Below are 429,147 nucleotides of genomic sequence, written 5' to 3' on the forward strand. Positions count from 1 at the left end.
GCAACAGCTTTGGAGCCACATAACATTGGGTTGTCGAGTGATACAAAATATTCATAGTCACGTGAGTAATAGGCAATGACCGATTCCAATTAAACAAAAGGTCAGCATCTCTCCCACTATCACAGAGCTTCCTCACGATCAGAATTCTGCAAATAGAGGGGAAGGGCGGGGCATCTCTGCAATGCTCACACCAACGAGGTTGCTCTGAGCTAAGAAAATGTCCGGTAGACCATCCAATGCACCATTTTCCAAATTTGGCCCTGGTCCCACCTTCTACCCTGCCTCCACGTGACAGAGTAAATTCAGTCGCTCACCTGAACATCGAGGATCATTGCTGGTACAATTCAAGTTGATGATATGTCTATGGATGTTACTCTGAGTAACTCCAATATCAATACTGTCAAACGACTGCAAACAGGAGAGGGGAAGGAGTGTTGTGTTGATTGTTTGGAGTGGAATTTCTCTCTATACTTCTCCCCAGGTTCCTGAGCCCCTGAGACCTGCCTTGCTTCATCAATCCTTGCTTCCTGTTTCCCTGCTCAAGAATCCCTGTATCTTATCTGGGCCTTTCATTCCTGATTAAGTCTCTTGCACTAAGATTCAACGAGGCTCAGTCCGTTCAGGATAGAGATTGATAGATTCGTACATCCTAAAGTCAGCAAGGGATATGGGGATATTACAGAAAGATATTAAACTAGATTATCAGATACAATCCATTGAATGGGGATGCAGGCCCAAGGAGTCAAAAGACGTACTCCTGCTCCTATTTGGTTTGATTTATAATTGTCACATGATATTCCTGAAGAAGGGCTTATGCCCGAAACGTCGATTCTCCTGCTCCTTGGATGCTGCCTGACCTGCTGCGCTTTTCCAGCAACACATTTTTCAGCTCTGGTCTCCAGCGTCTGCAGTCCTCACTTTCTCCACATATACCTAACGAAAAGTTTTGTTTTGCGTGCAGTTCAGACGGATCATAACATACAAAGATCATAGGGTGATTGAACAGAGTGAGGAATACTAAAGGTACGGCTACAAAAACCGTGCACAAAAGGCAAGATCAACATTAGATTTGAAATTTGAGATGTCGATTTATCAGTCTAATAACAGCGGAGAAGGAGCTATTCTTTACCCTGTTGGTGTGTGTGTTTGAGTTTTTGTATCTCTTGCCCAATGGAAGAGGATGAAAGGGATTATAACCGACATGGGAGGGGTCTTTGAGGACATTGGCTTCATTGGCAAGGATCCAGAAGTGTAGATGGAGTCAATGGATGGGAGGTTGGTTTGCGTGATGGACTGAGCAGTTTTCACAACTTTCTTATGGTCCTGGGCAGAGCAGTTGCCGTGATGTATCCAGATAGAATGCTTTGCACGGTGTATTTGTAAAGGTTGGTGAGAGTCCTTATGAACATGCCGAATTTTCTTAGCCTCCCGCGGAAGAAGAGGCACTGTTGTGCTTTCTTCACCGTGGGTGGCCCAGGGTAGATTGATGCTGATTGTAGCTTCTAGGAACTTGAAATATTTCCAATATTTCTATCATGCTACCCTTGCCCTTCCCTCAGTTCTGCTCAGTTGTAATGTCTTCCATTATAACAGAGGGTCTATGCTTGAACCACTAGCCCCTGAATTTCACTAAAGACTGGCTTACTGAGTATTTTCATGTTTATTTCTTGTCAACATATGACAAGTTCCTTCTCAAAAACTCCCAAGGCTAGATTTAGTAAGTCTCCTCAATCCGGGAACTAAGGACAAATCATTGTGCAATGAATACTTGGCAATAGTTGAGTCATATCATATATTAAACTTAATTGATGTGTCATTGTGATGTAGTCAATTCAATGCTGCCAAAAATAGAATGAACAGAATCCCAAAGCTGGGGAATCAGGCTATTCGGCCCATCAAGTCCACACTGACCCTCCGAAGAGCATCCCCCAGACCTACTCCATCCCCATAACCCTAGATTTATCAAGGCTAATCCATCAAGCCCCCACATCCCTGGACACTACAGGCAATTTCCCATGACCAATCCATCTAACCTGCACATCCTTGGACTGTGGGAGGAAACTTGAGCATCTGGAGGAAACCCACACAGGCACAACCACCAACCGTACCACCTTGTAGTTGAGTACTTCACCCCCCTCTCCCACTCTGCCAAGGTCATGCAAGTCCTGGGCCTCCTCCACTGCCAAATCCAAGCCACCCAATTCCTGGAAGAAGAATGCCTTACCTTCCCCATTGGGACCCTCCAACCACACAGCATCAACGTCGACTTCACTGGTTTCCAAATCTCCCCTTCCTCCACCTCATACCAGATCCAACCCTCCAAATTGGCACCACCCTCTTGAACTGCCCTACCTGTCCATCTTCCTTCCCACCTATCTGCTCCACCCTTCCCACCGACCTATTATCACCACCCCCACCTGCATCCACCTGTTGCCTTTCCAGCTACAATCCCCCATCCCCACCCCCACCCTCCTATTTATCTCTCAGCCCCATTCCCAACCCCCACATTCCTGAAGAAGGGCTTATGCCCGAGACGCTGACTCTCCTGCTCTTTGGATGCTGCCTGACCTGCTGTGCTTTTCCAAGCACCACTCCTTACGACTCTGACTCACCAGTATCTGCAGTCCTCACGTTCTCTCACCCTCGATACCCTGGCCATTATATATCCCTCAATCAACCTGAAAGAGAAATAACAGATCAGATTTAGACTGGAAACGAGGAGAGATTGCAGAATGGAAACTCAGTGCTGCATTTCCATGTTTCTACAGTCACCATGACTCAGAAGTATTTCACCAACTGTAAAGTACTTCAGGCTATTCTATCATTATGAAAGGGGCAAGAGAACATTTCAATCATTCTGTCACAAGTAAAGATGATGGATGAAATGTGAGAGGATTATTCAATGCACAACATTAATTTCACAATGACTTCAGATGGTTAGAGAAGCTGAAAAAAAAAGAACAAAGCCCAACATCATGAAGTGAAAATGTTTTGTAAGGCTATGACCAAACTTTATATGAATGTCAGATGACTTTGTGAGGTATGCAGGTGATTTTCAAAATTGAAGACAATTTAAAGTGTTCCTTTCAAATATGGCTCTCTCCACCTTTGCTGTGCTCTCTTTACTAACATTTTTTTGTCATTACTTCCTTATTTCTTTCATTCTTTTTTTGGTCATTACTTCCTTATTTCTTTCATTCGTTTTTTTTGTCATTACTTCCTTATTTCTTTCATTCCTTCCTTAGGGTGACCACAGTGGGAATTTCCGGTCTTATGTTATGATTCCAGCTAAAGGTAAAACCTATTGTTTGGCAAGTGGACTCTGCTTGGTCCAGGTATTGCCATAAAGAAGGCACCAATTAGAAACAACTGATAGTTAATTTACAATCTTTCTTTAAATGTTGAACCTGGATAGGTTGCCTTTGATCAGTTGTGGCTTTACCTGAGAAATGAAACAGAGCATTCCTGTTACCAAATTTTCAATTTATCTCAAACTCATCTCATTACCTCTGTATCAAACACCTATAGAGCTCTTGCCCTCCCACTCTTGCCAGAGGCAGATGTTCTCCTCACTGAGATTCCTAGGGATCTCTACTTTCAGTGTCATCCCGTGAACCCTGCCCTACCATGTGTTGTCAAGTCTGGAATTGTTCTTCAACGTATACCCATACAGTGGGAAGTAACCACAAACCTCTTGGAGGCACATAGACAGGATCATAAAATCCCTACAGTGTGGAAGCAGGCCATTCAGCCCATCAAGTCCACACCGACCCTTCAAACAGCACCCACCCCACTACTCTCTCTCTCTAACCCTGCACTTCCCATAGCCAATCTACCTAGTGTGCACATTCCTGGACACAACGGGTAATTTCCCATGGCCAATCCACCTAACCTGCACCTGACCAGAGCACCAGGAGGCAGGGACAGGGAGAATATGAGTGGTACAGTGGCTCAGTGGTTAGCACTGCTGCCTTACAGCTCCACGGACCCAGGTTCGATTCCAGCCTCAGGCGGTGTGGAGTTTGAACATTCTCCCTGTGTCTGCGTGGGTTTCCTCTGGGTGCTCTGGTATACTCCCACAGTCCAAAGATGTGCAATTCAGGTCAATTGGCCATGCTAAATTGCCCAGGAGGTATGTGGGTTAGGTGCATTAGTTCGGGGCAAATATTGGATAGGGGAATGGGTCTGGGTGGGTTATTCTTCGGAGGGTCAGTGTGGATTTGTTGGGTGAAGGTCCTGTTACTGTCGGGATTCTAATTCTACTCCATTATGCAAACTCCACACAGACAGTCACCAAGGGTGGAGTTGAACCCAGGTCCCTGGTTCTGCGAGGCAGCAGGGCTAACCATGGAGCCATTAAGCTGCCACTTAGCGAGGATGACATTTGATGACCTACTTGTGGGAATAGTTACATGTGTAAAAAAATGGTAAAGTCACCACAGTCATAAAAGGCTGCTCTCCCAGTAGAGGGAGGGAAATAACTGTGGGGGGGTGGTGGTTAGCCTGTGTGTCATCATGCCTCAGGCAAGGGGTAAGATGGGACCTTCGTGGTAACCTGAGGCACTACAGGAATTGAATTTGCACTATTGGTTGCACTCTGCATAAGAAACCCCCCCCCCCCCCAATTCTGACACAGTAGCTATCTCTGTATCTATTTCAGTTTTAGTACTAAGGCACACAGCCAATGAATCCAAGGTCACATCCCACCCTACAACCCAGTCTAAGTCAGTGTGTCCCTGTGTAGTCCAGCAGCTTCTCATTGTTCACTGTGGGACCACATTCCCAGAAAAGCCTTCAAATTGTTCAAAACATTCACAGTAAAAGTGAACCAAAGACAAACAGAAGCTGCATTTTGGTTCTTAGAATGGACAGAATCCAATCTCCAGCAACGAGTATCCAATTTCCCTAATATAGTAGTGTTCCCTGATAATCCCCTTTGATATCCTCCCCTCTCATGCCCCCACAACCTCAGGTCTGACCTTGGCACACCCTACCTCAGCTGGCTTGGGTGGACATCCCTAAATAGTCACTGACCAGACTCTGTGAAACTCCCCAGTTGATGTCACGCAACTCTCCTTTCTGTTTGCACTACAGCTACAGGACTGACTGTGGCCAATCTCCCAGCAAGTAGTCAAAAGGACACCCTGGCAGTGTCCACCTCTTTAATATTCAGACCTAAGGAATCTCACACCAACAGATCATATTTAGGCTCTGCAGACCTGCCACATCAAGTTGTGAATGGCACTGGACAATTAAACAATAAACAAAATCCCCAATGTTGGGGGAGCACAGTACATCAGTACAAAAGACAGCACTGAAGAACCTGCATCCCAAATTGCAGAGTGGATGATCTATCTTGGCCTCCTCCAGCATTAAAGACACCAGTCTTCAGCCAAGTCAATTCACTCCATGTAATATCGAGAAAAAGTTGCAGGTAAAGGCTGTAAGTACTGAGAGTGTACCAGCAACAGTATAAAAGACATGTGCTCCTGAACTTGCCAAGCTGTTTGCGTGCAGTTACAACACTGGCACCAATTCAACAATTTGGAAAGTTGCCCAGATATGTCATGTGTTCAAAAAGCAGGCCAAATCCAACCCAGTCAATTATCAGCCCAACAGTTCCCTCTTGATCATCAGTAAAATGATGGGAAGACATCATCAACAGAGGCAAGGACTGATATGGGATAGTCAGCATGGCTTTGTGCATGGGAAACTGCATCTCACAAACTTGATTGAGTTTTTTTTGAAGGGGTGACTAAGCAAGTAAATGAAGCCAGAGTGGTGGATGTTGTCTACATGGTTCGACAAGGTCCTGCATGGTAGACTGGTTAGTAAAGTTAGATCACGTAGGATTCAGGGAGTGCTAGCCAGCTGGATATGAATTGGCTTGACGGTAGGAGATGGAGGGTCATGGTAGAGGGCTGTTGTCCAGATTGGAGGTCTGTGTCCAGCATTGTGTTGCAAGGAACGCTGCTAGGTCTGCTGCTCTTCATTATTTATACAAACAATTTGGATGAGATTATAGTAAATTTGCGGATGATAACAAAATTGGTGGCATAGTGGACAGTGGAGAAGGTTATCCTAGAGTACAATGGCATTTTGCTCAATTGTCCAGTGGGCTGATGAATGGCAGGTAGAGATGCAGATAAATGCAAGGTTTTACATTTTGGTAAGACAAATCAGGACAGGACTTACAGTTATTGGTCATGCTTCCTGGGGATTGTTGTCAAGCAGAGACAGCTAGGGGGTACAGGTACATAGTTCCTTGAAAGTGGCATCATAGGTAGACAGGGTGGTCAAGGCAGCATTTGGCATGCTTGGCTTTACTGGTTACAGCATTGGGTACAGGGGTTAGGACATCATGTTATGGACATACAAGCTATTGGTAAGGCAACATTTGGAGTACTGCACACAAATCTAGTTGCCCTGCTGGATGAAGGAAGTTATTAAAGTGGAAAGGCTGCAAAAAAGATTGACAGGATGTTTGAGTTATAAGGAGAGGCCGGATAGGCTGAGACTTTTTACCCTGGAGTGTAAGAGGCTGAGGGGTGTCCGTATAGAGGATTATAAAATTTTGGCAGGCATGGATATGGAAAACAGCCAAAGTCTTTTTTCTCAGTTCTGAGGAAGGGTCACCAGACCTGAAACGTGAACTCCGATTTCTGTTCACCTGCTGAGTTTTTCCAGCAACTTCTGTTTATGTGTCTTTTTCCCAGGGTAGGGGAGTCCAAAACTAGAGGGCACAGGTCTAAGGTGAGAGGGGAAAGGTTTAAAAAGGGCACAGAGGAGCACCTTTTTCTCACAGGGGGTGGTGCGTATACGGATTTCAGTTCAGAACATTTTGGATTTTACCTACAGTGAATCTAGCATTGGCAGTAAACAGAAGCCAGAGCTAAAATGCTTATTTGTTAGAAGAATGACATTCAGGTAAGCATTGCAAAAACAGGAAATCATGTTGAGTCAAATTTGTGTTGAAAATGTATTTGCGTTGAAGCTGGTAGCTATTTCCAACAGCAAATAAGCAAATGCAGTCAAATGAGGCTTTTCATACGCTAATGTTCTGGACTGCTAACTCTGGGTTGGCTGAACATATGCAAAGTTGCCAATTGGCTGCACTAATAATCAGAATAGAGATAAGCCAGCCTAGAGCACAAACTCGCTGAACTCTGCTCATGTCATCATTTGGCATCAAGATGCCCCTGTGAAAAGATTGTCAAACCTTACAAATATGGTTGAATCTGCAAGAAAGTTACCATAAACGTGTTGTTGATTGGAGAGGGACTGAATTTTGTACAGCAAGTGGATTATTATGGTGCAAAGTGTAAAGTGGGCTTCAACAAGCGTGAGTAGTAATGTGCAAACAAAGCAGGCTGATATGAGAAAGTGTTTTTCACATTGTGAATAGTTCAGGTATGAAATCACTGCCTGGAAATGTGTGGAGGCATGTTCAATTGAGGAATTGAAGAAACTATAAGACCATTAGACATAGAAGCAGAGTTAGACCATTTGGACCATCAAGTTTGTTCCACCATTCGATCATGGCTGATTTGTTTCGCAAGCCCATTGTCCCTGTAGCACTTTATCTCCTTCCTAATCAAGGACCTATCTGTCTCTGTCTTAAATACACTCAATGACTTGGCCTCCACAGCCTTCTGCAGCATTGAGTTCCACAGATTCACTCCCCCTTGGCTGAAGAAGTTCCATCTCATCTAAGTTCTAAAGGGCCGTTTACTAATTCCAAGGTCTTGTCCACAGATCCTAATCTCTCTAATGTGTGTAGAAACATCTTCTCCATGTTCACTCGATCTAGGCCTCTCAGTGTTCTGTAAGATTCAATCAGATCCTCTCACCCCATCATCTTTCTAACCTCCATTGAGTAGAGACTCAGAGCCCTCAACTGCTCCTGATATGACAAGCCCTTCATTGCCAGGATCATTCTTGGCAACCTTCTCTGGACCCCCTCCAATGCCAACATGGGGCCCAAAACTGCACACTCTATTCAAAATGTGGTCTGACCAGAGCCTTAAGCAGACTCAGCAACACATCTTTGTTCTTGTATTCTAGCACTGTCAAAATGAATGGCAACATTGTATTTGCCTTCCTAACTGCCAATCAAACCTGCATGTTAACCTTAACAGAAGCCTGAGCCAGGATCTCAAGTCCCTTTGTGTTTCAGATTTCTGAAGCCTTTGTCCCTTTAGAGAATAGTCTACACCTCTACTCTTCCTACCAAAGTGCATAACCTCACACTTTGCCACATTGTGTCCAATCTGTAGCCGGTATATTGGGTCCAGGTCGATGTCTAGGGAATTCCTAGAGGCATGGCACTCATCCACAGATTCAATCAATAAGCACATCGACCTGGACCCAATATACCGACCACTGCAGCGGACAGCTGGAACTGACAACCGGAAGCGGCAGTTACAAACCACTATAAATGCCGGTGGAAAGATCACAGAAGCGCTTCACAGGAGGCTCCCAAGCACTGAGGATGTCACCTAGACAGGGGACGAAACGTCTGCAACACAAATTCCCAGCTCGGCGAACAGAACCACAACAACGAGCACCCGAGCTACACATCTTCTCCCAAACTTTGAACTCAAAATAAACCTGTTGAACGATAACCTGGTGTTGTGTGATTTTTTTTTAAACTTTGCCCACGCCAGTACAACATATCATGTGGAGAGAGAAACAGAGTTAAAGCTTTGAGTCCAATAAGACAATTCTGTGGAATGCCTTGTTTTCTTCCTCCTTCTTTACCTAAATAGAGAAGGTACAATTGTTAACTTCTAACCTGTTGGAGCTAGTCTGGAATGTAGAATAGTTATGTGCAACATATCCATTATCTTGGGGACAACTATTCTAGAACCCTAAGCTGTGGGCCATCAGGTCCTGGGGATTTGTAGGATTTTATTCTCTTAAACTTCTCCAAGTTACTCTGCTGATTTTAATTACTTTAATTTCCTCATTCATTTTAATACTTAGATTACTACAATTTGCATCCTCCACTGTGAAGCCAAGCACTAAATACTTGTTCAATGACTCTTACAATTGCTCATGCCCTATAATAACGTAATGCACTTATCCTCTATAATATTGATTACAGTTACTCTCCTTTTATATATAGCTCTTACAACATCATTCCCACAGTCACCATGTCAAGACCATTCAGGACCTTATATACTTCAGTCATATCATTTTCACTCTCTTAAATTCCAGTCCCAACCTTTCCCCATTAGACACTCCATGCATTAGCTACCAGCCCAATGCTCTGAATTACCCTAACACATTTACATCCTGTAGATGCCCATAGAACTAACGTTTAGCAGCCCTATTTTTTGCTTTCTAAATGACTTGCTGTTTATGTACCAACCTTTTTATGGTTCAAACCAGTACATCAAGTTCCCTCTGTACCTCAGAATTGTGCAGTAATTCTCTTTTAAAGAAATACTCAGATTTGTTATTCACTTTGGCAGGAAGAAACTTCACATTTCCCCACAACCACCCAACAGACTTTTGCCCTCCTCATTCAACCTTGATGGCACCACAGTGACCATTGCTGCCTCACAGCTCATCACCCCAAGAGCTCTTGAGCCCCACTTCAAGTGGAATTCCCCACCCAACAAAATGCAATTGTGAACCTGACAGGAGCGTCCTGCACAGGTCTGCAAAATAGTTGATAAAGACACTGTGACCAATTTATTACTCATAAAGCACACTTCCTCAGCTGCTCTTCCTATAGGAGATAAAAGACTGTAATTTTATTAAAACACAAGTTAAAAAGAAAAAAAAAATCCTACACAAATGAAGTTCACTTACCCCAGACTGCCTGAAAAACACATATATAACCCACTCTGGTGAACTTAAAGCAGCTGTTGAATCCAACTCAATGAGCTCAGTCAACAGGGGACTTTGGTCTTCTTAGTACAAATGGGGGTCTCATTCAGAGTCTTCACTTCTGGAATGTTCTTTGACATCAGCCAATAGACATCAGCTCAGGGCAAAGTCACAGCACGCAATGAAGTTAGGCCAGGACATCCTCGGTTTACCTATCCCTTTTTTCATGATGCGATTATTCTGCAGTTTTGAAAGTGAAAAATACTGTAATGCAATTGTCTTTCAGATGAATTATTAAAGAAGACTAGGGAGTTTGCTCAATTGCTCTGGCTAATATTTATCCTCCAACTGACTCCGTAGAAAACACAATTTATCTGGTTACTTCTTCATTGCTATTGGGGATCTGGCTGAAACTGGGGAATTATACAAACATAAATGTCTCTCTATTGTTAAGGTTCTGTTCAAATGCAAGATAGGCCTGGGCTGGTCCTTATTTGCTTTGACCTGCAGTAACCTTAGCCTCTTTGCATTCCATCATACCTTCCTTGCTGGCTGAGACTGTTTAAGCCAATTTTACGTTGGGCTCAGCTGCTCAGGCCATTGGCCATAACTGTTCCATAGATACATGGCCCCAGTCTGGTGTAAAACGATAATCAGTAACGTGGAATAGGCTCAGGATTTCCATCTGGAGGTTCTGCTCTGCTCTTGCATGCTCAGGACACATGCAATGCTCACATTCTCCTCTAGAGGGAGGGAGGGAGGGCAGGAGGCAGTCGATCTTCTGTAATTACACCGGCACCACTCCCCACCTCTTCCTCCGCTACATTGATGACTACATTGGCGCCACCTCGTGCTCCCGTGAGGAGGTCGAGCAATTCATCAATTTCACCAACACATTCCACCCTGACCTTAAATTTATCTGGACCATCTCTGACACCTCCCTCCCCTTCCTGGACCTCTCCATCTCCATTAATGACGACCGACTTGACACTGACATTTTTTACAAACCCACCGACTCCCACAGCTACCTGGATTACACCTCTTCCCATCCTACCTCTTGCTAAAATGCCATCCTGTATTCCCAATTCCTCCGTCTCCATCTCCACCGTATCTGCTCCCAGGAGGACCAGTTCCACCACAGAACACACCAGATGACCTCCTTATTTAGAGACCGCAATTTCCCTTCCCACATGGTTAAAGATGCCCTCCAATGCATCTCGTCCACATCCCGCACCCCCGCCTCAGACCCCACCCCTCCAACCGTAACAAGGACAGAACGCCCCTGGTGCTCTCCTTCCATCCTACCAACCTACGCATAAACCAAATCATCCGCCGACATTTCCGCCACCTCCAAACAGACCCCACCACCAGGGATATATTTCCCTCCCCAACCCTTCCCGCCTTCCGCAAAGACCGTTCCCTCCGTTACTACCTGGTCAGGTACACGCCCCCCTACAATCTACCCTCCCATCCTGGCACTTTCCCCTGCCACCGCAGGAACTGCAAAACCTGCACCCACACCTCCTCCCTCACCTCCATCCAAGGCCCTAAAGGAGCCTTCCACATCCAAAGTTTTACCTGCACACCCACTAATATCATTTATTGCATCCGTTGCTCCCGATGCGGTCTCCTCTACATTGGGGAGACTGGACGCCTCCTAGCAAAGTGCTTTAGGGAACATCTCCGGGACACCTGCACCAATCAACCACACCGCCCTGTGGCCCAACATTTCAACTCCCCCTCCCACTCAGCCGAGGACATGGAGGTCCTGGGCCTCCTTCACTGCCGCTCCCTCACCACCAGACGCCTGGAGGAAGAACGCCTCATCTTCCGCCTCGGAACACTTCAACCCCAAGGTATCAATGTGGACTTCAACAGTTTCCTCATTTCCCCATTCCCCACCTCACCCTAGTTCCAAACTTCGAGCTCAGCACTGTCCCCATGACTTGTCCTACCTGCCTATCTTCTTTTCCACCTATCCACTCCACCGTTGTGGTTCTGTTCGCCGAGCTGGGAATTTGTGTTGCAGACGTTTCTTCCCCTGTCTAGGTGATATCCTCAGTGCTTGGGAGCCTCCTGTGAAGCACTTCTGTGATGTTTCCTCTGGCATTTATAGTGGTTTGTATCGTGGCTAGTCCTTTGGGTTGCGGCATAGAACATAGAACATTGAAAAATACAGCGCAGTACAGGCCCTTTGGCCCTCGATGTTGCGCCGATCCAAGCCCACCTAACCTACACTAGCCCACTATCCTCCATATGCCTATCCAATGTCCGTTTAAATGCCCTTAAAGAGGGAGAGTCCACCACTGCTACTGGCAGGGCATTCCATGAACTCACGACTCGCTGAGTAAAGAACCTACCCCTAACATCTGTCCTATACCTACCACCCCTTAATTTAAAGCTATGCCCCCTCGTAATAGCTGACTCCATACGTGGAAAAAGGTTCTCATGATCAACCCTATCTAAACCCCTAATCATCTTGTACATCTCTATCAAGTCACCCCTAAACCTTCTTTTCTCCAATGAAAACAGCCCCAAGTGCCTCAGCCTTTCCTCATACGATCTTCCTACCATACCAGGCAACATCCTGGTAAACCTCCTCTGCACCCATTCCAGTGCCTCCATATCCTTCCTATAGTATGGCATGTCCTCGTTCCGTTGTCTTTCCCTTAGGCATCTGTTGATGAAATTGTGCGGGTATCCGTTTTTGGCGAATACATTGTATAGGTGTTCTTCTTCCTCTTCTTGCAGTTCTGGTGTACTGCAGTGTGTTGTGGCCCTTTTGAATAGTGTCTTGATGCAACTTCTTTTGTGTGTGTTGGGGTGTTGCTTTCGTAGTTTCGGACTTGGTCTGTGTGTGTCTTTCCTGTATACCTTTGTGGTGAATTCTCCGTTCGGTGTTCTCTGTACCATCACGTCTAGGAATGGGAGTTGGTTGTCCTTTTCTTCCTCTCTAGTGAATTGTATTCCTGTGAGTGTGACGTTGATGATCTAGTATGTGTTCTCTATTTCTGTGTTTTTAATGATTACAAAGGTGTCAAAGACTACCGTAAGTGCACAAACCAGACACCCCACTCAGACCCATAGTATCACTACCAGGGACACCATCACACAAACTGGCTAAAGAACTACAGCACAAACTGAAACACCTGATCAGCAGATCCGGACACTCTATACAGTCAACACAGGAATTCTTGGACATCATCATTAATATACACATAGACAAGGAAGAAACCATGGTCTAATTCGATGTAACGGCACTGTTCACCTCTAATCGACAAAACCCTAGCCAGAGAAACAATAGCCAACCTGCTGGACATACAGAACAAACAACAGGACATTGAACCTATCAACAAAGATGGCATACTCAAACTACTGGACCTGTGCCTCAAAACACACTTCACATTCAACAACCAAATATGTGAAAAAATCAACGGCACCCCCATGGGCTCACCGATCTCTGGACTCCTAGCAGAAGCGGTAATGCAAAGATTAGAACAAACAGTCTTACCGCAAATTCAGCCCAAACTCTGGGTCAGATATGTAGATGATACCTTTGTAATCATTAAAAACACAGAAATAGAGAACACACATCGGATCATCAACGCCACACTTACAGGAATCCGATTCACTAGAGAGGAAGAAAAGGACAACCAACTCCCATTCCTAGACATGATGGTACAGAGAACACCGAACGGAGAATTCACCACAAAGGTTTACAGGAAAGCCACACACACAGACCAAGTCCTGAACTACGAAAGCAACCACCCCAACACACACAAAAGAAGTTGCATCAAGACACTATCCAAAAGGGCCACAACACACTGCAGTACACCAGAACTACAAAAAGAGGAAGAGGAACACCTATACAATGTATTCTCCAAAAACGGATACCCGCACAATTTCATCAACCGATGCCGAAGGGAAAGACAACGGAATGAGGACATGCCGCAACCCAAAGGACTAGCCACACTACCATACATCAGGAGCATTTCTGAACTGACAGCCAGACTACTGCGACCACTAGGACTCATAACAGCACACAAACCAACAGCCACTCTCAGATAACAACTCACCAGGATGAAGGACCCGATACCCAGCATGAGCAAAACCAATGTAGCGTACAAAATCCCATGCAAGGGCTGCAGAAAACACTACACAGGACAAACAGGAAGACAGCTAACGATCCGCATCCATGAACACCAACTAGCCACGAAACGACACGACCAGCTATCCTTAGTAGCCACACACTCAGATGACAAGCAACATGAATTCGACTGGGACAACACTACTATTATAGGACAAGCCAAACAGAGAACAGGCAGGGAATTCCTCGAGGCATGGCACTCATCCACAGATTCAATCAATAAGCACATCGACCTGGACCCAATATACCGGCCACTGCAGCGAACAGCTGGAACTGACAACCGGAAGCGGCAGAGACAGGCCACTATAAATGCCAGAGGAAAAATCACAGAAGCGCTTCACAGGAGGCTCCCAAGCACTGAGGATGTCACCTAGACAGGGGACAAAACGTCTGCCACACAAATTCCCAGCTCGGCGAACAGAACCACAACAACGAGCACCTGAGCTACAAATCTTCTCACAAACTTTATCCACTCCACCCTGACCTATCACCTTCATCCCCTCCCCCACTCACCCATTGTACTCTATGCTACTTTCTCCCCACCCCCACCCTCCTCTAGCTTATCTCTCCATGCTTCAGGCTCTCTGCCTTTATTCCTGATGAAGGGCTTTTGCCCGAAACCTTGATTTCAAAGCTCCTTGGATGCTGCCTGAACTGCTGTGCTCTTCCAGCACCACTAATCCAGAATCTGGTTTCCAGCACCTGCAGTCATTGTTTTTACCTGGCTCATGTGGTAAGGTTACATTTCCCGTCCAATCAGAGAGCAGGGGCGGGACTACCGCAAAACGGCGCGCTATTCAAACTGGAGCAAGGGCCCTTTAAAACTTGGGCTGGGTTAGTAGTGTCTTATAAATCAGAGTAATACAGTTTCGGTAACGATAAATCTCCTGAGTCAGAAGGTAATGTTTGCGGAGAATTATAGAAAGTTAGAGAACGGTGTTATTTTAATATTGATACATTAAAAAGTGGGAGTCCCGAAATTACGGGAAAAACGTATTACAGCTGTCCCGTTAAACTGTGTTCTAAAATCCTGTTACTTGCATTAAGGAAGCTGCTGTGTTAGTTAAATTAGGCTCTTTTCATATATAGAAGTTCCATATCTCTTAAATTCATTCTATTTTACAGTCCTGCACTTGAACAAACGTTACCAACAGCGATTAGGATTTGTGTGTAATTGTAAGGGAACAAGCCACACCCTATCTAGACGAGTGAAGTATGTTTATTTTCACTATCTAATTTTACAAGTTATTTGCCCATTATTGTGTAGTTAAACAGCTAAATTCTGCTGAGCCAGGGTTAAATCTTGGGCTGCCTGAGTATATCTAAAAGTCTAAATTCTACGCCCTATTAACTTCGCACTTGAGTAGTCGATTATCTGACGGATTTGGCTATATTTTGAGTTTTATCTATCAATTAAATAGCAGCCCTTCCAAAATGCCCAGAATCGCAACAGCTAATCAGAGGAAACCAGCAACTGGTGATTGGCTTGATTTTTGAGGGATTTAATTGGGAGCTGCATACACAGGACTGGAGTTTATCTGGATAGCAACTTGTATTTTAAAATATAATGCTATCAATTAGAAGATGGAATCAAAATGAAATGTTGAAACTACTTGAAGGTTAATTAGAAGCTTATGGATAGAGTTTAATAGTCTGTGAAGACTATTGCTGGAGGTAGTCTTGAGAATGTTGGCCTGGATGTGGAGGGATCCTCTTATGAGAAATTGAGTAGGTTGAGTCCATGCTCATTGCAGTGTTAAAACAAAAACCTGAAATGACCTTATTAAAACTCCTTAGAGAGCCTGGTAAATGTGAAACTGTTCTGGGAGAGCTCAGAGATTGGATTTGTGTAATTAGATGTGTGAATAGGTTTATCAGAAATATAGGTTAATTGATAAAATGTTCTCCCTGGTAGTGGTGGAAATAAACAATTTGAATCACTACAAAGCCAGAGGTAAAAGAGTGATGGATGTTAATAAGGGGGGGGGGAGAGAGAGAAGGAATGATTTGCATAATAATAAAAAAAATTGCAAAGTGATCTAAGACCAATAAGGTTGGATTCCGGGGAGTTGAAAGTAGGAAATATTGCAATTGTGTTGTCTTCCTGACGAATTATTAAATCCAGGGGTAAAGAAGAGCAGTGAGTTTGCCCAACTGCACTCGCTAATATTTATCCCTCCACTGACTCCACAAAAAAGCACTTAGGTTGATGGCCTTTGGTGCTGCATTCCTAACAATGTAACTTTAAAAGTGTCTCACTAGCCATAACAACATTTTGAGAAATCAAAAGCTCTATTTAAATGCAGATGTATTCACATTTTTTAAAAAATGTGATTTTTAAACCTGCACTGCATCAGTGATTACACTTAAAAGGCTTTCCTGGTTATGATGTGCTTCAATACCCAGTGGTTGTGAAGTGTGTCACATGAATACAGGCCTGACTTTTGTTGTCACTGTGTGCTTGTTGACATTTGGTGATGTGTGCCACTTGTCAGTTCAGTCCTCTCTTTTTTTTTGCTGATTGTTTGTTTGTGAATCTGTTTGTTTGAGATGCTGCCCCCTAGCTCCAATTGCTCTGCGCTGTGCTCTGTAGACTGTCAGCTTTGCTATTCAACACAGAAAATGCATCTGGAAAGTTTCAAACTGGATTTGTAAAGAATTTGCTGTGTTCTCCTTTCACTTTTTTTCTCCACTTTTCAGGAGAGGCTTATATTTATATAGTACCTTGTTGTGGTTCTGTTCGCCGAGCTGGGAATTTGTGTTGCAGACGTTTCGTCCCCTGTCTTGGTGACATCCTCAGTGCTTGGGAGCCTCCTGTGAAGCGCTTCTGTGATGTTTCCTCCGGCATTTATAGTGGTTTGAATCTGTCGCTTCCGGTTGTCAGTTCCAGCTGTCTGTTGGAAAGCCACACACAGACTAAGTCCTGAACTACAAAAGCAACCACCCCAACACATAAAAGAAGTTGCATCAAGACACTATTCAAAAGGGCCACAGCACACTGCAGTACACCAGAACTACAAAAAGAGGAAGAGGAACACCTATACAAGGTATTCGCCAAAAACGGATACCCGCACAATTTCATCAACCGATGCCGAAGGGAAAGACAACGGAATGAGGACATGCCGCAACCCAAAGGACTAGCCACACTACCATACATCAGGAGCATTTCTGAACTGACAGCCAGACTACTGCGACCACTAGGACTCATAACAGCACACAAACCAACAGCCACTCTCAGATAACAACTCACCAGGATGAAGGACCCGATACCCAGCATGAGCAAAACCAATGTAGTGTACAAAATCCCATGCAAGGACTGCACAAAACACTACACAGGACAAACAGGAAGACAGCTAATGACCCGCATCCATGAACACCAACTAGCCACGAAGTGACACGACCAGCTATCCTTAGCCACACACTCTGATGACAAGCAACATGAATTCGACTGGGACAACACTACTATTATAGGACAAGCCAAACAGAGAACAGGCAGGGAATTCCTAGAGGCATGGCACTCATCCACAGATTCCATTAATAAGCACATCGACCCGGACCCAATATATCGGCCACTGCAACGGACAGCTGGGACTGACAACTGGAAGTGGCAGATTCAAACCATTATAAATGCTGGAGGAAACATCACAGAAGCGCTTCACAGGAGGCTCCCAAGCACTAAGGATGTCACCTAGACAGGGAACGAAACGTCTGCAACACAAATTCCCAGCTCGGCGAACAGAACCACAACAATGAGCACCTGAGCTGCACATCCTCTTGCCAACTTTGAATATAGTATCTTTTGACAATCTCTGAACCCTCCGAAGCATTTTACAGTTCATCAGTCCGTTGTAGGACAGTGACCGATAGTAAGAAACTCAGCAGCTTGCTGGCACACAACACGCTCCCATAAAGACAGCAATGTGATCAGGATCAGATCATCTATTCTTGGTAGTTGATAAATATTGACCAGAAAATGAGAGGAGCGAGCTCCTCTGGTTTTCAATAATAGTGCAGTGGGATCATTTGCATTTATCTCTGCAGACTTTGCTTTAACATTTGTGCAGTACAGTCTGTATTTGAAGCATCAGCCTACATTTTGTAGCCTATTCTCTGGAATGGGTGTTAAATCCACCACTTTCTGATTGAGAGTTACCGCTGAGTCACAGCTGACATTTGTACCCATGAGCACCCAGATTCAAATGTGCATCTATTTTGTTGAGTAAGCATTGATGTTTCTTTGTGTGTGTGTGTGTGACCAAGGTTAGAAATAGGCTTGTATTTTGATTTTGCAGATATTTCAGAGTGAGGTATTTCCATTCATCTTCAAACAGGACCATGTGTAGTAAACGCCATAATCCAGTAGAGAGCATTTGCAAAAAACTTCAGACCATTCAGAAGAGGGATCAGATATCCAACCCTGTGCTGCAAATTCCTAAATTTCGCTCCCGAAACTTTGAGAGCCCTCAGGTCAGCCTCAAGAAAAACATGGAGGTGATTCTGAGGAACAGAACAGCAGAGCATCACACAGTGGAGCAGGAAGTGAACATCGCTGTTGCAAATTGTACACCGTCACCCAAAATCTCTACAGCTCAACCAGGAAAGCCTCCCACAGTTAATTCTACTTACACAGTGGTCAGCTCCATTGGAGGGATGTTCTCCAAGCCACTGCATCGCTGTGGAGCTCAGAGCTGCTCCACTCCAGTTAGTGGGTGTGTGAGGAACATTACCAGTTTGAGTCAACCCCATTCGGCCATTATTAACATTGAGCACCGTATAGTGACCAGTGATGATGGGAGTGCTGTGTGCAGCCCAGTGAACTCCTCCAACTTTAATTTCTACACCCGCTTGCATAGAACACAGTCACCTGTAGCGAAGAAGTTATCCTTAGATGAGACAAGTGGTAAGTTGGGAAAGTTATCACACTTTATTTTAAGTAAACGTGTTCACCTGAGTCGGATTTATCTCCAGCATGATTTAGACTGGAGTCCAGAATTTTTGAAATGCCAATTATTATTACAGAACCTAGCTTACGTTGAAGGGGGCACTTGCATATAAACAAGTACCTTTCACAGTCTCAATATGCCCTTTTTCAGAATTCAGTTTAACAACTTGACATGGTTGGACTTGGAGACTCAACTAATTATCCAGTATCATAACTGTGACTTGCTAAATATGTTGGAATGTTTTATTTTGTAGCCTTATTTTTTTTTGTGGTTAAATAGAGCCATAGGTTTAATTTTGTTCAAATTGTGAGATGTATTTAACCATTACTACATGATTATATTATGAGATTTAGGTATATTTATGGTAATGATGTTTATTAATTTGAACATTTTTAATAAAGAGCTGACCGACTCAGTGTAACTGAAGCTGTTATTCTATTGGATGAGTAGTTACACTGAATTAATCACACTGTTTTAACGTTCCCAAATAAACCAACTGAAAATGTTGCCATTTAGCAAAATATATGTACAAGAATGCTCACGAACAGGATGTGGTAAACTATAAAGTTTAAACGATCTTCACGCGTGAAGGTGACATTGTGCGTTTTGTTCAATCTTTGACTGTTTTTCTCAAGTAAACGAGCCTGCCGTGGTAAACAGAATGGAAAATGTGGAAGAAATGAGTCTGATCTGTGAGGAAGATTTGCTGGACACCATTTTTTATGCCTGTGACACAAAGCACAGAGGTAACACATTTCTGTTCTGTAACACTGCACTGTTCCCATTTGTTCCTTTAAAATTGGAGTCACATAATAACATAGCTTAAGGATTGATGAACAGGCAAGAAATGGAACATTTTTTATTTCCTATCCAATAACTAGGGAGTTCTGCAAGATTTGGGACCTTGGCCTCAACTGCTTTTAATTTAAATTATACTTTGTACCTTCATCCAAGTGATTTAATGTATCAAACTTTGCTGGTGATCAAGTTGGGTGAAATAAAACTAGACTGCGTAAGGATAGGGATGGCTTGGGTGAGTGGACAAGAACTTTACAAGTGGAATACAAAGTGACGAATTGTGAAATTACCCACTTTTGGAAAATACAATTTTGTTTTTAAAAGGTGAGAGATGGGGAAGTGTTTGTATTCCGAGGGATCTGGGTGTCTTGCTGAACAATCCGAGAAAGTTAACATTCAGGTACATCAAACAGGAAGTCAAATGGTGTGCTAGCTCTCATTACAAAGGGGTTAGAATGTAAAACAGAAGACATTTTACTACAATTATGTTGCTAGGCACATCTGAAGCAGGGTATGTATTTTTTTTAGTTCCTTTTAAGTAAAGTTCTTGAAGGGATACAACAGGAGCTTCACTAGACTAGTTATAGAGTCATAGAGATGTACAGCTTGGAAACAGACCCTTCAGTCCCACTTGTCCATGCTGATCAGATATCCGAACATAATCCAGGCCCACATCCCTCAAAACCCTTCCGATTTCATGTACCCATCCAGATGCCTTTTTAAATGCTGTAGTAGTACCAGCCTCCTCTCCTTCCGTTGGCAGCTCATGCCATTCCGTGCACCACCATCTGCATGAAAACGTTGCTTCTTGGGTCCCTTTTATATCTTTCCCCTCTCACCCTAAACCTATGCCCTCTAGTTCTGGACTCCCTCACCCCAGGGAAAAGACCTTGGCTATTCACCCTGTCCATGCTCCTCATACTTTTATAAACCTCCTAAGGTCACCCCTCAACCTCCAACGCTTTGGAGAAAATAGCCCCAACTTATTCAGCCTCTCCCTGTAGCTCAAATCCTCCAACCCTGGCAACATCCTTGTCAACCTTTTCTGAACCCTTTCAAGTTTCACAGCATCCTTCCGATAGGAAGGAGACCAGAATTGCATGCAATATTCCAAAAGTGGCCTAACCAATGTCCTGTACAGCCGCAACATGACCTCCCAACTCTTGTACTCAATACTCTGACCAATGAAGGAAAGCATACCAAATGCCATCTTCACTATCCTATCGACCTGTGACTCTACTTTCAAGGAGCTATGAACCTTCATTCCAAGGTCTCTGTTTAGCAACACTCCCCAGGAACTTGCCATTAAATGTTTCAGTCCTGCTCTGATTTACCGTTCTCTAAATAAAAGCAAAGAATTTAATCTAAATTAAAATCCATCTGCCTCTCCTCGGTCCATCTGATCAATATTCCATTGTAATCTGAGGTCACCCTCTTCACTGTCCACTAAATCTCTAATTGTGGTGTCATCTGCAAACTTACTACCAACACCTCCAATATTCACATACAGATCACTTCTGAAGAAAAGTAGAGACCCAGCATCAATCCTTGTGGTACTCCACTGGTCACAAGCCTCCAGACTGAAAAACAACCCTCCACCACCAGCCTCTGTCTTCTACCTTTTTGAGCCAGCTCTGAATCCAAATGGTTAGTTCTCCCTGTATTCCATGCGATCTAACCTTGCTCACCAGTCTCCCATGGGGGTCCTTGTTGAACGCCTTATTGAAGTCCGTATAGATCCTGATCAAGGGTTTTTTTGCCTGAAACATTGATTTTCCTGCTCCTCGGATCCTGGCTGACCTACTGTGCTTTTCCAACACCACTCTAATCTTAACTCCATGTACGTTATGTCCACTGTTCTGCCTTCACCAATCCTCTTTGTTACTACTTCAAAAGACTCAAACAAGTTTGTGAGACATCATTTCCCACACACACAGTCATGCTATCTATCCCTAATCAGTCCTTGCCTTTCCAAATACATGTACATCCTGTCCCTCAGGATTCCCTCCAACAACTTGCCCACCACCGATGTCAGGCTACTGGTCTATAGTTCCCTGGCTTGTCCTTACCACCTTTCTTAAATATTGAGACCACGTTTGCCAACCTCCAGTCATCTGGCACCTCACCTGTGACTATCGATGATAAATATATCTCAGTAAGAGCCCCAGTCGTCCCTTCCCTAGCCTCCCACAGTGTTCTACGGTGCACCTGATCAGGTCCTGGGGATTTATCCAGCACCTTTGCCTCTTTAATATGGACATTTTTCAAGATGTCACCATCTATTTCTCCACATTCTATATCTTCCATATCCTTCTCCACAGAAAACACTGATGCAAAATACTCGTTTAGTATCTCCCTTTTGTTTTGCAGCTCCACACAAAGGCCGCCTTGCTGATCTTTGAGGGGCCCTATTCTCTCCCTAGTTACCCTTTTGTCCTTAATGTATTCATAAAAACCCTTTGGATTGTCCTTAATTCTATTTGCTGAAAAATGTGTTGCTGGAAGGGCTTATGCCCAAAACATCGATTCACCTGCTCCTTGGTTGCTGCCTGACCTGCTGTGCTTTTCCAGCAACACATTTTTCAGCTCTGATGTCCATCTGCAGTCCTCACTTTCTCCTACTTAATTCTATTTGCCAAAGCTATCTCATGTCCCCTTTTTGCCCTCCTGATTTCCCTCTTAAGTATACTCTCTGCCTTTTTACTCTAAGGATTCACTGTCCATACTTGACATATGCTTTCTACTTTTTGTGAACCACACCCTTAGTTTCTCTAGTCATCCTTTCACCCTAACCGGAATATACTTTCTCTGGACTCTTGTAATCTCATTTCTGAAGGCTTCCCATTTTCTAGTCGTCCCTTTACCTGCAAACATTTGCCCCCAATCAGCTTTTGAAAGTTCTTTCCTAATACTGTCAAAATTGGCCTTCCTCCAATTTAGAACTTCAGCTTTTAGATCCTGTCTATCGTTTTCCATCACTATTTTAACACTAATAGAATTCTGGTCGCTGGCCCCAAAGTATTCCCCACTGACACCTCAGTCACCTGCCCTGCCTTTATTACCTAAGAGTAGGTCAAGTTTTGCACCTTCTCTAGTAGGTACATCCAGGTCCTGAATTAGAAAATCGTCTTGTACCCAGGTCAGAGTCAGCATGGATTTATGAAGGGGAAATCATGCTTGACTAATCTTCTGGAATTTTTTGAGGATGTAACTCTGAAGATGGACGAGGGAGATCCAGTAGATGCAGTGTACCTAGACTTTCAGAAAGCTTTTGATAAAGTCCCTCATAGGAGGTTAGTGAGCAAAATTAAGGCGCACGGTATTGGGGGCAAAGTACTAACTTGGATTGAAAGTTGGTTGGCTGATAGGAAACAAAGAAGTGATATACGGCTCCATTTCGGAATGTCAGGCAGTGACCAATGGGGTACCGCAGGGATCAGAGCTGGGACCGCAGCTTTTTATAATATGTTAATGAGATGGATGATATTAGCAATAACATTAGCAAATTTGCTGATGATACTAAGCTGGGTGGCGGGTGAAATGTGAGGCTGATGTTAGGAGATCACAGGGTGACCTGGACAAGTTAGGTGAGTGGTCAGATGCAGTTTAATGTGGATAAATGTATGGTTATCCACTTTGGTGGCAAGAACAGGAAGGCAGATTACTACCTAAATGGAATCAATTTAGGTAAAGGGCCAGTATAGAGAGATCTGGGTGTTCTTGTACACCAGTCAATGAAGGTAAGTATGCAGGTATAGCAGGGAGTGAACAAAGACCATGCTGGCCTTCATAACAAGAGGAATTGAGTATTGAAGCAAAGAGGTTCTTCTGCAGCTGTACAGGGCCCTGGTGAGATCACACCTGGAGTACTGTGTGCAGTTCTGGTCTCCAAATTTGAGGAAAGACATTCTGGCTATTGAGGGAGTGCAGCGTAGGTTTGCGAGGTCAATTCCTGGAATGCCGGGACTACCTTGTGCTGAAAGACTAGAGCGACTGGGCTTGTATAACCTTGAGTTTTGAAGACTGAGAGGGGATCTGATTGAGACATATAAGATTATTAAAGGATTGGACACTCTCTGGAGGCAGGAAACATGTTTCCGCTGATGGGTGAGTGCCGAACCAGAGGACACAGCTTAAAAATACAGGGTAGACCATTTAGGACAGAGATGAGGAGAAACTTCTTCACCCAGAGAGTGGTGGCTGTGTGGAATGCTCTGCCCCAGAGGGCAGTGGAGGCCCAGTCTCTGGATTCATTTAAGAAAGAGTTGGATTGAGCTCTCAAGGATAGTGGAATCAAGGGTTACGGAGATAAGGCAGGAACAGGATACAGATTAAGGATGATCAGCCATGATCATATTGAATGGTGGTGCAGGCTCGAAGGGCAGAATTTATTGTTTATTGCACTTATTGTCTATTAACAAATTCCTCTCCATCTAAACCCTTAACACTATGGCAGTCCCAGACAATGTTCGGAAAGTTAACATCCCATACCATAACCACCCAATTATTCTTACAGATAACTGAAATCTCCTTACAAATTTGTTTCTCAATTTCCCACTGACTGTTTAGGCGGTCTAAATACAATCCCAATAAAATGATCACCACTTTCTTATTTCCCCATTCCACCCAAATAACTTGCCTGGAAATTTTTCTGGAAATATGTTCCTGTAATGCTATCCCTTATCAAAAACGCCACTTCCCCTCCCCTCTTGCCTCCCCTTCTGTCCTTCCTGTAGCATTTCTATCTTGGAACACTAAGCTGCCAGTTCTGTCCATCCCTGAGCCATGTCTCTGTAATTGCTATGATATCCCAGCCCCATGTTCCTAACCATGCCTTGAGTTCATCTGCCTTCCCTGTTAGGCCTCTTGCATTGAAATAAATGCAGTTTAATTTATCAATCCTATCTTGTTCTGTTTTGTTCCTGCCTGCCCCTGACTGTTTGACTCTCTTTCCTTTTCTCAACTGTATCTCTCTGACTGATCTCTTTCCTCACTATTTCCCTGGGTCCCACTCCCCCCTTTACTAGCTTAAATCCTCCTGAGCAGCTCTAGCAAATCTCCCAGCCAGTGTATTAGTCCCGGTGCAATCCGTCCTTCTTGTACAGGTCACTTCTACCCCAGAAGAGATTCCAATGGTCCACAAATGTGAATCCTTCTCCCGTACACCCGCTCCTCAGCCATGTATTCATCTGCTCTTTCCTCCTATTCCTGCCCTCACTAGCTTGTAGCATCGGCAGTAATCCAGATATTACTACTGTTGAGGGCCTTCTTTTTTAATTCCTGCCTAACTCTCTATATTCTCCCTTTAGAATCTCATCCTTTTTCCTTCCTATGTCATTGGTTCCAATGTGGACAATGGCCTCCTGCTGGGGCCTCTTCCCCCGTGAGAACATTCTGCACCCTCTCTGGGACATCCTTGATCCTAGCACCATGGAGGCAACACACCATTCTGATTTTTTTGCTGCTGGCAGAAGAAATATCTGTCTGTGCCCCGGATTAGACAGTCCCCTATCACAATCAATCTCTTGGAACCCAACGTACCCTTCATTGCATTAGAGCCTGTCTCAATACCAGAAATTTGGCTGTTCGTGCTATATTCCCCTGAGAGTCCATCATCCCTTACACTTCCCAAAACAGCATACTTGTTTGAAATGGGGTTAGCCACAGAAGACTCCTGCACTACCTGCCTATCTCTCCTACCTTTCCTGGAGTTTACCCCTCTACCTGACTGTATCTGCGGCTTTTCTTCCTTCCTATAACTGCCATCCATCACACCCCCAGCTCCTGCAATGGGGAATTGACCTCTAACTGCTGCTCCAATCAATCCATGCAACCAAACACACTTCCCGCAGACATAATCATCAGTAACATGGTAACTTTCCCTAATCTCCCATATTCAACAGGAAGAGCATATCACTGTTGTGGTTCTGTTCACCGAGCTGGGAATTTGTGTTGCAGACGTTTCGTCCCCTGTCTAGGTGACATCCTCAGTGCTTGGGAGCCTCCTGTGAAGCGCTTCTGTGATGTTTCCTCCGGCATTTATAGTGGTTTGAATCTGCTGCTTCTGGTTGTTAACCGGAACTGACAACCGGAAGCGGCAGATTCAAACCACTATAAATGCCAGAGGAAACATCACAGATGCGCTTCACAGGAGGCTCCCAAGCACTGAGGATGTCACCTAGACAGGGGACGAAACGTCTGCAACACAAATTCCCAGCTCGGTGAACAGAACCACAACAACGAGCACCCGAGCTACAAATCTTCTCACAAACTTTGAAGAGCATATCACTCTAATAAAGGCCATCTTTGCTCCTTCACAACCTACAGACCCAGAAAATAGCACTGTCTTTTTGCTCTTTAAAAAAAAACACTGCTCCAGGCTAGCTTAGTACTTACAGTTTATATTTTTAAAACTTAATCAAGAGACCGATCTCAATAAAACATAATCGAGGAAAGAACCCACTCTACTCATTACTGTAGACTTGCACTTAAAAACTATGCCCTTATCTGTTCCTGTGCTGTGAGCTCTCCCACACACATTCCTCCAAGATCAGCTGTGAATTTCACTGAGAATTTTTTCCACGACTCACTCCGATGTCCAGAGATGCATGAACTCCAACAGCAAAGGCAGTAACTCTGCAGATTCACTGCTGTGTCAGTTAGCACTGTAGGTTTCTTTCTCTCTCCCTCACTGACCGTGTGCTCACTGCCTTTTAGCTGTCTTTCTCTTTATTTTATTTTAAAAAAAAGTGCAGTTGTTTTGATTTTTTTTTCCCCAAAGTTCCAAAACAATGCAACAGCATACAAAACAGTAATTGCTGCTCCTGGACTTCAAGGAAATCACCTCCAGCACCTAAAATACCTCAAAAAGCAGATCTTGCAGACATGATTTTTTTTCCTGTCCTCCATCTTGGATTACCCAGAATCTTCCTGGGACAAAACAAGATTTAGTAGACTCTGCCTATGTTGCCTTCGTTTGGAAGAATGAGAGGTGGCTCTAATTGAACTATAACATTCCTAAAGAGTTTGATAGTGTAGGTAATGAGAAAATGTTTCCACTGTCTGGCAAACGGTAACACAGTCTCAGAATAAGGGTGTTAGCCATTTGAAATAAATGTATCAAATAGTGGGGAAGAGGAAGCTGAAAGGCATCAATCGAAGATAGTCATTGAACCGAGAACTCAGGAGAAACTGTTGCCCAAAACGTTGAGTGCTCGTTATCACGAGCAGTCGAAATGATTAAAGTTCATCCATTTAAGGAGAATCTCGATAAGCATATGATTAAACTGAGAATTAGATGAAGTCAGAAGTCACATGACACCAGAGTAAAGTCCAACAGGTTTAATTGAAATCACAAGCTTTTGGAGCACAGCCTTTCATCAGGTGAAAGAGAGAGAGAAGTGCACAGACACAGAATTTATAGGCAGAGAGATCAAAAGATCATACAAATGGTGGTGAGTGGAATGTTGAATAATAAGTCTGTGCAAGTGACACCGTTTTAGACCATGTGAGTTAAGTGTCAACAGCTGAATAACAGGCGAAGGGATGACCTATAATCTGATTAAATGAGGCAGAGATAATTACAAAAAATTAAAAATAAGGTGATGCTCACTGAGTTGAATGCTGAGGGTCTAACCAAAATAATGAGTGATCCAAAACTGTACAAACGAAGGTAGAGAGATCATAACAATTTATCAAGGTGATAGTGTCAACATAGGACAGTCGGAAGATTTTACAGATACGGAACAGCGTGGTGGACTCATGTAGTGCGACATCAACCCAAGGTCACGGTTGAAGCCATCTTTGTGATACGGAACTTGGCAATCGGTTTCTGCTCGGTGATTCTACATGGTTGTATATCTTTAAGGTCACCTAGGGGGATGCTAACGGAATACTCTTGACTACTGAAATGTTCCCTGACTAGGAGAGCACATCCCTGTCTGTGATTGGTGCACAGTGTCCAGTCATTCATTGTCGTAGCTTCTGCATGTTCTCACCAATATACCATGCCTTGGGGTATCCTTACGTGTAGCATAGGAGGTAGATGACGCTGTCAAGTCACATGAATATCTGCCATTTATGTGGTTGGTGGTGCCCCCATGTGTGACAGTAGTTTCCTTCTCTATGATCTGGCCTGTCTTGCAGAGGTTGCTGTGGTAGGGTTGTATGGTTTTAGATTAAATTAGATTACTTACAGTGTGGAAACAGGCCCTTCGGCCCAACAAGTCCACACCGCCCCGCCGAAGCGTAACCCACCCATACCCCTACATCTACATCTACCCCATTACCTAACACTATGGGCAATTTAGCATGGCCAATTCACCTGGCCTGCACATCTTTGGAGTGTGGGAGGAAACCGGAGCACCCGGAGGAAACCCACGCAGACACGGGGAGAACGTGCAAACTCCACACAGTCAGTCGCCTGAGGCGGGAATTGAACCCGGGTCTCTGGCGCTGTGAGGCAGCAGTGCTAACCACTGTGCCACCGTGCCGCCCCTGCCTAGGTGACATCCTCCGTGCTTGGGAGCACTCAACTTTCTGGGCGACAGTTTCTCCTGGTGTTGTGGTCAATGTTGTTCTGAAGGCTGGGTAGTTTGCTGTGAATGGTTGTTTGAAGACGAGAACTGGAGCCGTGGGGATGGTCTTGGCAAGTTAGTCATAATCTTTGACATGTTGACAGCTGCGAAAGACACCGCTTAGTCTCTCCGCTCTGGGGCAGTACGGGATGATGAAGGGTATTTTATCTGCCGTATCCTGTCTGTCCTCTGAGGAGACTGTTGCTGTTTTTCACTGTGGCATGTCAGAACTGGCGATCAATGTGTTAAGCTTTGTATCCCATTCTTATGAGGGCGTCCTTCAAAATCTTTTAGGTATCCCTCGCGTCCCTCCTCATCTGTGTATGTGCAGGACTTGTCCATAGGGGCTGGTTTCATTAATATGGTTGGGGTGGAAGCTGGAGAACTGCAGCATTGTGAGGTTATCTGTGGGCTTGCAGTAGAGTGTAATTATCCCTCTGCCTCATTAATGGGATTTATAGATCATCCCTTCGCTTGTTATTCAGCCTTTGATACTTTACTCTCTCTGTAACCTGCAGAGTCTTATCTGATGCTCCACTCACACCATTTGTACGATCTTTTGATTTTCTGCCCTTTATCTCTTTGCCTATAAATTCTGTATCTTGTGTTCTCCTCTCTCACTACAGAGGAACCTCATTATCTAGCATTCGATTATCCTAATTTCGGATTATCTGAGCAAGGTTCCGATGCTTGGTTAAACTGTTACCTGGCATTCAATTATCTGAACAAAAAACTCCCCGCCCATGTCCTTTGGGTAACTGAGGTTCCTCTGTGCACCTGATGAAGGGGCTGAGTTCTGAAAGCTTGTGATTTCAAATAAACCTGTTGGATTATAACCTGGCATTGTGTGAATTCTGACTTTGTCCACCCCCCGGTCCAACACCAGCACGTTCACATCATGAGATTTTAGATGGAGAAGGATTGGAACAGACTTATGCCAGATATGTCAGTATGGAATCGTTGAGCTGAATTGCTTGTTTGCATTGTGTATTCTATGGGATTTGAGACTTAATGTGTGGTCGTGGTAACCTACTTGGGGGGAGGGTGGGGGAGAGAGAAGAGGAGGAACAACAAATAGTTTATTTGGACCTTTTTGTGGTTTCCAAAAATTTGCACCATTTGGATTTTCCTTATCTCTGGTCAGGGTCTGCAATAAACTCTGGAAACAATTGCTGTATTTCTATTAGCGAGCTGGCTCGAATAGCAGATATTATAGTCTAAATACTCTTGTTTTGTTTTGTTCTATTTTTCAAATCAACCTGTTCTCATGTTATTGCACATCTCTGCAATGGGTGGGACTTAAACCAAGGCCCCTCAGTTCAGGGGTAGGGACACTTCCACTGGCCCTCACAAGAAGGCCTACTCTTGTTTCCTGAGTGGGTCTGGCAGTTTTGAGAACGTGACGTTTCAGCTCTCATTCTGCCCAGGAGAGGGCAGTGTCCTCCATGAGAAAACGATCATGACTATTAGAATATTTAACAAGTATTCCCATAGATGGGACACTCTACATTACATTAGCTGGAGAATTGGCTGTGGAGGTGACACACAAGGGAAGCATTTAATCCAGTTGTTCTCCTGTGGGCTGAGAAAGCCAAGAGATTTGATTGTAATGTTTAAAGTTAGTGTTCAGATAAAGTGAATGGCAAACCTGCTTCTGATGTTTTGAAGGGTTGATCGAAAGGATTCAGGTATAAACTAATCAGTAAGTGCACGCAGTGAGTAGTTAGCACTTCCAACGACCGTGAAATAGATTCCATTTTCCATCCACTCCTCAACCTTTGGTTTTCCTCTGCCCACTACGTTTAATATATTAAAATGTCCCTCTTTGCTTTGGAGGCTGAAAGTTTCAAAGTATTTCTGACTGGGAACATTTCCTCTTCTCTGTCCTGAAAGTGTGGTCCCTAATTTTAAAACACTGCCCCCCCCCCCCCCCCCCCCCCAGTTCTAGACAGAGCCTCAAGGTGAAGTATCTTTTCCACATCCACCTGGTCAACGTCAGTCACACCCTAAACATAGAACATTACAGGAACAGGCCCTTCGGCCCATGTCTGTGTTGACCATGATGCCATCCTAAATTAGTCCCATTTGTCTGCACATGCTCCCCTATCCCTCTATTCCTTGCCTGTTTATGTATTGGTCCAATTGCCTCTATAAATGTTGCTATCTTATCTACTTTTACCATCTCCCCTGGCAGCATATTTCTGGACCTGCTCCTTGGATGCTGCCTGACTTGTGCTCTTCCAGCACTACACTCTTGTCTCTAATCTCTGGCATATTTCAGCACCCTACCACCCTCTGTTTAATTAAAAGAAACTTGCCTTGCACATCTTTAAACATTGCCCGCTCAAGTTTAAATGTATGCCCCATGGTATTTGACACTTCCAGCCCCCGAGAAAGAGACTGGTTTTCCACCTTTCATAGTTTTATATCCTTCCACATGGTTGCCCCCTCAGCCTCCAGTGAAAACAAACCATGTTTGTCCCAACCTCTCATCCTAGCTAATTCAGTCCAATCCAGGCAGCAAGCTGGTAAATCTCTTTCGCAAGCACTCCACATACCTCCTGTATTATGGTGATCAGAACTGCGCATGCTATTCCAAATGTGGCTGAACTAAAGGTAACCCCTCAGTCTTCTACATCCCAGCTTTTAAAAAAAAAGCCCAGTATGTCCGATCTTTCCACATCAGGCAACCAGTTCATTCCGGGTTATCAATCTAATAAACCGTCTTTGGAGATGGTTCAAAGAAATTGCATCCTTTCTTAAATAAGGAGACCAGAACCGCGCACAGTACTCCGTGGAGTCATCAATGCCTTCTACAAATGAAGCACAATATCCTTATTTTAACATTCAATTCCTCTTGTAATACAGGGTAGCAACTCACTAGCTGCCTTCATATACCCACGTACTAACTTTGAGTAACTCATGCTTTAGAATGTTTAGATCCTGCTGCACCTTGGAATACTGCATTTATTCTCTAAATAATACCATACTTGTTTGTTTTATTTCTTCCTGCCACAGTGAATAGCTATGCATATTCCTATTCTATCCCACTAACATAACCTATTTATAGCTGGCTGCAAACTCCTGAAGTTGTCTTCACAATATATTTTCCTGCCTATCTTTTGTGTCATCACCAAATTTAACTACCACGCTTTGGCTCCCATCGTCTAAGTCATTATTTAAATGTTGAAAAGCTGAGACCCCAGTGCAGACCTGGGAGTGACCTCACTTGTCACATCCTGCCAATCAACCAAACACCCATTTCTCATTTCCAGCCAGCCAATCTGCATTCGGAAATATCTTGTGAAATGTCTGCCACTCTATTGATCTATCCTCCAGCCTGGTATACTCAATCACTTCAGCTGACTAAGTTTAAAATACTAGTCTTGAACCCAACCTACTGTATATACTCATGTATAGGTCGAATTTTCAAGATAATCGAACCCTAATTTCAACTTCTAAAAAAAGTTAATGCACAGGCATGAGTTTTGAGGGGCTGAAATTCATGCTGCACTTTTTAATGAGATTAACTTTTTTGGATGTAAAGTGAACAAAGTGCTGTAACTACCGATAGACTTAGTCCTGGTCTGAATGAATGAATGACATTACCAGTATGAATGAATGAATGAGATATAGTTGGGTCAACTTGTACATGAGAAATATGGAAAATACAAGATTTTTTTGGCCAAAAATAGGGGGTGTACTTGTACATGGGATTGACCTATACACAAGTGTGTGTGTGTGTGTGTGTGTGTGTGTGTGTGTGTGTGTGTGTGTATATATATAGTACTCCCTTTCAAACTGGATGTAAAGCTCCATTATATTCTGGTCAGTACTACCTAGAGGTGCCATTAGTCTGAAGCCATTAATTGTCAGGTTATACAATACAAAGTCTAATTTAACCTGCTCTCTGGTTGCTTCCAAAACATGCTGCTCAGAGAAACTATTACATGGGTTTCTTCCGGGTGCTCCGGTTTCCTCCCACAGTCGAAAGATGTGCAGGTCAGGTGAATTGGCCACGCTAAATTGGCCCGTAGTGTTAGGTGCAATAGTCAGAGGGAAAGGGCTCTGGGTGGGTTGCTCTTCGGAGGGTCGGTGTGGACTGGTTGGGCTGAGGGGCCTGTTTCTAGGGAATCTAATGTAAAACATTCTATGAATATGTTACACGATGGGGCAAATAAACCAATTCAGTAACAGCATTCAAAAGAGAATGGGATGAATACTTGAAGAAAGGATTGCAGGCAATTTGGGGGAGAAAAGCAAGGAACTGCGACTAATTGGGTTGCTCATCAAAAGATCTAGCACAAGCATGTTGGGTCAAGCAGCTTCCTCCCCCCTGTTGTATAGTTCTGATTTTAATTACCAAAGCGAGAATGGTTTTGGTGCATTGTTGCTGTTACCACCTCTGTCTCATCCCATTGTGAAAGAGAATATCCTAACTGTTGACTTTTTCCCCACTTCCCATGTCTACTGGGATCACTGAGACTGTAAGATCTCAGCAAAGTGAATAAATAATCCACGTATCCAAAGGTGCAGAGGTTAGCTGGATTGACCATGCTAAATTGCCCATAGTGTTCAGGGATGTGTAACGTTAGGTGCATTAGTCAGGGGTAAATGGAGAGTAATAGGGTAGGGGAATGGGTCTGGGTGGGTTACTCTCTGGAGGGTTGCTGTGGACCTGTTGGGCCAAATAACCTGTTTTCACACTGTAGGGATTCTATGTAATCAAATGGTTTGGTCTGATTTGCTTTCTGCAGGGAAAGTGCCTGGTTTCTATGATTGTGGACTATCTGCGACACACCACAAGCCGCAGTTCTGAGGACAGTGGCCTTGAGGATTTGTGTAACATGCTGGACCCGGATAACAAGGATGTGTCCATTGATCTGAACACCTATCGTGCGGTGATGAAAGAATGGATTGAAGACTGTAGGAGGAAAAGGTAAGAAACTGAGGGACAAATACAGCCCCTGTGACCTGTTCTGAGCCCAAGCGATGGAATATAATAAAACTTCTGGTCAGCTGTCAACTTGATTATTGGGAAGTGACATGAGAGCTAAGGACCAAGGAAGCCACTAGATTGCTTCTAAAATAAGAACAAAACGGTGAGCTAATCTCAGGGAAAGTGAATCTATCATCTCTACACAGTCTAGCCTGTAAGAGTAGCAGTCCAGTTCTACTCTTAAACAATTGATTAGCAAAGGGGAAGGTGGTCCATCAAAGCCTTACTGGGGCAGAGCGGACAAGAATTGTGGTCTCGCCAATGTTACCCACAAATGTACTGTGCTCCATCTTTGTGTGTGTGTGTTTTCTCCTGTACACCACCTTGTATGTGGATAGTTTATGGTAAAAACTGTAATATGGGAATCAGTTTGACTACAAGAGCAGTTAAATGTGCTAATTGAGATTTACCTCCTGTATTGATCGGAGTGCTTTTTCACACTTTGTGACGTTTCTATATTCAAAAAGAAATGACTATTTATCAATAAACGAATGTGTGTACACCAGTGCTTTGAATGTCCCCTTCAGTACTGTGGTAATGCTTGTTAAGATGGCTTGCTTTTTTAATAAACCTTGCTCACCAGCTCAGGACCAAAGCAATGTTTGTTTGCCAAGTGACAGGTTGGGATTTTGATTCTCCAGTTTGTGTGAAATTTGGGTATTTTCATGATCTTTGTTGTCTCGCGGGGAAGCACCAGGTTAAATCCTCTTGGATATTCTCCTCTCTGAGTTGCAGGGCCTTGTAACAGGTTGATCTAATGTAGCATAGAGAGTCATGAATGTGGGAAGGTAAAAGAAGAATAAACTAATCTTAAAATAAGATTCCTATCATTTATAATTGTGCTTCAGCTCTTTAATATTTCATTAGCTGAATGTGGTTATGTTGTCAACCATAATAAGCAGACTTTAAGAATATAACACAAGGGGTGGAAGTAGACCATTCAGCCTATTGGGTTTGCACTGCCATTCAGATCATGAGGTCATGGCTGATCTGATAATCCTCAGCTCTACTTTCCTGCATTTTCCCTAGACCTCTTGATTCCCTTACACATTAAAAAATCTGTCCATTTCAGCCTTCAATATGTTGAATAGTCCAGCCTCCCCAGACCTTTGTGGCAGGGAAATCAACAGATTCACTGCTATCGAAGAAGAAAAAAATAATTGTTGTTCTTATTGTCTTGAATGGGAGACCTATTGCTCGGAGATGATTCCCTCTGGCCCTAGACTCTCAAAAATAAACCGTTTCTCTATATCTGCCTTTTAAGCTCCCCAAGAATCTTAACTTGCAATAATGTCACCTCTTGTTCATCCAAATTCCAAAGAGCACAAGCCCAATTTATTTGACTTCTCCTCCTCAGACAGTTCCTCCATCCGTGGTATCAATCTAGTGAACCTTCTTTGGATAACCCCCATGACAGGGTACCTTTCTGTAGATAAAGGGACCAGTATTCCATCTAATGGATTGACTAGTGCCTTACATACGGTTAACAAGACCTCCCTAATTTCACTCCATTCCCTTTGAAATAAGGCCAATAAATGACTTCCCAGTTACTTGTTTAACCCTGATGTTAGCTTTCTGTGCTTCCTCTTGAGGACACCCAAATCCCTCTCCTGGAGCTTTCCGAAGTCTTTCTTCATTTCAATCACATTAAGTTCCATTACTTTTTCTGCCAAAGTGCATAATTTCTCAATTTCCCGGATTGGATTTCATCTGCTGAACTTGCGTACTCGTTAAACCTGTCTATATCCTGCTGCGGGATTTGTCATTTACAAACTTGGATGATAGAAGTGAACATACAAATGCCATGTCATTGCCAGTTAGTAAGTCAATCCTTTATCCTCCACCTATAGTGAGAACTGCCCATCAATTCTACTCTGTGAAATCTTGGTCAAAACCTAGTCAATTAGACATAAATGTGTTTACAATACTGCAGAAATGCATGTCAGCATAGTTACATTCAGGGCACATAGAGTTGCACCATAATGAACTCAAAATATGTGTCAGGAGGAGTGTTTGTGAACCTAAACAAATTCCCCTTTGTGACAGTGCTGCTGTAATGTGCGCATGTTTGTGCATGAATGAGACAAGGCGACCTGAAATTAGTCCATACTGTAGCATGAGGGTTGTTCTGTGATCCTGATTCCATTCTCAGGAACGTGGTGTACATATTTTCCGTTACAATTTCACCGCGTTCAGTTTGTAGTTCGGGCTTGAATGTTTCATCTGTGGTATTGCAGGGTACGTAACAAACCATGTTTCCTTTTCTATAAGATGCTATATGTTTTCCTTCCAGGAACGTATTTTGCTACAGTAGTGTAAGCTGTAATAAAATCTCATGTCTACATGCTGGTATTGAACTAACCTTTTAAGGGTAGCACAATGGTTAGCACTGCTGCCTCCCACTGGTTCAATGCCACTTTAGGGCTTTTTGGAATTTGCTTGTTGGAGTCTGTTTGGAATTTCCTCTGGGTTCACTGGTTTCCTCACACAGTCCAAAGATGTGCAGATTAGGTGGATTGGCCATGCTAAATTGCCCGTAGTGTTCAGGGATGTGTAAACTGGATGGACTTCACACTGGGGATTCTATGATAACTTACAAGGGATTGTTGCACTGACTGATGATGGTTTCCATATTGGGTGTTTTTAGTTTCCATGAAGAGACCCAAGAAGTTGTAAATGTTAATGAAGATGTTGTCCAACATCCTAGTGGAGTTGTATCAGGTAATATCTTTCACATTCAACCGATATTTGCGATTTGTCACCTTTTTTTTTTGTTTCTCTGTGCATTTTACCAGAGTCAAATTCGAGCCGTTGCTTTTGTTTTGCAGTAGTTTCTAAGTGTGTTGTCGAAACCACGTTAGCTCATACAAACCTCTGCCATCTCTAACAGGAATCAAACTTTCTGATGCAACCGATGGAACTGTAGGAAGCTTGGAGGCTCTCGGTGGGGAGATTTCGAAAGGAGACTTGTAAGCAACACCTAAATTAATCTGTGTGGGCTAGGTGCAGTTTCAATATGATTAATTATTACAATTATTCATTTAGCACATAGTGAGTACTTCCTGCAAGTATCTCACTTGTGTCCTGCCGCATTGTGCTCATTGTTCATTCTCCCCAACCTAAGAAAAAGTCTTTGATAAATAATGGGCCTTTTTTTTTCTATCTTTACTTTCCCCAACATTGTTTTGTTTTTAAAAAAATAACTCTTAGAATGGTGAAGGTCAACAGCATTGATGCACATGTGAGGTAGAGAGACACGCACTGGGTGTATAGAGCAATAAGAAGTGACAAACAGCAGCTTATCCCAAAGCAGAAATACTGAAGCATGCCCACAAAAATCTGTAAGTACTCAGGTTTGATAGCAGAGAGAGAGGGAGAGAGAATGAATTAATGTCTCAGGTTTTCAACGTTTCATCAATATTTCCAATTCGTTTTCCCTAGATTTGGGCCAGCATAAACCAGTTGGGCTTTTCCTAGATGCGATGAAGGGCAAATTTCTTTTGCCCAAGTGGAAACAGTGTTGCATTTAATAGAAAATTTATTAGCACTTCAGGGCAGCCATTGTTCTGCAGTCCAAGGAGACCTCTGGGTTGTACATAGCAGTGCCTCTCCAACCAAAGTTGGGTAAAATGAGGAACGTCTTCCCTCTTAGCTCCCCATCTCTGTTATCAATGGGTTTATTAAATTTGGCGTCAATCTTCTTTATTCTAAAGCGTTCAATTTTTCTAGGAATATCCTGTGAAAGAAGACTTGTTCATTAGTTAGATGGAAGGCTTTAGGATACATGTCACAAGGTTGCTCCTTTTTGTTGGGTTGTCCCAGTCTGGGTCTAGTGACTGTGGCTGTGTAGAGATTGGAAATGTGAAAGCTCCATGCCCTTGTCCATCCCTTTTTGGTCCAGTGTTGTTGCATCCTGTGGAGATATGGGCCTGCCGACTGCTGGAAACTAAAGGGAAGCCTTCCATTTATCAGTTGTGTTGTGTGGCGTGACCACTTTGAATGTAAGTCCTCAAACTAGCACCCGTAAGGTGTAATGGGCCATCAGCAGCAGCTGAGTTTACTCCACACACGTCAGTAACTTGTGACCTGGCATATCCACACACCTACAATTACCATCAAGTCAGGACCCTGGTTCGGGGAAGAGTGCGGGAGAGTCATGCTAGAAGTGGCTGCAGGTATATCTCCATGAGCTGTTCGCCTGAAGCCACAATACAGAACTACCTGTGTGCCAAACATAAAGTGATGACGCTATAGGCGGTTCCACAGCAAATAGATCGGATCTAAGCTCCACAGTCGTGCTGCATCCAGTGGTGACTGGTGGTGGTGGACGATTAAATAAATCAGCTGGAGGCAGAGGCTCCATAAATATCCCCTCACTCAATCACTGGGGGAGTCCAGCACATCAGTATAAAAGATAAAGCTGAAGCACTCGCAACAATTTTCAGTCGGAAATGCCGAGTGGGTAATCCATGTCTGCCTCTTCCAGAGGTCCCACAGCATCACCGGACTTCAGTCAATTCAATTCAATTCACTCCACGTGACATCAAGGAACCACTGGTGACTCAAGACATTGACCCTGACGTTTCAGCAAGACTGCTGGAGGTTTGTGCTCCGGAACCTGCGGCTCCCCTAACCAATATAGTTATAAAAACTGGCATCCACCCCACAATGTGAAACATTGGTGTGCAGGATATACCTGAACAAAAGCAAGAGCAATCCAACCCAGCCAATTCACTCTGTCAGTCAAGATATTTTTAATCAACCTGGTCAGAAATACTCTGACACACTCTGGAGCAGTTGAGTCTTGAATGCAGGCTTTCTGGTCCAGAGATAGGAATGTTACCACTACCAGAAGAACCTCCCAAACTCTGTCTACTCTCAATCATAAGTAAAGTGATGGAAGTTGTGATTGACAATGCTATGGAGCAGCACCTGTTCACGGCCTAGCTTGGGTTCCACCAGGTGCCACTCAGCTCCAGGCCTCATTACAGGTAAACACTTTGGTTAGACTCATACCTGCCATATGGGAACGTGGCCATGGTTGTCGGAGCTCCCTCACCTCTGCTCCAAAGCATCTCTCTGCAGGCCTTCCTCACGGTAGTGTTCTAGACCCAACCGTCAATGACCTTTCTTCCATAAGGTCAGAAGTGAGGCCAATGATTGACTGACTGTTCAGCATGCATAATGACTCCAATACTAATGCAATCTATGTTCGAACACAGCAAGATCTGGGTCATATCCAGGCTTGGGCTGATAATTGGCAAGTAGAATGCACGGCGTACAAGTGATGGGCTATGATCATCTACACTAAGAGAAAATCTCACCGTCACCCAGTGACATTCAATAATAATATCCTCTACTACCAGAGTCGCGGGTGTTCTATTGACCAGAAACTCAACTGGACCACCCATATAAATAGTGGTTAGAAGGTCAGAGGCGAGGAATAATACAACAGGTAATTCACTTCCTGGCTCCTCCAAAGCCTAACCACCATCTATAAGGCACAAGTCAGGAGTGTGATGGAATACTCCCCACTTGCCTGGATGATCCAACACTACTCTAGAAGCTGGATAGCATCCAGGGCAAAGCAACCCAATTGATTGCATCTTCCACCACTTTTATGTTCAGTATCACTGGAGTAAACATCTTATAAGGTATATGGCAGAAATTGATTTTTGAGGCTTTTTGAATAACTCCAAATCCACATTCCGCTGTCGTCTAGAAAGACAGGGGCAGCAGATACATAACACCAAGGATCTCTAATCGTGACCCAGCAACATCCCGACCCCAGCCATGTACCATCCTGACTTGGAATAATATGGTTGTTCCTTCCCTGTTGCTGGTTCAAAACTCTGCATCTCCCTTCCTAACGTCATTGTGGGTCAGCCTACAGCACATCCACTGCAATGGATCAAGAGGGTAGCTCACCATCGCCTTCTCAAGGGCAACTGGGAATGAGCAATAAATGCCGGCCCAGCCAGTGATACCCTCGTCCAGGTGAATAAAATAACAATGGCGTCTATCATGTCTGAATCTTGCAAAGCCCTTTCTAGCCAATTAATACTTTTTGAAGCAAAGTCAGTGTTGTAATGTTGGAGCTGTGGCTAATTTCTCCACTGCAAAACTCAACAAACTGCAATGGAATAATCATCTGTTGGGTATTGGGTGATAGCTGAATGTTGTCTGTCTGAACTGGATGATAACAGCCATGATGTGGAGGTGCTGGTGTTGGACTGGGGTGGTCAATGTTATGATTTTTGAATGTGAACTGGATGGTTGTTTGCTCTGCAGCTACTGACTGAACAGAGGAGGGTTCTGAGTAAGCATTGTGTGTCTGTGTGTGGGCATTTGAAAGAGGGGAGAAAAAAGCTCCTCATAACCAATTGCAATATTTTTAATGGAGTATTACTGTTGTGGCTCACCCTTGCTCTTCACAATTGGTCATAGGATCTTCTGCATGTACCTGAAAGCTAAAATTGGATATCAGTTTACAGTCAAAGACACCACCACTTGTAGTGTGCAGAGCTGCATTGTCTAGTTGGGTTTTGCATTCTGTTTTTCTGAAGTGACCTTGAATGCAAAGAACATTTTGACATTGGGTGCAGACAAACCAGGAATATCTCCCTTAACCAGCACTGCAGTAAGAGTTCAAGTGTCAGGCTGAGGAAGGGCCCTGCTTGAAGCTGGGCTTGTAAATGAGAAAACAGGAAAAAGCTGCGATGAAACCTTTTTAATATGAGCAAGCTGCTCCATTGGTGTGAATTAGTTTTGGATGATTTTCAGCAGAAATAAATGAGGAATCGTTGCTTAGGACTTTTCACTGAGACCATGATATACATGCACTTTTAAACTCTACATTGCTTAGCATGGGATCAGATGCAACACTGTTCAATGTGAGCTACAGTCAGTGTGATGGCTATGAAGTTTGGAGCATTGGGACAGGGAAAAATTATTACCGTTTCGAAATATGATCAAGGAAGGTCTAAGAGAATGTATAAAAGCTCTCTTTCCCCAGAATAGAGGAGAGTAAAACTAGATGACATAGGTTTACAGTGAGTGGAGAAAGATTTAAAAGGGGCCTAAGGGGCAACCTTTTCACACACAGTGGTGCGTACGTGGAATCAGCTGCCAGAGGAAGTGGTGGAGGCCGGTAAAATTGCAGCAATTAAAAGCCATTTAGATGGGTATATGAATAGGAAGGGTTTGGAGGAATATGGGCCAAGTGCTGGCAAGTGCGACTGGATTAATGTAGATTCTCGTTGGATGAATTGGACCAAAGGGTCTGTTTCTGTGCTGTACATCTCTATAACTAATGAACAAGAGAGGTCTGAAACCATATTAGAAGACAATGGATTTCTTTGAACATGTCTATGTAGAAGGGTTGTAACCTAACCTGCATATTTCCAGCATTTTCTGTTTTGTATTTAACAGTAACTGTTGCTGTAGCTCCTAGCCTTGATCTGATTTGATTCCGTGCCAGTAGTTGACTGACAACCTTAGCTCTTGGGAGTAAATGAAACAGTAATTTGCTACTTGAGTGGTAATTCAATTCTTTCTCCTTTTTTGTACTCTTAACAAAAGGCTATTCAATTTGTTGTATGATGAACACAACCTAAACAAACCTGTGTGACTTGTGAGGAGATAAGATTGATTTTCCATAAAAACTGCAAACAAGCAATATAACTAGTTCAACTAATCTGGATTTGGTGATGTGTAATTTGGTCAACTTGATTAGGATGAAGGTAAAGCAACCTCTAGGGGGCAGTGACCATAACATGATTGAATTCACTCTGAGACGGAGAAGCTGGAGTCTGATGTTAATGCTATTACAATAGAGTAAAGGTAATGACAAAGGTGAGGGAGGAGCTGGCCAGAGTTGATTGGAAGGGGAGCCTAGCAGGGAAGATGGTGGAGCAGCAATGGCAGGGGTTTCGGGGGGGGTAATTTGGGAGGCACAGCATATGACATCACAAGGAAGAAGAAAGATGCAGAGGTGAAGATAAAGCAACCATGCTGGCAAGGCAATTCGGGGACAGCACAAAAGCAAAAGGGAAAGCGTACAATGTGGTGAATGTTAGTGGGAAGTCAAAGGGTTGGAAAGCTTTTAAAAACCAACAGAGGATAACTTTAAAAAGAAATAAGGGAGAGAAGATAAAATGTGGGTAAGCAAGCTCGTAATACAAAAGGTTGCAGACTTTAAGATATCTAAAAGAGAGGCAAACTTGGACGTTGGACACTGGAAAATGAGCTGGGGAAGTAGTGAGGGGATCAAAGAAATGGCAGAGGAACTGAATAGGTACTTTGCATCAGTTTTCAGTGGAAGGTACCAGTAGCAAACCAGAACTTTTGAGAGTTGGGGCAGAGGTGGGTGTAGTTGCTGTCACCTGAAGAGAAGACTCTGGGGAAGTTTGAAGGTGGATAAATCACCCAAACTGGATGGACCTCTCCTCCGTGTTCTGAAGGAGATAGCTGAGGAGATTGTAGAGCCGTCAGTGATCTTTCGGGACCTACTGGTGTGGGGTGGGGGGGTGGGGGGTGCAAAGGGTCCCAGAAGACTGAAAATGGCTAATGTAATGCCTTGTTTAAGGAATGAGAGAGGCAGAAGATGGAAAATTGTAGGCTAGTTAGCCTGACTTCAGTCATTGGTAAGATTTTAGAGTCCATTATGAAGGATGAGGTTGCAGAGTGCTTGGAAGTGCATGGTATGGTGGGATTGAGTCAGCACGTCTTTCTGAAGGGACTGTCATGCCTGGTAAATCTGTTAGATTCATTTGAGGAGGTATCGAGAAAGTTAGACGATGGAAGTGATCTAATGGGGTTTCCAGAAGGCCTTTTGTCAAAGTCCTGCCCAAGAGCCTGCTAAATAAGAGCAGGGCCCATGGTGTGAGGGGTAAGATACTGGCATGAATAGAAGATTGGCAAAAAGTAGAGTGGAGATAAAGGGGTCATTTTTGGGATGATTGCTAGTAACAAGTGGACTTCCACAGGATAGGTAGAGGGACAGGTGTTAAGGAAGCAGGGAAGCTAATAAGAACTTGGACTGGCTAGGAGAGTGGACAAGGAAGTCATGGAAGGAAATCCATCTGGGTAGTGTGAGGTTATGCACTTTGGTGGGAAGAATAGCGATGTAGACTTTTTTTCCTCTAAATGGGGAAGGCTTCAGTAATTTTGAAGCAGAGGGATTTGGGAGTCCTAGTTCAGGATTTTCTCTCTCAACTTTAATATACTGGTTCTTTTTACAGTTAGGAAGTCCAATGCAATGTTAGCATTCATTTTTGAGGGCCAGATTTCAAAAGTGGGGGATGTGCTCCTGAGGTTGTGAAAGGCTCTGGCCAGACTGCATTTGGAATATTGTGTACAGTTTTGGGGCCTGTATCTAAGGAAGGACAGGTTGGCCTAGGAGGAGGAGTGGGGGGGGGGGGGGGGGGGGGGGGGGTGTCCAGAGGAAGTTCACAAGAATGATGCCAGGGAATGAAGAGCTTGTCGTGAGCAACAGTTGAGGGCTTTGGTTCTGTACTAAAGAGTTTAGAAACATGAGGGGGCATCTCACTAAAACACTCAGAATACTGAGGCCTAGGTAGAGTGGGTGTAGAGAAAATGGTTCTGTAGTCTGAGAGACCAGGACCCAAGGGCACAGCCTCCAAGTGAAGGGACAAACCTTTTGAATGGAGATGAGGTATTCCTTCAGTCAGAGATTGGTGAATCTGTGGCATTCATTGCTGTCAAGAGCAGTGGAAACCAAGTCATTGAGAGAGATCCTTCATTAGAAAGGAGATCAAATGACTACAGGGAGAAGATGGGATAAATGGGGAAGTAAATGGGGTTGAGAAACGTACAGTTATGATTGAATGGTAGAGCAGACTCAATGGACTGGTTCAATTCTGCTCCTATATCTTATGATCTTAAAATGTAATTAGTGCAAATTGGAAACCCATGCCACTCAGCAAACAGCTAAAATAAATAGGGCACTGACCATGCTATGAAATTGATGTTAATGCAAACAGACAATGCTGGTCACTTCCTGGCCAATTATAATTGACTGCCCACATGATGTTGTGCAGGGTGTGCTGGCCACTGTCTGACCCACAGAGCAGTGTTATTAAACTGCCAGTTATTTGAATGCAAGAATAAGTGAAAGAGAGACCTTTTTTCATGAATTGAAAGAGCCCTGCATGTGATGTTTTGTTAAACATGTCCCATTTACCAAAAATATGAGCAGTTTGATATTTTATGAATATGTAAATGACTATTGTAAGCCTGTCTTGAGTTAGAAACTGCAGTGCTCACAGCCAGGATTAATATCTGGATTTGTCACTGGATGCCCACATATACTTCACAAGGCCAGGTTTTTAGTCCAACAGGTTTATTTGGAAGTATAGCTTTGAGTACTACTCCTTCAGGTGGCTACCTGCTGAAGAAACAGCACTCTGAAAGGTATACTTCCAAATAAACCTGTTGGACTATAGCCTGGTGTTGTGATTTTTAACTTTGTACACTCCAATCCAACACTGACACCTCCACGTCAATACTTCAAAAGGAACACCCATGATGCACAACCTGCCAGGAAATCTCCTCATGCCGCAATCCTATAGCGATCCAGATGCCAGCTTTACAGGCAACACTGTGACCAGGTTCCTTTCTTTAATTCCATTGTGAGAATTAATTACCGCAATCTGCTTTTGTTTGTTTTCAGATAGTCATTAACATAGAAGGCCATGTAATGTGTTACTGTTTTGCACAGCATCGGGCCACGTTGCTTAATCCTTAATGATAGAGCTGGCATTTATGTTGCAATTTCTAACCAAGAACAGGTACTCTGACCTGTTTTGCTGCTTTGAGGGCTGGTTATTGGTCAGGCGATCAGGAATATTCTCCTTTTGAATAGTGCCACAAAAATATTCTCTTTTTTTTTTTAAGAAAGCAAGTGAGGCTCAACATCCCATTTGAGAAACTCTCTGGTGTAGCACTCTGTCAGTATTGCACTAACATCACAACCAACATTTAGTGTTCAATGCTGTTGAGAAGGAATTTAGTCAAAACTGTTGGATTTGTGCAAAACTGCAACTACTGGATAAGACTAAACCTATCATCTTCTCAAATAACAAATCTTGTACTTGTATTATCTTTTAATGTAGTTAAAACGTCTTGTTGGGATTCCACTGACTTGGAACGCCCAGCCAGTTACCTTTTCAATTCTGCTTTCTGAAATCTATTCAAGTACTACTGCAAATAATGGAGGGGCTTTTGGATTCCTGATTTGTGGGAAAGGTAGTGGCGGTGTGGCAATGTCACTGGAACTATGATCCAGAGGTGGAGTTATGCACTGAGGGCCAAGTTGGAATCCTATCATGACAAATGGTGAAATTTGACTCCTGTGAGTAAATCTAGAATGTAAAAAGTCTAATAATGACACTGAATATTGCCATAAGAATCTAATTGGGTTACTGATGCCCTTGGGGAAGGAGACCTGCCATTCTTTGTCAGGTTTGGTTTACATGTGATTGCATACTCTTTTAAATGCCCCTGCGATGGCCTAGTAAGTCAATTAGTTGTTGCAATCTACTACCAAGTTTAAAGCCGTATTGATCGAGGCATCAGAAATGAACCCAGCCCTACTGACTCTGTAAAGTTTCCCCCTTGCTAATCTCTGAGGCCCCTGTGCAAAAAAAAAATGAGACCTTCCCCCAAGACTAATCCTGGTAAGACCAAATTTGGAGTATTATGCACCGGTTTGGACCCCATGTCTCAGGAAGGGTGTACTGACTCTGGAGGATGTTCAGAGGAGGTTCACAAGACTGGTCCTATGAATGAAAAGCTTAACATATGAGAAATGTTTGACTCTTGGTTTATGCTTGATGGAGATTAGAAGGATGAGGGGGAATCTAATTGAAAGATACAAAATGGCCTGGACAAAGTAGATGCTAGGAAGATGTTTCCAATGGTAGGAGAGACTAGGACCCAAGGGTGCATAGACTTAGAGTAAAGGGAAGACCTTTTTTTAGAACAGAGATAAAGATAAACTTTTTCAGTCCGAGAGTGGTGAATCTATACAATTCATTGCCACAGAAGACTGTGGAGGCCAGGTCACTTAAGTATACTTAAGACAGATTGTAGAGTTTTAAGTCTTACAAAGAGAATGGAGTTGAGAAACTTATCAGCTATGATTGAAAGATGGAGCAGACTCAATGGGCTGAATGGCTTTCTGCTCCTATGTCTTATGGTCTAACAATTTGACCTTGCCATAATCCTAATTGTCCTTTTTACAGATAACATCCCACACAACACTATCACTACCTTGCCCCATGGACCTGCCTCTTTTTTTTCTTCTCCACACCTGACAAAATCTGACTAGAGGTAACATAGGGTATACTGCTGGGAGTTGCTCTGGACTCCCTCAATGCTAATTCTGCATCCCATGAAGTTTCGTTGCATTAGATCTAATGTGGGAAAAGAAAATTCTTGATTGTCATCAACTGCACATTCTCAACTGATGAATCAGTACTGCTCCATGTCAAACCCCAGTTAGAAGGAACACAGTGTAGCAAGTGCACAGAATGTACTCTGACTGGATAACTTCAATGTCAAAAGTGGCTCGGCAGCACTGCCATTGGACATTAATAGAAAGGCCTAAGCAATCTGCAACCCACAAATGGGATCCAAGTTCTGTAGTCATACAGTTGTGTATAGTGGTGGACAATGAAACACCTGGCAAGAAATTAAGGCTCCAAAGATATTCTCATCTACAAGAATAGAAGAGCCTGGAATGTTGGTTCAAACGTAAGCTGAACTGCTTCCATTTTCAGTTGGATGTGCTGAGCAGGTGATCCACTGGTGTTCTCCTGAAGTCCCCAGTGTCACAGATGCCAGTCTTCAGCCAATTGGATTTACTGATATCAAAAATGGTTGAAGGCACTGGATGTTGCAAAGGCTCTTAGCCCTGACAATGTTTCTAAAATCGCACTGAAGACGTGTGCTCCAGAATTAGCTACGTGTTTACCGAACTGGTCTAGTGCAGTTACAATGTTAACATCTTCACGATTTTAATGTGGAGTGTCGTGTAGACCATGCAAGTAGAAGTGCATCCCAGACAAATGTTGAATTATCGATTTAATGCTTGATCATCCAAATGGTGGAAGGGCTGGTCGATGGTGTTCTCAAGCAGCAAAGCCCTGCTCACTGATGCTCTGTACCAGTCCACTCCTGCCCTTGTTACAATCTTGCTCAAAGAAGCTGACCTCCAGAGGTGAGGTGACAGTGACTGCCTTTGGTATCAAGGCCATGTGTAGGCATGGGGCCCTCGCAAAACTTAATGGTGCTTGGGGGAGGGGAGCAACTCTCCTCTATTAGAGTCCTACCTGGCATATAGGAAGATGGTTGCGGTTGTTGGAGATTACTCACCTCAGCTCAGGACCCCTCTGCAGGGGTCTCTCAGGAAAGTGTCCTTGGCCCAACTATCTTCAGTTGCCTCATCAATACCTTCCCTCCATCATGAGGTCAGAAGTCAGGATGCTTGCCAATATTCAGCATCATTTGCGAGGACTTGTACTGAAGCAGTGCATCTTCAAATGCAACAATATCCAGGTTTGGGCTGGTAATTAGTTAATAACATGTATATCATGTATATGCCAGGAATAACCATCTCCAACAAGAGAGAATATAGTCACTTCCACTTGATGCTCAATGACATTACCATCACCAGAATCCCCCATAATCAATGTCAATAGAGGTTACCCAAGGTAAATAGTGTGACATGCTGTTAGATCCAGAGGCTGGGAATTCTGTGGCTGGTAACTCTCCTCCACACAGCCTCTGCACCATCAACAAGGCAGGAGTGTGAGGAACACTCCAATTGTCTGGATAAGCAAAGCTCCAACCACACTCCATCTCTGTGCTATCCAAGACACAACTTCCTGCTTGATTGGCCCCATGTCAACTACCTTCAGTATTCACTCCCTTTAATCACTGATGCACAGCAATAGCAGTGTTTTGCATTCAATAATATGCACTGTAGTTAGTTAGAAAAGCTCTTTTGACAGTTCCTTCTGATCCTTTGATCTTTACCACATAGGAGGGCTGGGAAATAGATGCATAGGAAGATGACCACCCATTAGGCACCTCTTCAAGCCACTAACCATCTGCACTTGGAGCTACGTTGCCATTCCTTTACTTTCACTGACTCAAAATCCTGGAACTCCCTCCCGAGTGCCATAAAGGTGCCCCTCAACCCTGCACTTCAGCGGTTCAAGAAGGGAGCTCACTACTAATGCCTCCAGGGCAATTAAGGATGAGGCGATGAGTGATGCCCACATCTCATGAATGGAACTTAAAAAAAAAAAACTACACATTTGCCCCAGGCTAGTCCTAATATTTAAGAATAGAAATTTTAGCTTTTCTTTTCGGTTCCCCTGAGCTATAATTCTGGAATATAGGGGAGTTTTTTGCTCTTTTTAATGTCCATTACAAGCTCCTGCATCTAAGAGGCAGCCAACACTGTGGTTTCCTGTCATCAATGGCTTCTATCCTGGTCGAAGGGAATCCTGCTCTGATTATAGAATGAGGCACAATCCTGGAAATGAGCTGGGAATTTGGAGTGGTTGAATTGGGGTAAACGAGTGGAAACCCTACTGGAATTCTCCTAATTCATGCCTTCCAATCTCCTTGAGCTGCTTGGCAATACTTTAGAATAATAGACTGGCCTATCAAGTTATTTTAAGCTCAGTGATTTATGTTCTACCAGGCTTCAACTTTCTTCTGCTCACTTCTATTGGAATGCGACCAATTACCATACTCTGCTGGCTCTTGCTTCTCTTTTCCATTTTTAATTACGTTCTCTACGCACATCCAACTATTTCTTGCCGTCCAACTCTCTCCTTCTAATGCGTTTCCGGAAACAACTCTCCTTTCCTTTCTTATCTAGTTTGGCCTTTGTGTTCTCCTCCAGTTCCATTCCAACATGGCTGACACTTAACCGTCCTTGGAAGTGGCTAGTGAAGTTGTGCAGGACAACAAGAAGTGGCTTCCTTTCAGTACAATTTTAAATGTGTCAACAAAAATTCAAAGCCCAGTACTTCTAACGTTTCTCCCTCATTAGTGGCAAAGAGTTCTGGGATGCCCTGAGGTTGTTACAGAAATACAATCCTCTCATTTCAAGCTGTAGCTGTCCTTCCTGCATTTCAATGAAACCATTGGAAACTAGGTTACTGTTGGGAATAAAACAAACCTGTCAAATGATGACTGTGCCAAACATTTTAATGGTATTGTTGGCTCTTTTGTTGAAACTCCGTCCAGAATGTGATTCCTTGTACTGGACTGATTGGTTTGTCTGGGGTATTCTGTATCTGCGATCATCTTTCTGTCTAGCTGTATGTGCTCAGTCTGCTTTTTGTTTCTAATGTGCAACTGTTGCAAAGTGCACACAAACTAAAGATACCTGCAATTGTACTTCTGGAAAGAGAAAATGGGTCTAAAGTACAATGATAGTTTATGTAGGGCCTTTACTGTATCAGTATCCAAAGGTACTTCAAGGACCATTTGTAGACAGAGCAGCTTACCTAATACACTGACAGTGCCTTCCTAACTAATTTCATAACCTGCACCTCTACCACCTAGAAGGACAAGGGCAGCAGATACATGGGATCAATACATTCGGCAAGCTATCCTCTAAGACAGTCCATCCTGAGTTGGAAGTGTATCACCATTCCTTCAGTGTCATTCAGTCAAACTCCTGGAACACACTCCCTAACAGTACTGTGGGTGTCCCTACATCCATTGAATGCAAGAGGCAGCTCAGCACCCCTTTCTTGAGCGTAAATAGGAATGGGCAATAAATGCTAATCTAGCCAGTGACGTGTAAATGGAATGTGATGCCATACCACATTGAGCTGTTGTTCAGCTTGCTTGAGGTAGTCTTGAAATGTAAAATCCATACAGTGGAAGTACGGGTTGTTCTGGTGTAAATTGCATTTTGTTAGCACGACTTGTCTATGATGTGATTGATTTAATGGGAATGCCTATTTGGATAAGGCAAACTTTAGCAATTCCAATCCACCTAACCTGCACATCCTTTGGACTGTGGGAGGAAACTGGAGACCCCAAAGGAAACCCATGCAGACAGGGAGAAGAACGTCCAACCTCCACGCACAAGTCCGAAGGTGGAATCGAACCTGGATCCCTGGACCGCGAGGCAGCAGTGCTAACCACTGAGCCAGCATGCTGAAAAGGAGTTGTTTGAAAAAGCCCCTTGCAGAAGGGGAAAGTGAGGCAGAGATGTGTAGGGGAAGATAAGCTGGACCTTGGCCAAAGTGATTGAAGCCACAGGCCAAAAGGTGGAAGCAATTGGAATCTGGAATGTTCAAACATTCAGACTTGGAATCTGGAATCTGGAATGTTCAAACATTCAGACTTGTGCAGGAAATATAGAATATGTGGATTGAAGGGGATTGTGGAAATCAGGAAGGATTGAGGTTATGCTGGGATTTGAAAACCAGGCTGAGAATTTAGGCTCCTGTTCACACAACGTCTCCGTCAGGGAGTGCAATAGTTTCGGATGGCCACAAGTATACCAAGGTTAGATGGAGAGACCTTCCCAGAACCTGTTTTGAATAGTCAGGTTTTTGACGATGACAAAAACAACCGCTCTGAGCTAAGGGAATCACAAACATGGGGTTAAAGTTTTATCTCTGGGCCAACGTGCAACCTGATTGGTTTTATCCCAGTTCTTGCCAGAGAGACAGGCCTTGTTTTAGATTAGGTTAGATTCCCTACAGTGCGCCCATCATGTCCACACTGACCCTCCAAAGAATAACCCACCCAGGCCTATTCCCCTACCCTATATTTATCCCTGACCAATACACCTAATGCTATGGGCAATTTAGCATGACCAGTTCACCTGACCTGCACATATTTGGATCGTGGGAGGAAACTGGAGCACCCGGAGGAAACCCACGCAGACACGGGGAGAATGTGCAAACTCCACACATCGTGGCCCAAAGTGGGAATTGAACCCATGTCCCTGATGCTGTGAGGCAGCAGTGCTAACCACTGAGTCACCGTGTTGTCCCTTCAGTGTTACAATATCAGGAGGTGTGAAAAAAACACTAATTCTCTTAAACAGTGGAGGGTGACCAAATTGGTAGTGAAACAGCGTTCGAAATGGGACCAAAAATAATGACACTAATCTTCCCAATGTTCCAGCTGGGAAAATCTCTTCTTGTCCAATGCTGGATATTCGATGAGCAATCAGGTACTTATCAACAATTGACTCATGTGGCACAACAGCGAACTGAGGCTTTAATCTGCAAGTTTGGCAAAGTGAAGGAATTTGGTACAGTCAGGGGGCAAGTGTTACCTGGCTGCTTCATTTTTTTAAAAAAAAGTAGCAGTCTAAGTGAGGGAGCAGAAGATAACAACTCCAAAGAACTGAAGTCCAGTGATAATACTCACTGACATGTTTCCCATTAAATAATAAGTCTTACTGGGAGGTACAGGAAATATATAAAAGTTGAAGCATCATTATAACTCTGATAATCTTTGATTATTTCTGAACCTGAACCCTATGTAAATATGAAACTAAAAATGGAAGGGCAGGTGATATGTTGTGGCTGTTGTATGTGTGAACTTGTGGACACCTGTGTGATCCATGTAGGGCTGTGTGTGTATGCATGGCAAGTTGGACCAAGAGTCTGTTTCTGTGCTGTACAGCTCTATGACTCTAAGACTAGATGAAAATGAAGGAGCCAACTAAGGCCCTGAAGAAAAACAATGAAATGGAGCATCAAATGTGCAAACACTAGTAATATTTTTTTTTAAGAGACATGTCTGATATCAGGAGGGAGAATAAGGGTAACAGTTTACAAGTCCTTGAAATGTTTAGATTTTTAAGCTGAAAATGCACACAAACACATGGTTGGTAATTCAAATCCTCAGCAGTGAAAAATATCACTGTTCAGTGGTTGGTTAGCAATTATATTTTCCCTGCTGAAATAGTGTTGCTGGAAAAGCGCAGCAGGTCAGGCAGCATCCAAGGAGCAGGAGAATCGACGTTTCGGGCATGAGCCCTTCTTCAGGAATGAGGAAAGTGTGTCCAGCAGGCTAAGATAAAAGGTAGGGAGGAGGGGCTTGGGGGAGTTTCCTCAGTCTTCTTTTCTCTTTTTTTCCTCCCCCCCCCCCCCCCCCCCCCACCTTTTTCTCAGTCAAATCCCTCGAACTCAGCACCGCCTTCCTAACCTGCAGTCTTCCTGATCTCTCCGCCCCCCAACCCAACTCCAGCCTATCGCCCTCACCTTGACCTCCTTCCACCTATCGCATTCCCAACGCCCCTCCCCCAAGTCCCTCCTCCCTACCTTTTATCTTAGCCTGCTGGACACACTTTCCTCATTCCTGAAGAAGGGCTCATGCCCGAAACGTCGATTCTCCTGCTCCTTGGATGCTGCCTGACCTGCTGCGCTTTTCCAGCAACACATTTTCAGCTCTGATCTCCAGCATCTGCAGTCCTCACTTTCTCCTCTCAAATTATATTTTCCCCACTGGTTGTCTTCAGAGAGGCTGAGAGAATCAAGGAGAGAGACAGCGACTTCCAGTTGTTGTTACAAATTCATTTCCCTTTCTCTATGCTCTGCTGTCAAGCAACTACCAAAATTATAGTTCGCTCGTGCGTTCACAAGATTTCACGGGCTTTGCAGGCTGGCTAACTGACCTTTCGTTGTTCAATGTGTGAAGTTATCAAACAAGTGGGAGTTAAAACGCAATGCAGAGATCGGAGCTTTCCTGCCCCCAGAGATGTTGATTTCAGCTCAGCCAGTTTTGTCTGTCTCTCATTAGTTTCATGAAGCTTGTCTCAGTCTGTGGTCAGGTGACCACCTGAACTATTTTAGCTTCCTGCTTCTTCCTTTTCAAAGCCACTTTAGTCCATGAAAGATATGGGTACAACACTCGGATGCTGGAGGTTTGAAAATTGATGGTCTATGTTTTAACCAATATCATAACACTGACATGAAGGGGCCAATTATAGTGTAGCCAAAACTGCTGATGGTACAGAGATGGGTAGGAAAGCAAGTTGTGAGGAGGTTGCCAAGGAACTATAAAGATTAAGTGAGTAGGAAAAGTTTTGCAAATGAGTGGTATCCACTTTGGAAGAAAGAATAGAGGGGGTTAACTGAATGAAGATGGACTACTGAATGATTTAGTAGAAAGGGATTTGGGTCGTCTCCATAAGTTAATCACAAAATTTACATGCAGCTACAGTAATTAACTAGGAAGGCAAATGGGGTGTATCCCTTTACTGCAAGGGCAAGAGAATATCAAAGTAGGGGAGTCCTGCAAGGAATTGTATAAGGCATTAGAAGACCACATAGAGGCATAGAGATGTACAGCATGGAAACACTGTCCTGTCCAACTCGTCCATGCCAACCAGATATCCCAACCCAATCTAGTCCGACTTGCCAACACCCGGCCCATATCCCTCTAAACCCTTCCTATTCATATACCCACGCAGATGCCCTTTTAAATGTTGCAATTGTACCAGCCTCCACTTCCTCTGGCAGCTCTTTCCATACACGTACCACCCTATGTGTGAAAAGGTTGCTCCGTAGGTCTCTGTTTATATCTTTCCCCTCTCACCCTAAACCTATGCCCTCTAGTTCTGGACTCCCCCACCCAGGGAAAAGACTGTCTATTTATTCTATCCATGTCCCTCATGATTTTGTAAACCTCTATAAGGTCACTCCTTAGCCTCCGACGCTCCAGGGAAAACAGCCCCAGCCTGTTCAGCCTCTCCCTATAGCTCAAATCCTCCACCCTGGCAACATCCTTGTAAATCTTTTCTGAACCCTTTCAAGTTTCACAACATTCTTCCGATAGGAAGGAGACCAGAATTGCATGCAATATTCCAAAAGTGGCCTAACCAAGTCCTGTACAGCTGCAATATGACCTCCCAACTCCTGTACTCAGTAGGCAAAAGTGAGGACTGCAGATGCTGGAAATCAGAATCTAGATTAGAGTGGTGCTGGAAAAGCACAGCTGGTCAGGCAGCATCCAAGGAGCAGGAAAATCTACATCTTGGGCAAAAGCCCTTCATCAGGACTGCAGGCAGGGAGCCGCCAGGGTGGAGAGGTAAGTGGGAGGGGGGTGGGGCTGGGAGAAGGTAGCAAAGAGTACAATGGGTGGATGGGGGTGGGGATGAAGGTGATAGGTCAGAGAGGAGGGTGGAGCGGATAGTTGGGAAGGAAGATTGGCAGGTAGGACAGGTTGTAAGCATGGTCCTGAGCTGGAAGGTTGGAACTGAGGTAAGATGGTTGGGTGGGGGGGGGAAAAAGACAGAAAGGGAAATAAGGAAACCGGTGAAGTCCATCCCCCCCACCCCCACCCCCACCCCCACCACCACCATGCTAGAAACATCGATTTTACGGCTCCTCAGATGCTGCCTGACCACCTATGCTCTTCCAGCACCACTCTAATCCTATACTCGGTAGTCTGACCAATGTAGGAAAGCATACCAAATGCTGCCTTCGCTTTCCTATCTACCTGCAACTTTACTTTTAAGGAGCTTTGAACCTGCACTCCAAGGTCACTTGGTTGAGTAATGTTGAGCATCTTGAGTATTAGAGTTTTGCCCTCCTTACTTAAGGAGGGATATGTATGCATTAGAAACAGTTCAGAGAAGGTTTGCTTGGCTGATTCCTGGCATTGAGGGACTTTGAGGAGAGATTGAGCAAGTTGATCCTGTACTCACTGGAGTTTTGAAGAATGAGTGGTGATCTTATTAAATGACATATATGATTCTGAGAGGGTTTCATAGGGTAGATGTTGAGAGGCTATTTCTCCTCTGAGAACTTTAGACCGGGAGTATAGTTTTACTCCTGAGAAATCATGTTCCTCATTTCAGTGTCTTCCCAGGCCTATCCTCAAGTGCTTGAGGGTTGCCGGATTTTCCATGGAAGGTGGAAAACTGGGAGTTGACCATTCCGATCAGTTTGTCCACCTGGAGGTGGAGCAATCAGGAAGTGAGGCTATCATTGGTTTCTAAGGCCAAGAGTATGTTGCAGTAGGAGCTATGGGATTTTGACAACTGCATGTAATTTGCTTGGTGCTATTGTGTCTGTGTGGGAGTGTTCAGTTAGCCAGTGGATGTTGTTTGAGGATATTTTCACTGCTAGCTGTAAGACATTCACTGTGTGTTAACACAAGAAACCAGCAATTTAATCATCTGGCCCTCCTATTAATGCAAGGTTCCCAAATCAAATGCTTGTGAGCTAATGCTGACAAGAAGGTAGCTGAACCCTGGTCACCAGGCTTCCTGTCATTGATTTAAAAGCACACTCAGAATCTGGAAGTAGCTGTTAGTAAAACTGACAATGATTTTGGTGGTGGTGTGAAAATATGTTAAAAGCTGAAATATTCTTTTATTGCTTCTTTGTTGGAAAGTTCTTTCTTTAGTTAAGCCAAAGTGTGACTCTTATTCCACACGCTTGTGATTAGCTCTAATAACTTTTCGACATGGCCTAGCAAGTCACTCTGTCAGATGGTTCAAGGTGTTTCACTGTCATTCTCTTGGTTCATCTGGGATTGGGACTTGTATGTATACTCTGTTTACTTCAGGAAAGAATGCTGTAGAGCACATTAAATATTGGACGTTAGTTATTATGGCATTGAGGCCACGTCAAATCTCTATGGTGCAACCCAGTCCCATTCCCTTGCTCTATCTCTGTAGATTTGCCATTTTTCCTCCTTTTTGAGTGCCTTTTTGAAATCCTCGATTGCCTCCCCTTCCTCCTCTATCATGGGCAACAGGTTTCAGGTTATGCATCATGCCATACATAAAATAATAACTGTTTCTCTCTTCACAGATGCTGCTGGCCTTGCTGAGTTTTTCCAGCACTTTCTTTTTAATTCAGGCTTCATAGTAATTTGATTTTGTGTTCCAGATCGTTATCACTCATTACATGAAAAGGTTCTTTCTTCCAATCCTGCGTACCTAGTGGGCTGAACCTTTAAATCTACATTCTTTCAATCATTGTGCCGTTTGTTATGGGGACAGGTTTTCATTGTCTATCTTGCTTAAACTGTCAGATAATGCTGTCAGATTCCTGTACATTTGAGCTCTGTGAATATGAGGAATTGTATAAAATCAAACTGTCTGGCCTTCACAATGCAGGGAGACATCCGATTTAATTTCTTGTATTGCTGATCTCCAATACAACCACCAAAAACTTCAGGATCAGAATCTGAAGTTACGATTGGTGGTTGAGGCCACAGAAGAAAGTAACAATCGATTAATGGAGGAAAACGAGGAGCTGCTCACCCAAGTGAAAAGGTAAGGAGGAAATGTGATTGAAGATGTTTTCCATTTTAAACTTTTTTTCCGAATATAGAATCATTAAAACAATCCACTGTTTCCAAGGTATCCAGTCTACTCAATAGTTTGCTGCACTAACTATTACAGACTCTGCAAACCTCCTTGCTGTGTTGCCATTCGCTCCAAGTCCCACATCATATATCAGCCCTGTGCGGTTGATGTACAACAAGCAATTGTTAAATTTTCATTCCATCTTGCAAATCTATCCAAGACCACCTCCACCTCTAACCCCTCTCTGCTTTTCTCCGATTCTAGCCTCACATGCTTCTTCAGTCTTAGTCGCTGCAACATTGACAGCCCTGTCTTCAGCTACTGAATTCTTAAGCTCTGCAATTCTCTCACTAACCTTTGTTCTTATAAAGTCATAAAGTTCACTCCTTGCTTGTCCTTGTGTCCCACTTTATTGCTCCTTAACAAAGTCTGATTGATATTGCATTATTGTGTCATGTTTGAATGTTTCCCTGTTACACATACTATACTCATGGAAATTGGTTTCAATCTGCAACAAGATAATAGGAAATGCATTTCCTGATGTCCACTTGTCCATGGAGGTGTCCACACCTGTCCCATTTACTGAGTAGAAAAGGTCTGTTCCATTGTAAGGTTTTAAACAATGATATGCTAGAAATAGTGTGATGGTCTTCATGAGCTCATGGCATCTTGTATGGTCGCTTTTGAAGAGTTGATGGTAATTTCACAGAACAGGTAATCCAGAAAGCCAGGTTAATGTTCTGAGGGATTCAGTTCAAATCTTCCTGTAGCATATGATGAAATTTGAGTTCAACAAAAATCTGAATTTGAAATGCCAGCCTAATGGCGACTATGTAACCATTGTCAATTGTCGTTTAAAAACCCCTCTCTGGTTTACTAGGGAAGAAAATCTACTATCCTTACCCAGTCTGGCCTACATGTGACTCCAGAGCCTCAGCAATGTGGTTGACTCTTAACTGCCCTCTGGGCAATTAGGGATGGGCAATAAATGCCAGCCTAGCCAGTGATCCACAATTTCCATGAATGAGTTACAAAAATGTGGTAATGCAGTAGTTACGCTTAGCTCCATAAATGATACTACTTTTTTTTTTAGGTGTTGATTAAAGGTGCAGTATTGACCAGGGCACTTGGGAGAACTGCCCTGCTCTTGAAAGCAGTAACATGTGTTCTTTCTAGCCCACCTCAAGTAAGCATTGCAACCAAGTCGAAGTATTTGGCATCAAAGCTCCAAGACAGCAATGGCTGTCACAGGCAAGCTGGCAGGACCTTTTTGTATGAATGCCAGTTATGGCCTAGCCAACCAAATTTTGAGGCCTGACCACAGTTCCAAGATATCCAGTCTCAAACCCATTACTCCACATGCTTTTGCCATTAAATCTCACCTGATGGACAGTGTTTCTGTCTGTGCAGCACTCCCTGAGTACAGGAATACAGTGGCGCAACCTAGATTGAGCTGAAGTGGCACCTCCAGGCTTTGACCCTGTGATTGAGGCAAAAGATGCTATCCCACTGAGCCACGAGTGGCCCTCTTGTTGCTCCTGTCACTGACAAGGAGGGCGATTGGGAGTGTATGTTTTGGGTCACTGTAATGCTCTATGCAATGGCACAACCAGTGGGAGATGTGAAGTGAATGTTGGGTTGGCCTTTCCCAATCAGATATACATATAGGCCAAATTCCTGCTAAAGCACACTTTGCTGCTGTAAATTGAGAATGAAAGCCCATTTCAATCTATCTTTGATGTTTTGCATTGACCAAGAAAGTGACCTACCCTTCATGTCTCTGGAATACCAAGTGAAATTGGCATTATTCTCCGGTCCAGAGTCTACAGGTTCTAAATAACCTAGTTTTAATCCACACAGTGCTCAGCAGACCATTTTAATAGAAAAGTCTTTGAAAGAAGATCTGGAAGAATTGAGGACACAGATATCTACTTTACAAGAGAGCAATGAAAGGCTTATTCTTCAGAATAAGCAAGAGGTAACTCTTGAGTTGAGCATGTCTCACTGGATAGCTGTGAACTTTGGACATGGAGAAGAATTTGAGAATTGACCTACAATATTAATTTTCTGTTCAGGTGAAGGACAATCAATACCTAATTCAGAAGATTGCCTCACTTCAGGAAGAGGTACTTGGTCTATTTTCTCTCTGCCTTTTTTTCAAATGCTTTCAAGCCCCTCCAGTGTTTACCATGAGTTCTTTACAGCAGGGCTTGTATGAAGTGGTTGTTCCTTCTGTTTTTATTCTGATGATGAATGCCAGTCAAGCCAAAGACCATTCCTCTATGTTTATACATTGTGACTTTAAAGAGGTTGTTTTGTCCTTTTTCTTTTGAAAAGTGGTTGTAAAGCAGAGGTAGTGAACCATCCACTGAACACCACTTGACTAAACAGCTTGTAAGGCCTTGGGTTGTTTTTTTTTTTATAAATTTAAATGTCAGAACAATGGAAGCAGCCTGGGTGTGGCCAGATCTCTCCGAATAGTTTTAGTTTTAGCTTTAGTTCTCAGCAGAAGCTATTTGGGGTCTCAAGAATTGGAAGCTTCAGAGAATGTCTCCTCGTTGCTATCCTCTCTGAACTTTCTCTTGAAGGACTTTCCTCCTGGATTGGAAAACTGCATGAGAGAATCTGCCTGAATTTTCTTTTTTGCCAAGGAGTGTGTTTATGGAATTTTAGTATACTGGAACAGTTAACCAATAATAGTTACTGTTACTGTTATTCTGTTAAGTTTTCAATAGTGAAGTTATTTTAAATTCCACTTCCTTGTGTTTTGACGATAGTGTTTGAATAAATTGTGTTTTGCTAAACATCAAGTCGTTTTCCCAGTCGCATTGCATTGGGAACAGACCTTTACATTTGCTCTTAAAATAAGTAAAGTTAGGATTTACGCTACCCCTTTAAAATATTTTGAGGGGGTCTGGTCCATAACAAAATGCTGTCAATAGACTGAAACCTTATGAGTTTGATGGCCAAGTGTTGGTGCTGAGAACCCTTGTCCCTGTATTTAAGCTAGTGATGCTGGCTGGTTTGACATTGGAAAGCACAACCATAAAAGTTGCATTAGACGGAGTGCAGCCTGCTCTGTTAAAACGCAGCATATTTTAGAAGTTTGGAGAATGCTTCAATTCTCCCAAAACAGCAAATAAACTTGACCCTGATTCTTTTAGCGAGTGCCAGGTTTTTACTAAAAAAGGCCATTCAGCCCCTATTAAGTATGCAAAGTGTCTGATAAATGACAGACCCAAATCCCTTTTTGTCAGTAAATTGCAAATTTATTTGGTACTAATGGACATCTTTTTAAAACAAAGCCAGCAATTGTGCCAAGTCATTTTGTTCATTTATTTTTAGCGAACATTTTTTGTCAGAAGAATGTTAAATATTTTCAGATGAATGTTCATGTTATGGATATCCTCACTGACTTGTGGGTTTGAAACTGAGTACTGACTATGGTAGCAACAAGCATTTGGATTTAAGTGGAATGTGATGTTGATTGTCTTCTGTGATCATGCTTTTCAACTTCTCTTCAGACTGATGGGCTCTCTCTCTTGCGCGCTCTCTCTCTTGTGAAGGAGCAATCACTATTACCAGTGATAGAGTTGAGCTCAGTGAACTTCTTGTCCCATGTCCAGAGGAAAAATTTTGTGCACTAGATTGAATCATAGAATCACGACAGTATCGAAAGAGTCTTTCAGCCCTTCAAATCTCACCCAGATTCACCACCCCCACCCTATCTCTGTAACCCAACTTTTCCATGGCTAGTCCACCTATCCTGCAAATCCCTGGACACTATGTGGCAATTTAGCACGGCCAATCCACCTAACCTGCACATCTTTGGTCTGTGGGAAGAAACTGGGCCACCCGGCACCAATCCATGCGGACACTGAGTGAATGTGTCAACACCACACGCAGTCGCCCGGGGCTGGCACTGAGGTAGCAGCGCTAATCGTGGAGTCTGCCCTGAGGCCAAATATTGAGAATAAGTGCCTTCTGAAATGGAACCATCAGTTGATTTGGCAACATTTTAGAAGACTTACACCCATAGAGCTTGAAGATCATTTTGGGTATCATTCTCAGCTTTGATCCAAGCTAATCTAACAGACATTTATTTATCAAAAGTATTTATCCACTTCACAGACCCTTCATGCTACTGGGTGGAAATATTATCCACCACTTTCCCTCAATGATGGCAGTGATGTTCTTCATCAATTCCAATGCACCAGCTGAAAGGGTATCAGGACCCTTGACCTGAGACTCTTGTTATGGTTCTCCAGGTATGCTTTGAAGAACCTACAACAGACACCTCAGAATACCTCCAGCTGATTGTCTAAGTCCTGTTTCATAGGCAGCTCAACAGCAAGGTCCTCTCCCAGGCCAGCATGCTCCACGTTGAGATTCTGATCATTTAAAACCAGCTCTACTGGCTGGTCAATGGCATTCCACTCTCCTCATACAGGAATCCTGAAACAATTGCTCCATACTCAGAACCTGGTTCTGCATGGAACTCTTTGGATGTTCTCACAACCTCCATAAGGAGGTCAAGCATCTTAGGTAAAAACAATGACTGCAGATGCTGGAAGCCAGATTCTGGGTTAGAGTGGTGCTGGAAAAGCACAGCAGTTCAGGCAGCATCTGAAGAGCAGGAAAGTCAACGTTACAGGCAAAAGCCCTTCATCAGGAATAGAGGCAGAGTGCCTGAAGGGTGGAGAGATAAATGAGAGGAGGGTCGGATGGGGAGAAAGTAGCATAGAGTACAATAGGTGAGTGGGGGTGGGATGAAGGTGATAGCTCAGAGAGGAGGGTGGAGTGAATAGGTGGAAAAGAAGATAGGCAGGTAGGACAAGTCATGGGGACAGTGCTGAGCTGGAAGTTTGGAATTGGGGTGAGGTGAGAGAAGGGGAAATGAGGAAACTGTTGAAGTCCACATTGATGCCCTGGGATTGAAGTGTTCCGAAGCAGAAGATGAGGCGTTCTTCCTCCAGGCGTCTGGTGAGGGAGCAGTGGTGAAGGAGGCCCAGGACCTCCATGTCCTTGGCAGAGTGGGAGGGGGAGTTGAAATGTTGGGCCACAGGGTGGTGTGGTTGATTTGGTGCGGATGTCCCAGAGATGTTCCCTAAAGCACTCTGCTAGGAGGCGTCCAGTCTCTCAATGTAGAGGAGACCACATCGGGAGCAACGGATACAATAAATGATATTGATGATGGATGTGCAGGTAAAACTTTGGATGTGGAAGGCTCCTTTAGGGCCTTGGATGGAGGTGAGGGAGGAGGTGTGGGTGCAGTTTTTGCAGTTCCTGCGGTGGCAGGGGAAGGTGCCAGAATTTGAAATCAGAACAAGTCCATGGATGGCTACATAGGTCTTCAATGATTTACAAAACCCTGCTGCATGCAGGGTGGGGGTCACTGCTCAGAGGTAGATCGCTTGTTTGGAGGTTGGGTGCACTCTCCCCCAGTGCCTCTACATTCCTGATAAAGTTTCATTATGAGTTTATGCCTTCCAAAATTAACCACCTCTATCTAGTTTGGTTGGTCACAAGCCCAGAACAACCCATGCTGACCCCAAGTTGGCTAAGATGCTTGACCCGTATCTGCTCCCAGGAGGACCAGTTCCACCACAGAACACACCAGATGGCCTCCTTCTTTAGAGACCGCCGTTTCCTTTCCCACGTGATTAAAGATGCCCTCCAACCCACCTCGTCCACATCCTGCACCTCCGCCCTAAGACCCCACCCCTCCAACCGTAACAAGGACAGAACCCCCCCTGGTGCTCACCTTTCACCCTACCAACCTTTGCATAAACCAAATCATCCGCCGACATTTCTGCCACCTCCAAACAGAGCCCACCACCAGGGATCTATTTCCCTCCCCACTCCTTCCCGCCTTCCGCAAAGACCATTCCCTCCATGACTACCTGGTCAGGTCCACGCTCCCCCCACCTCACTGCCTTTATTCCTGATGAAGGGCTTTTGCCCGAAATGTTGATTTCGAAGCTACTTGGATGCTGCCTGAACTGCTGTGCTCTTCCAGCACCACTAATCCAGAATCTGGTTTCCAGCATCTGCAGTCATTGTTTTTACCTCGTTGCTCTGATTTCAACTTCATGTCCACCTCATGCCTGTGGGCTGCCTAAGAAGCACAAGGTGCAAAATGGGCAAGCTCTTTGGCAATCTTTCTAAATATTTTGTTCGGGGATAAATTTTCAAATCGATACTTGTTGCTGGAGTTTTAAGCAGTATGTGCCATTTAAACATAATTGTCTGGATAACAAGTCAGAAGAAGTTTTATTTAAGGTATACACTTTTTTTTTATTGTACATAGACAATGGTATAATACTGCCATTTTCAAACCCATCCATATGTGACAATAAAAACCACAAAGATATAGCACTATAATTAAAGTCTCCTTCCAGTTTAACTGCTCGGAAACCAGTTTAGTTGACTCAGTATCAACAGAGATTTTAGGCAGTCAAAAGGATCACTTCAAGCACATGCTGAACACTCCAGTTGGTAGAAAGCAGGGTGGTTAAGAAGGCATTTAGTACACTTTCCTTCATTACTCACTCCTTTTGAGTATAGGTGTGGAGATGTTGTGTTGAGGTTGTACAGGACATTGAGGTTTCTCCTGGAGGACTGTGTCCAATTTTGATCGCCCTGTTTTAAGAAAGATATTGTTAAGCTGAAGAGGGTTCAGAAGAGATTTGCAGGATGTTACTGGGAATGGAAGTTTTGAGTTAGAGGGATAGGCTGGGACACTTCTCATTGGCGCATTGGTGGTTGAGGGATGAGGTTATTGAGGATTATGAAATCATGAGGGGTATAGATAAGGTGACTGGCAGGTATCTTTGGGATGGGGGTTTTCAAGATAAGGGGGCATATTTTCAAGGTAAGAGGAGAAAGATTTAAAGTCATGAGGGGAATTTTTTTTTATAAAGAGTGTGGTTAGTGTGTGGAATGAACTTCCAGAGAAAGTGGGAGATGCAGGTACAGTTACAACGTTTCAAAGACATTTGGATAAGTGCACAAATAAGTAGTGTTTGGAAGGATATGGGCCAAGCGTAGGCAGGTGATACTAGTTTAGTTTGGATTATGGTTGGCATGAACTGGTTGGACCGAAGAATCTGTTTCAGTGCTGTATGATTCTATACTTCAAGTCGGGGCACACACATTGAGATTTTGTTGATGGAACCAGCCACTACCAGCTAATACAAAAATGAAATGCTGGGAAAACCCAACAGGTCTATCACCATCCTTAAAAAGAGAAATAGAGTTAACATTTCAAGCCAGCCGTGATTTCAGAATGTGGAAGTGCTGGTATTGTACTCGAGTGGACAAAGTTTAAAAATCACACAACACCAGGTTATAGTCCAACAGGTTTATTTGGAAGCACTAGCTTTCAGAGCACTGCTCCTTCAGATGGTTGTGAAGTATAAGACCATATGACACAGAATTTATAGCAAATGATTACAGTGTCATGCAAGTAAAATGATATATATATCAAGTCTAGATTGTCTTTCATTTTTAGAATGGGTTGCATGTTTCGATTCATTAATATGTAAATCCCAGAACTACTTTTAAGTCACATTCCTGAAATAACTTTAAAGTTTTTTTTTAAAAGAAGTGACATCTCAACTCAGACAATGCATTAAAGGTGTGAGGTTAGAGTCTGTCTGTATCCCAATCTTGAGTCAGACTGGTTCTATTTCCAAAGTGAAACATTATATGGATTGACTGCCTACAGGTTGGTTTCAGAAAGTGATACTTCATGGTTTTTGGAGATTTGAACTATGTCTTGACTTTTATTATGCTACCAGCTAGAGTTTGGGGTTTAATGCTATTCCTACACAGCAGTGGCATAGTGGTAATGTCACTGGGCTAGTAATCCAGAACCTACATTAATGTTGGGTCATCAGTTCAAATCCCACCATGTCAGATAGTGGAATCTGCCTTCAATTTACGAAGATAAAATCTAGAATTTAAAAGAAAAACAACTAGCATACTGATATTCAAGTGTCATAAAAGCTAATATAGTTCATTTCCTTTAGGGAAGGAAATCTTTCACCCTTATCTGTGCTCGCAGACCTACAGCAATGTGGTTAACTCTTAAACAACAAGAATGTTGGGGAAAACTCAGCCAATCGCAGCATCTCTGTTTGACTCTTAATTTGCCCTTTGGGCAGCTAGGGCTGATCATTAAATCCTGGCCTAGACAGTAATGCCCAAACCCCATGAATAAATATGTCTCTTAAAAAAAATAACCCACCTTTTCTATAATGAGTCTAATGGCCTATTTTGTTAAGTGATAAAGGATATATCACGAGTGAATCTTTTCAAAAAAATGCCTTGTCTATAAGACTATACAAATTATTGCATGATGGTAACAGGCGCAAGTGACATTGGCAAGTTAGATATATTTGCTAAGAGAATTAGGAGCTTAGGACAATATGGCCGAATCTCAAGCTGAGCTCCTCAATTCTCCACCCAGAATGGTATGACATCAGATTAGGCAGAGCCTTATGCAGTCTCTCTAACATTAACTTCTTCAAAGCCATTGTCTCAAACAACATGCACTTGCAGTCATATTCAAATATTCGGTGGCTCAAATTTCTCCGTAATCTGAAATAAGTTTAACCTTTGACTTAATTTCTGCTGATGACCAGTTTGGCAGAATTAGATTGAAGACCAGTGGCTAGGAGGAGGAAATGTTTTCATTGCAACCATGAAAATAAGCAACAGCCTCAAAACTCACAGCACTCAGTGGCTAGACTGGTAAGGTTAACAAATGCAGGGGAAAGCCATCAGCTCAATTTCCATCCCCAAACTTGCACTAAGGGGAAGTGATGGCATAGTGGTATTATCACTAGACTATTAATCTGGTGACCCTGACAATGTTCTGGGTTCAAATCACACCATGGAATTTGACTTGATTCCTTTTTTAAAAAAATATTGAAGAGTCTAATGACCATTAAGCCATTGCTGATTGTCCAGAAAAATCCATCTGTTTCACTAATGTCCTTCATGGAAGGAAATCTACCATCCTTAGCAGGTCTGGACCACACGATACCCCTGACCCACAGCAATGTTGTTGACTGCCCTCTAGGCAATTGGGAATAGGCACTAAATGTTAGTCTGTCCAGATCCCATGAAGGAATTAATAAAAACCCATTGTGACTTGGATGTGTTTTGGTGTTCCCAAGGGAACATAGATGTACACTAAATACCAGACTTGCTAGCAACGCCTGCATTCCAGAAACTGATTAAAAAAAAATATATATTTTTGGGTGAATTTGAAATCAGTTGCCAGAGATGGTTGGATAGTGATTAACTTACTAAACTGCTCATTCATCCCAACGTCTTGTGGTGCTTTGAAAGGACAGTCTGTTTTGTTTGGAAGGTATTGAAGTGGTGGTTTAACTGGAAGGTCAACTTTTGCAAATGTAAAATTTGGCTTCATTTCAAATGTAAAATGAGATGTTGAAATCTGGGGATTTTGCAGGTGGCTGTGTTCATAGTTGCTGCCCTTGCCATGCTAGATGAATTTGGAGATCCTTGCATATCTCTGGTCAATACAGAACAATGTAGCATGGCCAATCCACCATAGCTGCACATCTTTGATTTGCAGGAGGAAACCCACGGGGGGGGGGATCGTGCAAATTCCACACAGACAGTCACCCGAGGTTGGAATTGAACCCAGGTCCCTGGCACTGAGGCAGCTGTGTTACCACTGAGGAAGTTGTGACCAGACAGCATTATGTGCAGCTTCTCTCAACAGATCACTGTCTATTGAGAGAGAGAGAGAGTGGGTTTGAATTACCCATTGAGCATCTCCCAGTCTTAAATGACCTTCAAAAGCTGATTACATCAACTGAACCTTTCCCTGCAGAGACATGTGGGATCATTAGTGATTCCATATTCTGTCACTGGTTGCTTCTAAGTGTTGAATACTGTGTGCAGGCCATGTCCTAACCCAATCCTTGCTCATTGCCCTTACCCTCAGTATTGTCCATCTTCAAGTGCAATGCCTCGGATCCTACCCTGAGTGCTCTAAGACTAGTATCTTAAACTTACATAAGGGAACAACTAAGTTGGCATGAAAGCTGAACTGGGTGAAGGAGTTGGATATTCTATTAATAAACAGAAAAGCAGTGGTGCGTGTTTACACGGATAATTCCAACTGTTCAAAAAATGTATGTTACTATGGAGTAGGTTCCACCATATGTGGTTAACCTTGTTTTAAAAACATTTTAAGGGAAGTTTCAAGGTTGAGGGAAAGTTGCATAATTATAAAAAGACAATTGGCAGGTCAGGATATAAAAAGCAGCAGATAATGATAAAAATGTTAATTAGAATTGCGAAATTAGAGTATGAGAGGGAGTTGGCTAGAAAAGGTTTACTTGGATTGCAAGTGTTTCTACAGGGTTTTTCGAAAGGAAAAGGGTGAGTAAAGTGGGTGTTGGTCATAGAGTGAGAAAACGGAGTTAATAGCAGATAACAAAGAAATGGATGAGATGGACAAATATTTTGCTTTTGCCTTACAGTAAGGAATGCAACCACATTCTAGTGCTAGCTGTAAATTAGGAGATGGAAGTGACCGAGGAACCTGGTGAAATTACGATGACTAAAGAAGTGACACAAGAAATCCGATGGCGCTATGGACTGGACTTGACTCTGGGTCCAGAGAATTGGCCACTGAGGTTGTAGATACAGTGGTGCTAATTTTCACATTTTCCCTAGATTTGGAAAAGGTTTCATCAGCATGGAAAGTAGTGAAAATAACTTTTTATTTTCTGTTCAAGAAGAGACTGTAAAATATGTGTCAGTGAGCTGGACATCAGTCATTGGGAAAGTATTAGTATCAGTTATTAAGGCTCAATTAGCTAGGCATTTAGCAAGACCCTCTAGTTGGGCAAAGCCAGCTGGATTTGTAAGGGAAATCATGCTTCCCCAGTTTATTAGACTTCTTTCATGGAGTAACATGTGCTATGCATAATGGGGAACCCATTAACAAATCTACTTTGATTTCCATAAGGCTTATGACTAGATTCTCACCATTATTATGTAAAGTAGCAGCACATGGAGCAAGGGAATAATGAATGAGCATGGATGGAAGATTGACTAGTCAGCAAAGACAATAGCTCTCTTTCTAATTGGTAAGTGATGGGTGTGGTCCTGCAAGGGTTTGTAGTGGAACCTCAACGTTTTACAATTTATATCAATGAGGGCACTGAAGATACAGTCACTAAATTTGCAAATGAAGCAAAAAGAGAGGTTGCAGACCAATGTAGGTAGATTGAAAGAGTGGGCAAAAATCTGACAGATGGAGTATAATGGAGGAACGAATGAAATTGTTCACTTTGGCATGTAGAGTAATGTAATGTGTTTTCTGAATGAAGGAGAATGGCAGAATACCAAAGTGCAGAAGGATCTGGTGCTCCAGTGCTCAAGTCTCAAAAGGTTAATATGCAAGTATAAAGGGAATTATCTATCCTATGTGATGAGCAGAATTGAACATAACAGTAAGGATGTTCTTCAGTTTCATATAATGTTGATGAGACCATATCTCGAATAATGTGTTTTAGGTTTGGCCGTCTTATTTATGGAAATATGTGGATATATTTAGGAGATGGTTTACTAGATTGAGCCTGAATTGAGCAGGTTGAGTTCTGAAGATAGACTCATAGAGATGTACAGCACGGAAAAAGACCCTTCGGTCCAATTGTCCATGCTGACCAGATATCCCAACCCAATCTAGTCCCAGCTGTCAGCACCTGACCCATATCCCTCTAAACCCTTTCTGTTTATATACCCCCCTAAACTGAATGCTGGACCTTCATTTTAAGAGACCTGTAAATTATTACCATATCTCCCAGGTTTAAAGTCATCCCATCCATCTCCAAAAATGAGAACAGTTGACTGGTTGTGTCCCTCTTTACCTCTTGCTCCATGTTAAGTGGAGAAACCCGTGACCATATCACCACGTATGCTACAATACTGTTCAAAGCAGATTTCATAAAAGTGCACTTCAGATGGAAGCTGGTACCCACTATCTCTGGAGTAATCACTGGTTTGTCAAGTAGATCGAGAAGCTTAGCTGCAAAACAAAAAGAGAAGCACGTACTTCAAATGCAGATATAAAACCTGCAAATTGGTTTCACATATAAACAATTAAAATTAGCTCAGTACAAATTATCAGCCTTTTTTAAAATGGTCAGAGAACTCAAAGGTGAATGTGCACAATTGCTTGAAAGTATACAGCTAACACAAGAAGGCATGCTAATATGTTCACAAGTGGTTCTAGCATCACACCCCAACCCCAGCATAAATTTTCCTGCATTAAAAGTAAAGTACTTCAAAGGCTGGAAATCTGAAATGAAAACAAAGCACTGGCGAAACTCAGTAGGTCTGGTAGCATCTGGTGAAGAAAGAAACATTTAGAGTTTGATATTAATGTCCCTTGGGAAGAATTGGAGAACAATGGTTTTTAAGCTGTTGACGGGGGTCGGGGAGGAGAAGGGTTAAGAACAAATGAAGAGTGTTTCTAGGATAAAAGGCAAAGGAAGTGATAGTAGTGCAGAAAAGATATGAGTGCCGAAATGGGCATGCTAATAGTAGGTATTAACAGTGGAAAACAGCAGAGCTAACCTGGAGAGCAGGCAAACCCAACCAAGACATTTGGTGAGGGAGTGGCAGGACACAGATCTGGTTGCACAGAGACCTGTTTTTTTTTCACACTCTGCCTCAGCTGCCTCAGGAACTGTCTTAAACTAGATTAACTATTAACCCCAAATGAAATGCGCAAGCTATAGCAGCCCCAATTACTTGAAGAGACTGTGTTTACACTTCTCATCCCTAAAAATAAGATTTAACTGTCTACCCTTTAAAATTAAATCCTATTAAATAACTGATGGTTTCAAAAAGCTAGGCTGGTTTCCACTGGAGTTTAGAGTAGGTGGTGAGTTGTTTGAGATGTCAAGATCATTCATGATTTTATACAAGATGGATTGGAAAGGATGGTTCTTCATGTGGGTGAGTCCAGAACTCGACATTGTTTTATAACTGGGGCCAGAGATGAGAGAAATATTTTGAAGTTTGGGTGATAGGGAAATCGCTGCTGCAGAAGGCAGTAGACGTGGGGTTATGGAATATTTTAGAGACTGAGCTAGACTTTCACTAGATCAGGGTATTGAAGGTTAACAGGAGTAGATGGGTTTGTGACGTTTTGAAGCAAACATCAGCTGTAATCTTATCAAATAACAGAGCAGGTTCGAGGGACCAAAGGAGCAGATCTAGACTGTAATCTGTTTGAATGTACTCTGCTCAGGGACTCAGCATTTATTGTCACGTGGATGTGTTCCATCATTATCACAATGTGAAGACCATGAGAAAGTTGCATGTGCCATTGGATATAATGTAATTGTGATCAGATTAATAATTTAAAAATCCTGTTTCAGTCAGATGCAAATCCTCAATGATGTTCTTGCTTTTACTTCAGAATCTAAGAATTACCATAGATATAGAGGCACTTCGCGACAGGATTGCTGTGCTGTCCAGTGATAAGACAGAGCTTCAGGTATGTTCATTCATGGACCCTTTAACTGATGAGCCTGAGCTTTTGGTAAGTGACAATAGAACTCCTGCAATGCCTGAACGCACATCCATGTTATCAACTTTCTCTTTTCAAGCTTCGATACAGTCTGACCACCATATAGGAGCAGGTTACAGTTATTCTGTTCCTCAAGTCAATTCAGGATTGGGGTGTGACTGAGCTGTATCATGATGTTACCCACTTGCTGTGGTTCAACTGCATGAACAGGAAAACAGCGAGGAGAAACAGGATAAGGCCATTCAAGCTGTCAAGGCTGTTCCACCATTCAACGAGATCACAATCAATCATCTTCCTCAAAACCAATTTCCTCAGTTTTAAGCATGAGTTCACAGAAAATCTTACTTGGGTCTTTTTTTTTCCTGTGTGTGATCTTTAACACTGTTCGAGATTCAATTCCTCCAAATCAGGCAGTTACTGTCTACCCCCACCTAGTCCAGGAACTCCCCACGTAAGTTCGAGACACCACCCACACCCTCCACCTCCTCCAAGACTTCCGTTTCCCCGACCTCCAACACCTCATCAAAAAAAAAACCCACTTATCTCTCCACCCCGGAGGCTCCCTGCTTCCATTCCTGATGAGGGGCTTTTGCCAGAGATGTCGATTTTCCTGCTCCTCGGATGCTGCCTGACCTGCTGTGCTTTTCCAGCACCACTAATTTAAATCCTTAGTTACTACAATTGAACTTTGCCAATTAGGGAAGGCTTGTCAAAATTCTGTTTTCTTTCTTAGATGGGGACTTGTTAAGTTTTGTTTTAATTTGGCCTAACTAATGTACACAGAATTATAAAATAGATGAGTGTCACTATGTTAAAAAAGAGACTTTAAATCAGATTATTTGCAGTGAGGAGGTTCGGAAAAATCGATGAAAAAATACTTCTTTTTGGTGATGATTCATCTTCAGCTGAAATAACAAAATTCTATCAAGTTGCTATTGCTGCTCAGCTGCATGGGTTTGTGAAGTACCATTTTTGGGATTATGTAAATTACTTTAGTGGAATTTTGGCCGAGCCATTTCTGCCAATTTCCCAATTTTTATTTGGCTGGGAAAACATATCCCATTGTTTTAGTCAAGTTCGATTTTGTATAAAATCAATGCGATATTTGAAGCTTAAAAAAGGCACTTTCACTTCTCTGTGGTTGGTCATCAGAAGTACATTTTAGAACAGTGTACTACAAGTAAGAGTAATTTATGCGGGTTTCAAGCTAAACATGGCAATTGAATTAATATTGTGCCTGTCAAAGAGTCATTGACTCAGAGTGGGCGGCACGGTGGTTAGCACTGCTGCCTCACAGCGCCAGAGACCCGGGTTCAATTCCCGCCTCAGGCAACTTCTGTGTGGAGTTTGCACATTCTCCCTGTGTCTGTGAGGGTTTTCTTCGGTTTCTTCCCACAGTCTAAAGATGTGCAGGTTAGGTGAATTGGCCACGCTAAATTGCCCGTGATGTTAGGCGAAGGGGTAAATGTAGGGGAATGGGTGGGTTGCTCTTCGGAGGATTGGTGTGGACTTGGGGGTTGAAGGGCCCGTTTCCACACTGTAAGTAATGTAAGTTGTACGGCATCCAAACAATCCCTTCAGTCCAACTCGTCCATGCCAACGCGATATCCTAAACTGATCTAGTTCAATTTGTCAGCACTTGCTGCACCCTTCCTATTCATGTACCTATCCAGATGCCTTTCAAATGTTGTATTTGTACAGCCTCCTCCACTTCCTCTGGCAGCTCATTCCATACACGCACCATCCTCTGCATGAAAACATTGCCCCTCCGGTCCCTTTTAAAACTTTTCCCTCCTTGCCTTAAATCTATGCGCTCTCGTTTTGGGCTCCCCTACCCTAGGAAAAAGACCTCATCTATTCACCCTATCCACACCCCTCATGATTTTAAAAGCCTCTATAAGGTCACCCTTCAACCTCCAACACTCCAGGTGGAGAAAAGCCCCGGAGCTGAAACATTTTTCAATTTCCATTGAGAAACCTTTTTAATCTATTGTTTTTCCTCCCTCAGATGCAGTTAACTGATCTTGACAATCTTGTGCATGATAAGGATGCAGCTTTGCTTGAGGTCTGTATGTCTTTTTGCACTGTCAGTGTTTGCTAAACTAGTTTCAAACTTGCACTACAATCTCTCTTGGATCTCACAGGTGTCACATGTAGATCAGGGTGGCTCTTCTGGCTTTTTGAAACTATCTTGCATCCGGCACTTTCCAGACTTACTTTAAATGCATTTGGTCATTTTCATCATGGTTTTCGTAAACAGACCTTGTCAGGAATAAATTTGCCTGTTTAATTCCTGGTGTACTCAGCAAAAGTGTTTGTCTTGAATCGCCAACACTCCCCAAGCACTCTTCCCACCCTGTCACCCTGAGCAAATGTTTTCTGTAGACTTCCAAACCCAATAAGGGTGAATCATTTACATCAGTTATTTGAAGCCAGTTGTTGGATTAGCTAAGGCACCTGATGGGCTGGTGTGTGTGGTACTAATTCAGCCAAGGACACTAATGGAATATAGTCCTCTATGGAATGCTTCGAGCACATTCTGAAGCCTTGGCATACTCATCCAGATATAATTAGACAAGACAGAAGGAAACACAATATAGTATACCGAACCAGATGGTAGGCATGGGAATAGCAAAATATTGATTGATCTTATTCTGGCAGGTTCCCTCAGGTTGTTAAAATTTGCAGTCCTACATTTTATTTTCCTTTTGGATAAAACAGTGACGCCATTGATTAAAATCAGACAGGAGGTCCCAAAGTGGGAAATTGTCCTTTTTGATGCACAAGTGCCTGCAAAAGGAATGTCAAGAGAACGGAGTTGTGTGTGTCCTTGATCTACTACTACTTGGTTTCAGCCAGTGTGTCTTAAAAAGAACAGCCACTTGCTAGTATGAAGTTCAGGTATTGCTGCAAAGAGATATGCAATGGTTATTTTTAATCATAGTCATTGGGAGTGATGAAAGAATTTGAAATGGAGCAATGCTGATCTTTATGACAACAAGGGAGCTGATTGGCTGTCAAATCTATTCTGGTCAAAATGTTATATAGTAAAGTTGTACAGCACGGAAACAGACCCTTTGGGCCAACTCATCCACATCAACCAGATATCCTAAGTTAAATCTAGTCTCGTTTGCCAGCATTTGGACCCTATCCCTCTTAAATCCTTCTTATTCATAAACCCAGCCTTTTAAATGTTGTAATTGTACCAGCCTCTGGTAACTCATTCCATACACTCACCACCCTCTGCATGAGAAAGTTGCCCTATAGGTTCCTTTTACATCTTTCCCCTCTCACCCTAAGTCTATGCTCCCCAGTTTTGGATTCCCCCCCCACCCCAGGGAAAAGACTTTGTCTATTCACCCTATTCATTCCCCTCATGATTTTATAAACCTCTTTTTAAAAAGTCACCTCTCTGCCTCCAATGCTCCAGAGAAAATAGCCCCAGCCTATTCAGCCTCTCCACTATATGTCAAACCCTCCAACCCTGGCAACAGCCTTGTAAATCTTTTTTGAACTCTTTTTTTTTTTTCAAATTTCACAACATCCTTCCTATAGCAGGGAAACCAGAATTCCCAAACTCCTGCACCTATTGTCCATTGTCTAATTGCACACAGTATTCCAAAAGTGGTCTAACCAATGTCCTGTACGGCTGCAACATGGCCTCCCAGCTCCTATACTCCATGATCTGACTAATAAAGGAAAGCATACCAAACTCTGCCTCCGTTATCCTATTTACCTGCAATTCCACTTTCCAGGAACTATGAGCCTGCACCCTAAGGTCTCTTTGTTCAGCAACATTCCCCAGAACGTTACCATTAAATGTATAAGTCCTGCACTGCTCTGCCTTTCCAAAGTGCAGCAGTGCAGATTTATCTAAATTTTAAACTCCATCTGCCACTCCGCAACCCGTTGGCCCATCTGATCGAGATCCCATTGTACTCGGAGGTAACTTCCTTCGCTGACCGCTACACCTCCAATTTTGGTGGCATCTGTAAATTTACTAACTGGAGAGGCTGAATAGGTTGGGGCTGTTTTACCTGGAGTGTCAGAAGCTGAGAGGTGCCCTTCTAGAGGTTTATAAATTCATAAGGGGCATAGATAGGGTAAATGAACATAGTCTTTTCCCTGGGGTGGGGCAAGTCCCAAACTAGAGGGCATAGGTTTAGGATGAGAAGGGGAAAAATTAAAAGGGACCTAAGGGGCAACTTTTTCGTGCAGAGGATGGTGTGCATATGACATGAGCTGCTGGAGGAAGTGATGGAGGCTGGTACAACTGCAGCATTTAAAAGATATCTGGTTTGGGTGTATGAATAGGAAGGGTTTGGAGGGATATGGGCCAAGTGCTGGCAAATGGGACTAGATTAGGTTAGGATATCTGGATGGCATAGAAGAGATGGACTGAAGCGTCTGTTTCCATGCTGTACATTTCTTTGACTCTACTGTCCAATCACAGAATCAAAACAAGCATTTAACACTGCTGAGTTTATAGATATTAGATTCCTTTGCCTTTGTGAATGGCTGCACCATGTTGTTTGATACGGTCTGGCAGTGATTGGATCGTGGTCTTGTGTACCTTGCAGCGCACTGACGTTTGAATTCCTAGACCACATTACTCCTTATGGATTAGTGGTGCTGGAAGAGCACAGCAGTTCAGCCAGCATCCGAGGAGCAGTAAAATCGATGTTTCGGGCAAAAGCCCTTCATCAGGAATAAAGACAGAGAGCCTGAATCGTGGAGAGATAAGCTAGAGGAGGGTGGGGGTGGGGGAGAAGGTAGCATCGAGTACAATAGGTGAATGGGGGAGGGGATGAAGGTGATAGGTCAGGGAGGAGGGTGGAGTGGATAGGTGGAAAAGAAGATAGGCAGGTAGGACAAGTCATGGGGACAGTGCTGAGCTGGAAGTTTGGAACTAGGGGGAGGTGGGGGAAGGGGAAATGAGGAAACTGTTAAAGTCCACATTGCCCTGGGGTTGAAGTGTTCCAAGGCAGAAGATGAGGCGTTCTTCCTCCAGACGTCTAGTGGTGAGGGAGCGGAGGTGAAGGAGGCCCAGGACCTCATGTCCTCGGCAGAGTGGGAGGGGGAGTTGAAATGTTCGGCCATAGGGCAATGTGGTTAATTGGTGCGGGTGTCCCGGAGATGTTCCCTAAAGCATTCTGCTAGGAGGCATCCAATCTCCCCAATGTAGAGGAGACCGCATCGGGAGCAACGGATGCAATAAATGATATTAGTGGGTGTGCAGGTAAAACTTTGGATGTGGAAGGCTCCTTTTAGGGCCTTGGATGGAGGTGAGGGAGGAGGTGTGGGCGCAGGTTTTGCAGTTCCTGCGGTGGCAGGGGAAAGGTGCCAGGATGGGAGGGTGGGTTGTAGGGGGGCGTGGACCTGACCAGTTAGTCATGGAGGGAACGGTCTTTGCGGAAGGTGGAAAGGGGTGGGGAGGGAAATATATCCTAGTGGTGGGGTCCATTTGGAGGTGGCAGAAATGTTGGCGGATGATTTGGTTTATGCGAAGGTTGGTAGGGTGGAAGGTGAGCACCAGGGGCGTTCTGTCCTTGTTACGGTTGGAGGGGTGGGGTCTGAGGGCGGAGGTGCGGGATGTGGACGAGATGCGTTGGAGGCCATCTGGTGTGTTCTGTGGTGGAACTGGTCCTCCTGGGAGCAGATACGGTGGAGGCGGAGGAATTGGGAATACGGGATGGCATTTTAGCAAGAGGTAGGGTGGGAAGAGGTGTAATCCAGGTAACTGTGGGAGTCAGTAGGTTTGTAAAAAATGTCAGTGTCAAGTCGGTCGTCATTAATGGAGAGGTCCAGGAAGGTGAGAGAGGTGTCAGAGATGGTCCAGGTAAATTTAAGGTCAGGGTGGAATGTGTTGGTGAAGTTGATGAATTGCTCAACCTCCTCGCGGGAGCACGAAGTGGCACCAATGCAGTCATCAATGTAGCGGAGGAAGAGGTGGGGAATGGTGCCAGTGTAATTACAGAAGATCGACTGTTCTACGTAGCCAACAAAGAGACAGGCATAGCCGGGGCCCATACGTGTGCCCATGGCTACCCCTTTGGGAGGATTCAAAGGAGAAATTAAGGGTGAGGACCAGTTCGGCCAAACGAATGAGTGTCGGTGGAAGGGTACTGTTGGGGATGTCGGGAGAGGAAAAAACGGAGGGCTTGGAGGTGTAGAGGGATTGGATATCCATGGTGAAGATGAGGTGTTGGGGGCCGGGGAAACTGAAGTCTTGGAGGAGGTGGAGGGCGTGGGTGGTGTCTCCAACGTATGTGGTGAGTTCCTGGACTAGGGGGGATAGGACAGTGTCAAGGTAGGTAGAGATGAGTTCAGTGGGGCAGGAGCATGCTGAGACAATGGGTCGGCCAGGGTGGTCAGGCTTGTGGATCTTGGGAAGGAGGTAGAACTGGACAGTGCGGGGTTCCCGAACTATGAAGTTGGAAGCTGTGGATGGGAGATCTCCTGAGGTGATGAGGTTCTGTATGGTCTGGGAGATGATGGTTTGGTGATGGGAGAGTGGGTCATGGTCAAGGGGGCGGTAGGAAGAGGTGTCCTCGAGTTGGCGTTTGGCTTCAGCGGTGTAAAGGTCAGTGCGCCAGACTACCATTGCGCCCCCTTTATCTGCTGGCTTGATGGTGAGGTCGGGATTGGAGCAGAGGGAGTGGAGGGCTGCGTGTTGAGGGTGAGAGGTTGGAGTGGGGGAGGGGGGTAGACAGGTTGAGGCGGTTAATGTCCCGGCGGCAGTTGGAAATGAAGAGGTAGAGGGCAGGTAATAGGCCAGCGCAGTGTGTCCAGGTGGATGCAGTATGTTGGAGGTGGGCGAAGGGGTCCTCAGAAGGTGGGTGGGAGTCCTGATTGTGAAAGTAAGCTCGGAGGCGGAGGAAGAAGTGTTCGAATTTACGGCGTGTATTAAATTCATTGATGTGTGGATGGAGGGGGATGAAGGTGAGTCCTTTGCTGAGGACTGATCGTTCGTCCTCTGAGGGAAGACTGGACACCTCCTAGCAGAGCGCTTTCGGGAACATTTCTGGGACACCCACATCAATCAACCACACCGCCCTGTGGCCCAACATTTCAACTCCCCCTCCCACTCTGCCGAAGACATGGAGGTCCTGGGCCTCCTTCACCGCCGCTCCCTCACCACCAGGCGCCTGGAGGAAGAACGCCTCATCTTCCGCCTCGGAACACTTCAACCCCAGGGCATCAATGTGGACTTCAACAGTTTCCTCATTTCCCCTTCCCCCACCTCCCCCTAGTTCCAAACTTCCAGTTCAGCACTGTCCCCACGACTTGTCCTACCTGCCTATCATCTTTTCCACCTAACCACTCCACCCTCCTCCCTGACCTATCACCTTCATCCCCTCCCCCACTCACCTATTGAACTCTATGCTACTTTCTCCCCACCCCCCACCCTCCTCTCATTTATCTCTCCACGCTTCAGGCTCTCTGCCTTTATTCCTGATGAAGGGCTTTTGCCTGAAACGTCAATTTTGCTGCACCTTGGATGCTGCCTGAACTGCTGTGGTCTTCCAGCACCACTAATCCAGAATCTGGTTTCCAGCATCTGCAGTCATTGTTTTTACTGCTTTACTCATTAGTATGGTTGACAGAGAGTCCCTTTTCGAGGTAAATATTCCTTGTGCTGCTGCTGCATCATAGCAGTATGAAAAGGCTCGGTTTACCTAATGCTCAAACGTTTGTGATAACCATGGAGGGCAATTGTCTTCTGGTGCATTCTTCAAGGCAGCACCTCAACCAATCAGCAAAGCCTTGACAATGAATTTCTCTCTCTCTTCCAAACAAAAAAGAAGACTAATATGTTAACATCTTGAACCGAGTGAAAGCTGGGATCTTTGCAATGCAAGAGACAATATTAATTCTGAACAATTGTGTATTTTTCTGGATAGGGAATGGAAATGTTTATTTGTTGTAATTTAACAGTGCCCTCTTTCATTACAGAGGGAAAATCACATTGAGGAACTTAAGAATTCCATTGTTGAATATTCCTTGGTGGTAGAGGTAAGATCTTATTTCTAATAACAAAACAAAAGCAGAATCCCTCAACCTCATGCCTAAATGCCTGCCTTGAATACCTTTGTAGGCCTTGCGAACGGAGAAGACAAAATTAGAAAATCAGCTGCTAATGCAACAGGAGCTATCTTCGTGAGTAATGATCCTGAGCAACCACTTAATTACATTGAGATACCTGCAACTGGTTTATATTGCATCTCTAACTGTTTGTAGTGAGTGCATTAAGTTGCCGGGAATGCCCCAAGATGGACACGACCTAACCAAGGGACCAAGCTCCTTGCAGTCAGAGCTTTTAAACGCTCAATGTGCTCTTGAGGTAAGGTCATTGAAGAACTCCTCTAATTTTATCAAGGTCTGGGCATCACTAGCAAGGCTGGCATTTGTTGCCTTTCATGTTTGCACTTGAACTGAGAAAGTTACCTGGCCAGGGGTGGCACAGTGGCTCAGTGGTCAGCACTGCACCCTCACAGCGCCAGGGCCCTATTCGATTCCAGCCTCGGGCAACTGTCTACATGGAGATTGCACATCCCCTGTGTGTTTGTGTGGGTTTCCTCAGGATGTTCCAGTTTCCTCCCACAGTCCAAAGATGTGCAGGTTAGGTGGATTGACCATGCTTAATTGACCATGCCCAGAGTGTTCAGGGATGCGTAGGTTAGGAGGGTGAGCCATGGGGATTGCAGGGTTACAGAGATAAGGTGTGGTTCTGGGTGAGATGCTGTTTGGAGTGTTAGCATGGACTCAATGGGCCAAATGGCTTGCTGCTTCATTGTAGCGATTCTATGATTTCAGAGAGCAGTGAAGAGTTGACCACATTGCAGTGATGCTGGAGATATATGAAGGCCAGGCCAGGGAAGGATGGCAGATTTCCTTCCTGAATGTTGTGACCAGATGTTGATTTACAACAATCAACATGATTACCTTGAATTTAAAATGGAATCTGGAATTCAAGTCAAATGTCCCAGCACATTAGCCTGGAGTTCTAGATTACTATCCCAGGGACATTAGTTACAATGTGTAATTAGATAAATAAATGTTATTGTTTATCACAAAGGGATTGGAATACAAATGTACAGTTATTCATGATAGCCTTGTCATATATTGTCAAAAGAGCTGAATTCCAGAGATGAGGGGCGGGTGATGACTCTTGACAGAAAGGCCACATTTGACAGACTGTTAGCAAGGAGCCCTAGCAAAACTGGAATCCATGAGAATTAGAGGGAGAACGTTCTGCTGGTTGGAGTCATACCTGCCACATAGGAAGATGGGTGTGGCTGTTGAAGGTCAGTCACCTCCGCTCCAGGGCATCTCTGCAGGAGTTCCTCCGAATATTGTCCTAGGCCCAAACATCTTCAGCTGCTTCATCAATGACCCTTTCTCCACCATAAGCTCAGAAGTGGGGATGTTCGCTGATTGTGCAACGCTCAACATCATTCGAGACTCCTCTGATACTGGAGCACTTCATGCTCAAATGCAACAAGATCTGCACAATATCAGATTTGGGCTGACAAGTGACAAATGACCTTCTGCCACGCAAATGCCAAGCAATGGCCATCTCCAATAAGAGACAATCTGACCACCCTTGCCTTGACATTTAAGTATTACCATCAGTGAATCTTCACTATCAACATCCTTGGGTTTACCATTGATCAAAAACAATTGGACTTGCCACATAAGTGGCTACAAGAGCAAGTCAGAAGATAGGAATGTTGCAGTGAGTAACTCCCCTCCTGACTCCACAAAGCCTGTCTACCATCGACAAGAAACAAGTCAGGAGTATGATGGAATGCTCCCCACTTGCCTGGATGAGTGCAGCTCCAACAACACTGAAGAAGCTTGACACCATCCAGGACAAAGCAGCCCACTTGATTGGCACCACATCCACAAACATCCACTCCCTCCACCGCTGACGCTCAGCAGCAGTGTGTACTGTCCAAAAGATGCACTGCAGAAATTCATCAAGATCGTTAGATAGTACCTTCCAAAACCCCCCACCACTTCCATCTAGGAGGACAAGGGTAGCACACCCAAGGGAATGCCACCACCTGCAAGTTCTGCTCCAAGGGTCTCACCATCCTGAGTCAGAAGTAAGTTGCCATTCCTTCAGTGTCACTCGGTGAAAATCCTGGAGCTCCCTCCCTCCCTAACAGGGTTGTAGGTCTGCCTACAGCACATGGACTGCAGCAGTTCAAAGCAACAACTCTCCACCACCTTCTCGAGGACAAGGAGGAACAGGCAATAAATTCTGCGCCAGCTAGCAATGCCCATCTCCTGATTAGATTCGATTAGATTAAAGGCTTTGGTCAGGGCACATCTCTAATACAGAGCATAATATTGTTCAACTTATTTTGGAAGGACATAAGTGTTTTCACAGAACGTTTTTAAAATTTACTTGTGGATGTGGGTGTCACTGGCTGGGTCAGCATTTATCGCCTGGCCCTAGTTGCCCTTGAGAAGATGGTGGTGGAGCTGTTTTCTTGAGTTGCTCTAGTCTACCTACTGTGGCTTGACCCACAATGCCCTTGGGAGGGTGTTCCAGGTTTGTGACCCAGCAACAATGAAGGAATGGTGATAAACTTTCAAGTCAGGATGGTGAGTGCCTTGGAGGGGAACTTGAAGGTGTATCCTTATGCAATTCAAGCAAGGTTTGCTAGAACAGTACCTGGGATGGGGATTGTATTGAGGAAAGGTTGGACAGGCTAGGTTTGTATTCACTGAAGTTTCAAAGAGTAGGCAGTGATTTGAATGAAACATGTAAGATCCTATAACATCATGGCAGGATAGATTTAGAGATGGTGTCTCCGTGTATATGAGATATGGAAATGTGTGTCACTGTTTAAGATCAGCAGTCACCCATTTCAAATGGATGTGGTGAAATATTTCTGAGAGTTTAAAGTCTTTGGAATCCTCTCCCTGAGAATTCAGAGAAGGCAAAATCCTTGTACATTTTTAAGGTGAAGCTAAGTAGATTCTTGTTAAGAAGGGGTGAAACTGCATCAGGGATAGGTGGGAATGTGGATTTGAGGTTACAAGCAGGTCAGCCATTATCTTAATGAATGGCAGAGCACACTTGAGGGGCTGAATGGCCTACTTCATGCTCCTAATTCTCACGTTTGTATGTTCTTGAGATCTGCTATGCCAATGCCGCTGCTGCCTCTAATTTTGTCTTGATTTGGAATACTGTGTTGGCAACAGATTCAAATATGACTTTCTAAAGGAAATTGAGTCAATATTTGAAAAGGAATCGTTTTACAGAGCTTTGGGGCTGAGTCAGCAGGAATAGGGGCAAGTAGCTGATGCTGGTACAAGTGGCCAAACCTAATAAGCTGTGGATTGTGCTAAATGTAGTTGGGGAATTCCTCCAATGGTCCTTATGACAAGAGCCAGCGGTCTCCTCCATATAGTTATGGTGCAGAAAGAAAGCTTGTTTCCTGCCCCTACTATCTGTAAACATGGATCATTTTCTGTTGATTTATTTTAAAATTGTATAATATGCAGACTTGCTTGAACATGTGAAGATCAAACTTTGTCAGCATGCCTATAACAGCTTTTGAGTTGAGGCGTTGCTGACTAGTTGTTTGGATGCACTGGTCTTAAACACTGTTGAAAGGAGACACCGCCATCTTGAGTCAAGCAAGCTTCAATTTTGTCTCTTTTTCACTGTTTGGTTTCAGTACAGGAAATTAGGTTAGAATTATGATGTAAAAACTAACATCGAATTGTACCAGGAATTTCACTTACGAAATAAAAGTCTAAATATTTTCAGTGTTTTGTGCGACTTTCTTTTTTTAAGGTGGACAGTTTCGAATGGTCAAGGGCTTCTGAACACCCCTTTGACGAGGCCCTGGACAAGGAGGTCGTGATGCTCATACAAAGTCTTGGGACAGAGGCGGCCGCAGTTCAATTCAAAATGATCACCACACAGATGGTAAGATTTTCCCCCATAGAGTTCCAAAGTCCTGCAGATGCTGGAAACCTGAAGTAAAGATGAAAAGTGCTCAAAACACTGAGCACTTCTGGCAGCATTTGTAGATACCCAGGCTCAGGGAGAATGGGAGTAGGTGAGAGTGTGGGATGCGTTGATTCCAATAATTGGGGCCTTGGGCTCTGTGGGACCCCTGTGTGCAGTTCAGGGTCCAAGGGTGGGAGCCAGGAGCAGTACCAAACCCAATGGTTCTGACTTTTTTGGATTTAGAAATGGATTTTTTCCTCAAAGTAAGAGTCATGTCGAGTTCAATGGAGTGAATCTCAGCGTGAGCTAAACACTCCATGTTAATTGGCATTTGAGTCTTCATGATGAGAAACACTTCCAATTTCCACATCAACTTACCACTCATGGTCTTTCTAGAGCTGCTCGCTGTTTCCCTGAGATCTAGACATTGTCCCTGGCACAAGTGCGATATTTATAAAATCTCCACAATTTGCCACGCTTGGAGCCTGATAAGATTCTGCCCGAGAGCTAATGTTTTAGGATAATGATACCACCCCCGCCCAGAACAGTAGTTCATTGCCCTGAAATGTTAACTCCGTTCTATTCACAGAAGCTGTCCGACCTACTGAACACTGTCAGTTTTTGCTGTTTTTATTTCATTTGAAGCTTTCCTTGTTTGGTGCAGCATAATTTGATGTTGTGTAAAAGGAAGAAAGAGGTTGTGATAGTGTCAGTGATAACATTCTTTCCTTGCAATCGTGGTGGGGGGGGGGGGGGGTTGGTGGTGGTGGTGAGGGGCTCAATGTATACTCTTAAAGACCCAAGTGCTAGTCCGCAAATTTTAATATCATCATATGATACGATTATAAAACCAAGAACATTTCTCTATTTTGGGGTATCTCGCACCCTTTAGAGCCAGCCAATCACTCATCAAAATGTTGCTTGAAAGTCAGGTATGGTGACCAACTTACACATCCCAAAATCGCAGCTAGGTTAAATACAGTCATAGAGGTGTACAGCACAGAAACAGACCCTTCAGTCCAACTCATCCATGCCGACCAGATATCCCAACCCAATCTAGTCCCAGCTGCCAGCACCTGGCCCATATCCCTCCAAACCCTTCCTTTTCACATACCCATCCAAATGCCTTTTTAAATTTAAATTGTACTAGCCTCCACCACTTCCATACACGTATCATCTTCTGTGTGAAAATGTTGCCCCTTAGGGGTCTCTTTTTTTTTTTCCCCCTCACCCTAAACCTATGCCCTCTCGCTCTGGACTTCCCCCAACCCAGGGAAACTACTTTGTCTGTTTATACTATCCATGCCCCTCAAGATTTTGTAAACTTCTATAAGGTCACCCCTCAGCCTCCGGCGCTCCAGGGAAAACAGCCCCAGCCTGTTCAATCTCTCCCTGTAATTCAAATAACCAGGAATTCTTTCTTCTTATGGTGTCGTTTTGAGATTTAATCGACATGGGTTTCCTCCAGGTGCCCTGGTTTTCTCCCACAGTCCAAAGACGTGCAAGTTAGGTGGATTGGCCATGGGCAATGCAGAGTTACAGGGATACGGTAGGGGGATGTAGGTCTGGGTGGAATGCTCCTCAGAGGGTCAGTGTGGACTCGGGCTGAATGGCCTGCTTCTACACTGCAGGGATTCTATGAAAGTTGCCATTGCTTTCTCCTCTCACGGTTCATGTGGTAAGGGTGCACCCACAGTAGTGACCAATCGAAAGGTTTGAGAAACTGGCCTGGTATCATGGTATTTATGGGAGCCAGGTTGGTGTGTAACTTTGAAGTGATACACCTCACGACCTGCTATTCCCATTCTTCTCCAAAAGACGTGAGTGACAAGTCAAATGGTTCCTAGGGGCTGTCAGATAATGAAGACATCTTGAATTATTTTTGTTTTGAAGGCATATGAATGAGGAATTGAAGTCCTATCTGTATTCCAATGCACATGTAAACAAATCTACAGCTGACAGTCCAGAGTAAGATTTAATAATTAAGCCAATAAATTTGACAAGTTGTCAAACGCAAACCCACTTGAAATTTGAAAACAAGGTGGTCTTTCCCATTGTTTGAGTTATTCATTGCATACACCAAACACTCGAATCTCCCCTTCGCCCCACATGTCTTGAAGTAGATGACTCTATCTGGGGTATAGACACAGACTGGCTTGGCCAGACTTCACTACAACACCAAAGGCAAATACCGCCGTTGTCAAAATTGTAAACACATTTTTTTTAAATCTGGAAGTGTTCTGTAGGTCAGGCAACAGTTGTGAGCAGTGAAAGTGTGTTCGAATTTTGAGTCTTTTCATGCAAATTGGAATGTATTCTGGCTTTAACAATTTCCAAGCAAGTGAGGAAGTAAAATGTGCTTTAATTTCCCACCCTTTGATCTGGTGTTCCAAATTCTGTTTAAAAAGTATATTGTCTTAAGTGGAAACTTTTCCACTATTCCTACCCAATCAAATCTGTTTGGAACATGAAAGACTTCACTGTGAGCTCAAGGTTGTTGCCTTTTCTTAGAAAACAAATCCCAGGCTACTATGGTCGGTCCCTCTACATAATGTTCAATGAGTACCAACGCTGAGCAGGAAACTGGCTTTGAATTCTCTCATTGAAGTCAACGTCTCACTTACATACATACAATGTAAAACAAAGAACTACGGATACTGGAGATCCGGAGCAGAAATAGAAATTGCTGTAGTGACTCAACATTGCTGACGATCTGACCGCACCGGTGGACAGAAAGGAGGGTTGCCACTTCAGGTCTGGTGACCCTCTCTTCAGAACGGAAAGCAGCTTGGAAATGGTGGTGGTTATGCTTATGACTCGCTCTAGAGCGATCCAACTGCAACTTCCTTCTGCCTCCACATAGCATCTTGTGGATGTTCCACAATGCCACCTCGAAGGAGCTTTTAGGCCGCCTTTGTGACCTATTTATCACAAACTGGAAAACTTCCACCCAGAGCGTTGAGAACAATTTAGAGCGATTTTAATTTGAGTCCGATAATGGTGCTGTTATATTCATATAGCACAGAAGCAGACCCTTTGGTCCAACCAATCCATACCGAACCATAATCCCAAACTAAACTAGTCCCGCCTCCCCTGTTCTGGCCCGTATGCCTCCAATCTTTCCTATTTACTTAGATAAATAAATGTCTATTAAATATTGTAACTGCTCATATCCACCCCTTCCTCGGGAAGTTCATTCCACACCTGAACCTTTGTGTTTTAAAAAAAACTTTGCCCCAAATGTCTTTTTAAGTCGCTCTCCTCTCACCTTAAAGATGTACCCCCGAGTCTTGAAACCTTCCATCTTTGGGAATGTCCTAACCTTAGTAGGACAAAGGACCCTGTCAAGGTCACTGTCCATAATCCCCTGAAATCAGGGCATTTTTCCAGGAAAGAGAAATGAGGCCTGTATTATTGGAGAGCTGTGTGAGTTGAGCTATTTGCCCATCAGTGGGAGTCTGGTGAATTTGTGTAAGTGTGCTAGCAAACAGTAAGTCTGCAGACCTGGGAAGTCTGGAGCAACAAGGGACCTCTTGTGTTACCAAGAGGAGGTGAAGCTGATGGCGTTTGACAGGGCTGCTATGCATTAAAGAGGAAACATTTGCAAGTTTGGCTTTCTGTTTGCATTTCTGGTATTGGCTGAACACGAGAAGCAGGCTGGGACACACTATACGCTAACTCTCTTCACCCTAATGCTAAAGCCATCACCTCAACCTGTTTATAAACTTGCATCGTTATATTTTCTGGGGCAGTAGATGTTTGTGGTTTACATGAATGACTTAGTTGTGAATGCAGGATGGTTGAGAAGTAATTTCGCAAAAAATGATATAGCCTTGAACCAGAATAGGATACAGATGGGCTGGCCAATAGCAAATGGAATTCAATTCAGATAAATGAGTTTATGCATGTTAGCAGAGCAAATAAGGCAAGGGCATACATGATGACTGATAGGATCTTGAGAAGCACAGAGGATCAAAGGCACCTCAGTGTGAATGTATACAGGTCCCTGAAGCCATCAGCACAGGTGGATAAAGTAGTTAAGAAGGCACTAACCTTTCTTAAAGTCGAGAGTGTGGTGCTGGAAAAGCACAGCCAGGCGGGCAGCATCCGAGGAGCAGGAGAAACAATGTTTCGGGCATGAGCCTGATGAAGGGCTTATGCCTGAAATGTGGATTTTCCTGCTCCTCGGATGCTGCCTGACCTGCTGTGCTTTTCCAGCACCACACTCTCAACTCTGATCTCCAGCATCTGCAGTCTTCACTTTCTTCTACTTACCTCTTTATTAGCCAGGCATAGAATTTAAGAGCAAGGAGGTTACAGTGGAAATGTACAAGATGTTGGTTAGGCGACAGCTGGAATCCACTTTATAGGAGGAGTGTGATCGTACTGGAAAGGGTGCGCAGTAGATTTACCAGGAAGAAACTTTCCTGCTTGATAGAGGGCTCAATGACTGAGGTGGGTGGGAGCGGGGACATGGTTTAAAGGAGTAGAGGAACACCTGTAAGGAATGCCTTTTAAGAAGTATTTAGATGGACACTTGTGATGCCAGGGCATGTGGTGCTGTGGGTCAATTGCTGGAAAATGGGATGAGAATGGTGTGGTTGTTTTTGACTAGCATGATCTGAAGGGCTATTTTTCTATGCTGTTAGTTTGCTATGTTAAAGGCACGATTAACAGCAAGTTGTTGGCAAGGTAAGTTATGGATGTATGTTTTTATATACCTTCTGTTGTAAGGTGTTTGTGGGATCAACACACAAGGAGTTAAACAACTTTGTGCTGTACTTGGAATGTAATGCATCTGTGAGTGTAAGGCAAAGATGCTGCCTTGGGGAAATGAACTGATAATGATTTCTCAAACACACTCATCCACATCTTTTGCTTTGTTGACACAATAGGTGTTTGTCAGATGATATCGTGAACGTAGTTGAATTACGGGAAAAGTTGAGGAGGCCAGATAACCATGGTATCTGATTGGAATGATAGAGAAGAATCTAGTCATTTTGCCTGACCCCATGTTATTCTGATATCACTTGCATATATTGTTCATGCACTATGTTTTAGTGGCTGTTTGCACGAAATATAGGGAGTGGATAAAGAGTGGAGCTGGAAAAAGCACACCGCAAGAAAAGGGGAGTTGACATTTTAGGTCCGAACCTTTTCATTTAAGATTGGGGGAGGGGAAGGAGGCTGAGAAATAAAGAGGTGAAAAAAGTGGGGCTGGGAGAAAAGTGGTATCTGCTGCCCTTGTCTAGGGTGAGGGAGCACTTGTGAATTACTGGAGTGGTGTTGTGTAAATGGTACACGCTGTTGCCACTGTATGGCACTGGAGAGAGTGAATGTTGGAAGGTAGTGGATGGAGGGCTCCTTTGAATGGAACTGCACTCATCCAAGTACAGAGTATTCAACCAGAGGACTGTTTTGGAGTGTCAAGTGGTGAACTACTCACCATAGAATTCCCAGCCTCTGATCTACTCTTGTAGCCAGTGTATTTATATGGCTGACCCAGTTTACTTTCTGGTTAATGGTAACTCCTCGGATGTTGATAGTGGGGTAATGGAAGTCAAGATCTTTAATCAGACTAGTAATGACATAACCCCATACGTAGGGTCAGATACATTACACTTCTCAATTCCAGTACAACTAGAAGAAAGTGGCAATCAGAAAGCCTATGAGGAAGAACACCTCATCTTCTGCCTTTTTTGCGTTTACAACCGTACGGCCTAAATATAGAGCTCACCCGTTTTCAAATCTCCTCACCACCGCACCACCCCTCCCCCCTCCCCCACCTTCCTGCCTCATCCCAGGCCCAGCCCAGCCTCTTCCCCACCCCCACCCCCATCCTGTTAATCTGACCTAACCTGTCCATCTTCCTTCCCATCTATCTGCTCCACTCTTCCCACTGACCAAGTACAGCCACCTCCTACTTGCATCCACGTTTCACCATCCCACTCACCACTTGGTACTCCAAAGCAGTCCATTATCTACAAAACCATAAGTCAGGAGCATGGCTGAATACTCTGTACTTGGATGAGTGCAGTTCCATTCAAAGGATCCGTCCATCCACTACCTTCCGACATTCACTCTCTCCAGTGACATGAAGTGGCAACAGCGTGCACCGTTTTACAAGACACCACTCCAGTAATTCACAAGTGCTCCCTCGACAGTACCATCCAAATCTGGAACCTCACCCTAGATAAGGGGCAGCCAAGCCACACAGCGTCCTGCCCTGAAATGACATCGTTGCCACTTCGCATTTGGCCCAGCAAATGTGACTCTCTTTCAGAGTAGCTGACTGACATCACGTGGACTGCAGCAGTTCAAGAAAACATGTCTGGGGAAATTGGGGATGGGTAATAAATGCTGGCTCAGTCGGTGACACCCACATTCCACAGTGAACACAAATTAATGGATGTGTCCATAATCTCATTAAATGATCTAAATAAATTGAACTCTTTTTTTTGTTCTAATCATTTGTAGCTTCATGTAAATGTTTTTCTTGTAAATCATCTGCCACTAATTATTTGTGCTTTAATTAGGTAAAGTAAAAGTGATTGTAATGCAAGATTTTTTTTTGACCACCAAAGGCAACTGAAATCCTTCCCTTTACACCAACTGTTTCTTTAAATATTTAAATGTCAATTACTTGCAGACAAAGGAGCTCTCTGGAGAAATTGAGACGCTGGTGACGTGGTTGAAACAAATAGGTGAATTGAAAATAAACTGTGAAGATCTGAATGAAGCTAAGCTTGAGGTAAGTCTCGCTATCTATTCAGGTCTCCTCTTGCAAATGATGTTTTCAGCCCTTGAAGTGGTGGGTACCGTTACGTACTTGTGGTCTGTTTTTAATTTCAAAACAAATTGGGTTGAACCAACTCTGCCTCTGATCATATGGAAAATTGCTGTATTCTAATCATTGGACAGAGTCTTTAAATCAACAACCTTTGAACTTGATTTGTGATTGAACATTTTTTTAATAGCTTCTCTAAAGTTTGGAAGCAGACTATTTGGTCCGTCGAGTCCACACTGACCCTCCTGAAGACTATCCCACCCAGAACCAGTCCCAACCCTGCATTTCCCAAGGCCAACCCACCTAGCCTGACATCCCCAGACATTGTGGGCAGTTTAGCATGGCCAATCCACCTAACCTGCACATCTTTGGATCGTGGGAGGAAACCGGAGCAGCCGGAGGAAACTCTCTCAGACTCAGGGAGAACGTGCAAAATCCAGACAGATAGTCGCCTGAGGCTGGAATCGAACCTGGGACCCTGGTGCTGTGAGGTAGCAGTGCTAACCACTAAGCCACCACATTGCCCAATGTTCTAATGGGGCTGTCAAATCTTTATTTTTGGAGTTCTCATATGACTTTTGTAACAATCCTGGACGAAGTGAGCATGAAATGTGCTCTCAATTCAGATTTGCACTGGTTAACTTATTGACACTTTGCTCAGAGATTCTGAAACACTGCAGTTCTGATTTTTTTTTTGCAAGACAAATATTTGTTACCTTTTGAGTGTTGGCAACAGTTGCACAAATGACAGAAACTGAAGGCTTTGCCAGTAAACATTTAAAAGTTTAGCATCTTCCAAAGAATCTCACTAAGCAGGAGGTGATGTTTGTAAGGGGAAGGAGATGAGTGGCTAAAAATTTAAAAGACTTTAATAGTTAACGCAATATCATCTACACACCAGTTTGCTGTACTGCTCCTCAATATTACCATCATCATAGAGTTATATAGCACGGAAACAGACCCTTTGGTCCAACTAATCAATACCGGTCAGATATCCTAAACTAATCCAGTCTTATTCGCCAGTATTTGGCCCATATCCCTCTAAGACCTTCCTATTCATCTAAGTATCCAAATGCCTTTTAAATGTTGAAATTGTACCAGCCTCCACCTCTTCCCCTGGCAGCTCATTCCATACATGCACCACTCTGTGTGAAAACAGTGCCCCTTCCATCCCTTGTATATCTTCCCCCTCTCCCCCTAAACCTATGTCCTCTAGTTTGGGCTCCCTCACTCTAGGGAAAAGACCTTAGCTGTTACCTTACCATACTCCAAACTACTACTGTTGGTTATGTCGAATGAAGGATCCGCAGTCACTTCAGGTCATATTTGACTGTCTCCACACTGTGGGGCAAAAATCTTTCTAGGAAGATCATCCCATATGTGTAAGCAGACTTCCTGATCCAACTTATAACCCTACACATGCACACACAGGGCGTTCTCTGCTAGTGTCTTTGCCTGGCTGAAATCTTTTGCCTCTTGTCCTCAGTGGTTGTCCGTGAGACAGTGTCAGTGCAGGTGTCTCATTTACAAGTGCATTTGGGTAAATTTTACATTGTCAAATGTCCATCATTTGCAGCCTGTGGTTAGCCGATGTTTTGAAGTAACTATAAATATAACCTGATTGCAGAAGTGTTCCTCCCACTCGCACATTGCGTTTGAAGCTGGATTGTAGTTGAGTGTATGGTATAGGCAGGCGGAGGTGGGTTTGGAATCTCCCCTCCCCCTAAAGTATGCCTTTTGATTCTCTTGCCATTAGAAACTTGTGAGCAGGTTCAATGAACGAATGGGGTCTTTAAACTGATAAAAGATGAGAAGTAGATACAGCAAAGTTACTTCCTCTTGAACCAGCACAACAGGGCAGAACTTTAAAATTAGAGCGAGATCATTCAAGAGTGAATTTAGGAAGTGTGGTTTCATTTAAGAGGGTATAGCAATTCTCTCCCAAAAAGGTAATACATGCTGAGGCCAAATTAAATTTTCAAAACTGAGATCAATAGGTTTTTGTTCAGTAATGATGCCAAGTGATATGGATCAAAGACCAGGAAATATAGTTGAAATACAAATATGGCATGCTCTGTGTGAATGTATATTGCAATAAGCTTCAGGGAGGAGAGGACTAAATAGCCTATTCCTGCTTCTGTAATGTATTGTAAACAGAATGTATGTTTCCTGCCTATTATCAGTATATTCTGTTGTGGAAGCAGTTATGTTTAGTAAAGAAGAGCGATTGGACAGACTGGGTTTGTTTTTCCTTGGAGCAGAGGAGTCTGAGAGGAGACATGATTGAGATAGATAAAATTCTGACAGGCACAGAGAGGAAAGAACTTTTCCCGTTAATGGAGGGAACGATGACCAAAGGTATAGATTGAAGGTAAGGGCCAGGAGGTTTAGAGGGGACATGAAAAAATTTTTTTGCGCTGAGAAAGTGGTGGGTAACTAGAACTCACTCACTGTAAGGATGGTAGCGACAGAAATCCTTGTCACATTTAACATAGAATACAGAACGTTACAGCACAATGCAGGCCCTTTGGCCCTCGATGGTTTCACAGATCAGTGCAACAATCTGAAGCCCATCAAACTACACTATTCCATTATCATCCATATGTTTATACAATGACCATTTAAATGTCCTTCCTTTACTGAGTAAAGAACCTACTTTTGACATCTGTCCTATATCTATCACCCCTCAATTTAAAGCTATGTCCTCTCATGCTAGCCATCACCATCTGAGGAAAAAGGCTCTCATTGTCCACCCTAGCTAATCCTCATCATCTTGTATGTCTCTATTCAGAACCTTCTTCTCTCTAACAATAACAGCCTCCAGTCCCTCAGCCTTTCCTCAACAGCATCGCTCCATACCAGGCAACATCCTGTTAAATCTCCTCTGCACTTTTTCCAAAGCTTCCGCATCCTTCTGATAATGTGGCAACCAGAATTGTACGCAATACTCCAAGTGCAGCCACATCAGCATTTTGTACAGCTGCAAAATGACCTTATGGCTCTGAAACTCAATCCCTCGACCAATAAAAGCTAACCCACCATACATCATCTTAACAACACTATCAAACTGGGTGGCAACTTTCAGGGATCTACGAACAGGGACACAGAGATCTCTCTCTTCTCCTCCACATTACCAAGAATCTTACCATTCGCACACTACTCTCTATTCCTGTAACTCCTTACAAAGTGAAACACTTCACACTTTTCTGCATTAAACTCCATTTACCACCTCTCAGCCCAGTTCTGCAGCTTATCTATGTTCCTCTGTAACCTGCAACATCTTTCCGCACCATCCATAACTCCAGCGACCTTAGTGAGATCCACAAATTTACTAACCCATCCTTCGACACTCTCATCCCGGTCATTTATAAAATAGACAAACAGCAGTGAGCTCAAAACAGGTCCTTGCGGTACACCACCAGTAACTGAACTCCAGGTTGAACATTTTCCCAACAACTACCACTCTGTCTTCTGTCAGCTCGCCAATTTCTGATCCAAACCACTAAATCACCCTCAATCCCATGATATTTCCTGCAATAGCCTACCATGGGGAACCTTATCAAACGCTGTGCTGAGATCCATATACATCACATCAACCGCTTTACCCTCATCCACCTATTTGGTCATCTTCTCAAAGAACTCAATAAGTTGTGAGAGGCACGACCTACCCTTCACAAAACCGTGTTGACTATCCCTACTCCACTTATTCCTTTCTAGATGATTATAAATCCTTTCCAACACTTTACGCACAACAGAAGTAAGGCTCACTGGTCTATAATTATGACGGTTGTCTCTACTTACCTTGACCAAGGAGACAACATTTGCTATCTTCCAGTGTTCTAGCACTATTCCTGTAGGCAATGACGACCTAAAGATCAATCTCCTCCCTGGCTTCCCAGAGAATCCTAGGATAAATCCCCTCAGGCCCAGGGGACTCCACACAGACAGTTGCCTGAGGCGGGAATTGAACCCAGGTATCTGGTGCTGTGAGGCAGCAGTGCTAACCACCATGCCACCCATAGGGCTTTCCTTGACACTACCTGCCAAAGACTTCTCATGTATGTTTAGGCAGGGTAGGGCATTCAATGCCCTTAATATTTAGATGTGCACTTGTGGTGCCATGGCTTACGAGGCTAAGGGCACATTATCTGGGCTGACACCAACTGTTAACGTTAACCTGAGAATAAAACATTTTTTTTTAAAAAGTTACATGATTTACATATGAAAGAAGTGAAACTATCACGGTCATTCCAACAGATGAGCGACTTAACAAACAATCCAGGTATTTTTCAATGTATATCACACTGTAAACATTTGCTATAAATTCTGTCTTACAATTGTGTCCTCCACAACCACTTGATGAAAGAGTAGTGTTCCGAAAGTTAGTGCTACCAATTAAACCTGTTGGACTATAACATAGTGTTGTGTGATTTTTAACTTTGAGGCTAAAGGCCAAGTGCTGGAAAATGGGATTAGAATAGTGGGAAGTGGTTTATTTCGGCATAGACTCAATGGGCAGAATGTCCTTTTTTTTTTTGATGCTGTACACCTACATTTCTATGACTCCATTTTCTTGTCCTGTGTATCACAATTAAATGTTTCCAGCAGCAAGCTTTTGAGAGATTTGAAATAGTTATTTATTCTCACACCCTTACCAGAATTAAATGTGACTTCTCTCGCTCATTCTCACATGCCCACACACTTGTGATCTGTTGCAGGTAATGATTATAAATTATCATCAGTCTTCGGTTTATGATCTCTTGTCTCCTACAAGCCAGGTCTGGTTTGTTGATTGAAGATGCCATCTTAAAGTTTAATCAAGGCTCTTTGTAAGTTGGTAGGTTGTCATTGGACTGTGATGTACCTTGTAATTTGAAGGGGGTTGGTTTTCAGATAAGATTTTAAATGGAGTTGGTTATTGTGCTGGCTACCTGATATAATGTAGCTTGTTTCCAAATTTGATTCCGACTGAGCTGTTACATTTGTGCCTTTTGGTGGAGCTGCCTGCAACATTTTTAGCACTTTTTTCCTGATGGTGTGTATGTCAATTCCAGTAGCTCAGTTCTTGTTGAACATGTTCTTCTAGTTTGGAGTGGAGAAACCATTCGCAATACAGTAGAAAGTTGATGGAGTCCATTCACTTCCCTTCCTGCGGTAAATTAGTTTGCACGGTTTCCAAGTGTCCAAAATTAAACTGGCTGCAAGTTCTTCAATCGTTTTATGTTGGTCCATCGTTTAAGGAACATGGGAGCAGCTCATTCAATTTATTGAGCCTGTCTTACCATGATCAGATCGAGAACAATCTCATTGAATGGCAGAACAGATCCAATGAGCTGAATGGCCTACTACTTCCACGACTTATGGTCTTAGACTGCACCTCCTCAACAAAGCCATGGGGTATGATTTCCTTGCATCAACCCAATTGATTCCTGGTAAGAAACTTGTAAGTTTCAACATCTCCTGTTTTTCTAGCTCTAGAGGATATAGATCCATGCAGCTTCCTCAATCTTTCCCCAGAGATTAGCCCTTCATTCCAGGAATCAGTCTGGACATCTACAGTGCTCCAGATGTGCGCACACCAATGCTTGGTATAATTACAGAAAGACTTCTTTAACTCATGCACTAAGTCATAATACCATCTGCCTCCCTAATTGCTCAACACAGTCCGACATTAACAAGAATACCTTGGGTCCTTTTAGGACACGAACAATTCTTAATCTCTCATTAAGTTTCTGTTACTGACCAATTTGGTGATATTTTATTTGGCTTTTGTATTCAAATCATAAAGACTGTGAATGGCCGGGCCTAATCGGTAATCCTTGTACTAACCCTGCAGTCACATCCTGTCATCTAAAGAATTTATTTTCTACTGTTATTTCCTGTTAAACAATTGTTGTCACTACATTGCCCCCTATCCATGAATGCAAATTTGGCTTACTAACCTGTGCAGGACCTTTTTTTTATTAAAAACTTTCCAAAAATCAAAATACATCACCTCTACCGGTTCCTCCTTATCAAATACACATTGACCCTGCCTGACCTTACCTATATTTTCAAATTGTCCAGTTACATGAACAAATGGGCTTCCAAATCCCACCTGAGTTTGGAAGGCACTTACCATCTGAAAGAGAGCCCCTGCTGATCCATTCTGCTATATTCTACTTTTGGTTTTAAAGATTTTGTAGAGAAAGCATTTTGAAAATATTTTCTGTTCCTTTTCTGAGCTTTCCAACAGACGTGAATTTGAAGTCTTGTTCCTCTGATTGTTCAGTTAATAGAATAATCAAACAATACACTGCACAAACTCTCTTTATGTCCTGGTTAATCCCGAAGTGATATGTTTTCTATTGCTGTGTTTCTACTTTCAATTAAATATTCACTTTTCAGATTTTTTTTTTCTCTGACTGGAATATAACTTGTGCTGTCACAGTTTCTGCTTTAGTAAAGGTGCAGGCACACTATGGGGTAGAATTAATCTCTGAGAAACAGTTCTGTTAAATTGCAACCCCTCCACCCCTAGTTATCAGAGCAAATGTCTTTCTGCAGAGCGTCTTTGTTGGTATTAAGTCTGTTTTATTGGATCTGGATCCAGTGAAGCCAGAGGGAAGAAAGCACAGTTCCTTGGGTGCTTTGCTTCAGGTTTCATTCACTGAGTCTCACGTCTCTTTCCAGCCCCCCCCACCCCCCCCAAGCTTTGGATGGGGTGTCAAACTGCCTCAAGCAGTTGCTAACCTTATCGTATAGGTGAACTGGGAGCAGGCAATAAAAAAGCTTGCATTTATATGGCATCTTTCACATCCTCTGGCTGCAAAGCACATCTATGGTAGTACTTTTTGAACTGTAGCCACTGTTCAGTCATGTTTCCCTACATTACTGTTGACACGTGCCACCATTCCACTAACAATGTTGATGTTGTCGTTGTACAGTACAAAAGAGGCCCTTCAGCCCATCAAGTATGTGCCAACCTATCTGCATTATTCCCACTGTCCAGCACTTAGGCTTGAACATTATGACATTTCAATGCTTTTTAAGAGGTTGAGGTTTTCTGCCTTCCAGATTCTGACCACTACCTCCCTCAGTATTGAGCCTTTGAATAAGAGGAACAGCTGCTTCCTGTCCACTTGGTTCATGCCCCTTGTTAAAAGATTATGAGCAGATCATTGATTTTTGGGGTTTTATTTTGAAATGATATAGACAGCAAGGTAAATGTCAGCCCAGGATAAGGAGCTGGAACACCCCTGCCCCTCCAACGGGATGGGCTAACTCAATAGTGCCCTTGAGTTAGAATGCCACCTAAAATGGCAACTTTGTTGTGCTCATGGCCTGAGAATTGGTCTTGAACCATGACTCTGGGGCCTGAGCATTGTCAACATGCTGCTCTGTGTGTGTGTGTGTGTGTGTGTGTGTGTGTGTGTGTGTGTGTGTGTGTGTGTGTGTGTGTGTGTGGATCCATTGTTCACATGGCAAACACTTTGTTCCCTGTTAATTTTGGGCTGAATTCATTCCTAACTGCGAGGGTGCGCATGGACTCTTTCAGTGTCAGTCTTGCCTTTTTACTGTTGAGAGCTCTGGTCTGAGCAGAGATCCCTCAAACCTTCCAGCAGGATTGGGAATTGGGGACTGGGGGTGGGTGTAGGGTTTGCGCATAATGAGCAACTATGAGTTGAGGGGGGGGGAAAAAAAGAAGATTTTCCCACCCAGTGAATAGTCAAGGTCTGGAGTGCACTGCCTAGAAATCTGGTGGAGAAAGTGAGGACTGCAGATGCTGGAGATCGGGATGGGGTGGGGGCGGGGCGGAAGGACATGAGAATGGCACTAAGTCAAAATACTCCAAGCTTGTGCACTCAATGGGCTGAATGAACTTCTTCTGAACCATAACAATTCTGCGATCTTAGGACTCCTTTTTGGTCTTGTTGACACTGATCCTTTTCCTGACCCCTACCACTTAAATTCTTCCTGCCAGCTGTAACCATCCCCAATCACCTATACTTTCCTTTTTAGTTACTGGCCAATCCTTTTCACTGACGAGAAAAGTCTGCCCCACATTCTTAACTTGAGACTTGGCCTAAAATGATTCCATTGAAAACTTTAGTCACCTTTCCACAGAAGGACATCCCAGATGCTGAGCAGAGGAGCCGGCCAAGGCTACAGGAGGAGACGGTGGTTAAGCGGTAATGTCGATGACCTGTTAATCCAGAACCCCATCTTAATGTTGTCGGGCTCACTGGTTCGAATCTCAGCACGGCTGGTGGTGAGAAAAAAAAGTGTGAAACAATGAAAAGTTGGCCTAATGGGAACTGTCAATTGTTGTAAGAAAAAAAAAAATCAATCCTTCGAAGGAAGGAAATCTGCCAGCCTTGTGGTCTAGCCTACATGTGACTCCAGATGTACCCAAATAGTTGACAAGTAACTTGCGTCTGGGTAAAATTAGGGGTAGGCAATAAATGTTGGCCTAGTCAGTAAAGCCCACATCCCATGATCCAATTTTAAAAAGTCTGAATAGTATTAAGAACATTACACTGTCACCTTTTGTCACAGCAAACGTGGAAAGATCAGGAAGTATGAGCTAATTGGTTATCTTGAGGAATGCACACACTCCAGGGATTGAAATTCACTGTATTATTCTCTGAAAAGGAAGGGGCTGGGAAATCTGAATACAATTTAATTGTTTGACTCCCGACTTCTTGCCAATGCCTCATTCGGCGAAGAATAAAAGATATGACAGTTTGGTGCCAGGTTCCAAGCAAGGAGCTGTGTTTCTCTTTACTTTAACCACTTCATTTTTTTTTGTGAACCGAGTTCTCTTCACCCAAACAATTTTTCTGCAAATCTACAAACTGAAGAAATAATATGTCCTGCTTGACGATCAGTAATCGAGTTGGACCATGCTCTAACCATGGGTGGTGAGAAGAATGGGGAATGTTTATCTAGCTTTTCCCATAGTTGCAGACACTAAATGATGTCTACTTTTTCTTACTGGTCAATCCTGATGAGAAAGTGATGACAACCATCTGATGAAGGAGCAGTGCTCCAAAAGCTAGTGCCTCCAAATAACCCTGTTGGATTATAACCTGGTTTTGAGAGATTTTTAACTTTGTCCACCCCCAGTCCAACATTGGCTCCTCCAAGTCCATTCTAGCAGTCAACTGCCAAAACTTGAAGCATCGTGTCAGACTCAAAATGTTAACTGTTTTTCTCTCTCTCTCTCTCTGCATATGTGACCAGACCCACTGAGTTTCTCCAGTGCTTTCTGCTTTTATTTCTGATTTCCAGCAACCGCAGTATTTTATTTTAACTATCAGAGCTTCCTTCGTGTGAAGCCATTTTTAATTATTGCTTTTTGCTACAATGACCGTTGTGCTGCTTTCATTAACAGTCTAATAAGGAAGTTAATGTTTGTTTTAGGGGAAGTAACCAGCGTGGATTCTTATTATCAGCATCTGACAGAAATGAAATGCATTTCTTAACACATTTTAGTTGCCCTATTTAATGTATCACTTTTTATTCGTAATAAGTATGTCAAGCGCATGTAGTTTTGCTGTAGCTACAGTTTCTCTTGCTTTCCTGCTTAATCCCCTTTTATTAGTCAGCGGTTAGAAACCCTGAGTAAAAGTGAAACTAATTATTTATCATTAACGTTTTCTGACCTCCGTTTCTCAACCCCTCTTTTTTTTTTGGGTGTTTTCCTTTGTGGCCGTGGAATTCTGTGCCAAAGAAAGCAGCTGATGCCATTCAGGGGCTGGGAAATCAGCATTCAGCTCAAGGCTTTAAGGAGTTAGATACGGTCATTTAAGGCTAAAGGGATCAAGGGGTATGGGGAGAAAGTGGGAATAGGGACTGAGTTAGATGATCAGCCATGATCATATTGAATGACTGAGCAGGTTTGAAGGACTGAATTGCCCACTCTTCCTATTTTCTATGTTTTGTGGCTTTGGGCTAAATAGCAGAGCGAGTATCTTTTAGGCCTATGCTTGAGACTGTATGTAAAACTCATCAAAGATTCATGCAATGATTGCATGAGTTCTGTACTTCTGGTTTGATTGCGGAATGTGTGGCACTGGAAAAGCACAGCTGGTCAGGCAGCATCCAAGGAGCAGGAGAGTCGATGTTTCTGCATGAGCTCTTCATTAGGAATGTGTCTGCAGTCCTCACTTTTTCTCCCTGAGGAATGTAACTATCAAACTGGCTTACTCCTGCTTTTTACTTGATGTTTGTGTTTTCAAGATGAGCTGGGCTGGGTTGGGTTCTGGAGTGAGGATGTGTTTGGAGTCCAGTCTGTCAGGAATTCTTTGCCTAGTCCTATTGGAGGTACAGGCTGACCAGCACCCTCCTGGCAACTGAATCTACAAGGGTGTAGCTAGATGTCCCTCCTGTGTAAATTAGCAACTAAAAATCATAACAATTGCTCTCTCCTGCAGGGGGAGGCAGGTCAGATTCAATCCAGCCATTTTATAACCTTATCCCTTCCTGTTCTGACCAAACTCTGATTAAAAACAGTGCTGGAGAAACTCAGGAGGTCTGGCAGATTCGTGACAGGAGGAACAGCGTTAATGTTTCGAGACCAATGAACTGCTGTTCTGAATTCTGTCTCTCTCTCTCTCGCCACAGATGCTGAGTTTCTTGTTAATCCTTGTTAATTTTATCTTTGATCACCAACATCTAAAGTATTTGGCTTTCATCTTAATTATTTGTTTGGATTTCCTGGTTTTTAACTTGGAACTCAAAGGTTAAGTCCAGTGAGAGATAAAAGATGAACAAAAAGGTGCTGTTATCTGGAATATTTTTCTGCATCTTTTAGTTATTTACACGTTTCTTTTCAAACTTTTCTCCTGGCTCATTTCAATTGCTTCATGTGATGTGGATAGAAGAGAGCAATTAGAGAAAGGAAAATGGAGCCATTTTTAAAAAAAATCTAGAGATCAATTTTGGCTTTGCACTGGATTCAAAAATACGACCATCTGATTTGTTAACATCTTTCTGACCTTAGGGAGATGGTAGATATCCACAAGAGATTCACCACATGTTTATTGTCATTGCTATTAGGCAGGAACTCTGGAGCATAAATTGGGAAAAGATATTCTCAAGGAAATGCACAATAAAAATGTGAAGGTTTTTTTAGGGAGCACTTGCTGCAAGTGCTGAATGTTTCTCACTGAAGCAAGGAAGGGATGGTAGGGTGAAGAAAAATTTACTTTAATGTTGAGGAAGTAAGGATTAGACAGGGCTCTAGAAGATTACAAGGCAACCAGGAAGGAACTGAAGAATGGACTTAGGAGAGCTGGAAGGAGGCATGAAAAATCTTTAGCGAGCAGAATTAAGGAAAACCTCCAAGGAGTTCCCCACTTCTGAGAGGAACAAGAGGATGGCTAGAGTGAGGGTAGGGCCGATCTGGGATAGTGGGGGAAACTTGTGTCTGGAGTCGGAGAGGGAAGACAAGTCCTTAATGAATACTTTTTGTGTTTCAGTATTCACTACTGAAGGGGACCTTGTCATTTGTGAGGACAGCGTGAAATGGGCTGATATGCTCAAACAGGTTGATGTTAAGAAGGAGAACATGCTGAAAATCTTGAAAAGTAGAAGTCCCTGGGCTAGATGGGATGTACCCAAGGTTACTAGGGGAAGCGAGGGAAGAGATTGCTGCACCTTTGACGATAATTATTGGACAAGATTCTGAGAGACAGGATTTATGATTTATTTGGAAAAGCATAGCTTGATTAGAGATTGTCAGTATGGCTTTGTGAGGGACAGGTCATGTCTCTGAAACCTTCCTGAATTCTTTGAGGATGTGACAAAACCTATTGATGAAGGTAGAGCAGTGGCTGTGGTGTACATGGATTTTACCAAGGCATTTGATAAGGTTCCCCATAATAGGCTCATTCAGAAAGTAAGGAGGCATGGGATACTAGGAAATTTGGCTGTCTGGATTTAGAATTGGCTGTCTCATAGATGACAGAGGATGTTAACTGATGGAAAGTATTCAGCTTGAAGCTTGGTGACCAGTGGTGTTTCGCAGGGATCTGTCATGGGATGTCAGTTATTTGATTTTTATCAATGGCTTGGATGAGGAAGTGGAAGGGTGGGTTAGTAAGTTTGTCGATGACATGAAGGTTGGTGGAGTTGCGGATAGTGTGGAGGGCTGTTATATGTTGCAATGGGACATTGACAGGATGCAGAACTGGACTGAAAAGTAGTAGATGGAGTTCAACCTGGAAAAGTGTGAACCAATTCGTTTTGGAAGGCCGATGTTGAATGCAGTTTACAGGGTTAAAGACTGGATTCTTGGCAGTGTGGAGGAATGGAAGGATCGTTGGGTCCCCATCTGTAGATCCCTCAAAGTTGCCACTCAAGTTCACAGCATTGTTAAGAAGGCATATGGTGTATTGGCTTTTATTAGCCAGGGGATTGAGTTTAAGAGCCACGAGGTTTCGCTGCAGCTCTACAAAACCCTGGTTAGACCACACTTGGCATATGGTGTTCAGTTCTGGTCGCCTCAATATAGGAAGGATGTGGAAGCTTTAGAGAGGGTGCAGAGGAGATTTACCAGGATGTTGCCTGGACTGGAGGGCATGTCTAATGAAGAAAGATTGAAGGAGCTTGGGCTTTTCTCATTGAAGTGAAGAAGGATGAGAGGTGACTTGATAGAGGTCTGCAAGATGATGAGAGACCTAAATAGAGTGGATAGCCAGAGACTACTTCCTGTGGTGGAAATGTGCCTCACAAAAGGGCATAACTTTAAGGTGATTGGAAGAATGTTTAGGGGAGATGAGAGAGGTAGGTTCTTTACGTAGTGGTGGGTGTGTGGAATGCACTGTCAGAGGTGGTGGTAGAGTCAGAGACATTAGGGCCATTTAAGCGATTCTTGAATAGGCACATAGATAGTAAATGGAGGGGGTGTAGGTCAGTTTGATCTTTTGAGTAGGATAAAAGGTCAGCACAACATTGAGGGCCAAAGGGCCTTTTATTGAGGTGTTCTGTTTTAAGACTGTTTTCTTCCCAGAGGAGATCAAAGTTGACCTCTGCTAAATTTATTCCTGTTGCCTGCCAATAATTTTAAAGCAATTGATTGACTTTAGTTGAGACGACTCAAATATCCTTCCAGGTACCTGCTCTGCTCTAACTCTGGCCTTTTGAGCATCGCCAGTTTCCAAGCGTTTGACGTTTTTGATGGCTGTACATCAACTGTTTTGTCCAGAAGCTCTGGGATTTATTCTCCAGATCCCTCTAGTTCTGTCTTCCTTTTGTGTCACTCATCCGGCCGGCATTTTGGTCATCTGCCCTGTCTCCTTTTGTGTTTCAACACCAGATTTAATTTTGGGGCATTTTCCTACATGGTTTAGGTACTGTACAGATGGGAAGTGTTGCCATCTCTTCCCTAGGATGAATTGGACGAGGTTGGAGGTTGCATATAGTTGAACGGAAATTTTATTTTGCACTGTTGTGGCCTGGGGCGGATTGGAGCCCAGAGATGTCTGCACAGGGTAAGTGCAGTTCTCAACCTAGACTTCCCAATTCTGTTTTTCATTTCGCTTTCCTCTCTCCCTGTTTCAGCACCTGAGAAATAACCTGCAGGAGAGAAGGCATCTGTGGCTGCGGAACATCTGTGACTTGGAGGAGCAGAAGCTGGCTGTGGATCGGGAGTATGTCAGGCTGGCGAGCAACTTTCGAAGGAGCAGAACAGAGCAACTGCACCTGAGGAAGAGAGAAGCCGCTAGGTGCGAAGAGTGAAGTAGGAACAATCTGCTGGGTTCTGGGCGAGTGGCAATTACTGATGATAAAGGGTCAGGCACTTGGATGTTCCAATTACAGACACACAAAGACAGACACACACACAAAGTTTAGATAATTCCTCTCCATGAGATTTCTGCTAGCGAGGATGTTCAGACAAGGGACACAACTTTGAACAACCCAGTTCTAATGTGAATGTGCTTCTTAATCTCAAGAGTCAAATTTGGCTGGTCAGCCTAGACTCCTTCCTTGATGGCTTGCATGGATACTCTTCAACACTTTACTTGTTTCCATAGAGATAATGATGCTATTTCCTTCCTACACGTTCACCTTAGGTTGTTGCTTCATATCTGGTGCCCTGCAGACTCACTCTCGCAATCAGTGTGACCCTGATTTCAAGCCATCCTTTCACCACTACTTCCTCCAATATTTAGAGAGTTGTGGTGTTGCTTGATTTGACTAGGTCCTTGTCTTTCAAATTGTGTTTTTGCTGGGATGATTTCCAGCGCATGTAAAGCTATTGGTTCTACGGGAATCTGGATGACCTCTGTTTTAGCCTTTGTACTCTCTTCTTAGATTGCTGCTCTTGACAGTTCACAAGCAATGTACATTTGCTTTCCTTGCTTCTAAAGTTCTAGAGTCATACAGGCCAGAAACAGCCCCTTCGGTCCAACTTGTCCATGCAGACCAGATATCCTAAAATAATTAGATTAGATTACTTAGTGTGGAAACAGGCCCTTCAGCCCAACAAGTCCACACCGCCCCGCCGAAGTGTAACTCACCCATACCCCTACATCTACCCCTTACCTAACACTACGGGCAATTTAGCATGGCCCATTCACCTGACCTGCACATTTTTGGACTGTGGGAGGAAACCGGAGCACCCGGAGGAAACCCACGCAGACACGGGGAGAACGTGCAAACTCCACACAGAGAGTCGCCTGAGGCGGGAATTGAACCCGGGTCTCTGGCGCTGTGAGGCAGCAGTGCTAGTCCCATTTGCCAGCATTTGGCCCATATCCCTCTAAACCTTTCCTAATCAGGTACCCATCCAGATGCCTTTTAAATGTTGTAATTGTACCAGCCTCCACCACCTCTGGGAGTTAATTCCATCCATGCACCATCGTCTGCTGATAAAGTTGCCCCTTAGGTTCCTTTTAAATCTTTCCCCTCTCACCTTACACCTATGCCATCTAGTTTGGACTCCCCTACCCTAGAGAAAAGACCTTGACCCTATTCACCCTAACCATGCATCTCACAATTTTAGAAACTTTTATGAGGACACCGCTCAGCCTCCGACACTCCAGGGAAAACAGCCCCAGCCTATTGAGCTTCTCCTACAGCTCAAATTCTCCAACCCTGGCAACATCCTTGTAAATCTTTTCTGAACCCTTTCAAGTTTCACAACAAGCATCTTATAGCAGGGAAACCAGAATTGAACACCACAGTCTAATAGTGGCCTAACCAATGCCCTATACAACAATCGCCTCCCATATTAATATCCAAATGGTTCCTCTGCAAACTAAGTAATGTTTTTTGCAAACACGTTTGAGCAAATAGAAGCAGTTTGAGGTAGATATTTTAAAGTGGCTTGTAGTTAGACTTTGTTTGCCCCAAGCAGATATTAAAATGATCACTAACAAAGACAATACTCGGTACTTCCTTCTCCTATTTGATGAAATCATTCAGTTTGTGTGAACTCTCACGTTGCAAGTGCAATGGGTTGTCCTTGTTGCATAAGGGTTACTCCAAGTCTTGCAGGCGCCACATGACGAGGTTACTTCGTCACACCTCTAGTCCTGCTCTCGCTAGTTATTTGATTCTAATGGAAGCTGCTGCTTATTTTGTAACCCAGTACCTCTTATACGCCCTTAACGATGAGATTACAGAGAAGATCTTACTCTGAGGACAAGTTAGGCCAGAGTTTTACTGAATAGTTCACACGTGCGACAAGTGATTGTTCTGCTTTTCAAATCCATTGGTTGCTGCACCTCCTTATCTTGGCCAGGGAAAGTCCATTTGCTGTCTGCACATCACCTTCAGGCTCCAGTCTGGACTTTAAACGTTAACTTGCTCTCTCTCCTTGGATGTTGCCTGACCTGGGAGCTCCAGCGTTTGTTGTTTTCAGTACAGATACCAGCATCGGCAGCAATTTGCTCCTACATGGTATTTCTATTACTCATCAGTTCTTTTTTTTTAAAAAAACGACTCCATGTAATCACTCTCTCCCTAACTCCTGACTGTGGGGTGCAACTTTTTATGTGCTCAGATTTTTAAGATCAATTCAGTCAGTAATTCTACCACAAAATAGAATAAGATCCAATTCTGTCTCCTGTCTCTCTTTCATTCCACAATAGCAGGGAGTGGAGGATGCTTCGACATTTTAGCACACTTCCCCCAGTTTCAATGCCGCAGACCTATCACTTCCTTGCTGTTTGTATCAGTAGCTGGTGTTCTCCAGCTACCCCACTCACATCGGGCTTCAAATGGGTGGGTGGGTAGGTCGGTGGGTAGGTATAGGCCTGTGTGCTTTGTGGCTCCCATAGGTTCCACACAACAATAGAGGTCACATTGACGATGGCTAGCCAGCCTGTATACTAAGGGAACAATTGCCTTTCTCTGACCCTTTTTAAGGTCTGGGTTGAGGGACATGGAATCACGGCAATGCAAATTTGAACAGGTCAGAGGGACTGACTGACCTATCCCAAGGTGCTGCGTTTCCTTTTGGTGTTGGCCTGAGACACTGTCAAAGTGAGCACCAGGTGGTCCACTAAAATTCCCCCAGCAATGCAGATTTTTGTTTCGTGCCAGCGTCAAGGCTAACAGGAATGGAGAATTGAGGTCACAATCCCAACAAATAGTGGAACAGTCTTGAGGGGCCAAATGGCCTATTCCTGTACCTGATTTCTTATAACCCTACATTCGATGTCTGCACCAGACTTCCACTTTCCACAAAAACTGTCCTTGCCCTTTCAGTACTTACTTTAAAAAAAAATCTCTTGTGAAGCACAATGTTTTATCAAAATCAGAATATTCATTCACCAGTGACAATAAATCACAGTAAAAATCGAATGGGGAATGCTTTATTGTGCTACGAAACTGAAATTTTAAAATAAAATGCCAGAAGGAGTTCTTCTAAACTTCTGGCAGCTTCAGCATTAACACCACTAACAAAGCAGATATATTCAAAAGATAATGACCATTGTGCGAGTTAACTGCAGTTCAGCTTTACTGGCTTGCCTAAGTTATTCAGGGAAGTTGGAATTTGGAAATATTCACACGGGTGTGGGTGCTTTTTAACTTTTGGGTTTGATGTTTGGAAGGCAGGAGAGCCACCAAGTCTGAGCTTCACTGTGCACTGTCACCAGTGTTTCAGGAGGATTCCAAGGCAAGGGGTTTGCCACTCATTACGCAGGTGTTTGCTGCTTAAATGTCACTGTCAACTTGTGGCTTTCTGCTGGTTTAACAGGCTGCAGGAACTTGAAGCCCAGAAGCAGCTAACGGAGACAGCGGCAACTGCCCTCGAACTTCAGCTGAACCAAGTTTCTCAACAGCTCGAAGATCTGCAAAACGAGGCAAGTTTGATCCTCTCCAAAGTGCCTGTAGCAGCTGTGTGTGTCTTGTTTTGTCTGTGGGGTTGACTGACTGTGTGTTTCATATCTAGATTGCTTGAGAATTCTTTCATTGTTGAACTGTTTTGACACTTTAGTATTAGTCAGTATTGAAGGAAGTGAAGGAACTTGTGTGGGTGGTTACTTGTATATTTAAGACGTTTTGTGTATTTTAATCACTTTAACCATAGGTTTATTTTAGTAAACTGGTCTTAAAATACAGCTACAGTTCTTGTCATAAAATCAATTCCAGTTGGAGTTGTATCAGAACCTAGTTACACCCATATGCAGCTACCATATTGTATTTGAGGTGTGTATACGAGCAAAGTAGCAAGTGCAATTTATTTGTGTAATTAACTTGCAGCAAACCAGTTTTTCATGCTGTTTTCAGGTCTTTGACAAGAATGCTGCATTAGCCTCAGTCAGAACCGGCACAGAAGTGTTACAGCATGAACTGGAGGAAGCAGTGACGGGGCGGCAGCGTCTCCAGTCAATAAATCAAGCTCTATCAGACGCTATCAAAACCCTCGAACAAAAACTCAACCAGCAGCAAAGTAAGTAAACTTCACAATGAATTTCCACAGGCTGTACCTTTGAACAGAAAGTGATCCTGATATTTTTGTGTGTTTTGGAATATGCAGCAAGCTTGCGGTTCCTGAAATGGGAAAACAGGATTCTTTTGCAGTGTGTTTACAGTTGGTGACAATTGTGATTTTTTTTTTTCTTTTGTAACTCATCTCTTGGGAAATAGTTTTAGAGTTTGGACGGTATTTCAAATTGCACTCCAAGGCGTAGACTTGAATGTGAGCAGAAGTTGAAATCTTTCAACATGTAAATTTATTCCAATTATTGGGAATCAAAACAGTTGTGTGGATCAATTGTATATGGGTGCAGAGTGTGGATGCAAGTTTTACTTGAAATTCACTTTGGGTTTGGTCAGGTGACCAACTTTATTTTGTAAAGTTGATCTGTTTAACTTCCCCTGAGAAAGTGAAAGAGTGTTAACTTTTGAATGTTAACTCTGCATCATTACTTAAGCCCTCAGCAAATGTGGAATGAGGTAAATAAGATCAGAAAGTTTAACGTGTGTCTTGTGGATTGGTGTGGGAGAAATGGGTTTTGACTTGTGGGGCGCCAGCATCAGTTCAGGGCAGAAAGAGATCTACCTTTTCCAGGCAGACTTCACTTAAACTCTGCTCGGACCAGTGTCCTGGTGAATTGTTTCAGTAGGATGGAAAGGGGATATTAAACTAAGGTAAAAACAATGACTGCAGATGCTGAAAACCAAATACTGGATTAGTGGTGCTGGAAGAGCACAGCAGTTCAGGCAGCATCCAACGAGCAGCGAAATCGACGTTTTGGGCAAAAGCCCTTCATCAGGAATAAAGGCAGTGAGGATATTAAACTAAACTGACTAATTATGCAAAAGGCACATGTGAAATGCAATCTCAAATGTTAATGGGAAAGGACAAGGCAATAATAATACAGGGTAGCAATATGGTAAGGATAACCACAGTGTGATAGTGAGGGATAGTGTGTGCTGTACATACTCGAAAGTAGGGTTAATGTTGGTGGAAAGGGTAAAAAGACAATTAAAGGCTCTTTGTTGAAATGCATGCAGCACTGATAATTATATGATTGAATTAATGGTGTAAATTGAAATAAATAGTTATAATATGATGATCATTGCAGAAACTTGATTATAAGGTCACTAATTGAATCTGAATCAATTGTCATTTAAAATCCCATCTGATTCGCTAATCTACTTTTGAGGGCAGGAAATCTGCCATGCTAATGTACATTTGATTCCAGACCCACAGCAATGTGGTTAACTCTTAAGCGCCCCTTGGAATAATCTAGCAAGCCATTCCATTTTACCAAACCACTACACAAAAGGTCAAAAAGAAGTGAACCCACAGACAAACTGAGCAACAGCCTGGCATTGGCTGATGGGTATGATAGTGGATCCACAATGTCCCAGAATGCACCTTCCAAATAAGTGGGCATGTCCTGTTCCACCAGAGGTGATCGCATAATGGCCTATATTCGGGAAGGAGTTGTCCTCAACATTGACCTGGACCTCATAAAGCCCCTTGCCCACAAGTCAACCACTTGCTGACTGCCAGCTCTTTTCCTCCTCGCCTCTCCCACCCTTGGCTGATTGGAAAATTGCTAATTGGTATTGAGTGCCATTTGGAAGAAAGAGGTTGGAGAGGACGCAGAATGTTTTCTAGGTGGGAGGTTTCAATGTCCATCTCCAAGTGTGGCTCAGTAGCGCTCCACAAACAGGGCTGGCTAAGCCCTGAAGGATATAACTGCAAGATTGGGTTTGCAGCAGGTACTGAGGGAACCAGCACGAGTGAAAAATCTGCTTAAACCCGTCCCCACCAACTTGTTGCAGGTGCATCAGTTTATGACACTACTGACTACTTTGTCAAAGGCGATGAAGTGACATCTTCACAGTGAGGATGTCCTCCATGGTGTTGTGTGGCACTACCACAATTATCAATTCAAGTGATATTGAACAGCTCATGAGGTGTGAGGGGCAGCAACCACAATCTGGAACTTCTTGGCCTGCACTCCATGCAAGATTAACCCCAAGTCCAATTTGGAAAATCCCTCTCTGATCTTGAGTATTTGAAACGAGTCCAGGAGACCATGTTGACCAGACTTGTATCGTTTGATATTGCATCTACCTTTTATGTAAGATGTGATCTTAGCTCCAGCCCAGGACTAAGCCATTTTCTCTGTTAGTGTAAATTAATCTTCAGTCAGTGTGCTTCACGTGGGCTGGCTCTAACTTTGTTTGGAATTGCCCTGTCTACTACTCTACCCATTGATGTGTGTGGTCTTCTGAAGGGGTTGGACTTGTTTAAAGGGTTCTGAAGGTGAATGATTGCTGCAAAGTGTTGAACCCTGCCTTCTGGGTTTACTGTCCTATATTGCAGGATGTCATTTTCTCTATAACTATAACACTACAGCTTTGTGTGTCTATGACTTGCTCTGTCATTTTTAATGCACTTGTTGATTGGGAGGTGGTGGTGTTGCTGACTGAAGCAGTATTTGTTAGCCTTCCCTGATCACCAGTGTTAAAGTGACAGTGTTAAAGCAGGTTTGAAGGACAGAATGATCTACCCCTGTGTCTTGTGTTCTTACAGAATAAATCTGATCACACAACCACCTGCTGAAAGAGTAGCATTCTGCTGCAGTTACACTGTGTGGGTGCATTCCTAATGCTGCTGGTCAGTAAATTGCAGGATTTTGGCTGAAGAGGGAACAATGATATTTGCAAGGTGTCAGGATAGCATGTGACTTGAAGAGGAATTTGGTGCTGCTCCCACATGCTTGCTTCCTATGATTTTTTTTTACCAGGTGGTGGTGGCTGCTGTAGAGCCCTTGGCGAGTTGATACAGCACATGTTACAGATGGCAAACTGCACTACCACGTGGTGTGAACGTGGTGAATGGGGTCTGCTGGTGCAGCGTATTGTGCTGAGACTTCCTCAGCCAAACCATGAACTGAAACGGACTCCATCAATTAGCTGAGAAATCAAATCAACAAATGTGTGACCCCAAGTTTAATAAAGGCTCTGCCCTTGAAACTGCACGATGAAACTGACGTGTCGAGGGCAAACCTGTTCGACCTGGCAATATGAAAGGTTATGGCGGACTGAAAGGTTGCACAAACCCACAGGGTGATTACTTCTCCATAACTCATGCTGCTATTAAATAAACTGCACCATCCCTCTGCATCTGAACCACCTACTGGAGGACTGCTGAGGGAATGCAGCATGTTTTCCTCATTCCTTTGTCATCTGCTTAATCGTGTGTACCCTCCAGTCATTTTGGAACTGGGTGTGGTGGTGTGGTTAGGGTGGTTGTTTAGAAAACTAGGGTTCATGAGTTCAATTGTCACCATGGCCACGATAGTATTGAGTAGGAAGCAGGTTTGAAGGACAGAATGATCTACCCCTGTGTCTTGTGTTCTTACAGAATAAATCTGATCACACAACCACCTGCTGAAAGAGTAGCGCTCTGAAAGCTAGTGCTTCTAATTCAACCTGGTGTTGTGTGATTTTTAACTTTGTACACCCCAGTCCAACACCAGCATCTCCAAATCATTTTAAGAATGGAAGAGAGAAGAAATTCCCAGGAAGGGAGCAGGATTTAAAATCCAATGGTTTAACTTCAGTCCTTTTTATTAGTTATAGGAGACCTGTCATTGGACCAAACTGGGTCTGTTGGTCTGATTGCCAACCCTGGCTGGGTCAGTTTCCAGAGGCTGCTTCATATGACCTTGTAACCACTAGGATACTGCCCTCCCACTCCTGTCATTGCTCTACCCCCAGGTTTGTTGCCTCCTTGAAAAGCAAGGGCACTCTTTGTTACTTCATTGGAATTATTTTAGCTATCAGTCAAACAGCCAGTCATCCTCATCTGCTAATAATGCAAATAAAACCCTCTATATTAATGCCTGAGATTTTTCTCCTGGGTGTCAACTCTCAGAAGAATCTTTTCAATTCTTGGATGGTTGACAAGCCACACAACATGCCATTCTGGTTCAGCACTGTGTGGTTCAGTCATACATCCAGTCAATTATAATCGAGCAATTGTTACAATGCTTTTGGGAATCCTGTCATTAGCCAACAGAACTACACCACATAGTTTCGCATTTTTAAACAAAAACTTTTGTATATATTAAAAAAAATTAAACAAAGTAAGTTTAACACCATAGTTCATCGTCACTTGTGCTGTAAACCCCATTTACAGATTACTGTCCCAAAGATTTTCTTGGACATTGTCAATTTTGAAGGTTCACTGAACCTTGGGTTGGTTCTTCCAGGAGTATCATGGAACCATGTTATCCCATGACGGGAGGCCACTTGGCCCATCACATTGCCATAACCCCCTGGAATTCACTTTTCATTCTCTGTGATCCAGCTATTCCCCGAGGTGCAAAATTTTATGGGAGTCTGTTTATTATGTTTTTTGGATGAAACGACCCTCAAGCTTTTGTTAGAGCTCATGAATTAGGGATGGCTCTGTCCCTGTGCAGGTTGCTGGTAAACACCCAATCACCTTTCCACAGCCTCCAAGGTAATTCTGCTGCCCACCTTCTGCTACAAGACTCTTGAGGACACTATAGGTTTCTCCCTCGAGCTTGAAACTAGACACATCTTCCTGCTGCACTTTCCCTCATAAAATCCAAAGCCCCGAATTATTTGCCGCAGGGCGACAAAGGATTATATTTTCTAATTTTGGCTTGTGTTTGCATCCCTCTGACCTTACAAGGTAAACTTAAGTCTCATTTAACTTCAAGCTTGTTTGTGTTGCATTGTCATCAGATACATGTTATAGAATCGCTAAAGTGTGGAAGCAGGCCATTCAGCCCATCGAGTTCACACCAGCCATCCGACCTGCTACCTTATTCTTTTAACCCTGCATTTCCCATAGCTAATCCACCTAGCCTGAACACCTTTGGACTGTGGGAGGACATCGGAGCATCTGGAGGATTCCAGTTTTTCAACCAGATGCCCTGTTTATCTGTCGTTAATTTGCCATTCTCATCTGGTCTGGCCTACGTGTGTTTCCAAGCCCCCAGCAAAAGTGGTTGACTCTTAAGTGCCCTCTAGCTTGGTATGCCATCGCATTCAGTTGGGTTAAGTTCTAAAAAGCCTAACACACAAACCTAGAAGATGGGATGAGAATGAATAGGCTGTGCAGAAAGTAACTCCTGTCATAACAGGAACTGGATGTGTGGGTGGTTTTAAAAAAAAAAATGAAAAGATGGAACCAGGCTGGAAAGTTATTGGACTCTGTGTTGAGTCCTAAAGGCTGCCGAGTCTCCAAGTAGAAAATGAGCTGTTTTTTGATGATGTGCTGAGGCTTACTGGAACAGCAGGCCTGCAATGGAAATATTGGCGTGGGAAGTGCAGTGAAGTTATGACATAATATTGGTCAATTTTAATACAGCTTACCCATTCTCTCTCCTCCCAATTTTTCATTATCACTTATTCAGCTTCTCTTCAGTCCTGGCCTAATATCAATAATCCCCTTGTCTGCATGCCCCCTTCAGTTGTCTGGCTCGGCCAGCCCCTCGCTCTGCCCCCTCTCTTATCCACTCACATCTGATACCCCCACCACCACATCACACCCCAAAACACTCCAACCTGTCTTCAATATACATATCACTTTTTTTTTTCTCCTACCTGTTCAGTTCTAATGAAATGTCCATGTTTTCTCCAGCAATCTCTGTTTTTGTTCCACATCCCCGATAATGGGGGACCCCAGCACATCATTGCAAGCCTGATCCTTTCACATTCAGCCAGAAATACCAAGTGACTCAAACGTTTTTGGCTCCTTCTGTGGTCCCCAGCATTGCACATGCCAGTCTTCAGTCAATTCACTCCATTGCAAGTGATATGAGAAACAGCTGAAGGCAATGGGGACTGACATAATTCTAGCATTAAAACTGAAGATTTGTATTCCAAAAGTATCCATGCGCTCAGCCAAGCTGTTCCAACTATAATACTGACATCTACCCAACAGTGAGAAAAATTGGCCTTGAATGTCCTGTGTACATGGATGGGACAAATCAAACGCTGGCAAATACTGCCTTGGCGACCCTCCGTCATTAGTGAACTGGTTGAAGGGGTCATTGGCAATGATATCAGGCAACACTTGCTCAGCTTACTGACTCCCTACTGCCCAGTCTGCGTTCTGCCAGGGCCACTCAGCTCCTGACCTCATTACAGCCTTGGTCCAAATGTGGACAAAAGGGCTGAACTGGGTTAGGTGAGAGAGATTGCCCTTGACGACAAGGCAGTATTTCACTGAAAGATTAGGCTGGCCTTTTCTGCCAGTGTCTCTTTCCCTGAGAAGATGGTAGTGCCCCGCAGCCTTGAGCGATTACTATCCATAAGCTATAGTTCACCCAGAATGACACAGGGAGAGAATTCCAGGAATTTAACCTGCAACAGTGAAGGGACAGTGATATATTTCCAAGTCAGGGTGTGAGTGACTCTGAGGAGAATTACAGGCGTTCCCAGGTATCTGCTGCCCTTGTCAGATCCTTCCAGATGGGTGAGGTCATGGGAATTCTGAATGACCAATGGCATTTTCTGCTGACTGTTGTGGGAGTATCAAATATTAAGTCATCAATAAAACTGGGGGGAAAAAAAATCCTAGCTACATCTCCCTTTGCTGAACAACTTCACAATCGCGAAGACTTCTCTTCAGTCATTGCCTGGAGTTCCTGTTTTCAAAGGCAAAGTGCCTAGCTTGTTTAGTCTTTTCCTGATCTGATGTTATGTGCAGTGGTCACAGTTTTGAGTTATTGAGTGGCTGTTGTGTGATGGGTAAGGAATGCCGAGTAGACATCAGTGTTTTTCTGTCGGATAATGAAGAAAAATTGATCATTTTTGCTCCAGGCATTAATGCTATTCAATATGTCAGCCATTGACTTCATGTGGGCTTGAGGAACATTTTTTAAACTGATTTAATGCAAATTGAAATTCCATTGAATGAAAAGTAAATAATGAGCTTCACTGGTCTTGCAGTATTGATGTTATTATAGAGGACACAGAGTGGGCTTGTTTCATTAGAATGATGAAGGGAATAGCAGTGTGTGCTCTAGTTTATTTTTCTTGCTATCACCCATTATAACACTAACATATAAAATTGAGATCAGTCTTGTGTGTGTTTGCATATAGTCTGTGAACTCTGCATTACTCTGAGCGTACAATATGTCTGATCAGCCTGCTTACTTTGCTGAACGTATGATGATATTTCAAACCTTTCAACATGTTAGTAGAATGTTATGATTAGTAGTTATAGTAAGGGAATGTTGTAGGATGAAGCCTGTATCCTTGTTCAAAGAAATGCATGTTTGTCCCCTTGTTCATGTACTTTTATACCTGTGTATCTCTCTCTCTATTTTGTGTTTGGGAAGTTCAGCCTTGAGCAGTAACCAATTTCACCTTTGTGCTCAGTGACTGGCTCTTTAGATTGCTTTCGCCATTCGAGGGAAGGTGATCTAAACAATTGCTCAGCTGTGGGTCAGGTTGTTGCATTTAGCAAGGCAAGGTGGAGTTTGCAGCAGACGGGTGGACTGGATTACTGGTTGGGGGATAAGAGCCAGATAATCAATGCTGTGCTTGAACTCCACTCCTACACTCTTCACAGAAAATCCCACTTAGACCACAGAGTGTTCTTCCCATTTCATTCCCTGATAGAATCCTAACCACTGCAGGGAGTTATGCAGCTCTTGACGGGGACATTTTTCGAGACTCTGCTTTCGGTCATTAGTCTTGAGAAAACGGGTGCAGGTTTTGCCCTCTAAATTGATCGATGTTTCCACAAAAAAAAAGCCCAGTAGACCCTCAGTCAAGTAATCCTAGAACAGGGATTCTATGTTTCAGACATTTTGTTTTTTAAAAAAGTAGGCAATGACATTAAAAATGAGGATTACCAGATCAACTATTATTTCATTCAGTGCTGGAGCAGACTTAATGGGCTGAATGGCTTATCTCTGGTCCTAAGTCTTATGGCCTAACGAACTTTAAATGGAACTAGGGAAATTTCAGTATCAAGTTGGCTTGAAGCAGACTTGATTGCAGGGCTTCATGTAATTGGTCCACCAACTGCCCAAGCTTTCAATGCTACTCTAGTCATATAGTCTATATAATCTGTATAATATATCACAAAAATAAGCCATTCCACCCAACCTGTTCATGGTTTAAAAAGAAAAGTGTGATGCTGGAAAAGCACATCCGTTTAGGCAGTATCCGAGGAGCAGGAGAGTCAATGTTTTGAGCATAAGCTCTTCATCAGGAATGTTCATGGTCCTGTTGAACCTGCTTTGTTCACCAGTTTGCATATCTGCCTACTTCCTTCTCCCTCCAATATTAATCCAGCCTTCTCTTATACACATCTGTATTATTCACTTCAAGCATTCTTCATGGTTGAAGCCACTCCCTGAATAAAAGTGTTACTCCTGAATCCATATTTGATCTCCTGGCAACAACCTTATGTTGGTCTGTAACTTGGTTCTCACCACCATTGCTCTGCTCTCTCCCTAAACCCTCCTTATTCATATACCTATCCTGATGCCTTTTACATGCTGTAGTTGTACCAGCCCCCACCACTTCATCTGGCAGCTCATTCCATACGGTTTTGGACTCCCTCAACCTCAGAAAAAGACCTTGGCTATTCACCCTGTCCATGTCCCTCATGATTTTATAAACCTCTATAAAGTTTACCCTCAGTCATCAACTCTCCAGGAGGAAATAAGCCCCAGCCTATTCAGTCCCTCCCTATAGCTCAAACCCTCCAGTCCTAGCAACATCCTTGTAAATTTTTCCTGCACCCCCTCCAGTTTAGCAACGTCCTTCCTATAGAAAGGTGTTCAGAATTGTACTCTAAACGTGGCCATACCAATGTCCTATACAGCCACAATATGATGCCCCAACTCCTATACTCAATGCTCTGACTAATGAAAGCAAATTCTGGCGCTCCCATTTTGGTCACCCTCCACCGTTTTCAAGAGAATCTGCATTTTCTTCACATCTCCTGATATTGTAACACCGGAGTGTTGCAGGTGGTGTCAGGGCAGCACGGTGGCTGTGGTTAGCACTGCTGCCTCACAGCACCAGGGACCCAGGTTCGATTCCACCCTCGGGTGACTGTGCAAACTCCACACAGCTATTCTCCCTGTGTCTGCAAGGGATTTCCTCCGAGTGCTCCTGTTTCCTCCCACAATCCAAAGATGTGCAGGTTAGATGAATTGGCCATGCTAAATTGACCACAGTGTTCAGGGATTTGTTGGTTAAGTGCATTAGTCAGGGGAAATGTAGAGTAATAGGGTAGGGTAATGGGTCTGGGTGGGATACTCTTTGAGAGTCAGTGTGGACCTGTTGGGCCGAAGGGCCTGTTTCCATAGTGTAGGGATCTAAAAAAATTCGAGCATGTTCCCTTTTCCTTCTGAGGGTATTACTGGAAGGCATCTGTTCAATCATAGTGAGGACTTTTGTCTGGATTGTTGGTATGGCTGAAGTTAGTATGATCCAACATTTCTGCTTTGAATGAACATTTTCAACTGAATGATTTGTATCACACTCAGCGCTGTGGTAGTTTAATGTGTTCACAGGTGATGATCAGGTCAAGCCAGTGCCAATTCTCTGATCTTGGAAGTCTCTAGGACACCTTCTTTCTCCTGTAAAGATGTCAGTTACACCAGGTAGCTCAAATAATCTCTGCCTGTTCACATTTACCTTTCACAGAGTATGATGTCTTTGGCCTGATCTCATGGCCCATCCTCAGTCATGCATTGAATGCTCCTAGTCTGAAGAGATGGTCTGACCTGCAGATTCTGCTCATATCAACATCAAGCCTTCCCTAAAAGTGGTCATTCTTCCCAGCCAGGGAGCAGCATGTTGGCGTTTTAGATACCTGTGAGGTTGAATGGCCATGTTTTGAGTTGAGAGATTGAGGGAGAAAGCACGTTCTGAACTATTTGTAGTGAGTTCTATCATGGAGGACAGTCAGTTCCTCTGATACAGAGCACTCTTCAGTGTAAACTTATAGCATTTATGTTGCTGGTATTTTTAAGGTCCTCATCAATGCTGTCTCCCAATATGTTGATGGATAAGGGGTCAATCATAGAAATCTCTATATAGGCGATGTGGTTAGATTATTTCTTGAAGGTGGTCATTGCTTTGAATTGATGAGGCAGAACTGTTACTTGAGTCAACCAAGCCTGAATGTTGTCGTCATCACGCAATGGTTAGCACTGCTGCCTCACAACACCAGGGTCCCAGGTTCAATTCCAGCCTTGGGCAACTGTCAGTGTGGAGTTTACACATTCTCCCTGTGTCTGCGTGGGTTTCCTCCGGGTGCTCGGATTTCCTCCCACAATCTGAAGATGTGCAGGTCAGTGAATTGGCCATGTTAAGTTGCCCATGGTGTTATGTGCATTAGTCAGAGGGAAATGGGTCTGGGTGGGTTACTCTTTGGAGGGTCAGTGTGGACAGTTTGGGCCGAAGCCTGTTTCCACACTGTAGGGAATCTAACCTAATCTTGCTAGCTGAAGGTGCAGTCTGCTTCAGTATGTAAGGAGTTGTGAATGGAACTGAACTCTACAATAATCAGTCAGCATCTTCAAACCTGACTGAGGAGGGAAGGTTGGTGGAGATGATTAGACCTCCTGATCCTCATGGACTTGAATTTTATAAGACCACAGTCCTTTCTCCAGACAAAATCTTGAAAAATTGCCAATGTTCAAAACCTTTCATGAAAAGGTTAGTGTATGCTGTCCATTAAGGAAAGAAAGATATGTTGACACATTTGAAGAATGGCATTTGCCAGACAGGAAGAATGTAAAATTTAATATGAAATGGCCATTTATTACTTGAAGGCCACTAACATTATAAATCTCTGCACAAAACAATCACTAGTCTTTTCTCTTTTTAGTGAGATGAGTTTATTGCATATTTCTGAGCTATTGAATTCAGAACTAAGCATCTTTTATTAACCATAAATGGAAGTGGAGATAGCTTGGATAAATGCAGGTAACAGCAATACGTTTTGGCAGCTGTGTGTGTGCGTGTGTGTGTGTCTGTCTGTGTGATAGTTAATATTCTCTTCTCTGTGAAGCTAGCTTGCTCTCTAGTGTGAATCATGCCCCCCTCTTTTCTCTTCCTGAGTCAGAATTCACATGACACCACAAACTTTAAACCTGACATCCCAATCATAAACCTGTTGGACTATAACCTGGTGTCATGTGACTTCTGACTCTTCCTTTGCATTTTTGAATAGCCAACTTTTTGAAGGAAAATTGGATAATGATTTAAAGAGCAAAAGTTTGGAGGGCTATAGGGAAAAGGGCAAGGCAGTGGGGCTGGATAAATTGCAGTTGTGCAGAATGTGTGGATGTGAGGGACACACTCCTCCCACATACACTTTAAAACACTGTCAAGGTCATTATTAAAACAAAATAATCAAGAAATTTATTCTGAGCTCAGGTTCTATTGTCAACTTGTTGAAAAGAAGTTCTATTTCAGCTAAAATTATTGATCAGCTGAATTGTATATTTCCACTCAGTTACACAGAAGAAGCCACAGTGTTCTCTGGAGAAGATTCTGCTAGTAAGACACCATCACACCATTCACCAGCCACAAATGCTCAAAGGTTTAACTGTGCGTCACCATGCAAATTGAAGAAAACAATGATATACTTGACACAAATGTCAGTCTCTTCCACAACTGCATGATGTAATGCATTTCCTTTTCATAAATCATCCATTTTGATAGAAATAGCAGCAAAATGCACAATTATTTAAATGGTGAAAAATTGCACCATGCTGCTGTGCAGAGGGAGCTGAGTGTCCTTGTGCATAAATCACAGTTAGTTTGCAGGTGCAGCAGGTAATCAAGGCAAATTAAATATTGTCCTTCATTGTGAGAGGGTTGGAGTTTAAAAGTAAGAAGGTTATGCTGCAGCTGTATAGGGTGTTGGTGAGGTCACACCTGGAGTACTGTGTACAGTTTTGGTCTCCTTACTTGAGAAAAGATGTACTGGCACTGGAGGGGGTGCAGAGGGGGTTCCCTAGGTTGATTCTGGAGTTGAGGGGCTGATGAGATACTAAAGTAGACTGGGCCTATACTCATTGGAATTTAGAAACAAGAGGGATGATTTTATGGAAACATAAAATTCTGAAGGGAGTAGATAAGATAGAAGCAGGGAGGTTATTTCCATTTGCAGGGTAAACTAGAGTTAGGGGGCACAGCCTCAAAATAAGGGGGAGCAGATTTAGGACTGAATTGAGGACCACCTTCACCCAAGGGTTGTGAATTTGTGGAATTCCCTGCCCAGTGAATTAGTTAAGGCATCCTACTTAAATTCTTTTAAAGTAAAGAGAGGTTTTTGAACGGTAAAGGTGTTAAGGGTTATGGAGATGAGGCCATGCAAAGACCAGCCATGATCTTATTGAATGGCAGAGCAGGCTCAATGGGCCAGATGGTCTACTCCTGCTTCTTGTTTCAGAATTTGTAAACTACTAGAAATCTTCCTGGCCAAGTTGCAAACTTCACAATTGAATTTGATACACTTTTGCGTACACGATATTTAAGGTTTACGGATCCAAGGTGGACTTTTTAAAAAAAAAAAAAAATTATTTTATCGGATGTGAGCTGTTGTTGTCGCAGTTGGCTGCCACAATCCGTGTAGTCCAGGGGCATCCATAGTGCAATTAGGAATGGAATTTCAGGCTTTTGGCCCAGCAACACTGAAGGAATGGTGACCGAGTTCTGGTGCGTGTTTCAGATGGTGATGTTTCTATGGATCTGCTGTCCTTCTCCATCCAGGTTGTAGAGGTCGCAGGTTCAGAAGGAGCTATTGTAATAGAATAAAGGTAGAAATCCGCTGCGATCTCAAAACACCCAACAGCCTTAAGGGGTCCCCTTCTATTCCCGTGTCTGACAAGCAATGCTTTATGGTTGTCTCTTAATGCAATGTTAATAATTTTGAGGGGTTCAATTCCTGCCTCAGGCGACAGTGCAAACTCCACACCGACAATCTCCCCGTGTCTGCGTGGGTTTCCTCCAGGTGCTCAGGTTTCCTCCCAAAGTCCAAAGATGTGCAGGTTAGGTGAATTGGCCATACTAAACTGCCCATAGTGTTAGGTGAAGGGGTAAATGTAGGGGAATGGGCCTGGGTGGGTTGCGCTTCGGGTCAGTGTGGACTTGTTGGACCGAAGGGCCTGTTTCTACACTGTAAGTAATCTAATCTAATCTATAAAATGCACAACATAGAGGGCCTGAGAGAACTGCCACATAAGTAAAGCTGCTGTGTCCCTTTTTTTTAAACCAACATAGAACGCAGCGACTCAGTGGTTAGCACTGCTGCCTCACAGTATCATGGACCCAGGTTCAATTCCACCCTCGGGCAGCTGTCTGTGTGGAGTTTGCACATTCTCCCCGTGTCTGTGTGGGTTTCCTCCGGGTGCTCCGGTTTCCTCCCACTGTCCAAAAATGTGCAGGTTAGGTGAATTGGCCATAAGAAATTGCCTGTAGTGGCCAAGGATGTGCAGGCTAGGTGGGTTAACTATGGGAAATGTTGGGTTACAGGGATAGGGCAGGGGGCTGGGATGCTGTTTGGAGGGACAGCGTGGCCTCAATGGTCCAAATGACCTCTTCCCAGAATGTAAGAATTCTATGATACTATACCTAGAAAGTATTGCAAGTTTCCATTTTTGGCAGTGCTGTGGAAGGCTTATATTGGCAGACCCAGCGTAGCGTGTCACTTGGTAGAGGCTGGGTGGTTGCATGGACTGGCTTACAAATCTGTCAAGAATTTATTTAGAATTGTTTTTATTGTGGTATAGAATGTGTGCATTGGGTACTTCCTGTCTGTGTTGTCACTTTATTTCGAAACCATCACGACATTTTGAGCCTCTTGCCTTGCGTAATAATGTGGCTTGTGTCATCGTGCCTGTTGCTGATGAGCATTTGCGACTACAAAATGGAAAGAAAATGGATGTGCGACCTCGAGTCGTCACGCTCGGCAATCTGAAAATGAGTCATTTGTTTTTGCTCTGAAACTTTCAGTTTAAATCCTCTTTCGGTGCCACGTCTTAGAATGTCGTTTAACCTACTTCACCCTGATTTAACCCGAGTAGATTGGTTAAACCTGCGAGCAGGTACATCCACAGTTAACAATTCACCCCACGCAGTTTCCCGAGCAGTTTGAAAACTGAGTGTAAAAAGCAGAACACTAAATCTACCTTGAAAAACAAATGCCCTGCAGCTCCTGTTTGAGGATTTTATGTTCTTTGCGCGAAAGCCAATGTTTCATTTTCAGTCAATAAAAATCTGCTTGGAAACCACTGAGTTGTACAGTCTCTTATTTTATAATCCATGGTTTTTTTTTAATACAGCAAGAATCTCACTGCAGTGCCAATGTTTTGTACCTCATGTGCAATAGAAGAATGCTGTCAGTGAACAAAGGAAGTCATAAAATCGCCCAAAACTTTGGTTTTCAAGCATTCTCACAGGTTCTGATTTTGGAATTCCATTTGTTTTCCCTTTCTTTCCTAACACACAGCTCAGAAAAATCTCTGCTTCCGAGTTCATGTTGGCGGCTATAAAGAATCGTCCTTCCTATGGAGTGGGAAATGCAAAACCCGTGCGTTACTTAACGTGCTATCAGAAAAATGAAAAAAAATGTGCATTTGCATGGCGCCTTTCAATGAGTGATTTGTTTTTTTTAAAAAAAGTCTTCATTGTCAGAATGTGGAAAGCACGGCCAGTTTGTGTGCACGGTTCCCACAAGGTGATAAAAAGCAGATAATTCACTTCTAGTGCTGTTGTTTGAGGGCGCATTCTTAGTCCAGACACCAGGGACAACTTCCCATTGTCATCTTCATGACATGGAGATCTTCTGCAAGTACCTGAGGGGCAGACATGGCCTCAGCTTAATGTTTCCTCCTGAAACAGAGCATCTCTAGTAGTGCAACATTGTCCCTGTACTGCGTGGGAGTGTTTATCTCGAGTTTGTGTTCCAGTCTGAATGTAGCTCTGGAAATCTACTGTCCTGACTCAGCGATGAGGGTGACACCAAGTGAGCAATAGCTGCTAGGCATTTTGTTGAATCAAAGTGCTCTTGAGTGCCCAGGTAGAATCTCTCGCAGTTATTTCCATCAGTGCTACTGCATTTTTTATTTTAATGATGTTGGTTTGGTCCACTGTTGTTTCAGACAGTCCTAGAACCTCTACAGTGCGAAGGCAGGCCATTCGGCCCTTCGAGTCCACGCTGACCCTAGGAGCAGTATTTCACCCAGACCCATTCCTGCAACCCTGCATTTCCCATGCCCAATCCACTAAATCTGCACATCCCTGAATATTGTGGTGCAATTTAGCATGGCCAGTCCACCTAACCTTTTTGGAGGAAACCCACACAGAGAATGTTGAAACTTCACACAGACAGTCGCCAAGGGTGGAATTGAACTTGGGTCCCTGGTGCTGAGAGACAACAGTGCTAACCACTGAGCCACCCTGCCGTTCATGCCAGTTTGTGAAGCTAGAGAGCAAAGGTCCAACAGTGAATGTCCCTAAAGTCCCTCATATAAGGCCTTCTTCCATAAGAGGATATACTTTGGTCACAGAGGTAGCACAGAGAAGTCTGATTCCTGGGAAAACTGTTTAGTTAAGTTGGAGAGACTGGGTCAATTGAGCCCAAATTCCCTGGAGTTTCGAAGCCTATCAAATGCTGGTAGGTTTGAAGAGACTGACTGCAGTAATGGTGCTTGCCCTGGCTGGAGGATTCTGAGCAAGAAGCAATGGCCTCGGCATTTGGGCTAGACTATTTGAGACCAAGATGAGGACTTATTCACTCTGAGACTGGTGACCTTGTGAAATTCTCTACCATGGGCAATGCAAGCCAAGTCACTGAATATATTCACGAACAAGCTAGATTGCTAAATGTTAAAGGTGTTGAGGGGTATGGGAGTATGGCATTGAGATAAAGGATCAGCCATGATCTTGCTGAGTCGAGAGTGTGGTGCTGGAAAAGCACAGCAGGCCAGGCAGCATCCGAGGAGCAGGAGGGTCAACGTTCCAGGCAAGAGCCCTTCGTCAGGAATCATGATCTTGCTGAGTGGAGTAGGCTATTTTTTACATACCGTGTGCTGTCAGAGACTCTCGTGCAATGCGCATGAAGTTTCTTTTATTCACTCATGGGGAGTGGGTGTCACTGCCTGGCCCATCATTTATTGTCCGTGCCTAGTTGCCCTTGAAGGTAGTTTTGAAGTGCTGCCTTGAACCTCCTAAAGTCGATGTGCTGTCACTAAACCCACACTGCTGTTTGGGAGGCAGTTTCCAGGGGCCTGAGGCTGGTATATGGATTGGAAGGGAACTTGCAGTTGGTGCTATCAATGTATCTGCCTTTTCTTTTCTTTTTTTTCCCCTTTTCAAGCACTTATTACAACTGAGTGACTTGCTGGGCCATTTCAGATGACAGCTAACAGTCAACCATATTGCTGTGGGTCTGAAGTCACATAATGCAGTTTTCTTACCTCCAGAGTTATAGGTAATCAACACGTTCACGATTTTTATTAAATTCACATTCCAACAGCTGCCATAGTGGGATTTGAACTGCAATCCCCAGAACATTACTTGGCTCTCGGGATTATTTAATTCTAGTGACAATAGTATTGCCTTTCCTGAGGTGTGCACTATCCTTGTTGTTTTGCGATGTAGAACACATTGGAAGGGCACTAATGATGAAATTGAAACAACATGCATTTATGTAGGCACTTAGACAGATATCCTAAGGTGCTTCATAGAAGCTTATTCAGAGGACATGAACTCTGAGCAAGCCTTAACTATCAGAAGTGTTCACAACATGTTTTGGCAGGGTGAGTGTTCTTATTTTATTTTTCATGAGGCAAATCAAATTGACTTCAGTCTCCATGGACTTGCTCCTCTTAAATTCCTGGGATGTGGTAGTTTGTGTGTGGCATCGAAGAGAAGGGGTGGCAAAAGAATTGAGACAAACAATGATCAAACCTTGGGAGCTGGTTGCAGGGTGGTAATGTCGCTAATCTGGAGTAGACGAGCAGGAGGCAGGAAGAACACAGCAGGCCAGGGGGTGGAGAAGTCAATATTTTGCATAAAACCCTTCTCCAGCCCTGAAGAAAGGTTACACCCGAAACATAAACTTCTCCACTTCCTGATGTTGCTTGGCTTGCTGTTGTCTTCCAGTGTCCTGCTTGTCTACCTTTTGCATTCCAGCATCTTTTGTCCTGAACTGGAACTCCCCCAGAGGCTCAGACTAAGTTTCAGGAATATGAGTTCAAATCCCACCGTACCAGCTAGTGAAGTTTGGATGCAATTTTTAAAAAAGCGAAAATATTTTTGAGGAGGAGCTAAAGAGTTCCTCTGGTTAAAGTGGGAACAAGGTGCAGAGTTGGATGATTAGCAATGATTTTTCACTCCAAGGGTGTTACCTGTATGGAATGAGCTGCCAGGGGAAGTGGCAGAGGCTAGAACAATTGCAACATTTAAAAGTCATCTGGATGGGTATATGAATAGGAAGGTTTGGGAGGTATATGGGCCTGTTGGTGGTGGCAGGTGGGACTAGATTGGGTTGGGATGTGTTGGTCGGCATGGACGAGTTGGATTGAAGGGTCTGTTTCTGTGCTGTACACCTCTATGACTCTCATACTGACGGGGGAGCAGGCTCAAAGGGACATGTAACCACCTCCTGCTCCTATTTTTCTATGGGATTGATATTTCAACTGTAGAATAGTGGTGTTCGAGGAGTGTGAATGCATACTTCTGAACAAAGTCAAATGGATCAAGCTGACTTGCATTAAACGGAGTTAAAAAGCATCCTGAACAATGTGATTTGCCTCGAGCAATGTTCCCAATAGGAGCTAACTTGCAGAGCCTGGATATTTGTCGGCATCAAAGTGTTTGGTTGCTTTTGTTTTGAAGGGTATTTTGACCCAAAAGCAATGACTCTTAAATTGATTGTGCCGTTAAACTAGACTAAATTGGCAGTCAATGCGTGCGGATGTAATCCTGCATTGTGTTTGTTTCGAAAGTGATGATTTGCAAATGTTCCTTTTTTCATAGCAACCATTCAATCACTGAGTGCGAAACTCTTCCAGCAAGAATTGTGTGGATTGCAGACCCAGGTAATACCTAATTCTCTCTCTCCCTTCATCTGAACAGTATAGAGTGCTTGAACTATACATTAAGCCACAAGGTAGCCCAGCAGCAAGAACTTTGGTGCAAATTTACAAGACCTTAAGTCTTGTTACCCGTTTGGGTATTTGAACAAGTGCCTGAAAAGTTTGCAAAAAGTGGAGCAACTCCAGGTCAATGAACACGTCCTGATGCTTTTTGGAAATGTTTTCAATCCAACTTATTTTAATTTGAAATCTATAGAAAGACAATGTGTGTTTACAACTGCTATTTTAGTTTTTTTTGTGCTTGAGTTTTTTGTGCTTGATGTGGGATTGCACAATTGGGTAGTTTTTGCTGTTAATCCCCCTCTCTGTCTCCTTTTAATCGCATTTTGTCAGTGGAACAAGGAATTAAATGAAAGCTAAATTTCTCAGGTGTGATTCTTTTTAAAGAGTCCGGTTCTCTGGCTTGTCTTGTTCTATTAATGCTTTTCCTCTGATAGATCAGGGGACGCTGGTCTGGAAGTTCTGGACTTTCAAGTTTTTCCTAAGTGGAAAGCTAGAAAGCACAGGCAAACTTAAGAAGGTGTAGGGTTTTGGTTTGCAATCAGTAACTTGCTGATTTTAGGTGGTTCCAATCCCCCCCTCCAGATCCCTGGTTCTGACACTGGGCTAATTTAGGGAATGTGAAATGAAGAAGGTCCATAGACAGGTGTTTCAGGTAAAAGAATCTCTACATGTATTTGTGTACAAGAAATACTGGTTTAAAAAGTTCTGAACGGTAAAATTGACCCCTTCAGTTATACAGAGGGCAGTAATGAAATACACAATTTAAATTAAACACTTAGAAGCTAAAACAGCAGTTTTAATTATAGAAACTTTAATCGGACTTCCTATCCTTGGGGTCCCTGCACTGTCACCTTTCCCTCCCTGCTAGTTAGGCTGGAAACTTTTTTGGGGTCTCGGGAGTTTAAGCTCACTACTCGGGAGAACACTGTTTTTAAGTATTCCTGATGAAGGGCATATGCCCGAAACATTGATTCTCCTGCTCCTCTGATGCTGTCTGACCGGCTGTGCTTTTCCAGCACCACACTGCTGACACAGTTTTAAAGTGTGTCTGGTTGCTGAGGTTCTTCCTGTCAGTCCTTTTGGCTTGGAACAGGCCTGTGTCCGGAAGCTGCTGTTGGGATAGTACTTGGTTGGCATACCCCCCCCCCCCTCTTGTGATGATGCCCTTGCTTTGTCTTCCCCATTCAGCTTCTCTGTTCGGCCTCTGTGGTCTTGGTTCCGGAACTGTTTGTTGGGGCCGGAGCCTGTGGGGAAGCTGTTTCTGCAGAAGTTTGTTATTGATAAAGCTCTCCCCTCAGCTCAGATCAGAGCTGGCAGATATACAGACTGTGTGACCTGCTATCTCCCCTCAAAACTGATCTGTTCATTGTGATTTGGAGATGACCGTTGTTGGACTGGGGGTGGACAAAGTTAAAAATCACACAACACCAGGTTATAGTCCAACAGGTTTAATTGGAAGCAGACAAGCTCCTGATGAAGGAGCAGCGCTCTGAAAGCTAATGCTTCCAAATTAACCTGTTGGACCTTAATCTGATGTTATGTGATTTTTCACAATGTTCATTGTTTCTTTCTGAAGTCAGTTGGTTTCCTGCTGGGTAGAGCCTGTGTGAACAGATTTTGATTGCGATTGAATGTGCAGTATCTTTGTAGGCTCCATACTGTCTCCGCTGAGTAGGCGAAGGTATAGACGTTAGTTTCAGTCTGGAGTGTTAGGTTTAGTTGATTTTCCTTTTGGATGAGGGTGTAAGTTGGCTGAACAGTAGTCCCAGAGTGAAATCATTCTGCCTCTATGTATTTGTTGCAGCCTGAGCTCTGGATTTTGCCCAGTGTTTTTTGGTGTTAGAAAAGCCTAGGGTCTTGCCCAGTATTTTAGATGAGGGGAATTTTGCTCACATGCAACCTAGGAAGGCTGCATTTGCCATATTAGATTAAGACAAATGAGTGGGAGCCCATTGGGGGTGTCAATATCAAGGTGGTCCATCTCCTGCTTTGCTGCCATATTGATTTGTCCCGAGGCAGACTTAGCTGGCTGAACTCTATAAAACCAACTCCAAAGTTTCCTGCAGAAACTTATTGTTTTTTAAATTGCAGAGCTGTTTACATTTTTTTACCTGAATGCAGAGGCTTCCATCTCCCTCCACTGTTTTATCACCTAGGCCTGTAACTGTCCCCACGTGACTCCGGCTCCAAATCCCAGCCCAGCACATTGTTACTGATATGTGAGCCAGGCTGAGGTGCAGGGGCTTCTGGGACCTTACCATTTGTACGTGGGGAGGGAGATGCACAAAAAATCCATTACTTCCAAATGTCTGGGCGATCCGCTGTCGCCTCCTAGATTACTACTGCAGTTCATGTTCTGCCTGCTCTTTGGTTGATTTCTACTTTTCTGCTCTATTGCATGGAAACTGAGCCTGACATTACCCCCTCTCTGTAAGAAATGGCAGCCATGGCTAGCTTGTATTATTTTTCTTGAGACATAGAGTGTGGTTTGTGTATGTAATGAACTTCCCGAGGGAAGTGGTGGATGCAGGTACAGTTACAATGTTGAAAAGAGATTTGGGTGTACGTGAATAGGAATGTTCTGCAGGGATATGGACCAAGTGCAGGCAAGTGGGACTAGTTGAGTTTTGGGTTATGGTTAGCATGTAGTGACGGGTCTGTTTCTGTGCTGTATGACTCTATCACTTGAAGGTGCAAAATGTTGATGTCTTTGCATTTCAAGCATACCTGGCACAGTACAGGAGATGTGCAAAGCAAAAGTCTCATCTATTATGTCCCAACAATATATTAGCATCTCTGAGAATAGGGCTCCCAATTGCATATTGTAGACTGGGCATAGAGCCAACAGAGCCATTTTGCTGGTAAGGATCCAAGAAAACATTATAAAAGTGTACAATCCAAAAATGATTACAGGAGTAGAAGAACCTAGATGTGCGCGTGTGTAAATCATTGAAGGTGGTAGGACAGTTTGCGAGAGCAGTTAATAAAAGAAGCAATGACCTGGATTGAGACTGATGATAGAAACATAGAGCACAGGAGGAAGACAGTTATGTTGAGTTTATAAGAGGCAGTAGTTGATCTCAGCTGAAGAGATGTGTGTGTCGTGCTTTAGGAAGGATATGTAGGCATTGGAAACCGTGTTCAAATATTTCACAAGGATGGTTCCAGGGATGAGGAACTCCCGTAAAGAGGATAGATTGCAGAAGTTGGGATGGTTTCCTTCAGAGGAAAGACAAAGTGGATATTTTGATAAAGGTTACCAAAATCATGAGGAAACTGATGGAACAGGATGGAATTTTTCCACTTGTGAAAGGGTGGCAGCCAAATAGGTTTGGATTTAAAATAATTGGTAAAAAAAATCAAAAGTGACAGGTGGGATCTGGAGTGCATTACCTTTTGTGCAGTGGAAACAGGTTCAATTGAGGCATTCCATTTGGAGTTAGCTTTCTGGAAAGGATGAATAAGCAGGGTTATGGGGCGAATGTGGGAGAACAGCAAGCAGGTTGGGCTGAATGGCCTCCAGCACTAGCAGTTCTATGATACTGTAAACCCTGGTGAGAGCTGCACATGATTGAATTACCATTGTTTCTTGTTTCAATAATGTTCCTCTTGTCCATTCTCTGACCAAACGTTGGGAACGTTTACTGAAGAAACTTCACGCACTCAACATCTAGCCCCTCAATTCAAAATATGAGCAAATGATCCACACCCCAAAATGCTTGAAGAAATCTAGTTTTACCTACAATGAGCTTGTTTGAACTTGCTTCACATCAAACTAATGAATATTGTCAGTCTATTGATCAAGGGAGGGTCTGTATCTATTAATCCAAAGATAAAAAGCTGTTTAAATGCATCAAAGACAAATGGTATTTGTCCCATTGTGCCATCCGATCTTACCTGTTCTACTTAATGGTGTGGCTTAAAGATTTGCAGATTAATATATGTTTGGAATGAAATGTTAAATATTAACTTCTCAAGTCCAAAGCCTTTTCCAGCTCATTCATCTGGAAATGTGAGAGCCTTCCTTGACTGCTTTCTGACTTATTATGAACTTTACTTCCTGCCTTATGTTTACTTGTGATCAACTTGAGCTTTGCTCCTTCCCTCCCTCTAACATCATTGAGTTGCAAGACTTAAAAGCATTTTTCATCAGCCCTGGAGGGTGCAGGCAAACTAATCATTCTTCTGAAAAAGCAGGTTCTGTCCAGAGGCCACTCTAGTACTGGCATCTTTCCCAATTCTTTACCCTTGCCCATGTCAACGTGGAATGGCCTTGCGGAATTGCTACAAGGGATGTGCAGGCTGGGTGGATTAGCTGTGGGAAATGCAGGTTACAGGAATGGGGTGGGTCTGGGTGGGATGCTCTTTGGAGGGTCAGTATGGACATGATGGGCTAAATGGCCTGCCTCCACACTATAGGGATTCTACAATTCAACATGACTGCTATTGTCAATCCACAGTAAAGGGAATCCGTGTGCACCAACCACAAGATGCAATGCAGCAACCCACCAAGACTACTTTGACAGCGCATTACAAACCATGTGACCTTGACTAGCTGAAAGGACAAGGGCAGCAGATACTTGGGACCACCATCATCTATATTTTCCCCTCAAAGCTACTCACCATCCTGACTTGGAAATATGTCATCGCTTTGGAGCGTGTGCAGAGAAGGTTTACGAGGATGTTGCTTGGGATGGAAGGCGCTAGCTATGAAGAGGGGTTGTTAGGATTGTTTTCATTAGGGGAAAAAAAGGGGGACCTGATTGAGGTGTACGAAATCATGAAGAGTAGAGATAGGGTAGATAGAGATCAGCTTTTACCCAGGGTGAGGGATTAAATAATGAGAGGTGAAAGGTTTCAGGGGGATACACACGTAAAGCACTTTACACAGAGGGTGGTAGGTGCCTGGAGCGTGTAGAGGCAGGCACTGTAGGTTCTGGACAGATGCATGAGTAGGTGGGGAGCAAAGGGATACAGATGCTTGGGAATTGGGCAATAGGTTTAGACAGTGGATTTGGATCAGCTCAGGCTTGGAGGGCTGAAGGGCCTGTTCCTAGGCTGTAAATTTTCTTTGTTCTTTGTTCATCACTCTGTCACGGTCGCTGGGTCACAATCTGGAACTCCATCCTTCAGGGCATTGTAGATCAGTGATACAAGAAGGCAGCTCACCTGCACCTTCTCAAGGGCAACAGTGGTGGGCAATAAATGCTGGCCCAGAGGTGCCCAGATCCCACTAGGTATATTTTTAAATGTCTTTCAATTCTTTGGGGCATTCCACAGTATGTAAAGCAAATGAATGTTGTTTGTTGCATTGGCATCATGTGAGCAATTGTGGCAGGTGATTGTGCAGAGCAAGATCCCAGAAACAGCAATTAAACAAATTGTGGTGGCCTGTTAAAGAATAAAAACTGCAATACTAGACTGACCCTTTTTTTAAAAAAAAAAGGTAGTGCCGTGGGTTTTTAAAATATATGGTACCTAAGGGGGCCTCGCTTAAAAAATGTGATAATGTAGTATTAACCTGTGCCTGAAGAATGGGCCAAGGCAGAAGTTGTGTGCACCTACTCTGCAATAGGTCTTGAGCCCATGACCTCCCGACTTGTGGGCAACTTGGCCAAGACTGTGTGACTGTGAATGGGTTGATGGGTATTTACCTGAATACCCATTGATGGATGAGGGAAAAGTGATTTGTACAATATAGACATGAATGATCAGTGGGTGAGTTGTACTTTTGAGATGGGAAATATTTATCTTGCTAGTTCATCTTCCCATATTCAAATCAGAAGGTATAACTCATTCATACAAGGAAATGGCAGATAAAAATAGTTGCTTGATGCTTCCTGGAATGCAAGCTGTTGTTGCAAAATGGAACCAAAGCAACAATTAACACCATGATTTTTTTCAAAGTTCTTATTAAAAGGTTCTGGCTGCAATAACATACTGTTTTATTTACAATCTTTACTTTTTTTTTGTTTTTTTTGTTTTTGTTTGGGCGGCACGGTGGTTAGCACTGCTGCCTCACAGCGCCAGAGACCCGGGTTCAATTCCCGCCTCAGGTGACTGACTGTGTGGAGTTTGCACGTTCTCCCCGTGTCTGCTTGGGTTTCCTCCGGGTGCTCCGGTTTCCTCCCACAGTCCAAAGATGTGTAGGTCAGGTGAATTGGCCATGCTAAATTGCCCGTAGTGTTAGGTAAGGGGTAAATGTAGGGGTATGGGTGGGTGGCGCTTCGGCGGGTCGGTGTGGACTTGTTGGGCCGAACGGCCTGTTTCCACACTGTAATGTAATCTAATCTATTCTAAACTCTTTCTCCTCCAGCCTGACTCATCAGCAATCACTGATTGCAGTTTAAAATGGACAGTGAGAGTTCTGACCTTACTTTAAAGGGGCAGGCGTTACCAAAAAAACCAAATTTGAAATGAAAGTAGAACTTTCCGGAAACATTGAGCCTACCAGGGCAAAGACAGCTTGACCAAACTATTGAAGTCCAGACATGTAAACCAGACTCTTGGCTTTAGGTGCTAACTATGGGTAACACCCACGTCAGTCATAAAATTGTTGGTTCAAATCTCATCTGAGTTGAACACCAAATCCAGCCTGACACTCCCCTGTACTACTGAGGGAGCCCTGCATTGTCAGAGATGCCATCCTTTAGGTGAGATGTTAGACTGAGGTCCTGTTTATTCTGGAAAAGCTCAGCAGGTCTGGCAGCATTTGTGTAGAGACATCAAAGTTAACGTTTCGAGACCGGCGACCCTTCCTCAGTTCCCGAAACGCTGACTGATTTCTCTTCACAGATGCTGCCAGACCTGCTGTGCTTTACCAGCAACTTTTATTTTTGTTTCTGATTTTCAGCATCCACAGTTCTTTTGGTTTTATTCTGTCCTGTTTATCTTGTTGGATAGAGGCTTCTACTTTGTTCATGGGCATCAGCCTAGCTGGCTAGGGTAGCAATAATGCCCTCAAAGGTGTACTTTCATTCCTTAAACTGCTGCAATCCCTATGATGTAGGGACACCCATAATGCTGCTCAGAAGAAAATTCCAGGATTTTGGCCCAGCAACAGTGAAGGAATGGTAATGTATTTCCAAGTCAGGATGGTGGGTGGCTTGGAGGGGAACTTGCAGGGGATGATGTTCCCATCTATCTCTGACCCTTTTCCTTCCAGGCAGTAGAGGCCACCGTTTTGGATGGGTTGCTGAAGGACTTAAAGATCCCTTCGAACCATTTTGAGAGAAAGGGAGTTCTCCCTAGTGTCTTGGCCAAGATTTATACCACAACCAACATTTGCTCATTATCTCAGTTTGCTGCATGCAAGTTGGCTGCTATGATTATATTTTTTTAATTAATGACCAAATTTGAGCACTCCAGAGTGATACACTGCAGTTGCGAGAGCGATGATACAAATTCAGGTTCATGCTTTGTCTTTCCAGATGAATGTTTCTGATCTGAATTTCTTCTTTATCTTTAGGCAGGAGAATTGTAAGGCTCAGGAGAAATTTCCACATAACATCCAACCTTGTTCAGCTTCGGCCACCTTCCTTACACATCCACATCATTTTCTTTTACAGTAAAATAAAGATTCAAGTGTTGAGCTGATAGATTGTGCAGTGATTAGCATATTGTCAAGTTGATAGGCTTGCAATCTCACTGACCCCTTTAGTTTGGATGTGGGCATCACTAGTAGGACCAGTATTTGCTGCCCATCCCTAATTTTGCCAGGGGAAAGTAATGGGGGGTGAGCTACCACCTTGTACCCACATCCGCCCATCTGATTTAGTTCTTCTATTGTTTTGTTAAGGACAGAATGTCAGCTTGCCTGACTTGAAGTTTAAAAGGATTAACAAAACTTGGAAGTTAACTGCCAGTCATCGTTAGTTAGTGCCTACTATGCGGCAGCACCTCAACCAGAGTCCTCTTGCTGATTAACTAGTGTTCCCTTTACTTGGGTAGTTATTGAGAATTGGCCTGATGAGCGCAAGACAAAAATCTTTAGTAAAGTGTCTTTTTTTTAATGTCAGCAATACTAGAGTTCTGATTTAACCAAATGATGACTTGTGAAGTTTGGCCCTAATATCCCAATGCTCGTCCAACTCCATTTTACTTCCCAAGGTGTATGCACCTTCCCGCTTCTTCCTCAAAATGCACCACCTCATTTTTATTGATGCTAAAATTCACATATATTTATGTGGTCTTTCATCAAGTCTGAAAACTTCTAAATCATTTCTGTAGTTTTTTTTTAAAAGTAAAAAATCCGCGTTTACCCTAGATTGGGAAAACTCTTGGAATTGCCTCCAATCATTCCACAAACTTAATTTTTACAGGGATTGCCATTTTAGGCAGGGTCACCACGTTTAAAAGTTCTGGGAGATCGCACAATCTAAACAAATGGTCAAAGTAACCTTTCTGCTGAACTAAGGCTAGTTTGGAGTTTCAAAGACAGATGTGATTTTGCTACGTTTGCTAACAGTTTATTTTGAGCAAGTTTTCACATTTGATGATTTGATGCGAACTGATAATGGTATGTGGAAGGGGGTCTAGTGCTTATTGGCTTAATTTTGAATTTCTTAGTTCTGCTTATTGGCTACATTTTTGAGTGCCAGCACAAACCGTTCTTTCTTTGCATCTGTGTGGGATGATGCAGTAAAAAGAGAGATGCTCTCTTGATTATATTTTATTTCTGCACTCCTGTTAAGAAATTTAACTGCTATAACCTGGTCCTCCAAATCAACATCAAATTCATTTTATGGCCCATTTATTCAGTCTACAAGTTAAACTACAATGTTACGATTTCTGGTAAGATACCGGTTAGTCTGGCCTAACTTTGTCTTTTTTAAGTATTGATGATAATACGCAGTAATTGAAATAAGTTCCCATTCTCTGGACAGCGTCCTCTCTAGCAAGGTTCACTTATTGCCCATGCCAAGTTGATTTTAATCTAGAAAGTCCAGCATTGAAGGATACAACTGGAGCCAATCTTTGTATACTTCAATAAGTGTTTATTTACAGAGCTGTACACTCAAATGCGAACACTGCTGGTTTCAACCTGTTCCTATTTAGTTGATTTTTTAAAAATCCATCGGTTTGCACGTGTTATGATACATCTTCCGGGCAAACTAGCCTGAGTTTGGACCTTGCCCAGAAGAAGGACAATTACCATGCCACCACAAATGATTCTCTAATTAATGCCTGACGATGGCATATAGTTGAATCATTAACATGAATGGTAGCGGTGTTGAGCCTATCTAAATCATTGCAGTCATTGCAGAAAAAGTAGGGAATCCCAGGTAACTGACCCAACATGGCAGCACTGTTGGTCAGTGGTTAGCACTGCTACCTCTCAGTGCCACGGACCTGGGTTCAATCTCCCCCTCTAGCAGCTGTCTATGCATTCTGCCTGAATCTGCATGGGTTTCCTGCATGTGCTCTGGTTTCCTCTGACAGTTCAAAGATGTGCAGGTTAGGATGGATTGGCCGTGCTAAATTGCTCATAGTGTCCAGGGATGTGCAAGCTAGGTGGATTGGCCATGGCAAATTTGGAGTTACGGGAATGAGGTAGGTGGCTAGGTCTGGGTGCTCTTTGCAGGGTCAGTGTAGACTCGATGGGCTCAATGGCATATTTCCACACTGTAAGGATTCTATCGTTCTATGAACATGACCCCAGGTCCAAAAGGGAATTGGATACAATATATGGCCAACAGAGGATTGTGGGCAACTTGGAGGTGGTAACATTCCCATTTCATTGACGCTATTGCCATGGGTGATGAGGATCAGAGGGGGAAGGATGCTTATTGCTGCTTGTTCAAGTGTTTCAAATAATGATATCATCCTCATCTTCAACAGACAGGACGTTGCTACAAGGGACTGCAGTTACATATTCCTCAGAGTTTGCAAGGGAGCCAAGCTCCTCTCCACTTACTGCCATGTTCTCAACCATGGATGCTCCTTAACTCTGTAACCCCATACTCCCACTCACCGTTGCTGGGTAAGCATTTCCTATAGCAGACTTTAAACTGCAGTTGAAACCTGTAACAGTTCAAAGTACAATTGCTTTCTTGTTGTACTGTCAACCATTTTTGTGTAGCGCTTTGGTCCTCGTTTAATATAACCATAGAATATAATTTACAAATTGTGCTCTTGAGGAAATTCTAATTTTGGTTATTGAGAGAAAGGACACAGGAACTGGAGTAGGCCATTCAGTCCATCAAGCCTGTTCTGCCTTTTGATACAATCATGACTGTTTGAACCTTTCATTGCCTTCTCGTCACCCAATCCTCATAACCGTGAATGCCATTAGAAATCAGAAATGTATCCATCTATACTTCGGGCTGTGGAACCTCAAGTTTTATGTGGTAGAGAATTCCAGATTTTGACAAATCAGTGTTTTACAATGCTGCTTCCCACTGTCCGGCAGTAGATTGCCATTGAGGTGGTCAACCATTGCCAACTTTCTGGGTATTTTAAGTTGGAGAATTCTCCTGTTTTACAATGCTGAGACTAGTTTTGACAGAAATCAGATTTGCCCTTGTCAGTACAACAGCTAGCAAGTTATAAAAGGTGTTTACAGCACATGAGTTAACACATGTTCAAGTTAATATTAAAACAACACAGCTCTTCATTGAGGGATTGCTCTGCCTGGTTGGTGCTCTGTAACTGCAAAGCCCAAAAAAAAAACAGAGCATCCATTTAATCAACGATGTGAAGGTTAAGTGGATTGGCCATGCTAAATTGACCCATAGCATCCAGTGACATGCAGACTAGATGGGTTAGCCATAGGAACTGCAGGGTTACAAGGATATAGTAGGGGATAGGTCTGGGTTGGATACTCTTTGAAGGGTCAGTGTGAACACAATGGGCTGAATGGCCTACTCTCACACTGTGGCGGTTCTATGATTTCATGAGGTGGCTGCAAGTCAATCTCCAACCAACAAACTGCTCTGAAAACTCTGCTGTTTTGACAATTGAGTATAAAAGTTGGCAAGTCATATTACAACTGTATAAGGCTTGGTCATGCTGCATTTGCAGCATTGTGTGCAGTTCTGGTTGCCACAGAATCTGAACGAGGTGGAGGCTCTGAGGTAGCTGCAAAAGAGATCTTACCAGCATGTTGCCTGGATTGGAGTGTGTTGGGTAAAAGGAGAGGTTGGACAACCCTCAGGTTGTTTTCATTAGAGCATGGGAGACTGAGGGGTGACTCTAAAAGTGTATAAAATTGAGAGGCCTGGATAGTCAGAGTTTTTCGCCAGGGTAGAAATGTCAAATGTCAGGGAGAAAAGGTTTAAGGTGAAGCTGGGGGAGAGGTTTTTTTTTAAACCAGAGGGTAACGTGTCTAGAATGTGCTGCCAGGGGAGGTGGTAGAAGCAGATATGAGAGCAATATATAAGAGGCATTTTGACAGACTTGTAAACAGGCAGAAAATAGAAGGATACAGACCATGAGCACTCAGATGGGATTAGTTTGGAATAGCATCATGGTTGGTACAGAAACATGGGCTGAAAGACCTGTTCATGTATCGTATTGTATATGTTCTATATCTAATCCTCACCACAAACCTAATCCATTATTTTTCAAGGTCATACATCCTGCATGTTCCATTGAAATCCATTCATCAGCTTGAGATAAATGCAAATTCAATTGATGTTACATTCTTACTATTGCTTATGCAGTTTGTAAAATGGAAGTAATGATGGTTGGGTACCTTACTGGATGTCTGAAGTTGACCAGTTGCTTTTATTTTTGCAGGTTTTTTGTGATAGAAATCTCCTGTGATAGCAAATGCAAATTAGTCTTGGTTTCGTGTTTCAACACAGTTTGGCTATTTTGAAAGTTGGAACTGGGCAGGGACCTTGTTTCTATAAGTCATTAGAGATGTGCAATATGGAAACAGGCCGTTCAGTCCAACTCGTCCATGCAGACCAGCTATCCTGAATTGATCTAGCCCCATTTGACAGCACATGGCTCATATCCCTCTAAACCATGCCTATTGGTGTATCCATCCAAATGCCTTTTTAAATGTTGTAATTATGCCAGCCCCACCACCACCTCCAGCAGCTTATTCCATACATGCACCATCCTCTGCATGAAGAAGTTGCCCCTTAGGTCCCTTTTAAATCTGTTTCCCCTCTCTCTTTCCCCCCCCCCCCCCCCCACCCACCTTTAACCCTGTAGTTTTGGGCTCCCCTACCCTGGGGAAAAGGTATTTTACTGTTCACCCTCTCCAGGCCCCTCATAAACCTCTATAAGGTCACCCCCTCAGCCTCCCATGCTGCAGGGAAGATACCCCCTGCCTCTCCCCCTCCCTCCAACCCACACAACATCCTTGTCAAGCTCTTTTGAACCCTTTCAAGTTTAACAACATCTTTCCTACTGTAGTGAGTTATAAAGGAGGAGGAGGCCATCCAGCCCAAACTAAACTAGTTGAATCCCATAATAAACGAGGAGAATGAGATTGTTCTAATCATCATATTGTTGTTGGTCCATTTCTCAGTCTGATTGACCAAGTTATAATCCCACTCTTGCATTTTTTTTTTGAACTCTTCCATTTTATCACTTTTATTTACCTTTTGTCTCAACTATATCTTTTTAAAACTCACTGAGCAGTAAGTTGTGGAACGTAATTATTACCTCCTGGGTATTGAAGTTGAGAAGCCGTAATGTTTCACCAGTGTTTTAGTAAGTTTGCTTGAAATAATGTCTCAAAAACTTTCAACGTGACCAAAGAAGAGCGAATTAGGTTTTGGCAAAGACATGGATTATGATTAAATCCTGGAATTATTTGAGAGTTCACGAAGCTTGGGAGATAGGATGAATGTTGACTTGTTTTATTTATGAAATTGTTTGGAATAGATTATTTCATTAACTGTGGTGCAATTTGTGAAATCACAAGCAGAATTTTCAGAGCAGATTGTAGGGTGTGGATTGGCCAGTAAGATGGAAACTTTTAACATTAGAACTACAGACTGATTGATTTTTTTTAAAAAAGTTTTTAACCAGGCAGGGAGAATTCTCAGGGAAGCATTGTAATAACACTGTGTTAACACTCTGGCAGAGGTGTGCCCCTTCTGAGTGCTGTCTTCATCTTGCATTTGTCATATTGCCCCATTGCTGAATCACGAATATCACAAAAGGTTTCAATTCTGGTTTTAATTGAATGTTAGAGGAGGTCTGAAAATGATTAAAGCTCCTGAAATTATTTCAGCAATTTAACAGATGAAACACAGCTCTTCACCTTGACTTTAACATTGCTATGGAATCATACAGCATGGAAACAGACCCTTAGGTCCAACTAGTCCCACCTGCCTGCACTTGGCCCATATCCATCTAAACCTTTCCTATTCATGAACTTGTCCAAATGTCTTTAAAACTTTACCTGCATCTACCACTTCCTCTGGCAGTTCATTCCACACATGAACCATTGTTTTGTTTCAGAAAAGTTGCCCAAGTCCTGTTTTAAAACCTTCGCCTTTCACCTAAAAACAAAATGTCTCCTAGTTTTAAATTCCCCTACCCTCGGGAAAAGACCTCGCTGTTCACCTTACCAATGCCCCTCATGATTTTATAAGCCTCTACAAGATCATTCCTCAACCTCCTGCACTCCAGTGAAAAAGGTTTCAGACTATATTTATAACTCAAATCCTCCATTCCCAGCAACATCTTTGTAAATCTTTTCCAAATCACCTCCAATTTAGTAATATCCTTCCTATAGCAGGGTGACAAGAACTGTAGACTGTACTCCCAGATGAGCCTTCCCAGCATCCTATACAACCTCAATATGACATCCCAACTCCAATACTCAAAGTCTGAACAATGAAGACAAGCATGCTAAATGACTACTTAACCACCCTGTGTACCTGTGAAGCAAATTTCAAAGAATTAAATACCTGAGCCTCTTGATCTCTGTTCTGCAACCCTACCCAGGGCCCTACCATTAATTACATAAATCCTGCACTTGTTCGTTTTACCGAAGTCCAATAGCTCGCATTTATCCAAAATAAACTCCATCTGCCAATCTCATCAGTCCATTGACCCAATTGATCAAGATCTCTTTGTAATCTTAGATGACCTCCTTCACTATCCATTTTACTACTAATTTGGTGTAATCTGCAAACTTACTAACCATGCCTCTGATATTCTCATCCAAGCTGGTCATGTAAATGGCAAGCAACAGTGGACTGAGCACCAATTCCTGTGGAGCACTGCTGGTCACAGGCCTCCAGTCTGAAAACAACTCCTCTACCATTACTCTCTGTCTCCTGTCATTAAACCAATTTTGTATCCAACTGGAAAGCTCACCCCGAATCCCATGTGATCTCCCTTTTACTGTTTCAGTCTACCATGCAGTGCCTTTATCAAACATTTTACTGAAGTCCATGGAGACAACATCTACTGCTCTTCCCTCATCAATATTTTTGGTTACTTTAGAGTCAGAGTCATAGTCATAGAGGTTTACAACATGGAAACAGACCCTTCGGTCCAACCCGTCCATGCCGACCAGATATCCCAACCCAATGTAGTCCCACCTGCCAGCACCCGACCCATATCCCTCCAAACCATTATATATCCATCCAAATGCCTCTTAAATGTTGCAATTGTACCAGCCTCCACCACATCCTCTGGCAGCTCATTCCATACAGGTACCACCCTCTGTGTGAAAACGTTGCCCTGTAGGTCTCTTTTATATCTTTCCCCTCTCACCCTAAACTTATGCCCTCTAGTTCTGGACTCCCCGATCCCAGGGAAAAGACCTTGTCTATTTATCCTATCCATGCCTCCCATAATTTTGTAAACCTCTATAAGGTCACCCCTCAGCCTCTGATGCTCCAGGGAAAACAGCCCCAGCCTGTTCAGCCTCTCCCTATAGATCAAATCCTCCAACCCTGGCACCATCCTTGTAAATGTTTTCTGAACCCTTTCAAGTTTCACAGTATCTATCCGTTAGTAAGGAGACCAGAATTGCATGCAATATTCCAACAGGGGCCTAACCAATGTCCTGTACAGCTGCAACATGACCTCCCAACTCCTGTACTCCATGCTCTGACCAATACTTCCTCCAAAAAAAAACCCTCAATCAAGTCTGTGCGACACAGTTTTCCTCACACAAAACCTTGCTGACCATCCCTAATCAGTCCTTATTTCTCCAAATGTATGTAAATCTGATTTTTTTTTGTGAAACGAGGTAATATTAACTAGATATTGTGTTTGAGTACTTTTCTGACTGACCATCCTAGCTTTCAACAAAAGTAATGGTGGAACCCATCGCCAGGGGAGGTGGTTGACAACAGAACAATCAATTTCCATGACTCAGCTACGATGTTCAGCTTTGGAGGTCACCAAAGAGAAGTGACCTATTGTTTAGAAAATGTTGTTATTCTAGAATTTGCAATTTAACTGACTTAAATTGTGACATTTTATGTGTTTATTTTATTTTACTCAACCTGTTTAGACATGTAATAACACACTCTGGAGCAAGTGGGACTTGAACCCAGGCTTCCTGGTTCAGAGGTGGGCATAATGACATGTACGGTTTCTTTGATAGATGCCTTACTGTTGGAGGACTTTTATCCAAAGCATCGCTTCCAAAATTCCCTCCACATTCACCACAACATCGAACAGCAAAACTCTATGGCTTCCGCAGATGAGCTCATTAACATCCAGTCTAAGTAAGTAACCAAGTCCACACTGATTGGCCCACAGACTGAAACTCTGGTTATTTCAGATATTGGGAAATCATTTTAGGCAAACAAATCATACAATAAATCTCACCATGTCCTGACCTGGAATGACACCTCTTCCTTCACTGTCACTGGATCAAACTCCTGGGATGTCCATCCTCAGCATTGTGGGATTCCATACACCACATGAACTGAGACTGCTCAAGAAATCCACCTGAGTCCCCACCTTCTGACTCAACTGCAGAGGGGTAAGGAATATTGGAGTTGCCCAAGCAAGGTACAAACCTTGTAAATCATTTTATAGATTCTGGTTATCCAATTTCAATTGACTGGTTGGAAGTATTAAAGCCTTCCTTGTCAACACTATGATAAATGGTTTACTGCTGGTATAACATACCTGTCACAGCAAACTGTAGATAGACAGGTCTTAGATCTGAGTGTTTTGTCCAATGGTGAAAGGTCCGGCTTTAATTGGACATGGGGAATATGTCCAGCAGCCAGGTGAAACGACAAGACCTCGATATTAGACTGGCCCCATGTTTGACCAGTGCACACTCGAACTGAGAGCCCAAGCACTGATGAGAATCTGTCCCCTGTGGACCTTCACACTCTTGCTGTGCTTCTCTGGTTAAGTAAAGTGGACCCCTTCTGCCTTATATGCAATTTCTCCTCACCTTAGAAACGAGGAGTCCACATTTTGCCTTTTGAACTCTGCATGCCACTTTGGAGTTGTTACTCCAGTGGTACACTCGGGAGGCATTGAGGTAGGAATCTGATGTGGAACATATATTTTTGAAATATAAAAAAAAGTAGTTTAATCATAAATTATTTTGATCCGTACAATTGGTCATGCCATACATACGTAATCATTCCATTTCTTTGCATGCAGAGAACGAGTAATCGTTCGAATATACAGGCCGGTATGTTTACTATCCATATTTTTAGCTGAGGTGTCAGCAGAGCCCACTTACTGCGTGGGCCCCCTGTTCTTAGGCAGGCAGATGTTACATGGTGGTCTTTCCCCACCGCGCCTTGGCAGCAGCTGCCCCAAACTTCAGCACGTTGCTCAACACGTAGTCCTGGACCTTGGAATGTGCCAGTCTGCAACACTCAGTCGGGGTCAACTCCTTCAGCTGGAAGATCAACAGGTTTCGGACCGCCCAGAGAGCGTCCTTCACAGAGTTGATGATCCTCCAGGCACAGTTAATGTTCATCTCGGTGTGCGTCCCGGGGAACAGACTGTAGAGCACGGAGTCCCGCGTCATGGAGCTGCTTGGGATGAACCTCGACAAACACCACTGCATTCCTCTCCAGATTTCTTCTGCATAGGCACATTCCAGAAGGAGGTGTGTGACAGTCTCGTCCCCCCCGCAGCCGCTTCGAGGGCAGCATGCGGTACGGCAGAGAGTCCGGGCGTGCATGAAGGATCTCACAGGCAGAGCCCTTCTCACCACCAGCCAAGCCATGTCTTGGTGCTTGTTGGAAAGTTCTGGTGGTGATGCAATCTACCAAATGACTTTGACAGTCTGCTCAGGGAACCGCTCGACAGGATCCGCCCTCTCCTTTTCCCAAAGGGTCTCAAGGACACAACGTGCTGACCACTTCCTGATCTGATGTGGAACATACATTATAACATGCTATATGTCACTACACATTCCAACCCAGCCACACGCTCTGCAGCCGAGTGAGGGAGTTATTTTTAAAACCTAGCTTTGAAGTCAGTATAATGCCTTTAATAGACAGCAAATTTACAATGCAAACAAGAAGGAACACAAGTGAATAATTACCTGTTTTTCCCTTTTCTGTGGTTGTGCTCATTTCAATTCCAGTTTGTTAACCTGTTGCACAGTACAATGAAACCTATTCAAATACTGAGCTTGTGAAACAATTCAATGCTCTGACATTGTGCTGATTCTCCTGCAGTAAAACCAGGCCCACTGTTTATTAAGAGATGCAAATCATCGACATTTTAATTTGCTGACAGATGCCAGGTGCAGACAGTCCTGCAGACCGAGGGAGAGATTTCTGTCACTGAGGTGATCGGAGAGCATCTGAACAAGGTCAGTACATCATCTTCTCTAATACAAAAACCAAATACTGCAGAAGCTGGAAATCTGAAAGAAAAACAGAATGCCGGAGCAACTCCACAACTTGGGCAGCACGTTTGAGAGAGAGAGACGGAGTTAATCTTTTGAGTCCAATTCTGAAGAAGGATCATGTTGGACATGAAACAAACTGCTTTGTAAGCCAGAGCCAAAATGTTAACTCTGTTCCTCTCTCCAGCCCTGTTGAGGTTCTCCAGCAATTTCTGTTTTTGTTAGTGCCCATTCATACTTGAGGGTTGGTATCAATCCTGCTGAAGATTTGAAGCCTTTCTCTAGCTCCTGGATTGATTTTCAACTTTGTTGCATAACATCCAAAGGCATCTAATAGGATCCATTAGGAATGCCTGGCACCAACTGGAATAGGAGGTCTGGTGATGGTTATGTGTGAATTGAAGGATAAATGAGTGAGCATTTGACTATGGGATCGAGTCGTCAGTGATTTTGGAGTTGGTGGAGTGAGCAGAAATAAGACTGACTGACTGGAAAAATTCCTAAAGTACAGTATGACAACATACAAACGATCAAAGGGTCAGATGATGAACTGCAGGGAACAAATCAGTTTTCACTCAATTATTGGTAAAAACAACCATCAGGTTGGACTGGGTTGTGCCGACTTAAGATTCTGCAATAGCAGTGAAGTTAAAAACTGTAGAAACAAATTCAAGAATGAAAGCAGAGACCGCCTATTCCAGAGATGGAAACCTGCGTATTTGTTTTGATGAAGCAGGAGTCATGGTTTGGAGATATCTTTCTCTTTTTTTTTTGGTCTGGAGACCTATGAAAATCCAGGGTGTTAGGTGCTATTTTAATTTCCCTAAATATTGACACAACTGGTTATCTTCCCAAGAGTTATCACATTGTGTTTGGGAGATGTCACGGTTTGTAATGACAGATTGGATAGAATTGTGTAAAGCAGTCTAGCTTATAGTTACAAAAAAAAACCCAAAAGAACTGTGGATGCTGGAAGTCTGAAACTAAAACAGAAAGTTTTGGAAAATCTCAGCACGCCTGGCTGGCAGTAAATGTGGGCTCAATATGTTTATTCTTCTCTTTCCACATCTGGTTGTATCTGCTGTTTGGTTTCTTTCATTCATGAGAGATAATGGTCACTGCCTCATCCACTATTTATTGTCCATCTCCAGTTGACATTATAAAGGTGACAGTGAGCCATCATCTTGAGTACTGCAGTTGTGATTTAGGGATGTCCACACTACTGTTCAGGGGAGAATCCTGAAAGACTGAGGGCAGCAACAGTGTATTGCCAAGTCAGGTCACTTTCTTATGGAGAGAAGCTTGTATGGGGTGGGGTTCCCATGTACCTGCTAGACTGCAGTGGCCACAGGTTTGGAAGGTGATACTGAAGGAGCCTTTGAGTTGCTGCAGTATGTCTTTGTAGATTGTACTCAGTGCTGCTACTGAGCGTCAGTGGTGGAGGGAGTGGATGCCTGTGGATATGGGCTGTTTTTGTCCTGGACGGTGTCAAGCTGCTTAAGTATGGTTGGAGCTGCACCCATCGAGGCAAGTGGGAGTATTCCATCACTCTCCTGACTTGTGATTATAGATGGTCGACAGGCTTTGGGGTGTCAGAGGGTGAGTTACTCACTGCAGGATTCCTAGCCTCTGACTCGCTTTTGAGCCATTGTATTGAAATGCTTCATTCAATCCAGTTTCTGGTCAGTGGTAACTCCCAGGGTGTTGATTTTATGATCTCTGAATTTTTTTTAAAAAGAGCTTTTGAAGTGCACTCATTGCTGTAGCATGGAGAACATGACAGACTGGTTGAGCACAGAAAGTCAGCCACAAATAGAAATGTGCTGACCAGTTGGATGAGAGATGCATGTTAAGTTGGACTCCAAAGCAAATGCCTTCACTCTTTAAGTTTAAAAAATCTCTCAATACCAGGTTATAATCCAACAGGTTTATTTGGAAGTGCTAGCATTTAGAGCACAACTTTTAGATAGTGCCTTGGGAACTTTCACATCCACCTGAGGGTAGGCAGGCCCTCAACTTAATGCTTCAATTGAAATCTTCCAAATTTGCCAGGAGTCTCACATCCTACTTTAAAATGAGGTGAGATAACTATGTGTAGTTTGAAGGACCACCTGATTCCCCCCACTGATCAGGCAGTTCTGAGACCACCAGTGGGCCTTTGTCCAATAATAGGTCCCCATTCATCAATGTCTTTCTGGACAGAAAATGCCAATCAAATCGCCACACACTCAATCGAAGCAAGGTTCTGCAGAGATTTTTATAGATGGGAAATGGGAAAGAAAAATCTTCTGTGGGCTAAAGATACAAAGGATAAAATGAGGTCATGTCTCATGGCCACAGAATTTTCTGTTGGCCAAGCTGAATTGTTGATTGATAAAGGTCCAGTCCTGAGTTATTGTCTCAGTTTGTTGCCCACGCAACATACTTGCGAGGCAAGGAATAGGGAGAGAGCAGTTGAAAACGTGGCTATAGGGGTGGTGCAGGAGCGAGGGATTCGGATACCTGGATAATGCAGTCCTCACTTTCACCTAGATAATTGGGACTTATTCTGGGGTAGCTAGGACCTCTGCAAACAGGTCTGCACCTGAACCAGAAGGGTACTAATATCCTGGGGGAAAATTTGCTAATGCAACTAAAACTAATTCAGCAGGGGGGTGGGAACCTGAATTGTAGCTCCATTTTACAGGAGTTTGAGAGTAGTGAGGTCATAAATAAGATTTCAAGGTCACAAGAGTCTACCGGCAGGCTGGTAGTTTGAAGTGTGTCTACTTCAATGCCAGGAGCATCCAGAATAAGGTGGGTGAACTTCCAGCATGGATTGGTACCTGGGATATTGTTGATGTGGCCATTTTGGAGACATGGTTAGAGCAGGGACAAGAATGAGGTTGTTGCAGGTTCTGGGGTTTAGATGTTTCAGTAAGAACACCGGAAGGTGGTAAAAGAGGGGGAGGTGTGGCATTGTTGGTCAAGGACAGCATTACGGTGGCAGAAAGGATTTTTGATGAGGACTCCTCTAATGAGGTAGTATGGGCTGAGGTTAGAAACAGGAAAGAAGAGGTCACCCTGTTGGGAGTTTTCTGTAGGCCTCCGAATACCTCCAGAGAGGTAGAGGGAAGAATTGCAATGATTATTCTGGATAGGAGCGAGAGTAACAGGGTAGTTGTTATGGGGACTTTAACTTTCCAAATATTGACTGGAAATGCTATAATTTGAGTACTTCAGATGGGTCCATTTTTGTCCAATGTGCGCAGGAGGGTTTTGTGAAACAGTAAGTAGACAGGCCAACAAGAGGCGAGGCCACATTGGATTTGGTACTGGGTAATGAACCAGGCCCGGTGTTAGCTTTGGAGGTAGGTGAGCACTTTGGTGATAGTGCCCACAATTCAGTTAAGTTTACTTTAATGATGGAAAGGAATAGGTATATAGTATAGGGCAAGAGTTTTGCTGGGGAAAAGGCAATTCTATTGCGATTAGGCAAGATTTAAGATGCATAGAATGGGGAAGGAAACTGCAGGGATGGGCACAATTGAAACGTGGAGCTTGTTCAAGGAACAGCTACTGTGGGTCCTTGATAAGTATGTACCTGTCAGGCAGGGAGGACGTGATCAAGTGAGGGAGCTGTGACTTACAAAAGAAGCTGAATCACTTGCCAAGAGGAAGGAGGCTTATGTAAAGATGAGATGTGAAGGTTCAGTTTAAGGCACTTGAGTTACAAGCTAGCCAGGAAATCCCTAAAGAGAGAGCAAAGAAGAGCCAGGCGGGGACGTGAGAAATGTTTGGCAGGTAGGATCAAGAAAAATCTTTAAAGCTTTCTATAGGTATAACAGGAATAAAAGAACTGACTAAAGGAACGTTAGGGCCAGTCAAGGACAGGAGTGGGAAGTTGTGTGTGGAGTCCAAGGAGATAGGAAAGGCATAAAATGAATATTTTTCAACAGTATTCACACCGGAAATAGATAATGTTGTCGAGGAGAAAGATACTTAGATACAGGCTATAAGACCAGATGGGATTGAGGTTCACAAGGAGGAGGTGTTAGCAATTCTGGAAAGTGTGAAAATAGATAAGTCTGCTGGGCCGGATGGGATTTATCCTAGGATTCTTTGGGATGGTAGGGAGGAGATAGCAGAAACTTTGGCTTTGATCTTTAGGATCAAATTGTTGTCTGCAGGAATAGTGCTTAAAGACTAGACGGTGGCAAATGTTGTCCCCTTGTTCAAGAAGGGGAGTGACCAGTGGTGTGCCACAAGGATCAGTGCTGGGTCCACTACCTTTCGTCATTTTTATAAAGGATTTGGATGTGAACATAGGAGGTATAGTTGGTAAGTTTGCAGATGACGCCATCTGCGTTGGCTCTTATTGGTAGACGGATTAATCTTTGAAGCCATGAGGTCATGCTGCAGCAGAACAAAACTCTGGTGTGGCCATACTTGGAGTATTGCGTATAATTCTGGTTGACACATTGTAGGAAAAATGTGGAAGCTTTGGAAAGGGTTCAGAGGAGATTTACTAGGATGTTGCCTGATATGGGGGAAGGTCATATGAAGAAAGGCTGAGGGACTTTTGGCTATTCTCTTAGAAGGTTAAGAGGTCACTGAATAGAGACTGGGAATTCTGAGGGACAGGATGTACATGTATTTGGAAAGGCAAGGACTGATTAGGGATAGTCAACATGGCTTTGTGTGTGGGAAATCATGTCTCTCAAACTTGATTGAGTTGAAGAAGAAAGAGATTGATGAGGGCAGAGCAGTAGATGTGATCTATATGGACTTCAGTAAGGTGTTCGACAAGGTTCCCCATGGGAGACTGATTAGCAAGGTTAGATCTCATGGAATACAGAGAGAACTAGCCATTTGGATACAGAACTGGCTCAAAGGTAGAAGACGGAGGGTGGTGGTGGAGGGTTGTTTTTCAGACTGGAGGCCTGTGACCAGTGGAGTGCTACAAGGATCGGTGCTGGGCCCTTTACATTTTGTCATTTACATAAAGGATTTGGATGTGAGCATAAGAGGTACAGTTAGTAAGTTTGCAGATGACCCCAAAATTGGAGGTGTAGTGGACAGTGAGAGAGAAACCTCAGATTGCAACGCGATCTTGACCAGATGGGCCAATGGGCTGAGAAGTGGCAGATGGAGTTTAATTCAGATAAATGCATGATGCTGCATTTTGGGAAAGCAAATCTTAGCAGGACTTATACACTTAATGGTAAAGTTATGGGGAGTGTTGCTGAACAAAGAGACCTTGGAGTGCAGGTAAATAGGATAGTGAAGAAAGCGTTTGGTATGCTTTCCTTTATTGGTCAGAGTATTGAGTACAGGAGTTGGGAGGTCATGTTGCGGCTCTACAGGACATTGGTTAGGCCACTGTTGGAATAATGCATGCAATTCTGGTCTCCTTCCTATCAGAAAGATGTTGTGAAACTTGAAAGGATTCAGAAAAGATTTACAAGGATGTTGCCAGGGTTGGAGGATTTGAGCCACGGGGAGAGGCTGAACAGGTTGGGGCTGTTTTCCCTGGAGCATCGGAGGCTGAGGGGAGACCTTATTGAGGTTTACAAAATTATGCGGGGCATGGATAGAGTAAATAGGCAAAGTCTTTTCCCTGGGGTCGGGGAGCCCAGAACTAGAGGGAAAAGATATGAGACCTTTTCACACAGAGGGTGGTACGTGTATGGAATGAGCTGCCAGAGGATGTAGTGGAGGCTGGTACAATTGCAACAATTAAGAGGCATTTGGATGGGTATATGAAGAGGAAGGGGTTGGAGGGATATGGGCCAGGTGCTGGCAGGTGGGACTAGATTGGGTCGGGATATCTGGTCGGCATGGACAGGTTGGACCGAAGGGTCTGTTTCTGTGCTGTACATCTCTATGACTCTGACTCTAAGATGGTCAGAGGGTTAGATAAGGTGAACAGTGAGAGCATTTTTCCTCAGATAGTGATGGCTAGCACAAGGGGACATTGCTTTAAACTGATAAATATAAGGCTGATGTCAGAGGTAGGTTCTTCACTTAGTAAGGGTGGGGAGACCTCTGTCTGCAACAGTAGTAGACTCGCCAACTTTAAAGGTATTTAAATGGGCACTGGATAAACATATGGATGAAAATGGAATAGCATAGGTTAGGTGGGCTTCAGATTGGTTTCACAGGCTGGTGCAACATTGAGGGCCAAAGGGCCTGTACTGCACTGTAATGTTCTATGTTCTATGATCCCAAGCAACTTCAATTCGGGTTGCTGAGAATTAATCAGGGCTGACTTCTAAGAAGCTTTTGTGAGAGATGACGACTTCTCAAGTGCCTACACTCGAGGAGCTGCCTTCTGTGTTATCGGCCTCTATGACTATGACTCTGATTTGATTGCTCAGACTACAAGACAGATTTCTAAACCACAGACGATTGCTAGGCAATCATTATTCAGGGTTCCCTACTCCCCTTATGGCTAGATTTTTCCCAGTACTTAAAACAATCCGTTCCGTTTCTCCATTTCCCCTGAGTGCCCCACTGAACCCAACGTGACTCCCAGCTGGGCCCGCCCTGAAAATTCCCACTTCCTCTGCCCGGCCTACTCTCTAATGACTCGCGCAGTTTGCGGCCTCCCAGTCACACTCCAATGTTATGCGCTGACGCGCATGTCTCTCTCCCTGTGAAAGTGAATTTGAAATCCTGAAATATGGTCGGAATTGTGATGAAAGAAGGTGTTAGTCTCAATGCCAATCGACTGAGACTGCACAGGCTCCTGGCCTGGATTGGACTGGTTCAGCAGGGAGAGGTCTCCTCAGCCAGAGAGAACTGTTCGGAAGGTCAGGGAGTATTTGGTTATGTCCAATCTGGATCAGAATTAGAGTTGCTGACTCTACCTAGAAGGTCTGGGCCATTGTGCCCAGTCTACATGAGCACGGGGATACATCTTTAAGAAATTATTTGATTAAGTTCACCATTGTGATGTTGCTGGCTAGTTCAGCATTTATTGTCCATTCCTATTTGTCCTGGAGTGAGTGGTGTTGAGCTGCTTTCTTGAACCAAAACAAAACCAAAGAAGATTCTATGAATCTATTCTAAAACTCTGGATGTTGACAATCCAAAACAAGAACAGAAATTGCTGGAGGCAGTTGGCAGCATCTGTGGAGAGAAAACAGAGTTAATGTTTCTCAGCCTTCAGTTCTTTAGATCTGGACTGGACTCAATGTTAACTCTGTTTTTCTCTCTCCCCACAGATGCTGCCTGATCTGCTGAGTTTCTCCAGCAATTTCTGTTCTTTCTGAACTGCTTGAGTTGTAGTGATACCTACAGTGCTGTTAGGAAGTGTGTTTGAGTTCTGACCCAATGACAATGTCCTGACTTGGAACAATGTCACCAATTCTTCAGTGAGTGGCTTGGAGGGGAACTTGTATGATTTGCTATTTATCCCAAAACGCATGCATGGTACCAGTGGCGAAATGGTTCATGTTTGTTGCAAACACTAAGCCCAAAAGAGGTGCTATACTGGGCATTGGGGTTTCCTCTGTTGACAGCATGTTTCAATTTAACAAGTAAGATCAATGTCCTGGTTACTCCGAGTGGCATAATGTCAGCAGTTTGAGCAGATTTGAGGTTTTGCTTCAAATAGCTGGCAAATACTGTGAACACCGATACAGCAACTGTAAGTGGCAAAGGCTATATTCTATAAATGGCAAACTGAAAAATGTTTGAGTCTCTTTTTGCCTATTGGGCACGGCTCCTGGGAGTTGAAGCTTGGGTTTTATAGGGGTTTACGCAAACAGCGAACCTAATTAAACTCTGAGCTGCTCAGACTGAGGTGGAGATGTTAACAGCTGGAGATTTGGGGGAGACGTGAGTTTATTCTCTTTTTTTTGGCAGGCAGAAATGTGGAAGAGGAACATGCAGCTTACAGGTGTCATGAACACAATAATAGCTGGTGTGTTGGGATTCCTTTGAATTGACTCATAGGATGTGGGTGTGTCACTAGCTAGGCCAGCATTTATTGCCCATCCCTAGGTGCCCTTGAGCTGCCTCCTTGTACCACTGCAGTCCCACTATCCCCTGAGCGAGGGAATTCCAGGATTTTGACCCAGTGATGATGAGAGGCTTGGAGGGGCGCTTGCAGGGGGTGGTGTTACCATGGATCTGCTGCCCTTGTCCTTCTCAAAGGAAGTGATTTTGCATTTGGAAGGTGCTGCCTAAGGATCTTTGGTGAATTTCTGCAATGCATCTTATCGATGGTATGGAATGGCTGTTTGTTGATGTGATGCTGATCAAGTGGGCTGCTTTGTCCTGGATGATATCAAGCTTCCAAAGGGGTGATGGAGCTGCACTCATCCAGGCAAGTAGGAAGTATTCCATCACATTCCTGACTTCTACCTTGTGAATGGTAGACAGGCTTTGGAGAGTCAGAAGGTGAGTTATGCACCATAATATTGCTAGCTTCTGACCTGCTCTTGTAGCCACTGTGTTTATGTGGTAAGTCTAGTTGAATTTCTGGTCAATGGTAAGCCCAAGGATGGTAACACCATTAAATGTCAATGGTGATGGTTAGTTTGTCTCTTATTGTTGGGCATTGCCTGGCATTTATGTGACACACAACTTACTTGCCACTTGTCATCCCAAACCTGGATATTGTCCAGATCTTGTTGCATTTGAACATAGACTGTTTCAGTATCTGAGGAGTCACGAATAACGCTGAACACTGTGGAATCATCAGCGAACATCCTCACTTCTGATCTTATAATAGGGGGAAGGTCATTGATGAAGCAGCTGAAGATGATTGGACACTACTCTGAGGAGCTCCTGCAGAGATGTCCTGGGGCTGAGATGATGGACTTCCAACAACCATAACCATCTTCCTTTGCATGACTCCAGTCATTGGAGAAATTCCTTCTTGATGCCCATTGTTTCCGGTTTTGCTGGGGTTCCAAGATGCCCCACTCGGTCAAGAGTAGTCCTATTGTCAAGGGATGTCCCGCGCTCCCCCCCCCCCCCCCCCCCCCCCCCACCTGGAATTCAGTGCTTTTGTCTATGTTTGAACCAAGGCTGTAATGACATCAGGGGAGAGAACCCCTGGATTTAATGCTCAGTTTTTGTTTCCTTATGCAAGGAACAACCTGGAGGGAGGACTAGAATGATCATAGAATCCCTACAGTGTGGAAACAGGCCATTTGGCTGTACAAGTTCACACCGACCCTCCGAAGTGTAACCCAGCCAGACACATTCCACTATCCTATTACTCTACATTTACACCAGCTACTTCACCTAACCTACCTATCCCTATGGGGTGGTTTAGCATGGCCAATTCACCTAATCCGCACATCTTTGTATTGTGGGAGGAAACTGGAGCACCCGGACGCAACTCATACAGTGAAGTTTGACTAGATTGGCTCCCGTGATGAGACGGTACTTTTTTTATTGAGGGCTGGACTTTTTGGGTTTATTCTGAGAATAGACAGATCTTTTAACAGGAAAGATTTGGTAGGGTTGGACAGCGGGAGAAACTGTTTCCACCTGGCTGGCCAATCGAGAACATGGGACACAGTCTCAGGATTAGGAGGTTCATTGTTTAGGACTGAGATGTGGATGGTAAGTTCACTCGGACGGTTGACTTCTGGGGATTTTGGATGGTCCACCACTGAATATATTTAAGGCTGAGAAACATATTTGTCACCACCTGGGAAAGTGAGGGAATGCAGCAAGATGGCAGGAAGTTGGAGTTGAGGCAGAAGACCAGCCATGATGATATTCAATGGTAGATCAGCCTTGAGGTGCTGTGTGGTCATCTGTTCCTTTTGCTTAATCCTGCTGGTCTCCAACCTTCTGTGAAATTGTAACTTTCAGATCGGGCTTTGGTTGTGGCGAAACAGATTGTGGTGAATTTGGGGGCCAGTTCTTGCTGTTGTGCTCACCACTGGGCTGTTACACTACTTCACCACTCCCAGACAAACAACAAAGGATATGATCAATGTGTGAGAAAGGTCTTTGATTACTGAATATTAAACTTCTCAAAATTTTGTGTCAACACTCTCTGTATAGGCTGGAGCTGGCAAGAAAGTGAACGGTCATGATCTGCTTCAACCCAGGTGAGACTTGTTTCCTGCCTAATGTTTTTGTTTTTACAGTGCATTGTATTAGCACCAGAAATAATCTTGTAACTCAACCATTTTCTAGTGAAGAACCTGACCTAACTTGTACTGGCCCAGTGGAGATCTCCATAATGTCTGGTAAGGAGCTTCCTTGCATTTGGGTCATGAATGTTTCTTTTAAACGATGTGACGTCAGCTCACCTTTCACATGGGGTTATTACTTCTGTGCTTGGGACAGGGTCCAGCGCTTCATCTACTTCCACAAGGCGATCCGATAGTGGCTTGCAACTTCAGGAAATTGTAAAAACACTTGATGCAGTTAATGAAAACAATGCTGATATGCACGGCAAAATTAAAGATACGACAGCAGGTAAGTCCTCCTCTATCTGTGTGGAATAATAGTTTATGTAAGTAGAATTAATGTTTTGTGTTTATTAGCTTTTTGTTAGTGTGTTTTGAACTACAGATTTCAAGTTATAGTTGCTGCAAATTGTTTTCTATGTCTGAGATAACTTGGAGTTTCCTTATTTGTGATTCCTTTATTAGGCTGGGGAAATGGGATAGGTGGTAGTTTGAATTAAGAGCACAAAGTGCTGGAGAAACTCAGCACGTCTAGCAGCATCTATGGAGAAAGAAACCGAGTAAATGTTTCAAGTCTGATACAATGAGTCTTCCAAACTGCTAGCAATTTGTTGCATTTCTGAACTTTACACTTGAGCTAGCCCGCTGAATGTTTTGGTGTCGATGATTGAGCGAAGTGCAGAAAGCAGAATCTTGGGTTGATCCTGAATACCAATGTGAGCCACTTTGTGCTTAATAGCCAGTGAATTCAATAATGTATTGTAGCGTTGAACAGAAGGTGATAATATTTTTTTAAAAAGCCACGTTGTGTATATCAATGTGCCCAATTGGACTATGTGAAGCGCAAATTATAAAAATCATGAGTTTGTTTTGAACTGAGCTGTAGGTTTCTTGCAAGGATTCTTCCTACAAAAAGAAGTGTTAAGGGAATTGTGTGAGGGGTTTGGATTGTATGTGAAGAATTGTCTGAAGTTCTATTTTCTCAGATGGCCCAGGTCCTCACGATGGCAGTCAGCTCACCCTCAAACACCAGCTTTCCAAGACCGATGAACTGGGATCCAGGAGCAAAGTAAAAATTAACTTGGTATGAAAATATAGTCTGAATAGAGATCACTGAGCTTACTATGTCTCTTTTCAAATATGATCCAATTTCCTCTTGAAAGTTGCTTCCCTGCTTGCATCTCCCACTCTTTTTTGCAATTGGTACAATTGTTCTTGTCTTTCCCCAGTTTTTTGTTTTAAGCTTCCTTCAGTCCAGGTCCTCCTGGTTAATCTACATCCTGCTGCCTTTCATCAGATATAGTGCCAGGAGGAGCACTTATTACAGGAATGCTGCTGATCTGTGTATGGGCTGAGGGGGGTACACCCTATACCCCTCCTCCAATTCCATTTTCTCAGATACAGTGGTCTGTTGAAGAGCTTTACAAACTGTGTCACTGCCTAACTAAACGTCAGATCCTCATATACTTTGAAGAGTGTGAGCAGGCAACTTTGCTTTCTATTTTTGTTTTGCGATGTTCACACCATAACTTTCTAAGCCCCTAGATGTTGAAAACACACAACTGTCCTTGGTCCCCCAGCATACGCCCTCGCCCTCGCCACATGCCTTATTGGCATTGACAATGGTATGCACTGGCGGGTTGCCTATGTTTTTATATGCAAGCACTTTGTTTTCGTGTAGTAATCCAGATTGCTTGCTGTGCAACTGTAGAGCACTGTAATCTCCACTGACGACTACTCCCTCTCTCACAAGGAAGCTACTCGAGGTTCTGTGGCTGTAGAGGAACTAAGCCCAGGTGAGTTGCAAGCTGTCCATCCCAGTCCACCCCATGATGTTCAAGGTAAGGATTGCAATCAGCTGTTCTTGTGTTTCCAGCATTTCCTGTTTTCATTTCAACAAGAGACTTGTATTTGCCTCCTGCGTTCACGCGCTAAAGACCCAAGCTGTTTTAAAGAGAGAGCTTGATACTGAGCACAGGGATGTTTATGCTAAGTGTGTTAGTCAGGGGAAATGTAGAGTAATAGAGTAGGGGAATGGGTCTGAGTGGGGTACTCCTCGGAGGGTCAGTGTGGATCGTTTGGGCCAAATGGCACATTTCCACACTGTAGAGTTTCTATGATTCTATTAGCGAGCAAGTAACTATGAGCTTGGTCACACACACACACAGAGGGAGAGAGAGAGAGGTGAAAGAAAAGTGATGGAAAGATTGATATTGAAAGATGGTTGTGGGTTTGTAACCCAAAAGTAGGCATTCTTTATGCACATGGAATGAACTGAATGACATATTGGCCTAGGTTCAGTGTTTTTAGAAAGGATGTTATTTAACTGGAAAGGGTTCAGAGAAGATTTAACAGCATGTTGCTGGGAATGGAGGGTTTGAGATATAAAAATAGACTAGGTCTTTTTTCACTGGAGTGTAGGAGGTTGAGGGGTGACCTTTTAGAGGTTTATAAAATCATGAGGGGCATGGATAAGGTCTACCTCACCCTAGAGTCTTTCCTCTAGGGTGGGGGAGTTCAAAGCGAGGGGAATTATTTTTAAAGGGAGAGGAGAAAATTTGACAAGGGCATCATGCTCAAATTTTTTTTTTAACCAAAAGTGTGGTTTGTGTGTGGAATGAACTGCCAGGGGAAGTGGAATAAGTTCATGAATAGGGAGGGCTTGGAAGCATTTGGGCGAACTGCAGGCAGGTGGGATGAGTTTTGTTTGGGAACATGGTCGGTGTGGACTGGTTAGACTGAAGGGTCTGTTTCCATGCTCTATGACTCTATGGGGATTATGATGAGCTGACCATTACTGAGACACAGCTGCCAGACCGTCCAGGTGGGAACACGTTAGTGGCTTAGTGGTTAACACTGCTGCCCCTCCATGCCAGGAACACAGGTTCAATTCCATTCTTGGGCAACTGTCCATGTGGAGTTTGCACATTCCCCCTGTGTCTGTGGGGGTTTCCTCTGGGTGCTCTGGTTTCCTCCCACAGTCCAAAGATGTGCAGGTTAGGTGGATTGGCCATGAGAAATCTAGGATTACAGGTTTGGTTTGGGGTGGGGGGGGGGGGTGGGGGGCGGGGGGCAGGGGGCAGAGGGGAGGGGGGTAGGTTTTGGTGGTGTGGACTCTGGGCTGAATGGCCTGCTTCCACACTGTCACTTGGCATATAAATCATAGAATGCCTACAAAGTATGATAAACGTATAACAATCTAGAATTATCCAGGTGTTCGGATCACACATATTCCCAATCTTTCAAGTTTTGACTGAAATTTTATGAATATGCCTTGGTGAGCTGTTTTCACCATCAGTTACTCCATTGTTATTGTGGATGGAGGACTGGCTAATTAATGGAAGACCAGTTCAGGTACAGGAGTTGTTTACAGGATGGTAACCAGTAATGAGCGCTGTATCACTGGGATCAGTACTGGAGCCGCAATTACTTACGATATATATTGCTGACTTGGATGAGGAAAGTGAAAGTACTTTATGGATGACACAAAATTAGATGGAAAAGCAACTGCTGAGGATGACATAGTCTGCAGAGGGTGATAAACAAGATAAGTGAGTAGACAAAAACGTGGGGGATATGAGAGATTTTGCACTCTGGGAAGAGTAGAGGAGCTAAATATTAAATGGAGAAAGACTGCAGAAAGCTACAGCATAAAGGAATTTGGGGTCTGTCTGGATCACAAAAAGCTGACATCCAAGTTCAATGGGTAACACATGAGGCAAATGGAATGCTGGCTTTTATTTCAGAGGGAATGAAATATAACACAGTGAGGCATTGCTAAAACTAGCCAAGACACCAGTCAGACCACGCCTGCAATACTGTGCACAGTTTTGGTCCCCTTATCTAAGAAAAGCTATCCTGTCTCTAGAAACAGTCTGAAGGATGTTCACTGGGCTGAAGTCCGGTATGGACAGACTCTTATAAGGAGAGGTTGAGTAGGTTGGGCCTGTACTCATTGAAATGAGAGGTGACCTCATTGAAGCATTCAAGATTCTTCAGGGGCTTGATTGGGTAGATGCAGAGAGGTTGTTTCCCCTTGTGGGACAGTTTAGGGCCAGTGGGCAACCTTTCTCTGGATGAGGGGTTTCCCATTTCAGACCAGGATGAGAATGTTTTCTCTGAATTCTTTATCACAGAGGGCTGTTGAGGCTGGGTCGTTAAGTATATTGAAGGTTAAGGCAGACAGGCTTTTAATCAGTAAAGGAATCCAGGGTAACGGGGGGTAACGGCTGGAAAGTGGAGTTGAGGATTATCAGATCAGCCATGATCTCATCCAATGGTAGAGTAAAGTTGATGGGCTGAATGGTCTACTTCTGCTCCTGTGTGTTATGATCTGAGGGTGAAAATTCCACCTCCCGACTGGCTTGCTGCTCTTTGATGGACAGTCACTCTGTGGGTATAGCAGCTGCCAGGATAATACCCATTGGACACCCTGGATTGGTGAGTGACCCAGGCTGCAGACTGTTCATGCTGGCCGGGGATTTGGAGGGAAGGTTGTGGCGTAAGGGCATCAATGTGGAGGTTAATACTATTGATGGTGTAAGTTTGCCTCTAACAGTGGTTTACCTGATGCAGCAAGGCTTGTTATCTTTCATAACAGAACAAACTAGACTTGCATATCTGAATATTGAAGAACCTGACAGATACTAATGGCAGTTAACTACCATATAAATAATACATTCACTGGCAGATAACTGTCTGTGCTTATAGCATCAAGCTAATTGGATTATAAATGAGAGCATGTTTTCAGTAGAGTGTCATGCTTCAAGTGATCCCAGGGGAAGATAGAGTCTGAGACCTTTGTCTTCCTGTCAAATACCATCATTTATAGGTATACAGGATTGCTACGCCGACTGTAAGACACCACGCACAGTAGGATGAGGCTCTTAAATAGCCTAATTACATGCCCATTCCACATTTCAAGGTGCCATTGGAAAGGATGGGAGTTTGTGTACCTGTTCCACACTCCTGTCACCACCTTCTGAAACCTGGATGTCTGCCTAATGCTGGAAGCTGATTTTTAAGAAATTATAATTGGCAAATCTTAATACTGTAATGGGATATGTGTATCCAAGAACACTGCTCACTAAATGAATATCAAGTTGTATTACCCTGATTAAATAGGGTGGATATTGGAGCTAATGGAACAGGTTGAGGAAGGTGTCTCTGGCCTGTTCCTGTGTGTGAAAATGCGAATGAGTTGTGAATGCGCCTTCCTTCCAAGTCGCTGTTAATCATCATCCTGCTTCCCTACCACCCTCTACCCCCTTTGTTTGGTCAGTTGTAAGGGAGTTCTGCAGGGTATTGGTGGTGACCGGAGAGTTATTAGATAAGTTGTCATTAGAACATCCTAGGCCTTGGTGATCGAGGGTAAATCCACGACGTCACAGGTCAGGTCACCTCTGTGGGGAAAGCAGGAACAGGTTAATGTTGCAGGTTGCTGACCTCTTGTTCAAACTCCTGGAAATGTAGCTTTCCTTCTGAATAGGTTTCTCAGCAGGGCTAATTAAATAGGGGGCTTATTCACTGTCCAGAACTGGAAACTGTACATTTGCTTCACATGCTAATGCCGTTCTCCTTTTTACAACAATTAGCATCTGCCCTTTTCCCTCGGGGCTGTGGTTATTTTCTCTCTGACTCATTACTACCTGGTACCATAGTAAAGTTACTTCCTGCATAGATTGAGATCTGATTGATTGAAATAGCTCCTTTCCATGTTGCAGCCACCTCCAGACAATTGTGTCTTCATCCCATTTCTAAGCTTCCAAAATTATACAAAACAGGCAGGTAATTGCAAGCTTTCAATGATCTTATCGGCGTAAATATCTGAGATGGCAAGATTGAGGTAGAAGCAGCCGTTCGTTTTGGTGGTTTGATTACTGATGCTAGATTTTTGTGTGTGGGATGGTAACATGCATTGTCTGTCTCTCGGCAGCAAATTATCAGTCATCTGGTTATAAAATTCAAGACCTGCTGAACTTACGGAGGTAAGGCGTGATACAGTCTCAACTCCTTTTTTAATTTCATCTGTTGGTTCTGTATGTTTTTGAAGTTCTGGAAGATGCAAAAACTGAAGATCTTTGTACATTTATTCCCCCCTCACCACAGAACCTCAAATACCGAACAGGACGTGGAGGTATGTTGGGATTGTATGATGTTTGCTTTTTATGTAAAATGTCAGTTGTGAAATGTTCCTAAATTTCATTGTTGTGCAGAGTAAAGCTCACTATTCAACATCCACAAGTAACGCCCCTCGTTCTGCACCTTCCTCTTATGTGTCTGTTGAGAGGAAGATGGCCAAATTATTTGGGTGCATGAGTTGGGAGTTGACAAATGTCTGGGGTTCTCCTGGAGTCTCCAGGATTTGAAAATTACTCTCCCAGAAATTGGAAGCAGAGAGCAAGTGAAGCAAAATTGTTAGATGTTTTTGGAAGAAGAACAATACAAAAAACCCTTTTTCTGTCCTATTTGTGTATTAAAATGGGTTCAAAGACTTTCATTTACATAGTGCCTCCATACCCAATGAAGTGGAGGCCCAGTTTAGTTTTAGGAAACATTATCAGATCCTTGTCCACCTGATCATTGAACCAAACAAGGGTAAAGTCAAGGGAATGCCAGCTAGAAGAGTATGGGAAAGAAGAGTCTTTTTAATGTGGTGACTGATTATAGCACAGGATTTTCCATGTTATCAACAGCTCTGTCTGTATTGGCTCGATTGGATCGTACTGAATGCACACAGCAATGGAATAATGACCACTGGTCTATATTTCCCTGGCTTGTCCTTACCACCCTTCTTAAACAGTGGCACCATGTTTGCCAACCTCTAGTCTTCTGGCACTTCACCTGTGACTATCGGTGATACGAATATCTCAGCAAGGGGCCCAGCAATCACTTCCCTAGCCTCCCACAGAGTTCTAGGGTGCACCTGATCAGTCCCTGGGGATTTATCCACTTTCATGTGTTTTACGACACCCACCACAACTACCTCTGTAATATGGAAATTTCCTGAAGTTTCACACCTAAGTGGCCTTGCTGATCTTTTGAGGTGCCCTATTCTCTCCCTAGTTACTCTTTTCTCTTGTAAAAACCCTTTGGATTCTCCTTGACCCTATTTCCCAAAGCTATTTCATGTCCCCCTTTTGCCCTCCTAATGGGACTGGATTAATTTAGGATATCTAGTCAGCACAGACTAGATGGACCAAAGGCTCTGTTTCCATGCTGTACGTTTCTAAGACTCTATAACCAGTTTGGATCTTCAGCTGTGTGTGTGTGTGTGTGTGTGTGTGTGTTAGCCTAGACAGCAGGAGACCCTCTCCTGCTTTAATTCGAAGAGTGACTCCAGATCGTTTTTACTTAGCTCTGAGGCAAAAAAGGGTCTCTGCTTCCAATTCTCGTCCAAAGTGCAACTCTCTGGATAGGACCAATTCCCTCCCTCCCTCCTTCCCTCCTCCAGGCCTGGGCTGAGGCAGAATGCGGCCATTTCAGGAGAGGTGTGTGGGGAAGAGCTGTTTGGAGCTGGGAGGTAATGTGGTGATTGAGTAACACCCATCACCCCTTTTTCCCCATGCGCATCAGCTCAACAGGCACGGGCCTGATAACTTTAACATTCCAAGTAACTATTTCCTCTCATTTGCAGGCTGAATTTCTCAGATTTTCATTAGCTTTCAAGTGCGACATCTTTACTCTCGAGAAGAGATTGCGGCTGGAGGAGCGATCCCGAGATTTAGCTGAAATAAATTTGAAAAAGGAGATTGAGAAATGTCACCAGACACTGCAGGTCAGTACTGGGCTCACTGAGTGACCGGAGTTTGATTAGCTGCTCCATGACTTTGTTTCTGTGTTTCGTTTAGGCACCATGGTACAATTAATCCAGCAAGTGCTCTCTGTTTTGTACCTTGCACTGGGTTAAGTGCTGAACAATTGCAGGGACAATACTGACCTTGAAAGATTTCGCCGTTCGCTGACTTCCCCGAGTTGTTAATTGTTTCTCCCCCTCTCATTCCATACACACGCTAACCCTCCCACCTCACCTTTTTGGTCCTGCCTCACCCTGTTCCTTCAGAAGGAGAATGGTAAGTCTAAGGACTGCCAGTAAGTAATTGCCCAACAAAGGCAGATTAAGAAAGGGAAACAGAATGAATGTTAACTGGGGAGGAACACACAGCTGGATGATAACATCATCTTCAGATATGATAAAACAGCAAAATAGTTTTGAGGTAATGTGGGCCCAGTATAAGGCTGGAGAGAAGAGTTCATATATCAGAGCAGGGAGAAGACAGAAGAGAAGCCATTACTTGGCATTGTTCATCACAGGTGACCGAAAATCTCCTGTGAAACTGAAGAATTAGAAGAAATTAGCATTCGTGACTCAGTAGTTATTGAAAAGACATGGGTTCAATCCCCTGTACCAGAGGATCTGCATCCCAGGCTGTTGAAGGCAACATCTGGAGAGAGACTGGGTGTATTAACGGTCATCTTCAAACTTCTGCATTCAGTAAAATAACTAATGTAGACATCAATGGAGAAGTGGAGATCCATTAACTTACCATCTCTAACAGGAGAAAATAATGCAATCTATGATAAAGGATGAGGTAGTTTTGAGCATTGAGAAGACAGTGACAGAATGGAACAGAGTCAGCATGGATTTATAAAAGGGAAAATCCCACATTAGCCATCTGGAGTTTTGAGGATGTGACTTGTAGTATATAAAAAGGAGAACTGGCCGAAGGAGTCAATTGGATTTGCAGAAAGCTCTGGAAAAGGTCCCACACGCTAGATTAGTAAATAAAATGAGAGCACCAGGGACTGCATGAAATATTCTGCTATGGAATTCCCTCCCTAAGGGCATTGTGGGTCAACCCACAGCAGGTGGACTGCAGCCGTTCAAGAAGGCAGCTCACCACCACCTTCTCAGGGGCAACTAGGGACGGGCAGTAAATGCTGACCCAGCCAGCAGTGCCCACATCCCACAAACTGAATAAATAAAAAAATGAATAAATGGAGAATTGGTTAGTTCAGAGACTAGAAAGAAACACATCATTCTCAAAAGGCAGGATGGTGGGATACCACAAGGGTAGGTGCTTTTGGCATGGCCATTGATAATCTCTATAAACGAACTGGATTTGGGGATCAGTTATAATATGTTCAGATGTGCCGATTGAACACAATTGGTTTGGAATGTAACTAGATAAAAACGAGGACTGCAGATGCTGGAAACCCAAGAATATTCCTGATGAAGGGCTTTTGTCCGAAACGTCGATTTTCCTGCTCCTTGGATGTTGCCTGACCTGTGTTTTTCCAGCACCACTCTAATCCTGGTTTGGAATGTAAGTTCAGGTGGCTTCAGGAGGGTTTAGCAGGCGAAATGAGTTAGCTAAAACATGGCAGGTGGCATATAATGTAATTATCTGTGTGAAGTAACTCATTGGGGAGAAAGCTAAAGGGTGGAATGTCTCTTAAATGGTGAGTGGTTGGGGAATATGGGTGTCTGAAGGAACCTGGGTCCTTGTTCATGAGTCACTTTAAAAACTGGCATGTGGGTGTGGCATGTAATTAGGAAGGCAAATGGTTTGTTGGCCTTCACAAATGGATTGGAGTCCAGCAGTAGAGACATCTTGCTGCAGTTGTATAAAACCTTGGTGAGATCTCACCATTGTATACAGTTTTGATCTATCTAATAAGTAAAAGATATACTTGCTATAGAGGGCATGCAGCAGATTGGACCAGAAGACATGGGAACAGGAGTTGGGCCATTCCACTCATGGAGTCTGCTCCACCATTCGCTCATAGCTGATAGATTAATCCCTGGGTCAGTGGGATTGTCTTATGAGGATAGACTGAGGCAACTGGAACTGTATTCCCTACAATTCAGAGTGAGAAATGATCTCATTGGAATTTAGAATGTTCTTGCAAGGTGTGTCAGTGTGGTTATGGGTCGGATGATTCCCTGGAACCTCGGGACATCACCCAGGATAAGGGTCAGGCAGTTTAAGACAAACATGAGGAATTTCTTCACTCAGAAAATGGTGAATGTTTGGAATTCTCAACCCTAAAGGACTCAGATTTGATCTGTGTGTTCTGGATGGTGAACATGGCCTGGACAATCACAAAGGCCAATCTCCCATCTATAGAATCCATCTACCAGGCCCCGCTGTCGAGGAAAGGCCGCCAGCATTCTTAAAGATCTGTCCCACCCTGGTAATGTTTTTCTACAACCTCTACCATCGGGGAGAAGGTACAGAAGCCTGAACACACACACCAGCCGGTTTCACAACAGTTTCTACCCTACTGTTGTTAGAATACTGAATGGACTCACAAACTCTTAATATTCACCTGTACCTGTTTTTTTTTTGTTTTTGCCACTTTACGTATTATTTACTTATCTATGCTATTTAACTCTATGATCTGCCTGCATTGCTCGCAAGACACAGGTTTTCACTGTATCTCAGTACACATGTCAATAAATTCAATTCAATTCAAGACAGAAACCCAACTAATGATATAGAGGGATGTGGAATTGGCATTGAAATGACAATTGAAATTGTTAATCAGTCGTGATCTAATTGAATGATGGAGTAAAATTGATGGGCTGAACAGCCTGTTCCAATGCTCTTCTTCTTCCTTTTTCTGTCAGATTGTGAAACCCTTATGTGAAGAGCAGCAGTTGCTGGAGACCTTCGAGAAACTAGAGCGAAGCCTTGCGATGCTCTCACAGACGATCAGCCGAATGGCCAGCAAGGCTGAAATGTTGGGAGCCATTCACCAGGTGAACATTAGATGGTTGTCCTAATGTCTGTGAGCTAATTCAAGGCCAAAGGTACCTGGTGCTGGTTAGTGTCACAAAATTCAGCTTCTCCCAACACTTGCCTGCCTTTGTGTGATATGCGAACACCACACTTGTTCCAGTTTTGCTTTGATTTTGTTTTAAAGAAGATGATAACTGGTACATTCTCTGTAATGCTGCAGTCCAATTTCCAGGTTAATACAAGTTTTTTTTTGTAGAAATTAATACGACTGTCACTCTGGAATAAATAGCTTCCCCTGCTCCGTCCGATACCAGTTAAAGTTGAGATTGTGTGCATTTTGTTTTGAAAGTATGGAGTAACCAGTGCCACTGAATATTGTTGCTGTTTAGGAGACTCGGGTCAGTAAGGCTGTTGAAGTTATGATTCAGTACGTTGAGAATCTGAAGCGTATGTACGCAAAGGAGCACACGGAACTGGAAGAAATGAAACAGCTTCTTCAGAACGGCAAAGCCAGCAACTCATTCAGAGAAATCCAAGGTAAGGTTAACAACATTTGGGAGCTGGCTGTTGTAGTCTCTTAAAACAGGTTGTTTCCAGATCCATGTTAGACCAATGTTTGGCAGGCACCTGCCTTTGATAATTTATACAGGAATTGCTAGGTGGGCTGCTGAACCGTACAGAGATGAAAGGTCTTAGGTTCTCCCTCTGTGCTGTTTTAAGTGGGGCAGTGTTGGGAATGTAGTTCAACTGTCCTCCACTGTGACCGCAGGAACATCATTCACAATTTTCACACATCTGTCACTCTTTAATCCTTCTGCAACCTGTTGGAAGTGTTGTATCTGAAGGAATCTAATTCCTACCCTCTCATGATCAAATAATACACATTTTCCTAGCTTCATGTTGAGTGTCCCCCAGTATACTAGAGTCGGTGTGTGTTTGGTAGTGAAGAGTGATGCTGTGGAAAGGGAAGACAATGCAAAGTACCTATATACCCTGGGGCAACTTCTGACATTCTCTTGCTTAACCTCCTTTGACAATTGAACCACTTGTAGACTGCGAGAGTGTGTTTTGAATCTGATGCCCATGGACTGAAAAGAGAAAGTTGCAGTCGATTAATATTAACATTGAAAATAGGAGCAGGCCCTCCAACCCATGATGTTCTGCCAAACATGACATAAAACATAACTAATCCCTAAGGGGCAACTATTTCATGCAGAGGGCGGTATGTGTATGGAATGAGCTGCCAGAGGAAGTGGTGGAGGCTGGTACATTGCAAGATTTAAGAGGCATTTGGATGGGTATATGAATAGGAAGGGTTTGGAGGGATATGGGCCTGGTGCTGGCAGGTGGGACTAGATTGGGTTGGGATATCTGGTCGACATGGACGGGTTGGACCGAAGGGTCTGTTTCTATGTTGTACATCTCTGACTCTATGGTCCATATCTCTTCATTCCTTATTTGTGTTCTTATTGAATAGTCCCTTATACGCCCCTATCATATCTGCCTCCCACCACCAATCCTGGCAGAACGTTCCTGACACCTACCACTGTGTTTTTAAAAATAAAATAAACTTGTCCCTCCCATCTCCTGTGAACGCTTTGTCCCCTCGTATGAGACGTTTCAACTCTGGGGAAGGAGATTCTGACTGTCAACCCTATCTATGCCCCTCATAATTTTATAAACTTCTATCAGGTCTCCCCTCAGCCGCCACCGTTCCAGAGAAATCAACCCTAGCTTGTCCTTATAGGTCATCCCCTCCAATCCAGGCAGCGTCCTGGTAAACCTGTTCTGCATCCTCTCCAAAGCCTCCACATCATTCCTGTAATGTGGCGACCAGAATTGAACGCAATACTCTAAGTGCGGCCTAACCAAAGTTTTACAAAGCTGCAACGTCACTTCCTGAAGGTGAGTGGATCAAGGACTGGGGAATGGTTTCGAGAGGTGCATTAGCCATGGGAAATACAGAGTAAGGGGGATGGGTCTGGGTGGGCTGCTCTTTGGCGGGTTGGTGTGGACTTGTTTCCACACTGTAGGGATTCTATATTTAAAAATAAAATTTGTACGCTGGAATCTTGTGTGACAGAAATTCAGCATTGAGGCAACTAGTATAAATGAGGGCTCTAAACAGGCAAGCATTTATTCCCTGGATTTTTAAAAATTAATTCACAAGATGAGGGCATTGCATGACTCGGCCAGTTTTGATTGCCCATCCCTAATTGTCTCCATGCAATCTGTGAAGAAATCAGAGTACTGATGCTGCCAGATCTGCTCCAGTATTCCGAGTTTGTTTTTGTTCTACTTTACTTCCACCAGCATGACCCAATCTATGATTTTTGAAAATACTACCAAGTCTCAAATTTTTCAGGACAAAATATCTCAACTCAGTAAATCTACGTGGGAACTAAAGGCCTTCGAAATATCGATCTTATGTGACCCTTTAATGTTGACCCTGTCCAACAATGAATTTTTTTAAATGTCCTATCGCAGTGTCTTTGATATGGTGGTGCTGCTATTGGACTGGGGTGGACAAAGTCAGAAGCCTCATGAGATCAGCTTATTTGAAATCGTAAACTTTCAGAGCGCTACTCCTCCTTCAGGTGAAATGGAGAGAAGCCCACAGGCACAGAATTTATAGGTGGAGTTTTTGATTATCAAGTCTAGTCTGTTCCCTAGACTAATGAGAGACTAATCACTCTATAGTTCCCTGTTTTTGCTGCTTGCTTGAATAATAGTCATGTTTGTTAGCTTCCCATCCACAAGAATTGTTCTAAAAGTGACACAATTTTGAGGAGATGGAAAGCCATACATGCACAATAAAAATTACCTCCTTTTGAAACCCTGGGGTATAGACCAGTGTGTCCAGTAGATTTGTTTACTGTCATTCCATTGATTTTTTTTTTCCCCAGCACCACTCCTTATTAAAATTAAGCTCCTCATTGTCATTAGACACTTGGATCACTGCACTTTCCAGTATAGTTTCATCTGCCTTCAGATTAGGAAAATATAAGTGTGTCCGCCATTTCCCTTTTGTAATTTCTCTTGCCTCTGTCTTATGGATAGCAGTTACTTTTGCTAATCTATCTTTTTACTTACTTGAGGGTACTCTCTAGAATCTGTTTTAATACGTTACGCACCCTTTAGGAATTGTTTGGTCATCCAATCTTTAAAATGCTCCAGCAGATTACACTTGTTAGTGTAGCTCATACCCTCTAATCCAGGCAGCATCATAGTAACCTCTAATGCACCCTCTCCAAAGCAGTCACGTACTTCCTATCATGTGGTGAACAGAATTGAACACAATACTCGAAGTGCAGCCTAACCAAAGTTTTTTTTTCTAATCCTGGCAACATCACTTCCTGATATTCAAAAGACAGAGCGTGTGTTACTATTACTAGCCTCTTGTTTCAACTCCCCCCACTTGGATGACCACCCACTTGGATTAATTTGCCCGTCTTTGCTGCAGTCTTTGAGTCAATCCACACCAGCAGCAAGTATCTCATTCACACTGGAGGGAACCCAATCTTTGCCATTGCCTATCAGTTGGTCCAAACCTGCCTGACTCCCTGCCCGCAGGGAGCGTGAGACTGCTATCTGGGTCAGAAGCCCAAGGAGTTTTTTTTTGTCCTTCCCTAATGCATCTGTGTCTGGGCCCTTTGAGTCCAGCTTGACAACACCGAACCGAAGTTCCTTGAGTTATAGGCCCTTGAGGTGAAATGGACTGGATGGGATTACACTGCTGTCAAAGGATTCCTACAGACTGCAGATGAAATATACTTGCTGCATTGAAATATTTGCCTAGTCTTATCTTATAGTTTAATTAACCAAGCATTTGCGTAAATAATTTGCTTGTTTAATTTTCACTATTTTAGTGACGTGAACTAAATTATAAACTTAATTAAGTATTGTTTACATAGCCCAAGTAGGGCTTATTGATGAAATGGTAGTGTCCCCCCAGATGTGTTATACTCTGTCTGAAAAGGTTCATTCAGAGAGGCTACATTTCTCCCTTTTATACGCTCCAATATATATTTATTGGTCAATACGCAGAGACACTTTTAAGATTTATTTCCCGCACAAACTTGGGCTGGGCTCTATAAAACTTTAAATACTGTTTGAGGCTTGCACCAACCATGAGTTTTAAGGATGAAAGGTGTAATTGCTGTTATTTCCCCCTTCACATCGAGTTCCCACTGGAACTACATTCTCAACATTTTACTCTGTTCATGATCCACTCAATGAACTTAATGATCTGTGCTATGGCTGTAAAAATGTCTCAAAATCCAGGATTAACATTAGACCTTTGTGACCCTGTCCTTTCCAATATGGTTTCACCTGTCTTCAGAGTAAGCAAACCTAAGTGTGTCTGGACTAACATGAAGGACAGTAGCGCCTCGACTTTCAGACTTAATCCACTCCAGGAACCGGTTCGCGTACCGAATCAATTTTTCCCATTGTTTGGATAGCGTAAGAATGCTTGGACGGCTGTTCACAGCACACGCGCCAAAGACAAACTGAATGAGATCACGCGGGGCCCGAGAGCTTTTGCGTTCAACCAGCACATAGCAAAGCAGAACAATGAAATCACGTGGTCACACGTGGGCTTTTTGCGTTCGTACCTGCGTTCGTACCTTCATTTGTACCTTGAATTTCGTACGTACATTGAAGCAAAGTTTTACGTACAATCCTGTTTGTAAACTGATTTGTTTGTGAATGGGGTCGTTCGTATGTCGAGGTGCGACTGTATTAGGTTTGGTGTGTAACAAAAGATTAGGTGGGACCAGGAATCCTTGCTCAAGAACACAATGCAGAAAAATTCTTAGGAAATATGTTTTCCCCACTGGGAGAGAGAGGCATGTGATCGAGAGAGGTTATCCTTTTGTGAGGCAGACCACAGAAGTAGGTTTGAGTGGTTACTGCTGTCTGAAGACATCATGCTATTACGTAATGTGATTGTAGTTGCATTGTCCACCACTTAGACCACGGCAGTCAGTGCTGGAGCTGAGAATATAGACAGACAGTGGTCAGAATGGGTGTTCTATGACCTGTTGTTGATGGATTATTTGTTTTATTCTTGAGCACTCCCTAAAGTACAAAGTTACCAGACCAGCTCAAACTGGTTTAGTGGATTGTAGGACGTTTCAGCAGTGCTAGAAGATGGTTTGAAAGTAAGCTTACTGTTGGGAGAGAAAAGATTTATTTCAGAAAAGATAAAAAAGTGAGATTGACACTTATTATTGATAATAGGCCAAGCAATTGTACTTAATAGATTAGGAGGCGTACGGGAAGCTGGGGAGTGAATGGTAGGACTGAGGGCAATTGATTCTGATATCTGGGGAGCCCAGGGATTTGGATGAGACTGAGCAATCTAACTGGAAAGCTTCCATTCTGGTGAAGGTATTGCTCCCCTCCAGTTACCTATTCAAAGGAGGTATCTTCATGCACCTCGTTCAGTTTGCAAGGTGAAAAATGAATTTTAACTTTTGGTTTTCATTTGTCAAATCAGATTCTAAAAACACACGTACAGAGTAGCACTTTCCTTTCACTATGAAGAATTTTGCCAGACTTAAGAGGATCATTTGTAAATGGAGCAAATAAGTCACTGAGATGATTAGATTGAACTATTGGGTGATTTCTCATTAGCAGATAGAGCGGAAAGGGTTTCTTTCTTTTAAATCCCACCTTGGGATGTGGTCATCATAGATGAAGCTAACATGCAGCACAACACAGAGGTGAGCCCTTCAGGCAAACCAGTCCATGTCAGAAAGATGAAGAAGCACTGCTTCAAACCATTGCAGTCCTTCTGGTACAGGTGATCCTATGCTGCTGTTAGACAGGATGTTCCAGGACTTTGAGGTAAAAACAATGACTGCAGATGCTGGAAACCAGATTCTGGATCAGTGGTGCTGGAAGAGCACAGCAGTTCAGGCAGCATCCGAGGAGCTTCGAAATTGACGTTTCGGGCAAAAGCCCTTCATCAGGACTTTGATCAAGTGACGATAAGGTAACTGGGATGTAAATAGCTGATCTTGTGTCAGAATTGACCCTTGATGCTTTAGCCCTATAGTTCATTTTTCATAAGCTTGTACTAGTTTGATAATGGGGTTGGTGGGAACAGTTTAACAAGTCTATTTCAAACTTCCGTCTTTCTCATTTCAAGCATCAGAAATTCCAGTAGACCGTACAGGGGGGTGTAAGAGCCTGCTGAATTCAGGACCATGGCCAGCAGCCATAGCCATTATTAGCAGCTCCAAAGACCAGGCATGGGTTTCAACTACTCAAAAGTAATATTTGTGTAATCATTGACCCCTCCACCCCAATGTTTGCCTAAAACGTTGGTCTGAAAGGTTGACCTTTACGTGATGATGTACGGCCCTTCCAAATCCGAATGGTGTAAGACATGGAGGAGAATTTGATAGTTTAGGTATCCAGATGTCTGTTCCATAATACTGTGCCAACCTGAATTTTGTGGCATGTAAGGATTCTCAGGAGAAGATTAGGTAACTCTCATTCATTTAAGGTACAGTAATCCCTAAAAGCTAGGTTACTGATGAAAAGCACTTAATATACATGAGATCAAAGATTTAGATCAAAACTTCAGTTCACGAAACTCAGCACTTTTAAGGCAGCAATGAAACTGCGGTCCACTAACCCAATACTATAGTGTGATGTTGGATTTCATTATCATCATGACAGTAGACATTTTGATAAAACGCTGATGGAACTTTTTTTTATTGACCTGTGGTGTCTTTCACTTTCAGATGAGCTGCAAAATAAAAAGTTCCTTTCTACGCAGACATTTGGCAAAGTAAGTATTCACTACCTATTGCAAAACCTATTTCCCCGAAACAGCTGCATGAAGGCTTGAAGTCCCAGACCCCTAAGGCCTTGCTACATCAGGCAAATGCACATGACCAACAAGGCACCTCAGTGGCTGGTTGCATTGTACGATTTCTCAGCATAGGAGGATGCTGTTTGGTGGGTGGAGCCTCCTGTGCAACCTCCTTTACAAAATGCTGTCCATATCTGTGTCTCAACATGCACTTTCTCAATACAAATTTTTCATGTGTTTCACAATCCTAGAGTGGCAAAGTGGTGATGTATCTCGCTTTAGATCAGGCAGCCCAATTTGAAGTCCCACCTGTTCTGGAGGTGTGCAATACCTCTGACATTGACCAATAAGCACATTGTCCAGACTTCCATTGTGCGGGATGCCACCCTCTGGATTGAACCTTTAAACTGGGGGCTCCTTCTGTCTATTCAACAGGAGTTCAAAGCTAAAGTGTTCCCTGGGTGGTGGTGTCAATATTAACCCCTCCACCCACCAAACAAGACTAGGTCCTGCTTCTCATTATGGATACCATGGTGGCACAGTGGTTAGCTCTGCTGCCTCACTGTGCCAGGGAGCCAGGTTCAATTCCTGCCTCCGGTAACGGTGCAAAACTCCACCAAAGACATTCTCCCTGTGTCTGTGTGGGTTTCCTCCAGGTGCTTCGGTTTCCTCCTACAGTCCAAAGATGAGCAGGTTAGGTGTCTTGGCCATGCTGAAAATTGGAGTCTAGACGATTAGTGTCCAGGCAACTGCAGGTTAGGTGGGTTACGGGGATGGGGGTGATGGGTCTGGGTGGGATGCTCCTCAGAGGGTCAGTGCGAACTCGATGGTCCAAATGGCCTCTTTCTGTACGGTGGGTGTTTGATCTGTTGAGGACGATGGATGATTTATTATTCTTGAGCATTACCCCAAAGTACAAAGTTACCAGACCAGTCAAATACCAAACCAAGACAATCCTTGCAAAGCACTGTTTGCAGTTTCTTCCTTTGCATAGTCCATGCTTCACTATCCTCATCAACATTTGAAAATATTAACGCTGATTACACTTTTTTTTTCAAAGAGGAAATGGTGCTGATTTCACAAAACAGCATACACTTAAAGAACGGCCGAACTTTAATTTATGTGCCACCCTTCACCACCTGTAGTCATTCACAGCTGGTGGGGAAACACAGCATGTTTACCTCAACCTTCCTGCATTTATAGACACTGCAGTAAAGTTACATAGGCCGGTCAGGGAAATCCCTGAGGGAAATCCTTCCTATTGATGCTAAGTATTCCCCCGTCCCTCTTCTCCCTTCCACATCTCCCCCACCCCACCCCCTCCCCCACCACTTCCAGAATTTTGGGGCACATTGCCAAGTTGGCTAATAGAAGTGGTAAAATGGCAATCTTCCTTAAATCATGGAATAAAATCCCTACAGTGTGGAAGCAGGCCATTCAGCCCATACTGACCCTCTGAAGAGCATCCTATCCCCATTACCCCATGTTTCCCATGGCTAACCCATCTAACCTGCACATCCCTGGGCACTAGGGGCAATTTAGCGTGGCCAATCCACCGAACACCTCTTTGGACTGTAGGTGGAAACAAGAGCGTCCAGAGGAAACCCACACAGACATGGGGAGAATGTGCAAACTCCATATAGACAATTGCCTGTGGCTGGAATTGAGCCCAAGTCCTGGGCGCTGAGAGTTAACCTCTGAGCCACTGTGCTGCCCATAAAGCATTGCTCTTCTTTGTCAATTGCTTGTTTTTAGATTCCATTTTCTACCTGGCTGTGTGATCTTGACTCTTTCTGAGTTCGAGTCACGAGAGATCTACAGTACAGAAAAAGGCTCTTCTGCCTATCGCCTCCACACTAATCAAAATCAACTATCTGACTGTACCAACCCCATTTCCAGCATCTGACTCATAACCTTGTATGCCTCGATAAGGCAAGTGCCCATTGAAATCCTTGAATGTTATGAGAGATTCTGCCTGTGCCAACCTCTGTTAATGAGCCCCAGATTCCCACACCCTGTGGGTGAACAGCTTTTCCTCTTATTTCCTCAATCTCCTGCTCCTTACCTTAAATTTATGCTCGCTGGTCATTGATCAAGGGGAAAGGTCTCGTCTAATTGACGCTATCTATGCCCCTCATGATTTTATACATCTCAATCATGTCCCCTCTCCATTGTCTCTGCTCTAAGGAAAACTGCCCAATCTTTTTTTAATCACTGAGTCCAGCCCAGGCAACATCCTGGTAAATCTCCTCTGCACCCGCTTCCGTGCATTAACATCCCTCCCAGAATGTGGATTCCAGGACTGAGTCCTGGTTTTGCTTTTCTCTTTTGAAACTCTGAACCAAGTTTTACTTTCTTTTATTGAATTTATTCCAGGCAGAGCTGTGGATAGGTTTTTGGTCAACAAGAATATCGAGGGGTAAGGAGGTGCAGAGAGGCAATTGGAGTTGAGACTACACTCAGAGCAACTATGATCTGACTGATCATGCTCATTTGGCTCCTATATTCCATATTGATCCTTTGCTGCTTTGTTGTTTGTAATATTTACTGTATAATCTTGGGACTTGCTGCTTCAGAATGGACAGGCAAAGAGTTGTAGTCAGATTAATGGGCAAAATGTTATAAGGGCTAGTTTTAACTTTACTTAACTGTGTCATAATGGTGATCTAGTGGCCCATAAAGTTAATCTGCTTTAATGCTAATATTCTGAAATGCAGTACTTAATGTTAGGGCAATCATCTGGTTTTGGTTTGGCAATATTCAATAGACTTCAATCTTGGCGAAGGGCATGCACTTACATTAATGTTCCTGTTCCGGTGAATGTTCAGGGTTCCAAGGCATTACTAAAAAGCAGTGTTATTCTTGTGACAGTCTCAATACATGTCATTTTATATTTTAGTGTTTGAGACTGTGTTGTATTGAAATTGGCTGAGCCTTTTCCTAAATTGATAGCTATTGTCTCTCAAAAATGATTAGCTCCCCGTAAACTGTATTTGGGAGTGCCCCCTAACCCTGAGCTCTCGGTTTGAGTCCCACACCAGGAACCATTGTCTGTGGGAAGTGTGCTTCTCGCATGGAGAAACGGGTTGATTTTCAGCCTGTAAGTCATTCTGATTCTCGATGTCAGGAGCCGAGGAGGTCCCTGCAGGACAGCATTGACCAAATCAAAGGAAGTTAATGAATGTCAACGCTGCCTCAGGACAAGGAGACAGAGTGTGCACTCTGGGATGTCTTGGAGGAAAGAGGTTTCTCTCTTTTTCCTTTTTACTCTTTCTTTCCCTTCCTCCGTTGCTCTCTGTCCCAGCCCACTGTTGCATGCATTTCCCTCATCTTGAGCTGTTGTGTCCTGAAGTTGATGGTTGCCCTTTAGTGATGCTGAATCAGGATTGAGATTTCCCCTTCGTACCTGCTAACACATGACACTTTTCAACTTCTACAAATGGAAAATTTTTGTATGAAATGTGGAAATGGTGCCAATCTCAAGTGCAATTCTTTTCCTGCTACCCCCTTCCCTTAGAATGCCCCACGGAGAGTCAGCATTGCAACAATTCCAAGGCACACTGCAGGAGTACAGTGGGACACGGTAAGTGATTTTCAGCATGAGGAAATGCTGTTAGTCCAAATAGCACTGGGTGGGCTGGATACTTTGACTGGGACCAGTGTAGACAGTTTGGTTTGAGTTGCAGCCAATATGCCTTGAATGATTTGATATCACAGAAGGATTTGTGATAGAGCCAGTGGCTAGCCAAGTGGTAACGTTAGAATGATTATGGACCAGCTTACTCTCGAATATAACAAGTTGTCACCATCACTTGGGCATTTAGTAGTTTGGAAGCTCGTTCTGTGTCTCTCTAACCCTGTCCTACCTCATTCCCTGCTCCTCTTACCTGGAATGTGAGAGAGCTTACAGACTTATGCAAATGAGAAGGTACATGTGACCCAGTTAAGGGAACATTAGCAGCCTGGAGGGCTGACAAAAGCACATAAACATGATAAGAGAAGCCAGTCTGTCCAGTTGTTATTTAGCTTCCTTAACCGCAGTATTGTAAACTCTTTTGGAGATTAAAAAAGACAAATATCTTGGGCCAATTAGTAAAACCTCCTTGAAGTTCTTCTCCAACCTTTTGAAGGTCATCAAGTTCTAGGAGATGCAAGTAATTGACCAGAAATATAGCAACCTCTTGGCGATAGTTCTGCTGCTTGATATGACCTGAACTTTGAGTTTGTCCAACTCCCCTGTAAATGATCTCATGCTTGCAGCACGTTTTGATTAATTTACTCCAGATGTTGACTCAGTTTGGAAGGTTTTGTTTGCAACATCAGTGTTACTGTTTTTGATTAGAAAACCATCTCTTAAATGCTTTTTTTTTTGGGAGCTAGGAATCTGCATTGTTCATCTTTTTGATTCTAGGTTCTCCAACACCTCCCCCAACCCACCCCACCCCCACCCTGACAAATGTATGAGTGGTTCCTTAACTTCGAAATTTTGAAGTTGTAAACAGCGCATCTTGATTTTACAATTTAGTTGAAGCTGAAGGAAGTGGATGAAGGAAGAAGGAAGTCGGAAGGAGATCAGGACAAGTTACGGAATAAGCTTACCAGAAAGTTAAGCAGTTGGTAAGGCATCAGTCATCTTCAATATTGCTTTCAGGAGCGGTATTGTGAATAAGGCTTGGGAGAGGCCAACTCACCATTAATGCTGCTTACTTTTTGAAAGTGAACAGCGAAGTCCCGCTCTTTACCCCTTGCCTTGCAAATATCAACTTTTCATGTAATTTAACCAATGCTCTTCTGGACGTCACTGTTAAACTTGCTTCCAGAAAATTTGCCAATAGTGCCTTCCCAATCATCATCCTGTAAACGACTGTCTGACTCCTTTTTGAGTTGTTCTCCCAATCCAAAAGTGGAAAATTTTATTGTTGTGTAAATGTTTGTGAATGATTAGATTTGCTGTGCTCAGACTGCCAGCTGTCTTCCCCCCACCCCGCCACGTTCAACAGGGCATCACTGTTTTTATTCCTGAATGACTTGGTTCAGCTAAGCGCTCCTGGGGAGATGTGAATGTGGAATATGCACAAGGTGGAATGGTTGAGTTGAAGAATTTTAAAGAGGAAGCTGGTAAGTGAAGAAGAAACTGAAAGGTGTCCTCTGAGCTTTGACGGATTTTGGTGAGAGATTAATGTGCAGCATGAACTACAGCACAGACCTGATGGTGAAATGATCTGTGTTTATTCTGTGACATATGTTTGAATTGATCAGAATGGGGAAATAGCTTTCATAACTAATTAGTAAATGCTTGTAACACTCCTTGCTCTACTCCAGTCTTCACTGACTGATTCAACAGAGAGTGTCAATTGAATTGGCACTGGTATCAGGAGGGCAGCCTATTGCAACTACCTGAGGTGGTATTTATTACAATAGGAAGGGACATTCAGCCCATCTTTAAACTGCTAGCTCTTCAAAAGTGATCAATTAGTCACGTTCTTTACTGATTGCAAATTTCCTCTTCATGTAGCTATTGAAATCTCCTCTGGAACTTATTGTTGAACTAATTTATAACAATTATCCATTTTCTGTTTTTGTTTAAACAAACTTGTGCTCTGCACTCAGTTTTGCAGTGACTGAGTTAAATTAAGAGTCAGATGTTAAATAATGTTCACTGATGATTGCATAATGTTTGGCATCACTTGCTGCTACTCAGCTACTGAAACGGTACATATTCAGATGCAACGAGGTCTGAACAACATCCAGGCTTGGGCTGACGGGTAACGTACGTGCCACACAACGACCATCTCCAATAACAGACCAGCTAATCACTGGCCCTTGACATTCAATGGCGTTACCATCACTGATTTCCCCCACTAAAAACATCCTGGGGAGTACTATTGACCAGAAACACGACTGGACTCAACACATAAACACAGCGACTGCACAAGCAGTTCAGAGGTTCGGTGTATTGTGACGAGTAACTCACCACGTATTTCTTCAAAGCCGGTCTACCAAGGCACAAGTCAAGTGTGCAATGATCCCCACTTGCCTGGATAGGTGCAGCTCCAACAGTACCCAAGAAGCTGAACATCATCCAGGACAATGCAGTGCACTTACTTGCCACCACATGCACAAACATCCTCTCCTCCCACCAGCAACACTCAGTAGCAGAAGTGTGGACTATCTACAAGACACACTGCAGAAATTTTCCAAAGATCCTTGGACAGCTCTTTCCAATCCCATGACTATTTCCATCTGGAAGGACAAGGGAACACCAACATCTTCAAGTTCTATTCCAAGCCATGAGTTGGAAATATATCACCATTTCTTCACTGTTGCTGTGTCAAAATTTTGGAATTTCCTCCTTTTGAGGGCATTGTGGGTCTACCTACAGCAGGTGGGCTGCAGCAGTTCAGGATGATAGCTCACCACCACCTTCTCCAGAGTAACTGGGATTGCATCATTTACTCAGCAGTTCCGGCTGATGATTGCTTCAAAAGCTTCAGCCTTATCGTTTGCACTGATGTGCTCGGCTTCTCCATCATTTAAGGATGTGAATATTTGTGCAGCCTCTTCCTTTCGTGAATTGTTTAATTGTCCACTACCATTTATGACTGGTATGTTACAACACAGTGGTGAATCCCTCTGTTAATTAAGCCAAACACCCAGAAAAGCTTACCTTGCCTCGTAATCTGTTAAAATATGTGTGACAGAGAACCCCAAATTCAAATATTAGAAAAAAGTAACATCAATTTATTTTTTAACTCTAACTCTAAAAGTAAACATTAAACAACTATTCACAACTCTAAGCCCCCCTTTCTCTTAACTGCTTATTACCTGCCTCCAATTCTATAATGATATGCTGTTCCAATAAAACACTTATTAAAATGACATCAACTTGATTTCAAAACCACACAGCCGCTGTCTCCTTTGGTGTCTTTCTTCTTCTGGCTGAAGATCCCCCTGGGTTGTCATCTTTTGTTTTACTGCGAGTATGTTTCATATGAAAAGGTACCTTTGATAGAGAGTGTTCCTTAATTTCTTGGATATATCTTGATGGCAGTTGCACTCTCTCCAATTTTCAAAATGTCCGCATTTTTATATCCCCAACATTGGGTCGTCTCATTTGTACTATGCTGGCAAAACAATTCAAACCCACTTGGGTTTTAAGATCCTGGGGCATAATTTAAACTGGTTAAATTCAAATTGTTGTCAAAACAGCAGTCTAAACTCAGGTATCCATTTCACAGTCAAATGTTACACATTTTCAATTTTCCAATACACTCTGGGACTGCCACCAAGTCTATACACAGGCGCTTGTAATTGCTTAGTTCTGAACAGCATTCACTCTCTCTCAAAGGTGCAGTGCATGTCTTCAACTTTGTAACTGATATGGGCAGGCTTGCAGAGTTTAGATCTGATCCATTGGTTGTGGTATCACTTGGCTCTGCCTATAAATTGTGAACCAAGCAGCATGTAGTCTATTTGGTAGCTTCATCTCGTTGACACCTCATTCAGGTGCTGCTCCTGACATGCCCTCCCGCACACTCCATTGAACTAAGTTGATCCCCTGGCTTGATGATAATGGTTGAGTTGGGGGCTATGCCAAGCCATGAAGTTGAATGCGCTGGAATGCAATTCTGCTGTTGATGGCCCCACAGCACCTCCATGGATGCCCAGTCTTGAGTTGCTAGATCTGTTCAAAATCTGTCCCATTTAGCATGGTGATGTGCCATATTTACACAGTTAATGACAGGGTCCTGGGGAGTATTGTCGAATAGAGAGATCTGGGAGTTCTGGTCCATAGTTCTTTGAAAGTTTTATGACCAGTTTACAGAATGGGTAGGAAGATGTTTGGTACGGTTGTCTTCATTGCTCAGGCCATTTTGGGATGTACATCATCTTGAGGTTATACAGGATGTTGGTGAGGCCACTTTAGGACTACAGTTTTGGTCGCCTTGCTATTGGTAGGACATCATTAAATTTGAGGACATTCAGAAGAGATTTACAAGGATGTTGCTGGGCGGTTTGAGCTATAAGGATAGGCTGGGTCTTTTTTCACTGGAGCATAGGAGATTGAGGGGTGACCTAGGTGCTTATAAAATCACGAGAACAGATAAGGTGAATAGCAAAGGTCTTTTCTCTAGGATGAGGGGAGTTCAAAACTCGAGCGTCCAGCCTGGCGTGGCCTTGATGTGATTCCACAGTGATCTCCTGGCCTCGAGGTGAAGCCAGGTGTGGTCTGGAGTCCAGTAATGCTGGACATCTTGTTTCTTTGTTATTGTCATCCCCCACCCCCATCAAATAACTTGTATTGAAGAATCTGTACCTCCACATCTTACATCTAGCAGTCAGTGGGGACTTGTCAACTCATTTGATTACCTGTGACAATAAAGCTAATTCAATTCAAGCCATCACATTCAGTCACCTGTAAAATTTGAATTACTTATTTAGACTGCAACCATTTTTAATAATCATTTTTTGGTTTGCTATAGGAAAATTTTAGGGGGTAAAGAGAAAGATCCATGTACAGTGCGACCAACACTGCATCGATTTATCAGCACCTATACCTGGGGTGGCAAAGACAATCAGCTAGTGAATAAAGGGTGAGTCTCTCATTTGCAGTTTAGTCATCCCTCCCATGTGAAGAGTGTAGGCTTCTGCCTAGAAATGATTTAATATTTTCTCCCTTGTTTGTCAGCCACAGTTCAGTTGTGGCATTTTTATTTGAAGTTCATTTATTTATGGGATGGGAATGTTGCTGGCTGGGTCAGAATTTATTACCCATTCCCAACTGCCCCCAGGAAAGTGCTGGTGAGCTGCCTGCCTAACCCACTGCAGCCCATGTTGTGTGGGGACACCCAGAGTGCTGTTCGAGAGCATATCCTGGGTTTTTGACTTGGGACCAGTCATATAATTATAAGTCAGGATGGTGCCTGGCCTAGAGCCTAACTTGTGGGTAGTGGTGTTTCCATGTAGCTGCTGCCACTGTCTTTCAAAATGATAGAATTGTGAGTTTGGAAGATGCTGCTAATAAGTCTTGGTGAATTATTACAGTGCATTTTATACTCTCTGCTGTGACTGAGAGTCAGCAGTGCAGGGAGTGAATGGCAAAAATGGTTCCTCATTATCCTGTTGAACCCCTGCAGAGATGTCCTGAAACTGAGATGATCGATCTCCAACAACCACAAGCATCTTCCTATGTCCTGAAGATGATTCCAACCAGGGTGGAGTTTCCCCTTGATTCCCATCGATTCCCAAATTGCTTGAGCTCCTTGCTTCCATACTTGGTCAAATGTGACCTTGATGTCAGGGGCAGTCATTCTCCCCTCACCTCTGCAGTTCAGCTCTTTTGTCCATGTTTGAACCAAGGCTGTAATCAGGTCAGGAGCGGGGTAGCTCAAATAGAATCCAAACTGAGTATCACTGAACAGGTTATTGCTGAGTACGTGCCATTTGAAGCACATCTCTGCAGGAATTCCACAGGGTCGTGAGGAACCACATTCAACATTCAGTCTCTCTACAACTGACTGTCAATTGCAGCACTATGTACTTGAAGCACTTAACAAAAGTCTTCCATCACTGCCATCACTTTACTGCTGATTGAGAGTGGACTGACGGGGCAGTAATTGTCAGTTTGATTTGTCCTACATTTTTGTGTACAAACACACCTTGGCAATTTTCTGCATTGTCAGGCATATGCCACTGTACTAGAATAACTTGGTTAGTGGTGCAGGGCGCCCTTATAGTATCCAGTGCCTTCGACAGATTCTTGGTTCATGTGGAGTAAATCTAATTGGCTGAGGACTGGTGTCTATGATGCTGGGAACCTCAGATGGAGGCTGAGATAGATCATCTACTCAGCAGTTCTGGCTGAACATGATCAGAAATGCTTCAGGCTTGTCTTTTACACTGATGTGCTGGGCTCCCCTATAATTTTAGGATGAGGACATTCTTGCCCTTGAGTTGAGGCTTGTGTGCTCACATTCCCACTCCAGAGGTCAGAGCACAGTTGATTCTCACAGTCCAGTGTTGTGCTTGGACAGGTACTGTCTTTTGGATGAGACAATAAACAGAGGGCCCCTGCCTGGCCCTGTTGGATGTTATTTCAAAAAGGAGCAGAGGTATTTTCCACTGTCACAACAGATGCCTTGTCATTCTCACATGTTGGATCTTGCGAAAGCAAATTGTCATCCCATTACTTTGTGACTACATGTCAAAAGAAAGTACAGAACTGACTGCAAATGCTTTTAAGGTGTGCTGAGGTAATGAATGGGGCTAAACAAATGACTTTGCTGTAACACTCTATCAAGTACAATATTGTCGCTGTCACCTGCAAAAACCCTTCACAGCTTTTGTCTTTTATTAACACTATGATCCTTTCTGGTTCATTAAGTTTTAAAGCTACAGGGTCACTTGACTTGGAGTTTCATAGCCTTTGCCTCTCTCCATTTCTCATTCCTCCATCATAACTGATGTTGATGGGTTTTCAAATTTCTTGGCCCTAATCTCTAAAGATTCCCCATGCTTTTACCCAAAGTTTAAGACACTATTTTCTCACATTGGATTCCCACTAATCCAAAGGCCCAAGCTAATACTCTGTAGGATTTGAACCGGTGGAATTTAAATTCAAGCAATAATTTAAACTAATTAATGTAAAAATGGAATTGAAAATTAGTTTCAGGAATGGATGCCATGAAACTGCCATCGATCGTAATAATTCACTGGTGTCCTTTAGGGAAAGAAATCTGTGTTTACCTGCTGTGCTCCACATGGGATAAATGTGGTTGACTGCAAATTGCCCTCTGAAATCATCTAGTAAACTACTCCAATCCAATGCAATTAGCAATGATCAATGAAGGGTGTTGCTAGTGATATCCCATGGTTCAGTCAAAAAAGAATAAAGGTAATTCGTGCATGAAAAGTTCATGGTTAAACCAAATTTTCACGTGCATTTCTGAATGTCTTAAAGAACGTCACTTCCTTCATTTCTTTTTCTGAAAATTTTAGGATTTCTCTTCTAAAATTGACCTATAATGGCAAAATATTCCCTAATACTGATGGGGAAAATTCTTCCATATTAAGTCCAAAAAATTTTGGTTTGTAATTAAACTTGGACCAATCGAAAGATGAAGTTGTTGACAACCCATGTGATGAATTCAGTCTGCTGCTTATTGTGAGCCAAGAATAGGAACAGGAGTACACCATTTGAGCCTGTTCCACCATTCAATAAGATCATGGCTGGTATTTGCCCTATGCTCACATACCCGCCTTTGACCCATATCTCTACTTAACGAAGATTTATCCAGCTTCATTTAAAATTAAGAAATGATCCAGCATTGATTGGTGTTTGTGGAATAGAGTTCCAAACATCCAGCGGCACGGTGGCTGAGTGGTTAGCACTGCTGCCCCACAACACCGAGACCAAGGTTCGATTCCAGCCTCGGGCGACTGTCTGTCTGTTGTGGAGTTGGCACGTTCTCCTTGTGTCTGTGTGGGTTTCCTCCGGGCGCTCCGGTTTCCTCCCACAATCCAAAGATGTGCACGTTAAGTGAATTGGCCATGCTAAATTGCCTGTAGTGTTAGGTGAAAGGGTAAATGTAGGGGAATGGTACTGGGTGGGTTTCTTTTCGGAGGGTCGTTGTGGACTAGTTGGGCCGAAGGGCCTGTTTCCACACTGTAAGTAATCTAAAATCCGCCACCTTTTGAATGTAGAAGTGCTTCCTAACATCTCTCCTGAATGGCTTGGCCTTAATTCTCAGACTATGCCCCCAAGCTCTATAATGTAGATGTGAAGAAAGAATTAACTTAAATGGTTTGCATCTGACCCGCCATCCAATAGGAATGCACCGGCATTAGACGCACAAGATGAGGAAGAGAAAGAGGAGGAAGTGGAAGATGATGCTATCCTAACTGAACCAGAAAAGAAGTCTGCAAATGCTGAGTCGTGTGTTGTGTAAGTATACTGTCTGACTTCTGCTAATAATTCAGGTAAACTTGTGTCAGGTCCCCAGGGCTCCACTTTGTCCTGGGTGGGAAAAGTGGTAGTTCATGACCAGACACACGGGTCAGTGATGTCTGGATCACCGTGTTCAAAGCCTGCCTGAAATGCCAATTTCACATCCATCATCCGGGAGCGTTACTTTCTGTGCAGTTTGTGAACCAAGTGTGGTTTCTTAGCCATTTTACTCCCTGCTACAGGTAAGGATGCCTCATCTGAGAGTGAGCTTGGAGAGTCTCTGAGCACTCAGTGGCTGCCACACCCTTACGCCATGGGACATTTGCCCTTTCACAGAGCCTCTTACAATCTCCCTCCTGAGGATAAAGATGGGATTAGCTCCAAACACACCAAGTGATTCCAGTCCAGCAGCAGCAACACTGTCTGTGGCACAAAATGTGGCCCCAGGCTGCAAGAGGCATGCCTTCAGAGTGCTCAGAGGAAGACTAAGGAATGTGAAGGCCCATAATCTCACTGTTTTCCATCTGTCAAGTTTTTTCCCACTTGTTTAAGCTGTTCTCTGCAGAATCTGTCAATCCTATCCACATGCCTTTCCACCTATCTTTGTCTCATCTCTAAATCTGGCAATAATACATTCACTTCCCTCATCCATATCAAAACTATTGTGACCTCAGCACTGATCCCTGCTGTCTTCGTAATTCCAGGTTACCATCCTGAAAAAGCCCCTTTATCCTAACTTTGATTTGTATTAGTTAGCTAATCCTCTATCCATGCTAATACACTGTGTTGAACACCACAGGTGTATCTTAAGTAGCATTACATATGGTACCTTTTATGAAATGCCTTTTGGAAACCAAATATATTACATCTCCTCGTTCCCCTTTATCTCTGCTGCTTGTTATCTCCTGAACGAATTCTAATAAATTTGTCTGGTATGATTTTTTCCCTTTTAAAATATATGAAAAACTCCTCTGAAGCCCTTCAAGATATTTTACTGCATTCAAAGTGCTATACAAATGAAAATTGTTTTTGGATCCTGTATAACACTGATATAGAGGCCTGCTAAATGTTGAGGTGCTTCCAGTCCCAAACTTCTGATGAGTTGACCAGTATAATTAAGGTGGGAGAGATGGAGCCTGGGAACATTACAGTTTTGTTGCAAAACCCTTAGTAGTGATTGTGACAGTCTTTGTACATAACCGTTCATTATTCACCATGTTCTTCCTTAATGTCAGCTTTTTGTCTATTCACTTTTCCGTGGGTGGAGTAGAATAAAGATTTTTTTTAAAAAGCTCTACAAACATTGGAAAAACACAATGGATCTGTTGGTAGCTGTGAGGAGATGTAGATCAATGTTGATTTGTCCACTCGTTAGAACCAGGAATTCCTATGAAATAGCGTTAACTTTTTTTATTCTGTTTGGCATGATGCCAACATATGGAACAAGTATAGACTATACAATGCAATGAGTCTGCTCCATTCTTCGATAAGATGATAGTTCAATGCTGTCCACTCCCTTCACCCCATGCCTAAGTCCCAATGCCTTGATACACTTAATGCTCAAAATTCTATCTATCTATCTATTTCGAAGACAGCATCTTTTCTAGCATTTTAAAAATCATTCCTCCATTTGGTTTTAGTTTGTGTTTTAGAGAAAGTTCAGTGTATATGATGCATGGCATGATCTTTCAATCTGCTTATTCTGTTTTAGTTATAGAGGAATATCACGGCGTCTCGTGGAATTGTGGAATACGTTTTCCAAAGGTGACCGATTACCCTGGCTGCCTATTATACTTTTTATCTCGCTAAGCGTTTTGGGCAGCTTTCTCATTGGCTGGACATTCCACACATCTGTTGATGCTGCCTCTGTGGTCTCTGGGGACTCTTGGAAAGCATGGAAAGCGATCCAGCAATTTCTGTGGCCTTACACCGAACTTCGACACAATGGGCAGCCTCCTGTATAACTAACAATTTCATTTCCCATCCAAGTGGGATGCAACTTTCAGCATCCCTTGACTCTCTGCTGAGTGGCTCAATAGGCAATGGGATTATTTTAAAACTAAAATGTTGTTAAAGATTTTAGCCTTGACAAATTATGATATACAGGAAAGCATTAAACAGTGGACAAAACACTTTTCTGGACTGTCTCTACATTTAAGAAAACCTTAATTTTTTTATGATACAAAAGGTAATTTTACAATAACTGTTCAACTCTAATATTTTGCCTGTTAAAGGCAAATTTGGTCACTAAAACAGGTAAAATGTTTTGGCTATTCTTCACGTGAAGTTCCCAATTGCTGAGATTTTTTTAAATTGATAAATATGAATGTAAAAAGCAGCAACTTTAACATGTCTATAAAATTAATAATTTTAGATGTTCTTGTGGAAATCATGTTCAATAAAGTCTTCAGTTGACCTGCACTGTGTGTGTGAGCAGCTTCGTAGCTTCTAGAATTTCTTGCACGGAACCAAGGAAGAGATGGTCAGTGTTTAGAATCCTCTCCTTTGCAGCATCACTGGCTAAGCCCCTCATCATGTGGTACAAGTTTGAGTAAAAATCAGTATTTTCAGCTATTTCGTTTGACAGCTCTTCACTGGATTCCTTCATCTTCAGCTTGTGACACCTCTCTGGGCGTAACATGTAGAGAGACCAGTCGTCCTCTGGTATCATCTCGCCAGTCAAACTTTCACAAGCCTGTGGTTCAACAGAGGAAAATGCAGGTACTGCTTTATAAATTCATCTGAGCAACGACGCGGTAACATTAGTTTTGCCTGCACAGGTTACAGTCTTCAAATGACCATCACAGAATTCTGCACAGAAAGTTCAAATGAAAGGTTTGCTTCATAGTTTTATTTCTTTCCCTCCTTGCTAGTTCAAATGACAATCTAAAATACATACTTATGGGCTGCAAATTTGCTTATTAAATTCAATAGTGTTTATGGATCTCGATGTAAATTCTCGATTAGATATCTAACTTATTTAATATTATCTACTAAGCTCAATGTGAAGTGGTAGACTTCAATCTCTTCCATTAATATTATACTGACATACTGGTCTTATTTATTTTTGAGGATTGTGGGTGCATTGGGAACCAGACCATGGGCCCTGGGACCTGAGAAAGAAGTTTGACATGTTTAAGTTTGAAACAATTAAAGCCCTGATTTTCTCCATAGGCAGTTAGGGTATCAGTGCCAATTCATGAGATTGGGAATGGTACTGGGAGACTCCAGCCAAGGATATAAAGGAAAACGGCTGGGACACAGCCCCATGATCAGCCTTTGAGGTTATGAGCAGTCAATGTCTGTGTGAAGGGTTAGAGACTCCAAAGGATTTCAGGCAGGGAGAGGGCTGAGGTAGGGGCACAGAATTTTGGTGTGCAGCCTGAGTAGTACAACATGCCTGCTATGCCTGGAAAAAGTTGCATTTATCTGGCGCTTTTCCTGACCACCGGACATGTCAAACTGCTGCAAATTTAAGTTTTTTTTTGAAGTGTAATCACTGTTAAAAGGTTGGAAAGATGGCAGTCGATACAGCAAGCTCTCAAACAACAATGGGATAATGATCAGATTAGCTGTTTTTGTGGTGTTGATTTAGGGATGAATATTGGCCAAAACAACAAGGATAGCACCCCAGTCATCACTAGAGTAGGTAAACGAGTCTCCACTGAAAGCACCTCTGACACGGCCACACTCACTTAGTACTACTGCACTGGGGTTGTCAGCCTTGAGTTTTGTGGTCAAGTGCTGGATTTGTACCAAGTACTTTGTGATTTACAGGCATGAGTCGCATCCGATGTGATTAGCCTCAAGGGGATCTCAAGTTTATTTTATAATTTCCTTGACCTCTTCTGGCCAGTCAATCTCCTGATGATGTTAACAGATCAGAATCCACAGATACAAATCCACACTTCTGCAGCGTTGTTTTGATCATGTGAAGATAGCAATGAAATCACCAGGCAATAAACATTGATGGTAAAATTGTTTTTTGCCTGTGTGTAGTGAAAAGCTGAGCCATTTAGGTAATCTATCAAATGGTGTCAGAGAGGAAGGGTGAGACCTCAGACCAATAAGTGGACTCAGCCTGACTGCAATTTCCCTTGCTTCCACATCCTAATTCCCTTTCTTACTGGGTCAAGAAAAGGGGACAGCATGATATTCAAAAATTAAGATCTACAAGTTAAAATATGTGCTAAATATTCTATGTAATGGTGGGAGAGTGATAAATGTTCATTGTCAGATTTTGTTTTTACAATGTATCTTTTTAATGGATGACTGTCTTCCTATCATTTACTTTGGCTTATTGTAAATATTTGTCTGATGCTCTGAGAACGGCCTTAGAATGTTTTGCTACATTAAATATTCCAAAAAGATGCAAGTTGTTGTTGTATTTACCTGAAGCAATATTTCTTCAGGTTCGGTGGACATGTTCCAATTACTGGATCTAAAAGCTATTGCAGAGCTCACCAGGGCCATCTCCATGTATGTGTTCTGTGTCACCATCTTGTTCTGTGTACAAAGACACTTTAAGTATGATCAGTCAAGACATGTTACTTGAAGTATAAATGCAATTACTGTTACTCCTCACCAACCATTCTGCTTCACTTAGAACTGACCTTCAAATCACACAATCTACCCTCCCCTCCACTTCTAACACTCCCTACTTGCTAGATTTCTATGATCTTTTCTCGAATAAACAGTAAAGTTTAGTTCCATTCCCCAGCTCTTCTCCCCACCCCCACCCCCACCCCATAATTCTGAAGGGTTTGTCCTTCCTGTTACAGCTTCAACACTTATCCACACTTTTGTCACTTTAAACATGAACTCCTGTAAATTGTCTTCCATTTCCACTCAACTCCAGTGTGACAAATCTTGCTAACCACAACCAATTTGCAACTTTACTCAGTTGTCCATCATTCAAAATCCTTAGCATCTATAATGCACAGAAAGAGGCCATCAAGTCTGTGTCACCTTATGAAAGATCTATCCAATTTATCTACTCTTTCTACAAAGGGGTTCAGGCGTTTCCTTTTCAAATAAAACCCTTTTGAAAGTTTTATCTTCAACCATCTTTCAGATTATGCTTTCCTGATCATGACTGCTTTCATTGTGATCCCCCATACTGTCCCGAATGACTCATCGCTGTACTGAACTGTTTTGAGGGATATTTGTGTTTCAGACACATTGTATGGTTTCCTGAAGTGTCATTAATGTACACATAAGAGCAATAAAATGTTATTAGTGTACTGGCCAACATGTATCTCATTTTTATGTTTAAAAAAAACGCATTTGCTCATTATCTGGCTGCTGTTATGGAACACTGGGCCATTCAGCAGCTCAAATCTGTTCAGGCATTCAACTGGATAGCAGCTCATGAGTATCTCAATTCCAATCTCTCAATATCCTTAATGCAACGAAAAACTCCTGATTTTGAGTTTGAAGAGTGAAGTGGAGACCAGCATCAGCAAGTTTCAGGGGCAAAGTTGAATTGTTTCGTGGAGGGGGGAGTCATTTACTTTTCAGACTAAAGGCCTTAAATGCAATGTACAACTTGCTGTACAGTGGGATTAGTGTAGATAGGCTAGTATAGACTTGATAGACTGAAGACACTATGACTCTAAGTTCAAAAGGAGGGTACTTGAGAATTGTTGATGGAAAAATTGATGACTGTCTTTTTAACTACAATGAGTTATGCCTCTTTATGCTAAACAAAAGTTACAGCAGAGATGGTTCGCAAAAATATTTGCCACTTCAACCTTGGTAACTGGCAGTTTCCAGAGTTAAAAGCTAAATTTAAACTTTTCTCAATTGTGAACCAATTGCTGAAACTGTGTGAATTGGTTGAGATCCTCCTAAGTACGTTCAACATGAAAAGGTCAATCCGGGGATTTCTCTTTCCTAGAGTGGTAGTTTGTCTTGCCTTTCTAGAGTGTGCAAGTTTCATTTTCAGTATAGAGCAGTGTGGGGTTCTGGAAATATTCACTGCCCCATATCTCTCAAGTAGGCTGCCCAAAGTAACACAAACTCTACAATGCCTGGCCTCATCCTAGTGTGTACAGATCGTTTGAATGAATATCATTGAGATATTATATCCGTACACCAAATTATTTTAATCTAACAGGTACTAATGTATCAGTTCCTTGCGGTATTCCCTCAAACCAACTTTATTGAATACTATTTTAATTGAATAGGGGAGGAAATTAAACATTGATCCCCTATCCAAAAAAGATATTAAACAAAAGATCAGGTGGGACCCCATGGTACCTAATTTCTTCTGTGTGCATTTTGTGTGATCAGGTATCTAACTCATGTTGAGCGGACACCTAAACAGGAATGGATCTGTGGCATAAGCAAAATGCAAATGGAGGACTTAAATGTGTTTTCATCACCTGTTCCACCCAGTTTTTTTTCACATACATTCACCCTGAAAGGAATGATAGGAAGTCAATCAACAGTCAAAATACCACCTGCTATGTAGCCAAATTTCTGTGGAGCCAGGATATGCACACTTCACCAGATAACAGCAACACCAGGAGCCACCCTTGCAAATTATTTGTTTAATGCAGCTTGGCCTCTGGCCAGGTTTTGACTGAAGTATAGGAATGATAGGTAATTGCTTCACTGCCTTGCCATCAGGTTTATGTGCAGGTCCACTTTCCTGACCTCAGGCTGATTATTTTCTTTGAACTGAAAGTAACCTAAACCTTCCTTTCTCCTCCAATATTCTATTAGAAAATGTAATGCTTTGTAATTGCTGCCTCTTTTTAACTGAAATTTCTGTCCCACAGCTTTTGTTAACATCTGGATCAATTTCCAGTTACTAGCGGCGTACCACAAGGGCTGGTGTTGGGTTCACTGCTGTTCATCATTTTTATAAATGACCTGGATAAGGGCTGAGACGAGTGGGTTAGTAAATTTGCGGACGACACTAAGGTCGGTGGAGATGTGGATAGTGACAAAGGATGTAGTAGGTTGCAGAGAGACATAGGATGCAGAGCTGGGCTGAGAGGTGGCAAATGGAGTTTAATGTGGACAAGTGTGAGGTGATACACTTTGGCCGGAGTAATCGGAATGCAAAGTACTAGGCTAATGGTAGGATTCTTGGGAGTGCAGATGAGCAGAGAGATCTCTATGTCCATGTACACAGTTCTCTGAAAGTTGCCACCCAGATTAACAGGGTTGTTAAGAAGGCATACAGTGTTTTGGCCTTTATTAATAGAGGGATTGAGTTCTGGGGAACCAGGTGGTTATGCTGCAGCTCTGGTATGGCCACACTTGGAGTATTGTGTACAGTTCTGGTCACTGCATTATAAGAAGGATGTGAAAGCTTTGGAAAGGGTGCAGAGATTTACTAGGATGTTGCCTGGTATGGAAGGAATGTCTTATGAGGAAAGGCTGAGGGCCTTGAGGCTGTTCTCGTTAAAGAGAAGAAGGTTGATAGGTGACATAATAGAGACATACAAGATAATCAGAGGGTTAGATAGGGTGGACTGGGGATGGCAAACATGAAAGGACACACATTTTAAAGTGAGGGGAGATAGGTATAAGACAGATGTCAGAGATAGTTTCTTTACTCAGAGTAGTAAGGGTATGGAATGCTTTGCCTCAAACGGTAGTAGATTCACCATGTTTAAGTGCATTTAAGTCGTCATTGGACAGGCATATGGATGTACGTGGAATATTGTAGGTGGGATGAGCTTCAGATTAGTATGAAAACTGTGTTGCTGGAAAAGCGCAGCAGATCAGGCAGCATCCAAGGAGCAGGAGAATAGACGTTTCGGGCATAAGCCCTTCTTCAGGAATGAGGAGGGTGTGCCAAGCAGGCCAAGATAAAAAGATAGGGAGGAGGGACTTGGGGGGAGAGGCATTGGGAATACGATAGGTGGAAGGAGGTTAAAGGTGAGGGTGATAGGCCGGAGAGGAGGTGGGGGCGGAGAGGTCGGGAAGAAGATTGCAGGTCAAGAAGGTGGTGCTGAGTCTGAGGGTTGGGACTGAGATAAAGGTGGGGGGGGGGGGGAGGGGAAATGAGGAAGCTGGAGAAATCTGCATTCATCCCTTGTGGTTGGAGGGTTCCTAGATGGAAGATGAGGCGATCTTCCTCCAGGCGTCGTGTTGCCATGGTCTGGCGATGGAGGAGGCCAAGGACCTGCATGTCCTTGGCGGAGTGGGAGGGGGAGTTAGGGTTCAGCCGCAGGGCGGTTGGGTTGGTTGGTGCGGGTGTCCCACACCAACCAACCCAACCACCCTGTGGCTGAACACTTTAACTCCCCCTCCCACTCCACCAAGGACATGCAGGTCCTTGGCCTCCTCCATCGCCAGACCATGGCAACACGACGCCTGGAGGAAGAGCCCGCCTCATCTTCCATCTAGGAACCCTCCAACCACAAGGGATGAATGCAGATTTCTCCAGCTTCCTCATTTCCCCTCCCCCCCCCCCCCCCCCCCCCCCCCCCACCTTTATCTCAGTCCCAACCCTCAGACTCAGCACTGCCTTCTTGACCTGCAATCTTCTTCCCGACCTCTCCGGCCTATCACTCTCACCTTTAACCTCCTTCCACCTATCGTATTCCCAATGCCTCTCCCCCCAAGTCCCTCCTCCCTACCTTTTTATCTTGGCCTGCTTGGCATACCCTCCTCATTCCTGAAGAAGGGCTTATGTCCGAAACGTCGATTCTCCTGCTCCTTGGATGCTGCCTGACCTGCTGTGCTTTTCCAGCAACACATTTTTCAGCTCTGATCTCCAGCATCTGCAGTCCTCACTTTTTCCTTCAGATTAGTATGACAGGGCGGCACAACATTTGAGGGCCGAAGGGCCTGTATTGCGCTGTAATGTTCTATGTACATTCAGGTACGTTTCCCAACAGAAGTGGATTTATTGCAATTACAACCAATTTTGTTGACTCAATGCATGAATGAAATATTTTCTACTGTGTGACTAGATTGCTCAGCATATATTTGAACTAATTACTAATGTTGTTTTATCAGAATCCAGATTCTAGCTGAGACAACACCTGGACAGTTGGCAAACTGGGAAGCCAAAGCAAGTGTACTGTTCTATTCTTTAACTCAGCTATAGACACATTATTTAGTCTTGTGGTTCACAGAATTTTAAAGTAATCTCACTTTCTAACTCAAATATTTGAGCTTCTTCCAATGTATTTCTCATCATGCCTTGGACTGTTTGACATACAGATTGTGGTGCAGAAGGGACTAACCCCATAAGTCCCTGGATACTTCTGTATGCATTTGCATGAATCTATAATTCCTAAATGATAGTGGAATGATCTGACAGTATACCAACTCTCCCTTAATGCCTTTATGTATAATGATAACACTTCCATTCAGTAACTTTAATGCCTAAAATGTTTTTTATAAATTGACTTTGAGCTTTTTAAAAAAAACTTTGAGTCTATTGCCTGTTTCTTTCCTGAAATATATTATTTACTTGTGGTAAAATGTTGTGCCTCTTGTTCAAATGGATATTGCATTTGGTCTTTGCTCTGGCTGTATTTCTCCCCAAATTTCACATTTACAATTCAGGAGCCTTGTTTCTCCTTCTCTCACTCAAACTGCATTTCATCCAGCAGTTTCTCAGCTTCCTGATGAGCTTTGCTTTTTGTATTTCATGTTTTGTCTTTTAAACCCCCCACCCCCACCCAACATGTTTTTACAATATTTGTTGCCCATCCCTAGTTGCCGTTGTGGTGAACTACCTTCTTTAAAAACTGCTGCAACCCACTTGTAAGTAGACCCACAATGGTATTAAGGAGGGAGCTCCACTGCTTTGACCCAGAGACACTGGAACAACACCTTTCCAAGTCAGGATGGTGAGTGGCTTTAAGGGTAATTTGGTTTTCCCATGTATTTGCTGCCTTTGCCATCTGAAATGGTGGTGGTTCTGGGTTTTGAGAATGCTATCTCAGGAGCCTTGGTGAGTTTCTGCCATGCATCTTCACAATGGTACATTCTACTGCTACTAATGGAGGAAGTGGACGATTGTAGATATGGTCCAAACAAATGGCGTGCTTTGTCCTGGATGGATGAAGCTTCTTTGGAGTCTTGTTTGAGCAGCATTCATCCAGGCAAGTGGGAAATATTACATCACACTTGTATCTTGTAGATGGTGACAGGCTTTGGAGAGTCAGAAGGGGAGTTACTCGCTACAGAGTTCCCAGCCTCTGATTTGCTCTTTTGCCCACAGTATTTACAGGACTAGTCCAGTTCAGTTTCTGGTTAATGGTAACCCCCCCCCAGGATGTTGATTTGTGGTGAACAGAGGACCTTGTAGCTGACATCTCAAACCTGAATTGCTGCAACTTCAGTCTTTATCACTTGTCTACTGAGATCACTTACATTTCAACATAGCCCAGAGATTCATCTACATATTAATTAAACCATATTTCCTGCAAGTACACTGTTTCCAACATTATTAACTGCAAGTATTTTTGTAACATTACTGACTCAAAACATTTTAACTGAAATCATCTGCAATGGGCCCAATAGCATCTAAGAAAATTTGAAACTGTTTCACCGCATGTACCCTGATGCCTAACATTTCACTAACAGCATCTTCATCTGACTACTTGTGATTTTGTGTTCTAAAAGTATTTTTTTAGCTGTGCTTCCAAAACATTTTCCAACTGACACTGTCATTTTGAGGCTTGAAAACTGTCACAACCTCCCAATGGACTGTGGGCAGTGACCCTGAGAGTGGAGGTGAGTGGAGACATGTAAGAGCCACCACAGTGGGTTGCTTGGCAGCGGGTGACTACTAGAGTGTGACCACAACTAGTTCAGTTGGAGACCCAAGGTGGCCAGTTGTTACCTTGGAGCTCACTGCCCATTTTGGGAACTACGATGTGGAAGTGCCGATGTTGAACTGAGGTGGACAAAATCAAAAGTCACACAACAAGTCCACTTCACCTGACAAAGGAGCAGCTCTCTGAAAGCTTGTGGTTTCGAATAAACCTGTTGGACTATACAGTTAGGAAGACATTCATCTACAGTTTCAAAAATCATAGGTCAGGGGCAGCATCGTGACCTGGATACAGTCCCATCTCCCATCCTAAACATCCCAAGTCGCTCCCTTAACCCAAGTAAAGTAGGCCACTTTTGATCTGGGATGTGCCTGCTGTGCTGTAACCCTGGATTGGGAGGCCCAGGTTAGAGTGCCACCTGTTCCAGAGATTGTCATAGAGCTGGACTACATGAAAACCAGACCCTTCAGTCGAATGCATCCATGCTGACCGGATATCTTAAATTAATTTGCCAGGATTTTATATTCATATACCCACGCAAATGCCTTTTAAATGCTGTAATTGTACCAGCTTCCTCCACTTCCTCTGGTGGGCCATTCCATACACACCCTCTGCATGAAAACTTTGCTCCTTAAGTCCCTTTTAAATCTTTCCCCTCTCCTTTGATTTTGGAATCCTCCACCTAAGGGAAAAGACCTTGTTTGTTCACGCTATGCATGCCTCTCATTAGTTTAGTTTATAAGATCACCCCTCAGCCTCCATGCTCTAAGGAAAATAGCCCCAGCCTATTCAGCCTTTCCCTATAGCTCAAATTCTGTAACCCTGGCAACATCCTTGTAAATCTTTTCTGAACGCTTTCAAGTTTCACAACATCCTTCCTAAGCAGGGAGACCAGAACTGAAGGCAGTATGACATGATAGTAACTCTTAACAGGTTGATAAAAGCAATTTTATTGCAAGATGGATGTTTATACATATAATTCCTGAATCGCAATGAAATAATGTAGCATTTTAACAATGTTTCTTTTGCATTTTCGGGAGCTGCAGCAGCTATTGAACCTCGTTCCTATCGTTATAGTATAAGCAACATTTAGGAGTATTTAGGCAGGGCACTCTAAACATGTAAAAGTTGGCATCTTAGCATTCTGCAGAGCATAGAATGGCTGCTCAGGGATTTGTGCTGTGATTGTGGGATTCAGCTGTTAGACAGTCTTTGGAAAACAATTTCTGGGCTTCTGAAGCCATTTTAATTTGGGATTGGTTGTATAGGTATGCTGCTTCAATTTCAAAGGATTATGCTTTGCATAGCACAAATCAGTGACATTTTGCATTTGACTAACGATGATGTGAAACGTAGAATGCAGTACCTTCCTCCTGCTCTGTTGATTTGTAGGTTTGCAAATTTTGCTTCTCTTGATTTAAGGTAGATGCTGAGAGTATTTCAGTAGATATTGTTATTTTTGGCTTCAAATTGCACTGGTGATTACCTGACTGAGCACAATAACAGTAATTTTTTAAAAAAAAACACAGCTACTCACCTTTTCATTTATCTTAACATAATTCTCCGAATTGGTTCCGGGAAAAATGTTCAATCCTGCATTTATCATTGAAACAATTAGAGTTGAAGCAGTCATCCACTTTCCTCTTAAGTGAGAGAGATTATCTTCCACGGGAACAGGGCACAATTGGCACAAGTCCTATGGGTTTAAAGAAAACACCAAAGTGAAGCAGTCACTAGGCACAATCATTTAGGCAATTTCAGCATGTGCAAATCCTGGGTTTTTTTGATGTGATGTTTGCTAAACAGTGGGTCAGAATCAAGCACTGATTCCAAAACAATGGATACATTTCCCTTCTCCTGTCATTTTCAGTTTCTAATTCCAATCAGCAGGTCCAGCTGTATCTACACAGTTTAGGTGGATGAGTCTTCACTTCTAGTGAACCGCTTTTAAGTAAGGACAGAGCTGGTCAAAGCCGGGAAAGCTAGAAAGTGATCTGTTTTAGGATGGGTGAGATTAAATGGTGCAACTGATAAGGTACAAAGAAATGATGATGGGGCAAGCGTTTGAAATAAAGATTGTCAAAGGAGGTGCAAATAGCTGCAGCAGAATCCCAGTGTATGGAAACATGGAGAATCCCAGCAAAAAGAGTCATCCCATAATTTAAGAATGTGAACTCCAGCTTTGGGCAACTGCTGCAGTGAGGAAGCAATAGGGACTCCCACCTCATGTACCAGTCTGCACCTACTCCGTTCCCAGTGGCATCCATCATCCATCCATTTGTGGCATCTCCTGCCCAAGAGAAAGGAGGAGAGCTGGTGGATTGAATGTGCTATTTCAAATCTGGCAACTCTTTTGTACCTCATTACATAACCTACTGACTTCCACCAGTTGGATCATGTTCATGTTCAGCACCAAAACAGGCCATTCAGCCTATTGTGTGAATGTTTTTTTTTAATGCATCTGTCGCCAGTGAAATTGTTCTGTTGACAATAACAAGTCTATAGGAAAGCAAATGGGGTTGAATAATCTAAAGAATGTCTCCTGATTGCCAATTTAACTCTGACAATCAATGGAAAACTCGTCCATCTATGTAACTATGAAATGAAGTTACGATGGCTGATTGGATGAAACTGAGACAATTCTCAGTCTATACAGTCAAGCCCATCATATTGTGCTGATGGTATGTTCGTAAAGGCATCATCTTGTGCCATTAATGGCACTTCAATTGTACTGTTAGCTCTTATGATGCAGCAGTAATGATTCCTACTGCTGGGCCAGGAGGCTGGATCGAGTCCCACCTGTTCCAGGGGTGTATAGTAACGACTCTGAACTGGTTAATTAGAAAATATCGATACTATAAAAGTTCCCACCAAAGAAAAGTACATTTTAAATTTTGATTTAAAATTTTGACTTCTGATCCAACATAGGCTGTTCAAATTTAATACATCTTGATAACTATATTCAAACATTGAATGTAATTTTTTAAACTCATCTGCGGTTAGGAAGTAGCAATCAACACACAGGCAAAATACAGCAGATACTATAATTATAAGCTGCAACTCAGATTCTGTACAAGCTCTCTGCCTTCAATGTTGCATTGAAGAAGGAAATTTTTAAAAAAGCAGAGGAACCACAAGGGGCAGAAAAAGCAAAGAACAGTGAGTGGACAGGGCTCCTCACTTATGCAAAAACGGAATTGAAATGGCAGCCTTATGTTGCCTTGATACAAATCGCATTAATGAACTTCTTTTCTATTTCATCATGGGCTACTTGCATAATGCTCGTAACTGGCATCTTTTCATCCTCTTTTTGTTTTAAGTAGCTGAATGCAGTTTGGAGATGGATTAATATGCCCAATTCAAAGAAGCTAAAACGATACAGGCTGAACTTTTCCATTTACAGTATAAGTAGGATGCTACTCCTATTTAGTTGGAATTTCCCACTGGCTCTCTGTTCCAGAATCTCCCTGAGGAGCCTGTGCTCCACAACCTGAGCTGCCTCATGGATATGACCTCTTGTCCTTTCACCCTGCATGAAGGAGTTTTTTCTACAGGCTACTGATGCACACCATCCCCTTCTACATCTTCATTTACCTTTATGTTCTGTTTTACTAGCAGGCAGAACGGTCCTCACACTTCTGGAGAGCTCGCAACACTTTCCATCAGAGATGTGAGCTGGAGGCTGCTGCATTTAGTCATCCTGCGTGACCGTAACTAGGGTGGTTCATGGATTCCTGGCCCAAATGTTTATTTTGCAGTGCTGTGGGGACCGTGGATCATGTAGTTGTTGATTGTGGACTTTTTGCTACCCTTCAGTGCCATGCTTCTGATCTTTGTATAGCTAGTGCAGAGGGGTATGGGTGACTCGGAGGATCCTGTGATGGATTTGCGCCTGGACTGAATGGTAATGTACGTTGACCATAACAGATCCAGAGAGTGGCTGTGGAGGAGTGTCAAGTGTGTATCCCTTTTTCTGCACCTACTTTCACACCTGAGTACCCTTGAAGAGGGAACATGAGGCGTCCACCAACACACACTATGCCTTTAGAGAAAGGTGGACTTGGCGGGGGTACAGTGTCTTATCTCCCCTTCCAATATCGCTCTGATTTTTGTCCTATTCCCCCCTCTCTCTCTCCTTGCCCAGCTTTCCTTAAGATTTGGTTGTCTGCATTGCCCTTGGCAGGCATTGTATGTAATTTGATTAATTGGGGACGGGCAATTTGTTGGTGGAGATAATAGATGAAAAGTAGCATAGATGATTTGATTGGGGGGAGGAAAGTCATTTGGTTGTGTGTGATAACAACTCTAGATAAGAAAAAATAGTTACAAGTGGGATGGTGAATGAGTTCCATAGTGCCATTTTCTCATGCAATCTTCTGCTTTTCATGTCATTAATAATGTAACCATGCTTTTGTGCATATTCTCAGGGAATCACCTATGAGGGTAGAGAGTTGAAAATATTTGCCACTACTGGCACCTTCCTGCTTCCAAATCTCTGCAGCTTTATTTAAAGCCACACTTCAGCCACTTCAAACCAGGAACTACTACTCAAACCATTGTCCTCAGTCTGAAAATGCCACAGAAAATGTAAGCTAGTTCCCTGCTTCCAGGACTGGAATCTGGAGATGCTAAGAGATGGGCTGCTGAGGAGGAGGGTAGTTTTTTTTCCTAGCTGATTTCCAAAGGAGGCCAAAGCATTATACCTAGTCAACTGCAACTGAAATAGCTGTACAATGACCTGTCCACATCCTGTCTGACTGCTACATAGTTATTCAGTGCTCCACATTGTCACAAATTGTCAGCCTTTCCTTCCACACGGTAAACCACAGAGGCTAGCAGTCTGTAACTAACTCAGTGCTGAAGTCAGTGTATCTTAAGAGAGCATTGTGAAGCAGGGCATGGACTGACACTATAAAGTGCATGAAGTAAATTAAGCACTGAAGTGTGAGTGCTAAACAGTCTGAGAACCTTATGATGTACTTTGTTTGAACCTAGGACACAGCAGACATATCCTGGAGCTGAGATGACATGACTTCCAACAACCACCACTAGCTTCCAATGTGCCAGATCTAACACAAACCAGAGAGTTTTCCCCCAATGCTACTGATTCTAGTTTTGCTAAAGGCCCTTCTTACTCAGGTAAATACAGTCTTGATCTCAAGGGCAGTCACCTTCCCCTCACTTCTGGAAATCAGCTCTTTTGCTCATGCTTACAACAACGCTGCAATGAGGTCAGGAATGGAGTGGCCTTGATGGAACCCAAACCAAGTATCAGTCAACAGCTTATTGCTAAGCCAGTGCTGCTTCATGGCATTGTTGGTAACACCTTCACTGAAGATCATAAATAGACTGGAGGGGTGGTAACTGGCTGGGTTTGATTTGACCTGCTCTTTGTACACATGACATACCTAGACAATTTTCCACTTCGGTGGGTAGATGTGAATGTTATAACTGTACTGGAACAGTTTTGCCAAGGCATGGCAAGTTCTGGAGTACAAATATTATGGCCAGAATATTGTCAGGACCCAAAGCCTTTGCTGAATCCTTTGCCTTCAGCTATTTCAAATTTGACTGAAGACCTGTGATATTGGGGACCTCTGAAAGAAGCTGAGATGGATAATCTACTCCTCAATTTTGGCTGAAGTCAGCTGCAAGTATATTCAGAGGCAATGTTCAGGAATTCCAATGCAAATCCTATCCAACTGTAGTCACTACACTCACCTCTGCTGGGTCCATCCTGCTGTTAGGACATGTGGTGATATTTGTATCGAGGTGCATACTCAGTGAGTATGCATATTTCAGCCTGTTCTTTGACTAGTCTGTAAGATTGCTCACTCCATTTTGGCACTAATCCCAATATGTCAGTAAGGAGAACTTTGCAGAATGACAGGGCTGAGTTTGCTGTTGTTGTCTCCGTTACATAGATTGGTGCTAGATCAGATTAGATTCCCTATTGTGTGGAAACAGGCCCTTCAGCCCAACAAGTCCACACCGACCCTGCAATGAGTAACCTACACAGACCATATTATTGCTGTGGGTCTGATGCTACATGAGAAAAGGAAATTTGTCAAAATGATTTGGCCTTCAAGAGGATGGAATGAAGCAAATTTTTTTTAAACAATGGACAATGGTTTTATCATCATGGTTTCATGGTTAGACTTTGAATTCCAGCTTTTTTTCACCTGTTGTTTGACAAGTCTGTAAGAATTCAAACGCCATTTAGAGTCATAGAGAGGTACAGCATGGAAACAGACCCTTTAGTACAACTCGTCCATGCCTACCAGATATCCCAACCCAATCTAGTCCCATCTATCATCACCCGGCCCATATCCCTCCAAACCCTTCCTATTCATATACCTATCCAGATGCCTTTTTAAATGTTGCAATTGTACTAGCCTCCACCACCCTCTGTGAGGAAAATTTGCCCCTTAGCTCTCTTTTATATCTTGCCCTCTCATTCTGGACTCCCTGACCCCATGGAAAAGACTTTTGTCTATTTACCCTATCCATGCCCCTCATGATTTTGTAAACCTCCTATAAGGTCACCTCTCAGCCTCCAACACTCCAGGGAAAACAGCCCCAGCCTATTCAACCTCTCTCTATAGCTCAAACCCTCCAACCCTGGTAACATCCTTGAAAGGGTTCAGAAAAGATTTACAAGTTTCACAATATCTTTCCAATAGGAAGGAGACCAGAACTGCACACGATATTCCAACAGTGGCCTAACCAATGTCTTGTACTGCCGCAACATGACCTCCCAACTCCTGTACTTTGACCAATAAAGGAAAGCATACCAAACACCGCCTTCACTATCCTATCTACCTGCGACTCCACTTTCAAGGAGCTATGAACCTGCACTTCAAGCTCTCTTTGTTCAGCAACACTCCCTAGGACCTTACCATTGTGTATAAGTCCTGCTAAGATTTGTTTTCCCAAAATGCAGCACCTCGCATTTATCTGAATTAAACTCCATCTGCCACTTCTCAGCCCATTGGCCCATTACAAGATCCCATTGTAATGAGAGGTAACCTTCTTTGCTGTCCACTACACATCCAATTTCGGTGTCATCTGCAAACTTATTAACTATACCTCTTATGCTCACATCCAAATCATTCATAAAAATGATGAAAAGTAGTGGACCCAGCACCGATCCTTGTGGCACTCCACTGGTCACAAGCCCCCACCCTGAAAAACTATCCTTCTCCATCAGCCTCTGTCTTCTACCTTTGAGCCAGTTCTGTATCCAATTGGTAGTTCTCCCTGTATTCCATGAGATCTAACCTTGCTAACCAGTCTCCCATGGGGAACCTTGTTGAACACCTTACTGAAGTCTATATAGATCACATCTACTGCTCTGCCTTCTTCAATCCTCTTTGTTACATCTTCAAAAAATTCAATCAAGTTTGTGAGACATGATTTCCCACGCACAGAGTTATGTTGACTATCCCTAATCAGTCCTTGCCTTTCCAAATACATGTACATCCTGTCCCTCAGGATTCTCTCCAACAAATTGCCCACCACTGACATCAGGCTCAGTGGTCTCTAGTTCCTTTGCTTGTCCTTACCACCTTTTCTTAAACATTGGCACCACTTTAGCCAACCTCCAGTTTTCCGGCACCTCACCTTTGACTATCGATGATAGGAATATCTCAGCAAGAGGCCCAGCAATCACTTCCCTAGCCTCCCACGGAGATCTAGAGTACATCTGATCAGGTCCTGGGGATTTATCCACTTTTATGCATTTTCAAGACATCCAGCACTTCCTCCTCTGTAATACGGACATTTTTGCTGTGATGGTATTCAAACCCAGGTCCCCAGAGCATTATCTGGTGCCTCAAATGAAAGTCCAGTGACAGCTTCACTATACCTCTCTGCAACTTGCAAGTTTGTGATTTGAAATGTCGTTTTAGGTAGAAAAAAATCAACTGGTTAGTAATTCTGCCAGCTGCAATGAGATTTGCCTATGTTACTGATGTATGATATGTGGATGCATTGTTACTATTTAAATTTATAAAAGATTCTCTTCAAAATTCACTCTGTTCATTTTCTCATCAGCACAAGGCTGCTGCCAGTGATTTTAGTAAAAGATGAGGACTTATGAGGGAAAAAAAAATTGTATCAATCAGCTGTTGTTTGTGCATTGAGTGAATATATTACAAGCAGCTATGGAATACCCATTGTTAACCATGTGCTATTTAAAATTTATGAATTCACATATTAATGTGACTGACTGTGTGGAGTTTGCACGTTCTCCCCGTGTCTGCGTGGGTTTCCTCCGGGTGCTCCGGTTTCCTCCCACAGTCCAAAGATGTGCAGGTCAGGTGAATTGGCCATGCTAAATTGCCCATAGTGTTAGGTAAGGGGTAGATGTAGATGTAGGGGTATGGGTGGGTTACGCTTCGGCGGGGCGGTGTGGACTTGTTGGGCCGAAGGGCCTGTTTCCACACTGAAAATAATCTAATCTAATCTAATCTAATCTAATCTAATCTAATCTAATCTAATCTAATCTAAAATGCTACAGTTGAGTTCAATGTGTGCCTATGCATACACTAAATGTAGGGCTGGGCTATTGTTTTTGTTGTAGATTTTGTTGAAATGTATTTAACTATAATTTACCATATATATTGTTTGAAGGAACACATCTTTCTTATTTCCTTAAAATTAATTTGTGACTGTTTGTTTGGATGTGGCTGACTTTCTCAATTCACCAAGATAGTAGTTCAAGAATGTGTAGTGGGAAGCTCTGAAAAGAGATTTGACAAGGAGAAATGGAGAAAGATGAATCCACTTGGGTTAAAAGTGGATTATATGAGAAGAATAGGTAGAACTGGACATATTGTGAAGAATGTATGCTTTTTTTTAAATGTGCATTTCTTAATTTGAACAAGACACCTTTCCACAGAATGTAAAACCTTCAGATGCATGTCATTTAAATTTATAGGATTTGTTTTCACAGAAAACAGCATTCCACAAACTCGACCATACTTTTAGGATAAAGTGTACTATCACAATTTTCTGATATAACATCATATTTTTGTAACAGCCCTTTTTACAATGACTTTTAATAATACAAACTTAATTGGAAAAATTTGCATTGCATTAAACTGTAAGACAAAAATATTTTAGTGAAGTAAAGTTTCACAAACTTTAATAGATAAAGGTCAAACGGTTCTGGAGATGGGTTTCATTTTATATGTAATGACTTATTACCATTACCATTGTTACCATTGAATGGTAATATTAATGGGATCAACTTACAGACTCTTACATGTGAAAGTGTGCTATTTATTTTTGATGTTTTTGTATTAAAAACTCCCCCTATAATCTGTGCATGTTCAAGAACTGAAACTATTCTATATCGTGTCAAAAATCAACCTCCACCTCACTGATAACCCCACTACTATGAAAAAGGAAAATTCAAGCACTATTCCCAAAAAACTACTGTCAGTTTGACATTGTGTGGGTCGGTGATTTTAAAACACTAAGAAAGTGCTTAATTTGGGTGGCACAGTGGTTAGCACTGCTGCCTCACAGCACCAGAGACCCGGGTTCCATTCCTGACTCAGGCGACTGACTGTGTGGAGTTTGCACATTCTCCCTGTGTCTGCGTGGGTTTCCTCCGGGTGCTCCGGTTTCCTCCCACAGTCCAAAGATGTGCAGGTTAGGTGAATTGGCCATGCTAAATTGCCCATAGTGTTAGGTCAAGGGGTAAATGTAGGGGAATGGGTGGGTTGCACTTCGGCGGGTCGGTGTGGACTTGTTGGGCCGAAGGGCCTGTTTCCACACTGTAAGTCATCTCATCTAATCGACTTGTATATTCCTTTAAGTCTTGCATGCTAATGTACTTATTTCAACCTAGTTCTTATGATTTTTCAGTCATATTCCTACCATTAGTAATCCTGCTGTGATCATTTTATTATGATATTTTGTTGATTCCTACAGTATTACTTTACGTCAACAATGTGCTGGAACTATACAAATCAAAGTGGAATGCTGTTGGAAATATATTGAGTAATTTCTATAGCTATGCGAGCTATTAAAATGAATAATGCAAATTAATAAAGCTATTGAAAATGATACAGAATATCATGGTAAAATTCTAGAGGGTTAGAAATGAAAAGCAGGCAAATTATGCCAAAGTTATATAGACTTTGTTCTTACCACACTTGGACTAATCAGTACTTGTCTCTGTATTACAATATAAAGGCACTAATATAAAGTAATATAAAGGCACTAAAGGAGCAAAATATATTTACAAGGAAAATAATAAATATCAGATCTAAAAACAAAAAAGTAGAATATCTTGAAGTTCTTGGTAGAGGTCTTTAAAATTATGTAGGGTTAGACATAGCACAAGTACAGAAGAGAACAAATTAGCAGTCATACAAATAAGAGGGGTATTAATAAACCCAATAAAAATTAGGAGACACTTCTTTACCTGAAGAATAGTTAGGAAATGGAACTTGTAGCCACATAAAACAGTGAGAGTAGAGGAAAGCATATATGAATTTAGGATCAAGCAAGATAAGCAATCTGTACGTAAATCATGTTTGGTTTTTATTCTTTTGGAGCCTATGAATGCTCTTCCTGGGCCTATATAAAAATGAAAATGTCACTTGATCTTTTCAGATCATTTCCCCAATCCACTGCAGGATCTGACTGGTTATAAGTTTAGTGGAATAACCAATGGATTTTACTACATCACAGTACTGGTGAGTTGCCACAAGGTTTGGCTCTGTAGCATGCAGCTGAGAACCAACGTCAACTCCCCCCACCCCGTGACTCAACCTTCACAATAGTCAAAATGAGTGGTGACATCAGTGTACATCAACCACTTGCTATCCTGATGGGATGCCAACAGAGATCTACTGCATTCACAATCCCAACTTGATAAACATCCATGTTCCTCTGCCAAAGGTTTACAAACCCCAGGTTCTCCAACCGTCTGATATGATATCTGTTGATGCTACAAAGCTTAAGGATGGACAAATCCCAAAATTGCTCTCACTGTAAATGCAACCAACCAGTCCGCTAACATAAATATTAACCTACAGGTGTATTCCATTAATATTTGTACCTGTGCAACTATTACAAGATAAAATGTAAACCAAAGTAATATAACGCTATACCAGAGTGATTTGTGATAAGCTTTTTCTAACTTAGACATTAACTGTGCTGAGTAACAGAGCTCGTGACTGAAGCTGTTAGAAGGTCAGCCGGAGTAAGGCTTTAAAATCATTTACTCTCATGATGAATTGTCCAACCTGATGTGTTCTTAATGACAATCAGGCAACTCTTATAGTTTTTTTCTTGCAGCAATTAGCACAGTTTACCAAATAAATTGAATGCAATATCACAACTTCTGAACTTTGAGGTTGCTGGCTTTGTTTTGAAAAATCACTTACTAAATTACAGTATAATCAGAAAATGTACCTTCATTCGAATTTCTACTTTGGTAAAGGCAGCGTGGACAGTTAAAATAGCTTCATTTTCTGCCGCAGGTTTAAGTATCCAAGATTGGAAAGGCATATTGACATAATATCTCTGGATCAGAGTGAAAATGTTGAATGTGTCCATCTTAAAGGACAGTATCTGTTCCTCTGGCTCAAATGTGATGCTGTGAATGCCATCTGTCCTCCATTGTTTACCTATAATGAAAAATAAATATATTAGTCTGGGTTCTAACCATCTTGTTAAGGTGACGTCACACCATCAGGGCTGAAAGCTAGAGCTGACTCCTCTTTGGTTGAAGGTGGGTGTCAGATGTATATTGCTGGCAACAGCCAATTAAACTACTACCAGTCAATCAGGTACAGTGGTTATATCCCATCTGCCACCCAATCACTATGGCGAGAGCTCAGTAGTGTCAACACTAACAGTGGCCATTACTGAAACTGCACCTTCAGGGAAAGGACTCAAGTCAGGTCAGTTGGGTTGGGAGACACTGAGGAAAAGCCCTCAGAAACCAGTGGAAGTGATGATGTGATCCCATAAAATGGACTGAGGAGAGCCAGGAGGAGGCACGAAAAAGGCTTGGCATTGTACTCCTACATGAGGAATAAGAGAATGATCAGGGAGAAGGTAGGGCCGATCAGGGATAGCGTAGGGAACTTGTGCATAGAGTCTGAGAGACAGGGGAAGCCCTAAATGAGTATTTTGCTTCAGCTTTCTCTAAGGAAAGGGACCTTGCTGTGAATGAGAACTTTGAGGAGCTGGGATACAGGCTTGACCAGATCAAGATTTATGAAGTTGATGTGCTGAAAATTTTGGAAGACATTAAGATTGATAAGTCCCCAGGGCCAGACCAGATTTATCCTCGGCTGCTCTGGGAAGCGTGAAAGGAGGTTGCTAAGCCACTGGCGAAGATCTTTGCCTCCTCACTCTCCACAGGAGTCATACTGGAGGATTGGAAGGAGACTAATGTTGTTCCTCTTTTCAAGAAGGGTAATAGGGAAATCCCTGGCAATTACAGACCAGTCAGTCTTACATCTGTGGTCAGCAAAGATTTGGAAAGAATTCCTGAGGGTTAGAATCTATGACTATTTGGCAAAGTATAGCATGACTAAAGGCAGTCAGTATGGTTTGTGAGGGGCAGGTCATGCCTCACAAATCTTATTGAGTTCTTCAAGGAGGTGACAAGACAGGTCGACAAAGGTTGAGCAGTGGATGTGGTGGATATGGACTTCAGCAAGGCGTTTGAAAAGGTTCCCCACGGTAGGCTCATTCATAAAGTCAGGAAGTATGGGATACAGGGAGAATTGGCTATTTGGACTCAGAATCGGTGGTTGTAGATGGTAAGTATTCTGCCTGGAGGTCAGTGTTGAGTGGGGTCCCGTAGGGCTCTGTTCTTGGGCCTCTGCTCTCTGTAGTTTTTATAAATTTACGTGGATGAGGAGGTTGAGGGGTGGGTTAGTAAATGTGCAGATGACACAAAGGTTGACGGTGTCGTCAATAGTATCGAGGGCTGTTGCAGGCTGCAGCACGATATAGACACGATGCAGAGCTGGGCTGAGAAATTGCAGATGGCGTTCAACCTGGATCAATGCGAAGTGATGCATTTTGGAAGGTTGAACACGAATGCTGAATATAGGATTAAAGACAGGATTCCTGATAGTGTGGAGGAACAGAGGGATCTGGGTGTGCAAGTACATAGGTCCCTCAAAGTTGCCACCCAAGTGGACAGAGTTGTTAAGAAAGCATGTGGTATTTTGGCTTTTATTAACAGGGAATCGAGTTTAAGAGCCGCAAAGTTTTGCTACAGCTCTACAAGTTTCTGGTGAGACCACACTTGGAATATTGTGTCCAGTTCTGGTCGCCCTTTGCAAAGAAGGTTTACTAGGATGCTACCTGGATTGGAGGGCATGCCGTATGAAGAAAGGTTGAAAGAGCTCTGACTTTTCTCTCTGGAGAGGAGGAGGAAGAGAGGAGACCTGATCGAGGTATACAAAATAATGAGAGGAATAGATAGTCAATAGCCAGAGACTTTTTCCCCAGGGCAGGATTGACTGGTACGAGGGGTCATAGTTTTAAGATATTAGAGGAAAGGTATAGAGGCGATGTCTGAGGTAGGTTCTTTACGCAGTGTGTTGTGAATGCATGGAATGCATTGCCGGTGGTGGTGGTGGTGGGAGCAGTGTCATTAGGGACATTTAAGCAACTGCTGGACAGGCATATGGAGAGCAGTGAGTTGAGGGGTGCGTTGGTTAAGTTATTATATTTTACATTAGGATTAAACCTCAGCACAACATTGTGGGCCAAAGGGCTTGTTCTGTGCTGTACTTTTTTATGTTCTATAAAGAAAGAACCTCCACCAATGGAGCTTACAGAGAAGCATGCAGAGATTACCTAACTTCACATAGCATGGCAGACCCTTAAATGACCACAAGGTGGATGGCCATACTACCACAATTCTGGTCATTGGCACTATGGTGTTGGGAAGATCTTGTACTCACCACCTGATGGCTTCCTATGCCCTATTGCCAACCTCCCCATCTCCCAGTCCAGTTCTAAGAGGCTATGAATATTCACCCATTGTGTTCACATGGAAGGGTGGCAAAGGAATCTTTGGCTGTGGGTTGCACCAGGGTGGCAAGCAGGTACTTTGTGAGACGGATTAATTCTGGGTGAAAGTTTGAGGATGGACATGTGGTTGCTGTGTGGCTTAATAAAGAATTGAAGTAATTAAGAAAGAATTTTAATGCTGATATACTGCACTGCACCCCACCCCACCCCACCCCACCCACAAGCAACAGAAAAACCTTATTGAAATGTTTTCCAGAAAATATTTTTAAGTCTGTGAGGGTCAATTCTATGAGTACATCGCTTCACTCCAATGATAAAACTGTATGGTGCAGATCAGGCATTAGTCCTGACCACAGCAAAACAAATCGAGATTCTCTCCTTCAAGAAGGCCCACTTCAATTCACTCTGAGGTGAGGTTGGCTTATAACCCTAGATTTTACATTGCGTGTTGCATGGTCTGAATTTTTTAATTACTGATTAATTTTTCAATTGTGCACTGAGTGAGTTTGATACCTGTTTGGTCCCATCGAGCAGGCTTAGGCTGTTCAAAGAACAATGCTTTTGAAGGGAGTTTGAGTGTGATTCCTGCGGGTGGTGCATTACGGCTTTCACCTTCCTTTTCATCTGGGGTGGGACTGTCTTCCTTGTTTGACTCTGGTGGATAGGGAGCTGACATCAATCCTGTATCCTTCATCTAAAATTGACATAATATGTTTATTCATCAGTAATCAGGTATATACTATTTGTGGAGTGCTTGTTAAAGTTATGAAATGTTAAAGTACCAGAAGTCAATGTACTTGAAGTTGCTTTATTATTTGGATCTTCTATAGAAATGTAACTAGAGGGTTGAAGTTTCCATGTGTTTTCTGCTCACATAATAGTGCAATCTGGTCAAAATCAAATAAAAGATCAAGAAATTTGAAACGTAAGTGAATTATGTCCATAACCATTCAAGTTTTTGTTTAATGTAGTTCAAAGATTACAAAGAATATTTTGGACTAAACAATCAATTTTCTAAAAAGTGACCACACTGTCAGATCAGTGTAGTGATCTTCCAATAATTGTACCCATCCAGAGAGTATGGAGACTGATTAATCACGATACACCTTGAATTTCAGACACACAAGCACGTGTGGCTCAACATTAATCTAGCATTGATCAGCTGTAGCTGCAGTGACCAAGTCAATCGAAACTTTGCTCAAGTCTGTTTCTGAAACGAGAGCTACTAGCACTTCAGGTTACCAAAAATTTAGTTTGAATAGCCTTAAGTTCAATAAACAGATCTATCCTTGGTATGATCTATGTTCCAACACTAGCCAACTCAAGACATTCAGTTTTATTTCCACAGCTTCTTGGTTAAAGTTCATGAGCTGGACTGGCTCAGATGAAGCAAAGGTCTGGGGACTGTATAAAGTAATATTTTTACGGAATACTTTAAAAACACATGGTCATATGAGGTATCATGTTTATCAACAACCACAACCTTTAATAGTAACATTTACCATTAAAAACTATGTTTCTTTATTACTATTTTGTTTTTGTTGACAAACAGGGTTTGATTAATTTTTAAGTGTTAAAATGGGGCTGAATTGACAAATAGTCCAAGCCCCTACTTCTCAAACTGTGTTCAAGTTTCTGAATTGAATGCTTGATGTAAATAAAGTAGCTGTTGATGGAGAGAGACAAACTGACAGACCCATGGAATATCTCACCAAAAGATGTGAAGGGAACTTCAAAAAAAACTGCAAAGGAGGCAGAGGAAGATCAAAACCAACTAGAATGTGACATTGTGTGATTACAACCATAATGAGGTGCTGATAAACCCTGCTCAGTAGCAAGACCCCCCCCCCCCCCCCCTGTGAATTATGTCCCAACCTACAGATAGACACGTTTTGTATTTATCCTCTGAAAGATATAGAAGGACAGAGCTTAAAATGCCACTTTCAACTCTATTTGAGAGATATTAGAACTGAACCTATTTGTGTATGTGAGCAAGCTAAGGTACTCATCTGTGTTAGCCTGGGTTTGAGTATTCGCCCGCAGTAAAGGTCACAGTCAAAATCCTTTAGTTATAGGTAGAGAGATCCTCTCAAGTGCTAGGAATCAGCAAGTTAGTAATCCGGACAATAGGGTAACAAAAGGACTCTCTCTCACCCTGACTTCTGGACTTCAGTCATAGTTTAACGAAATCAAATAACAAGGAACTCAACCAACCTGCAAAACCAAGAATCTTAAAATGACCAATGCTAACCTTAAGATTACCTTCACATTATTGACCACGTTTAACATCCACTCTTTACAAACAATTCAGAGACTGATATGTAGACTTCTTTTTTTTAAAGCCACTATCTTTTGAAGCCCAGTTGTAATTTCTAGTCCATGTGTGTTGCATTATTTCCTATGTGCAATAATAATTAGTAATGAACTCATTCTCTTTTAACTTAGGAAAGCCTTGTTAAATTGACTCCTTTTAAAATCGTGTCAAGAGCAAAGGTTTTCATGAGGGAAGAGATCCTTTAAAAATAAACCTCGTTGCAACCAACTGAAAGGTGGATGAGAAAAGAACAGGAACCAGTTCATCCCTCCTCATCTGGGCATTTTAATGACTTGGTGTATCTGTCTAGAACCACAACACATTGGGGAATGACTCCTGAGATCTTACTACTTACTGTATCTCTTGAAATAAAAGCATTGTTTAAACAACATTCAGATGCTGTAGTATAAAATAGATGTTTACCTGGACGATTCTCCATCCTTTAACAAACTTGGGCTGAGGTGGCAACTTCAGTATGTCAAAATAATAAACTCCTCCCAGTGGCGTGTACTGATTAAAGTCAACGATACTCATAGCGATGGCCTCATATGATACCTTTTCTAGATGGACAAAAAGTATGAAATCAAGTTGCAATAGACAATAGAATTCCTTTATTAGATATTACAAAAATATTACGTCAAAGACTTAGTTTTGTCCCTGCTCACCAAAGTGACTTTTTGATTGTTGGTTCAAATTTTGCAAATATGATCTAAATGTAAATAATTATTATAACATTTCTCCTTGGGATGTGGATGATTGTTAGCAATTCCTCACTTATTACATATTTATAATTACCATAACAACTCTATTTAATGGGGTATTTCAAAGCACATTAAGAGTTCGCAACATAATGTAGGACTGGGGTCATGTGTAGATTCTATGTGGAGAGGAGATACTATCCCTTCCCTAAAGTCATCAGTGAGCCAACGGTAGTGTTGTGACAATCTTCTTTTTCCCCATTTTGTCAGTCCAGAATAACCAAACTAATCAAATTCAATTTACAATTTGCGATTTGAACTGATGCCCCCTGGGCTTAGTCCGGTAGCAATACCCTGTTGGCTGAATTAACTCTCCATGAAGACTAACAACATCAGCCTGCCACATACTGAGCCCATTAGTGAAAATAAACAAAAGGGTCGAAATGCAAACCGAAATTGCTGAAGGAACTCAGCAAGAGAGAAATTGAATTAATGTTTTGATGCCAGAGACAACGTTTTGAATAGAGATTTTTAAAAGAGTTCTAAATGCTTAATCCCAGGGAAGTGTTAAATGCTTGAAAATAAGCATTTTCAAAAAATGAACTACTTAATTCAGCAAAACTACAATCACTCCAATCCTGATCATTCCCTTTGTTACGCAACCCTTCTTAGACCCCTCAAGTTCAGATGGCAACAGTTGGCTGTCGACAGCACACAACTGTTTAGCTACTTTCATCAGTTCCAGCTGGACTCCATAAAGTACACCAAGATTTCATTCTCCTCAGCTCCAACTATCCATAACCTAAGGATCATCCATCACCATACAGCAACCCTAAACTGCAGCTGATGGTATGCCTCCAGAAAAATTACCAGAGGTGAAAAGAGGCTGCCTGATGCCCACCTCTGAGATTTCTCCTACTCCTAAATGCTCCTATTCCTTGATCCAGAAAGACCTAGATGATTCCATCATAAATACAGAGCTGCTAAATCTCTTGCTATCCTGCCATGACTCTCCATCTCCCTACTTTCACATAAGATCCTACTTAAGGCACTCCTTTGATGTTGACCTTGAAATTCCATTCAGGTAGACAACAACATGCTTTTGTATTTTTCTTTTCAAATTAAAGATGCCAAGTGAATTAGTAAAACTAATTGTTACCCGTGTTGGATGAGGTGTATTGCTCAGATCTGATATCAGTTGCTGAATCTGATGTGCCACCAGAATCTGGAATCACAACTTCTTTTTGCACACAAATGATGATGTCTAACTAAAATAAGTAGTTGAACATCCTCAGTAATGTGTTGGTACCTCAAAGGGCCTTCCTCCTCAACCCTACTCCCTTTCCATGTCACTACACTTATTTAAAACCTATTTCATCTCTTTACCCGTAGAAACAAACCCATCCAGAAATCAATAAAATGGTGCCATTGTAGTTACCTGAACAGATGGCCATCTGTTCACATTTTCAAAGCTTCAGCAGATGGATATTCAATCATACTAGGCACCTGTTCAGATACTTCAAAGGCTCAACAAATGTCTGACCTTAAATCAATATAAAAATATCAAAGCACAGAGTCCAGATGATACTCTAATACATAATTCTCAATACTATTGAATACAGAAGAGAACTTTATCCACTTTAGTAAGTGCTCAATGCATCTGAGCATAATGATGGCTATTTGCCTTTAGGGACAGAGACATAGCTATCATACAGTATCTAATTATAACATATAAAGTTGAGAACACTTTCAAAAGGTCCACAATTCCATAACAGGGCTCCCCTGTCATGGTTCAGAAGCTGACCAACTTCATAGAATCCTTATAGTGTGGATAGAGGCCATTCAGCCCATCAAGTCTACGCCAACCCTCTGAAGAACATGCCACCCAGAACACTTTTCCCCCAACCCCACATTTATCATAGCTAATTCACCAGCTTACACATCTTTGGACTCTGGGAGGAAACTGGAGCATGAAGAGGGGACCCACGCAGACACAGGGAGAACATGCAAACTCCACACAGGCAATCACCAGAGGCTGTGAACTGAACCCGGATCCCTGGCACTGTGAGGCAGCAATGTTAACCAGTGTGCCACTGTCACACCTGAGAATGTACAGTGCAAAACTAGCCCTGTCAACTTAATTGTTCAATGCCAGTGTTTGACCTCCACTTGGCCCACCTCACAACTTAGGTCATCTCTCCCCTTCTACCTCTTTGTCCCACACCTCAAAGGGCTAAAAGTGGCTAAGAAATGTCCTTGGACAATGGCTTAAGGAGGATACTATGAGAGGCAAAGGAGGAAGTAGCTGGTGCCTTAACAGATATCTTTGCATTCTCTTTGGCCTCAGGTAAGGTTCCAGAGAACTGGAGAATGGCCAATGTTGTTCCTTTGTTTAACAAGGAAAACAGATAATCCAGATAATTACAGGCCAGTGAGCCTCACATCAGTAATGGGAAGCTGTTGGAGAAGATACTGAGATTCAGGATTTATTCATATTTGGAAGGTCATGCCTCACCAACTTGATTCAGTGTTTATGAGCAGGTGACAAGAATGATTGATGAGAGAAGGGCAGTGGATGTTGTCTACATGGGACTTTAGTAAGGCATTTGACATATACCTCATGGCAGACTGGTACAAAAGGTACAGACTCATGGGATCCAGTGGGAGCCAGTTAGATGGATACAACACTGGCTTAGTCACAAGACAGAGTGTCATAGTGGAAGGGTACTTTTTGGAATGGAGATCAGTAACTAGTGGTTACTGGGACCTTTGTTGTTTGTAATATATATATATATATGATCTGGAGAAAAATGTAGGTGGTCTGATTGTGGATTAAGTTTGCAGACGACACCAAAATTGGCAGATTTTCAGATAGTGAGGAGCATTGCCATATAGATATAGATGCAGATTTAAGCAGAGAAATAGCAGATGGAGTTTAATCCAGATAAATGTGAGGTGATGCATTTTGGAAGATCAAATTCAGGTGTAAATTATACAGCTGAGTGGCAGACGACACTAAATTGAGTGGTAGTGTGTGCCGTGAGAAGGATGCTAAGAGACTGCAGGATGACTTGGAAAGACTGACTGAGTGGGCACATACTTGACAAATGCAATATAATGTGGATAAATGTGAGGCAATAACAGAAAGACAGATTATTATCTGATTGGTGGCAGTTTAGGAAAAGATGAGGTGCAACAAGACCTGGGTGTCAGGGTGGAACAGTCACTGAAGGTTGACATACAGGTGTAGCAGACAGTGAGGAAAGCTAATGGCATGCTGGCCTGCATAGTCAGAAGATTTGAGTATCGGAGTAAGGATATCTTGCTGCAGTTATATAGGGCCTTGGTGAGTATTGTGTGCAGTTTTGGTCTCCTAGTCTGAGGAAGGACATTCTTGCTATTGAGGGAGTTCAGCAAAGGTTCACCAGACTGCTTCCCCAGATGGTAGGATTGACACATGAAGAAAGACTGGATCGACTGGGCTTCTATTCACTGGAATTTAGAAGAATAAGGTGGGGGTCTCATAGAAACATATCAAATCCCGCTAGATGCAAGAAGAATGTTTCCAATGTTGGGCAACTCCAGAACTAGGAGTCAAAGAATAACGGGTAAGCCATTCAGGATTGAGATGAGGGGGAAGAATTTCTTCACTCAGAGAGTAGTGAACCTTTGGAATTCTCTCCCATAGGAAACTGTTGGGACCAGTTCATTAGATATATTCAAGAGGGAGCTGGTTGTGGCCCTTGCTGCTAAAGGGATCAAGAGGTATGGAGAGAGGGTGGGAATGGGATACTGAGATTGCATAATTAGCCATGATCATATTAAATGGTGGTGCATGCTCCTACTTTCTATGTTTCTATGTAATCCTTAGCAACATGGACATATAGAGGGATCTAGGCATACAGGTCCATAGATCCCTGACAGGTGGATATGGTGGTCAAAAAGAAATACAGCACACTTGCCTTCATTGGCTGGGGCACTGAGTATAAAAGTTGACAATTTATGTTACAGCTGCAGAATAGTTTAGTTAGGTCAAACTTGGAATATTGTGTGCAGTTCTGGTCGCCGCACTCTCAGAATGGATGCTTTGGACAGCTTGCAGAAAAAGTTTTGGAAGGTTTTAGTTATGAGGAGAGGTTGGATAAATTCGGAATGTTTTCACTGGAAGGATGGTGGCTGAGGGGCAACCTGACAGAGGTCTACAAAATTATGAGAGACAAAGAGAGGACAGGCAGTCAAGGGCCTTTTCCCAGGATGGGAAGGTCAACTACAAGGGGGCACAGGTTCAAGGTGAGGAAGTGAAGGTTTAGGGGAGAAATGTGGGGAAAATCTTTCACAAGGAGGGTGCTGGGTGCCTGGCACCTACTGCCAGTGCTGGTGGTGGATGTAGGTATATTAGCAACATTTAAGGTGCATCTTGATGGACACATGAATAGGAGATGAACAGAGGGATAGAAACCGTGTATGGGCAATAAATAGCTAGTCTAAATAAGGGCTAGGAATCAACACAGGGTTAGTGAGCCAAAGGGCCTGTTTCTGTGCTGTACTGTATTGTATTGACTCGATCACTTTACTTATCCAGTTTCGATTTAAGCACATCTGCACTATTCACATCAATCACTCCATGTGTTGGTGAGTTCTACATTCCCATCACTCTTGGAGTAAAGAGGTTTCTCTGCAGTTCTGTAACGGGTTGGATTTTGTCAGGACTATCTTATATTTACAACCCCTTGTTCAGGTTTATAGAAAAAGAATCTTTAATTGTGTTTCGTTTTTTTTTATTTTAATCATTCAAATTCTTTAAAAGTTTTCAATGGTTAAATGTAAACAGCCTCTTGTTTTAAAAGAGTTTTTTTCAAATTATCTGTTAATTTAGTAATTTTTTTACTTTTTCTTTACATTTCCATTTTAATGAAGCTTGTTAATTCAGCTTCTTTCAGGCAAAAAGGCAACTTTAAATTAATTACATCAAAACATTGACACATTAAAATAGGCAACTAAAGCCTTAATTTGACTCAAAAACAGATTGTAAAGATGAATTAAATTCTCTTAATTGAAAGTTGCCACAAACATGGAAGCCACTAAATGATATGCGTAAGGTTCATGGTTCTGTTACAAATTGAATAACCCAGAGGTTATGAGTTCAAATCCCACCATGACTTGCATTGTTCTTTTCAGTTTAGAATGGTTTAAGACGATTAAAGGATTTGTTCTGCTGGTGGAGCCCAGAGTAAGCTGGTAGGACTTTAAACTTAGAGCTAGGCCCTTCCAAGCTAACATCTTCACAAAAAGGTAGCAGAAATTTGGAACTCTCTCCCCAATGAAGCTACGAAGGATAGTTTCAATAAAGACTGATGAAATGGAGACTGATCAGTTTTAGACCAGGGTAAGAGAACGTAAATGGATAATTAGAGTTAGGATACAGATCAACCTAACTGAATGGTGGAACTGGCACAATAGATTCATCTGCTCCTCAGGGTGGAGTCTTGCAATTCAGTAAATTTGTGGGCTAGCAATGGAAAGAATAAGTGACACTGTCAATGCACTAGCAATCCAACCAGCTAATGTTCTGGGGACTTGATTTCGAATCTCACCATGGCCAATATACAATCAATAAATATCTTGAATAACGGATTAAACTAATAGAACTCAAAGTAACAGCGTAGCACAGGAACAGGCCTTTCAGCCCACCATGTCTGTGCTGACCACGCTAACCGATCTAAATTAATCCCATCTAATGACACATGGTCCATATTCCTCTATTGTGTCTCTGACCTGCTGAGGTTTCTTGTACTTTCTATTTATATTTCAGATTTCCTACATCCAGGATATTTCTCTTTTTGTATCCTTGGTACTCTGTTGAATACTACATAACCGGTTTCACTATCTGATGCAGTTAGATTTCAAAAGGTATCTCTGTAAGTATATTTTTCTATCATTTATATTGTATATGTTAAATATATTGTTTATTTGCAAATATTTCCTACTGCTGGCATAACGTTTGGTCACAATTATCAGTCAACTTTACCCACTGTAACTTGGCATGACACTTATCATTCAGTTGTATAAGTCAATTGTTGGACATTGCCTTCTAGTCTCAACACTAAATTTGATTCCACCTTGTATAATCAAACAGTTAATTCATTGTACAGTTGCCAAATTGAATAGCATAATATGAAATGCCTTGCATAGGTAACACTTTTTGCTGTTCACAAACTTCAGAACTTTGTGCCACCATTTCTCATTGTAAATGACTATATTAATATTTCCCATTCAATTTTATTATGTAAATTGTTCTGCAGTTGCCGTGGCTGTAGTGACCTTTAGGTGGCTTCACGCAACAAGTTTGTTCTCTCCCAATTCCATAACCATCCAGTTTATCAAAAAAAAATGCAGGTTTTTCAATTGACAGCATCAGATGTGAATTAACTCTGGCATGAAGACAGTAAATCAGAGATTGTAGTCTCTCTCTCTCTCTCTCTGTCTTATTTTGGCTTCAGGTTGCTGTCAGTCAGTCCTTGTCCCCTGTTCTGCTTCCATCGTTTTTAGTCCTGTTGCTTGCTTCTTTTTTAAACCTCTGTCATCCTGCTTTTTTCTCTATCTTCACTTTGTTTTGAAGTGACCGAAAGTGGTCATGAAGAAAGGGGAAAGGAGCTACTGAGGACTACAAGCTGTGTTTTCTGATGGAGGTTGCAAGTGGAGAATAATGAATGAAGAGAATAATCTAACCTCATCAAGGGGTTTCACTCCCTTATTAGGAATATTAAGTAATTATTTAAATAAATCTAATTATATTAAATTTACATGGTTATTTTTTAAAATATATCTGAATTTCTTGACTGATAACCAAGATAACTAACTAAGGATTACGATAGTGATGACTAATGGTGACAATTCGCCACGGCACATTCGCCACCGATGACTAGCCACTGCCAGTTCTCCACCAGCGTTTCTCCATCGGGGTCGTTTGACCTCTGGAGACTATTCACCACCGGAAATATATATATGTACTGATTATTTTCCCTCCCTCCTGTTCTTTCATACTTCTCAGTCCCCTTTATTTATACAACTGCTTACTACATATTGATAAAAAAAAGTTAAAATAAATATCATTTTATTGGTTTAGATATAAAAATGAGTTACAAACTTTAACCAGAAAAAGGAAATATATTTTAAAAATCTTTATAATGACAGTAAAATCTCACATTAATATTAAACAATGAAATTTCAGTTCATTTGATAGTTATGTGCTATTCCTCTAAGATATTCCAAACGATCTCTTTCACCGTATTCAAGAACAACGCAACGAAAACACTACCTTAACCAATATAACAACATTTTTATAGAGTTTAGATATGTTGTTCTCTAACATTTTAAATGTTGTTAAATTTTTAAAAATCTATTAACAAAAACAAATGGTTATTAAAACAAGTAAACGCTACCACCAATATTCAAAATATACAACTTATTTGCAGTGGCGAATCGCCTTCAGTGGCCAATGGGCTGTGGCTAAGCATCCTCAGTGGACAAAGGGCAGTGCCTAATCGTCGGCAGCGAATCTGCTGTGGCAAATGGTCCCACTCCGGAGGCAGTGGCATGGTAGTAATTTCTACTAGGCGAAAGTGAGTACTGCAGATACTGGAGATTAGAGTCAAGATTAGAGTGGTGCTGGAAAAGCACAGCAGGTCAGGCAGCATCCGAGGAGCAGGAAAATCAACGCTTCAGGCAAAAGCCCTTAATCAGGAGGTTCTAGTAATTTCTACTTGCCTAGTAACTTAATCCCCGGACTAATGGAACACATAGGTTCAACTTCCACCATGATGGTGAAATTTGATAAAAATATCAAAATTGGAATAATAAGAATAATGGAATTATTAAAAGAAAATGGTCACTAATGTCCTTTAGGGAACGAAATAGACCATCCTTACTTGGTCTGGCCTAAAAGGCTCCAGAACCACAGCAATGTGGTTAATGCTTAACCTTTTCTGGGCAATTAAGGATAGGGCAATAAAAGTTGGTCTAGCCAGAAACATTGCACATCCTTTTAAAAAAAGGTGTATATAAATATCCAAACTTTGCTGTTAAGCGTTTAAACTCACAACTAACAACTAATACTTTCATCCCTGCTTCATTTCTTTGTTATCATGTACACAAAGGAACTACAGATTTTTGTCATTGTGTTCCGGAATCATAGTAAAATCACAAATTCTAGCAAGAATTGTTATGTGGGGAGTTGTCAATGTTTTCACCTGGGCTTCACAGAGTTTCCTTACAACTTTTGTGGCTACATCTTCAGTTCATCACCAAAACTACTCTTTGATTTTCCAATGGGCAGAGCTTATTATCAGACTTTGCATTTTATTCTTTCATGCGATATAGGTGAATCTGGCTAGGCCTGCAATTATTGGCCATCCCTGATTACCCTTGAGAAGGTGGTGGTGAGCTGCCTTCCTGAACCACTGCAGTTCATTTGGTGTAAGGCCATTTACAGTGCTGTTTCGAAGCAAGTTCCAGGATGAAGGACTGACAATATGGTTCCAAGTCAGGATGCTGTGTGCCTTACAGAGGAGCTTTCAAGTGGTGGTATTCCCATGTATCTGCTGCCCTTGTCCTCCTAGGTTAGAGATCACGAATATGGAATGTTGTCCAAGAAGTCCTGATGAATTTCTGCAATGCACCCAGTGGATGGTATGCACTGCTGCCATTGCGTATTACTCAGAGCAGAGTTCCTTGCTCCTGACAGGTTTTTGTAGATAAAGTATTTATATTGCTGGTCCAGTTTAGTGATGACCCTAAGAGTATTATTAATAGGAATTCAGTGATAGTAATATTGAGTGTCAAGGGATAATGGTTAGACTCTGTCTTGATGGAGTTGGTCAATGTTTGGTACTTGTGTGGCCATTTAATACCTTAGCATGGATGTTTTCTAGGTCTTGCTGCATATGGATACAGATGGCTTCATTATGTGTGGTATCGTATATAGTATTTAAGTCTGTTCAATTATTGGCAAATATCCCCAAGTCTAACCTTATGATGGAGGTAAGGTCACTGATGAAGCAGCTAAGAATGGTTGAATTTCGGACAATATCATGGGGAACTTTTCTTCCTTACTTTTTCATCAATATTCTTGATCATTCAGGATATTCTGGCCTTGGATATCCCACATTTTTTCTCATGGGTATGTACCCAGTTGCACACTAGTCATCTCTTTTTCGAAAGTCTTCCATTTTTCATCCAGTGTTTTATCCATTAAAATTTGTTTCCAATTAACTTGCTCTGTTTAACTTTTAAACACCTTTGGGGAGGCAATGGCCTAGTAGTATTATTGTGGACTATTAATCAAGAGACCGAGGTTTGAATCAAGTCCTGGGAGATGGTGGAATTTGAATTCAATAAATATTTGGAATTAAGAGTCTATTGATGACCACGAATCCATTGTAAACTGTCAGAAAAATGCATCTAATGTCCTTTAGGGAAGGAAGTTGCCATCCTTCCCTGGTCTGACTTGCATGTGACTTCAGACCCACAGCAGTGTAGTTGACTCTTAACTGCCATCTAGGCAATTAGGGATGGGCAATAAATGCTGGCCTAGCCACCAAAGCCCATGAATAAATTTAAAAGATATGCACTTTTCCACTCTGGGATCTTAATCCTTGACTGATAGTTATCCTTTTCTAACTTAATATTAAACCTAATTATATTGTGATTGCTATTTCCCAAATGCTCCCCCTCCCCTCCTCTAAAATTTTCCACTTGGCCTGCCTCATTTCCTACAAGCAGATCCCGCACAGTTTCCTCCTGGGTATGACTGGAAATGTACAGTTCCAGAAAGTTCTCTAGCATGCATTACAGGAATTTCTCCTCTTCTGCATTCCACAATCTACCTTTTATTTCCAGTCTATCCTGGGGTAATCGAAATCACCAATCACAACTCTACTTATGTCGCATGTTTTTATAACCTGCCTACAAATGCTGTCTTTGACTTCCTCCCCACTATTTGGAGGTCTATAAAAAATACCCAACAAGGCCACTGCTCCCATCCTGTTTCTCACCTCGAATCATATAGATTCTCTTTCAGGAACTGCATCTCATTCAAGGGCTATGGCATTATCTTTGACCAAGTCTGCTGCACCTCCTCCCTTTTCACCCATCCCAACTTCATACTCGAGTTTATAACCCAGTTTATAACTTCAGCCACAGTTCTGCCAATGATACTATGTAATATCTCCCTTCAGCAATTTTTGTTTCCAGTTCCCTAATTTTGTTCTCTATATTTCATGCACTTACACACTCACAACTTAACACTGCCCTTATCTCTTTCTTGCCCAATGGACGATGAGTGTTTCTTTTTCACTGTCAACATTCTAACCTTCCCTCATTTCCTTTTCCATGCTCCCCATCCTCTTTCGTTTGCCCATACTGGTACTTCCAAAAGTAGGTCCATTGATCAACTCACCCACCCCAACATGAACTGATTGTTCAACCTCCTTTTCCAGAAGTTCTTTGACAATGGACCCTTTGAGATTCCCTTTTCAATTGTGATGAGTGAGCCAACCTTTCTTAGAATTCTCCTCAGTCACTTCTCACTAGTATCCTCTGTTCCAGTTGTTCAGCATTTGGACTGTTGATCTAGTTTTGAGTTGTTACATCTGTTCCAAGTCAGGCCCATTGGCATGGCGGCAGTACCACATAACATACCAAAGGGTGTCCTCAATGTGAAGATTACACTTCATCTCCGCAAGACTGGGCAGTGGTTTCTCCTACTGATACTTCCTAAGACAGAAACCTCCAAGACAGATAGATTGGGTGAGGTCAAGTAGGTCTTACCCTTTTGTCGGTTCTCTTATTACTTGCTGTAGACTCAATCTAGCAGCAATGCCCTGTGGCACTTGACGAGCTTAATCAATATTGGTGCATTCTTGCTGATGGACATTGAAGCTCCCTGTGCCCTTGTCACACTCAGTGTTTCCTCCAAGTGTGTTCAACATTGAACAGCATTGATTCATCAGCCAAGACGGAGTACAGAGGAACCTTGATTATTCGGCATTCAATTATCCGAATTTCGGATTATTCGTCAAGATTGCAAGGTCCCGATGCTTGGCTAAACAGTGTATCCGGCATTTGATTATCCAAATTGCGATTATCCGAAAACAATACTCCCCGCCCATGTCATTCAGATAATCGAGGTTCCTCTGTAGTAGGTAGTAATCAGCATGAGGTTTCCTTGCATATGTTTGATCTGATGCCTTAAGATTGCATGGAGTCCAGAGCCTATGATGACAACTCCAACGGCAATGTTTTTATCGCACATTGGGTAGGTCCCACCTAGAACACTGCATTATTATTGTGTATTTATGGGCATCACACTCACAGAAGGAGGCCAGGTCTTGGAGAAGCTACAGAGGAGATTTACTATCATGACCAGGAAGGTCAGAAACCAGAGGATGAGAAGAAATTGTTTTGATTCTGAGCCATAATGATCTGGAATGTTCTACATGGAAGTGCAATGGAAGGAGATTCAGTAGTAACTTCCAAAGAAGATTTAAATACATACTTGAAAAATAGAAACTTTTAGGGCTGTGGGGAGAATGTAACTAATAGGCTTTCATAGAGCTGGAAAAACACAAACTGAATAGCCTCCTATGCTCTATGATTCTAATTAATCTTCCTTTGATGAATTAGAAATGTAAGAGCAGATTTTCAACTTCAATGCCTCATAAACACATATTAGATATTTATAATATCACTAATAATATTATTAATAAGCTCCAAAGTCTTAATGTTCTAAGAAGCCAGGACAGCCAGAATGGATTGAATAATCTTCAGTGTGAATTCCATTATTTATAAAATTTGAAGTAAAACTATAAAGCCTGCAAAGGAATGAATTATAATGTTTGTTGAAAAATGGATTGGCGGTTGGATAATCTGCAATACAGATCTGATCAGATAAATTGTTAGAATCTCTCTCCAACTTCTAACTATCACTAGTGCTAGTTCTGGCTGGTCTTTCAGATTTTACCCCATGTAAACCTGAGGTAATCCAAAACTCTACTGCCCATTTTCTTAACTCACATCTAATTCCAAATCCCTATCAACTTTCTACTCTCATTAGCACCCAGTCAAGTAAAACCTTAATTTTAAGGCTCTAATCCTTGTTTTTGAGGCCTTCCCCCTCCCTAACTCTGCAATCTTCTCAAACTCCACAACTCTCCAAGATACGTTCAACTAGAGAGGGTACAGAAAAAGTTTAAGAGGATGTTGCTGGGACTGGAAAGTTTGAGCTACAAGGGGAGGCTAGGTAAACTGGGACATTTTTTCCTGGAATGTCAGAGGCTGAGGCTGATCTTACAAAGTTTTATAAAATTATGAGGGGCATAGATAAGGTCAATAGCCAAGATCTTTTTCCAAGGGTAGAGAAGTCCAAAGCTAGATGGCAAAGGTGAGCAGGGCAAGATTTAAAAGGGACCTGAGGGGCAATTTTTTCACAAGGGTGATGCATGTATGGAATGAGCTGCCAGAAAAAGTGGTGGAGGCGGGTACAATTACAATATTTAAAAGACATTTAGACAGGTACATGAATAGAAAAGGTTTAGAGGAATAGGGGTCAAATGCAGGCAAATGGGGCTAGTTCCATTTAAGTTACTAGTTGGCATGGACGAGTTAGGTAGAAGGGTCTGTCTCTGTGCTGTATGACTATCTAATTTTGCCCCTTCTTAATTGCCCCAATTTTAATCAGAGCATAACTGATGGCTGTGCCTTCTGTTGCCTGGGGTCTTAAGGTACAGAAATGTTTCCCTACACTTTTCTATATTCCTATATCATTTCTCTCCTTCAAGGCATTCTTTATAACTACCCCAACCTACCTATCTTAACTAACCTTAATATCTCTTTGTGGTTTTGTATCATATTTTGTTTATAATGCTCTGTAATGTGTTTTGTTACGTTTATCACAACTAAGTCACCATAACTACTTCCTTACCAGAACATACCATTCACTTTCTCCCAATGCACTTGAAACAAATATTTTGTTAGAAATGTTGCTATATGTGTAGTTAAAAATCACACAACACCAGGTTATAGTCCAACAGATTTATTTGGAAGTACTAGTTTTCAGAGCATTGCTCCTTCAATGAGATACCTGAAGGAACAGCGCTCTGAAGTACTTCCAAATAAACCTGTTGGACAATAACGTGATGTTGTGTGATTTTTAATATTATCCGCCCCAGTCCAACACCTGCACCTCCACATCATGGCTATATATATAGGAAATCTCTGAACATATTTATACACTATCTGCAAAAAGTGCATAGCTTATTTGGACCATGACCATGTTTTGACACTTACAGTTCCCAACACCATAATACTTTGGTTGATTTGTAGCTCAACTCCATTTTTCAATGATTGATTCACATACCTTGCTTCCCTCCCAAGATAACAAAACCTATCTTTCTTAGTCCTGAATATTTTAATTTACACTAATGCAACCCCCACTCCCCAAAACTCTGTTACAGCATTTTGGAGAATCACAATCCATTTTGATTTCCAAACCTTTTAAACAAAAGTTGCACTCAATGACTTCTTGAAACTGAAAAATTGCACATTTCCTACCTGAAACGAGTTCTATACTTGGTAACTTTGCATCAACATCTTCGACAACTCGTACCCTGCTTGATGATCTGCTTCTTAATTCCGTTTCCTCCTTGGAACCGCTACTTACTGCACTCTACAAAATAGTAAAATGATTGTTCAATTTTACAAAGATTATTGATAGTAAGGAAATTGGGGTGGTGCAGGGTGCAATGGCCTATTAGTAGTATCACTACACTATTCATCAGAAACTCTGCAAATGTTCTGTGGACACAGGTTCAAATCCTGCCATGACAGATGGTGGAATTTGAATTCTTTTTTTTAGTTCTGGAATTAAAAATCTACTGATGGCCTTGAAGTCACTGTCGATTTTCAGAAAAACCCATCTGGTTCACTAATATCCTTCAGGAAAAACAAATAGCCATCCTCACCTGGTCTGGCCTACATGTGACTTCAAACCTACAGCAATTTGGTTGACTCTCAACTGCCCTCTGAAATGGCCATTCAGTTGTACCAATCGCTACAAAGTCTCAAAGCAATGAAACCGAACAAATCACCTGGCATCGACCTGGCCACCTGAAAAGACAATGGCAGAAACAGCCCTTTTGACCATGCAGGATCCTAACATCTGGGAGCTGGTGCCAAAATTGGGAGAGCTGTCTCACAGACTAGTCAAGCAAAAGCCTGACATTGTCTGTAAGGTATGATTCCATGAGCATGATTATGTCCCAGACACCACCACCCCATCACCATCTCTGGATATGCACTGTCTCACCAGCAGGCAAGACCCAGCAGAGGTGGTATACAATTGGGAGGGTGTTGCCCTGGGAATCTTCAATGTTGACTCTGGAAATCATGAAGTTTCATGGCTTCATGTTAAACATAGGCAAGGAAATCTCCTGCTGATTACCACATACCATCCTCCCTCAGCTGACTAATCGGTACTACACTTACAAGAAGCAAGGGCACAAATATACTCTGGGTGGGGGATTTCAATGTTCACCACCAAGAGTGGCTCAGCAGCAATATTACTGATTGAGCTGGCCGAACCCTAAAGACATAGCTGCTGCACTGGGTCTACAGCAGGTATTGAGGGAACCAACAAGAGGGAGAAACATACTTGACCTCATCCTTACCAATCTGCCAGCTGTCCATGACAGTATCGGTAACAGTGACCACCACACAGTCCTTGTGGAGACGAAGTTCCACCTTTACATTGAGAATAACCTTCATCATGTTATGTGGCACAATCATCATGTTAAATGGGATAGACTTCAAATAGATTTGGCAACTCAAGAGTGGGCATCCATGAGGCGCTTTGCACCATGGACACAATTCAATTTTGCTCTAGCACAGTCTGTAACCTCAAAGTCAAGCATATCCCCCACTCAACCATCAAGCCAGGGAATCAACCCTGATTCAATGGGGAGCACAGGAGAGCATGTCAAAAGCAGAACCAGGCATACTAAAAATGAGATGTCAACCTGGTGAAGTCACCAAACAGAACTGCATAAGCAGCAAATGGCAGAAAGAGCTAAGTGATCCCACAACCAATGGACCAAATTGAAACTCTGCAGTCATGCCACATCGTGAATGATGGTGGACAATTAAACAACTCACTGGAGGCTACACAAATATCCCTATTCTCGATGATAGAGAGCCCAGCACAGCAGTGCAAAAGGTAAGACTGAAGCTTTTGCAGCAATCTTAAACCAGAAGTGCAATATAGATGATCCATCTCAGCCTCCCTCAGTGGTCCTCAGCATTACAGATACCAAGATACCAGTCTTTAGCCAATTCAATTCACTCCACATGACATCAAGAAAAGGTTGGAGATACTAGATACTGTAAAGGCTATGGGTCCTGACAACAGTCCAGCAATAGTACTGAAGGCTCCAGAACTTGCCGCTTCCCTAGCCAAGTTGTTCCAGTACAGTTACTACACTGGCATCTACCCGACAATGTGGAAAATTGCCCAGGTATGTCCTGTACTTAAAAAGCAAGACAAATCCAACCAGGTCAATTACCGTCCCGTCAGTCTACTCTCGACCATCAGTAAAGTGATGGAAGGTGTCAACAACAGTGCTTCTGAGCAGCACCTGCTCAGCAATAACCTGCAGAGTGATGCCCAGTTTGGGTTCTGCCAGGGTTATACAGCTCCTAACCTCATTACAGCCTTGGTTCAAATGTGGACAAAAGAACTGAATTCCAGAGGTGAGGTAAGACTGACAGCTCTTGACATCAAAGCTGCATTCAACTGACTGTGGCACCAAGGAGCCCTAGCAAAACTGGACTCAATGAGTACTGGGGGCAAATTCTCTGGTCTCTCAGGAGTCATACCTGGCATAAGGGAAGATATTCATGGTGTTGGAGGTCAATCAAACCGACTCCAGGACATTTCTGCAGGACTGCCTCAGAGTAGTGTCCTAGGCCCAACCATTTTCAGCTGCTTCATCAAAGACCTTCCCTCCATCATAAGGTCAGAAGTGGGAATATTCACCAATGATTGCACAATGTTTAGCACTATTTACAACTCCTCAGATATTGAAGCAACAAGATCTGGACAATATCCAGACTTGAGCTGATAAGCAGCAAGTAACATTTGTGCCACACAAATGCCAGGCTATGACCATCAGCAATAAGAGACAATCTAATCATCACCCCTTGATATCCAATGGTCTTACCATCACTGAATGCCCCACTATCAACATCCTTGATATTATGATTGATCAGAAACCCAACTGGACTCATCACATAAACACAGTGGCTACAAGGGCAGCTCAGAGGCTAGGAATACAGAGGTATGTAACAACCTCCTGACCTCCCAAAGCCTCTCCACCATCTAAAAGGCAGAAGTCAAGAGTGTGAGAGAATACTCCCCACTTACCTTGATAAGTGCAGTTCCAACAACGCTCATGAATCTTGGCACCATCTGAGACAAAGCAGCCTGGTTGATTGGCACTAAATCCACTCCTTGCACCCTCAACACTCAGTACCAGAAGTGCGTATCATCTACCAGATGCACTGCAGAAATCCACCAAAATCCTCAGAAAGCATCTTCAAACTCATGATCACTTCTATCTAGAAGGATAAGAGCAACAGATAGATAGGAACACCACCCCTCACAAGTTTCCCTCCAAGCCACTCACCATCCTGACTTGGAAATATATCGCCGTACCTTCTTGTCACTGGGTCAAAATCCTGGAATTCCCTCTCCATGGGTATTGTGGGTCAACCCACAGCAGGTGGACTGCAGTGGTTTGAGCAGGTAGCTCACCACCACCTCCTCAAGGACAACTAGGGACTGGCAATAAATGCTGGGCCCAGCCAGCAACATCCACATCCCACAGGTGAATAAACAAATCCATTGCATGTGGTATGACAGTGGTGTAGTGATAAGTCATTATGCTTTGCATAGCTTACAATATGATTTTATAATAACCAGAGGAAAACAAGTCTTCATATTTGAGGTTATGCAAAACGATGCTGCTTGACTCATAATTCACATCAAATTCTGTTTACCTATCAACCTGTGCTCACTGATTTACATTGACACCTGGTCAAGAAACATTTTGATGTTAAAATTCACACACTTGTTTTTAAATTCTTCCATGGCCTCACCCCTCTCTATCTCTTTAATCTCCTCCAACACCTCAATTCTCTGAGGTATATGCATTCATTAAATTTTGATATCTTAAACACTATTGTCATCAGAAATGTGTTCTCCAGAAATCTAGAGTTGCAACATTAGACCAAATGGTTTAAAGTTCTATTTACTTTACATTCCTGTTTTAACGGAAGAAAATTAAGCCATCTTCTCTTGACAGTCATAGGCATTTTCCTTGCTGAACGCCCCCCACTATCAACGTCATTGGTTACAAATGGGGAAAGATTTAATGCATCAAGGCTGCATCTCATTTCCCTCTTCCCTGCATATGGAACTGTGTATTTCCCCAATATAAAGAAAACAATAACAGGGCCATATCTATGTGAAGTTTGTGAAACAAAATACATTTCAGAGACATGATGCACACATGGTTCCAGCGATCGTCTAAAGACTGACATCTCTGGAGTTTGCTTTGAAGCCACGTTGACAATGTATACTCTTCCAACAAAAGATAACTACAGTCCAGATTGATACATCCTCCTAACAAACTGTAGCTGCAGTTCAAACAGAAATTATTGGAAATTATGAGGTATTTGTGTGACTTTCCTTTTCATCAGCAGCACATATAATAAGCAGACAATTGAAATCACCTATTTACTACTACCACAAAAAAAATGAAAGTACCCCGCTGGGTTACGCCACATGTGAGGAGAAATACATTTTGATTTGGTGCATGGAGTGTTCAATATTAAATCTGGCCCTAACTTTACACCTATTCCACAACTTCAACTAACTTGTCAGAGGTGACTTAGCATTCTCATCTCTTAGTCAGAATGAGGATTCAGGTCCGTTTCTAGGAATTGAGCTGCTACATTCAGTATGGTACCAAGGGTATGCTGTACTGTTAGTGGTGTTGTCTTTCAGATGAAATACAAACTAATGCCCATCTGCCCTCTCAGGTGGATGTAAAAGATCCTTTTGGCACCATCATGAAGAACAGCAGTTGACTTCTCTCCAGTTTCCTGGCCACTATATCAATTTGCTCTAGTAGTTTTTCAGGTAAAATGTGGATTTCCAACTCACTGGCTTGCCACCAAATGGCTATAGGCTGCTGCCACTGCCCATCAGAAGTTTGAGGCAACATATCTGATATCTTCCAATTATCATTCAAGCCAAGTACCTCAGAGTTAAGAACTTGTTAATCTACCCTCAGGCAGAATGTTAAAAATCATACAACACCAGGTTATATTCCAACAGGTTTAATTGGAAACACACTAGCTTTTGGAGTGTTGCTCCTTCATCAGGTGATAGTGGAGGTGATAGTGGAGAATTTATAGCAAAAATTTACAGTGTGATGCAACTGAAATTATACATTGAAAAATATTTTGATTGTCTGTTGAGTCTTTCATCTGTTCAAATACCATGAAAGTTTCACTTCTTTTATGTGTAAATCACAAAACCTTTTTTAAAAAAGTTGCATTCTCAGGTTAGCTGTTAACAATGGGTGATAGCTAGACAACATGTTGAAGGTACTGGATTAGTGGTGCTGGAAGAGCACAGCAGTTCAGGCAGCATCCAACGAGCAGCGAAATCAACGTTTCGGGCATGTCGAAGGTGTTGGTCCCCTGTGTTTTCTGTCTATACCATGACGTTTAGATTGATTCTAATCTAAAAAGTGAGATAACAGAGTTTTACATGAATTCATGCAGTTTTTGAGCAAAGTACAATGTAACTTTGCGAGTACAAATTCACCTCACAAAATATATGTGTGTGTCTGTGTGTGTGTGTATAGTGCAATGGTGGTCACCTGTACTGTGACATGAACCCAAGATCCCGGTTGAGGCCCTTCCTATGGGTACCGAACTTAGCTATCAGCCTCTGCTCGGCCACTTTTCTCTACTGCCTGTCCCGAAGTCCGCCTTGGAGGATGGTCACTCGAAGATCCGAGGTCGAGTGTCCTGGACCACTGAAATGTTCGCCAAGTGGGAGGGAACACTCCTGTCTGTTGATTGTTGTGCGGTGCCCATTCATCCGCCATCGTAGCCCTTGCTCGGTTTCCCCAATGTACCATGGCTCCAGGGCATGGTACATTGGGCATGAATGGGCACCGCACAACAATCAACAGACACAGGGGGCTAACACCTTCAACATATTGTCTAGCTACCACTCTAGCTCAACAGACAATCAAGGTACTTTTCAATGTATAATTTCAGTTGCATCCCACTGTAAATTTTTGCTATAAATTATGTGTTTTAGGATTGAGTCCTCTAATATCACCTGATGAAGGAGCGACGCTCCAAAAGCTAGTGTGTTTCCAATTAAACCTGTTGGACTATAACCTGGTGTTGTATGATTTTTAACTTTGTACACCCCAGTCCAACACCGGCATCTCTAAGTCACTCATGCAGAATGTATGTAAGAACATTTGAAGGAAATTGGGAAGCTTGTCTAGGTGCCAAATGCCAATCTTAACAGCTTTGAAATGTAAATTATCTTTCTAATTCATACTTGCAATTCAAATTAATTTTCTTATAATTCAAAGTCAATATAGTAAATTATAAAAATCAACAGCAAAACAATCAAACCCACAATATCATTTCAATAAAGAATCGAGCTCAACGACTGAACAGGAAAAGAAGTTTTCAAAGTTTAAAGTAGGAAAAAAGATAAATTCTGCAATACCTGTATGGGAATGCACAAATTTTCAAATCTTTACTTTTATATTGCTAGAATCAGCAGATTAGTGTATCACCTGGATATGTGTTATATAGAGAAAACCCATCACTTAAATTCAATCCAAACTGGTTGTGGTGTTCTTCATTAGTGCAAGTCTATAAACTAAGGATTGTAATTGTATCACAGAGGACAAGGTAGCCACATTCACTGACAATCACCTTAGGTCATTATCTGATGAAGTGGTAACTCCTTATGCATGGGTGACTATTTGGTCATGAAAGTTCATGTGATGTTGATCAGTCAGTTTCACAGCTGTTTCTCAGGCCTCTAAGAAGTGAGCTGTCCTTTTACTGTTGAGGATTTAGGGATAGTTTATAGCATGTGGGCTGCTGAATAAGACTAGTGTTTAGAGAAAGTCATTTGAATATAAAGGCATTGAACAACCCAAAATATACCAAATCTCACATTTACTAGAAATCGTATAGCCATTGATAAAACTACTTAAATCTGCCTGGATGTAACAATTCAACATATTCATACCCTTGATCTTGTTAGTCGAATAGGCTTTATTTCTTCATCAGGTAATTGTTTGCTTTCAAGAGTCTGTTGCTCTTCAGGCGTTTTTTGTTCTTCATGAACTTTTTGTTCTTCAGGTATTTTCTGATCTTCAATAGTTTGGAATTCCTCTCCCTCTCCCTGTACCTCAATATCCTCATGCATATCCTGCCTAATTTCAACTGCAACAAGTTTAGTTTTAAAAGCTCTCTGATGAGCATTAAATGCATGGCTGCGGCAAGATATGTGATCATAATCCGTATGTAAGATCCGCACAGCTATATCACTCATTGCCAATGGTTTAGGGAGTTCAAATTCCAAATGGTAATTGACAAATGCGTAGCCTTTAAACCTGTGAGAAAATCAGAAATTATTTTTAAAAGTCTTTTCTTCTGCAATAGCAATAGACAACAATAGTTTGTTAGCCAACTTAGCCTAAGTATTAAAAGTTATACTCAAAGAATCCAATATCAAGTGGATTTTACACAAACAGTTCAGTTACTGAACAAGACTAGCCATGGTGTTCAATTACAGCAACCCCCTCAAGTGACTAACTGACAATTGTGAACAAAATAAACTCAAGTGGCTAATATCTTCTTCTATAATAATGAAAATTAGCAGTGAATTGCAATACCTCAGTCATGACCCACTTGTGCTTCTTCAACATCTAATAAGTTCCCCAACCATCATACTTATCAACATTTATTCTGGAGAATGTACTGCTTCTGCAAAATTTCTTACCAACAACTGCAAACAACCCAATTTAGCTGATGGGCTGAACTGCCCAGAAAAATTGTGTATATGCTTCGAAGTTCACTTCAGCAGGAGACAGAAGTGAAAACTTAGCTAAAACAAAGTTAAAATTTCCCTCTCAAAAGATGTTAGTGAAAATGCGCTAGTGATGTTTTAAAGCGAATATATCAGGGCAAATTAAGATTACAGAATCAATTGACTCGATCTCTGTGGCAGGAACCAAATTTTTAGAATCCCTGCAAAACCATAATTCCCTGGTGTTACACATGCCCTGAACTCAAGCATCTTATTCTTAATGATTTTGGCATTTAGGTTTTAGGTAATCTCATCTCTTTCACATTTAAACCTGATAGAGGTTTACAAAATTATGAGAGGGATAGATAGGGTAGATGGTAAGAGGTGAATGGGAGAAACAGATGTGAGTGACTGGTTTCAGTTTTAGAAGGAATATCATTGAATTAAAATGGCCACATTGACCGACCAACCAACCAACCAGGTTGAAGCAAGCTTCATGAGACTACCAGTAAATAAGACCCAGTCTGAACTGAAATTAACTTGTCATCAGAGTGACTGATTTCACGAAAATTGCCTCAATCTGGTTGAGTGGTCAATGTGGCCATTTTAATTCAATTTTTTTTCTCTTCTAAAACCATTTTAGCCCTTGAGAGGTTCCAGCTATTAAAAGTCAGATGATTGCAGTTAAACACTGTCATAATAAGGTTACGTTCCATAGGTCTTTCCCAAGTCTTCAACATCAGTTTAGGGTCAGAGATATTTGTGGAGGGTCCTGAGGTGCAAAGGAATTGGTTATCAGAAGTTTACATTTCCTGGGCAATTCCTTCATTATAAGATTCTCATGCCAAATCTTCCATAAGGTTCTGAATCTTGCAGTGTATGTCAAAGCTCCAACAATCTGGAATCCATAGGATTTGTGGAGCTATTGTTTTTGTTGACAATTTTTATATCGACTTAACTAACATGTAAAAATGGTAAACTGAATATGAACTTTACTATTTGCAAATTTCAAATTTATCTGATACAAAACTTGAACCGAGCAATGATTATGGAGACTCATTAATATGCAAATTTTGGATGATCACACACTGCACTAAGATCGCAAACAAATTCAAGAGTCCAGGGAATGTAAAGACTGGATTTTCACTGTTATGCTGTTGGGTCGAGACAGTATACTTAACAGCTCTTCGGATTTGCCTTGGGAAAATATAAACCTAACGGATAGGGATCTTTGTTCCAAGATGTGGATGCGGATGGAGTCAATCCAATTTGGATTGAGGACAAGGACTACCAAATGTAATAATTAGAAAATCTGCCTTGGTTCTCTAGAATCTTGTCCCATTTGTTTTCTTATATATTCACCCCTTTAGTTCAAATTTCACATATTGCTTACACTGTAATTCACACCCAGACCTAAACATTCCAAATCATGATATTTCACCCATCCCCATAGCCCCTTATAGACACTATATCAGCTTGGTGTAAACTCACACTAATTTATGACCATTACCCTTTGCTCTCACATCATCCATGCCAATTCACCAATCTATCATGGACACATTTCAGAAACCGTGAGACAGTGACATAACGTAAATATCTAAGTTTATCTATTATGGTCTTTACTGTATGAAAAGGTCATTTATTTACGCACATTGGGTTATGCTGTGGTTTTCTTGGTTACCTAGAAAGAAACACCAGGTAACACATAGTGAGGCCTAGTGGTATTATTGCCATACTGTTAATCCAGAGACCCAGGTAATGTTATAGGGACCTGAGTCTAACTCTTGCCATGGTAGATAGTGGAATTTGAATTCACTGAAAAAAAAGTCTGGAATTAAGAGTCTGATGATGACCACAAATCCATTGCCGATTGTCAGAAAATCCCATCAGTTTTGCTAATGCCCTTCAGGGAAGGAAATTGCGTTCTTATCTGGTCTAGCCTATATGTGACTCCAGACCCATAGCAATGTGATTGACTCTTAACTACTCTCTGGGCAATTAGGGATAGATAATAAATGCTGGTCTAGCCAGCAATGCCCTCATCCTGTGATTAAATTTTTAAAAAACTCAAATCTGTGGACAGGCCCTTGTGATTCAACTCATTACAACTCCACTGTAAACCATAAATGATTGCAAAACAGCTCAAAATGTTTGTGACTGAACTGCATTATAAAGATATTGCTTTATGGTTGAATGAGTTCAATAGAATGCTGAGTAGGATGTGCGCAAAGTGTTATGTAAACAGTGGAAAATGCTAAAAATCCATAAAGGTTTCTTCTGAAAGGGAGCAGGAACATTTACAGGTAAGACTGAACCTCTTCCATAACAATAAACTAGATTAATAACGGAGAAGTGGTCTGTGAGGCAAGTCCAGAAACACAGACTTTTACTGTAGTAGATGCAGCTCATATTCATTTAAATTAAGCATGCAAAGGGAATAGAAAAGACTCTTAACAGATGGGCAGAACTTAGAAGACAGTTGAGGAAGGGGAGAATTTAAATAAACTAAACAATGTGAGTTTATCCAACCTCTCCTCCTGTCTAAAACTCTCCAGACCAAACAACATCCTGGTAAATCTTCCCTGCTCCCTCTCCAAAGCAACCAGGTCCTCCTGGTAGTGTGGCGAGCAGAACTGCACACAATATTCCAAATGTGGCCTAACTAAAATTTTGTGGAGCTGTAAAACAAAGAGAAAGAAATGTGCAGCAGCATTGGGCCAGAAGAACCTTTGCGCATTGCTCCAGTTTGGATGATTCAGGTCCTTACTCCCTCAACATCCCCAGGTTTCAATGGGAAATAATTTGACATTCACCTGCAACAATCTGCATACCTGGGATTTTTGTTGAAGTTTGCCCACAAACAGAGAGTGACATTCTCATCAGTAACCACTTCTTGCATATTTCCAGTCTCAATGTCAACAAGATCAATGGCTTTCTAAAAAGAAATTCATTTTTTAAAAAAAATGCAATGAATCTTTCAATGATTTCAAGGAATAATGTTGTCCTTGAAAATAAGTGTCTGCCAAATCATCTCCTTAACTTAAAACTACAGTAGAAAATGACAAACATCAAAACCATACATGTCACCTGTGCATAATAACATGACAAAATGACCAACAATTATCTCCATCATTTTTAAATAAAAACAGAATATGCTTGAGAAACTCAACACAGTTGGCTGCATCTGTGGACAGAGAGAAAGAGAGTGAATATTTTGACTCCAATAATGTTTCTTCAGAACAGAAATGTCTGGAAATTTATGTTGACTATGTTTTGAATGAAGGTGGAACAAGTGGCAATGGTGTTCAGAGTAAAAGACAAAGGGAAGGTTAATGGTATTAAAGGGGACATGTAGATGGGGAAAAAAGGTTTTAATGATAGATGTGAATTACAAAATAATAGGTCTGCTATGCCAGAGACCAAACTCATGTTATCAAAATAATGAGTGGGGGTGGGATATATTGGAAATGGAAGATAACATTCATGGTCTGCAGTTCTGGAACTTAATGTTGAATCCTGAAGAATGTAAAGTGCCTAGTGAAAAATGAGATGCTTAGATCAGAGTAGTGCTGGAAAAGCACAGCAGGTCAGGCAGCATCCGAGGAGCAGAAAAATCGATGTTTTGGGCAAAGGATCTGGACCAGGTGGGCCAATGGGCTGAGAGGTGGCAGTTGGAGTTTAATTCAGATAAATGCGAGGTGCTGCATTTTGGGAAAGCAAACCTTAGCAGGACTTATACACTTAATGGTAAGGTCCTAGGGAGTGTTGCTGAACAAAGAGACCTTGGAGTGCAGGTTCATAGCTCCTTGAAAGTAGAGTCGCAGGTAGATAGGATAGTGAAGGAGGCGTTTGATAGGCTTTCCTTTATTGGTCAGAGTATTGAGTACAGGAGTTGGGAGGTCATGTTGCGGCTGTACAGGACATTGGTTAGGCCGCTGTTGGAATATTGCATGCAATTCTGGTCTCCTTCCTATGGGAAAGATGTTGTGAAACTTGAAAGGGTTCAGAAAAGATTTACAAGGATGTTGCCAGGGTTGTAGGATCTGAGCTACAGGGAGAGGCTGAACAGGCTGGGGCTGTTTTCCCTGGAGCGTCGGAGGCTGAGGGGTGACCTTATAGAGGTTTACAAAATAATGAAGGGCACAGATAGGATAAATAGACAAAGTCTTTTCCCTGGGGTCAGGGAGTTCAGAACTAGAGGGCATAGGTTTAGGGTGAGAGGGGAAAGATATAAAAGAGACCTAAGGGGCAACCTTTTCACGCAGAGGGTGGTACGTGTATAGAATGAGCTGCCAGAGGATGTGGTGGAGGCTGGTACAATTGCAACATTTAAGAGGCATTTGGATGGGTATATGAATAGAAAGGGTTTGGAGGGATATGGGCCGGGTGCTGGCAGGTGGGACTAGACTGGGTTGGGATATCTGGTCGGCATGGAGGGGTTGGACCGAAGGGTCTGTTTCTATGCTGTACATCTCTATGACTATGACTCTAAAAGCTCTTCATCAGGAATAGAGGCAGGAAGCCTCCAGGGTGGAGAGATAAATGGGGGAGGTGGGGCTGGGGAGAAGGTAGCAAAGAGTACAATAGGTGAATGGGGGTGGGGATGGAGGTGATAGACGATAGACAAGAGGTGCAGGATTAGGCTATTCTCCCCTTCGAGCCAGCACCACCATTCATTATGATCATGGTTGATCATCCTCAATCAGTATCCTGTTCCTGCCTTATCCCCATAACCCTTGATTCCACAATCCATAAGAGCTCTATCCAACTCTTTCTTGATTGGTCAGAGAGGAGGGTGGGGGAAGGTTGCAAAGAGTACAATGGGTGGATGGGGGTGGGGATGGAGGTGATAAGTAAGAGGGGAGAGTGAAGCAGATAGGTGGAAAGGGAGATTGGCAGGTGAGACAGGTCATAAGGATGGTGCTGAGCTGGAAGGTTGGAACTGGGGTAAGGTGGGGGGAGGGGAAATGAGGAAACTGGTGAAGTCCACATTGATGCCCTGGGGTTTGAGTGTTCCAAGACGGAAGATGAAGCTTTCTTCCTCCAGGCGTCGGGTGGTGAGGGAGCAGTGATAGAGGAGGCCCAGGACCTGCATGTCCTCGGCAGAGTGGGAGCGGGAGTTGAAATGTTGGGCCACAGGGCAGTGGGGTTGATTGGTGCGGGTTTCCCGGAGATTTTCCCTAAAGCGCTCTGCTAGGAGGCGTCCAGTCTCCCCAGTGTAGAGGAGACTGCATCGGGAGCAACGGATACAATAAATGACATTGGTGGATGTGCAGGTAAAATTTTGATGGATGTGGAAGGCTCCTATGGGGCCTTGGATGGTGGTGAGGGAGGAGATGTGGGCACAGGTTTTGCAATTCCTGCGGTGGCAGGGGAAAGTGCCAGGATTGGGAGGGTGGTTTGTTGGGGGGCATGAAACTGACCAGGTAGTCATAGAGGGAACGGTCTTTGTGAAAAGCGGAAAGGGTTGGGGAGGGAAATATATCCCTGGTGGTGGGGTCCGTTTGGAGGTGGCAGAAATGTCGGCGGATGATATAGAACATAGAACATTACAGCGCAGTACAGGCCCTTTGGCCCTCAATGTTGCGCCGACCTGTCACACCAATCTGAAGCCCATCTAACCTACACTATTCCATGTACATCCATATGCTTGTCCAATGACGACTTAAATGTACTTAAAGTTGGCGAATCTACTACCGTTGCAGGCAAAGTATTCCATAACCTTACTACTCTCTGAGGAAAGAAACTACCTCTGATATCTGTCCGATATTTATCACCCCTCAATTTAAAGCTATGCCCCCTCGTGCTCACCGTCACCATACTTGGAAAAAGGCTCTCCCTGTCCACCCTATCTAACCCTCTGATTATCTTATATGTCTCTATTAAGCCACCTCTCAACCTTCTTCTCTAGAACAAAAACAGCCTTCAGTCCCTCAGCCTTTCCTCGTAAGACCTTCCCCCCATACCAGGCAACATCCTAGTAAATCTCCTCTGCACCCTTTCCAAAGCTTCCACATCCTTCACCAGAACTGTACACAATACTCCAAGTGTGGCCGCACCAGAGTTTTGTACAGCTGTAGCATAACCTCATGGTTCTGGAACTCGATCCCTCTATTAATAAAAGCTAAAACACTGTATGCCTTCTTAACAACCCTGTCAACCTGGGTGGCACCTTTCAAGGATCTGTGTACCTGGACACCGAGATCTCTCTGCTCATCTACACTACCAAGAATCTTACCATTAGCCCAGTACTTTGCATTCCGGTTACTCCGACCAAAGTGAATCACCTCACACTTGTCTGCATTAAACTCCATTTGCCACCTCTCAGCCCAGCTCTGCAGTTTATCTATGTCTCTCTGTAACCTACAACATCCTTCGCCACTACCCACAACTCCACCGACCTTAGTGTCATCTGCAGATTTACTAACCCACCCTTCCATGGCCCTCATCCAGGTCGCTTATAAAAATGATGAACAGCAGTGGACCCAACACAGACCCTTGCGGTACACCACTAGTAACTGGACTCCAGGATGAACATGTCCCATCAACCACCACCCTCTGTCTTCTTTCAGCAAGCCAATTACTGATCCAAACTGCTGTATCTCTCACAATCCCATTCCTCTGCATTTTGTACAATAGCCTACTGTGGGGAACCTTATCGAACGCCTTACTGAAATCCATATACAACACATCAACCAGTTTACTCTCATCTACCTGTTTGGTCACCTTCTCAAAGAACTCAATAAGGTTTGTGAGGCACGACCTACCCTTCACAAAACCGTGCTGACTATCCCTAATCAAATTATGCTTTTCTAGATGATTATAAATCCTATCTCTTATAACCTTTTCCAACACTTTACCAACAACTGAAGTAAGGCTCACTGGTCTATAATTACCACGGTTGTCTCTACTCCCTTTCTTGAACAGGGGAACCACATTTGCTATCCTCCAGTCTTCTGGCACTATTCCTGTAGACAATGATGATTTAAAGATCAATGCCAAAGGCTCGGCAATCTCCTCCCCGGCTTCCCAGAGGATCCTAGGATAAATCCCATCCGGCCCAGGGGACTTATCTATTTTCACACTCTGCAGGATTTCTAATACCTCTTCCTTGTGAACCTCAATCCCACCTAGTCTAGTAGCCTGTATCTCAGTATTCTCCTTGACAACACTGTCATTTTCTAGAGTGAATACTGTCGAAAAATATTCATTTAGTGCTTCCCCTATCTCCTCTGACTCCACACACAACGTCCCACTACTATCCTTGATTTGCCCTAATCTTACTCTCGTCATTCTTTTATTCCTTAAATACCTATAGAAAGCCTTAGGGTTTACCCTGATCCTATCTGCCAACAACTTCTCATGTCTGCTCCTGGCTCTTCTGAGCTCTCTTTTTAGGAATGCAAAGGTTGGTAGGGTGGAAAGTGAGGACCAGGGGGGTTCTGTCCTGGTTACAGATGGAGGGGTGGGGTTTGAGGGCGGAGGTGTGGTATGTGGATGAGATGCATTGGAGGGCATCTTCAACCACGTGAGAAGGGAAATTGTGATCTCTAAACAAGGAGGTCATCTGGTGTGTTCTGTGGTGGAATTAGTCCTCCTGGGAGCAGATACGGCAGAGGTAGAGGAATTGGGAATACGGGATGTCATTTTTGCAAGAGGTAGGGTGGGAAGAGGTGTAATCCAGGTAGCTGTGGGAATCTGTAGGTTTGTAAAAAATGTCAGTGTCAAGTCGGTCATCATTAATGGAGATGGAGAGGTCCAGGAAGGGGAGGGAGGTGTGAGAGATGGTCCAGGTGAATTTAAGGTCAGGGTGGAATGTGTTGGTGAAGTTGATGAACTGCTCAACCTCCTCGCAGGAGCACGAGGTGGCACCGATGCAGTCATCAATGTAGCAGAGGAAGAGGTGGGGAGTGGTGCCGGTGTAACTACAGAAGATGAGCTGTTCTACATAGCCGACAAAGAGACAGGCATAGTTGGGGCCCATTTGGTCTGGAGGAAGTGGGAGGATTTGAAGCAGAAATTGTTAAGGGTGAGGACCAGTTCAGCCAAACGAATAAGAGTGTCAGTGAAGGGTACTGTTGGGGATGTCGGGAGATGAAGAAATGGAGGGCTTGGAGGCCCGGGTCATGGTGGATGGAGGTGTAGAGGGATTGGATGTCCATGGTGAAGATGAGGCGTTGGGGGCCGGAAGTCTTGGAGAAGGTGGAGGGTGTGGATGGTGTCTCGAATGTATGTGGGGAGTTCCTGGAATAGGTGGGATAGGACAGTATCGAGGTAGGTGGAGATGAGTTCGGTGGGGCAGGAGCAGGCTGAGACAATGGGTCAGCCAGGGTGGTCAGGCTTATGGATCTTGGGAAGGAGGTAGAATCGGGCGGTGCGGGGTTCCTGCACTACGAGGTTGGAAACTGTGGGTGCTGCTCATCAAGCTTGCATTGGGCTTCACTGAAACACAGCAGCAAGCCTAGGTACCCTCAGTGATATTACAGATACGTACTCCAGTAACATAATCTCAGCACCACTGTAACTTATTGACCACCCTATGTTTTATAAAATACAATTATTTTCATCACGCTTTCTCCCATAACCCTAATAGCTTAAATTTACTTAAGGACAAAACCGTACTTCAAGATCTTTCCCTCCTCATATTCCTGCCATTGGTATAATTCAAAAAAGAGAGTTTCCAAACATTACAAACATTGTTAATAATTGATCTACCAGTCTCAGTAAACCCTGCATTAGGTATTAATACGGTAATTGTTAATGCCATAAAAACTGAAAGAACTGTGAATGCTGTATATCAGAAACAAGAACAGAAATTGCTAGAAAAGCTCAGCAGGTCTGGCAGAATCTGTCAATAGAAATCAGATTTAACATTTCGAGTCAAATAACCCTTCCTCAGAACTGATGGTATCTAGGTAAATGTCAGTTTATACGCAAAAGATAAGGTTGCGGGGGAGAAGGTGAGGAGTAAATGATAGGTGGGGATAAAGCCCAAAGAGAGATAGAAGAACAGTTGGACAGACAAAGAAGTGGATAATGATCTGGCTAGGAAGGTAATGGGGCCTGTTAGTCGCTAAGAGTGGGCTGTGTATAATAGCAGACAATGTGATAACAAGACCTGGTGTGTGGGGTTCGTGATAGTGACATGGGAGGGCCCTTGTTCTAAAGCTGTTTAACTTGATGTTGAGTCCAGAACGATGTCGAGTTCGCAAGTGGAAAATTAGGTGCTGTTCTTCCAGCTTACATTGAGCTTACTGGAGCACTGCAGGAAGCCTGAGACAGAGATGTTGACCAAAGAACATGGCAGTGTGTTGAAGTGGCAGGCAACTGGAAGTTCTGGGTCTTTTTTTACGGACAGAACATTACCATTCTGCGAAGCAGTCACCCAGTCTAAGCTTCGTTTCCCCAATGTAGAGGAGATCACATTGTGAACAGCAAGTGCAGTAGACTAGATTGTGTGAAGTGCATGTAAAACACTGCTTCACCTGGAAGCCTTGGATACTGAGGAAAAGGGCAGTAAACAGGAAGGTGTTACACCTTCTGTGGTTGCAGGGAAAGGTGCTATAGGCCTGTGGAGAGGTGTTGGGAGTGAAGGAAGAATGGACAAGGTTGTCCAGGAGGAAACAGTCCCTGCAGAAGACTGACAAGGGAGGAGAGTGGAAAGATACTACGAAATTGGAGAAGGTTCAGAAAAGACTTATCAGGGTGTTACCAGGGAGGGTTTGAGTTATAAGGAGAAGCTGGATAGGCTGGGAAATTTTCACTGAAGCATAGGAGGTTGAAGGGTGACCCTATAGAGGTAAACTCATGAGCAGCATAGATAAAGCAAATAGCAAAGGTCTCTTCCCTAAGGTGAGGGAGTTCAAAGCTAGGGGGCATATTTTTAAAGTGAGAAGAGAAAGTTTTAAAAAAGTTTTAAAAGGCACCTTTTTTACACAGGTTCGCATGAGGAATGACTACCAGAGAAAGTGGTGGATGTCTGTACATCATTTAAAAGATATTTGGATAAGTACATGAATAGGCAATATTTGGAGAGATATAGGTTAAACACAGGCGAGTGGGACTAGCTTAGCTTTAGAAAATGGTTGCCATGGACTAGGTGACCAAAGGGTCTGTATCCATGCTGTATGACTCCATGACTTTATAATCTGAATAATTTGCTAAGGCATCTACCTTTAGGAGGATATCAGTTGCTTTATCATTTATATTGGAGAGAAGTTCCTGAAGATCCCAAATGGTCTGTTGATACTGGTCTGAAATTCCCTCTGGCAACTCATCAGGTGGAGTGTCACGTAATACCATTTCCAATTCATCCAAAAGCTGTAACACATTTCATGACAGTCACAGGGCGGATTTAAATGTTGCCTTCATATACAGAACTCAGAAGCTTTTGTTAAATACTTCTAATGTCTAAATGAAATGACTCAATATATAAGTAAGAGAATAATCTGAAGAAATAGAACTGTTTTGAAAATTTGTTTCTGGAAGCAACCTTTACTAGTTTCACCTGTGCAAGTGCAGGTGTAAAATCTCTAACCAAGCAAGAGAGAGTGAGAGAGGCCATGCCAGTTTGAAGAGCTTGTCTCAAGGAGGAAAGATGATGTGCATGGAGCAAGCATTAAGAAACTTGAATCCACAGGAGAGAGAAAATAGCAAATAGCTTCTAAACACCATATAAGGGGTGAGAGCTGACCTCTGAGGACTTTACAATGTAGTGATCACTATAGCCAAATTTCCATCAAACTGCAGAATTCCTTATAGGTACATTGGATATAAATGCCTCCATGAAGAGTTCAAAGTATATTTCTTTAAAAATTATATCCAACCTATTATAAGGACAGATACACATGGGTGATTTGCAAACACATGGTTTTGTGACAATGCAACTAGTGTTTATTTTTTGTTGTAGTGGATTAATATTGTGATGATAAACCTAATCCTGACACTCTATCATCTTCAACCAATATATAAGCAATTCAACACAGGAAGATAAATTCAAAATTTGGAGAACTACAGTCACTAAAGCTTTCTACCAATTAGTTTTCTGTCATGTCATTACTACATTAACTGATAGGTGATCAATTGCTATGATTAGTCAACACCTTCACAATCAAGGATCATCTACCAGGATAGTGAATATAAACTAGATAAAATTGATCTACCTATCAAATAGTAATTCTAAAATTGGTAGTTTATTATTGCGTCCCAGTGTTCCATTGCATGAGATGAAAGGAAACAAAGCCTAGAGAGAAAGAAACTTGTTTTTTTTTCCCCAACAACAATCTAAGGCTGACAATGTTTATTGAGTTAAGTGCTTACCTGTAATATTACTCTCCCTCCTTCAAGCAAAGTTTTTATATCTGTATTTGGATTCTCCTTTGAAAGGTTTATGAAAGTATTAATCTCCTGAGGTATTGTTGGATCAGGAGTGCCATCGCAGCGCATGTAACGTTGCCACTGAAGGAACAACAAGTAATAACAACAAGAGGTTGCTTATTTAAACATTGATCATTTGGATCAAATATTTAACATCACAATCTAAAAGGTGATGCTGCAAACTGAAAGGAACAGAGTGCCTTTTTCATCAAGGAACATCATAATTTGTTCTGAATTTTAAAAATATTAAAAAAATCATCACTCCCATTCAATGTCTGATGCTGCCCAGTCACCTTGTGCTCTTTTGGGCTTTCTCCACTATTAAATAGATAGCTTTGCTGAATATAATAGAAATTTCTATATTTTGCATTAAAAAAATCATAATTTGTTGTTAAAATAACAATCATCCAACTTTCTGTCATCCCAGTTTTGAAGATGAAACGTCTGCTCATCATGATCATAAAGAAATGCTTTCACAAACAACTTGTGTTCAAATTAAAGAACATCTGAAACTAAACAACTAGATTTGTGAATTACCACATAAATGGCAAAACTACATTTCCAAATTTCAGAATTAAAAATTCTTCAGTCAGTCCCCCAGCTCCAAGTGTGCTTTATGCAATGATTGCAAGCAGATGTAGGCCCAAAGTTTCCTTATCTCTATACCAGGCTGGTTCCTAACTGTCAGAATTTCATGGGTTTACAACTCACTCAAAAGACTTTGTCACAATAGCCAAGCTAATGCTGCAAAGCATTAGGAACTGGAGGGTAGGAACTGGAATGCACCATCTGCAAGTATGCTGGAGACGGAATAAACTATTCATTCCCAATCTCTATGTCTAAAAATATTGACATGAATGAGATGGTCAGCAGTGTCTGGGGCAGGGGAGGGTGCAATTCAAGCTCACCTCAACAGCTTTTTGAGAGACAGAGTTCCAGGTTTTCACTATGCTTCCTGAGGAAATGCTTCCTGAACTGTTTAATTTTTAACTTAAGGTTATGTTCCCTTGTTCAGGGCTTTCCCAATAGAGAAAACATTGTCGATATAAACTATTACTTTCAGACACATTAAATGTATAAATCTTATAAAACAAAGGCAATTTACAACAACACTGCTTTCATATTTAAGTGTTCAACAGACCTAATCTTCTAAAATCAAGGGAATAACAGCCTACACTAGGCAACAATATTGAGAAACATTACCTTCTTCATTTCTCTCTGGCTTTTGTGCACCTTCTGAATAGTAAGTCTATTTCCTTCCAAAATCTGGTAAAGTTCAGGTAGTTCAAGTTCTTTGCGTGCTTTATCCTATTTTGATGTGAAAGCAAATCAATCCATATCAGTTATATTATAAGAAATTGCTCGGGTGTATAATTTAAATTTAATCGAAACTCAGTATAATTTTCTAGCACTTCAAAAGAAAACATTTTAAGGAACTGTTGTTTGAGAGCTTGCGAAATACTCAGTATGTCATGCATAATATGCAGTCACAGATTTCTGTCCAATTCAATTCAACTTGGCAGGAAAGATTGATTTTCTTTGCAATAAAAATCTTACCATTTTAAGTCAGTGTACATATTATTACAAGCTAAATAAATTGTGAAGACATCAGCTGAACTCCCACTGGTTTGCTTATGGGTAATCCTAATCCTAATTCTAGAGTATATTCATGGTGAATAGTTACAAAGATGCCTGTCCCTTTGAAATGGCAGCTCAGTCGGTCCTATTCGATATGTTGTCTCTACAGGGGTAGAGTTATGTTAAATAAATATAACAGGCTTTAAACAAGTGAAACCTAAGCTTTTCTGGATATCTTTCTCCCTAAAGCCACCAGCTCCATGAACCCCATCCTCAAATAGACCTCCTTCACAAGATCAACACTTGGGGTGGCTCAGTGACAGTGGCGCTGTAGCTAGCACTCACAGCACCAAGGACCCGGATCAATTCCAATCTTGAGCAATCTTGAGTGCAGTGGAGGCCGGGACGCTAAATGGCTTCAAGGCAGAGATTGATAGATTCTTGTTGTCTCGGGGAATTAAGGGCTACGGGGAGAATGCGGGTAAGTGGAGTTGAAGTGCCCAGCAGCCATGATTGAATGGCGGAGTGGACTCGATGGGCCGAATGGCCTTACTTCCACTCCTATGTCTTATGGTCTTATCTTAACTGCCTGTGCAGTGTTTGCCCATTTTCCTCGTGTCAGTGTGGGTTTCCTCCTGTTTACTGCCATAGTCCAAAGATTAGGTGGATTTTCCATGTTAAAAAAGTTCCCCATGTGTCCAGGAATGTACAGATTAGGTGGTTTTGCCACAGTGAAAACTGCATGTGGGGATATGGGGATAGGGTGGGGGAGTTGGTGCAGAATTGATGGGCCGAATGGTCTCTTTTTGCACTGTAGGGGTTCTATCATTCTAATAAACAGGTCAAGGTAGGAGACCTTTTTTTAAAGTCTATTTAAGCCCCACTGAAAGAATTTCTTCTTGCCCTAACTCAGTTTTCTCTTTCAGTCCCTTCCTACCTGCACCATGACCCTTCTGATGTCTTCTGGTTTGTGAAGAGGTTGCATCTAAACACCTTCTTTTTACTGCAGATATCCAATCACACCACATCTCTACCTCCACACCATTCCCCCCAACCCAAATGCAGCTCCCCACGACTTCACCCACATCCTCCAAATCAAATGTATTGGCAAGGTACACAGATGGCTGCAAGCACTGCCTACCCTTCATGGGGTGTGTCCAAACAAGGCCCTTTTCCTCACTTTGTATATTAATTACTGTAAAGTTGCTACTTCTAGCTTTTTCCCTGAAATAGAAAACGTTATCGAGTTTGCTACCAATTTCCACCTTTCTTTCACCTTCCATTTAGCCCATCTCCAACCCTTTACTTTCCTTCCTTGATTTCTCTGATATTCACAATAAGGTCTCTGATTCCTGCAACTATCTTGAATGCACTTCCTCACATCCTGCTTTCCCTATCCCTGGCTCTGTCTCCATCACATTTTGTTTTGAAGATGCAACCTTCCATACTAGTGCTTCCCATATCTCTTTTTTTCTTTAACCCCAAGGAATTCCCTGACTACATGTGACAAAACCCACAGGTTTGTCCAGTTCATTTCATGCAACATCCCAGCCTTTTCCTGCCTTCCCATAATTCATTTGCTTCCCCCTCCTTAATTTCCATCCAGCAGCTCTATATTTAACACATAACCCTCTGCCATTCAACCACTCTGTGCATAAGGCCACTCGGTAAAAACAAGGACTGCAGATGCTGGAAACCAGAGTCTAGATTAGAGTGGTGCTGGAAAAGCACAGCAGGTCAGGCAGCATCTGAGGAGCAGGAAAATCGATGTTTCGGGCAAAAGCCCTTCATCAGGAATACAGGCTGAGAGCCTGAAGGGTGGAGAGATAAATGAGAGGAGGGTGGGGGTGGGGAGAAAATAGCATAGAGTACAACCTTTATCCCCTCCCCCACTCACCTATTGTACTCTATGCTACTTTCTCCCCAGCCCCACCCTCCTCTCATTTATCTCTCCACCCTCCAGGCTCTCAGCCTGTACTCCTGATGAAGGGCTTTTGCCCGAAACATCGATTTTACTGCTCCTTGGATGCTGCCTGACCTGCTGTGCTTTTCCAGCACCACTCTAATCTAGCATAAAGCCACTGCCAAACAAACATTTTCCTGTACCATTCTAGAATTTAGAAGTCACATTCTATTCTGAACACCCTGGTCCACTCCTTAATCACCCCCAACATTCCATCTCCTTCTCGTTACACCTTTCCATGCAAGCATAAGAAATAGAAACTTGCTCTTTTATCTCCTCTCTCCCCATCCTAGGCCCTAAATACTTCTTTCAGGTTAACTAGCTATTTACATGTATACCTTGCAATTGACTATAGCACTTTTGCTGCTCACAGTTCAGTTTCATCTTGACAGTGGTGTCTAATGGAGATTGAGTCACTACTTGCAGAACACCTGCTTTCAATTTGTAAGCATGGCATGAGCTTCTGCTCATATAACATTTTAACATTCTAAACTCCCACTCTGAACCTCTTTGTCTTCAATCTGAAAGGTTCCAACGAAGGTCAGCGTAAACTTATAAATGATGAAAAGGCACTTTATAACTCTTTCAGTCTTAGCATTAATTCCAACAATTATGAATCATAACCTCTGGCCTCATTTTGCCAATTTTGATTGATCTCACTCATCTTTTTTTTCCACTTTCAGACAGTATCCATTCATCTGCCATGCACTCTTCATCTAGAAATATTTTCTGTTTCTTCACTCATCACATGACTATTCTCATCAATCTTTCACTGTCAATCCTTGTGTCATTTAATCTGTTTTTTTTTAATTTCAGATTTCTAATTGCAGCAAAATTATGCTTTTCAGGTATTAGTGAAATTCAAACTCCTCCCCTTGGCCTGATTGTCATGGTCACAGGAAAGGCAGACTTGACTGTTCATTATCTCTTCTCTAATCTCTTTGTAAAGAACAGTGCAGTATTATTTCCACTGCACTTTAAATCCAACCCTTACTGGTTAAGATTACTATTGGTCCACAAACGACTGAGATTGGGGATACTGGCAGTGACCATGGATAGATGGCAGACATGCTGAATGATTATTTTCCTTCAGTGTTCACAGTAGAAAAGGAGGATAGCTTGCCCAGAAGTCACAAGGAGATTAACAGAGGATCAGGGACAGGGTCTAAATAAAATTAGCTTAAGTAAATAATCAATAGTGTGGAAATTAATGGAACAAAAAGTGAAAAATCCCTAGGACCTGATGGCTTTCATCCACAAATGTTAAAGGAAGTAGCAGAGCACATTGCCATTGTCCTAATCATAATTCTTCAGACTTCCCTATATTCTGGAGTTGCACCTCTCAATTGGAAATTTACTCCTATCTCTCTGCTCTTTAAGGAGGGTTACAGAGGGAAAGCAGGGAATTACAGACTAGTTAGCCTAACATCTGTGGTGGGGAAATTGTTGAAGTCTATAATCAAGGATAGGGTAACTGATCACTTTTTAAAATTTCAGTTTATCGGAGAATCAGCATGAACTCATGAAGGATAGGTCATGCCCGACAAGGCTCAGAGTTTTTTGAAGAGCTGACAAAGGTGGTGAGACAGTGCTAAGTCGATGGACGTTTTCTTAAATGGACTACCAGAAAGAAGGCTCTTGATAACAAGAGACTGTTAACTAAAATAGAATCTCATGGAATTGAGGACAAAGACATGGATAGGAAACTAGTTGAATGGCATGAAACGGGGAGTTGAAATGATGGGTAATTTGCAGGACATGACTGGTAGTCTCCCTCAGGGATCTGTGTTGGCATCTCAATTATCCACAATATTCATTAACAACTTAGATAATAGGATAAAAAGTCATATATCTAAAATTGGTGACACAAAATTGGGCACTGTAGACAGTGCTAATGACAGCATTGACAACAGCATAAAATTCCAAAAGAATATTAATCGATTAGGTGAATGGGCAAAGCTGTGACAGATGGATATTAATTAAGTAACTGTGAAGTTATCCACAGAGACCTATCAGGGTATTTTTTAAAAGGCACCAAGTTAAGTACTGTGGAGGTCCAACAAGATTTGGGGGTTCAGGTATATAGACCTTTATGCCACAAACAGGTGTAGAAAATATTCAAGAAGGCTAATGAATGCTGGTCTTCATGTCTGAAGAGCCGGAGTATAAGGATACAGACATTATGCTGCAGTTTTACAAAACCCTAGTTACACCCACTTAGAGTGCTGTGAGCAGATCCGCCACCCCACCTTAGAAAGGATGTTTTATGCCTGAAGTGAGTTTAATGCAGGCTTTCAAGGATGAGACCTGACTTCACGGGTTAAGTTGTGAGGAGGGATTACACAAACTAGGTCTTTACTCTAGTATTTAGAATGTTAAGGATTGAACTAATCAAGATTTTCAGGATATTAATAGGAAAAAACAGAGTAGATAGAGATAACCTGTTTCCACTGGTTAAAGATTCGAGAATCGAGGGTGTAGTCTTACAGTTAGGGCTGGGCCATTCAGGACAGATGTTAGAAAGCACTTCCACACAGAAAGTAGTGAAGGCTTGGAACTCTCTTCCTCAAACAGAGGCCATGCTAATTCAATTGTTAGATTCAAATCTGAGACAGACAATTTTTAGTTAAGCATGGATATCAAGGGATATGGGCCCAAGGCAGGCATATGGACTTAGGCTACTGATTAGGCATGATCTTATTGATTGATGGAGCTGGCTCGAGGGGCTGAATGGTCTACTTTTGTCCTATGTTCTGGATGTATAGATATCACTTCCAGTGTCTTTAATTTATTTTTGTTTTAACTACTTAGTATCTCGGTCTTCCAGAGATCAGTTTTATTTAAAGAGTTTTTAAGGTCAATGTCCAACTTACATTTTGAGAGTTCAGTGCTGAGTATTTTAGCTATCAGGATCTCTATGATTTAGAAGTCAGTGTATTGACTACAATGGTACACCTACATTGAATTCCGGGACACTCCATACATTCCAGAAAACTTTGCATGTAGAAAGTGCCATCAGTTGCTTAAGCTCAAGGAGAAGTCTAGCCAGTGTATAGAATTTGGATTGTTTCAGGAGGTGATCACCACATATGTTCAGAATATTACACAAAGTTAGGGAGAGAGTGACTACTAGACAGAATAGAAGGCAGACATAAGTAGTAGAGGAATTCTCCAAAGCCAGTAACAACTAATGGTAATTTAAGGGACATTTCCACTTTCATACCCTCTGTTGCAATTTTGAGGCTGACAGGAGAAGATTTAGGAGTGGAGTGAAGTGCAATAAATTATCCTGTTTCCACCTTGGGCCATCAAGGGCTCCCGTTTCCCAATGGGGGGGCTGCCCCTTAAGTTCTGGTCACCCCCAGGTATTTTCTACACCCTCAACCCTAGTATACATCACCATCTCCGAACCTCACTCCAACTGCATTATCATTGTCAACTTTCATGGCCACCGCCTTAAAAAATATTATTAAATTTGGTCAAGAAGATTTTCTCCTTTGAAATCCGTGCTGACTTTTCATTATTGTGCTTTTTGTTTCTATGTGCTTTTCTGGAAACCAATTAGCCTAGTTGGCTCGACGCCTAACACATCGTTCAATATGATATCAACAGTGCAGATTTGATCCTCATTTCAGCTGAGGTCCACTTGGTGCATAAACTGTGTCAGGTGACCCTTGCCTAGTCATGATTTGGAGATGCCGGTGTTGGACTGGGGTGTACAAAGTTAAAAATCACACAACACCAGGTTATAGTCCAACAGGTTTATTTGGAAGCTCTAGCTTTCAGAGAGCTTTACTCCTTCATCAACCACCTGTGGGGTTATCTTATGCATAGATGGCGGACGCAGTCCCATTTCCTTCTCTATACTCCATTCTGGTAATGCCTCGCACCCAGTCAACAACAATTGTTGTGTAGGGAGTGCTAGATGAAGAGAGAAATTGAGGTTTTGGTTAAAGAAAGAATGGAACATGGGTCCGGTATAGACAGCAGAGATCGAGTGAATCCTCACAAGAGTATAAAAGCAGTTGGATGGAAGTCAGGAGAGTGAAAAGGGGACATGAGATAGCTTTGGCAAATAGGGTTAAGGAGAATCCAAAAGGATTTTAAAAATATTTTAAGGACAAAAGAGTAATTAGGGAGAGAATAGGGGGCCTTAAAGATCAACAAGGCAGCTTTATGCGTGGAACCATTTAAGGTGCAAGAGATATTAAATGACTATTTTGCATCAGTGTTTACTGTAGAGAAGGACATGGAAGATATAGAATGTGAGGAAATAGATGGTGACATCTTGAAAAATGTCCATATTATGGAAGAAGAGATGCTGGATATCTTAAAATGCAAAAAAGTGGATAACTCCCCACAACCTGATCATATGTACTCTAGAACTCTGTGGGAAGCTAGGGAACTGATTGTTGGGCTCCTTGCTGAGATATTTGTATCATCAATAGTCACAGGTGAGGTGCCAGACTGGAGGCTGGCTAAAGTGGTGCTACTATTTAAGAAAGGCGAGGAAAAGCCAGGGAACTATGCACAGGTGAGCCTGACGTCGGTGGTGGGCAAGTTATTGAAGGGCTTCCTGAGTGACAGGAGTTATAAAATCATGAGGGGCATGGGATAATTAGGGGTAAATAGTCAAGGTCTTCACCCTGGGGAGTCCAGAACTATAGGGCATAGGTTGAGGGGGAAACTTGGTGATGGCAGAGAAAATTTAAAAGGGACCTAAGGGGCAACCTTTCCATGCAGAGGGTAGTGCGTGTATGTAATGAGCTGCCAGAGGAAGTGGTGGAGGCTGGTACAATTACAATATTTAAAAGGCATCTGGTTGAATATATGAATAGAAAGGGTTTAGAGTGATACAGGCCAAGTGCTGGCAAATGGGACGAAATTAGGTTAGGATATCTGGTCAGCATGCACGAGTTGGTCCGAAGGGTCTGTTCCCGTGCTGTATATCTTATGACTCTATGAGTTACTATGACTGCTAACTCTGTAACCTTTTCCATCCCTGCAATCCACATAAATCACCCCCAATTCTGGCCTAAATGCCTCTCTGATTTCCACTGCAATGCGGTGCTTTCAGCTGTCCAGGCTTTAAATCTCTGTATTTCCCTCCTTAATGCTGTCTCCCTCTCACCTGCTTTAAGACACTGATTAAAACCAGCTTCTCGATCAAGGTTTTGGTCGCCTGTCCTAATATTCCCTTAACTGGCTCAGTGTCAAACTTTGTGAAGTACTTTGTGATTTTTTTCTAAAACTATATTTAAAATGCCAAATAAATACAAGTTGTTGTTGAAAGGCTACATGAAATATTTTATTGTAGATGTAAATGTCACAAACTTAGATACAAAACATCATGGAGGTGAATCAAAACTGAAATTGCTGCAGAAACTCAGCATCTGTGGGGAGAAAACAGAATTAACACTTTGAGTCTGGTGACCCTTCTGCAGAACAGTTTTGTATTTTGTTTCCACAGATATTGTCAGACCTGCAGAGTTTCTCCAGCAATTTCTGTTTTTGAGTCAGATTTCCAGCATCGCAGTTCTTTGATTTATTATCTTATTATGGAAGTGACATGCTTTGGCTGTATGCTTCCTATCACAGTCAAGGAGTCTTAGAACTTGAGATGCTTGAGAACGTAAATCACAGCTCATGCAACAGTGCTCTGTGGCGTGATGTTTAGGGCAAATCAAGGGATAATGAATTGGCAGCCTATTTCACACCACTTCACTCCTCTCCCCCACAATACCCCACATACCACTTTCATTTCCATTGACTTCAGGCTAATTTCAAACGCTCAACTCTTCATTTGATTGAGACGCTGAGTACTCTCAATGAAAGCATACTAACCGCTGCTGCAATTCTTGCCCTCTCTTCTTCTTCAAGTCTCAGTTTCTCAAGTCTCTCTCGCTCCACACGTTCAGCTGCCAGCCTTATTTCCTCTGTCACATATGAAACGTTTGTTAGTTCTTGCACGGAATATAAAGCTCTTCTCTCAACAGTGATGTGAACATTTTAGATTTGTTTCACTCCTTTCATTGTACACGAACACCCTATCCCTTCATTGCTCTCTAACTAAATCCAGGTTAGTTTTTTGGGATGAACAAGGTTGTCTGGAGGAATGCATTTTTGTAGTTTGTACACTGTGACTTGCCATACTCATGTGACCTCTGATGTGGTTGCTTTCAATTTGGAGGCATGAAGGCAGAAGTCATTAAAGCCAGCACATATACTCAAATTACTTGCCACCCTATTTCCAGCATGGCTTCAACCAACATCATATTGTGGGATCGTTGAGACAGGGGCTCAGACAGCTGGCCAAAACAAATCATGCCTGTATGATAATCAGCTGTACCAAACCGCAACAGAATATTGGTTCAAAAAAGTACTTTCTCCAGGACAACTAAGGATTGATGTAGCTTGCCAGAAAGATCCACATCCAAAGAAATAATTTAGAAAATTGGGTTCCAATAAAACGACACTTAACTGCAAGCCTTACTTTCACTTCATTTTTTTTTTGGTTTCAAAAGGCTGGCTAATGTTGAGACCTTTACTTTTAATTTTTTATTGGAACTGTGAGCTATGAATTGAAAGTGACCTTTGGACGATGAGCAGTCCAAAGGTCACTTGTTTTGTTCTTTTTAAAAAAGAACAAGACAAATGACATTTGTTTGAAGGACATGACTTAAAAATTAGTTGTGAAGGGCTCTTGCCCAAAAAGTCGATTTTCCTGGTCCTCGGATGCTGCCTCACCTGCTGTGCTTTTCCAGTACTACTCTAATCTAGACTCTAATCTCCAGCATCTGCAGTCCTCACTTTTGCCCTTAAAAATTAGTTGCAGGTTGCTTTTTGTTCAAGGAGCACTAGGCATTTTGGTTCTGGACATGCATTAAGCTCAAGTGTTAGCAGATGTTTGGATGTAAACAATGGCCATCACAGGGTGGCTGATGCCAATCAGTCTAACAAACAGAATGTTAGAAAGCTGAAAGAGAAAGCAAAGTTTGAACTGACTCTCAACAGTACCTTTCGGACAGGAGGGTTGTAGCTGTAAAGACTGTAGGACAGAGATTTATTTGTTCCCTGGTTATCCTCCCATTACCATCTTATTGAAAGTTTGAAGAACTTTAGTTATAAGAATTCAACGAATATTCTTTGGAGCCTACTGGAACTGAATTGAACTGAATTGAATTTATTGTCACGTGTACCGAGGGACAGTGAAAAGCTTTGTCTTACAAGCAACACAGGCAGATCACAGAGTTAAATAGCATAGATACATAAATAGGTAAACAGCCGCAAAAACTAAAACATAGGTACAGGTGAATGTAAAGAGTTTGTGAATCCATTCAGTATTCTAACAACAGTAGGTTAGAAACTTTCGAAACCAGCTGGTGCATGTGTTCAGGCTTCTATACCTTCTCCCCGATGGTAGCGGTTGTAGAAAAACATTGCCAGGATGGGAAGGATCTTTGAGAATGCTGGCGGCCTTTCCCTTGACAGCGGGCCTGGTAGATGGATTCTATAGATGGGAGGCTGGCCTTTATGATTGTCTGGGCCGTGTTGCTATTTGCATTGACTGACATCTTCAGAAATCAAGCAAGATACAATTCTATATGGGTATGATTCTACGCAACGTGGAAAAAGCTTACTGAAACAAGCCAATTACATCTATTTTTCTTTAAATCATAGAATCTCTACAGTATGGAAACAGGCCCTTCAGCCCAACAAGTCTGCACAGACCCTCCAAAGATTAACCTACCCAGACATATTCCCCTACCCTATAACTATACATTTACCCCTGACTAATGCATTTAACCTACACATTCCTGGACACTATGAGCAATTTAGCATGGCCAATTTACCTAACCTACACATGTTTGGACTGTGGGAGGAAACTGGAGCATGCAGAGGAAATCCACGCAGACACGGGGAGAATGTGCAAACTCCACACAGACAGTCGCCCGAGGCTGGAATCAAACCTGGGTCCCTGGCGCTGAGAGACAGCAGTGCTAACCACTGAGCCACCACGTCGTCCATATTTCAAATGTATCCCATAATTCGGTCTGCCGATGTGTCTATGTGTGAATGAGGGCTTCAATCAAAGAAGATCAGGTTTAAATCATAGACATTAATTAGATTATCTTGTTCTTTAACTTTGTTCAGCCAAAGCTATTAAATTCATCAGAAATTGTTAATTCTTTTGTTTAGGCTATAAACTTGATGTTTGGTGTCAGTTATTCACAAAGTCTGATTAGGATCAATTTTGACAGTCGTTGAATGTTTCAGTTTTACTGTGGAGTAGGGAATCTGATTTGATCTGGCTATCAGTCTTTGTGTCATAATATTGAATCTCAGCTGGATTTGAACCAGGATCTGATTTTATTTTCAACTAACATAACTTATAAGAGAAAATATCATGGCATTCATCTGCCAGCACTTTTTCCCTCCTATCAGAATATGTCAGGAGATCAGTTGCTTACCAGACGGGCAAATTTACTTTCACATTCTATTATTATTGGGACTGTTCAACAAATGACTCTAAATTGTTTATAACCATTAAAATATGGATGAGATCAGGTCAACAACCTGCTTCCTGGTGCCATGGCTTAACCTTGTGGCCAGTTGTCCAAATGGCACCAGGAAGTACCAGAATTTTTGTGGAAATGGCACAAATTCCTTAACCCACAGATAAGTATTGGGACAGAGCTGTATACAGATGTGCATTTCACCAGGCCAGCAAAAATATATATCGGTGAATTTTCAAGGCATCTTTTTGAGGGTTTCTGTTGGGTATTTTTCTTCCGACATTGCTCAAAGCTTTCCTTGTCTAAATTGCCCTGACGTTCTCATTTGTTTTTGGATGTGCACAATAACAATATGATAGAAATTCGCAATTGATTTTAAACATAAAAAGCATCCATCAAACTATAATTTTGTTATGAAGAACCAAATATTGATTCACTGATGTCCTTTAGGGAAGGAAACCTGCCCTAATTAGCCAATCTGGCCTCTATGTGACTCCACTCTCACTTCAGATTTGGTGAGTTTTAACTGTCTTCTGCTACAGCCATGCAAGTCACGCAGATGTCTAAGAAAATTATTCCAAAATAAAGGCCCTGTAACATCTTTCTCAGGCCAACTAGGTTAAAGCAAAAAAAACCAACGTTGCCATTTGAAGCTGACAACACAATAACTAAAAACAAAAGGAGCTTTACCCTCTTCCAAGCGTTTCCTCTCCTCCTCTTGTCTGAGGAGTTTTTCTTCAGATCTGGTAAGTCTTTGACCCTTAGCCGAGCTCATAATGGAGGACTTGAAAGAAATATTTGCCAACAGAACATATGTTTTATACAATTGAAAGTCAAAACAGTAATCTCTCAGACAAAATATGTGTTTGGTATAACAACAGTTTAGAAACACAATAAAAACCTTCTAAACTTCATATTTTGACATTTAGAATTTGGTTTAAAACTGGGTGGAATGTGATACAGAAGTCATATTAATCGCTAAATTTTCCTTTCTTTAGGTCCCGCAAAACTTACACCCCCAAGAGTACCCTCTTTCTGTCCTAAGGATCAGGAAATAACTACAATGTCTGGAGACATTTCCTGTGATCTAAAAGGAAAATCATTGTATTATACATTTGTACATATGTGTAACATTCCACTAGACTTTTAAATGATTGAGATTCTAAATACATGGTGAAACATATTTGCTAGCAGATTTATATTAGGAGGAGTACTTTAAACACATTCTACATAGCAAAATAAGTTTTCATTAGCAGAAAATTGAAGTTTTACCTAACTTACATAATGTTAGCACTGCACACTGTGCTCAAATTCCAGAATGATTATCAGTATGAACAGGGCAAACAATCCCAATTATGGGAAATATACTTATATGTTACAAAAGTTTGCAGGCCATGTGCAACATCCTGTGTTGTGCTGGTCACCTGGGGGATAAATGAGTGTCACCCTTCAGTATCTTTGAACCAGCACAAAAACTCCATCTCATTCCCTTGTTGATAGAATTGTTCTCTCCTCATCATCACAATCTTTCAGGATGCCAACTGTTGTTCATTGATTCAATGTTCAATTCCTTACCCGCATTTGTTTAACTCCAGCCATACTGCTTATAAAGAAAAATGAAGAACAATTTTGTTTTGGAATACTCTTTACAAAAGTAGCATCTTGAAAAAAGGGGCTACCCATACAAGGAAATCTTTCTCCCTTCTATGTTTAGCATGAATGAAGCCAACTACAAATAAGGACACTGTAAAAAGGACATAACTAAAGATAAAAAGCAGTCACTTTGAAATAGCAATGCAATTTTGCTCACACAGATTGATTGAATGGCTGCCAGTGATGATCAATGGGCATCACTTTCTGCCATCCAATCTGGTGACAAAAAAGTGATCTATTTTATTAAGAAAGCAATATAATCCTGGAGAAGTTCAGATTAATATCAGCTTAAACAAATTCTTTCACAAAAGATTCTGGTACTTCTAACTCATACAACATTGCAAAATTAATGGAGAGTTAGAACCTTTCATTTTCCAACATTAGTATAGTTAACAGCTTTTATTAATGCCACTCTTTCCAAAATGCAGCTTCTCACCTCCTCACATGCACACATGCCTGGTAAACGTAAATGTGAGAATCTGACAGCTGTACTAAAAAAAGTCTAAATCTCTAATATTTTTTCAACACACTACCACTATACCTGCCTGTTGTCATACCATTTGTTTCCTTCTTTGCTTTGGCGGCTGGCACCATAAAGAGAAGAAAAGAGAATGTGTGAGATATTTTGAAAAGAATCAGAATAGTTTAAAAGTTTCTCAAGCTCTAAACCTGTATACATAGAAAAGACAAAACTAAACAAGTTTATAAGACTGGATTTATACTGCAGTGTGATTGATACCAGGATAAGGTGATGGGGATATGAGACCTCATATCTCAGTTCTTTGGTATGTGCTGCACTCGTCATTATTCAATTATCACTTTATGTGTTGATGTACACCGAAAACAATGTTGCAGGGATGCAAAACAACAGCAGTATAAATGGAGCCTAAAACACAATTTTAAATCAGCAGTCTGTAGTCTGGTTTACTAACCATTAAAATAAAACATTTTCTCTTCAACAGTATTATTTTAAGCACAGGAATTTATAAAAAGAATGGAGTTGTTTGTTCAGTCAAAAACATCCTGGCAAAGACTAGTCCACTTATTCATTCTGTTGCCATGAAGTGCTTTCAATATGTATATTGAAGTCTGTAATTTTTGAAAACTGGATTTCATTTAACTTTTATATTAAGAATATATCTAATAAGAAGCAAATGATGAATACTGCAACATCTTCCAATTATTCTTTTTCAAGAATTTAGAACAGTTGAGATCATTCAACCTGTGTACCCTACTGCGTAATTGGGAAAAAAATTAAATTGCACTTATATAGCAACTTTCACAAACTCAGCATGTGCTTTACATACAATGAAATAATCACTGCCATGATGTCGAGAAACTTTCACACAGCAAGGTCCCACAAGGAACAATGAAAAGCAGTTTCTGTAACATTTATTAAAGAATAAATATTGTTCAAGAAATTAGGAAAACCTTGTTTGTCAAACTAATTAGAATGTTTTTTTTCCAATTCTAGGAAAGAGATAAGCCACCTATGGATAACTAGGAAAGTTGAGAATAGTATCAGATTGAAAGAAAAACATACAACGTGGCAAAGATTAGTGGTAAGACACAGAATTGGGAAAGTTTTAAAAGTCAGCAAAAATATTAAAGAGGGAGAAGTTAAACTTGCAAGTAATATCAAACCTACAGTAATAACTTCTTAAAGTATATAAGAAGGTACAGAGAGGCCAAAGTTAATATGGACCCTTTAGAAAACAAAGCAGGGGAAATACCACTGAGGTTGATAAAGTGTCATGCTGGAAAAAGCACAGCAAGTCAGGCAGCATCCAAGGAGCAGGAAAGTCAATGTTTTGGACATGACCCTTCATCAGGACTGGAGATGGGGAAGGGGGCTGAAAAATAAATGGGGAGTGGAGTTAGGGGAAAGGTAGGTGGAATGGCGATAAGTGGGTGCAGGTAGGAGGTGATTGTGACAGGTCAGTGGGAAGTGTGGAGTGGATAGGTGGGAAGGAAGATGGATAGGTAGGTAGAACAAGAGGGAGGTGCTGGTGGAGGGTTAGATCTGGGTGGGGGGGGGGGGGGGGGGGGAAGGGAGATTTGGAAACTGGTGAATTCAGTGTTGAGGCCATGTGGTTGTAGGTTCTCAAGGCAGAAGATGTTCCTCCTCCAGTTTGCGGATGGCCTTGTTTATGCAGTGGAGGAGGCCCAGAATGGACATGTCATCAGGGGAAGTGGGAGGGGAGTTGAAGTGGATGGCCACCGGACGGTGAGGTTAGTTGGTGCGTACAGACTAGGGATGTTCCTTGAACCATTTTGCAAGTTTGCACTTCATCTCTCCGATGTAGGGGAGACCAGATCGAGAGCAACGATGCAGTAAATGAGGTTCAAGTAAATCTCTGCAGGATTTGGAATGATCCTTTGGGGCCTTGGATGGAGGTGATGGGGGAGGTGTGGGCATAAATTTCGCATGTGTTGCAGCAGCAGGGAAAGGTACCAGTTAGGGAGAAGGCGAGTGTGGACCTAATGAGGGAGTCGCAGAGGGAACAGTCCCTATGGAATGCCAATTAGGATGGGGAGGGAAATATATATTTGGTGATGGGATCTGACTGTTGTGGTGAAAATGGGGAGGATAATGTGCTGGATTTGGAGATTAGTGGGGTGGAATGTGAGGACCAGACAGATTCTATCCTTGGGATCACATGGAAGGGAAAATTACAGTCCTTGAAGTAGGAGGATATCTGGGATGTCCTGCAGTGGAAATACTCATCCTGGGAGCAGATACGCTGGAGGTAGAGGAATTAGGCATGAGGGATTGTGTTTTTACAGGAGAGAGAATGGAGGAGGTGTAGTCAAGGTGGCTGTGGGAGTCGGTGGGTTAGTCAGTCACTGGAGACAGAGGAGGAGAGGCCCAGGAAGGGGAGAGAGGTGTCAGAGATGGTCCAGGTGAATTTGAGTGGAAGATGTTGGTGTAGTGGATGAACTGTTCAAGCTCCTTGTGGGAGCACAAGGCAGTGCTGATACAGTCATCGATGTAGCAGAGGAAAAGGTGATGTAGCTATGGAAGAGAGACTGTTCCAAGTATCTTAGGAAGAGGCAGGCATAGCTAAGACTCATGTGGATACCTATAGCCACCCCACTGGTTTGTAGGAAGGAAAAGTTATTTAGGGTAAGGACCAGTTTTGCCAATCGAATGAGAATGTCAGTGGAGGGGGACTGCTTGGGTCGGTGGGAAAGAAAGAAATAAAGGGCTTTTAGGCTTTCCTCATGGGGGATACAGGTGTAGAGGGACTGGAAGACCATGGTGAAGATGAGGTGTTGGGGGCCAGGGAATCGGACATCATGGAGGCAGTGGAGGGTGTGGGTGGTGTTTCGAATGTGTGTGAGGAGTTCCTGAATCAAGGAGGACAGGACAGAGTCGAGATAAGTGGAAATGGGTTCAGTGGGGCAGGAACAGGCAGAGACAATTGGTCAACCGGGGCAGTCAGGCTTGTGGATTTTGGGTAAGAGATAGAACTGGGTGGTGCAGGTTTGGGAGCTACTAGGTTGGAGGCTGTGGATGGGAGATCACCTGAGGTGATGAGGTTGTGATCTCCTCTACATTGAAAAGACTGAGCGCAAACTCGCGGCACGGTTCAAGAACATCTCTAGTCTGTGTGCATCAACCAACCCCACCTGCCGGTGGACATCCACTGCAACTCCCTCTACCACTCCCCCTTGGACACGTCCAAACCGGGACTCTTCCACTGCCTAAACAAGGCCTCCTGCAAACTGGAGGAAGAACACCTTGGGAGCCTACAACCACATTGCCTCAACATAGATTTCATCAGTTTCCAAATCTCCCCTCCTTTCACATCCCAGATCCAACCCTCCAACTCAGCACTGCCCTCTTGACCTAACCTACCTCTCCATCTTCCTTCCCAACTATCCGCTCCACACTTCCTAAAGACCTATTACAATCACGTCCTACCTGCACCCACTTATTGCAATTCCACTTACCTTTCCCCTAACCCCACCTCACCTCCCCTCAGCTATTTCTCAGCTCCCTTCCCCATCCTTAGACCTGATGAAGGGTCATGCCCAAAACATCGACTCTCCTGCTCCTCGAATGCTGCCTGACTTGCTGTACTTTTTCCAATGCCACATTTTTAACGACTCTGACCCTCCAGCATCTGTGGTCCTCACTATCTCCTATGGCACAGAAACTGAATAAATACTTTCCATCAGCCATCACAGTAGAAGTCATGAATAGCATGTCAAAATTACTAAATGATCAAGGGACAAAAGGAGGAAAGGAAAAATATACAGTAACTGTCACTACAGAAAAAGGTGCTGGGGAAGCTAAAGGGTTAAAGACTTGGTGGGATGTATCCTAGGATATTAAAAGATGTAGCTACAGAGATAGTGAATACACTGGTAATAATCTTCCAGGATTTTGGAAATATCGTATGGATAGGTAAATTGGAAAATAATGGTAACACCTTTATTTAAAAGGGGAAGGAGACAAAAATATAATTATAGGCCAGTCAGCTCAATGTACATTATAGGGAAAATGTTAGAGTCTATTATAAAAGACTCTAAATAGCATTTAGAAATACATAATGTGATCAAACAGAGTCAGTATGGCTTCACAAAGTGGAAATCATGTCTGATGAATTTATTAGAATTCCTTGAGGTAATAAGCTGGATAAAAAAGGAAGCAGTGGATGTTTGGATTTTCACAAGGCATTTGATAAGTGCCATATATGAGGCTACTTAATATGATAAGATCCCATGGTGTTGGAGGTAGTATATTAAAACGGATAGAGAATTGGTTAACTAATTGAAGACAGGGAGCCATTTTCAGGGTGTCAACTTGTAACTGGTTGGTGTACCACACGGATCAGAATTATTTACTATATATATTAGTGACTTGGGTTATGAAAATGAATGCACAATAGCCAAGTTAGTGGATGACACAAAAGTAGGTGAGAAGGCAAGTCGTGAGGATGACACAAAGAAACTATCAGCTGAGGTTACCATGAAGGACCCTTCTTCTTTACTGAGGCATGGTGACCCTCAGGTTAAACCACAATCAGTTGTCTCACGGCACGGTGGCACAGTGGTTAGCACTGCTGCCTCACAGTGCCAGAGACCCAGATTCAATTCCAGCCTCAGGCGACTGACTGTGTGGAGTTTGCACATTCTCCCCGTGTCTGCGTGGGTTTGCTCCGGTTTCCTCCCACAGTCCAAAAATGTGCAGGTTAGGTGAATTGGCCACGCTAAATTGCCCGTAGTGTTAGGTGAAGGGGTAAATGTAGGGGAATGGGTCTGGGTGGGTGGCGGGTTGGTGTGGACTTGTTGGGCCGAAGGGCCTGTTTCCACACTGTAAGTAATCTAATCTAATGAGACAGTAGCATTTGGAATGGTAGAACTACGGTTACACATGACATATACAGGTCAGTCGAGTGGGCAAACATTTGGCAGCTGGAATATAATGTGCAAAAATGTGACATTATGCAGTTTGGCAGAAAGGATATTATGTAAATGGAGAAAGACTGCAAAAAAGCTATAGCACTGAATGATATGGGAGTCCCAATGCTTAAATCACAAAAAAGCTCACTTAAAAGTTCTGTAGGTAATAGGGAAGGAAATGGAAAATTGGTCTTTATTTAAAGAGGAAGAAGTACAAAAATAGAGCATTAGTCAGACTATAGCTGGAAAACAGTAAATAAATTTTGGCCCATTATCTAAGGAAAGATATACTGGCATTGGAGGCAGTCCGAAGAAGGTTCACTAGGCTGATCCTGAATATGGAGGGAGTGTTTTATGAGGAGAGATTAAATAGAATGGGTCTGTACTCATTGGAATTTAGAAGAATGAGTGGTGACTTTATTGAAACATAAAAGATTCTAAGGGTGCTTAACAAGGTAGATGTGGAAAGATTATTTCCTCCTTTGGGAGAGTTTAGGACCAGAGATATAATCTCAGAATAATGGTCGACCTTTTAAGGCAAAGATGAGGAGAAATTTAATTTCTCAGATGGTGGACAATTTGTGGACTTCTTTACAGCAGAGGATTATAGAGACTGGGCCATTAATTATACTCAAGGCTGAGATGGATAGGTTTTTAATTATTAAGAGAATCAGGGAAAAGGGAGAAAACTGGATTGGAGGATTATCAGATCAGTCATGATATTGTATGGCAGAGTGGACTCAGGTGGGCTGAATGACCTGTTGCTATGTCTTATGGTCTTTTTGAAGATGTCTCTGGCAGGGTAGGTAAAGGGATACACGTGAAAGTAGTGTCTATAGATTTTCCAAAAGATGTGGTACCACTGGACAGCTTGTTACTCAAAATAATGGGTCGTTGGGGTTGGTGGTAATTTGAAAGTGTGGAACATGTTTGACTAAAAGACAGATAACCGGGGTCAAATTAATGAGTCATTCTCAGAATTACAAGTTGAGGCTCTACTCCTGCTCCTATTTCATAGCTGGTAGCCTCAGAATTCAAATAACAAACCAAATACTGCAGGTGAAAGTCGAAAAACATGAGCCTCTGTGTAGGTCAATGGCATTACATTAGAATTGGAAAAGTTTCTCAATTATTAGGTGTCAAGAAAGCATAAAGGCACAGAAAAGGAGGAGAGGAAAAAAGAAAAGGTAAGGTCTGTAATAACATATAAGGTAGGAAAGATCAAATGACAAGATAATGATGGAAGGTGGAATTTAACAAAATTTGTCTGGGGCAAGAATGACTGGGAATCACAGAATCACAATAGCAGTTGTCTGAAACAATGTACACATGTGAGTTAAGATCTGAAATTGTTGAATTTAATGTTAAGCCTCAGTGTTGAGACTCTTCACAGACTTCCAGACTAAACTCTCCAACAACTGATGCTCGGTCAATAGTTAATTTTAAAACTGAAGATGATAGATTAGTGCTTAAAAGTTGTTAAATAATATAGGGATAAGAATGATAAATAGAGATAGGCCACAGAACTGCCATGACCCAAGTGTTCAGACCCTTCACAGTCTTCCACATTAAACATTTTTGTAAGAATCCCTGCAGTGTGGAAACAGGCCATTCATCCCAACGAGTCCACACCAACCCTCCAAAGTGCCCCCCTCACGTACCTTGAACATCCCTGGACATGATGGGCAATTTAGCTTAGCCAATCCACCTAACCTGCACATCTTTGTACGAGCATCTTTGGCAGTGATCCTGCTATCCGTATTTACACTTGCTCACAGTCTTTTTTCACATGTCCCATTACCATCTCCTTTTGCCTTATACCACCAACATTTGCCTTGTTAATTAATCAAACTTCACCCTCCAAGCTCTCCCAGACTTATCATTATATTCTTTATCAATCTCATCATCTCCAGTCCCTCAACATTTCCGTGCACCAATACATGCTTAAGACCTTTTATACATCAAACTTTAAACAGCTTGGACAAAAGGTCATCAACCTGAAATGTTAGTCCTATTTCAGTACAGATGCTGCCTGATCTGTTGAATGTTTCCAACATTTTCTGCTTCAATTTCAGATTTCAAGCCTGTATTGATGTTTGGAGCGTTGCAGTGAGAGGTTGCACGACACTTTTTTCAAGCACATCTATACATAATGGGCATATCTTAAAACTGCGTTTGTAATTCGCTTGTGAGATGTGGGTGTTGCTGGCTGGCCAGCATTTATTGTCAGTCCCTAGTTGCTCAACATGGTAATAGTGAGCTGCATTTTTGAGCCGGTGCAGTCCACATGCTGTAGGTAGACCCACAATGCCCTGAGGTAGGGAATTTCAGGATTTTGACCCGGTGACAGTGAAGGAACAGCGATATATTTGCAAGTCACAAATGTTGAGTGGCTTGGAAGGGAACTTTAGGTAGTGGTGTTTCCATGTATCTGTTGTCCTTGTTCTTCTAGATGGAAATGGTCAATGCAATTTTCAAGGAAGCCAGGGTCAAGGGTGAACGCAATAAAAATGAAGACCAGAGACTGTGTCAGTACTAGTGCAAAGTTTAATTTGTGTAGAAAAATAGCGTGAAATCTTACACTAGCTAGAGACTTTAATATACTCCTTGTTACCTTGTTCTCCTGTATAAAGTATATTACTGTATATTGTTTCTGGGAATGTAGTTCTGTTCAGATTGATTCAGTGACTGCATATTCTCTGCCTCACAGACTGAATTATATTCAGCTCCTTGTATCTGCCCACCATTCAAACAGTTTGTGACAGATCTGTACCATTCATTGTCCATACCATTTAAAATCATTACACTTATTTAACAAAAATCTGTAGGAGTACAGGACATAACTAGAAATTCACATCAGCTAAAAATGAGGTTATTTAGCCATTTAAGCCCATACTGCCATACAATGAAATTATGGCTATCATGTGACCTACTTCCATTTATCATCCATTTCCCTATATAATGTAACAGCAACCTACCACCCTCAGTTTTAAAACTAACTACATTTCGCATCAATTGCTACACAGTTCCAAACTTCCACTATTATTGAGAAGAGTTTCCTAATTTCACTCTTGAAAGATCTGTCTCTACTCTTTAGACTAGACTCCTCAACCCTATCAGTTCCGTTGACAGTTCAAAAATTTAAGTCAATAATCCCTGCATTTTTGAAAATCCAGGAAATGCAACACCAGTTTGACTGATATCTCTTCACAATTCAATGCTTGGAATTCAGGTGTAATTCTGGTCAATCAGCACTGCATACCTTCATGATCAATATCTCCTTTCTAAGGCATGGTGCCCAGAACATGTCGCCTGAACTAAAGCATGAATTCTGCCCCTTTATGTTGTAGTCCTCCAGATATAAAGGCTAAAATTCCATGAACCTTTTTGATTATTATCTGTCCTCGTACATGCTATTTAAATTACCTATGTATATGGATTCTGTACCTTTCCCCTCAACCCCCCCCCCCCCCCACCAATGTTCTTTCAATCTCCTTTCTTGTATCTTTTTGCCATTTAGAAACTATCTTATTCTATCCTTTTTAAAACCAAATTAGACAACCCTATATTTTCTCACACTGGTATGTATTTGCCACAATTTTAGCCATTCATTCAATTGTAATGTTATACTTCTCTCCACTCTGCTTATAAATCCATCATATTTCTATCATTGGTAGGTTTAGATATGTAGCCTTCAATCCTATTAGTTAGGTTATTAACAAAGTTTGGGAGAAGGAATTAACATTTGGGTCCATAGCACATATCCAAATATTCTGACTTTGCACTTGTTCAGGGGATGTAGGTGCTGTTCACTGGAACAGTAATTACTGCCCATTCCTGATTGCGCTTGTACTGAATTGCCTTTCCAGGATATATAAATATCAACTATGTAGCTGTGGGTCTGGAGCCACAGACCAGGGAAGGACAAAATATTTCCTTTCCTAATGGAGTTAGTGAACCAGATCTTTTTTTGACAATCAACAATAGTTACAAAGTGATCATTAGTGTTCTAATTGAAGTTATTGAAATTTTGCTATGTTCCATGGCGATTGGAGAACCCATGTCCCAAATGCATTTGCCTGGATCTCTGAATTACAGGTCTGGTGATATGCCACCACCAACACCTACCCATTATTCCGCACTCTCTTTGTCCCATGTGGCTCAGCCAATTGTCTATCTAGGTCAATAGTTTGCCCTCACTTCCGTGATCTTCAGCTGTAACTAATGCCTGGATTTTAGCAAAAGCCTTCTGGAAATCATAGAAATAACATCCCCTGAATCAGAAGTTGTGTTCATAACTTGGCAAATCCTTCCAACATGTGCTAGAGGCAGGCAAAAAGAGTGACAGAGATTCCTGGCCAAACATGCAATAGTGTTAGAGCCTCTATCCAACCCCTTGGCATTAGAGCCTCTATCATGCTTTATTTGGCTCGAGACTATAACATACTTGGAAATGCATGTGTTGCCTTAGCAACCCAAACTCATTGAAAAATTTGACATGGAATATATCTACATTATATATCTATACTATACAAGTAATATTAAACCAATGCAATATTAATATTAAGCTATTTCATGCAATTAATATCAAACTGCTGTACTATTGTTATTAAAGTATGTTATGATATTAAAACGTGTGATGTAGTGAGAAAACAGTAGGTCACAATTTTGATATGTTAGACCAATGTTGACATATTGATGTTAAACTACATTACAATACTGATATTAAACCATGTTGTAATATTGATATTAAACCATGTTGTTGACATGAAACTGGGGAGGAGAGCAGTAAAAATAGGGAACCTCACAACTTTTGAAAAGGACTTAAATGAGCTCTTGAAATATCACAACGCTATGGGGCCAAGTGCTGGAAAGTGGGTCTGGTGTAGACTGAGAGCAGTTTTCATTTGTCGACCGCTACTGGATGGGCCGATGGGCCTCTCCCGCACAGTATGATTCATATAATAATATTGAAATTAAAACATGTTAAACTCACCATCGTGGCTTCTTGTTCCAGGAGTTGTTTACAACAAAAAACAGAAAGTGCACGCGATATCTGCGGACCCAGGGAGAAGGGAGAAGAGCAGGCCGCGTTGCTAGGGACAAGCTTGTTTACCGCGGCTCCGTTGCTGGGAGACGCGCCCGGCCTCACGGCGCAGGCGCGGCACTCCCCCCGCACACACAACGTGCCGCTGCCGCAAAGGAGTGGTTCGCGACAGGGATTGGAGCCAGCAATCGGTTTACGGCAGTGATCCTGGTTACTGTTTCTGTCGCTACGCTGCCTGCGGGTAAGGGCCCGGGCCTGGGGTCGGGGGATTGTCCTGGCGTCAGACAGGAGGGAGGGTACTGAGCTGGGCTGAACCCAAGGTGAGGACGGAGTGAGGATATACAGTAAGTCAGGGCAAGCCTGGGGGGTGGAACGGTCTCCAAAATAGGGCAAAACCACCAACTGGAGGGGTGGCGCAGGCAGAATTAGGGGGTCGGGAATCTTTTTTGTTGCAAAAATAACTTTATTCATTCCAGAAAAGTACAGATACTGACGCATTTCTGTGTTGTCTTTGCACATGAATAACGAACGTGCACTGGAATTTGGCATTTCTTATACAAGGTTTATATTTACATGTATTTGAGGTACTGAAATGGTTTGATAACTGGATGGACCCCCATCTTAATTTGGCAGAAAGATGGGTTGTAAGTTTGCTCGGTGAGCTGGAAGGTTTGTTTTCAGATGTTTTGCCACCATACTAGGTAACATCATCAGTGAGCCTCTGGTGAAGCGTTGGTGTTATGTTCTGCTTTCTATTTATGTATCTTGGTTTCTTAAGGTGGGTGTTATCATTTCTAGCTCTTTGACTCCATTTACCAAGCTCTTGAGAAAATGTGTTTGTTGATGGAGTACCAGTTAGAATGCCAGATCTCTAGGAGTTCCCATGTGTGTCTGTTTAGCCTGTCCTAGGATGGATGTGTTCCAGCCAAAGTGGTGTCCTCCTTCATCTGTACATAAGGATACAAGTGGTAGTGGGGTCATGTTTTTTGGTAGCTAGTTGGTGTTTGTGAATTTTGGTAGTTTTTTCCCCTGTCTGTCTGGTGTAGTGTTTGTTAATTTGTAAACTACATTTATTTTGCTAGTTGTTTGTATGGGGCCCTTTTTAGGTTCATCAGCTGCTGTTTTATTGTGGTAGCTTTGTGGACTACCATAATGCCAAGGGGTTGGAGATATCGTTGACGTATCGTAATGTGGCTGGAGTTTCTCAGCATGTTGTCTGCCTGTTTGGGTTTGTTTAGGAATCAGTAGGAGGGCCAACAAGTCTCAGGTAGATCAAAGAACATTTTTCACTGAGTTGCTAGTTCTCCAGGCACAGTCCTCTATCCCAGAGCTGCTTAGGACAAACCTTGACAAGCACTGCAAATTTCTCCATGCCTTTGTAAAGGCACATTCCAGAAGATGTGGGACAGTCTCTTTTCCCCACCCCTATCCCTTTCAGCTCCTTCAAGTGTAGCATGTAGTGATAGAGTCTGGGTGTAAATGAAGCTAAGCAACATCTTCGTGCATTTTTTTTAAAAGATCTGGACTGTCAGGGATTAGAGGTGATGTTGGAAACTGCACTAGCTAGTTTTGATTTGGAGGTGCTGGTGTTGGACCATAGTGTACAAAATTTAAAATCCTACAACACCAGGTTATAGTCCAACAGGTTTATTTGGAAGCACTGGCTTTCAGAGCACTGCTTCAGCAGGTGTCATCCCCTGCTCTGAAAGCTAGTGCTTCCAAATAAACCTGTAGCACTATAATCTGGTTATTTTTTAAACTAGATAGTTTTGTTCTTGTTTACTTGGTGAGACATCAGTGTAATTCCTAGCATTCTGATGGTGTTTTGAATAGGGGTTATATACTACAGGTGGAAAAACAAAGCTTTGTGCCATCAGCAAATAAAGATTTGTATTTAACTAATGCTTTTTATAATCACCAAAAAAGCAAGCTGATAAGATCCTCAGTTCAACAACTCCTTCAAATACCAGCATATCCAAAACAATGCAGTGCTCCCTTTATACTGGGCTGGACTATTAGCATTTTGAAGAGGAGCCTGGATCCTTATGACTCTGAAGAGTGCTATGGCTGAAACAGGTGACTGACAGATGGTCAATATTAAGCAGAGGCAAGTGCATTTTGAACAGATACAATTCTTCCAGTTTGTGGCATAGGTAGGGTAAATAGACATGGTCTTTTCCCTGGGGTGTGGCTGCCCAGAATTAGAGCATTGGTTTAAGGATCAACTTTTTTTATGCAGAGGGTGGTGGATGTATGGAATGAGAAGAAGAGGCTAGTACAACTATCACTTAAAAGACATCAGGCTTGAAGTGAATAGGACTAAATGCTGACAACTGGGACAAGATTAACTTTGGATAAGTGGTTGGTGTGGACGAGTTGGACATCTTCTATGCTATACATCTCTTGGCAATTTTTCTAAATTCACATTATACAACACTTAAGTGACCACTTGTGTTATCAGTAATACCTAGTTGTTTGTTCTGTCACTTTGTATGTTAACTTATTGTTTACGCATTTCAAACATCAGTTTGATTGCCTTCAAGTCTAGTTAGTTTGTTTATAATTAATTAGGGAATGGGGTATCATCAGTGCAGTTCCGAATAGTAATGGAACTTTAGAATTAAAGGCACAGGTAGGATGTTAGTTGAGTAGCAAAACTAGATATTGAGCACTGAAAAGAAACTATTGTGACTTGTTTCACTAGTGGCAAAGAACCCCTGTGGTTGTTTAAAGGCTGACTTCTCTAGCCAGTAAACAATGGGTAAAATTGAATTACTTTGGACAGTCATAGCAACCAGTTTGAATGGTTCTAGAGTCAGTAAGGAGACTAATGACCTTCTGACTAGTACAGAGAACTTTCTAACTTAAGCTTAGGTGAATTGTTATGATGCCATAGGACTAAGTCAACCCAGTCTTGCAGTTGGGCTTGAATCCAGCCTTCAAGTCACTAAGCCAAGACTGCTATTTAATGTACCAAAATTTGAGATTTTTTTTTGCAGAAAGTGAAAAGCTGGATGGAAAAGTTTCTGTTTGAACATGGCAAATCCTTTACGAAGTGAAGTAATAAAACTGTATAAAAAAGTAAGTTTCTGGTCATCTGCTGTAACATTGAACTTAACTTTTTTTTAGTATTATCTGAATTAAATCATGCAAGACCAGAAATTTCCAGGCCACTGTTAATCAGTGTGCTACCTTCAGTACATAAATCAACCTCAAATCTCCTTGGGTCAGGGTACAGAAGGGTACAAAAATCAACTGTTTCTAATTTTAAATTTCATTATCTTTGTTACTTTAAGCAAACTTGTCATAACACCTGTGCATTTGAAACATTCTACCCTGGAGGAAGACTTTAAAAAACACTTTATTTTCTACTGTCATTGCACAGTGGAAAGACTTCATCTAAAGGATAGAGAAAAATTATTTTAATACATGACTAGTCAGAATTTACAACATTAACACTTTTGGAAGAATTACAGGGGGAAAAAAAAGAAATGAGCCATTCCAATAGTCATTCTATACCATCTCATTCTAGTAGCTCAGGAGGAGAGAGGCAAAGTAGCAGCTAAAGGTACCAATTTTAAATTAAAAACAAAGAGCAGCATCCTAGATCCAAATGGCTTCAGTTGCTTTTTCCACATGACAGGACAGGCTGCTGATGGTTTGTGTTCATCTCCATTGTCTGAGGAATTACAAATGAAGCAGTCTATGTCCATACCAGAATCATTGACAAAACCCTGGGTTGTCACATGTGGTAGGGAATATTTGCTAGGCAATGATAGAGGATAAACTTGGTTACAAGGTACTTTCACTTCATCTTTTGACTTAATCACAAATTATCCAATACCTTTAACAAAGCATTGGAGTCAATTCAGTCAGATGTTTCAGGGGGCTGGGTAGGAAAATAAAAGGAACAAGGATAGGGAAAAAGTTCCAAGAGGTAGGATCAAAAAAAGCAGAAAGCTTTTCTACCAACTAAGGAACACTTAGGAGGGAAGGAGGCAAAGCTGGAAACATTGTACTATCAGCAGATAAAACAGGGTTTCAAACCTTGTAGCATATCTAACAATGTAATCTGGTATAGTTAGTAGGGAGGTAAAGAAATTAAACAGTGGTAGAAAGGGAAAAACTTCCATCCAAACGGTCAGGTACAATGGAATAACTGTTTCCCAAGGCACATCTGGAAGAGAGAGATCGAAAAAGCATGAAGATCACAGGCCAAGTTGAACAACAAAAACTGATCCAGGAGATCCCACTTGCCTGAATAAGAGTCAATTTTTCCCCCTTGCAAAAAAAAAACACCAAAATTGAATATAGATATTATGACTCTTGTTTCAATTATGTAGGCCAGGGTGGACCAATCAGAAATCCTCATTTCAAAAACAGATCATTCCTAGGTTTTAAAACCAGAGCCTGCAAACACCTTAAACTAACTAGTAGGAACAGCATGTAATGAAAAATATTGTACTTAAATGCATTTCCTGGAAACTAAAAGATAAATATTTTATCTTAAAGTTGCTGTACCTTGGCAAAGAATATCCAAAAGGAGAAGACTACTTCAGAGATCGTCTTAAGGCAGCTTTCATTAAAAATAAAGATGTTACAGATCCTGAGCAAATCAAGGCATTAATAGCTAGAGGGGAATTTGTGATAAAGGAACTGGAGGCATTGTATTACCTTAGGAAATACAGAGCTATGAAACAACGTTATTATGAAGAGAAGAATGAATGATCTTTTGATGGGGCAACTTTAACACCTCAATTTAAAGATCTAAGTGTATAAAAATACACTGCATATCTCTGGGATTAAATCAAATTCTCTGCATCTATTTGCATGTCTCAATGCTGTGTTTAAAATTGGTTAATTAAGAATGGTACTTTTAAGCCATTGCTATAACGTTCAAAAATCAAACATTTTTGGAATACAAGTACTAATGCTGCTCAGTATTCAGATCTTGCTATGTTAGCATTATCTGTATGCAACCTGATCATAGTTTGGATTGACAGGTGTATCTAACTAATTTAATAATGTTGGCCTTTGATCAAGACTATTGCTACCTAATTGTGCCATGATCAAAAATACAGATCTCATTTTAAAGGTAAAAATGTTTTTAAAGTCTGATTAAATGAACAATTACAATGCAAATACTAACCAACCACTATGCAACAGTTGCTGTTTTAAGCAACTGGAATATGTATTGTAAGTGATAATAAAACTGGTGCAAAGAAGTTTGTTGTTAATACAGGAGGTACGTGTTTTATTTTACCTAATGTGTATCAAGCTTGTTACAAACACTCATCAAATCACTGCTGAAAAATGTTTGCAGCTTAAATTTAAGAACTTCACAGCTGTATTTGGTTAATGTTCAGCTGGTACAAATTGTGACAATTTTCTATCTGCATGTGTGCTCACTTTGACTTGAGTAAGTAGACAAGTCCTAGTGTTGCAGCTTTAGTTTCTTACTAAATTAAATTAACTTTACATTTCCCACATTTCATAATGTGGGAAAATAAAGATTTAAAGTTTTGTAACCTGCTTGTCCACTTACCCCTCATCTGCAAGTTAGGCTACAGTCCACTTCCTCTAAACCACTAAATTTTGTTCAGAATGTACATATCTTATACAATGATAGATGTTTCCATATAAACTCAGCATTACTGTGTCCTACAGGCAAAGAGTACAGTTGAGACTTCAGTCATGAAGTTATTGAATAGTGGAGGCTACTGCTTGGATGTAGTTAAAAAAAAAATCAATTTTACGTCTCCATCTAAAATGGAAGACCCCTTAAGTCTGAAAGTGACCCAGTTCTAGATTCCCTATATTTAAAAAAAAAGGGAAAACACTCAGCATCTAGCCTATTAAAAAAAGGGCCACAGAATTTTGCAGGTTTCAATAAAATCAACCTGTCTGAGTTAGTGAGTACAGCTTAGTCTTTTGTAAGCCAACTTCCTCAGCCTAAAAATTAGCCAAGTGAGCTTTTTGAACAGCTAAGGTTCCTCTGAAAAGAAACTGTACACTGGCAAGGTGCAGTCTCTAATGTTTCAATTTTAAATATTTTGTAGGGAAGACCCAACATTTCATTTGCTTAATCACTTGCTGTACCTGTGTTAGTTGTGTGGACATAATGACAGTTCCTTTTGTGCAGCAAATATCCTGCTTTTCTTCCCTTGCTGCCAAAGTAGCCAGCTTAAATTTTCCCTGGAGTCTGCCAATGGTAGGTACTGGGGATTTGAGCCTTTGTCCACATTAGTTTTGCTTTTTTAAATGGCCAATGAATGTAGAGGAGCAAAGAGGAACTAATGTATTGAGACTTTAATTGCAAATTAAACTATTCAGTACATTTGTGTTCAAACAACATCTACATTTTACAAATTCAAATGAAAACAATTACCACATGTACATAAAGCTATTCAATAATGTTTGAAGTGACTCATTCTTGATAAAAGGACAAGAGTATAAAAATATAATTTCTCCATTCAACTTTGGCCATCCACAAAGTTATTTGCAAACAATCAATTTGTAGCCTGCAGTTTGAGCAGCTACAGTTATTCATTCAATGACAGCATGCAGAGTTTAGTACTCTTGCAAGTACACTTTTCAGATTCCGTTCAGTGTAGTATTGAATACTGCTGGATGTCAGTTAAGATTAAGGAATTGTTAAGCACCATGCTAAAAACTGGACAGTACAAAACTTGAAAGCTTGCAACTAAAAAGTTACTGCGCTCTAGTTTTAAACTAAAAAACAAACAGTAGTAAATCACATCTTATTTGTCAATTTATAAAGGAATCCTATTAAATGCTGGATGGTTTCAAACTGCAGAAACATTTAAATCATAACATCTATAAATAGAATTGATATCGAATACTTTGCAGAAAAGTGTAAAATTGATAAGCTGTTTATTCTGGGGGACACTAAATAACATATGACCTAAAGCTGGATCCCAGGTTAAGTCAGACTCCTGATTATTTACTTGACAACTGGTCAGCAACCAAGGTGTATAAAACCAGTTAAAAGCAGTGAAAGAAAAAAAAAAAAAAACTTTGCTTGGAGGATTGTTTAGGTTCTACTGAATACTTTCATCCTCAAAAGAACCTGTAAATCTACCCATTCTACTTAATCTTACCAGCATTGGCACCTCAAAGATACTGTACAGTAGTCAAGACTTAATGTTGTGCCTTTTGTTTGTAGAAAAATACTGCAACTTGAAGTTTCCTATTGTTAAAAAAAGGGCAGATAATAAGTGCAAGGCAGATTAAACTCCACCAATCTTAGCTTTCAATGAGGAACATCAGCCTTTCTAAGCCCTCAAGTTAGACGGATTGATCTAACCCCAAGCAAAGTTATACTAAATTGATGTTAGTAATGCTAATGCAATAATCTGGAAGGAGAGTTACAACATGGGCATGTGAAAGTTTGTAATTTAATGGTCAAATATTCAAAAGCATTTATTTTTATACAGCAAGTGAAAACATGGAATGTTTTGGATTTCAAATTTTATTTTGGTCTTCTGTTAAAAGAGGATTTAGAGATCAGTTCTTAAATAAGGACATTAAACAATATACATTTGAGCTATTGTGTTGAAATTCAAGTAATTTTTACAGAAATAAAATGGAAACACTTTCATCTATGCACAATTGAATGCATCTAAACAGTATTCCATTCAAGTCAAAAAATAATTTATTGCACTAAGTGACTCTTCTGATAGTTCCGCTCATCAAGACTGATCCAAATTCACATCGACTCTGCAAATTGGGCAACTTGAGTTTCTCTGCAGGATAGAAATAGTTATTAATCTTGGAATTAAATTTCAGTATTGCTACCAACTATTACTATCACTAAACTGAATAGACATTAAGATGGGCTTTTAAAAAGTATTAATGTTAATTTGTACATTAAAGAATTTAGAGCAGCAAGTTAAAGGCCAGTTTTAAAATGATCAACCAAGGGGCAAGCTTGGGAATTAAGTCACTTTCTTACAAAGAATCCAGTTCAAAAATGTGTAGCATGAGACTTTTTGCTGGGCATGTTGGACTACTCACTGCTGCATGTGGTGCAATCCTGAAATCAGTTTTAACAATTGGACCAACTGAGAATCATCCAAAGGGAAGAGTGAGTGGGAATTGTGGATGCACTAGCCATAATTTCAATCTTCCTTAGACTCAAAGATGGTGCCAGATAGTTGAAAAATTGCAAATATTACACTTGTTCAAAAAGAGTGTACAAGAATAAGTCCAACAATCGGGCACTAGTTTAAATTTCAGGTGACTGATTAATACTTCTAGAAGAAATTACTTGGGATAGAAAAAGTCACATGGATAATTGTAAATCAATTAATAGGAGAGTTAGCATGGATTTCATAAGGGAAAGTCATATTTTATATGGAGTTTTTTGAAAAGGTAACAGTATTGATGACAGCAAAGTGTATGGAAATATATTTGTTCTTCCTAACAAAACAATGCAATTTTGAGTAGAGAAACCCAAATGTATCTGTGCTTAAAAGGAGGAGAGAAAGAGGACTGCAGATGCTGGAAATCAGAGTCAAGAGTGTGGGGGGCTGGAAAAGAACACCAGGTCAAGCAGCATCTGAAAAGGAGGAGAATAGACATTTTGGACACAAGTCCTTCATCAGGAATGAGGATGGATGGCAAGACAGGTGAAGTGAATAGTTCCTACAGCATTAATCTAGGCTTTTTAGTAAGGGTACAGAAATAAAAGGGATTTATATTGAAATTCAGACACTAGTTAGACCTCAGTCGAAGAGTGTGGTGCTGGAAAAGCACAGCTGATCAGGCAACATCTGAGAAGGAGGAGGAGAAGTGACGTTGTGTAATATCTTCATTGGGAAATGCTCTTCAGTCAGTTTGATGATTGTGTATATGGTGCAGTGGAGGTGTTAGCAAAGCTTTCAAGAAGTGAGAGGAGTTGATTAGAAATCATATGCAAGGTTACAGCATCAAATCAGTGCTCAAAACCTGTGGAGACATGGGCTGAATGGTCTTCATCACAACCATGATTGAATTTGTAACTGCTGAATCTCAAGTGAAAACTTTACATTGAGCCTGGTAAAAAAAAGTGTTAATAAAATAGAAAGCAAGTAAAATGCAAGTGTATAATTAAACTTCAGATTTTAAAGATTAAAGGTTTTGTTCAACTTTTAGATTCAGAAAAAGCAAGTTTTCATCTGACAGTAGCTAATTAGTAACCTTATCTCAACCACAAATTCAAAAGATGCTTTCCACATGCAATTAATCTTTGAGTCTGCAATATTTGCATTTTCTAGTATCTAGAGTTATTTTAATCTCAGTGGACAGTCTGTACCCAGCCACCAGCCCCAGTGTTTCACATGCTTTAGCAGAACATTGAATACATTGCCTTTGCTAAACAGTACCTTTAACCAGCGGTCAATACATCTTCTGTGATAGTCATGAAGACATGGCAAGATCCTCAACTCTTCTTTTGGTGCGTAGTCGTTGAAGCAGATATGACATCTGATGAGATTAATGTGATGAATATTTTACTAATGCACATCTCAACTAAAATCAAGAAAAAAATGTAATTTATGAAAGCAAAAACAAATCAACTTTCAAAAACCACACAAATTAGGTAAACTGTGAATGAAATGTTAGAATAATACAGAATGTTACATTTTTATTGTAATAGTCTCCCATATAAATTCATAATTAGACTAAAGTGTTCACTGCTGTAATGCAGCATATTTTGCTTTGAGCAGGATGCCACTAATAGTCCTAATTACAAGATAATCTTGTGCATTAACATTTGACTGAATAGATATCCTGTAAAAGGACAAAACTCATGCTTTTCTTTAAAAAAGTGGCATGAGATTTTGTACATATATTTGACAAGGTTGGACTGGATTGTGAACATCTGAAAGTCAGGTGCCATCTGGCTGCAGTTTTCTGATGCCAAGCATTCGCCTAGATTATGTTTATGTCTCTGGTTAAGTCTCAACCTTTTGACTGCCATCCATACCTGTGGGATCCTTAAATTGCCTTGAGGCATGAACAGGGAAATAAGGCTCAAGTATGTCACCTCATTTGAAGGACAACATTTTGCCGGAGAGAAAAGTGGCAGATCAAAAGAGTTAGTTGCGGAAGATACAGAGAAAAGTTAAATATTTTTCACCAGAAGTATAAAAGGCATAGAGATTGGTACTTGATACTAAAAACAAGAAAGTGCAAGAAATTAGTAACCAAAAAAAGGAACTAAATTAAAAATGAAAGTGGGATTAGCCAAAGTTAATGGATCAGAAACCCATCCTAATGGTATTTTAAAAAGGCATTCAGGTATAATGGAATAATAAGAGAACTAAGTCCACAATTTAAAAGTAACAAAATATGACTTGCAAGATCATAGTTTTCACTTAATCAAGAAGGCATAAAAACAGAAATCAGATAAAAATAGGTTAATGAGGAACAATGGAGTTTTAAAGAGCTATGGTGCTTGACTAACTGCATCTATCAAATTAAATGCAATTTTGATAGCAAATATAGATATAAACAAAAAATTTATGGTGTAATTGAATAAACTATGCACAATACTGGCAAGGATGCATTAAATGCTTATCCTAACAGACAGAGGTACCTTGGGAGGGTATTTGTTGTTTTATGCAAAGCTGAAATCACTTGCAGATTTTAAGGACCCCAGATCATTTATAACCTGACAGCTTTCATGGTCATTTCTTTAGTTCTCTATCAGCTCAATTTTTATTTCAACCACCACATGAATTGACTGACCAAACAAGCTAGGTATCCCATTAAGGATATTAGAAGTGAGGCTGAGGGCAAGGGTGAACATTTCTACAATTTTGACATTAACAACAAGGAGACTCAGGATTGTTACACAAGTGTTTCCTATCCACTCCTGCAAGAATGATCAGGATGCAGAATACTGTTAACCACCTGATACAGGTAACAATTTTAAAATGAAGCTTTTGAAAAGTAGGGTGAAATAAAGCAAACGTTCAACTTCATTTGAAGAGTTGGGATGAGCATAGGTTGAGAACACCAACGGCTTCTACTCATCTTCAGTTCTGTGTATTGAATCAGGGCTCTCAGCTCCTGCTGAATAAGGCAATAAGCCATCTTAAATCAAACCTGACAAGTTTCAGTCAAGCTTGTATAACACTTAAAAAGGATGTTCCTGAATGAGAAACTAGTTTTCACAGAACCTCAAATTTATTGCAGAGGTAAGTCTTCAGTAAAAGATTAGTGTGGTGCTGGAAAAGCACAGGCAGCATCCGAGGAGCAGGAAAATAGACATTTCAGGCAAAAACCCTTCATCAGGGATCCTGAAGGGCCTTTGCCTGAAATGTTAGTTTTCCTGCTCCTCAGATGCTGCCTGACTTGCTGTGCTTTTCCAGCACCTGCAGTACCCACCTCTGCCAAGTCTTCAGTAATGCATGCTATCCAAATGTCAATATTAATCAGTAATCTGGAGACTATAGTAATTCCCGCAGCACTCAGTGGAATTTGAACAGAGTTGATAAAAACATAGGATTTAAAGCTAATCTAACAGCAAGCATGAAACCATTGCTGTCACATGTCAATGAGACAATGTGGCCTTAACTGCCCTCAAATGGCTTTGTAACTCCGTGTATTAAACTGCTACAAAGTCTCCAGGAAAGCAAGTAGATGCATCACCTGACATCAACCCAAACATGGAAACAAAACAGCAAAAACCTTGACCATGAAATATCTTCCTTAATAGCTGGGAGACTTGTCCAAACATTGTTCAATGGGACAGTTCTGCCAGTCAGGCTGTTGCTTGACTAGTTTGACTTTCAGATTCATACCTCAAGTTCCAGATACTACTCGCTCCATTCTTTCTATGTCAGGTTGTAAGTTTGCTCACTGTTCAGATGTTTCATCACCATGCTAGATAAGTGAGCCTCTGATGAAGCACTAATGTTCTGTCCCATTTATTATTTAACTAGCAGGCAGAACAGAACACCAGCGCAGAGGCTCACTGTTATCCAGCATAATTACAAAATGTCTGAGAACAAGTTACCAGCTCAGCTAACAAACTTACAACCAGACCTACAAATCTTTAAAATTGCATCCACGCTCTGTCTTGTCCCACCAGCAGAACAAATCCATTACGGATGAAGGCAGTGGCAGACACCCAGTCAGGAGGGAGCTGCTGTATAAGTTTTCAACATTATTGTGCAAATTCTTGAGGTTCTGGAGTCATCAGGTAAAACACTGAGGAAATTCCCCTGCTGGGAAGTCTTTCTGCAGTTGTAGAAGGTGCTGGTGAAACCATATCTGGAGCACTAAAGAGTTTTGGCTCCTTTAAAAAGATCATTTTGTTGGAGACAATTGAAAAGGTTCGCTTGGATGATAGTGGTCTTTGAATAAAGATTAAACAGAGTGGGAGTCTACTCATTAGAGTTTAGATGAATGGGAGTTGAGCTCATTAAATCATATGAAATTCTTAAGGGGCTTGGCAGGGTAAATGCTGAGAGGAGGTTCCCCCACTGGGAGTGTCTTGGACCAGAGGGCATAATCACAGAATAAAGGGGTGCCAATTTAAGACAGTCATGAAGAATTTCTTTAGGATTGAGCATCTTTGGAACTCTGCCCCACAGCTCTTTGTGGTAGTGAGTCAGTGTCCTTGTGTATTTTTTTTAAAAAAAAGGTTGACAGACTCTTGATCAATAGGAGAATCAAGGGATTACAGGGAAAGAGCAAGAAAGGGAAGGTCAGATCAGCCACAATCTTAATGAATGGTGGAACAGGCTCAAAAAGTCAACTCCTGTTCTTCTGGTACCTGCATGCCAGAAGAGTCAGCCTGTGATAGATAGAGCCAAGGTATCCCATATTCAAATGATCAGATCTCGGCTCTGTAGCCCTGTCATGTGCAGATATGGTTAGTGATGGATAATTAACAGGAGGGTGGCGATTCCCATCCTTAATGGGGATCCAAGCGCATCAGACAAAAGCCAACACTAAAGCATATGCACTTCTAGCTGAAGATGAAGATGCAAGTGCATGTCACTTCCCAGAGTTCCCCAGCATTTTAGATGCCAGTTTTCAGCCAACTCTACTCACATTGTGATCAAAAAATTAAAGTGAATGGGTCCCAATAACATTCTGGTAGAAGAACTGAAGTAGTGTGCCCCAGAATTAGCAGTGCCCCAAGCCAAGCTGTTTCAGTTCAGCAACAACTCATCTACCCATCCACATGATGCAGACCAATACAACCTGGCCAATTACCACCCAAACTGGTGAAAAAGGAGTTATGAACAATGTCAAACTGCACTTGCTTAGTATAACCTGCTCACTGACAGTTTGGAAATAGGAGTGCTACTTGGTGAATCTCATTAATGGTGCAATCATAGGCAAAAAGAGCTAAATCCTGGACTGGAGCACAATGCAACTGCTCCAAATAATCAAAATAGCATTTGGCCAATAAAAAAAAAGGAATCTGCATGAAACTAGTGTCAAACTGGAATGGGGTGGAAAGCTCTCTGCTGAGCAACAAGTAACAACCATTCTACAAAAGTGAAGGCAATGACTAGATTCACTGGTGGAACATATCAATTACTGGCTGGACCAGCATTTGTTGCTAGTTCCTAGTTACCCTTGAGGTGATGGTGGGGAGCTGCAGTTCACATGCTGTAGGCTGACCCACAGTGCCTTTGGGATTTTTGACTTCGTGATAGTGGTGATATTTTCCAAGTCAGGATGTCACGTGGTTTGGAGGTGGTGTCCTTTGGCAGTTGTAGGTTTGGAAAATGCTGTCTTAGGATCTTTAGTGAAGTGCTGCATCCAAGTACAACTACCATCCATGACATTCAATTGTATTCAAATGGGTGAATCCCTCACCAGCATCAGGAGGAAGGATGACCACTGAAAGTTGGAATTTTGCAGTAAAAATAGTTCACTTGTCTCAGTAAATGCTTGTCCATCTACAAAGATGGACATCAAGTGTACAATGGAATATTAGTACAATGGAACATCACCACTTTATTCCTGGTGAAGGGCTTTTGCCCGAAACGTCGATTACAAAGCTCCTTGGATGCTGCCTGAACTGCTGTGCTCTTCCAGCACCACTAATCCAGTTCAATACCGTACAACTGCTTCAAAGACCACAATTTCCACCCACCCCTCCCCCAGACGTGATCGATGCTCTTCACCGCACCTCCTCCACTTCCCACTCCTCCGTCCTTGAGCCCCACTCCTCCAAATCACCACCAGGACAGAACCCCACTGGTCCTCACCTACCACCCCACCAACCTCCATATACATCGTATCATCCGTCATCCTTTTCGCCACCTCCAAACAGACCCCACCACCAGGGATATATTTCCCTCCCTTATCAGCATTCCGAAAAGACCACCCGTGACTCCCTCATCAGGTCCACACTCCCCACCAACCCAACCTCCACTCCCTGCAACCGCAAGAAATGCAAAACTTGCGCCCACTCCTCCCTCCTCACTTCCCTCCAAAGCCCCAGGGGATCCTTCCATATCCGCCACAAATTCACCTGCACCTCCACACCATTTACTGCATCCGCTGCACCCGATGGCCTCCTCTATATTGGGGAGACAGGCCACCTACTTGCGGAATGTTTCGGAGAACACCTCTGGGTCACCTGGACCGACCAACCCAACCACCCTGTGGCTCAACACTTCAACCCCCCCCCCCACCCCACCAAGGACACGCAGGTCCTTGGACTCCTCCATTGCCAGACCATAGCAACACGACGGCTGGAGGAAGAGCGCCTCATCTTCTGCCTAGGAACCCTCCAACCACAAGGGATGAACTTAGATTTCTCCACGTTCCTCATTTCTCCTCCCCTCTCCCCCCCACAAACCTTGTCTCAGTCCCAACCCTCTAACAACCTTCCTAACCACTCTGGCGTATCACCCTCACCTTAACCTCCTTCCACCTATCGCATTTCCAACACCCCTCCTCAAGTCCCCCCTCCCTACCTTTTCTCTTAGCCTGCTTGGCACACTTTCATCATTCCTGAAGGGCTCATGCCCAAAACGTCGATTCTCCTGCTCCTTGGATGCTGTCTGACCTGTGCTTTTCCAGCAACACATTATCAGCTCTACAATGGAATATTCTCTACTACCCTGAATGGGTGCAGTTCCACCACTCAAAAGCTCAACACCATTCAGGATAAGCCACCCATTTGATTGGCACCCATCTACCCACTACACTGATTTATTGTGCGGTCTACTCAACGGCGTCTAACAAACCAGCAGCCGCCACCAAAAATGCACAAGTATCTGAACACAATCTGCAAGTTTCCCCTCGAAGAAACATCCAATGGTGGAACTATAGTTATTCTTGCATTGTTGTTGGATCAAAATCTTGGAACTCCTTCCTGAACAGCACTGTGGGTGCATCTACACCACATGAACTGCAGTGGCTCAAAGCGGAGTTCGCCACCAACCTCAAGAGCAGTTAGTGATGGACAATAAACATTGACCTAACCAAAACCACCTACATCCCATGAACAGACTAGGATGCTCCCCCCCCACCACCCACTTTAAATCAAAGATTTTCCAATTCTAAAATGCTAGTACAACTCCAAAGTAAGGACAATATAAAAACAACTTTTACTTACTGTGTCTTTTCTGCAGCATTTGCTGGATCAAATAAATTGACTGGTAAACAGTTAATCTCAGCATTGCTGAGTTTTTTCTGTGCAACAGCTGAACCCTGTCTTTCTTCATAAGCCAAAAGTTCCTAGGTTTTAAGAGAGTGCAATAAATTTAAGATACCTTTGAAATTAGACCAAGATTTCCAGTTTGTCAAATATGCTAAGTGGTGTTCACTATTAATAAGGGCTTCTGTGTGCCAGTATTGCTAACTTACACTAAGAAACCTTCAATCTTGCACCAATAGTGTAATAAACAAAAAAAATGAATCTACTCACCTCATAATCATTACCATCATTTATACTTTCATCTGAATACATAGAAGCATGCTGATGCCGATTGTGTCTAAGTCTTCTGCTTCTACCTAAAAACATTGGAAAAAGATTTAGTTACTTGGTTTTCAGGGAACGATATCAAATGACAATGCAGCTTTTAAACCAAATGTAAAAAAAAATTGTTTCAAGTCATTAGTCATGTTAGAAGTGCAGGGCAGAGTACTCTTGTCAAATTACAACTTGAACAACTGTTTCTGGTGTTGGTTACCAACAAAATGCAAGCAGCAATACACAGAGCAAGAGTTATTTGAAACAAGCCTGAAGAGGACTGACATTTTTAAAGTGTTAAGGAAAAAGGTTGGGGAGGGGAATAGAAGCAGGAAATAAAGAAAGCAGAAGGCGGCCAAGGTAGCACAGAACAGCTACTTGTGGAAAAATCTACTGCAGAAGTATGTGCACCTGCATGGTACAGAATCTATTGGAAGTACATATCCAGTGTGTTCTCTCCCCTTTCGCTCACCCCAAAAAAGGAGCAGAGAATCCTGGATATTTAGGAATACATCAAGGGGAAAGAGGAGCACCTGATTTTTGGGAGGGGGTTGGGGTTGGTGGTGGTGGTAGGTAGATGACAGGGAAAGAAGAAAAACATTTTATAAAAGGCCACTGAAAAAGCAGGAAAGTTGAAAAGTACTAGCAAGTAAATTTAAAAAAAGGAGAATCCCAAGATGCTTGTGGAGTAGCAAGCATAAAAGAATGGTTAGGCAGGGGAAGGAAGTGGGAGAAATTATGACTTCCCAGCTTGTCACTTCACACCCTCCCTCAAACCCCAGCTTATGAACCCTGTTCCCTCAGGGGTATTTCTCCCCATGCACTGAACCACTATTTGAAAAGCACACACTACTGCATTTGCACGTATGGTGTGAAGTGCTATATAGTGAGTCGGGTTTGGAACAGTGTGCATTAGTGCTCCCCAATTAGCACAGGTGTCAACAAGCACTGCCTTTATTCATGTGGAAGCCAAGCCACAATGAAGTTCCATGGTTTTGTATTATAATTTCAAACAGCCTCTATCCCTTCAGCATATCAATAGCCAACAGTACATAAACTCTTACCGCTCGTCTCATTGAAAAATCTTTGCAGATCAAGAGCAGGGTCAATTCTTTCAGGACTCAACATGTCATTTTGATGCTGAAGCTCACTACATCCAGGCTTCCCACAGTATCCAATGTCTGAAGCAAATAAACCTGCATACTCTGAACACCCAGGCAAACCGCAAAATTCGTGGGAATTTTCTAGTGTCTGTAAAGAATGCCAACATTTAGTTATTGCAGTTCCACAGTGAAAAGACCATCACTACTGAACCTTCTATGGGTATAGGCAGAAGATGTCAGTTGCTCAATGCAAAGTGACATTCACCTCAGATGGAGACAGGAAAGCTCAGCTAGAAAGCATGGTTATACAAATAGTAAGTTAAAGTATGCAGATTAAAAAACTTCACACAGTTACAAGAGAGGAGGAGATCAGTGAGAGACAGCAGAGGGTAACTTAAAGCAATATGGGTAGGGGGATGGATGGTGGTGGTGGTGTCAGAATAAACAAGCTAGTAAGATTGCAAGGTTTTCTTTTTAGAAAAAAAAGAAAAGAAAGGCAAGAGTGGACATTAGACTCTTGGAAAATGAGGCAGAATAGGGAACAAAAATGACAGAGGAACTGAATTAGGTACTTTCGGTTTTCACAGTGGAAGACACCAGTAGCATATCAGAACTTCAAGGAGAGTCAGGGGGCAGATGTGAGAGTAGTGGGCATCACTAAAGAGCTGGTGCTGGGGAAGCTGAAAGTTCTGAAAGGTGGATAAATACCAGATGGATTATACCCCAGTGTTCTGAAGGAGAGAAAAGGAGATTGCAGAGGCATTGGTGATCTTTCACGAATCACTTGTGTCACTGAGGGTCTCTGGACTAGAAAGTGGCTAACATAACTTCATGAGTAAGGAAGGAGGCAGAAGACAGGAAGTTTTAGGCTGGAAGCCTGACCTCTTAACACTTTAGAATCCATTATCAAAAAGGATAAAATTGCAGAGTACTTGCAATTGTATGGTAAAATAGGACTGATTCAGCATAACTTCATCAAGGGGAGATAATGTTTGAGGTGGTAACAAGCAAATTAGACAAATCAGAGCTAGTGAACATGATCCAATTGGATCGCCAGAAGGCAGATTAAAAAAGCCCATGGTTTTAGGGACAAGGTACTTGAATGGATAGAGGATTGGCTGACTGGCAGAATCAGGTTACTTACTGTTTTGGCCTCCACAGCATAGTGTCTTAAAAGACACAGATACATTGGTTCTAGTTTTGTAAAGGTATAGAGGATTACAAGTAGAAAATAGGAGAATGGAGTGCAGAAACAGATCAGCCATGATTGGATGGCACAGCAACCTGATGGACTGAATGGTTTAATTCTGCTCCTGTGTCTATGGTCTTATGCTGGAAATTGGAAATCAAAAAAATGCTGGAGAAACTCAACAGGTCTGGCAACTGAGGTGTCATACTGGACTTGAAATGTTAAGTTGGTTTTGTCTGCAAAAAAAAAAAAACACAACGACCTGTGAATTAATATGCACCTTGCAATACACAAGGGTGCCACATTCACCACATACTCAGGATTATCTAGAAAAATGAGTAAAATGCAGAATCACATTTAATGTTTGACTCCAAATATCACAAGTGTCTTAGGGTGGTCATTAGGAGAAAGAGAAGACCGAAGATACTGGCAAGTCAGAGTCTAGAAGTGTGGCACGGGAAAAGCACAGGTCAGAAAGCAGAGAAGCAGGAGGGTTGATGTTTGGGTCAAAAATCCTTCATCAGGGAAGTCATTATGCTCGAAACGTTCACCTTCCTACTCAGATGCTGCCTTACCTGCTGAGAGTTTTCCATTTCAAGGTAGTTAGTGGTTGACAAGGCAAGGGGAATGCTGTTTGATACAAAAACTTGGTCTTTGGGAAGCACAGTCTACATAAATGGCATCACATTGGGTAATCATGCATACTCTGGAATTTGAGGGCCAATGACTCCTGGCACCCATTTCAACTCAAAACAGGTGACAGTCATGACATTCACTTCTCAGGGGAATGCCCTAACCAAAGTCAAACTGTCATTAATAGATGCATTTCTCTTGGCAACACTTCTAGAGTCCACTTGTCAACTAAACAGCACTCATTTAAAGCAGCATAAAATGATTTACCCCCGTGAATTGGAATTCTCAAATTGCCTTGAATGCAAGACAAAGGTTTTGATAAACGTTTTTGAACAGTATTAAAACTGGCTTATCTGGTGCAGATTGGCTACTGGGCCAGAATTAAATACTGTCTGTAGATTAATGAATCGGATCCAGCCTGTTCCTCACGTTAGCTTAGCACAGACAAAAAAGGTGGTATTTTACTTACTGAGGTAGTTCTTGTATTTTCAGATTGTTGCTGAGCTTCTAGGTCAAACTGCGCCTGCCAAAACAACAGGTTGTTTAACTGAAAAGAACAGAACAAAAACAGATAGGCAGGGACACTACCACAAGCCTCTGAATCAAGTCCCACCTGCCACAGCTTTATCATCCCTGAAGAGGTTGGTTAGAAGATAATCTAGAAAACAGCAAAAACAAAAAAAAAGCAACCTTAAGGACAGGCAGAGAATTAAGTTTAAAAAGGAAAGAAAGAAGTGTTTTGGGACATACAAGTAAGCGACATGAAGCAAAATGGAACAATTTCACAGGGGCCATATAAGACCATAAGACATAGGAGTGGAAGTAAGGCCATTCGGCCCATCGAGTCCACTCCGCCATTCAATCATGGCTGATGCGCATTTCAGCTCCACTTGCCAGCGTTCTCCCCGTAGCCCTTAATTCCTCTAGACAACAAGAACCTATCAATCTCGGCCTTGAAGACATTTAGCGTCCCGGCTTCCACTGCACTCCGTGGCAATGAATTCCACAGGCCCACCACTCTCTGGCTGAAGAAATGTCTCCGCATTTCCGTTCTGAAATGACCCCCTCTAATTCTAAGGCTGTGTCCACGGGTCCTAGTCTCCTCGCCTAACAGAAACAATTTTCTAGCATCCACCTTTTCAAAGCCATGTATTATTTTGTACGTCTCTATTAGATCTCCCCTTAATCTTCTAAACTCCAACGAATACAATCCCAGTATCCTCAGCCGTTCCTCATATGCTAGACCTGTCATTCCAGGGATCATCCGTGTGAATCTCCGCTGGACACGTTCCAGTGCCAGTATGTCCTTCCTGAGGTGTGGGGACCAAAACTGGACACAGTACTCCAAATGGGGCCTAACCAGAGCTTTATAAAGTCTTAGTAGTACATCTCTGCTTTTATATTCCAACCCTCTTGAGATAAGAGACAACATTGCATTCGCTTTCTTAATCACAGACTCAACCTGCATGTTTACCTTTAGAGAATCCTCGACTAGCACTCCCAGATCCCTTTGTGCTTTGGCTTTATTAAGTTTCTCACCATTTAGAAAGTAGTCCATTCCTATATTCTTTTTGCCAAAGTGCAAGACCTCGCACTTGCTCACGTTAAATTCCATCAGCCATTTCCTGGACCACTCTCCCAACCTGTCTAGATCCTTCTGTAGCCTCCCCACTTCCTCAGTACTACCTGCCTGTCTAACTTTGTATCATCGGCAAACTTCGCTAGAATGCCCCCGGTTCCCTCATCCAAATCATTAATATATAATGCGAACAGCTGTGGCCCCAGCACCGAACCCTGCGGGACACCGCTCGTCACCGGCTGCCATTCTGAAAAAGAACCTTTTATCCCAACTCTCTGCCTTCTGTTAGATAGCCAATCCTCAATCCATCCCAGCAGCTCACCTCGAACACCATGGGCCCTCACCTTGCTCAGCAGTCTCCCGTGTGGCACCTTATCAAAGGCCTTTTGAAAGTCCAGATAGACCACATCCACTGGGTTCCCCTGGTCTAACCTACTTGTTACCTCTTCAAAAAATTCCAACAGGTTTGTCAGGCATGACCTCCCTTTACTAAATCCATGTTGACTTGTTCTAATCAGACTCTGCTCTTCCAAGAATTTAGAAACCTCATCCTTAATGATGGATTCTAGAATTTTACCAACAACCGAGGTTAAGCTGATTGGCCTATAATTTTCCATCTTTTGCCTTGATCCTTTCTTGAACAAGGGGGTTACTACAGCCATCTTCCAATCGTCCGGGACCTTTCCTGACTCCAGTGACTCTTGAAAGATCTCAACCAATGCCTCTGCTATTTCCTCAGCAACCTCTCTCAGAACTCTAGGGTGTATCCCATCGGGGCCAGGAGATTTATCAATTTTAAGACTTTTTAACTTTTCTAGCACTATCTCTTTCGTAATGGCAACCATACTCAACTCAGCCCCGTGACACCCTTTAATTTTTGGGATATTACTCCTGTCTTCCACTGTGAAAACTGACGCAAAGTACTTGTTAAGTTCTCCTGCTATTTCCTTATCTCCCATCACTAGGCTCCCTGCATCAGTTTGAAGTGGCCCAATGTCTACTTTTGCCTGTCGTTTGTTTCTTATGTACTGAAAGAAACTTTTACTATTATTTCTTATATTACTGGCTAGCCTACCTTCATATTTGATCCTCTCATTTCTTATTACACTCTTTGTTATCCTCTGTTTGCTTTTGTATCCTTCCCAATCTTCTGATTTCCCACTGTTCTTAGCCACTTTATAGGATCTCTCTTTTTCTTTAATACATTTCCTGACTTCCTTTGTCAGCCAAGGTTGTCTAATCCCTCCCCGGTTAATCTTTCTTTTCTTGGGAATGAACCTCTGTACAGTGTCCTCAATTATACCTACAAACTCCTGCCATTTTTGCTCTAGTGTCTTCCCGGTTAGCCTCTGCTTCCAGTCTATTTTAGTCAGTTCCTCTCTCATGCCCTCAATTACCTTTATTCAACTGTAACACCATTACATCAGATTTCGCCTTCTCCCTTTCAAACTCCAGACTGAACTCTACCATATTATGGTCGCTACTTCCTACTGGATGAATACACGGAGGTCAAAAAAGGATTCACAACCATGGGACAAGAATAGAACCAAAATAGCTCAAGAACTGCATAGACAGCAGATTGAATGCCTCTACATGCTTTGTACAATTTTGTAGTCTACTTTGGTCCATACATTGCTATACAAATTTTAAGTGACAAGAAACAAATGCTATTTATATTTGTAGTGACACCAAAGTGCTCTCAGTAAACTACCATGTTAACAATTAGTGCCATGTTACAGATGTTTCACTTTTACTGTGGTTTGGAGATTGTGATTTTAGAATTCTGCCAAAACCAATCAGTTGGAAAGCGGATATTCTGGGAACACACCCTTTTGCATTTCGATAGAAATGGATATCAAGTCTACTAGACACCTAGAAACCCAAGGACTGGATAAGCTGGGTCTTTCCCAGGAATGCATGTGGTGGTTAAGGCATGACCTTGCTGATGTTTATGAAATTATGAGGCACAGGTAGGGTAAACAACAAGAGCTCTTTTCTTAAGGTTGAGGAAGTCAAAACTAAAGAGGGCATAATTTTAAAAGAGGAGCAAGTTTTTTCTTTTAAAAAAGGGCCTGAGAGGCAACATTTTCTACATAATAGTTCATACATAGAATGAACTTCCAGAAGTGGTAGATGCTGGTCCAGTTACAATGTTTAGAAGATATTTGGACACATACGTGAATAGGAAAGGTTTAGAGGGAAATGGGCAATACAGGACAAGTTTAGTTTTGGAAACCTGGACAGCATGGACAAGTTGGGCTGAGGGGTCTGTTCCGGTGGTAAGTGACTGACTCAGTAGATATTTACATACCTGAAGTTGTCTGGCAAATGCTTCATCCTCTTCAAGTTGTGCAAGACGAACAAATGTATCAGTAGAGTCATCGTCATCAACCACAATTATCGGTGGCTCCCATTGCTGTTGCTCTCTTGAGGGCACTTAAGTTAACAGATGGAATATAACAGTAACACCACCTTTAACTTTACAAGGAATCCATCTAGGACAAAACTATTAGAAGTATAGTGATCTATAACTTCAAGCCAAATAAAATCTCAATGATTGGGGGCTGTGTAGTGATCTCAATTTTCATTCACTAAAAGTGACATAACAATTCTAATTAGAGTACTAAACTGCAGTAATTTAGTACCAGGTGAACACCATTCAAAGTCAACTTCTGAGAAGGGAATCAGACTGTAACGATTGTGGAGGTCAGCCAGGTGGGCAAGTTCAATGGTTGGGGCTGTTAACCTGGTCCAATCAAGGAGCCCTGGCTGACATAACGAGGAACATCAGGGGTCTTGTACAGTGCTGGATCTGAGGAAGCCAGACCAATGTCAAGTACTCTGCAGATGATAATTAAAAAGGGTGACTTGATGGGTATCAGCCTCTGGAGTAATTTTACAGACATGGCTATTCTGTCCAACTCATGACTCCAATTGATTAGCATCTAACAAAGCAAGACAGAGGCATTCTGCCTTGAAGCAAGCTTGGGGAAATCAAGTGTCTGCCTGCAGCATCCATTTTGTAAACCTAATAACAATTTGGTGGTTTTTCAAAGTCCCAATTAATGTAGGCCATATCAGGGAAATGCTACTCAGAATCTGTCATACAGCATGGAAACAGACTCTTTGGTCCAATAGTCCATGCTGACTATTTCCAAATTCAACTACTAACCCAAATGTCAGCTTACTTACAATTTGAAGGCTCTTGGGACACAGTGGTCGTGTCTGAGCAAGGGGCCTGAGTAAACATCCTATCTACCCAGGTGGTGTGCAATACCTGAAGATGCTGATTAGAAACCACTTAAAACTTGGCTCCAGTAACAGCAATTGACAATGTAACTTAGACCATGAATTTAGATGTCAGGTGCATACTTTTGCCCAACACCACCAATCTTTGCTTGAACAAACTGATGCCACACATTTGTATCATGAAAGTCTATATTTCATAGAGTCTAGCACTTCACAGCTAGCACAGCTTTCACAACCTTTGTTCCAAATCATGAATGGTCCCCTAAATTAAATGTTCATTAATATTTATTGCAGTAGTGCTGTGATAATGGGGGTAGAAGAGTCACAAAAATAGGGCATGTAGAAGGAGAACAAAAACTTGACGTGGGCTGGTCAACTGAAGTTTGAAGGAAGGCTGTTTAGTAAGAAAACCTATGGATATGGATCCAAGGCAGACATGTTGTTCAAGATATAGATCAGTCACTATTCCATAATTGAACAGGTTGAAGACAAGAACCTGCTTTTCAGGTTGTGCATTGCTTCCCCCAGCCCCACCCCTTGTTTCTCTCTCCACCCCCACTGCCTCAGCATCATTCTTGAAGTACTTTTGCCTGAAAAAAAAAAGATGCTCCTGCCTCACCTGCTGCGTTTTTCCTGCACCTAGTTTGCCTAAGTTTAGACCCTTACATTTTTGTAATACATTCTTGAGATTGCCTCAACTCCTTCATTTTCATCTGTTGTTGAGAGAGTGCCCAGAATCTGAATTCTTTGAAATGTTTTTCACTATTTATGTGCCAATCTTTTAGTCTATACAACATCAGATATGAGGGGTGCAGCATTTTGGGAAAGCAAATCTTAGCAGGACTTATACACTTGTAAGGTCTAGGGGGTGTTGCTGAACAAAGACCTTGGAGTGCAGATTCATAGCTCCTTGAAAATTAAAGTCACAGGTAGATGGGATAGTGAAGGTGATGTTTGGTATGCTTTCCTTTATTGGTCAGGAGTTGGGAGGTCATGTTGCGGCTGTACAGGACATTGGTTAGACCACTGTTGGAATATAGCATGCAATTCTGGTCTCCTTCCACAGCAAGATGCTGTGAAACTTGAAAAGGTTCAGAAAAGACAGATGTTGCCAGGGTTGGAGGATTTGAGCTATAGGAAGAGGCTGAACAGGCTGGGGCTGTTTTCCCTGGAGTGTCAGAGGCTGAGAGGTGACCTATAGAGGTTTACAAAATGAGGGGCATGGATAGGATAAACAGACAAATAGACTCCCTGGGGTAAAGGAGTCCAGAACTAGAGGACATAGGTTTAGGGTGAGAGGGGAAAGATATGAGAGACTCAAGGGGCAACTTTTTCATGCAGAGGGTGTATGTGTATGCAATGAGCTGCCAGAGGAAGTGGAGGCTAGTACAATTGCAACATTTAAAAAGCATTTGGATGGGTATGGAGGGATATCAGTTAGGTGCTGGGAGTTGGGACTAGATTGGGTTGGGCTATAGGTCAGCATGGACAGGTTGGACTGAAGGGTCTGTTTCCGTGCTGTACATCTCTATGACTGGCTATTAAACCAAAAACAAACAAACCATTCTCAAACTGGAAGCTAATTAGATGGGTAAAGTCTTAATTTTGACTAAACCTCAATTGAATTCCATATTATATATATAAAACTGTTGCCATAAATATCACACCTCCCCTTTAATTACAAGATCAATTTACCCAGGTTCATTTCACAATACTAGATCTAATATACCTTTATCCAGTTTAGTTTTGAGATAGCTTGATTCCTTTGACCAGTCAGATGATCAAGTGAAATTTTTCTTCATTTTAAAAAAGGAAATAAATATGGTATTCTGTCAATGTTAAAACAGACTTTTTTTTAAAATAAAGGAACTAAAAAGTTATTTAAAAACATATTAGAGACATGGAGAGAGAATAGGAAAGTAGGATTAGATTGGTTGGCTCTCAAATCCTGGCATAGATTTGATGATTGAATAGTCTTGTTTGCTTCTGTACTGAAGCAAAAAAGAAAAAAACCACCAATATTCTTCTGCACTGAACTACTGCTAAAAAAATACACTTATCCTATATTCCAAGTCATCATTGACCAGAGTTCAAAATTGAATAATAAACTGCTACAGCAAGAGACAGGCCTTTAAACTTCCATATTACAAAGACAGAGGAACCTACCTATTGTTTCATCATCATCATCTAGGAGGTCTATCCAGTCACTTGCACCATTTCCTAAAATAGTTAGTGCTGAGCCTGGAGAAGCAGCACAGTTGAAAGCAGAGGCAACTGCAAATCCACCTGCACACAATTCAAAGGCAGAGGATGTTTGTGCTGAATCTATTCTTAGACTCTCTTTCAAAAGTGCATTGCACACTGGAGAACTTCTTGAAGTGGAACTGCTGGCAACAGAAAAACCTTCTGAACTTGATTTTGCCCTTTTCATTGCTGGAGAAGGGAGAGAACTGGAAACAGCTGAAGGGGAATGACAGCGTGAGGCCACACAGCAGTTCGTCTTCACAGTAGAAGAACTAGAATCTCTTGACCTCGACAGCAGTTTTGACTCCACAGGAGTTTTTTGTGATAGCAAATATCTTGAGGAAGCAGCAGTTTTTGCAGCGCTTGATCTTTTTGATTTTAAACTTGAGAAAGCTCTATTTTCCTTTGGTTGTAAACACACTGGACTCTTCAGCAACGAGCAGGAAGAATAAGCTTTGCTATTTTTAGCAAGGTGTCTTTTAGTACGTTTCTCAGGTGTCTGTGTTGCAGTACTATTTGTCAATACAAGACATCTCTTTGGTGGACAGGTACTGTTCTGTGCAACCTAGAACAGAGAGCCAAAGTTCAACAAATAAAGCATTAGATCATTAAAATACTTGCAAGCAGAAGTATCTGATAGCATGGCAACCTTGATTCTTTTGTTCAAGTTAAAGTGGGTAAAACCCCAAAGCAGAAAAGGCCAATTCAAAAAAAAATGCGAAAAAAAAAGCAACATTTAGAGAACCTGTCCTGAAGACTAATGTTCAACATTGCAGTTTAAAAATAGTTAAAGTTTATAACAGTCGACTCAGCATAACCTGGAGATGCAGATTCATGTTCCACCTGTTCAAGAGAAGTGTAACTTCTGAAAGGGTTGAATTAGAAATTTTTTTTTTGCCAGGTGTTTTGCTCCTAACCCATTAGTTTTTACATCCCATGCTAGGTAGAGCAATTTACACATTGAAACAAATCAAAATGCAGAGGCTGCTGGAGATCTGAAATAAAAATGAAGTGCTGGAGAAAGTTAGCAGCTCTGGCAGCATCTGTGAAATGGGAATAAGAGTTAACATTTCAAGTCCAATGACTCATCTTCAGAAAACCATTTTACACGGTGCAGGGGAAACACCAATTCTGCTAATCATTTAGCTTCTATGGGAAATAAGCGCCACCTAATGTGAATGTCAAGAACTGATGAATCAAATTCAATGATAGGAAATATCAAGATCTAAATAGATGAGGGGCAGTATTCATTTGAGTGAAGTGGGGAAGGATGGATGGTGGCATGATGAAAGGAGGAAAAATGTTACGCCGCCGCCCCGCCCCTCCCCCCACCCACCCACCATGAGATCACACTAGCTTGAATTAATCTGCTCCTCAGCTATCTTAAATTAGAAGAAAGGTAGGCAATGTGTGTCAAAATGGCTCTGCAAATCCTGACCAGTACACAAATGAGGTGCAGTCAAAGGCAGCTTTTGCAGAGTTGGGACCAAAAAAAGGTGCAGTCACCACACATCTAGTAGATAGAACTGGCCTTTCCCCGGAGCATGGTAGGAAGACCAGAACTTACCAAAGCCTAATGATGGGCAACGAGGAGAGCAAGTACACAAAAGATGCATTTACCCCATGCGTCTCAATTATACCTTGCAGTTGCATGTCCACATACTAAATCACAATATAAATACACTTTCTGAAATTCCTACAGGACTTGAAAAGACCAGTGAGCTTAATGTTGGTGGTAGGCAAGTTATAGAGTCAGATGTACAGCATGGAAACAGACCCTTTGGTCGAACTTGCCCATGCAGACCAGATATCCCAACCCAATCTAGTCCCACCTGCCAGCACCCGGCCCATATCCCTCCAAACCCTTCCTATTAATTTACCCATCCAAATGCCTCTTAAATGTTGCAATTGTACCAGCCTCCACCACTTCCTCTGGCAGCTCATTCCATACACATGAAAAGGTTACCCCTTAGGGGTCTCCTATCTTTCCCCATGCACTCTAAACTTATGCCCTCTAGTTCTGGACTCCCTGACCCCAGGGAAAAGACTATCTATCCTATCCATGCCCCTCAATTTTGTAAATCTCTATAAGGTCACCCCTCAGCCTCTGACACTCCAGGGAAAACAGCCCCAGCCTGTTCAGCCTCTCCCTGTAGCTCAGATCCTCCAACCCTGGCAACATCCTTGTAAATCTTTTCTGAACCCTTTCAAGTTTCACAACATCTTTCCAATAGGAAGGAGACCAGAATTGCACGCAATATTCCAACAGTGGCCTAACCAACGTCTTGTACAGCTGCAACATGACCTCCCAACTCCTGTACTCAATACTCTGACCAATAAAAGAAAGCATACCAAACGCCTTCTTCACTATCCTATCTACCCGCAACTCCACTTTCAAGGAACTATGAACCTGCACTCCAAGGTCTTTTTGTTCAGCAACACTCTAGGACCTTACCGTTAAGTCCTGCTTTCCCAAAATGCAGCACCTCGCATTTATCAGAATTAAACTCCATCTGCCACTTCTCAGCCCATCTGGTCCAGATCCTATTGTAATCGGAGGTAACCCTCTTCGCTGTCCACTACACCTCCAATTTTGGTGTCCTCTGCAAACTTACTAACTGTACCTCTTATGCTCGCATCCAAATCATTTACATAAATGACAAAAAGTAGAGGGCCCAGCACTGATCCTTGTGGCACTCCACTGGTCACAAGTCTCCAGTCTGAAAACAACCCTCCACCACCTACCTTTGAGCCAGTTCTGTACCCAAGTGGCTAGTTTTCCGTATTCAATGAGATCTAACCTTGCGAATAAGTCTCCCATGGGGAACCTTGTCAAACACCTTACTGATGTCCATATAGATCACACCTACTGTTCTGCCCTCAATATTCTTTGTTACTCTTCAAAAAAACTCAATCAAGTTTGTGAGACATGATTTCCCACGCACAAAGCCATGTTGACTATCCTGAATCAGTCCTTGCCTTTCCAAATAAATGTACATCCTGTCCCTCAGGATTCCCTCCAACAACTTGCCTACCACTGAAGTCAGGCTCACTGGTTGATAGTTCCCTGGCTTGTCCTTACCACCCTTAAACAGTGGCACCACATTTGCCAACCTCCAGTCTTCCAGCACCTCACCTGTGACTATTGATGATACAAATATCTCAGCAGGAGGCCCAGCAATCACTTCTCTAGCTTCCCACAGAATTCTCAGGTACCCCTGATCAGGTCCTGGGGATTTATCCACAGTTGTTGGAAGGAATCTTGAGGGACAGGATTTACATGTATTTGGAAAGGCAAGGACTGATTCGGGATAGTCAACATGGCTGTGTGGGAAAATCATGTCTCAAACATGGTTGAGTTTTTTGAAGTAGTAACAAAAGATTGATGAAGGCAAAGTGATGGATGTGATCTATGGACTTCAGTAAGATGTTCGACAATATTTCCCATGGGATTCTGGTTAGCAAGATTAGATCTCATGGATCTAGGGAGAACTAGCCATTTTAGTTTAGATTTCCGACAGTGTGGAAACAAGCCCTTCGGCTCAACAAGTCCACACCGACCCTCTGAAGAGTAACCCACTCCCCTCTGACTAATGCACCTACCACTACAGATAATTTAGCATGGCCAATTCACCAGAACTGTACATCTTTGGACTGTGGGAGGAAACCCATGCAGATAGGGAGAGAGAATGTGCAAATTCAACACACAGTTGCCCAAGGCTGGAATTGAACCTGGTTCAGGGTAGCAGTGCTAACCACTGAGCCACCATGCTGCCCATAATACAGAACTGGATCAAAAGGTAGAAGACAGAGGGGGGTGGTGGTGGTAGAAGAGGACAGTTGTTTTTCAGACTGGAGTGCCACAAGGATCAGAGCTGGGTCCACTAATCATTTACATAAATGATTTGGATGAGAGTATAGAAGGTATAGTTCGCAGGTTTACTGATGACACCAAAAATTGGAGGTGTAGTGAACAGCGAAGGTTACCTCAAGAGTACAACATTACCTTAATCAGATGAGCCAAATGGGCTGAGTGGCAGCAAATGGAGTTTAATTTAGATAAATTAGGTGTTGCATTGTGGGAAAGCAAATCTTGGGACTTAAACATCTTGGGGAGTTTTACTGAACTTAGACCTCAGAGTGCAGGTTCATAGCTCCTTGAAAGTAGAGTCGCAGGTAGATAGGATAGTGAACAAAGCATTGACTAATAAAGGAAAGCATCCCAGAGTATTAAGGAGAAGAGTTGGGAGGTCTGGCTATACAGGACTTTAGTTAAGCCACTTTTGAAATATTGCATGCAATTCTAGTTTCATTCTTATCAGAAAGATGTTGTGAAACTTGAAAGGGTTCAGAAAAGATTTACAAGGATGTTGCCAAGGTTGGAGGATTTCAGCTATAGGGAGAGGCTGGAGCATCAGAAGCTGAGGGGTGACCTTATAGGAGGTTATTATAAAATCATGAAGGGTATGGATAGGGTAATAGACCAGGTCTTTTCCCTGGGTTGGGAGAGTCCAGAACTAGACAGCATAGGTTTAGGGTGAAGAGGGAAAGATGTAAGAGTCCCAAGGGGCAACTTTTTCCACACAGCGTGGTGTATGTACAGAATAAGCTGCTAGAAGAAATTGGAGGCTGGTACAATTGCAACATTTAAAAAGCATCTGGATGGTATATGAATAGGAAGGGTTTGGAGGGGCATCAGCCAGGTGCTGGAAAGTGGGACTAGATTAGGATATCTGGTTGGCATGGATGAGTTGGACAAAAAAAAGGGTCTGTTTTTGTGCTGTACATCTCAATGACTCATGCTGTCTATTTTAGCACCTGGTTTTGAGCTCCCCTGTCTAGTGTTATTATTGGGAATCAAAGCCTCCAAGACATCGATCAGGAGTAGCAAGTGTCTTCTCCATTTGGATGAGCCCCAGCCTGTTCAATCTTTTGATAAATTTAACCTCCATTCTGTTCAAGTAATTCATTTTCATCTTTGCCATTATCTTTATACCACTTAAAAATAAGAGGGGAAGTTTAACTGGAGAGGATTGTAATCTAACCAGCCAAGGTGTGATACAACATCTTGTTAATTCTATCCCACTTGAAGTGACCTCTGCTTTACTAGCATTTATGTCCCAAGACATTTTCCTATCAAATTGCACATCGCACTTACATTGAATGTAGATACAACTAGCAGACCTCTGTCTACTGTTCTCCTGGATTTTTCAGTTCTTCAACTAAACAATTTGATGATGCCCACAAAACTAAAATTTGAATTTTAAACCAAAGTAGTTTCATTTAAAAGTGAAGTGGTCTCAGCTTTTATCCTAGTGGAACCTCATCTCCTTCCCATCTTTCCACATTCAGAGCAAACATGTTAGTTTTGTAGCCTAAACCAGACTGGGTCTCAATTCCTCCGCAGATACTGGAAAGTCACCCTTACCCATAATGGCCAGTGTAAAGCCAGTACCACACTGCCAGTGGATTCAGAGCAGAGAAGTGGTCAGTACTGCATCGCTCAGGACATCTGCAACTGTAATCTTTTCATGAGACTCTTTATGCCATCATGACTTTAAGAACAACTTTTGATGGTCCAATGTCTTACAATAAGGTTGTTTCAAGATTACCATTTAATACGAGAGATACATTTGGTACTTCACATCTGCACTGTAAAAGCCATGGCTCCAATTTCCAAACTATTTTGTTATAATGCTTGTTTTATGTACAAACCTTATGTTGCAAATGGAAAGATGGGCCTGTACTTGATTCAGTTCAGTTTCCATCCTTCTCTCACCCAGTCTGACTCTTAAATATTGGGGAAATGGCACCAGCTAAATTACAAGCCCATTAACTCCCAAACTACTACACTCTGCTTCCTGCAAGGATTATACTTCATTCTCCCAATTTCCTTGTTGCTTCTGTTTGAAAATGCCACCTTTCATCAAGATGCCTCCAACAGCTCCTTTTGCCCCCAAGGATTCCACTCTTAACCTATGTGGTTGACAAGGGTCTTTAGCGGTGTTCCACCCATCTCCCTCAGCCTCAGAATAATAATGTTCCTCTCCTCATTTTCCACCCCACTAGTCTCTGCAAAGATTCAGCCACTGCCATTTCATCAGCCCAAGATATCAAATGACATCTCCTCCATTGGCAGCATTCTACAGAGACCATTTCCTCCATAGAACCCTGGTCCACTCCACACCATTTCCTCACTCCCCCATGCAAATCCAAGGTGTAACACTTGCCCATTCATCATCTCCCTCCTCACTGTCCAAAGACCCTAAAACAGACCAGAGGCAAAGCAACCCTTTACTTGTACTTCTTTCAACCTACTTATTATATTCACAGCTCACAATATTGTTTCTTTTACCATGATAAGACCAGAAAGACTAGTAACAGCTTTGCAAAACATCTGTTCTGTCCATTGGAATGATCTTGACCTCCCAGTTATACTTACCATTCAAGTGCTCTCAATGCTAACATGCATTCTGGTTTACTCTATCTTCAACAAAGCAAGCAACGAGGAATGAAATCTCACTTTTCACTAGGACCCTTTGCAGCCTCAGTCTCAAATGAATTTCACAGCTTCTGAAGCTGACTGCATTGTTTACTCCATATTTCTTCTCATCCACACCCTTCCTCCCCTGTCAACCAAGTCTTGCCTTGCTTTCTTTGCTATCAAGAGCAAGGATCCATTCTCACTTTAATTTACACCCATTGTCCATCTTTCTTTTACCATTAACAAGCTGTCTTTTGCACTGGACCCAGATGCCATCTACCCTCTGTCAGAAGTTATTAAAACCAATTTCCTAATGCATTTTAGTTCTAAAAAGTAGTTCCATGCTGAGCTCAAAACATTAATAAATTTTGCTCCTCAGTTGCTGCCAGACCTGCTGTGTTTCAGCAGCATTAGCATCTGTGGTATTTTGATTTTAATTATGTAAAAGGCAAAGCATTGCTATTCAGAGGTACACGAGATAGAAATGAGCTCCCTAAATAGATAATTTACAATGATTTAGACTATAGAATAAAGTGAACGCTCTAAGTTTGCATACAAAATGGGGAACACAGTCACATAGAACAAAAGTTTACAAATGCATTTTGTAGAATAGACAATGGAAAATAAGTTGATTTTTGAATGGGCAGTATTTTTCTCACCAAAATGAAAGTAAAAATCCAAATTGGAGTGTGTGGAATACAACTAAAACTCAAAACCAAAACATTACAATTCTGCTAAACAGTCTACTGGAAATACTCCAATCCAGCAGCATGTGTAGAGTTCATGTCTAACCTCCTATTGCAGAGGCTCCTGGAAGAACTTCAAATTTGACGTGGTGCATTACAAAACCTAAGGCCTTTTTCTGCAGAATGCAGCTAGTCATAAGTGGAATCCTGCACAAGTGTGACAAAGATAAATATCCATCATTTACTTCATGTTAAGAGGTTAAATGGAGAGGAATTTGTTAAGTGTACAAATTTTTCTAAATTAAGTATGTGGATGTACCTACTAGAGAAGATGCAAAACGACCTAGTCTTGGGAAATAAGGCAGGGCAGGTGACTGAGGTGTCAGTGGGGGAGCACTTTAGGCCAGTGATGGAAAAGGATAGACCAGATCCTAAAAGTTGTAGTTCTAAATTGGAGAAAGGCCAATTTGACAGCATTAGGCAAGAACTTTCAAAAGCTGATGAGGGGCAGATGTTCACAGGTAAAAAAGGGATGGCTGGAAAATGGGAAGTCTTCAGAAATGAGATAACAAGAGTCCAGAGAAAGCATATTCCCATTAGGGTGAAAGGAAAGGCTGGTAGGTACAGGGAATGCTGGATGATTCAAACAAATTGAGGGTTTGGTTAAGAGAAAGAAGGAAGCATATGTCAGGTATAGATAGCATAGATCAACTGGATCCTTGGAGAGTACAAAGGCAAATAAGGAGGGCGAAAAGGAGACATGTGATAGCTTCAGCAAATAGAGCCACGGAGAATCCAAAGCGTTTTTATAAATATATTAAGGACAAAAGGGTAACTAGGGAGAGAATAGGTCCCCTCAAAGATCAGCAAGGCAGCCTGTGTGTGGAGACACAAAGTGGGGGAAGGTATTAAGTGAGTATATTAGAGAAGGAAGTGCTGGATATCTCAATGCATTGAAGTGGATAAATCCCCAGGACCTAATCAGGTGTACCCTGGAACTCTGGGAAGCTAGGGAAGTGATTGCTGGGCCTCTTGCTGAGATATTTGTATCATCGATAGTCACAGGTGAGGTGCTGGAAGACTGGAGGTTGGCTAATGTAGTGCCACTGTTTAAGAAAGGTGGTAAGGACAAGTTAGGGAACTACAGACCAGTGAGCCTGACATCAGCGATGGGCAAGTTTTGGAGGGAATCCTGAGGAACAGGATGTACAGGTATTTGGAAAGTCAAGGGCTGATTAGAGATAGTCAACATGGCTTTGTGCCACATCTCTCAAACTTGATTTGAGTTTTCTGAAGTAGTAACAAAGGATTGACAAGAGCAGAGCAGTAAACGTGATCTATATGGACTTCAGTAAGGTGTTCGACAAGATTCCCCATGGGACACTGGTTAGCGAGGTTAGATCTTGTGGAATGCAAGGACTACTAACCATTTGGATACAGAACTGACTCAAAGGTAGAAGACGGAGGGTGATGGTGGAGGGTTATTTTTCAGACTGGAGGTCTGTGACTAGTGGAGTGCTGCTGATTTGGATGTGAGCATATGAGGTATAACTAGCAAGTCTGCAGATGACACCAAAAAACTGGAGGTGTAGTGGACAGCGAAGGGGGTTACCTCAGATTACAACAGGATCTGGACCAGATGGGCCAATGGGCTGAGAAGTGGCAGATGGAGTTTAATTCAGATAAAAGAGAGGTGCTGCATTTTAGGAAAGCAAATCTTAGCAGGACTTATACACTTAATGGTAAGGTCCGAGGGAGTGTTGCTGAACAAAGACCTTGGAGTGCAGGTTCATAGCTCCTTGAAAGTGGAGTTGCAGGTAGATAGGATAGTGAAGGTGTTTGGTATGCTTTCTTTATTGGTCAGAGTATTGACTACAGAAATTGGGAGGACATGCTGCGGCTGCACAGATCATTGGTTAGGCCACTGTTGGAATATTGCTTACGATTCTGGTCTCCTTCCTATCGGAAAGATGTTGTGACACTTGAAAGGGTTCAGAAAAGATTTACAAGGATGTTGCCTGGGTTGGAGGATCTGAGCTACAGGGAGAGGCTGAACAGGCTGGGGCTGTTTTCCCTGGAGCCTCAGATGCTGAGGGGGGTCCTTAGGAGGTTTATAAAATCATGAGGGGCATGGATAGGGTAAACAGGCAAAGTCTTTTCCCTGGGGTTGGGGAGTCCAGAACTAGAGAGCATAGGTTTAGAGTGAGAGGGGAAAGATATAAAAGAGACCCAAGGGGCAACGTTTTCACACAGATGTATGGAATGAGCTGCCAGATGAAGTGGTGGAGGCTAGTACAATTGCAACACTCAAAAAGGCATTTGGATGGGTATATGAATAGGAAGGGTTTGGTGGGATATGGGCCAGGTGCTGGCAGGTGGGACTAGATTGGGTTGGGATATCTGGTTGGCATGCATGGGTTGGACTGAAGGGTCTGTTTCTGTGCTGTACATCTGACTCTGACACATCTGCAACACTGACAGTTGATAATACCAATCCCCACTGCCCCTCCATCATCCAACCTGATGGGGCAACAATAGTGTGGTTCTATTATCTAAACCATAGCAATAAGATCTCTACTTGGCTTCAGTGAGCTCTGGTGCTCAAAGGACATTCATTTCACTTACTTGCTGTCACTCAGCATCACTTTAAAGTTTCCACACGTTCACTGACCAAACTAGATAAGTACCTTCCCCTGCAACCGTAAACAATGCAAAACCTCCCAGCACAACAAACCCCCACCTCACCTCCATCTACGGCCCCATAAATACTCCTTCCAGGGGAATCAAGGGCTCACTTGCCTCTCCAACCTAGTTTACTGTATCTAATGCTGCCAATCTGGTCTTCTCTTCAGAGATCAAATGTAAATTAAGGGCACATTTCAATGAGCATCTCAGACAGGTCCACGGGGGACAACCTGACCTTCCAGTCACTGCCCATTTCAATTCCCCTTACCATTCCCTCTGACATGACCATCCTTGGCCTCCTCCATTGCCACAGCTAAATTGGAAGACCACCACCACATCTTCCACTGAGGCAGCCTATAGCCTAGAGTACTGAAACTGGAGAACTCAATGTTCAATTAACCTCCTTTCCCATCCCCCAACTCCATTTCCAGACCCTCTCCTTCCCTTCTAGCTACCAACCAGACTCATTCTTCCTATCTATCAACCAGGTCATATTCTCTACCTGTGTTCAACCATCCTTCCCTCCCTCTACCCTTATTTGCAGCTCCCCTTACACCCACTCCCCATTCCTGAAAGGATTACACCTGAAATGTTGACTTCACCTCCTGATGCTGCCTGGCTTGCTCGGTTCTTCCACCCTCCTGCTGGTCTACCTTGGATTCCACCATCTGCTGTTTGTCTCTAACTTAAAAGGGCAATGGCAAATTGAGGGGTTCAAAAAGAGAGAGATTTTCTACATGGACAATGGAGACAAATCCCCACAAAGAAAGCAAGGTTGTACAGTCAGTTCTGCTATAATGCAGTAGTTCCATTCTCATGGAACAGAGTGTTGAGAAAAATCACAATAGCAACACCATTTAAACTAAATGGGACCAGAATCTCATTACAACCAAACTTAAACTTTGTGCTTCAGATACAGTTCCCAATTCGTCAATTGTTATAGCAGATTTGCGTTAACAAAACACGTTATAGCAAAATGACCTGATTGCCAAATCTAGAATCCCCTGGTTTATGTAGAAGCATACTGGGCTAGAAAGCAAAAAAGCTTTAACAAGTCTCAAAGTAATAATTTAGGAAACTTAAAGTACTGAAATCAGGTGAAACAAATAAGGAAAACCAGGAAAACAAAGATTACAAAAAGAGGAGTGAAGTTAAGAAAAAGATGCTTTATTAGTACATTAGGATCAAAAGGAGGACTAAGGGTAAGTAAGGCTTCAGGTATACATGGTAACCTGTGGGCTGTAAATGTAGCTAGGGTTCTTAAATCAGCACTGAAATCACACTATAGTGAGAATTCAGGGCCATGTTCCTCCAAGAGCAACAAGTTCAGAGATGTTAAGGGAGGAAGCATTTCATAAAGCAAGAGGAGAAAGCACATGTAGATACAGCACATTAAAAATAGGGATAACCCTTCAAAAGTATTTGTACGGGGTTGCTTAAAAAGGAAATGAGGGCAAAGTGGGTCCATGAAACATCTCTGGCAGATAGGATCAAGGAAAATCAAGGCATTAAATGTATCAAAAACAAGAGGATTACCAGGGAATGAATGGGGCCTATCAGGGTCCAAGCTGCAACCTGAATGGACATGGGTGAGGTTTCAAATTAATACTTTCATCTTTATTCACAAAAAAGGAGAAAGACATTGTAGCCAGGGATTTTATTTGAGATGGTACGGTTCCAGATCATTAGGATTAATGAGGGGGTATTAAGATCTTTTAGCAGGCATACACGTGCCTAAAACCCTAGGACCTGATGAGATCTATCCCTAGCTGCTATGAGATGTAAGCACGGAGATTGCTGGGGTCTAGCAGAGATATTTAATACTTTACTGGCCACAGGAGAAATGTCAGATGACTAGAGGATAGGTAATGTGGCTTCCTTATTCATGATAAGCCAGGTATATACAGACCAGTTAGATTAACATCAGTCGTAGAGAATTATTGGCAAAATCTGAGGGACAGGATTAAGCAATACATTGAATGGCAGAGAATCTTCAGGGATAATCAGCATGCATTTGTGGCTGACTAAATTTGAGTTCCTTGAAAAGATGACTAAAAATGTGGTTCAATTCCAGCCTTGGACAATTGTGTGAAGTTTGCATGCTCCCCCCATGTCTATGCAGTTTCCTCCAGGTTTTCTCCATTGTCCAAAGATGTGCAGGCCAGGTACATTAACCATGGGAAATGCGGAGTTACAGTGATAGCAGGGGGTCTTCGGAGGGTCAGTGTGGATTCACTGGGCTGGATGGTCTGCTTCCACACTGTAGGGACTCTGATATGAACATGAAGGGCATGATGAATAAGCTTGCAGATAAAATTAGTGTTGTTGACAGTGAGGAGGATCATCTCATGCTAGTCTGATAGTGATCAGCTGGTAAACCAGGGAAAGCAATGGCAGATGGAATTTAATCTTGCTAAGTGCAAGGTGATGCATTTTGGGAGGATCAATGTACGGTAGGTCCTCTGAGTACAGAGGAAGAAAGGGACCTTGGTGCACAAATTCACAGATCATTAAAGGTGTCAGCACAGGTAGTCAAGGTGGGATATGGGATGGCTGCCTCCAATAGCTGGGCAAAAAAAAAAAAAACAGGAGCTAGCAAGTCTTGTTACAACTTCATAAACATTGTTCCATGTGGCCTAACCAATGCGCAGTTCTAATTATCAGAAGGACATGATTGCACTGGAGTGTGCATAGAAGATTCACTAGGAGGTTGTCTGGAAAGAAAAGTCTCAGTTCTCAGGAGATTGGAAAGGCTGGATTTGTTTTTCTTGGAACAGAGGCAGCTGAGTGGGATCTGAATTAAGCAATGAAGTTATGAGGCATAGACAGGATAGATATCTAAGACCAAAGGGCACAAATTTAAAGGGGAGTAGTAAGTGGCTGGATGAGATCAGAATTCGTTCAAAACTAAATGTGTGGCCTGAGGGGGCATCATGTGTGTGGAGGCAAGTACTCTTGCAACATTTAAGCAGCATCTGGATGAGCACTTAAAATGCCAGGGCACAGTAGACTATGGACCAAGTGTAGGTAAATGGGATTGGTGCAGTTCTGTTTGTCAGTCAACACAGGCATACGTTGAAGGGCCTGTTTCTATGCAGCATAACTGGAGTGTCATATTGGTCTCAAAAACATTAACTTTGTCCTGCTTAAAAATGCTACCATACCTGCTGAGTTTCCGATCTTTGAATTTTCAGAACTGTTAGCTTAAAATGATACTTTGCCTAATGAGGGTAAAATTAGATATACAAATAAGCATTTGGGAGAGGCAGTGGTATTATCACTGGACTGTTAATCTGTAGATCTATGTAATATTCTGGGGACCTGGGTTCAAATCTTGCCACAGCAGATATTAAAACTTGAATACAATGAGTCTGGATTTAAGAATCTAATGATAACCATGAATGTGTCACCAATTGTTGGAAGAACCCCCAACCGATTTACTAATATCTTTCAAGGAAGAAAGATGTCATCCTTGCTTAGACTGGCCTCCACGTGACTCCAGATCCACAACAAATGTAATAAACTCTTACCAGGCCTCAGGGCAATTAGGAATGTTAAATAAATGTTGGCCTCATCCATGAGTGAATTAAAGAAGCAAATTTAAAAAGGGAAATACTGGAGAAATTTAGGGTGGGGGGTGGTGGATAAGTCACCAGGACCAGATGAACTGGATCTTAAACCATTAAAAAAAAGGGAAGCCAGGGATGGAATTGTGGATTGTCATTGAGCTGTACAGCACGGAAACGGATCCTTCAGTCCAACTTGTTCATGCCGACCCAATCTAATCCCACCTGCCAGCACCTGGCCCATATCCCTCTAAACCCTTCCTATTCATATACCTAGCCAGATATCTTCTAAAATGCTGCAATCTTTCTTGCATCCACCACTTCCTCTGGCATCTCATTCCATACACGTCCCACCCTCAGTGGAAAAAGTTGCCCCTTAGGTCTCTTTTATATCTTTATAACTTCATAAATCTTAAAGTTCACTTGAGATTGGAACTTTAAAAAAGTTCTGGGATTTATGTATGAAATAACAAACCAACATGGTAATTCTAAAAGATGGCAGACTTAAACAATCTAGGTCTTTTTCAATATATAATTTCAGTTACATCACACTAAAAACTTTTATCTTATACTCCACAACCACCTGATGAAGGAGCAGCATTCTGAAAGGCAGTGCTTCCAAATAAACCTGTTGAACTATACCCTAGTGTTGTGATTTTTAACTTCCTACATCCCAGTCAAACACCAGCACCTCCATATCATTGATTTTGATATTTAGAACATCAAACAGTACAGCTTAGGAACAGGCCCTTCAGCCTGTGATATTGTGCCAAACATGATGCCAAATTAAACTGATCCTTTCTGCCTGCCACTCTTCATGTAAGGAAAGAAAATTTACAGCCCAGGAACAGGCTTGGAGGGCTGAAGAGCCTGAGCCAGAGCCAATCTGAATCTAAACCGGTCGCCCAATTCCTAAGCATTGGTATCCCTCTGCTCCCCACCTACTCACAGGCTCATCTTAAATGAATCTACCGTGCCTGCCTCTACCACCTCTGCTGGTGATGCATTCCAGATACCCACCACCCTCTGTGTAAAGTACTTGCTGTGTGTATCCCCATTAAACCATTCACCTCGAAAATGTGACCTCTCATTACTGAATCCTTAACCCTGGGAAAAAGCTTCTCTACCTACCCTGTCTATAACCTTCACGATTTCGTAAACCTCAATCAAGTCCCCCCCCTCAATCTCTTCCAAAAAACCCTACTCAACTTCTCTTCATAGCTAGCACCTTCCATACCAGGAAACATCCACACCCTTTTGGCAATGTGGCAACCAAAACTGTACAGTATTCTAAATGCAGCCAAACCAACATGTACAGTTTTGACATGACCTGCCAGCTGCTATACTCAATACCCTGTCTGATGAAGGCAAGTATACCATAATGCTTCTTGACCACTATCCACCTGTCCAGCCACCTTCAGGGTACACTGGATCTGCACTCCCAGATCACTGCTCAACCTTTCCCAAGGCTCTTCCATTCACTGTACAATTCGCTCTAGAATTAGACTTGCCTAAATGCATCACCTCATCTGCCTGGATTGAACTCCATCTGCCACTTCTCCGCCCAACTCTCCAGTCTATCTATATTCTCCTGTATTCTTTGACAAATCGCTTATGCTTTCTGCTACTCCAATCTTCACGTCATCTGCTAACTTGCTGATCCTACCAAAAGTGCCCTGTTCCAACTCATTTATGAGTATCACAAACAGTGGCCCCTGCACTGATCCCTGTGAAACACCGCTGGTCATCTTTCTGCATTGAGAAACTCCCTTCAACTACCACCCTGTTTCTTGTTGCTTAACTAGTTCTTTATCCACCTAACTAGAACACCTTGCACACCATGTGACTTAAACTTTTTCTATTAATTTACCATGGGGAACTTTATTAAAATGCCTTACTAAAGTCCATGTATACAACGTCAACAGCCTTTCCTTCAACTTGGTCAACTCCAAAAGGATGCAGAGGATTATTTTGCAACCCTCACTAAAATGCAGATGAGATACCCAAGGATCTGAGGTCTGCAAACGTGGCACCATTATTTCAAAAGGGCGCAAAGAATACAATTATAGATTCAGTGTGACCTCAGTGGTTTCAGACAGATCTACAATATGGAAAAAGGCCCTTCAGTCCATCAAGTCTGTGCTGGTCAGAAACAAGCACCTCGCTATCCTAATCCTACTTTAGAGCTATGCACAAATAACTAGAATCAGCGATAGGATTAATTGGGACTTAATTACAGCTTAAACCTGGGATATTCCACATTGTTTTCTTAAGGAAAGGTTAGGTCTTACTAGCTTAAATATTTTGGAGGAACAACAAGGATTGATGAGTACAGTGCAATACACAGTAAAATCAATGTAGACAAAGACATTTAACAAGGTACCACATGGCAGACAAAAAAGTAAACGCCATGAGTACAGGGGAAAGTAGTAAGTTGATTCAAAATTGACTCAGACAGGAAACAAAGGGCCACTGCCAACAGAATTTCTAATGAATTGAAAGCAATTTTCAGCAATGTGCCACACATTAGGGTGCAGGACCTGGAGTGTAGGGAGGTTAGGAATATGGCATCAATCTTAAAGGAGGGTGCCTGTAAACAGAAGAGTGGCTTGAAGTGTGTATACTTTAATGCCAGAAGTATACGAAATAAGGTAGGTGAACTTGCAGCGTGGGTTGGTACCTGGGACTTCGATGTTGTGGCTATTACGGAGACATGGCTAGATCAGGGACAGGATTGGCTGTTGCAGGTTCCAGGGTTTAAATGTTTTAGTAGGGTCAGGGGTGGGGGTAAAAAAAGGAGGGGGGGGGGGGTGGCTTTGCTTGTCAAAGATAGTATTACAGCGGTGGAAAGGAAGATGGACGAAGATTTGCCATCTGAGGTAGTTTGGGTTGAGGTTAGGAATAGGAGAGGTGAGGTCACCCTGTTAGGAGTCTTTTACAGGCCTCCTAATAGTCCTAGAATCGTTGAAGAAAGGATTGCGAAGATGATTCAGGAGAAGAGTGACAGTAATAGGGTGGTTGTTATGGGGGACTTTAACTTTCCTGATATTGATTGGGAAAGCTATAGCTCAAGTTCGTTAGATGGGTCAGTGTTTGTCCAATGTGTGCAGGAGAGTTTCCTGACACAATATGTAGATAAGCCAACAAGAGGTGAGGCCATACTGGATTTGGTTCTGGGTAACGAACCAGGCCAGGTATTAGAACTAGAGGTAGGTGAGCACTTTGGGGACAGTGACCACAATTCAGTGATTTTTACTCTAGTGATGGAGAGGGATAAGTGTGTACTACAGGGCAAGAGTTATAGCTGGGGGCAGGGAAATTATGATGCAGTGAGGCATGACTTAGGATGTGTGGATTGAAAAAGTAGATTCCAAGGCAAGAGCGTAATTGATATGTGGAACTTGTTCAAGGAGCAACTATTGAGTGTCCTTGATAAGTACGTACCTATCAGGCAGGGAGGAAAGGGTCGTGTGAGGGAGCCGTGGTTTAATAAGGAATTGGAATCCCTTGTTAAATGGAAGAGGGCGGCCTTTGTAAAGATGAGGCGTGAAGTTTCAATAGGGGCAATTGAGAGTTATAAGGTAGCCCGGAAGGACCTGAAGAGAGAGCTAAGAGCAGCAAGGAGGGGACATGAAAGGTCCTTAGTTGGTAGGATTAGGGAAAACCCTAAGGCTTTCTATAGGTATGTTAGGAATAAAAGAATGACTAGGGTAGGAATAGGTCCAATCAAGGATAGTAATGGGAAGTTGCGTGTGGAGGCTGAAGAGTTTGGGGAGGCACTGAATGAATACTTTTCGTCAGTATTCACTCAGGAACAGGACATTGTTGTCGATATGAATACTGAGGCACGAATAAGTAGAATGGATGGCTTTGAGATATGTAGAGAAGAGGTGTTGGAAATTCTGGCAAGGGTGAAAATAGATAAGTCCCCTGGGCCTGATGGCATTTATCCTAGGATTCTCTGGGAAGCAAGGGAGGAGATTGCAGAGCCATTGGCCTTGATTTTTGTGTCCTCTGTCTACAGGAGTAGTGCCGGAGGACTGGAGGCTAGCAAACGTGGTTCCCTTGTTCAAGAAGGGGAGTAGGGATAATCCTAGTAACTATAGGCCAGTGAGTCTCACTTCTGTTGTGGGCAAAGTCTTAGAGAATTGTAAGGGATAGGATTTATGCACATCTGGATAAGAATAATGTGATCAAGGATAGTCAGCATGGTTTTGTGAAGGGCAGGTCATGCCTCACAAACCTTATTGAATTCTTTGAGAAGGTGACTAAGGAGGTAGATGAGGGGAAAGCGGTAGATGTGGTATATATGGATTTTAGTAAGGCGTTTGATAAGGTCCCCCATGGTAGGCTACTGCAGAAAATACAGAGATATGGCATTGAGGGTGAGTTGGAGGTTTGGATTAGGAATTGGCTGGCTGGAAGAAGACAGAGGGTAGTAGTTGATGGCAAAGGTTCATCTTGGAGTGCCGTCACTAGCGGTGTTCCGCAAGGATCTGTTTTGGGACCATTGCTGTTTGTCATTTTTATAAATGACCTGGAGGAGGGGCTAGAAGGTTGGGTGAGCAAGTTTGCGGATGATACGAAAGTCGGAGTTGTAGACAGTGAGGAAGGATGTGGCAGGTTACAGCGGGATATAGAGAAGCTGCAGAGCTGGGCAGAAAGGTGGCAAATGGAGTTCAACGTAGGTAAGTGTGAGGTGATTCACTTTGGTAAGAGTAACAAAAAGATGGGGTACTGGGCTAATGGTCAGATACTTGGTAGTGTGGAAGAGCAGAGGGATCTTGGTGTCCATGTACACAGATCTCTGAAAGTTGCCACCCAGGTAAATAGTGCAGTGAAGAAGGCTATGGCGTACTGGCTTTTATTGGTAGAGGAATGGAGTTCCGGAGTCCTGAGGTCATGCTGCAGTTGTATAAGACTCTGGTGCGGCTGCATCTGGAATATTGTGTGCAGTTTTGGTCGCCATACTATAGGAAGGATGTGGAGGCACTGGAACGGGTGCAGAGGAGGTTTACCAGGATGTTGCCTGGTATGGTAGGAAGATCCTATGAGGAAAGGCTGAGGCACTTGGGGTTGTTTTCATTGGAGAAAAGAAGGTTTAGGGGTGACTTGATAGAGGCGTACAAGATGATTAGAGGGTTAGATAGGGTTGACAGTGAGAACCTTTTTCCATGTATGGAGTCAGCTATTACAAGGGGGCATAGCTTTAAATTAAGGGGGGGGTAGATATAGGATTGATGTTAGGGGTAGGTTCTTCACTCAGCGAGTCATAAGTTCATGGAATGCCCTGCCAGTAGCAGTGGTGGACTCTCCCTCTTTATGGGTATTTAAGCGTGCATTGGATAGGTATATGGAGGAGAGTGGGTTAGTGTGGGTTAGGTGGGCTTTGATCGGCGCAACATCGAGGGCCGAAGGGCCTGTACTGCGCTGTATTCTTATGTTCTATAACTCAACTCAGATTGTTGTAGATATTAAAATGTAGAATTTAAAAAGCAGGAGGCATGACAGTGAAATTTCAAGACGACAAATTGGCCATACCATTGATTATGGAGATGATGGCTGTCAAGTGCAGAATATCAATGGTTTGATTGAGTGGGAAGTGACAAATGGAATTTAATCCAGAGATGAGTCAGAATACACAAGTGGGAGGGTACAGGAAGAGAGAGAGACCTTGGAGTTCGAACATGTCAGTCCCTCCAAGGCCACAGACTAGGTGCCAGAAATTGCCACAGAAGGCTGGAGGCCAGGTCATTGAGCATACTTATGGGATAGATAGGTTCTTGATTGTAAAAGGGATCAAGGGTTATGGGGAGAAACTTAGTCATGATTGAATAGCAGAGCAGACTATGGGCTGAATAGCCTAATTTCTGCTCCTATGTCTTATGGAAACTGAAAATACAACAGGTAGCTACTTCAGGTAACCAGAGAAAGGGTTGGTCCAATAAAGGATAAGGTTGTGTGTCAAACTTGAGAAAATGGGTGAAATTCTCAATGACTACTTTGCATCAGTGTTCACTAAGGAGAGGAACATGAATGTTGAGGTTAGAGATAGACATTTGTTTACTCTGCATCACGTTGCCATAAGGAGGGAAGATGTGTTGAGTAGGGTAAAGAATATTAAGGTGGACAAATACCCAGGACTAGATGGGATCTATCCCAGGTTGCTGAGGGAGGTGAAAGAGGAAATAAGAGGGCCTGACATATCTTTGTAGCATCCTTAAAACACAGGTGAAGTGCCAGAGTACTGGAGGGTTGCTCATGTTGTCCCCCTGTATAAGGGTAGCAGGGATATTCCAGGTAACTACAGACCAGTAAGACTGATGTCAGTGGTGGGAAAGCTGGAGAAGGTACGGAGGGATAAAATGCATTTATATTTGGAAAACAATGGGCTTATCAGCGATAGGCAACATGGTTTTGTGCAGGGGAGATAGTGTCTTACCAACTTAGTTCTGAGGAAGTGATCAAGTTGATAGATGAAGGAAGAGCTGTAGATGTTATATCAGGGACTTTAGTAAGGTGTTTGATAAACTAATTGTAAACTAATGGGGAAAGTGAAGTCACATGGTGTGCAAAGTCTTTTAGCTACGTGGATAAAGGACTGGTTGAACAACAGGAGACAATAATAGTTGAAGGGAGTTTCGTAAAATGGAGAAAGGCGATTAGTGGTGTTCCACAGGGATCAATGTGGGGGCCTCTGTTGTTCTTGATACACAAAGGATCTGGAAGAGAGCACTGTCAGTCTGATCAGTAAGTTAGCGGATGACAGATTGGAGTAGCAGAAAGCATAGGGGACTGTCAAAGAATACAGGAAGATATAGATAAACTGGAGAATTGGGCAGAGAAGTGGCAGATAGAGTTCAATCCAGGCAAATGTGAGATGATGCATTTTGGGAAGTCTAATTCTACAGCCAACGATACTGTAAACACAAGATCCTTAGGAAGAGTTGATAGAGAGAGATCTAGGAGTTCAGGTCCATTGTGCCCTGAAAGTTGCTGCACTGGTGGATAGAGCAGTCAAGGCAGCCGATGATATGCTTGCCTTCATCGGATAGGGTATTGAGTGGATCCAAATCCACTGTCGAAATCGATCACCCAGTTCTTAAGCATCTGTATCCCTCTGCTCCCCATCTATCTGTGCATCTGTCCAGACACACCTGAAGTGAATCTACTATCTGCCTCTACTACCTCTGTTGGCAATAAGAGCTGGCAGGTCATGTTAAAATTGTACAAGACTTCGGTGTGGCTGCATTTAGAATACAGTGGACAGTTCTGGTCGGCACATTACCAAAAGGATGTGGACGTATTGGAGAGGGTGCAGAGAACGTTTACAAGGACGTTACCTGGTAGGAAGGTGCTTGCTATGAAGAGAGGTTGAGTAGGTTAGAATTGTTTTCATTTAAAAAAAAAGGGGAGATAGTTGGGGGACCTGATAGAGGTCTACAAAATAATGAAGGGTATAGGGTGGATAGAGATATGCTTTATCCCCCCCCAGGTTGAGGGATTCAACAACAAGAGGTCACACATTCAAGTTGAGGTGAAAAGTTAAGGGGGATACACGCGGAAACTACTTTAGGGAATCTAATCTATATAGTGTGGAAACAGGCCCTTCGGTCCAACAAGTCCACACCGACCCTATAGAGTAACCCTAATAGACCCATCCCCCTACCCCATATTTAACTGACTAATGCACCTAATACTATGGGAAATTTATCATGGCCAATTCACCTGACCTGCACATCTGAATTGTGGGAAGAAACTGGAGCACCCAGAAGAAACCCACGCAGACACGGGGAGAAGGTCTGTGTGGAGTTTGCACAGCTAACCACAAACACTGTTACAGAGGGCAGTAGGTGCCTGGAACATGTTGCCAACAGAGGTAGTAGAGGCAGACAGTAGATTCACTTTAGGTGTGTCTGGACAGATACATGGATAGATGGGGAGCAGAGGTATACAGATGCTCAAGAACTGGGCAATAGGTTTAGACAGTGGATTTGGATCAGCTCAGGCTTGGGACGGCCGAAGGGCCTGTTTTTGGGCCAAAAATGTTTTTTCTTTTGTTTGTTTTTTGTTCAGTTTTTAAGAGACAGTGGATTGAATAGCCTCTTTCTTTCTAGTCTCTGCCAGAAAGATAATGCAAAGTCACTTCAAGTGGGAAAATTGTGACAGGAAGAGAAAAAAAATAGACGAAGGAACAGAGAATCTTTATGAATGGAGGAGTTAAATCATGGCTTTTACCCCCATCCATTGTTCGCCTTGCAATCTTTAAAGAATCTGGAACAATGCAGCTAACTGGCACCTCAAGATATGTACATTTTTAAATAGCTAGATTTTTAATTCCAACCACAGCACAATTAATTTCATCTCGACAAGCTATTTTATATCACACCAAACTATATGGATTAAAAGTTTAAAATTATAGCAAGTTACCAGATTCAATTATTCCAATTTCAGCTCACTTCCTTCAACCATTCTATCTTTCATTTCTTGAAGTGAAATGTTGTTAGGTACAGAACCTTAACTGAACCAGCCACACAAATATAAAGGAGACAAAATCAGATTAGAGGATGGGCAGTTTCCACAATGACACTAAGCTTTTCCATGGTTTGAGCCATTGAGTGACGAAAGCCCAACTATACAGAACAGGCCATTTCAGATCTGATAGCATTTTAGAGTCAGAGTCAATTAGCAATTTTATGGTAAAATTCCTCTGGGAAACAGTATGAGAAGGATTAGCGTACTTAAAAAAAATTGAAGGATATACACAACAGCTCAGATCATCTTGTTCCAGATAGCCCAGTGTATGGCAGGTCTCCGACTGTTTGTCAAGACCCTCAGAAACCCTGAGGCTTCCTGGGTAAATGCCCAGGAAGTTTAAAACTGCAGTGAGCAATTACCTTGCATTTCGAAGCTTCAAAATACAAAAGTTAGAGATGGAACATTTCAAATTGAGTACCAGGGAAAGAGAGGAATTAAAAGCTGCTCCAAGGGAATGAAGGTCTATTAACTTGAGTAAATAAGTCTTAGTCATAAATATTTTCATATTCAATGCAATCTAAAGAAATAAGTTTGTCAAAGTATTCATTAGCAGATACAGAAGGAAAATATAGTATATTTAGATTTAAGGAATTTAACTTAGATTAATACAGAAAATTCACAACATATTGGCAAGTTAACTAAATGGATCATTTTCAGGGTCCGCAGGGTTGAACTAATAGCTACTAGAAGTATTGAAGCTTGGGCCCCATCTCGGTTAATAAATTGAACTTAGAACAGTTAAGTAGGAAAGTAAGCAGCAAGAAAATTGTGCAAGATGTCACAAGGGGACAGGGAACCAGATAAGTGGTAGAGGGAGTATAATAGAGGTTTCAGCAAGATTAGAAAAAAAACTTCTAATTGAGAGAGCACTGAAGTTCAGAACAGTTTCTGCTGCTTGTGTACAAAACATTAACAGAGGAACAGCAAGCAATTAGGAAGGCAAGTGGTTATTTGATACTATTGCTCCAAAACCACAGGTCAAGGTTTGTCTCGAGAGTAGAAGTGCCCAGCTGGATTGAAAAGCAGAAAACAACTTAAAAGATGAACTGCAACATTCATTCCAGTTGATAGCATCCAAAAAGCCAACTAACCAACAACAGTCTCATGTTAAAACTTCACACCTTTGCCAAAAAAGTTTGCCCAAATTGTTGCACATACTTCAATACAAGACTTATGCTTTGTATTGCAATAGATTTGTTCTACAACTCAAGAAAACAAGTGATTGGCTGTCTATCATTTACAATAAATGAAGTTATAGCCTCGCAGAAGATCATTTGAACCTTGTTGTGACAACCCAAGCAGGTTGAAAATTTCGCTCACCCCTGGTCAACATCAAAATTTACTCTCTGCCCTTGCTTCTCTTCTGTTTGAAGGGCTCCTGCACCTTAATATTCTTCAGTGAAACACTAGGATAAAACTGCAACGAAAGTAACTAGTTGAAAAGAATCAAATTGCCTGTCCTAACTTCAGTAGGAAGCAGAGTCAAATTTGCTGGTAGAAGGTCAAAGGCCAACTCACAGATATAGGTTTTCGCCCTTCATTAATTCTATCCTGGATTGCGGTCTCCACGCGATATGGTTTACTGTTCTTCTTGGAAAAAACAGGGCTTAAAACAAAAAAAGGGAAGTAAGAGATATACAAAAAAATTATGAAAATATATAAATATGCATTACATTAAAATTATTGAAAATAATAATTTTAAGACCTGACCAGTGTACCTGGGTGTCTCAGGAACTTCAAATTCTGAAGCATCAGAATCCATTTCAAATAAGAATCCTTTGTTCAAGGGATCAGGGTCGTGACATTTTGTTTCCTCGCAAGATCCATTTTCTTGCAGTCCATCCAAACTCTGATCCATGGTGTCTTTCTTATTTTAAGGAAAAGTGTTAAAAGCCTAAGGCAATCCAGTCAAGTTGGAGTTCAAGTGATTTTAATAACTAACAGTAAACTGATTCCAATGCAATCCTCAGGATCTGCATTAAAACAAAATGGACATTATCACAATCTGGCTGCAAACTTATCTACATATTCTGACATTCACCATTATTAATAAACAAAATCTTATCTAAAAACCTATACTTTTTAGACAACAATCTGAGACTATGGAGTTAAATGCCCAGGACTGCTAATTTATTTTAGGACACTCCCACATTAAGAAATGCTCTGTATCTGAAGTCATCCAGTGAGGACCCATGGCAAAGTGGAGCATCACCACTGAACTTCTAGGAAACTTCAAGGCTATAGCATACAAACCAGATTGAATCCAGTATCTGGATTCAGACAGGCTCTTAAATAGAAACATTCTGTGATTTCCAAATTCCTCACACTGCAGCATGGCAAACATTGATGGTGACACAATGGAAATGCCCCTGCTTTAACAATGGAGGGGCCTAGGCCACAGCAGCTAGTGGAATTTAAATTCAGATAAAATCTGAAATTGAAGGCTAGTTGTAAAAATCTCTGGTTCCACAACATCCTTTCAGAAATGATCCAGTGAGTTACTACTACAGGGCAATTTTTAAAGAGATGAACAAACGCCGACCTTATCAGTGACATTCACAGCACATGACTATACGATTTCAAAAAAAGGAGCTATCGGAACAAGTACAGCTACTAAGCATACCATATCCAATTCCAGTAAAAAGTATCCTGCATGCCACATTTATTGGAATTTAGTGGTTCGGTTTTGCTCAGTTGACTGGATGGCTAGTTAGCAATCCAGAGTGATGCCAGTAGCACAGGTTCAATTCTTGCACCAGATGAGGTTAGCATTAGAACTCCCCAGCTCACCCCTTGCCCAAAGTACTGGTCATCTCTAATTGTGCAGTCCTAAGGTCTGGTAGGATTATGGCAACTGTTAGTATTGTAATATAAAATACATTTTAATTAATTCTCCAATTAACTAATTAATTCTAATGTTTGCTGAAGTGTTAAACAAGTCCTTTGGTCCAACTTGTCCACACCAACCAAATATCCTAAATCAATCTAATCCCATTTACCAGCAGCTGCCCCATATCCCTCCAAACCCTTCCTATTCAGGTACCCATCCAGATGCCTTTTAAAATGCCATAATTGCGCCAGCTTCCACCACTTCCTCTAGCAGCTCATTCCATACACCATCTTCGCCCAAATAGACTAATCCTATTTACAGGAAGGCATTCCAAGCTTTTAGAAACAAAAAAGGTCAAATTTGTCATGAGATTCAATTAATATGTAGTTAGTTTCAACATGGCTAAAAAGGAAACAAAAATCAAAGCCTTTTGTCTTACATTCATCAGGACTAGGATACATTCATCAGGACTAGGATGCAAGAATCAAAAGAAAGGTACACCAATTTAGACAGCATGAGAAATGGCTGAAATGAGTTAGGCTATCAGTGACATGCAAACACAGCAAGAACAGGTAACTGTCAACCTTGGATCTTAGTCTAGGCAGACAGACTGACTGCCATTGCATTTCTATGGCAACACCCTGATCAATCTGTAGTCTCCATGATCTAATTCTTTCACATAAAAGATGAGAAGTCCCTTTTACTTATGAGAAACAGGGTCTTGTGTACTTGTATATCTATCTTCTAGCACGCATAAATACTGCATGACCAACTGACGCACATGAATTGTTTTCCAATACAATTCTAAGTACAGGTTGGATTATTTGTGATTTTCAATAGCAAAAAAAAAAACACATCTACCATTCAATGTTTACCAGCACATGATTAAGCACAATCAGCATGCTGCCTAAATGATCAACAGGACATGTAACTTTATGCACTCAGCCAATAATTGGGACACATGGCCTATGGACATGACTTCCCACCAGTTCCCATCATGTTATTCATTTGTGACATTTGCAAGAAACCTTTTGGTTTGCCAGCAGTATCCTGTTGGAGAAAAACTACTTGTTGGCATACCTACTACATAAGTGAGTAACAGGATACTGATTTTTTTTCATTTTAAAAAAGACACAGTGTCTATCAATCTGGCATTCGAATGACAACACCTTAGACCAATCACTACCTGCTAGATAGGAGTGTGACAACTGACAGTGAACATCTCCTTTACCTACTACATACATCCCTATGCCAACTAATGGTTATGCTGTCTGATTTACTACCCCTTTCCAGCACCCTACCCCAGACATTCCTCCACCCCTGGCAAACCCCTCTCCCAACCAGCAGCCCACTTCCTGACCACCTCTATTCCTTCACCAACCCAGAACAGAAACCCTTTCATTTTAACATTACAAGGATGGTGCCAGACTAGGTCAGTATTATTCTTAAACTTTAAGAAGTGACCAAGAGGCAACTAAAGTTACCAATGACAGAGAGGATCGATGTCACAAGAATGTCCGCTATTTACTGCACTTAAAATTACTGTTGTAGTTATAGTCTTTAAGTCAAATAAAGGACAGAGATTTTGTTGCCAACTGGACAACAGGTCAAACATGTTAGATGTTTCCAGAAGCAAAGCAGACAAGTACAAATAAATGAAGAGAAAAAAAAGTATGTTGAAAGGCTGACACACCCAGCAGCACAAGCACCCACCACAAACTAGTTGGGCCAGTGTGCACTGTACACAACACTTTTTTCATCATTCACAAAACTGTACACTATCATAAGCCAAAAATAAACCATTTCCAGTGAAGGGCTTTTGCCCGAAACGTCGATTTCGCTGCTCGTTGGATGCTGCCTGAACTGCTGTGCTCTTCCAGCACCACTAATCCAGCCACTGTATAGTTTGCAAGGCCCAGTCTGCCTGCCCTTTTCTCGAGAACACGGGCCTCCAGTCTTTTTTAAGCCATTACAGACTGTCCATAAACAAGCAGATTAACGGGTCGATCAACACAAAGCAGTGCAGGAAATCCTTTTCCAAGACAGACTTACATATTTTCCCAAATTAAGAGCTGAAACTGCATTGCAAACAAGAGTCACGAGGCTCCGAACGATAACTTTCCTTTCTCTTCCTATAGCTGCTGCCAGACGGCGGAGTGCAGTCTGTAGCTGGTTTTCGCTTCGGACCTCCAGCATCTCAATGTTATAACTGAGCAAGTACCTTAAGATCAACCAACTGGAACTTGCGAAACAACTTTAAAGTTGATCAGCTCGCAGCAGCTTCTTTCCAGAGGCCTTCAGCCTGACAGAGATCACACTACAGTCCAACATGGACTGACCTGGGATTAAACAGCTACTGCACTAACACGGGACAGCCCAAGCCCACCCCAGAACCCTGTGCCGTACTAATTACGGCATGAGCGGAGAGGATACCGGCCTCAACAGCCGGGGCGTTGGGGGGACAAGCCTCACCCGGAGCCCAGGCCCCACTTACCTCAACCCAAACCTCGCTCGCTCGCACGCGCCCCTATTCCACTGCGCAGACTCAGCGACACACGGCCGGCCGCCGGCGCACTTTCACCTTTCAGGCCGCCTCCAGCGTCACCGCCGTCCAAGCTTCCCATTGGTCAACGGTTTGATTGCATCATCACGTACGAGCGACGTGAGGTTGGTGACCGACGCGGTCCCGTTTGAAAGGACACCTCTGATTGGCTGGAACGGGTAAGGGCGGAAAATTTATCTCGAAACTGACGAAGGAGTGGGGGGGGGGAGGTTAAAGGTCGGCCTGGGAGAGTCAATAGAGAATCAATAACCATCAATAATGGTTCCCATTAGCAACTTACAATGATGTGGAGGTGCTGGTGTTGGAGTAGACAGAGTTAAAAATAATCACATAAAACCAGATTATAGTCCAACAGGTTTACATATTTGGGAGCACTAGCTTTGCCAGTGCTGCCCTTCCTCCCAGTCAGGGGACACTTCAGAGCTCAAGGACCATTCAGCTTCAGATCTTTGGGTGACCACCCTCCAAGGCAGACTTCGGGATACGCCACAACACAGAGTGGCCGAGCAGTGGTTGATAGCCAAGTTGGGTACCCATGAGGACAGCCTCAACCGGGATCTTGGGGACATGTCACAGTACAGGTTACCCCACTACACTTTGCACACACACACTCTTACACACGATTGCACTCACACAAACCCTCTCTCATACACACACTCTCTTTCAGACACAGCCCCACACCCTCGCGCACAGCCTCACACAGACATATCCATGTACTCCGTTACACTCGCGCACACATTCTGTCAAGCATACACATACTCACTCTCAAACACACACACACTCTCCCTCACATGCACGCGCACACACGTATAAGTCTATGGGGTGAATTTGCATTTGCAGATTTGTGTTTGCAGATACATTACGTTTTGTTCAAAAAGCACACACTCTATAAGCAGTCAGACTATGTGAAACTTTATAAATTCCTACTTTGGGTATAGAACCAGACTGACTCAAGGTTTGGAATACACACGGACACTAACCTCACACCTTTTAGGCATTGTTTGAGTTGAAATGTCACCTTTTGTTTCTAAAAAACTTAAGATATCTCGAAATGACTTGAAAGAAGTTCTGGGATTTACATATTAATGAATCGAAACCTGCAACCCAAGTGATTAAAAGCCTTAATAGTAATCTTGGTTTGTTCAATACATTGCATCAGTTGTATGACACTTTGATCTTTTAGTATAAATTCTGTGTCCTATGATTCTGCCCTGCTAGCTACCTGACAAAGGACCTGCGCTACGAAAACGTGTACTTCCAAATAAACTTGTTGGACTATAACCTGGTATTGTGTGATTTTCAACTTACGATGGATTGTGTGCGGTAGCTGCCTGTGTGAAGACAAGGCCTTGTGCATGGGGTTTGGGGTAAGCACATGGAAGAAGGTGCTCAGGCCCTAAAATTGTTGGATTCAAGATTGAGTCCAGAAGGTCTTGTATGTGTAAGATATGTTTTTGGTTTATTTGGATAGAATCAAACTCCAATATTTGTTTGTTTTCTTGATATAATACAGAACCAAACTGCATTTGTGACTATATCTGTATACGAGTTTTGAGATATCTCGAATATGTATATTCATATATTTGTATACAAATTTTATTTTTACAAATAAAAGTATATTCTTGAAATCAAGAAAGAGTTCCCAAGCAGAAAATGAGCTGCTGTTATTCCCGTTGGTCGACGGTTTGATTACATCACCACGTACCAGAGACGTGGCTGATGGTTGGTGACCGATGCGGTCCGTTTGAAAGGACACCTCCAATTGACTGGAACGGGTAAGGGGGGGGGGGGGAGAAATTTATCTCTAAACTGACAAAGGAGGGGGTTAAGGGTCAGCTGGAGGACTGCGGCAAGCCTGAGACAGAGATGTTAGCCAGGGAACAGGGTAGTGTGTGGAACAAAGTACTAATCCTCGAATGCTGCCTGAACTGCTGAGCTCTTCCAGCACCACTAATCCAGAATCTGGTTTCCAGCATCTGCAGTCATTGTTTTTACCTAGTGTGATGAAGTGGCAGGTAGTTGGAAACTCTCGAAGTCTTTTTTGCTGACAAAACGTAGGTGTTCTACAAAGCGGTCACCCAGTCTCCCCAATGTAGGGGAGACCACATTATGAGACTGAGTGAAGTGCAAGTACCTCCATCCACCACCAGAAGGATCACTGGACCTGAAATGTGAACTCTGCTTTCTGTCCACAGATGCTTGCCAGACCTGCTGAGTTTAACCAGTAATTTCTGTTTGGATAAATGCGAGGTTATTCATTTTGGAAGCAAAAACAAGAAGGCAGATTACCACCTGAATGGCTGTAAATTGGGAGAGAGGGTGTGCAATGGGACCTGAGTGTCCTTCTGCACCAGTCGCTGGCAGTATAAAAGACAAATGGTATGTTGGCCTTCACTGCGAGAGGTTTTGAGTACAGGAGCATGGATGCGCTGTTGCTGGCATACAGGGCCCTGGTGAGGCCATATCTAAAGTATTGTGTGCAGCTTTGGTCTCCTTTTCTGAGGGAGGATGTTCTTGCTCTAAAGGGAGTGCAGTGAAAGGCTGATTCCGGGACGGTGGGACTGAAGTATGAGGTGAGATTGACTAGAATTGTTTTTGCTGGAGTTCGGACAAAGAAGTGGGGGGGGGGGGGGGGGGGGGGAGTCTCAGAGACTTATAAAATTCTAACAGGACTAGACAGTGTAGACACAGGGAGGATGTTCCTGATAGTGGGTGTATCCAAAACCAGCGGTCCCATCCTGAGGATTCGAGGTGGACCATTTAGAAAGGAGATGAGGAGACACTTCTTCACCCACAGAGTGGTAATTCATTACCACAGGAAGTACTCAAGATGCCAAAACATTGAATGTATTCAAGAGGCGGCTAGATATAGCACTTGGGGTGAATGGGATCAAAGGTTATGAGGAGAAAGCAGATTAGGCTATTGAGTTGGACAATCAGCCATGATTATGATGAATGGCTGAGCAGACCTGAAGGGCCAAATGATCTTATATCTTCTATGTTTCTATTACTCTGTCCATTGGTCAACAATTTTACTGATCATTCAGAGTATTCACCCATCTTACTGGTCAATCATCTAAGTGGTCATCCATCTCATCAGTCACTCAGTGTGTTGAGTATTGGTCATACCAGTCACTCATTTCTATGCATATTCATTCCATTGCCCACCCCACTGATCACTTACCCCAATGGTCATCCATCTCATTAGTCATTCTCACTGGTATCATTGGTCACTCACTACACCAGTTATCTGTCACTGATCCTAAAGGCCATTGCTTCAGGGGCAATAGCAACTAGGGTTGCCAATTCTGTTGACCATATCTTTGCTGATTTCATCACATTGTTTTTATTCTTACGTAAGATGTGGCCCCAATTACTCTGGAATGGCTTCCTAGGTCATCTCAGAGGACAATTAAGAGTCAACCAGATCATACTATGGATCTGGAGTCACAGAAATGGCAAATATCCTTCCCTAAAGGGCATTAGTGAACCAGATGGATTTTTACAGCAATCAATAGCATTTTCCTGGTTATCATTAATGAGGCTATCATTTTCAGATTTATTAATTGAATTTAAAAACTTGAGCAAAAATAAGCCATTCAGCCTGTCAAGTCTGTTCTGTCTCATCGAATGACAGCATGGTTGATCTGATAATCTGGAATGCCCCAGACTTAATCCTATTTTCCGAATATTTACTTTAAACTAAAGAATAAAAAGTAAAACTTCTCACCAGTCAGCACATCGAGTTTTGTTCTGTATCTGATTGCCCGTTTGGGTGCCATTGTCTCACCCACTGCTCTAGATCCAGCTTTCTACCTGTCTCAGTATCCTTTTCTCTACTTCTCCACCTGTCATGTGGTCCTCATTTTGGCCATTTGTCTTGGATTCCTCTTCTTGTCTACTGCTCTAAATGCTCACAACTTGAAATTTGAAAGGGGTCAGAAAAGATTTACTATACAAGGATGTCGCCAGGGTTGCAGGGTTTAAGCTATAGGGAGAGGCTGAATAAGGCTGACACTATATGGGTTTATAAAATCATGGATAGGGTGAATGGCCAAGGTATTTTCCTCAGGTAGGGGAGTCCAAAACTAGATGGCCTACATTTAAGGTGAGAGGGAAAAGATTTAAAAGGGACCTAAGGGGCAACCTTTTAATACAGAGCATTGTGCGTGTATGGAATGAGCTGCCAGGGGAAGTGGTGGAGGCTGGTACAATTACATTTAAAAGGTGTCTGGATGGGTGTATGAATAGGAAGGGTTAGAGGGATATGGGCAAGATGCTGGCAAATTTGTCTAGATTTACTGAGGATATCTGGTTGGCATGGATGAGTTGAACTGAAGGGTCTGTTTCCATGCAATATATCTCTATGACTACCTATCTCATGGTTTCCTCTCACCCATTCCTCTAGGTACTGCTGTCTGCCTGCCTCTGTGTTCCCTCCTGCCCTCCCCACTGGTGCTGCTGTCTGCCTGTCTCAGTGTCTCCTCTCCGCTCTGCTGCTCCTCTAGGTACTGATGACCAACAGTCATAGTGTTTCCTCATGCCCTCTCCTCTGGGTGCTGCTGACTGCCTACATCAGTGTCTCCTCTTAGATACCCCTCTAGACACTGCTGATTGCCTCAGCGTTTCCTCTCATGCGCTCCTCTAACTGCTGCTGACTGCCTGCCCGCCTTAGTGTTTCCTCCTGCTGTCTTCTCGAGGTGCGGTGTCTCCTGTCACGCATCCTCTAGCTACTGCTGCCTGGCTGTGTCAGTGTTTCCTCCAGCCTTTACCAATGAAATTGCTGTGCAAATTATGGTGGAAGAGAAGGTAGTCCAGACATTTGTGAAAATAAAGGTAACAAAGATGAGGTTTTAGATTTGTTGTTTGCACTTAAGGTTGATGAGGCACAAGGACCGGATGAGGCACAAGGACCGGATGAGGCACAAGGACCGGATGAGGCACAAGGACCAGATGAGGCACAAGGACCGGATGAGATGCATCCAAGGAAATTGAAGTGAGCAGAAATCGTAGCTGTACTGTCCATTATTTTACAATCTTCCTAAAACACATATGGTGGTAGAGGATTGACAAAATGCAAATGCTGCTTTGCCAGTCACATCTTCACTTCCCTCCTTTACCTTGGCGGTATCACCACACCCCCCCCCCCCCCCCCCCCCCCCCCCCCCAACCGTGGTCAGCCCCCTAGCCTTGCCTTGTCAATTTTCCCCAAATGCATTGCTTCATATTTTTCTAGGTTGAATACAATTTGCTACTTTTCTGTCCAGCACTAACACATTGAAGTGTTGTAGGCATTACTACACCCAGAATGTTTGCAATATCAGCTTAATTCTAATGGTGTGGAGCATAACAGGACATTACATAATCTAATACTATTTTAATCCCACTTGTTGCTTTAGTGACGTTTTAACATTATTGTGAAATTGCTATTGATGTTCTGGGAATCTGTAACTATCCATTTTTGTGTGAAAACTCTAAATCAATTGCCTATTTATTATTATGCTCACGCATGAGTGACATTTTACTTGAGAAATAGTTGGACTCAAGGACAATGTAAAGAAAAGTGTGCACTGCTGAGTTACTAAGTAGTTTGGTACAATTGGGGAGTATCAGATATGCGCATCATTCTAAATAGGGCAGAGGGAGAAAGTGCCCACACAGGCTGAGAACAAGGAAGAAGGCAGTGGAGAAGACATGCATGTGAACTGCATAAACATACTCTTTGAAACATCAGACACAGAAAGGTATAGTGTATAGGTGGAGAAATACAGTTGAATAACATCAAATCTGCAGGTGACATTACCAAAATAGTAGATAGATCAGGAAAAGAGGATAACCAAGAACTTGGGAAGTGTCAATGCCAAAAAAGAATCATATATTGGTGTTGTGGTGTTTAAAATTTGGAACAATGCAGGTCCAGTCCAGAAAAAACAGAGAATAAAATGATTAACCACGCCAAAATATCGCAGTCATGTCCAAGAGGATGAGAGGAAGTAAAGTTAGCTACAGAACATTGGTCAGGATTTTGCAAAGACCACCCAAGGGCTGTGAGGAGGGTGAAAGTCAGATTGAAGCAGTTCAAAGATGGAGTTTTAGTAAAGATGGAAATAGATTGATGAGGTGAAAACCATTTCAAGAACCTTAGAGAGTAAAGGATTTTTAAAAATAATTTTCCATGATGTGGACATGAGTGGAAAGGCCACTTGTTTCCTTGACTAAATTTCACTACAATCCATCTCATGAAGATAAACCAACCATACTGGTCGAAAGGGGTGCCAGGATCTTGATCCAATGACTGCACAAGAACAGCAATGTAGATTCAAGTCAAGCTAGTGTACGGTAGAAGTCATGGTTGTTGAAGGAGCATTGAGGTTGTGTGTCTTGTAGATGGTACAGACTGTCATGGTGTTTGAGGGAGGGAAGGACTGTTTAAGGTGGTGGTGGTGGGGGGGGGGGGGGGGGGAAGGAGAGAGAGAAGAGGATGCCAAGAAAGCTGCTTTGTCCTGGATGGTGTTGATCTTCAAATGTTTTTGTGTATTCACTCAGCCAGGCAACTCAGAGGATTTCTAAGTACTGACCTGTGTACCAGAGAGGATGGCAGACTTTAGAGTCAAGAGGCCAGTTATTAACCTCAGAATTCCCAGTCTCTAACTGACTCTTGAATCTATATCGCTGACCCAGTTCATTTTCAGGTGCATGGCAACCCCCCCCCCCCCCCCCAAAGGATTTTGATGGAGAGTTATCCAATGATGGCAATGCCACTCAAATCTCAAGGGATTAATATCTGCAGGATATTAGTAACTGAAATAACCCAATATACCGTTTGCTTACTTTAAAACCAGTGCTAGGAATGGTTCATTTATCTGCCATGCCTTAGAGAATGAAGAGTGCAAAACACAAATTGAGAAGTCGACCAATTACCCATACCATTCAATAAAGGTTATGGCTGATTTTTATGCCTCAAATTCCCATTGATCCTTGATAATCTTTCTTTTTTTTTTTAGGGGAATCCATCTACCTCGGCCTTAAAAATTTATATAATAATTCTGCCTTCACCAGAGCAACACAGCAAAATGCCAAATTGAAAACCAAGACACAAGTACAAGAAAATAACACAACACAAATCCCCAAACTTGACTGAGCGTTCAAATAACAAATGTTCTGTAATCTAGCTAGGTATTTTTGACAAGTTTCTTTTTCACCACACTAAACAATAAAAACCTACACTCAAACTATGATATGGGACAACTACTGATTTGGAACAGAAATAAATCTACAATGGAAAAAAGGTTTCTAAAATGCAGATTAAGTATGAAAGAACCTTTTTACTGACAAACAACTAGACAAATACTGATTAGCATAACAAATTTACACACATATTTGCTGGTTATACAGTATACAAATGTTAAAACATGCATTTTGGCCAGAATTGCATTCCCTGCTCAAAACATGACACCCAATGCTATAATTTGAGCATATTTTCCAAATAGCATGTTACATCTTTCAGATGAGGCAATCACACAAAAAGAGAGCAGGCACATTTTCTCTCAACTGATCTGATCTGTTACATTGCTGTTTGCAGTGCTTTAGGTGGGAAATTTGGTGACCAGCAACTGCTTCGAAATGTGGTGTGCTGTAAAGCTTATCCATTGAGATTTTGAAAGACACCGTATAATAGTGACTTTATTTCTGTTCCCAAACTTTTCTTTGAACTTACAAATAAGAATAGTCACAGTACGGTCTTCAGCTGCAGAGTTATGACATCCTGCATCACCAATCCTTCATAACAATAGTGACAGTTCTGTCAGATGAAGAACCAAGCACCTTTATCGTCAGATGTAGGTCAATAATGCCATGGATCTAACTAAGTACACACAGCCAGAGCTCATCTTTAAAAATGTCAGAACAAGGTTGGATTACTTTATTTTTTAATCACTAAAAAGTACATTTTTTGTCATTAAAGCCATTACAACAAATATCAGACAAACTTTCTACAGTATAAACATTACAAAGTCTGACACTGGCCACTTGTCAATTCTGTAGAACATTAATGAACATTCTCAAGTCAGCACAATTAAAAGAATTCAGAGAAATTAAATCATTGACAAATAAAGCACAATGTATAAAATGTGCACCTTTTAAGTTTTACAACCATACAAAGATATTAAAATATATCCCAGGTAAACCATTCATGACAGGTGGAACCTAGCAGGCTATTGGCACTCAAGAGGAAATATATATTTTTTCATTTATATATTTTCAGCATGATAAATAAGGACAAAATTTATTTAGAAAAGCATAGTTACATGCGCAAAAGTCCTGGAGGAGTAACCGATTTGTTTTCAGACCGACAGTTATGCTATTTAACAAAACAATGACAGACACTCGGAATACTGGCATTGGAAAGAAATTAAGCATTTTTTAAAAAAATCAGGCCATGACCCAACAGCTGTCAGTTCTGTTAAACTGAATTTGATAAAAGGACAATAAAAAGAAAGCCTAATAATTTACTGTAATGTACAAAAAAATACAAAAAATAATCAGATATCACTTATCCAGCTAAGCATTAAAACCTATTCACATAATTAAACACTTCTTCTTAGTTTTGTTTTTCTTCTTTTTTTCACCTTTACTCATTTTCTCTTTGTGTTTTCGAATTTCACGGACTAGTGTGTAGAAAGCATCGTCAACACCCTGAAAAATTTTTAAAAATACATCATTATTTTCTCTCCATATGCACCACCTGTAAGTGCATAGGCAGTTGGTTTTGTGCTTTTAATCTCAAAGATATGTGGCACTTTCACAAATAGCTGCTTGTCTCCACAGTTCCTCCCTCCGACTGCCAACCCATCTTACACAGAGACAGAGTGTCAAATGCCGCCAGCCACCTAGACAACACAAATTGCATTATCTGTCTCCTAGAGGTACTGCGGCATGTGTAAACTATTGCATACCAATACGAAGCTTTTAAGTAGAAATCACACAATATGCAAGAAACTTTGAAATATCAAGGCCTTCCAATTGAGGTGAGGAAGGAGATTAGTTTCAGAGGGACTCTCTGCCGGTTTAATATCTAGCACGGGAATCCATCAGCATTTTTAACTGCTATTCCTTTTTAATATTTACTCAAGGGACATGTGCAATACTGGCTGGGCCTGCATTTATAGCCCATGCCTAGCTACCCTTCAGAAGATGATGAACTTCATAAACTGCTGCAGTTCATGTGGTGTAAGCAGACCCACAATGCCATTAGGAGGAAGTGCCAATGATACTGAAGGAATGCAGACACACTTCCAAGTCAGGATGATGAGTGACTTGGAGGGGAACTGTCCTGTCTGTGCAGACAGGATGAAGATGTCGAGTTTCTGCCAAAGACTGAGCAACCATTTATCAACTGGAGTGTCAAATGGTAGGAAAGGCAGTGACTCCTTAGTGGAGCCAGCACAATCCCTCTCCCTGCTTCAAGTTTCAAGAACCTTCCAATCCCTTCCAAAAGAAAATTTCTGTCCAATCTTTTGGGTTCTTCTTCTTATAAGCAGCTGCTAACCAGTGTTCTCCAAGCTGTGGTATCACCTCTCAAAGCCAATCAGGATTCGGCTGGTGAAACAGGACTTAAACACAGAGGGTGCCCTCTCCGTCTGCATGGTAACATAGTCAATGATGGGAAAAGGCCCAAACACACATATTCATCTGCTTGGGAGAGTTAAAATGCACAATAGCCCAACTCTGCAGGAGACACTCCTGCTGTCCAAATTTTGTAGGGCTTTCACTACAATGCACTATATCATTATTAGAATAAACTAATGGGATGGACAGATTAAAAAAAAGAGCAAGGACCCAGTCAGTAGCTCAGCAATAATCTTCATTATTGGCCTTTTCACGATGGTATTCATACTGTTGTGTTACAAATGTCATATTTAATCTATTCCACTTTATTTTTTAAAAAAAAGACAGCAGAGTACGGAATTCGAGAACAATGTTAAAAGCAAACTACTGGAAACACTCAGCAGGTCAAGCAGCACCTATGAAGAGAAACAGAGTTAACAGTTTGGGTCAATGACTTTTCATCACAACCTGTTCAAAAATCAAAGCTAACTCTGTTATTTCGCTTTCCAGAAATACTGCCCAAGTCCAGAGGACTTTCTGTTCACGTTTCAGATTTCCAGCATCTGCAGTATTTTCCGCTCATTTCAAGAAAACAAGAAGACAGCAGCTTGTGAAATGAAATGATCTCTTTGTCAACCAGCAGGAAATGGATATAGTTAAAAGAAAGCACTTACATGACATTAGAGACCCTAGACACTGGAAAAACAAAAACTCAAAACGATACAGAGATAGTTGTAAGTTGTGGTGTGGGGGCCTTTGAATAAGTATGAAAATGGAGAACACTAAAGATTTTTTTTCAAAACAATTTGCCAGAAGAGAGTGAAGGCTATTAGGCAGATTGATAATGTCAACGCACGGAATGTTTCAAGAAACATCTCTGGGACACATGCACCAAACAACCCACCATCCTGTAGCCGACTATTTCAACTCCCCCTCCCAATCTGCCAAGGACATGCTAGTCCTGGGCCTCCTCCTCTGCCAAATCCAAGCCACGCGATGAATGGAGGAAGAACGACTCATCTTCCACCTTCAGACCCTCCAACCCCACTGCATTATCGTCCACTTCACCAGTTTCCTCATCTCCCTTGCCCCCCCGGACCTCATCCCAGATTCAACTCTCCAACTTGGCACCACCCTCTTGAACTTAGTGAATTTCGAGAAGACTTGTAGTTCAGGTTGAGGTTCTGGATGTAAGTTTGCTCACTGAGCTGGAAGGTTTGTTTTCAGATGTTTTGTCACCATACTAGGAAACATCTTCAGTGAGCCTCCAGTGAAGGCTCAGCAAGCAAACGTAGATTCAGGTCCTACCTGTCCATCTTCCTTCCCACCTATCCACTCCACCCTCCCCTCCCCCTCCCCCCCCCCCCCCCCCGACCTATCAGTCCCCACCTGCATCTACCTACCGCCTTCCCAGCTACCTTCCCCCCCACCATTTATCTCTCAGCCCCCTTCCCCTCTCCCCACATTCCTAAAGAAGGGCTTACACCAAAAACATCGACTCTCCTGCTCCTCGGATGCTGCCTGACCTGCTGTGCTTTTCCTGCACCACATTTTTTGACTTTGATCTCCAGCACCTCCAGTCCTCACTTTCTCTCACATTAATGATATACGTGATGTGGAGGAGCCCATGTTGGGCTGGGGTGGACAAAGTTAAAAACCACACAACACCAGGTTACAGTCCGACAGGTTTAATTGGAAGCATTAGTTTTCACAGCGTTGCTCCTTCATCAGGTACCTTCAGGTACATCCAAAAGCTAGTGCTTCGGAATAAACCTGTTGAATTAATGATATGCACAGGTAATACTGTAATTGGCAAACTTACTAAATAGCTACTTTGAATTGGACTTCAGGTATAAAATACCTGAAATATAGAGAAAAAAAAAACTAAAAGTAAGTCATTGGAATGAACCAGCTAGATTCACTGTCAGTAATAGCATGTTTAATATTAAAGATAAACAAATCCCCATGATCCAATAGAATCGACTCCATACTATTAGAAGGTAAGGAAATTGTTGGTGTATTAGTCATGATTTTTCAATTTTGGGATTTCCAATTCTGAGAACAGTCTCCTTGGAAAATTGCCAACGTCACTTCACAGTTGAAGAAATTAGATGCAAGTGAGAAATTTAGAGCGTATTAGCCCAATGCCAGTTGAAGGGAAAGTACCAGAATCTGTTATTAGAGCCAAAGAGACTAAGCATTGGCATAATTATGCATTGACTGGAGTGAGCCAGCAAGGATTGTTAAAAGGAAACTTTGAACTTTAAAGAACCGAACTGAACTGTTTCTAACAGTTACTAATATGGCAGACAAAGGAAATATTTACAGATATGATTTATCTGAGCTTCCAGAAGGCATCCAATAGGCTCCATGCAAGAGACAATTAGCAAAATGAAAGCATGTTGCCAGAAGACTCTTATAGAAAATTGGTTAGGATGAAGATGACAGAGTAACAATGATCATTGAATCCCTACAGAGCGAAAGCAGGCCGTTTGGCCCATTGAGTGCACACCTACCCTCTGAAGAGCATTCCACCCAGACCCATCCTCCTGCCCTATCCTTGTAGTCTTGCATTACTCATGGCTAACCCACCTGTTCTGCACACCCCTGGACACTTCGGACAATTGAGCATGGCCAGTCCACCTTATTTACAGAGCTTTGGACTGTAGGGGAAACCAGAGCACCTGGAGAAAACCCATGCAGAGATGGGGAGATATGCAAACTCGACACAGGCAGTCACCCGAGGCTGGAATCAAACCTGGATCCCTTGCGCTGAGGCAACAGTGCTATCCACTGACCCACCATGGGTGTGTATTACATGCATATTGACAGGATATATGGTTAATGGGGTTCCCAGGAATCTATTCTGAAGCTTCAGTCTTCCAGTGCAATTATAAATGATTAGCTAGATGGTGAAAGTATCATAGATCCATGTTCACTGATGGCACCACTTAAACTGTCAGTGTAGATGCAAGCAGAGTTGCAATGGAATTTAGCTGGATTAGGTGAATGGGTAAAACTGCTGCTGTCAGTGGTTACCAATTAATATTAGAGAAATTCCTGAGGTTAGTAATGTGTGTTGAACTGGACCAGTCCACTATGCTAGGGACAAAACAGTACCATGCATGATTTCATAATTCATTAACTGGTTTTAAAATGCATTAACTTACTTTTCCAAGCAATGACGGGGACTTCAACGAGGACATTACAACCATGCAATGTAAAAATGAACAAAGTCCCGCACTCTTGTGGTAGGCAATATACTTTCAAACATTATTAAGTTTATTAAATTCAATAGTATTTAACTTCCCATTTTATTTTCATGCACATTGAAATCAATGTCAGAAGTGCACCAGAATGCACAAGCATTTATTGAAGAGGTTTCCAAACAAAGTTTGATAAACCAATTCTAAATATGATGACAAGTTTTTGTAGCAATACACCAATGTATATAGAAAGCATGTTATTACATGTCAAGACTTCAAGTGTGTGGAGAAAATATGGAAGCTGGAAATGCCCCTAGGAACAGAGAAGGTTAGAGGGGAGAGTTAACAATGTTCAAATTCAAGAGTATTTCGACAATTCAGAAGAGAGAAACGAGGCAGAGGTTGGATGACGACCAGAAAATATAAAATTTAGATCCTTGGACAAAAAGAACCAGAGGAAGGATGATGAAAAACTTTCCCTTTTCATTGAGTTTTTATAATCTGAGGAAAAAAATGATCAAAATCAGATTCAATAACAACTTTTTAATTTAAAAAAAAATTGTTGAAAAAAATAGCAGGGAACGTGCAGAAAGTGGATTAAGTAGATCATTACAGACATTATTTTCCAAATGGACAGCTCTAACCTTCTATTCCATAATTCCAAATAATTGTAGCAATTTCACTTGGGTGTTGCAATATGAAACAATGTCATATTTTTAAAAAAAAGAGACAAACGCAAGTAATTGGTCTTAAAAGTGTTCCATAATGCTCTCCCCACCCGCCACCCCGAACCACAAGGTCTTATTTCTGAAGCTCACTACTTACCGTTTCACATCACAATACACTTAAAGGGCACACAGCGTGCAGTCTTCTCTTCAGTGTTGATTTTTCTCAACCTATACTGCCGAATCTCACGTACCAGTGTATAAAATGCATCCTCCACTCTCTGCATTGCAAAACACAACTCCTTCAATCATCAGATATAACAGGTACAAAACATGGAGGAACTCAGCAATGATTTGAAATTTACAAAAATCCATGTTCATTTTCTCTCCAAAGAAGGTTAAAATAAAGCTTTGAAGAATACATTTGTATTGATTTATCCCTTGCCCCCAATCAGTAGCAGACAAAGGAGTTGTGATTTTAGCCATGCAGAGATTCAGAAGATTTTTTAAAAAACCACCACCAAAGAATTATGCAGAGTACTAAATTTACAAATCACAAAGCTTCAGGTTTGTTCTCATTGTTTTGTCATAGAAATGGAGACAAGATACTTATAACAGATGTGAATTCAATTATGCAGAGGTTCAAGGAGCAGTGAAAATTGCAGAGGTTAACACAAAACAATTTTGTCCCCATCATTCAGGATACAATGCAGCAATTTCAGAATAAGCACAAACATTTATGGATTAGCATCTTCCAAGATAGAGATCTCAGTACTAGTGAAAAATTTACACAAATCATTGTTTTAAGGCTTTTTGTAACGTGACCTACCTCGATCACATTAACAAAACACTACCACATTACAGAAATGATGAAATGCAGGCAACAGAATCTCTCTATTGTAAAACAGAGTTGCATGAACCTATAATTGTGCAACACATTTTTCATAATACACAATTCACAAATTGTTCTTTCAAACATGTCAAAAATATCAGACACTTCAATGGGTGTTATTAAACAAAGTAAATGGAACATTCATGCTTTGTTCTTGTCAAATGAAAATTTTATCATGTGAAATCTGTCTTTTGGGATGAATTCCTATCAGTTTATTTCATCATTAAGACAACGCAGCCACATACTTTCCTTTCATTAGCTATTTTTCTGATGACTTATTAAGCTGAAGTTGATGAGCTGGGCATTTGTATAAACAGGGCAGCCACCAATTAGTTAAAGCCAGATTGTTTAAATGCCAATTTAAAGTCCCAGCTGTGCATTCAGTCTTGTCTAAGAATGTTGCATTTTTTTTCATAAGGCTAACTTGGGAAAGAGAGAATCATAGAATCCCTACAGTGAGCAAACAGGCCAATGTTGACTCTTGGTATATCACCACCAATGGATGTCACATTAAAAGAAAAAGAACTGTTCAGAACTTTTGCTGACAACCAGTGACCAAAAGCAGATTGATACTGCATGCAGTCTTCAGTTAGATCATGCCTATTCTGTACCACAACTCAGTTCACCTGCATCCACATCAATACTCACCTGTCTCGTTTTTGCCGATGTTTCAATGAAAGGAATTCCGTAACTGCGTGCTAGATCCTGGGCTGGTTTTGTCTCTACTGTCCTCGAGGGCAAATCACATTTATTTCCCACTAGGACCATGGGGACGTCATCAGAATCTTTTACCCGTTTTATCTGTTCTCTATGAAACAGAAAACAAACTTTTACAGTTTTTAATTCAGAAGGATATTAAAATCCACGACATGGAGATGCCGGTATTAGACTGGGGCGGACAAAGTTAAAAATCACAAACACCAGGTTATAGTCCAACAGGTTTAATTGGAAGCACTAGCTTTTGGAACATTGCTCCTTCATCAGGTGGTTGTGGACCTGATGAAGGAGCAGTGCTCCGAAAACTAGTGCTTCCAATTAAACCTGCTGGACTATAACCTGGTGTTGTGAGATTTTTAACATTAAAATCCACACTTCTGCAACATGTTTGAGAGATTGGCAGAGCAATGTTGCATTGGGCACATGCTGTTTCTCAGTCAATGCCAGCATTATGCCTGTTCAGGTCAGGAATAGCACAGCCACATGCAGTGCCCCCAACCCTGCCCAAACAGCTTGCCATGACTCCTGATCACAGGAGAACATTTTCACATTCCATAAATTGTCCATTCTTCTAGTTTCAAAGTCAGGAAAAACCCATTTGGTATGAGTCTCTGCCAAATGTTAGATATTCCTGTGAGAAATGGGCAGAAACTGACCCAACTCACTTCATACAGAACCTATGGATCAGGCAGAGAGAAGTATAGGGATTTTCTTCACATCAATCTGCATTCAATTTGAATTCAGCAGACGCAGACCACATTTCCCAACCTACTGTGCATGCATGCCCTGTAATAATATTATTACTAAGGAAGTGGTATTTCATTAAGAGGAAAAAAAATCTACAGAACTATTATACACCCAGATGTTAGATATCCTAGGCGGCCACTTCACCCATGTTGGTTTGAAATAACTATTCAGTTAATCCAGATATATCTTTCAAATCCAGTAAACTCGTTCTGAAGGGTCGCAGGAATCGAAATATGAACTGTTTCACTCTGCATAGGCGCTGCCAGACCTGCTGGGTTCCTCCAGCAATTTCTGTTCACGTTTCAGATTTTCAGCATCCGCAATTCTTTGTTTTATTCAATAAGTCTATACCATTGTGAATGTTTCCATGCCACGTTTAAAATGCAGATAGATTCTTGTAGACCGCATTTACAAAGTCAGAACCCTTTCCCTTCGTCTCAAATAGTCTGTCACATAATACAGAAGAGGCCCTTTGGCCCATCAAGTCTGTACCAACCTATCTGCACTAATTTCACTTTCCAGCACTTAGTTCAAGTGCTTGACCACCAAATAGTGTGTCATATCAAACAGAGCAGGCAATAGAAAGTGGAAGAACAAGGCTCCCTTTCTAAAACCCACCTATAATGATGAATGTCTTCAAATGATTTAGTGTTATTTATGGCAAAGACACATAGGAAGCCCTCGCCCGTCCTCATGTACTGATCTCTCATTGCACTGTACTCCTCTTGACCTGCTGTGTCGAGAATATCTAAAAGACACGTTTCTCCATCAATTACTACTTGTTTTCTGTAAGAATCCTGAGAACAAACCAGATGAAAGACGAGTTAGAACATTAAGTGCAACTTCCTCATAAAGTAGTAAGCAATATACAATAGTGAAGCATCACTCAAGAACCTGAGGGATCTTAATTAACTTACAATCCAACATTAGGCACATGTTGAGTGTACTCTGGGACTTTGCTATTAGTGAAGAAGAGGTTCAGGATTGGCCAAAAAGCCAATACTTCTGTGCCAGAGCAGGGCAGCTAAGTTATGTCCTCATGTATTTAGAGGACTGGTTAAATACAGTCACTTGTGCAGTTATTTCCAGAACCCAAAAACCAGTCAATATGTAATTTCTATACTTCAGAACAGACATAGAAAATAGAGGATAAAAAAAAGAAAAATACAAAAATATACAAAACAGCATGATAGGTAGCTAAATTTAAACAACCAATTAAAAAAAGGTCAAGGGTCACTTTAGGAAGTGCGTTTTACCCATCTACTCTTAAAAAGTAATATCCTGACTTGCCTGGAAGATGAGAAGAGATTTCACGTGTAAAACTAGCTTTCTAAAATATGTGTGGTAAGCAAGTGTACAAGAGAATTGGTTATAAAATTGAAGCCCATGTAGATTGAATGTAAGACATGGAGGGGACTAAGGCAGTCAGCAGAGGGTTGAAAGTTTAAGCCACACCCAAAGTTTAATCCCAATGCACTCGAGACCGCCAGATGTACCATTAAAATAGCAGTAGTCATTTGGTCATTTTTAATCAGCAGCCTATTTCACCCATTGTCCTAATCAACACCCTTCTCTCAATCAGAACACCAAGGTGTTCACTCATCTCTGCTATGGACTGCAAGACTGTGCGTGCAGTTTGGCTTGAGGGTGTAGTGCCTATTCACATTCTCGATACATAAATTCTTCCTTTATAAAGTTTTAAAAAAGCAAAGAAAGTGATGTTTAGTCAGAGGAAGAATTTGTTTGCCTAGAGGGGTAAGGCAGAAGAGAAGCAAAAAAAAAAAGTGGTGTACTTCAAGGGACCGGATATGGGTCATTCTGCTCATGACCTAATCCAAAGTTACTTGCGTATAAGTACATCATGGTAATAGAACACAATGCAGTGTTACAGCTACAGAGAGGCACCCTGCTTCCTGAAATCTATGACCAGCTCCTTCATTTTGCTGACAGTGAGGGAGAGATTGTTGTCTTTACATCATGCCATTAAGTGGTCTATCTCCTCCTTATGTTCCGTCTCATCGCTGTTTGAGATCCAACCCACTATCATGGTGTCATCAGCAAATTTGTAAATGGAGTTAGAGCTGAGTTTGGTCACACAGTTATGAGTGTATAAGGAGTAGGAGTATACAATCTTCTGGAGCACCAGTGTTGAGATTATTGTGGAGGTGGTGTTATTATCACAAACTCTCATCGATTGCAGTCTATGGGTCAAGAAGTCGAGGATCCAGTTACAGAAGGGGGAGCAGAGACCTTGGTCTCAGAGTTTGGAGAGGAGTTTTGTTGGAATTATGGTGTTGAACGCAGAGCTGAAGTCAATAAATAGGAGTCTGACATAGATGTTCCCCAGGATATGTGTTGGCTCAGGGAGGTCTTGTCTGCCGTGGACCTATTTGTGAGAGTAGGTGAATTGTAGCGGAACAAGGTGATCTGGGAGGCGAGAGTTGTTGTATGCTATTACTAACTTCTTGAAGCATGTCATAATAAATGGAAGTCAGAGTCACCAAGCTGTAGTCATTGAGGTATGTTGCCTAATTTTCCTTTGGCACCAAGATGACAGTGGTCTGCTTGAAGCAGGTGGGAACCTTGCATCATAAAAAGGAAGGTTAAAGATGTCTGCAAATACTGTCACCAGCTGGTCCATGCATGATCTGAGAGCACAGTTGGGGATTCAATCCAGGCCAGTTACTTTCTGTGGGTTCACCCTGATGGCGGCCAATCTGACGTCTGCAGTGGTGACTGTGAGGACAGATGTACCAGAGGCTTTCGGGGCAGGTGACATCATTTCACTGACCTTCTCTTCAAAACAAGCATAGAATGCATTGAGCTCCTCAGGGAGGGATGCATTTTTGTCAGCGATTCTGCTCGACTTCAATTTGTAGCCAGATTGTGTAAGTCTTGTCACAGTCAATGTGTATCTGTGTTGTTAATTTGGGGTTCTAATTTAGTTTGCTATTGTCTCTTGGCAACCCAGATGGCTTTGTGAAGATCATACTTAGATTTCCTGGGTTAGTCAGGGTCACCCACTCTTAAACACCTCAGACCTGGTCTTCAGTAGTGGATCTTCTGGTTTGTCCATTGTTTCTGGTTATGCAACACTCGGATTAACTTCTTTGGCAAACAAACAATCTTCTACACACTTAATGATGAAGCCTTTGACAGCAGTGGCTGCTGATTTTTTGAATATGGACCAGTCCACCCAGTCACATAAGGAGCTTGTCCATCACCTCAGATGGAGCATTGTACTAATTTCTGTAGGGGCTCCTTGCACTTTAGTTTCTGCTTTTAAGCTGGGAGAAGAAGCACAGCATTATGGTCTGATTTACCAAAATGCAGGTGGGGAAAGGAGAGGGAAGCATCTTTGATGCTTGTGTAGCAACGGTTCACATTGTGTTTGGGCGCCTGGTGGGACAAGAGACATGCTGGTGGTATCCTGGTAGCACACTCCTGAGGTTGGCCAGGTTGAAGTCACAATGAACAAGGTCTCAGGGTATTCCATCTCAAGGCTATTTGTAGCAGTGAATATTTCATCAAGTACATTCTTCACTTCCACATGGTGTGGAAGTCCAGCGTTGAGTGATATCAAACATCACTCTAGAAAACATTCTGTACCATTGTCACCCTTAGTGCTTCCTTCAAGTGGTGTTCAACATGGAAGAGTATCCATTCAGGGTGATAGGTGGTTTCCTTGACTATATTTGACCTTATGTCATGAGACCTCACTGCGTCCAACAATGTTGAGGACCCCCAGGACAACTCCCACCCAATTGTAAAGCACAATGTTCCACCTCTAGTGCATCTGCTGGTGGAACAAAACATATTCAGGAATAGAGATGCTGTTGCCTAGGACATTGATTCATACCTTAAAGGCAGTGTCAGGCTGTTACTTGACAAGTCAGTGGGACAGAGTAACAAACTGTTAGCATTCAGGTTCAGCAAGTAATAGGGAGGGCAAACAGATGTTGGCCTTTATTTCAAAGGGAATGGAGTATGAAAGTAGGGAGGTTTTGCTAAAACAATACAAAGGCATTAACCAAACCTCAGCTGAAATACTATGAACAGTAAAATAAAACTATGAAGTGCAGATACTGGAAATCTGACACCCTAATAAAGGGTCAGTGGACCCAAAAGGTTAGCTCTGTATCCTCCAAAGTTTTGCCAGCAACTTCTGTTTTTGTTGTTGTGAACAGTTTGGGGTCTTTTATCTAAGGGAAGATATACTGACATTGGAGACTGTCCAGAGGTTTACTTGGCTTATAGCAGGTCTGGAAGGACTATTTTATGAGGAGAGGCTGAGTAATTTGAGCCTGTACTCATTGGAGTTTAGAAGAATGACAGGCAACCTTATTGAAACATACTACTACTGTATATTCTTAGAGAACTTTACAGGGTTGATGCAGAGAGGTTATTTCCCTTTAAGGGAGAGTCTAGAACCAGAGGGCATAATCTCAGAGTAAGGGAGTTGCACGTTTATGATAGAGATGAGGAGGAATTTCTTCTTTCAGTACAGAATTCTTTAATGCAGAAGGCTGTCAAGGCTGCATGATTAAGTATATTCAAGGCTGAGATTGACAGATGTTTATTCATAAAGGGAATCAAGGGGTTTGTAGAAAAGGCAGAGAAGCTGAGTTTTGGATGATCAGATCAGTCATGATCTTAAATCACAGTGGTGCAGACTTGCACGGCAGAAAGGCTTACCTCTGCTTCTTCATCTCATGGTCAGCTCTTCCAATTTTGGCATAGCCCCGCTGATTTTAGTTAGGAGGACTTTGAAGATTGGCAGAGCTGTGGTGTGCCATAGCCATTTCCAATGCCTTTGGAGGTCAGTTCTGAAGGGTCACTGGACCCGAAACTTTAACTCTAATTTTTCTCCACAGATGCTGCCAGACCAGCTGAGACTTTCCAGCAATTTCTGTTTTTTTTGTTGTTGGGTGGTCTGTTCAGTTTCAGTCCTTTTATCAGACTTTGTAGTAAATAATTACAATGGAATAGTTTCCTAGACAGTTACAAATCAATCACACTAAAGTGGATCTGCAGTCCATGAATCCAGACTAGGTACAGATAGCAGATTTCCTTCCCTAAAAAGGATATTATTGAACCAGATGATTTTATACAACAATGGTTTTATTAATTAATGGATTTTTCTTTTTTAACCAAATTCAAATTTGGTTTCCTTGTTATACATCTCTGTGACTCAGATGGGATTTGACCCACATCCCACCTGAGTCACAGAGATGTACAACAAGGAAACAGACCCTTCAGTCCAATTCATCCATCCTGACGAGAAATCATAAATTAATCTAGTCTCGTTTGCCAGATTTTGGCTCATGTCCCTCTAAACCCTTCCTATTCATATAACCATCCAGATGAGTGGCATCAGTCAAGCACTATCTCCACTTGCTTGCACTTTTAGTATTTTTCATGTTCAGGGACAGACAACTAAAGTGTAGTCACTGTTGTAAAGTGGGAAACAGCAGCCAATTTTCATATGGCATATTGCTATAAACAGCAAAGAGATAACGATCACTATAATTTTTTTGTGTTGTAGATTGAGGGATAAATATTGGTCAAGACATGAAAGAGAGCCATGACAGGTTTTTCAAGACAAACAAACAGGGGTGTTATGTTCAGCCAGTTGCACAAATGGGACCAGTTTAACACCTTAATTGAAAGACTATTATCACTGGTTAACTATAAAACTATATAACAAAAGAACAGGGCTTTGCAAATGCTTCTCCCATCAGGTCTTAGTCCCATGCAATCTAACCTACATAACTCCTCCTGCATATGCACAGTTGTGATTGTTGGTATTGGTACAGTTAATCCTTTAGTCTACACTAATGACTGAACATGACAACAATCTCACCATTGTTACAAGTGGAAATTCTGGGCTGATGTCTTCACGTTACAGTAACATAGTTACTGCACTAGAGGGCTTCAACTGTAGAGTGACTATAAAATAAAACTGCAAAGCTATGCATTATTCCAGTATGTCCCAGTATTTTGACACAGAAGTATGTCCTGCAGGGCAGTGGAATGATCATAGCTGAAAGCCCAGGATGTAACTTAAGTAAACGTAAGAAGTGAAGCATCAAATGGAGCTATGTAACTGTCTAGGGGAACAATGGTTACGCCACAAGAAATAACCAAGAACACAGCTTAAAGAGAAAGAATAATTTTACAAAAGACTTCATTTCATAGTTTCTATTTATTCCAAATGTCCTTCCACTTGCTTAAAGTGGACTTTAGATTTTTATGAGACTGAAAACATTTCACAGCACAGTTTCAAAGTGCAGCAGGGGAATTGGTGTGTGCCTTAGGTCACATTAGACCTCAGCATCTCACCAAAAAAAAAGTGTAAGGTCTTGTCATTCACCATATTGCTGATGGCAGGATCTCAGCATGCACAAATTGCCAATCAGCGTGTGCACTTATCTGATCAAGAGACAGTAAACTTCAAATTGCACTGCATTGGGTGTGAATTGCTTTGGAATGTGGTGAAAGGAACTAGGCAAAATGCAACACTGCTTTTTTTCTCTGCAAATTCATCCTATTAGAATTAGGTTTGTAACTGCTAATGGCTGTGTTATGAATCTGAACAGTCCAGCCCTTCCACAGGTGTTGGAACTGTGTGCTGGGCGGTAACTTTTTTTTTTAAGGAAAACAACATTATACAGTTGACTAACTTGGTTTATGAAGCCAACTGTGTTCGCAGCCCCCTCTACCACTTGCTGAATAGGCAAGGCTTATTGAAGTTATAATGAGTAAACATTGAAATTTATTCAGAACGTTCTCCACAGGTTCCACGTTCTCCTGCAGCTGATCAAGTCCCGTGCTATTCTCTCACTGGGGACCACTTAAGGGACAGGTGCTGAGCTGCATGAATGGCACACAGAAGCACTCAGTCGCCTCTCCTCTGCTCTACTAAAAAAAGGGTTCTTTTGTTTCCAGTTTATGCAAGTGGAAATCTGCCCAGTTAATGCAACTAATGCATCAGCAGCCCCAGCAGCAATGAGGAGATTGAATGAATTCAATCTATGCTGTCAGTCCTGAAATTGCCCAAAAATCACCTGTATATATTTCTTTGAGAACACAGTCTTAACACTATCAATTCAGTGCTTCTTGTTTAATGTGCCTCTGTGTAAGGTGACGCTGGGAATCAATGCACGTGTCTTTCTCTAATCTTCCATAAAGACACTGTTGTTTATCCACGCCATCTATTGCATCGTTTTTGAGTCTTTGTACACTTGCAACCAACTCATCGTTAGAGGTATTTTTGCTGCTCAATTTTTCTCATGGACTTACCTCCTCTGCTTTTGGAAACCCAAGCAGGTCAGATAATTCAGTAAAACTGAAGGCTAGGAGTCCACAATACCATAGCAATAACCATCACTTCAGATACACATTTCATTGCCATTCTGAAATATAACCGTACAGAATTTAAACACAAATGCTAGCCTCTTAAAAAGGAGGGAATAAGAGAAGACAAAACTTACTTCTATCGTGGGATCATACTCATCTACGAAATGGTTCTGAATAAGCTGGATTGTCAGAGCGCTTTTGCCTACGCCACCAGCTCCGACCACCACTAGTTTGTACTCGGTCATCTTTCTTGTTCAGAGACAGACCTGTGGAAGCAGACGGCCATTTTAGCAACACAGGAACAGAAGCAAACATGGCAGTGCAGTGATTCCATTACTTATTTATTCATTCTTTCTTGGGAAGTGGAAACCATCGACATGTGTCACTGATCCTATTTGCCTTTGAACTGCATTGTTTCCTGGGCCATTTCAGAGGGCAGTTAAGAGTCAACCACATTGCTGTGGGTCTGGAGTCATATATAGGCCAGACCTGATAAGGACAGCAAATACCCTATGCTTTAGGGACGTTATTGAACTAAATGGCTTCAATCAACGATCACGGTCATGGAAGTCCATCCACTGAATTCAAATGCCATGGCTGCTGTGGTAGGATTTGGACCGAGAACATTGGCCTGGGTCTCTGGATTATTAATCCAGTCACACTACTACATCACTTCCCATGGACACTTGAACCAGCAAGTTAATGCTCAATCACAAATTTGAATTCAGTTCTTTAAAAAGTAGTCTGGAAATACAAAGTTGGCATCAGTAATAAGGCTGGTGCAAAGTCAAAAACTATTGGTTTATTTGCATTCTTTAGGGAAGGAAACCTGCCTTTCATTCTTGTCTGTGTGTTTCGAGATCCAAAATAACACAATTGTATCACGCATGTACGGCTAAGAGTCTTATCGATCACAGGACGGCTAGAGGTGGGCAATAAATGCTACCAGTGTCAGCCATGCCATGTATTTGGCAAGTATGCAGCAGCACAGTGTCTCAGTGGTTAGCACTGCTGCCTCACAGTACCAGGAACCTGGGTTTCAATCCAGTCTGTCTGTGTGGAGTTTGCACATTCTCCCTGTGTTTGCACGGTTTCCTCAGGGTGCTCCAGTTTCTTGCCCCAATCCAGAGGTGTGCAGGTTAGGTGAATTGGCAATGCTAAATTGCCTTTAGTGTCCAGGGATGTATAGGTTAGGCGAGCTAGCCATGGAAAATAAGGGGTTATGGGGATGATGCTCTGCAGAAGGGTGATGTGGACTCTCTGGGCCAAATGGCCTGCTTCCATGCTGTAGGGATTCTATATACTTTAAGTGTTCTGGATCAGACTAGACCAAACTAGAGCCCCCCCCACCCGACCTACGTATTGTAAGGCAAGCGTAAGATGTTCCAGATGTGATTCGATTGGTCCACCACAAAAGACACACTTTGTTACAACACAGTTAAAATACAAAAGATAAAAAAGAATTAGTATAACCTTAACTCTACTGAAATACTTAACAAAATAATGTATTATTTAACTACTAATCATCAATTGTTTCCATATAGGCAGCATTCCATAAACACACATTTTAGTAAAAATACAATTCAGCAAAACAGCTATGATCCTCATGAGCTGTCTCTCTTCAATTCAGAGGAAACAAACAAACAAAAAAATCTGCCCTTTTGGATTTTTAAGAGGAAGCCTCTCATCTAAGACTTCACTTTAGCAGCTTGCACCTCAAAATTTCAGCTCAGCATCCAACAGAAATCTTCTCAAGCAAACCTAACAACCTTTCTCAGTCTTAGAGCCCTGACCCCACCCAGTCATGATTCTTTTGTCTCGTGAAAAACTAAAGTCCAGGGCTAACTCCAAGCTGTTTACCCACAGTCTGTCTGAAGCAGACATTCAGCCATCAATGTGGCAACACCCTCTGCAAGAGAAACAACACAGAATACATCTCTCTTAAAGGCATAGGTCTCTCACACAAGGACGTTTTTTTGAAAACAAGGTCATTCAGTTCCTTTTGAGACAGCTCTATCATTTAATTAGATATTTGTGATTATATGTACCAAACCCTATGGAATTTGAAAACTCAAATTAGCAGAATACAGTTAGTATTTGTCACCCTAAAATGGTAAAAACTGCAGACTATTACTCAGTAAGTGCTGTTCTGAATCTAGGTTAAAAATCACAACACTAGGTTATAGTCCAAGAGGTTTATTTGGAAGTACAAACTTTCGGAGCACTGCTCCTTAGTCAGATAGCTACTGGGGCATGATGTGTCCTATGATCCTGCCCTACTAGCTACCTGACTAAGGAACAGCAGTCCGAAAGCTTGTACTTCCAAATAAACCTCTTGGACTATAACCTGGTGTTGTGAGATTTTTAACTTTGTCCACCTCAGTCCAAGGCAACAGTGAGGACTGCAGATGCTGGAAACCAGAGTTTAGATCAGAGTGGTGCTGGAAAAGCACAGCAGGTCAGGCAGCATCTGAGGAGCAGGAATAGGATTCCTGATGAAGAGCTTATGCCTGAAACGTTGATTCTCCTGCTCCTTGGATGCTGCCTGACCCGCTGTGCTTTTCAAGCACTACACTCTCGACCCTGACCCCAGTCCAACATTGGCACATCCACATCCTGGATTTAGGTGTCAGCCATGACTGAGCGGTTGTTCTCACCTCAAAAGTGAGGTGCATTCCCACTCCAAAGACTTGAGCTCGTAATTCTATGCAACACTCTCACCAATGCTGCCATACAGATGGGACACCAGGCCAAGGTCCAACCTGCCCTTACAGGTGCAGGCAAAAGATTCCCAGTCTCTATTTTGAAGAGGAGCAGGGATATCCCCACTGCTCTGGTAAATATAGGAACCTTGTCAACAAAAATCAGTATATATAAAGAAATTAATCTGGTCATGACCGTTTGGTGGAAACCTGCAAAGAGCAAATTGGCTGTCTCATTTCCTACGTTACATCAGTGCTTACGTATCAATGGCTACATGTTACTTCAGCATGGCCAGAGGTCAGAAAACGCACTACATAAACACAAGCCGTTGCTTTAACACAAACTCTTTCATCAATGCTGTTACTCAGCAATGAAGGAGTTCAGATTTGTCATACACCTGAGCAGTTGTATTTGAAACAAAAACCAAGTCTATTTCTGTAACACAATAACATCCATGCAAACCATGCCTTTAAAACTCCCACAATGTGTCAATACAGAAGAAATGATTGCGACAGCACTCGTAACAGCCTAATCCATAATCAGTTATTTATGTCACAAAAAGAAAGAAAACTGAATTATTACTCATTTTGACTACCATTTACATTTCCCAGAATGTTTTTGTCACATCTGAAGGTCAGGAGTCTTCACAATTATTTCAGTTTTTAAAGTACAGAGTGTTTTTACTTGGAAAAAGGCTGAACAAGTGCATAAAAATTAGTGGGCACATTTGTGAAATCTTGACAATTCACGTCATTGGTTGAAAGATTGGTATCAGCAGACCGCCCTCTGACCTGATCGTGAGCCAGGCTTCAGTTTTCAATTACCCATCCCCCATTCCCACGCAGAGGCTGAAAGGTTAAGATTTGTAGTTTTGAGAAATAGAAAATTTTTAAAAAACTTCAATGGGAATGATTTTGACCCAAGGTTATACAATTTGGTCAGGATTTGCCCTGTAGCATTTGAAACAGGGTGATGTTATCTTTTTAAAACAGCAAAGCAATGCAGACACACACACACACACACACACACACACACAGATTCAGCGACTTGCTTTTAAAGGCCAAAAGATACACTGCGATGTACAGTTCTATGAGCAAAAGTAAACCACTCAGCATAGTGTCTGCTCTGTCAATGAAATATCGTTGATAGGTTGAAACATTATGTGGTGGATATTTTTTTCAAAAACATGAGATAGTATTAAACCTCTTGTAAAACACAATCAGTGGTCAGATAATTCAAGACAAATTTCAAAAGTTCCATTGAATGGTGCTCAGCAGGTTACGGATGTATAAGTTGCACATGGCTCAGAGTGTAAGCTAAAAGGTTTTAAAATATCTTGTTTCAATGATGAGAGCTTGTACTTCAATGGCAGGAAGGGATGGTATGTGTATCCCTGCCAGTAACCCCAAGTCCTCAGCCCCAATTCCCAGAAAACTACACAAAGTCAAAACCCAGAGGAAGAGGAGATTAATAAACCACACCTAAAAGGAACAGAACTCCACTGAAAATACTTGGGAGTGTCACTGTGACAGATAGTGCTAAAAATAAACATCTGCAGCAGCTCAGTTCATCAGACACCAGAACTTGTTTCACTTTAAACTTGAAATGGGAGAAGGCCATTCAGCTCCAAGTCCTATTCAACAAAAACTTGGCTGATTTGTACCAGATGAAATGAGGAAAGGCAAATGAGGAAATTAAAACAAACCAGTACCCACAAATGATTTTTTTCCTATTCTTGCTCAAATCAGGGTTTGAAAAGATAAACCAGCAACATGGACACGCACATCGACAACAGTGAATTGAGGGTGCGTAAATTAGGTTATTTTATTTTAGATTAGGAATAATCCACGGCACAACATCATGGGCCAAAGGGCCTTTTCTGTGTTGTACCTTTCTATGTTCAATGTCAACAGCCTCGGAGCACAGGTACATAACAAGCTACAAAAAAAATACTTCCCCTCGGTTCGTATTGATAAAAATCAGTCAGTGAGTCATTTACAACATAGAAAGAGGCCACTCATTTAGTTCTCCATAGAGCAATCCAGTCAGTTCCAATCCAATTCTAAATCCTACAACTCTGCAAGTTATGTCCCTTCAATGGCCACCCACTTTCCTTTTGAAACCATTCACCACCTCAGCTGCCACCACCCTTGTAGTCACCAAGTTCCAGGTGATAACCACTCTCAACCAGTTCTTCCTCACACCCCTGCCACATCCCTTGGCTGAAGCCTTAGAACAAGGACTAGGGAAACAAATTTATCAGCTTTTCTTTCTGGACCTCATTTTACTCAGCCATAAATCTCATACACCGCTATCTGATCTCCCTACAATCTCCTTCACTTCAAGCAAAAAAACCCAGCTTCTCCAATCTAACTTTGCAGCTACATTTCCTCACCTGAAACCATTCTGATCAATTTCTGCTGCATCATTTCAGGACAATCATACCCTTCACTGTCTGGTGGGAAGGTTGTCTTTAGTTAAACTCCATTTGAGACATTTGATGAAAATGGTGCAAGTGAACTGTTTGTGACGTTTTCTAGTTGTGTTAGACAGTGTTAGGAGTACAGACTTCGGGTTTTATTTCCAATACCACCTTGAAACAAATAACAATCAATAACATTTCTCAATTAAAACGAGCAAATGTCTGAGATCCCAGTACTTCCCAAAAAAATAAAATTAGAAGATTCCATGGTTTGAACAACTGAAAATAATTGTTCTAACTTTATGTAGTAAAGTTTGACAATCTCCAACATATATTCTACTTATAGTCGAACATCCAGAATTAAAGAGACAAAATTAGGTAACAAACTGTAATTGAACAGCTCACTGGCTGTACTTTAAAATTGTTAATACATTCAAGACAAATCCTACTCAAATGTTAATAATATGGTAGGTCACCAAATCTCCTTAAAAAGGTATTCAAACATTTTGCTTCCAAACATCTAGTGTTGAAAGTCCCCAAAATCCCATTCTATCACTACTTGTTGTTCCTGGTTGCTCAATCTCTTTCCAAAACCGCATTTCAATCAGATTCTGGAAGCTGCAGTTCAGTGCCTACTCACAGGTACAATTCTAGTTCTTTTGGAAATAGCGAAGTCTTTCCCAGGGAGCTCTATTATTTCTCAGCTGCATCAAACAAATACTACTTGGGCACTTGCTTCACCCTATTTTCAGCTGCCCTGGACTATCAATGGCCCCCAGGGTCTTCCTCTGTGCTAACAGCAACACAAAATCTGAAGCCAATTGTTTGCGTCAATGCTCTGCCAGTTTCTAGTTGCAGTTGTAGCTCATCATTCCAAGCAAATGCACCCAGAGATAATTGGAATCACTTCCATGCACTGTGCCTGATGCCCTTAAACACAGCAGGCCTCATGCTAGATGTCCCAGATCCCCTCAGAGCCACAGAGCAATGTTACCAGATCCTGAACACTGTTCTTGTTCCTTCCGAAATTCAGCTCATCTAACCCGACAGCTTCTCCATCCAGAACCTCCTAAATCAACCTTTGCAAATGCTTGCAATCTGCCAGATCACCTGTCCAATGCTGGCAGACTGAGTGCTCCCTGATACTGGAGACTTTTCAGTAATCTCTCAAGGCTGTTCTTGCTGCATCTCAGGGCCCACCGCAACACTTTCAAAGCCCCTTCTCACAGTAGCCCTTATCCAAAGCAGTGTCACTATACACTGAAACCTCATCCTGGTACAGAGCCAGGTGTTCTAATGTTCCCAGTCCTACATATTCGGTCAATGAAACATTATGTCTGCCGAAACTATTTGGCTTAAAAACTGTCCTCAAGATATCCTCAATTAATCATGAGCAATACAAAAGGTATTTACTGGTAATGCACCACACATTCTTCACTCTGCTTTTAAAATGTCACACTTATTTTTGCAATGGTTCTCTTAGTCACAGTCAGTAATAGGAATTTCTAAAAAGGTAAAGACCAAAGATCTGTCCAGTTCATTACAATCATCTTTGATAGTTACAGGATACAGGAATAACATACATCACATTAATTAGCTGTCAATCTCAAACAATTTATCTAGAATTTATCAGCTGTGGAGGAAAACCCAGCGCAGAGCTTCTAGAACCTGTTCTTTGACCGTAAGATATGAGCACAATTAGACCATTCGGCCCATTGAGTCTGCTCCAATATTCAATCATATGTTGATAGGTTTCTGAACCTCGTTCAGCTGCCTTTTTACCAAGCACTTTGCATTGACCACATTATGCATCTCAGACTGTATCCCAAAATAAAACCAAACAGCATTTGCATTTGAATGAATCAAAACAACCCATTGCCACAGGCTCCCTGGGGAGACAATTTACATTGCATCTGTGGAAACTGAACTTATCCCCAAATGTATTTTTATTTTTGAATGAATTCTCCAAATTTGCTTCCACAAGGCAAGGGGCATTGTTGCTCACTTACTTTGACACTCAGTGTATGTCTGAATGACACCCACCCCCCACCACCACCACCACCGAGACTTCCAAGTAAGGACAATAGCCCAGTGGATCTTGCAACAATGGAGCCTTTTCTCCTCATTTGGCCCTCTTACCCTCCTCCCATCCTGCCCGTCTGAACTCTAACCTTCAAGATTTCATACCATCTCTGTGGCTTAAAAAAGAGACTTCCAACAGTTATTTCAAGAGTCTGCCTGGCTGAGAACGCAGCCTTGGAGACTGCAGGGCAGGGAGGAGTGCCTTGGGAGTTAATGATCTCCTTGCATGGTGAGAGTTACAGCTAAAACTGTTTGCCCAGCAGTAAGAGAATAACGTCTGCTACTCTACTTATGAGTCAGTTATGCAGAAAAATCTTCCCGAGATTGAAAGCATCGATTCTGAACTCTTGAATCAACGTCCATTCACAATGCCAAGCACCCACACCTCATCCACAACTATCTCACCCAACGTGTGGGCTGTGTTTAGTTATTTGCCGGGGGTGGATATTAATTGGGAGGGATTTAGGACTCCTGGTCTGAGTGCTCCAGTGGCACAATGGTAAACCTGTGAGCCAGGAGGCCTGGATCCAAGTCCCACCTGCTCCAGCAGTGTGTAATAACATCCCTGAACTGCTTGATTAGAAAATACATAAGGTTCATAATCATACTAGATGAAACATATTGAGTGTGATTTGGTGGTGGGGAAAATAAAGATATTCAGTTGTATATGGGAGTGCACTTCTGGGTACAATGGAGAATAAAGGATTCTTATGTGAGGAGGGCTATTGCAGCACACTGGTAGTGTCACTATTTCTGAGCCAGGAAGTCCAGATCTAAGTCCCACCTGCTCTGGAGGTGTGCAGTAACATGGCTGAATGGGTTGATTAGAAAATACCGACATGACACTTACTGAAAGTGTGATCATTGGTCTGCGCTTGTAATGAGATTCTGTGAATGAACACTGGTCAGACTAAAGATCGATAGGCTCCAGCACTATTCTCACCATCTGACTCTCCAGACTAGAGCAGCGTAATCCCCGAGCTGCCACCACTCCAATTACCACTCCTCATTCGCCCTATAAGAAAGGAGTGATTTTCTTCTAGAAATCCATCTGTGACCTTGTTAACCTCATCCCAACTTCGCGTAGTTCATCCTGCCTCATCCATATGATAGGATGTGCTCTTAAACATCATACTTAAGCAAATATCTTTGCAACAAGATCAATTCTGTTTCCACAGAAATTGCTGTAATGTTACTTTTAGATGTGAGCTTACTGTACTTTGTAAAACAGGAAATGGGGACTCCTAGATTGCATTCAAATGTTCCTTACTAAAAGGATCAAAATCCTACATGAAGTATCTTCCAGTTTGTTTTCAGCTTCATCAGAATAAACTCAATGCAGTTGAAGTTACACATAAAGTGACACAAGTCTATCCACAAAGATATACACAGTGTACATAATTACACAACTATTTTTAGATTTAGAAGTTACTGCAGTATTGGTCATACTCTAGGCATGAACTTTATTAGAATTATGATATACCAATTGGCACAATTTTAAGCACAGGAGGTAGTTCGCTTGCTTCAATGACATGCACTTCTTTTAAAGCTTTTGTCAATTTAACTCTATCCTTTGATTAATATCACCAAATCATTTGGGGGGGGGGGGGGGGGGGGAAGGGGGGATCAAAAGGAAGAGTCCCCAATATCACTACACAACGTCAGCAGTAGTGCTTCATTCCTTTAAATGTCATAAAACCTTGAATCAGCTAATAAGTTTTAAAAATTGGTATATCTAGCAAGCAATGTATTCAGTAACTCGTATATCATAATAATAATTAAAGCTGCTCTAATAATTCCTGCAGTAATCTACAGCTACACTCTGAATACATTATAGCTACAGTTTTGGGATCAGTGTTAGATACAAGATTGGTATCTTCATGCCTCACAAAGGAAGTAGAATCAAACACAATCCTAAAGTGGTGCAGCAGTAGATCCTCGAGTGATGCCTACCTCCACAGCAGGCAGCCTAGGTTCAAGTCCCACCTGCTCTGGAGGTGTGTAATAACATCTCTGAATAGGATGATAAGGAAAATACCCATAAGCACATTGTCCAAACTTATATATGTAGGTTTGCTCACTGAGCTGGAAGGTTCATTTCCAAACGTTTTGTTACCCTACTAGGTAACATCTTCAGTGGGCCTCAGGCAAAGCACTGCTGAAAATTCCTGCTTTCTATTTATCTGTTTGGGTTTCTTTGATTAAATTACTTAGATTAGATTACTTACAGCGTGGAAACAGGCTCTTCGGCCCAACAAGTCCACATCGACCCTCCGAAAAGCAACCCACCCAGACCCATTCCCCTTTATTTACCCCTTCACCTAACACTATGGGTAATTTAGCATGGCCAATTCACCTGACCTGCACATTTGTGGACTGTGGGAGGAAACCGGAGCACCCGGAGGAAACCCACACAGACACGGGGAGAATGTGCAAACTCCACACAGACAGTTGCCTGAAGCGGGAATTGAACCCGGGTCTCTGGCGCTGTGAGGCACTGTGCCACCTTGCTGCTTTGGGTTGGTGATGTCATTTCCTGTGGTGATGTTATTTCCTGTGGTGAAGTCATTTCGTATTCCTTCTCTTGGGGATGGTAGATGGGGTCTAACTCGATGTGCTTGTTAATAGGGTTCTGGTTGGAGTTCTATCAACAAACACATCGAGTTAGACCCCATCTACCACCCCCTGAGAAAAGAAACAGGAAGTGACTTCACCACAGGAAATGACATCACCAATGCAAAGAAACCCAAACATGTAAATAGAAAAGCAGGAATTTTCAGCAGTGCTTCGCATGAGGCCCACTGACAATGTTACCTAGTAGGGTGACGAAACGTCTGGAAATGAACCTTCCAGCTCAGCGAGCAAACCTACATCCAAAACCTCAACATGAGCACAAATATTCTCAAAACTCACTGTCCAAACTTGCATTATGGGCCAGATATCTTGTGAAACGAACCAGTAAAGTGGGGCCCTTTCTGTCCACTCAGAAAAAGGATGCCATTGCATTAGTTCAAAACTAAAGTTTCTCACTGTTTCAGTCAATATTAATCCTCAACTCACCAAACAGAGCTTGGTTATGCATCTCACTGTGGCTTGTGGAATCATGCTGCACACACTTTGCTACTTACCCACAACAGAAAAGTAGCTGCACCTTGTAAAAGTACTTCCCTGGTCTGAAGACACTTTGGGACACCTCGAGGAACAATATTAGTGCAGGACCCTTCTTTAAATAGGATGGAACATCTCACCTGTCCACTGGGCCACCACAGGATTTCCGCAGTTCATACTCAAGAAGAATTGAAGCAACTAAAAGTACTGAACAGGAGCAAATAAATGGCAAAACTTTCAAAGCTATTCACAGTCAGAAACTGGAATCTGATTTTGCATTTAACTCTGTATAAAGCAAACTTGGATGGATTTAGAAGTTAGCTTCAACCACTGGCAGCCACATGGGACCCATTTTTCATTGTGCTGCTGACTATGGATCACCACTCCCAAATCAGACAGACAATACTTTCTATTATTTTCACTGGATGTCAGAGTCACTGGCCCACCAAGTATTTCTTGTTCACCCTTAACTTCTTTTAAGAATGATAAGCTGCCTTTTTGAACCACTTCAGTGCTACTGGGGACTTGCAGGATGTTGACTCCACAGCAATGAAAGAACAGCGATATAGTTCGATTCAGGCTGGTGTGTGGGGCTTGGAGGGGAACTTGCAGTTGGTGATATTCCGACATATCTGCCATCAAGAAGGACAAGGGCAGTGAAAGTCACGGGTTTGGAAGGTGGTGTCAAAAGTGCCTTGGCAAATGAACGTAGAGCATCTTGTAGATGCGCACACTGCTACCACTACATCAGTGGAGAAGGGAGTGAACGGTGAGTTCTAAGGAAGGAAGGGTCACTCAACCGGAAACATTAACTCTGATTTCTCTCCACAAATGCTGCCAGACCTGCTGAGCTTTTCCAGAAAGTTCTGCTTTTGTTCTGATTTATAACATCCACAGTTTTTTTGTTTTTTTATTAGGGGAGTGAATGTTGTAATGCCCAAACAAGTGGGTTGTTTTGGCCTGTAAAGTGTTGAGCTGGGTGTTGCTGGAGCTGCACTCCATCCAGGTATTTGGAGAAAATTCCATTACACTGCTAACTTCTGCCAAGCAGATGATGAACAGGCTTTGAGGAGTCAGGAGGTGGGTTACTTCAGAATTTCCAGCCTCTGCTGTGCTCTTACAGGCACAGTATTAATATGGCTAATGAAGTTCAGTTTCTAGTCAATGGTAACTCTTTTCATTACAGTGTGGTGTGTGTGTGGATGCATCGTCAGCAGTGGTAGTAGAGTCAGATACATTCAGGACATTTAAGTGACTATGGACGATAGTAAAATGAAGGATATGTAGGTTAGTCTGATCTTAAGAGTCAGACCAAAGGTCGGCAAAACATCAAGGGCCAAAGGACCTGTAATGTGCTGTACTATGTCAACATTCTGGAGGAGTTATATAGAACAATGTGGGGATTCAGTGATAGTAATGCTATTAAATGTCAAGCGGTAATGGTTAGATTCTTTCTTGAAGGGGATGCCTGGGCACTGGAGTGGTACAAACAGTACTCAAGCCTGAATGCTATCCAGGTCTTGCTGCATATGGACACAGACTGCTTCAGTATTTGAGGAGTCATGAATTACTGTATATGACACGTAGCACTGCACAGTCACATCACACACCTCCATTTCTGAGACAGTCAACAGGGAACACAGAAGGTGTTTGTTTGTGTGTTTCATGGCTTAATTAAAACTGCTCAAGTCAAGCAACTGGTGCCTGCAATTATAGGAAATGTAACTGCTGCAGATTGACAATGAATGGGCTCTTCTAGCCTCTTAAAACGAAACAGAGAAAGCAACAACCATTCACACCTCATTTCTCAATCTGTTCGAAATCTCAGATTGTCAACATCAAGGAGGGAATTGTAGACTCAAACTCCAGCTCTACTTGCTCAGCTCTGGTTCTGGCATGAGGTCATCATTTTTCTAATAAAATGTCATTCACATCATCCACATCTGGGAAATAGATCAAAAGAGTAACTTGACAAACTGATGTCTTGAGGATATATTCACTATTATGAGCCTGTTCCAATTGGCAGAGTGACGGTGTCCCTGCATCTGGACCAGAAGTCTCCAGACTCTGTACTGAACTCCACAGCTTCAGAGCATGACCTCTGTACCTTTGATTTCTCTTGCATCTTCCAACAGCAAACCCCTCTCAGAAACATACACACACACACACACACACACACACACACACACACACACACAACTGTGTCTTGTGGAGTGTCACCCTGACTGTTCTCTTATCAGAGCACATCGTTTGCTCCTTTTCATTTAGACCTCTATCACCCCTGTATCATCATTAGTAACCTTATCTTTTATTCTGGCCATCCTTACTATCTGTTCCACTTGCACCCTCTTCCCATCTCGGTTTACTGTCAGTAATCCCTTTCAATCTGAAAGGGGAGTCATATCAAACTCAAAACATTAAATGTTTTTCTCTCCACAGATGCTGCAAGTCCTGCAGGGTTTTTACAGTACCGTACTTTGCTGTTCCTTTCTGGACCAGAGGTTCATGTTCAAGTCTCACCTCCAGGCATAATGACCATGGAGGTTTGTCACAATGAGTCTAAAACTAATGGATTTTAAATTTAGCTTGTGTTTATTTTTTTGAAAAGGCTGTGTCTCAGTATCTTGCTGTGTTATAAAATCATGTAGCATTGCAAAAGGTCATTCAGCCCAGAGTATTGTGCAGAGGGTGGTGCTGGAAAAGCACAGAATGTCAGGCAGCATTAGAGGAGCAGCAGCAGAGTCGACGTTGAGCATAAGCCCTTCATCAACCCTTCCTGATAAAGGGCTTATGCTTGAGATATTGATTCTCCTGCTCCTCGGATGCTGCCTGACCAGCAGTGCTTTTCCAGCATCACACTCTTCGACTCTGATCTCCAACATCTGCAATCCTCACTTTTGCCAGAGTACTATATTGTGCGCTCTATTTGAAAAAGGCATTATCTGGCACCACATGTCAGGAAACCTGGTCAAGTCGTTTCGCTTGAGCACTGCTACAACACTCCTTTCCCCAAAAGGGATATAGTCCCAAATGAGTAATGTTCCACCACAAGGGGTTAATTGCAGATCCTAAGCAGACTAATCCATGCAATCACCTACGTGTTGGTTGCGGTGTCACACTCACTTCATCAAAAGCAAAGCTCAATTTTAAGTCCCATTGCAATCATTTGAAAATCCAATATAGGCTGAGGGAGTACCACAATCCCATTTGGATTAGACATACAACCAAGGCCCTGTCTAACCCCCCAGTTGGAAGTGAAATATTTCATGACACTATTCGAAGTGTGGAAGAGTATTTCCTGATTGTGCAACATCTCAAAAACAGATTATTTGCTATGTTCTCAATGCTGATTGTAGGAACTACTGCCTACAAATTGCTTGCTGTGTTTCCTTCATTCATTCAATTATGACATTGTATTGGCACACTTTCGTTCTCTGGAATGAAAGGTGCTATCCAAATATCCCTTTCCTAGCATGAGCTGGAGAAGGATGCAGGTATGAATGTGTGTGTTCCATGAGCAAATTAGATATCTCAAGACAAAAAGAGATCAGGGAAAAGTCCGAAAAGTGAGAAATCGCTGCGTAGTCTTCGAGAAAGTTATAGGCAGAATGCTATCTGACAAGGTTTCAAGTTAAACTAAAAGTCTGGGCATCTACATACACCTTAAAAAAGATGTTATGACAGATGAGGAGAAGAGGTTGCTCAAGAACTCTGGGGATCAGCACCTGTTGTTTTTGAATCAACATCACAGGTATAACAGAAAAAGACATTATGGGAAGTTGCTAAGAGTGAAGACAGCAAACAAAAAAAAAGGATTAAACACTAAAATCAGTGGCGCAATTAGGGAGATGAATAGACAAGTGACATGTGTAAACTGGTGTTGTGAAATAAATTAGCCATCAACCACATGTGGCTGGCTGGGAATCTCTATGTGACTAACTGCAGGCATGAATAATAATGAAATAACGGGAGACAGCAGTGTTGGCCCTGTGATCTCCCTTATTCACATGCAAACTTTAACCTTTTTGTGGGTTTGCTGCTAAAATCGTTGCAGCATTTGGCACAAGCACTTTTTGACTGTTGCAGTGTTTCACTTCCAGATCCAACAATGGAAGGTCACTACCGTTATACAAATAATGCATGAAATACATTTGAGTATGTATATTGAGTATGTGTAAAGTGTTGTCTAAAATTTAGTATCTTCTTAAAAGTGACAAAAGGGGCAGGGCTTCAAAAGCTTGTGATTATAAATAAACCTGTTGAATGATAACCTTGTATTGTGTGACTTCTGACTGTGTCCATCCCATTTCAACACTGGCACCTCCACATTACCTTAAAAGTCATCACGACCCAGATGGTTTATTGCTATTTCTATTGCTCACACAAAAATCTGATGAGCTTTCCTCTAATGTCTACCTATTGGGCTTGATAGAATAATTTGGTTTAGCAGAGCTTGTCAAGATTTGGATGTAACATTTGGACACAGAGAGAAGACTGTTATTAACGGGGCAGTGAGCTCCTACCTCTGCCATGCAGCACCAGAACCAAGTGAGCAATGAATGGGATGCTCCACTATATTGTCATACATTTACTGAACAGTAATATTTCAGCTCCTGAAAAACTCAAAAACTACTTCAGATGCACCTCACTAAAAAAAGGAAGGTGTAAAATTTTGGTGCAGATTCCAGCATTTGCAGTAAACAAGAAGTGCTGGAGATCACAGTGGGTCAGGCAGCATGCATAGGAGAGAAAGCAATCTAAAGTTTTGAGTCTAGACGATTCTTCATCGGAGCCTTTATCAGAAGAATCATCTAGATTCAAAATGTTAGCTTGTCTTCTCTCCATGGATGCTGCCTGACCTGCTGAACCACTGATCTCCAGTACTTCTTGTATCAGGCACATTAAAAAGGAAGATTTGTTGGCCTGCCGCTGAATAATATTCACCAGTACAATCCAACTTACTTGAATGTCATAATATTTTATAGGGCTTTTGCCCGAAACGTCACGTCGATTTCGCTGCTCGTTGGATGCTGCCTGAACTGCTGTGCACTTCCAGCACCAATAATCCAGTATAATATTTTATAGTGTCAATCATTTCTACTTTAATGAATGCACGTTCTGACATTCAAAATTTCAAATCTTGCTTCTTCACAAATCTTGCTACCCTTAAGTTAATTGCACCGACGTGACGCGGTTTCCATTTGGATGAATTGACAGTAGAATAGCATGTGGGGTACTTAATCTGCCAAATCTTGGTTCCATTGCCTTTTTTATGTCAGTTCAATGTAAAAAGTCAAGTACGTGGCTTTATATGGTGTGTAGGCCTTTTGGTTGAAGCTAGAAACCTGGTGGTAAAGCATTGAAAAACTGAACATGGAAAAATAACATTTCAGGGCTGAACCTGAAAAGTTGCCTAGGATAACAGCTTGTGGTCAGCTTGATCACACACGTTGACTGTAGTACATTCTCTAGTTTTATTTGTATATTGCTGAGCATGTGCTGTGGCTTTGGCAACATAACACTGGCATATGATGGATACAAATCAAATCTTCCTCCAGGGCTCAGCAGGCCTACTAACTGATGTACTGAAGCTTTAATACATCCTGGGAGGTCTATGGTTCAATTTTCAATTACCGTGGGTGTACAAATGCCATAAGTGGCATTGCTGTGCCTCTCGGCTAAAGGAACTAAAGAAAAACAAGCAAAAATGTGGAGGAAAACTGACATTAAAACAAAATGCTGGAGATACTTTGGGTCCGACAGCATTGGTGTTAAGGAACAAAATATATATAAAAATCAGCCGAATGTTACCAGCGGGATGCAAAATGGGAGGAATGGAACAAAGCAAATAAAGATCAGGGAAAAGGAGCCGACTGGATTCTCTTTGCTCCTTTTCCAAGAATATCCCTGTATCCCATACCGAGCCCTGCCCTCTTCCAATTAAACTGGCATCCTCAATCACCATCCTCTCCCTAGAGAGACGCCCCAGCACTGTCATACCCGGCCATGCTATTGATTGGGTATGCACATATCTGGTGTGACTGAGAGGAGCAAACTGGGCAATACCAAAGCAGCAGATTCTGGCCTTCCTGGCTCCCAGCAACCATGGGAATGGGCTCATTGCTACTGTGTGTTGAAAGGCACCAAAGCCTTTCAAAACATTCAGCCACATTTTGTAGCTCCAAGCCAGAGAAGCTATGCTAGTCGAATTGCTACTGTTAATCTTTATACTGTCTTGCTATGCTCAAAACCATCTCAGTCACCTCCTTTACCTGCATTATGTGCCAAAAATCTTTGTACAGTTTCAATTCTGGCCTCTAGTGCTCCTCCACCCCCTTCTTTTATACCTTCCCAAACCAGTGGCCATACACTCAACCATCTAGACCTTAAATACATTCTCCTCCCAGACGTCTCCACTCCTCCATCTTCGCCCAGTTTTTTGGCCTTCACCAATCCTGACACTACTTTGTCAATTTTAGCCAGAATACATATCTCAGAACAAACAAAGGGGCAATTATAATTGCGAGTCTCCGTTCAGTCATCTGTTGTCCTCAGTCAACATGATTAGACTTGATTGTGATGCTGCCACCTCACTTGACTGGTTGTCAACACCCACCATCAAACTGACATCAGTAATGTCTGGTTGAGCACACCCAGCAAGCAGTCAACGTTTTCAAATCAGTCTCCTTTGGCTGAAAATATCAGCAATTCCAGTCTCTTCAACCCACTCTCCTCCCCCACATACACGGACGAGTACATTGTTCTATGATTCTGGTCTCAGTTTCTACTTTCCGCCCCCACTCCTACCTCTGCTTTGTAAAATCAAACTGCTTCAATACAAGGGAAAAAAAAAGAGCGAGAGCAATTAAGATGGTGATGCTAAAAAAAATCCCACTGAATGGAAGAACACAAATGTAGAAGGAAAGTAAACTTCAGCAGGGAAGCGCAGTGCGAAAATGATCCAACATAAAGTCTACTAGAAGTGATGAGGAAATAATCAAGGCACAGAAACACAAAATGCAAGTCACTAAATATTCCTCTATCTGATGAGAGGTTAAAATATTTATTCAAAATTGGAAACAAAATAAATTCCTGCGCCAGCCCAACAATGTTGCACTGCAAGGATTAAATATTCCCAGAACACTAAGCTCTTGCACAGGAGTCAAGCATAGAAAGAAATAAGGACTAGCATTCATTCAGGGACTCTTGTGGCCTCTGGACTTCCCAAAGTGTTTTGCCATCCATTAAATATTTTAACATAGTTACTGTTGAAACGTGGCAGCCAGTTCTTTTCCTCTCAGGCCTTCATCCTCCAGGCAGATTGTTCTTTTTAATGTTTCACATTTTCCGGTTAGTTAGTTATCAACTTCAAATATATCCAATAATTCATAAGTGTCAACTGGGGTCAAAGTTACTGCACACTCCAGCTGTCTCAAAATGTTAGACAGTCTGGGTGCACGTCCAATAATGCAATGCAGTTAAGAGACGAGGTCGGCAGGCAGGAAGAAAGAGACACAACATCTACGTTGGGCACAATACTGACACAGTTTGTACTGTAACATACATTTGGATGTTGCAATGTGTTGCACTTTCAAGTGCAGGAAGTAGTGGTTTCTTGTTGTTACTGGTTCCCCTCTCCCTGGAAAGTCCTGTCCCCCATTAGCTGCTGCTAATGCAAGCCCTTTAAACTACTACAGCATGCCTTAGGATTCCTAATGAAGAGCCTCACACTCGAAACGTTGACTCTCCCGCTCCTCGGATGCTGCCTGACCAGCTGTGCTTTTCCTGCACCACACTCTTCGACATTAAAAAGGTGATAGAGGACCAGCCAACAAGACACATTCAGGAAACAGGAAGGTGGTGCGGCACAGCAGCGCTGTCTTAAATGGAAGGCAGCCTGGACAGACACCTTCAGCAGGGCAGATGGCCAAGTGATTAGAGGACCCACCAGCATTACCAGAGAGCCATCACAATCCATTTGATGGCTGGCCCTCATCTACACCCATTCTGCCCACTGAAAGAATATTGTGCTTCAAAACCTACATTACATGCTGCTGAAAACCTTGGGTGTTCTAGGACTTGAGGAGATTGTAAAGTCAAGTCTCATAGTCAGTACACCTTCAAGAGACATGTCCATGACAGAATTACTGTGTAATGGCAGGTGAGCTCAGCATAAAGGTCTCATTCCCCACCTTACTTTGGATCACTTAAATGTCAGGCTTCACTAAATGAATGGTCCTTTAGAAAACTAACAGCTGAGTTTTATCCCAACCATCTATGTGCCTGAGGAATGTAACACTTCTATATATAATAGTTTGAACATACATATAAAGCAGCATAATAAGCATCTGCTAAATTCCTCAATATCCACACCCAGTTCTGTTAACAGATAAGAAACATTGCCACATCACGTAAAGTACACTGCTGGAAGTGCCAATCTCATTTTATCTCCCATCTCCTACTTCTACCTTTAATGTGGCCTGTCTCCATATTGTTTCTGTTCTTGTCCTTCTCCATTTTATCCTCTTTCTGTTCACCTTTGATTTTAATTGGTCGACCAAGTGCAGTCAAATCTACACCACCCAGGCCCCAAGCTCTGAAATTCACTCGTCTCCCTCTCAAATCTCTTCAGAAGAACTTCTTTGACTAAGCTCTCAGATAGGTATCAAATTCTGACAGTGCTGCTATGACACCCCTTAGCACCTTGCTCTATAGAAATGCAAATAATTCCTGACACACAGTTTATCATATTGCTAGAGTGGAGTTGGTCAAGCAACAATATGGGTCTTCCAAAGGAACGAAGTGGAAACATATGGAGGTAGGGTTTATGAAGACAAGGCTGTTGGTGGGTGGGGGGTTGGTACTTGGATAAGCAATAATTGTCTTTCCAGCAAGTCCCCAGTTTTATAAATGAAATTGTGCAAACTGACTCTTTCTACCCACAGCTAAACTTTCCTTGGTGCTTCATCATTTTTTTTCCCCCGACCTTAACTATTAACTGGACACCCTTTCAACATAAATCACGGCAACTGTAAATGACTCAGAGATGCACTGAACAGAGTTTCCAGCAGGAAAGGGACTGCCTCAATGTTGAAGCCCACATGAAAATGGTAGGTGGTCAACAGGACCCTGCTATGATGAAGGGCTTCTGCCCGAAGCATCAACTTCCCTGCTTCTCAGATGCTGCCTGACCAGCTATGCTCTTCCAGCACCACACTCTCGACCCTTTGTATCATTGTTTCAATCTCATCCCGAGTCGGCTTATTACTGCTGCAATTACAGGATCGTACAACAAACCCAGGATTAAAATTACACTAAACCTTTCAAATGAAAAGTTACAAATATACTGCTGGGCTGGATCAATAAACCTTTAGAACAAAATTAACAAGTGTATCAGCCTGAACAGAAAAAGTATTTTCTGCTAATCGCAAACAATGCAAGTAGGAAATGTACACCAACTTGATAGATACTATAAAATCAGTGAGGACCTTATATCAATATTTAAACATGCGCTTTCATGCCTAATGTTATAAATAGAATGGCTGGAAACATATCAGGCACCACGTTACTGTGTTTGGAGTTAAAACAGGTTTCTAGTTGAGAATTAAGTCTTCAACATTTTTCTTTTTTGCACAGAATATTGATTGGATCTTGACTGGACTGAAAATTACATCACCCAAGAGGTCATTCACTCATGATCTGCCAATACTCCTGACTATGTTCCATTCAGAGGTCGGAAAGGGAATTCCATTTCTTCCCCAAACCCCCACCTTTAATCCTTCCCCCCCCAACACCAAACTGGCCTTGGGATTTTAATTTTGTTTCTTCAGCTATCCTGCAACCTAAAAGAGGAAGAGATCTCTTGACACAGTAGATATTATAACCATCATCGGCAGGTCAGATGGACCAGCTGTTCTCTATTCAAGGTACACTGTTGTTAAGCACACACGTTGGTCACTGTTGTGGAAAAAGATCCTAAAAGACAGAAGTTGCATTTAAATTATTGTGCCTGATTAGGTATGCCCTTATCCCAACCTCCTAAGTAGGATCATGTCAATTTTTCCTCACAGTAATGCAGAGTGCACACAATCAACAAAATAAAGAACATACGTATAAAACAGTGTATTTCTGATCCTGCTTCAAGAGGACCAGCATTAACATAGCTTGTTCCAACGACCTGTGTCCTCCATCACTCGAAAACCATTGAGGTATTTCTAAAGCATAAGAACTTTAGCATTATAGGAAACACAACAGACCGTTTGCATGCTGCAAGATCCCATAAGCCCACAACGTGAGAATGGCCAAATAATTACTTTGTGGAAAAAAATGATATTGGTTGAAGGATAAAGATTGACCAAGGCACCAGAAAGAATGCCCTGGTACATTTGAATACAGCATGATTACTTTCTTGAGTAGACATAAAAGGTAACTGGTCTCAGCCAATTCAGAGCACTATCAGGTATTAGCCTTGAGTTTGTAATTATATCCCTGTGGGGAAGGCCCCTGAACGTCACAAGTAATTATGACATTGTTAAAAATCACACGACACCAGGTTATAGTCCAACAGGTTTAATTAGAAGCACACTAGCTTTCGGAGCGCCACTCCTTCATCAGGTCCACAACCACCTGATGAAGGAGTGCCGCTCCGAAAGCTAGTGTGCTTCTAATTAAACCTGTTGGACTATAACCTGGTGTTGCATGATTTTTAATTTTGTACACCCCAGTCCAATACTGGCATTTCCAAATCATGACATTAGCTTTTTCACAAAATCTATGATCTGAGCCAACTGCTGGTGTCTAGTTTAAAACAAACAAACATGGTTACAAATAACCTGTCTGTACAAATAGACGTTCTACGCAAATTACAACAGAGATGCCCAGATGTGTAAAAACATTTAGCTGGGAATTGAGAAATTTCTCTGATGACTCATTGTCGGAATTTAAATTGGGAGTTGACTGAAAAAAGACCCAAGAACCACAAATGGAGATCAGCAGTATCTGGAATGTCAATGCTTTCTATGAAACAGGGCTTAATTTTTGTCAAGATCATCAGGTAACAGCAAGCAACTTAGCCTGTGAACGAAGAACGAATGGTTCTTCAAAAAAAAAAGGCAAAAGCTGCCTAGACAAAGGGAGCTTCGATTTCAAGCGATTCGGGAAGATAAGCTACGAAAAGAGCAAGAGGCACTGCTCAAAAGTAGTGGTCTGTTGGAAAGCAAGTGGGCAACTAAAAAAGGAACAAGAAGTCTGTAATCTTCCTCTCCCTTACAAAACCAACTGTCTTGTTGAAATCTTCCTGTTTAAAGAAGTACCAACTATCCAACTACAGAAGCCATCACAGCTGTTTGATCTGACCTCCAGCGTTAACCCCTTCGCTCTAGCGAGGAACTCCAGCAGTGTGGCACTATGGTGCGCAGCAGAGTTTTACCCAGACGCCCTTCTGATTGGCATGCTTCTTGTCTCATTTGCATTTGATATCAACAGTACTGATCTGTTTATTACTTGGGTGAAAGAGATAGGAGTTATCTTCGCTAACAGCTTGCAATAAACTAACTTTAGTCTTTTTTTTCTGGCTGGTCTACTTGAACAACACAAATTTAATTTAAATAAAAGGAGGTTAAATGAGTTCACTGAGCATATGGTGGGCATGCAGGATGGTTGTGACACATACAGAGCTTTGGTCTCCTTCTATAAAAGAAGAATTCAAATGCTCTCTGGGCGGTCCGAAACCTGTTGATCTTCCAGCTGAAGGAGCTGACCCCGACTGAGTGTTGCAGACTGGCATTTTCCAAGGTCCAGGACTACGTGTTGAGGGATGCGCTGAAGCTTGGGGCAGCTGCCGCCAAGGTGCAGTGGGGAAAGACCACTGTGTAACATCTGCCTGCCTTAAGAAGAATGAGGGGCCCATGCAGTTGTTTGGGCTCTGCTGAGGCCTCAGCTAAATATATGGGCATATGATTGAGAAATGCACAGACCTGTACATAACAATGATAAATTCTGATCTGTGTATGTAAATGTTGACATATGTATGGCATGGTAAAAACAATGACTGCAGACGCTGAAAACCAAATACTGGATTAGTGGTGCTGGAAGAGCACAGCAGTTCAGGCAGCATCCAACGAGCAGCGAAATCGACGTTTCGGGCAAAAGCCCTTCATCAGGAAACCCGAAGTGTCGATTTCGAAGCTACTTGGATGCTGCCTGACCTGCTGTGCTCTTCCAGCACCACTAATCCAGAATCTGGTTTCCAGCATCTGCAGTCATTGTTTTTACCTCTTATGAACGGCATGACCAAATGTACAGACCATCAAATTATTTTATGAATAAAGTATATTTTTGAAATTAAAAAAAACGCTTCAACAGTTCAGAAAGGTTCACTTAACTGATACCTTGGATTGTGGTGGGGAGAAGGAAATTACCCTTGTTGGTGGTGAGGAGGGGGGCAGTGAGCTTACGTTGAAAAGATGTACAGGCTTGTATCCATTGCAGTTTCACACACCACGAGGTGATCTTACTCCACATTCTGAAAAAGGTCTTGCCAGAAAGGAAAGGGGAGACTACAACTAAGTGACACCGTTTGAATGGAATAGACTGTCATTTTTAAAGAGGAGGCATTTTTCTCTCCAACCATCAACTATCTTTGGAATGCTCTTCCCCAATTAGCACTGGAGGCAGAAAGTCACCGAATAACTTCAAAGCAGAGTTACACAGGTTCTGGACGACAAGGGAGTTAGTGGTTAGTGGGCAGTCAATAAGTAGGCAGGAGAGTTGTGGCTGCAATTAGATCGTTTATAATCTTATCAAGTCATGGTGCTGGATCGAGGGGCTGAGTGGCCAATTCCTGACTTAAACATTGAAGTGAACCTTCTGATCATTAGTTGAAGTGCTAGTCACTGACCCATGGCTGACAACTGCTGAATGATGACACCAAATCAATTTGAGATGGTGTCAGTTCCCACTAACTATGATAACAAAGAGATTTGAGTCATATGATCCCAGATACAGATATGGGGAGTGGCAACTATGTTTTTATAGCAAATAAATGCTAGATCATCATCTTCCCACCTACACTAGTATATTATTTCATTTTAGATGAGCAGAAAGCAAGTAGCTGGTGAGCAATATCACTATAGATAGTAAAAGCAGGGGAAAAACAAACCATTTTTGACATTCGTTGGTTTAATAAAATGGAACATATTCATCAGAAAGAATACAGTCAACAATTTAAATTCATTAAGCCTTTGATATTGGCTGCCCTTTTATCATTATGTGCATATAATTTGCAGAAGTTAACATTGTTGTTTGCTAATGATGAATAGCAAACAGAGAGGAGCAGAGAGACGGCATTGAAACCATTGATTTCTCCCTGACCATCAGGGCTGTTCACAGTGGGATAAGATATGTAACAGAGTCTGGCTCAAATCCATCATATCCAGCTAGTACTTCGCTAGTCAGAATATAGTCTGGCTGCTGGACCCATTCCCAGGAGTTTGGGATTATAAATTCCATGTTCAATCCATTGTACTATCAATACAAATTAATCCCTTCCACATTAATAAAGCACCAATGAAACGAAAATATCCTACATGATCCATGATATTTATGAGGTGTCAGCGGTGGTTCAGTGGGTAACACTCTCACTTCGGAGTCAGAGGACCATGGGCTCACATCCCAGTTCCTGAAGCCTTCAGCACAAAGCCCAGGCCCATACTCCAGCGCAGTACTGAGGGAAGTTGTACTGTCAGCTCTTGGAAGATTTAAAAACCAAAAGGTACTCCTACAGCCTCAGGCAAGCACAACAAATCCTATTTCAAAAGAGCAGAGGAGTTCTCCCCAGTTGTCCAATACTAGAGGTTAAATGTTGGTTGAAAAAGAGTCCAGGCAAACATTTACTAATAAGAGTTTATTCCAGATCTCACACCACCAGTAACTCCCCATTGCCTACTTGTTCCCTTTATGTATACTGTTATGGACCAGGCCAGACCCCCTCAAAAGATTTTAAGAAGGTTGCCTAGACCCTAATGTTTTCTTATTTGTAAAGATGAAGTGGGTGTTCCAGGTGTAATGCAACTGGTCAAACCACTTGGCTTTAAGCAAAACAGAATTTAAACACTACAGTTGAAACATGAACAAAAGAAAACAAAATTTTGAATAACTTGACCAACTTGGTACAGTAACTATTACTAACTGTTCCAACCCCACAAACACACCCCTTGGCAAAAAGGTAAATTCAAACATAGAGATTCTTACAGGCAGGAGGGAACAACATCCAAAGAGAGTTTTCAGAAGAAAGGCAGATAAATTCTTTACTGAAGTTTGCAACTCCCCTTGATACCCATCTTGAGATTGCTACATCTTTTAAAAAAAAGCACACACAACACCAGGTTATAGTCCAACAGGTTTATTTGGACACTAGCTTTCGGAGCACTGCTCTTTCATCAGGTAGCTATGCATTGCATCAGTTGTATGACACTTTGATCTTTTACTAAAAATTCTGTGTCTTATGATCCTGCCCCACCTGAAGAAGGAGCAGCACTCCAAAAACTGTGTTTCCAAATAAACCTGTTGGACTATAACCTGGTGGTGTGTGATTTTTAACTTTGTCCACCCCAGTCCAACATCGGCACCTCCACATCTTAAAAAAAAACTAGAAAAAAATCTGAACTGGGAGATCTGGCCACTCCCCTTCCATTGTTAAACTACATGCTTCAGCACCTCTGCCTTTATGACCTCTCCAAAAAAAAACCCAAAGCCAAAATAAACCTTTTAAAATGACAGCATAGTCACAATACACCCAGATTAGAGTGGTGCTGGAAAAGCACAGCAGGTCAGGCAGCATCTGAGCAAGAAAGTAGACGTTTCAGGCAAAAGCCCTTCATCAGGGCTTTTGCCAAAACGTTGATTTTCCTGCTCCTTGGATGCTGCCTGACCTGCTGCGCTTTTCCAGCACCACTCTAAATCTAGACTCGGATTTCCAGCACCTGCAGTCCTCACTTTTGCCTCAATACACCCAATCAAGTTCTCACCCAATTTCTACTTAACTTCTTGAGAGAGGTCATGTCACATGTCAGGAGCAAGTGTCACCTGAACCCTTGTTCTATTTGGCCTCAGACCTTTATACAGACCTTGAGAAAATAATACTAATTTTTTTGACAAGGGATAAAACTTATATACACAATTTTGATAAAACAAAAATATAAAGTAACAATATATTACGTTCCTACTTTTTTGGTGTTCATTAGAGTTTCAAAATGTCTTTTTCCCCAGTATTTTTAATCGTTTATGAAGAAATGGACAAGCTCAGAGAAACTATTAGATAGTAGACTGCAACGACACACCCACTTCAATTTCTCCATTCTCTGTTTTAGAGCTTCACTGTTGATCCATAGTCTGGCTTTCCCCCCACAAGTCAATGACCTACTTAATAACATTCATTCAATGGATACTGATCTATACAAATGAAAGTAATAAGTCCAGCTATTTTATATTAAAAAAAGGTTTGTAATGGGTCATCCCTAAATCTGAAACTGGTGGAACTTAAATTCCTTCACTTTATTCCTTTACTTCTCAGTCTTGGTAGCACTGTAGCCAGTCTATTCCACATACTGTAGAAATACATCCTTTGTCTAATACTGCACAATTTAAAGATTCCACCAACATATTCATCATGAAACCAGAACTTCTTGTGATCAATATAGTGTTGTCTCCATATCTTCCAGTGTTTCCTGTTGCGATAAAACTGCATTATACCCATTTAAAACAGTCAATGGTATTTGAATCACATATGAAGCATGGGTTGACTACAACCTGGGCATTTCAGACTCCCAATCTGTAAACCCCAAATTCCCTTAGTATCTCCAAAATCGTCAAAAAGTATTTTTTCCAACTCTGCTAATTAAAATTATTCTGTATGGTCACCTGTATCTCAATAGTGTCATCAGCCCATTGACAATGTTTTCTGCTCTTTGGCCAATTCCCCATCACTTGAAGTGCTGCTGGAGGGAAAGCTTTCTAATGATTTTTTTTTTAGCAAGTGATTCTGATATTTGCGTATTTTATGAATTTAACTCCTGTCAAAACTAGAAAAGGATACTTTGCCATAGCCTATTAGCTGTGCCAGCATCGAATGGCAAATTTGCAGACAGAAATACTGCAGTCTCGCAAACAATCTATTGAATTCCGTTGTCTCTGCTATAGATCTACACACTTTCTGAATTTGTCAGAATATGACCAAGCAATTAGTAAATTTTGTCCAAATCTTCATCCACTTTTGAATCACATCTCTTGAATTCTTCAAAAAAAAAGCTTATCCTGTTTTTGTATGGTAGCAAAAGTGTCTTGTCACCTCTTTGTTGATGATATAACGTAGGTCCACATGCTTAAAACATTCTGCCATTGCTCATTTAGAAAATAGGAGTGGGCAATCATACCACAATATCTTAAGATTTTGATTCAATTATCCGAGGTTTGGGGCAGCACGGTGGCTCAGTGGTTAGCACTGCTGCCTCACAGCACCAGGTACCCAGGTTTGATTCCAGCCTTGGGCGACTGTGTGGAGTTTGCACATTCTCCCAGTGTCTGTGTGTTTTTCTTCTGGGTGCTCCAGTTTCCTCCCACAATCCAAAGATGTGCAGGTCAGGTGAATTGGCCATGTTAAATTGCCCAGTGTTAGGTGCATTAGTCAGAGGGAGGTGGGTCTGGGTGGGTTACTCTTCGGAGGGTCGGTGTGGACTGGTTGGGCCAAAGGGCCTGTTTCCACACTGTAGGGAACCTAATCTTACTCCCAAATCACCTTTTGTTAGAATTAGCTTTGCTTTTAAACCTGAGTTACAAAATAAATGTTAACCAACCTCTGCCATCATCGTTTCATGCCAGAGTTATACGTTAGAATCCAAGCCTATGTTATAATTGGAAAATTGGTATTTTAGATCAGGGAGGCTACATTTTAAAAAAGTAATTTATAAATGTTAAAATATCGTTTATGATAAATGAACATTCCTTTGCAGCGCAAAAAGAATCACAGGAAATGCTATCCAAACTCAGCTAACAAGAAAAGTTGAAGATTATTTCGATCAAAGTTGCCAAACACAGTAAGCCTGAGGATTGGGAGCATTTTGGAATTCAGCAAAAGAAAGATTAAGAAACCAATGCAGGGAAAAATAGAACAAGAGCAAACTAGAAAAAAACCAAAGAACTGTAACAGTTTTCACAGACATATAAGAGAGATGAATAAGATGAACAAGGACAAACGTGGGGCCATTACAGGCAGAGATAGGGATGATAAGGAAAAATATGTCACAGACTGAAGTTCACCCACAATCTAGTTGGATAGAAGAGCAAACCCAAGGGGGCTGAATGGGCTGGTCCAGCTTCTAACCCCGATGTTGCAAGAAATTAACACACACACACACACACACACTAAAATCACTGAAGCATCTGACCTCACTTCACTCCCTCAATTACTAGGCTTGGAAGAGACCCAACCCCAATATCACAATCTGAATACAATCACTACTTAACATCAATGCTGGGGCACACAAACTCAAAAACCCTGATCATATTGTAGGAGTGTGTGCAATAAGAATGGTACAGTCATAATTCAGAAGCCTGGACCAATGTGAAGTCATCACAAGTTCAAAGCACACCATGAAGCCAAAGGCACCTGCATTTTATTCCAGATTTTAGTGAACCAAACATTTAATATTGATGAAACTAAACACTACATGGTGAATCATAGGGAGGACACCCACAAATCCCACATTTAAGGCACAGCCCTTTGAGAAGTTCAGAAGGCTCCTCTATAACCCTGTCTCTGCTTTCAAACACACGTTTGGTCAAAAAAAACAATAAGAGGAGGGGAAAATATTGTCTCTTTAGTTTGTTTGGACCTTACAATAGCCTAATCTTATACTGTAAAAAGTACTGAAAAATGTTGGGGTTTAGCGCTGGAAAATCTCATTAATCTTCTTTTTATAGTGCTGCTCCTGAACGCATACGTGATACAGTCTGCCATTTTAGCAATGCAATAAAAACATGACTTCTGGACGTCAATGGCTTTTGTAGCTTCAGCTGGGGAAAACAGGTGAATTGGAAAAGTTCAATTTCGCTTCCAATTTCCACCCCACCCTCACTTTCACCCGGTCTATCTCTGACTCCTCCCTTCCTCAACATCTGTTTCCATTACTGGGGATAGACTGACAACTAAAATCCACCTATAAGCCCACCAACTTCCACAGCTATCTGGATTATATATCCTTGCACCCATAAAGATTCCATTCCATTCTCCCAGCTCCTACATCTCGGCGGCATTGGTTCCAATGAGGCCAACTTCGACAAGGGAGCCTCTGAAATGTCTTCTTCCTCAATTGAGGATTCCCCAGCACTGTTGTTGACAGGGCCCTCAGATCCAACCATCTCCCCCACCTCCGCCCTCACCTCCTCTCTTCCGTCCTGCAATAGTGATAGGGTTCCCCTTGTCCTTACCTAACATCTCACCAGCATCAAATCCAGAAGATCATCAGCTGCCATTTCCAGTGAGATACCACCACCAGACACCTACTCCCATCCACTCCCTTGTCTGCCTTCCACAGGGATTGTTCCCTCTGGGTCACCCTGGTCCGTTCTTCCTTCACTCTCAACATCCCTCCTACAGCACGTTCCCCTGCAACCACTGAAGGTATAACACCTGCCCACTACCTCCTCCGTCCTCAGTATCCAAGGGCCTAAACATCCCTTCCAGGTGGAGCAGCACTTTACCTGCATTCTCACAATCTAATCTACTGCATTCACTGCTACAATGTGGTCTCCCCTAAAACGGGGTAACGAAGTATAGACTGCATGACAGCTTTGCAACACCTGTATGTTCTGCCTACAAAAAGACTGAGCTTTCAGTTGCGGGACTAGATTGGGTTGGGATATCTGGTTGGACAGGTTGGACCAAAGGGTCTGTTTCCATGCTGTATATCTCTATGACTCTAACCCCGTTCCCTGACCAACATCTCTGTCTCAGGTTCGCTGCAGTGTTCCAGTGAAGCTCAGCTCAAGCTGGAAGAACACTTCATTTTCCATTTGGGGTCCCTGCAGCCCTCTGGGTTCAACATAGAGTTCAATAATTTCAGGGCCTGAACTCCATGTTCTAGTATCCTACCATACATACCAAGCCTTGTTATCACAGTCTGCCATTACACACTAGCTATTGTTAGCCACTAACACACAGTCTCCATTAACAGTTATTCACTCTCCCAGCCAGATTGTTACTGACTCCTTAGTTTGTCCATCTGTTCTCTCTCTTTGGGCTCCATCACTACCTATCACTTACTCGTTTCCCCCTCCCCCCGACCCCGACCCCATCTTCTGCAATATAAACTGACATTTTCCTAGGTACCATCAGCTCAGAGAAAGGGTGACCGGACCCAAAATGTTAACTTTGATTTCTCTTCACAGATGCTGCCAAACCTGCTGCGTTTTTCCAGCAACTTCAGTTCTTGTTATTAGTGGGACTGCACCTGAAGTACTGTGTACAACTCTGATCCCCTTACTTGAGGAGGGATGCAGTTGCATTGGAAACAGTTCAGAGAAAGTTCTCTGGATTGATTCCAGAGGTGAGGGGTTTGTCTTATGAAGAGAGATTGAGCAGTTTAGGCCTATGCTCTCTGGAATTTAGAAAAATGAAAGGAAACCTTAATTGAGGTTCATAAGATGCTAAAAGGGGATTGACATAAGTAGACATGGAAAGGATGCTTCCTCCTGTGGGGAAATCTCAAACAAGGAGTCATAGTTTTAGGATAAGGGGTGGCAGATTCAACACAGATATGAAGAGAAATTACTTCTCTCAAAAGGGTCATGAATCTGTGAAATTCACTCTCCAGAGCGCAATAGATGCTGGGGCAGAGTAAATTTAAGGAGATATATTTTTAATTAGAAATGGATTGAAGTGTTAAGGAGAGCAGGCAGGAAAGTGAAGTTGAGGCTGAGAGGAGATCAACTGATTGTATTAAATAGCAGAGCAGACTAGAGGGACTGAATTGCCTACTCCTCCTGTTAGTTTTTATGCCCCTGTACCTCTAGTCAAAATTCTATCGACCTCTGCTTTAAAAAATATTTAAAGATTCTGCATATTCCACCTTTTGAGGGAGACAATTCTAAAGATTCACAACGCTCAACTGCCTTAAATGGGCAATTCTTAATTTTAAACTACGACCCTAGTTTCCTCTTGTTAAAGAATCTAGAACATCTTTTCGACATCGACCTGGTCAAGTCTCCTCCAGATCTTTTGTTTCAATTTACTCAAGTCTGACTTTTCTAAACTCCAGAGGATACAGGCCCAGCCTTTCTTCATAAAACATTTGTCCATTCAACTTTCTCTGAATTATTTCCGAGACATCCACATCCTTCAATAAGTAGTGTCCAGTACAATATCTGGTATTTCAGGTGTAGTCTCACCAATGCCCCTGTACAACTAAAACATAACCTCTAACTCTTGCAGTGAATTCCCCTTGCAATAAACAACATTCTGGAGATTTCCTGATTACCTGCTGAACCTGCATACTAACCTCCTGTTATTCACGCACTAGGACTCTCAGATCTTTCTGTAACTCAGAGGTCTGCAACCTCTCACCATTTAAATAATGTTTGACCTTATTCTTTCAGCGAAAGAAAACACCTTCCCACAATGTGGTCCATTTGCCAGATCTTAACCCAATTGCTGCATGTCCTCTTCACAACTCACTTTCCTATCTTTGTGTTATCAGTAAAATTAGCCACCATAACTCCAGTCCCTTCATCCATACTGTTTGTATAAACTATAATGAACAGAGGCTCTAGCATCAACCCCTGCAGCACACCACTTGTGCAAGTATGAAGCTTGGACATGACTCCAGGCTCACAGTGATGTAGTTGATGAAACTAACCAAGTGTACCACACCACTACAAACACTGGGCGTACCTATACTACAGAGACTGCAGGGGCTATAGGAAAGAAAACCTGCTTCCACCTGAGTAAGGGAAATTAGGAATGAGCAATAAATGCTGATCTCACCAATAACTCACGCAAGCCAATATATTGTGATTCCTATTCTATTGTGAATCCTAAATCAATCCCATATCTTTGAGGGTGTACTAGTCTGATTGTTGCCTTGGATATTCAAAGGCAATCCAAGTGAAAGTGTCACGAAGCATATGGAATCTACTGAAGACTCTCTGCTAACCCCTGCCCTCCCAAGGCTGATACAAAATGCGCTTTCAAGCCCCACCTTTCTGAACAATGATTTCTTCCATCTCTCCACCTATGTCAAGAATTCCATTCAACTGGATTCCATCTGTACACCAAAATAGATCAGACCACGTACACCAAATCTTTGCATTAAAATGTGCAAAATTTCCAAGCAGTCTGAATATTTCATAGAATCCCTGCAGTACAGAAGAGGCTATTCAGCCTATCGGATCTGCACAGTCCATCCAAAAAGAGTATCCCACCCAGACCCAGCCCTCCACACTATCCCTGTAACCTCACATTTCCCAAGGCTAATTTCTGTAGCCTGCACATCCTTGCACACTACAGGGCAACTTAGCAGGGCCAATCCACCCAACCTGCACAGTGTCGCACTGTAGGAGGAAACCAGGGCACCTGGAGGAAACCCACAGAGACTCAGGGAGAACATACAAACTGACAGAGACAATCGCCTGAGATTGGAATCAAACTGGGCCCCTGGCACTGCGAGGCAGCAGTGGTAACTAGTGTGTCACCTTGTGACCAGATTTTTGCTGAGCTTACCCCTTCCCCACTTCTCCCCCATTTCCAAACCTCCTTCATCCAACTCACTCCAGTAACATTACAATCGATTTCAGTCGTGGTCATTTTGCCTTTCTACACAAACAGTCACAGAAGGCTGGATCATATCTCAATACAACAGTCACTCAAACTGAGAAGCCTGAGTTCATTCTCAGTAAGGGTGCGGTTGATAAACCAAAATAGAAACAAGCTAAAGCATAACAGATAAGAGATAAGGACTGGAGTCATTTGGAATTAGAGATTTCTCACTGCAGTAAAAAAAAGGGATACGCCAGAGCAATGGTCTTTGTTATGAAGGGTTTGTTAAAAATAAAAAGGGAGAACGTTTCCTCTGGCAGGAGTGTCAGTAACCAGGGGTGGTAGGCACAAGACAACCAGCAAAACAAAACAGGTTGGAATGGGGAAAAAAGAATTTCCAAATAAAAACAATGATCAGGTATATATTTGCTGAAAGTGGTTGAACAAGAATCAACTGTTCAAAAAAATAAATGAACTGGACATGTAATTAATGAAAAGGTAGGAAAGATATAAGACCATAAGACCATAAGACCATAAGACATAGGAGTGGAAGTAAGGCCATTCGGCCCATCGAGTCCACTCCGCCATTCAATCATGGCTGATGCGCATTTCAGCTCCACTTGCCAGCGTTCTCCCCGTAGCCCTTAATTCCTCTAGACAACAAGAACCTATCAATCTCGGCCTTGAAGACATTTAGCGTCCCGGCTTCCACTGCACTCCGTGGCAATGAATTCCACAGGCCCACCACTCTCTGGCTGAAGAAATGTCTCCGCATTTCCGTTCTGAAATGACCCCCTCTAATTCTAAGGCTGTGTCCACGGGTCCTAGTCTCCTCGCCTAACAGAAACAATTTTCTAGCATCCACCTTTTCAAAGCCATGTATTATTTTGTACGTCTCTATTAGATCTCCCCTTAATCTTCTAAACTCCAACGAATACAATCCCAGTATCCTCAGCCGTTCCTCATATGCTAGACCTGTCATTCCAGGGATCATCCGTGTGAATCTCCGCTGGACACGTTCCAGTGCCAGTATGTCCTTCCTGAGGTGTGGGGACCAAAACTGGACACAGTACTCCAAATGGGGCCTAACCAGAGCTTTATAAAGTCTTAGTAGTACATCTCTGCTTTTATATTCCAACCCTCTTGAGATAAGAGACAACATTGCATTCGCTTTCTTAATCACAGACTCAACCTGCATGTTTACCTTTAGAGAATCCTCGACTAGCACTCCCAGATCCCTTTGTGCTTTGGCTTTATTAAGTTTCTCACCATTTAGAAAGTAGTCCATTCCTATATTCTTTTTGCCAAAGTGCAAGACCTCGCACTTGCTCACGTTAAATTCCATCAGCCATTTCCTGGACCACTCTCCCAACCTGTCTAGATCCTTCTGTAGCCTCCCCACTTCCTCAGTACTACCTGCCTGTCTACCTAACTTTGTATCATCGGCAAACTTCGCTAGAATGCCCCCGGTTCCCTCATCCAAATCATTAATATATAATGCGAACAGCTGTGGCCCCAGCACCGAACCCTGCGGGACACCGCTCGTCACCGGCTGCCATTCTGAAAAAGAACCTTTTATCCCAACTCTCTGCCTTCTGTTAGATAGCCAATCCTCAATCCATCCCAGCAGCTCACCTCGAACACCATGGGCCCTCACCTTGCTCAGCAGTCTCCCGTGTGGCACCTTATCAAAGGCCTTTTGAAAGTCCAGATAGACCACATCCACTGGGTTCCCCTGGTCTAACCTACTTGTTACCTCTTCAAAAAATTCCAACAGGTTTGTCAGGCATGACCTCCCTTTACTAAATCCATGTTGACTTGTTCTAATCAGACTCTGCTCTTCCAAGAATTTAGAAACCTCATCCTTAATGATGGATTCTAGAATTTTACCAACAACCGAGGTTAAGCTGATTGGCCTATAATTTTCCATCTTTTGCCTTGATCCTTTCTTGAACAAGGGGGTTACTACAGCCATCTTCCAATCGTCCGGGACCTTTCCTGACTCCAGTGACTCTTGAAAGATCTCAACCAATGCCTCTGCTATTTCCTCAGCAACCTCTCTCAGAACTCTAGGGTGTATCCCATCGGGGCCAGGACATTTATCAATTTTAAGACTTTTTAACTTTTCTAGCACTATCTCTTTCGTAATGGCAACCATACTCAACTCAGCCCCGTGACACCCTTTAATTTTTGGGATATTACTCCTGTCTTCCACTGTGAAAACTGACGCAAAGTACTTGTTAAGTTCTCCTGCTATTTCCTTATCTCCCATCACTAGGCTCCCTGCATCAGTTTGAAGTGGCCCAATGTCTACTTTTGCCTGTCGTTTGTTTCTTATGTACTGAAAGAAACTTTTACTATTATTTCTAATATTACTGGCTAGCCTACCTTCATATTTGATCCTCTCATTTCTTATTACACTCTTTGTTATCCTCTGTTTGCTTTTGTATCCTTCCCAATCTTCTGATTTCCCACTGTTCTTAGCCACTTTATAGGATCTCTCTTTTTCTTTAATACATTTCCTGACTTCCTTTGTCAGCCAAGGTTGTCTAATCCCTCCCCGGTTAATCTTTCTTTTCTTGGGAATGAACCTTTGTACAGTGTCCTCAATTATACCTACAAACTCCTGCCATTTTTGCTCTAGTGTCTTCCCGGTTAGCCTCTGCTTCCAGTCTATTTTAGTCAGTTCCTCTCTCATGCCCTCATAATTACCTTTATTCAACTGTAACACCATTACATTTATATATAGAGCTACAGAGAAGAAACATGGGTGTGAGATGAATTGTAAACATCTAACAGAAAGCAAACACATGCACCACAAGCCAAGGTGCTTCCTTACAAGGCTGCAATAAAGGTTAAAGCAACCATTTAGCTGCTATGATTACAGACAAAAACCTGCAGATGCTGGAATCCAAGGTAGACAGGCAGGAGGGCTGGAAGAAAACAGCAAACCAGGCATCATCGGGAGAAGTCAATGTTTCGGGTATAACCGAAGAAGGGTTATACCTGAAATGTTGGCTTCTCCACCTCCTGATGCTGCCTGGCTTCCTCTATTCTTCCAGTCTCCTGCTGGTCTAACTCAATTGCTATGAAGTGTCAGAACAAATCAGACCTGAAAGGATTTGAGCAAAATAAAAGGAGGCGATGAATGGGGCAAATAATGGACTTAACATCAGCCTGCAATTATAGGAACAGGAATAAGCCATTCATCCTCTTAAACCTGTTCTATCATTCATTGAGGTAATTGGCAACATTGCATTGATCAGAGACCTTGGGAGCTCCCTGGCAGTATGTGCATTGCAGTCAGTTTGCCATGAAACTGGAGAGAGATTTTCCAACCACAGGACACCACAAAAGTAGAGATTACAAATTAAACACTACTACATCCTAGTAAAAATTTCCACTGCAGAAACTCACCAAAGCTTCTTCAAATCCCACTATCTCCCCCTTGAGGGGGCAAGGGCAGCAGATTCATGGAAACACCACCATCAGTGCCTGCGCAGCATTATGATTGCTAAACTATATCACTGTCGCTGTTTCTAAATCCAGGAACTTGCTCCTAGAGAGCGCCCTGGGGGTGTAGCTGCACGATACAGATTCCAACGGTGGCTCACCACTGCCACCTTCTCAAGAGTAATGAACGCAGGCCTTGCCAACACCATCCACATCCCACAAACAAACAAAATAAACTTCTTTGGACTGAGGTGGACATTGTAAATGCTGTGGAAGGGAAAGCTAGGTAAACACATGAAGGAGAAAGGAATAGAAGGATATACTGATAAGGTTCATTAAAGGAGTATGAGTATATGGAACATAAATGCTGGGAGAGAGCCACTGGGCAGAATGGACTGTGCTGCAAATGCAACCTTTCTATACATTCCAGTCAGACATGCCTCACGTCAGAAACCAAGTAAAAAAGTTGGCACCCTTCATATGAACCAAAAGCTCTTGCCACAGGGTAAGGCCTGCAGTAATGATCACTCGTGTGGTTCACGGATTGACTGTAAAAACTAGAGTATGCAAGGCTGAAGAACCTTTTGCTGCACTTGCCTCATGAATGTGCCATTCAAAGTCATCAAGGATGCCTGGGAGACCCTACTCCAACAGCATTACCCCCTCAAACTCACTGCGGTTTGAGTCCAGTTTCTCTCAAAGCTTTAATGGAAATGGTCAAATTTGATCACTTTCCTCCCTCCTCCCACATTTTTAAAATGGAAGGCACCAATCTTCCTTAGCCAAATTCAGAAATAGGCTGCTATTAGTTCAGAGGCTCATCAGGCATAAAAACGAACAATGGGACTGCACATGCTGTTAAAATATATCCCATTGCAAGCAAAATTAAAGGCTTGCTTTTGGAAGCACCAAGTTAAAAGACCAATCATTTGAACAGTTTTGTTTTGAAGCCGTGGTTGCAAATAATGACAAAAAACACAGCAAATCTACACACCCTAGACCTCAGACTCTCTTGCTGCTATGTGACACTGGGTCACGAAGATAAAAGCGGGGCTCAAAGGACTACAGGGCTTCGTAGAAATGTAAGTTGTGGTCCCTGTGAAGATGTTAAATTCCATCTGTGAGGAGAGGCTGAATAGACTGGGGATTTTTTTTCCACTGGAGCAGAGGAAGTTTATGAAATCACAAGGGGTATGGATGGGGTGAATAGACAAGATTTTTTCAATAGGGTAGGGGAGTCCACAAAATAGAGGACATAGGTTTAAGATGAGAGGGGAAAGATTTAAAAAGAGAGACCAGAGGGTCAATCTTTTCCACACAGAGGGTGGTGCATGTATGGAAAGTGGTGGAGGCTGGTACAATTGCAACATTTAAAAGGCATCTGGACAAGTACATGACTAGAAAAGGTTTAGAAGGATATGGGCCAAACTGCTAGCAAATGGGATTAGATTAGACTGAAGGGTCCAACTTGTTTCTGTGCCGTACGACTGCAGGAGTTTGAGGCATTTGCACAAACCAATAGCCCATTGGAAGGAGAGCAAGGACACTTGAAATGCCACAACAACAATAACCTTTTACACACAGACACCACACAAGGCAATAGGCCAAATGCAATTAGAACAGAGGGTTACTTGATGACTGGTAAGGACACGATGGGCCAAAGGGCCTCTTTCTATTCTGTGAAAAACTAAACTTCACTAATGAATAGTACATCCCTGGCACAAAATTGATAAATAAAACGCCAAAATTCCTGGGCTGCCTGACAGACAAGAGTACTTAATAAAACATTGGATTTAGTAAAATGAATTTCGAACATAGAAAAGTATGGCACAGTACTGGCCCTTTAGCCCTCGATGTTGTGCTGGCCTTTTATCCTACTCTAAGATCAGACTAACTTACATACCCTTCAGTCGCTTAAATGTCCCTAATGTCTCTGACTCTACTACCACCGTTGGCAATGCATTCCACGCACCCAACACTCTGAGTAAAGAACCTACCTCTGACATCTCCCCTCAACTTTCCTCCAATTACCTTAAAATTACGCCCCCGCATGATGGACATTCCCCCCCTGGGAAAAAGTCTCTTGCTATCCACTCTATGCCTCTCAACATCTTGTACACCAATGAGAAAAGCCTGATCAGGGACCAAAATGAAGTAAACCATTCGGAGGCACTTTCCAGCAACATAACCAGATAAAAACCTGACATTGAGGTGGAGACAGAGACAGTATTACAGGTGGGTAAAATCTTCGGCAAAAAGGTAAATGAAAAGCACTGTCAGACAGAGATGGAGAAAAATAAATATCTAATAATTGTTTAAGGAAGAAAGAGAATCGACACTTCATGTCTATTACCGTTCATCAGACAGATAAAATAGGTGATGCAAAGCAGCCAAGTTGGGGAAATGCTAATTCATTGCACGTTAAAGTGTTAGAGTTGGCAAACTACAGAGGGATTGAACACATTTTAAATTTGATACATCAGTGGCCCACGTGTCAGTGTACATGGGCAAACAGATGGGGTGATGTTAGGGTATGGACAGGGTTTTGGATAAGTTTAACTTGGTAGGAGGGGGTGCAGAGGTGGAGGGAGGGTGTGGGAGGAGATGGGCGGTCAATGAGCAGTTGTTACAATGGTCAAGTTGAGATAAAAGTGTTTCAGCAACAAAGGCACTGAGGCATGATTGGCGACATAGTAAGTGGTGATGGGAAAATGCCAGTCAACCACAAATAAAACCCCAATTACATGGAGACCTCTAACTGTCTGATGACTACTCACACATACCATGTACAGCCTCAGTTGTATTTAATGAAGACAGAGGGTATCCAAAAGCTAAAAAGGCACCTCCTCCAGCCTGGGAAGGCCACAACATAGTGGGTTATCAAAGTTATTCAGAGGCGTTTGCATAAGAAAGTTAAAATAGAAGACTTATCGTGCAAATTGCAGTTTGATAAAAGGATGCATCTGTTTTTGCAGAGATAGTGTTGAACAATCATCGTCCAAGTTTTCAATAAAATTACAAATCAGCTTTACTCAAAGAGAACTGGTGAAAGTGCAATGGTTCAGAGCTTAATTCTTTGTAACAGGAGAGGGCCATTTGGACAGGTGAGGAACTAAGATGGCTGCCATGGTTTTAGCAAACCTTTGTACAGCATCTTAATTATGTAAAATAGCCCCATGTCCCCACCAAAATGATTCAAAAAGAACATTTTTGGACATTACCCACCAAAATAAAAATTGTGTAAAACAGAGTGAGGGGAGATCAAGAATTGGCAGTAATGTAGTTTGACAAACAGCAGCTATGCAGCAGCAGTAAAACAAGGCAGACAGGAGATAGCCTGTTGTCAGAGTGACAGAGGGTGTACGTGGATAGTTAAGGCTTGAAAATTGCAGAATGAACCGAGCCATTTGACAGCACAGATGAGAATGGAGTTTTCAAGAAAAGTTATGCCGTGAGTCTTCTGAAGAAAGAATCAAGTCAGGTTGTGTAATTCACCCCTAAAACTCCAGCTCAATTCCCATTCAAATCATCCAGCTACAATCACAACCTGAGACATGCAAATTTCATCACGTCTAACCACTATCATTCCTGATGAAGGGCTTATGCCCAAAATGTCAACTCTCCTGCTCCTCAGATGCTGCCTGACCTACTGTACTTTCCCAGCACCATACTCTCTACTCTGATCTCCAGCATCTGCAGTCCTCACTTTCTCCTAACCACTATCATTGCCAGCAATACCTTCTGTGATTCCTTTAACAATGTTCACATTCTCAATGTTATGTTGTCAAAATAATGTAGATTTTTTTCAAGAAAGAGCAGTAAGTAGTAGGGAATATGCCTTTACACAAGACAGAGAAGAAGTAGCAGTGATGATTAAGGTGAGAGAGACAATCCTAGAGGAGTTGAAGACAGAATCCAAAATGTTCAAGAAACACTGCCCTTGAGAATGCCTGGAGTGAATCCAAGGTTGAAGGAATTTAGTTACCAAGTTAGTCTGGAGAGACAAGGATGTTCTCCTTGGAACAAAGTAGATGGACACAAGATTTAATAGAGTTGCACTAGATTTTGACAGGTTTAGAATGTAAACAAACAAACTTCCCACTACTGCAAAGGCTAGGCCTCACATCTTGATTTCGGACAAGAGATAAGGGCTGATGAGAAGATTATTTTTTAAATGCACAACAAGTAGTAATGATCTGGACATCGCTATATACGAGGGACATGGAAACAGACCCAATCGATGCCCTCACAAGTAAGTTGAAAGGGCAGCTGGGGGAAATCAATTTCCAGAGCTAATTGGGACACTGCAGCGCAAAGGGCCTGACTAGATCGAGTCCATGCCTGTTCCTTGTTGAGCAATCAGCTGAATGACCTGCCACTAAGCCATATTGATATATGACAATCATACATTTATACTAAATGCACGTAATCATTATTTACAGGAACATGCTTGCTTTGGGAAAGTTGGAAGATGGATCACGAGACATCTGAATGCAGGTACAGGCCAGATAGACCAAATGGCCTGTTTCTGTGGCATACATGGATGACTTCTGTTCATTTTAATGGGCTGTATTCAGAGTTTCCAACATCACAGTCAGTTCTGATATATTGCAAAAGTTCCATTCTCGTGTGATTTAATGCTATTAGAAAATCGCACAATAGCTACACCATTTAAACTAATGGAGCTGGAATTGCGTTACGGGCCAATGCTGGTAAGGAAAGTTCAAGTTTTACAAATAACTGTCTCAATACTTTGGTCGCATTAAAGCCAATTTGTGTTGAAGAAACATGCGTTAGAGCAAAACCAACTATATACTCTTCACAATATGACAAATATATTTTTAAAAAGCGGACGTTGGAGATCTGAAACAAAAGCCAAAATTGCTGGAGAAACTCAACAGGTCTGGTGGTATCTGTGGAGAGAAAGCAGAGTCTCTCTGGGTGTTCACTGGACCCAAACATCGAGTCTGCTTTCTCTCACCACAGATGTTGCCAGACTTGGAGTGTCACCAACAATTTCTGTTTTTGCCCTCACATTCATTTGTTGGACTGGCAAGGTCAGAGTTTGTTGCCCATTTAACTTCCTTTTAACTGAGTTACTTGCTAGGCCACTTTAGAGAAAAAGTTGGATTCAACAAGACTGCTATGGAGCCGGAGTCCTGCGTAGACCAGACTGGGTAAGGATGATCGGTTTCCTTATCGACAAAGGAATATTAGTGAACTAGATGGAGAAAGTGAGGACTGCAGTTGCTGGAGATGAGAATTGAAAGTTGTGGTGCTGGAAAAGCACAGCAGGTCAGGCAGCATCTGAGGAGCAGGAGAAATTGACATTTTGGACACATAACCTTCAACAGGAATTGATGCCCGAAACATCGATTCTCCTGCTCCTCAGATGCTATCATAGAAACCCATCCAGTCAGGCAATCAATCATAGTTTCATGGTCACCATTATAAAGAGACTTCAATTCCAGATTAGGAGACAGTAAGGATCACAGGAAGTCAGAGTCAACAGATGCGAGGCTGGAAGAGCACACCAGGTCAGACAACATCTAAGGAGTAGGAAAGTCAATATTTCAGGCCAAAACCCTTTGTCAGGACAAGTAATTTGTAATTTATTGAATTTTAAACTTCACCAGTTGACACAATTTAATTTGAACTAATGTCCCAAGACCATTAACCCTGGGCTTCTGAATTAACACTATACTATCATCCCCCATAACTTAGATGAAGTATTCTCTCTCACTCTCTCTGCGGTCACTGCATAGTATGATAGGGACAGCAACTTGTACTTTCATAGAGTACCAAGTTAAAAACCACAACACCAGGTTATGGTCCAAGCTACCCAACAAAGGAGCAGTGCTCTGAAAGCTTGTTCTTTCAAATAAGCCTGTTGGACTATAACCTGGTGTTGTGTGAATTTTAAACGTTGTCCACCCCACCCCAATACCAGCACTTCCCGTTATATAGTACCTCTAACATTACAAAACATCTCAGGTTGCTTCACACGAGCACGACCAATGGAAGCGTGATAATTGAGGCTGAAGAGGCCAGATTAGACGAGTAGTTTTTTGAGGTCTATGGGGCTAAAGTGGATCAGAGAGTTGAGGATAATAAGTGAGGCCATGGAGGGAGTTGAAAACCAGGACGAAAATTTTCAAAATCAAGAAGAACAAGCAGAAGCCAAATGTTGGATAGCAAGCACAACAAAATATGTTGAGAGTTAGGATATAGGTAACAACGCTTTATATGACCAAAATCCCAGAGTGTACAGAATGTTTGGATGGTCAAGTCTAGAGAGTTAGCAAATAGAGTCACAGATGTACAGCATGGAAACAGACCCTTCAGTCCAACCCGTCCATGCCGAGAGAGACAGGCAAACAACCTGATACATGGTGAAAGGGATGGTGTTAGTGATAGAAGATCCTCTCGGGATCAAACGTGACATGAAGCTCTCAAACAAACAATCTGATCCTTCACAAAACAGCTCCGAAAGCCACATAACAGTCGTGTGCGAATTCCAATACAATTATGCCTCAGCTGATTTCAAGCACTAGATTCTTTCCTATATGTTCAGAACGACCATATAAACTCACTTCATTCATATTGAGGAACAGCTTCCATCTCAATATATTTTTAAAAATTTGAAACCAAATACTGCATTAGTTACACATGTGTTTTTAAAAGAAATTAAAGCTACTACAGCAGATCAGAGTCTGGAAATTCTGCAGCAAGCATGCTGACCCTCCTTCCATCACTGCAGGAGCAGTTAGAGCTATAACAGCATACTCTCCACTTGCTGGAATGAGTATATTATTTAATATTCATAAATTAGACATCACAGCACCAAGCAGACCCACTAATTATGAATCACATTTACTAGTCCACTATACATTCCTGAGCCAAACCCCTGGACAATAATTTTTCACCATTTTAAAAAGAAATATTCCACTTTTTCTATTCTTCCTGCAAATGTGAATTACATGCCACCACATTATATTCCATCTGTCAATGTTTTAAATACAATTCACACAATACAGATGCAAAGTAGGTGATACGTTGGGAAGTAGAAAACTCTGTTGCACTCAGTACCTTCGTGTTGCAATGCAACAAAATCCAGTCAGAAACCTACCCTCTCTCAAGGAGAAAACCTCACTGGATCTGGAAGAGTGGACTGGACAGGGACCAGGGATTTTAATCTGTCACCAAGTTAGTTTGTCAACGTTTGGTGCACATGGACATTTCTCCACATTATATACCGTCTGGAAATTACTTGCTCACTCAGTGAAGTTGGCCATTCGGCCCCTTGAGCATTCAATACGATTAAGACGGATGACGGAGCTAAACTCCCTAATCCCACCCTCCCCCTCATATCCCTCAGTTCATTTTGACACAAGAATAAACTATTGCGATGGTATGGCGGGGGGGGGGGGGGGAGGAAAGGAAAGGAAATTGTCAATGACTGAGTTGGCACGACTGAGTATGGGATTCCATCATCGCATACACATAGCCACTATCTACATGGGTGGTCATTTAAATAAAATGGTGTGGGAGTGAGTGGAGTGAGTGGAGTGAGTGGAGTGAGTGGGAGAGAGAAAGCTAGCATTTCATCCCATTCCCTAATTGCCTTTGAGCAAGTGTTAGTGAGCCACCACCTTAAATTGTTGCACACATGTTAGTGTAGCTATATACCACTATGAAGCACTGTTTCACGTGCTGATTAACTCAGTATGTGTTATCTGCACCATTAAGAATTTAAGACTCATTTTTACAAAAAAAATAATAAGTTCTATTGAGTCTCTAAATAACATAATTGCATATTAAACAGACTATTCAAAATCTTTCATATGCAATTTAAAATTAAAAACTGATTGCACCATCCACAAAAAAAATTACTTTTGATTACTTTAAGCCCTGTAATTGTAAGAACACAAGGGCTATTCATATTCCCAGTAATATCCCCCATAACTTATTACAAGCATGATTCAGATCACAATATGAACTACAAACCATGAAGATTATGTCCCTAAACCTCCACACTCTTCAATAACAGATTCTTATGGAAGAGGACATGCAATCTAGTCCCATTCTGCATCTTGCTCCCTGCCTCTAAACACTTGGCAGCAAACAGTCACTCTCATCCTCGACAGCTATATCACTACCACTCAACTCTTCACATCTTCGCCTCAAAATCTGGCCTCTGCTTCTGTTATCTTGGTGTTGGCCTGTCCTGCTTAAATTGGTTAGACCTCAGGGTTGGTCCCTTTGCTGCCTTCATGGGCAAAAAATCAATCAGTGCCCTTAGTATTAGGGAGAAAGTACACACTGGCACTTATATAGTGACTGTCATACCACAGGATCTTTCAGCAACAGAACACACCAGTGAAGTGCCTCAGAGCCTTTGTTGCATTTATATCGCATCTTCAATGAGAGTTGTCATTACTGACAGCCTAAATTGAATCACCCAGGTTGCTTAGCAGCAGCAGCAACAGCAGATTGTGCACAGAAAGCTCCCACAAGCAGCAGTGTAATAATGGCCAGATAACCTGTTTTTGAGAATGTTGTTGATTGGAGGATAATTAACGACCAGGATCCAAAGGACTGACCTACTGCTCCTCTGAAATAGGATCACTGGATCGGTTCTGGCAGGAGAGGCCGTATTGTACAGCCTCATTTCCAACCATCCTCCTACACGTATGTTGTGTTAAACACATGAAAATTAATTGAAGATACGCATCTGAACTCTTGGCACAAGGGTGTCACACAAAGAGAAAGGATTTCCTGGCAGGGAGGTCTCTCCAAAATGTCACACATCAATCACTGGTTACGCAAAGATTCACGAATTGACTATCATCTTACTCTAGGCAATCACTGATTTTATTTTATTATTAGTTCACGGGATGGGGGCATCTCTGGTTAGACCAGCATTTATTGTCCATCCCTCATTGCCCAGAGGGCAGTTAAGAGTCAACCATATTGTTATAGACCTGGAGTCACATGGAGGCCAATCCAAGTAAGGATGGCAGTTTCCTTCCTTAACGGACATTACGGAACCAGATGGGTTTTCCAATAATTCACAGTGGTTTTGAGGTTACCTTTAGATTCTTAATTCCAGACTTTAAAAAAAAAATTGAATTCAAGTTCCACCATCGGCCATGGCAGGATTTGAGCCCAGGTACCCAGGGTTGAACATTACCTAGGTCTCTGGATTAACAGTTCAGTAACAATACCACTAGGCCATCAGTTCCCCATCTAATACAAACCCAAGCCAATACTGGAGTAGGCAAATTAAACAAAGTTGGTATCTATAATAGGTGACCATGATGGGTGAGGTTTCCAAACAAATCCCAATGAGACACTAATTTAAGGTAGTCTAGGAACCCTGCCACTTTGAGCTGGATGTACCTATTTACCTATACCTCCAGCACACCTCACCAGCATACTAAACTCCTAAGTGATCCTCAAAAGTAGTCTAGCATACCACATTAAAACTATTAACATCAAGATTGCAAATCACTACCACTTGCATTTAAAAACAAGGGGAAACTAAAGTTTCTTAGGAACGAGCTCCTTTCTCAATGCCAACTGTGCCAGCAACATCTACACAGGCAAGACAAAGAGCTGGCATTCCAAAAACAGCCTCAATAAAGTTCTGAAGGAGGATCTCCAGACTCAAAATGTTAACTGCTCTCTCTCCACAGGTGCTGCCAGAACTGCTGAGCTTCTCCGGCAATTTCTGGTTTCGCTTTTGCTCAAAAAGAAAACGTGACTTCTTGTTTCAGATTAATCAGATGCCATTTGAAGTTCCTCGTACATGACATGACAACATAGCATAGTTCAAGTCTGGCCAGAGTGGCTCATTCACCCATGAAGACAGCCATTATACTCACTCTGACCTTTACCCAAAAGGTAAAATTAAACTAGTTTTAGTTCCAGTGATGCATGAACCAGTGATCATTTCAACCAAAGCTATGCAGTACCCTCCAGTTTGTTTCTTAACTCTAATTGGACTCTGTCCTTGTTCTCTTAAGGACATGCTCCTTGATCTAACCCTACAATATCTTCCTAATTAGTCCTGTCACTCCCACCTTTTCTGAACCTTTTATACCCTCATACAGAACAATGAAGAGTCCCTGGATCTCATAATCCACTCCACTCAGATTTCTTGTAACCACTCCTACGCTGTTGGAAAAGCACAGCAGGTCAGGCAGCATCCGAGGAGCAGGAAAAAAATCAACGTTTCGGGCAAAAGCCCTTCATCAGACCTGCTGTGCTTTTCCAGCACCACTCTGATCTAAACTCTGGTTTCCAGCATCTGCAGTCCTCACTTTTGCCTACATTATGGAATGTGATAATTCCTTGTAATGTTTTACTGATAGAAACCAATTCAGTTCAAAATTATAGTGAAACTAATCATACCAGTTTGAAACTATTGAATCTTTGCACCGTATCTAGACAAATTACAGCTAGCATCATAATTTCCAGTGGCTGACAGCACATAATATATATGATTTCATCTCAACAAGCCAGATCCAGTTGGAACCTTACCACCACAAGCCAAGGCATTGAACAAATAGTACGGGGGTCAGAGAAGATGACAGTCCACTTTTGCCCTTCAGAGATAGCTAGCGCTGAGTGAATGCAGTCCCCGAATACGTGGCTGATTGCAGCCTCAGAGGACTGATAAATTGTGTTCCCTCCAACATTCAAAAAACAACTTTGGAGGGGGAAAAAAAATAACAAATTGTGACCTGTAAACACGTGGGTGGCCCAATGGCCTTTAAAGCTGTGAAATAAAAACTCGCACTGTGGTCATTTATAAACTTCAAATGAAAAAAAACATGGGCTGATACAAATCAGCAAGAGCACCTAAAAAATCCCCCGCCACCTCCCCAAAAAGGAGCACTATTCTGGAGTATAATTCGACCATTGCCAGATTTAGGTATCGTTTCCGTTTTAAGCACGGTTTCTTTTTTTTTCAAAACGTTCGAAAGGTTTCACTCCAGATGATAACGTGCTCAAATTAGCTCTCCCCAAGCAGACGGGTAAAGTCCGCCCCAAATGTCCCTTCATCTGGTGAAGTGAAATGAAAATGAAAATAGCTGGGCTAATTCTACGCCGGGTTTTTCAGTTTGCTCAAGAGTAGCGCCCAAAGAGAAAAGAATCGGGCTCCTCCGACCCAGAGACAGCCAGCCACTCCTGCCTGTGTCTGTCTATCTGCATTGCAGGGCCCCGAGCACCGACACAGAAGCGAGGGGCGGTTTTTAAATGGTCAGCTCACGGCTCCTTCTTACCTCCTCCTCGGCGTGTGGCAGAGACAAGGGAGGCAACACAGACGGTCAAACAGCCAGTAGGTCCCACTCAAAACACCCGGTTTGCAGGCTCGGCTGGATCGATGACTGAGGGAAGAGGGTGGCTCTGTTCTGGGGGTGGGGGGGAACAGCAGTCTGTCTGTGTGTGTGTGTGTGTGTGTGTGAACGCCCCTTGTGCGGGAGGCCGGAGAGATAGCCAGCCTCTCCGAGCGGGATACAATGTAGCACAGCGCCCTGAGAATGTTACACACCAACTTACTGTCTCTCTCTCACACACACAGCACAGTTGCTAATTATCTTAAATCGTTCTTTAGAAAGGTTAAATGTCTTTTAAAAACGAAAGCTCTCACCCGCGAGGAAAGCAAACTCTTGCCCTCGCCCCTGGCTCGGGTTGGCCGCTTTAAAGAAAGGAGGAGTGGCTGGAGTCCAACCTCACCCTGCAATAAAACCTCCCTCTCCCTCTTTCTTTCTTTCGTTCTCTCTATCTCTATCTCTATCCCTATCCCTCCTCCTTCCTCCCTCTCTCTCTCTCTCTCTTTATCCCTCCCCCCTTTCTCTTACTCTCCCTTTCTTTTATTCCTCCCTCTCTAAATTTCTATCCCTCCCCCTCTCTTTTTCTCTAACTCTCTCTTTTATCCCTCACTCTCTAAATTACTATCCCTTCTGTCTATATATACATATATATAAATCACTTCCCTCTCCCTATCCCTATCCCTATCCCTTCCTCTCTAAATTTCTATCCCTCCCCTCTGTTTCTCAATCTCTCTCTCTCTCTCTCTTATATACAGTATATTATGTATCCTTCCCTCCCATCTGTCTCTCTCTCTCTTATATATATATCCCTCCCTCTCTAAATTTCTCATCCTCCCCTCCCTCTCTCTTTCTGCTGTTCCAGGGTGCGTCATTCCCACTTGCGGCAGTGCCACATCAAATTTGAGTGAGGAGATGGAGGGATCTGGGGGCTATTGTGGGAGGGTGATGGGGACATGGGGGTGGGGTAGGGGAGAAGGGGGTACGAGGGTGAGGATGACATAGGACAGGATTTGGGGTCATAGTGGGAAGGCAAAGTGAGACAAGTGAGTGGGCGATGGGAGGGTGACATGGTGGTTGGGGTAGTGGAGAGAGGTATTGTGGGGAATGGGTGGTGGAAGGAGCAGTGGAGTTGGGAATGGGTGCAGTGAAGGGAATCTGGCAGTGGTTGGTGGATGCCAGGGTCGGGATGGGAATGTAAATGTCAGCACGGACTGGGTTGGGGAGAAGGGAGAGGTGGTGGGGGAGTGGTGGTTGAGGAATTTTGGGGAGGAGAGCTAAGAATATGGGTAATTAGGATCTGGGGAGGGGGTTGTGGATATTCTGGAGGACAGATTGGAGTTATGGGGGAAATGGGGGAAAGGGAATGTGGTTGTGGGGCTGTGACGATGGGAGTGTGCATCCAGGGAGAAGGATGTGGGGTGAGGGGTATGGGGACGGGGTGTGGGGAGAAAAGGGGTGGGGTGTGGGGAGGTCAGGTGTGAGGGGGAGTGGGTGTGGGGAGGTCAGGTGTGTGGGGGAGACGGGGGGGTGTGGGGGAGACGGGGGGGTGTGGGGGAGACGGGGGGTGTGGGAGGAGAGGCGGGTGTGGGGGAGAGGGGTGGGGAGGGGTGTGAGGGGTTGGGGTGCAGAGAAGAGGGTGAGGATGTAGGAAAGAGGGATGGGGGAGAGAGTTGGGTATAGGAATGTGGGGGAGAGGGATGGGGTGCAGATATGGGGGAGAGTTGTGTTGGGGTGAGGGGTTGGGTTGTCGGAAGAGAGAGATGTGGGGGAGAGGGGTGGTGGTTGGGATGCGGGGGAAGGGGTGGGAGGTGGGGATTTGGGGGAGAGAGGTGGGGATTTGGGGGAGAGAGGTGGGGATGAGTGGGAGAGAGGTGGGGATGTGTGGGAGAAGGTGTGGCTGGAATATGGGGGAGAGGGGTGGGGATGTGGGGGAGAGAGCTGGGGATGTGGGGAGAGGGTGCGGCTGGAATGTGGAGGAGAGGTTTTAGGGGATGTGGGTGGGGGAGAGGGATGGCGCTTGCAGATGTGGGGAAGAGGGATGAGGTTGCGGGAGAGACTCATGGGGGTGGGGATGTGGGAGAGAGGGTGATGGGGAGGCAGGGTGGGGATGTGGGAGAGAGGGATACGGGCCGGGGTGAGGATGTGGGAGAGGGGGATGGGGGTCTGAGGATGAGGGGGAGTGGGATAATGGATAGAGGTGAGGTGATGAAGGGTGGGGGGAATGGATGGAGGTTGTGGTTATTCTTGGAGGGAGGAGGCAGGGGTGGTGGGGAAGGAGATTTGGGAAGGCTGGGTGCTGGGGAGGAGATGGGTGGGGAGGGGTGACCTCAGAGTAGGGCTGTGGGGGTTGGGGTCCTGGATGTGGGGTGGTTGGGGCTGGGAGTAGGAACAGCCGAGGAGGGACGGAGGTGTTGTGTTTTTGGGGCGAGGGATGTTGAGGGGCCTGTTGGCAGGGGCTGGAATAGGGAATGTGTGTGGAGGTGAGCTGGGTTTGGGGGCAGCTCAACTCCCCCCTGCCTGTGGTGAGGTGGGGGGAGATGGTGTGGGGTCATGAACCTGTGCCTTTTATATCTGCTGGGTTTAACCGTCCCTTATCAAACCTTCAGTCCTCCCACTCCCTTTGAAAATGTCACATTGTTAAAAAATAACAAATTAAGTCCGCATGACTGTTCCGATGACGTCAGCAGGTAGCTGATGTTTCCTGGATGAGGTTTTCTTAAGAAACAGTTTTCTGGATCCTGTCAGAGAGCCAGCACTGCACAGAGGGATAGGGGAACCTGAGACTTAATGCCCCCTCCTCTCCTGTTCCACCAACTCCTCTCTCTCTACTCCCACTCTGCCATGTTCCACTGACCCCTCTTTCTCTACCCCTTCCTCTCTTATTCCACTGCCCTCTCTTTCTCTACCCCCTCCTCTCCTATTCCATTGCTCCCCTCTATCTCCTCCTCTGCTGTTTCATTGCTCCCTCCTGATCAGAACTCTGTGGGAAGCTAGAGATGTGATTGCTGGGCCTCTTGCTGAGATATTTGTATCATCGATAGTCACAGATGAGGTGCTGGAAGACTGGGGCAAGGCTCCCAGCCTCATTCCTGATGAAGGGCTTTTGCCTGAAACGTCTATTTTCCTGCTCCTTGGATGCTGCCTGACCTGCTTTACAAGAATGTTGTCAGGGTTGGAGGATTTGAGCTAAAGGGAGAGGCTGAACATGCTGGGGCTGTTTTCCCTGGAGCGTCGGAGGCTGAGGGGTGACCTTATAGAGGTTTATAAAATCATGAGGGGCATGGATAGGGTAAATAGACAAAGGATTTTCCCTGGGGTAGGGGAGTCCAGAACTAGAGGGCATAGGTTTAGGGTGAGAGGGGAAAGATAGAAAAGGGATCTAAGGGGCAACTTTCTCACAGTGTATGGAATGAGCTGCCAGAGGATGTGGTGGAGGCTGGTACAATTGTAACATTTAAAAGGCATCTGGATGGATATATGAATAGGAAGGGTTTGGAGGGATATGGGCCAAGTGCTGGCAAATGGGAGTAGATTAGGTTAGGTTATCTTGTGGGCAGGGATGAGTTGGACCGAAAGGTCTGTTTCCGTGCTCTACTTCTCTAACTCTATGACTCTCTCTACCCTTTCTTCTCCTATTCCATTGCCCCTTCTATTTACTGTCTCTCTTTCTCTACCTTCTCCTGTTTTACGTAACCATCTCCAACCCCCTCCCCCGCCCCTCCATGGAAAGGGCTGGATAAGAGGTGGGGTGGGTGTAGAGAGGCGAAGGGGTAGAAAAGAAACCTCTACTGTGCCCTTTAACCCCTCCCCGCACCCTCCATCCCCTTCCTGCCTTGGTGGCAACAGACAACACATCTTTGGGTGCAGCCATCATATGCTTGGGTCCTGACCAATAGAGCCCTCGAGAGTTCCTTCAGGGTTCAGACAGAGATGGAGCAAATAAAGAAGAACTGTCACCGTTGGCTTGAGACTTGGTAACAGCAGGGCACGTTTGAAATCATTGGCAAAATTATCAGAGGCAAGACGAGGAAAAAAAAAAGCATTGAACTGAGGATGCTGGAAATCAGAAACAGAAATTGCTGAAAAAACTCAGCAGGTCTGGCAGCATCTGCGGAGAGAGAGTAGAGTTAATGTTTCAGGTCCACTGACATTTCATTCAAACAGTTCTGAAGTATGGTCACTGGATCTGAAATGTTAACTCAGCTTTCTGTCCACAGGTGCTGCCGGACCTGCTGAGTTTTTGCGGCAATTTTTGTTTTCGTTTCAAGATAAGGTGGACTTTTTTTATTTAAAAATACAGTAACTTGTTTGGAATCCACTCGCTGACAGACTGGTGGAAACTGATTCAATATTGACCTATAATCTGCTATCTAAATACTGGCATGTCTCATAGCGGTTGCTACGGGAATGGAAGATGACACAGTGTTAGGAAACTTTTTCAACATAATTAAATAATTCCCCACCTGTGTCTTGCCCAAATGCAAGTTTATTAGTCAGGCACGAATACTATAATAATCATTACAGGTAGGCAACAAATTCCTGCTGACTGGTTTCTTGGAGGTCAAAAAATAATGTGGCCTTTCTAAATGTTGACCCTCCAACTGCCCTGTGAATTTTTACTTTAAAGAGACTGTCCCTTTGATAGTAACTTGTCTTTGTTCATGACATTCCCAGGATGTATCCTGAAGTGGGTTCCTTCTTGCCCAACCTCCAGATTTGGCATAATTGCCGTCTTGATGGTTCCAGGGTGGTTTAGTTCAGTTGACTGGATGGCTGGCTTGCAAAGTGATGCCAAGAACTTGGGTTCAGGTCCCACCCTGGCTGAGATTACTGTGAGCTCCCCAACTTTCCAACCTTGCCTGGGGTGTGGTGACCCTCAGGATAAACCGCCACCAGCTGCTTCTCTGATGAGTTGGCAGCCTATGGGACTATTATCACATATATGGGACCAGAGCGAATCTAGTTACCTTGAAGGGAAGATTTCAAGGAAAAAAAAAGAGGACAATAAAGAATATCTACGTTGGATGGCTTGAATATGAAAGACAGTTATTGGCACCAAGCAGAGAGGTTTGGAAAGGATCTGCTTTCAGCCAGCATGCACATAATGATGGATGACAATGACAAAATGAAGAGGATTTGTGTTAGAAATTACAGAGAAATCTCGATTATCTGGCATTCAATTATCCAAATTTTGGATTATCCCCAAGATCGTAAGGTCCCAATGCTTGGCTAAACTATGTTATCCGGCATTCGATTAACCGCATGAAATACTCCCTGCCCGTGTCCTTCAGATAATCGAGGGTCCTCTGTATAATGCTTGTAAAGAGCCAGCAGCTAATTAGCCAGGAAAAATATATCGGTATATGTGTTCAAGTGGACATCATTCACAGCTCCATTGGTGAATCACGTCTTTTGTAAAATGCAACACTGACCTAAGCAAGCAAGTTAGAATTAAACAGAGTATAAACATTTCAAGCCTAATAATTATTTCAATATCCAGGGATCAGAAAACTACCAGAGCACATGACCAGATTGGCAATCTCAAATAGTTAAGTGGTACTGCTTCTGCATTTCCATTAGCATCACTGACTGGTCAGTATTTTATTGCCTGTCCCTAATTGCCCCTTGAGAAGATGGTGGTAAGCTGCCACCTTGAACCACTACAGCCCATGTGCTGTGGGTAGACACCCACAATGCCCTAACTGGGGAATTCCATGATTTTGACCCAGCGACAGTGAAGGAATGGCAATATATTTCCAAAGTTAAAAATCACACAACATCAGGTTATAGTCCAACAGGTCTATTTGGAACACTAGCTTTTGGAGCACTGCTCCTTCATCAGATGGTTGTGGAGTATAAGATCGTAAGACACAGAATTTGTAGCAAAAGTTTACAGTGTGATGTAACTGAAATATATTGAGAAAGACCTGGATTGTTTGTTGAGTCTCTCATCTTTCAGAATGACCGTGTTGGTTTCAGTTCTTTCAAATGTAAATCCAGAACTTTTTTAAAAGTTACATTCTCAAGTGAACTTTAACAATAGATGCCATGTCGGCCCGGGTAATTCATTGAAGGTATGAGGTGCCCTGTGTGAGGCTGTCTGTGCCACAATATTCTGACTGATTCTAATCTAAAAAAGGAGATGAATGAGACTCTGGGAAATCTTTCAAGATGTCAGCAGTGAGCCCACCGAGGAACCAGAGCAGTCATCACAGGGATCCGGAGAGGAGCAACCAAAGGAATCAACTTGGACCCCACCAGAGAGCCGCTGCCCTGGACTTGCCATGTACGCTCGAACTATCAGGAAATATATAAATGCCAAATTCATCAGCCACACCCACAAGGTAGAGCAAAACATCACCCGATCACAACACACCATCCAAGCTCTCAAAACCAATCGCAGCATTGTCATCAAACCAATCGTCATTCAGAATAGATTGTGCTACTGCAAGGAAGTGTTCAGACAACTGAACAACCAGGAACACTGCAGGCAACTACCAGCTGAACCGACCAAAGATCACACCCGTGAACTAAACACATTGATCAGGACTTTGGATCCAATCTTTCAGAGTTCCTTATGCGCCCTCATCCTACGTACTTCTCGTGTAGGTGACATCTACTGCCTTCTGAAGATACACAAAGCCAACAGAACAGGACGTCCCATCGTGTCGGGCAATGGGACCCTGTGTGAGAACCTCTCTGGCTATGTCGCACGCATCTTGAAACCTATTGTACAGGGGACCTCCAGCTTCTGTCTCAACACTACAGATTTCTTGCAGAACCTCAGCACCCACGGACCAGTCCTCATCACAATGGATGTTTCCGCACTCTACACCAGCATCCCCCACAATGATGGCATCGCGGCAACAGCCTCAGTACTCAACACCAACAACTCCAAATACCGTTCTACAACTCACCCACTTTATCCTTGACCACAATGTTTTCACCTTTGACAACTAGTTCTTCATCCAGACACACAGGAACAGCCATGGGGACCAAATTTGCAGCCCAATATGCCAACATTTTCATGCACAGGTTCGAATAAGATTTTCTTCTCTATGCAGGATCTCCAACCAACATTGTACACCAGGTACATTTTCTTCCTCTGGACCCATGGCGAGGAGTCACTGAAGCAACTACACAGTGACATCAATGAGTTTTATCCCACCATCAAACTCACCATGGACTATTCTCTACAATCTGTCTCATTCTTGGACATATGCATCTCCATCAAGGCTGGACACCTCAGCACCACACTCTACTGCGAACCCACGGATAACCCCATGATGCTATCATTTCTCCAGCTTCCACCTGAAACATATTAAAACGGTCATCCCCTATGGACAAATCCTAGACATACACCGGATCTGTTCAGATGTGGAAGTACGTGACGGACACCTGGAAGTACTCAGGGATGCCCTCATAAGAATGGGGTACGATGCTCAACTCATCGACCGCCAGTTCCGACGTGCCACAGCAAGGAACCGTAATGACCTCCTCAGGAGACAGACACGTGCTGCAACTGACAGGGTACCCTTCGTTGTTCAGTACTTCCCAGGGGCTGAAAAACTACACCATGTTCTTCGTGACTTGCAACACATTATCAATGAGGATGAGCACCTCACCAAGACCTTTCCCACACCTCCACTTCTCGCCTTTAAACAACAGCCAAACCTCAAACAGATCGTTGTTTGCAGCAAACTGCACAGCTTTCGGGACAACAGCATACAACCTTGTCACGGTAGACGCTGCAAGACACGTCAGAGTGTCGACAGGGATACCACCATTATATATGAGGACACCTCCTACCTTGTACATGGCAGGTACTCAGGTAACTTGGCCAACATTTGTCTATCTCATACTCTGCAGTCGAGGTTGCCCTGAGGCATGGTATATTGGTGAGGCCAAGCAGAAACTATGGCCATGGGTGAATGGACACCGCACAACAATCAACAAAAAGGAGTGTTCCCTCTCAGTCGGAGAACAGCAGTCCGGGATATTCAACCTCAGACCTTCGGGTAACCATCCTCCAAGGTGGACTTCAGGACAGGCAACAACGAAAAGTGGCTGAGCAGAGGCTGACAGCCAAGTTCGGTACCCTTGGGGATGGCCTCAACCAGGACCTTGGGTTTATGTCACATTACAAGTGACCCCATTGCACTACACACAAACACACACTCCTACAGTCACACATACACAATTTCCTACAGACCTATACACTCATGCAGACTGTCTCTCATATGCAAGCTCTCTCTCATATGCTCACACATACACTCCCACACGCACAAGCACCCTCTCACAGACTTACACCCCTTTACACTCACACTCACACACATACACATACAGACATTCATATCCCTCCCCACAGAGACACACACACACACACACACACACACACAAGTTTGTGGGGTGAATTTGTACTTACAGAATTACATTTTATATTGCTCAAAAACTGCATGAATCTAGGTAAGATTTTGCAAATCCCTTTTTTCGATTAGAATCAGTCTGAACACTGGGGCACAGACAGCCTCACACAGAGCACCTCACACCTTCAATGCATTATCTGGGTCGACATGACACCTATTGTTAAAGTTCACTTGAGGATGTAACTTTTAAAAAAGTTCCGGGATTTCCATATGAAAGAACTGAAACCAACATGGTCATTCTAAAAGTTAAGAGACTTAACAAGCAATACAGGTCTTTTTCAATATATAATTTCGGTTACATCACACTGTAAGCTTTTGCTATAAGTTCTGTGTCTTATGATCTTATACTCCACAACCACCTAATGAAGGAGCAGTGTTCCGAAAGCTAGTGCTTCCAAATAAACCTGTTGGACTATAACCGGGTGCTGTGTGATTTTTAAACTTTGCACCTCCAAATCATGATATATTTCCAAGTCAGGATGGTGAGTTTCCTGGAGAGCACCTTGCAAAGGTGGTGTTCCCATGTATCTGCTGCCCTCGTCCTTTTAGGTGGAAGTGGTCGTGGATTTGGAAGGCGCTGTCTGAAGAGCTTTGGTGAGTTTAGTATCTGCCATGTTTTCTGTCTCCACGAAACAATCCCTTTTCGATCTCTGATATGCCCATTCTTCTGTGTGCCTACTCTTTACCTATTGTGGTAAAATAGTTTTGGGTTCCCTTTTATGTTACCCTTCTATTCTCATGAACGTTCTTTGGTCTTCATTTCTTAGCTTTCCTCTGTACTTTCTGTATTCAGTTTGGTTCTTGAATGTACTGCAGACCTTAAAATTGTGAAAGCCTTGTTTTAATCTCTAGAGATAAAAACTTGTGCCCTCTTTTATGGTGGATGGTTAGCCTTCCTGTCCTGCCACCAACTGAGGCCTTTACATGGACAATAATGCCTCATTAAGGTATTCACCCAGCAGGAGCTGGGGATTATCATATAGGCAGCAAACCCTTCACATGTTTGTTTGCTGGCTTCTGGAGGGCTACCTTGTTCAAAGGTATTCAGTGCGTGATCAAGGAACTGGCATTGGGCAGTGGAGGACCTGCTGAGACCCAAGCTCTACCCTTGCTACCAACTCTGTCCTAACCCCCTTCTGACAATCCCCACTGTCCAACCTGAATCCTCTGCTAGCTGTGAGTTAATTCTAAAGAAATGACTGTGTCTTTGACTTATCAGCTAACTAGGAGAAAGTGAGGACTGCAGATACTGGAGATCAGAGTCAGGAGAGGGGTGCTGGAAAAACACAGCAGGTCAGGCAGCATCCAAGGAGCAGGAGAATCGATGTTTCGGGCCTGAGCCCTTCATCAGGTTGTTATTAGCTAACTATATCATTTTTCTCGAGCGCTTTAATAGTTTATCCCATCATACATGTTTTTATTCACTCATGGGTATGGCATCACTGGCTGGCCAACACATATTACCCATCAATACCTGTCCTTGAAGAGGTGGTGGTGTGCTGCCTTCCTGAAACGCTGCTGTCCATGTGCTGGAAGTAGACCCACAATGTTATCAGGAAGAATTTCGCCCAGTGCCACTGAAGGAATGACAATGTATTTCCTTTAATACTGTTGCTAACCCTTTTTCTTTTGCCTTGTGTCTTTCTGGAATGCCTTTTATCCAGAAATTTAAAGTTCGCAAGCTTCCCTTTTTGAGCCAGACCTCCGATTGTCAATGTATCATCGTCCCATGTGCCTGCAGCTCACCACATTGTAAACAAGCCGCACACATTTCCATACACACACTTCAAACCCCCTCTGAACTACTTTGCAGTAGCCCATACCTGATCTCTCCTCTGTAGGAACTAATCTTTACTCTAGTGCCTCTCCCAATCTTATGTGTAACTGCTTCTCTTTGCAAGAACAGATCTTGTCACTGTCTCTATCATAAGGGAAAATAAAGTAATTGACAAACTAATGGGAACTCCAGACAAATCCACAGAACCCAATGGTCTGCATCCAAAGGTTTTAAACGAAGTGGCTGCAAAGTTAGTGGAGGCATTGGTCACAATATTTCAGAGCTCACTGGATTCCAGGAATCTTCCATTGGATTGAAAAATCTTTGTTTGTGAAGGGAGAGAGACAAAGCAGGAAACCAATTGGGCCGGTAAGCTTAACACTTAATGTCTCCTTTAAAATGGGGAAACTAAGCGTAGACTGGGTGGCCGCTTTGCAGAGCACCTGAGTCCTGTTCGCAGACAAGACCCTGAGGTTCGGGTTGCCTGCCATGTCATCACTTGTTCCCTGGCCAACATCTCTGTGCAAAGTGCAAAGAGCCTTGAGAGTTCTACTCCAGGATTCTCTGGAGGTAAACTTGCAGGTCGAGTCAGTCGTTAGGGAGGCAAATGCAATGTTGGCATTTATTTTGAGAGGACTTGATAACAAACATAGGAATGTACATCTGAGGCTCAAAAAGGCTGTGGTCAGACCACATTTACAGTATCACGTGTAGTTTTGGAGTCCATATCTCAGGAAGGATGTACTGATCCTGGAGCATATTCAGAGGAGACTCACAAGAATGGTCCCAGGAGTGAAAAGCTCAACATATGAGGAATGTTTGAGGACTCTGGGTCTATACTCGATGGAGTTTAGAAGGATTGGGGAGACCTAATTGAAACATACACAATACTGAATGGCCTGGACAGAGTGGATTTTGGGCAAATGTTTCCATTTATAGGAGAGACTAGGACCCGAGGGCACAGCCTTAGAGTAAAAGGAAAACCCTTAAGAATGGACATAAGGAGAAATTCCTTTAGCCAGAGAGTGGTGAATCTGTGGAATTTACTGCCACAGAAGGTAGTGGAAGCCAGGTCATTTGGGTAAACAGAGGAACCTCGATTATCCGAATCTCAATTATCCAAATATTGGATTATCTGAGGAAGATTTCAAGGTCCCACAAACATGTTACATCAAAGAGGTAAGTGTATTCGATTTACCTGTACTAAAGAAGATGTGAAAACGCTGGCATAAACAAAGAAAGATAAGTAGCTCACGCATCAGTGACTGGATCTATTTTAGGTCAGGGTTGTTTTTACAGTATTCCCAGCACTTTACCGGGCCATTCATTAAAAAAAAGGCAGAGAACGTAAACGCACGCACAAGGCAGGGCTGCCATCTTTCTACCATGAGATTGGATTCCCAGAAACTGATACTGTAAATAGTTTTGCAATTGTACAAGCTGTTCGGAGCCTTGTTTAATGCTGGGATTTCATGGTAAGGGTTTAGTTCTTCTTATTTTAACCTGTAATTTGCAGACTGCAAAGATTAGTTTGTTTAAATGACAGACTTATTAAAATTATAGATTTAAACAAATTCCTCAGTAGAGCACAGCATTAGATCAATATGGCTTCCCCTGTTTAAGCTACCCGAATAATCAATTACCTGAACAAAACAGCGCCTGCCCATCTCGTTCAGATAATCGAGGTTCCTCTGTATTTAAGACGGAGATAGATAGGTTCTTGATTGTCAAGGGGATCAAGGTTTATGGGGAGAAAACTTATCAGCCATGATTGAATAGTTGTTGGGGGGTGGGGGGGGGTCTACTCTACATCAATGAGACCAAATGCAAACTAAGGGCATGTTTTGCCAAGCATCTCAGCTGGTCACCTCGCAGTCACCGTCCATTTTAATTCCCCCTTCCATTCCCTCTCCAATATGACTTTATGCATGGGAAATCATGTCGCACAAACTTTATTGAATTTTTGGAGAAGTAACAAAGAGGATTGATGAGGGCAGAGCAGTAGATGTGATCTATCTGGATTTCAGTAAGGCGTTAGAGAGGGTTCCCCATGGGAGACTGGTTAGCAAGGTTAGATCTCACGGAATACAGGGAGAACTAGCCATTTGGATATAGAACTGGCTCAAAGGTAGAAGACAGAGGGTGGTGGTGGAGGGTTGCTTTTCAGCCTGGAGGCCTGTGACCAGTGGAGTGCCATTTTCACTCAGAGGGTGTTACGTGTATGGAATGAGCTGCCAGACAAATTGGTGGAGGCTGGTACAATCGCAGCATTTAAAAGGCATTTGGATGGATATATGAATAGGAAGGGTCTGGAGGGATATGGGCCAGGTGCTGGCAGGTGGGACTAGATTGGGTTGGGATATCTGGTCAGCATGGATGGGTTGGACCGAAGGGTCTGCTTCCGTGCTGTACGTCTCTATGACTCCTCTATTGCCACAACGATTCAGACTGCAAATTGGAGGAACAACACCTCATCTTCTGCCTGGGCAGCCTACAGCCCGGAGGACTCAACATTGAGCTCTTCAGTTTCAAATAACCTCCCTTCCCATCCCCCGACTCCCTTCCCAGCCCCTCTCCCTCCTTTCCAGTCCTCTCGCTGATCCTTCCTTCTAGACACCAACCGGATTCATTCCCCACCATCGACCAACCAGGGAAATTTAGCATGACCATCTCACCTACTTGGACTGTGGGAGGAAACCAGAGCACCCAGTGGGAACCCATACAGACACGGTGAGAATGTGCAAACTCCACACAGACAGAAGCCGAGGCTGGAATCGAACCCAGGTCCCTGGTACTGTGAGACAGCAGAGCTAACTGCTGAGCCACCGTGTCATAGGTTGAATGGGCAAAAAAAAAACACCTGGCTGGTAGAGTTCAATGTAGAAAAATGTGAAGTCATGCATTTTGCTGAGAAGAATCAGAAGGTAGATAATTATTTAAATGGAGAGACACTCCAAAAAGATGCAGAAAAGAGAAATCTGGATGTTTTTGTATATAAAGCACAATAAAGTAGCATGCAAATGTAACAGATAATTAAGAACGCAAATGGAATGTTGGCATGTAATGCCAAAGGTTAGAGTTTAGAAATAGCAAAAGCCTTGTTACAACAGTATAGGGTGTTGGTAAGGCCACACCTGGAGTACTGTGTACACTTTTGGTTCTTGGAGTTAAGAAAGAACATGGGAGGCAGTTCAAAAGAGATTAAACTAGGCTGACTCCTGAAAGGGCTGATATATTGGCAACAGCTAAATGGGTTAGAACTTTAATAATTAAAGTTTAGAAGTATGAAAGGTGATCTTATTGAAATGTACAAGATTCTGAGGGGGCTACAGGGCAGATGTTTATTAAGATGTTTCCATTAGTGAGGGCAGCTCAAACTAGGGAATATAGTTTAAGTGAACAATCATTTAAAATTGAGATAGTGAATGTCTGGAATTCTCTACTCCAGAGGTTGTGGAGGCTGAAAGTATTTGAAGAGGAGATAGGTAAATGTTTGAACTAGCGGAGCAGATAGCCATGCTGCACTACTGCAGTTCAGTCTTGAGGTTAATGATATTATTGGAGGTTTGAAGGGCTGAATGGCCTGCCATATTTCTTATATTCTTGTGTTTTCTAATATTTGACCCCAGTGAGCCCCCTTCCCCTCATCTCCTACCTCCCTTCGGCCCAACAAGCCCACACCGACGCGCAACTCACCCAGACCCATTCCCCTACATTTCACCCCTTCACCTACTGCTACGGGCAATTTATCATGGCCAATTCACCTGACCTGCACATTTTTGGACTGTAGGAGGAAACCGGACCACGCGGAGGAAACCCACGCAGACACAGGGAGAATGTGCAAACTCCACACAGTCAGTCGCCTGAGGTGGGAATTGAACCCGGGTCTCTGGTGCTGTGCTAACCACTGTGCCACCGTGCCACCCTTAGATTAGTTGAAACCCTCATAGCAGTTACCCTGAAGGACAGTGACATCAACTGCCTCCTGTTCACAGGCCCTCCCATGAGCCACAGCTGGTTTGCAATTCTCCAAGCCATTGGTGAGGCCTTTTCTGGAGTCCTGTATCCAGTTCTGGTCGCCCTGTTATAGGAAGGATGTTATCAAGCTGGAGAGGACTGAGAGGAGATTTAGAGCTGAAAAATGTGTTGCTGGAAAAGCGCAGCAGGTCAGGCAGCATCCAAGAAGCAGGAGAATCGACGTTTCAGGCATAAGCCCTTCCGGAATTCCTGAAGAAGGGCTTATGCCCGAAACGTCGATTCTCCTGCTTCTTGGGTGCTACCTGACCTGCTGCGCTTTTCCAGCAACACATTTTTCAGCTCTGATCTCCAGCATCTGCAGTCCTCACTTTCTCCTGAGAGGAGATTTACCCAGGATATTGCTGGGTATGGAGGGTTTGAGTGATGGGAAGAGGCTGGATAGGCTGGGGCATTTTTCACTGAAGTGTAGGTGGTTGAGGTTTATAAAATCACGAGGGATATAGATGAAGTGAATGGAAGGTGTCTTTTCCCTAGGGTGGGAGATTTCAAGATATGGGGCATATTTTTAACATGAGAGGAGAAAGATTTTAAAAAGACAAAAGGGGCAACTTTTTTACACAGAGAGTGGTTCATGCGTGGAATGAACTTCCGGAGGGGGGGAGGGGGGAGGTGCAGGCACAGTTGCAAAGTTTAAAAGACATTTAGATAAGTACATGAATCAGAACCGTTTGGAGGGATATGGCAAAGTTCAGGCAGGTGGGACTAGTTTAGTTTTGGGATTATTGTCGGCATGGACTGGTTGGACCCAAAGATCTATTTCCACGCTGTATGACTCTATAAGAAGCTGAAGCCCTCTCTCCTACACCTCCTCCAGGCATGCATTAACCTGTATTCCCCAAAGTTCTATATTTACTAAAGAACGGGACTCGGACAAATACAGAGACAACCACACCTGAGGTCTTGCTTCATTTTTTTAACCTCCTGCCTATCTCCTGAAACTCTGACTGTAGGACCTCAATCCTCTTTCTCTTGTAAGGCATTGATTCCCACATGGACTAAGACTTCTGGCTGTTGCCCTTAATTCTTCATCCTCTGTTCAGTGTTTTTTATCCTGCCTCCAGGGACACAACACATTTACTCTCACTGGCAGTTATGGAAACAGTCTGTCTCAGTGTCCATGAAATTCCTTTGCTCCCTGCAGGTGGAATTGTGTACTGTTCCCGGGAGTGGGATATGGGGTAACTCAACTGGACGAAAGGTGAAAAATCAGATTCCTAATGGTGGGACGCAGTTTGCAATTAAATCTGAGAACATTAATGCTAGATCAAGCTTCCAATAGCGAGCATCGAGAAGCTCTCTTGCATGAATTTAAATGTCATGCATATTCATTAAAAGGCCAGCTCACCAGTGTTAAATAATGAACAATAGATGACATCGTGTTCCAAGACTTTGAAGCGAAGGGCCACTGTTTGGTCATCTCTGGGGCATGTTTGTCCATGCCAGGCTATGATTGAGGTCAGGGGTCAGTAATCTAATCTGCATGGATTACAGAGACTGACCAAGAGAGGAGGGGAGCTGGAGTGTAATGTGCACATGGAGTCTATCTGGGAAAGGAAGACTGCCTTGGTGGAAAAAGGTGGAACAGCTGGAATGTTCAGCTTCAGGCTGAGACCGAGTGAAGTTCCTGATTTCAGGGAATGAAAGCCTTTAAGTATAGTAACAGGACCTTCAACCCTACAGGGGCAGAGACTTCCTGCAACAACCTTCCCTTATCCTTCCCACACACACTTGCACATGTAATCGCAGAATTATTACAGTGCAAAATAAAGAGGCCATTCAGCCCACTGTGCTTATACTTGCTCTTCAAACGAGCATTATTACCCATGAGGTAATGAGTTGATAACAGTGTAATCACACAATAAGACCCCAAGCTGCCCTGAAGTGGAAATGGCACTCCTTCCCCTGCTATCAAACGTCTATCCCAGAATGGAAACTTCAGCGTCTACTACAACACTTTGCCTTGCTCGCCGAGGCAGTCATGTTTCAGATAATCTGTGTGGTTTGTTTGGCCTTTACCCCAATGAACATACAGCTGTGTCAAATCTTATATCTCTGTTAAACACAATTACCAGCACCACCCAGCCTCTCCCGTTCCTCTGCAAACATCCAGGCCATTTATCATAATGATTGGACACAGGAGAAAAGGTGGCTGAAAACAGCTGTCTTGCAAAACACAATAACTGGCCGAGAACTCAGTATAGGTTTGATTTTTTAGCTAAAATGTCTTTTGGTGGTTTTAAGTAAAGTGGATTTCTCTTTTAAAGAGGATTAATTGTAAAGTTAGAGTTCACAATATGGGGACAGACAGTCCTGCTGTGTCCTATCACTGGCTGTGTCCTCAGATTTTTAGCTTATTTCCATTACTCACCACACAGCCCTGTAAAGGCTCTCAGTACATGATCCGTAGCAGAAACATTCAAGTCCCAGTTATATCCTCTGGAACTCAATGTTAAACCCTTCCACCAGAGCGTCCTTAAAAATGTCAGCAAAGTATCTTCAGTTGTTTTCTGGCGAACTGTCCCAGTTCCTCTCCAGTCATTAAGTGCTCCTATTTCCTCTACATAACGGTTTGGAAGGTGATCTTTTCTGTATTAAAGGCATATTCTGTGGATTGTTGTGAATCATATGAAAACAGCGCCATTTCATTACCATCTCAGTTATGGCATCTGATAACATGTTCATAATTATTGAACAATGGCATTTTCTTGTGTACTTCAGTTGAGTGTTAGATAAAAGTACAGACCAAGGTTAAATCTGTCTGCCCTTTCTCCCATCCTTTTTTTTCATTCACTCATGGGATGCCATAATTCCTGGCTTGACCAGTTTTTATTGCCCATCCCTAATTGCCCAGAGAACAGTTGAGAGTCAACCCCATTGCTGTGGGTCTGGAGTCACACGTAGGCCAGACCAGACAAGGATGGCAATTTCCTTCACTATAGGCCATTAGTGAAGCAGATGGGTTTATCCGACAATTGACAAAGATTCCATTCATTCATCATCATCATTGTCATCATCACTGCGTATAAAAGTTAGGATGTTATGTTGAGGTTGTACAGGACATTGGTGAGGCCTCGTCTGGAGTACTAGTCACCATGTTATTGGAAGGATATTATTAAGTTGGAGAGAATTCAGCAAAGGTTTACCAGGATGTTGCCAAGAATGGAGAAATTGAGCTATAAGGGGAGGCTGGATAGGCTGGAACCTTTTGCACTGGAGTGCATAGAGATTTATAAAATCATGAGGGGCAAAGATAAGGTGAAAGGCAGGTGTATTTTCTCTGAGGTAGGGGATTTCAACACTTTGAGGCATAGAACATAGAACATAGAACATAGAACATAGAACAATACAGCACAGAACAGGCCCTTCGGCCCACGATGTTGTGCCGAACTTCTATCCTAGATTAAGCACCCATATTTTTAATGTAAGAGGAGAAAGATTTTTAAAAAAGCATGAGGGACAATTTTTTTACACAGAGCGTAGTTCAGCTATAGAATGGATTGCTAGAGGAAGTGATGGATATGGATACAGATATAATGTTTAAAAAACATTTGGATAAGTACATGAATAAGAAATGTTTGAAGGGATATGGGCCAAGCGCAGGCAGGTGTTTAGTTTAGTTTGGGATAACTATCAGCATGGATTGGTTGGACTGAAAGGTCTGTTTCTGTGCTGTATGACTCTATTAGACTCTTAATCTCAGATTCTTTTTTATTGAATTCAAATTCTACCATCTGCTGTGGCAGGATTTGAACCTGGGTCCCCAGAACATTACCTGGATTAATAGTCTAATGAAAATACCATTTAGATCTTGGATCTCCATTCCATTGGTCCACAATTATGGATACAGTGCTGCAATAGTTTGCCATTGGTACCTGACCCATTCCTACTGCCTACCATCGGATATACTGGAAAGGTTTACAATCTGATAAACAACATGCTACAATACAGTACAAATGTAACAAGTGCTAGCATGGGACTCAAAACCAGAGCTTCTGGTTCAGAGGCAGAGTCACTACCCACTGTGCCTCCCACATATTAACTTCACATCAAGTTTGTGGTTAAATTTGCAAGTCCGTATAGAATGATAACGAATAATAGACTGGCAGCTTAGACCAAAAAAAATGGGCTTCCCTGATTGGTGGGCATGCTGGTTGCAATCTACAACCTGCTCAGCTGGTCTTTTGCAGGTAGACTCCACACAAATGTAGTGCTGACATCTCAATAGCATGTTATTGGTCTGGGGCCTAGTCTTTGCCTTATTGTAGACTGTTAGTAAGGTGGAGCCTAACCACTGTGTGGGATGGACCGGGTCTGAAGGGACTCGCTGTACAAAGATCTGGGCAACGGGGGAGAAAATACACCCAATGCCACCCTCGCCCTGATGGCCACCTTTGTGTGTGGCTGCATCAAGCTGTGCGTGGATCCCCGGTACACAAACACTAAGTGTCACTATGTACTGATGTTCTACCTGTCCCTGGTGTTGCAAAGGATGGGCCCAGCCTCGCTGCCACGGAACGCTCCGAGTAGTTGGACCGTTCCGTATCACCTGTCCTTCGTGGAGAAGTTATGAAGAAAAACACCTTTGCCCACAAGTCCATCAGGAAGTGGTCAGCATGTAGTGTCCTTGAGACCCTTCGGGAAAAGGAGAGGGCGGATCCTGTATAGCGGTTCCCTGAGCAGACTGTCAAAAGCCATTTCGCAGATTGCCTCATCGTCAGAACTTTCCAACAAGCACCAAGACATGGCTTGGCTGGTGGTGAGAAGGGCTCTGCCTGTGAGATCCTTCATGCATGCCTGGACTCTCAGCCACACCGCACGCTGCCCTCGAAGCGGCTGCGGGGAGGACGAGACTGTCACACACCTCCTTCTGGAATGTGCCTACGCAGAAGAAGTCTGGAGAGGAATGCAGTGGTGTTTGTCGAGGTTCGTCCCAAGCAGCACCATGACGCGGGACTCCGTGCTCTACGGCCTGTTCCCCGGGACGCACACCGAGACAAACATCAACTGTGCCTGGAGGATCATCAACTCAGTGAAGGACGCTCTCTGGGCGGTCCGAAACCTGTTGATCTTCCAGCTGAAGGAGTTGACCCTGACTGAGTGTTGCAGACTGGCACATTCCAAGGTCCAGGACTACGCGTTGAGGGACGCGCTGAAGTTTGGGGCAGCTGCCGCCAAGGCGCGGTGGGGAAAGACCACCGTGTAACATCTGCCTGCCTAAAGAAGAACAGGGGGCCCACGCAGTCATTTGGGCTCTGCTGACACCTCAGCTAAAAATTTAATCGTACAGACCTTTAAATAGGAATGATTACTCTGTTTTGGTATGCAAACAAATGGAATGTTTACATATATGTGGCATGTCCAGTTGTATAGGTCATCAAAGTATTTATGAATAAAGTATATTTTTGAAATAAATAAAAAACTGTGTGCTCATAGCATGGTGTGTGGCGAGCGATGTTTTACTGAACAATATTGGAGCATGTCAAAACACGGGAAATGGGGTCCAAGGCTCGAGAGGACCAGAGGCAGTGCTGCAGATGTGAGCTGTGGAGGTGGAGGGATGCTGTGGTGTGCAAGGGTCTGACTCATGTGACTTCTCCCATCCACTGCACCATCAACACCTCACAATGCACTATACTGTAGCACCATCAGACACAGGAGCAGAAGTAGGCCATTCAGCCCATCGAGTCTGCTCAGCCATTCAATGGGATCTTGGCTTATTTTATAATCCCAACCCTGCTTTCCTGCTTTTTCCAAATTACCCTTGATTCTGTTACCAATTTAAAACATGTCTATCTCAGCCTCCACAGCCCTGTGTGATACAGAACTCCACACATTCACTACCTCCTGAGGGAAGAAATTCCTTCTCATCTCTGCCTTAAATCTGTGAGGAAAAATTTCTTCTATTGGAGGATTGTTTAATCCCTGGCATTGAGGACTGGCACCTAATTGTTCAAATCCTGCAACCCACTCCTGCGCCCCACTCCTGCACCCCACGCTCACACAGCAGCAAGGTTATCAGCTTCACACCCTCATGATCACAGCCCAGCTCTTAACCTATGGCAGGCTTGTCACCAAACACAGCACCACACAATCACTGCTTTCTTTCCTTCCTCCTGGGATTCACAATGGAATTAAGATGATGGAATTTTCCTGTCTTTTATCACCTCTCAACTCCCAGCTCACCCTCACCCCACTCTCTGCCATGTATGACGCATTGCTGATGGTGTGACCTCTTGCTCCCTGGCTCACACCAATCCTGCCCCTCACCTCCTGCTTCCAGACACCCAGAGTCCGCCAGCTGCCCAGCTCCTGGAAGAGTGAGAGAGCAACGGCACAGTGCTGCTGAAGATGCCCCAACAGTTAGTCCTACACTAAGAGGCACCACCACACAAACTGGCAGACAATGCATTTTCAAGGCAACTGGAACGTAAGGGTTAGCATGTGGTGACAATCCAGCCACAACTGTAATACCTGCCCATTTATTTGAGTATCTAAGGGCCCAAACATACCTTCCAGGCGAAGCAGTATATTTTACTTACACTTCACTCAATCTAGTGTACTGCACTTGCTGCTCTACATTGGAGAAACGAAGCATAGACTGGGTAACTGCTTTGCACAATGCCTATGTTCTGTCCTCATAAATGTCCTTGAGCTTCCAATTCTCTGCCACTTCCAAACACACCACCCTGTTCCCTGGACAACATCTCTGCCTCAGACTTGTTGCAGTGCTCCAGCAAAGCTCAGCACAAGTTGGAAGAGCAACACCTCATTTTCTACTTGGGAACTCAACAGCCTTCTGGACTTAATAACGAGTTCAATAGTTTTGGGGCCTGAGCATCCTACCCCATGTCCTCCCCCCCCACCTCCACACACCAGGTCTTGTTATCACATGAGCTGCTACACACATTACTCATTGTCAGCCACTAACAGCTCCCATTAGCAGCTATTCATTCTCCCAGCCCCACCTTTACCCACTCCTTTATCTGTGTTGCTGGAAAAGCGCAGCAGGTCAGGCAGCATCCAAGGAGCAGGAGAATCAACGTTTCGGGCATGAGCCCTTCTTCAGGAAAGAAGGGCTCGTGCCCGAAGAAGGGTTCCTATCCTGAAGAAGGGCTCATGCCTGAAACGTCGATTCTCCTGCTCCTTGGATGCTGCCTGACCTGCTGCGCTTTTCCAGCAACACATTTTCAGCTCTGATCTCCAGCATCTGCAGTCCTCACTTTCTCCACTCCTTTATCTGTCCAACTATTTTTCCCTCTCTTTTGATTCATTTACTCTCCTTGCTCCCCAGTCTCAAACTTCTGTATGAATACCAACCTGTTTGTCATTTTTATCTGTTTGTCATTTTTGTAATTGACTTAGACGCAGGCATAGGTGGATGGATTAGTAAATTTGCAGATGACACTAAAGTCGGTGGACAGTTTGGAAGAATGTTACAGGTTGCAGGGGGACTTGGATAAACTGCAGAATTGGGCTGAGAGGTGGCAAATGGAGTTCAATGCAGCTAAATGTGAGGTGATGCACTTTGGGAAGAATAACAGGAAGGCAGAGTACCGGGTCAATGGAAAGATTCTTGGTAGTGTGGATGTGCAGAGGGATCTTGGAGTCCGTGTGCATAGATCCCTGAAAGTTGCCATCCAGGTGGATAGTGCTGTTAAGAAGGCATACGGTGTGTTAGGTTTCATTTGTAGAGGGATTGAGTTCTGGAGCCACAATATTATGCTGCAACTGTACAAAACACTAGTGCGGCCACACTTGGAATATTGTGTACAGTTCTGGTCCCCATATTTCGGGAAGGACGTGAAAGCATTAGAAGAGGTACAGAGGAGAATTACCAGGATGTTGCCTGGTCTGGAGGGAAGGTCTTATGAGGAAAGGCTGAGAGACTTGGGTCTGTTCTCATTGGAAAGAAGTAGAAGAGGGAATTTGATAGAGACATACAGGTTGATCAGAGGATTAGATAGGGTAGACAGTGGAGGTCTTTTTCCTAGGATGATGACGTCAGTTTGTACGAGGGGGCATAACTACAAATTGAGGGGTGATAGATTTAAGACAAATGTCAGAGGCAGGTTCTTTACTCAGAGAGTGGTAAGGGCGTGGAATTAGTTAACTCAGCCACATTAGGGAGATTTAAACAATCGTTGGATATGCACATGGATGATGATGAGATAGTGTAGGGGACGAGTTGAGAATAGTTCACAGGTTGGTGCAACATCGAGGGCCGGAGGGCCTGTTCTGCGCTGTATTGTTCTATATTCTATGTCCTATGTTTTCTTAGCTACCATCGGATCTCAAGAAGGGTCACTGAACCCAAGACGCTAACTCTGATTTCTCTCCACAGATGTTGCCAGACTTTCTGCATTTTTCCAGCAATTTCTGTTTTCATTTTCGTTTCCAGCAGCTGCAATTCTTTCAGGTTTTTTTGGGGCTGAAGCCAGAGCAGGGGCTAACGAACAGGTCCATGTGCCAATGAGGACACAGCTGAGGATTGTCACAGGAACCACACACAGGAGAATGCCAATGGGGAGAGCACTGGGGTGATCCTGTGTTCCTAAAAGCTGTGAAGGGTCAGCCACTGAGTTTATTCAAGACAGGGATCAATAGATTTCTAAATATTGCAGATTTCTAGGGATATGGGATAGTGTGGAAAAATGAGATCGAAACCAAGCTTATACAGTCATACAAATTGGCAGATACCTGATCTCATTGAATAGTATAGCAGGGTCAAAGGGACTCGTCTAGAATCTGGTTCATATGTTCAGTATCTTTCCTTCACAGCCTCCCAACCCCCAGTACCTGAACTGCTGAAACAAAAGCCTGAAAGAGCAGGGGGAATTCAAAGTTCAATTGCTCATCTATGTGGAAATAGCTCAGTAGGACTTGGGCCATAAAGGTGCTCCTTCAAGGAAGGGAGAGGCCAATATTGAAAGGATGGTGAACGAATCCCAGTAACTGACAATGACAGTTGTCATTAGCAGTTTCTTCAAGCAATGCAGTTAATTCTACAGATACCCTTTCAGACCTTGGTTGAGAATGTGTTGCTGGAAAAGCACAGCAGGTCAGGCAGCATCCGAGGAAACAGGAGAATCGACATTTTGGGCCGGAGCCCTACATCAGGAATTCCTGGTGAAGGGCTCTGGCCTGAAACGTCGATTCTCCCGCTCTTCGGATGCTGCCTGACCTGCTGTGCTTTTCCAGCAACACACTGTCGACTCTGATCTCCAGCATCTGCAGACCTCACTTTCTCCTAGTCCTCTCAGATCTTGCACAATGCAAATTAATGCTCTTATTTCCAAAACACTAAACCCAACCTCCTTCAATCCTCATCCCAACCAACCGCACCACCAGCTTTAATCCAAGCTTTTGTATCATAAACACAAAGCAGGGCAGCTACAACACCAATAATAACTCTGAAAAAAATTGGCAGGGCATCAATGTTAAATGGTCTAAAACATTACGGATTTCATTGTTCCTTTAAAAGATGTAGAAATAAATATTATCTCTACCCAGAAGACCTTCAATATCATTCAATTACTTGGTGAATTTGGACATCTCGAGGAAACAGTATGACTCTACAGTATAAATACAACTTCCATCCCATTTTCCTCCTTAGTAATTCTTTTTTCTGTTCTGTACTGGGGAATCTGTCACCCAGCAACTGGTTTTCCTCAATCTTTGAAACGTCGACCCCCTTGCTCCTCGGACACTGCCTGACCGGCTGTGCTTTTCCAACACCACACTCTTCGACTCCCTCAGCCTTTGTCAAACTGTCATTTCTAGCGTGAACATTCGATTGAAAGGTCATTAAAAAATGCATTTGTTGAATAACCGAATCATATAAACCAGGAAAGTCCCAGGAACAGACTCCAGTTTCCACTGAGTCTCTTGTTTTGTATTTGGGCAGTACAGATATTATAATTGATCCCATATCCAGGTTTAGAGAGTAAAGAAATCCCCACTTGTTCCTACTCTTGATGAATATCTTGGAACGTTGGGGGTCAGTGATTACCAGCAGAGTGAGAAGAGATTGACTACTGACTGACTGGTGAGTCCCTTTAAATACTATCATAATTCCTTGAAAGTGGCACTGCAGGATGACAGGATTGTGAAGAAGGCATTTGATATGCTTGCTTTTATTGGTCAGTGCACTGAGTTGGGAGATCATGTTGTCGCTGTACAGAACATTGGGTTAGGCCACTTCTGGGATACTGCGTTCAGTTCTGGTCTCTGTGCTGTAGGAAGGATGTTGTGAAACTTGAAAGGGTTCAGAAAACATTTAAAAGGATGTTGCCAGGGCTGGAGAGCTTGAGCTATAGGGAGCAGCTGAGTAGGCTGGGGCTGTTTTCCCTGGAGCATCAGAGGCTGAAGGTGACATTACAGAGGTTTATAAAATCATGAGGGCCATAGATAGGGCAAATAGACAAGAGAAAGAGATAAAATGGAAGAGTTCAGAGCAAACGCAAGAATGGGATTATAACTTGGTCATTCAGACTGAGAAACAGACCAACAACAATATGATGATTAGAACAATCTCATTCTCCTCGTTTATTATGGGATTCAACTAGTTTAGTTTGGGCTGGATGGCCTCCTTCTCCTTTATAACTCCCTACAGTAGGAAAGATGTTGTTAAATTTGAAAGGGTTCAGAAGAGATTTACAAGGATGTTGCCAAGGTTGAGGAGTCTGCACTATAGGGAGAGGCTGAATAGGCTGGGGCTATTTTCCCTGGAGCGCTGGAAGCAGAGGGATGTCCTTATGGAGGTTTATAAAATCATGAGGGGCATGGATAGGGTAAATAGTAAATGTCTTTTCCCGAGGGTAGGGGAGCCTGCAAGAGGGCATATGTTTACAGTGAGAGGGGAAAGGGATCCAAGGGGCAACATTTTCATGCAGAGTATGGTACCTATATGGAATAAGCTACCAGAGCTATTGGTAGAGGTTGGTACAATTACAATATTTAAAAGGCACCAGGATGGAAGGTTTTGGAGGGATATGGGCCAAGTGCTGGCAAATGGGACTAGATTAATTTAGGATATCTGGTCAGCATGGATTGGTTGGACCAAAGGGTCTGTTTCCGTGCTGTATTGATTCGATTAGGTTTTTTTTAGATTAGATTCCCTACAGTGTGGAAACAGGCCCTTTGGCCCAACCAGTCCACACCGACCCTCCGAAGAGTTACCCACCCAGACCCATTCCCCTTTGACTAACGCACCTAATGCTATGGGCAATTTAGCGTGGCCAATTCACCTGACCTGCACATCTTTGGATTGTGGGAGGAAACCAGAGCACCTGGAGGAAACCCACGCAGACACGGGGAGAATGTGCAAACTCCACACAGGCAGTATAGCTCTATGACTCTGAATATTCACATCAATCACTCCCCATGGGAGTGAGTTTGACTTTCTCATCACTGTTTGGCTAAATAAGTTTCTTATGAATTTCCTTCTGGATTTCTTGGAACCTATTGTCTATTGACAACAAATGAACTGCATTTCATTAGTTATTAAATGCTTTGGTCATACAGGGTTCATGAGATATTTGATATCAATCTGTCAGTCTGATATATGTCCAGACAGTCTGGTAACGCAAAACAAAGAGCTGCAGTTGCTGAAATCTGAAACCAAAACGGAAAGTGCAGGAGAAACTCAACAGGGCTGGCAGCATCTGTGGTGACTCGAATAGAGTCAACATTATGAATTCATGATCTTTTGTCAGAACTGGTGTTGAAGGAATAAATATTAGTCAGGATTCTGAGTGAAACTCCACACCTGTGCCCAATAGTACCATGGGATTCCCCCAAGACAAAAGTTTATTTCGTCTCCTTTTTCAAAGACACTTTCTTTTTGTTCACAGACCTTTTCAAAGCTGTTCCTTCAGTTGTTTTTCTCTCTTCTTATCAGGAGTTGTCAGTGCTGTTCCAGTTTTCTCAGCATTGTGACATTGCTTGCAGAGATGAGGGGCTCACTGGATTTATTGGTTAGAACTGCCACTGCAGACGTTTTAGGAGTTAAGCCAGTCCTCCATGTTTCCAGCCAAACTTCCCCAGGTGCAGATGGTCCAGTGAGGGGAAGGAAGTCTCTCCACAGAGCATCAGTATCAAAAATTCCACTCTGCCACTTCTGTCGCCTGGAAAGTAATGTCACCTCCAGGTTAGCTTCAGGGCTTGGGTTTAACCAGCCCCTTAGTCATGGGCTGTGAGCAGGAATGGCTGACAAGATGCCATGGAATGGCACTGGATGGTGTGCACCTTGTCTCCCCAGCACTGTATCATCTCACCAGTTACTGGAAAGCTACTGGGCGGCTCGCCCACGAGAGATAAATTGCACCCATCTAGTGGATAAATAAGGGCCTCTTCTTGCCTTTGTGGGTATTTTGCCAGCACTTGCATGGGTCACTGTGCTGCTTAGGGCTGCTGTCAGCTAAATCTTGGTAAACATCTGGCAAAGTTAGTGGAGTGAGACGGCATTCTTTGGCTCACTTAGGGGCCCACCCCAATGGCAATGTTGCCTCAGTGGCAACTGTGCAACCCAACTGTGACAGCTCCCCATCCCCACCTCTCCAAATCATCACCTCCCCAACTGCACCCTGACCCTACTGATTTGTCAGTGAGGAGGCACAGTTATTGATGCACCTTGCCACCCAGTGCAGTCCCAGCAGCAGCCACAACTCCCAGTGGCACTGTTGAGACTGCCGGTCCACCGATTGGCCAACAGCACCCGAGGATGGACAATTCCAGCTCCTCCCCCATTTTCGGATGCCACTGACTGCCAAAGTCCTTTGGCCCCAACCATGAGTCATCACTGCTCAATCCAGCCCAAGGACAATGAAGAATCAATTAATTCATAAGGGTTCTCTAACTTGGCTTGTTGGAGCCCTAATACTTTCATGTGTCCTCATGTTCTTCATAATTACCCCATCCTACATTGAATTCATGAAGCAAGGGACTTGATTTTGCAATTGTCTAATTGCTTATCAGTTGTTACATTTTCTAGCAATTATATTGACTGGCAAAGTATTCCACAGTGAAAGTGAACACTTCCAAGTGTAGACCTTTGCTGAAGCAGGGGTAGAGGCAGGAACTAATTGAACAGCCCCCTTTCAATCATACATTCTGTTCCAAATTGCACGTTTCCATTGTAAATTCCTATGTCTTGATTTATAAGCAAATCTATTTGAGTATGAATCATGATGCATCCTCCCACCACTGCTGCCACCTGAGGGGGGGATGGTATAATTACAACATGACAGATTTACATAGGCGCGACCACAGAGCCAGAAGCTCTGAATTCAAGCACTTCCTTAGCACTTGATGTCCATGGAAAGAGCATTTGTAAAGCAGCCAATCAAGTCAGTCATCAACTACAAACCTTCCCAATGGCAGGCAGTAAGAGGCAGAGACTTCCCTGTTCAGTCAGAACCATGTGGGTGTTGTAGTGATTGTAATGAGGTCAGCCAGGTAGACTTCATACAGTATGAGTTCTCTGACTGGGGCTGCTAATCTGGTCCATTCAGGGAGCCCTGGCTGACAGAGATTCTGTTCACTCTGAGAGCTGGCTGTGAGGGAGCTGGATCAGTGTCAAGGACCTTCCTCATCTAAATAAAGGGTGACTGGGTAATGGGATACCAGCCTCTGTGGAGTTATTTCGGTGGTGACAAGAGTGGGATTAATAATGTAATCATGTAAAAGCACCTACTAGCTAAAGCCTAAGTGGACTTCAAACAGGCACTACGACTGGTTCATCGCTGGAAGGTGTGGAATGTGGAATGTATGAGTCGTAGGGTATTCCAATGGAAGTGAACATTCTCACCAATCTGACTGAGATAGAGAAGGAAGGTTGGCGGTCATATTTGGAGTCAGGAAGTTCCACCAATACTTTTGCGAGTGTAAATTTGTAATAATAATGGACCATTAACCACTGCTAGGTCTACTTAAAGAGAACAAGACAGTACCGCCCTTAGCTTCAGGCTGAGTTCAGTGGTAGGCTCTCATCTAAGTGCATATCATTGCAAGTTAGAACACCATCCAGGAGGCCAAGTAACAAATGAAGATGCATTGAACCACCTCCTGCTGGAAGAGTCCGTAATGGTTTCAAATTTTCTGGACACACTTCCAGTCAGAGCTGACAAAATCCGTCTTTGGACACAGAAAAGATCCGGCCTGACAAAACTGAAATAGCTGTCACAACCAGAAATGAAACCTTTTTGGTCCCAGAGAGACCAACTCACTGTAGAGGACACAAGCATTGAAGATATCTTGGGACAGCTCAGTGGCGAGCACTGCTGCCTCACAGCGCCAGGGATCTGGGTTCGATTCCAGCCTCAGACAACTGTCTGTGTGGAGTTTGCACATTCTCCCCCTGTCTGTGTGGGGTTCCTCCGGGTGCTCTGGTTTCCTCCCACAACCCGAAGATGTGCATATTAGGTGGATTGGCCATGCTAAATGGCCCATAGTGTTCAGGGATGTGTAGGCTAGGTGCATTAGTCAGGGGGGAATGTAGAGTAGTAGGGGAGTGGATATGGATGGGATACTCTCTGGGGGATTGGTATGGACTTGTTGGACCAAATGGCCTGATCCCACACTGTAGGGAATCTATTCTAAACTGAGATGTACATGACTGCCTCGATGTCTTTGCTGCCTGAAGAAGAGAATGAATGTCTTCCGCGATGCTCTGGTTGCAAGAGGCGAACTATTGTGCATTACCGACACCATATCAGAGGCAAATGTTTTGATTTAATTTGGTTTATTATTATCACATGTGACTCAGTACAGTCAGGCGTGTATAAGGAAATCAGTAAGTGGCTGAGCAAGCAGTCTCGTAGTGTGCCGGTGTTGAGGATTGTCATGGAGGAGTTGCTGACGCCTACACTCACTGATCACAGTCTGTGATCAAGTCGAGGAACCAGTTACAGAGGGAAGAGCAGAGACCTAGGTCTTGGAGTTTGGAGATTAGTTTGGTCAAAATTATAGTGTTGAAGGCAGAGCTATAGTCAATAAGTAGAAGCCTGCGGTAGATTAGCTTAGATTAGATTAGATTACTTACAGTGTGGAAACAGGCTCTTCGGCCCAACAAGTCCACACCGCCCCCACCGAAGCACAACCCACCCATACCCCTACATCTACACCTTACCTAACACTACGGGCAATTTAGCATGGCCAATTCACCTGACCTGCACATTTTTGGAGCGTGGGAGGAAACCGGAGCACCCGGAGGAAACCCACGCAGACACGGGGAGAACATGCAAACTCCACACAGTCAGTCGCCTGAGGCGGGAATTGAACCCGGGTCTCTGGCGCTGTGAGGCAGCAGTGCTAATCACTGTGCCACTGTGCCGCCCATAAGTACCCTTGTTATCCAGATATTCCAGGGATGAGTGTAGGGCTCGGGAAATGGCATTTGCCATGGACCTGTTGTGTTAGTAGGCAAATTGCAAGGGATCATGGCAGGCTGGGAGCTGATATGAGCCATGACTAACCTCTCGAAGCACTTCCAAACGGTGGAGGTCAGAGCTGTTGAGTGGTAGCCATTAAGGCACAGTGAGAGTTTTTTTGGTACCAGGGTGATGGTGGTCTTCTTGAAGCAGTGGGGACTTCAGGTCATAGTAAGGAGAGGTTAAAGATGTCAGTGAATACTCCCACCCGGTATGTGCAGGATCTGAATTGGAGGAACCTGACCCAGTGCTAAAAGGCTCCAGGAGGAACGACAACAAAAAAGATCCAGCTTATGTCCTTAGACTCAGAGGGGGAGGGATGGAGTGATTGTAATGAGGTCAGCCAGATAAACCTCTTAGAATATGAGTTCCCTGACTGGGGCTGTTAATCTGGTCCAATCAGGGAGCCCTGGCTGACGGATATAAACAGGAGAGTCAGTGGTTCTGTTCACTCAGGGAGCCGGCTTTGAGGGAGCTGGATCGGTTTAAAGTACTCTGCACGTGTACATAAAGGGTGACTTGGTGATGGGAGATATTTCAGGTGTTGCAGTGTAACAGTCTCCCGATGGTGAACGACCACACCTGCACATCCTTGCCAATCTCAGTCTGAGGGTCCACCACACACACCCCACCCCTGCAGGCTGCATAACGCAAAGTTAGCCCTTCCTCAGCCCTTCCATCCAGCTTGCTTGGTTGGAGAGGTTTCCCTCTTCCTCTAGACCATGGGAGAGCTCACTTGACTGCAGTTCCTCGTATATCCCAGCGACGTCTCCATACGCAGGTGTCTGGAGGAGGTGATTCTGGACTAAGAATCACCAGTCCCGTGGGTTCAAATCCCACCAGGGCAGGCAGCAAAATTTCAACACAGTAAAAACATGGAATCTGGTAAAATGCTGGCCTAATGATGACGATTATTGAGAGTCCGAATACCCCGTCTGCCTTGCTAATGGCCTTTAGGGAAGGAAACTGCCATCCTTACCCGGTCTGGCCTACATGTGACTCCAGATCCACAGCAACATAACTAGCAAGCCATTCAGATCAAGGAATGGGCAATAAATGCTAGCTCAGCCGGTGATGCCCAAATGACCTTCCAAGGTCCCTTCTCCTTTCTTCTGATTGCTGCTATCCCGGAAACCCAAGATGTGACTTGGACACGCCTATGTAACATGTGTAACCTATGCTGTGGCCCCTTTCATTAGAAATTACTCCCTTGGACACTTCGTCCTGCCTGCCCTCTCCGATCAGGTGAGGAAACCAGAGGTGGGATGTTGTGTCGCTCTGTCAATGGGTTCCTGACCCACAAATGGTCTGGGACCATCTGACAGGGACTATTCCCAAAATCCTGCTTCCGTGATGAGAAGGGTGAAAGAGCGGCAGAAGTAGATTAATCTGGACACCTGATAATTGGCAGAAGGAACTATATTTGCAGGACTGGACTGGACAAAGGAATGCTGCTGCAGACACATGGGACAAAAGTAGTCCTTCTGCATTGCACATTCCACCATTCTGTGTTATTTATCCCTCAATAGCATCATTAAAACAAATCTTCCTGACCGTCCCAGCTATTTGTGGGAGCTTGCTGTGCACATCCTTGGTTGCTTTATAAAAGCAAATTACTGCGGATGCTGGAATCTGAAACCAAAAGAGAAAATGCTGGAAAATCTCAGCAGGTCTGGCAGCATCTGTAAGGAGAGAAAAGAGCTGACGTTTCGAGTCTAACTGACCCTTTGTCAAAGCTCCTTGTTGCCTATGTTATAACAGGGACTACACATCTAAGATCAAACACCTCTGTCACAAATGTTTTGGGATTTGCTGAGGTGGTGAAAGTGGTATTAAAAAGATAATGTTTTCTATCTTTAACCTTTATTCACACTGGGAAAAGTGACTCCAATTCCTCCTAATCCCATGCCAGAGCTTCGACAGGAGTGCCCATGGAAACTCTGCTCCAGGTTTTCTGATGTGCAGAAGCTAAGTTCAAAGGAATTAACCATACCTGTAGATTGGAGAGGAGCTTGGTAGTATTTAGTAAGCACATAACTAGTCTCCAAGGATACAGAGAGCAAGTCGAGTCACATACCAGTATAAACAATCATTGTTGGTTCTAGGCTGTTGCAATTGAAAGAAAGACCAACGACATATGCTGACAAGTTTTCAAGTCTTATTCACATTGTACAATAATGTCATACCAGAATGGTTAAACTATAAAGATGTCATCATAAAGTAAATACTATTCAATCCATCTATTTAAAAGGAAATGATTACATTTCTCCCTGAAGTATGGACCTGTCCAGAAATAGATTTATATAGATATAGATCTGTAAAGAGTGCTGACCCTGTACCTTGTACAACTGCAGGATGAAAGCATCCCCTACAAAATTTATGTTCTCTGTTGGCCACAAGGTGGAGTTCCTTCACTGAGTTAAGCCTTTCATCTCCTGGGACCATACCTACGCTACCCACCCGGACAAAAATGTCAATCAGCTTGTAGCAGAGTTGACAGTTTGCATCTGTGACACGAAAAAAGTCGTACAAAATGAAAGTATGTGAGATGCAATAAAATGTGCCTCAAATGTTATAGCAGGATTGCTGCATTCTGAATTTACAGAACAGTAAAAAAGGGATTTTTTTAAAACATAGAGGCCACATTAGGAGATAATGATAGGTATATTTACCTATGCCAGTGTTAGCAGTCTAGCCTAGGAGTCAGTATGCTCTGGGTTCACCAGAACTTGAGTACGTGACTGAGGCTGACACTTGGACGAGGAAGCCCTTCTCTCTCAGAAGTGCTGTCATTCAGATGGGACAATAAGCTAAGGCCCTGTTGGCTATGTACAGTAAGAAGAGGAGAATTTGCCTCATTACCTTATCCGTATCTATTACTGAACAAATATCACTAATGCTGATTATTTATTGCATTGTCTGTGGACCTGTGAAAATTGGTAACTGTGTGCATTGCAATGTCCGTGATTTACAAACATATGACTGAGAAACACTTGTACTTACAAACAAGGGATGTATTAATATTAATTTTAAAGATCCACAGGCAAACCTTTGCTCATTCTTACAAGTGTCTATTTTATATTGTTCTGCATGTGCTCTGACTCGTGTACAAATCGCCTTACAAACACACTCAAGAACAAAATCCATTTGTAACCCAGGGAGTGCCTGTACTTGAAAAGGCTGTGAATATTTGGTGTACCCCAAGGCATATTATAGTGACTGGACCAAGGTTACCCTCGTCAACCACGAGGTCATTGATTGGGGTTGTTAACTTGGACCAATCAGGAAAGCCCTGGCTGACTAATTCAACCAGGAGAACACGCAGCATTGCCCTTTGATGTGAAGGGCGGTGCTTGTCACTGGCCACTTGGGCGTTTCCTATCTTCCTGGTGGTGGAAATTGAATAAAGATTCGTGCACCTTGCGTCTCTAACTGTGTCTCACACCTGCACACACACAACATGGATACCGGGGGAAAAATGGGCACTGGCGATAGTGTGGAGGAAAAAGGGGGAAAATAAAAAGAAAAAAAAAACCCAGGTCATTTAGAATCTCCTCAGTTCAGGTAACTGACTCTGAGCTGGCAGGCCACAGCTAGTGTACTGTGTACAAGTATATAAAGGGTGCCTTGGAGATGGGATACTGGCCTCTGTGCAGTCATTTCTCATTATTTCATGGGACATAGGAACCACCTACAAGCTAGCCTTTGTTGCCCATTCCTATAGACTTTCAGATTCATAGTCATGCAGCACCACATAGGACCATTTGGTCCAACCAGTCTATGTTGACCATAATCCCAAATTAAACTAGTCCCACATACCTGCACTTGGCCCATATCCCTCTAAATGTTTCTTATTCATGTGCTTAGCCAAATGTCTTTTAAACACTGTAACTGTACCTGTATCCACCACTTTCTCTGTAAGTTCATTCCACACATGAACTCCACTCTGTGTAAAAGGTTGACCCTCATATTTTTTAAAATCTTTCTCCTCTCACCTTAAAAATATGTTTTGAAATCCCCCAACCGAGGGAAAAGACACCTGCCATTCACCTTATCTATACCCTTCATGATTTTATAAACTTCTCAACCTCTTACGCTCCAGGGAAAAAAGTCTCAGTCTATCCAGCCTCTCCCTATAACTCTAACCTACATTCCTACAACATTCTGGTAAATCTGTTCTGAACTCTCTCCAGATTAATAATATCCTTCCTATAACAGGCTGACCACAAGTACTCCAGAAGAGGCCTCACCAATGTCCTGTACAACCTCAACATGACGTCCCAACTCCTGGACTCAATGGTCAGATTAGTCAAAAGTTTGGGTCTATACATAACCCAAACTAAACTAGCTTACTTTAGACCAGGTAAGATCAGCAGATTTCCTAAACAGCATTCGTGAACCATGGGTTTTTCTAAGAATTGTACAATTACAATAATAGTTGTCATGACCACAATGAGACTAGCTTTGAATTCCAGTTATTTATTTATTGAATTTAAATGTCACCAGCTAACATTGTGGGATTTGAACTAATGTCCCAAGAGCATCAGCCTGAACTACTGGAAATGAAGCATAATAAAGCATTTAAATAGTACTTTGCACAATGTCCAGTGCTATGTAAGTGAGAGTTTATTGTTTCTATCCATCTTTCTTTCTTTCTATCTCTTATGAATTTCCGTTGGGCAGACTCTATTTATCATGCTTGCATTGAATACAAGAGTCAGGAAGCCATGTTGCACGTTTTGGTTAGGCCTCACTTATTATGTTCAAGTCTAGTCGCCACATTATGATGTGGATGTGAAGGCTTTGGAGAGGGTGCAGAAGAGGTGCAGGGGAGGGTGCAGAATTCTGCTTGGGTGAGAGGGTATGAGCGAGAAGAAGAGGCTGGAGAAATTAAGAGGCCTAGGGGAGACCTCAGAAGTTTATAAAGTTGTGTCACACAACACCAGGCTATCTTCCAATAGGTTTATTTGAAATCACAAACTTTTGGAGTGCTGCTCAGGGCAAGTATCACTTGGAAAGCTTGTGATTTCAAATAAACCTGTTGGACTATAACCTAGTGTTGTGTGACTTCTGACTTTGTCCACCTCAGTCCAAACACTGGCATTTCCACATTATAAAATTACGAGATGCATAGATAGGGTTGACAGTCAGGATCCTTTCCCCAAGGTTTGAAATATCTAATGCAAGGGGGCATACACTTAAGGTGAGAAGGGGAAAATTCAAAGGAGATGTGAGGGGCAAAAAGTTTACACAGAGAGGTAGATTCCTAGAAGGTGTTGCTAGGAGTAGTGGTGGAGACATTTACAATAGGGGCACTTACGGGGATTTTACATGAGCACATGAATATGCAAGGACTGGAGAGTTATGGACCAAGGGTCAGGCAGAAGAGATAAATTTAATTTGGCATCATGTTCAAAACAACATCGTGGGCTGAAGGCCATGTTCCTGGCCTGCCTGTTCTATCTCCATCTAATGGAGTGGATGCGATCTAAATAAAATGTCCTGTCAAGGTTTTCATTCTTCAGTCCACAAGAAACGTGTCCTGCAATTTGTTTTATTCTAATAACCTTTCAGATGAAGTAGCATTTTTCAGCCTCACACAAATATCTCATGGTCTGTTTTTTTTCCCACTGTTACTTGCTTGGTACTCTTAACTTACTGAAAATAAGTAAATATTACTATTAAACTAATGCATTTGGAATCGGTACGGATGAGATTAAATGCCATGGGAGCATGTGATTTATATTCATAAATTGTTTACCTCATCACTTCATAACTGTATATGCATCTCTAAATCTGCTAAAGTTTAAAATGACTCCCACTGCATTATTGAGGAACACTGCTCAGTTCAGTTGACACGTGAATCCAATGCCCCATCTGTCGTCTCAGTTTAATCATGTAAGATTTGCAGCAAGTCGTTGAAGAAAGAGTGGGCCAACATTTGTACTGCATTCGAGTTGCAATGCCAGTCTCTACCTCCACAGTGCACTGCCAGTGACTAGTAGAAGTGTCAGGATAGTCATGATGCCAGATGCCAATTTCAGTGGATGAAGAGTGTCTGTGGCTGGTGCCCAAGGATTGTGCCGAGGGCTGTGGTTTGGTCAAAAGCAACATAGGGTATCATAGTGGCTCAGTGGTTAACATTGTTGCCCCACAGCACCCAAAGCCCAGTTTGATTCCACCCTTGTGTGATTGTTTGTGTGAAGTTTGTTCTCCCTAGGTCTGTGCAGATTTCCACTGGATGCACTGATTTCCTCCTACATGTCCTGTGGTGTGCAGGCTCGGTGGGTTAGCCATGGGAAGGCAAAGGCTGGGTGGGATGCTCTTTGGAGGATAGGTGCAGGCACAATGGACTGAATGGCTGCACTGTTGGGATTCTATGATTCGATGAAAGTGATTGAGAGTCAAATTCACCAAATTCCTTCTCGAGTTGTCCCACTGTCTGGTTTGTTTGGTGAAATGGCAATTTCAACATTACTCATGCAAGTTGTGGTGTTAACGAGGCATTTAACAATCAACAATGACCACCAATTGTCATCTCCCTGCTGCCCAGTGAGAATCTCACCACGTCACTTGTGAAAAGCAGAACAGACGGAGGCTGAGGGTCTCTGTGTTGGCATGGGCCTCGTTGTACTTGTTACCTATTCTGTCACACACCTCCCCATAACCCATGTCACTCAGACCCCTGAAAGGGTCCATCCTGTTCTTCAATGAGCTGTAAAACACTGCTGAGACGTCCTGAGGTTTCACAAAGATGTGAGACTCCATTTACCCATCACAGCACACAATGAGTTAAAAGAGCTTCCAATTTTACTGAACAGTAGCGCTTTGTAAAGCAGACCGAAGGCAAAATTGAGATGGTGAAGGTTACGCCTTGAGGACGTGACATATGTAATTTTGGACATTGTTTCATTAATAAAGTAATTAAAGAGCTTCATGGTGCGTCCAGTTGGATATACAGTAAGTGTACTTTCTTGGTTGTGTTTATACCTGAAGTTTAACCGTACTCTTTTCCCATATTGTGCTTTAACATTACTCTGCCTGGAATGTAGAGATTAAAAATAGACTTGGTGTAAGAGTTTTGAGTGAACCACTATTTGTTGTCGTCATGCTAGAATTGAGAAACACGATACCTGAGGTTTTGAAAGTGAGTCACGAACTCAGTGATCATGAATCAGCTAATGGAATAGTGTGGTCTGATCTGATTGAATGTTCATGTTGGATTGTGTAACACGGGCTTATTAGAAATTGCACTCTGTTGATGCTCACAGCTGTGTAACCTGGTGTTTAAAGTAACAAAGCAATTTAGAACAGGACAACTCATAATATGAATTCCCATTTCTTTACATGGTAATGAAAAGGCGACAAATCTTACCTTGACATAGTCTGCTTCCTGTATAATTATGTTAAAACAAAGAAAAACAAAGAAAATTTACAGTCCCGGAACAGGCCCTTCAGCCCTCCAAGCCTGAGCTGATCCAAATGTACTGTCTATACCTGTCGGTCAATTCCTAAGCATTTGTATCCCTCTGCTCCCCACCTACTCATGCATTTGTCCAGACGCATCTTGAATGAATCTACCGTGCCTGCCTCTACCACCTCTGCTGGCAACGCGTTCCAAACACCCACCATCCTCTGTTTGAAGTACTTGCCGCATGTTTCCCCCTTAAACTTTCCTCCTCTCACCTTGAAAGCATGACCTCTGGTTATTGAATCCTTCACCCTGGGAAAAACCTTGTCTCTATCCACCCTGTCTATACCCTTCATGATTTTGTAAACCTCAATCAGGTCCCCCCTCAATCTCCTTTTTTCTAGTGAAAATAAACCTAACCTACTGAACCTCTCTTCATATCTAGCACCTTCCATACCAGGCAACATCCCTGTAAACCTTCTCAGCAGCCTCTCCAAAGCGTCCACATCCTTTTGGTAATGTGGCGACCAGAACTGTACACAATATTCTAAATGCGGCCAAACCAATGTCTTGTACAATTTTAATATGACTTGCCAGCTCATACACTCAATACCCCATCCAATAAAGGCAAGCATACCATATGCCATTGCTTCATCATATTGAACAAGTATTTATTAAGCTAGTGAATGGCCTTTAGAAGAATTCTATATATTAGGTGCTGCAAGACTATAAAAGAACCACACAATTTTTAAAAGCACTTTTTTTTATTCAGATCAAACATAAAGCAAACATTTTCAGAAATGTTCATAATTTAGCAAAAAAGCATGGACCAAACTAAGAAAATAACTGACACTTGTTACTCCAACTGTCACATTTACATCCTGATTGTCTCACTGCAATGACTGAAGGACGGTATTTCAGAACCGATTTCTGAAACTTAGCAAGCTAGATCCTACCGAAAGGCAGGGAGTCCCAAAATGGCTGAGCTTCCAGCTCAGACTAAAAGCTTTCCTGTAAGGTCACAAAACTCTAAAGGAATTGCATTTCTCAATGGGATTTAACAGCCTTCCCATTGGAGATGTGACATCATGTTTCTTCCACCCCATTATTTTTGGTGAAGCTACATATTCCTGGAAGAACAGAACAGGAGCCCAACTCTAGAAGCAAGAAAGAGCATTTTTTTTAAACTCCTTTCAACCAAAAAGCTCATGATCATAAACCTAACGAGAAAAATATCAAAAGCTCTTTGGTGAGGGCATTAATTCTCATCATTCAAATGTAGGTCATCTAATTCCTGAAATCAACTACTTGTTTTTAAGACTAACCCTTGACTGGAAGAATCAAAATCCAGACTCTAGCTTGGTTATTTCAAGACAAATTGTCAAAAAAGGTGGTTGACACAGAAACGTAGAACACAGGAGCAAGAGTAGGCCATTTGGCCCTTTCAGCCTGTTTGCCATTCATTATGATCATGGCTGATCATCCAACTCAATCCTCTCTTCCTGTTTTCTCCCCATCCCCTCTGACCTCTTTGGCCTTAAGAACTGTATCTAACTCCTTCTTGAAAACATTCAATGTTTTGACCTCAACTGCTTTCTGCGTTAGTGAATTCCACAGGGTCACCACTCTCTGGATGAAGACATTTCTCCTCATCTCAGTCCTAAATGGCCTACCACCTATCTTTAGACTGACACCCCACCCTCATAACCATTGGGAACATCCTTCCTGTGTTTACGCCATTCAGTCTTGTTTGACTTTTACAGTTTCCCATGAGGTCCCTCTCATGTTTGATATTCTTTAGTGTAATGTATATAGGGTTGCACTATAGTTCACAGATTCAGGTGGTAACCAGTCTATTGAGCTACCAATATGGTAGACAGCAGTTGCACTGTACTGCATTTTAAATGAGGTAGATGCACTGACAAAAAAATGCATATTGGGAATCTTTAAAGGCTGGAATTATTTATAGGAATGAGACTTCTGTGATTTACTTAGGAGCCATTTTCTGACATTGAATGATCCATTTTCTGAGATGCTGAACTAACCCTGCACAACATAGTGTGCACCTACAGGAAGGATAAAAGACTCCACCCATACACAGACAAACATCAAACTACGAGTAGCAAGCTCCTCTTTACCATGACATTTAAAAACAAAACCTCTTTTTCCGCCTCCTTCCTTGCTCCCACAGGCTATCAATTTACCATCCATTCATGTTGGCCAATGATTGCACATCTCCTCGTCCCCAAGCCAAATTGCCAAGCCTCCATTACACACCCTGTTCCCGCCACCTGCACAAGTCAAAACCCATTAACTACAATTTCATCTGAGTGACTGATTCTGAATCACAGCTGTCAATTCCCCATACCTAGGCTACAAACTCTCATTATCAATTTCCCTCCATCTGTTCCTGAGGCTATAATGTTAAAGCAGTGGAAATGAAGTGAAATGTATTGTGGGTGCTGGTTCAGTGGCAACCTCACCAGTGTCCATGATCAAAGGTAGCCCACAATTCCAATCCAGCAACAGGAGCTCCTGAATGTCTAGGCTCTGAACTGTGCAGTTTTTGGGTACCTCTTTCACTGGTAAACCAGCCACAGACTCAGGCACG

At 42.6% G+C, this 429,147-nt stretch overlaps 5 protein-coding genes across 16 annotated transcripts; 2 read left to right on the forward strand and 3 right to left on the reverse strand.

Moving 5' to 3' along the window:
- The first annotated feature begins 18,319 nt into the window (after nt 1–18,319).
- lrmp (lymphoid-restricted membrane protein) lies at nt 18,320–183,500 on the forward strand. The gene is given in 39 exon segments (XM_072562048.1): nt 18,320–18,884; nt 19,563–19,665; nt 22,967–22,973; nt 33,059–33,270; nt 36,162–36,269; nt 55,451–55,609; nt 57,503–57,620; nt 57,718–57,768; nt 69,123–69,245; nt 70,180–70,187; nt 71,208–71,298; nt 77,190–77,249; nt 77,332–77,393; nt 77,475–77,577; nt 81,052–81,186; nt 87,860–87,961; nt 101,546–101,709; nt 105,192–105,297; nt 105,725–105,887; nt 123,965–124,026; nt 133,927–134,068; nt 139,619–139,742; nt 141,739–141,814; nt 151,865–151,911; nt 152,000–152,052; nt 152,153–152,284; nt 152,982–153,079; nt 153,749–153,836; nt 157,931–157,982; nt 158,104–158,131; nt 159,632–159,772; nt 162,629–162,760; nt 163,130–163,277; nt 169,499–169,545; nt 173,087–173,152; nt 174,095–174,186; nt 178,053–178,163; nt 181,400–181,513; nt 183,228–183,500. Coding segments are annotated over 39 exon segments (4,446 nt in total). The 3' UTR covers nt 183,481–183,500.
- A 290-nt stretch (nt 183,501–183,790) lies between these two features.
- On the reverse strand, nt 183,791–266,136 carry dnai7 (dynein axonemal intermediate chain 7). 3 transcript variants are annotated; one of them, XM_072562318.1, is made up of 16 exons: nt 265,992–266,136; nt 256,141–256,167; nt 254,621–254,714; nt 251,259–251,350; nt 243,077–243,181; nt 241,817–241,954; nt 240,671–240,817; nt 233,329–233,432; nt 229,715–230,081; nt 222,913–223,027; nt 209,030–209,166; nt 206,806–206,986; nt 203,704–203,918; nt 193,808–193,966; nt 185,909–186,022; nt 183,791–184,211 (listed from the first exon to the last, which is right to left on the reverse strand). In XM_072562318.1, exons 1-16 carry the CDS (start codon nt 265,992–265,994, stop codon nt 183,924–183,926), a joined length of 2,286 nt encoding a protein of 761 aa, XP_072418419.1. In that variant the 5' UTR covers nt 265,995–266,136; the 3' UTR covers nt 183,791–183,923. The 3 variants fall into 3 exon arrangements, with proteins under 3 accessions (XP_072418419.1, XP_072418421.1, XP_072418422.1); XM_072562320.1 differs by lacking the exon at nt 256,141–256,167; XM_072562321.1 differs by lacking the exons at nt 251,259–251,350; nt 254,621–254,714; nt 256,141–256,167; nt 265,992–266,136 and adding an exon at nt 244,593–244,650.
- A 44-nt stretch (nt 266,137–266,180) lies between these two features.
- LOC140466745 (electron transfer flavoprotein regulatory factor 1-like) lies at nt 266,181–271,279 on the forward strand. 3 transcript variants are annotated; one of them, XM_072562311.1, is made up of 3 exons: nt 266,181–266,283; nt 269,042–269,123; nt 270,555–271,279. In XM_072562311.1, the coding sequence occupies exons 2-3, from the start codon at nt 269,079–269,081 to the stop codon at nt 270,768–270,770; spliced, it is 261 nt and encodes an 86-aa protein (XP_072418412.1). In that variant the 5' UTR covers nt 266,181–266,283; nt 269,042–269,078; the 3' UTR covers nt 270,771–271,279. The 3 variants fall into 3 exon arrangements, with proteins under 3 accessions (XP_072418412.1, XP_072418413.1, XP_072418414.1); XM_072562312.1 differs by having other exon boundaries at nt 266,251–266,362; XM_072562313.1 differs by lacking the exon at nt 266,181–266,283 and adding an exon at nt 266,343–266,386.
- On the reverse strand, nt 269,481–319,358 carry LOC140466744 (uncharacterized). 5 transcript variants are annotated; one of them, XM_072562306.1, is made up of 11 exons: nt 318,836–318,996; nt 315,672–315,820; nt 315,472–315,559; nt 291,917–292,559; nt 288,813–288,937; nt 285,392–285,445; nt 283,062–283,248; nt 281,953–282,038; nt 281,641–281,762; nt 275,429–275,528; nt 269,481–270,219 (listed from the first exon to the last, which is right to left on the reverse strand). In XM_072562306.1, the coding sequence occupies exons 1-11, from the start codon at nt 318,977–318,979 to the stop codon at nt 270,184–270,186; spliced, it is 1,734 nt and encodes a 577-aa protein (XP_072418407.1). In that variant the 5' UTR covers nt 318,980–318,996; the 3' UTR covers nt 269,481–270,183. The 5 variants fall into 5 exon arrangements, with proteins under 5 accessions (XP_072418407.1, XP_072418409.1, XP_072418411.1 ...); XM_072562308.1 differs by lacking the exons at nt 269,481–270,219; nt 318,836–318,996 and adding exons at nt 273,700–273,808; nt 319,278–319,358 and having other exon boundaries at nt 315,672–315,926; XM_072562310.1 differs by lacking the exons at nt 269,481–270,219; nt 318,836–318,996 and adding exons at nt 273,700–273,808; nt 319,005–319,246 and having other exon boundaries at nt 315,672–315,926.
- Nucleotides 319,359–327,252: 7,894 nt separating this feature from the next.
- On the reverse strand, nt 327,253–389,887 carry LOC140466746 (GTPase KRas). 4 transcript variants are annotated; one of them, XM_072562317.1, is made up of 7 exons: nt 389,406–389,767; nt 342,673–342,804; nt 335,798–335,976; nt 334,364–334,523; nt 332,992–333,104; nt 331,469; nt 327,253–328,040 (listed from the first exon to the last, which is right to left on the reverse strand). In XM_072562317.1, exons 2-7 carry the CDS (start codon nt 342,781–342,783, stop codon nt 327,924–327,926), a joined length of 681 nt encoding a protein of 226 aa, XP_072418418.1. In that variant the 5' UTR covers nt 342,784–342,804; nt 389,406–389,767; the 3' UTR covers nt 327,253–327,923. The 4 variants fall into 4 exon arrangements, with proteins under 4 accessions (XP_072418418.1, XP_072418416.1, XP_072418417.1 ...); XM_072562315.1 differs by lacking the exon at nt 331,469 and having other exon boundaries at nt 332,984–333,104; XM_072562316.1 differs by lacking the exons at nt 331,469; nt 332,992–333,104; nt 389,406–389,767 and adding an exon at nt 389,774–389,887.
- Between the last annotated feature and the right edge of the window lie 39,260 nt (nt 389,888–429,147).

This window comes from Chiloscyllium punctatum, chromosome 44 (genome assembly GCF_047496795.1).
Source record: "Chiloscyllium punctatum isolate Juve2018m chromosome 44, sChiPun1.3, whole genome shotgun sequence".
Classification (NCBI taxonomy): Eukaryota; Metazoa; Chordata; class Chondrichthyes; order Orectolobiformes; family Hemiscylliidae; genus Chiloscyllium; species Chiloscyllium punctatum.

What these genes read in the sequence shown, in the direction of transcription:
- dnai7 (XM_072562318.1), bottom strand. An exon ending in AGCAAAGAAGGAAACAAATG is followed by an intron (nt 254,715 to 256,140) that starts GTATGACAACAG and finishes ATTTCTTTCAAG; the next exon opens with TCCTCCATTATGAGCTCGGC. An exon ending in CAACTGATATCCTCCTAAAG is followed by an intron (nt 233,433 to 240,670) that starts GTAGATGCCTTA and finishes ATTTCTTTTTAG; the next exon opens with AAAGCCATTGATCTTGTTGA.
- LOC140466745 (XM_072562311.1), top strand. Translation starts at nt 269,079, where the DNA reads ATGGCAAATCCTTTACGAAGTGAAGTAATAAAACTGTATAAAAAA. An exon ending in TAATAAAACTGTATAAAAAA is followed by an intron (nt 269,124 to 270,554) that starts GTAAGTTTCTGG and finishes TTTATCTTAAAG; the next exon opens with TTGCTGTACCTTGGCAAAGA.
- LOC140466744 (XM_072562305.1), bottom strand. Translation starts at nt 318,979, where the DNA reads ATGCTGGAGGTCCGAAGCGAAAACCAGCTACAGACTGCACTCCGCCGT. An exon ending in TGATGATGATGAAACAATAG is followed by an intron (nt 288,938 to 291,916) that starts GTAGGTTCCTCT and finishes TGTTAACTTAAG; the next exon opens with TGCCCTCAAGAGAGCAACAG. An exon ending in ATTTTTCAATGAGACGAGCG is followed by an intron (nt 282,039 to 283,061) that starts GTAAGAGTTTAT and finishes CAATGTTTTTAG; the next exon opens with GTAGAAGCAGAAGACTTAGA.
- LOC140466746 (XM_072562317.1), bottom strand. Translation starts at nt 342,783, where the DNA reads ATGACCGAGTACAAACTAGTGGTGGTCGGAGCTGGTGGCGTAGGCAAA. An exon ending in GAAGACATTCATCATTATAG is followed by an intron (nt 334,524 to 335,797) that starts GTGGGTTTTAGA and finishes TCTGTTTCATAG; the next exon opens with AGAACAGATAAAACGGGTAA. An exon ending in CATCGGCAAAAACGAGACAG is followed by an intron (nt 333,105 to 334,363) that starts GTGAGTATTGAT and finishes TTTGCAATGCAG; the next exon opens with AGAGTGGAGGATGCATTTTA.